This window comes from Aedes albopictus, chromosome 3 (genome assembly GCF_035046485.1).
Source record: "Aedes albopictus strain Foshan chromosome 3, AalbF5, whole genome shotgun sequence".
In the NCBI taxonomy this organism is placed as follows: domain Eukaryota; kingdom Metazoa; phylum Arthropoda; class Insecta; order Diptera; family Culicidae; genus Aedes; species Aedes albopictus.
The window spans coordinates 379,368,929-379,940,843 of NC_085138.1; the positions used below are offsets into that span (position 1 = coordinate 379,368,929).

Below are 571,915 nucleotides of genomic sequence, written 5' to 3' on the forward strand. Positions count from 1 at the left end.
CCCAGGAACTCCTTTAGGGATATATCCAGAAATTTTTTTAGGTATTTCTCTTTCCTCTTAGAGTTATTCCGTAGATAAATCTTGGGATTTTCCTAGGGATTTATTCAGAAATCTCTCTAAGAATTCTTTCAGAAATTACTGATGAGATTGTTCCAGAAGTTCTACCGGAAAATCATGCAGGGATTTCTTAAAGATTATCTGTGAATACCTTCAGTTATTTCTCCAGAAATAACTTAAACAACTTATCCAGAAATTCATCTGAGGATTTCTCCAGGATTCCTCCAAAGTTTTTCATCGAGAACACTTGCAGAGATTCTTTTTGAATTTTTAGTCAGGAATTCACACTGAAGTCATTTCTGCTGGAACTCCTTATCCTGAAATAGTTGGAGATATTGGAATTATTTCATGATTTTTTCCCAGGAATTCCTCTAGGAATGCTTCTAGAGATTTCTTCGGAGGTTGCAAAAGGGATTGCTGTTGAAAATACTCAACTCTTCTAGAGATTTGTTCAGAAATTACTAACAGTTTCCTTAGGAAATCCTGTGGGGTTTCGTTCTATAATTTCTCTTCCCTAATTCCCTAATAAACGGATTCCCTAATAGATATATTCAAAGATATGAAGGAATTCAAAAATATTCAAAATATTCCATTCTACGGAAATTCTTTCAGACACATCCTAGAAGTTGTTTTTAGGGATCTTTGCAGACACTTATCTAAGCATTTCTCCAGGTATTCAGGTTTTTTTTTTCTGAAATTTGTTTACAAATTTCTCCAAGAATAATTCCAAAAACACTTGAACATTGCTGATAAAGGATTTTTTCTAATAAATTCAAAAAAAAAATCTAGGAAATCCGTCAAGGGTTTCTTGAAAAGTTTTTCGCCAGATTTATCTCAAGGAAATTCTTAAGAAATTCCTTCTGGGATTTCTTCAAGAATTTTCCTGTGATTTCTTCGGAAATTTTTCCTTAGATTTGTGCAGGGATTCTACTGAGGAATTTTTCAGAAATTTATGCAGAAATAATTGTTTTGAAGAGATATTTTTATCTCCAAAGACTTCTCCAGAATACAAGGGATTGTTTCAGGAATTTTGACAAGGGATTTTTCAAAAGTTCTTCCATAGAGTTTCTTTTATCTAAACTGTTCAGATATCAAGGGATTTTTAAGAAAATCTACCAGAATTTGCACAAAATGAATGAGAAATTCTTTAAGAAATCTTTGAAGACTTTTTAATCCCTGGAAGATTGCTCGAATTAATTCTATAGAAAGCTCATTGAGATAATCTTGGAAACTGCTAGTAGAATTTCTTGAAAAATTTTCGGAAGAAATTCTGAACAAAATTCTTGAAGCATTTTCTAAAGTTATGGCTTGCGTAATTCCTGGACGAATGACTCGGATAAAACCTAGGAGAATACCTGAAGAAACACAAAAAGAAACCCCCTTATTCTCAGAAAATATCAAGAGAGACTCTTGGAGGAAATCTGCAAGTAAATCTAAGGAAAAAATGATTGAGAAATTTCTGGAGGGATTCATGAAAAAAAAAATCTCAGAAAAAGTTCTTTTGCTATTTAAAAAAAAATCCTGGACGATTTTTTAGAGAACTACTAAAGAAATGATTTTTTGAAGAAATCTTTTAAATACTATCTGGAAGAACTGGAGAACCACCTGCAGTTTTTCAAAGGAAACATTATTAAAAAATATCGTAAAAAATCTAAGGAAAAGATCCTGGAGTAATTTCTGGAATTGTTGAGAGAATTTTCAGAAATCTAAAAAAATCCCGAAGGAACGTCTGAATAAATTCAAAGCAATGCCTGGAGCAATATCTGAAGGAGGAACCCCTGGAGAAACTTCCAGAAAAATCTCTTGAGAGTTTTCTAGAGGAATTTCCAAATTCTTTCTCGAGAAAATTCCTGCAAAAAAAGAGTTATACCCAAAAGAAAAAAAAATAGTATATTTTCAAAAAAATATCTGAAAAAAATAAATATTTCCAACCGAAATCCCTTGGGGAATTTGTGGAAGAATTTCCCGATCTTTGTGACAAAAATTCTCCCAAAATTGCGTCTTTTTATGAAACCTTTGCAGCAATACCTGAAGATATCCCCGCAGAAATTCCAAATGGATTTCTCAAGAAATTTTTTGAAGAAATTTCACAGAAATTCCAAATAATAGCTTCTGAAAAAAAAAACTGACTATTTCTGGAGGAATTCCTTCAGAAACGTTTGTAAAAATTCATGAAGGAATACAAGCATGAGATAATGTAGCAATCCTTGAAGAGATTTGCTATACAGAAGCATCTCTTGAGGAATCCCTGGAGAAATTCTACAGAGAAATTTTTCCTAAACTCTTTCTAAGAAATTCTGCGATACTTATCTTTTTGTAAACATACCAGCTTTTTTTTTTTTTGATGAATCCTCAATTAATCCTCAAAGGAATTTCTGGCGATGTCGCTGAAGATTTTTTTTATAAATTTCACGGGATTTTCTCAGAACAATTCTCAAAGAAAGATTCTTTCAAAACAGGCACTTCTTTTCGAACACGTTCAACTCTGCAGCTTTGTGAATCTTGTTCCGCTTCTCGAAATCATCTCTTTCCATAGGTATGTTGTAGAGACGATGGGCCATGGAGTGAAACGTTGTTTTTGCTGGGCTCGTTTATGATTTTAGTCTGATGTTATATGCCGATCCGAGAAAGTTGGTTTTTGATATATTTTAAGTTCAAATTTTGTACCTTCCCTCCTGAAGATCATCAAGTCGAGGAAATTTCCTTTATTTACCCTCTGCTTCTTGCTCTACTGTTAGCTTGATGGCTCTATGTCGAGAATTTAATAGTAGTTCTGGGATAAATACCGCTCTCTGACAACTGCGAACACATCGTCAACATAGCGTCTCAAGACTCGAGGGAGACACGTCTCTTTCTCTAATCCAACTTCGAAGTCACTCAAGAAGAGATCTGTTAGAAGTGGAGAAAATTTGTTCCCCATGCTGAGGCCGAAAGTCTGCTTGTAGAGCTTCCCTCTGAATGAGCAATAGTTTTGGTTCATACAAACTTCTGCCACCGAAAAATACGCCTCAATTTGGTTTTGAGGCATTCGACATCGTTCTAAATGTCTTTGCAGACTGTTCAAAGCGTGATTCACTGGTACGTTTGGGGAAAGTGCAGTTACATCAAACGACACTAGTACTTCTCCTCACCGAATTTCGATATCTTTGGGGCTGTCCATAAACCACGAGTTACAGGATGTTTTCTCAGTTCTTTAACTAGCCAAGCAGCATTTTTTTTCTGTAGGAGTCGAAACGTTGGAAGAAATCAGCTGCATTCGTACTGGATTATTGTGAATCTTTGGCAAGCAGTAGAATGACGCTACCTTCGGGTTGGGTACCTACGTGAAATTTCCGTTCCAGATAGTCTTCACCCACCAAACCAAACGGACGGACACTGTTAGCTTCTTCAATCATCGCATCGAGGGGATCTTTAGGTTTTTCATTCTTGAATATGTATTCTTCATGCGGACCATCGTCTCGATCATGTCCAGAACACGAGAGTCGTAGTCTGGTTTGTCCATGATCACCACTGCATTCCCTTTATCCGCTCGGGAGTAGACCACATTCCGGGCTTGTAATTTACGAAACTTAATGTTGTAAGAATTGCATGTGTTGTGTCCTGACTCGCTTCGCGTCTTATTAGTGTTCTTGGGATGACCACCATTATTTATGATAGTTACTACCCAAATCGTAGTATCGGTTAGACTTCCCGCAACCACAGAACGAAAATAGCACTTCAACACAAACATACAACTAAAAATATAGCGATATGCTAAATACGTAGAAATACTAGGAACCGGGTGGATTTGAACGTTGAGGTATAAAAGCGTTCTTTGACCATGATATCCAAATTCATGACGGTAGTTACACTTTTGATGGCTTGTACTGACACAGATCCATTGAGTTAGGCCGTTTTTGTTTGACCTGATAATTATTAATGTTTTTGTTATGTACAATTCGGTTAGCCTAATTAAAAATACTGATTGAAAAATGGAGCTTACCCATTCCAATTCACACTAATTTGTTTTCACAAAAGTTATCCTGATGGTTTGTAACTATTTCTCCCTTCTCACTAAATGTAGTATCACGCTTTCTTCGATGTGATTTAAATCACTGATCTCGATCACAAATTTCACAAATTTTCGGAAAAATGAACTGATGTTATTGCAACTCCAGGCTCTGTATCACATTCACAATGTAAACACACTTTCCAGCAATCATTCAATCATTCCTCAAATATCGACACTCAATACTGCTGATGCTGCTGCTGCTGCTGCTAATACTGCCCTCATTCGTGTTGAGTACCGTAAATCACTTCACAGCAGGATATCACACATAACGCTTTCAAAAGCTCTTCCCGCAACGCTGCTGAATGAAAATTTCATTCGTGGTTTTCTGCACTGATTTTCTGCGTCATTCGCGTTTCACTCACACCGACTGCAAATTCTCACCAAGTAGCGGAAACAATGGAGACAGACAATCGGGTTCACACGATTGCTATTGTTCCGTGGATTTGCCAATGTAATCGTGCTGCACTCTGTCGGGTTTTGCGTTGAGAACTCACCGCTGATTCGTTCACTGCTTTTGGTTCACAGAATTCAGACTTTCTTCGAAAACGAAACTTTGGATTTGAATGCACTGATTTTTCGATGATTTTTTTTTTGGTCACGTAAAAGGCTTCTTTACATTTGAATTATTAACACTGACTCTCACGTTTACTATCGCAGGAACTATCCAAATTCAGGTAATTGGGTATGCTTGTTGAACAGGTTACTCGTGTGATCGTATTTTCATTGGGCACTTATAACGATTATGTATAACAGATTATTTTTTCTTCAATCACAAAATATCACATCGTAACGATCGGTGGTAATTCCTTGGAGGGTACTTTGTACATCCTGTTTGCAACCGAACCGATCACCTCGCGGTACGAAACAACACTCAAAAGAAAACTCCCAAATTATTATTCGTCAGGCTTCCTTTGGCAGGGTGCACTTGCTTTTTTGACTTTCCTCTCTACTTGATCCAGCTTGCCACCTTGCTCTGCAACCAACACCCTGAGACCACAAGAGCTCTCCCAGAGGTCCCCTCCGTTCGGTTTCTTCTACCGATCGTCTTCACCCGGGACCAAATTAACTTCACGTTCCACTGGCTGTTCCTTTATTCACTCCCTGCACGTCCCCGCTCTCCTAGCATGAGGTCCCTTTTCTTTCCATCCGAGCAAGCTCCTCTTCATACGCGCGCACTCACACGCAAGCTAACCGACAACCAGAATTTTCCGAAACGATATCGACAGGTGGCTCGCAAGATGCGCCACCACGACGAACGAACGATGCAACGATAAAACGAACGAACGAACAAACGAACGACGAGACTCCGGACGCGAAGCGAACCGTTCCAATTCAGCCGAGTGACTGAGGAGCCAATCCTGGAGCGGGACGGTCCGAGGCCGAGACCGAGACCGAGCCGAGCACACATGCGTTGCATCAATCGCCCGCGAATGACGGGTGAGAAGAAGGAGAGCAAAAGAGAATGAAACTCTCGCGCACATTTATGATTGCGTGTGACGACGATCAACCAAGCGACCGACCGGCAGCTTGATCTTGTTTTTGTGCGTCTTCGTTCTTGGCGTTGCTTCGTTGATCCTTTTCGATCACTTGCTGCGGAGGCTCGGTTGAACGAACTGAAGCAAGTCGGTCGACCGGTCGTTCGGTCGCGCAGGCAGGAGGTCGTAACTTTTCCGATAATATGTCGCTGCTGCTGCTGCCTACTGGCGTTCATGGCAGGGGATCATCATCATCGAAGTCGGAATCATCGTTGTCGTCGTTGCCGGTTCGAGAAGTTTTATTCAGTTTTATGGAAGGAAAAAAAGCGTTGAAGGAACGATCAAAATTTCAGGTGAGGAGTCGGTGCACCTTTGAGGTAAGGATGTCATCATTGAGTAATCCAAACGTACCGTTGTATAAAGATGAAAAAAATTAAAAAAAAAACTGTTTGGTTTATGGTTAAACTATTCTTTAACTCTAAGGTGTATCATAACGATATAATGTATGGTTAAATCACTGTAAAATCATTATATGTGTGGAATATGATGCTTTTTTCCCAAAACGAGAGTATTTTATCAAAAATTTGAAAAATAAAAGACAAAAACAAAATATTTTTTTTATCGTAAGGATGATTTGTCATACAGTTTTTGAGTACATCTTTATATCTTTTGTATTATAGTTAGTATTTCATCGTTCGAAAGGCATAATGACCTTTTATCATCGAGGACAGAAGCATTGAAGTTACAATAAGAGATAACATACTGATTCAACATTAAATTATTATATTATTTAATTAATTTTTCCTTAATCGTTAATTTTTTTCCTCATTGATTGGTTCATCTAATAGTTAAACAATGAACTATTAAATTTAAATTCATAAACAATTTAAAATTTCAAATGTATTTGTGTATTCATCAAAGTTTCTAATATTTAAATAATAACAAACTTCAAAACCAATTTGAATGTTTTTGTAAATTTTAAAATGTTGTCCAGTTTGTCAGATTTCAGTTCTCCCTCTGTTCCCAAACCCAGTAATAGAGATGCCAAAGTGGAAAAACTGGTTCAGCTTGAGAAGCAGCAATAAAACGACGATGATCTCTCATTTATCTCGGCTCGATCATTTGAAGTTTGAGCCAACAACAAAAAACCAACTCCATGGGAGAGGAGAACATTGAAAGATAGGCCGTTTTTCCTCCGGATGACTTACGCTCGACCTGAAGCAGCCGTTGTTGGTGTTGTTGCAGCATCACCGGCTGACTGAAATGTAGGCGAGAAATTAAGTGCAGATGCGAGGTGAAATTAACGCCGCTTTTCCCTGCTGGTTGGCTGACTTTGTTTGAGGTGGCTGCTAGCATGCAGCTTCGTAGAAGAAGGGCAAGATTTATGGGATCTGGGTCGAATGGTCGTGAGCTCGGTCGGTTGGTGATGGTGCCCTGCTGCTGCTCTCTAGTCAGTCGCAGTCGGTTGTTTTCTGTTGTTTGTCGCTCTTTCCCTCTCTGGACGATTGGAGATGATTGTCTTTTTGGTGAGAGATGATGTGTTGATATGATGTTGCAATTATGGTGATGACTGGTGCAGTTGAAAAATATTGTTTAAAAAAGCTGTAGCAAAATGTTGCAATTCTGGAGTATTAGAGATGATTGACTTACTGGTAGTCACAATTGAATCCTCTGGTAACATTTTATTCGTTCATTTTGGAATTTGCATACATTTTTAGATAGTGTTCTGAAGGAATTGGTAGAAGATTTCAAAAAAGAACCTGTAGTGTCCAGATGAACACATTCTAAATTGAGAGGCCCAGAATCAAAGGGGTGTAAGTGACCATGTTGTCGATTTTGAGTTGAGCATATCATGAAACTCTTCAAATTTCAAGCTTTCAGGAACTTTTTTAAGATTGTTTCTACGATGATTGGAAAAATTACAATAAATCAGAAACAAAATGGATTGATTTTGAAACTCCATACAATTTGTATGGTATAAAAAATCGGTCAAAAACTTTAAACCTAATTTACTCGAAAGTGGGGTTTTGTCACTTGTCACTAACCTCCTTAATTCTCCTCCTGTCTTACTCTCTCATAATTTTAAAAGTTATTTTTTTTTTTCATTTCTGTATTTCAACATTTTATCTCTCACCGCCCATCATCATCGTCTTTTATCTTTTACTTCTTATCTCCTATCTCTCACCTTGTAGCTCACATCTCATCATCACCATCTTTCAGCTGTCATCATCATCATCTTTCATCCCTTATTTCTAAGCACTCATCTCTCATCATCATCATCATCATCACCATCTCTCATCTCTTATTTGTTATCTGTTATCGCTCATTACTCATCTCTCATCACCATCATATCTTATATTTCATCTCGTATCACTTATCTCTCATGTTTCATCTCTCATATATCATCTCTCATCGTTGCTATCATCTTCACCATCTCGATATCTCAGTTCTAATCTCTTTCTCTTATTTCTCTTCACTAATCATCATCATATTCCATAACTCATTTTTCGCTTACCGTCTCTCAATATCATCATTTCTGATCTTTTATCTTTTCTTTCATTAATCATATTCGTGAATTCTACAGGGGATAGACAAAATGATCGGGACAGGCAAAATTTTCACTTTTCAAAAAATGTTCAACTAGTTGTAACTTTTTGAAAAGTGCATCAAATATTTTCAAAATTTCATTGCAGTCGGTTCATTGAATCCGGAGATATAATATCTCAAAGTTGGCCATCGGATAATTTTACCTTTTTCAAGAATCTTTATAACTTCGTGAAAAATGGCCTGATCTTTCCCAAATATGGACCACTGATACACAACTAGTTGATGAACTTACAGTTAAAATTTGAGAACATTCGATGCACTTTTTGAAAAGCTACAGCTAGTTGAACATTTTTTGGAAAGTAAAAAATTTGCCTGTCCCGATCATTTTGTCTAGCCCCTGTATGTCTCATCTTCCTTCTTTCATCTTTCGTCGTTGTCATTATCACCATCATCATCACCATCGCTCAACTTTAATCTCTTATTTCTCATTTCTCTTCTCTCAGCATCATCATCACATCTTAGATCTCATCTTTCACCTCTCATCTCCCATCATCATCATATATCATCTCTCAACTCATAATCATCATCTCTCATTTCTTATCTTTTCCTTATCTTATCTTTATCTTTTTAGCTCATTTCGAATCTCTCACTTCTCATATTTCATCTCTTATTCCTCTCCCTCATCATGATCATCATCATCATCTTGCATCTTCCATCTCTCAACTCTCATGTCTCACCTTTCATTTCTCATCTTCTCCTGAATCTCTTGAAATAATTCTGCTAATAGATTCAAAGAATCCCTGAAAGAATTTCGAGCGTACTCCTTTAAAATCTATAAGGAATCCTTGAAAGAAATCCAAGGAAAAGCCATTGAGGAACCGGTAACAGAATTCCTGAAAAATTGCCTAAAAATCCTAAAAGAATTTCGGGAGGAGTCTCTGAAGCAATTCTGGAAGGTTTCGATAAAGGAATCACTGAAGTATTTTTGGGATATGTCCCTAAAAAATCTCTGGAGAAACCCTTCAGCGAGTTGAAGGGGGAATCAACGAATGAATCCAAGAAGGACTCCTGCGAAAATACCCAAGAGTCCTGGAAGAATTCTGGAAAAAAATCATCGGTTTTAGAAGAATAGCGTACTTTTGAATCAAAAATAAATTCATATTTTTAGGCCCATACAATTTTTGAGAAATGTAAGATCCTTGAAGGGCCACTTAGCTCAATTTTTTACGGGATCGTTTTTTAGCTAGAACGATCATTTTCCAACGTCGAACTTTTAATTTGTGTTAGTTTGACAAAATTATGGACGGCCTAAAGGAGAAGGAAACTTTAAATAATTCCTAGGAATTCCGGGAATCCTTAGAAAAAATCATCACAAAATACCACATATTCTAGAAAAATCAACTGTTTTATTAATATATTTTATGTTCGGCATTCGTAAATAAAAAAAAAACATATTGAATGAATTTTGCATAGAATGTTAAATCAATTTTTTCCGAAAATTTGGAAAAGTTTTTGGAATCTCGATTTTTACCATATTTAACAAAAATCTAGTTTTCGATAATTTTTTGGATTTTTCAATGATTTTCTAAATTAGCTTCTTATTCGTTATGCTCTGAATATAACACCGGATTGACTTCAGTTAACCTAATAATTGAGGCTTTGAATCTGCTTTCTGATGACGGATGATTCAATTTCCAATCCGGTTCCTTTTTTTCGAGAATTTTCCTAAAAATTGTTTTCGGAAAGTTTTCCATGGATTCCTTCAAAACATTTCAATGAAATTCTCCAGAAACTCCCCCAGAATTCTCATCAGATATTCCACAAGAAAAACCTCCAGAAATATCATTAGGAATTCTTCTAGAAAACTTTTTATGCTGAAGAAATTCCATCACGGATTATTAAAAAAAAATCTCTTTGGATTCATTTAGAAAACCATCTACGGATTCCAGATACTCTAACAGCGTTCAATAGTTTAGTTTTTTTTTTCAGAAATTTCTTTACAGATTTCTTCAGAAAATATTCAAAAGATTCTTTCAGAAGATTTTTTTGGGAGGCCTTGGGAAGTTTTTTTTTTAATTTTCCAAGGAATTTCAAAAGCAAACTTTCAAAAATGCTTCCATTATTCCTTGGATTTCCATAAATTAGTTCACACAAAAATTGTCCATTTTCAACCACCGTCCCCCATATGACACACCGTTTGTATGGGACTTTTGAAATTTGTGCATGGGTTGTCACACTTTGCTAAAGCCCTCTCCTTCCTCAAAGCGTGAAGTTATTTGTGTAGATTTCTCTGTAAACTCTTTAAATATTAGATTTTTCTAGGAAATTACGTGTTTGTTCAGGGATTTCTTGAAAATAACGATCATGAAATCCTACAGGTTTTTTTAGGAGTTCTTCCATGAATTTTTGTAATGGATTTCTTCAGAAATATTATAAGTAGAATAGGAAAAGAAATTCCTCCAAGAGTTCCTCAAGGAGTGTTTCCAGAAATCTCCCTATAAATTTATGCTGAATAAATTTATGGGGGAATTTCTAAAAATCCTCTTTAAGGTACTCTTGGTGGAGTTCCTGGTTAAGCTGCTGAAATTCCATCGAGAATTTATTCAGGTTCTTCCAGGCATTCCTTCTGTGATTTTTTTTAGAAATGCTCCAGGGATTTCTACAGGAATTAAATCGAAATTCATTCAAAAAACCCTTCAAGATTATTTTTCTAGATTCCTTTTCAATTTTTTCAAGAATTCCTTCAGAAATATATTCAGTCACTCCATTAGAAGTTTAAAGATTTCTTCATTAGCAAGGGCTAACAGAATTGGCCAGGAATATTTCTAAATTTTTAAAAGATTTTTTCAAGAAGTGTTCCCAGTAATTCCCACATGAATTCATGCAGAACTTCATGTAGAACTTCTACGGGAATTTCATAAGAATTTTTTCAAATATTTTAAAATAAATTCAGGGATTTCCACAGGAATAAAATAGAAATTTATCCAGAAATCATCCAACTTTATTCTGAAATTATACAATGGATTCCTTCAAAAACTTCTTTACGAATTCCTTCAGAATTATCTTCAGAGAGTCCGTCAATAGTTTAAGGATTCCTTCATGAATGTTAGCAAGAGATTTATTTTTTATGAATTTTCAAAATTTTTATAGATGCTTCTGTGATTCTACCTGATACTCTTCCAAGTAACCATTAGAAATCATTAAAAAATGTCATAGGTCACTCAAGAAATTCCAGATGTTTTTTTTTTGGAATTCCTCCTGTTGTTCCTTCTTCCTCCTTCTTCTAGAATTTCTTCAGAGATTCCTTAAGGAATTCTCACAGAAATTCCTCTACGAATGTTGATAGAAGTACTTTATGAAATCACAGAAAAATACTGGCAAAGTTTTTCAAGAACTACCTGAATTCCTGGAGATACCTCTGGATATTCCTAGAAGATTTTTTGAAAATTTATAGATGAGTTTCCTAGACAGAAATTCTCATGAGAAATATCTGAATAATGGTTGGGGATGTGTTGGAGGAATTTCTGAGGAATACCCAGAGGAACTCCTTGAGATGGCTCTGGCGGAATCCTTTGAAGATTTTTATGAAAAAATCCTGGAATTGTTTATGAGAAAAGCCCTGAAGGGATTTCCGAGGAACACCAATGAGGAATTTCTGAATTGAAGTTCGATGCAATTTTTCCTTCGTTTAAACAAATCTGCGGGAATCCGTGTGAAAATTGTAGATAAAGGTACTACAGGAATCCTTTTAATTTTTTTGTTGATTTCAACAATAGCTTGCAAGACAAAGATGCAGATTTAAAAGTTCGAGTTAGATGGTAAAATGTCTGATTAAATTCTTGCATGCATTTCTGAAGGAATTTCGGGAAAAATAATCACGAGCCCTCAGAAAAACTCCTTAAGAATAAATAGAGACATTGAAAAGAATACTTGAAAAAAGTTTGCGAAAGAACACCTGAGGGAATTTCAGAACAAATCTATTTATTTTTTATAAATTACTCAAGAAATTCTTCATGCACTTATAACGAAATTTTCCAAAGAATTGCTTCAGAATTTCCAATGAAATTCCTAAAGAAATTCCGGATGAAAATCCCATGAGAATATCTGGCACAAATCCTTGACGAATACCTGCTAAAATTCATCAGGGATCTCTGGTATAGTTCTCGGAGAATAACTTGAGAAAACTGGATGGACTCTTGAAATAATGTCTGGAAGAATTTTTCAATAAATCCCGGCAAAAGATTCCCAATTTTCCCTGACAGAATTCTTCTAAGAACCTCCTTAATGGTTTCACCAAAAAGTATCTGAAGAAGTTCTTAATAAAAATCTTGATGAATATTCTCCGAACAAATTCCCGAAGAAATTACTGGAAGAATACTCCAATGAATACCATGAAAATTACCCAATGATTCCTGCAAAAAAAATCCCTACGGAATCACCGCAGAAGTTTCAAATTTAATTCTTGAAAACATTCCTCAAAGGAAGTTGTCAAAGACTCATTTGAAAAAATATAACTTTAATCCCCTGATAAATTACTACTAGGCAGTCTAGTAGCAATCCCCCAAAAAATCGCTGAAGATATTCCTGAAAGAATACCATTGGCAATTGTCCTGGAGAAAAAACCAATTAATTTTTGGAGGAATTCCAAGAAAAATGAAATAATTTCCAAAAAAAACTAAACTCGGAAACGAGTGAACCAAATTGAATGAAAATTTGAACGTTTATCAACAATATATTGATATTCATTACGACGTTATAAAATTTATTTTTTTCTCGCGATGAATAAAGCTATAGTGGTTTGACATTTTCACCCATATAGAGGAAAATAACTCAGTTTTACAATATCACACAAAAATACTAAACGTGTTCTTCCTTTAATCCAAATAGGTTCTAATATAGGGTAAGTGTACCAATTATGGCACTACCTAAGGAAAGCTATTTAAACAAAAATAAGAAGAAGATCAACGAATGTCATCAATATGTTAAAAGATAGTTTAGTTTCCATACTTTACAGGATAAATATAGAAACGGAGCCAAAACTAGATTTAGTATTTATTACAGCGTGTGCCAATGATAGGAACCTTGCACCAGTTATGGTTACATTTTTTAACTTCGATTCCTTTTCGCACTATTTGCATGCATTCCTTATGGGATTAGCCATAATTGGTACACTATGGCAAAAAAGGGTGCAAGGATGCCGAAATTTTAAGGAATATGATTTATTTCTACCATGATTTGAGCAAAATGTGGAGTTTAAATGAGTGCGACCATCTTTTGTGAACGTGATCTGTTGTTCACAATTTTTTTCTTGTTGATTGACATCGTTAAAAGGTCAAAATTAACTATGGCGAATGATTGGTGCTATAGCCATAATTGGTACACTTACCCTATCTTATTATAGATATCTTGGGAACAGAAATGGAAAATCTTAGGATATCGAAACTAAAAATTAATCACATTGATGTAAAAAATTTACGATTTTTCAAGAAAGATCCAAAAAGTGTTAATCCATCACAACTTTTTACAACGTTTTAAAAGTACATGTTTTTAAGCTTTTTCAAGCATTAATATATTATTGATAAACGTACAACATTTCGTTCAATTCGGTTAACTGGTATACGAGATACGACAGTTAAAAAAAAAGTTCTCTAAAAAATCGTATTTTACGAGAACAGTTCCAGCTTCGTGAAAGATTAACCAAACGAGCCCAAATTTGTACCTACCTGCACATATAACAGGTTGACAAGCAGTCAAGATTTGAGAATTTTTGATGCACTCTATGAAAAGTTACAGCTTGTTGATTTTTTTGTGAGAGAAAAAAAGTTGCCTATCCCAAACATTTTGGCCACTCCTTGTACATTGAAGAAGATATTATTTTCCAAAACAAAATAATAGTGTTTGGTAGAACCTGTTAAATATTTTATAAATTAATCTTGTGATTTTGAAAGCATTATTCCACTGTGAAGGGATTCCTTGAATAATCACTACAGCAACACCTTGCTGAAATCTCTTTATCCATTTTGAAAAGGTAAACTGCTTAGTTTCTGCTGTATTTCCGCAAAGTACGCGTGGAACTTAAATAATAAATCTTGGATGATTTCCTGTTGTTTTTTTCTGGATATTCAAAACTGTTTTTTGGAGGATTTTTTGTTTAAATAAAGACGAATAAAAATGAATAAACTGCTTCAAGACGTCAACATCAATTACTGGGAGAATCTCATTTCTTAAAAAGCTTTCGCATGAATTCCTGGGGGAAAATTTCGAGTTTCCAGGCAAATTATCATATGAGAATCTCGAAATAAATTCAGAGGGTCTTCAAATGCATCTGAACAGCAATCGATGGCTTAAAAAACTACAATTTTAGGAAGATTTATAAAACTGTTGATCTGCGAAAAATACTTACTCAAAAACAAATCCTGGTGAACTTACTTTTGAAATTTTAGTTGGAATCGAAAAAATACTATTTTGGAATTCCGAGAAAAAATAGTATTTCAAAACTAAAAACCTGATCGGATTTTTTAAAACAAATTAGTTTTTGGTATTACATATCAGCAGATTTGTTCTCTTCGTCATATGCGGCTTTTTTCGACCTAATGTCCCAAAACTTGGTCGTATAATTCAGCTTGGATAGGAAAATTTTAAGCCAACTTTGAGAGGTTTTAAAAAACATGACGAAGAGAACAACATCTGCGAAAATATGTAAGTTCTCCTAGCTAGCAATTGTTCCAGACAGCCTTAAAGAAAATATTGTAAAATTTCTGATTACTCCATAATTCTACCAAATATTTGAGAAGCCTCTCAAGAAGTACTTTTAAGACAAAACAACAAGCCACTCGTAACTTCCATTAATAATTCCCATATGCAATTTATTTGCTCATAGGCCAAAGATTTCTCATACCAATACGCCTCAAATAAAAAAAAATCCCGGCATTCTCCACATGGAATCAAGTTGAAGTTTTATAGAAATTTTGGTAAAAAATCCAAAATAAAGGTTTAGTTCTGAAGTTTGCCATTTAAAGACTACCTTTAATTAGCCTTTCGTGATCTCCTCCAGGATTTTTTATTTTAAACCTTCTTGGACACACCAGATTAGAGGAAAATGCTGATGAGCGTATATCAAACTATGGAGTTTTACGACTGGAAACTCGGTGTAAAGGACGAACGATTTGCATCTACATTCCCGACGTTTCGGCCTGGGGCTTTGGCCTTTTCTAGGATCGTAGTGTCTATCGACTATTATTTTTCAAGTTTTCCATATGGAATGCTCTTCTGGGTGGCATTTTATGTAAACGTGTTGTTGTTTTATATTATTTTAATTGTATATAATTCACTGTGCGGTGATTACGACTGTTTTGAAAGAATTGTCCAGTGCAAAGCGAATTATATAAAATTAAAAAAAAAATAGAATAGCAACACGTATACATAAAAAGCAACTCAGAAGTGCATTGCTTCTGTAAAAACTCAAAAAAAGATAGACGGTAAACATTACGACCCTTGAAAAAGGCACAATCCCCAAGCCAAGACATCGGGAATATAGCTGACAATCATTCTTGTTTCGAAGACTGTGAAATCCATTTGCCTCTTCTATGAATCAAAAAGCACGGCAACAACGATTCATTCCCTCATCAACCCTTTTTGGGAATTGTTCCAAGAATTTGTTTTCCCGGCTCTGCCAAAGCTCAAATGCTGTACCATTTACAATAATCACAGAAGTTCAACCATTTTTTTGTGAATTTTGACTACAGCTGATTCTTCACACACCAGAAGCTAAACGATTGAGATGGACGGTGTTTAAAAGGTGGGAGTAATACATCGATGATACACTTGATCGGCACAACATGAAAGAGAAAGAGCTACTTTAGTTGTTTTTCAGTTCCAACTTTATCGTACCGAATACGCGGTCACCGTGTGTAACAAATATATTCCCATCATTTTTTTTAGATGCCATTAAACTCTGGAGATATTTGCTATCCAAGTCCAACTCTACATACCAGTTCGAATGCCTCCAACCTGTTCAATTTTGCAACCAGTCTTTACGTGTTTCAACAAATCCTCCACGAGAGTCAGCAACAAATGGCATCATACCTGAAACGAAACCAGAAATAACATTTCATTAAAAATCAATCCTAAATATGTACATACATACATATTGTCATAACAATTAACATCTCTCGAAAGCAGTGAATAAATCCCAGCTCATCTCATCAACTTAAAACTTCATCAAGCAAAACGCCCCGGCAGACCACGCACCTTAACCCGTGACGCCCAACGTCTCTCCTCATCTTCGCCAAATCTCAATCAGTTGGCCATCAAAATCTCGTTTCCGAGTTCACCCACGCTCCGCCACCGCCTGATGAACCTCAACAGCGGCCGTACGACCGTAAGGCCAAACCAGTCTTCCTCCCCGCATCACACAAATAAACGACCAACTATTCTCCCACATCTGTCAGACCAAAGAGCAAGCAGCTCCACAACACACGCATCGCAACGCAACCAAACCTAACGCGGAACGCCAGCATCGTTAAAAAGCAAAATAAAATTATATAAAATATAGGAATTAATGATTTGTGCTTCGTCCGGTCGACCCAGTCAGTCCCAGCTCAGCTAGGTTTCACCTGGATTGGATCAAAACGAGCTGCTACATGGACGGCGGCAACGACGACGACAATAACCACCTTCTAGTTCGTTCCATCGCATCGTCATCATCATCGTTTGTTTCCTTCTTTGTTGGGTCGTCTTCTATGCTAGTTTATTACCTACCTACTAGCTTTGGTCAGGGGGTTTCAAACAATTTGAGAAGTGTACAATACTTTTCCACAAGATTTCCGAAATATATCTTGAAAGCGACTCGAACTAATCTAGAACTATGAATTCAGAAGACTTTGTTAAAATATTTCTAAAGAAATATCATTGAGAAATTGTAGAGAAATTTCAGACGAAATTCCATTGGCCTTTTAAGTTTTTTGCTTGTAGGTTACTTGTAAATCTCAAAATTATTTATTTTGGAAATTTTCAATTGGAGATTTTCTTGAAGCAGATGCTGCACGGTGTCAAAATTTTGATTATTATCGAACTTTCATGTACCTCGAATTTTTCTTCATAGAATGTCAGAATTTCGGCTATAATTTAAAAAGGCAAAATTTGAGAATATTCTATCGGGGAAAATTTGAGTTAGATGAGATTTTGGCTATTTTCCATACTAAAAATCAATAATTACTATTTAAGCCCAAAAAACGTCCCATACAAAATGTATGGAAAAATTTTCGCCGATGAAATATTTCTAGTTTTCCGATTATGAATACTTAGCTCAAATACTAATCATTTTCGAAGAAAAATCCGAGGTACATGAATGTTCGATAATAATCGAAATTTTGACACCGTGTGCTGTAGGAACTTCTGGAGAAATGATAGCAAAATTCCTGTTGTGACTCAAAAAAAAAATAGCAAAATTTAAAGGCAATTATGAAAAATTCCCATTGACATTTCTGGGGGAATTATTGAGGAAATTTAACGAGGAAATAGGTAGTGTTACACGAAAAAGCAACAAAAACTAGTTGAATGATTGGTTTTGATTGAAAGTCATTATTACTTTGCGTGAATGGTGTTGATATTGGATATCTTAAATAAGTCATTTACATTAATTATCGTGATTTTTGTTTTTTTTTTTATTCAATTTTAATTTTTTTAACGCCATTTTAGGTCATTTATCCGTCGTAAGAGTTGTTTGCATTGACCAGACTTATAACAGTTTGCTGCTGTGTATTAGAATTTTGGTAAAGGTTCGTTTATTGATATTGGATATCTTAAATAAGTCATTGACAATTCACATTTTCCTCTGATGGATTTTGCTGAGGAACGTTGGAAAAATTTCCAAAATAACTTCTAGAGGAATCTATTGAAGATCCCATTGATTCATCATTGACTATTGATTCATCAGATTAAGGAATCTGATGAAGATCCAAATTGGGATCGAAACGTTGGAGCCAAGAAAATAAATTCGTAGGCCAATTATTAAGACTGCAAGCCAGAACAAATCATTCGAAGGAATCTATTGACGATTGCTTGGAGGAATTTCTTGAGATTTTTGGGAAATTTCTTGATTTATCTAAGAAGAAAAATAATAATTTGATAGAATAATGAAGGGTTTCCACAAGAATTACTTAGAAAAATCGTAATAAGAAATTTATTATTCTTATTATTATTTCTTTTTTTATGAAAGTTTTCAGCCCTTTGTTGGTTAATCTCTTACAAGCATAATTTATGAGGTATTTCTGGTGAATTTCCAGAGCAATTCCTAATAAATTTTTAAAAGTTTTTGGAATATAAAAAATCGTGGGACACTTTTTGAAAGAATTTCTGGAGAGCGAGGTAAAGTTTCTAATATATGAAAAAAATAAAAAAAGGAGACGTTCCAGAAACAATTTTAGACTTACATTCCGAAGAAGTTCTCAAGTTTTATTCAACGAAATTTCTGGAGGAATTATTTTAAAAATATCGACATCATTAAAAATTTTAAAACAGATATGTTTCTATCTTCTTCTTTATTTTTATAGTGAGAACCTTCTTATCTTGCCATAAATAGAAAATGGAAAATAGTGCATTCATAAATGTTATAATTATTTCAGTATGTACCATGACTGTTGTTGAATTTCAAATTATGACAATGATTTTACTAAATTACGTGTTCACATAGAAATTTTTATTCAAGAATTTCTTCATGTAATTCTCCAGAAAACACTCCTGAAGCCCTGAAGCTTCACCATGAAGTTCTCCAGTACTTCGTCAAGGAAAAGCTCAAGTAACTATTTCAGAAATTCGTCTAGGAATTTCTCCTAAAACTATTCTTGGATCTTTTTTCAAGAAAATTAGCAAAAAAAATCATTGAGATTTTTTTCGAAAACTTTTCCAAGAATTTTTCATAAGAGTTCTAGAAAAACAACTTATGAAGATTTTTATAATATTCCAATAAATTTTTCTTCAGACATTCATCTTTTAATTCTTCATGAAGTTTCAAAAACTCTTTTAGAAACAAAAATAAATATCCAAAAATTTGTTCAGAAAAGTTACCTTCAGAAATTCTTCTTAAAAAAAATAAATTTTCCGCGAATTCCTTAAGCAATTTCCCCAGGAATTAATCTTAAAACTCTTACAATAATTCTACAAGAAATTTATTCGAGAACTCCTTAAGAATTTCTTCTTGATTTTGTAAAGATTGTTAAGATCTGACAAAGTAATTTTTAAGAATTACCGATCTTTGATACACAAATTTTACAAGAGAAAATCCTTATGAGTTAGTTCTATTAGTTCTAATTAGTTTGCACCAGGGTTCCTGATTTCCACTTTTTATCTTCTTCCACATGCGAAGACAGTCAACAGCGAACGGTTGTCGCTTTAGTTTGTGTGCTTGCTTGTCAGCGACGACAGCAAACTCCGGCGAACGGTAGGAAGCCACACTTGGAAAGTACTCATTCGTCCACATTCGCATCGCAAGCGATCGAGCGGTGATGCGATTCGTGAGTGATATTGTGCATACGAATTTTTGATGTTCCCAAAGAATAGTAGATTCACGAAAAATTTCTGAAGGATTATCCTTAGGAGATTCTGCTGGAACAATGCAAGCAATTTTTGTTAGAAGGCAATAAGAAATTATTGAAGGGTATTTTTTTTTCAAGATATTGCTTCTTATATTTTTCTGAAGGGTCTTCCATGAACTCGGTCAGGGCTACCTCAAATAAACCCTCCTGGTTTTTTCTCACCCTTTTTTTCCATTGAATTGCTTCAGTTTCCTTCTTGGCATTCCTTATTGATTAACTTCAAAATTGCCCACATAAAATCCTGTAGAAAATGTATCAAAATTCCTACCAAAATTTTATAAATTTTCTCTAAAAAATCAATAAGATTTTCCGGTGGCTCCTCTAGGACTTTTTCAGGATTATCTGCTATTACCTCAAGAATATTTTTCAAAGAATCCTTTAGAATATGTTGGTGCAATTGCCACAGCAGTTTCTCAGCAATTTGTCTAGAAATATTTCAAGGAGTGGATCCAATAATTGCTTCTCAAGCTTTTTCGCAAAAATCTTTCTGTAATTTCCAAAAAAAAATCTTGAACTTCTCCAGGAGCATGTTGCAACAAAATGTTTATTTTCTTTGAATTTCTTCAGCACCCGGGTAACTAATAACACCAGTTTACAGAGTTTTTGAACTCGGTAAGCAGATGTTGGCCCATATAGCCGAGGCGGTAAACGCACGGGTATTCTGCATGACCATGCTGAGGGTGACGGGTTCGATTCCCGGTCGGTCCAGGATCTTTTCGTAAAGAAAATTTCCTTGACTTCCTTGGGCATAGAGTATCTTCGTGCCTGCCACACGATATACACATGCAAAATGTTCATTGGCAGAGGAAGCTCTCAGTTAATAACTGTGGTAGTGCTCATAGAACCCTAAGCTGAGAAGCAGGCTTTGTCCCAGTGAGGACGTTACGCCAAGAAGAGAGAAGAGAGAGAGAGAAGCTGATGTTGATTTTGGGTGTAGAATCATGCACACGAAAACACGAAACGAAAACACGAAGGGAAAAAAAAAACCGTAGAGCGGATTTTTTTTCGATTTTCCATACAAGGTTGATGATTTGAAATCGATTTTTGTTCTATTTTTAAGCAAATTCACTCACTTTACACATTTTATTCTCCATAATCAATGCTCCGATTGAGCTGAATTTTTTACTGTAACACACCTACAAATGATATGACAAATAAACGTTGAGAAAGAATTTTTAAATTGTTTTTGTTCTTATTGAAAAAAAAAATACATTTCTTCACATATTTGTGGAAATTTTGCAAACATTTAAGGAGTTCGTCCCCAAAACTCGTCAATATCTTGAATTTCATCAATCTGACGCAAATCCTGCATTCAGATGATCGAATGGTATTGTATTCAGCTTTAAAATTTATGGAAAAAGATTTAAAATTGGTTAAACGAAATTCAAAATATTTGAATTTTATTTAATTCCATATTTTAAAAAGTTGTGAAACTCGATATTGAGCTAGAACTCAAAAACTGTTCTTCTTAAAAAATTTTGAAGCACGGTTTCAAAATCAGCGCTAAATTATGCTTGAAAAATTTTGGTCGTTGATAGAAGTTCACGACTATCGTTTTATTTTGTAAACTAGGGTAAGTATTTAAATAAGCAGTATTTCAGTTGCAAAACTGTACTTCACCTGATTACTGCTATATAATAGCAGTTCGACCGCTAAGCTGCCTTAAATAAGCAATCGAACTGCTGCTTAACATCTTACAGCTGTTGCGTAGCATTTGAAACGCTCGATATATTTTGGTTAATAAGCATCTGAACTGCTACTTTAATGCCACAGAACTGCTAGGGAGATCGATGATGCTAAAAGTACAACACGACTACATCGTTCTAATTTATTAGTCATGGCTGTAGGACCGGCATCATTCGGGTATCCTTTTCGTCATAGGCAGCATACGAAGGTAATTAATAAAAGTAAAGAGGCCTTTTTCAAATCAATATACCCTGATGCGTTTCCCGTCATTAATGTTAATTATCAGCACATGCCCGAGCACGAGTTTAAACGAAACAACTGCTGGTGTTCAAAAAATCAACGCACATTATCTGATCATCTATAGCTCATACTGTAGCGTGGTTCTGTTACTTCATCAACCCGAGGGTCGAGGGATCGAATCCCGATTTTGGAGAAATCAGCAAAAAAAAACTAACAACCTTCCAAAACGTGCCCCAAGAATCAAAAGTTGCACAAGAGAGCGAGAGAAAAAAAATTAAAAGAGAAAGGGAGGAGAATAGGTATGAAGCGGGGAAAATGAACAGAGGATTTTTTTTGACAATCGGAGGGACAGGAAGGTTAAGCATTTAATCAGCCGTATATCGGGCCAAAACCTGCATTTAAGTAGCACTTATGACGCATATACGGCAGGTTGGCATTAAATAACTTTCTGTAAAGGCACATATAATGCTAAATAAATGCCACTTTAACTGCTTATTGGTTACCTGGGGAATGTCTTCAGATATGCCAGAAGAATAATTTCTGAATTTAAAAGGTTTTTTTTTAATTTTTTTTCTAGAAAAAATCTTCAGATAATTAACTATGAATATTCTATCCGTGAGAAATAATTTGAATAATATTCTATTGGCTACACATCTCCAGGAATGCCTTCAAGAACAGATTACCAAATTATTTCCCCCATGAACCTTGACCCTTAACTATTTCTACAAGAACTACATAAAAAATTCATAGAGAAATTAATTTAGTTGTTACTGGAGAAATAATTTCTCTAATTTTGCTGAAGGATCATTCACAAACGCCTTGAGCTGCTTTAAATAGTTCCTTCAGTAATTTCATACTGAATATCTCTGTTATGCTTTTTTGGATTTCCTAATGAGTTTTGTTACATAAAAACGAACTTTTGTAGAAATTCCTACAAAAAAAAAAACTTAGGGAATCATTCTAGCAATTTCTCTATGAATTCTTTAAGAAATTCTTGCAGAAGTTTCTCTTCGAACTCCTTAATGAATCTCTTTTCAAATTTTTATATGACTTTTTAAAGGTACTTCTTTTGGATTTTCATCATTTGAAACGATGATTTCACTAGGAAAATCTCCTGTTAATTTCTCATAAAACAGCTTTCAAACTATTTCCACAGGAATTTCACGAGAATGGTTTCAGGGATTTCTCCCAACTACTTCTACTTGAACTAAGCCAATAATTTCTGCGAAACTAACATTAGACAGAGTTGCAGGAATTTTGTCAGGAGTGGCTCAAAAATTTCAGGTTCAATTTTCTTCTTTTTTCAGTGATTACCAGCATTTGCTACAGGAATCTTTCAAGGAAAAAACCTTTACAATTTTCCTCCCAAAGAATCTCTCTAAGTATTCGTTCAGGAATTTCTCAGGAATGTCTTCCAAACTACTAACAGGAATTCCTGTATGATTTTCTCTTGGTTTTTCTTGAATTTCTCTAGGTTTACCTAAGGAATCCCTCCAATAATTACCTGGGATTTTGTTTTTCACAAAATTTTGAATTTAATAATTTACGAATTTCGTTTAAAAATGGTTTCTGCGAAAACTAAAATCATTTTCCATCTGAAAAAAAAAATCAGGAGATACCATGATATATTGCTTCGTTATTTTATAAACAATAAAAAACTAAAAAAAGTGAGGAAATGGATCCAGTTTCGCCTTAAGTTCTAACCATACTTAAGTTACGAATGTATGAAAAATCATTGCAATTTTTTTTTGGTTCTTGTACGTAGAATCCATTTTTGATATCAAAATCTCAAATTTGTTTCCTTTTGAAAATCAAAGGAAAAAAAAATTGGAGAAGAAATATTTAGATGCATTAGAACATCCCGGGCTACTTGGTAAATTTTGAGTCTGGAAGTCAGTTTTCTACTGAAAAACAATAAAAAATCGAAGGGTAAGGTTTAAATATATATATTTTTTTCATTCATCAAGTCGTTTGAAACAAAATTGACGAAGTTATGATATCCTTTCTAATACCTTCCTTTATTTCAACATTTCCCAAAGAGTTTTATAAGTGTTTAAACTCCAAAGCGTCTTCCCCACTATTCACGTTTTTGTGGCTTGATTGTTTCAAGCGCCAGTCTAGAAAATTTGGAGACGTGGATTCAAATCTCACCTGAGAACACCCAAGAGTTTTTTTCTAGAATACTCAGTTCAAATCTAATAAAGATTCACCTGAAACCCCTGCAAGAGTTTCTCAACAAACTGTACGAACAGCTTCATCGAAATTTTCTTCATTGACTCAATAGTATAGGGTAGCGAGCCACTTGGGCAGCGGCCGGTATTTTGGGCACTCTTCGGTATTACTCAGTCAATTCCAAACCAATTGACTTGAAATTTTGAACACTGCGGCTAGATACTATACGTATCTCATCGCGTTTCAAAAATTATGACAATTGGTTCAGAATTGGCTGAGTTATAGCAGAAAAGTGCCCCCCCCCCCCCCCGAGATGGTTCCACTTCTCTACTATTGGGCACACATGTATGCTCTACCTCGTACAAAGTGTTCCACGACCAAACAAAGAAACCGATTCCCCCTGCCCACCGTGTCACTCTATTGTCACCGGTCGGTATCTCACTCGCTCACCCGGAAACACATGCGAAATCGCGCAAATCCCTAATAAAGCTATTGGCCCAAATTAAGCACTGAACCGCTTTTGATCCCCTTGGAGAGTGAACGGATAAATTCCTGTCGTCGTCGTTGTTGTCGTCGTTGGTGCCGTCGTTCAAACACACACAATCGTTGACGTCGCCGATCTCGTCTGCGACGCAGATAGCCAGACTGAGTTAGGCCAATCAATGCGACGATGTCTGAATCGTTAGGTCTGCTTGGTCCGGGAAGGAGATAAAATGTCCCCCGTCCACCACACCCAACTGGCTCCAATCTTAGCGCCGATCAAAAACCCGTTGTCCCGGGTTCGACGGTAGGTTCCGATATGCCACCGACTCCGCACATATCGGGATTGTTGTGTAGGTAGGACACACCATAGAGGATTGTTTGCGTTAAGCCGATTAAACGGAAGACCCATAACGTTCGACAACGCACCACCGCACAAGGACTGCGGCTGTGGAGTGGTCGCCGACTATACCAACCTACAGATGGCCGAAAGACTAATCTCTGCGAAATAAAGAGACTATGTTTCTACGATTCTACTGTGGCCGCAGGATTGATTCGATTCTCGATTTTTTTTTTTCCTGGGTTTTATATTGACGTCTTAACTCGAGTGGAGCTGGAAGGAACACGGGGAAATCGCATCAAGCGGCGGCGATGTGGACGCCCACGCCTGGGTTTGTGGGATGGCTGGTGTGGAAGAGTTAGCAGCAGCCAGTGGTTCTCAAGATAAACGTTCCGGAACGGAGAGGTTAAGTTTGAATTCATCCCTGACGCTGAGAAATCCTAGAAAGTTTCAATGCTCGACTACGGTTAAAGTTGAATTCAGGATACCCCCTAATGAAGACGGGGTTGGTGGTCTAGTAGCTACCGCTTCTGCAAAATGTCCTGGATTCAATTCCTGGTCGATCCCTTTCCTCCTACTTTGTATTTTTCTATGTACTTTCTCCCTTCTCTCTAATATATACAACTTATGTATAATCATATGTTTATAGCCATCGCTAGAATCAGCAACGGTTGAAAACCCGTTTCCCTTCCTTCCAGCTTCCACAGAACAGTGTTAATCTACTATCAGATAACGCCTACGACTCACGCCTGTCATCCAAGCATCAATGTGTGAACCCTCTACTAACCATATCCCACCAACACTCCGACATCCGTATGAATTTGTGCAGACGCAGATGTATAAGTATTCAGTCTGCTGTAATTACGAACGATTGCAATAATCAATATGTCTTTCCGAAATTTTACCAGAGACACTTTTGAAATCTGCCAAGGAATCCTTAAAAAAATCATCAAGGGAATTCTTTTGAAAGTCCTCTAGGAATTGCTTGAAAAGTTCTTCTAGGGATTATTTTGTAAAATCTTTTGAAATTCATCAGACGTTTTTTTCAAAGGTTCTTTCAAAGATTCCCTGAGAAAATTCTCCGGGATTTTTTCATAAAATCCTTCTGATTTTTTTTTGGAGATTCCTTAAGATGTTTCTCAAAGAACTCTTCTAGAAAAACATCCATCGACAGCTTCTAAAATTGTTGCAAGGATACTTATAGAAAATCCTTTAGGGATTGCTTTCAGAAAATCATCCAAGGATTTCTTGACAAAAAAAATCTCCAGGAGTATTTTATAAAAATTTGACATGGATTGCGCAGAATTCTTTTGACACTTTTTCTAGGTATTATTCATTGATTCTTTCAGAAAATCTGCAAGGATTGCAGATTCCGAAATTCTTCGGAAAAGTTTTCCAAGAGTTGCTTTCGAACATTTTCTGTGATTGTCTCTTTTAAATTGTTTCCCAACAGATTTCTTTACAAATTCTTCCCCGGATGCCTTAAGAATTTACTCAGGCATTCCTTCATAAAACCATCCAACTATTTTTTTTTTCAGAAGTTCTTCTAGTGGTTAGTCTAGTGGTTTTTAAGAAATTCCGCCAGCGATTTCTTCTTTACACATTTCTTGGAGGATTCCTCAAGAAAGTCTTCGATGGTTTTCCTCAGAAATTTTCTCAGGAACTTATTCAGTTTTTTAAGAAATTTGTTGGACAAACTCTTCCGGGAATTCCATCACCAACTCCTCTAGGGACTCCTTAGAAAGTTTCTCCAGAGATTCCATCTTTAATTCCATTGGAAATTCCTGGAAGAATATCTCCAATGCGTCTAAAGGAATCCTATAGAGATTATTTTAGGAAAATCTTCCAAGGAATTCCTCAAAAATTTGTCGTAGTTTTTTTTTTTTGAAAATCTGGTATGGATTTCTTCAAAAATTCCATTAAAGTGTTCAAAGTTCTCCCAGGGATTCCTTTGGAAAATTTTCAAGGATTGTTCTAAAATTTCTCAAAAAATGTCTCCAAAAGTTCCTTTCGAATATCTTATATGATTTTTTTTGTCTAAAGCTGCTTTGTAGATTCCTTTACAAATCCCTCTATGGATGTTTTCAGAAATTCTCCATGAATACCTCCAGAAATTACTCAAGGAATTCCTTCACAAAATCTTCCAAGGTTTTTTTCAGAAGTTCCTCTGGGTGTTACTCCAGAAATGCATCGTAGGATTCTTTACGAAATTCCTCCGGGGATTCCTTCTTCAAACATTTCTCCAAGGATTTCCTAAGAATGTCTTCGATGGTTTCCTTCAGAAACTTATTCAGATTTTTTTTCAAGATCTTTTTTTCTGTAAATTCTTTTAACAGTTTTTTTTTTAATCTTCCATGATCTTCTCCTACAAGAATCCCTTAAGGAGTTTCTCTAGAGATTCCCTCTTTAATTTCTTTGAAAATTCCTGCAGGAATATCTACAGGAATTTCTTCAAGGTTTCATGATTGCTTTCAGTGGCTTAGGTAGGAATTCCTGTATGTGTTCATAAGGCAGAGGTTCCTTCATGAATAACTCCGGGTACTCATCCAAGTATTATTTATTCCGGAGATTCATCGAAGGATACTTCAAGGGATGCATTTGAAGATTCCTGAAATGTAGTGAGCAATTACGACCGGATTTCTATATGACTCAGAAATGTTCAAGATTTTCAGCACAAATTTTTATCAGAAATTAACATAGCGATTACTATAAAAATGCCCTCGAAATTTTTTGAGTTATGATGAGTATTTTTCTTGAGAGGTGGTTATTTTTGTTTTGAGAAGCAAAACAGTTGCTACATAATTTTTCTTTTTGCTCTTGAAGTCATAACTCTCTTTGTTGTGAATAAGAAACTGCAAAAAAAAAATCAAGGCCAATTGCCAATGTTCTCTTTACAAATTATCCAGATTGAGAAAGTTCCTCCAAATGATTCCAACTCGTTTGGCCGTATGCTGTTTGATCGAATGACGTTTGGCCGAAAACGGAATAATTATTAGATGTGATCATCCCCCTACTCTCAATATCAGTTTTGCTTCGCCAGAACAGTCTATGTTTCAAAGAAGAACAAATCTCTGACAAAAAATGTTCGCAGTTTTATCGCCAGCTGACCTCTTCATAGTAAAACCAAAAAGAATTACCTATGATGAAAAAAAAAACATATATCTAATGGTTATATTAGCAGCTAGAGGGGTCTCCTGTTAGCCTAGTAGATAAGGCTTTGGGGATCCTGTAAACTGCATGAACAACCTATAGGTAATTCATAAAGAAATTATCTCTGAAGTTCTTCATTTAGATTTGAACAAGCTCCCATCATTTATTTGAGAATTACTGTACACTTTGTGAAAAGGTTTTGGGAATTTTATTGAACTATTCAAGACATCTGGTTTGTCTTAAGAACTACCACACTACACTTTTGTAGATGTTTTAGGGATTCAATGAAGAAATACTGAGTTTTTTCTCAAGTTACTTTAAGTAACCATCAAATGAATTTCTTTCCTTCTGAAGGTTTATGGACATTTTCTACAGAAACGTTGGTCGTTGTTAGGAGGGGTTCTAATCCTGCTTCATAAATGCCTGGAGATATTTTTTTTCAGAAATTCCTCCACTCAATGTTTTGAAAATTTATCACTGCATTCCCCCAGAAATTCCATCAGGATTTTTTTTGCGGATTCTTTAAAAAAATACAGGATTCGTTCTGATTTTTTTTCAGGGTTTGCTTCAATAATTTATCAGGAGATTTTTTAAGTAACTACATTGGATATTGCTATTGAGAAATCATTTTGAAAGAATCATTCGCCGATATCTTCAGAATTGTTCCAGAGATTCTTTCTTTGAATCAAAAATCCAGAGTTTTTTCAGAATATTGTTCGACAGATTTCTTTACAAAGTCTTCCAAAGCTTCCTACAGTGTCCATAGTTTCTATAAGACAAATCTCCAGGGACCGATTTTAAAATTTCTCAAAATTCACTTCTGATTTTATTATGGATTTTTGTTTTCAGAAATTATTCCAGTAATTCGTTCATAAAATCTTCCAAGGGAACTTTTAAAAATAAATAAAAGAAAAACGCGTTAAGTACTGTTCCTTTTAATTCCACTAAGAATTTGCATCCTTTGACAGATACGTATTTCGACCTCAACTGTAAGGTCGTCTGCAGTGTCTTGTACTTGACTCGACTCAAAGGATGCAAATTCTTAGTGGAATTCAAAGGAACCGTACTTAACCCGATTTTCTTTTTATTTACAGATATTCCCCTAACAAGCCCAGGTTAATCATCAGAAACCTATTGCCGAATATGTGTTTTCAATATTGACCGGTACGAGTAGATAGACTAAGCGATTAAAAGCAATCAAAAATTCAGAAATTCAGAAATTCAGAAATTTAGAAATTCAGAAATTCAGACATTCAGAAATTCAGAAATTCAGAAATTCAGAAATTCAGAAATTCAGAAATTCAGAGGTATACCTCTGCAGGATTTTCTAGAAAACTTTCATGAGAAACTTCTGGATGAGTTCTGGAAGTGATTCCAAGGAAAAAATCCTCACTGAACTTGTTGAGGAATGTCCGGAGAAGATTCCGATGAAATTATAATGGACATCCTTGAAAATTTTCTGAATGAAACCCTGAGAGGTTTTTTTTTAAAGAATTTTTGTAAAATTACAGTTAATTTCCAAATAAAAATTGAGGAATTTTTAAAGAAACGATCGGATGAATACCTGGAAATACCTCTGGAGGACTTTTAATTAAAATTTCAGTAGAGATGACGGGCAAAATCTCAGAAGAAATTTTTGAAATAAGGCCTGGAGATGTTTCTGATGGAATCACTGCATAATTCTTCTATAAAGAAGGAATTCTTTAACGAATCCCTGAAGAAAATCCTGAAAGAACTCATCTTTTAGTAATTTAGGAAGGAATTGCTACGAAAATCTCTGGAAAAATTTCTGAGGGATCGCCAGAAAAAATATAAAACAATCCTATAATAATGATGTGTATAAACCCAAAAAAAATATATAATGAAGAGATTCCTGGAGATATACCAAAAATTTGAGATCTTCTTTTATCTTGATAATTTTGAGAATCTTGAGAATTTTTAAAAATAAATTCTGAAAGGAATTGCCATTGCGTTATTGAAGTTTGGAACCATTGTAGGAATTTTGAAAAAAAAAACCTGACAGAAAAACCCGAAAGATTATTTGAAGAAATACCTAAAGCACTGTAGAAATTGAAAAAAGAATTGCTGATCGAATTCATAGAAGAAAAAAAAACTGAATTTCTGAAGGAATCCCTTGGGGATTCCTGCAGGAATGTTTGATGAACGTCCTGAAGAAACATGTAAAAGAATTCCTAGAATCTCCAGATGATACCCAGAATATCTAAATGATTTCCTGCAAGAATCTGTAAATAAATTTTCGCTGAAAGTGCTTTTTTAAAATAAATCTCTGGTTGAACACCTGATGGAATTCCTGTCTAAGCTTCGGTAGAATTGTGTAGAAGAAATTATTGACAAATTTTAGGAAGAATTCGTGCACACATCCAAAAGAAAAAATCCTTTATTCCATCAAAATTGAGATTGTATCCCTGGAAAAATACATAGAAAAATTCCATGAAGGAATCCCAATTAGCATTTCTGAGGAATTTCCCAGAGGATTTTGTTTTTCGAGCAACCCGTGTACTATTTCCTGGAAAAATGTTCACTTCCGCAAAGATTTCTCCCCAAATTCCTTTCCTTCCACCTCATTATTAACACAACGTACCCGTTTGCTTACAACCTGGAGGAATATTTGAAGAAATCGTAGCTGAGGTTATCCAAAGAATCGCTATAAAAAATTTCTTTTTTGAAAAAAAAATCAAAATCGATAGTTCCTGGAAGAAACTTCAAAGTAATCTTTGGAGGTGCCTCATGAGGTAATTCTAAAGAAATACAAGTAAAAAACATTCCAAAGCAATTCCCGAATGAATCTTTGAAAACTCTCAGCTTTTTCACTTTATTGCTTTGAGGAACAGTACAAAAATTGGGTAGAAATCTTCTTCGTTATATGCGCCAATTTCCGTCACATCAGATTGGAAATTACCAATAATTACAGATATTCCAACTAGCCTTTCCCAAGTAACACAAAAAACATTTTCTCAAACAAAAATTGAAAAAGATGTATTATAAATGCTATATACGTGTTTCAGAAAACATGTTTTGTTGTAACTAAGCTCTAATTATGTTGACCGATAACAAACAACAAAAATAAAATTTTATTCGATTTTCGGCTTCATACTGTATGAAATTTATTAATTTTACAATTATACAACATATATAGAACATCAATCAAATGGAAAATGTTGTGCCAGAGTGACACGTAGAAGGTGTGACGGGAATCAAATTCATATTGTGACAAAAATAGACGTGCACTAGATGGAAATAGAATTCGGGGGGCTATATTCCCAAATTTATCCTATTCGAAAAGAAACGATTCGTTCCATTCTTTTTGTTTTCATGCGTGCTCACTCCTTACAAAAAAAAAACATAAAAATAAGAAACGATATAGTACCTAATAAGGGAACCAATATCCTATAAAGTAATCGTATTAAAGTGACTTGCTTTATCTGTCGTTGCTGCAAATTGTTCATGGCACTTCGGCTCTGGTAGATGTAGCCAACGAAACCCTTTTTGACATCTGGGCGTATCTAATCGATGCGGAAGAAATATACCCCTCCGCAACAGCAAATGACCATAACCTCACTTCCTTCTAGGCCAATATCACCTCCTTCCCCGAGCCCGTATGGATCAACTTTTCCCTTCAGCAGTGACGCCTCGAATCCATTCGGCTCGACTTGTCCCGTCCCGTCTTGGCTACTCCTGCTCGGAAGAGCTCACACAGTTCAGCCAAGTGTAGCGATAAAAGTTTAATGAAATTTTTATTTAATACTTTAAAGTTTTTCCCTTAAGAGGTAAAGTTTCCAACGGGCATACTATTGCATTGGACGGACGGACGGAAAGCGAGAAGCGAACGTTCTTTGTTGCAAAGTAATTTTATCTCTCGCTGTCCCCTCCAGCTGCTCCCTCGCGATTTCACCGTCATCCCGGAATCAGGTTTGTTGAACATCGTCAACAACAACAGCAGCCAAAAGTGGAAAACGAAAGTGCAGTCCGCCGGAACTAGTTGTGCGCTTGCCAGATCCATACCTAGAGAGCTGCCAGAGGAATTCTTTGCCATCCGAGCGATTGCGCGCGTTAAACCGGGCAGTTGCGTCTTACACCAGAGTTTCTTTGTTTCGGCTGCGGGAAAAAAATGCCCGGCTCCTGTTGGAAGTGAAACTTTAAATCCCATCAACATTGTTTCTTTTCTCCGACCAGAGCACAACAAATGAACCTACCTCACACACAACATATTCCCCAGGAGCCCATAAAAGTGTCAGGGATTAACTCCATGCTTTGCTCTCTCCTCAGACCGACCTGCATCCGTTCTAACGACTATAAGCACAAAGGGTAACAGCAGCAACAACAACAACAACAACAAAAACAAGGATCAAGAAAGCAACGAGATCAAGGCTGCACTTACTGTTTTGTTGTCGGATGGAATGGAAGCAACCAGCCAGCATCAGCCAGCGCCATCAGTCGAGCCGAGATCCGAATACACGTGGTGCATACCTGCCGTGCACCCGCCATTCATTGATCCAATAATGCCAACTTGTACACATCCATCCGGGAAGGGATGGGTACCGTAAGGTGTCGGGAAGTCGTAAATGCTAGGGTTTTCACGAAAACCACTTCATCAAGTCTTTTCAAGTAAAGTCAAGTGCGGCTCCGTAGTCGTGCTGCCAGTGTCGCCAAGCTCTTAGTTGCATCGTGCTGAGGAGCGTGGGTTCGATTCCCGCCGCAGCTGTCAGGAAAAGTTTTCGGCTGTGCCACTGAGCGTTGCATTCTAGTCCGTTGTCTAGTGTCATGCTTCCTTTTCCTTCAAAGAGCGAATAGCTCACTGGAAGTACTAAACGTGTCCGTGTCTTTTTAAGTCAAGCCAAGACTAGAAGGAGTTCCTGGAGGAATCCCGATAAGAGCTGATGGAAAACTCCAAATTCTTGGTGGAATCCAGGAGATATCTCCTGGATCAATCCCAGAAAGAACTCTTGGAAACATCGCAGAAGGAACTTCTTGAGAAATCCCAAAAGAAACTTCTTGAGGAATCCAGAAAAAAAAACATGGAAGAATCCCGAAAGGAATGCCTGGAGAAATCTCGGAGTTTTCAAAGGAGGAATCTCAGAAGAAATTCCTTGAAAAATTCCAGAAGACTCTTGAAAAAATCCTTAAAGGAAGGAGTGAGTTCCGGAAGAAATCATGATTGAAATTTCCAGAACTATAAATCCTAAATGGAACTGTTGGATAAATTCCAGAAGCAACTTGTTGTCTGACATGGAAAGTTTTGGAGAAATACCAGAAGGAACTTCAGGAGGTATTCGTAAAGAAACTTCTGAGGAAATCCTCGAAGCAGATTCTGGAGGATTCTTAGGAAGACTCTAGAAGAAACTCCTTGGGCAAGAACTCCTTAAAAAATCACGGAAGAAACTTTTTAAGATATCCCAGAAAAAAAAACTACTGGAGGAATTCTAAAAAAAACAAGAAATCCTAACAGCAACTTCTTGACGAATCCAAGGAGAAATTTCTTTTAGATTCTTAGAATTAATTCCTAGGAGGAACACCGGAAGAAACTGCTGGTGCATTTTTAGTAGGAACACCTGGGAGACTCTCGAGGGAACCTCTACAGAAGTTTTAAAAAGAACTTCTAGATCAATCTCTGAAGGCATTACTAGAGGAATTCCACATTGAGCTCCTGAAGGAATTTTAGAATGAATATAAGGAGGAATCTTGAAAGGAACTTCCGTAGGAAAATCAGAAGCAATTTATAAAGGAATTCAGAAGGAACTTCTGCCTGAAGTAATTCATGGAAGATTATCACATTATCATTTTTTTTTAAAATTGATGTTTATTTATTTATTTATTATTAACATCAACAGACATCTTATGCCCCAATGATGGCCTCTTATAACTAATACATAACTATAAAAACTAAAAACAAAACTGCATTTAAAATACAAGACAAAACAGGAACAAAAATGCGCAAAAGTCAAATACCGTAACAAAAAAAAAACATATAAAATCACAGTTAGTTATTGTTCGTAAAATATCTGCGGAATATTTAGCGCATCGTTTGGCGGGACAAGTGGAAGTCGAAAAGGTGGCCAACTCTATTGAACGCACGTTCCAATCCAATCAGCGACGTGTGTTGACCGTAATTGGTTCGTCGGAAAGGCAATCTAAGCATCGCGTTGCTCCGAAGGGCCCTAGGATGAACGTTCAAGTCAACCGCTTCCAGAATGGCAGGGCAATCGACTCTTCCCTGCAAAGTGTCGGCAATAAGCATAGCCTTTGCCATATCCCTGCGCGATTGGAGAGTTTCGAGTCGAATCAACTGACATCGATTGTTGTAGCTTGGTAACCGGAGCGGATCACGCCATGGAAGCAGACGGAGCGCATAGCGGATGAAACGATGCTGCACTGATTCGATTCTGTTGGAACCATTCTGATAATGCGGATACCAAACAGCAGAGCATTATTCGAGGGTTGAACGGACCAAGGAGCAATACAGGGATTTTAAACAGTAAACGTCGGTGAAGTCCTTGGCGATGCGAAAAATGAATCCTAAGGTCCTGGACGCTTTGTCAACGATATATGCGACTGTTCACCCAGTAGTTAATATAAAAATTAAAAAAAATGAACGACAATTTTGGTGTGATGGAGACGCATGGTCATTCCATGCGTATATGAGCACAAAACTTTAAATTTTCAAAACATGCAGCTCAAAAACGACTTGCATACCATTTCTTACTTTGGAAGTGTTATGTAAAAATAGATTAACTTTCGTAAAAACATATAAAAAGTATATATAATAAAAGTACATATTTTGGCCATTTTTGAGCATATATATACTTTATATGATTTTTTTTTAAATCTAGAACTAATAATAACTTTTCCGTTTATGAAAAAAAAGATTGCAAATCAGTCAGTTCGTTTAAAAGTAACGATGGTTCGAAAATTAAAAACATAATGTATCGTTTGTTTTGAACCGCCCTTTTTTCAAAATGGCCACCCCTATGGCGAATTTAAGCTAAAGCTCAACACTACCAAAGTTGAGCAATACCGGAGCACTTTTATTTTTGAGTCTACTCTTTTTCATGGATTTACTGTGACTGTGATTGTGTGAATATGAAAACAGGGTACTTTTTTGTAAGTTGTAATTGTAATTCCTTTGCATTTTTTTAAAGTAATTTACAGCAGAAGGAATTCACAAACAAATTCTGTTTCAAAATAGTAGCACAAGGAAACTGAAAATGAATTTAATTTTCAATGGATTTTTATAGGGACTGTTACAGAAAAAAAAATAATCAGAAAAAACTTCCTGGAAATTTCGGAATGGACTTTCCGAGGGATTTCCCACAAAAGTTATCGAAGAAATTTTTAAGCAAGTTTACAATATTTCATGAGGATTTCCAAGGAAACCCCTTGCAACAATTATTTTGAGACTTATCTTGGAAATATCTTAAAGAATCACTTCAGCAACTCTTTCGTTATTTTGGGTTGAACCTTTTGTATTTTTGTTAGAATTTTTTTTTGTGTATTACTTTGCCAATTTGTTTGAAAGCTTCATCGGTAATTTCTTCAAAAAGCTTATGAAATATCTCCTCAAACATTTTTCTGCAAATCTCCTGATAATTGATTTTTTTGATAATTTTTCGAAAAAACTGAAATGAATAAAGGGCATGCTGAAGCAATTCGCGTAGAGATCGCCTGAAGAATCAATAAAGGTTTTAAGAACTGCCGAAGAAATTTCCGAAAAAATTACCGAAGGAATAAGGAAAAAAATGAAAGAGTACGAGGAAGGAAGTTGTAATAAGTTTGCTTGAGAAATTCCTAAAGTAGCTACCACATAAATGCATTGAACAAATGAATTTTCAAAAGAAACCCAAAAAAGCCGAATGAATTTCAAAAAATGTCGGCGAAGAAATAGCAATAAAAACAACGACCTAAATTCCAATGTCATGGCCGAATAAATTTTTAAATGCATTGCTGAAGAAATAAAAAAAATAACTGAGAAATTCCCAAAGCAATTTCCGGAAGATTATTAAAAAGTTTGCCCTTAAAATTCTCATAATAATGGCAAAGAACAAAGAACAAAGAACGAAAAAAAAAAATGATTAAATAACTGCCGAAGAATTATTTAAAGAAATGCCAGAGGATTTAGCCAGAAATTTTTAATTTTTAATTACCAGGAAAATCTCAGCTCAATTCCTAAATAAAGAATTGAAAATTTAAAGAAACTGTCATAGAAAACTAGCAAAACAAATTGTGAAAGAAATTCCTAGAAGATTTAGCCAATACAATTGTTACAAAATTACGTTGAATAATAATTTATTTTATTTTTTAATTTCAATGAGTGATTAAAATCGCCAAATTGTGTTTTTTCACTAGTGTTCCAGGATAGATGATACTGAATTTCAGACACATTTTTTACTAATTTTACGCATCCTCTGTAAAGTAGCAGTCGTGTTTTTGTGTTCAGATTATTACAGATAAAGACTTTATGCAATTCAGTATCATAATTTACATTTTATATAACTCATTTTGATATCATAATGGCCAATTTTTCTGAACTGGTTCATTATGCAACTGAAATGAGTTGCATAATGAAAAATAGTTGTATAATGATCATAATGCAACTCATTTGAGTTGCATTATGAACATTATGCAACTCAAATGGGTTGCATTATGAAAAAAAATCATTACATAAAATTTTGTATGGAACTCGTGGCAAAACTCGATTTTTTCAGCACTCTTCGTATTTATCCTACTCGGCAAGCCTCGTTGGATAAATGTACGACTCGTGCTGAAAAAATCAACTTTTTGCAACTCGTTACATAAATAACTATTATAAACCATCTTCTATTATCAAACATCTCTAAAAACTCCCTTATAAAACGGGATGCTAACATAAGGCTGAATTTCCAAAGGCTGAATGCACAAAAGGCTGAAATTGCAAAAATGCAGGAAATGAGTTATAGTACTTCTTCTTCTTGTTTTCTGGTGTAACGTCCCAACTTAGACAAAGCCTGCTTTCAGCTTCTATACGCATTTCAACAGTTATTAATTGAGAGCCTTCTCTGCCAATGACCACTTTGCATTTGTATATCGTGTGACAGGCAGGAAAATACTTTATGCCCGCGGTTGTCAAGGAATTTTCCATTATAAAAAGTTTCTGGCCCGAGGGAGAATCGAACCCGTGACCCTCAGCATGACTACCCGTTCGCTAACCAGATCTGCTACATATATGAGTCCTAGTCATAGAATGTGCTTAGTGATGCATACCAACTAACACAAAAAATGACTGATGGTATTTCAGTCGGAGATTTTTCCTTCTTTGAGCATGAGCTATTCTTTCGAGTCATGCTGTTATGGAGATTGGTTGCCATTACAGCTGCTAACAATGTGATCAGAGATTTTATTCTTTGGAGAAATACTGTCATAGTTATGTAGGCGATCAATAATGCATACTTTAGCGCGAAAAAACAGTCCTAACGCTTTCCGATTTCGAACATAGTAACGGAAGCATGTTCGTCCAATGAACCATCAATTAATGAGCGGTAGTGTATAATGTCAAACTCAAGCAAAACCAATGCAAGTGTCAGGGCTGGCCAACTAGCAAATTTTCATAAAGATCATTATATCAGTGTACGATATGAATAATTAGAGTATTATGTCTGTTTGCCTGTGATGTTAGTGTTGCCTTTAGGCTCGCATGACTGCTTTTAGGCTCACCGTTTGAAAACTAGTCGAATCATTATTTTAGTCTTATGTTATTTCAGCCTTTTGACATTTTCAGCCTTTTGTGATTCAGCCTTTCGTAATTCAGCCTTTTGTTATTTCAGCCTTTCGTGTTTCAGCCTTTTGTACGTAACCCGATAAAACCCTAAAACACTCACTTGGTTTACATTTTTCGATGATACGTCTGTGATCTGTGATTCCTTTGGCGACTTCTCCATCGATTCTACCAGGGGCTTCGCTACGTATTTCTTTATAGATTCCTCCAGGTATTTCTTATGGTATTTCTCTTAGGATTCCTTCCGGCATTCCTCATAGCATTTCGCTAGAAAATCATACTATGATAGCCTCCGGAATTCTTCCAGGGATTCCTCCAAAGATTTCTTTTGAATTATCTCAGCTGGGATTTCAGGAGGAAGGCCAAGAGGAGTTCCTGGAGAAATTCCAGGATGAAACCTCTGAAGGAGTTTCGAGATAAATCCTTGCAGAAATGTCTGGAAAAAACGCCGTTAAATTTCTGCAGCAATCTTAGGAAGATTGCACAAAAAATCTCAGCAAGAATGCCGAGAGAAATCTCCAAAAAAGTTCCTGAATGTGTATCACATTTCGAATTTCTGGAGGAGTCCTGGAAGAAACATGACAGGAAATGCTTGTGGAACCTCAGCTGGAATTCCCGAAGGAAGGATTCCCTGGATTAAATCTTCCGGACATTTTCTGGAGGAATCACCAGAGGAACTTCTAGAGGTACCCTTGGAAGAATTCAAAGAAAAATAAAATAAAATTCTCGGATGAACTGTTAGAAGAATATCTACAAACATAAAACCCCATCAGGAACTCCTGAAGGAATCCTAGGAGAAGTTCATTGAAGAAATACCCGGAGGAATCTCTAAAGGAATACCTAGAGAAATCCCTGGAAATATTGGTAGAGATTTTCCGGGAAGAATTCATGGAGGAGTGGAAGAAAGCACAAGATAAATTTCTGCAGGAATCGCAGGAAGATTGACCGATAGAATTCCGGCAAAAATGATAAGAAAATTCCTTGACGAATTCCTTGAGGTACCAGGTACCTTCACCTTCTGGTGGTTTCATAAAATGATTTGTTGGAAGAACCACAGAAGGAATTGCTTGAGGAATCCATTTTAGAATTCCTGCAAGAAGGCAAAGAGAGGTTTCTAATGGAATTCCGTAAGGAATTTCATTAGGCACCACTGGAGAAAATCTATAGAGAAATTCCTGAATGAGTCCTTGGAGAAATCCCTTGGAAGACTCATCAAAATAATTTTCGGAACAATCCCAGCAAGAATGCCAGGAGCAATCTCTAAGAATAGTTCCTGGAGGTACCACGGTTAAAATTCTGGAAGAGTCCTTGGATAGAATCCCCTTAGAAACTCCTAGAGATACCACTGGAGGAACTTTCTCGGAAGATTTCTGTGATTAATCCCAGCACAAATTTCTGAAAGAATTCCAAGAAAAATAAAATTGTAAGAGGATTTATTTAGCCATTTCTACAGGTATTACTAGAGAAATTACATTTTAATTGCCTGGAGCAATCCTTAGAAAAGTTCCGTGAAGACTCGGGAGTAATATCTAGAGAAATTTCAGAAAGAATCGGTAGACGTTTTCTAAAGTGGTTCTAGATAGAATCGCAGAAGAAATATCTGAAGGAATCCCAGGAAGATTACCTTGAAAGGTTCCAGTAAATAATTCCTGAAGATTTGTATCCACAGACAATCTTAGAAGAATTTCGGGAGGTATCCTGGTAGAAACTTCTAGAGAAATCCTAGGATTAATTGCTGGGGAGTTTCTAAAGAAGCCCCATCTGGAATGCAAGGTAGAATCCTAAGCCAAGTTTCTTGAATAAATACCTGATGGAATACCTAAAGAAATCCATGGAAGAATTAATAGAGGTATTGAAGGGATCGCAGGAGGAATTTATGGAGGAACCCCAGGAAGATTACACGGGATAATGCCATCAAGAATGTCAGGAAATATCCCTATAGGATACCCAGAAGAGTTCCTGGAGGTATCACAATAATAATTTATAGAGGAGTCCTAGGAGAAATTGCTGGAAGAATTGCAGGAGGAATTACTTGAGGAATCCCAGCTGATATTCCTGAAGGAAGGCCGTGAGGGGTTTCCCTGCATGACACCATGAAGAAACATCTAAGAGAATCGCTAAAGAAATTAGTGGAAGAGTTCTGGGAAGATTGCCCAGGAGAATCGAAGCAAGAATGCTAGGAGAAACCCGTTTACAACAGGACGAATTGCTGGAGGAATCTTAGGCTGGAATTCTTGGAGGAGGGCCTAGAGGAGCTGCTGGAAGAATCCCATGAGGAATATCAGGAAGGATCCCAGAAAAAAAACCTGAAAGAAATCCTCGAGGAATCACGGAGTTACTTCTGGAGGAATCCTAGGAAGATTTCACTGAGTAATCCCAGCAAGTGTTCCTGAAGGAATTTTAAGAGAAGTATCTAGCCTAACGGCATACGTGTAAGAATTCTAGACGTATTACAGTAAGAACTTTGCGTGAAATCCCAGGAACATTTGCGGGAGGAAGTACAGCAGGATTCGTTTCGAGAATCCCAGCTGGAAGGCAATGAGAAATTCCTGGAGAAATCCCTTGAATTAGTCACTGAAGAAATTCCTGGATGAATTACCGGAGGATGTTATGGAAGAAACCCAGCAAGAACTCCTGAAGAAATCCCAATAAAAATACCTAAAGGAATCCCTACAAAAATCCAGGAGGTATCATAGTAGGAATATTGTGAGAAATATTAGAAGAAATTATCGAAGGATTGTTCTAGTGAACTGGGGCAGTGAATCATCTCAATAGGGAGACAACAAAAATAGGCTTGCCAATAGAAGTACACGGTTTTGGGCGGACACACAGGCAAGTCTGCAGGTGTTGGTACCGAGATAATGATTGATTGAAATTGGATTGACGATACGAAAGAATTAGTGCATATACTAAGTTAACTGAGAAGACCTATTGCAGTTGTGAAAATCACAATTCACGTCTCAAAAGAATCAAATCCCCTCCACCTGACGGTACCACCAACGACAACGACTCCGGTCGGTCGGCGGAGTGCTTCCTGTTTTCTTTCCGTAGATACGATAGAAGTTAACCTGATGCCGGGTAACCTGTGCACCGAAATGCACAAAGCGAGCACCGAGTGCGATGGGAGATTGCATCGTACCGTAGGTAAGTTATATGAACCGTGTAGCCATCACAACAACAACAACAACAACAACGATGGCACAGCAGGAGATAGGATAGGTTGGCATGGCACAGGCACAGGTATCAGGTGGTTGCCATCCGTCGGCGTCGTCGGTGCACGTTGCAATTCCTTCGCCAAGTTAACATTACCAACATTGCTGGACGGCATTTGTATCGAGGCTGGGCTGCTGGGTTGGGAGAGGGAAGGAACACAACGATGAAAGTACTCCTCGCTTTGGGACTGGACTGGGAGAATGAGAACGGAGAAGAACGAGAAGTTAATTGCCGGGTCTTAAATTATTAGCGTCATTGCATCATTGTATTGTGTGAGCGTCGTCAGTGAGGAGGGTTATTCAGTCAGGGTTAGTGAGAGAATAAGAAGGACGAAGGAAAATGCAGGGCAGCAGCAGCACTTGATGTGTGCAAGAGGGCAAACCGGTGTGAATGGTGCCAGCAAGGTGGGTAAATAAAACATTGGATTGAAGCCCCTTTGAAATGTGGTGTAAGTAACGAGTGCGATTTATTCCGGGTTAGACAATAGCGGACTATTGAATGTATTGATGGTGGCAATCGTGTCGCTTTAAGCCAATTCGATGTCTTTTTGGTATTAACTTTTTTGATCCAGATGCGTAATCTTGTGCCGGAAATTGAAAAGTAAGCAATGTTTTAAGCGGATCTTTTGGCATAAATTGTGGATAACGTGCCTCTGGAGTCAGCCTTCCGATATGTGATCAAATCTACCAGTGTAACTAGTGATCTCCCACTGCATTCCCAATGAGATGTTTTAACGAATAATGATTTCATTGGCTTTCCAAGAATTGTATGGGTATAGGTTAAGGTTCACATAAAGTCCCTTGTGTATTATTCAATCAGATCTTTACTAAAATAACGCTCAACTTTTTGCAGCTGAATGGTGTCACGGCTTCTGTCGTATCTTATGCTTGGTTCCATGACTGGGATCATATAGGACTCCTCTGTCCCAAAGAGTTGAACTCTCTTCAAACTTTTAGATCCTCCGAAACTTCAATGGAACACCCTTAAGCCACTTTCCAAATAAACCACCAGGAACTACTCTGAAACCCTTCAATGAACCCTCTTGAAATCCTATCCAAATCTCACTGAAGTAACCTGAAATCTCATGAAATACCCTATAACCCCTGCGAAACACCCAGAAACAACCCCAATATATCTATAAAACAGAAACCCTACTGAAGCACACCCCCCCCCCCCCCCCCCCCAAAGACTACTATAGAACCCTTCTGAAACGCACCCTTAACCCTCGAGTGATCGCGCTGTTGTATTTTGTACAACACGTTGAAAAAATCTCGCCTTTTCTGTTCAGCATGAGTGTGGTGCTGGCAGGGGTGGCGAACCGCACGAGTTACGGAAGGGTAAACCGCATTAAACTCCCCTAAATCTACATAGAGGTTCCTAATATCTCTTGTGGTGCTTGCGAAAACTAAGCGTTGCGTTGCATGATATGGGAGTCATTCGTAGATCGCATGCTGGAAGTTGCCATGTTAAACTTAATTACTTTTATTTCAATTATGTACTAATAGATGATTGGGAACGAACAGCTACCCAATTGGAGTTTAAAGTGGAAAAGTTTAAAGTAAAAAGTAAAAGTAAAGCAACTTCCTTCTCCGTTATGATGATAGGAAAGAATCTGCTGATTTTACACTTACTCTACAAGAAGTCAGCGACTCACCGACGATTTTATAGGCGCCAAGGAGCTGGATGTTTGGAAACGGATGATTTAAAGTTCACTATAAGCGAGTTATGCGACGTGTAACTGAGTGAATCATGTAGATCTGTTGATGTGAGTTTCTTGGTATTTTAAAACACTAGCGTTGGGAGTGACGTAGGAAAAAGATTGTCTGTCACTCCATGGGCCATTTTATGTATCCCATGGCATTTTTGATCGCTCTCTAAACGAAAAGTGACACAGTAGAGCCTGCCTGAAGGTTTACGCCATCGTAAATAAAACAAAAACTGGGTTTTTGGTAAGGGAATGGGATAGAATTTACTATTCTTAGGTAATGCCACTGGAAGATCGCTCCGATACCTTTAAAACCTCATTGAAACTCACCTGTATAATTCCTAAAGCTTCCCTGGAAAAGCTCCGACATCCTTAATCCTCAACTTTTCCTGATGCGTTCTTCTATAAAATCCCTTAGAAATTGCCGTTTTACCCGTGAACCCCCGTGGATGTTTTGACTGAGATATTAATAAAATATTGTTTAGTACTTAGTTGCTGTTGACACTTTGAATGCCTAACATTTTTGACATCTTACCCCGCATGTCCCTACTTCTAGATTTTATCTGGAAGCTTCCTTCAGATTCTAGATGGAACTCCAGGAGAAATACAAGAAGGATCTACTAGAGGAATTCATGAAGGTGCTTTTCCAGGAGATCACCAGTAACTCCTATCCACATTTCCTAGTGGTACGAGCCGGAAACTTCGAGTAGCCCTAGGAAAGATCTGGTAATCAATCCCGGCGGAAAGTTTGGTTGTATGCTGACAGGGAAGGGGAGCTCATTTCTTCAAATCAGAACGTCTATTCTCCATGTTAGGGGAGACTGATCGACGTCTCAGTACCAGGGAAAGACTCTAAGGTAACTGACCCCATGGTCGTCCGGAACGTAAAGGGTAAGCCTTTAAAAAAATCGGAAATGCATCATCAATGGTATACAAAAAGAGTGACTGATGGCAACTCTGCCAGTCAACAAAAATGACTTATGTACGATTGGAAACTCGGTACGTGAAGCTGTCTATTTATCAAATTCATCGGGAGCACCCGCATACTCGCCGATATACTGACGGACTAGAGGTTCGGCATCACAGCACTGCAGGAGGTGTTTTAGACACTATCCATGGTGCATACGCGGGCTGCAGAATGGTGAGTACAATGGAGCGCTCATGCTTACCACACCATCATGCGTCACTGGTCCACGGGTCAATTGACGACATAGACCACCGACTAATAGTTGTGTCCTTAGCAGGAAGTGGAGGCTGAGCTGAATAAGAAACATTGTAACGCGTCAACCATACCTAAGGTGGCAACAGGTGTGAGCCTAGGGTTCTTTCCTAAGTGAATCATATCAGCGCACCAGTGTGGACTTACCACTTTTGACATAGGGGTAACCTCCCTAGCACCGGGTACACGGGTAGTTCAAGCGGAGCAAGCCTAGGTGTGGTGGGAGCTCAGCAGTGGGCCCTCCTAGGCCTCTTCAGAAATTCCACACATCCAATTAGATAGAAGAAGAGGCGAGAGGTTCAGCTCTGCTATGCAGAAATGCCTGGACGAGGGAATTTTCCCAGAAGCTTGGAAGAGGCAGAGCCTGGTACTATTGCCAAAGGCGGGGAAACCACCCGGAGACCCGTCGGCATATAGACCAATATACAGGGGATACTCAAAATAACTGGGACAGGTAAAATTTTCACTTTTCAAAAAATGTTCAACTCGCTGTAACTTTTCGAAAAGGGCATCACCTATTCTCAAATTTTTACTGTAAGCTCATCAACTAGGTGTGTATCAGTGGTTCAATTTTGGAAAAGATCGGGCCATTCTACACGAAGTAATAAAGATTCTAGAAAAAGGTATAATTATCTGATAGCAAACTTTGAGATGTTATATCTCCGGATTCAATGAACCGAATGCAATGAAATTTTGATCATTTATGACTAATATCATGAACTTTGAAAAACAGTTAACTTAAATTGAAATTATTAATAAGAAAAAAAGTTATAGCGATTTCATTTATCCTACGTTTTTTTAGTAAATTTATCTATTTTACAAATGCATCCCATTACTTTTTCAATTTAATGCCGGCTATTTGGTTGCTTTCCTTTGAAACATAAATATATTCAAGTCAATTAGAGGGAATTTAAATGAACTATAATTACTATCTCGAATTTTGAAACGATGATGAAGTTTTGGATAAATTGGTGTTATATTAGAAAAATAATCTAATCGTTATAATTTTCTTTCGTGTAAAAAATTCTAAGTTAAGTCTAATGTTTTTAAAAGCTCATTATATAAGTCATAAATGATCAAAATTTCATTGCATTCGGTTCATTGAATCCGGAGATATAACAGCTCAAAGTTGGCTATCGAATAATTAAACCTTTTCCTAGAACCTTTATAACTTCGTGTAGAATAGCTCGATCTTTTCCAAATTCTGACCACTGATACACAACTAGTTGATGAACTTACAGTTAAAATTTGAGAATATTCGATGCCCTTTTCGAAAAGTTACAGCGAGTTGAACATTTCTTGAAAAGTGAAAATTTTACCTGTCCCAGTTATTTTGAGTATCCCCTGTACTTGATTGACACGGCGGGGAAGGTGCTCGAAAAGATCGACCTCAATAGAATGTTGAGGTTCACTGAGGGCGAAAATGGTCTTTCGAGCAACCAGTACGGCTTCCGGAAGGGGAGGTCCACCGTATACGCTATCGATTACAAAAACCGCCGAGAATGTACTCGAGCCTAAGAGGAGGGGAACTCGCTTCTGCGCGGTAGTGACTCTGGATGTAAGGAATGCGTTTAATAGCGCCAGCTGGTCTGCTATTGCCGATGCGCTCTTGCGTCTGGGGATACCGGAGTACTTGTACAAGATTCTCGAAAGCTACTTCCAGAATCGCGTACTAGTCTACGACACGGGGGTGGGTCGGAAGTGCTTTCACATAACCTCAGGAGTCCCGCGAGGTTCCATCCTGGGTCCGGTGTTATGGAACGTCATGTACGACGAGGTGTTGAGGTTAGTGTACCCAGTGGAAGTGGAGATTGTCGGATTTGCCGACGACATTACGCTCGAAGTCTACGGTGAAACGATCGAGGAGGTGAAGTTGACTACCGACCACTCGGTCAAGGTTGTGGAGGCGTGGATGCGGTCCAGGAAGCTGGAGCTGGCTCACCACAAGACAGAGGGGACGATTGTTAACAACCGGAAGTCAGAGCAGCAGACGGAGATCAGTCTAGGAGAGTGCACTATCCTGTCAAAGCGCTCCGTCAAACACTTGTGCGTGATGATCGACGATAAGCTTACTTTCGGTAACCACGTCGATTATGCCTGTAAAAGAGCCTCCACAGCTATTGCGGCACTGTCCCGGATCATGTCCAATAGCTCTGCGGTGTACGCCAGTAAGCGCAAGCTTCTGGCTAGTGTTGTTACGTCTATACTTAGGTATGGCGGCCCGGCGTGGGGCACCGCGCTAAGTACTAAATGCTACCGACGGAAGCTGGAAAGTACTTACAGGCTTATGTGCCTAAGGGTTGCGAGCGTATACCGTACCGTGTCACACAACGATCTCTGCGTCATTACTGGTATGGTGCCTATCAGCATTCTTATCAGTGAGGACATGGAGTGCTTCGAAATGCGCGGTACAAGAGGCATACGCAGGACTGCCAGGATGGCCTCTATGGTCAAATGGCACGCGCGTGGGATAGTTCCACCAAAGGAAGGTGGACCCACAGGTTGATACCGAGGGTAGATAGTTGGATTTATAGGCGCCATGGGGAAGTTACATTCCACCTGACACAGGTCCTTACAGGTCATGGTTGCTTCCGACAGTATCTACACCGTTTCGGGCATTCGGATGCTCTCGCATGCCCAGTATGCAATGGTTTAGAGGAAACGGCGGAACACGTTTTGTTCGTGTGCCCGCGTTTTCACACAATGCGTGACCGCAACTTGGTCCAGAGGATGTGTAGGGATGAGTTTGGCTGGAACGCCGTTTCAACGGCTATCACCCATATTGTCTGGGAGCTACATAGGAGGTGGCGCGTGGACTCGAAGAATGGCTAGTTCAGATGCAGTACAAGAGGTGGTCCAGGGATTCGAAGTCGGCTTCGTAGGTCATACCGGTACCCTGTGGTCGAGATCGACCCTTACAGCGATTAAGTGGCCGCGGAGAGGAAGTCCAGGTAGCGGTGCTGTCGTGGCGTCGGTCTACTGGGTTGGAACCGAGCCCGCGGTTGGAAAGGGGTCCCCGGCAAGGGTCGGGGTAGGTGGAGACCCTGCTGTCATCAACCTTCTGGTGCAGCTGATAGGGCCTGAAGGGTAGTGATACCCTTGCCTTCAGCAGGTCATATCGGGTTGGACGTGGGCATCAGTTCTTGATGTCTGCAAAGCAGTTAGGCGCGGGCGGGGTTGACCCTGTCCGCCTTCCGAGGACAAAGGGAGTGGCGAGGACCACTCGGGAAACTGGCTAAGCGCCAGCATGTTACAGTAGGGCAGTTCAGACTTCAAACATATTAAAAATTCAAAGCTCCCATATGTTCATTACAATCCTTGGTACAAAACTAGAGTCCAGTCAAATTTTCAGCCATTTCGGTATTGATTTAATGGTGGCCCAAAAGCAAAATAGGTGTATATGGGAATTACTATGGAGAATTTTCGAAAAAGGTTCTCCACGCTGTAGAGCATTGCCACAAGGATGAAGTCATAGGGTCAAAACTAAATTAAATTCTTCAGATCTCAATGATGAATGTTGCCGAAGACCGGAACTTATTTCGATAATCGGGAAAAAAGATATTAAACAAATTCTCACTCGCAGGCGCATCTTTATACAAGATGTCCTGCAAGGTGTGCAAGGAGGTAACACGCATACTATGATTGCGTGTCAAGCGTGTCGATCGACCTATGGTTCTTTGTTCAAGCATACATTGATAAATATTGATTAATAACTTCTGTCTCGTGAGTCAAAACGAGTTGCGGTCTTCGGCAACATTCACCATTGAGATCTGAAGAATTCAATTTGGCTTTGACCCTATGACTTCATCCATGGGTTATTGCTTTACAGCGCGAAGAACCTTTTTCAAAAATTCTCCATAGTAATTCCCATATACACCTATTTTGCTTTTGGGCCACCATTAAATCACCACCGAAATGACTGAAAATTTGACAGGACTCTAGTTTTGTACCAAGGATTGTAATGAACATATGGGAGCTTTGAATTTTTAACATGTTTGAAGTCTGAACTGCCCTAATAATGATGTGAATAAAGGGTGAATAATAAAACTCGTTTTTTGAACCCTAAGACTGCGTAGCCGTTAATCTATAGAGTCAAGATTACAGTCGATTCCCAACAGCAACTGCCCTAATGTTACAGTGATAGACTCTCCAGGGCGAGTCATCGATGTTCGTTGCTGCTAGGCTACGCAGCTAACCTTGAGGGTGCGATGTGCACTAGCCCCTCTCTGAAGCAATACCTTCTTGGTGGTTCTGGAGAGACGAAGGGTTTGGCGACCATAGGAATGTGTTTTAGTGGGTCGAGGAGAGAGTAGTCCTGGCTTTTACTAGTGTTGAAGAAGACGGCCTTAACCCCACGCTACCCTAATCTTCCTGTTAGGGTGTCTGTTGAGCAGATTTTTCCCCCTAAGGTTTAGAAAGAAAAAAAAACACATCCAATTCTGTGCAAGCTATACAGCACCACTTCCAAAGTTTCACAGCCCAGCAAGGAGCGCCTCGGGCACATCAGAAACGATGCCAGTAAGTTCCTGATTATGGCGTACTGGTCTTGCTTTAAAATTGGTTAACTAAGAAATACACGGTTAGGTAACTAAACTAAGCACGAGTGAGTTGGTTGCGGTGGAATTCTATCCTCTTAGTAAGATCGGGTAACACTGACTGGAAACGGCGGATAGGCTAATGTCGGCGCTGTCTTCCGTTCATTAAAACCGTGGCGTGGCCTTAAAGTACGTTCCTGACCTGTGCCCAGCTTAGGTAACGAACTGTGTGAAAGTAGGTTCAGATGAACACTCCTGTTTAGAGCCGATCCGGCTCTGAACTCAGTCCCCATAAGGGCCTGTGCCAACCCTGGGGTTGCCTCCCTGCTTGCATAGATAAGGGGCCGTTCATAATCCACGTAGACTTTTTGGGGGAAATTGGGGGGAAGGGGGGGTTTGTCTGGCCAAAGTCTACGCGCCATTCAAATTTCAAAAATTTTGTATGGTCAAAGGTCTAGGATCATTGGCGACTTCATCATTAGCAGTGAGGGATAGGGGTCTCCAGTTAGCCTAGTTGTTAAAGCTATGGAACGCCAATCCGGAGACGACGGGTTCGATTCCCGTTCCGGTCTGAAATTTTTTTCGTCTCCCTGGGCACAGAGTATCTTTGTACTTGCCTCACAATATACAAACTCATGCAATGGCAGGCAAAGAAAGCTCTTCAATTAATAACTATGAAAATGCTCAAAGAACACTAGGTTGAAGCAAGGCAGGCCAAGTCCTAGTGCGGACGTAGAGCCATAAAGAAGAAGAAGAAGAAGAAGAAGAAGAAGAAGAAGAAGAAGAAGAAGAAGAAGAAGAAGAAGAAGGATAGCGGCTCTAAGGAGAACCCAATAGAAATGACTACTAAATCCATAAACCGTATGATCGAGAAGATGCAGAGGAAACGGCGTTGAACCCGTTCACGCGAGGAGGACTGGCGAGATCGCCACTACGAGGAGCTGGTGTACCTACCAGCGAGCAGGCGGCAGGAGGTTCAACAAGAGGAGCACGAGGTGACGCAGCACCGGCAGAGGAAGCGCAGGTGATTGGCACGGACCTGACGCGGGCATTCAACCGCAACAGAAGCGGTCTACCAAAGATGTTGGTAGTTGCTGAACAGCTGGACGAACTGATCGGCTACACGAGAGGGCGAACTACTATCAGCAAGGACCTGAAACAGGGCCTGCTGAAGCTCCGCAAATCGTTGGCTTTGGTCGAAGAGCGCAGCTGATACGAGCAAAGAGGAGCGGTCAACACAAACGGACAGCTTCTTTGCTGACAACGTGACGATGCAGCACGTAACCGTGCAGATCGCCAGAGCCGTAGCGTAGACGTCAAACCACCCTACGGCTCGAGCAACAAGGCACGGATACCACCACGATTAAGCTCCCAGTTGACCCAAAACGGCTGTAGTCGACAAGATGAGTGTTGATTGGTCGATGTGTCCGCTTAGCATGTACGAGCTGACAGAGGCGCGCTTCAAGTGTTTCGAGCAAGGACACACGTCGTGGACTTGGAGAGCCCAGCCTCTGCAGGAAGAGCGGAGTGGAAGGCTACATCGGCAGGGAGTGCAACTCGGCACCAAAATACCTGATATAGTCGGCGCACAAGTGTCACACGCCAAGTGGGTCTGAATGTCCAGGCACACGTGGAGGTCGAACTTACCGACGATAATGTAGGTTACACAGCTTAACCTGAACCACTGTGAAACTGCACAACAGTTGATGTGGTAGTCAGTCTTGGAGTCAAATACAGACCGCGTCCCTCCCGATAACGGAATCTGAGTAGCGGATAAGGCCGAGCTAGCGGCGATCTGTATAACCGGTCGATTTCCGGTCCAGGAAAAAAAAAAACGTCGCACGAGAGATTCGAAAGTTTGCTCCTCCCAGGTGACCGATAAACCAATTCTCGACTATGCTGGATTCCCGTGGTCATTAATGGAGACTTCAACGCCTGGACGACTGAGAAGGGTAGCCGCTCGACTAACGACTGGACTATACTTGAAGCTATGGCTAGTCTGAACGTGGATATCGCGAACGTAGACGACAGAAAATTCTCCAGTGGGAACGTGGAATGTGACCTTCTGGAGCCCGGGTCTCCAGTCGAAAGATGCGAACGGGAATCAGCTATTGCGCGGTCGTCACGCTGGGTGTGACCATTGGCGTATCTAGGATTTTTTCCTAGGGGGTGCCTGGGGGGTGCCAGTTTGAGTGGCTTCCAGGTTGTTTTGCTTTTTTTTTGCAAAAAGAAATACCGATCCACCTTCAACTTCTTAGTAAGGTACCCCGGGGCAAGTGAGAATCCGGGGCAAGTGAGACCTACAGCTATAACGTTTTTTATTTTTTATTTTTAAGGCAAACATTCTTCATAGAAAACATAGGTATCACATCAGCGGATACTTTGAATTCAAAAATTGTTATTGTTCTCACCATAAAGAGACCATAAATGTTATTGTTGTTCAAATGTAATTTTCAATTCACTAAGTGAGATTAACGTACTCTACTACATTCGTTGTTTAAAAATAGAACAACAAATAAAGTAAAACTTTTTCAGTTTCAGGATAATATTTGGAGTGCTTGCAAATTATTTTAAGCGAAAAAGCTGTAATTTATTTTCATTTATTACATTTTGTTAACTGCTCTCACTTACCCCAGTGCATTTCAGCATCTGGGGCAAGTGAGACCTATGAGAGTAAACAAACACAATTTCATAGTTTGATCTCGCTTTCTTCAGCCTAAGTCGAAATTCACACAAAAGTGAAGTAAAAATGGGCGCCTTAAGTAATCAATCGTTGAATTATACTTAGTTACTTTTATTCTGATGGTGAAGCTATTGTTTAAAATGACAGAACATATTTGTTTTCGAAATTATCTATTTTTCATATTTTAGTTCAAGCAAATTCTATTATTTTTCGTTTTTGCTGCATAATGAGTTTTTCTGAATGTTAAGGAACCAGCCATAAAGTATCAAAAAATTGGAAAACGACTTATTCGGAGTTTACGATTTAAAAATCTTTATTTAATGATCGTAATATTATGTAAGGGAAAACATAACATCTGTAAATGTTGAAAAACCTTTTGGCGAGACTCATCAACTACGTAATATGAAAAGTAAGTCTGGAAATCTTTCGGCATTTAACCACAGGGCGCTTTTTGTATAAATAAAATCAATTTGTTTTGCACGAGCTGCTAGAGTTAAATCATTTTTTTCTCAGTGATTCGTTATTATATGTGTTACGTAATTTATGCACGATACCTCAAAACTTTTCCAACATAAATCGCTAAACATAGTTATTCGCATAACATATTTATAATTTATGCTACCTTACATATATGCAGCAACTATATTAAGCCATTATTACAAAAAATCCGAATAGGTCCCACTTGCCCCGTGATACGGTGTAAATGAAGAACTGTTCCACTTTTCGTAATATGCATAATATACAGAATTTAAAAAATTTGAAACAGTTTTAATGCCCATTACTAAGAAGAAATATACCAACAATGTCTTTTAGAACCATTGGAATTATAAAATTATTTATGTTTAGAATTTTTTGGCTTGACAAAACCGAACTAGCATTTTTTTAGGTCCCACTTGCCCCGGGGTACCTTACAAAAATATCGCGGGACAAATAAGCCCGAAATTTTAAACGCGCTTTATTTTAAAGAACAGTTTTTTTTTGTTTTTGAAAAATCCGAACCGTTGTACTGACTTAACACTCATGTGAGGTTTGAGAACTTGATAAGTTGATTACATATAATAAATGGAACTTGTATTTTCAATTGGAACTTTACAATCATCACAACCCCTTTGTGGATTGAATATATTGATTAAGAATACGTTTTCAGAGCAATTATTAGAAGTGTAAATCTCGGAATCTATCAAATATCCACAAATTTGCGTTTAACTTGTATTCTTCGTGACATCCTCTTTGTTTTATTGCATGATAACAACCCTTATAAAATAGTTTTCAAGAACAATTGTAAGAGGCTTTTTTTTCCTCCCATGTTGTGGAAATTAAGCCACTGCGTCCAATAAGCTGAACTTTTGTGGCATTGAAATTGTAAAATCAGGATATATATTTGCATTTTTGGTTTGACTACACCATTAATAGCGAACTTCGATTTTTCTCTTCAGGATTCTAATTCTATGCAATAATATAATAAAGAAATTTGTGTTTTCGGCAAAACATTGTTTCGGTTATTCCTCAGGGAATATTCCCGGCAACTTATTTGGAAATTGTTTTGCAATTCATTTGAATTAAGACTTCTTTATGAAATCTCTCAGTAATTCCTTTGAATTTGGCAAATTTCTTCGGCAATTTCCTTAGGAATTTATATGTCTAGAATTTGATACTGAACACCTTTTACGCATCCTTTGAAAATTTCATCGGAAATTACTTTGGAAATTTCTTTGGCAATTCCACTAGCAGTTTATTTGTTTTTTTTTTACTTCATTAGCAAATCCTTTGAAATGTTTTCTCGGGAGTTTCTTCGCCAATTTTTAGTAGTCTTTCAAGCGATGTTTTGGTAATGTCAACAATTCTATTGATAATTGCTTTTTCAAATTAACTAATTTCTCTTCAGGCAATTCCTTTGGAAATTATTTTAGTGAAGCCTTTGGTGATTCATTCGACATTGACTCTGGGATCTTCCTCACAATGTATTCGGCAAGTCATTCTACTTTTTTTCCGATTTTCGTTGATTTTTTGGACTTTCATTATCCATGCTAGGTATTTCTTCACCAATTCTTTTGAAAACTCCTTCGGAAGTTCTTTTATAAATCGCTTCTAAAATTAAAATAGAAATTCTTTAGACAATTTCTTCTAGATTTCTTCAGTAATTATGTAAGGAATTCCTGCAGCAGATGATTTCAGAACATTTTGAGCATTTCCGATGTTACTAGCAAATCCTTTTGAGATTTTGGAAACTCTTAATATTACTTTAAGAACTTCTTCGGTAATTTCTTTGTAATTTGATTGGGCAATTTTCTTAGAGATTTCCTTTGGGAATTTCTTTGAAAAAAATCTCTGGCGGTTCTTTAAAAAATCTGTCACTGCAATCACTTTTGGAATTCTTTCTAAATTTTGTTCAGAAATTCCTTTGATGATTTTGGAAAATTCTTTGAGAATTTCTTCGATTTTTTTTTTGTGAATGTTTGTGTAAATTTTTATAGAATATATTTCGGCAATTTATTTTGAGATTGGATTTGGCCAATTTCTTTAAAAAGCCTTCCGGAATTTCTCTGGTGATTCTTATATGAATTCTTTTGGCAATTACTTTGAAAGTTCTAAGGTTATTTTGATGATTTTTTTCTGACAATTGCTTTGGGAATTTGTCAGGAAGGTTTTCGTGAATTTTAAGGATTTTTTAGAGCAAGTCCAGTTGAGAATTTCTGTATTTCCAGTTCAGCAATTTTCGGAAGTGTTCGTATATGCCCTGCACATCACGAAAATGGAAATTAAGCGCCACCTGTCTGTCAGCCGTTTAAGTACATAAGACGTTACTCTCGTTCGTGTAGAACGATAAAAGCTCAAAAGCAACGAAAAGGTTATCATGGCGTACCAACGCCTTCCGGGGCACCATGATATAAAAGGAGATCAAGTAACGAGCATCGTTCTCTTTTCTGCACCGAAGCACCATCTTGGCGCCATTACACGAAGTGGATCTCTGCGCCATCCTTATATCTACAGTTTTGTAAAATCTTTGAATAGTGTGAACTCAATAGAATTTTAGTAATAAGTTAATGAACTAAGTATAAGTGTAATAAATTAAGCAGAAGACAATAAATTAGTGTGTGTGACAGTGTGTTCCTGAATTCGATACTACTGAATTAGTGAAGGAAGATCAACCACAGCTTAATCGTTCTGGGAATATCCTTCGGCCTACATTTTGACTGTTACTGCTCGCTGTGCTCTCGACAGGAAGCAATATAGGGGGATTAGGGGCATAATGGACACCCTAAGCAAATGAGTATGTTAGGCCTGTATAACAGACAAAAACTTAACATATTTTCAGTTGGCTTACAACTTTAACTTGTTTCCTACGTATTTCAATCATTTACAGCTGCTAGAATGTCATTATTGTGAAGAAATAATGAATTGAAAACCGTATGTTTTTTGGGGCTGGCAGGAAAGGTACGGGGCGAAATGGACACCCAACGGGGCATAATGGACACCCCTGCATATTTTATGCTGTATCTTTGAGAATATCGACCAGTTAAGTAATTTGTCTACGGAGATCAATACCACAGATGTAATACTCCATCTTAGACGAGTTTACATAACTTCAAAGTTAATTAAATAAATTTTAGGTTAAAATAACCGGATTGATTTTTTTCAAACTCTCTAAAACGCCTAACAGTATGCAACGCACGTACATCCATTCATAATTGCCGGTGTTCATTTCGCCCCGAATCGACTACAACATTAAAATTGCTATTTTCAGTAAGTTCTGATCAAAAATATAATACTTCATCCATTGCTAAATCTGCGTATACATGTTAGCTTATCACAATTCACTTGTTTGTATGGTGGACACACTCAAACACTCGTAATACCTTATTTGCTGCTGCTTCGAAATTATAAGAAATCCACCATATGAAAAACATACTTCAATTTCAATGATATTTTGGTTATTTTGAAGGAATATAACTGGTACTTTTATAAAATATAACAATGACTTATTCCTTTACACTTATGCATTAAAAGTTTTACATAAAAGTCAACGGTTTCCGCAAAAACAGGGGTGTCCATTTCGCCCCGGGTGTCCATTATGCCCCTAATCCCCCTATATAAATACAATTGAATCATAGAGAATAACAAAAGTAATCACGATAAAGTTGCCTGAGAAAGTTGCAAAATAACTGAAAAAGAAATTGCTGAAATAAGTTCAGAGGAATAGCCATTGAAATTATAGAAAAAAAAAACCAAAGAAATTGCTGATCAAAAACTACCACAGAAATTTTCAAAAAAAAAAACATGCCGAAGGAACTCTCAAAGAAATGTTCTAGCGAATACGGAGGCGTGGGTTCGAATCCCAGCAGAACGTGTTTTTTTTACAAATTCATCTCTCAATTTGTCAAATAGCAACATACGGTGCCTTCTAATAAATAAGTTTTTCCCGTTCATTCCTATAGGATTTCTCTAGAGATTTGTCTAGTAATACCTCCTAGAATTTCGCTGGAATTCCAACTATTCTCAAAATTCGTAAAGGAATTCCTACAGAGATTTCTGTTGGGATTCCTTCAGCTGGAATTCTTTGAAGAAGTCCAACAGAGTATTAGAAGTAATCCCATGATTAGTTTTTAGAGTAATCCATGATTAAAAACTCAAGAGGAATTCTCAGATGAGTATTTAGAAAAATCCCTGAAAAACCCTAGAAAAATCCCAGCAAGAATGTCTGGAGAAATCCGTAAAGGGATTTTTGCAGGTATCACAGTGAGAATTCCTGGAGGAGACCTAGGAGGCATGCCTGAAACATTAGAAGCAGCAGAAATCGCTTTAGAATCCCAGGAGGAATTCCTGGATGAAAGTCAAGAAGAGTTCCTGGAGGAATCTAATGAGAAATATTTGGAGAAATCTCAGGAAAAAAACCCTTTAGGATTTCCAGAAATAAACACCGAAGGTACTTCTGCAAGGCTCCTAGTAAGATTTCCTTGAATAATCCCAGCAAATTTTTGAAGGAATCCCTGGAAAAATTCATAGAAGAATCCCTAGAGATATTCCGGGATGTATTATAGTAAGATTTTCTGGAGGAGTCCAAGGAGGAATTGCTGAATGAATTACAGCAGAAATAGCTTGAGAAATCCAGCTGAAATTCCTGGTGGAAGGCAAAGAGGAGTTCATGGGAGAAAGTCTATGAGAAAATTATGAGCGAATTTTTGGATAAAATATCTTGGATTAAATTTCCTGGAGGAATCACCGGACAGCTTCTGAACAAATCCCAAAAAAAATCTCAGGAGGTATTCTTAGAAGGATTCTGAGATGTATCATTGTAGAAATCTCAGCAGAAATTGCTGGAGAAATTTCTAGAGAAACCTCATCAGGAATGCCTGGGGAGAATCTAAAGAAAAATCCTTGGAATACCTAGAGAAGTCCCTGCTAGAACCGGTAGAGGTATTCTGGAAGAATATGTAAAGAAGGCCCTAAAGGAATCGCAGGAGGAATATAAGGAATATATGAAGGATTCTCAGAAAGATTTATCCGATATATTCCAGCCGCCACTATGCTAGGATAAATTCATATAGGAATCTCTAGAACAATTTCTGGCCATATCATAGTAAGAACTTCTGGAGAAATTGCTGGTAGAACCACAGGAGGAGTTGTTTCAGATATTCTTGGAGGAAGGCCAAACGGAGTTTCTGAAGGAATTCCATGAGGAATTTCTGGAGAAATCTTTGGATAAAATTTCTTGAGGAATTCCTTGATGAGTTTTTAGAGAAATCCCTGGTAGAACAACCAAAAGAATTTCTGCATGAATTCCAGGAAGATTCTTTGGTAAGATCCCTGCAGAAAAGCCAGGAGAAAGCTCTAGAAGAATCCGTAGCATAATTTCTGAAGTACCACGGTTAGAATTTCTGGAAGAAGAATAGCTGGAAGAACCGCAGAAATTGCTTGAGGAATCCCAGCTGAAATATCTGGAGGAATTCCCAGAATTCCGGGAGGTACCATAGAAGTAATTTCTAGAGAAATCCTTGAACCAGGGATGCCGGGGGTATCCTAAGAGAAGATCCTCTAACAAATGCCTGGAGGAATACCTACAGTTCTCCTTGAAATAATCGGTAGAAGTAGAGGGTCTTGTTTCCCGGACTGAAAAAAATCCCGGGATTCGGGATTTTTATTTTTCAAATCCCGGGATTTCCCGGGATCCCGGGATAAATGCAAATTTTCAAAAAACCAAGAAAACATGTATGAAATGTGTTTCGAAACATATTTTTTGATTTATTTGAATTTGCGAAACAGATGAAATTTCGCGAAAAAAAAAAACATATAGGGGAAGTTACGTATTTTCGGCAGTTTTGTTCTCTTCGTCATGGGTTTTTTTTTTGAAATCTGTTGATCTTAAAGTTGGCCTCAAATCCTTCCCAACCAAGCTGAGGTATATGCCCCAATTTCAAGAAATTTGGCCAACAAAAACCCCCCATGACGAAGAGAACAAACCTGCTGATAATACCCTTTGTCACCCTATAAACATGTAAGACATGAAAAAGTTTTTCAAGTAGGAATTCCTACTGAAGTTGTCGTCGATTTTTTTTAACTTATTTCAAACTATGTATATTTTTATTCCTAGAGGAAATTATTAACAAAGATACCATGAAATTTCTGGGAAAATTATTTCATTGGTCCAATGGCTCGCCATATGTTATTTCTGGAAGCAAATTTGAGATTTTTTCTGATAGAGAGAGGTGGTAAAGGTTGGAGTGATTTGCAAGTTTGCTTGCTCAAAAAATCCTTCAAGTAAATTTATTCAAATCAACTTTAAAATAATTTCTTCAAAGAATCTTTTAAAAGTTCTTACAAAAAATCTTCCATGAAATACATAAGAAATGCCATTCCAGCTTCAGACGTTTGTTTTTTTGACACTGACAATTTCATCACGAAGCATTTCAGCTTCAGAAATACAATCTTTGTGGAACTCGTGACCGAGCGGTTAGTGGCGTCAGTCGTTTAGGTGTCTAGTAAGCCTCGGAGTGTGGGTTCGTTTCCCGCTCCAATCGGGGAGAACTTTTCGTTAAACGGAAAATTCTCCACTGGGCCACTAAGTGTTTTATGTGTTGTCCGTTGTCTAACTTTAGTAATGTTCAGTCTGTGCGGCCTCTAGCCGAAGACGGTGTAATTGTCTTTTTTCTCTAGATGTTTCCTTGTTGTTTTCGAAAGAAATTATTAATTTCTTTTTATTCTTATATTATAAAATTACATCACTACTGGAACAGGCAGTGTATTTCAACTATTATTTTATCGACCCTCATACAGTTATGAGCTGAATCTTTCTTAGCCAATAAACCATTTTTGCAATCGTATGCCTGCTTGATGATGGTAAAGCCCTGCAGAATTGCATTGAGGATGTTTTCACAAATTTTCTAGATGGAAGCCTCCCAAAATTCTGTGATTTATGTGAGCGATTTTTGCCACAATTCTGTCAGAATTGCTCATTCCACGTAAATATAAATACATTTTTCTAGTTGGATTTCTTTAAATTCCTCTGAAAATGTAGTTCTCCAGAAATCTAGTATCTTTCAGCATCAGATTTATTTGAGAAGTCTGTCAGAAATGACTACAGGTATTTCAGATATCTTAAATATAAATTGCAGAAGCTCCAAACATGCTTAGTGGAAAACGTCTACAAATTCTGCAACTAAAAATTCTGCAAGGAAAATTGCATTACAATAAATCCTTCGAATCCTCATTATGATATTTTACCAAAAAAACTTGATTTCATTAGAAAAAGATGGCCGCTGGATCTGTCAGATAGTGTAGAATCAAATGCAAAATGGAAACATTGATGAAAAAACCTTGGAAAAAACGTCTTGTGTGAATTGTTATATGTTTTAATACAATACACTTTTGCATTTTTCTCATTTCGAGAAATCCCGGGAATTTAAGAAAAATATCCCGGGATTCGGGATTTTTCAGATCCCGGGATTTCCTGGGATTTTTGTCCCGGGAAATCCCGGGCAAGACCCTCTAGGTAGAAGTATACTGGAGGAATCCCAAATGGAATCGCAGGAGAAATCACAGGAAAAATGCCAGAAGAAATCTTTAGAAGTATTTTTGAAGGAGTTTTAAAGGGGATTGCTTGAAGAGTTCCAGCTGGAATTCATGGAACAAGGTCAATAGAAGTTCTTGGATAAATCCCTTGTGGTATTTCTAGAGGATAAATCCTTGAAGAAATCTCTGGAAGAATCACCGAAGGGATTTTTAGATAAATCACAGAGAGATTTTCCGGAAGAATTTCCAGAAAAACTTCCCTAGTAGAATTCCCAGTAGGAATTGCTGGAAGAATCTTAGCTGGAGTTGCTTGAGGAATTCTAGCCACAATTACCGGAGGAAGGCCAATATAACCTCCTGGAGGAATTCCATGAGAAATTTCTGGAAGAATCTCTGAAGGAATTCCTAGAAGAATCACCGGAGAAATTGCTTGATCAATCTCTGCAGACATTTCTTGTATGTACAACCCCATCAGGAAGCAGAATCCTAAGGAATGTTTATTGAAGAAATATCGGGAGGAATCCATTAAGGAGGCATAGAGAAATCATTGAATAAATATAGAAGTCTGTTCATTGTTCTTACCAATATCCAAAACGGCAACACGTACAACAGTTGTATAAGTAATTATAGGTTTGTTTATGTTTTGTTTAAATGTGCCATCAATATTGGAATTATTGTGTGAAAATTTAAATTTTAGGTGCCAGTCAAGGAAAAATTCTAGGGGGTGCCAAATTTGTTCTAGGGGGTGCCAGGCACCCCTGGAACCCCCCCTAGCTACGCCAATGGGTGTGACGCTGTGTTCAACAGCGTCAGGTGGGCCGCCATTGAGTGCGCCAAACACCTCAAAAGTGCCCCGGTTAGCCTACCTATGCCAGGTACTTGAGACCTAATCTGGGAACTCCTGAAGCAGGCTCTTCAAAAAGTTTCTGCAAACCCAAACCTGAAATCAATAAAATTATATTTGACACTCTAAAATCAAAACTGTAAGGGTTTACCCGTAGGCCTACAATTAATTTGTCACTTGAAAATCAATTCAATACCTCAAAGAACAAGCTGTGACAAATGATCATCACCTCCGAGCTCAATTGAGCCATATCGTTTTTCCCATACAATGGATTTATCAAGGTACGTAGATTTATCTCCGAGATTGGGGTCAGCAGCACAATAGCATCATTAGGCTCACCGTTGGCAACCTTCCCCGTTCGATATGGTGGTCACTTCACCTATCCGTTCCATGCCATTCCATGCCAGCAGCATCCGCGGCTAATTGATTCATTGTCAAAGTAACGACTCATCTCAGGCACCATGCCGTCGTCTATTCAGTCCAAGACCGCAAGTCCGAGTCAGAGTCCGTGTCGTCTTTGGCCTCATCGTGGCACTGCTGCTGCTGCTGATTTACGAAGCAATTTTTCAAATCACTTCATGACGTTGTGGCACGGCGGCAGTACGCCACGCACGATTCGATGGCACAAGCCATAAGTACCACCAACTAGCGAACCCGCATTGCTGTTGCCGTTGCTGACTGAGCTGGCAAGGTGGATCACGAGTCGACCATTTGTGAGCAAACAATCAAGCTCGCGCGGCGGATGGCAAAGTGGGCAGCCGAGCTGCTCGCTCAAACAACCGTGTCAACGCTACTTGGCTTGGCTTGTGCCGTACCTGTTCGTCGTCCGTTTCCAGAGCTGCTGCTGCTCTACCTACTCCGTCCGGACTCGTCGGGCGTATCTCAAGTGCCGGACGGACGGGCGAGCGGGCGTTGTTGGCTGGATGGCGTCACCCATAACTAAACGCGGGCGCAAGGCGATTATAGGCTCGTAAATACACACCATTCCGTTAAAAGGCCTCGCCTGTCACCTCCTCCCGCAGGTAGGTTGATGGCGATGGCGATGATGTAGCGTTGGTCGCGCGACCAACAACGGAGGAATAATAGGTGTGAAAACAAACCGCGAGCGCTCATCGCTTGATTAAGGGTTGCTGCCGGAGTTCAGCGCAGAAAGGATGTGTACAAGAGTGGCCTACACACAGGGACTAAAAATACACAGATTCGAGTTTATTCAGATTTTGAAGCATTCGTAAATATTGTAATTTACATGAAATGCAGATTTTTGAACAAGAAAAGTTATTTACTGATTTCTGAAACAGGGGATACAGTTTTTTTTTTTTTTTTCTAGAAATCATCTTGCATCCATGCTCACACATGTATTATCTACCAAATATGTTGTTTTGGGCTCCCATAAGCTAAAGTATGAATTGGAGTTAAATCCATCAAGTTATTCTTCTTGTTCTTCTTCCTCTCCTGCTTCTTCCTTTTCTTTTTCTTCTTCTTCTTTTTACTCTCCATCTTCTTATTTTTCTTCTGCTTTGTGGCACTACTATCTAACTGGAACTTGACCTGTCTGTCTTCAACCAAGTGTTTTTGAGCACTTCCACAGGTTGAAGGGTTTTCTTAGCCTTCCATTGCATGAATTTGTACAATGTGGACCAAGAACATTGATACTCTACACCTAGGGAAGTTATGTACAGATCCCGATCAGAACGGGAATCAAACCCACCATATCATCTCCGTATTGGCAATTCAAAGGCTTATCAACACGGCTTACTGGAGTCTCCAAATTAATTAAAAGAAATGGTGGCGAGTATGAAACAACTGCGTAACATGTCAACCATTCCTGAGAGAACCTATCAAATCTCAGTATATCGTAACACTAGTTTTATGCAGGTTGCAGGTGCACTTATTTTTGCACTGCATAAAAAGAGGAAGAGCTATTCAGAACCCATAGTGCGTATAAGAAAAGGTAATAATGGCGGTAACTATGGCAAAGGTGGCCGAAAGGGGTTTATAGGGGAATGCAGAGGGAGGCTGCAAGAGTTTTCAGGGGGTTCCAACGGATTTCAGTGGATACCAAGGGATCTCAGGGTGATTCCGTGGAGGATTCCAGAGGCACACTTCAAGGGGTCTCAGGGGGTTCCAGGGCAGTTCCAAAGGATCTCCAGGTCGTTTCGAGAATTATCATGAGCGCTTTGGGGCTCTCAGAGGGTTTCAGGGGGTTTCAGAGGGAATCAGGAGATTTTAAAGAGGTTTAAACAGACGTTTAAAAAGAGGTCGTTTAAAAAGACGTTTGAAAAGAGGTCTCTGTTTGTCCAACGGTGTTCCAGCTGGCCACATGACAACTTAAAGGGGTCTCAAGCGGTTTGAGGGGTTTTATGGAATTTCAGAAGGACCAGGAGATTTAAATGGCTTTTCCACCAGGGTTTCATGGGATACCAGGGGGTTTGAGGGGCGTTTTAGGGATTCTCATTTATTTCAAGGGGTACCCAGAGATCTCAGAAGTGCTTCAGAGGGTCACAAAGATTTAAGAAGTGAAACCCCTTGTAATGCCCTTAAAAGGCACCATGGACTTTTGAATCTCCCATAAAACCTCTTGAAACGCCCCTGAAAACTCCGTAATGCTATTGAAATACCCCCTGAAACTTCTGAAATCCCTTTGCTTGAAATACCGCTATACGCTTTCGGAAGGCTCCTGAGACCCCCTGAAAACCTCTGAAACGCTTTGAAAAGCAAAAGAAACTCCCTGAAACGTCCCTGAATCCATCATAATTCCACTGCAACGCCCTCGGAATCTCCGTAATCAATTTGAAATGCCCTCGAAAACACCGAAAAATATCCAGAATGAATCCCCAAAGAATTTTCAGAACGAATCCTCAAAAACAATTCCAGTGGGAATTTCCAAGGGAATTCGAAAAAAAATTCCCAAAAGATTTCTAGGAGGAATCAACAAAAACTACACAGATAAAAATAATGAGATTTACAGGTCATGTAAACTTCAGTTTTAGTCATGTAAACTTAGTGTTATGATGATTTACATGATATACAGGGTGTTAGGTTCGTGAGTGCAAACTTTTTAAAGGGCGATAGAGGACCATAAATGGTAGAAAAAAAAAATGTTCTACGCATATGGTCAAATCTCAACCGTTACGTAGTTATTGAACATGTTTTTGATTATTATTGATTTAACTGGCTATAACTTTAAAATGGCCAAACTTATCGCAGTTTTTTTTTATCCTCATTCGAAAGATTATTGAATTTTCTATCAATGGACTTCTTTGAATCGATTGGTTTAGTTAAATAACTAAGTTTTCTAGAATAAGTAGCTCAAAAGTAGTGTGTTTTAATTTGTTTTAGTCAATTATTTTTGGAAAATGCGTAAAAAAATTAAAATTCTTTCTCCGGCAAAGTTGTGGCCCCTGTTCCACTCTACAATTCGTTTTTTGACACCAAACTTCTAGCTCTTATTGTTTTCTTGCAGTTTCGATTTAAATGTGTGGCACAGTGTGCAAAAAAGTGCTTACATTGACAGTTCCAAATTTATGATCTGAAATGCGATGTTTAAATCGAAATTGCAACAAAACGATAAGAGATAAAAGATCAAAGAACAAATTGTAGAGTGAAACAAAGGCCACAACTTTGCCTAAGAAGACATTTTAATTTATTACGCATTTTTCAAAGATAATTAACCAAAACAAATTAAAACACACTACTTTTCAGCTATTTGCTCTGGAAAACTTAGTTATTTAAGTAAACTAATCGATTCAAAGATGTCATGTGATTGAAAATTCAATAATCTTTCGAATAAGAGCCAAAATATTGCGATAAGTTTGACCATTTTCAAGTAATAGCCAGTTAAAGCAAAAAGAGTCAAAAACATGGGAAGTTCCATAACTACGTAACGGTTGAGATTTGACCATATGCGTAGAACAAATTTTTTCACCATTTATAGTCCTCTATCACACTTTAAAAAGTTTGCACTCAGGAACCTAACACCCTGTATAATGTAAATTTGTGTTATATGTCATGTAAACACACAGAGTCATGCTGAATTACATGACATATAATCGAAGTTTACATGATATTTTATGACTTTTCCATGATATGTCATGCAAACTTCTGTGATATCCCACGCTCCAATCATGTGCATCATATGTCACGGAATTTTACACTCTTGTTTCGATCTGTAAACCCTGGAGGAATCTCTGCTGGAATTCCAGGAAAAATCCCTGAGTGAAATCTGGGAGGAATTTCCGAATGATTTCCACGCGGAATAATTGAAAGAATTCCAGGAAGAGTCCCCGAAAGAAATCTAGTAAGAATCTCCGAAGGAATTCTCTTAAATAAAGTCAAATCAATCAATCCGAAGGAATTCTGAGAGCGAACCCAGGAGGAATTCTGTGAGGGATTCCCGAAAGACTTCCAGGAGGAATCTCCGAAGAAAATCTAAGGGGTGTCACCAAATAAAATTGCAAGAAGAAACCTCAAAGTAATTCCAGGAGGAATTCTGGAATTCCTGAAATATTTCCAAAAGCAATCCTCTAAAGAATTCTAGGAAGAATCTCCGAAGGAAATCTAGGAGGAATCTCCGAAAAAATTGCCAGAGAAATCCCTGCAAGAATCCCAGGGGGAATCGCCGAAGGAATTCCGTGAGGAATCTACAAATGAATTCCAGGCGGAAACCTCAAAGGTTTTTCAAGAGCAAACTCTGAAGAAAATCCAAGAGGAATCTCCGAAGAAATTCAAGATAGAATCTTCGAAGGAACTCTAGGAAAAATCCCCAAATTCCAGAAGGAATTTCCGAAGGAATTCTACGAGAAATCACCGAAGAAATTAGAGAAGGAAATCCCGAAGGAATTTCTGGAGGAATTTTAAGAGGGAAGCCCTGAAGAAATTCTAGAAGGAATCCACGGTGGAATATCAAGAGGAATCTCTGAAGGAATATAAGGAGGAATCCATGAAGGAACTCCAGGGGGAATCCCCAAAGGAATTTATTTATTTATTTCGTCAATCAATTCCAGAAAGAATTTTCAAAGGAAATTCGAGAAGGGTTCCTCGAAGGATTTCTAGGAGGAACCATCGAAAAATATCCAGGTTGCAATTCCATCATGAGGAACCCCTGAAATAATTCTTGGAGGAATTCCCGCATGAATTCCAAGAGGAAACCTCGAAAGAATTTCCAAGAAGAATCCACGAAGCACCTCTAGGAGGAATGAGCCAAAAATATCTGGAAGGATTCTCTGAAGGATTTCTTGGAAAAATATCTGAAGGAATTATAGGAGGAGTCACTGAAAGAATTCCTCAAGGAAACTTCGAAGGAATTCTAGGAGGAATCTCTGAAGAAATACGAAGAGTATTCACCAAAGGAATTCCAAAAGGTAACTCCGATGGAAATTCAGGAGGAATCTTCTAAGAAATTCCATGAGAAATTCCCGTAGAAGATTCCGGAGAAATCCCCGACGAAATATCAGAAGGAATCTCCGGAGAAATTTCAGGGGGAATCTCCGAAGGAATTCTAGGAAGAAGCTTCTTATGCATTTCAGGAGAAGTCCCATAAAGAAATCCAGAAGGAATCCCTGAAGGAAGTCCAGCGAAAAATATCCAGCGGAATTGCAGGAAAATTCCTCAAAGAGAAATTCCTGCAGGAATCACAGGGGGAACCCCATGAAGGGATTTTGGGAGGAATCTCCGAAGGGTTTTTAAGTGGAAGAATTGAAGGATTTTCAAGAGAAAGCCCCGAAGGAATTCCAAGACGAATCCCCATAAGAAGTCCAGTAGAAATCTCCGAGGGAGTTCTAGAAGGAATCCCAGAAGAAATTCTAGAAGCAATCTTTGAATAAATTCCAGGAGGACTCCTCGAGGAAATTCTAGGAAAAATCACTATAGGAATTCCAATCGAAATTCACGACATAATATCAGAAGAAACCCCCAAAAGAATATCAGGAGGAATCAAAGAAGGAAGTCCAGTTGAAATCCCCGAAAGAATTCCAGGAGAAATTGCAAAATGAATTTTAGAAGGAACTCCCGAACAAAATCTGGGAGAAATCCCCGAAGGAAGTTTAGGAGGAATTCCTAAATTAAGTCCAGAAGGAATCTCCGAAAGAAATTCTATGTGGAATCAGAAAAAGAATTCCAGGAGAAACCCGCGAAGGACTTCCAGAATAAATCCACAAGGGCATATAAGGATGAATCCTTGACAAAACTGCAGGAATCCTTGAAGGAAGCCCAGGGGAACTCCTGAAGGAAGTCCAGGAGGATTATCCGAAGAAATGACAGAAGAAATCCCTGCAGGAACTCTAGGGGGTATTCCCGAAGGAATTCCGGTAGGAACCTCCGAAGTATTACCAGGCAGAATCTTCGAAGGATTTAAAGCGGAATTCTCAAAGGGGATCTTTCCGGGTAGGGGGTTTGCAGAAAGTATCCCCTATAGAATTCCTGGAGGATTTTCAGAAAGAAATACTGGGGGAATTTTTGTAGAAACTCCATGACATATTCCTCGAGAATATCTTGGAGATATGCTTGATTATCCTAAGGAATTTCTTAAAGAAAGTCCTACACGATTACCTGAAAGAACTTCTGTAGAAATACCTGGATGAGCTTCTGAAGAGATCTCTGATGTAACTCCTGGAGGCATCCGTGAGTCCTCCTGGAAAAATCTCAATCTCATCCGAAGGAACCCCAGGAGCGATCCATTGACGAACTCCTGCAAGAATCCCTAAAGGAACTTCTCGAGGAATCCGCTAAGGAATCTTGGAAGGAACTGATTGATTGATTTGTCTTTATTAAAGAGACTTTCAGTTGGAAGGAACTCTTATGTAAGAATCCCTGAATAAACTTCTGAGGGAATCCCTGAATTCTCACGGAGGTGTCCTTAGAGCTTAATATAAAATTATCTAAAAGAACTCCTGTAGAGATTTCTATTTGAGCTTCTGTAGGAATCTCTGAAGAAATATCTGCAAGAATCCCTGAAATTCTTGGAGGAATGTCTGATGGAGCTACTGGACTAACTTCTGTAAGAATTCCTGTAGGAATTTCTAAAGGAACTTTAGAATGAATCCCTGTATGAACTCCTAGACTAATTTCTTAAGATTTTTTGCAGGAGTTCCTGAAGAAACTTCTTCTGGAATTCTTGGTGGATCTCCAGGAAGAATTTATGAATCCTCCTTAAAGTACCTCTGAAGGGACTTCTGGAAGGATACCTGAGCAAACTCATGTTGAAATAGATTAGGGAGCTTCTGAGGGAATTCCTAATAAACACCCTTCTGGGTTCTTAGAGAGATCTCTGAAGAAAACAATGAAGAAACTTCTGGAGCAATCCTTAAAAGAACTCCTGAAAGAGTCTCTTAAAAATTGTCATGGGGCATCCCGATATAATTCCAAGAGGAATTCCCAAAGACATTTCAGAAGGGGTTCTTGAAGAAATTCCAGAAGGAATGCTAGAAGAAATTCCTGTAGGAAGCCTTGATGAAACGTCCGGAGTGATTCCTGAAGGGTATCTCTGAGTGATCCCTACAGAACGTCAGGAGAAATCCCTTGTCGGAATTCTTGAGGAATATCTGAAGAATTTCCTGGAGGAATCTCTAAAGAAACTTCTGGACTAGTTCCTAAACGAACTCCTGTAGAAATTCCTGAAGGAACTATAGAAGGAATCCTTGAATGAACTCTTAGACTAATCTCTGAAGGACCTCCTATGGGAATCCCTGAAGGATCTTCTGGATGAACCTCTGATGAATCTCTAGGAGGCATCTCTGAATCCTCCTGAAGTAAAGGATCATGAATAAAATCTAATGCGAAAGGGGAAAAAATTCTAAGATCGAATTTGTATGAACACCCTGAAATTGCATTTGAATTTTTTCAGAGTTTCCTAATAAGAGTCTTCTACAGAGTTTGTCTAGAACAATAAAAAAAATAGACAGGCCAAAGTTCCAATGACCAGGGTATAATATCATAATGGCACAACATAAATGATTGCATTTTTTATTGACATTCTATTAATAGAATTATTTCCAAAATACGATCCGGTTTTTAATAATCTCATGGTAATCTTCTAGAGAATGGTTTCAACTAGCGTCAATAACTGCAAAAGTAACCGAATATAAATAATCGATTTTTTCCTTCGCTAATGGTGATTTGATGTTGCATGAAGAAGAAGAAGAAAAGCGATGATGTTTTGAAAAATCCCTATCCCTTTAACACAGGGGAAGATTTTCAAATGCCTCTACAAAATCTAAAACAAACTCTAATTAAAAACAATATATTTCAGTATTCTGTTCTTGCTCACTCGTAGAAGACCAGGTGCGCTGATTTTGTTTACGAACAGATTTGTGCCCTCGAAATCGTCAGTAGGTACTAAAGTCGGCCATTGTGGCGGCCATTTTGGGATTCTAACAAGTATGTCCTTAAACCAGGAAAGGACAACCAGTGTTGCAAAAATTCAATTCATTCATTTGAACACTAACCAACCAATCTGTTCAGTCATTTTTCCTTCTAGGTATGTTCAGAACGATTTCATTCAATCAGAGCACCTATCAAATGAGAAGCGAGTCCTTGTCAATTGAATAAATTGTCACTCGAATGAGTAGCTTGGCACGAAACACGAAAACCCCCGCAAAATTCCGCCAGACTGAAAAAATGTCGAATGTCGGGTCAATTTTTATCGAATGATGGGCCACTGTTGGACCAACATCGATCAACTATTGGGTCTAAGTTGGGTTTGGTGGCCAAAATAAAAATAGGTGAATGATTGGTTGATGTCGGGTTTGACGTCATCAACGATGGTAAAAGCTTTGAACATACAACACCACACATTTATGCTTCCTAGCTAGGGCTCAATTGAATGATATGTGCCTTGACTGAGGCTGGAGCTGATGTCAATTGAATGATCAGAGGCTAGTCAATTGATATTCCGATGATAAATGGAAAAATGAGTGGTTACGTATCTCAATTTCAGCTTTAAAAATCGGTTGATACTGACACTTCGCAGCACTGAGGACAACAACTCCCACTGAAAATGTGGACCTTTAGTTTTCTTTTGGAGGATGACTTAGCGATGCTGATTCTTTTTTCAACATTATTCTCTGTGACCGATTCTGGTGAAACTTTTTTAGGAAATTCTACGGGAATTCTGAGTGATTTTCATTGGGGTATCCCTGGTGGTTTTGAGGGAAAATTTAACGGAAGTTTGAGTTGTTCCTGAGGAAACAATATGGTAGAAATTTAAAGGGGTTTCCTTGAACATTTTCTGTTACTTCTCTGAGAAAATTCTAAAGAACTTCCTAAACTCAACTCTGGTGTATCTTTTTGGAAAATCCGTTCAAGATTTGCTTTCCTTTTGCATCACGTTAAGAGGAGCTTGCTGATGTAGTGGAAGGTTTGGATAAAAAAATGACCCTAATGGCAAAGGAGGCCTTTTTGATCAAATTTCCGGAGTTATGCTTCAGTTAGTTTTAGGAGTAATTTTCATGGAAATTACTGTAAAAATTCCCAGTACTATACGTAGAAATTGAAGGGGGAATTCCTCCGGAGAACCCCTGGCAAAATTCATAGAAGAATTTGTGAAGATATACTCAGAGAGAAAATTATTGATACATATTTGTAGGATTTAAGAAGCATTTATATTCAATTTCTATAGAAATGTTGTCGGAATTCTTGAAGTTTTAAGACGAGTGTCTGGATGAATGCTCATTCTTCTTACCTAATGACGCTCGGTGCACTTTTCGGAAATAAATTGTCGACTACCAAAATAGTCCATCAATTCTAAATGTTCTAAATGTGAAAACCATTACATTAGGTTGTTTAACCACTCGTGGACCTCCTAGCAGTTGAAATTTTCTCTGTTCACTAGGAGATCAAATACCTTTCATTGGTTGTGCAATTTTTGATGAGATTGCTGAGTCCCATTATGTTATTTTTAAGATCGTTCAGATCAGCTCTTGAGATTAATCAAAGTCGCTAATCTGTTCTAAGTATGTATAAGATTATATTCAATTCGTAAGAATCGGTCTTGAAGCGTCGGTCTTACAAGGGCCTTGACAATGGTTTCTTAATATCAATCAGTCACTCAAACTGTGGTTTGTTTTCTAAAGATGTAAGAAACTTTAACCTAGTCGTGCACTGGGATCATTATGGCCCAAAAAGTCACGCTCAGCACGAAAAGGGTTAAGCTAGGAACAGAACTTCAGAAGTCAAGGCAGGGCTTCGTAGCGCACGATCTGAATTTCTGTTCTGGATGTTATTTTTTTAGAAATCTGCTAAAGAATTTTCGTAAAAATTCTTTCCGAAATTTCCTAAAATTTCTAGATACTCCAATGATTCTTGGTATAACCAATCATTTATACCAAGATAGGTGTACATCAGCATTGACGATAATACTCGATGTAATTTCACTTCCAGTATGCGAGTGACGACTTAAACAGCGACGACGATGATAATTCTGGTCGAAGTCGAAGAGAAGGTACATTTGGCACATCATCAGTTGTTGATTGCTTGTTTCGTTTCTCCCAGAGCAGAGAACTGTGGGAGTTCAACACAGTAGTGGAAGAGGGCTCACATGTGCCCAAATAAATGACCGTCATCAAACGGTATTAGGATGACACCCGGACGAGGAAGTGGAGACGACGACGACGACGCTTCATGAATTTTGGAAGAACCTCTCGTCTCGCTTTTGGCAAGACTGCCAAAATTAAGAACTGTTCGTTTCGAATCGAAAAGCTTCGACTGGACGGCGGCGTTTCGATGACTTCAATTTATTCCCCCGGTGCGATGGTGCGGTGGCGATGGGTTCGAGACTTATCGAAGATTTTGCCGTCCAATTCCAAGTTTCGACAGCGCGCCCAAGCAGCTAGTTTGATGGGTCTCATGCGTGGGAGTTGTAAGCGAGGCGGTCTACCCACGCGTCAGTCAGTCTCAGTCTCAGTCGAGTCGTGTCTAAACGGGAAACGAAAATCGAAGCGAGCTTATGTGAAGGCCTACCAGCTTAGAGTCTCGCCACACGCTGCTGCTGCTGCTGCTGCGCCCGGGCCGCTGATTTGTTATTCTTGCTGATTCGAGTTTGTTTGGCTGCGGCGGCCGGGCCCAATCGAGTCGAGATTTCATTCATAATTTCCCAGCTCAAGAACCGGTTTGATTGAGTCAAGTCTCTCCTCGTCCCTCTTGAAGTGTCTCTGATTGGCGGTGGTTGCACAAGATCCCGAATCGTTTATTGATTTAAGACCACTTCAGTCTGAAACGGGCAAAAAGCTTAGCCTGCTTTCATGCCGTGTGTTGAATTCAAAATCGGCGACTCGGGGGTGACCTCCAAGTTAACAAGCGTAAAACAACGGTGAAACATGAATGCCCTAGCGAGGGCGACATAAATTCTAATCTTCTGAATCAGGTTGTGTGGTGGTGCCTTTTGGTACGGCTCGCTATATCCTGCTTCCGAATGGCAAACGAATGTGATTCAGGCTTAGGTCGCGGTTACTGGCATAATAAATAAGCAAATATACCAAATTTATGAGTCCAATAAAATTACCTTGATTACCGCAGCAGCGTACTGACGACGACGACGGCCTTATCCCCGCAGTAACAATCCAAACTGCCGGCGGTGGAAATTGTGGCATGTTGCGGCACAGTTAGGCACCGCTACGACGCCGCCTCAGACCTTATTCAACAATTGCAGCGTAATCCTACCAAACCACCACCGTAATGATGGTTTATCGTGGAAATTGAAACCTGCTGGTGGTAAACTGTCGCAAAACCATTAAAATTTTGAACAACGACTCTTGTCTAGACGCCATCTCTCCGTCGTCGTCGTCGTAAATTTCCACAGTTCATTTTAACAATCAGAAAAACTACTCCAACTTCTGGCCACTATTGCACCCTCATCGTACTTAAATAACCGAACGACCGGGGGAAAATCATTCGGTCAAGACAACAATTGGGAAACTATTAATAGCCGAACGAACTGCTGGCACTGGCTGCTGGTGTCTGCTATGGGGGTGGATGAAGCGGCAACTGTTACTCATGGAGTGTCGTCTTTCCGACGGCTACAACGGCGATGACGGTCATAAAATGGGTAGCCAGCCACCACCCTCATCGGCTATGCCGTTCTCACTAATCCACAGAGGGGATGACGAACGAACAAGAAGTCAATTTATTCATCACCTGACCGCACCCGGGATTGACTGTCGTTAAAAGTAAGGCTATTTAGTGCTTTCAAGTGATTGCATTAGTATGAGACCTGAAATCTGCATGAGGTCAACCTCAACTCGTCTCAGCCTTGGTGCCTCGTTTCTACATACTCTTCTCAGGTGTTCATCAAAATGCTGCTTCCACCTTTTAACAATTCAGCAGCTCGTGAAAATGTGCTCATCTGGGAAAAACTTGAAAATTAGGAGACATAGAATGTTGATTAATTGGCGAAAAAAATCGCGTTCTGGTGGGATTCAAACCCACGAATCCGTATTCGCTAGACCGACGCTTTAACCAACTAAGCCACAGAACAGGTAACGATTCTGCGGGATAGAAAGCCAAACTGACTCCGATCCCACACCATGAACACTCCTATTTTCACAATTCCATCTCTTTTTCGGCCTAGATGCTAAAGGAGTCGTGGGTAAGAATTCAACCAGAAAACGATGTTTTTCATCTTCAATCAGCCAATTCATCAATATTCTTTGTCTTCTAATTTGACAGTTTTTCGTTTCGAGGGTCTGGGACCATTTGGGCAGGAGTACCTATTTTGAACACTTGCTGCTATAACTCAGTCAATTTCAAACCAATTTATATGAAATTTTGTAGATAGCTAGGCAAAGTGCTTATCATGCCAATTGGCTGAAATTTGATTTTCCTAGGGCATAGAGTATCGTTAATCAAGAATCACGTGCACATGCGAATGATTCTCCGGAAAAGTTGGGTTCCTCAAGGGTACCCACTCCAGAATATTTCTCCACTTGAAAATGAATATAAATTTATATAAATTTAATAAATTCAAAATGCAATTGAAGTTTTTTTTTCTACTGACTAGAATTTAAATTCGGTGCCTAATATAAAATTTAAAAAAACTTTCAAAGTATATTCTTATACTCTATTTTTGAAATAGGATGGACAAAGGGACATGCTATGAAGAAGGGTAGAAGGGTATTTGGACCATTGTGAAACCCGTTGGAAATTCTTTTGGATTTTGTTTGTTTTGTTTGAGCTTTTGCTCATTCCTTTGTAACTTGTTATTATTTTTTAAATTTCTTCGATAATATTATTGGATTTCTATTGAAATTTCAGAAACAATTCCTGCAAAATCATTTTTGTAATTTCTTCGAAAATTCCGTTCTTAATTTCTTATAAAACTGTTTCGGCAATTTATTTAACAAATTTAAAGATATTACATTTGAGGGTCCCAGAAACAAAGGGGTGTAAGTGACCATTTTGTCGCTTTTGAGCTGGAAATATAAAAAAAGTTCTTGAGATTTCAAGCTTTCAAGGACTTTTTCATGTTGATTTTTATGATGATTAGAAAAATTACAATAAATCGTAGAAAGTTGCGTTGATTTTAAAACACCATACTTTTTGTATGGGATGAAAAATTGGTAAAAAACTTTATCTTTAAACCTCATTTACTCGAAAGTGAGTTTTTATCACTTACACCCCTTCGCTTCCAACACCCCCATTTGTAATTCATCTGCATTTTATTGGAAAATTCTTTTGGAAATCGCTTCGGCAATTTCTTTAGGTTTCTATCAACAACTTCTTGAGAATTCCTTCGTCCAGCTCTTAGTGAACTCTATCACAATATGGCCAGTATTTTTTTTTTAATTCATTTGGCAATTTCTTTGGAAGTCTTTTCAGCTATCGCTCCAGAAAAATTTTCGACCATTCGTTTGGAAATTTATCAGGCTAGTATTTAAGAAATTCTTTTCAGAATAACTATGGCAATTTATTTTGGAATTCTTCTAGCCATTGCAAACTATTTTGAACAACCCATTTTCTGTGACATATTTAAGAAGCCCTAATAATCAAATGTAATGATCAGTGTGTGGAGTAGTCTTTTTCCAATAATTTTAACAAGAACGTACTACAGGGGATAGACAAAATGATCGGGGCAGGCACAATTTTCCCTTCTCAAAAAATATTCAAATAGCTGTAACTTTTCGAAAAGTGCATCAAATATTCTAATTTTTACTGTAAATGGATCAACTAGTTGTGTATCAGTGGACAAAATTTGGAAAAGAACGGGCTATTCTGCACGAAGTTATAAAAATTCTAGAAAAAGGTATATTTATCCGATAGCCAACTTTGAGCTGTTATATCTCCGGATTCAATGAACTGAAAGCAATGAAATTTTGACCATTTATGACTTATATAATGAGCTTTGAAAAACTTTTGACTTAACTTAAAATTCTTAACACGAAAGAAAATTATAACGATTAGATTATTTTTCTAATAAAACACCAAATTTTCTTTAATTTCAACATCGTTTCAAAATTCAAGATGCTAATTATAGTTCATTTATATTCCCTCTAGTTGTCTTGAATATAAATATGTTTTGAAAGAAAGTAACAACATAGACAGCAATTCATTGAAAAAGTAATGAGACGCATATTAAAAGTGGACCAATTTACTAAAAAATCATAAAATAAATGTAATCGCTTTAACTTTTTCTCTTATGAATAATTTCAAGTTGAGTCAAACGTTTTTCAGAGCTCATTATATAAGTCGTAAATGGTCAAAATTTCATTGCATTCGGTTCATGGAATCCGGAGATATAACAGCTCAAAGTTGGCTATCGGATAAACATACATTTTTCTAGAATCTTTATAACTTCGTGCAGAATAGCCGGATTTTTTTCAAATATTGTCAACTGATACACAACTAGTTGATCCACTTACAGTGAAAATTTGAGAATATTTGATGCACTTTTCAAAAAGTTACAGCTATTTGAATATTTTTTGAGAAGGGAAAATTTTGCCTGTCCTGATCATTTTGTCTATCCCCTGTATTCTAACTCCAAAATTTACGATATGAGAACGCTAGTACAACCTACTAATACTCAACGATCGAAACATTCGTAGGTGGTACTATAGGTATGCCTCGATTTAGTGGACCCTCGATTTTATGTACATTTTTGCCTTTTTCGTACACTAAGTGTACTGGAAAGGCTATATGTTCACTCAAAAAAACGATTTTTTGAAAAAAGGCTATGAGGATCAAGACGCATGTAACAATCAACTCAGTTCATATGTATGTATGTATGTATGTGTATATGTATGTATGTGTGTATGTATGTATGTCTGTGCGCAAAATAAGTTCACTCACTTTTAAGTCACTTCCCGTTGGCCAATATTTCGGATTATAACTTGATTCAAACCAGCATTTTACCGCATTTTTTTCTATTATTGAACATGGTCCGGATCGGTCAAGGCGTCCCAGAGTTATGGTCATTTCAGTGATCCGAATCAGCACCGGTAGAATTGGCTGTATATGAAACTAAACCTAGCCCCACATCGAACTGCGGCGATTTTTGTAACCTTAAGCATGGTTGACGATTTTTTTGCGGAAATCAGAGGTTTTACGATGTCTGCCCAAAATTCAAGATGGCCGCCAAATTTTCAAGATGTCGGCTTCAAATTCAAGATGGCGGCTGTTTAATAGAGTTTTAGGCTTATAAAGCATGCAATATGGGTATATTTGATATGGGGAAGATGTCTGGACTCCAAAAATGGCGACCAGAATATCCAAGATGGTGGTCTAAAATCCAAGATGGCGGCTTCAAATTCAAGATGGCGGCTTCAAATTCAAGATGGCGGCTGTTTAATGGAGTTTTAGGTTCTAAAACCATGCAATATGGGTATATTTGGCATGGGGAAGATGGCCGGAGTCTAAAACTGGCGACCAGAATATCTAAGGTGGCGGTCCAAAATCCAAGATGGTGGTTCTAAATTCAAGATGGCGGCTGTTTAATGTTGTTTGAAGCCATAAAACCATGCAACATGGGTATATTTGGTATGGGGAAGATGTCCAGAGTCCAAAAATGACGACCAGAATATCCAAGATGACGGCTCAAAATTCAAGTTGGTGGTTGTTTAATGGAGTTTTAGGCCCTAAACCATGCAATATTAGTATATTTAGTATGAGGAAGATGTCAGGATAAATTTCTGCAGAAACTCACAAACAACTACATCACACAATTTTATTTTTAAATTTCTTTTTATTCGTGAATTTTACCTAAAGCAAAATTATTCGCGCCTCTTTCACAACTCTTTGTGAAACTTCTGGAAAAATGGGATGGTAACATAAGGCTGAATTTCAAAAGGCTGAATGCACATAAAGCTGAATACAAAAGGCTGAAACTATGGATATGTATCAAAAGGCTGAAATTACAAAAGGCTGAAATAACAAAAGGCTGAAAACATGGCAAATTCCAAAACTTGAAATATGCATAATAATGAACTCTATAGAATCTGAGCTGAGGGTTTAATGATTTAAAAGATGGTATTACACAAGGTATTATATTTTCCGGAATACTGTTCCCCGGAGTGGCATTTGCCGAAACGTCGTTCCCGTTGGTGCTGTGTCATTATGCCGAAGGATATCAGGCCTCAAATGCCACTAAGGCGAATGGGTTATAATGATGTTAATGCAAAGTCGGTTTACTAGGCAGCCTAGTTGAATGGTTAAATTAGGATCTATGCATTTACCTCGAAAGAACAGCCTTTCTAAAAAAGCGGGAAAAATCTCTGATGGAAGAGTAAGTATTGTGGCCACAAATAGTACAGTATAACGACCAAGCGGAAAGGTTTGATGATAATATCTGCATACTAATAACTCTCCCGTGAGTGATTTTTCCTTCTTTTAAAAATATGCTGTTCTTTTGAGGTATTTGCATATATTCAGTGTTGGCATTCTTACCAATGTGTAAAATGCAGCGAGCTTCTGCGTACGCATATTCCTTAAAAACGATTCATCGGAGATTTCCCCTTCTTTTGAACATAGGCTGTTCTTACTGTGTTTGAATGTTATAGCTGCATCTTTTTTTATCATAGGTTTTCCTTTTTTTTTAAATGTTGGAAGAACCATAATTTAAGTTCAGGTGTTGAAGCTGCTTACTTTTAACCAGATGTTTCTCCTTCTTATAAAATAGGCTATTCTTTCAAGCAGTATTGAATTCGAACAGGACGTGAGCCAAAAATGAACTGAACACTTTAAATTTTTTGGTCGACAAAGCATTGAACTTGCCTATCAGAGCTTTTGCTGCTTAAGAGCGCCCGCTCGGTTCCCATTCGACTCTGAGTTCACATGCGCTTATTTTCATCATTAAATCCTATGTGTCTTCTTTCCTAGGACTAGAACCTTGTGCCGCATCTACATGTTTGGACGTTATTATGTTATGTCACAGGGAAATGCATCATAGATCCTTTGGTACGACATTGTGGTCTCGGATATTGAAATACAGCTCGAGGAATTTAGATTTTTCGAAACACACGATGGACTGGTACACCCTTCAATAAAGGAGATTGAATTAGCCCAAAAGATTGCCAAAGTTGGCGCAAATATGACCATTTTAGTATCACAGTTATCAGGATAACATGTTAGTCAGCATGCTACGGGTTCAGTCCTTTCCAGTTTATGCCGCGTTCAATTTGCATGTTCAAATATATTTGATCGCAGTGTGCCGAGTATGAACTTCAATGCAAATTGAACGCGTTCACACTGCAGTGCTGCAGTTCGGTTCAACATTGGAGGAAATAGTTTCTGTCGATATGTGATGCTAATAAACCTGTTTTGTAACCCGGAGTTCCTTGAGAAACTTAATCAGGAATGGCCAACTGATGGACCGACGATTAGACTCTATTGGTTTAGGCAATTTTATGATTTTCGATAATTCATGCCAATAACTCCGTTACTGTATTGTATTAAATCATATGATTGGAAATCCAGATTTTCCAAAACCCATGTTGACCGGACTGGTACGCTCAGATATGGTTCCAATAGCAGAAGAATTTCTGAATCTAGTGAGCTCAAAATGTTTGAAATCTGTGGAAACATGGTGGAGGTATGGCCATTTCAGTTTCGCGGATTTCATTAGTGTTCAATGTAGAGCTCGCACGCGTTCTAAATTTAGAACTGAACAAAGTTCAAACATTTTTGAGCAACAGTTAGGTACAATAGTTTTTGCCTCAACTACCGCTTTTTACCCGAATTACCCGAACAATTGTTTACATCTAAGACTCTTTCAACCTAGTTTCCGATTCATAGTTTAGTATTAGCGGGGTATTGGCCGATATGATACTGAAGAAAGTACAATAACATAGACATTATGATACCGAAATCCATAAGATTATGTTCCACTTGAATGTCTTTTCATCAGTTAGAGTTAGCTCGCGTGACCAGATGTCCATTCGATGAATAGTCAAATCGATTGGATGTCATATACTTCCTCTTCCGTAAAATGGGTTTTGACCAAATGACCGTTTGACCAAATGTACCTTCTAGCAAAGATTCTTTCGTTTCCTATGATCTTTTTCAAGTCGAGTCAAATGTTTATCAAAGACCAATAGATTAGCCATAAATGTCGAAAATGTCATTACATTCGATTCTCTACAACTTTCAAAAGTTTTCAACATGTTGATATCTTTCAGCCTTTTGATATATTTCAGCCTTTTGATGCTTTCAGCCTTTTGATTATTCAGCCTTATATGTTTCAGCCTTTTGATCATTCCGCCTTATGTGATTCAGCCTTTTGTACGTAACCCATTACAAGAGTATGTTCCTGCAAGAATAAAATAAATACCAGGTTACTAGTTTCAGGTTACAAGTTTGAAAGAATCATTGGTAGTTTTCTGGTAGAAATCTTCTGATAAATTCCTGAAGAGATTCTTAGCGGAGCTTTTGCAGCAAACTTTGGAATTACTTTTGAAGGAATCTGTTGAAGTACAACTAATGACCTTATATGTGAAATGCAAAGGAGAATCAAGAATCGTTGGATGAATTCATTAGATATTCCCTGAAGAAACCTATACAAAAACAAAAAAGACAAAAAAACATAAAGAAAGACTACAAAAAGTTCTTGGAGGAAACCTTCCATATACAATTCCGATGAATTCCTGGTGAAATTCATAGACTAACACGTGAAGAAAATCATTGAGTTAATCATTGGAAAAGTTTATTCAAGAATCCTTTGACAATTTTGCTGAAAATTTCTTGGAGAAACTCCCAGACAAATATTTTGAAAAATTACTAGAGAATCGTTAGATAAACCCAGAACCTTCGAAATGTTTCCTGGAGGAAACGCTGAGAGATGTCTTACTTGCAGGATTCCTGCAATAATTGGTAGATGAGCTCATGGAGGAATAGTTAGGAAGATTCATTGGAGGAATCCTGGGTAGAGGAAAAGACCTTAATAAGAGCATATTTTGATATTGATATCAAAATGTGATATTGGTTTGATTAATATAAGAGAAAAAAATCTAAAAATATTAAGATATTTACTCCTGGAACATCATTATCAGATCATATTTAGATCTTGTAAGATCTAACCAATAGCAGCAAGCTATTCGTTTGATCTTGAAATTTCAAATATTTATATTGTTCAGATGTTCCAAGAACATTTTTCAGATATTATTTTCAGATCTTTTATCTTTTATATCAATCAAACCAATATCACGTTTTGATCGTCAGTATTTCACCTCTACCCGGGATTCCGGTAGAAACCTTTGGGTGAATTTCTGAAAAAAAAACTCTTAGAGGAACTGCAGCAACCTTTGAAAAAACTTTTTAAAACATATGTTAGAAAAAAAAACAAAAAAATATGTGGAATCCGTAGATAAATCAGAAATCGTCGAAAGAATTCGTTGGATAGACTCTGTGAAAACCTTTAATTTTTTGAAGAAATTGACTCAAGAATTCTTGAACGAAATATTAAAATCTTTGAAAGAATTCGTGGGGAGATTTTTGAAGAGCTTTTTGAAGAAAATCCAGCAGAAATCTTTGGAATGGTCCACTAGCATTCAAATCATATTTAAATTACTTTCGCAGATTACTTTCCCGTTAAGCTGCGTCTAAAGAGTCGGCTTTCGTGTCTTTACAGACCTTTTATTGATGATAATTTAATTATAAGTTAACCAGTTGTCTCTGCATACCAACAGGACCAACAGACCAACAGACCAACATAGTTGAGTCTGATACTTGCGCCACTGTATGTAACATAGAACACTCTGCCGGGTTTAATGCTGCAGCAGTACAACTCGTTCTTCTCCTTCTCTAAAACCTCTCTATAGCCCATGGCAACTCCGAGGTGGCCGTCGATACCGTACATTGTTGATTCTGTAAGCAAAATGACCATAACCATAAGTTGATGTTATCGCCACGATAGGTCCTGACATCGATAATATAGGAAAAGTGATGTTCAAAAATAGGAATGTGATTCTTTTTTTTTGTGGGGAAGTTTACTCGAAACTCTCACTCCATTTTATATGAGAGGAATCAAAATAAGAGCTATTGAGTACAGCATCAACATGCCTAGCTCCACCGTTTACTAAAACTCATCGAAGAAGTACCTAAACAGAAAGTACATCAAAAATTGATCACCCCAGCTCGCATCACTTTGCAGTTCACCGTTAAAAATCCAAATCAGCGAAGAGAAGACTCAGCAGTGAACATTTTACGACTTTTGAAAGATTTAATCCATCCGTACCAATCTGTAGCTATGTGTTAAGCTCGTAAGCGTTGCTTTAATTACTGATGAGCACTGTGTAGTTTTACGGTTCTCTCAGAAGCATCTTTATCGCTCCACGAAGAAAAAAGAAAGAACCATCCGAAAACCGAATCAAATCAGAGTGCCCTCGCCCCCGGACTGAACAACAGCAGAAACCTTTTAACGACTGCTGAATTTTTGAAGCCCGTCGATAATCACTGCAGCAGTAGTGCTACTCAGCACTACAGTTCGCAGCACCCGGGGCCCAGGGTGATGGTTCTAACTGCTCTCAGGGTGCTCTCATTTTCCCACCATTTGGACAATTTGGTCTGTGGATAGTGACTCGCGCCTTGGCAGTTTCATGGGCATCAGTCCAGCCAAAAGACAATGAAGACTCGTCGCGCCGATGAGAACGGTGGCATTAAATTTTTAATTAAAATATAGCGCCACGGTCAGAGTCCCGCAGAGACAAACGCAAATCGCGCGCGAGCTGCTCAGATTCTTATCGGCAATTAATTCGACGGGTTCCGATGGCGCTTGGGAGTACCTAGTGACAGAGTGTCTAAAATTACTGGAGCTTGGAGGAAAATTAGCTTCACAATGCGACGCCTTTGTTCCGATGGCAGATGGATTCCTTGGCCGCACTATTTTTGGAACGGGAGAAACTATAAAAATCCCGGAGGGCTGCCTTCTTGCTCGCGAACGAAAAGTGCTGCTTGTTCTCGGGGTTGTTTAGTTTCACGATCTCCAACAGTCGTAAATCTATAGTGTGCGAAGGTTGGTGGTTTTCAAATATGTTTTCTTGATAAAATGGCATTTCAAAATATCTGGGTGAAAAATAAAAATTAAAAAATTTAAAAAACATCCATTAAAAAAATAATTCAATAATTCAAGAATTCAAGAATTCAAGAATTCAAGAATTCAAGAATTCAAGAATTCAAGAATTCAAGAATTCAAGAATTCAAGAATTCAAGAATTCAAGAATTCAAGAATTCAAGAATTCAAGAATTCAAGAATTCAAGAATTCAAGAATTCAAGAATTCAAGAATTCAAGAATTCAAGAATTCAAGAATTCAAGAATTCAAGAATTCAAGAATTCAAGAATTCAAGAATTCAAGAATTCAAGAATTCTAAAATTTATCAAATTCTGTCGTTTGATCAATCATTTGGTCAAATGCCGTTTATTCAAAATCCGTTTGGCGAAAAAAATGACATTAAAAAAATTGAGAACCGCTGTTTCACTCCGTCTTTCCATCGTCCAGTTCTACCCCGTTGCGTGAACCGCTTCTGGCAGGCAGGCAGGCAAGCGGAGGCAGGCGTCGAGAAACTTTTTGTGTCTTATAACTCCGAAATATGGTCGCCAGAGGAGTCGTAAATCTTGGAACCGGTGCCCGCGTAATCTCATCTATTAATTATGGTACAATTGTGATTCGATGTCCCACCGTCGCCATCGCCACTACTGTCGACGAACGATGGCTTCTCGAAGTTTGCTGGCGGTCGTTGTTGGTTGTCCAGTTCAGCTCCGCCACGCCACGTTGCGTGAGAACTCCCGAAGCTCCTTCCGATCCGGCGGCGATGTGAGGGTTCTTCTGCTGATGGACGGACACACGACGAACAAATTGAATTCCACTAGTGACGGATTGGTCCGTGCGCTGCGCCGCTGCTGCCGTGTGGAGATCCTGAGAGAATTGCGCCAATTTCATCCATCTAACCAGGTGGAATTGGTTTACTAGAACGGTGGTGGCAATTCTGCTCTATTTGAAACGTGGAGACGTGAAGCGCAAATCCAATTCCATTAAAGACTGACTGCAAGGCCTCGGTGGAAAACTTTTCCACCGTGCGGAGGGCATGATTGGAGCGATGCCAGTCAGTTGGAAAGTGGGGAGGAATCTTTGATGAAGAAATGTCGAAAGCCGTGGAAAATTTTGGCTATCTTCCAAGAGAGCGCTGCTGTGTTTGAAATTGAGTTCTGTTTAAGTTGGTTGATTGGTAGTTGGGAAGTCGAAGATTCAACATTTCAGTTTTATACATAAATGTACAACAAGACTGAAACAGTATTGTTTTGCTCATAAGAGAAAAACTCGAAAAGGTACAAAAGCAAAATACCAAGCAAAATACTAAAAACACACAAAAATTAACCTAAAACACTCCAAAAGATCAAGAGCCAGTATTCAAATTAGCAAAGATTTTGAATTAAATAGGGATGACTTTGTACATCAATCTGCTACCCGTTTACGAACTACAATTACTCACATCGACACTACGCTAACAAGCTTCCGATAGAGATATTCTAATAAAAGTAAATGAACTCTGGAGCAAAGTTTCTGAGAACAATTTTCAATGTGCGCGGAATATACGGCGGTGTGAGTAGATAGTAGTCGGGCATCGCGCTCACACTCCTCGTAGAAAAGTACTCAAACTAGCGGAAAAGTTTTTTTTGCCTATCGCGACCCGACTTCCTTCCAATCCTAACAGAATTCAGTGCCAAAAAAAGTTTTTCTTCTAACCCAGTAGACTGAAGTTGATGCTTTCTGTGGAATGTTTGAATTTGCCAATAAAATGAAGAGGCATATATGAAGTGGAAAAGTACGCGATAGGTTTTGGGATGATCAATAAATCAGGGATTGGGGTATGTGGATTGCACTGCTATGATAGAGAATCTCAGCAGATGAGAAAAAAGAAAAAAAAAAACTGATAAAGTGCATTGAGAGCAATGAGTGATATTTGCCCTTAACCCTAATAGCCGATGCGTAAGCTGAGGGCAAAAAGGATTGTTTTAGGAAAGCGCCAGAAATTTGCCGTGGAATTTTCTCCAGAAATTTCTCAACTAGTCTAAGGATTTTATTTCAGAAATTCATTTCTTTCAGGAATTTTAAAGTTTTTTTTTTCAAATTTATCTTAAGAAATTTTGAAACTCTCCCAGTGGTTCTTAAGAATTTCTTTCCAAAACTTTTCTTTGGGATTCTTCCAAAGCAATTTCAGCAGAAGTTTCTTCTCATGTTCTTAGAGAAATTCATCTAGAGATTCCAGTTGAGATTCATACAGGGATATCTTCAAAAAATCAGATTTTTTTTCGGGGACTTCACTCAGATTTTCTTCATGTACCGTCTATTGGAGCCCTTTAAGCAGTTTGCAAAATAAGTGTACTTATCACATTCATTCGGAAACAAAAACAGATATTCCTGGAAATTCGCCCAGAGGGTAGTTTAGGTATGCCTCCAAAAAATTCCTTCCTTAAGAGTTTTCTTAATGTATTCTTTTTGGCCATTATTCAGACTTTTCTTCGGGGATTGTTTCAGAAGTTTTTCCGATAATATTTCAAGAATTCTTTCAGAAACCCAGGATTTTTTTCTAAAAATTATTCTTGGAAAGCCTGTAGCTGCTCTTTTGTTTCAGGTATTCTTCAATAAAAAAATCAAAATTTCAAATTTTGTCAGTGTTTACTTCAAGAATTTCAGCATTTTTTTTCTAAAATTTTTGTTGTATTTCCTTCAGAAATTCTTCCTGGCATTACGTCCCAGGACCTCCAGTCCAGAAGTATTTCCAGGAGATTTCTGAACGAATTTCTCCAGAATGTTTGCGTCAAGATTCATTAAGCAATTCTTAAAAAGTGTCCTTCACTGTGATTTACTTACTGCAATGCCGAGAACTTTCTGTGACATGTGGGTTACTTGGGGCAGCAGTTGTTTTAGGAATAACTTTCAGAAATTCTCTAGTAAATTCTCATGATGTTCGTTAAGGTATTTCTTGAAAGGTATTTTAAGGAGTTCCTATAAGTATTTCTCCACGGGTTCTTCCAGGAAGTTTTTCCAGGAATAAGTCCAGAAATTGCTTTAGGGACTTTTGCCCCAGAGATTCTTCCAATTTTTTTTCACGTTTCTCCAGAGGAATGTGCAGAAATTTTCAGAAAACCCTTCAGAATTTCTCCAGATTTTTTTGCATTTGTGGAAGAAATTCTGAATAAAATCCTCTGAAGAAAATGAAATCTGTAGTCAAATGCCACTCGAAATTCCTGCAAGTATTTTTGCTTCCCAGAATCCCTGGCGGAATATCTGAAGGAATCTCAGGAAGGCTCTTGAAATTATTACTTGGAAACATGCCTTGGAAACCCCTCGGTGAAGTTCCTAGAAGAAATTATTTAAATAATAATTAAATTTCTGCAAAGAAACCTCTTCAGAAATTTTTGGAGGAAGCTCTAGAGAATTTTCCAAAGGAATCCATAGAAAAAATTGTGAAGTTACCCCTGGTAGAGTTAAAAAGAGACTCAAATAAAGCATTCCAGAAGAAATTTCTTGAGCAGATCTAAAGGAAGCCCTTTATATTTTTTCTTAAAGATTATCTAGAAGAATTTCTCAAAAAAAAAAAAATAACTTGAGAAAAATTTGAAAGATTCCTTGGAAGTAGACATGAATTAATTCCTGGAGTTATTTTTGAAGGAATATTTTCTAAAGGAATCCCGGGAGAACTTTCCAGAAGACTCGAAGAAGATTATCATAATGACATCCGCAATATGGAAATGGAGATTATTCTGACGATTGGCAAAATGCTTTATTCTCATATTGATAATATAAAAATTATAATTTTCTCAAGTTTATATTTCAGCTCAATGTTTGAAAGTATTATTACATTCTGATCTTTGCAAATACATGTCCATTTAAAACGAGTAATAGAGATGATAATTACTTAATATAATAGAAACAGAGCTGTCCGATAACAAAACGGTTAACTACAGCAATGTCTGTTTATCTCCAAAACATCTCTTATTTTTCTCTAATGCTCCCAATCTCAGTTCATCTATTTCTTCTCCTTCTTCTTCTTCTTCTTTTTGGCTCTACGTCCGCACTGGGACTTGGCCTGCCTCGCTTTAACTTAGTGTTCTCTGCGCACTTCAACAGTTATTAATTGAAGGGCTTTCTTTGCCTGCCATTGCATGAATTTGTATATTGTGAGGCAAGCACAATGATACTCTATGCCCAGGGAGTTGAGAAAATTCTCCCGACTGGAACGGGAATCGAACCCGCCGTCTCCGGATTGGCGATCCATAGCCTTATCCGCTAGGCTAACTGGATACCCCAGTTTCATCTATTTCACATTTGTTTATTCAGTAAGTTCTTATTGACAGTAGTGTCTGGGTTCCAATTCAACCTGGTACAGGATCCTTTCGTACGGAAGCAGCTCCATATGGTGCCCTATTTTCAACCCAGGAGAAATCCCAAGACGGAATTCCTGGAAGAATCCAAGAGGAATCTCATGAAGAATCCAAATGGACTCCGAGCAGAAATCCCGGGAGCCATATTTGGAAGAATTCTGGAGTTATCCCTAAAAAAAACTCAAGTTAATCCTTGGCAATCTCTGAAAAAATAACGGAAGAAATCCCAAAAGAAATCTAGGAAGAAATCCCAAGAGGAATCCACGAAGGAAGCCCTAAAGGAATTTCTAAAAGATTCCTAGATTGATCATTGAAAGAATTTCAGAAGGATTTCCCCGAAAGAACCCCGAGATAATTTGTCTTTCTTGACGAAATCCCTGAAAAAACCGGGAAGAATCAATGAAGGAATCGAGAAAGAAATCTCTGAAGAAATCCTCGAAGTAATCCAAGGGAAATCTCCGATGCAACCTCCGAATAAAACTCTCTAGAATCTTGAGAAAATTCTAAAAGTTTGCCGGGAAAATCAGAGAAAGAATCAATAAAGATATCCTGGGAGATATTCCTGAATGAATCTATAGAAGAAATCCGGCAGAAGTACCTGAAGGAATCCCTTAAAATCTTGGAGTAATCCCTGAAAGAAACTCAAAGGATTTTTTTTTGAATATCCTGGTGAAATCCCTGAAGGAATCCCACGGGACATCCATGCAAGAATCCGGGAGGGATCCCTGAAAGAAACCTTGAAAGAAAGATGAATTCCTAAGAATCCCGGGAGAAGCCACTAGAGGAATCCTAGAAGAAATCTCGGGGGGGGAATGTTTGAAGAAGTCTCAAGAGAAATCCCGAAAGGAATTTCTGTAAAAGTTTCTGGAGAAATCACAGGAGGAATCCTTAAAAAAAAGTCAAAGGAGGGACCCTTTACAGGACCCCGGAAGCACAAAACCCGGGAAAAAAATCATTGTAGGAGTCCTGAGATGAATCCCTGTTGTTAAACCGGGAATTATCCATGAATGATTGCTGGGGGGGGGGGGGAGCCCTAACATAATTCCGAAAGAAATCTTAAATGGAATGCCGGAAAATATCTGTCAAGGAATCCCGGAGGAATAAACGAAAGGAGGAATCCTGGTAAGAATAAACGGAAAGATCCCAGATGGAATTTCAGAAGTAATCCTGTAAGGAATTCCTGAAAACCAGGAGAAACCTCAGAAGGTATCCCAATTCAATTCGCTTTATTTTAGAGACTTTCAGCCTTGGGCTGGTTCATCTCTTAGGTATCCCAAAAACCCCATAAGGAATCCCAAGGGTAATCAAATAATAAGTCCTGGGAGAAATTCCTGATGGAATGCCAGAAAACATCCCTTTAGATAAGCCGGGAGAGTTTCCTGAAGGAAACCCGGGGGGATTCAGAGGAGGAACCCCCCCATTAAATATCCTTGAAGGATACTCAGGAGAAAATCCTAAAATAATGAAAAGAAATAAACGATTCTTGGAAGGAACTCCTAAAGGAAATCCGGGAAAACCCCAAATGACTGAAATCCGTGAGCTGTCAATGGATGAATTATTGGAGGAATTCCTTAAGGAATCCCTGAAAAGAATCCGGAAGAGATATCTGTAGTAATCCCGGGAGAAAACTCTGGAACCCCAGAAAAATCTTGGAGGAATTCCTGATGGAATCTCCGGAATGATTCGTGAAAGAACCCGGAAGGAGCGTCTACGGTGGAATTCCCGGAACTTATGGAATGCCGAAAAATGTCCCTGAAAGAGTTCTGGCAGAAATCCCTAAGGGGTTCTCGGGAGAAATCAATGTAAGGAACTCAGGAAGAACTCCTAACGAAATACAGTGACAGATTCCTGGAGGAATTCTTAAGGGAATTTTAGGAAAAAGAAGCCACGTTCAAATCGGTGAAGTGAATAGTGTGGCAATTTTTAACTGGAAATCTTTTCGGCACATGGCTTTAATACACTTGATTGGATTTGTTTGCTAACGTCATTATTGCATCTACTCATTTAGTCGAGATATTACCAACAGTAGTGTTTTTTTACCAAAACAACCTGTTCGAATGAGCTCTGACGAATAAGCTCTCTAAATAATTGATTGATTTGTCTTTATTAAAGAGACTTTCAGCCCTTGGCTCTCTCTAAATAGATCGCTGGGCGTATATGGGTTTAGGAAGAAATTCTAGCACATTACTTGTCAACATTTACAACTGAATGTTTCAAGTCCTGTTTTTTTAATTTAATTTTTAATTTATTTTTTTAGTTTTTTTTTAATTTAAAAAACTTAATGTCTCATAGACAACTACAAGGCGTTTTAGTTGAAGTTTTTATGAGATAAATATTGCAATGTTTTTTCCAACAAACTTCATTGAATCAGTGAATTCCACAATAGTTTTTAAAATTGAATATTAAAGTGTTCTGTAGAGAAATTAATTCAGGAGATCTTCCTTTTACGCCAACCCTTACAAGACATGATTTCAGAAATTCTTTCACAAAAATAAGTATTAAAAATCTACCGATAGACTCCTCCTGGAGTCTCTAGTACACTGGAACCTCTTTTTATGGACATGGCTGGGGTCGATCAAGTGGAAAACGATTTGCGGACCGTTTGAAGAGTGCGGAACAGGAGATCTGTAGCCATGGATCGAGTAGAATGGAGACGACTCCTACGTGCACCCGAGGTATGGTAAGGTTGGGGGTAGGGAAGGTTCATAAATTAAAAAATAAAAATAAAAAAAAAACAGATCCACCTAGCGGTGATGGCGCCTTTCTCGTACCTTCGAAAACCCATTACAACAAAACTCAAGAGCCTGAAACTCCGTTAAACAACCGCCATCTTGAACTTGGATTTTAGACCTCCATCTTGCATATTCTGGTTGCCACTTTAGGACTCCAGACATCTTCCCTATGCCAAATATACCGGTATTGCAAGGTTTAAGAACCTAAACCACCATTCAACAGCCACCATCTTGAATTTGAAGTTGCCATTTTGGAATTTATGCCGCCATCTTGGATATTTTGGTCGTATATTCGAACTCCGGTCATCTTCCCCATACCAAACAAATGTACCCATATTGCAAGGTTTTAGAGCCTAAAACACCATTAAACAGCCTCAATCTTGAATTTGGAGCCGTCATCTTGAATATTAGGCCGCCATCTCGAATTTCGGGCCAACATCGCGGAGTTTGTGATCTCCAGTGTTGATTTCCGCACAAAATTCGTTAACCATGCTTTAGGTTTCAAAAATCACCGCAATTTGATGTGTCGCATGATGGGGCTTGGTTCAATTTGATGTACGGCCAGTTCTACCGGGCTGGTCCGGATTACTGAAATGGCCATAACTCCGGAACGTCTTGACCGATCTAGACCGTTTCTAATAGCAAACAATGCGGTTAAATTCAGGTTAGATTCGAGCTATAATCCGAAAATCGGCCAATGGGAAGTGCCTTAAAAGTGTGTGAACTTATTTTGCGCACAGACATACATACATACACACATACAGACATCATCTCAAGTCATCGAACTGACTCGATTGGTATATGCGATTTGATCCTTCGAGCCTTTTTCTAAAAATCGTGTTTCGGGTGAACATATAGCCTATCCAGTACTTTGTAAAAGCGTTTTGTCAGGTTTTGTTGGTGTTTTAATAGGATTACGGGGAATTCATGGGCTTTTCAATAATATTAAAGGTGTTTCAGGGATGTTTCTAGGAATGGTTTTAAAAGCGTTTGATAGCATTTCAGTGGTGTTACAAGGAGTTCTAAGGTTTCAGGGGTTCATTGGAGCCTATTGAATGCGTCCAAAGGGTATCCAGAGGCATTTCAAATTGATTATGATGATTTCAAGGGCGCTTCAATATGATTATGGAGGTTTCAAAAGTGTTTCGAAGCATTTAAGGTCAGGGTCGTACCAGGGGTTTCAAAAATACCCTTAAATCAAGGGGATTGAGTCTCTAAATATGATCTGAAACTTCCTGACATGCCTCTGAAATCCCCCAAAGACCCCCTCGCGAGGCCTCGGTCCACATGTGACGTACCTGATACCCTCCGAAACCCACGAAAATGCCTCCTTTCTCTTCTGAATCTCGCCAAAATGCTCTGAAATATCCTTCGGAGGTCATGTAATGCACCCGAGAACCTCCAAAACCCCCGAGAACTCATCCGTTACGCTTCTGTAACGCCTCTGAATCTAACCGCAAAATCTCTGAAACTTCCTGAAATGCCTCCAAAATCCCCCTAAAATCCCGTCGGACCCCATGTAACGTATCTTAAACCATTCGAAACCCTCTTAGACTCATCCGTAACGCTTCCGTAATGCCTTTGAGTGTAACCAAAAATGCTCTGAAACTACCTTTAATATTATTTTTAACCCCCTAAAACCCCCTCGGACCCCATGTAACGCGCAAGACACCCTCTGAAATCTCTGCTTCCCGCCGAAAATGCTCTGAAACTTCCTGAAATGCCTCCGGAATCCTCCTAAAACCCCCTTGGACCCTATGTAACGCACCTGAGACCCTCCCCTCCATAAATGCCTCCACATCGCCTCTAAAACCAGCCTAAAATGCTCTGACACTTCCTGAAATGCCTCCGAAATCCCATTAAGACCCACGCTGACCCCTTGTAATGCATGTCAGACCCATGGAAATCCCTGAAAACGTACCTGTAACGTCAAAAACTCTCTGCAATGTTTTCAAATTCCCCTCAGACCCACGAAACCCCTCGTGGGTTCTCCTGGTGCCCCGCTTAAATCTCTTTGGACCCCCTGAAACGCACCTGCAACCTCCCTTTGATCCTCCTATAAACACCCGCCGGCCAACATTGCAATAGTTACAGTCATTTTTAAAAATTTCTTATAGACAATATTAGTTCCGAGTAGCTTTCCCTTCTTTTAAGCAGAAAAAGGTGCATATTTTAAAACTGCATGAAAATAACATGCATAAAAAGAGGTTTTAGTGTTTATCCTTTCCCTTCCTAGATGCCTGCAAGGGCCTGCTTGGTACTATTATTGACATTCCCTATTCTAGTAACTCTCAAATTTTGCTCATTAAGAATGATCATCAAGATTAGCTAGCTTCAAGCCTCTGTGAAACTTCAATCGATTTGGTCAATAACGGAGTAGCAACTTTGAATTGTTCGGTCCTCTCTAAATGCTCATGCACGATTAAACGCCATCCCTTTATAATATAATTGGCAGTCGCATGGATCCTTCGTCTCATCATCCGTTCCTCAAACAAGGCAACATTCAGCCGTAGCCTCTCTCCCCACAGAAAACCAATCCTTCCGGATTAGTGCCCAACTATGGAGTAAGTCCAGTTTTACGACAACGACGACGTCATTGGTCGGTAGTGATCCATCCCCATCTTCGGCATCTCCCCAACCATCAGTAGTGTGGCTCGAGCTCGTACACCCGATTGAACGACTCTGTTCCGCAACAATACACTTTTGGGGGACTCACCACCCCTCAGCCGCTGGTCGCCGTCCGTCTGCCATTCGCCCGCCCGATTTTATGCGAATTTGATGGGTCAGCAAGAAACAAATCCGAACTCCGTGCAACTGTGTCGGTGTCGCACCAGATTTGGGGGAGGATTTCGCAGACCGAGCGACCCACTGGCTAGTCACTTCCTGTTATTGATAGTTCCGGTGGCGCTCGGGCGCTCGTTCAGTCGGTCTGGATTGTGTTATTTACGGTAATGGTGACGATTTATTCGGTTATTTGTCCAGGAGGGGTCGGTCAGTGTTGACCTATTTACTTGGGGAAGTGCTATAAGGTGTATCGGAGAGGCTTGGTTGGGATCGCTATAAGATGGGTCGTAATGCGGATCATCGATTTCAGCTTTCCGTTGAGGTAGGTTCTACTTTTTCTTGTTGGTTGGACGAGTATGAATGATACATGGAGTTAGGTTATTCATATGAAGTAAAATTTATGTGAATAGTATGTTTTCACAATGTATTAAACGATTGTTGGCTCATAGAACTCGCTCCGACGAATAAGATATGTACTGAAGCTCATCTACCTCAACGGACCTGCTAATCGCTCCCCCTTTATAGTTAACACCTCCTCAACGCTTTCAGCATAAACAATGACCCAATCATCTGCCGTCATCCGTAACCCACCGAAGAAAGTTCGCTCCCCTCCGTCTCACAACCGAATCACCCGTACCTAGTAAGCGAGAATCAAAACAATTGAAAGTTATTGAATCGTGTAAATTCCACCACGACCAAAGGCATTTCCTTCACATCATCCGTGGCTATGTGGTGCGGTACCCGGGTAGACGTGAATATCATAATCATATCTTGAAACGATCAAATTTTGATGTCATATCTTAATATCATATTGATGAGATATTCAAAAAGTTGCCGAATATCTACTCAATATCTCATCGTGATATGATTTCAAAATTAGTACTTAATTTGATTTTTGGAAAGCCTAGTGCAACCTGCTGTATAAATGTCGAAATTTCCCAACATTGCGCATAAAAACTATTTTAAGTTTTCAACTTACATTATGGATTCCGCCAGTTCCTAATGAACCAACCACCGAGTTCAAAGATATCGAATTTAGCGTTACACAATAAATAGATGTTCCCTTATGTACACCACAAATTTTACAAACGAGCACTGGGACAAAAAGGAAGTAGAAGTGGCCTTCATTTTCAATAAGCGGGTTTATGGATGCGGCAATTGAATAAAAGAAAACAGAGTATGTGCCGATTACTCTGCTTATAATCGATATTTGCTTTTCTTTAAAAAAGGCATAAAAATATATACTGATTTAATCTGATACATTTCTTATTTATTTCTTGATTTCTTAATTATTTTATTTCACTGTGAGTAAAACAGCAGAGGCTTTCCAATTCAGTCCGATGACAACATGAACTGGATCTCGATGTCGAGCTTGCATTTGTGGTACGAATCCAATAAATGAATCACCGGAAAATTTGGGAACTTTATCGGCCCGCTAAGCGAAATACGTCCATTTCGAAAAACGGATTGTTTAATTCTAGATTCAACAAAACATACCGCTGCAGACGACAAGCTTTTTGAGTTTCAACCAACGAATTGCGTAGCGATTCTGCATGGGGTATACGAACAGACGACAGTCGTGACGACTACGATCTTCTAAATGTTTCCAAAGCTTTTCTGGGCGACAGTTCACAATAGAGTACGTTCAGTGAAGTACATACTAGATTTACCTTCTCACCATACAAAAATTCAGCTCATTACTACAATCTAGTACTTCACTGGCTGCGTCCTGTTGGTGGAAATTCGTCCTGTTTTAGGCGCAAAATAAACCAAACATGTTTCTACGCATGTCGTTTTTTAAGTTTGGATCACCAGCTTTGTTAACAATTCAGAGAAAGAGCATGATATGTGAAATCATCTAGAGAAAAGTGCTCTCTTAGTTTAGGAAAATATGCAAAATAGCCTTAATTCATTTTTATTTTCCATACCATCACGTCAGTTTACAAATTTTGGGTGGAAACTGTATTAATATTCTGCAATAGAACATTTATCATTAAGAAATCTGAAAAATACTGCTCAAGATCAAAATTAGCTATTCACATTTCCATCTGCAACATCCAGAATTCGAAAGATCTGAAAATTACTGCTCAAGATCAAAATCAGTTCTTTGACACATTCATCTATAACATCCGAAAATTGTAAGATCTGAAAACTCCTATTCAAGATCATAATTAGTTCTTTCACACACTCATCTACAACATGGCGGGACCAAACCAACACAACTACCATGACTCGCAAACACCTTGGAAAACTTAGAACTTGATGCTCTTGTTACCTTCTATTTTCAGATATGAGTCGTAGTGCAGTGGTAATGTCACTGCTCATAAATCACAAGGTCATAAGTTCGGTTCTGGTCTCGGCCATTTTTCTTTTTTTTTTACTCTAATCCATCTGTCAGATCATTTTATGATATTGGTTAGATGTGCTACAGCTCAGATCTCCCCAGATATTAGTCTGATCTTATAACATCAAAATGAGATATTATTATGTTCTTCCCCATACTAATTTTTGATCTTATTTTTGATCTTTTATCTCTTATGTCAAACAAACCAATAGCTAATTATGATCCTGAGGAATATCAAATGATGATATTGTTCTGATTTTTACTTCTACTCGGGTATGGTGGCCACCCATAGTTCGTACTCTCGGGTCCGTACGCCGCGTGGTATACGGCGTAAGATGGCACCACCGCACCGTGACCCTAGTTGTTTTTGCGCGCCTCATTCAACTGTTATAATTAACCATTAACTTTTTCGCGCTCGATGCAATCGCAGACTTCCGGCTCGGCTTTTTCCTCCGCAACGCCACGGCGATTGTGAGCGAAGGGCATTACTGAAATTCAATCGAGCACAAAACGGTACAATTGCGTTTCTTTTCTTGTGCGCGTTCTGGGTGGCGACAGTCACAGTACGATTCGGCAGCCAAGGCTTGAGCAGTTAGGAGCATGAACTTTGAACGCTTTGAAGAAAATACTCTAAAATCAACCAAAGTGTAAAATTGTCTAAAGTGAATACAATGTATTAAAACATTGCCAAACGAATTTAGCAAATTAGTTTGTGCTGTGATTTAAGTGAAAAAAATCAAACTTGATCTTGCGGATCTTGCCGATAAAAGCAGATACGATCAAAATACGAACCCGTCACCCTGAGCATGGTCATGATGAATACCCATGCTTTTACAGCTGTGGCTATAGGGGCCCTCTCATCACGCTCTGGGAAACCAATCAGCCCTTACAAACCCAGATTTCCAACATTTCTCATATCAATGATTTACTGCACACAAACCTAACATCTCCGTAGCACAGATTCAAGTCCGAATATATCTAACGCTCTGCTTAACCCATTTGCACCCCCAAATGAACATTCCATTAAGATACATAACCCCAATAACAGTTCCGATAAATCATTCCCAAATCACTCTCTCATCTCCAGGTCCTGGGCACTGGGCGGAACAGCTTTATTTAACATCATTGAAATGGGTTCATCGTCCCACCCATCCGCGCGCCGTTAAAGACAACGCACAACGGCGAATTCACGGTGCGTTCAACCTGTTGTTCCTCGGAGGACGGACGGAACCCACCTGACACCACCGCACCTTTCTCACGTGGCTTCATTGGAGCAACAAATCAGATGAGACGTGATTTCTTTTCGGATGCCTCCTCTCATTGCCCCTGATCCCATCAACCACCACCACCACCTCCTTGGTGTTTTCTATTCTGATTTATTTGCCCGTACTCTATAGAACTTAACCCTAACTCCGAACGTTCGCAGAGTGTTTCTATTACCCCACTCGGAGTCGGACGAAGAAGGGATGCCCCAACGATGAACGTCCCCACTAGAGGATCGTCCAAATATAGGGATATGTTTAATTAATGAAGTTGCGAAATAAATCTCGACCACACGTGTGTAGAACCAAGTATATTACGACGAGCTGCGAACACCATTCATTTGTTGAACTACCAATGGTGTGAAGGAATGGGAATTGAATGAGATGATGGTTGTTGAATTGGGTATGGGTCCTTTTCTTGACCGAATCGAAGATCAGAGCTGGTAGTATTGGGCGATTTCTACCGCCATATTTGGGGATTACATAGCGAAACTTTTTTTCTAGTAATACAGTTATTTTTAATTCCAACTAGGGTGTTTTTTTATCTAACTCCCGTCTAACTAGACACAAATCAATAATAATCGAATTTATTCTTACACCTCGCCTAATGCCTCATGGTCAATTTGATATCAACTACTTATTCATAAATTAGCTTCCAAATCATGTGAAAAAATATCATAAAAGAACTATAATTTACTTAAAACAAGAAGATTGCAAAATTATCCCTCGTATTCCGTTTCCGTCTACTCCACGTCTATTTCGGGCAAAACATGAATTAAATTTCCGGTACAGCTTCTGTCATGTGGTACATAAGATGGTCTAAAGGTATAATTTGACCGTAGGTATAAATGAGAGAAGTTGGCCTAGTTCTTCGCTATCCAAATCAAATCATGTGATCGAAGTATTTTTGAAATGAAAGCTTTGAAACTAAGATCGATGTAGCTTTAAAATAACGATCAGCATATTTTTCAATTGCCATTTTTGTTCACCAGATCACAAAAAGCCATCACAGTATAACAAAGAAATCTTCCACTTTGATTGTGAATTCAATGTTTCGTTTACAGATAATCCTGGCACACATTTGCTTGCATTCCCCCTAGACGAAAACACCATGTTGTTTACATTTTAGCGACGGAAAAAAGAACGTAAATAGATCACGTTCCAAATGAACACTTTTGTTGCATTCTGCATTGAAACACAATTTTGAACTGCCACAGGGCTTTTGTAGGGTGTGAATTGAAGGCTAGACCAACAAGTGAATCTGGCGAAGTGAAAATTGAACGGTGATGAAGAACAATTCGGCTAGCTGCTGCTTTGGTTCGGTTGCCTTCGTCGTACGTAAAACAAGAACAAATATCAACTCGTGAGTGGAGGGAAATTAAAACGTGAAATTTCACGTAATTATTGGATTCTCACTGCTATAGGGGATGGTTATTGATGGTCTACTACATCTTTTTGTCTGCATCTGATGAGCCATTGACAAAGGTACGTTAGAATATCTGTAATTATTAACTATTTCCCATATAAAATGATGGGCATTAACGCATTTGACGAAGTAGATTTCTGCCCTATTGCGAATCTGTATTTCGAGTCGAAATTTTCCAACTCAACTGTAATAGGTCAATATAAGATAACTTATTCCTGGTATTTTTTGTCGGCATGCAAAACTAATATGTATTTGTATATTAACATAACATTATGCGTCGCAATACGGGAGTGCCAGGTAACAATTTTAAAATGTAGAAAAGTAAGGTAGAAAAAGTAATGAACTGTCACTCGTAACAGGTATACCAACACGCCCAGGCTCATAATAAAGATCGTACACCACCAGTTTAGATTTTTTAAGCCTTGTATTACGGTTTTCGATTGGTAACTTCGGGTCAGTAAAGACTGCAACGCTGTTGAAGATCTATCATCAAACAGTTTCGATTTTGGGTAAGTCATAATCGATTATTTATTAACAATTTGAAAAATACGCAACAAATTTAGCTTCCGATTTGTCTGCAGCAAAAAAATTCAAGATTGCCATTATCGGTTATCATTTGACATAAAGAGTAATTGCCGCGCAATCTTTGTTGCTTGTTTTGTACCTCTTTTGTCTGACAATTCTCTTCCCTTTCTTAGATATTTTTTTATTTTTTTTAACTAATTTTTACACCCCTAAAATTTATTAGGAAATTTATTAGGAAATTACTTTACAAATTTCTGAAGGAATTCGAATAAATTTCCTCTGAAATCCCTCAGGGTACATTCCGAAATTCATCTAGAGATGTATTCGTAAATTTCTGGAAGGATGTCATTAGGAAATCCTACTTTCTAAGATTATTGCTGAAATTTATCAAGGGATTTGTTTTAAGAAAATGGGTCCTGAGCTGCTTCATTAGGTTTCTTGTTAGTTTTTTTCCCCAGAAGTTTCACAAAATTTTCATTAAACTACTCCATGAAATTCTTTATGATAAATTCTGCCGTAGGAGTATTTATGCAGGAATTACTTAAAAAACCTTTTGATATTTAATCAAAAATAAATTCAGGAATTTCTCGAAAAATCCAAAAAAGACTCCTGGTTCAAAAAATCTTCTAATTTTTGTTCAATTCCACCATGCATTTTTTTCCTGGATTACTTAATAAATTTTCAAAAGAATTTTCTTTGAAAATTTCGAAATTTATCCTAGAGTTTCTGTAGAAATTCGTCCAAGGGTTTCTTCCGAAATAAATCCAAATAATGCCCCGGAAGTTTCCAAAAAAGTTTGGCGTGATTTTTTTTCAGAAATTTCTTTCATAGATTATTTATTAATTTTATTCGGAGATTCTTTCGAAAATGTTTTCTGAAAATTTCTTCAAAAATACCTCTATGGGATCATTCGAAAAATGCTCCCTTAGAAATTCATCCAGAGATTGTTCCACAAAACCGTTGGAGAATTCCTTTAAAAAATCCTTCAAGAATTGATTTAAAAAATCCCCCACGGAGTATTTTAACGATTTCAATATGGACTCTCAAGCAAATCTTGCATAAATTGCTCCAGAAACTCCTGCATGAATTTCTTAAAAAAAAATCTCAGGTCTCTTCGGAAATTCCTCTTTTCCAACTTCTAGCAAATTAAACCGCATGGATTTCTTTTTTTAGGAAACAACCAATGAGTCTTCAGGACGTTTCTCCAAAGAATTCTAAATTCCTCACATGGTTTCATTCAGAAAATCATCCACGGATATTTGCAGAAATTTACCCCAGTTGTTCCTTCCACAATTTTGTAAGATTTTTTTTTTCAGAGGGCAGTTTTGTTCTCTTCATCAAGTGGGTTTTTTTGAAACCTGTTGGTCTCAGAGTTTGCCTCAAATCCTTCCCAACCAGGCTGATTTAGATGCCCAAATTTCAGGCCATTCAGCCCACAAAAAACCCATGATGAAGAGAATAAACCTGCCGATAATACCCTTTGTCAACCTATTTCTTTAAAAAAATTACTCATTCAAAAATTATTTAGTGAATTCTGAAATTAAAAAAAAAAGGTCCAGGGAAAAGTACATCTCTTTTATCAAAAAAAATATTTGGAGATTTTCTTTAGAATTGTTAAAGAGAAGTCTCCATTGGTTTCTTCTAAAATTTACCCAGAGACTTCTGCAGAAATCGTTGATTGGTTGTCCATAAATGACGTAGCTTTTTAAGGGGGGAGGGGTTCATGATATGCTACGTAGCTTTCTACTAAGCTCATTGAAAAAAAAAAACATTTCATTATTAATAAAATTTATATTGCATTTATATTGGATGATCTATTTCTTCCATCACATAAATGTATATGACACATTCTACCGCGACGTTACAACGCTTTGACGCCTTTTTGGTCAGAGTTTCCAGTTTGATTTGTAAATTCGACCGTAAACCCTCAAACAAGGTTGCAACCATTCATTTGCGAAGATTTACATTCATTTGCGTTTATCTCAGTTCAGAAGCATGCTATCGAAAAACAATGTATGGATGAATTTAACCTTGTAGTTTTATCTGAAAGTTTGCCGAATGACATTGGGGTCGCAAACGTATACCAAAGTCGTGAGCGAGCTGTGAAGACAATTTTCCACAGCGTGAATGAAATTTATATTCACCGCGTGGCTAATATGGTATTGAACTGTTTTTTTTTTTATCTATATTAACGAGATTTTTAGCCCTGGGCTAGTTCATCTCGGGACCCACGCTTTATTGCAACTCATATTTTGCGAGTTTTTCAGAAGTGGGATTCTACCCAGGTTATCGGCGTGACTGTCACGTGCTTTAACCATCACACCAGATCCGCTCCACAGTCGGCAACGTTTCTTGTTATTGTTGTTTTTTCATAATAGGGTCTTGTACCATTTGGGCAGGTGTACCTATTTTGGGCACTTGCCGCTACAACTAAGTTAATTTCAAACCGACTGATTTCAAATTTTGTAGAGAGTTAGGCACGTATAGTATCTAACTCTGTTCAAAAATTCAAATCAGTAGGTTTGAAATTGACTAAGTTATAGCGACAAGTGCCCAAAATAGGTACACCTGCCCAAATGGTACAAGACCCTATTTGTTGAACATACAAGTTAAAATTTAAAATCAGAAAGTTTTTTTCGTTACTAGCTTTTTGGCATTAAAATTTTGTTGAGGGGGGGGGGGTGTTTAACAAGCTACGTCATTTATAGGGGGGTATCCAAATTTGTGACGAAATGCTGCGAGGGGGGAGGGGGTATTAAAAATCGCTTTAAAAAAGCTACGCCATTTATGTATGGACGCCCCCTTAGGTATTTCTTCATCGGGTATTTCTTCAGGATTTCTTACAGGGATGCCTTTCGAATTTTTTCCACTATTCCAAACAAATCGTTCAGCAGTTTACTGAAGGAAATTCTCCAAGAACAATATATTGAAGTGTAGTTTTAAGAAAAAATACGAAAAGCCAAATTGAGTTTAGGGGTAGAACTATGCATTTATTTTAGTCTTTTCACGTTTCCATGGTCTTGGGACGAAAGGAGTACCCTGGTTTTATTTTTTATCAGAGAATTTCAAAACGCTTTTAAACAAAAAAAAGAAGTTTAAAATCGCTAAACTGGTTCAAAAGCTATGATTTTTTTGAAAAAAAAAGTATTTTAAAAACCTTGTTTTTAGTATTACCCTATCTGAAAATTCGTCACCCTAATAACAAAATGAACCCACCAAGTTTCACGACAATCGGAGTTGCACTTTATCATTTTTCTATGGAATGGCTAAGATGTAGTCTTTTTGGGAAGCTTTTCTGAAGACGGGATAGTTCTGTCTCCTAAACCAAAAAAGTTAGCTTTGTGAGTATTCCAAATGTTGTGTCTGCACAGGTACAAAAAAAACCTGTGATGTTGAAACTAACATCAGGGAATCCTTAAGGAATGTTCCAAAATAAATTAATTATCTTAAGGAATAATGAAGAAATATTGAGAGCTACCTTCAGAAAATTATCGATTTGTTGTAAGAAAAAACATCTGAATATCTTTAGAAATTCATCCCAAAATTCTCCAGGTAGTTTTCAGAAATATCTTCAAAAAATATTCCTGGGATTTTTCTTAAAAATTCTTCCAGTAATTCCCACGAATATTTCTCAAGAAATTTCTACAGGAATTCTTCTATTGATTATTTATTTTTAGTTTCCTTCAGATTTTTCTTCGAAGTTTTCTAGAGATATCTCCAGAAAGCAATTTTAGAATATTATTTTTTCATGATATCTTCAGATATTCCTCCACGAATACTCTTAGAAAATCCACTAGGAATTTCTTTTTTAATGTCTCCCATGAGTTCCTTTTTAAAGTTCGTTGAGAACATATTCCATGGATTGCTTCAGAGTTTCCTCAACAACTTTCTTCAGAGTTTGCATTTAGAATATCATCCTGAAATTACAAAGTTTAGTTCAAAATTCCTCCATCTATTTTTTCTCCGTAATATTATTTTGGGAAATCGTTCACGCATTCTGTTAGAAATGCTTTCAACGATTTTTTTAAGAAAATCAGAACTTGTTTCGGATTTTTTTTTTCAAAGACTTTTTCAAGAGTTTTTCCAAAGTTTCCTTCAAATTTTTTTTAGGGTTTCTTTTAAATTTTTTCCTAGAGATTCCTTCAAAAATTCCACAAATTTGACTAAGGAAATCTCCATAAAATTCTTACAAAATCAATCCATCTAGTCTGCCAGAAATTACTCCAAGAATTCCGTCTTCAAATCTCCCTCCTCTGGCGGCTTTTTTTTTCGAAAGTTCTTCCAAATACTCTTTAAGAAATTGGGCTTATTTTCAGATATTCCTTCATGGTTGTCTTCCTGAAATTTTCTCAAGAATTATCTTTGGTTCTATGGAAAATTTATCAGCAATTAATTTGGAATTGCTTCTAGGAATTCATTTAAAAAATCTTCGAATATTTCTCTAAGGATTCCTACAGATTTTTCTGTTCACCTTCACAAATTCATTCAATAATTTTTCATGTAGTATCTTCAGATAGTTTTCCAGAGATATCTTCAGAAATTTGTTAAGGAAATGGCTTCAGGAAGTCCAACAGTGATTGTTTTTTTTTTCGAGAAACGCTCCAGCGTCAAGATTTTAGAATAAAGATTCCCGCACGTATATATCCAGGAATTTCTTCATGGATTCAACCAAAAATCCTTAACTAATTTCTAAAGAGATTTTTGCATTGTCACAATCAGTGAATCTGGCAGGGATTTTTCCGAATATTCTTGTTGAAGTTCAAATTAGTTCAGGATTTCCTCCAGATGTATTCCTTTAGATATTTATTCAGCATTTTCTCTAAGTATAGCTCCAACAATATCTATCAAAATTCTTCAAAAAATGATTAAGACATTTTCTAGGAATTTCTCCAAAACAAATCTTGAAGAATATCTCAAGAGTTTTTCACTTTTTGGGATCTTAACAGACGTTTATCTAGACGTTTCTTCAGGTATTCCAGCGGGGGTTTTTTTTTTCAAAAATTCGTCCTCAGATTATTCAAGGAATATTTTCAGAAAATTTCAAGGATTTCTTCAGAAATTCCTCAACAAACTTGTCTACAGGAATAACTCCAACATGATTTGCCGTACTGTTTCTCCAGATGTTTCCCCATGAAGCTCTTCAGAAATTCCTCCTGAGATTCCTTCAAGTGTTTCGCACAGATTTCTTCAGATATTCCCACAGAGATTCATTTAAAAGTAACAACTTAAATTTCTGCTGCGATTTTACTGAAGATTTCTTCAGGGATTCTTCCAGAAATTCATGCTGGGATTCCTTCTGAAATTCCTTCAAGGAGACATTATTATCTCCGAGGACTTCTTCAGAATTTTGGGGATTTCTTCACGAATTTCTTCAAGGGATTTCTTCAATGTTCTTTGATGAGAGTTTGTTAATGATTCCTCTTAAAATTTCCTTAATGTCCTACCGAGATTCCGTAGGAAATTTTTCCAAGAGTTTCTACAAAAAATTCTAAAGGTTCCTGAAGAAATTTTTACAATGACTTTTTTGTAGAATTTACTCCTGTGTTTTCATCAGAAACATCTCCCGGATTTTTTTTTAGTTTTAGTTTTTCAGAAGGTGCTAAAAATACTGACGAAATACCTGGAACACTTCAGGAGATAACTTTGAAAATTGCTTTAATGAGACTTTCGGGAATACCTAAGCGAAACTCGTTGGAATATTTTTTTGAGTTCTAGAAAAAAAAAATGCGAGACTTCTAGTAGAACTCTGCATGAAATTCCAGGCAAAAAATGCTTTCTGGAATTTTTAGAAGGATTGCTGGAGAAATCGGTGGAGGAATTTGTGTTCGAATCTCTTCAAAAGTTAATTTTTTTAAGAAATCCTTCAATAAGTTTCTGCGCGGTTCCTGGAGAACTTTCTGAAAGAATCTTTGGAAAACTTCCGGAGAAACAAAATGGAGGAATGCCTGAAGGAACCTCTGTTGAAAGTCAAGCAATAACTTCTGAAAAATTTTAAAAAGAAAGTCTGAATTTATAATGGAAAATCCTAGATAAGCTTCTATACGAATCTCTTGAAGAACTTCCGAATCTTAGTGAAAAAAATTTCCTGGAATTTCTGTTTTTGAAGAATTTTTTGTAGAAATTCCTGGAGGAACGCTAGGAGAAATTCCTAGAAAAATTTTCTGCGATTTTTTAAGAAGTTTTTTTTTTTGGAAAACTCCCAAAAACTTCAGGGGAAAATTTTGAAATATTGCTGGAAGAATTCCTTCTGCAATGTTCGAGTTAAAATAAGAAGGAATACAACCATGAACTTGAAGAATTTTGTAAAGAATCCCTTAAAATATCTCAGGAGCAATTTCTAAATGAATTTTTGAAGGATCCCGTGCACCAGTTCCAAGAGGAATCTCTTGTGAAATGTCTTCAGATATTCCTGCAGATGTTAAAAAAAACCCCGAAGACACTTTCCCTGAATAAAATAAAGGAATAACTGTAAGAACCTCTGGAGAAATTTGAACAATAATTTCTGAAAAAGTTTCTGGAAAAAAAATCTGAAATAATAATGAAAATCCCAGAGAAATTCTTGAAAGAATTTTTTGAAGAACCTACAAGTTTTTGTTCAAAACATTCTTTTGGAGTTGCTTGAAGAATCGTTTGGAGAAATTCCTGAAAGAATTTCTTGAGAATTTTCTAAAAGAATTTTTGAAGAATTCCCACAAAAAACTCCTGGATATAATTCTGAAATATTTTTGAGGTAATATTTGAAAGAATCCCTGAAAGGATTCCAGGCAGATTTTCTAAAATAGTTTTAAATAAATAATTTGAAAAATGTCTTGAGAAGCTCCTGAAAAAGTCCTAGATAATGTTTCTGGTCCATGGAGTTTTTTTTTAAAGAAATTCATGGACAGAAATGCGGTCTAGAAGGAGTTCTTGCCCAATAAACAAAGAACTGGCAAATTGTGGATGGATTGTTAGTATGTTTCTAGACTAGACAACAGTCTTATACTCTTGGTGAGTGGTCATGCTGTCTTTGCCCGAATTCTAATCAGTTCGGCATCAAGAATTCGTTTTGCTATAAATATGTTTTGTTACATTGAAAACTGTCCATTGAAAAATGTGTAGTCTATATATTTCTTTGTTGAACCCGCCCAATACAACTCTCGGCATCCAACCTTCTGCAGGAACTTCCCTATTCACCATACACACTTGACTTGAGTAATGTTCTTCGGTCCATTGGCGATCTCATAGCAAAAGCACATCCTAAACATTCACGCACACCACACAAGCACACGGCCCTCTTCTGGGACCCAGCAGTGTGAGCACCCCCAGTCCCCTGAAAAAATCCTTTCTGCTCTAATAGATTTATAGATGAGGGGGTAAGTTTGCGCCCGCCTGTAGCTAGATGACCCAGCCAGCATCACCGTGGGGCTCATCGGCGGCAATTTGTTTGCTTGTTTTCACGCCTTCTGCGAGGGGTCGGGGAGTTGTTGCTTTTCGGGTCTCCGGTGTGGTACGGTGAATGGACGGACAACGTCCATCCCACGCGCGCGTGCCTCGGTCGATAGCCTAACTATGGAGCGGGAACGGTTTCAGCGACGAGGGCGGCTGAGATTGAGTGCCCACCGACCGGCGCGCAACAACAACCTTCGGATCTGATTTATGTAGATATTTGAATGCGGCGAGGCTCTTCGCCGCGATGGGAGAGCCCTACGCGTGGGTGAGGCGTTATGCCATGTGATGGTTAGTTTTTTGAATAGGTGGAGGAGATTTGGTCTACAATATGAGGAGCACTTCAATTTCGGAATAAGGTTTTAAGATTATTATAGTCAATATACACCTTAGTTAGAGCCCTAGTAGCACACTTGTTCTACATTAGTATATAGGACTCTTATATGACCAAATTTAGTCATATAGGAGTTGTATAAACTTTTGTAGAACATATGTGCTATTAGGGAGATGATTGAAAGGTGGAAGTAGTACTACATCGACTTCCCGAATATGAGGGTTCATAAATTCTCTACAGAAATTGTCTTTTTTGTAGATTTATTTACAAAGCTTTTGCAAAAATTTCGTTAGTTTCAATTCTGTAGAGTTTTGTATTTTGATTTTTCGTTCAAAATTGCTGACTTCAGGATTTTGTTGGTCTTTGGAAGTTCATCATTATTCATTCATTACAAGTTAGGAAAGGTACAAATACTGGTAAAGTCAAACAAGTAATATTTCCAGACTAATAAAGCGAATAGTCTAAACACTTGAACTTTGTCCCATTGCCAACGTCATAAGCCACATACCGACGCAACACGTTCCTCAGTTGCCATTATTTTTCAACAATTCTCCCATGTTTAATCGCAGCTACCGTGAACCAACCACATGGTTCACACGATCCCAGCTAACGACCATCCGCGGCACAATATCTTTATTAAATTCAAAATTTATTCTTATCGTCGTCACTACTGGCTCTTCCATAGCACAGCAACTCCGCGACCAACACGGATCGGAAGCGAACCGGCGCTCGGCGCAAATCGGAGCAACATTTGTCATTCATACGAGCGGGAGTTCCTAGCTTGGGATCGCTTGCGGTCGTTGTGTGATGATGGTCGTTTTCTTGTTATTCCTTTTTTTATTTGAACCAAACATGTGAACAAGACGAGAGTGTTTGAAAATTGATAGGAGCATAGAGCATAGCATCGAAAAAGCTCTACTACACGTAAAAGGTGGTTTCTGGGATGCTAGGGTCTGGCTGGATGCTCTCGGGCCATTTCCCATGGAGCACTACACGAGAATAGACACGGTCCGTGATGATTTGTACTGTGTCCCATAACCGTTTAGATGTCGTTAGTGAGACGGGCGTGGTGGTGCTTTACGTTGGCTATCTAGGCACTGGAAATGGCTGTAAAATTTGAAGAAGGATAATTGTTTGGATTAAAAGCGCAGAAGCGTTGGATTTCCGTTAAATTAGCTTGAATTAACATAAGGACCACTGGCCGGCCACACATAGGGGCTGTCCATAAACCACGTGGTCATAAGGGGGGGGGGGGGGGGTTGTTCGGCCAATGACCATTTTGTATGGACGAAAAAAAAAATTTGTATGGACTAATGACCACGCGGGGGGGGGGTTGAGAAGTCCCAGAAAAAGGACCACGTGGTTTATGGACAGCCCCGTATTTATATCTACGATCGGTTACACTAGTTTCGTTTTATAAAACGGAATTCATGAATTTCTAACAAGGAAACAGAACTGTTCATGCATTATCACGTTCTGATTTTGAAATTGAGTTCTAAAAAAATAGTAGAATAGTTTTAGAGCTAACATTTAGCTCAATTCAAATGTCTGGAGTAGTTATCAACCAACCTAAACTCATTGAAAGCTGAATATGGAACATTTCCAACTCAATGCACGAATCACGCAGACATGACCTTTATCAATCTATTTCGCAGTGCTTGATATTCATAGTTTCGAATCCTTTGCAATGGAAATTCCTAGAAACAGACAATTATGCTACCACAATTTCTGAGAAAAAGAATTAACAGAACAGTTTTGGAAAGAATGCTACGACGATTTCCCAGAGAAGTTTTTCGAGATATTTCTTATTGCTTCGCTGGAGGAGTTTTTTTTTGGAACCCCAGAAAAAACTAAAATTCACCTATGATTTTCTCAAATAAATTTTTCTGGGATTTTTGAAAGACCCAAAAGCAATTAGAAGACTTTTAGAGGAGTACTTGTGATCAAATTTGGATCAAAGTCTAGGGGAATTGTTGTTGAAATCTCTAGATGAATTTCTACAGAAATTCATACGAGAGTTTCTCGAACAATCCACGGGAGGTTTCTTAAATATTCTGAAAGAATTCATGAAATTTGTTATGGAAGGAATCTTTTGCGGATTTTTTAAAGGGGTATTTCGAAGAAAATACATGGAGATTTTTTTATGGATTTGAGAGCATTTTTTAATAAAAACTGGAGAAATCGCTAAAGGAATTTCTAAAAAAAACTGTGGAGGAATACTCTGGTAAATCACTGGAGTGTTTTTTTTTTTAAGAATAACTAGAAATATCTGCAAGGTAAAATTGGAATAATTTCGTAAATTTTCTTAGGGATTCCCTAGAAAAGTATCTGGAAAAAAGTTAGAAGAAATCTCTACAGGAGTTCATGGAAGAGTCTCTAAGGTTGTAGGATTTCTAAATTTAAGGTTTTCTGAATGATTTCTGAAGTGATTTACTTCAGTAATTTTCGAAATAATTTGTGAATCATTTCTGAAAAAGTCTATACAGCAATTTGAGGAAATTTATGAAAAGTTTTCTAGAGAAATCCTAAGAGAATTTTCTGAAGGAAGCCATGGATTAAATTTTGATTAATCGCGAAATTTCTTGAACTACCAATCCATGAAAGTTTTTTATAAGAACCTCTGAAGATATTTTTAAACAAATGCATGCAAACTTTTTTAAAAGCAGTTTTGAAAGGAATACATGGAAGATTTTCTGAATAAGTTTCTTTACAAATTTCTGGAGAAAACTTTACATTTTTGCCTTTCTCGTACATAAGTGTACTGGAAAGGCTATATGTTCACTCCAAAAATGACTTTTTGATAGAAGGCCCGGAGGGTCGAGTCACATATACCAATCAACTCAGCTCGACGAATTGAGGTGATGTCTGTGTGTGTATGTATGTGTGTGTGTGTATGTGTGTGTGCAAAATAAACTCACATCACTTTTTGGCAGTAAACCTCAACCGATTTTTATGACCGACGGTTCATTCGACGCAGAATGTGGTCCCATTGTTTCCTATTGAAAATAGTTCAAATCGGTTCAGCCGTTCCGGAGTTATGGCCATTTAGGTGTTCCGGATCGATACCCCAGGGAGGGGCCAGTTATGTAAATTCTACCAAACCATGCATGCGACATATTAGACCGCGACTTTTTTGGTAACCTGACGAACGGTAAGCAGGAAAATACTCTCAGTCCATATCTGAACCAGTAGTATTCCGGAATCGGTTCCGGATGTCCCGACGGAGGTGGCCAAATATAAAAGTGAGCCAAATCCATGCATGCGACACATCAAATAGCGGCTTTTTCGATAACCTGATGAACAGTGAGCAGGAAAATAGCCTTTGACCCAGCAGAGACTACTGATAGTGTTCCGGAACCGATTCCGGGTGCCCCGCCGGAAGTGGCCAAATATAAAATTGAACCAAACCCATGCATGCGACACATCAAACCGCGTCTCCATTGATAACCTGATGAACGGTTAGCAATAAAATGGAATCAGACTATATTTAGGAAAACCAGTAGTATTCCGGAACCGGTTCCGTGTGTCCCGCCGGAAGTAGTCAAATGTAGATGGGAACCATACTCATGCATGTGACACATTAAATAGCAGCTTTTTCGATAACCTGAAGTACGGTAAGCAGGAAGATAGATTTAGATCACAGCAGAGACTACCGGTAGTGTTCCGGAACCGACTCCGGATGTCCCGCCGGAAGTGGTCAAATGTAGATAGGAAATAAACCCATGCATACGACACATTAAAATGCAGCTTTTTCAAAAACCTGAAGAACGGTAAGCAGGAAAATAGCCTTTAATCATAGCAGAGACTACCGGTTGTGTTCCGGAACCGGTTCCGGATGTCCCGCCGGAAGTGGTCCAATATAAAAGTGAACCAAACCCATGCATGCGACACATCAAATAGCGGCTTTTTCGATAACCTGGTGAACAGTAAGCAGAAAAATAGCCAGCAGAGACTACCGGTAGTGCTCTAGTACCAGTTCCGGATGTCCCGCCGGAAGTGGTCAAATGTAAAAGTGAACCAAAGCCATGCATGCAACACATCAAATCGCAGCTCTTTAGATAACTAGATGAACGGTTAAAAAGGCATGTCCATCAATTTTCAGCTTTTCAAAAAACCTGTTGAACAGTTAGCAAGAGGCTAGTCTTAGACCATATTTGAGACAATAGGTACAGTCTTGGAACCGGTTCCGGATATCTCACAGGAAGTGGTAAAAACAGTGAAAATAATCAATGCAAGCGATAAATATGTGTAAGAGAACAAAATCTTGACAAAACTGATGCAGGCTCATCATCACATTTTCTCATATTCCTGAGGTGTAAATATACAGTAGAATGGGGGTTTCATGAGAAAATTGAAATTTAATCGCATCAACCTCGAGCAAAGTTTTTTAATCCCCTTTTGCGTCTAGAATTGCTGCTCAAAATTTTGATCCGACTGATATCTCCTCGCGCTCTGTGATATGGTTCTAATTTGAATTGGATTTAGTACGAAACATTTCACTTGCTTCAATTTTTTGGTCATTTTTTTTGAATCTAGTAACCAATGATACTGAAATATAGCCTGAAGTGTACAGGAAAAAGTTTATCGAAGACTGTAAAGTGATTTTTGGATGTGAAATAAATTATATTTTAGCTTGTTATTATCGTCTTGGTATTGCAGTACTCCAGTACTCAGTAATTCATCTTATTTGAATGATTTCAAGTGCTGGAAGCCTGTACCGGGAGTTCATCATTAAAAAAATCTCGGGAGGATTTTTCCTTGAACATTGTAGAGGAATCCCAACAGTAATATTCGAAGGAATCTTTACCAGCATTGTTTGGAAAATTCCTGGATCGGCGTTTGTTTGCAAAGAATTTCGTAATTTATATTTTGAAAACAGTCGCAAATTTTGCATTTTTTTTTCGCTGAAACGAAATTTTAAATTGTTTGGCCCTTATCAAATATAACGGGAGATTTGTTCGTTACGTAATTTGTATATGATTCCAAAATATATCAGCTGATATTAAGATTGATTGTTAAATGGTATGCCGAATGTAAACCACTTTTATTTGTTAAAAAAGCTAACACAATCGGATCAGAAAATCGACAATATCTGGAGAAAACGAAATCCAGGCCTCCCAAAATCAGGTCAGCACAGTATTATAATATTAAACGATTTCGAATTTCTGCATTAAAATATAAAAAAAATCTCAATAAAAAAAATACTCCAGATAATCGAGTCTAAAATTCCGGATAATCGAACCCCGGATAATCGAGTCTCCGGATAATCGAGTCTGACCTGTAATAGTAAAGGTGGTCACGCAGTCAACTAAGAGATCTGATATTTTTCAGCTCTGCTTATACATTGAACATAACACCGGAAATATGTGCCATCAGCAACTCGATGATGGCTTGGATTCTTGCTTTTATAAATAAATTATTCACAGGATTCAGGATGCTTACGTCGACGGAAAGATCATGAGTACATATTCGACGAGAAAGGCACTATCACCACTAGGTGGATTAATCCGGGTTTTTTAAGAAAGCCCTGGCAAAATCCCTTGAACATTTCCTGTAATCCTTGAAGAATTTGCTTACATAATCCATTGAAGGACTTCTGATTTGATTTATTGATTTATTTTTATTATAGAGACTTTCAGCTTTTAACTGGTTCGTCTCTTAAGGACTTCTGCAAAAAAAAACTTGAGAAGTATTTCTAAACTACTCTCGGTAAAGTTTTGTGAACAAAATTCAATATTTTTTGACTGAATTCACTGAGAAATTTCTGAAAGACTCCTTGAAAGATTTCCTGAAAGAATATCATCGGAAATTCCGAATAATTTTTAAGGATCGTTGCGAAAGAATCCCAGGGGTATTTTTGAAGGATTTATTTGGGATTTTCTAAAGGAATTCATGGATGATTAACATAGGAAACTTATGGAAGTTTTTGGATGAATTCCTAGAAAAATTTGTGAACTATAGAAAATTTGTGCAACTATAGAAAAAATTCTAGAGAAATCCATTTAAGATATTTAAAATGATTATTCGACAAATTTCTGATGAATTCGCTTGATGTTTTATTGAAAAATTCTAAAAGCCGCTCTTAATGAATTTCAAAAGAAATTCCTGGAGCATTAGGAACGTTTCCTAAACAAACCCTTTCGGAAATTTCTCAAGAAAGCTCTAGAAAAATGTCTAATGGCTTCCATAAAGGAATTTTTGAAAATAAAATCATCAAAAAAGGCTTCTCATGCAAGATTAAAAAAAAATCATTTGAGAAATATTTCTTAAAATACCGAGAGCAATTTATAAAGCAACCGCTGAAGACAATTTCCGAATGAATGTTTGAAAGTTTTTTTAAAGAATCCATGAAAGAATTTCTGGAGGGCTTCCTGCAGATATCTTCAAGGCACATCTGGATTCATTTCTTCCTGTTTTGGTTTTTGATATTTTATTAAAAACAGAGCCATCTTTTCAAAATCGGTATGCATAAAAATGAAGAATATAGGTAAAGCCTGATTTTTTTTCCAGGTGGACAATTACAAAAATCAACAATTACGAAAAAAAAGCAAAGGTGCATGGAAAACCGTTTTTTGTAATTTTGTTTGAATATGGTTTCTTTAAAACTGAAAAACATTTTCCAAGAAGAAAAACTTCAAAACATCCTTTTCTCCAAATGTCTATCTCTAAATGGAAATCGAATTTGAAAATATGACTCCGTTACCAGATACAACATAAAAAAATAGAATAATATGTACCCAGTTTCGCCCTTAGGTTTGCAAAGCGTCACATATGAAGATTCCTGAACTCCCAACTGATAATTCTAGAAATCAATGACTTGGAATTACGTCTGCAATTCCTTAGAGGAGTTTTCGGCCATTCCACAGAAAATTCCTTAAGTAAATCTTCTTAAGTTCCGATTAGAATTGCCTTGACAGTTTATTTATTGATTTCTAGTGTCCCAAGTAACACACATGTTATATAAAAGTTACAACAGCGCAAGTTTTTGTTGTATAGAAGTTTATTTTACGTTATTTCAACACAATGTTAGAATTACGTAATATAAACTTCTATACAACCAAAACTTGCGCTGTCGTAACTTTATTATAACATGTGTGTTGCTTGGGGTTTCTTAGGATATGTCTTCGGTAATCATGATTCAATCATTTCTCATGAAACTCCATTGAACACTTCCTTTAAATTTATACGACAGCTTTTTGGAAACTTCTACGACGATTTCTTTGGAAATTCCTTCTGCAATTATTGTGCTGATTTCTTCAGTGATTCCTTCGGAAAACTTTGGGAATTAGTTTAAATATTCTTCGGCGATTCTTTCATTTTTTTTTGGCAATTCTTTTCAATGCCGTCGTTGATTTATTTGGAAGTCCATTCGGAAATTCCTTCAAAAATTTCTCTGAGGAGCTCATGAGTTCCAGGAATAATTCCTAGGAAAACTACTGGACTTATTTCTTGGAAAATTTCAGTATGTAAAAAAAAACTAGACATATTTCTGGAGAAATTCCTGATGAAATTCCTGGAGGACTTTTTAAGATTTTTGAGGAACTTCTGAGGAAATTCCTGTGAAATTTCATGGGGGAATATATGGGGAATATGTTAAATAATTCCTAGAGGAATTCCTGATATAATTCCTAGAAGAATACCTAAATGAGTTTCTTGAAAAATCCTGGTAGACTTCTTGTGGTAAAACCTGGGAAAATTTAAGAAGGAATTCCTGAGAAATTTGTGAATAATTCTCTACAGACATTTTAATCGAAACTCTCAAATAAATCGTCGTACAATTCTTGAAAGAATTTCCTGGAAAATTTATTGAAGAACTCCAGAAAAAAATAAATAGATTCTTAGAGGAAATGGGGGGAGGGGACCATGTTTGTTTATTGCTGGGAAAATTTTCTGGAAGGATTTATGAGGAAACTTTCGGAATAATTTCCGAACGAATGCTTGGAAAAACGAATGCTTTAAGATTCCTAATAGAATTCCTGAGGAAATTCCTAGAGTAATCTTGGTAAAATAAATGAAACAGTGTTTTGCGGAAATTTATGGGGGAAGGAGGAATTCTTGGGAAAATTTCCAAAAGAATTCCTATGGAATTTTCACGCACATTTTCATAAATAAACCCAGGAGAAATTTCTGAAAGAATTTGTCTACACATTTGTTTTGGGATTAAAAAAAAATCCTTTTTATTTCTGAAAATTCAAGGAGGAGTTTCGGAAGAACTCTTGAAGAAACTTCTGAAAATGCTCCTATAGAAATTCCTGAGAAATTTATTGAAGGAATTTCGGATAAACTTTCTGAAAGCATTCCTGGGGAATCTTAGAAAGAAGTTCTTTTGAAATTTCCGATAGAAATTAGGAAGAATACATGAAGACATTTCTGGAGCGATTTCTGAGGACATTTTCGACAGAATTGAACAAGAAATTTTGAGAGAAGCTTCCTGGCAAATTTCTGAAAAGAAAATCCCAGGAAAGCTATCAGAGGAATTCCTGAATACATTTTCGTATAAAAATTATGCTAAAATTTCTAATGAAAATTGTTTGGGAATTTGTGAAGGGATAACTGCGGAATTTTTTAAAACAATTTATGAGGATATTTCTGGAAGAGCTCTTGGGGAAATTTCTGAAGGCTTTTGCAAATCCTTGGGAAATTTCTGGAGCATTATTTGTGAAAATCTTACAAAACAATTCCTAAAAAAAATGTGGAGGAGTTCCAGGTATAAAATAAATCTTGAGCGAATTCCTGGAGGAATTCCTTGGAAATGACGTGATGGATTTGCTGAAAAAAAATCTGAAAGAATTCCTGGGAAAAATCAGAAAGAATTCATTTTTAAACCACTAATAGAAATCGCAAGGATTTTTTTTTAAATTTCTAGAGAAATTACAGAGGAAATCTCTGAAAACGTTTCTAGGGAAATTCCTGGAGCAATTTCTGGTAAATTTCTGGATTAATTTCTGCCGATATTGATAAAAGAATTCCTGGGGTAGTTTTTTAACAAATAAACTGGGGAATTGGCTACAGGGATCTCAATGGAATATTTGATGACATTCTGGGGGAAAATCCTGGTTTATTTTATATTGAACTCATCTGCAAATTCTTGGAAAAGCTGCTGGGTAAATTTCTGAAAGATATTCTTAAGGAAATTGCTTGAGGGACCATACAGGTAATTTCCTGAAATGATTGAACAAACCTTTGGAAATAACTATTCGGAACTTTGTTGGAATAATTTGTGAAGAAATTTCTAGAGAATTTTAAAATTAAATTCACAAGAGACTTCATAAAACATTCTTGAACAACTACCGCAAAAATGCATGGAAATTAAAATCTCCTGGAGTAATCCTGAACAAATTTTCACAATAGGGTTGGTGAGAGTTCTTAAGGCATTTTAAAGAAATTTCTTGATGGTAAAATAATTGGAAAATTCCCTATAAAAACGAAGACTTTTTCGGAGGATGTATCTTATTCTTTAGTCGGAGAAATTCGTTAAGAAATCAATACTCATAAACATTTCACCAGACACTATACGCTAACCACCCTATCGGAGAAACAATTGAAAACACCCATGTGAAAGTTTTGGAAAATAGTTTGAAGATGTACTTTGAGAATTTCTTGTGAATAATAATGGACAAATTGCGGCGCTATATCAGAAGAAATTCCAAGAGGTTCCTGATTTTGCACGGAAAGCACTCAAATCTTAGCAATAAATATTTGCAGAGCTTTGCATTGAAATATAACTACCGAGAACTCTACAATGGAAGTTTCAGGATTTTTCAGTTAAAATTCCAAGAATATTGAAAACTCGTAGAGCTTTGCATTGAATAGTATGAATAGAGCCTTGCACTGGAAGTTCTAACAATTTGGCTCTGAATGTTAAAATTGTACCCTGCAAATTCACTGGACTTTTTGCAGAAGTACTTGTTGTTACTTAGAACATCTGAATTTCAAATATTTATTTCATATTATACCGCGAGTTACTGAAAGGAATATGTAAATTAGACAATGTACCTAGCAATACATCAGAGAATACGATGTAATTGCATCTACTCAGACCACTCAGAACAATCATTTACTGGACAGATATTTGACAGGTTGCGATCCGACGTCGTCTGGTTGCAACAGCTCTGATCGTTAATTATGAACCTCCGAAGCACTCCATCATCATCGGCTCCGGAGCCAAGCGCTCCAAAGTTCTAATTGAAATCGAATAACTACAATGTTTCACGATTGATTGCATGCAGGGTGGAACCACATTCCGTCAAACGTGCGTTCAAGTGAAAAGTGTAGCCTTGGCCGATTATTGACAGATGAATATATTTTCACTGGCGTGGCATGGCTTAGAGAATATGATGTGCAGTCGTCCTTTTGAATAAACGCACGGTGGGGGTTTGACTGACTGACGCATGGCAGTAACATTCACGCCAAGAGATCTGCGCTGCAGATGTGCCCCCTTCCCATTTGGCAGAAATGTGCGTACATGCAAGTACATTCCATGCGAAAATATCGATTCTCCTTTAGATCTTTGCCAGAGCACAGTGCCAGTGTGTCCATCGAGCTGGAATGGATTCCACACGATGATGACACGGTACTGGGTACTGGGATTTGGTATCATCATCGTCGTCATCATCGTCATTTACTGGGGCTGCTGTTACCCAGTCTTATAGCCAAACAGCCAGTAAGTGTGCGACCAGGGCGGCGGCTAGCGTAAGCATAAGCAGATAATTCCTGCACCGCATTCATCCATTTGACAGCAGCTATCAGCTTTCCATTCGATTGAACCCGCGTTCCGCAGATCAGGAGTTGAACTGTTGGGCAGAAATGAATTTTGTGTAACTGTTCTAGTATCATTTTTAAGTCATCAGTTTGAAGCTCCCAGAGTTTTCCACTAGAAGCTCCAGAGGTTCTCACTGGAAACTCCAGAGCTTCCACTGGATACTGCCAAAGCTTTCCACTGGAAACTCCCAGAGCTTTACTCTGGAGACTTCCAAAGCTTTCCACCAGAAGCTCCCAGAGCTTTCAACTGGACACTCCCAGAGCATTCGACTTGAAGCTCCCTGAGATTCCCACTGGAAGCTAAAATAGTTTTCCATTGGAATCTCCCAGAGCTCTCCCTTAGAAGTTTTCAAAGCTTTCCCCTGGAAGCTCCCAGAATTTTAACCTGAAAGCTTTCACAGCTTTCACTGGAAGCTCCCACAACTTTCCCTAGAAGTTCCCCCTGCTTTCCCCTGGAAACTCCTAGAGCTTTCTTCTGGAAGCTCTTAGAGCTTTCCACTGGAAGCTCCTAGAGCTTTCCACTGGAAGCTTTAAGAGCTTTCCACTGAAAGCTCCAAGAGCTTTCCACTGGAAGCTCCCAGAGCTTTCTCCACGGGAAGCTTCCAGAACTTTCTGCACTAGAATCACTCAGAGCTTTTTCCTGGAAGCTCCCAGAGCTTTCGACTGGAAGCTCCCTGAGCTTTTCACTGGAAGCTACCAGAGTTTTCCATTGGAAGCCCCCAGAGCTTTACCTTGGCAGCTCCCAGAGCTTTCCCCCAGATGCTCCCAGAGCTTTAACCTGAAAGCTCCCAGAGCTTTCCACTGGAAGCTCCCGCCGCTTTCCCCTACAAGCTCCCACAACTTTCCGCTAGAAGTTCCCACAGCTTTTTGCTGGAAACCTCCCGGAGTTTTCGTCTGGAAGCTCTTAGAGCTTTCCACTGGAAATTCCCAGAGCTTTCCAACTGGAAGCTCTCAAAGGCTCTGTCTTACATTTCGACGTTTTCCGCAGCGAAATTTCCCGCTGTAGTCCACAGTGCTAGCTGGCCGTATGCTGCGTGTATCATTTGATACATCGAATTCCCCCTTCTCCTGCCCTGTACCCCTTGCAAAGCACGACCGTGGAAAATCCCGTCCAGCACAATGCAGCACCGCCGTCGTCATGCCAGGAATCGCACACGGATTAATGCGCATTCATCGATGATGACGACCAACTACGACGACGGGTTAGAATAACGATGATCGACTGTGCGGTCGGCCAAGACGTTAATAATAATCGAGACGGGGATGATGTTGGTCAGCCAGTGTGTGTTTGTGTGGAATCCATAGGCGCCGCCACTGCGCACTGGTTCAAGTCCGGTTCGATGGTCCAAACAAGAGGGCTCGGTCAGTGTACCGAGAGAAGTGCATTAATTATGGAGTGTCGAATCAAAATTGCAACCAACAACGCGTTCTGACCGCTTTCTTGCCTTCCCGCGTGGTCTCGTCCACCTCTTCGGTCGTGGAAGACGGTGGTGATAAGGTACCGTTATGACCTGATTGCTGCCGTCCCGTCGCGTCGGTGCGTTTGTTCACGTGCCACGACGACGGAAGGTGCTCGGGAAGAAGTACATATGGCATGTCCCGTTCCTCAGGATGCACGAGCTTCGATTGAAACCGGTTCATGGTTGTTATGATAAGGTGATTGGGTTTCATACAAGCTGCTGCTGCTGCTGACCGAATGGTCTCGGTCAGGTAAGTGGTGGTGGCAATTTGGTTCAACTCAACGGTCAAAATCGATGAAGCATGTTGCTGCTAGAATCGCTATATGGTTCATTTCATGCGAGAAGAGTAAGGCTCTGCGAGAAATCGTTAGTGTTTTCCTCGAAACATTGCATTATTTCCAGAGTGAAAAGGGATGCCAAAGACAAAGAACCCATGTTCTCGTCTTCATTAAAAAAAAAAACAGTTTAGAATTATTGAACAACTGAGAAAATTGGTTCAATTTACTTACATTCTTCGTAAGTATTATCTTCTGATTCTAGTAATGATTACAAGACTAGTTCAAGTCAACACACCTGTAAAGAAAAAAGAAAGAAAATTATTTAGATAGCTGTTCACGTTGTGGAGAAGTTAAAGCTGGTATACTAAATTCTTTTTTCAAAGGATCAATTTTGAAGGCGCTGTTCTTGTTTTTAAAAGCTGTCCTCTGGAAGCTTCCAGTACTTGCCTCTGGAAGCTCTCTGAGCTTTCCTCTGGAAGCTCCCAGAGCTTTCAACTGGCAGCTCCCAGAGCTTTCTACTGAAAGCTCCCAGAGCTTTCTACTGAAAGCTCCCAGAGCTTTCCAATGGAAGCTACCACAGCTTTCTTCAGGAACCTCTCAGAGATTTCCTCTGGATGCTCCCAGAGCTTTCCTCTAAAACCTTCCAAGAGCTTTCTTCTGGAATCTTCCAGTGCTTGCCTCTGGAAGTTCCCTGAACTTTCCTCTGGAAGTTCCCAGAGATTTCCACTGATAGTTCCCAGAGCTTTCCACTGAAAGCTCCCAGAGCTTTTCTCTGGAAGCTCCCAGAGCTTTCCTCTGAATGCTCCCAGAGCTTTTCACTGAAAGCTCCCAGAGCTTTCCCCTGGAAGTTCCCAATCATACCCGTTCCCAGAGCATTCCTCTGGAACCTTCCAGAAATTTCCTCTGAAAACTTCCAAAAGCTTTCCTCTGGAAGCTCTCAGAGCTATTCACTGGAAGCTCCCAGAGCTTTCATCTGGAAGTTCCCAGAGATTTCCTCTGGAAGCTCCCAGAGATTTCCTCTGAAAGCTCCCAAAGCTTTCCCCTGGAAGCTCCTAGAGCATTCCTCTGGAAGCTCCCAGAGCTTTCTTCTGGAAGCTCCCAGAGCCAGGCTTGGAAAGCGTCAGCGTCAACACGGGTCGTCACGCGAATTTTACAGAAGTGCCTCTCTCAATGTCGTCGAATCGGGAGGCAATGACCAAGAGAGGCTAACAATATTCACTCATTTTTCGGTCATGACGGAACGTGACATGGTTGTAAACAAGGCAATTACTAAAACATTCATGGATTTTGTCATTGTTTAAATCCTTCAATGCATAAATGTATATCCTTTCTATCTGTTAAATACAACGGCTAGCCCAAATTTGCTTGGACCAGGTGAAAATTTTAATTTCCAAATAATATGAAAGTTTCCGTCATGACGCTTGATCATTGCAAAATGACATGACGAAGTGCGTGAATGCTCGTTTTGTCTTGTGACGATGAAAGAGCCTACTTGTTCATCGTCATGGGAAGCTCACGACCAATAACAGCGCTGCCCAGAGCTTTCCTCTGGAAGCTCCCAGAGCTTTCCTTTAATAGCTCCCAGAGCTTTCCTCTGGAAGCTCCCAGAGCTTTCCTCTGGAAGCTCCCAGAGCTTTCCTCTGGAAGCTCCCAGAGCTTTCCTCTGGAAGCTCCCAGAGCTTTCCTCTGGAAGCTCCCAGAGCTTTCCTCTGGAAGCTCCCAGAGCTTTCCTCTGGAAGCTCCCAGAGCTTTCCTCTGGAAGCTCCCAGAGCTTTCCTCTGGAAGCTCCCAGAGCTTTCCTCTGGAAGCTCCCAGAGCTTTCCTTTGGAAGCTCCCAGAGCTTTCCTCTGGAAGCTCCCAGAGCTTTCCTCTGGAAGCTCCCAGAGCTTTCTTCTGGAAACTCCCAGAGCTTTCCTCTGGAAGCTTCCAGAGATTTCTTCTGGAAGCTCCCAGAGATTTCCTCTGGAAACCCCCAGAGCTTTCCTCTGGAAGCTCTCACAGCGTTCCTTTGGAAGCTCCCAGACCTTTCCTCTGGAAGCTCCCAGAGCTTTCCTCTGGAAGCTCCCAGAACTTTCCTTTGGAAGCTCCCAGAGCTTTCCTCTGGAAGCTCCCAGAGCTTGCTTCTGGAAGCTCCCAGAGCTTGCTTCTGGAAGCTCCCAGAGCTTGCTTCTGGAAGCTCCCAGAGCTTGCTTCTGGAAGCTTCCAAGAGCTTGCTTCTGGAAGCTCCCAGAGCTTGCTTCTGGAAGCTCCCAGAGCTTGCTTCTGGAAGCTCCCAGAGCTTTCCTCTGGAAGCTCCCAGATTTTTCCTCTGGAAGCTCCCAGAGCTTTCCTCTGGAAGCTCCCAGAGCTTTCCTCTGGAAGCTCCCAGAGCTTTCCTCTGGAAGCTCCAAGAGCTTTCCTCTGGAAGCTCCCAGAGCTTTCCTCTGGAAGCTCCCAGAGCTTTCTTCTGGAAACTCCCAGAGCTTTCCTCTGGAAGCTTCCAGAGATTTCTTCTGGAAGCTCCCAGAGATTTCCTCTGGAAACCCCCAGAGCTTTCCTCTGGAAGCTCTCACAGCGTTCCTTTGGAAGCTCCCAGACCTTTCCTCTGGAAGCTCCCAGAGCTTTCCTCTGGAAGCTCCCAGAGCTTTCCTTTGGAAGCTCCCAGAGCTTTCCTCTGGAAGCTCCCAGAGCTTGCTTCTGGAAGCTCCCAGAGCTTTCCTCTGGAAGCTCCCAGAGCTTTCCTCTGGAAGCTCCCAGATTTTTCCTCTGGAAGCTCCCAGAGCTTTCCTCTGGAAGCTCCCAGAGCTTTCCTCTGGAAGCTCCCAGAGCTTTCCTCTGGAAGCTCCCAGAGCTTTCCTCTGGAAGCTCCCAGAGCTTTCCTCTGGAAGCTCCCAGAGCTTTCCTCTGGAAGGTCCCAGAGCCGTCCTCTGGAAGCTCCCAGAGCTGTCCTCTGGAAGCTCCCAGAGCTTTCCTCTGGAAGCTCCCAGAGCATTCCTCTGGAACCTCCCAGAGCTTTCCTCTGGAAGCTCCCAGAGCATTCCTCTGGAACCTCCCAGAGATTTCTTCTGAAAGCTCCCAGAGTTTTCCTCTGGAAACCCCAAGAGTTTTCCTCTGGAAGCTCGCAGAGATTTCCTCTGGAAGCTCCCGGAGCTTTTCTCTGGAAGATCCCAGAGCTTTTCTCTGGAAGCTCCCAGAGCTTTTCTCTGGAAGCTCCCAGAGCTTTTCTCTGGAAGCTCCCAGAGCTTTCCTCTGGAAGCTCCCAGAGCTTTCCTCTGGAAGCTCCCAGAGCTTTCCTCTGGAAGCTCCCAGAGCTTTCCTCTGGAAGCTCCCAGAGCTTTCCTCTGGAAGCTCCCGGAGCTTTCCTCTGGAAACTCCCAGAGCTTTCCTCTGGAAGCTTCCAGAGATTTCTTCTGGAAGCTCCCAGAGATTTCCTCTGGAAACCCCCAGAGCTTTCCTCTGGAAGCTCTCACAGCGTTCCTTTGGAAGCTCCCAGACCTTTCCTCTGGAAGCTCCCAGGGCGTTCCTCTGGAAGCTCCCAGACCTTTCCTCTGGAAGCTCCCAGAGCATTCCACTGGAAGCTCCCAGAGCGTTCTACTGGAAGCTCCTAGATGGTGTACAGTCTTTCCGCAATTGGGTGGAGAATTTTGATTGAGCTAAAACAGTACCGGATCATCTGAATGGTCTAACGAATTTCTCATCGTTTGACGAACAACATTTTATAGCCAACGGTAAGCTTACCCTCACGATTCCCCAGTACTACATTCTGCAAGCTTTCCAAAATCCGCACTAATCAAATTCCAAAGCCATCATTCCCCAACTGTATTACCCTCCTGGCAAGTTATCATACCAATTATTGAAATTACTGCTACTGCTGCTCGTGTTTTGTCAACAGAGAGCTTGCCAACTGGGACGGACGGTCCGCCCCGAAAATCGCGAATTTGCCCTGATGGTGGCATTCCCTCTGTGCGGTGTGGTGTGCGCGAAATGTTGTTGATTCGAACGCACGGTTTTTCGTCTGAAAACGTCGCACTGCCGACCGCCGCAAGCCACTAATGGTCCTAATCTGAGAGGAGCGCAGCGGCAGCATCGCGATGAATGGTCCAATTAAGCAAGATTACACTAAATTGAATAAAATTGAATATTATTAAAATTGTCATGTGATGCCGCTACCGACTGCCGCGCCAGTTCGGGCTTCGGACGACGAAAGCGAGCCAGGAGGAGCTTCGGTCTTTGTTCAAGCGATGGACGATGCGACGACGACGGAACGGAACGGGGGCAGCTTCTGGCTGGCAGGATTTTGCCAGATGAGTCTCTCGGTCAAGTTCTCGTCCGGCTTCTTCGTCAGCAGCGCGGTAATTATTCCTCCTTAGGAGGTGGCTGGCCAGCCAATCAGCAAAGACAAAGACAGTAGCGTCGAAGAAGATTAAACTGTCTGCTGGATGTAGTCATCGGGGGAAAAAGAGGCGCGTGGGTCGGATTATGTCTTTGTTTGGAAACCGGAACCCCTGGGATGGTCTGGGTTTGTCTAATGGAGATGCGTGACTCAATCCGGGGGCGATATTTCAATGAGTTGGAAAGTTTCTACTGATGCTTCTATCGATATCCCTCGAGACCTGTAGTATAAGTTTTAAAACGAAAAAGATGACTTGCAATTTGAAACTTCTATTGGGATGTTGCTGTAATGGGACACCGTCTGATTCTCAGCTTGGTGTTCTATGAGCTACAGTTGTTATCTGAAAAAAAAAAAAATGTCTATTAAAATATGTGAACCGAGAGGCTTCAATCAGTCTAGTCAGCTTTCCAGGAAAGCCATTTTCGTTCATTATTTTTCATAGCTCTGTGTGGTCGTGTCGCATGTCGCTTTGAAGTCGATTCACAGGTGATGCGTTTGGACCTGATATTCACGGCATTTCTGGAGGATTTGCCGTACGGTAAAGATCTGGTCCGTTGTCGACCGGCCGTCGATGAAGCCAGCTTGATAACTTCCCACGAACTCATTCGTTTTAGGTGACAGACGACGGAAGATGATCGGGGATAGCACTTTGTATGCAGCATTCAAAATAGCGATAGCGCTGAAGTTATCTCATTCCAAATGGTCGCCTTTCTTGTGAATGGGGCAGATTTCCCCTTCCTTCCAATCCTCCGGTAGCAGTTCGGTTTCCTAGATCTTGATTATCAACCGGTGCAGACAGGTGACCAACTTTTCTGGGCCCATCTTAATGAATTCAGCTGCCATACCGTCCTTTCCAGCAGCTTTGTTGGTTTTGAGCTGGTGAATGGCATCCTTAACTTCCCTCAGTGTGGGAGTTGGCTCATTTCCGTCCTCTGCTGCATTGGCGTAGTCATTCCCTCCGTTGGCGTTGTCGTGGTCTCCCGTGCCTAGGTTCTCCATGCCATTTAGGTGCCTATCGAAGGGCTGCTTCCATCTTTCGATCATCTCTTGTCCGTCCGTGAAGAGGCCCCCGTCCTTATCCCTGCATATTTCTGGTCACGGCACAAAGCCGTTGCGGGATGCGTTGAGCTTCTGGTAGAACTTCCGTGTTTCATTGGAACGGCTAAGCAGATCCTGAAAGCAGATCTCTGAAAGAGGCGGGTCTGTTGCCGTTTGCTTCTGTTTGTAACGTTCCGCGTTCTGTCGGGGCCCATGCTGCAGCATTACCGCCCGTGCTGCGTCCCTCTCCTCCAAAATCGCGCTGTACTTCTCGTCGAACCATTCGTTTCGTCGACTCCTTTCCACGCCTACGAGTTATGTAATCAAGCGAACTGTGCCGCATCATCTTCAGAGTAATAAACACACTTATCACTTATCACACTTATCACTTATCAACGTGAGAATCCACTGCCAACCATATTCCACCAATACACCGACATTCGCATGAATTTGTGCAGACGCAGAGCAACATTTGGTCTGCTGTGTATACAAACGATTGCAATCATAACTTCCTTCCCGTTCCCTCCATCGCATCGTCCTGCAACCTGCCGTGGCCATTGTCAAATAAAATTGCAGATCACCAACACTCACACATTGAAGATGCCTGCTAGTCCCCCGTAGATATCTAATTGGTTCCTTGTGTGAGTGCAGCTGGTCTGGCGATACTGGAGCATCCACGGGCGCTCAATCAAGCTTAAGCTCACGTGAGAGTCACGTGCTTTAACCACGACACCAAGGTCAGCTCCTTTTTTGTTTTTATGTATGTGTATTTCAACTTAAGCTAATTGTACACTCACGTCCACTCGCCTCTTCTTTACCAAAGAACTTCTGGGGGACTTTTAAAGGGCTTCTGAAATATTTGTTAAAGGAGCCCTTAGAGAAATAATCGAAAAATTTCCGGAAGAATTCTCAATAAAACTCGTTGGAAGCACTGGAGGTATTACCGATTTAACTCCTAAACGAATTGCTGATGGAACTCCTAGAGGAATTCCTGATAGAGATTCCAATTGACCTCCCAGAGAAATTCCCAATGAAATTCCTGATGAAACTTTTTGAGAGAACTTGTAATGGATTTGGAGCTCTTGAAAGAGTTGACGAATAAACTCATTAATAATTTTCTGAAATAATTTTTAAAGAACTGTGTGCGGCTTCGTGCGGCTAGTGTCACCAAGCATTTAGTCATATCGAACTGGGGAGTGCGGGTTCAATTCCCACCGCAGCTGTCAGGAAATGTTTCAACTGTGCCACTGGTCGTTGTATGCAAGTCCATTGTCTAGTGTCATGCTTGCCTCAAAGAACAAATAGCTCACTGAAAGCATTAAACGTGTCCGGGTTTTTTTACTTGAGAAAACTCCAAAAAAGAATATAGGATAACCTGTTCAAACTTCTTGAGAGAACTTCTAAAGAAATTTTCGAAAGAACTGTTGGAGAAATTCCCAAAACATACGTTATAAAGAATTCCCGAAGGAACTACTGTACGAATCCCCAGTGAAACTCTTGGAGGAACTCCCAACGGAGCTTCTAGAGGAATTATTAGAAGGATTTCCGATAGAACTACTGAAGTATTTCCCAATTGTATTTCTGGAGAAATTCCTGACAAAACACTGACAAAAAACTCCTGGGGGATTTTTAATGAAACTTTTTTTTTAAATTGTTGAAGAAAATACTAGAAAAAATGCCGAAAAAACATTCATGGAAAATTTCTTGAGGGAACTGTCAAATAAATTTCCTAATGATCTGTTGGAGATCTTCTCGAAGAAACTCCTGGAAAAATTCCCAAAGGAACTGGAGCAACTCCCGATGGGACTCCTAGTGGAATCCCTATTAGAACTCCTGGAGCAACTTCTAAAGGAATTTCTGGATAAATCCCCGATGGAAAACCAGAAAGAATTACCTGGAGGAATTCCCAATGAAGCTCTGGGGGAAATTATTGTAGAAGTTTCCAATTAAACTCCTGGAAGAATTCCCAATGGACTGCTGCAAGAATTTCCAGTGGATTTTCTGGAGGAATTTCCGATGGAGCTTTTGGAGGAATTCCCGACGAAACTCCCACCAGATTTTTCAAGAAAATTCCGGAGTATTGCGAAAAAACTGCCTAAAAACAGACTTTTGAAAAAAAGCTGGAATGAACTCCTGGAGAAATTCTTGAGGAAACTACTATACTAGAACATCTTTTTATGCATGTTATTTTATGCACTTTTAATTCATGCATCTTCTTTATGCCCTGCATAAAAGAGGGAAAGATACTTAGAGCCAATATTTTGCAAAGGAATATTTAACAATGACGGGAACTATTGCAACAGTGGCCAGGGAGTTTTCGGTGGGAGTCAGGGGCGTTACATGGCGTACGAGGGGATTTAAGGGGGAATTTGGAAGAATTTCAGGAAGTTTCAGAGCATTTTTGACGGGATTCAGCAGCGTTACGGAGGAGTTCTCGGGGGTCTCGGTGCCTCTCAGGTGCGTTTACATTGGGTTCAAGGGGGTTTAACGGGGATTTTAGAGGCCATTCAGGATGTTTCAGAGCATTTTCGGCGAAATTGAGAAGCGTTACGGAATCGTTACAGAATCGTTAAACAGGAGTTTTAGGGGGTTTGGGATCGTCTCAGGTACGTTACATGGGGTCCGAGGGGGCTTCTCGGGGATCTTTGAGGCATTTCAGAAAGTTCCATGGGATTTTTAGAGATCCCAACAGAATATCTTCTAAAATACCCCTGAAGTACCCTTTGATTTTAAATCCCCTTATACAACCCTGACCTGAAATGTCTCGAAACGCTCCTGAAACCTCCGTAATCCCATTGAAACGCCCTTGAAATCATCATATTCAATTTGAAATGCCTCTAAAACCCCTTTGGGCACCTTTAAGGGCCTGTCCATAAACTACGTAGACTCTCAGGGGTGGGGGCGGGGACGTCTGGCCAAAGTCTACGCTCCATAAAAATTTCGAAAATTTTGTATGAACAAAAGTCTACGAAGGGAGAGGTGGGGTTCTGAGATGACCAAAAATAAGTTTATGGACTGCGCCTAATATGGTCCAGAAATTCCTTAAAACGCCCCTGAAATACTATCAAACGCCCCTCAAACCCCTTGCAACACCCTTCAAAGGCTCCTGAGATCTCTTGAATTGCCCTTAAAGCCCCTTAAAACGTCCCTGAAACCCCTTTAATACTATTGAAATGCCCCTGAATTCACCGTAATCCCATTAAAATGCCAACAAATTTTGACAGAATGTCTTTTACAGAGTCCTCAGATCCCCTGAAACAAGCCCTTACAACGCCCCTGAAGCCCCTTGGAACCCTCTTTTTTGGGCTCTCTGAGAACTTTCTGGGAACCCCCTTAGCCCCACCTCAAATACCTAGGAGCAAGACCTATTCTGGCAAATTAAATTTCCTCATTAAAGCTCAAACTAAATTTATACATGAATTTTCCTCTTTTCATGCATTTTTTAAAATTATGCATTCCCAGCCATGTGCATTAAAAAAGGTGCCAGTGTAAGGAAATGTTGGAGAAATTCTGGAATTAACCCCTTGTACAATTTCCGAAATACTAATAGAGGTATGCCCGATTGAACACCCATTGGAACTCCTGATGAAACTCTTGGAAAAATCATAATGGAACTCCTGCAAGAATTCCCGGTAAATTTCCTAGAGGGAACCAGTAAAGAATTTCGTAGAGGATTTTCAATAAACGTCTGGAGCAATTGTTGAAGGACTGGATCAATTCCCGAAAAACGTTCGAATAAAAATACGGAAAGAATTCCTGGAGGCATTTTTGAGGGACGTACTAAAGAAATTCCGTAAAAAGTGTTTGAGAAATTCTAAAAAAAAAAAAATACTTCTTAACCTGATCTTGGAGAAATTTCCAAAAAAATGTTTTGGAGAACTCAAATTGCAACTGACATGATTCCTGACGAAACTCCCAAATCTTGTGTAATTCACGAAGCACCTTTTTGCTGAATCTCAACTGGTATTTCTGGAGGAATCCACAAAATCCAAACAAGGAATTCCTACTAAAGCAATCTCATATGTAAAGGTTTTTTGTTATCGCAATCCCAGAATAAACATCTACAGGACGAGTCCCTTCTCATAACTACTGCGGCAGAACAATTTAATGAAGAGTTTACGAAATCCCGCAGCATCAGCGATCGGTTTCTGGATGCAAGTTCACAATTTCCGCAAATACCACCAGCGGATGCTGCCAATTCGGATATTCAATTCCAAATTCCTTAAAGTGACTTTGACGTAGAGTAGTATCAATATCAAAAATGTAACAGCGAGCGTCTGACAAATCCATACAAAATTACGTTCTAAACGAATGGGTAACCTGGCAAAATTGGAACATGACGCCGTCTCCCTTCCCATCACTCAAGGTAGCCTATTTAGTACAAGTCGATGTCGAAGTCGACGTAGTATTGTGGTTACCGCTTTTACGACACCTACAGCTTTAAATCAATAGCTATAAGTTTCAAGGAAATAGTATGTTTAATAATGCACATGTTTAGTTGATCACTAACACACCTTGCAGATCTAGAATATCGGTTAATTTAAGTTCTCCCAATTCTCCACCTTTACAATTTATGAAACAAAAGGTTTAACATACTTTCCGCCTGCAGTGGAATGCCATTAATTGACTCAAGAGTCAACATTCTTTGCAAATCTTACAAAAGCAGATTCCCGCTATCATTCCCGTAGGCAGAGTGTAAAAAAATCGAAGGCTGAAAGTGAAGATTGACATTCTCATTTTTTCATTCGTGTTTGGCCACATTCATTGTCAGCTGAATGCCTCTCTTTTTTCATTCAATTCTCTGTCACGAATATTTTTTCGCACGTCGTAAAATGTCCAATTTCTGTTAACAGACGCAAAATTCGACTTAATGGACAAATAGAGCAGTTAATTAGTAGTGTAATTAACTACTATACACAAGTTTTGAGGTGATTGGAAGAATAATCGGGAGTTACGGTCAGGTTATATTTCTCAGTGAAAATTATCAGTGACAGAAAAATGAATGAATAAGTGAGAAAATTCATTCACCAAAATGAATTTTATTTTGATCTCTCAGTTGAGAATCTTCAAAATTCACGTTGAATTTCACTCACTGAAAATGAAAATTTTAAACTCTGCCCGTAGGTTCCCTGCCCGTTCATTCATTACAGCCGTCGTGACACAAAGAGTCATCCCCCGGCATAGATACATACACTTCCGAGGCATAAAGTAGCAGGAGCACCGTAATCCACCCCAAATCACGTCAAGGCTTTAGTTATATTATTTTCCTGACTCCTGGAGCACCTCCAGCGCACCGTCGCGTCGCACGGGCACTGCTTGAAACAAAACGATCCTTTCCCCGAGTATCTGTATGCTTGCGAGCTAGCTCCTTCCGGTACCTTGCTGCTGCTGCTGCTGCTGCGACAAAAGGGTGGCAGGTAATGAAATTTTAATGCTTCTTTCCGCTATCTTGCACACACTGATTGCGATTATGTTGCTGCTACTAGCTGCTGCTTGCTCCTGATGCTGATTCCGGGACTTTTTCCAACAGGCTGATGGAAACATACGCTCCTGTAGGGATTTCGCGACTTTTACGCTGTACGTCGTCGTTCCCCAGCAACTCGGAACAAGGAAAAACCTTCCGCATCTTACGCGGGCGCGCGGGTAAGATAGACGTACTTCTGTTTTCCACTTTCGCCCTCTCGAGAGGCGGGCAGCAGCAGCGCTTTTCCCAAAGCCAGGCAGGATGATGAAACAGTTTGCTCGCGTGCGCCGCTGCTCTCTCATTGCAACAAAGGGGTAGGAAATTATATTTCACCAAAATTTACTTGCCCTGTTAAAAAGTTTGTTCGGAAGCATGTCAAGAAATGGGACGACGAACAAACCAGAGCGAAAGCAGGAAAAAAAAAAGTCTGTAGAACAAGCGAAACGGAAGTTTTTACACCAAGAAGCTCGCACATTTCCATAATTAACGTTGAATTAAGTACGCTCCGCTGCGGGAAGAACCAACCTAGTAAACACACGACGACGCGTGTGCTCGAAATTAAGTCGCTAACGATCGCTGAGGGGATGCGGTGTGGTATGGTGGCACCGCACCGAGAACCACCCAACAATGAGATGGGGTAAAAGTGCGGCGTTCTATAGTCATGTTGCGAGTTGAAAGTCGCAAATTACGTTTTCGCGATGGGAAAATATTGGTGATTTTTTTCTTGTTCTTATTCAAGGCGTAAGGTCCCAACTGAGACAATGCCTGCTTCTCAGCTTAGTGTTCTTTGAGCACTTCCACAGTTATCAACTTATATCTTCCTTTACCAATGATCATTTATGCATATGTGATCGTGTGGCACGCACAAAGATACTGTATGCCCAAGAAAATCCAGGAAATTTCCTTTATGAAAAGTTCCAGGACCGACTGGGAATCGAATCCGTCACTTTAAGCATAGTCATGCTGAATACCCTTGCGTTTACCGTATCGGCTCTACGGAATTGTCCACTCTTCCCAACCATAATGTTCCAAATGGCTGCTCTGAATTTCATATTTTTCCAAAAAGTTTTTTTTATTTATATGAAACTCTTTATATATAACTTTTTTTTAAATAATTGAGGTTGGAACGAGCACACCAATTTACTACAATGGATGAATTAATGCTTACAATTTCTTATCTATCATCACCATCTCTCACCTCCCATCATCGTCTTTTATCTCTTTTTTTCTTATTTCTCATCTCTCATCATCATTACCTCACATCTTTCTTCATCATCATTGATATGTTTCATCTCTAACCTCTCATCTCTTATCTGTCATTATCATAATCATCATCATCATTATCATCTGTCATCTTTTATTTCCCATCTTTCCACTCTCATATCTCACCTGTCATCTAACAATTTTCAACTCTTATCTCCCATTTCTCATCTTTTATCTCTCAGCTCTCACCTCTCATCTTTCATTTCTCAGCACTCATCTCCAATAATCATCACAATCTCTCATCATCATCTTCTCTTATCATCATCATCTTTCATCACTATCGTCATCTTCATCACATTTTGTGAGTTTTGTCGGGAGTGGGACTCGATCCCAGGTCTTCGACGTGAAAGGCATGCGCTTAAACCATCACACCAGGCCCGCTCCCCCATTTATAAAGATGGTTTTATGAATTTCACCAGGTTTCCGCTAGTGATTTCTTCTGGGATTCCATAAGCATTTCTTCTCGGTGTTTTTTCGGATGTTTTTCCAGGGATTTCTTTTTCGATGTCTCCTAGAATCATTTCAAGGATTTTACTGGCATTAGTTCAGGGATTTCTTCCGGAATTGCATTCGTGGTTGCAAAATGGATTTCTCCCGGTATTATTTCATGAAAAACTCCCGGGTGTTCTTCACTAATTCCTCTTGATTATAAAAAATCATAAAAAATCAAAAATATGATTCCAAATATTTATGATTTTTTATGATATTCTGACTGGATTTCTCCCACAATTCCTCCAGAGTGGCGATTCCTCCCGGAATTTCTACAGGGCTTCAACCAGAGCTTTTTTATTTCAAATAATTCCTCCTAAGACTCTTTTACGGATTTTTTTTAAATCTCTAACCCGAGATTTTTTCAGCTATTTTGTATAGTTTATTGTCTGAATTCCCAACACGGATTCCTTCAGTGATTCCTTCAAATTACTTCAACGATTGCTCCTGGGATTCGTACCGGAATTCTTCCAACGATTCTCGCAAATTTCAACTAGGTTTTCTCTTAGCATTTCTAAACACATTTTTCTCTGTTGGATTTCATGAAGCATTTTTCTAGGGATATTATACGAGATCTCTTCCTGTATTCCTACAGAAATTTCTTATTTTATTTTTTCGTTCATGTCTTCAGGGAATTATTCATTTTTTTTTTTAGTTTCAGGGAAGCCTCCATTTTGGGTTCCAGAGAATTTCAGGGACGTTTGTAGGTGGCTCCAGGAGGACTAAAGCTAGTTCTGATGGATTTCAGGGGCATTTCAAAGGGTAGATTCAAGTAGATTCAAGGTTTTTACGAGCTGTTTCTGCTTGAATAAAGGAAATTTAAGGGGTTTGAGGGTCGTTCCATGGTCGCACCTAAAACTTATTGATACTCACTGAAACGCCCATGAACTTCCAAATAAAATGTCTTCGAATGACATCCTGAAACCCTTAGCAACATTCTCGAAATGTAATGGTACCTCTTGAATCTTTGTGGGTCATCAACGACACTGAAGCTTCCAGAAATTCTCCGAAGTCTCACTGAGTTGCTCTTAAACAACCTATGGAAACCCCCTGGGACACTGCTGATGATCCTGAATCGTTCCCAAAGCACACCTTGAAACACCTTGAAACCTCCAAACCCCCGAAGAACATTCTGAATGCTCCGGAAGCCCCTGAAACGCTGAAACTTCCTCAAACACACATAAAACCACTGAAGCTACCTGAGATCCCACTCTCTGAGGCACCTCAGAGCGCCTCAGTCAAAATCCCCTCAGAAAGCCCACCTGAAATAATCTTGAAACGCCTAAGAGCGTCCCTTAAAACTGTTAAAGCGCCCCTTTTCAATTTTCTGAGACTAAACAAAATCTGACACTTCTAAAAACTCTCCTGGAACCCCCTAAAACGTAACTTTAAGCCTAGTAGAATGCCTTTAATTGTCCCTGAAGTCTCTCAGAACCCTCTTTGAATCCCCCTGATCCTGATCCCCTTGAAACATCTTTGATTGCTCCTGTAAGTCCTTATGAACCCCAGATCCCCGCTCCTATTTTCAAACCCATTTGAGATTCACCTGTGAATTCTCTCTAAAGACCCCATAGTTTAGCCATTTTACCCTTTATCTCTACGTGTTTCTTTGACTTTTTTCTTACCTCCCCATTAAACTCCTCTATTTTGGATTACAAGAAAACGTGAAGTGATCAATCCTCTTCAGCCGCGCTTCCAGTCGTGGTTCGTAGACAGTCCCTTACAATTTATGTAAAACTATTACCAATCTTATCACGAAATCTTTGTAACAGTAACCAAGAGATGCAACCTCTACTAGAACCATCACAAACTTGCAGGAATCTAGACTACAAGGAGGAACGTTCCATCATCCCTGGAACACTTACTGTTGTGCTTGGACCAGAGCAAATATTTAAATTAATTATCCCGGAGTTTACTGAGAGGCAGTCCGAATGGCCAACCATTGTCCACCGCTCTGCCAAACCATCCCACCACCGCCCATCGTCATAAAACCTTATCCCTATGATTAGAGTAGGTAGCTAAGCGCAGCTGAGTGAGGAAACACACGCATCTCTCCACGCCATCAAATCCCGGACCCCGCGTGACCGTCATCATTTTCCGTCAAATCGGTCATAAATCCCGGGCTACAACTCGACTCGACCCGACGACGACGACCAGCAACGATGACAACCCCGGACAAGACCCCGGTCATAAAGCCACTCATCGTCGACTGTTCGTCTGTCGGTCCGTCCGTCGGTCCGTCCGTCGGTTCGTCCTTTTGGTACACTCTGAAATGGATTGCCGGATGTTGATTGAAGTTGAACTCTCAAATTCTTGTGCAGTAACTCGAGATCGTGATGATTCTTCAACAATAAACAAAAAAAAAATCTTACTGTTAGTATCCAACACATTTTCAGATATTTTATACAAAGGGAGTCAAAATAGTCAGAGGGCGAAATTAAAAAAAAAAAAAAAAGAACTTAGAAATGTGAAAGTGATGCTTTCTGTGGGATTCGAACCTACGACTCCTAAACCTTTTGTCGAGTGCGCTTTCCAACTACACCACGATCAGTTGGCTTTTTCAATTTGGTCTCAAACATGTAGTTTATATTACTAACTTATTGTTGGAGTTCTTCATGCATTAAGAATAGTTTTGATAATTCAACACTTTTATATCCTGTTAAAAACGGACTCTTAGTACACTGGCTGTGTCATTATAGTCTGATAAAATAAACATTGTTTAGATCCTTTGTTTTGAGTAGCATGTGAATGGAAACACGGGGTTTTGTAATTGTTCTGGATGTTCCTATAAAGCAATTTGATTACACATGTAAAACAGTAGCAAAATAATTTAGTTGGTCTAATGGTATTACTGTCTAGAAAAACATATTCTATATTTGAATTCCATTGCTTTCCGTAAAAACAATTTTCCATGTCAAAAATTAACATAATCTTGAGAGTGTATCCAGAATAGCGTGCCGGGGGAAAACCCAACCGGGCGGAATGACTAACTGGCGCTAGACAACTCGGAGTCTGTAGGTCGGCCGCTCGTTCGGAACCGGGGCTACTCTCGGTTTCTGCCCGAAGCCATAAGCCAAATTGAATCCAATTTAATAAATGCCGCAAAATGGTCTTGCGTTGCCATTATTGCCCCCACTTGCCACCGCCGCCGCCACTGCCTTAGTGCCACTCATTGAGCACTGACTGACTGGCTGGCGACTGTATGTTGAGTTGAGTGCAGGAATGGATCCTCCTTGCTAGGAACGGCACGATGCGGCAACGACGGTAGCAGCGACATAAACAAAATAGCAAAAATGGCGGGTGGCACGGTGGCGGCGTAATGCTTGTGACGGTCCTAAATTAGTCATTTTATTCTGCCATTCCCTTGGTGGATTGTGCGGTACGGTACGGTGGCTCCCGTGCTCTCTCCAATCATCTGCGGACATTTAATTTCTCTTTCTATATGTATTTTTTGTTTGGTAATCTGCTGGCTTTTAATGGATTTTCCGGCCCAAGGGTCCCGTGTTTTATGCTTTTCGGTGGAGTTTTTTTTAACATAGGAAGAACTCGGATATGTTTTGCTTGTGAATGAAAGCTACAGGATAATTTGGAATTTTTCAGGGTGCCTTTTTAGCTTTTATTTTCCTGCGCAGTCATTCTGTTTGGATACTCTGATTCAATTACCTTCAAAATGACTGTTTAACGATTCAATAGCTTCTGATGATGTTTCACTTTTTTCTGTAAGCTGGACAACTCATTCCAGGATACCTCCAACAATCCAACAAAGAAAAAAATAATACTTATTTGTTGTTATAGCTCCCCACAATCCTTAATTTGGGCCTGTTGGTACGTATAAAAATCAGTACCACAAATCATAAAGAGTGAGAAGTGAGCAATGTACAATCTTCAAAGAGAAGGTCGAGTTAACTGTGAGGACTAACCTGCAGAGTGTGGTGAGGAGTGACAATTTTTCAGTGCCAAGTGATACTTGTGTAGCTTGACGTGATACGTGAAGCGTGAACTGTGATTAGTGAGGGGTGAGTAGTGACTAAGAGTGTGAAGTGAGGGAGGTCTGTGAAGCAGTCGGAAGTGTACGGCAGTGAGTACCGAGGAGTGAGCAATGAGAGGGAGGAGTGATCAGGGATTACTAATTACTGAACAGTGGAGAGTGAAATGTGAGCAGTACGTGGTGTTCGTGAGCAACCAAGATTGAGGCGTGAGTATTTTGGGATGAGGAGTGTGCAATCAAAAGTGATTAGTGAGATGTGAGTTGAGAGGCATGGGCAGTGAAAAGTGAGGAGTAAAAGGTTAGTAATCTAAAATTAGGAGTACGAAGTGAGTAGTGAGGTATGAAGCGTAAGAAGCATCTACACAGTGAAAAGTGAGCATTGAAGAGTAAGGAGTGAGGAGGGATTAGTGAGAATTTCGATTTAGTATGGGAAAATTACTATTTTTACCCTCGAGCAATCACGCTATTGTATTTTGTACAACACGTTGAAAAAGTTACGCTTTTTGTACTCAGCATTAGCGTGGTGCTGAAGATGATGACCAACCAAGCGAGTTACGGAAGCTTAAAGAAAAATCGCCACAGCTTACCCCTTAACCAGTAAAAATAACTCAATGAATGATTTCGGTTGCAAATTTTACGAGGAACCATCCCTTCCAGTACCGCAAAGCATTCTGACGCATGTGAAAAAAATATTGACTGGAAATGATGTAACATGTAAGGAATGACAATAAAAAAATGAAATCTCATTATTTGATGGTTCGGAAAGGCTTAATAACTTAGTTTATAGGCACACCGAATCGTCTTTTTGATCTTCGGAGGTCTGATTTTTTCGTGAAGTTTTCTACATAAATCATTCACCGACATATGTTTAGGTATCATGAGATAATCCCTATCGATTTTTCTTTGAAAAGTATTTTGCCCATAATAAACCGTATGAAAACTTAGAAAGGTGGACACTAGAATATAGCTTCTCCAATCGAGCTGAGATTTTGCACAGTTGATATGGAGCCAAAATGGAACCCGAAAAGTATACAGGAACGAGAATTTTTCATAATTTATATTTTCCCATATAACTGTGTCCCAGGCTAGTAAGTATTGAGGAGAAGTCAGTGAAAAGTGAACTGAATGGATGGTGAAAAATGAAATATAAGCTGTTGGATGAAGTGAAAAATGAGCAGTGAGATTTTTTTTTATTATTGACTTTTTATTATGGGGAAATCCAGTCCAAGCTGGTTCATCCCCGATGTGAGAAATGAAGAGTGAGTAGTGAAGAGTGAGGGATGAGATGTGAATAAGCAGTAAGCAGGTGTGAGCATTGAAGATAGAATGCACATAACAATGAAACAATCTGGAGTGAAGAGAGTATGTAAAGCAGTGTAATATAGGGCGTGAGAAGTCAGCAGTAAAGAATCAAAAATGAGTAGTTAGCAGTGAGGAATGAGAAATGATAATCTGTATGCGAGGAGTGAAAAGTTAGAAGTGAGAAGTTCATGCGTTGCCACGTGAAAAAACAATGAAGATTTATGTGATTTGTCAGATTTAGATTCATGCGTGTTTCAGTTTAACATGGATTTAAAAATCGTTTCGATTTTGGTTGTCTACTCATCGAGCCTGTACCAAAAATACCCATATTGCATGGAAATTCATGGATTTTCAAAAACCGGAAGCTGCCGTGTTGGATTTAAAAATGACGTACGACATCGTTTTCGACATCTATTTGCAGAAATTGTTCCTTCCAAAAACATGTTAGAACGGCACGTTGCACTCGGCTTCCTTTATTCCAAATTTATTCAACAAAAATCCTAACAAAAATCAATGACTTCCAAATCCAAAAGTCTCTGGGACTGCCGAAAATCTTTGTGTGAATTTAGAATTCTGATATGATCTGTTAAATTCAATATGGGACAGCTTAAGCTTCAAATCTCGCATGACATGCTGTCCCATGTCATGCGAGATTTTAAGCTTAAGCTTATATTGCAAAAATCCTACAAATTGCCAGATTATTGGCATTATAATCCCACCAGTGCTTTTCTTCATAGAGTTAGATCGCATTACCGACCAAAGGTGACTCCCAATCCTCACATCCTATCCTAACAATAAATACCTCATCCATGCTGGTTGTGGGACCGCAGAGTGCTCTCTGTCTCGAGTAGCAACAACCATCACACTGTAACATTCCTTTCCTTAAGGACTTGGCCGGCGCTGGTATTGATTCAAAATGTATGAACTGCTTAAGTTCACGTTGAGAATAAGTGAAGTGTCGCGGCCCCATATTCACTTGGACCATTGTGCAATTCATACCAGTTCAGCTTAATCACGGCACAGTCAGTCTAAGCTAGGCTAAGGTAATCAAGGAATCGGCTAAGACATTTGTTCTGAAATTTTGAAAATTATCACTGCCATTCTTTCTGTAATTCTTGTGGCGATTTTTTCAGTAACAGCTCAAGCAATTTAGTACTTTGGCATTTTTGCCTTCTAGAATTTCTTCGGCAATTCCATGGGAAGATTTCCCTCCAAAGATTCTTTAGATGTTCCTCTGGAAACTTGTTCAGAAGCTTCAGCGACAGTTTCTTCAAAGATTCTTTAGGAACGAATCTGATAGATTATCTAGGTATTTTTTTTAGTGAGTGTCGGAAACTCCCTGAAAAGTTCATCTGACTAGTTATGTAATAATTTCTATCGAACTTTAAGAATTCTAGCTTTTTCTCAACAATCCCTCTGGTTTTTCTTCGAAAATTCCATTACTAACTCCTATTTTTTTTTTGTTTTTTTTTAGAAATTCCTAATCAATTTCTTTAAAAATTCCTCCAAAAATTCTTTGACTAATTTCTTCGGTAAGAATACTTGAGAATTTCTTTAACGTATTCACAGAAGAATTGTTGAAGAAATACAAGGAGCAATTCTTAAAGAAATCACCAGAAGAATTATTTTAGAAAACAACATACTCGTTATTCCTGAAAAACAAAAATCTCTGGATTCAATAGAGAAATATCTGAGGATTTCCAGGACAATTGATAATTGCCCAAATTGTGCAAAAAACTCTTGGAAAAACTACTGGGGGAATTTCACAAGAAATTACTGGAAGAATTTCTGAAGGATTTGGAAAAGGAATTGCTTGGAAAGATGCCTGAAAAACTCCTGAAGCATAATTCACCATAAAAAATTGTTAAGGATATTTCTGAGAAAGCCCTTACAATGTCTCCGGAGATTTGCGGTTGTATTTGTTCGTAAATTCATTAAACTTATTGTCGGAAACATTTCAACGAGATTGATTGTTTCTGAAGCTTGCCTGAAAATTCTTTCAAAAAAGTAGCCGTTCTCCAGCATGAAAATGCTGGGGTGACGAATAAGTTTGATTCCCGGTCGATGCAGAATGTTTTCGTAATAGAAATTCCCTTGACTTCCATAGGCATAGAGTATCTTTGGGCTTGTGGCAACCCCTGCACAATGAATAGGGGACCTTAGGCCAAATACCTACCATTTCTGACCCCCATATTTTAAACAGCCAACCCCTCCCCCACCCCATGATTATTTTTTTGATTACTAAAAATTAACTTTATGTTTCAGATTGTTCATATATTGTTTGAAGACAAAAAAAAAATTTTTTACTCATTGCTTTTGTAGCTACAAAGGGCCTCCACAATCCTTAATTCGGACCTGTTTATATACGTATAAAAATCAGTACCACAAATCATGAAGAGTGAGAAGTGAGCAATGTACAATCTTCAAAGAGAAGTTCGAGTAAACTGTAAGAACTAACTTGCAGAGTGTGGTGAGGAGTAACAATTTTTCAGTGCCGAGTGATACGTGAGTAGTTTGACGTGACTCTTCACTTATGAGTGAACTGTATTTGGTGAGGGGTGAGCAGTGAATAATAAAGAGTGTGAGGCAGTCGGAAGTGTGCAGCATTGAGGACCGATGAGTGAGCAGTGATTACTAATTACTGAGCAATGGAGAGTGAAATGTGAGCAGTTCGTGGTAGTTAAGCTGTGAAAAGTGAGCATCGAAGAGTAAAGAGAAGAGAGTGATTCGTGAGAAATGAACGGTGTAGCTCTCAGTGAAGTATCAAGTGAAGGAATAGACAGTGAAGAAGTGAGGAGTGAGAAAAGAGGAGTGGGTAGTAAGTAGTGTTGAGTGAGAAGTGAACAAAGAAGAGTGAAAATTGAGCAGTAGTGAAGACCTAGGTGAAAACTAAACTAAGCGGATCAGTGAGATGTAATAACATAGTAGCCTGGGACAGAGAAAAAAACGAGTTTGTTCCTATACACTGTTTGGGTTACACTTTGGAACCATATCAAACGTGCAAAGTTTCAGATCAATTGGGGAAACTATACTTAGACGCCCGCCATTCTAAATTTTCATTCGATTTAATATGGGAAAATAGCTTAAAAAAATCGTCACAGCTTACCACTCTAGGGGTTATATATGATGAGGTCGAGCACAAAATCGATTTTTTTATTCTTTTATCTTAAAGTATGGGTTCTGATTTTTTTTTTTTGGAAAATGTTGGTCGTTCAAGGACACGACACATGAATAGCGAACACTCAAAACAGTTTTGTTGAAATCGGTTGAGAACTGTTTCCGCAATCACAGTCACCGCATCGACGTTTTTGGAAAACATACTTCCGAGATAATTGCGTTTAAAGTTTCAAGTATGTACTACGTGCCCGTAAGGGAACGAGGCGCAAAACGCTATATCTTTGCTTCTAATGCTTGGGTCTCTATGGTAATTTGGCACAGCATTCTTAAGAACCCATACTTTAAGATGAAGGAATTAAAAAAAAAAACGATTTTGTGCTCTACCTCATCATATATAACCCCTTGAAGAAATTCCTCCAGGGACTTCGTCTTTACAGATTTCTTCAGGAATTCTTTAAGAAAATCTTAAATGAGTTCCTTTAGAAATATCAGTAGGAACCAGTTATAAACATTCTACAAGGATTCCATCAGAAATGTCTTTAAAATTAAGACTTTTTCACAGATTTTTTGCAGGTTTCTTTTTGTAATTACTCAAGCAGAGAAAGGATTTTTCAAAAAGTCCTATGAATTCCTGATATATATATATATATATATATATTAGAATTATTTGCTAGGAATTTGTAAATGAATTTCTTAAAAAGTTAAAGAGTTTGTTTAGAAATCTCTGTTTTTTGTTTGATTCACCAGATATTCCGCCAGGAATTCCTTGAGGGATTTTTCATAGATATCATCCAATATGTCTGAAATATTTTCCTAGCAATTCCACCAGGAAATTTAACCAACAATTTCTTAGTGAATTCCTTCAGGGATTCATTGAGATATGAGAATTTCTTCCGAAATCCATTAAAAAATTCGACCAGTAACGCCTTTCAGCATCCCAAAAATTTCTTCAGGTATTTTAGTAGGGATTTCCAGAATATATTCATAGATTTTTTTCTCAGGGATTTCTATACAGATTTCTATGAAAATCTTTCAAAAATTTCGTGACTTTTGATAAGCTCATTTTGTTATTGGGAGGTGGTTGTTGTTTTGTTTTGAGAACATTTTTTTTAGCTGTTTTTTTCAGGATTTTCCCCTAGACTTTTTCCAGTGCTTTTTTATTTACGACATTGTTTCAAGGGTTACACTCGAAGATTTTCCATAGGTTCGAACGAGACTTCTCCCAAGGGCTTGTTCCGGATTTTTTTCCTGAAGTCCTTTCAGAATTCTATCAGGGAATCTTCAAGAATTATTTTGGGAATCTTCCCCAGGATTCCTACCTGTATTTTTGTTGTGATCAATCCCGGAATTCTTTCAAGAGATATTTTGGGCATTCTTTCCGGAATTCTCAAAGCAATGTCTTGTGAAACTTTTCTTCGGATTCACTTCGGAGCTATCCCAAGGACTTCCTCCAAGATTTTTCCAGGTATTCTTCCAAGGGTTTCTACCAGCATTTTCCTGGATTTTTTTCCAGACGTACCTTTTTGGAATGTACCAGATATAGGATTTCGGCCCTCCCGGGAATCATTCCAGATATGCACTATGACAATTTTCATTTAGATTCCTCCCGAAATTCGTTCAGGAATTTTTCTCGGATTTTTTGTTCAGGAATTGCTTTTGGAAATCTTAGCAGGTGTTTATCCCGCCACGTCCAGAGATTCGACGAGCCCCAACGTTCCCAATGCTATGAACGTGAACGTGTCCACACCTAACCATTTGAAGAGGATTGTCGAACATGTCAAATGTCATAGAGTGGGAACACAATAGAGCGTAGATCTAGCATAAGAAAAGTGATGATAGCTCCTAAATCGAATAGCTGTTGAATTAGGAAATTAAGCTAAAAGCCTATCCAATTATTAATTTTCCATTTGTTTACACGGTTGAAGTAAGTGAAATCATACGACCTAGGTATTCTATCAGTTTCATTTGGCAAGTTTTCATTAGATATACAATCCTTAAGCTTGTAGGTACGTAGACGATATTCGCGAAATCCCCAAAGTCCGGGATTATATAAATATCTATCAAACCCAAGTGAATTGCGGCATTTGTTAACGCTGTTTCTCGACCCTGAAAACTATATCGGTTGCGATAACGGATCACCAAAAGAATTTTGTAACCCTTTTCCTACCCAACTTGTGGAATAAAGTTCACGAAATCAACCGGTTCGTTTATCGCCCAACAGCAGGATTGCTCCGGTATTTTAACAGATATTTCTTCACATAGACTCCGGAATTCTTCCAAAATTCTTTAAAGGAACTTTTAAGAAATGTCTTCTGGATTTTTTCTGGGGAATCCTTGAGCACTCTATTCAGGAGATTAAAACCAGGTATATCCAGAATTTTTAATGATCAAGGTTTTTAATGATCATCCTTCAAAGATTTTTCCTAGAATTCTCATAGGGATTTTTTTTTTTTGAAAGCTTCATTAGATCCATCCCGGTGTTTTTTCTAGGAATTTCTTCTGATTTTTTTCTAGAAATTCTATCTCGGACTTTTTCAAGAATTTCTGAAGGATTCCTACCGAAGTAGGAACCGTACGAGAGCGAATGAGGCACGTTACAAACAGGCACGGAACAGGCAGAACTCAGTCTTCCGGATGAAGAAGCGCCAGCAGGAAGAACGAGATCGCGAAGCGATGGAAGAGCTGTACCGCGCTAAGGACACACGAAAGTTCTACGAGAAGCAGAACCGCTCGCGCAGAGGCTTTGTGCCACAAGCCGACATGTGCCGAGATAATCACGGGAATATTCTCACGAGCGAGCGTGAGGTGGTCGAGAGGTGGCGGCAGCATTACGATGAGCACCTCAATGGCGACGTTGCAAGTACCGAAGGTGGCGTGGTAACAGATCTAGGAGTATGTGCACAGGACGAAAGACTTCCGGCCCCTGACCTTCAAGAGATTGAGGAGGAGGTTGGCCGGTTGAAAAACAACAAAGCCGCTGGAGCAGATCAATTACCAAGCGAGCTTCTAAAATACGGTGGAGAAGCACTGGTGAGAGCACTACACTGGGTCATTACCAAGATTTGGGAGGAGGAAGTATTACCGGAGGAATGGATGGAAGGTATCGTGTGTCCCATCTACAAAAAGGGCGACAAGTTGGATTGCGGGAATTACCGCGCGATCACACTACTGAGCGCTGCCTACAAGATACTCTCTCAAATCTTATGCCGCCGTCTATCACCGATTGCAAGAGAGTTCGTGGGGCAATATCAGGCTGGATTTATGGGTGAACGCGCTACAACGGACCAGATGTTCGCCATCCGCCAGGTGTTGCAGAAATGCCGCGAATACAACGTGCCCACACATCACTTGTTCATCGATTTCAAATCGGCGTATGATACAATCGATCGAGAACAGCTATGGCAGATTATGCACGAATACGGATTCCCGGATAAACTGATACGGTTGATCAAGGCGACGATGGATCGAGTGATGTGCGTAGTTCGAGTATCAGGGACACTCTCGAGTCCCTTCGAATCTCGCAGAGGGTTACGGCAAGGTGATGGTCTTTCGTGCTTGCTGTTCAACATTGCTTTGGAGGGTGTAATAAGAAGAGCGGGGATAAACACGAGTGGGACGATTTTCACGAAATCCGTTCAGCTGCTTGGTTTCGCCGATGATATTGATATTATTGCTCGTAGATTTGAGACGATGGCGGAAACGTACATCCGACTAAAGAGTGAAGCCAGGCGAATCGGACTAGTCATTAATGTGTCGAAGACAAAGTACATGCTGGCAAAGGGCTCCAGGGAGGAATCACCGCGCCCGCCACCCCGAATTCATATCGACGGTGATGAAATCGAGGCGGTTGAAGAATTCGTGTACTTGGGCTCACTGGTGACCGCCGACAACGACACCAGCAGAGAAATTCAGAGGCGCATTGTGGCAGGAAATCGTTCTTACTTTGGACTCCGCAGAACTCTACGATCGAATAAAGTTCGCCGTAACACGAAGTTAACCATCTACAAAACGCTGATTAGACCGGTCGTCCTCTATGGGCACGAAACATGGACCCTACGTGCAGAGGACCAACGCGCCCTTGGAGTTTTCGAACGGAAGGTGTTGCGTACCATCTACGGCGGAGTGCAGATGGAAGACGGGACTTGGAGAAGGCGAATGAACCACGAGCTGCATCAGCTGCTGAGAGAACCAACCATCGTCCATACCGCGAAAATCGGGAGGCTACGGTGGGCGGGTCACGTCATCAGGATGTCGGATAGCAACCCGACTAAAATGGTTCTCGAGAGTCATCCGACCGGTACAAGAAGACGTGGAGCGCAGCGAGCTAGGTGGATCGACCAAGTGGAGGACGATCTGCGGACCCTACGCAGAGTGCGGAACTGGAGACAAGCAACCATGGACCGAGTGGAATGGAGGCGGCTACTATGTACAGCAGAGGCCACCCCGGCCTTAGCCTGACCGGTAAGGTAAGTCCTACCGAAGTTCTTCAAGGAATACTATTTACAAGTTTCAAAGCTTTACACTTGCAGTTCTCCTAGGTATTTCATCCGGAAATCTACTTTTCTTCACACTTAAATTAAATCGCCGACCTCAGCAAACGGATTGCCGAGAATCCAACAGCCGAGAATCCGGTAATTATTTTCACTGAATCTCGGTAAAAGTTTTATCGAGATGCCGTTAAAGCTTTGCCGATATCTCGGCAATCCAACTTTTTACCGAGATCTCGGCACAGTTCACCGAGACTCGGTAATGGTTTACCGAAATTTCGGTAAAAAAATTACCGAGAATCAGTAAATATTTTACCGAGATATCAGCTGCTGGATTCTCGGTAAACCGTTTACCGAGATCGATTTCTGAATTTAAGTGTGTTCTTAGTGATTTTTTGGATATTCGTCCCAGGAGTATCCCAGCGATTTCTCCCAGAATTAAACAGAACTTTAACAAGAAACTTCCCTCGGATCCTCCAAGAATTCTTTCAGGAAATTCATCCCGTGATTTCTCTTGAAATTCTGATAGAGATTCCTCCTGGAATTCTTACAAGGGTTTTCTCCGGTTTTTTCCCTGGGATCAATATTGGGATTATGCCAAGAATTCATTTAGCTTTTAAAAGCCTATTTTTTTATTCTTGAAAAGGGTTTCTTTAAGTTTATTTCCAAACATGTTTCACAAGTCTCTTTTCGGCAATCATCTAAGTATCTCTCTGGGAATTTTTCAAGGAATCATTTGATATATTGTTCCAGGAAATCTCGTTTTTTTTTTGTCCGGGGGTTCATCTGGGTATTTTTTATCAGAAATTTCCTCCCATAAACTCAGGATTTTATGATGAAGAAATTCCTTCAAGTGTTCCTCCCGGGCATCTTCAAGAATTTATCTCGAATAAATATTATGAAAAAAAAAATCTTATTTGTTATTCATATTAGGAATTCTTGATTTATCTAGAGTATTTTCCAGAGATTTAGAGAGACGAACCAGCCAAGGGCTGAAAGTCTCTTTAATAAAGACAAATCAATCAATTCCAGAGAATTCAAAAAGGATTTCCTAAGCAATTCTCCACGAATTATTCGCAAGATTTGCCCAGAAATTCTTCCAGAGATTCTCCCAGATAATTCTTCAGGTGTCCTCTTAAAATTGCTCAAGAAAATGTTCTAGGCATTTCTCCAAAGGTTCCCCATGGATCCCTTGTAAAGATTCCACAATAAATTTCTTAGGCGAATTATTCTTGGAATGATTCTAAATATTTCCCCTGGAATTCTTCAGAAGATTCATCCGGAAATTCTAACAAAGATTCTTCCAGCAATTCCTTTTGAAAATCCATCACAAAGTCTTCGAACGATCCCAAAAAGAGTTTCTTTAGAGTTACTTTTAAGAATCCTTCAGAAAACTTCCTAGGAAATTATACACTGGTTCATGCAAGAGATTCAGAGAATCATTCCTCTACCCATTCATCCGAAGCTTCATCGGGGGATTGCTTGATAAAGTTTCCCAGAAATTATTCCAAATATTCTTCCGGAAATACTTTCAGATACCTATTAATAAATTCCTTCTGAAGCTCCGGTGGAACACTTCTGAGATTACACCACGACTTTTTCCACGGATGTCTTCTAATAATTTACCAGGGATTCTTTCCGCTGTTTCTTCAGAAGTGCTTTCATAAATTACATGGGGCATTCTTGGAGGAATTCTTAGAAGAAACTTAAGAGAATCATATTGAAGAAATTTTTGAGAGGCATCCTAATGAATTTCCAGCGAAAATTCTATTGGAATGTGTAGATATCTCCTGATAACATAGTGGTGGATGAATCTCTGGAACAACTCCCCAGACAACCAGGAGTCGCATAAGAAATCACACTGTACATCGTATAAAGTACTATTTTAAGTCACTATCGCATATATGTGCGGCTGACTGACAATTTTCATCGCATATGATGTTATTTTTTGAACTTATTACGATGTATCTAGTAAAGTCATATAAGAATACAAATAAACTTGGGTATGAGTACTAGTATGGGACAAACATCAAATTCTCGCTCCAGTTGACTTTTTAGATCCCATTTAGGTCCCATATGAACTGTACAAAATTTCAGCGCAATCGGGGAAACTATAATTTAGCGCAAGCGGTTCAAAGTTTACATAGGATTTACTATGGGAAAAGTTACACTTTCAAACAAAAAATCTCAGAGGTCGATGAAATCGCATAAAAGTACAAATAAACTCGTTGAAGTGTACATACAAACTCGCATAAGCTAGAAGCGTTTATGTCGATATAATGCGAATTGATATGTGATCAAAATTAAAGAGTTTCTGTTGGACTCTGGATGCAGTGCCAAAAAGCTACAAGAAAGTGATCAGCCATAGTTATGGTTACAAAGTCATCGATATTTGTTTTGCTGGCCTAATAATCAACAATGGGAGTCGCTAGCCAGAGAGGGGCAGTGAAAACCTGCCAAAAACGCACAGCGCAAGTTAATTAAGTGCATCCCAACAAACACTGAGTGTTTGTTTGGTGTTGTGTGTGATGTGTGGTTCGACAATCCAGAGCTCATTAGTTCGATATCGTGCTGACAAGAATTGTTTTTTATTATTATTTTTATTAAGTCGCATAAGATGCTGAATTACGTCGCAATAGTGCACACGGTGCATCGCATAAGATATCGCTTTAAGTCATATAGCGTTATTATTGTTCCGTCAATGCACGTATAGCGCCTCCACTTTTGTACGCATAAGGCACTTTTGCTGCATCTTATGCGATGTAACTTTAACGCATAAAACTACGTGTAACATGAACAAAAACTTCATTATACGTGCAAATTGGTTATATGGGTCCTTTCGAAATCTTTGGAATTGTTCCAAGTAGAGTCGAATTTCTCGTAAGGAATTCCGGGAAGGATCTCTGGAGGAATTCCTATTTCACAAGGAATTCCCTGAAAGAATCGCTTGAGGAATTACTTGTGGAATCTATAGTGGAATTCCTGAATAAATTATTTTTTTTTTGAACAAATTCTCACAAGAAGTTTTAGAGAAGTTTCTCGGGAAATTACTTGTGAAAGCTGTAGAAAAGTTTTCGGAGAGTCAGAAATCGTTGGAGAATTTGTTTAAAAGAACCCTCTAGCAGAATTCATGAGGAAATTTCTTGAAAAAATTGTACCAATGCCTGGAGGCATTTGAGATAAATTTTTAAATAATTCTTGAAATAAGAACACTCTGGAGCAACTACAGTAGGCACTTTCACAGGAGTTCCTGGAGGAAACTTAAGAAAATCTCCGAAGAAATCACTGGAGTAATCTGTGGTGGAATCTCTTGAGTGAATCCTGAAAGATCCTTTGGACGAGCTGAATGAGCCTCTTGAAAAGTTCTGGAATAGCTTTCTGAAAAAACTGGGAAACCTTGCGAAGTCTCTGGAAGAGTTTCTAGATGAATCTCCAATAGAAGTTTGAACGAGTTCCCCTGGTGGGAATTTCAGAAGGATCTTAAGGAATATCTGGAAGATTTCTTGGGAAAATTGGAAAATTTCTGGAAGATTTCTAGGAACATTTATGGAGGAATTTCTGAATGTTTCTCTGTAGAAGCTTCTTATGGAATCGTTGGAGGAACTCCTGGAGTGCTTTCTGGTAGAATTCTAAGGGGAATAACTGGTCAGAGAGCTGCCTTATGACGTCAGCATAATGGATTTAAAAATTCACGCACTATTACACCATCTCTCGATTTCAAATAGTAACCCACTTCGCAGTCCTTATTTGAAACTGATGACTTAACCGATTTTCAAACTTTTGGGTCTACAAAGTTCGAATGTTCCAATGTTCCCGTGCAAGTACCTCTTTAATATGCCCTAAAAACTTTCTCATCCCCATCTCATCATAGCCGTAACCCAAGCAACACACATGTTATATAAGAGTAACGACAGAGCAAGTTTTGGTTGTATAGAAGATAATTCGACGTTATTTCAACATTGTGTTAGAATTACGTAAAATAAACTTCTATACAACCAAAACTTGCGCTGCTGTAACTGTTATATAACATGTGTGTTGCTTGGGAAGCGACCTTTTGACATCATTCAGTTCGGTAGCTTTTGCACAGTCCGTTTAGTAGTCAATGGAAGGTAATAAAAGTCAAATTTGTTTAGGACAACACACATAAATGTGGACGGGTTCCCACCGACAACGGCCTTGTAAGTAGAAATCAACAGTGTTTGTCTGGTGTATCATAGCCAGGGAAAGGACGACACGTTTGCACAGAAGTGCTTGTTATTTTTATACTGTTTTAAACAAAACACTCTTTCTGACGACTTCGGTCCAAACAATATAACGGACACTTGATTTTTTCAATGAAATGTATGCTAGACTTTGTAATCTTTAATAATATTACAATATGTAATTGGAAAACCTTTTAATTACACCCATACTTTCCTTGTCTCGATGGAAGCACAAGATATGCGTTCACATTCAACTGATACATATTTCTGAGAAATCAAATTGTTCTGGCACCCCTTCAGACATTTAAAGTCTCTGTACCGGCACACGTCCAGAGCAACGACCTGAAGAATAGGAAATTCCCAGGAAGCCGACACATATTCATTTGTCTAATTTATTTGCCCACGAACGGATGGAAAGGATCCGGGAGGATGGACCCCGAGCAGCCAGCAGCAGCAGCAGCAGCGGGAGGAAAATGGTTTCCATTTGCCAAATGGGTCGCTGCAGGGTAAAACTTCTGTTCTGCAGTGGTTGTTTCCAGTAATAAACCTAAATTGACTGAGACTTTCCGGGTTCCGGCCCCAAAGCCCGACCCCGCACCCCATCCCCGTCACACCTGTTCCATTTACCATCATACACAACACACATCAGGTATGCATCAGAGTCAGAGAAAGCGACGCACTGGAAAAAAGGAGAGAAACGGAAGACACCTTCGCCTCGGGCCAGGATCCCTCACCGCACGGGGTTTGAAGTCGTCCGGGTCTGAGTGCAAACACCGTCTCCTGTACCGATGTGGATGTTTGTATAGATGGATAAAAAATAGGACTGACATTATCATGATTGAAATTGAGCCTTTTTCGCATCATATCATGCGTGCATCATCGTTGTTGTCGTTGAAATGGATTGCTCCCCTGCTGGCCTGCTAGCTGGCTGCCATCCAAGAGCAGTGCTGGATGGATGTTCCTCCCGGAAAAAGGAAAGTATTGTGATGATTTATGGCGAAATAACAACAATACTCTAGAGCAGCCGTCACACTGACATTGCGGTGCTCGAAGCAATACGGATGATGGCAGTGGGAGTCATGTTAAACGCGTGGATTCCGCAACATACGCGCGCCCGGTCGTCGGTCGGTCGGTACCGGTTGGAAAGAGCTGAGATCGATTTATCAATATGTCGGTGGGTTTTTGCTGATTTCGCACTTTCTGCGCACAGTGGGTGTGAGTTGATGAACACACAATATTTCATCACAAGTTATGATTTTAAGATTAATTTGATCAGATAGGTTCGGAAACGATTAAAAACCTCACCAAAATGTACCAAAACACATAAAAAAACGCAATACAACTGAGTTGTTGGCATATATTATTAATTCTCGCAAAATAACGAATGATATACTATCTCGCTAGCTTGTTACGATCAAAATCTTTTGTCTCCAAAAATATGTATGGTTGTATCAAAAGCCAAAATTTTTAGCAATGGACATACACAATAACGTTAGTTGCATTAATGTCCCAAAAAATCAAAAAGTTCAGAAATACATTCTGGGATTCCTTTGAAAAAGTCTCCTAGAATTTAATTACCCTGGAGTTCCTTTACGATTTGCTTCACAAATTTTTCTTTAGTAATTGCTTCAAAAATTTCTCCAGAGATTTCTAAAGAAATTTAGTATCCGTAACAAGCACTTGATAGATCGTGGTGCCGGTTGTGTTGTATTTTCCGAATGATCTCTCTGTATGATTATTATAGGTTTGTATCACGACCCCTTTTGTTGTGATTCTGCGGCATTGAATAAAAGTAAGTGAACCCACAATTTCCAACTTAATTATGATGGTCTCCGAAGCAAACTTTTCAAATCAAAACATCATGTTACATATTATTTCAGGAAATCTTCCGCTTGTCCTTCATAGTAATCACCACACAATCTATCACCTCACGATCACCATAAATATCCCCCATCCATGGATCGCATCACCGACCCAACGGCAGACATGGGCAAAACACCAAACCGTGCCGCACCGGTGGCGTGTTTGCCCGTAAACACACCACCGTGTGTGTTCATATCACCACCTTCGTTCAGCTGCTACTGATGAACACGCAGTGCGACTGGCGAAACACTCGTGTCGGTGTTATAACTCGAGCCTCAGTTTCGGCTCCGTGTTTCAGTTTTGGTTGGGCACGGAGGCCGAGTGTTTCCGATTGTATGAAACACCAAAGCAGTGAGCTCGGCCACAGTGCGTGGTAGCTTGGCTGCATCAGAGCCACTGAGTCAGAAGGGACGAGAAAGACACAAAAGGAGCCGCCAAGTACTTCACTCTCGCATCGACCAACAACATTTGCAACTGGTGCTGGAGAATGAACGGCACCGAGCGCTTGAACTCGCACGAGTGTTCCGCATAATCGGAAACACTCGGGCTCCGTGTTACCCGAAGCGTCAAACACCGTGCCCAGTGCCTGAGCACCGCCACCGACACCGGTGTTGAGCCAGACACGGTGCGTGTTCGTTATGAAACACGGAGAGCTAGATGGTCGCTTGGCACCCGCGGTGGTGTGTTTGAGCATCGACTCCTCGTGCAGTGCAGTGTTTGGACATGTCTGCCCAACGGTGACTCCCAGATGTCCCATCCTTTCCGTCTAACAAATACCACAGTCCGCGCTGGTTGTGGGGATGCAGAGGTGATCTCGGTCCTTAGTAGCAACAACCAGTACACTCTAACATTCCTTTCCCTTCCCAACTGACTATAAGGACATGGCCGGCACCGTTATTGATCATAAATGTATGAACTGCTTCAATTGCACTTTGAGAATAAGTGGAGTGTACCAGCCCTTATTCATTTGGATCCCAGTGCAATTGGTACCAACTCATATCAATCACGGAGGAGCAACCATTGAGATGTATAGTCAGATTTGATCGTTTTTTGATCGTTGATCGAATCGTTACAAAGATTGTTTGAGAAATTCGCTTAGGCATTACTTCAGTAATTTCTTTGGATATTTATTCAAAATTTCTCAAGAAATTCGTTTGGAGAATCTATTGGAGATTGTTTTAGAAAAACTATCATTTTTTTTTCAGAAATTAAAAACAAATCTTAAAAAAACTAATTTTGGAAATTTGTCCGGATACTCGGCCAAAAATTCCCTCATGGATTCTTTCAAAAAATCTTCCATTTTATTCGGAAATATTCTTCAGGGATTTGTTTAGAAATTCCTCCTATTCAACAAACTGCACAAAGAATACTTTCAAAGCATCTTACGTGATCTGCTTCTGAAATTCCTCCCATTGAAAAAATATTCATGAATTTGAGCAGAAATTTCTCCAGAGATTCTTTCTAAAATTCTTTCAGAGATTTCTTTAGAAGCATCGCCAAATGCCTTCAGAAAATATTCCTGAGTTTTTTTTTCAGAGAATGTTTCAAAAGTTCCTTTAAAAAATTGTACTGGGGTTACTTTGGAAATTCTTTCAAGGTGTCTGCGCCAACAGTTTATATTCAAACAATGTTGTGAGTGCCACCCTAGCGCGTGGTCACTCACTCTCTATTTTCTATCATTTGCTACAGCTGACCGCCGCACTGTTGTGCGTACGCATACATACACAGTACAATAGGTCTTTTTTTTTTTCTTCTAAACCATAGCGGGATAATCTGCAAACAGACACCCTAACATCAAGGATAGGGTTGTGTGGGACTGAGGCCGTCTTCTACACAATAGTAAAAGCCAGGACTACTCTCTCCTCGTATCCACTAAACACATTCCTATGGTCGCCAAACCCTACGTCTCTGCGGAACCACCAAGAAGGTATTGCTTCAGAGAGGGGCTAGTGCACATCGCACCCTCAAGGTTAGCTGCGTAGCCTGCAGCAACGAACATCGATGACTCGCTCTGGAGAGTCCATCACGGTAACATGCTGGCGCTTAGCCAGTTTCCCGAGCGGTCCTCACCACTCCCTTTGTCCTCGGAAGGCGAGCAGGGTCAACCCCGCCCGCGCCCAACTGCTTTGCAGACATCAAGAACTGATGCCCACGTGCAACCCGATCTGACCTGCCCGCGCAAAGGAAGGGTATCACTACCCTTCAGGCCCTATCAGATGCACCCGAATGTTGCAGACAGCAGAGTCTCACCTACTCCGACCCTTGCCGGGGACCCCTTTCCAACCGCGGGCTAGGATCATCCAACCCAGTAGACCGACGCCACGACAGCACCGCTACCGGGTTATTTGAAAGCACTTCCGACCCACCTCCGTGTCGTAAACTAGTACACGATTCTGAAAGTAGCTTTCGAGAATCTTGTACAGGTACCCCGGACCTATCCTTCCGGAAGCCGTACTGGTTGCTCGAAAGACCATTTTCGCCCTCGGTGAACCTCAACATTCTATTGAGGATGACCTTTTCGAGCACCTTCCCCACCGTGTCAATCAAGCATATTGGTCTATATGCCGACGGGTCTCCGGGTGGTTTCCCCGCCTTTGGAAATAGTACCAGGCTCTGCCTCTTCCAAGCTTCTGGGAAAACTCCCTCGTCCAGGCATTTCTGGATAGCAGACCTGAACATCTCGGGAGCCTCTGCAATAGCTACTTTCAAGGCCAGGTTCGGAACTCCGTCCGGGCCTGGGGCCTTACCAACACTAAGGGACTTAGCTATCCCCGCAAGTTCCACATCGGTGACCGTCTCCTCATCGCCAGCCCCAGTCCCCGGCTGTCCTACGAAAGGAGGCCAAGGACTAGGATCATGACGCGGAAAAAGTCCTCCAATGATCCCCTCCAACATCTCTGGAGATTGCTCTGTAGGAGCCATCACACCTCTCGTCTTGGTCATAGCGATCCTGTAGGCATCACCCCACGGGTTCGTATTGGCACTCTGACAGAGACCCTCAAAGCAGGCTTTTTTGCTTGCTCTTATCTCGGTCTTAAGCACGGCTTTTACAGCTGCGAACACCAACCGCCGTTCGTTTCGCTCTTCCTCTATCGTGCTCGCTGCATCCGCCGCCTAGCCCGTAGGCAGGCGCGGCGCAGGTCCGCAATCGCGTCGGTCCACCAGTAAGCCGGTGGCCTCCCATTTCTAGGGTGGACTCGCCTAGGCATGGTCGCATCACATGCACGTGAGCGCACCGCTACCAGCTCGTCGCCGTCTAAACCGAGTAAATTTCGCTCACGGCAGAGCGCCTCCCTAAATACCCCTTCGTCGAAGTATGATGTCTTCCACCTGCGAGGGCTTGGCCTTGGCCTACCCGCTTCTTCTTCTATCCGCTGTCTGCTGTTGTTGTAGTCGATAATGTAGCGAACCGCCAGGTGGTCGCTGTGAGTGTAGCCATCATCTACTCTCCAGTTCGAACTACTTGTTAAGCCAGGACTACAAACGGGTCACGTCAATAACTGACTCCGCTTCGTTTCGACCTATCTTGGTACCGACATTAGCCAAGTCGACATCTAAGATGGCCAGTGTTTCTAGCAGGATCTGACCCCGCTGGTTCGTGAAACGGCTTCCCCATTCCACGGCCCAGTCATTAAAGTCACCCGCTATTACCACCGGCATTCGCCATGTTAGCACGGTCGTTAAGCGGTCCAACATTTGCGTGAACTGCTGGATCGGCCACCGCGGAGGCGCATAACAGCTACAGAAGAAGACCCCGTTTACTTTGGCGACCACGAAGCCCTCATAGGTAGAAGACACCAACTCCTGGACGAAGTATTTACCCGTCGTCCATATCGCCGCCATTTTTCTGGTCCCATCCGCGACCCAGTTGCCGTTGCCGGCGGGTACTCGGTATGGGTCCGATATGATGGCGATATCCGTCTCCCATTCAGAAACTGCCTGACAAAGCAGTTGCTGAGCCGAATCACAGTGGTTCAGGTTCAGCTGCGTTACCTGCACTGTGATTTGCTGTTCACTGCGGCTTCCTTGTAGGCCGGGCACCTTGGACCACCCGTCGGATGTCTGTTGTTCGAGGATTTCCCGGTACAGATCATGAAGATGGGCGGACTCGTGCAGCTTTGGGCCTTATGACCTTCAGCGCCGCATCGCTTGCACAGTTTGCGCCTGTCGGGGCATTTGCAGTCCCACACACCTAGAAAATATCATGTAATTTTAAATGTCCTGAACCTGACATATACGAGCATCTCCAAAAACACAAATTTAGAGGTTGAAACATGTAAATTTACGTCTTTCAAGACACCCCAAAAAAAACTTATTTTTTCTTAGCGTCTAGCAATCGCTAAAACCGATTTGACAGATAAAACATTGAAAAGTAAAATAATGCCATGCATGGATTCGAACACCGGATCTCCTGATCGTGAGCCACATCTCTTACCTCTCGGCTATTTCACCGAGTTAGAAGGTGGCTGATGAACGCGATACTGCTTCTACTTTTCTGGTGAAACGGATTTGTTGACATCTAACGCAACCAACCAGCACTTACATGATGCGCGTAAAATTGAGTCCAAATTATGATTCAGTCTTGAAAACATTTACGTTCTTTGGTTATTCCGTTTCGTGTAAATTTCAGAATTTCTAAGTGTGCACGACTTGTGTCCTGGTGCCAGACACCTGAGGCAAACCTCTGGTGACTCGTGGAATGTCAGGTGACATACACACCAGCCCACCTTTATGCTCCCTACTTTAACGGACTTTTTGACGTCCACCACAGGTAGCTGAACCAAAGCTATCTGTGTCCTTGCTTGCTCTCTCCGTAGCTTAACGGCTGTGGCGGCCACCTGCACATCGCACTGTTGCCGCAGTGCCGTGACGAGCTCTTCCACTTCGGTTATCTCATCAATGTCCTTGACCTTCAGAGTCGCCTCATGTGTCAGATCCCTCACCTGCACACCCTCACCAAGGACCTCTTCTGCCTGCCTCTTGTAGATGGGGCCCTTGTGTTCCTTCTGGCGCTTCAGCTCCAGGATTATCTCGCTTGTACGAGTACGCCTAATACTGCGTACGTCGGCTCCAAGACCCTCAAGCTTGGCGTCGCTTCGCATCGTCTTCAAGACGTCCGAGTACTTAGACTGTTCCGTCTGGATGACGATCGCGTCGCTTTTCTCGCGCTTGGCTCCTGCCCTCCTACGCCTTGGCTTGGCGTCCTGCGCTTCTACCTGCGGATTCGTCTTATTTTTCTTCTTCCGCTCTACCTTCGTCCAAGAGGAGCCCTCCCCTTGGATCGCCCTGCTCTGTGGCTGCTGAGGGCCCACCAGCGGTCACAACCCCTTGTTCCCATCGTTCCGGGACGAGCCAGCCTTTTCAGGCCCACCCTTCCCAGCTTTCCGTGAACCCTGGCTGGGGTCCGACCTTCCGGCATTATTACCGACTTTCGGGGTAATGATTCGCCTGGCCTTGCGGGCACCGCCAGACAGCTCCTCGCCTGACGGCTGCCTCGTCCGCTTCTGCGATTGCTTGCCCCGTTTGTCGTGAGCAGTCGCTTCCGCCTGTTCCGGACTTCCTGCGAAGGAGAAGGCCTCCGTTTGGGTAAACTTCGGCACTTTCTCATTTGCAGGCTCCGCTGCTGCAGCAGTCAGCAACGCGACTGCCGCGTGCTCCTGCTTGGCCTCGTCGATCGACACCCTAAGTCGAAGCAAGGCCGTTTTCAGGTCCTTGCTTATATTCGACTTAGTGGACGCGAAGTCGATGATTTTGCCAAGCTCTGCTCAGCCACCTCTATTGCGGACCGCCCTTTGGTTTCTTGGTTGACGGCCCTCAACAACCACGCTCCGTCCATAACCTCCACCGGTTGGCTTGCCGGGAAGTGGACTGGAGCACCCACGCTTGAGCTGCGTACGCAACTCCCAGCGCCTATCTCCTCACTTCTCCTTGTCGGAGACCTCATCAAACCGCTTCTTGCGAAGGGGTTGATCCCACCACTACTTCCACCTGAGTTTTGATTTTGGTTTTTGTTCGATTTCATGTTTACATTCCACGAGTCGCACAAGAAAGAATGTCCACCACGCCAGAGCCCTGCATTAACGCGGTAAGGGACAGCTTACTGTGGGGGATGCCCAGGTTCCCACACAGGCTCCGTTAAAATCGAGCTGCCCCAATATGCGATCGTGTGTTTACAGGGGAGTGTATTGCGCGCAAACCCCAAAATTTTATTCCCACCTTTGGGTTTCCGCGCCGAAGACCCAGCGCCAGATTCGGCGACAAAGAAAACTGACAGCAGTCGTCGGGCAGTTGGCAATCCTGATATTTGACGGCGGTCGCCCGTTAGTCATGGGAGTGGATTGTTGTCACGCAAATAGAGCTTTTCGCTGAAAATGCATGTGTATTGAGGTCTTGTTGACAGATTTTCTGCTGTGTTAGTGTGAAATTCAGTGATTTCCTGTATCGCGTAAGCCTTCGCTGGAAGGAAACGTCATGTTGCTCAGCGAAGCAAGGAAAATTTTCAGTGAAAAAAGCAATATCACATGCTTTCGAAGTAGACCACGTTGTCAGGAACAGCTGGTGGCAGAGTTGCCGCCGGAGACAGTAAATCCGACACCGCCATTCCTCAAAGTTGGTGTGGATTACTGCGGTTCGTTCCTGGTTTCCCATCCGCAGCGTCGTAGTCATCCCGTAAAATGCTTTGTAGTAGTCTTCGTCTGTCTCATGCGGTTCACGTTGAGCAAGATTGCACCCAGCAACCGTGGAAGAAGTGAACTACACTGTACCTACGTCTTCGACTTGCACAACCGAACGAAGTGAACAAGGCAACGTGACAACATCGTAGTTGGGACAATGGTATTGCTGGTGGACGAACGGCTTCCACCGTTGAAGTGGCCGTGTTACCGAGGTTTTCCAAGGCTCAGACGGAAACATCCGAGTTGCAGACGTGTGGACGAGCACTGGGGTCTTTCGGAGAGCAATCTCGAAGATTTGCTTGCTCCATATCAGGGACAATGCAGAGTCTTGCAACGAATTTACATAACTCGCCTCTACCGGTGGTGCTTCGGCATTCGCGGTGGTCCTTTGTGGCCTCCGCACTCCAGTAAGTTTTTGTATTTATCAGCAATTCCAAAAAGTAATCAAAGTTTCATACCCCATAGCTGCTGTTCTACCTGATCCCGGGTTGCCTCGCTCCAACTTAGTGTTCTTTGAGAACTTCCACAGTTATTAATTGGAGGGCTTTCTTTGCCAGCCATTGCATGAATTAGTATATTGTGAGGCAAGCACAATAATACTCTATGCCCAGGGAGTCGAGAAAATTTTCCCGACCAGAACGGGAATCGAACCCGCCGTCTTCGGACTGGCGATCCATAGCCTCAACCACTAGGCCATGGTTTCCCAAACTGTGGGTCGCGACCCCCCCCCCTCAAGGGGGTCGCCGGCCTTCATCCAGGGGCTGTTCATAAACCACGTAGACCAAATTTTGGCCATCTCAGAATCCCCCCCCCCTTCCCCCTCGTGGACTTTTGTCCATACACAAATTTTGAAATTTGTAAGGAGCGTAGACTTTGGCCAAACCCCCCCTCCCCCCCCAAAAAGTCTACGTGGTTTATGAACAGGGGGTCGCGGAGGGACAGTTAAATAATTTACTGTAACAGACAACAAATGAGGGAATTTCTATGGTGGGTCGCCAAAAACACGTCTACTGGCAAAAGGGGGTCGCGCACCCAAAAAGTTTGGGAATCTATGCACTAGGCTAACTGAAGACCTACTGGAGACAGCAACCTGGAAGCGGTGATTCTTGTAACCTGCAGTTTAGTGAGACGGTTCCTGAATCATCACAACTGTAAGTACATTCGAAGCAAACTCATTACGACAAGAGCAATAGCCGGCTGATAAGATCCACAGAGCCGGTTATTTCACATTTTAGTATATTTTTTAGAAGTGTCAATACTCTATAATAATGGCCATTACAGTAAGAGCAAAATAATAATAAATAATAATTACTTGACCATTACTTGTTCTATCCTTTTACTCTGCAGTACTTACGAAGTAGAAACCATAATTGTTTAGGTCCAAATTATTTGATATTCATAAGATTTTCTTCGATATTCATCCACCGTGCAACGCAAGAAGAGCGATGACGACGTCCGCTTCAGCCAAACGCCCCCCCGCAGGTGAGAAATTTTCACGATTTTCCAACCCGGGCTGTCATGCTCTTGCCAGTGCAGTGTGATAACCATCACAGCCAGAAGAACCACGCGTTGGTTGGTATATGAATGATGATGACTCGCCGGAAGTATGCGCACAATGTACCCCGCAAATAATCGAAATTTTACTAACCCCAAAACCGACTTTAAGAAGATAGCAGCAACCCCATTAATGTTCATGGCTGAGGCTACAACAGCAACCCAGTGTTGTTCCTATCCCGCAAGAGAGGGCGGAAACTTTTCCCGCTGGGAAATTGTACCGTTTGCTTGTCAAACATGTAGCTCGGGCCCAAACAGCCACCTTAGCCAGCCAGCAGCAGCAGCGACTCGACATCATCGTGGTTGTCGTCGTCGTCGGTGGTGCGATAGAACAAGCAACTTTCTCATTACAAGCAATTGTTTGTTTGTTTGTTTTAACCTTCCACGACTCGAACCAATCAACGCTGTAGCGTGGCGGTAGACTCTAGTCGACCAAACGACCGACCCACCGACAAACCGAACGACCCACCGATAGTGGAGTTCCGCCGGTGACATTGTCTTCAAGTGTTCAAATGGGTCGGTCGATACATATCCGGTGCTGGAGATGGTTATGAGGACGTGTTCGTTAAAAAAATGCTTCAAATGGTATTTAACAAAGACAATTGAGGAAAACTGATGAGTTGTTGTAAGAAGTTCCTGAAATTGGACCCCCTGTCTAAACCCAAGTAGCATTTTAAGTTTTGTTCGGCTCTATAAGAGATCTTCATGACCAATTTTATAAAACTTACAATAGAATTATATATCAAAACCTCTTGATAACCTCTTCAAGAGCATCTTCCGGCTAAGTGGACCACTCTCGGACAGGTTTTGCACACCGCTTTAGGAATAGCAATAAAACCGTTTTAAAACCTAGTTGAAAAATTCTCCATTCTCGAAAAGAGGGTATGATGGTTGTTGTTATTTTTTTTTCAACAAAAAATAAAAAGCACAAGATGCAGAGAAGCTTCTTCGATGGTTTGTAAAGTTCAGGAGGATACATCATTCTTAAATAGAAAGCGATCATTTCAAAGTAATATCCCTTTCGTGACGAACCAGCACAATTGTGTTGTTGAGCAACAACTGTTTTGTGTAACTTTTTCAACTGTTTAGTCTTTGGTTTTCCTGATGTAAATTATTTTGATGATTGAGCCATAATTTATACTTGCATGTGTACAAACAAACTTTTGTTTATGTTCTGTGTAAAATTTACCACAACAAGTTAAACAAAAAGTGAGCAAAAATGGTAAAACATGAAAAAGTTTTATCTGTCGCAAATTTTTAATTTTCGATTTATCTAGGTGGACAAGGCTAGGAATCGAAAGACAAGGAGTAGTTCTAGCAAATGCCAAAGAAAAAGTGTTGATATATTAAAAAGTCTGAGAGTTCTGGAGAGTCAAATTTGAGCAATTTGTATGGAAATTTCACTTTTTTTAGCTCCGTCACGAAAGGGATATGTTAGAAGTTATTGTGTTGATAGGCTTAAACGCATTCAATTTTACCGTGAGCATTGGGTTTGCACAAACATAAAACTAATGCGCTTCGAAAATGGTGAATATTATCATCTTAAATGAAAAAAAAAATGTTAATTTAGTAAAACTATCTTGGATCACAAGAAAACTCAGCTGAGAGAGTTTATTTATGTGAGCATGTTATGGAAAAGGCGGCAAACTAATAATTTATTGCAAATTTGTGCAAAATAAACTATTTTTCATTCACGTAAGCTAATTCTTCAATATGGCGACCACAATAAAACGAGAGCAAGTTTACTTTTATGATGACCGCAATAATCCGAGCAATGTCGTGGTTTCTGCTTTTCCACCAACAGATGTCGATACTAATCGAACGGATCGCCATCTGTTGAGAGTTTGAACAGTTTTATTGTGGTAATAATGAATGTCAGCAGGTTTACATATCCGAAAGTTTTGTTAATCTTAGAATCTGGCTTTATGGATATCTTTAAGAATACTTTAAAACATTTTATCAATGGTTTTTTATAAAACTAATCATAAAACTGTGAGTTTTAATTATTGCTGTAATATAACCTCAATAAAAATCAAACAAAACCAATCAGCAATGTAATTGTTACTTGGGAATGATCCCACATCGAAGATTTTTCCTCCGCTATATTTTGTTTTCAGTTCACCTAGTGGTGATGGTGCCTTTCTCATCGACAGCGTTCGGAATGCTCACTCATTCTCAAGAAAATGAGATATGTACTCATGATGTTTCCGTCCACGTAAGTCGTAGTCCTGAATCCTAAGAATACTTTATTTGTAAAAGCAAGAACTTTATCCAAGCCATCATCGAGTTGGAAAACTTATTGATGGCATATATACCGCATTTAGTTCACCACTGGACTGCGAACTGCGACTTCATAAGTGCGAAAACGTACATAAAAGTGCGCGATTGCATCAAATCAGGTTGATGTCTTCGGCGCACTATTTCTATCAATCTATGGTGAACAAGTGCTCTGAAGACATCGAGTTGATTTGATGCAATCGCGCACTTTTATTAGCGTTTTCGCACTCGTGAAAACTAGTGCGATAGTCCAGTGGTGAACTAAATGCGCTATATTTCCGACGTTTTGTTCAACGTATAGGCAGAGCTGAAAAATATCAGACCTCTTAGTTGACTGCTTGACCACCTTTATTATTACTGGATTATTACAATATAACTTATTTCATAAATAAAAATTACTTTACAGTCTTCGATAAACTTTTTTCTGCACACTTTAGGCTACATTTTATTATCATTGGTGCAATTTTTCATACTGAATCTAATTCAAATTTGAACCATATCACAGAGTGCGAGGAGCAACCAGTCGGATCAAAATTTTGCCCTGTAATTTTAGATGCAAAAGGGGATTGGAAACTTTGTTCGAGGTTGATGCGATTAAATTTCATTTTTTCCATGCAACCCCCATTCTACTGTATATCTACACCTCAGGAATTTAAAAATGTGTGATTTGATGAGCCTGCTTCAGTATTGCCAAGATTTTGTTCTCTTACACATATTTATCGCTTGCATTGTTTATTTTCACTGTTTTTTACCACTTCCTGTGCACGCTATGTATGTACATCGGGTTTCTTTCCACCAAACATCAGTATTTAAGCTATATTTTCATTTACAGAAGGTTTTAAAATATTCTCTCGGTGAAAATTTTTCCATACATTTTGTATGGGAGCGAAATTGGCCGAAAATGAGACTTTCATGTAAATGCGTATGAAAAACAGCTAAAAAGATGTAAGAATCAAAATTTCCCCGATAAAATATTTTAAAACCTTCTGGAAACGAATATATAGTTTGAATACTGATGTTTGGTGGAAAGAAACCCGATGTACATTCAATTTTTATAATCTGCTGGTTCAGACATAGCGTGTGTGAGATACCCGGAACCGGTTCCAAGACTGTACCTTTTATCTCAAATATGATCTGAGACTAGTTTTTTGCTAACTGATCAACAGGTTTTCTGAAAAGCCGCAAATTGATGTGCATGCGACGAATTTCGCCCCAAATCGTATTCGGAGTTGGCAGCACCCTCTCAGATTACAATGAAACTTTCTGGGTATGTACACCAAGACTAGATAAGCCACTTTGCATACTTAGTTTCTTCAAAATTTATCTGGACTGACTTTTGAAAAGGGCTAAACTTTTTTTATGGATTTTTTAAAAATGTTTTTAATCAAAAAAATGACTACTCCTACAAAAAAGTGTTGTATGGGTGATTATCACAAAATAAGTCAAATTTTAAGAAAAAAATACTGAAAAAATCCAAAATGAGCCCTACACTGAAAAAAATCATTTCTAAAAATTCAAAGTTGATTTAAAAAAAACACCATTTTTGATTTTGATGAAATTTTGTCTCAAGACAGGTAATTATGTTCCCTACCAACCGTCCATACATCACAAGATGGGCACTTTTAAGGAAAAAAAGTTTTTCTAACAAAAACTTTTTTATGTCCAAATTATTATTTTTTCAGTGTCTTTTTTTTTTAAACAAACTAAACCAGTGAAGGTTATCTAGTAATCTCAAAATGCAATGAAACTTATTGTGTCATATGCGACAATGCAATGCACCCATATTCACGCAGCAGCACTCTAGAAGTACGAAACAATATACAATTAGAACACGCATTTCATACGTGCTGCTGTAATTTCTACCCAAACGTTTCTATCCCATGTTCTTACCTAATATTAGGTATGGCTATTTATTAGATTCGAACTACCTAATCGAAAAAAAAAAACAAATCAAGAGTTGTACCTAAAGCAAATATGAACAAAACAAGAAAATGAATCGGTATCATTCAACGTGTTACTTCTCTTTGGTTATTAAAGGCAGTTCTGAAAAGTAATGGATCAATCGTATAAATCAAAATTCAACAAATTCAAGTGCAGTGCAAAAATAAACAATCCAAAGTGCAACCGTCATAATCTACGGGGCATGTCATTAAGATTGATAGATAAAATTCATTCCATGGGATATACACATGAAATCGACGAATCGATGAGTATTTGTGAGTCATGTCGTGGATTGATAAGTCACAACAGAAGCCCGAATACGAAAAAACGCCGATCGGATGGAAACGACGAAACTATGCAACCATCATTTAGTGGGCAGCAACATCATGATGTTCCAGAACCAGAACCGTCAACGAGTGGTCAACAAATCGAAAATGAGCTGGGTAAGTAAGCCTTCAACGTGTTAGCTTCTTTTATATAACTCATTTTGCAGCTCGTTGCAAAACTACATTTTTCAGTATTCTTCGTATTTATCCAACCCGGCAAGCCTCGTTGGATAAATGTACTACTTGTGCGAAAAAAAATCATTTTTGCAACTCGTTGCATAAATAACTATCATTAACTTTCCACTGCATTCATTATTATATTGTTAACCTTAACTTTTATCTTACAGATATGGTACCATCTATTCCATCATTGGAGTCAATTCCGTCAACTGATCAACTACAGGGTCCCCATAATATTGAGAAGTTTAATACCATTGCTGAAACATTGAGTTTATCGCCAATCTCATCTAGAAACATGAGAAGTATGGAATATCGCATAAACAAATCATTGCCGATTACGAAAGCAGTTCGAAAAAATATCTTCGGAATAGATTCAACGGATGTTGGCAAAGTGGAGGCGTATGACGAGATAATTATGCAGTTAAAGGATAAGTTCAATCACCCTACAACTGACAGAAGCGAACAGATTAAAATACTATCTGTACTTCCTAAGTCTTGGTCGGTAAATAAAATCACAAGAGAGTTTAATGCACCAATGTATATGGCGAGGCAGGTGAAGGATCTTGTTTATGAACAGGGTATTCTTTGTACCACCGAAAAAAGAAGGGGGCATGGTATTGATGACGATACAAAACAAATAGTAAGAGAATTTTTTGATGATAATGATATCAGCAGGCCAATGCCAGGAACAAATGATTTTGTTTCTGAGGTTCGAAATGGAAAAAAAACAACAAGTTCAAAAACGACTTTTGATGATGTCGCTCAAAGAGGCTTATATGATTTTTGTAGATACCGTCGTTGGGGGTGAGAATGGGTCAAAAAATGATACTCAAAGATTGTTTGTTAAATAACAAATAAAAATGAAGTCGGAATAACTTTTTATTTGGTATGTATACTCTTCTATGTGGTAATGATAGTTTAGCAAGAAAGTATCACGTTATATGAATTTCTTACTAAACTACAAATGATTGAAAATTGACCCAATCTCACCCCTTAGAGGGGGTGAGAATGGGTCAAAGTATTCGAAATCGCCTAACTGAGAATATAAGTTAATTTTATTGATCATATCTAGTAAACCTACTTAAAACACAATGTTATCATAGCGAATAAATATTTAGGTAATATTAAAAGATGATTAATCCACCTAAAAGGCTTAATACAACCGAAAAAATGATTGAAATTTGATAAAATAACGTTTGTATTGTTTCGCCATTTTTAGCCATCATAATCATCCTCACTTAGACTTTCAACCTTCATGAGAGGAAGGGGGATTACAATGAGGGAGGGCGCATTGAAAGATTGATTGTAAAAAAAAAAAAACATGATAGTTTTAGTATACTGCATAAGAAATATTGAACCAAACCCTCCATTATGAACTCTTATGTACATGATCAGTGGCCTCTATATTGCTAAAGCAAATCACTCCATCTCGAGATAGAGGAACGCTATTAAGTCTATTTTGTGAGCTTACGATAAAGCAGTACTTTGAAGATTAGCTGATGATTAGAGGAGCTGTCCAAATGCATGGGTGTATTGCTATATATGATTTTTGGCGCTAATCGTATTAACACACTCGTTTGACACTTCTCGACATATTTTCGAAAGAAAGCGTGCTTTTATGAAGATACGGTAAACATGGCACCACTCTAACGTCAAATGGGGACTGGATAACAAGTTGAATTTTTAGTAAAGTTATGTGCACTCGATAACTTGCTTGACCCAATCTCACCCCCATTCCTCATATTTAGACATAGGGTCAAAAATATTGAATTTTTAAATAAAAAGAGCAATGACATCCCGCTTTTTTTCATTTCATCAACCAGGTAATACCTACAGCTAATCACTTATTAGAAAATATATGGTTAGGTACTTGTGTTAAACATTACGAAGGAGAAAATTTTTCAGAGTGATTTACTAGTAGTTTCATCGTATAAGTTTAGCCACAAATTTAACAAAAAAACGATTATTGCTAAACATCTTATTCTGCATCATGACGTGTAAAAACATCTCCTCTTTGAAATAATGTAAAGTTTTCAATATAAATTAGCCATAGTTGATGAGCTATTTCAAATTTTATGTTTCTCCGTTTTGACCCAATCTCACCCCCCAGACCCATTGTCACCCCCATCGACGGTATGTACAAAACTGTGAATATTGGTTTCACAATATTTACACAGTTGCGACCAAAGCATTGTATTTTACTTGATTCTACTGGTATACATAATATATGCATATGTACTATTCATGAAAATGTAAATTTAATGTTAAACAGTATAAGAATTGTGTCACAAGATGAAATAATACAAAAAATGCTTTGCGATATTTCCACCAGAACAGATAATTGCTTTTTCCGTGCTTGTGAAAAGTGTGCTTGTAATGAACACATTGAAGAGGAACTTACATTGACATTAGAATCAAATGACAACGAAGAGATTATATTTCAGCAGTGGTTGAATACTGATCGCTGTAATTTAGAAACGATTATTAAACCTGTTGATGAATTTGTTCCGTATCTTGTTGATAAAATTGACAAACTTATAACACACGACTTTATTCATAAACAACAATCATCATTTCTCAGAAATAAAAAAGATACATTAAAGGATGATGAAATTCTTGCGATTTGTGATTTCTCTGAAAACTATTCATTCATAATTCAAAACGCTGCTCAAGGATATCATTGGAACAACTCGCAAGCAACAATACACCCATTTGAAATTTACTATATGAAAGATAATAAACTTGTAAATGTTAGCTGATAATGATATCGGAAGTAATGGCTCACGATACAGTTGCGGTCCAGTTGTTCATCTCAAAAATGATAGATTTTATGAAACAATTAACGAACTTTTCTAAAATTTATTTTATGTCTGATGGGGCAGCATCACAATACAAAAATAAGAAGAACTTTGCTAGTCTATGTAGATTCCAGTCAAAGCATGCATTAAGAGCAGAATGGCATTTTTTTTGCAACGTCCCACGGTAAAGGTCCATGTGATGCTATTGGTGGCACTCTCAAGCGAATGGCAAAGAGAGCAAGTCTTGCTCGAGATTATGGAAATACCATAACAACTCCACGAGAGTTATATAACTGGGCAGTTATACAGACAGATAAAAATATAACTAAATTAAATTTCTGTTACGTATCCACTGAAAAGTACATTAAAATGTCAGAAAACCCTTCCAAATGATTGAATAAATAACACAAAATCTCCTAGAAAATTGAGTTTCATTGGATTCTGGGATTGTTATGGCCTTCACTGGTTTTATTGTTGATAACAAAATACACTGAAAAAAAAATCATTCGAACAAGAAAAAGTTTTTGTTAGAAAAACTTTTTTTTCCTTTAAAGTGCCCATCTTGTGATGTATGGACGGTTGGTAGGGAACATAATTACCTGTCTTGAGACAAAATTTCATCAAAATCAAAAATGGTGTTTTTTTTTAAATCAACTTTGAATTTTTAGAAATAATTTTTTTTTCAGTGTAGGGCTCATTTTGGATTTTTTTCAGTATTTTTTCTTAAAATTTGACTTATTTTGTGATAATCACCCATACAACACTTTTTTGTAGGAGTAGTCATTTTTTTGATTAAAAACATTTTTAAAAAATCCATAAAAAAAGTTTAGCCATTTTCAAAAGTCAGTCGAGAAAAAAAAATAGAAAAATGAGTATGCAAAGTGGCTTATCTGGGCAAGGTCTACACACCAAGAAAGTTTCGTTGTAATCTGAGAGGGTGTTCTGCCAACATTTGTTCGAGTTGGCGCGAAATCCGTCATGCATGGATTTGATTCATTTTACATTTTGGTAATCCTGGTGACTATTTTCTTGAAAGCCATTAGGGTTCGTTCAAACATTACGTAACGCTGAGGGGTGAGGGAGGGAGTCTAGCACTATGTTACGCTCCATACAAAATTTCTCATATAAAAATTGTTACGTGGGGGAGGGAGGGGGTCTAAAATTGTCAAATTTTGCGTTACGTAATATTTGAATGAACCCTTATGCATTTGACCACTTCCAGCGGGATACCCTTAACCTGTTCCGGAATACTACAGGTTTTCTCATATATGGTCCATTTTCTTGCTAACCGTTCATCAGGTAATCTAAAGAGTCGCGATTTGATGTGTCGCATGCATGGGTTAGGTTCACTTTTATATTTGACAACTTCCGGCAGGACATCCGGAACCGGTTCCAGAACACTATCGGTACACACTCAAAACAGATTCGCGGGCTCGGCAAAATCGCGCACAGCCGTCTGCTCAGCAAAATCTTTATCTGGTATCTCAGCAAAAAGTGACGATTGTTAGCTGATTCTCAGCAAAACGATTGCCGACTATCAGCAATGAACTGTCAAAATTGCCGAGATCCCGGCAAAATGATTGTTTGCTGATTGCTCGGCTGTGCGAATCTCGGCAAAAGTTTGAAAAAATGCTGAAATCCCGGCAATCTGAATTAAGTGTGTAGTCTCTGTTGTGATCTAATGCTATTTTCCTGCTTATCGTTCACCAGGTTATCGAAAATGCCACTATTTGATGTGTCTCATGCATAGGTTTGGTCTGGGTTTGGGTTCACTTTAATATTTGACCACATCCGGCGAGACACCCGGAACCGGTTCCGGAACACTGCCGTTAGTCTCTGCTGTGGCCTAAGGCTATTGATCTGCTTACCGTTCTTCAGGTTGTTGAAAAAGCTGCTATTTAGTGTGTCGCATGCATGGGTTTGGTTCCCATCTACATTTGACCACTTCCGGCGGGGCACACGGAACCGGTTCCGAAATACTACTGGTTTACCTAAATATGGTCTGATTCCATTTTATTACTTGTCATTCATCAGATTATCCAAAGAGCCGCGATTCAATGTGTCGCATGCATGGGTTTGGTCTAGGGTTTGGTTCAATTTTATATTTGGCTACTTCCGGCGGGGCACCCGGAATCGGTTCCGGAACACTACCGGTAGTCTCTGCTGGATCAAAGGCTATTTTCCTGCCCACTGTTCATCAGGTTATTGTAAAAGCCGTTATTTGATGTGTCGCATGCATGGATTTGGTTCACTTTTATATTTTGCCACCTCCGGCGGGACATCCGGAACCGATTCCGGAATATTACCGGTTCAGATATGGCCTAAGACTAATTTTCTGCTTACTGTTCGTCACGTTATCGAAAAAGCCGCAGTCTGATGTGCCGCATGCATGGTTTTGTAGCATTTTCATATCTACCCCTTGCTGGGGTACCGGTCCGGAACACCTATATGGCCATAACCATTTTCAGTAGGAAACAATGGGACCAAATTCGGCGTCTAATGAATCGTCGGTCATTAAAATCGGTTGAGGTTTACTGCCAAAAAGTGATGTGAGTTTTTTTGTACACACACATACTCACACACACACACGCGCACACACAGACATCGCTTCAATTCGTCGAGCTGAGTTGATTGGACCCTCCAGGCCTTCTATCAAAAAGTCATTTTTGGAGTGAACATATAGCCTTTCCAGTACACTTAGTGTATGAGAAAGGCAAAACGTTTGCTCGGTAATCACACATTTGCAATGAGGTTGGCATGTGACAAATAACATTCTGCAAAACGATCATTCAAGTATCATCGAATAGCTGCCATCAAGTTTCGCTCACTTGACACTCTATGAGCTATGGCTAGTGCAGAGGTGTACAATCTCGATTTACCCTCGTGAAGAGCGGTGGTGGGGCTCGAGTGTGCCAATTTGTCGCACCCTCCTCTGTAATGGTCGCACTTGTTTTCTTTACAGCAGAACAGAGAGTGGCAAATAAGTGAACAAATGTTCGATTCTCGAAATTACATTGAAGTGTTCTGGGCGTACTTATCTTATGTACTTATGTTACACTGATGTCGGGCTTAAATTGATCATTCGACTATCAATCAAGCTAATTTCGCAATTTTGCTGGAGGATTAATCGTTTGAAGTGGGTACTTGAAACCAAACTCGTTGAGTTGGTTTTCGTCATAGGGTAGCTTTTTCTCAATTTTTCCTTCATACTCTGTACCCTACTAAATGAAAGCAAATGCAGTTAGAGTACCAATTTTGCAGTTAGTTTTTATGAACCCTCAAATTAGCGAAAATTATTCATTTGGTAAAAAGTATTAGTTTAGTTGAAATGATTTCAGTTATAGAAATACCGAACCATCTCCGGGCTGGGTTTATACCTATATTTTAATAGTTTCTCCATCACCAACATAATTTATTATTACAGGACTTCACCCTGCCCTACGCGCAGTCAGCGGTTGTCCCGGGACAAAGGGAATCGTTAGCAACTCTGTTAGCGACCCTCACCCTCCCTATTAATGGTAGGTATGGCACAGGCACGGTTCACGCACTGTGACGATGCTGGTTATGGCAGCCCGGGTTCACAACAACTATAAATAAATAACCAAACAAACGATAACAGGCAATTACGCACGTCGGTAAGTATGTGCGTACACGTGTTCAAATTGTGTGTGTGTCCACGCGTTAGTTTGCTCTCCCTCATGATTGTAATTAATTTTGTAAAATAATGTGCCATAAAATGATTACCGCTTTTTTTTTCGTTTGTACCGATCCGAATGCGGAGGATGTGCCAGGATTAACCGACCAGCATAAATACAGTTTTCTGCTGGGGCTTTCCATCACCAAGCAAATAAAATCCACACCTTCCTTCAACCGGGAGACGAGGGAAAAATCGCGTTAAGCCGCTTTCGTTTGGACGTTTTTTTTTTCGTTCGCTTAATTCCTACCAAGATATGACCGAACATAATGTAATTTAAGTGCGCGTAAAACTGCGGGAACGGGAGAGTCCACGGACATAAATTTCACTTAAAACTAGCAAAGGTTCGATGACCGATTGAGTTTGATGACCAGTACAACTTGAGTCCAAGGGACGACTGTTGTACTTAATAATTCATTTTTGTTAGTGTCGAAGAAAAATGAATGAGTTAAACTATCACAGATAAAAATAATGAGACTTACACGTCATGTAAACTTCATTCTAGTCATGTAAACATAATGTTATGATTATTTACATGCTATTTCATGTAAATTTGCGCTATATGTCATGTAACAACTCAGAGTCATGCTGAATTACATGACATATAATGGAAATATACATGATATTTTATGGTTTTTACATGATATGTCATGTAAACTTCTGTGATATCCCACGCTCCAATCATGTGCATCATATGTCACAGAATTTTACACTCTTTTTTCGATCTGTGTAAAATTGGTTCATTCGTCATTCACCTCATGAGGCAGAGTTAATTATAATGCAGAAATAAAACAAAGCACACAATACTGTTACCAGCATCAAGTGTTTCCGTTGCTCATAGAATTACTACTTACCAGAAGCTGCAATGAACTATTTTGCGAAACGACAACAGTGTTGAAACGACATTGATTATGATGATGAACATGGGCGTGGTAGTTGAATACCTGTAAGTAAAAGAAAATCGAGTTAAATATTGTTCCTTTTATTATTATTTGTATTGGCGTTACGCCCCTACAAAGGCAAAGTTATTACCCGAGAGCTTCCTCTGCCAATCACCATTTTACATATGTTTATCGGGTGGCAGGTACGAAGATATTCGATGCCCAAGGAAGTCAAGAAAATTTCCATTACGAAAAGTTCCAGGACTGACCGGGAATTGAACCCGTCGCCCTCAGCATGGTCATGCTGAATACCCACACCTATATAGCTGTGGCTATAATACCTTTTACGTGATTCCAACTATGTGTTTACATCGTATGGCAGATACGTGTTATAACCTCGTCGTCAGTGTATCGTACTTGATATTGATGACTTAAAAGGAAAGTCTTCGGTGTACCAATCCGTGAGGTCAATTAATGATTTTTTGCCTATCTCGTTCACTAAGTGTACTGGAAAGGCTATATGTTCACTCCAAAAACGACTTTTTGATAGAAAGCTCGGAGGGTTGAATCACATATACCAATCGACTCAGCTCGACGAATTGAGGTGATGTATGTGTGTGTGTATGTGTGTGTGTATGTGTGTATGTGTGTGCGTATGTGTGTGTGTGGACAAAAAAACTCACATCACTTTTTTGAACTAAACCTCAACCGATTTTAATGACCGATGGTTCATTCGACGCGGAATGTGGTCCCATTGTTTCCTATTGAAAATGCATCGGATCGGTCCAGCCGTTCCGGAGTTATGGCCATTTAGGTGTTCCGGACCGGTACCCCAGGAAGGGGCCAGATATGAAAACGCTACAAACCCATCCATGCGACACATCAAACTACGGCATTTTCGATAACTCGATGAACGGTAAGTAGAAAAATGGTCTCAGACCATATATGAACCGGTAGTGTTCCGGAACCGGTTCCGAGTGTCCCGCCGGAAGTGGCCAAACATAAAAGTGCACTAAACCCATGCATGTGGCATATCAAACCGCAGCTTTTTCGATACCCTGATGAACAGTTATCGGAACCGGTTCCACATGTCCCGCTGGAGGTGGCCAAGTATAAAAGTTAACCAAACCCATGCATGCGACATATCAAATTGTGGCTTTATTTACATCCTGATGAAAGGTAAGCAGGAAAATATTCTTAGACCATATTTGAACCGGTTGTGTTCCGGAACCGGTTCCAGGTGTCCCGCCGGAAGTGGCCAAATAAAAAAATGAACTAAAACCATGCATGTGACATATCTGTATCTGAACCGGTAGTGATCCGGAATCAGTTCCGGGTGTCTCGCCGGAAATGGCCAAGCAAAAAAGTGAACCAAACTCATGCGACAAATCAAATCGCGGATTTTTAGGTATCTTGATTTGGCAAAAAAAAAAGTTTCCGGCCATATTTGGAACAACCAGTAGTATTCTTCATCGATTAAGGGTGCCCCATCGAAAGTGGTCAAATTTAAAGGAGAACCAACCCCATAAATAGCTGTTTTGGTAACCTGATGAACGGTTAACAAGAGAAACAATCATAGCATCATAGACCACACTTTGGAAAACCAATACTGTGCCGAAACCGGATCTAGGTGCTCCGCCGGAAGAGGTCAAATGTAGAACGGAACCAAACGCATGCACACCGCGCATTAAATATCGGCTTTTTCGATGACGCGCAGAATGGCAGCAAGAAAAGTTTCAGGCCACTTTAAGACTACCGGTAGTGTACCGGAACCACTTTCGAGTGTCTCGCCGGAACTGGCGAAATGCACAAATAAGTGTTTGACAGTACATAAAATAGCAGCTTTTTTGAATACACGATGATCGATTCGTAAGAACATAGCCTCAGTCCATATTTTAGACAACCGGTAGTGTCCCGAAACCAGTTATGGGTGTCCCACTGGAAGTGATCAAATGTAAAAGTGATCTATACCCACCCATGCATGAGATAAATCAAATCGTGTTTTTTTTGGGTAACCTTATGAACGTTTGCAATGAAATAGTCTCAGACTATATTTGGGAGACCCGGTGTGCTCCGGAACCTGTTCCGGTACCGCATCGAAAGTAACCAAATGTACCATGCAACATATTACATCACGGCTTTTTGAATAACCCGAGGGACGGTTAACTAGAAAATAGGCTCAAACCATATTACAGACTACCGGTAGGGTTGCACAACCAGCGTTTGGTGCTTCTCCGGAAGTACGAAAGTAAATAAAATCAATGCAAGCGATAAATATGTGTAAGAGAACAAAATCTTACAAATTAAACCCACATACAAACAGACGTCGCACTATACTCACTGCCTATCGCTCTTGTTTTCAACGGTCAATAAGATATAGCCCAAATGTTCAGAAAAAAATTTTGTGATCGTGTAAGGAGTTATAACTTAGCTTGTTGGTATCGTCTTGATATTGATCAGCCTCCAATGTTAGTGAAGGTGCTCAACAAAGTGTTCAAGCAGTCAACTGAGAAGTCTGATATTGTTCAGCCCTGCTTATACGTTGAACATAACGTCGGACTATGTGCAATCAATAAGTTTTAAGTCAATTCTAAGATGTCTTTGATAAAATGCTTGCTTTTCTATAAAAATATTCGGATTCAGAAACACTTTGACTTACGTTGCCGGAAAGATTGTGAGAACATGTTCGACGAGAAAGGCACTATCACCACTAGGTGGATTAATTTGGGTTTTTAATGAACTCAACATATACATGAAAAGATGGATAAATTATTAGTGGAATTCCGACAAAATCCACAGCTCAGGTGAGACTTGAACTCACAACCCTTATTCGATAGACAAGCGCTTTTCCAGCTAAGCTACCGAGCCAAGCTAGTAAGTCCAGAAAGCTATGAAACGCACAAAAATGAAAGTGATGTGACTAATGTATCTCCCATTTAGCGATGCCCGTTGTGGAGAGAAATCAGCGCTTTAGCTACCGACTTTTTATATTTTGTAAAAATTATTTTAACTTGTCGTCTTAATATCGAGTAAGTTTGTAATTGTCCAAAAAAAAGAAAATTTCGTAATAATTGAAATAAATTTTAGGCCCTGAAGAAGGCCCCATCCCGGGTCGAAACGTAGGCGAAGATAACCAAGAAGGCGACGCAAAATTCATGACTGAGAAGCCGAAACCCACGTAATACCAGATTCCATTCGAACTCCCCATCGTTACGGCCAGTACTATCGCTGCTAATCAGGATCACTGAAATGGCCATAACTCCGGAACGCCTTAATCGATCCGGATCATTTTTAATGGCAAACAATGCGGAACTGTTCAACATTTGGATAATGTTCAACAAATGGCAAATCAATCATTGATATTGTCTATGAAAATGCGGAATCACAAAGCTGGACAGAATCCTTCGCTAAGCCGTTCACTCGAATACGCAAATCATTCACGAGAACTGTTATTACCAATTCAACTTGCAGTTCGTCCACATGACATTGTGCTGAATTCTAAAATAAACTCAAAAAACCAATTCCAAGCTTATGCACCACTTTCCAGGAAAAAGTCATGTCAATAAATTTAGCCGCACAGAAAAACCACCTACAATGCGCAATTCCCGTCCCTGATTGCTCTTCCCGCAACATCGCGAAGCCGCCTTTCAGTTCTAATCCGCTGACTGTGCTTTCACTCGACCCTCGCCATACAGAACAATTGTCCAATCTGCAAACAAGCTGCTTGTTTGTATCCCCTCTGAGAGGATCAAGCACTGACTTCTGCGTGTACCCAGCGATGCAGCGCGTGGTCATCGATTGTTGTTGGCTCGACGAAGCATTAGTCGAGATTGTTCCACCAAAACACCTACACTATTTCGCACCACTTGTCACTATGTTGACCCATGTTTTAGCACTCTTACTCTGACCCCCCCTCGCCAAAAACCCAAAAATGTGAATCACAGAAAATATGGTGTGAATAAACCAAAATCAGCACTGTGCTGCTGAACTTTGCCACGCACCGCACCGCACTCGTCGCCTTTTGGGATTCCCTTTGATCCGGCCCCTAAATGACAGCAATTTGTATCATGCCACAGTTTAAATTAACAGCTTTGAGACCTTCCTGTTCCCATCAGCCCGAAATCCCTTCCAGCCCCCGTCCCAGACCGGCCCCGAGCGCCGAAACCAATTCCGAACAGTCAGTGTGATAACTAAATTATTTTTCTACTGTGACCCCATCACAGAGCACAATTCTGCTCCATTGCCAGTCAGCCGGGCCGGACATTAGTCGCCGGGTTTCGGGTAGATTTTGCGGGTTGTGTCAACATTTTGCTAGGAAAGTCGAAATTTGGTTCGGCCAACCCGAATTTGTGTCAGCCAGCACACTCACTGACTGCTGTGGGCTTCGACGAAATCATTGGAACTTTGACCCCCATTGGTTCCCTTTGTCCCCCAAAGCGATAACGCAACCAGTCTGATTTATTTCAACACGGCCGAAATTCCACATCGCAAGGGTCGTTATCCTGTTTAGGCTTTTTGTTGCACCTCTGGCTAGGCTAGGTGCACATTGAAACAATTTTAATTAATTCAATTTCTGGCGTGATGGCTGCGGCCAAAAATACCCCCATAAATGGATTTATGGTGCAAATTTGCATTCTTTTGGGCTTTCGCTGGAAGCGATTTGCTGAGTTGTCAGCGGAATTTGGGTGGCGATGGGTGCGCGACTAACGCGGGTTTGATGACAGAACCGTCGTGACCGACATTGTTGAAAATCCAAATGTTGATTTTGCAGAACGGTTACTGCAATGTACCAATAAGCATGAAGCATGATCAAATGCATTACGAAACAATCAAAGTATTTTCAAACTTTTTGCCTTTCTCGTATAAACGAATGAGTTTGTGGGAAGTTATCAAGCCGGTTTCATCGACGGCCGGTCGACAACGGACCAGATCTTACGGCATATCCTCCAGAAATGACGTGAATACTAGGTCCCAACGCACCACCTGTTCATCGACTTCAAAGCGGCATACGATAGTATCGACCGCGCAGAGCTATGGAGAATCATGGACGAAAACGGCTTTCCTGGGAAGTTGACTAGACTGATTAAAGCAACGATGGACGGTGTGCAAAACTGCGTAAGGGTTTCGGGTGAACTAACCAGTTCATTCGAATCTCGCCGGGGACTGAGACAAGGTGACGGACTCTCATGCCTACTATTCAACATCGCTCTGGAAGGTGTGATGCGACGAGCCAGGCTCAACAGCCGGGGAACGATGGACATTATCGCTAGAATATTTGGAACGGTGGCAGAGCTGTACACCTGCCTGAAACGCGAAGCAGCAAAAGTTGGACTGGTGGTGAATGCCTCAAAAACAAAGTACATGCTGGTTGGCGGATCCAAACACGACCGGATCCGTCTGGGTAGTAATGTTACGATAGACGGGGATACTTTCGAGGGGTTGGAGGCATCCGTCTACTTCGGATCCTTACTGACGGCTGACAAGAACGTGAGCCGTGAAATTCGGAGGCGCATCCAGGGTTCCAGAAGAAACTGCGGTCGAAAAAGATTCACCCACGCACCAAATGCACCATGTACAAAACGTTAATAAAACCGGGTGTCCTCTACGGGCACGAGACATGGACCATGCTCGAGGAGGACCTGCAAGCACTCGGAGTTTTCGAACGACGCGTGCTAAGGGCGATCTTCGGCGGCGTGCAGGAGAACGGTGTGCGGCAGAGAAGGATGTACCACGAGCTCGCTGAACTTTACGGCGAACCCAACATCCAGAAGGAGGCCAAAGCCGGAAGGATATGGTGGGCAGGGCATGTTGCAAGAATGCCGAACAACAACCCTGCAAAGTTGGTGTTTGCTACTCATCATCCCATTGGCCGATTTTTCGGAATATAGCTCGAATCGGACCGGAATTTTACCACATTGTTTGCTATTGAAAATTACCTTGATCGGTCAAGGTGTTCCGGAGTTATGGTCATTTCAGTGATCCGGATCAGCACTGGTAGCACTGCGGCGATTTTTGTAACCTTTAGCATGGTTGACGAATTTGGTGCGGACATCAATACCGGAGACCAGAAATTTTCATGATGCCAGCTCAAAATCCAAGATGGCTGCTCCAAATTCAAGATGGTGGCTGTTTATTGGTGCTTTAGGCTGTAAAGCCATGCAGTATGTTTATATTTGCTATGAGAAAGAAGTCTGGAGTCCAAAAAAGGTAACCAAAATATCCAAGACCCTTGAAGACCGCAAAGCGATCCGATGCTTGTGAAAATAGTTATAACCAACGCCGGACCGCATGCATGTGTTTATGTTTTAACATGTAAAGTAATAACAATAGCAACAAAATCCTACTGTTTCGCCAAACAATGTCAACGCTATAACTTTTTTCATAAGCATTAGAACACTTTGCGGTCTTCGACAAAGTTTTTCAGGACACCCTAGGCTATGTTTTCACTTTGTCGGTTACATGGTTTTAGAAAAATTCGAGCTTGTTTTGAGAGAAATGCAATAAAGTGTGTTTTCCCTTGTAAAACCCCATACAAACTTCAAACGCGATGGCAAAACGTAGACATAACCGATCGTGCTCAAATTTTGCACACTTGTTTGGGTCCTGAAATGGGATCAAAATAGCTTTGATCTGATGGGAACCATTGAATTTTTCGTTTTTCCATATAAACGATGACCCACTCTTATTCCACGCAGTTTGATAATACTTATGGAGCATTCATCTATTTTCTATGGTGTAATTTCAATTTTTCAATTTTTCAGAAATATTCAATTTTCTATGGGTACAATTTTATTTTTTTATGGAGCATTTGCATTTTTCTATGGAGCATTTGTATTTTATTATGAAGCATTTCAGTATTATTGATTGGTACAAAATTTCACTTCTAATGAGAAAAATTCATGTTTTACCGGTACATTTTTTATAAAGTATGGAACGATTTCAATTTTTTATGGGTAACATTGCACCTTTCCATGGAACATATGTCCATTCCTTATGGAGCGCTTTTTGATTTTGTATGGAGCGTTTCTATTTGTTTATGGGTGCAATAAATAGGCTGCAGCATTAAAAAGGTGCATAAATTAAACATGTATAAAAATAACATGCATAAAAAGAGGTTTTAGTGTATAGGAAAGATGTCTGGACTCCGAAAATGGTGACCAGAATATCCAAGACGGTAGACTAAAATCCAAGATGGCGTCTCAAAATTCAAGATGACGGCTGTCTAATGGAAACTAAGGCTTTAAAATCATGAAATATGTATATATGGGATATGTATAAGATGTGTGGTCCTGAGTCTAAAAATGTCGACCGGAATATCCAATCTGGCAACTCAAAATTCAAGATAGCGGTTGTTTATTGGAGTTGAAGGCTCAAAAACCATGCAACAGGGGTGTATCTGGTATGAGGAAGAAGTCTGGATTCCAAAAATCGTCAGAATATCCAAGATGGCGGGCTTAAGTCCAAAATGGCAGCTCAAAGTTTAAGATAACAGCTCTTTCCTAAGAGTTTGAGGCTTAAACATCAAAAGCAAGATAAACGATATGATTTCTGGTGCCATAAAATCCAGTTAAACGTATGAAAGTATTCATCAACATGTCAAATGAGTTCTGTTGAAATCGGGGTTTGAAGAAAATTGAAAAAGAAAACCCTGAGAATTCTTTAAGAATGTATTCCTTCTCCTCGTCAATGACCTCCAGGAGCACCGCTAGAGATTCCTTAAGAAATTCTTTAAGCGTTTACCAAAATTTTTCAAGAATTTTTGTAGAAAAAAGATTCTTTGAGGATTTCTGAGAATGGTTTCAGCGACAATTGTTTCAAAAAATCCTCCAGGTGTCCCTTTGGTATGCATTCTCACCCATGAATTTGAGCATTTCTCCAGGGATTTCTCTAAGAATTGTTTGAGTTTCCAGAAATATTCAAAGGGTTTTCTTCAGGAGTTTCTGAAGAAATTTCTTGAAAGAAACATTCTGAGAGCATTCTTCCCGAAATATTATCAGAATTTCCTTTTTTGGAATTGTCTCGAAATTGTCTCCAAAGATTTCTTCAAACGATGCAATTCTTGATATTTTTTTTATAGAGACTGAGAGTTCTTTTGATAGAAATTTCTTAAGAGGTTCGTTCGAGTGTTACTACATATTATCAGATATACTATTATATATTTATTCATCAGTTCCTTAAGAAACAAGAACGAACGCCTTAGAATTAAATAAAAATATCAAAAAAAATTCTTCTATGAATATTTGCAGTGGGTTCTCCAGTTCTTCTTGGTATTCATTCAATAATTCCTTCGACAGTTAATTTTTCAGTTTTTTTTCTGTTACTGCTGTATTTTTTTGCAGAATTTTTCCAGATAGTACTTTGAAGATTCTTGTATACTAATTCCTTACAAAAATCATCAAAAAATAATTGAGAAATTTCTTCAGGAACTCCGAAAGTAGCTTCGCCTGCAATTTTGTGCACATTTTTTAAATTTTATCATTAGAAACTCATCTACAGATATCTACAGTAGTCACTTTTGAAATTCTCAAGTATTTTTTACTTGAAACTAAACATGAATCTTCTGTAGGTATTCTTTCAGACATTCATCCAGATCTAACTTCAAAACTTTTTTCCAGAAAATGTTTAAGAACTGTTTCTGACAAGCCCCAAAGGTATAGCTTCTAATGGTTTCCTTCAGGGATTCTTTCTGATATTCTTTCATCAATCATTTATGCATTTTTTTTGAGAAATTTCTGTAAAAGTTCCTGGAGGAATATCTGAAACAATTCTTGCAGGTACCCCCGATGGAAAGATATTTCTGGCAGAACCGCCGGAGTAATGTCTAAAAAATCCTTTAGAAGTTTTGGAAGATTTTACGAAGGCCACTCTGCAGGTTTTTTAAGCTTAGATATATTTCATGAGCTCCATGAAAACTTTTCAGAAAAAGTCTGAATAAATTCCTAAATTCTGAAAAAGTCTCTGAAAATATTTTTGAACGAGTCCGATCAGGAATTTCTGAAAAAATCTCCAGTATAATACACGTTGATATCTCAAAAAGTAATTACTTTTGAATGAATCTCTGGAAAACTACCTGAAGAAATCTCAGGAAAATTCTTGAAAGAATCCCAGGAGGAATTTCTGTAGATCTTCATGGGTAAACTTTTTTTTTGAGGGTTTTAAGAAAATCTCCTGAAGAAATCTTTTGATAAAGAGGATTTCCTGAAAGAATTTCTGAAGAAATCTGCGTACGCATTTCTAAAAGAGTTCCTGCAGACATTTCTGGAAAAACGCTTAGATTAACTTCTGTAAAAATCCCTCAAAAACACTCTTGAGGTGTTCCCAAACAAGTTTCTGAGGAAATTCAAAGGAAATATTTCTGAATAAACTTCTTGAAGAGCTCGTGGAGAAATGCATAGAGTTATCTTGAGAAGAAATGTCTGAGAAATTTGTGGGGAATTACATGGAGGCATATCCAGAGGAAATCCTGAAGGAGCTCCTGTCTAAACCATTGAAAGTTATTATACAATAATCTCTGGAGGAGTTCCTGCAGTATTTAATCGATGATTCCATGAAGTAATATCAGCACACATTTCTGCAGCAATTTTCATTCAAATCTTAAATGTAGTTTGTGAACAAATCTGTGGTTTTCTTCTTTAAAAAAATACCCATTCGAATTTCTGAAGAAGCCCCTGGAAGATTTTCATTGAATGAATTAGAAAAGAATCCTGGAGAAGTTTACGAGGTTTTCTTAAACGCATCTCAAGAAAAATTTCAAAAGTATTTTCTGGTGGAATATTAGAAACAATCTATGGAAATCTTCCCAAAAGAGTTCTTAATGGAAATTTATTGGAGTTTCGTTTAGGAAGATGTGAACAAAGCGCTGGAGAAGTATCCTTAAAAATCCCTGGAATAATTTCGTAAGACATCGCTGATGGAGTTTCTGAAAGAAACCTTGAAAAAAAAAGTAGTAGATGTCTTAAAGGTGTTCTTCATCACGGTGGTGCAGATGGCCGAATTGAAAGATTTCCATTCTGGGTGAGGAATCTCCAGAGATATTTCTAGGTCTCAAGAAGAATTCTTGAAGCATCTTAACTTAAGATTTTCTGAAGAAATCCGTGGATGATTTCCTGAACGAGTTCTCGAGCGGACTTCTAAAAGAATCTATGAAGGATCTTCTGAATAACCTTTTTCTAGTGGAATTCTTGGACATATTTCAGAAGGATCTTCTAGAAGAAATTCTGAAAGAAATTAAGAAGGATTTTGTTACTGAACCCATAAAAGATGTTTTGAAAGAACTTTAAAAGACTTAAGATTTTCTTAAGGGAATGCCTGGAGAAATTTCTAAAGAAATCCATAGAGTGAAATCAGGAAGAATCCAAGAATTCATGCTGTAGTTTTTGGAGAACTTCCGATGGAACTTTAAAAAAAAATCGATAGGAATTTCCAGTCTTAATAACCGGAGAAGTCTTCGGAGGCATTTCTAGAAAAAGTTTCATAAAAACTCCCAGAAGAATTATCTGATAATCTTGCACGAGAGTTTTTTCCAATAATTTTCGAAACAATTTCTCAGAAAATTTTCTTAAGATTTCCTGATGAAATTTCCTGAGGAATTTTCAAAGGAACGTTACAATGTATTTCTGAAGGGCATTTTGGAGATTTTTTGGAAGATCTTCCATAAGAATTACTACAGGGAATTTTGAGCATAATTCTTAGAGAGACTTTTGTGCACATTCCGCCCGGGAAACTTCCAGAAAGAATCCAAAAAAAACTTCTGACACAATTCCCAGTGGAGCTTTTGAAACAATATCCGGAGGAACTTCTGGAAGAATTTACAGCGAAATTCTGAGAAGATTATCAGGAAACTTTTGAAAAATTCTCGTACCTATTTCTGGAAGAATTTCTCGAGGAACTTCTGAAAGACTACCCGTAGAATTTCCGTGACAACTCAAGGTACAGCATTTGAATAATTTTTTGCTGGTTATTTCTGTTCGAAATTCACTCACTTTGTGGTGCTCTTGTGCCTATGAGCTAAATGCTTGATTACCTATTGTATATCACGCGTGTTGGAAAAATTACTCAGGCAAATGAATGCGTTTAAAAAGAATAAAAAATCGAATCTGAAATTCGCCACAACGTGGCGCTTTTGTGTTTCAGAACTATCAGTGTTCTCGGCAATTTATTTTTAAATTTTTTCAGTAATTAATTTGGAAATTCGTGTAGTAATAGCTTTGGGAATATCTTCAAAAATTTCATGAGAAATCTCGTTGAAAACAGTCACAAATGCTGTTTTGAAAATTGATTCAACTGTCTCAACTGTTGTTTTAAAATTGATTATTTTGGTAAAAAATGATTTGTTTTACAATTTCTTAAAAAACCTCTTCGAACTTCCTTCGCCAACTTTCTTTTAATTTTTTTAGATAATTCGTTTGGAAAGTTTTTTAACTAAATCTTGTAGGAAATGATTCGGCAATGGCATTTGGAATTTCAGAAATATCTTCTAGAATTTCTACTTCAATTTTTTAGGGAATTCCTTCTGAAATTTCTTGCTGGCTTCCTATGGATAATCCAACGGCAATTAGTTTGGGAAGTTTTTTAACACTCATCTGGAAACTCCTTCACCCATTTCCACGAGAGTTGATTGGGCTACTCTAACGGCATTTTCTTTGGAAATTGAATCGAGAAAATTTCCTGTGATTTTTCCATGAAATTTCTTTTGGCAGAGTATTTTGGAAATTACTTCAGCAATTTCCATTTGATTTGATCCAACAGTACCTATGTCATTATGTTCAGTGTTGTCATAGAAGAATCAGAGCTGGTTACTCAAGATTTCAAAACTTCTGCACCATCTTCAAAACATGCAATTCCATGAGTTTTCTTTGCACAAATATTCGGAGACCCTTTCACAAATACCTTGAGGGTTTTTTTCAGAATTCCAGTATTCTTTCCAGGAACTTTTTCAAAAAGTTCTGCTTTAATGCTATTGAAATACGACTGTATGGTTGACTCTCTCGATTAACGGCTACGCAGTCTTGGGATTTAAAAAAAACGAGTTGTTTTATTCACCCGACGTTTCGACACGGGGATAGTGTCTTCCTCAGGGGGGAAATAATTACTATCGTTTTTTGTCAATTGTTTTGTCTAACTGTAACTATCCCTTTTTGTGTCGTTTCGAGAGAGTCAATCGAGAAAGTTTTGCTTTAATTTCTCCAGAGGTTCCTTCAGGTTTCCTTTATTTATTTAAAGATTTTCTCGGATTTTTTTTTGCAATTTCCTCTAGAAAATTCTCAAGACATTATACTAGACATACCTTCAATTGCTTCTAAAATAGTTACTTGAGGTATTTCCCCAGGCATTGCTTTCGATTTATTCAGACCATCCTGCAAGGATTATTTCAGATATGTTTTCAAAAATTCCTGCAGAAATTACACCGAAATCTATTTCTTAAAATTTTTCATGGAATTTTACAAGATTTTTTTCAATGAAAACCTGCAGAGGGTTCTCCAGTTCCTTCAGGTATTATTTCAAAGATTCTTTCAACAAAATTTCTTTGTGGATCTCCAGATAGTTGTTGAGGGATTATTGTGTACTAATCCCATCAGACATTGTAAAGAAAATTTCTAAAAATTCCTTCAAAGGCATCTCTCGGGGTTATTTCAAGAATCCCTAATAAAATCCTCCAGGGATCCTTTAAAAAATATTTAATGATTTTTTCATGAATTCTACAAATACCTTTATCTGTGATTTTTGCAGACATTTTTTGAGAGATTCTTTCATATTTTTTACGGATTTTTCCAAGAATCCTTTCATAAGTTTCCTTAAGTTCTCCTTGGAAATATTTGCAGAGTTGCTCTGCAAGGCTGTAAGATTTTTTTTTTCAGAGAACAAAAGAATTATCTTAAGGTATTTCTCCAGGTTTTCTCCTAGGTATTGTCCTAGGACATTCATGCAGGAATTGCTCACAAGATATTCCCAGAAAGCGCATCAGGAATTTTGTCCAGTAATTCCAGTAATTCCTCCTAATTCCTTCTAGCTATTTTCAAAGGTATTTCCAGGAGTTTTTAAGAGATTTTTTGAGACAGGAATCCATGGATTTCTTGGCAAATAATATTCCAGGGATTTCGAAAAAAATCCTTCAAAGAACTTCCGAAAAAAATCTTTGGAGAAATATATAAACAAATTCTGCAGGGATCTCTTAAGACATTCCTAGTGATTTCTGATGGAACCGCAAGAGCAATTTAAAAAAAATCTCCTGGGAATTTCTGCAGAAATCACTGAGGAAATTTCTCAATGACTTGGAGAAACCCTGGGGAAAATTTCGGAAGTAATCCATGTAGAATTTTTTGGCATATTTTCTGGAAAACTCATTGATAGAATTTGAAGAAATCCCTAAAATGCTGAAGAAGTCTTTGAACATATAAATATCCTCGCAAAAATTTCGAAGGAGTTCCGCGATCAGGAAGGCTAACTCTATCCTGAAGTGTCAACTTGAACCTTTAATTCTATTAACGCAGAGCGTTAATGATTAATCAAAAATCATTAATCATAATCACAAAAAAATCTCATTTCATCATTAATCATTAATCTTAATCACACTAATTTCGCAATTTAATCATTAATCAGTAATCATAATCATAAGAAAATAAATTAATCAATCATTAACCATTCATCACTACAAATGATTCACCATATAAAATATATGATCTTATTTTAATTGGTCCAAATGCTGTTCTACATAATATAATGTATGATTCTTTATTCAAAAATCTCCCAGACAGAGTTACCTTTTACTTTTGAAAATTCAAAAATATTTTAAACAACAAATATATTTTAATCATTTCCAGTTTTTTATGATTGATTAATCATGATTAATCATGATTTTTAATCAATGAGCCATTTTTAATCATTAATCATAATCAATAATCACAGATAAAACCAATCTTAATCATTAATCATAATCAATAATCACCGAAATTGGATTTTTAATCATCAATGATTAATCATGATTAAAAATTCTGTTAATCATGAACGCTCTGCTTTGGCGAACCTTCACATTCAAGTGTAGTTTTTTTTGGTAATGAATAAATCTTCAGTAAAATCGCTGTAGAAATCATAGGAAGTATTTTTGAATGAATCTCTGGAAGATTATTCGAAGAAATCCCAAGGAATTCTTGAAAGAATCTCAGGGGAAATTTCTCAAAGGCTTGGTGAAACTTTTTCGTAAATCCTTGGTAAAATTCATAGAAAAAACATTAAGCAATGTACAGGAAAATTTCTTGAGAAATTCTTCAACAAAATTCTTATTCTAGATTTTCTAAATGCATTCCTAGAGAAATTTGTGAACGAATTAATGGAAAAAGCGAGTGAAAAATTTTCTAATAAAATGCTTAGAGAAATTTCTGGGGGAAAATTTGATTTTCTTAAAGAATCGCTCAATGCATTTGTGAAGGATTCCGTGGATGATTTTCTGAAATAATCTATGAATGTTTTTTTAAGGAACACGTGGAATCTTTTCTTAAGATTTTTTTGGGAAAATTCTATAAGAAATTCTGAAGCGATGCATGGAATATGTTCTGAAAAAAAAAAATCCGTTGAATATTTTCTAAAAGGAGGTAGCAAACATTAGAAAAAAAAAATCTTCAATTAATTTCTAAACTAAGATTTTTAAGGAATCAAAAGAAGAGTTCTGGAAGAATTTCTCAGGGAAATCTCTGAAGGTATTTATTTCGAAATTTCTTAAAAATTCCCTGGGCGATTTTCTGAAGAAATCGCTGGAGGAATCTCTAAAGATATGAGAAACTGAATAAATCCCTGGAGAACATTTTCGAACGAATTGACGGGGTTGGTGGTCGAGTGGCTACCGCTTCTGGTTCGCACGAAGAGGATCCTGGGTTCAATCCCTGGTCCATCCTTTTCCTCCTACTTTGTATCTTTCCATATACTTTCTCCCTCCTCTCTACATATGTATGCAACTAATGTATATTCACAAGTTCATAGCCATCGCTAGAACAGAAATAGATGTTTCCCTTACTTCCAAACTTTCACAGCACAGTGTCAATCTATCAGATAAGGCCTACAGTTATGCAATCATGTGAACTGTGCCGCACATCTTCAGAATAATAAAACACATAATTCTATCACCTTACCCTGGCATCCACGCACCAATGTGTGAACCCTCTGCCAACAAATTCCCACCAATATTTCGATATCCGCATGAATTTGTCCAGACGCAGAGGTACATTGGGTCTGATGTGGATACAACCAATTGCAATCATCACTTCCTTCCCCTTCCCCACATTGACCTGCAACCTGACGTGGCAGGCGTCATTGTCGTCTAAAAATAGAAGATCACCAACGCTCACACACTGAAGATGCCTGCTAGTCCCCGGCAGATATCTCATTGGTTCCTTGTGTGAGTGTCGCTGGTCTGGCGATCGATACTGGAGTAGCATCTACGGGCGGACAATCAAGCTCAAGCTCAATCTCAATCATTAGATATTAGTTTGTGTATGCTAACATTGTGAACGATGGTAACGTCGACTATGAGAACAAGGGCACAAAATTTTCAGTTGGTTCAATAGTTCCAATTGTTAACATTCTTCGGCATTTACGGGCTGTAGTATGACTAGATATCGCTAAAGTTCTTCTCAATTAGCAACTACTTTGCCAACTACAATGCATTTTTGCGCTAACGAATCGCCACATTTATCGGGCGAGTCATTCTCGACACCGCTACACGGAAAAGAGGAGCTAATCCTTGAAGAAATAATCCTCCCTGCCATCCCGAACACGGTGACATTCCTTCCAATAACGGACGCGGAAACTTCGAATTCAAATGTTACTCCATCATCATAGTTGATAGCATCAGCTAGTGAAGTTGACAACCACTCGGCGGAGAAGTGTGTTTGATCTCGTCCTACTCGCTCGATAGGTACCTATGTACCTCTATTTTCCACCGAGCCGAGAAATATGCAATCTAAAACTTGGAATGACTTGGATCCGGTATCGTCGTCGTCGTCTCCACAAACGTCGTCAATACACACAACACACAAGGCACAAGCTTTTACCACTCGTCATGATCCCTCCCCCTTTCGTAGTACCCAAACAAACAGAGGGCACAGCCGCACATAGGGAAAACTTTTCCAATAGATTCCCCAGCTCTAAAACCGTCGCCCGCCGTCGTGTTCCAAATAGAGCTAGTCGTTTTCAAAGACCGGCGTTGTTGTCGTCGTCGTGTGCCTTTCGATAAAAATGCCTTCCCGCATGACAAAGCCACGATGTGCCCCATCAAACGATATCGACTGCCAGAGGACGACACATCGGGATCCGATGGCTGGGAGAATCAGGAGCAGCCATTGGCGTAGCGAGGGAATTCGACTGGTATGGAAAGGCATACTGACAGAGAGGTGATCGGTACCGTTTAGCGACGCCAATGGTTGATGAGGAGTGTGACGAGCAACGAACGAGAAGAATGATCAAAAGACGAATGCTAGGGGCCGGTAACGGGCTCAACAGAGAGCGGAAGGGCGACAAGAGTAGAAGAGAAGGAATCCACAGCAGCGAGAAATGGAAGAACAAAGAGAGTGTGATAGCTAAAATGCAGAAAAACATGGATCGGAACGATGTGCGGAAATTTTATGTGAATGTCAATGATGTGCGGCACAAGCCTGCGCCGGCCATGGGTAATGGCCAAAAGAAATTTGTTGACAGTCAAAGAGGCCGACCCCTATCCGCAGTTTCTACGCCCATGGTACCGCACCGCACAAACATATTGAGCGACAGTGACGAGCAAAAGTTGTTCCTCCCAATTTGAGAATATGTGTGTGGGACTGACTGGCACAACCAGGAAATTCCGGGAGAAAATGCGAAGGCATTTATTTGACACTGCCGCTGCCGCATCTACGACGATGCGATCTGAGAGGGACATGTCCGTCGTCGTCGTTTCCGTCGCATCCCCACCAAACGAGACCTTTGGAACCTGTGGAATTATTAATGTTTCCGCTTACGGGGTGTGTGGGAGACGTGACGGCGAAGACGAGCCAGGACAGGCCAGGACAGACACTTCAAAGTCAGGATGATATTGGATTTTCTTTTTTTGTGCTGCCACCACGGGTTTCCCTTTCCGGTTTTTCCTTCTTATCTCAGAAGTCAGTGAAACCTCATGCATATGAAGGAGAAGCGAACGAATCCTGTTGTGGGGATCCGGCCAACCGAGGGCTTTGTGCGAGAATGAAAGGCCTAAGGATGCTGGCACCTTCCCGAGGTGGTGGTGGAGAACAGCTTGACGACAGAGGGATTCCACATTCTTCTTCGCTTTTTTATCTGTTTTCGCGTCCCACCTAGAGAGAGAGGTCAAACGCTGGACGGTGATGGCAAGTCAAGCTCGATTGTTCCGTTAATAGGACGTGATGGTTTGATGAATTAAAAGCAAATGAAAAATGATGCTTTCGCCGATGAGACAGGTGGGTCGCCGAGGGTGGAAACAATTTGGAAGGTGGATTGCTCGGCAATGGACAATGGATAATGAAGTTATCCAGCTTAGGTGTGTATTGTTTTCATAAAATTAAGAGAAATTGGTTTGGGTAATTAATTTTTCGTTGTCGATTTTAACGTCAATATTTCCCAAAAAAAAAATGTCGAATGAAAGCTCAAAGAAATTTTCTACAGAAACACTTAAAGAAATATCAAACAAATTTTCTTAAAAAAAAATTGGAAGTAATTCTCAAATATTTTTTCTAAAGAAATCTCTAAGGAATGGTCGCAGAAAATGCCGAAGGAATTTTCAAAATAATTACCGAAAAAATATACTTAACAGTTTTCGAAGGATTTACCAATTCATTTGCAACGGAAATCTTGATAGAATTTTCAACAAAAAAAAATGCCGAAGTCAATTACAACTAAATTTTCAAAAATAATTGTCGAAAACATATCAAAATAAAAATTATAAAGAAACAAGAGATTTCTGGAGGAATCTCTTAATAGTGAAGTGAAGGAATAACCAATGGATGTTTCCGAATGAATCTCTTTATATAAAAATGATTTCTAATTCCCTCTGATGTAATGAAACTCAGGAACAAATAAACCGATTCACATAACTTTCACAGGATTCGATACCTTCGTTTTCACAGTGACTGTGTTTATAAACAATTACGAAAATTTACTAAAATCTGGAGAGTTTGTAAAAATACTGGAATTTTGATAAATTGGAAAGAAATTTAGCAAGATTATAATGAAACTAATCTATACCGTGGGGCTGCAATTAGCTCGACAAATGTCGAATTCAAAATGGCAATCCAAGAATAATGAAGTTATCGAGTTTAGGTATGTATTGTTTTCTTAAAAAGTAAAGAATGGTTTTGGCTTTTTTTTTTAATTTTTTTTTTTGTGGAATCTATAGTTCCAGAATTATTTTCCGAAAGAAAACTATAAGGAATTCTCACTGAAAAGGCCGTAGAAATCATCAAAATAATTTTTGAAAAAAAAGTGCTTAACAGTTTTTGAAGGATATACCAATTCATTTGCGAAGGAAATTTTGAAAGAACTTCCAGATTAATTGCTGAAGGCAATTACAACTAAATTCCGAAAAAAATTGCCTAAAAACTACCAAAAGAATAACCATAAATAAATGAGAAATTTGTGAAAGAATCTCCATGGTGAATCACCAAAATAATTATCGAAAAAAGGTCTAAGAAGTTTCCAAAGGAATCTCTTTATATAAAAATGAGTCGACTCACTTGAAGTGCAAATTTTCGGTAATACCAATCCGTGTGGTCAAATTATGAAATTCAAATAACTCAACGTACATATGTACAGATGGGTAAATTATTGGTTAAATTGGGAAAAAATCCACAGCTCAGGTGAGATTTGAACTCACGACCCTTATTCGCTAGACAAGTGCTTTACCAACTAAGCTACCGAGCCAATTAATGACCCGGCAACTTAGTTGTCATAAGGTTCAATTCTCCCAATGGTGGGCTTCGTGGCCGTGCGGTTAGCGGCGCCAGTCGTCTAAGCGTTTCGTAAGCCTCGGAGTGCGGGTTCGATTCCCGCTCCAGTCGGGGAAAACTTTTCGTCAAACGGAAAATTCTCCATTGGGCCACTGGGTGTTATGTGTGTTGTCCGTTGTCTCGTGTTAGTGGAATGTTCAGTCTGTGCAGCCTTTGGCTGAAGACGGTGTAGTGTCTTTTTTTTAATCTCATCGATCTATATCATTTTCCCCTAAACCGCAAATATAACCATCTCTGTTGTACATATGTACGAAGAGCGAAAGCGATTTGTTTATTGTTTGAAACTGTTTGCCTATCGTACAGGCAACCACTTGTAGAGGAAGAACAATGCTACCTGGAAGGCGATCAAACGCGTCGTTCGCATTCTATTTGATACGACGGGTAACTACGTAGAGGAGGATGCTCGAAAACGACTCACTTGAAGTGCAAATTTTCGGTAATACCAATCCGTGTGGTCAAATTAGACAAGTGCTACACCAACTAAGCTACCGAGCCAATTAATGACCGGCAACTTAGTTGTCATAAGGTTCAATTCTAATCTCATCAATCTATATCATCTTCCCCTAAGCCGCAAATATAACTCATCAACAAATGAACCGATTAACACAACTTTCACACGGTTCGATGCGTCTTCACAGTGACTGTGTTTATTTCTTAGAATGATTTATGGGTGTATTCAACTGAATTGGTTGATGCAATACCCAAGTAACACACATGTTATATAAAAGTTACGACAGCGCAAGTTTTGGTTGTATAGAAGTTCATTTTACGTTATTTCAACACAATGTTAGAATTACGTAAAATAAACTTCTATACAACCAAAACTTGCGCAATCGTAACTCTATTATAACATGTGTGTTGCTAGAGTATTTAGTAAAAATTCCTTCGGACATTTTTACTAAATATTGCATCAACCAATTCAGTTGAATACACCCATAAATCATTCTAAGAAATTTCCGGAAAAATTTCCAATTAATTGGCTGAAGCAAATCTCAAATTAATTTTGGAACTATTTACCAAGAAAAGTACATAATTGAAAATCCAAATTGGTATGGAAACGTTAATTTTAACTGAATTTCCAGCAAAATTGTAGAATGAAATGCCAGAGAAATAACCAATTGTTTAAGAAGTTTTTAAAGGAATTCCCAAAAAATCTGTCATAGGAAATCTCAACGGAACTTCCAAATAAATCGCCAAAGTCAAGTTTGACTTTGTGTTTAACTGAATTTCCAAAGAACAAGGAATTACCACAGAATGTCCAAGAAGCTTCCGAGAGAATTTCAAATTCATTTGCGGCAGGAAATTCCAGAGAGTTTCCAAATAAATTTCGATGTCCATTCAACTTCCAATGAAATTGTAGAAGGAATAGGTCGAAGCTCGCAGATAATTTCAATTAATTTACTGGAATTTCTAATAAACTTCCATCGAAACTCAAAGGAACTTCCCAATATTTTTCAGATTCTTCAAATTCTTCAGATTCTTCAGATTTTTCAGATTCTTCCGATTCTTCCGATTCTTCCGATTCTTCCGATTCTTCCGATTCTTCCGATTCTTCCGATTCTTCCGATTCTTCCGATTCTTCCGATTCTTCCGATTCTTCCGATTCTTCCGATTCTTCCGATTCTACCGATTCTTCCGATTCTTCCGATTCTTCCGATTCATCAGATTCTTCCGATTCTTCAGATTCTTCAGATACATCAGATAGATCAGATTTTTCCGATTCATCCGATTCTTCAGCTTCATCAGATTCTGCAAATTTGAAGGAGCGGACCTGGTGTGATGGTTAGAGCACTTGACTACCACGCCGAGGATCTGGGATCGAATCCCACTCCCGACAAACTCATCATCACGAGTATCATCATCATGATAATACTTGTGATGATTCTTCTGATGGTTCATTCTTTGATTCTTCTGATGATTCTCCAGATGATTGTTATGATGATTCTTCTGCTGATACTTCTGATGATCCTTCTGATGATTCTTGTGATGATTCTTCTGATGATTCTTCTGATGATTCTTCTGACGATTCTTTTGATAATTCTTCTGATGATTTTTCTGGTGATTTTTCTGTTGATTTTTTTTGATGATTCTTCTGATGAACAGAGATGCCAGATTATTTTACCAGGAATCTGTATCAATACAGATATTTCTGTATCGCCGTATTTGAGGGTATAGCAGACACCGAGAATTCTAGATTTTAATAGAAACTAAAAAAAGTATTACTTTTTGGAGATTTTAAATTTTTGCTGGCATTTACATTCCTAAAACATGTGTGTACATGTTATTTTTTTTTTAAATAAATTCTTTAAAGTTTAAGCAGCAATTGAATGAAGTGTTCATTACATTTATTAAAAATAACTTCAAATCTTATGTTTTCTGGTGAAATCTGAATCACATTTCAAAAATCTATATTTTTCTGTACTCTATATCTAGTCTGTATAGAAGGTCAAAAACATGTAAAATTCAGAAAAATCTGTGTATCTGGCATCTTCGCTGCTTATTCTTCTAATGATTCTTCTGAAGATTTTTTGATGATTCCTCTGATGATTCTTCTGCTGATTCTCCTGATGATTCTTCTGATGATTCTTCTGATGATTCTTTGATGATTCTTCTGATAATTTTTCAGATGATTTTTCTGACGAGTCTTATGATGAATCTTCTGATGATTAAACTGAAGACTCTTCAAGTGATTTTTCTGATGATTCTTCTGATGATTCTTATGATAACTTTCATGACGATACTTCTGATGATTCTTCTGAAGGTTCATTTTTTAATTCTTCTGATGATTCTTTTGATGATTCCTCTGATGATTCTTCTGAAGATTCTTCTGATGATTCTTCTGATGATTCTTTTGATGATTCTTCTGATGATTCTTCTGATGATTCTTCAGACAATTGTTCTGATGATTCTTCTGATGATTCTTCTGATGATTCTTTTGATGATTTTTCTGATGATTCTTCTGATGATTCTTCTGATGATTTTTCTGATGATTTTTCTGATGATTCTTCTGATGATTCTTAGATGATTGTTTTAATGATTCTTCTGATGATTCTTCTGATCATTCTTCGGACGATTCTTCTGATAATTTTTCTGATAATTCTTCTGATAATTCTTCAGATGATTTTTCTGATGATTCTGCTGTTGATTCTTTTGATGATTCTTCTGATGATTCTTCGGGGGATTCTTCTGATCATTTTCTGATGATTCTTAAGGGCTGAAAGTCTCTATAATAAAGATAAATCAATCAATCAATCTGATGATTCTTCTGATAATTCTTCTAATGATTCTTCTGATAATTCTTCTGATGATTCTTCTGATGATTCTTCTGATGATTCTTTTGTTGATACTTCTGATGATTCTTCTGATGATTCTTCTGATGATTCTTCTGATGATTCTTCTGATGATTCTTCTGATGATTCTTCTGATGATTCTTCTGATGATTCTTCTGATGTTTTTTTCATAAGTTCTTCTTATAATTCTTCTGATGGTTCTTCTGATAATTGTTCTGATTATTCTCCTGATGATTTTCCGAAAGGTTTTCTGATGATTCTTCTGAATATTCATTGAATTGTTCTTCTAATGATTCTTCTGATGGTTTATCTGATGATTCTTCTGATGATGCTTTTGATGATTCTTCTGATGATTTTTCTGATGATCCTTCTGATGATTCTTCTGATGCTTTACCTAATGATTCTTTTGATGATTCTCCAGACGACTTTCCGAATGATTTTTCTGATGATTCTTTTGATGATTCTTCTGATGATTCTTCTGATGATTTTTCTGATGATTCTTCTGATGATTCTTCTGATGATTCTTCTGATGATTCTTCTGATGGTTCTTCTGATGATTCTTCTGATGAATCTTCTGCTAATTCTTCTGATGATTCTTCAGATGATATTTCTGATGATTTTTCTCATGATTCTTCTGATGATTCTTTTGATGATTCTTCTGATGATTCTTCTGATGATTCTTCTGATGATTCTTCTGATGATATTCTGATGATATTCTGATGATATATCTGATAATTTTTCTGATGATTCTTCTGATGATTCTTCTGATGATTCTTCTGATGATTCTTCAGATGATACTTTTGATGATTCTTCCGATGGTTCTTCTGATGATTCTTCTGATGATTCTTCTGATGATTCTTCTGATGATTCTTCTGCTGATTCTTCTGATGATTCTTCAGATGATACTTTTGATGATTCTTCCGATGGTTCTTCTGTTGATTCTTCTGATGATTCATCTGATGATTCTTCTGATGATTCTTCTGATGATTCTTCTAATGATTCTTCAGATGATTCTTCTGATGATTCTCCTGATGATTCTTCTGATGATTCTTCTGATGATTCTTCTGATGGTTCTTCTGATGATTCTTCTGATGATTCTTCTGATGATTCTTCTGATGATTCTTCTGATGATTCTTCTGATGATTCTTCTGATGATTCTTCTGATGATTCTTCTGATGATTCTTCTGATGATTCTTCTGATGATTCTTCTGATGATTCTTCTGATGATTCTTCTGATGATTCTTCTGATAATCATACTGATGATACTTCTGATAATTCTTTTAATGATTTTTCTGGCGATTCTTCTGATGATTCTTCTGCTGATTCTTCTGATGATTCTTCAGATGATACTTTTGATGATTCTTCCGATGGTTCTTCTGATGATTCTTCTGATGATTCTTCTGATGATTCTTCTGATGATTCTTCTGATGATTCTTCTGATGATTCTTCTAATGATTCTTCTGATGATTCTTCTGATGATTCTTCTGATGATTCTTCTGATGATTCTTCTGATGATTCTTCTGATGATTCTTCTGATGATTCTTCTAATGATTCTTCTGATGATTCTTCTGATAATTCTTCTGATGATTCTTCTGATGATTCTTCTGATGATTCTTCTGATGATTCTTCTGATGATTCTTCTGATAATCATACTGATGATACTTCTGATAATTCTTTTAATGATTTTTCTGGCGATTCTTCTAATGATTCTTCTGGTGATTCTTCTGATGATTCTTCTGATAAATCTTCCGGAATTCCGAAGGAATTTAAAATATTTTTGCCGGAAAAATATCAAAGAAATTCCCAAATGAATAGCCAAGTTCAAATTCAACTAAATTTCCAACTCAGTTTCCGAAGGTAGTCTCAAAAATATTAACAGATGAATTGTCGAAGGAATTGCCAAAAGAAATACCGCAATAAAAGAAAATTCACGAAGGACTTCCAAAATAATTTTCCCAGAGAAATTCCCTAGGAATTCGCAACTGAATTGCCGGAAAAGGATTACCAAGGGGTAGCAAGGGGAAGTTACAGGGGTGTTTAACAGGCAGTAACAGGAGATCTCAGGGACATTTCCAACGGGCTCTCGAGGATCTCAGGGGTGTTCCAAGGGGCTTCAAGAAGGTTTTAGGGGGTACGCCTTAACCTGGGGGTCTCAGGAGCACGAAGTACGAAAAACTCTGCAAAGTTCCGCCACACTGAAAAATTATCGGATGTCGGGTCAAATTTCAACCAATGTTGGAGCAGCGTTGGATCCAAAATAAAAAAAAAAGGTCAAAGGTAGGTTTATGACAGGGTATACGTCATCAATGACGAACCAAGTGTTGAATCTGGGACACCACATTTTACGCTGGCTAGCTGCATGGGCGAAGGAGCGCCTAGTGTGTGAAACACCGGCAATGGGAGGGGTTTAACCCCCATAACCCCTTCCTTGTACACGGGCTTGTAGCTGGGGCTCAATTGAATGATATGCCGGTCATCATGGGTATTCCTGGGGAACCAGGGGAAGTCTAAGGGGGTTCCAGTGGATTTCAGGAGCGTTTTAGGAGGTCTCAGGTGCGATCTTTTGTAAAATTTTACTAAATACAAGAAGCTCCATCCAATATCGTAAACACGGTCTTCAAACACGTACAGACTTTTCTATGATAATCTTAATCATTTTGGATAATAAACGAACAAACCTGACCAAAGACGAAGAACCGAACCGATCTGACCAACATTTTCGCGACTCCCCCTGTAAATACAACGTCAGTCAACTTTTCCAGCTTCTTCTTCGGAAAATAAACACTCCGGTGCGGCGTGGTACCTTACTGCCACTGACTGGTACCTTCAGGGTCGTGCAACCACACTGACTGTGCTGGCTGCCGCAATTGAGTTTCATTCCCTGCGCATCAAGCTTGGATGAATTTTCCAGAATAAATAAATAAAATTATGGAAAAATGAATTAAAATAACTCTCGCTTCTGCAATCTGAAGCTGAACCAGTGGATGAGATCCAGTTCCAGTTCCAGTAGTTCGGTGCTGTGCGTGGAGACGACGCGGTGGTGCATGCAGTTGTTGCGGTACTCGCGGAACCCAGATTGAAAGGCGAAAAGTTTTTCTTATGCATTGCTAAGCAGATTGTTGACGCTGTCTTTGAGGGTGGCGCAAGCGACTCCCGTCGCAGAGGAAGATTTGTTTGCAGTGCAAGTCACCACCACCACCAACCAGTAACTACATCTTGTTTCGTATGCTCGCCGCGGTTTCAGCAAAGCTGGGACATCCTTGGCGTTTTCCTTTCCGATGATTTATTTTCTTTATCGTTCTTTAAAAGTTGATTTCCCGTGAATGGGTCTTTTTTCCACGGTGAAAGTGCGGCAAAGAATAATAAACTATGTAAATTAGAAAAATTATGTGTCCTCAGAGAGTTGCTGAGGATGCGACAGAAATCTATGAATGGTGCTCAAATAAACTTGATGAACATGATAAATGTTGATCAAATGAAAACCTAATGAAATGGTTTAGAAGAAGAAAGGACGGACGGAAGGTGATTGAAAGGTGGAGGTAGCACTTCGATGAACACCTGAAAAACGTGGGAAACGTAAGCACGGATGAACGATGCAGCGGACGAACAGACTCCGCCAGTGCGATTTATGATGGAAATAGACCAACTCCCATTCTGATGGACGTTTAGGGTGACATTACCAATAATGTGTCATCTTCAACTAATATCCAAAGTGTTCTTAGAAACTAAGGCAATGACTATAATGATAAAAACTAAACTTTGTTTCCACTTGAATTGCAGGACTGCGCAATCCAATTAAAATTGAAAACTATGACGTCTCAAACTACTCCTGCATTGTTCTCAATAATACCAATTAGCTTTCTAATGGGGAAACCCACGCACCACCAATATGGCAGCCTGGATACTTCAGCTCCGCCATGGAAACCAAAAGGGGTTTCAATTCGATTAACAAACGTGTACTTGAAGAAATAAGGGCGCTAGGATGCGGTTGATTGAAGCTATTATTATCATTATTATCGGCGTCATCATCATCGCGGCACGGCGCGGCGGGAGGCGAAGAAAGCGATCAAACATCAAGGAACTGTCTGTTTTTGTGTGGGAACCCCTACTTACTCGGTTGGAAAAGGCTTTCCGAAGAGTGAGTGTTTGCAATGGGGTGATTATTAGCTGTAGATGATGGCAGCTGATGATGATGGTGCTGATGCCCATAATGATAATATTTGCGGTTGCTGTGTTGTGTTTGGCGTCTCTACTTGGGTTTAGGCAGCTAATGGGAGCGAGAGAATTTTTGAAGTTTCGCGCCTCAAGGCGGGAAATGGAATAACTCTTTTCGTTAGTTAGGAAAAGTTAGCTTGAAAATTGTTTCTTGTTTGTTTGAAACGTTTTCTTTTAGACATAACATCGCCACTGAGGCTGAGTTTGCTAAACAGGTTAGTGCTTTGTGAGCACTTCAAATTATACTATGTTACTTTCCAAAAGAGAGGAATTAATAGTATGGAATGAGCTCACTAGGCCTGTTATTTTAATATTCAGCTTTAATAAAGTTAGCAGTGATGTCATCGAGGTTATACCAAGTTGTTTACTGAGTAACTAGCTCTTGGGATAAAAAAATAGTTATTTATATAACGAGTTGCAAAAAGTTGATTTTTTCAGCACGAGTCGTACATTTATCCAACGAAGCTTGCCGAGTTGGATAAATACGAAGAGTGCTGAAAAATTGAGTTTTGCAACGAGTTCCATACAAAATTTTATGCAATGACTTTTTCATTATACAACTCATTTGAGTTGCATAATGTTCATAATGCAACCCAAATGAGTTACATTATGAACATTATGCAACTATTTTTCATTATGCAACTCATTTCAGTTGCATAATGAACCAGTGCGGAAGTATTGGTCATCATAATACCAAAATGAGTCCTTTAAAATGGATATTATGATACTGAACTGCATAAAACGATGCTGGGTCATTAGGCCGAATGGTCATTAGGCCGAATGGTCACTAGGCCGAATGGTCATTAGGCCGAATGGTCACCAGGACGAATTGAAAGTCAGCCGTTATGAGCCTGTAAAGGGATCTGTTGTAATTTTTGCCAAAAACTAGTTTAACAATGAAACTAGAAAGAATAGCCTATGTTTTAAAGAAGGAAAAATTTATGAATTGAATATCAGCAGTTTCAGCGCCAAAAACTATTTTAGCAATGAGACTAGAAAGAACAGCCTATGTTTAAAAGAAGGAAAAATTCATCAATAAAGTATCTTCGTGCCTGTCACACGATATACACATGCAAAATAGTCATTTGCAGAGGAAGCTCTCAGTTAATAACTGTGGAAGTGTTCATAGAACACTAAACTGAGAAGCAGGCTTTGTCTCAGTGGGGACGTAACGGCAAGAAGAAAACCCAATGACCTTTCGGCCTAATGACCATTCGGCCTAATGACCATTCGGCCTAATGACCATTCGGCCTAATGACCATTCGGCCTAATGACCTTCTGCTGAATGACCTTCGGCCAAATGGCCTGACACCGCATAAAACACTTTTAACACCCAGTATGAGTACAGTTTTTACTGGGTTTGATTCAGATATTACCCTAGCTTTTCCTCCAAAATGTCTCAAAATAATTTAGAAAATTTGGCATGGATTGTTCCTCAAATTCCTCCATGAATTTCTTCCAAAATCCTACAGTGATTCTTTTAGAAATTCTCTGGGAGATTCATTCAGACATTTTTCGAATAATTCATTAAGGAAACCATTCATGGATGTCGTCGGAAATTCCTCCAATAATTCTTCTAAAAAACCCTCCAAGTATTTTTTCAGAAATTCCACCAGCGATTCTTTTAGAAAATCTTTCAGGGAATTTTTGATAAATTCTGACAGGAACTTCTTCAGAGATTTCTTGAAAAAAATCCGTCAGCGATTATTCCAGGGATTCCTTTAGAAAACTCATAGTTTTCTTGAGAATTTTCTCCAAATTTTTCTCGAGATTACCCTGAAAACTCCTTTGAAAAACCTTCTTCCAATCCAACTACAATTGCTTGATGGGTTTCTTAAAAAAATCTCCAGAAATTATTTTCTTAAGGTTTCTACCGATTCAAATTAAAAGATATCGTAGAGCACCTTCTAAGGATTACTTCAGAAATTCCTTTAGAATTTTCTTCGGTAGGGTAAAAGCTCCCTTAGTGGAGGTAGTACCAATAGTGGTGGTATAGCCAATTTAGCACTATTTCGACCAAAAAGCTTGCAAATGACATTTTTAATAGATGCATCATAACTCATTAATAATATTAATTCAGTTTTGTGTTCAGGATTTGCCGAAAAACCTATTTTAAACAATTATTTTCCTTAATTTTTTTGCTCCTTTGCACCTATAGTGGAGGTAGTGTTCCTATAGTGGTGGGTCCCATAAGAATTCAATGGGATGCGCCACTATAGGAACCAATGTTAAATTTTTCCTCCATAATAGGAACCGTGTACCTATAGTTGGTGCAAGTGATTTATTAGCAAAAACTGTAAGAAACAATGGTTTTTACATTTTTCCTAGCAAATTTTGATGAAAAACTACCGATTAACGTTTTCAGACTTTTTATTTTGTGGTGTTATCAATTTTATTCAATTATTTTACAACGAGGAGCTACTAATAGCACCACTATTGGTACATTTACCCTATTTCCTCTGGAGGATTTTTTAAACGGTTTTCCAAGTATTGTTTTGGAAAATCTTCCCTTGGTCTTCTCAGTAATTCCTTCTCAACTGCAAGAATTTTTCCAAGGATACTTAAATAAATTTATTCAGAAATATTTCCTATCAATTTCTTTAGGAATTCCGATAGAAATATTTCAAGTTTTTTTTTTCTATGGCTCCAGAACACAGAAGCTCATTTAGGCGTTTCTCCAGATATTTCCACAGGAATTGCTAAAGGAAAACGTACTAAGATTGCTTCATAAATACTTTCAGAAAATCCTACAAGAATTTCATTCAAGGTTTTTTTTCAAGAATAATAAAAAAAAAACATCAAATAACTCGTTGGGGAGCGAGACATTTAAATGTGGTTTACGGTTCATTCCCCAACATTTTTTTTTCTGTGAATTCTAAAAAGGGTTGAGTTTCTCCAGGTATTTCTTCAAAAAAACCTTTAGAAATTCCTCTTGAGAGTTATTTTTATTAAGAATTCGGGATTTTTCTAATATTCCTCTAGAGCAATGTTTCCCAAACTTTTAGAAGGTATCGCCCCCTTAGAGCTTCAAAAAAATATTTTCGTCCCCCTAGATGAGATTTTATTTTTTCTATAGTAGAATGCTGAAACTGTGCTTAGCTAAAACTTTTAGAAGCGCTACTGTGGCAAATCTAGCAGTGCCATTGAGTGTATCTAAATCTGTGGCATTCTAATTTTCAATAAATTGTTTTGTAAATGCGTTGATTTTTCGCATTTGAAAAAAATATAGTGAATTTTAATCGTGCTTACAAAAATATTGAAATCGTGTTTATGCCTACTCCTCAAACCGTTGTAAATTGAACATATATTAATCGAAATAGAACGAGCTGTGAAGAACACTCGATATTCCCAACCAGATATTTTATCATTGTCCTTAAAGAGCTTTTTCAACAACTGAGAGTCAATGTTTGGTCACTAGTAGTCAAATAAGACTGGTGGAGAATTTGAAAACAATTACAAACAAATATGAAAAAAGTACAACTCAGAAAAATGTCTGTGTTGCCGAAGACTGATAATCTCGATAATAAAGAAAAATAATAATAAATATCGGTGTTTTTTCAAACTAACGTTTCTTCAAATCCAGTTTCAAATCAACGAGCTTCGTATAAATTTGAATGCTTTCTGTGTTTTAAATAAATTTTCAAATAAGTGAATATGCAGCATTCATGTTTTAAAATTGACTTCAGTAAAGCTTGGGATTCCTCCGAGAAGCTTCTCTGAAATATTTTCAAACACAGTTGGTCGGGGTTCTGCTAAACCGAACTAAAGACCATTTTTTGAAAAAATGAGTTTTCTTAACCATTGCACAGTGGGCAGAAACGGGCCTGTAATCGGACTTATTTAGAAACCGCTGGTTTTGAAACTCCAACTGATGCATTTCCCATGGAAAATGGGCCGATAAATCGAATGGTGATGGTTTCATGCTGTGCAGACCTCGGGAAGGGGTTCATTTTGCCCCATTTTACCCTAAATCAGCCGTTTTCAATGGGTATACTTCCATAACTCTACACGCCGCTGATTTTTTGTATATAAATTGACGAATATGATATTATTATGTTTACAGAATTGACTGATAAAGGTTTCATGCAGTGCTGAGCCTTATAAGTGACCCATTTTGCCCTATTTCACCCTATATTTATTGTTTTAATGAATATATGCTTGTAACTTCAATTCATTCAGATTTTTTAGTACATGAATGAAGAAATTTCATGCTATCATATCTACAAAATTGAATGACCATGCCATCATGCTATGCTCAGTCCAAGTAGTGGCGTATTTTACCCCATTTCACCCTATATTCGAAATATGGATGATTATTACGTCTATATCTTCAATTGCTCCAATAATTTAAGCTTATAATTGGACAATTAAGATGTAACCCAAGCAGCACACTTGGGTATTAACAAGTTCCTATAATTAATATACAACTATCTTGAAGGTTATGCCGTTTGAACCAATCGTCTTATTAAAGACTAAATTGCAACGAAAAAAGCGCAAGAGGCGGAGTCAATATAAAACATCTATTTGTGTTATAAACGATTTTAATATGCAACCAATTTATAACTCAGATACAACTAAACAGTTGACTTACAAATTGTGACCGATTCGATGACTAATGAGCTAGTCACCGCATTCGTTATTGCTAGTGACTCAATACCTTCATTTCTGAAATTAATAATTGAGTGCTCAAAAAAGTCGAAATCTTGGCTGTAGAAAAGCGTCAATTTGTGTGCGGCTCCTGATTTAATGTGAAAGTATATATTCTGGTTCCATATTTCCTACGCGCCTCACTGTACATCTCATGTTGCGAGTACAAATTTAGCAATTTGTGATGAAAATGTACGCCATGTTGCTATAAGTTAATACATTTCGTCAGCCTATTGAATGCTCCCATGGAATGCTAAAAAAACTATTTGTCATTTCAAATGAATAATTATGCTTAACGATATCGATCTTCACGCTTGAAATGTGTGGATGGATCGAAATAAATTTGGAGTTCGATATTTATAGGCCGTATCTGCATACTAAAACTTATAGAAAACTTTCGACCTATTCAAATCAAACGCCAGAAATAAAACCAACAACGTCAGAAACATGTTAATTTACAAAAATGAGCGAAAATCTCACTCTTCCGCTCTTTTAGATAATAAAAAACAACAGGACCAGTAAAAATTGATACATATTAGTCCCGCTGTTTTCTATTTAATTTTCTGTGGGAGAGAAAAAGAGTTTTCATGATGACGTCACCATGCATAGCAGTGCACTGTTTAGGATACTGTTGCTAACGATGTGTTTGTGGTACCAGATACACGCTAAAAAGAAACATAGTGTGTAAAAAATGACGGCCTATTAGGGGGGATACATTAAATACGTCACGATGAAATTGGAAATTTTCCCCCATCCCCCATCCTCCCTTCGTCCGGGTTTTTCTTATACCTAATGCATTGCTTGTCACACTTTCACAACCTCCCCTCTCCCCCCTAGGACCACGACGTACTGAATGGATGGCCCCTTAGCATAAACTATTTCAGTATGTTCCACATATACCAGACCAGACTATTTTTTTTTTTCAATACGAATGAAAAGTTAATACAGTTCAATTTTTTTTATTTTTTGTTTTGCCAAATTTGGCTGACTTTGAGCTGCATCATTTTTTTAAGCGTGCATGTGTCGGTAACGCCAGAACGAACCAAAATAAAAACAAAACATCTCTCGGTTCCGAAACTCGAAAGTAATCCAGTTTAATCCGTTGTCTATTTGGTGCCGATGGCTTGTCTGGAATAAGAAAAAACTCGACGGTTAAACGGCCAGTGAAGAAATCCAAAATGCTGCTGGGAATTCCGAATATCCAACCGAAACCACCGCTGCTGCCTGCTCAATGTAAGTATGATTTAAGCTTTGACCTTGCATTGAAGAGAGATTATACTTTGAACGTATGACGATGTTTCCTATTGCAGTTTCCAACAAATGCGCCTTGGACTTGGCCGCTAAAATAACACCAATCAACCTTGAAGGTCATGAGCAGGGAATCAAGATCCATTTTGAAGGGATTTGCTGCCGGATCGCGTTAGTGGTAGTTATGGGCCAAACTCTCGGAAGTGGACCAGGGATCCAAATGTAAGTGAACTTTTGTGAATCGAATGATTTTTGCTGACTTACTTCAGTTTTCAGGTTTGTTTGTCGCAGGCGTGCCCAAGTATTCCCAGAGAAGGAACCCTTTTCGCCGTCCTGGAAAGCGCCTTACGACAGCAACAAACTTGATTTGACTGCACACGGTTCCAGCTTGCCCTTCAAGAAATAGTGAATGGTGTGTTACTAGGCCATTCCCGTCTGTTTATATCACAAACCAAGGGTCGATGGTCTGGTCAATGGTGGAATCAGTTACTAGTACTACACTGCGTCAAAAAAGGTCCTAGCATCAACTGAACCTGAATGCCGAGCTGCTGTTGATATGCGGAATTTATTAACGAGATTTTTAGCGCGAGGCTAGTTCATCTCGGATGTGCGGTAGGATTTACATTCTCTCCTTGTGGACCGCTCCCGCTTTCCGGAACAGCTGAAACACACGGACACGTTTACTGCTTCCAGTGAGCTATTTAGATCTTTGAAGGAAGCACGACACTAGACTACGGACTAGCATGCAACGCCCAGTGACATAGCCGAAAACTTTTTCTGTCAGCTGCGGCGGGAATCTAACCCGCGGTGCTCCTCAGCACGATGTGACTAAATGCTTGGTGACCTAGCTGTACGACCACGAAGCCACACTAACAGTTGATGCAGCTATTCGTCGTTGTTGGCACATCTGAAGCACAGCATAGTGACATTGTGAAGCATGTTTTAGTGATTTTTTTTTTTCATTTTTGCCATTTTGGGCCGGAGACTAATATATCTGTGAATAATTTTCAAGATCATTTAATAAATTGTAATTAAAAAAAAATAGCGATTTCTTATTGTAACACAACTTAACTGGGGTATAAAGGCCCCATATTGTTATTTGCTTGAAAAGCATTTTGTCATTTTGTATGTTATGTTGTACTGAATTACTTAAGTAAATTGATGTGAACAGTATGATGAACAGTACCAGTGTGGTTTATGGTTGTGTGGGAGATTCTTGGGATGTATATATAAAAAGAGCTAAATAACTGCTGCTATTAGGTATACGGGCCGACATAGAGCGAAATTTTTTTTTTAAGCATTTAATTTGCAATTTCTAGTGATGTAAAACAAACTGTTCCCCTCAGAATTCTTTACGCTCATACATATGTACTTTATATGTACTATGGATGGATGGCTAATAAGTATTTATGAAGGAAGCTGAACATTCTATTCGTATATGATTTCATAATCTGTGGAGCATTTTAATTTTTCATGATGCATTTTATACTTTTTATGGTCGTAAAACCATTTTACCTTACTTTTCGTTGTTAGCACCCCTCCTGTCAAAAATCTTTCATTATGTTCTAAATTAGTTTCAAGTGCAACAGGTTTATAACAACCAATATCAATGTTTTGGTTTTAAATTGGTTGTAACTGAGGTTGGTTGAAACAATCAGACATATCTCAGTTATAAATTGGTTCCGTAAGTTTCGAATAACGATGACGTTTGTTTTGATCTCGTTGACTGTTTTAAATATGTTATAATCAAGTGTGGCATAAACGTCAGGTCCGGAATGATAATATAACTATTTAATAACTTATTGTTTCATGTAAACTCAGTTGCAACTTGTTTACAACGATGATCATTTCTATTTAAGTTGCAGGTGCTACTTGGGAACCAGCTCTGCAGTATTGAATGACGACGGGGCCATGCTGTGACAAGTCTGAGTATTGGCCCATTTTACCCCATTTCACCCTATATAAGTTATATCGCAAACAGATCTCTATAATTTAGTTTGCTTCAGAATATTTTACTAACTAATCGACAAATTTTATGTTATCATCTATTCTGAATATAGTGATAGTGATGGCATGCAGTGCTGAGTTCAAGAAATAGTCCATTTTACCCTACTTTACCCTATATTTATAATTAAAATGAAAATATTCCCCTAAATCCGATTCTGATGATATTTTTGTAAAGTGAAGTACAAAATTGATGTTTTTATCTTTACAGAATTGGATGGTGGTGATGGAATGCAATGCTGAGTTCAAAAAGTGTTCCATTTTACCCTATTCCACCCTACATTAACAATTTTAGTAAAAATATCGCTTTAAATCAAATTCTGATACTTTTTATATAGTATTGTTCAAATTTGGCGTAATGCTCTACAGAATAGCTTCCAGGGAAATTTTGTAAAGAATTCCGGGGAATCGTAATATTCTTATGTTTACAGAATAGACTGACGAAGCGTTCATGCAGTGCTGAGCCTTATAAGTGACTGATTTTACCCTATTTCACCCTATATTTTTTGTTTTAATGAACATATGCCTGTAGCTTCAGTTTATTCAGTTTTTCTTGTACATGAATGAAGAAATTCCATACTACCTTGTCTTCAAAATTGAAAAACAATGACATCATGCTATGCTTAATTGGAGTATATTACCCCATTTTACCCTATATTAGTAATATCAGTGTATATAACGTATAGTGCTTCAAATTCTGCAATAATTTAAGTTTATGGTTGGACAAGTAATGTGTAATCAGCTCTACAGCATTTTTTAATAATGGAGCTCAGTATCATACGGGCGTATCTACAATGATCGATTTCTCTTCGTCGATTTTCTCTTCAGCTAATAACTTGGCCTGCAAATCATTTTTGATTGTTTTTGTTGTTTTAGATGCTAGTCCTAGTCGTCCTTCACCGAAATACACCGAGAGATAATCCGAATATTGGTCGTATTTTCCGAAATAATGCGAAGAGAAAACCGACGAAGAGAAATCGATCATTGTAGATACGCCTGTATGATACTAAACGCGAGACATGTCTAAGTAATTGCCCATTTTACCCCATTTCACCCTATCTTAGTTATTTTGCATCCAGATCTCTATAAATTCGTTTTATAGAATTTTTACAAAGTAATCGACAAATTTGATGTTATCTGAATTGAATGGTAGTAACGAAATGGGGAGCTAATATGGCACGAAATAGTACATAACTCTATATTTATAATTTTAATGGAAATATCCCCTAAATCCCATGCTGAGGATTTTTTGTATAGTATTGTACAAACTGGATGTTTTTATCTTTTTATCCGTGGGAATGCTAACAGGAATTCCGAAGGAAACCTGACAATAATCCTGACAGAAGTTCCAAGAAAGTCAGAACAGGAATTTCAGTAGAATTCTGACAGGAATTTCACGGGATTCTTGACAATAATCCCAGCAGAATCCTGGCAGAAATTCTAGCGGTATACTGGCAGGAATTCTAGCAGAAACCAGGCAGGAATCCTGACAGGAATTTCAGTGGGAATCCTATCCGAATTTCCCAGAAATCCCTGTCAAAAATCCCTGTAGGATTCACCTGGAATCCCTGTCAAGATTCTAAATTTGTCGATTACTTTGTAAAAATTCTATAAAACAAATTTATAGAGATCTGTTTGCGAAATAACTAAGATTGGGTGAAATGGGGTAAAATGGGCAATTACTAAGACATGTGACAGCATGGCTCCATTATTATAAAATGCTGTACAGCTGATTACACATTACTTGTTCAATCATAAACTTGTATTATTGCAGAATTTGAAGCACTATACGTTATATACACTAATATTACTAATATAGGGTAAAATGGGGTAATATACTCCAATTAAGCATAGCATGATGTCATTGCTATTCAATTTTGAAGATAAGGTAGTATGGAATTTCTTCATTCATGTACAAGAAAAACTGAATAAACTGAAGTTACAGGCATATGGTCATTAAAACAAAAAATATAGGGTGAAATAGGGTAAAATGAGTCACTTATAAGGCTCAGCACTGCATGAACGCTTCGTCAGTCTATTCTGTAAACATAAGAATATTACGATTGGATGCAATGCATTGGATGAAGAATAAGATGATCTTCCTTCCGTATAAAAATCCAGTAATTCTGACAGCTCTTCGTGGAGTAAATTCAAAATTTCTGTTTGGCAGAACATATAAAAAATAAAATTGCATCCAGCCAGAGTGAACTGTTAACCATTCCATAGAATCAGCGGAATATTTTAATTTTGGTCCAGATGATGAACATTGCAAGTTCTCCTCATCGCCGTAAGATTTCTAACTTCTAACCGACTCATAGTAACAATCTGTGATAGAATTGGACACGTAATTAGAAATGTGGGTGTTGGAGGATCCACTTATGTTACGATGGCGCTGATCGCCATTTTTCCAAATCACATTCAGCCAAACCGAACCAAATCCACTGCATTTTAAAATCAATTTATTCTCAACAATAATAAAATTAAATGGTTTTGAATACCTGCATTATGTCGACACTCCTCATACTGATAATTTAACACAGCAGCCGTCATTAAACAACAAGGCTATATTAGAATAATAGAGCTTGAAAAAAATCAAACACTTGGTTCGCTTTGGCTGATCGAAAAATGGCGTTTTCACGAAAACCATCCTTGAGAAGAATGTTTAGAACTTGATTCAGACTTAACGACTGACCTTCAACAAGGTAATATGACCTAGAGGTAACGCGCTTGGTTATCACTCAGATGATCCAAGTTCGAATCTATTTCATATTTTTGAAAACTTTTTTGTACTTAGTGCACTTTGGCAGAACATTTTCATGGTTTTCTTCGACCAGCATAAATTTGAAGTACACAAATTGCTCCACATTCACATCATGTCCTGAGATGTGGGTATGCAAGGACATCGTTTGACATAAGTCCTGTTCAACGACGTAGGTTGAAGTTGCTCGAAGTTGCTGCATCCCGTTCTTACCCGTTTGATGACAAATGGGTAAGAGCAAGATGCAGCAACTTCGAGCAAGTTCAACCTGCGTCGTTGAACAGGACTATAATCACTCTTGCTCTGTGCCTCCACATGCACCGCTTATGAAGAAAATGCATGGGTGGGAAAAGCTGAGCTGGGAGGGCTTCCGCCGTTCATATTTCAAACTATTTTGAGACCTTCGTGCTACCATACTATACGCGTCCTTTTTGATTCATGTAAAGGATTGTGAGTGATATCGATTTCAACTTAATAGACGATGAAAAATCGAGATTTTTTTCACTGTCCAACTGGTTTTACCTGAAACAAAAAATCACATTCAGCCAAACTGAACTACAGTCGAACCTCCATGAGTCGATGTTCCTTGACTCGATATCGACTAATGGAGGGAAATTTTTCCATACTAAAAAATAATTTCTAGGTTACTATGATGATCCCTTCAAAAAGCTTCCCAAAGGATTTTTGTTCCACTTCTCGATATTTCCTTGAGTCGATGGTCCCTTCAATATCGACTCATGGAGGTTTTACTGTATAAACCATTTTCTAATGTTTTTGATCAGTCAGAGTGAACTGAGTGCAAAGTACCAAGAAATAAAATGTAATTATATCAATGATTCCAAATAATTTACATGTATTCTTAATGTCTGATGGTTTATGAAGGCTTGTAAGTTACATGTGTGCGGAAAAGTTTCAAATAATCTCCGCTGTTGTTTATTTGTGAGTGGTTGAACTTTAAGCTTAATTATCTCGGAATTATATTTTTGGCGCTTAGTTCGGTTTAGCAGAACCCCGGCCGTTGTTTGTAAACACTGTGTTACGAATTTCATCAGAAAAGTGTTCTGAAATTCGTCTGATATACATGTTTTTGCTTGGAAATTTCATGAATAGGTCCGCCTACGAGTTGAAACACAATTTTTCTCATCAATTCGCGAAAAAAAAAACTATGTTCATTTCATAATTTTGACAAAAACTAATCACGATTCACAAATGTTCATTATAGGAGTTCCAAATATATTGTTATTCAGATTATTAGAATCACACAAACCCTTCAGAAATACGTGTAGCAGTCTTGTCTAGCAATTTTGCCAAAAAGTCCACATAAATACCAATATTTTTTTTTTATTATTCTAGACAAACCTTGAACTGTAAGCTTGAATGTCAGGGTGTTTTTATGATTCAGTTCACATTCTCGACTTGTAATTCAATACTTTACATGTTTACCAATCATTGAAAAAATCGCCCCCTTTTTTAGTATTTTCGCCCCCCAATTTTGATTTCTCGAATTTTCGCCCCCTGGGCCTGATTTTCGCCCCCAAGGGGGCGATTTCGCCCACTTTGGGAATCACTGCTCTAGAGATTCATTCAAGAGTACTTTTTGAGATTTCTACAGGGATTCTATTGAATCCTCGTAAATTTATTATTTCAGAAATTCTTGGTCGAATTCCTCCCCAAACATCTTCATGGATTCTTCAGAATTTAAGAATTGTCATCAATAATACGGCAAGATAGTTCTTCCATTGATTTTTCCTGATGCTCCTCTAAAATTTTCAGATTGTTTCAGAAATTTCCCCACAAATTATTACAAGGATTTTTTGTTTGGAAATTGGTACTCAGGTTCCGTTCGAAATATCTCATGGCATTCCTTCAGAAACTCGTGCAGGAATTGTTCCAGATATTCTTCTATGGAATTTCCTCACAAGTTCTTTCTGAAATTGCACAACATATGACTGGAAGAATTACTGAAAGAATCCCTGGAAGAATTTCGAAAGAAATTTCTGAAGGAGTCCCATGAAAAACTCCTGGTGATACCTTTGGAGATTCCTAGAAGAAATTCCGAGAAATGTTCAAGGTGGATTCCTGAACAAAAACTCCTGAATCTTTTTTTAAAGTTATCTCTAGAAAAATCGTGATGGAAATTCTTAGCATACCTCCTTAACTCCTGGAAAAAATGTGAGAAAGTTTTGGAGGGACTCTAAAAGCTTATGCAACGAGAAATTTCTTGAGAGATTTCAGGAGAATTTCAAAGAAAAATTTCTGCAGAAATCCCTGAAGAACTTGCGGAAAATGTACTGAAATTCTTAAAGGAGTCTCTCAATTTATCTCCGAGGGTTCTCTGGAGGACTTTTTGAAGGAATCCATGCAAAAACCCTTGAAAATATTTCTAGAGGAATTCTTAGAAACATTTTTACACAATTTCTGAAGGGATTAGTACGCCTAAAGACATTTCAGAAGGGAACCTTACAGAATCGGAAATGGTTCAGTAAGAATTCATTAGAGAATCTCTGAAGAATTTTATGAAAAAAAGAGTAATTTTCACACATATTTTTGAAGGAAAATATTAAAATAATTGGAGAACCCTCTGCAGGAATTCATAGAAAAATGTATTTGAGTATAACTTGTAAATGAATAAGGATAAATTCTGGGATAATTTTTACAGAAATTGCTGAGTGAATTTTTGAAACAATTCCTGGAGCATCTTCGAAAGAAATTCAAAAAGAATCCCTGAATAGATCCTCATTAATCTCCGAAAGAGTACATGGAAAGTTTATGGAAAAATGCCCAGAGGGATTTCCAGAAGAATATCTTAGAAATATCCTAGATGATTTTCTAAATAAACACCCCAGAGAATCTATGAAACAAAGAGTAATACCCGACGGAACATCTGCAGAAATTTACCAAGAGTTCCTGAAAAATTTATGAATTTCTAAAAAAAAAACCCTTGAAGTTCTGGAAGAATCTACGAAAGAATCTTCAAATTTTTGTAAAGCAAAAATCTCCTGAAGTTGTACATTTTGCAAAAACATTTGGAGGATTTCCTGGAGAATCTTTTAAAAATTTCCTAGTGAATTTTTCAAATAAACAAAAACATAGAATACCTGAAGGAACCTCTGTAGAAATACAAACAATAATTCATGAAATAGTTTCTGAAAAATGTCTGAATTTCTAAAAGAAAACACTAGATGAATTTTGAAACGAATCTTCTTAAAAATCTCCCAATTTTCTCAAAAAATCTGCTAAACTTGTATCATTTGCAGAAATGTGTGGAGAATTTCCTAGAGAAACCTTGAAAAATTCATAGAAGAGTTTGTTGACAAATTTCATGAAGAAGTCCAGGAGAATTCTTAAAGAAAACTCTTGGAATAAATTCTGACAAAATTCCTTCAGAAATGTTTAAAAATCTTAGAACCTTTGAATTTTTTAAACAATTTATAAAGGAAAAAAATAGGGAAAATAGGGAAGTATAACCTTAAAAATACTTTGAAAATAGCAAGGAATAAATTCTGTGATAATTTCTGCAGGAGTTGCTATCGAAATGTTTAGAAAAATTCCTGAAGTTTCTCCAGAAGAAATTCAAACAGCGACCTTGGAGAATGGTTTACATAAATCCTAAATAATTTATGGGAAAATGTTTTGAGGAACTTACGGAAAACGCCTGGTAGAATTTCCAGAAGAATGTCCCAAAAATGTCATACAATATTTTCTGAAAGTTGTTCTATGAATCTATGGAGAAAGAGAATTTATGAATCCATTGAGTAATACCTACACGAAGCTGTACACAGTCATTTATAAAACAATCACTGGAAAAAATCTGAATTTTTAAAAGAAAACCCTTAAAGATATTCTGAAAGAATCTTTGAAAGAATTTCCGAATTTCTGTAATAAAAATCTACGAAAGTAGTATCTTATACAGAAATTGTTGAAGAAATTCCTGAAGAAATTCCTAGAAGAGTTTATTGAGAAATTTCGAGAAGAATTTCAGGAAAATTCTGAAAAAAAACCTCTGGAAGAAAATTTTGACGAATTCTTTAAGAAATGTTAGAAGAAATATTTGAAATAATACATGCTCAAACTTCTGTATCAATCCTTGAACGATTTTTTCATAACATCTCCGAATGAATCCCAGGTAGAATTCCTGAAAAAAATAAATGAAGAACGTGTGGACTAGTTTCAATGAGAATCTTTTGAAATTTTTTTTGAACTTCTAAAGAAGACCCAAAGAAAATTACTGTTAAAGATTTTGACAGAATCTTAGTTGAAATCCCAGCCGAAATTTTGGAAAAAAAAACTGAAAGTATCCCTAAAGGAATTTCCGGTAGTGTCTCCGGAGGAAATCGTGAAGAAAATTTAAAAAAAGGACATGGAAAGGAATACGTAGTGATCATCGTATTTTTTTAATTAACCTTCCAGGACGCGCGCCATCAAGCAACCGAAACTGCACCGCGCTCGCGCTGTGTACGAAAAGCGAGGTTTTTCGGTAGTGTTGTACTTTTTACAACAGCGCGCGCGCTGAAGGGTTAAGATTATCAATAACTTAGAGTTTGAGAAAAAATCTGTCAAGAAATAACTCATTCTACTTTTTAAGGATTTTATCCGTAATTATCAAACTTCTTTTCAAGAAAACCATTAAAAATTTTGCCAAGCATGAAGTTGAATGGTTAAATTGTTTGATTTTTTTTTTCATGGAATACAAACGCCATGTTAGGAGCAAAAAGCCTGGAAATTGTAAGTGAATTTATCACGGGATACCTTCATAATTTTTTTCAAATATTTTTTAGGAACTTGTCCAGAGATTCCTTCAATAATTTCTCAAAATACTTTTTCAGAAATTTCTCTGCCGTGAATTCCTCCATTGACGTCTTGCGGAGTTCCGATACTCTGTTGTTTTTGGGTTTGTTCCAGGAAATGATTCAGGTATTCCACCAATGATTCCTTCAGAAAACTTTACAGATACTTCTGCTACGATGCATCAAAGAGTTTTCTCAGACCTTCCTTCAATAATTCCATCATGAATTCATCCAGAGATTCTTTCAAGACTTCCTCTAGAAATTTCACCAGACATTCCTTCGGGATTTTTTCCTGGAATACATCCAGGGATTCTCAAAAAAGTTTTGACAGAGATCCCTTTGGGTACTTCTGCAGGTATTCCTTCAGAGATTTCTTTAGAGATTTCTTAATATATTCCTACAAGAATTCGCTAAGGATTGTTCAAAGAATTAAATCTGGATTTATGTGGAAAATATCTAAACAAATCCTTCACGAATTCCTTCAGAGAATGTTTCAAGGCATTTCTTTAATATTTTGTATAAATATACCAGTCTTTCAAAAGATTCCTTCCATTCTTCATCCAAAAAATACTGCGTACATGTATACTTTCAGAGTTTTGCCAGGGATTTCTTCAGAAATTCTTCAAGGATTTCGTTAGGATAGCTCTCCTGGGATTTCCCAACAAATTTCTCATGGGGTTGCCTCCTGGATTCCTCCTGGGGTTTCTTCTGGAATTCCTCCAAGTATTCCACCCAGAATCTATCCAGGGATTCCCTCAGGAATTCCTCCATGAGTTCCTCCAGAGATTCACTCGGAAATATCTGGTGGGACATTTTCAGGAACAACTACAGGGTTTCTCACTCACTGGATTTTCCAGGGATTCTACAGAGAATTTATGTAGGGATTCCTCCAGGTATTCCTCTAGGAATTTCTGCAAGAATTTCTTCAGGAATTTCTTCAGGCATTCCTGCAGGAATTCCTCTAAGAGTTCTTCGAGAGATTCTAGAGATTGTAGAGATTCCAGAGAATCTAGAAATTCGTCTAAGATTCCTTCAACAGTTCCTCTACAGATTACTTCGGGAATTCCTACAGGCAATTCCTCAGGAAAATTCCTGCGGAAAATCCTCCAGGAATTCCTTTAGGATATTTCCAGTAATTCCTCCTGCAATTCCTCCAACAATTTTCCAGGAGTTACCCCAGGAATTCCTCTAGAAATTTCTCAAGGATTTTTTCCAGAAATTTCTCCATGAATGCATCCAGGAAATTTTCTTTCAGCAGGTCCTCCAGGGATACTTCTGAGAATTCCTTTAGGAATTTCTCATAGAATTCCTCCAGGAATTCCTCCAGGAATTCCTCCTGGAATTCCTCCTGGAATTCCTCCTGGAATTCCTCCAGGAATTCCTCCTGGAATTCCTCCAGGAATTCCTCCTGGAATCCCTCAGGAATTCCTCCTGGAATTCCTCCAGGAATTCCTCCTGGAATTCCTCCTGGAATTCCTCCAGGAATTCCTCCTGGAATTCCTCCAGGAATTCCTCCTGGAATTCCTCCAGGAATTCCTCCAGGTATTCCTCTAGGAATTTCTGCAGGAATTTCTTCAGGAATTTCTTCAGGCATTCCTCCAGGAATTCCTCCAGGTATTCCTCTAGGAATTTCTGCAGGAATTTCTACAGGAATTTCTTCAGGCATTCCTGCAGGTATTCCTCTAAGAGTTCTTCGAGAGATTCTGGAGATTGTAGAGATTCCAGAGAATCTAGAAATTCGTCTAAGATTCCTTCAACAGTTCCTCTACAGATTATTTCGGGAATTCCTACAGGCAATTCCTCAGGAAAATTCCTGCGGAAAATCCTCCAGGAATTCCTTTAGGATATTTCCAGTGATTCCTCCTGCAATTCCTCCAACAATTTTCCAGGAGTTACCCCAGGAATTTCTCTAGAAATTTCTCAAGGATTTTTTCCACAAATTTCTCCATGAATGCATCCAGGAAATTTTCTTTCAGCAGGTCCTTCAGGGATACTTCTGAGAATTCCTTTAGGAATTTCTCATGGAATTCCTCCAGGAATTCCTCCAGGAATTCCTCCTGGAATTCCTCCAGGAATTCCTCCTGGAATTCCTCCAGGAATTCCTCCTGGAATTCCTCCAGGAATTCCTCCTGGAATTCCTCCAGGAATTCCTCCTGGAATTCCTCCAGGAATTCCTCCTGGAATTCCTCCAGGAATTCCTCCTGGAATTCCTCCAGGAATTCCTCCTGGAATTCCTCCAGGAATTCCTCCTGGAATTCCTCCTGGAATTCCTCCTGGAATTCCTCCTGGAATTCCTCCTGGAATTCCTCCAGGAATTCCTCCTGGAATTCCTTCAGGAATTCCTCCTGGAATTCCTCCAGGAATTCCTCCTGGAATTCCTCCAGGAATTCCTCGAGGAATTCCTCCAGGAATTCCTCTTGGAATTCCTCCAGGAATTCCTCCTGGAATTCCTCCAGGAATTCCTCCTGGAATTCCTCCAGGAATACCTCCAGATATTCCTCCAGGAATTCCTTCCGGCATTACTCCAGGAATTGCTTCAGGGAGTAATCCAAGAATTCCTCCAGGGATATCTTCAGGGATTCCTCTAGGAATTCCTCCAGATATTCCTCCAGGAATTCGTTATGGCATTACTCCAGGATTTGCTTCAGGGAGTTATCCAGACATTTCTCCAGGGATTTTTTCAGGCATTCCTCTAGGAATTTCTCCAGGTATTCCTCCAGGAAATCCTTCAAGGATTCCTCCAGTAATTCATCAAGGCATGCATCCAAGGATTCCTGCGGGAATTCTTCCAGGCAATGCTTCAGAAATCCCTCCAGGATTTTTTTTATGGATTGCTCCAGGATTTTCTCCAGGGATTCCTCCCGAAATTCCTTCAGGTGTTCCTTCAGAAATTCCTCCATTGATTCCTCCAAGAATCTCTCTATGGATTCCTCCAGGGTTTCGCTCAGGGAATCCTCTAGAAATTACTCCTTGAATTTCAACTGGAATTCCTTCAAGAATTCCGCCAGAGTTCCGCTAGGAATTTGTCTAGGAATTTCTCCTGTGATTCCCCCAGGCCTTCCTCCAGACATTATCCCAGGGATTTATCCAGGGATTGCATCAGGAATTCCTACATAAAGGGATGCATACAGGAGCCAGAAAATTCTTCAATAAGTCTACCAGTAAGGGTTCGTTCAATTATTACGTAACGCAATGGGGGGAGGGAGGGGGTCTAGCGCTGTGTTACGCTTCATACAAAATTTCAAAATTTTCCATACAAAATTTGTTACGTGGGGGAGGGAGGGGGTCTAAAATTGACAAATTTTGCGTTACGTAATATTTGAATGAACCCTAATTCGTACACAATTTTCTTCAAGAAATCCTCTAGGAGTTCATCTACAGGTTCATTTCGGAAACCCTCAATAAATTCCTTCAAGAATACCTCTTGTGGCTTCTGAAAAGTGATACCTTTAGAAATTCGTCCTGCGATTCTTTCAGGAATTTGTCTCGAGGTTCTTTTTTTTTCTCCAAAAAATCATCAAGAAGTTAATTATGGATTTTATCAGGAACTCTTCTAGAGATTCCTCTACACGTTTTTCCGGGGATTTACCTAAAAGTTCTAAATTCCCCCGGAAATGACTCAAGGGTTTACCACCCCAATAGCACACTTGTTCTACATCAGTTTTTGTGACTCTTATATGACCAAGTTTGGTCATACAGGCGTTATATTGACTTTTATAAAACATATGTGCTACTAGGGCACCCCCTCACCCCACCCCTTGACCGTAATGCTGGCTACACCCCAGCCAATATTCCTTCAGGTACTAACTCAACTAAAAACAATTCCCTTTCTACCTCCGGTCACCCATCAACAAGTAAGATTCCGAGAAAATTAAATTAGCCCCACCACCGCCGTCACCGCTAAGAAAACAGCCGACTCGTCTTCATCCATCTAGCCGCCGTAGCGTGGGTGATTAACGACCCGAAAACAAACTTTAATTCGTTCGTCTATTCATCGCGTGGCAATTCCTCTGGGTCGTCGTCGTCGTCGTCTTCGTCTGGTTAGTGGAGTCGAAAAACCTCCCGAAACACCATCACGCTTTGACGGATGGGCAAACTTCGGTGCGCGAAGCGATGCGATTAATTCCTTTCCAGCTCCAGTAGCCTAGAACCTACCAGCAACGGCGGCGTAATGACGATGACGACGACCACGGTGGAAAATCGCGTTTAATGGCTAGTTTTGTTTTGTGTTTTTTTTTTCCTTAGAGATTTCTTTGGTTGTAGCAACAGTTTTGTGGGCGGCACTGAGGAACTTGAGGATAGATTGATGAACGTCAATAAAAGTGCGGGTAATGCGTAGGTTTGGAATGGCAGTCGATTTGAATGTGGTGGAAAATGTGAGGAGGTGGGAACGATTTGATGAAAACGTGTCGGTCGTTGAGAATTTCCGAGAACAGTGCACACTTTGAAAAAAATACCAAATTCGAAGTACTGCTTCCACCTTTCAATCTCCTCCCGTCTATCCTTAAAGAAGTTTTCATTCTTGTCCCTTCATTTATATTTTTCTTAAATTCTCTGTTAGTTTTTGAATGTTATAGCGAACACATGTATCTTCATCAACTGTATCGAGAGGATCACTAACGTTAAACTCAGTTATTCAAGCAACTATCCCAGAAAATGGCAAACATTTGCGTGCCACTTGAAAACTTCGCGGTGGTTGCAGCGCCGTGTCGGTTAAAATCCATTCCTTAACCCAGAACCCAAACAAAAAAACACAAGAGAACATCCTCTGCCAGTCAGCCAGGAACTTTAAAATCTCCGGTGCTAGGCGTTCGGGACCACATGTGCAAAGTAGCGCCCGTATATTATTTTATTTCCAAACATAAACTACCCCCAACTGAGACCATCGACCTAACGTACGACGACGACGCTGACGACGGAACCGTGTGTGTATACCACAAGGGTCCTCACTCTCTTCGGAGTTCAGATGCTGCAGAGGCTGTGTAGTTGCGCGCGGAGAGTGTTTTTTGCTGTTCAACGAGGGATATCATCACTTTCAATATTTATATGGGATGCGCCTGGGAAGAGAAGTAACGACGATGACGACGGCAAGAACGGTGGACGACGACGACGTGTCAGGAGGCACACTTTTATGCGCTTCTTCGTGTGGTGTTTTGGTTGTTGGTCTGCAGCTCGCCCGAAACTGCCGTTGAAAGCGAGAACGAAAAGTAGGTTCACATCTGGTCTCACTAGTACATAGTGGTGGTCCCCAAGAGGTTTTTTTTTTCTCGATGCAGGGATAAGAGATTTGAAGTAGAAACCCACGATTGGAATGTATCCCCGTTTAAGAAATTCTACGATGAGGATAAATTAGGGATCAATGACAATTTCATGGGAAATGATACTCTCTGCTGGGTAATTTCGCTTTTTTTTTTGTTTTTATCTGCATTAACGAGATTTTTAGCCCTAGGCTAGTTCATCTCATCTCGGCTAGGGCCCATATAGCCGAGGCGGTAAACGCACGGGTATTCAGCATGACCATGCTGAGGGTGACGGGTTCGATTCCCGGTCGGTCCAGGATCTTTTCGTAAAGGAAATTTCCTTGACTTCCTGGGGCATAGAGTATCTTCGTGCCTGCCACACGATATACGCATGCAAAATGGTCATTGGCAGAGGAAGCTCTCAGTTAATAACTGTGGAAGTGCTTATAGAACACTAAGCTGAGATGCAGGCTTTGTCCCAATGAGGACGTTACGCCAAGAAGAGAGAGAGAGCTAGTTCATCTCGGGACTCACGCTTTACTTCCCTTCCGAAGGAAGAACCCACATTTTGTGAGTTTGCCGAGGGTGGGATTCGATCCCAAGTCCTCGGCGTGATGGTCAAGTGTTCTAACCATCACACCAGGTCCGCTCCACTTCATGTTTATTGAATAGAAAGCTAATCGAGAAGCCTTTCGCGCCCCAAATCATATTCAAAGTAAACAACACTCTCTCGGATTTTAACACTCGCGTCCCCGTGATCGAAAATTAGTTGTAACTAAATCTTCAAATGACTATATCTCAGCGATGACTCAACCGATTTTCAAAATTATTTTACCAATATCTTATCCGAATCTTAAAGTTTCAGATAATTTAATAGAAATTATTTTAGTTAACACCCCTAATTTTCCTTTATAACTGTACAATTATTACAAATGTGATTCGACATGCTCATTTGATTGTGAACGTTCAACATCTTTCAGTAAACATCATAAATCTGCGTTGTTCACATTAATATAGTACCGTGGCGAACTCGCCTAGGGCGAAAAGCCACGTTAATAAAGAAAAAAAAATAATATAGTATAGGATAACTGGATGCATATCGAAAATTTAACGCAAAAATATTTTGAACATCCCTAGCGCTTCTGACACAGTGATAACTTGCAATTAGATGTTCAATTGGCTATATCTCAACGATTGTTCATTCGATTTTCAAAATTCTTTTACCAATCTCTAGTCCGAATCTTCAAATTTCAAACAATTGAAAAAATATCATTCAAGGGGTGTTACAATTTTCTTTAGATCAGTGCAACCAAATTTTTTTTTCGACATGTCAACCTAGTTGTTAACGTTATATAAATTTCCGTAGAAGTAATTAATCTGTGTGGTTCAAATGAGATTAGTATTAGATACAATATTTTGAGCATCCCCAGCTTTTCAGGCACGGCGATCGGAAGTTTGTTGAAACTATATTTTTAATCAGCTGTATCTTTGCCATGGATCAATTGATTTTCCTTCTTTTTTTTACTAATATGCTGTTCCAATATTCACATTTTAGACAATTGAACAAACATTTTTTTAGGGGTGTTCAAATCTCTTCCATACCAATGCAACAGCACGAGTTTTGTTTGACCATGTTTTCTTCATTGTGATCATTCCAAATACTTCCCTAAATATCATAAATCTAAGTGGTTCAAATAAGAACAGCATTGGATTCCTGAATACATCTAGTGAACCTCACAAATAAGGGTAAGCATCCCTAGTGCACTCTTAATTGCGATTGAAATAAAGCTGTTACAAAACTTTGAATATATTTCAGCGATGGATCATCCGATTTTCAAAATTATTTTACTAATATTTTGTTCAAATCTTCAAATTTCAGACAATTGTACAAAAAATATTCTAGGGGTGTTTAAATTTCCTCCATACCAGTGCAGTAGATATGATTTTTTTCTCGACCATTGTGAACGTTTTAAAATTTCAACATGCTTCAAATGTAAATAGTATAAGTTGCGGGAGGTGCTGGATTTCGCCGACTCTTTCAGAGCGGAAAATAGACAGGTGTTTTTTTGTCTTGATCAGCTACAAAGCTGGAAAGTCATTTTTAATAAATTATAAGTTTCGATACAAATAGTTTACTTACAAATTCGGTGATGGGAGAGCACAATCTGCTCTTGTGCTGAAGGCACCTCCTCACTAGCTACTGAATCTGTCGTTACTAGACTACTGCTTCATAGTGTCAATGTAGGGGTGTTCATAATTTTATTAGTCTATCAATAACGGTAGGTTCAAATTTAAGGCTACGCATCCTTTGCGTAACAGTCCCCTCCGTAACACTTCCTATTCGTAGAAGTTTTACAACATTCCGTAACATTTGAACCTATACATCTACCTGGAAACATGAAGAAATGCATCTATTCAAGAAATTATGAACATTTGGAACAATAAAAACAGAAAAACTAGTTAAGAAAAGTTAAATTGTTGATAAACTAAAAACCTATAGAGATTGTCGTTTTTTGAGCAACCCTATTGCACTACAGCTATCGGGCACAGGCTCATTGTATTCATTTTCAGACTAGCTGTTTCGTTGCTTTACACGGTTTACACACATCACTGTTGAATGGATCTCGGCCAGAAGAATTGGGCGTGCTTTCAAAACACTTCTGTTGGGTTCTGATGACACCAGTAAGATAATTGGAATTTTGCAATCGTTGTCGCTTTGTGGACAACCTGCGGTTCTCCTACTCACTGGAAGCCACCTCTGCCGTTGTGTTTTGCCCAAAAGTATCGATGTACATACTGTTGTAGTACAAACTTTTGCCCGCATTGCCTTTTCACTTCTTGGTCTTACAGTTACCATTTCGGATGGTGGATGGTTCTTGGCGATAGACGGGATAATAAAAGATGACTCTCTGATAGATTTTCGTGCGTCTCGCGGTGAAAATCCTCTTCGAGATATAGTCGCTTTCGTTTGATCCTGATTCGCCATCGCAGACACAATTCGTTAAAAGTATGCAACGAATTTCTTTGTAGTGTTGCGGGAGGTGCTGGATTTCGCCGACTCTTTCAGAGCGGAAAATAGACAGGTGTTTTTTTGTCTTGATCAGCTACAAAGCTGGAAAGTCATTTTTAATAAATTATAAGTTTCGATACAAATAGTTTACTTACAAATTCGGTGACGGGAGAGCACAATCTGCTCTTGTGCTGAAGGCACCTCCTCACTAGCTACTGAATCTGTCGTTACTAGACTACTGCTTTATAGTGTCAATGTAGGGGTGTTCATAATTTTATTAGTCTATCAATAACGGTAGGTTCAAATTTAAGGCTACGCATCCTTTGCGTAACAACTGGTATAAGACTAAGGAAAACATGCAGTGAAACTAATTGAAAAAGATATTTAACCCCTTGAACTGTGTAGTTCAAATGAGATTTGTATTAGATACGGTATTTAGAACATCTTTAGCGTTCCAGACACAGCGATCGGAAATTATTTGAAACGATATTTTCAATCAGCTGCATCTCTGCAATGGCATAACCGATTTTCTAAATTGTTTTAACTTATATGTTGTCCAAGTATTCAAATTTCGAACAATTGAACAAATAATATTTTAGGGGTGTTCAAATTTCTTCCATAGCAATGCAACAGTACACATTTTTAGGATGATTTTTATGCATTACGAGCGTTCCAAATACTTCCGTTAACATCATAAATTTACGTGATTCAAATGAAAACAGTATTAGATTCCCAAATTCATTTATTAAACTTTACAGAAAAAGATAATGAGCATCCCTAGAGCGCCCGGAATTGAAATTAAACTGTTACAAAATAATGACTGGACTCGAAAAAAATGAGATACAAAGAATAATGTATAACTTTTGATTGCGTGCACAAAAATAGCTGATTTTTCGACCAGGAATAGTACATTATGTGTAGCTAATACCATAGAAATTTCATCAAAATCGGTTAAGTGTTAGCGGATATATCGTCGGAATAAGAGACTTACCATTTGAGAATCTTGGGCCAAACAAACACTTTAAAAAATATCTCATTTTTTACCTAAAACTATAGAGCCAAAAATACGATTTCAATGAAAATTTTTCTGTACAAAAAGTATCTATGTAGATGTATTGTGTAAAAATTTCATTCAATTTGATTTGACCTTTAAAAAGTTATAGCCATATATGTAGCTCTGTGTCACAATAAGCAGATGTGGTTTTTGGTATAGTGACTAACTCGGACTGCTCTAACTTTTAAAATGTTCAATCAAAATGGCTGAAATTTTCTTTGAGAACAGATTAATACAACGATTTTACACCGTCAAACTTTCAAAAAAAATCGGGACAGTGTTGCCACTGATTTTAAAATGTTTAAAAGTGCCTAAAATTTGAACGCAATCAAGTTATACATTATTTTGAGTGTCTCTCAATTTTTCAAGTCCAGTCTTTATATGTATTGCAGCGATGGATCATCTGATTTTTGAATACAGTGGCGTTTCGGTTTATCACTAGTCGTTTTAATCACTACTCGCCTAAATTCACGGTTTTCTCTTCGATTATATCACGATTTTCATTTCGTTTTTATCACACTTGTTTTAAAACATTCCGAAATCAATATAAAATCAATACAGCATTGTCCAGTCCACCAAAACAGATAAAAAATATAAACTACAACGTATATATTATGCAGCGAAACGATTTTCGATAAAAAATTTACATTTCTCGTTTCGCTAAACTCACGGTTTCGCTTATATCACGGTAAATTTTTTTTTTTGACTGTGATAAAACCAAAAAACCACTGTATCTGTTTACTTAAAAAGATTTCTTTGGCAAAACTTATGGTAAATTAAGGGCTTACAGTTTGTTTGCCATTTGATGCAAAACTTTGTCACTAGGCCGCGCTAACAACAAACTTACAATATCTTGCAAGGGATTGGAATTTCTAAAAATGTGTTTAACAAGCTGTAACTTTTTTTTCTCTTTCGCCATATTTGGTGTAAGCCAAATGGTAATCAAGAATTTGATTCACTTTTCCCTAAGATATAGTAGTTTTATGAACTGCACTGAAATTATAAATATTTTACTGAAGAACCCTCAACTACCTGAAGAGCGCTTCGCACCAGATTGAAAGGGGTCAGTAGGTCGGCTCCAGAGGCACGATTGAAAAGGGTACTGATACGCATACCAACTAACTAACAATGTTGGGTAGTCGTTTGCAAAACCATAAGTACCACTTTTAATTAGTTGCTTCAATAGCGTATCTGCTACGAGATTCCTCAAAAGCGGTGATAAGACTCCCTCTTGAGGGCATCCACAAAGCATCCTCGATATGAAGACACCCAAACTAGGTTGCTTTTGAGCGATTGTTTTCTCGATATCGTAAACAACATTGTGTGAACGAACCATAGTGGACTTTCCATTTCGTTCCCGTGGAGAGGAATTTTTGCCAGAAAAACATCGTGGATGTGATGCTCGACAAAGCGTTTCAGAAAGAGGTCCAACTCATAGGTCTGATTTTCATACGATGCGGGATTAAGTGTGTATCGAATAAGCATTCCAGAAAACCACCATCAGAGGAAATTAATTGCCGCTCGAGGCATGACACGCAAGATTGCAGTTTCATTTTTTACCGAATGTAGAAAACACCGGGTAAAACGCATTATACGAAACCGTATAGGTATTTATTGAAGAAATTAAGATTCTTGGACTAAAGCTGTTCTTTCATGCTGAAGATTGATCTGAACTGCCATAACCATAGCCATTACCCAAACTAAGCAAGACCAAACTCTTACAATCACAACACAATAAAAACATAGCATAAAAAACAATTTGGTATCGATTGAAAACGCCATAGGCGAAGATATACAGAGGACACTGTGTACGGACCCAAAAAGCCATCACGGTAGCAAGGCAAGCAGTGGAAAATGTTGAAAGCTTTCAATATCATGGTAGCCAAACGGTGACCGATGGCGGCTATGTTGATCATAGATGCACGGATCAAGAAAATGAGGGCTGCTTTCGTGCGGAAATGTATGGAGAAACAACCCGATTAGTCGACGCACCAAAATCCGAATTTTCAACTCGTACGTGAAATCTCTGTTGCTGTACGCCAGTGAAACTTGGTGTGTATCAGTGCATAACACTCAACGACTGCAGGTCTTCATCAATAGATGCCTGCGGTATGTATATATTTCGTGCATGGTGGGCTCTCAATTGGTTCTCCAACGTGGAGCTCTATCGTCGATTTTATGAAAAGCCGATAGCGACAGACATTCGGGAGCAAAACTGGAGCTTTGTAGGCTACCCTCTCCGTTTTCGCAATTTGCAAGCAAGCGTAACCCGGAAGATCATCGCAGCAGAGCCAGAGGTTGATGGCAGCGCAGCCTCGACAAGAGAATAAAGGAAGTCGACAAAAAATGACCTGGCCACAGGTCGAGGCGATGGCGAGCAATCGCCCAGAATGGAGATCTTTCAGGACTGAAAGTAGTAGTAGTATCGTGTTGCAAGTTGCACCGCTGTTGCAAGTAACCCCATTTGACGGTACGGTACATGAATGTTCGGTAAGAGTTAAACCAAACGAGATAGAGCCCCTCAAAGTGCTAAATACTAGGCGTGTCCCCGCTCTTTGTTGAGATTTCGCAAATCCCACTTGGAACCTTGGAAAACAGTTTTTATTAGTTGGTAGTAGGTTAAATGTAAAGATAAACAAAAAAATCTCTAGGTGCAGTAAAAAAGCATCAACATATTCCATCATCCCGCCTTCAGTAGGACCACCGGCTTACATCTAAACAATGACCACACCGCACGTCAGAGACCCACACCACAGTCGCCTGGCATCAGTGTGGCTGCTGCCAGCGCTCCACGCTCCACAGCAAATTTTCTCCAGCCACGCACTCGAATTACTTGCCAATTAGTTTCACCCCAGTCTTAGTAATCGATGGAAAAACATCATCGGCCAGCGCCAGCGCCGTTTGATTGATCGGGTAATCGTTGATGGACGACGGCAAGGGCCGACCGGCGACCAACCAACTGCGCGGAATCGCGTTTGAAGGTTTTCTGCGCGCTACATAGCCCGAAATGCCGCTGCCATACTAATGTGTATGGTGTATGGTGATGGTATTTGCCGGTTGAAAAAATGTTTCGATGTAAAATGATAGGCTAATTACGAAGCGAATGCGAATTTCTTGCGTTCATATGTGATTTTATGCTCCCATTTGGTGGCTAGTTTTTTTTCGTCTCAATCAGTGACTCCCAACTTTTGGTTTACCTACGATAAGCAACGTTTGCAACGTTGACTATGAAAGTTCGCATCGTAACTGATAAATACACTCTGTACTGCTAGGAAAGCAATGTTAACCCGGGAGCGCTCGTGTCGTGTACTGAGTACATGCACCATGAAAAATAGCAAGCTTGTGGTACACAGTGTGAGCATGGTGTCGCTGAGGGTGCGTGAAGACGCGACTGGTCGAGAGTTAAGAAGAAAAGCATAACAATATAACAATAATAATAATGGTAATAGTATGGTCTAAGATCTTGTTATAATTGAGATTAAATGCCTAAGCACATCTTTGTATTTGTCACACGATATATAAAAAGTGAAACAATCATTGGCAGAAGAAGCTATCTGTAAACAACTGTAGCAGTCCTATATAAGCATTCAGCTGATAAGCAAGCTTTATCTTAGTTGGGGCGTTACGTTAAAAAGTAGAAGAACGATATACATATAGCCGATTTTACTTAAAAACAGTGGTGTCATCGATATTACTCTAAGTTTCTCACTGAATAACACAGCGTAACAAAAATTAACTTTTTGTCTGTCTCAAGAGCAAACTTATGTGTCTCCGAAGGATTTTGGGCCGCTGAATCCGAATCCGGGCTCAGATTTGCTCTAACACGTCACAATTTTGAGCTATACCTCAATTTATAGGGCGAAATATGCGATTTTGGGCTTTTTTTGACTGCAAGCCATTAAGCAAGGAAATATTTTTTTTAAGCAATCAAAAGGATAATTGGTCAATTAACATCTAAATTAACGACTTATGCAAAATATTTCGTTTTACCGAATCGAATTTGATAGCTTTAAGCGATTTATGTTAGGTACGACATTTCCCATACAAGTCACCCTCCAAAAGTTGCATGCAAGTTTTCATACTAACATAAAATGCTTAAGTCTATCAAATTTGATTAGGTAAAACGAAATATTTTGCATGAGTCGTTAATTTAGATGTTAATTGACCAATTAACCTTTTGATTGCTTAAAAAAAATATTTCCTTGCTTAATGGCTTGCAGCCAAAAATGCCCAAATTCGCATATTTTGCCCTATAAATTGAGGTATAGCTCAAAATTGTGACGTGTTGGAGCAAATCTGAGCCCGGATTCGGATTCAGCGGCCCAAAATCCTTCGGAGACACATAAGTTTGCTCTTGAGACAAAAAAATGTTGCGCTGTGTAATTAACTCTTCAGACTTCAGACTTCACTCCGTATATGAGCACTTTTACAAAAATAGGAAAAAAATGATCATTGCAATGTCCAAGTCAGATTCCCACTCTAATAGATAATTCCTTCCCAAGTACTTTATAGGTTTATCCAGAAATATACCGAAAGGTTCATTTAGAAGACCATCCATGGACATCTGTGAAAATTTCTCCTTAGATGCCTGTGAAAGCCTTTCAGAAATATCTTCGAATGAATTTCAAAAGAAATTCTGCCAGGAATGCCTTCAGAGATTTCTCCAGGCACTACTTTAGAAATTCATTCAAGAACTTCTTCCTATCGGAGATAAACTAGCCACGGGCTGAAAGTCTCCCTAATAAAGCTAATAATGTTAATAGCTTTTAGAGGCAGCTATCGACTGAGGAATCTGGAAACCTGGAAAGATTTTCGGCTTGGCAGTCGTAATTGCAATCAAACGATTAGATATTCTCCTTCATTCGACGTTTCGATGTAAATTATATATTCTCCAGGGAATTAGAAGTGTTAATCGCTTTCGTTCTGAAAAGCTTTACGGAAGCATAATTCGTCTAAAACAATAATTTGCAATTGCAACTGCCAAGCCGAAAATCGTTCCAGGTATTAATGATAACTTCTTCATAAAACCTTTTAGGGATTTCTTCCGAAATTGCTACACGGGATCCTTCACAAGCTCTTTAAAAAAAATCTTCCAATGATTCCATTCAATGTTTTTTAGAACAACTTTCATGGATAGGTTGGTTCAGAAAGATACTCTAGTTTTTTTTTTTGCCGAATTTCTCTAGAAAATCTGCCATGAACCGCATTCTTCAAGGATTCTTCAAGGATTTGTCTGAAATGTCTTCTACAGACTCCTTCAAAAATTCATCCTCGGATTCCTTTAGAAATATCCTCATACATTCCTTCAAAAATTCTTCATAGAATTTGTTTAGATAATCCTTCTTAAATTTGACCTTAGATTTCTGAATTTTCCAAAGGGATTCAGAATTTTATTCAAAGATCTTTCATAAATATTTTCAGTGTGGTATCTTCAAAAAGTTCATCAGAGATTCCTTCAGAAATTTATATAAGTATTTCTTCAAGAGGTTCAGAGATTTGTAGCTTCATTAAAAACTTGTACAAGAATGTGTCAAGAAATTTTTTCAAAGATTCATGGAAAATTCTATCAGGAATTTCTCTACAGATTTTTGCATCGCTACTTTCAGTGATTCACACAGGAATTCCTCCAGAGATTCCTGTAGGAGTTCATACTGAGATTCCTCAACCCTCTAATGGATACCTGGGGTCCATTGGACCCCAGAGCCACTTTGAAGTGGTCGCAAAAAAGTTTGGATTGATATATCGGCCCCATTTTTACAGTACCTTTTAACTACACCGCGATGAGTTATTTGTTCAAAAATACCGATAGTTTCATGGCGTACTATGGATTATTTTGGATACCAAAGTTGAACCGGGCGATTTTGTACCCCTGGGGTCCATTTTACCCCACGGTACGAATGATTGTATCTTTTGATCGTGACTTGCTAGAATAATGCTGTCTTTGACAAAACGGTTCAATAGACCAAGGGCAACCTTATGATAAATAAATTGAATCGAATCATCTCAGTAGATGGCGCTAGTGTGTATTAAAATTGCAGATTAAAAGTTATATTCAGTTCGAATATTTTTATATTCTGATTGTATAGAATATTCGTGTCTTCGGCAAAAATGTTTAATACATCAAGGACTATTGGTATTGACCGTTTATCTGCAAGCTGGCGCTAATAAAGACATGTCCGCCCAGCATCCTAGATACCCCGATCGACAAATGTCCTCAAAAAAGGAAACTACTTTTGAGGTGAATGTTTTGATACAATATATTAACAAACTGTTAACAATACCAATACTTCCTATTTGGTGGGTAATTTACATCAGAATTGCCTCACCAGGTGGCGCAAATGTAGCTGCAAAGATCACACATAGATGAGACTTTTGAACCATATTCCAAAAATGTAATATACTTTTGTTACGTTGATGTCTCGATCGAGAGAAAATATTCGGAGTTGATGTCTTCGATGGAATTATTCATATGAATGTAAGTTTTCAATTTCAATTAACGCTGATTTGAAATTAATACAGGGAATCTTTCAATGATTCTCCAAAGGTTCCTCCAGAGCTTCATCTAGAAACTAGAAAATGCACTTGTAATCCGCATTTTTTCCAGAAATTCCTCCCGGGATTCATTTAAGAATTTGTACCAGTAGTGCTCCCGGGATTCCTCTAAGAAATCCTTCGGGGTCCTTCCAAGAACCTCCCGCGTTCCCTACAGAAATTCCTGCTGAGATTCCTCTTGGAATTTCTCCTGGGATTCTTCTAAGATTTTCTCCTAACATTCCCCCAGGAATTCTTACAGGAATTCCATCAGGAATTGCTCTAGGAATGCCTCTCGGGATTCTTCTAGGAATTTCTCCCGAGATTCTTCTAAAATATAAACTGTACATAACAATTTCATCACTCAATTATGTATCCGTAAGCCTGTCAATTCTATAGTGTCTATATATTTTAGCCCCATGCCTGCCAATAATTTTGCCGTAGACACCATCTCTGTAAATAATAAGTATTCCGATGTACAACAGATATAAAATGTAAAAAAATGTTCATTAGCACCAGCCTATGTCAAAGTTCCGAATCAAATAAATATTTGACCTCCCGAACAACACTAACTTTCTAAGTAATCAGAATCCTGAGATATATGAGATACAAAATTTGTATACTCATTAGCGTCCCTTCACCAATCAAACAACTTTGCCGAAGACACCAATTTCATAAGTAATCAGGATCTTGCGATATATGAGATGTAATTTTATCAATGATATGTCTGTTTGTCTGTGATGTCTCTTTGGGTTCATTCAAATAATACGTAACGCAAAATTTGATAATTTCAGAACTCCTCCCCACTCCACGTAACAACTTTTGTGTGGTAAATTATGTTTTTTTTATAAAGCGTAACACAGCGCTGGACACTCTCGCTACCCCTAGCGTTACGTAATATTTGAACGAACCCTTTTGAGCTGCTGGACATTTATGTCTACCCATTTACAGAAGTGTGATTTATTCTTTTGCTATGTGCGTCTTGTCCGCTTGCTTTGGTACGTTACATCCCATTGATTAGGGGCGTTTTGGAATGCTCTCTAGCGCCAACTATCGGATATTTCCTAAAATAAATTGTTCATCACTAGATAGGCCTTGACTTACCGAACATCTTTGCTGAAAACATCAACCTTTTAAAAAGTAAGGATCACGAGATACGCGAGAATATATGCTGGGGTTCAATGGACCCCAGGGTCCCAAAACGGACCTTTTTTTAAGGTATCCTTTTGACGTTTAAGGGGTTTCCTCCGATGTATTTCCACATAAATTTCTCCGAACTTTTCTCTAAGCATACAGTACTGAAAAGAATAAAGTGCGCATCTTTTTCATACAAAATGCTCATGTTTGGGGGTTTTAATCTCAGCTTCTTATGTACCAATTGATCTCAAATTCTGTTTAGAAATTCATAGTAACTTGTAATTTAGTCTGTAAAAAAAGAAAATATTTTTAAAATTTTGTAAAAGATTGTTTGTAGGTAAATGGTTTGTTCAGAAAAGTTGTGTGTTTCGTTAGACTGATCAACTTTACAGAAGAACATATATGTCTAAATATTGAAATTTCAGAATTATTCCAATACATAAAAAAAATCGAACTTTTTTGTGTTAATTTTCAAAAACTTGCATGAAATAGTCTAATTTATTAACGAGTTAAAATTTCAGCTACTAAGAGTGTCCAGTTAAAATTTGAAGTCAACCTGTGCAATAGAAGCTGAGTTTCAGTACTCCAAACTTGATCATTTTGCACAGTACTGTTTCTCCATGGATTCTTAAAAAAAATCAGAAATATTTCCTACAAATTTCTTCGGCAGTTTTTTTAGAAATGTCTGAAGATTTTTTTCTATGGGTCTTTAAACTGGAGCTTACCTGGGTGCTTTGCCGGGAATTCTAACAATAAATATTTCAGCAATACACCCACAGGCTGCTCTAAGAATACTATCAGAAAATCCTTCAAGAACACCAATAAAAGAATTTGTACAAAAGTTTACCAAAAAAAATATAATAAAATGTTCCTACGCATTACTCTAAGAGTTTTCCAAAGAGCTTCCTAAGATTGTTTCACCGGGAAATCCTTAAGAGGATCATTTTGAATACTTTCAAAAAAAATCCTCGGGATTTCTTCAGTTATTCCTATAGAGATTCATTCAAAAGCAGAGATATTTCACTGAAGATTTCTATTGAAAGTTCCTCATGGACTATTTCAAAAATATTTTTTCAAATTACAAGAATATATCCAGAGACTTCTTCAAAATTTTGAAGATTTTTGCAGAAATTTCAGCAAAAAAAATCTTTAAAACCTCTTCTAGGAGTTTCTCATAGATTTCTGTTTTTGTTTAATCCTACACAGATTTCTTCGGAATTTCTTCCAAGAATCCCTACATAAGGTTATTCAGCGACTCGTCATGAAATTCAAACAAGGTTTTTTTTTTCTCAGAAATTGTATTTGCGGTTCTATCAGAAATATCTAGTAGGATTCCTCCAGAGATTCTTACGGGAGTTGTTTCTGATATTCTTTCTGGAATTGTTTAAGAAGTTTTTTTTTTCAGAAATTACACCCATATTTTATGGAACATTCCTTGAAATAATTGCCGAGGGAAATCTAAAGAAACTGATGGAGGATTGTCTGATAGAATTTCTGAAAAAAAAACTACTGGTGATACCTTTGGAGATTCCTAGAAAAAGTTCTCCAAAATTTTCTGGAGAGATTCCTAAACAATAATATCTAGAAAAAAAAAATCGGAAGTTATTTCTGACGTAATTTCTGAATGAATGCTTGGGAGAATACCCAAAGAAACATCTTAGGATACTTTATAAATTCCAAGAAAAAAATATGAGAAATTTTTGGAGAAGCTTTGGAACTAAATCCAGGGAACTCGAGGGATTCCTGAAAAAAACTGTTGAGAATTTCCAAAAGAAACTCCTGAAAATGCCTACTAAAATATCTGCAGAAATTGCAGACAAAGGTACTGGTGGAGTTCTTGGAGAAAACCCTCAAAACACTTCGGAAAGAAATCTTGGAATTCCTGGAAATATATTTGAATGGATTATTAGAAGAATTTTTCCTCCAACTTCTGAAGGGGATTGATGTTTAGAAATTTCCAAAAGAAATCGCGCAGAAATAGCAATTCCATTGAACATAAATGGAGATATCTTTTAAAGAATACTTGGATGAGCCAGAAACCCTAAAAGAAAGATCTCTGGATGAATACCTAGTGGAAAATCTGGAGAATCTTCTGGACGAACTTTCAGAAGAATATATAGAAGAATATTGAGAAATTTCCAGAAATCATGGGAACTTTGAAGCAGTATTTTCAAATGCGGGAAACTTTAACAAAATTCTAACAAATATGTCTGAAAGAATTTATAGATAATTCTTAAATATGTAGAGGAAAACTCTAGAGAAACTCTGGGAATCAATTAGAAAAATTTCTTGTTAAATGTCTATTAAAATTCCTGGAGAAATCCTAATGAAAACCCCTCTTGGATAATAATCTAGTAATTTACCTGGAAGCAGGCCTGCTAAATATCAGTCTCAGTGCCTGTTTTTCAGCCGAAAATAACTGACTGCGGCGGTCATTTTCAATTCCTCGATGAGAGAGCTGACAGATTCCGAGAGCTCCAGTCGTGAGCGACCAACCAAATTCAATTCCTAATCATCCCCACACTACTCATGCTGACAGGCCATTCGTCTCAAGCGGTGGCTTGTGAGAGTGAGTGCCCTATACGCTACCATGCGTGGAAACACTCAACTACGGAAAATTAAATGCGTGCGAGTATGAGTACCTGTTTCATTTCGCTCCCGTGTTGCTGATCGGAAAACAACAATGACAGGAAAACCAAAACGAAGAAAATGAAAAAAAAAAAAAACAAAATATTGCTAGCATAAAGGCCTTGTCGAAAAATTGCAGCCCAGCCAGGAAGTACAAACACAATCACCTGTAGCAATCTTTTATTGCTATCTTCCTTATTTTATTAACCACTTAAACGAAATGGATCTTTTAAGAAATTGATTGAGAAACTTTTGAAGGGGCCCACGCAAATTCGCAAAGAATTGCTGGAGAAGATGGGCCCGGAAAAGTTGGCCACCTGTCTGCACCAGTTAGTAATCAAGATCTGGGCAACCGAACAGCTACCGGAGGAGTGGAAGAAAGGGATAATCTGCCCCATCCACAAGAAAAGCGACAAGTTAATGTGTGAGAACTTTCGAGCGATCACCGTTTTGAATGCCGCCTACAAAGTGCTATCCCAGATCATCTTCCGTCGTCTTTCACCTAAAGTAAATGAGTTCGTGGGAAGTTACCAAGCCGGTTTCATCGACGGCCGGTCGACAACGGACCAGATCTTCACCGTACGGCAAATCCTCCAGAAATGCCGTGAATACCAGGTCCCAACGCATCACCTGTTCATCGACTTCAAAGCGGCATACGACAGTATCGACCGCACAGAGCTATGGACAATCATGGACGAGAACATCTTTCCCGGGAAGCTTACCAGACTAATAAGAACAACGATGGACGGTGTGCAAAAAGCGTAAGGATTTCGAGTGCTCTATCCAGTTCATTCGAATCTCGACGGGGATTACGACAAGGTCGTACTGCCTACTATTCAACATCATCTTGGGAGGTGTTATGCAACGAGCCGCGCTCAACAGCTGGGGTACGATCTTCATGAAATCCGGCCAATGTGTCTGTTTTGCGGATGACATGGATATTATTGTTAGAACATTTGGAACGGTGGCAGAACTGTACACCCGCCTGAAACATGAAACAGCAAAGGTCAGACTGGTGGTGAATGCGGCTAAGACAAAGTACATGCTGGTATGTGGGACTGCGAGACAGGACAAGCCTTGGCAGCAATGTTACGATAGATGGGGATACTTTCGAGGTGGTAGAAGAATTCGTCTACCTCGGTTCCTTGCTAACGGCAATGAATATGACAATAACGTGAGTCGTGAAATACGAAGGCACATTATCAGTGGAAGTCGTGCCTACTATGGGCTCCAGAAGAAACTGCGGTCGAAAAATATTTGACCCCGCACCAAATGTACCATTTACAAAACGCTAATAAGACCGGTGGTTCTCTACGGACACGAGACATGGACGATGCTCGAGGAGGACCTTCAAGCACTCAGAGTTTTCGAGCGACGCGTGCTAAGGACAATCTTCGGCGGTGTGCAGGAGAACGGTGTGTGGTGGAGAAGGATGGACCACGAGCTCGCTGCACTCTACGGTGAACCCAACATCCTGAAAGTGGCTGAAACTGGACGGATTCGGTGGGCAGGGCACGTTGCAAGAATGCCGGACAACAACCCTGCAAATTTGGTGTTTGCTAACCATCCGGTTGGTACAAGAAGACGTGGAGCGCAGAGAGCACGATGGGCGGACCAGGTGGAGCGTGATCTGACGAGTTTTGGGCGTGACCGACGTTGGAGAGCTGCAGCTGCAAATCGAGTATTATGGCGGTAAATTGTTGATTCAGTATTATCATGAATTTAATGTTAACTAAATAAATGAAAATGAGTGCTGGAGAAAACTCTGAAGCACTTCATGGAAATGAATACATTCTCAAAAAACTCACGGATGTATCTTCAGAAGAATTCTTACTGAACACATAAAATAAATTATTTCTAGAATGCCCCATCCACGATAATTACAGAACATTTTCATGAAAAAATAGTTTATGGTAGGAATAATTCTCAAATAAGCGCTATACTATAGTCATTTCCAAGTGGGCGAGCCAGTTTAGGGGGCGCTGAAAAATGGAAAGCTTGAGTAAGCAGCTCTTACCCAAGTAACATTTCGATAACCAATTAGTCCTATAGAGGTTTTGAGAACCGTCATAAAACCTTATACCTTTTATTTGACTCAAAAAATGTTACTTGGGTATTTTACCACGACAGCACTGCCTAAAAACCCCTGGTCAAAAACTAGCCATCAGCATCTGAAAAACAGATGATTGTGACGACTCCGATGATTGGTATAATTTGTTCCAATGATGCTGGTGCTGCATCACATACTAACCAATTTGTACCATTTTCTCGGAGTTTTCCTCCTCAAACAGTTGCGTTCACTGAGAGTGCTCTCACACGAACACATCCAACCGATTCTAGGACAAAATCATCAGCCAGACAACGAAAAATTGCAAGAAAGTGAAAATTACCCATCCACCCACTCACGTTCAAACCATACCAAGAAGGAGACGACTCGACGCCACCGGGTGACCCTGAGATCGATTCCCTAATTGCTCGCGTGTAGACGTTGGCTGGCTGAGCTGTCAAAACCGAAGAAAGGCAGAGAGAAAGATGAGGAGAAAAAAAACTCCGGTCGGTCCGGTCAATTTCGGATTCCATCGACCTTCGCCATCGGCTTTCATGTTCAGTCAGCGCAGCAGCGCCAGTCTCGGTACCAGCCGGCCATCCCACCGTCCATCGTCACGCCGGTCTTGGGTCGTTTTGGTCGTTTTCAGACAACAGCGGAGAAGAGCACGTTCTTCGCTCGACTGACTTTAAATGATGAAATTAATCGTTAATTAGAAAAAATATAATTGCTTTCGGGTCGTAGGTTTTGACGTGGAACTCACACACGCGTTCGTTGGGGAAGTTCCTGCTCGATATTTGGCTTTTTAAGCATCATAATATAGGGACATGGTGATTTAAATCACCCCGAATAAAATTTACTATATGGATTAAAGAGGAAAGGTTCAGTTGTTTCTGTAGAGGTTAAACATGATGCCTTATCATCCTTGCCCTGATGTCCGTGACCCTTAAGCAAACACACATAGAAGATGATCAGAGCTGAAAAATACCAGTCCTGTCAATTGAATAGTGACATGGATGAATATGATTCGAACCCTGACGATGCCGACGGAACTAGCACCCCTTCAGCTTTGCCATGGAACGCACTTTGCTCACGCATCATCAACATTGATGTAATATGTCATGAAAATCAAATTCAGTTCAGTAGACTAGCTACTTTCCTACAGATACCCACGACTCGTAGCACGACCGTCTATTTTCGTTCCCGAAAACATGGATTAGATTAGTCACGATTATTTTCCAAAGCACATGGGTAGATATTGCACGCTGCACTGACTATAGTTCGGTCGGATGGTTGGCCAAGAGCCCTTCACTATAGTGCTGATTTGCCAACTGGGCCACATTGCCGCAGGGAGGACCGGACCGGGCGGGCAGCCAAAGTGCATCAACGGCGCAAATTTCTCCCTCTAACCCGAACATCATCGGATGACTTCACATCGTCGCCGTCACTGAAAATATGATAAAAACATCCACTCAGCTACTGTAGGTAGGGTATTGGATCCCTTATTAAGCATGTGGCTCCCATTTTCATCCCACGAAAAACAAAGGATTAAAGCGCTGTTTGTTTTGTTTCTTATTTTTGTATTTTTTGTTAGAAGTGAGCACCCATGAAAACAAAAAGAACGGAGTCAATCGGTGCCGTAATCGCTTGTTTTCGAATAGGATGAAAATGGGAACATGAGATTACTGATGGCACACATACCCTAGTAGGTAGGTACCTAACTGAACTGAAGTGACTGACTAGCGACAACGACGACGGTCGACGATCGTGTATGATGATGATGATGATGCGAGATGGTGACGAAAAAGCGACACATTTCGCTTTTCTCCACTTTTTCACTTATGAATGCACTTACCCGACAAGCCAAAGCCAACACGGTTAGTTTTGTGCAAAGTAATTCTGTTTCGCGGCGCGAGCTGACGACGACGATGACGGCCTTTCCATGAAGTTCCATTAGGTTCATGGACTTCGGTGTTGCTACTTGGGTACCAGTACTCCACCCAGAAAGAGAGGAGTTTTTTTTTCGGTTTGCATCTTCTGTGTGTCAGACATATGTGTGGTTAGATGGTTGGCATGGTTTATACTACATTTCTCTTACAATTCACGCTATGTCCAAAGGGAAGTATTATAAAAATCCAATGTACCTCAAATGTTATTTCCCAGGATCGTAGCTTTGGACCTCTAGTTTTAGAATCTGTGCGGCTTAAAATATTTCATCTTGGGTTTTTGGAAATTTTTGATTTTTTTCCTTTTTTCGCATACAATTATCGAAAAAAGTCATTTTCAGGTCAATTTCGTCCCATATAAAATGTATGGAAAAAAAAACCCAAGATGGATTATTTTAAACCACACATTTTCTGAATCTAGAGGTCCAAAAATATGGTTCTAGCGAATAAATTTTGAGGTACATTCACTTTTCATAATACTTCCCTTTGGACATAGCGTGCAATTGCTCATTTGAAAACAGGAAAATTCAGATAAAAGGGGCCAAAATGCATGTTTGACCTTCAGAAAAGCACAACAATGGTCACTGATACGACAGATGTTGACTAAACTAAACTAAACTTTCCCAAATACTCTAGTTTGGGATTCCTGTGATATTAGCACCTGGTCCTGATGGTTTCGGCATCCTTAGTTCGAGATTCTTTCGCTAGGCGGTGCCAGTATCAGAAATGATCAAACCCAAAAATCTCAAAATCCTGATCAGATAGAATGACAACGTCTTCGGAAAAGTTGTTCAGCAATGACTTACTTAAGCGCAATATTACTTCTTTCTCGATCAACCTAGATAGCTGTGTAGTGTCGGTAGCTGTTGTCTCAATTGGCTAAGAATAACACTACGGTGTTCCGGTAGTAACAGCCCACTAAACAGGTAACCCCTAATGCATGGTGTGATGCGGATATATGCTTACCGTGCCTAGGAATGAATGGTTAGGGAGAATCTAATAAAAACCTAACCGCTAACGGAGCCTGTGGACCAGGACGCCCTCCACAGTATTTCTCCCTTACAGCGCCAGACCAGAGCAATGGTACAGTTGACCTTGTGTTTCTCCGAGACAATCAGCTGCCCTTCTTTAGTCTCAAACTTGAGGCTGAATAAGGGTGGGATTATGAAGATGTCATTGTTTAGTTTAAATTTACACCTATGTGGTATCGCATTTTGTGATTTACACAGTATATTCTGTGCATCCTCGTCTTTTTTTTTGTACTTTCTGTTATTCTTGCTAAGTTTGAGTAGTGGCTAGCTCTGACCAATCTTCAGCATAAAAGAATCAATCTTTGCAGACTTATGCAAAACGGAACAGCCCCAGTGGCCTTAGTCCAAGAACCTTACTTTCGTAAGGGGAATTTCTATCTAGGAAACCTTATTAACCCGGTATTTGCCATTTTCAGTAAACATCAAATGACAAACTCACGTGTCATGCCTCGAGCATATGTGCATGTCAACAACGCGATCTCAACTCGTTTCTGGATTAAAGATGTATGTGCTGTCACAATCGATGTATCTGTTGGAAACCTCAACAGGAAATACGTCTATTGTTCGATTTATTTACCGCATGACGAACCATCCCCTACGGGTGCTTTCAAACACGTCATCGCATACTACACTTCAGAAGGTCTTCCGATAATTATAATTATTATTATATTATTATAATTATTGCCAATAATTATTGGCAGTGATGTTAATGCCTACCATATCATATGAGGCAGGCTCAGACATTAACTTCAATGTTACTTCGCATACTCTGCGTTTCAGGAATCCCCGGTCAACCAACCGGGATCTCTTAACTGGCTTGGTTGCAGCCAAATTTCATTGAAACTCACTATCCATTGACAATCCAAGAGATTTAGATGATGCCGTTGATATTATAACGGCCCTCGTCATGGAATCTTTTGAAGAAGCTTGCCCTCTACGGTATGTGAAGACCACAAGAAAAAGATGGAACAGACGACGTTTGGCTGGATCGAAAGCTTTCAGGTCGACTCGCAAGGCCTACCAGAAAGCTTTTCTTCTAATGTCAAAATTCTCGGACTGCGATGAATTCAGTTCATCGGTGCACTTGTCTATTAACCCGAGCAGGAATGAATAACTAACACATAACTGGAGCATACCAAAGTCAGGTATCATACCAAGACAAGGTATTGGTCGGGTGTCCAGGTATTGAAAATAACTTATTTTGGTATTTTGTAGGTATTGATACAATACCACAACGAGTTATTGGTATGGTGTTCAGGACTGCTTGAGGTATTATTCAATTATGTAAAAATCGCTATTTGTGTGGAAAAATCGCCAATTATTATTTAGGTATTGCCATACCTGATGTCATTATTCACGCGTTATGCACAGAATACACACCAGTTAACATTTGAGGTATTTTACCTCTTATGAAGGGCTACTTAATACCTCATTCAGGTTGTAGGTATTCGGTTTACCATACCTGAGTTAGTTATTCTTCAGCTATTTTCTCCTGCTCGGGTTGAGGCAGCTCAATAAAAGCAGTTTTCCTACTTATGATTTTTCCGATGACTATCTAAAATAGTAAGTCGGTACCCGAGCAGGAGAAAATAGCTGAAGAATAACTAACTCAGGTATGGAAAACCGAATACCTACAACCTGAATGAGGTATTAAGTAGCCCTGCATAAGAGGTAAAATACCTAAAATAATAACTGGTGTGTATTCTGTGCAAAACGCGTGAATAATGATATCAGGTATGGCAATACCTAAAGCATAATCGGCGATTTTTCCATACAAATAGCGATTTTTCCATAATTGAATAATACCTCAAGCAGGCCTCAACACCAAACCAATAACTCATTGTGGTATTGTATCAATACCTACAAAATACCAAAATAAGTTATTTCCAATACCTGGATAACCGACCAATACCTTGTCTTGGTATGATACCTGACTTTGGTATGCTCCAGTTATGTGGCAGTTATTCATTCCTGATCGGGTATGTACATTGGCACCCTTTTCTAATTGATGCAGAATCGGATCGCGAGCTGCAGTATACACAAATTCTTTCTGAGGGCTGCAGTTAAGTGTTCACTGTTTCAGAAATTTGACTAGGGATTCGTCCAGATTTTTTGTATATGATTAGTCCAAAAATTTGAGCACAGATATTATTTGGATCTCTTATAAGGATTCTTTTTAGAACTGCCCCATGGATTCCTTCAAAAGTTGCTACTGGAATAAGGTCTAAAATTCGCCCTTTCATCACCCTCTTTCATCGGTTTCTTTATAAATACTTCCAGGGATCCTTTAGGAAATTTTCTCAGTGTTTCATTTGGATATTCACTCATTTTTTTTTCAAAAAGATCCACGGGAATTCTTTTGGGTAAATTTCCATTGGCTCCATCTGACGCTCGGCGGAGTATACTTTGAATCAGGGATTCCTTTAAAAATTCTGTCAAAGAATATTTCATAAACACGCCCCCTTAATGCTAGAACTTGGTAACTCATTTTTAAAAGTGCGGATAAAAATGGCTGGTAAAACTAATCCTGGTATAAAGCATTTGGTCTTAAAAGATGACTCATAATGTGTTTTTGTATATCCAATGGATAAACTTTTGTTTCTTATGGTGTATGTTCAGATATAAACAAAACTCTTGAAATTTCGCAAAACCAGTTACCTTGTTCTACCATTAAGGGGGCGAACTCTTCCTGTGGTTTCTTCAGTTAATCTTCCAAAGATTGCTTCATAAATTCGCACAGGCATATCTCAAATAAGTCATTCAGTGATTTTTTTTTAAGGAGGTGCTCTATGAGGTATCTTGAAAATTCCCGCAGGAATATGTCCAGGAATGTCTTTGGTGGGCTCACCCAGAAAATTCTGCAGGTATTCATAATTTCAGTCATTCTGACAGGAATTCCTCTACAGATATTTCTGCAGGAATTTATAGAGATATTCCTTCTGGATTTCCTCCTTTTTTCCTGGAAATTTCTCAGGCGTTTCCTCCAAAGATAACTCTCAGAATTTTTCCACAGATTCTTTAAGGAATTAATTCAGAAGTATTTTCTACACATTTCTTCAAGAATTATTTAAAAAAATACAATAGCTTTTCCTTAACACTTGTGGCCTATTTCCAGGAATTTCTTTAAAATTTTGTTCAGTGAATGCTCCAGGGACATATAGTTTCAGAAAATCCTCGATGAACTTTAACAAAGGACTTTTTCCAAGAATTTTCCTAAAAGTTCCTCAATTATTTATTGTAGGAATTCCGCCTAGGGTTTCTCAAACAGTTTCTCCAAATGTTCCTCTAGGAAGTTGTTTTTATATCCCTATTGGGATCCCTTCAACACTTTCTCTGGAACTCCTTCAGTTATTCCTCAGAAGATTCATTCACGATTACTTCTGAGATTTCTACATGGATTCTACTGAACATATTTTTAGTTACTTTTTCGTGCCTTTTTAAAGAAACTTAAGCTCGGATTCCTTATGGTAAAGAATATCCCCAGATTTTTTTTAAATTGTAGGAATTTCCCAGACAACCAGTAATTGTATAAGATGTTGCATAAGATGATAAAGTGGAGGCCACATGCATGCATGCATCCATTTATTTAGGCGCATATAAAATTCTTACGGTACGAGAAGCTACTGGAGGAACTCTGGAAATAGATCTAAGGAAACATTCCTGGAGGTACAGTATGACCCATAAAAAAATGCGACATTCCATTTTTTTTGCGGTATTTGATGATTTTTAATGAAATAATCCTAATAAATTAAATTTTTTTATTTATTTTATTTTATTTTATTTATTGGTCAACGTCTAAGATATTCCTATCGCACAGACTGAATGTTGTTCCTTAGGATTAGGGTTAGGATACAATAAAGAGGTCATTGCCATACAGGATCTCTAAAATATTTGTCAAAATATTCATTGGTTACGTATGTGGGATACCTTATAATTGTTAACAATTTCTAAATAAAATCAAGTTTTCCTCTAATTTTCAGAGCAAAATGAACTAAGACAAAAACGTTTAAACAAATGGAAACCATGAAGAAATATGTACTCTTTAATACGCCCATGTTTTGAAAATATTTTAAAAATAATTTCAAACGTTTAGGAAACAAAAACTAAAAAAGGTGCTACATATTAAAAACCATATTTGAGATAAATTAATAAAAAACTTATCACTGTTCGAACATTTTTCAAAATATTTTTTGTCGATGAAGGCATATAAACCTGCCTTTATGATAGGTACAAATACTAAGTACTTAATAACAATTTCAAGCTTAAAACATAATATTTTTTTAAAATTATCATTTGTCAAATAATTTATTTTTAGAAAATGTCTCTTAATTTATAAGGTAATATTTTTTTCGTTCTTGTCCGACGAACCAACGAACTCCTGAAGACCTTATCCAGCCATAAAAGTACTATTTTGAAAATAAAATTTGATAGAATGTGATTGAAAGCAATTGAAAGAAAATTATATCTTTAAAAAACGGCCTCTGGCGCGTGGACCATTTCGACATCCATATGTTCAACATTATATTTCCAAAGGTATGTGCATGAAGTCAGTCTATGTTCCTTTGCCATTATCAGACTAGTGGCTCTACTATACTATCCAATAGATGCATGCAAGGTTAATTAGTTCGAAGTAGGGGAACGGTGACTTTGAAAACTGTCGCATTTTTTATGGGTCATACTGTATATTTGGAGAAATCCATAGAGGAAGTTCAGATTGAATCACTTAAAATGTCTGCCGAAACCTCAGCTGAATAAAAATACTTTTTAAGTTCCCGAAGAAACCCCTTAATAGGGGGTTTGAGACCCCTGTTTTCGGTATTTGGGTAAGTTTCGTTATTGTCTAACGCCTAAATACATGCACAGTGCGTTCTAATGTACATATCAATTGAACACCCCGAGTTCTCCATACAAACTTCGGTTTTGAATTGTCAAGGCCCAGTCCAATATTTTTCTAAAATTCTTTCACTATGACACTTCTAGGGTCCCAAACTCCTGCTCTTTTGTTTCTCATCCCATAACAAAATTTAGTGTTGAACGGTATAATGTTTGGAGAAATACCCAACGTTTCACCTGAAAAGTTTCTGGAACAATCGCTGAAGAGAATTCCAAATGTTTTCAAAGCATACCCTGGAGACGTAGCTGGATGAACTTCTGGAGAAACCTTCTAAAGAATCTTTTGAGAGATTTTTTGAGGACTTTATCCCCAAATATATGGAGTAATACATGAAAGAGCCTTTGGTGAAATTACAATAATAATTTCTGGAAAAGTTGTTGTGAACTTTCAGAGTTTCTGAAGGAAAACCCTCTAAAAATATCTGAAAGTGTCTCAGAAAGAATCCCCGAATCTCTGTTATATTTTTTTTAATTATATCTGTTGCGTACAGTTTTATTACGCTTGATGCTGGTTGGAACTGGTAACCCTGATGTACGAGCGGAATGTATAAACGGCCGAACGGCACGAAGGCCGACGGTAGCGATAATTTTATGATTCGACAGTGTTGTTTGGTTCGTCAACAAGGAATAGGTGACAAAACGTCGAAGGCCAAAACGTCGAAAGGACAAAACGTCGAAGGGACAAAACGTCGAAAAGTGTATAACTGCTCGCAGTTCAGTTTGGATTTTTTTAGATTTTGTTTGGATCGATTTAATCCTGTTGATAGCCTGAGAGGGGTGGCGATACGGTAGATCCACCAAGATGGCAGGATGACGAACTAATTAACGGAGACACACTCATTATGTCTTATTATCTCAGGTCACTGCCCAAGCGCTGAAGGTCAGTAATGAGTCACTAGCACTCTATGATGCTTCAGACCCGAGTTGTAACCACCAGATGTGTAAAGATTATTGTGTGGATACTTGGAATTGTTGTGCTAGTACCTTATTCTGGAATACTGGATGAATTGCGGAGAAGGACAACCGTAACCAAACCAGACGCCCTTGAAGGAATAATGCGCCCAAAGATCGCCATCGCCACCCTAAAGGTGCCAGAAATCCGGCCGACGATAGCTAGGGCCGCCATCGTAGTCACCTTGAAGGAAGTTATGATGTAATGCTGAAAATTTGTGGAAAGTGCCACTGACATTGTGCTGCAGTGTTGCATTCGAACGCGATCAATTTGCGTTGTAGTTCAAAAACGGCACGCTGCGATCAAACATATTTGAACATTGTTTAGTTCAAAATGTGGAACGCACATGAGCTCGAAAGGGGCTGTCCATAAACCACGTGGTCATGAGGGGTGAGGGGGGGGGGGGTTCGGCCAATGACCATTTTGTATGGACGAATAAAAAAAATGGTATGGACGAATGACCACGCGGGGGGGGGGGGGGTTGAGAAGTCCCAAAAAAATGACCACGTGGTTTATGGACAGCCCCAAAGTGAACGGCACTTGAGCAAGAACTGCACCCGCAGAATGCCAACATGCCAACATGGTATGTACCCTGGTACCTGGTAAACTGAAATGGTCATGTTTCTTTCATTTTTTCACCAATTCTAGCAATCTTGGGCTGGTTCGATTCAGAAACTCACCCTCTATTTAGATGGGGAACCGGTTCGGTCACCGTGGATTACCGGAAAATCCGAATTTCGGAGCGGAAACTTAATACCCGATGTCCCACTTCATTGTGGCGTATATTTTCGCGCAACAACGCATGTATGCAGATGCGTCACAATGTCCTAGGACAGCACCTTGATCAAGACGCACATAAGACTTGATTACACATTCAAGCTCAGTTCTTTTTTGGCTCGCGTTTAGTTCAAATGCAACACTGGGTGCCAGAAGGGGCACCAAAGAAGTAAGAGAAGAAAAGGCCGGGAAAGTCCGGGAATAAATATTAATTTTACACTTAACGTGAAGTGATGTGAGTTTTTATATACTACAGTGCGAATAATCCCTACCCGCAAAGAACTGGTCAACAAACATGCCCATTCTGAGGTGTTGTTTCCGGGTGCCTCAGGTAGGCTCCCCTGTGAACTAGTTGGCAGATACAAGTGAAAGAATGAGTATCCTTTAAAAAAATAAAGAACTCACTATTTGCATAGATAACTCTAGAGGGTCTTGTTTCCCGGAATGAAAACAATCCCGGGATTCGGGATTTTTATTTTCCAAATCCCGGGATTTCCCGGGATCCCGGGAAGAATCTAAATTTTCTAAAAAACGATGAAAAAGTTAATGGAACGATTTCTTAAACACTTTTAATTAAATACTTAAACGATCAACTAATAACCATTATATTCGAAAGAAAATACATATTTCATAGACATTTGATTGTGTGAGAGCAGTTGGAGACATTCAAAGGTATTTGAAAATTTTCAAATAAAGTTCATCTTCTTCCGCAATAGGTTAACTTGGGCTTATCCGAAGGAATTTTTTGACAGAACTTGATGATATTTCTAGAGTAATCCCTTATAATTTACCCTGAGTTGTGAATGGCAGTGTTAGAATGATGATTTGAAAATTTCAAACGGCAATTTCTTAAGATATTATTTGTCCGCATTTTGTTTTTTTTTTAAGTAAATGTGTGACTATGTCAATTATATGTGGATATACATTCATGTTAATATTTTAGAATTTCGATTAGTTTTTTTTGGTGAAATACATAGAAGAAACTGTGGAAAAAACCCAGAATAATTCAAGACAGACTCTCTCAACAAACTTCTTGTTAAACTGATATGAATATCCTCAAAAAAATCTGTATAAAGTTGTTTCGAAAATTTATTGATGATTTCCATTTCAACATTTCTATCCCCAAAGTCCATTGATCTTTTTTTTCTATTTATTTGGCAGGATGACAACTTTAACAATTTCTTCAGATGTTTTTTTGTGGTTTTTACAACAACTTTTATATTTCTATTATTCCTATTATATGGTATAAAATTATATTCTTCGATTTTATTGTACGATTCGCTTTATTATTTTTTTTTTTTTGCAATTCGATATTGCTCTGTTTTTTACCATAAATCATCACAGAAATTTCTGCAGAAGATCGAAAATGTTGTGCTGTTCCATCTTGTAAATAAATTCCTGATTTCTCTTAGAAATTTCGTCAAAATTATCACTTGTATTATCTCTAGTGATTGTTGAAATGAGTTCCGCAGAAAATTTCGCCTGGACTTAAGAACAAAATGTCTCAACGAATTTTATCGAAAATATCTTTACGAAATCGTCAACAAATATTTCAAAGATTGCCAAAGTCCTGCAGAAGTTAGGGATTGTTTATCCGCTTTCTTTTGAAAATTCTGCGAATTTTGCTCATAATTTAAACGTAAATGTGCAAGCAATTGATCAGGGCTGTTGAATATTATATAACAAAACAGTATTCTTTAGGGATAACTCCAGAAACATCTAAAAATATTTGCAACAGTTTACATATTTCACATATTGTAAAAATGTTGAACATTGCCATAAATTCCAAGAATACTACCAGAACAATCCAGCTTAAAATAAATCATTTTATTTCACATTCCGATATTCTGTCTGTTGATTCAGTTTGATTATAATTGTAATGTAACGCCACATAAATGAAAAATGGAAAGGCAGTAATAAATTGTAAAATGTAAAAACAATGTAAAAACAAAAGATTTCGGCTCAGTTATGCCCATGTGGCGCCCGAGCCTTCAAAATAAACGAATAAGTAAAAAAAATAAAAACGAAGGACATAAATTCAGCCAAAACATCTTTGGTTTAATTAGTTGGACTATCATCTAAACTTGCTTCAAGTAGAAATAAACTATACCTGACAGATAGCGTAGAATTGGATGGAAAAAAGGAAACATTGATAAAGAGAAGATTTCAAAGTGAAAAGATTTGTTTTAGTATTGCCATTTTTTTTATTTTCGGGAAATCCCGGGAATTTCTGGAAAATATCCCGGGATTCGGGATTTTTCAGATCCCGGGATATCCCGGGATTTTTGTCCCGGGAAATCCCGGGCAAGACCCTCTAGATAACTCGTTTTCGACGTTTTCGACGTTTTGTCCCTTTCGACGTTTTGGAATTCGACCTTTTGGCATTCGACGTTTTGGCATTCGACGTTTTGTCTTTCGACATTTTGTCCCTAAACCGTCAGGAAAACAGGAACTGCACTCCAGTTAGGAGATTCGTCTGTCCCGTGAACATCTACTACATTGTAAGTTAAATTAAGTGATATGTATGAATATAATAATAATTAAATAAATTTCCAGTATTGGAGCTGCTTGAAGTAGAAGCTGATACCGATGTGTGGTTTAGCTCAGCGACAAGTCGTCCTAACAGTATCTTCTTCCTAAAGAATGTCCGAAGAAATCCCTGGAGGACTATCTGAAGAAACCCGATGAATAGATTTTTTGTAAGAATCTTTGAAATAATCTTAAAGAAATACGTGCACTGAACCGGAATGCATTCTAAAGGTATACCAGGAGAAACCATCGGATAAATTCCGCTGAAAGCATTAAAGATAGTCGTGCAAGAACCTTCTTACTATAACAATTTCGAAAAAAAATAGGTAAATCCTGAAAGAATCCGCAAAGCAATTTCTAGCGATGTCCCTGGAGGAAGTCGTGGAAAAACTTCTAAAGAAGTACATGGGAAGGAACACATCATAAAAGAATTCTCGGAGGAATTTTAAAAGAATTCGAGCCGTATCAGTACAGGGAAGCAGCAATTTGGACAGTTCTGATTTTATCATAGCAGCACTGATCGGGCACCGAACACTGAAATATTGATTAGTAATACTACAAATCAAAGGTTTCCAATGCTTCTTACATTTTTCGGATAAATTCCATTTTGGTTAATGTCTTTCGGGTAAATTCTTTTCGGGTAATTGATATGGCTAAAATAATAATAAATGTGTCGTTAACCGATTATTCTTAATAAATAATTCCAAAAGTCCCAGTGAAGAAATAGGAGTGTATTCAGTAATAGATAACAAAAGTTCCATAAATTCTCGATTCAAACCTTAAAGTATCATCGTACAACTATGTAAATAGTATAATACGAACTCGCAGCAAGTTGTTTAGGCATAAAATTCGAGGTACAGACAATAATCTATGGAGAAGATGTGGACCATCGTTCAAAAAATGAAAAAAATCATTTGACGTGTGGAATTTAGCAAAAAAAAACATAATAACAAACAAAATGGATATGGAAATGGATGTTGGATGAAATACTTGCAAAAATTAGCACTTTGGATAGTAGCTCAGGTAATCAACTACAATTTGAAAAATTATGCAAACAGTAATGTAAATGATTTCAGGTCAGTGATAAGGTTGGAATTGTATAAAAATAAGGAATTCTTTAATAAGGAATTTGGAAATTATGTAAGTTTTATGCGGTCGGTATTGTAACGTTTTTTTTTTTGTTTGAGTAAATAAAACATTGAAAAAAAAGAAAAAAAAAAGAAAAACGCGCAAATAAATCATTTATTGATATAAACATATTTGATTTCCGTGAAAACGTCGAAAATTCAATGGATTAATAAGCAACTGCAATAAAAAGTATGTTTTCCCATCAATCGTATTGGTTTATTCATAACAAATTAAAAAAAAAAACGATAAAAAATTGAAAAAGCAATGAAAAATTAAAAAAAAGGAAAAAACAAAAAATAAATTATCAATAAATGCCAAAAACGACCCAGACAACCAGAAATCGCATAAGGATGTACGCTGTACATCGTATAAAGTACTATTTTAACTCACTATCGCATATATGTATGGCTGAATGACAATTTTCATCGCATATGATGTTGTTTTTTGAACTTATTGCGATGTATCTGGTAAAATCATGTAAAAATGCAAATAAACTTCTATGATGTACAACTACATCGTAGTAGACGATATTCTGATGTTTTATTGCGACGAACTTTACCTATTCGCAAAAGAGTTCGAGCGGACTCGCAAAGTGTCAATTGAATTCGCATAATTGTGCACTGCGATGATTATACGATTTTGCTTGGTACTTTTCTTATTATGTCAGTGAAACTCGCATTGGTGTACAAGCTAAATCGCATAAAAGTAAAAATTAACTCGTTAAAATGTGCATACAAACTCCATAAGCTAGAATCGGTAACGTTGGTATATTGTGATGTGATATGTGATAACAATGAAAGAGGTGCTGTTGGAGTGCCAAAAAGCTACAAGAAAGTTAACAGTCATAATTAAGGTTACAAAATAAGATATAAAGTCATCATTTTTGTTTTAATGACCATGTGCGTAAATAGAGCGCATTTAGCCCCCCCAGCTACGATTTCGTGCTCGCTTGTCGTACACTACAGGCGACGCGCTCGACATTACGGCTGGGGGGCTAAATGCGCTCTATTTACGCGCATGTTAATGACCTGATAATTTATAATGAGTGGTGCTAGCAAGATAGAGGTAGTGATAACTGTGCGGCAAATCACGTTTTGTCATTTTGAGCTCTAGATAGCGCATTCCAACACTGAGGTGAGTTAGAAGGTCATGACATTTAATCAGTGTGATTCATAAGTAGAGTTTGGTGTTCAGTGTGAAGTGTGGTTCGAAAATCCAAAGGTTCTTAGTTCGATACTGAGGTGACAATAATTGTTTTTTTTTCGAATATTATTAAGTCGCATAAGATGATATTTTACGTCGCAATAGTGCACACCGTGCATCGCATAAGATATCGCCTGAAGTCATATAGCGTTATTATCATTCCGTCAATGCAAGTATAGCGCCTCCACTTTTGTACGCATAAGGCACTTTTACTACATCTTATGTGATGTAACTTTACCGCATAAAAGTACGTATAACATGAACATAAACTTCATTATACGTGTAAATTGGTTGTCTGGGGAGCAATTGACTAATATGCATTTTCAGACAAACTTCGTATAAATAATGTAGCAAAGCCGCATGCAGGATTGAAGATCCGAATCCGATGCGCCGTAATTACATCGGTTCGGTTCCAGGCAAACCACAAATTCAAAAATTCTCTCGGAATAATGCAAACATAGATGTTATCCCTTTGTTAAGTCCGAGTTCATTTCAATCATATTTAGGTGCGATTAAGCATTAGATTACCTCTTATTTTCCTGCATTTTCTTTTTAAAATCTTCTGAAAACTACACTTGATGTACACAGAAAAAAATATTCATGTAAAATTCAGTGAAAAATCATGCACATAAAGGGAATGCTAGAGTTAGTGCATATTTACATGAGATATCATGAAAAATTACGTTAGGTTCGTGTAAATTTCCGCTGAAAGTCGCGTAACCGGTTGGTGTCCATGATGGTTTACGCGATGGTTGGCGGAAATATACACGATGGTAATGTAATTTTACATTATATCTCATGTGCACCAACTCTAGCATTCCCTTTATGTGCATGATTTCTCGCTGAATGTTAATTACATATTTTTTTCTGTGTAAATATTAGAACGTTGAAATTTCAATTTCATTTGATTTTACATAAAAGAATATCATGCATACAAAATTGCAAGCTTCATTCTGCAGACAACCTGTTATTTTACAATCCGACAGCATTTGTGTTGAAAGCGATAAAGATTTGTTACAACGAATTCGAAATAACACTTTTCAACTGTGTAGTTAAGCATTTGTATAAAAGTGAATACTTTGCCAGTCCTTATCAATTTGTCCATCTCTTGCAGATTTTCGCCAAAGTCAATAAAACAGTCATGTGAACCCATGAAACGTTGTCCATAAATCACTTCTTGTCGTGATCAATTGCTCAAATAGAAGAAAGATCCTTATTAAAAAGTGGGCAACAATTAAAAACAAATGAGCTATGCTCCATAAAACCAAAATTGAATGTTTTCAGAAAACATGCTACTTAATGCGTGCAAGAAGCTATTAGAAAATGTTAAAAAACAGGTGATCAAGAGATAAATGTAGGGGTGGGGTGAAAGATTATGGGTAAAATTGTTCCCGGATATAGCTTGGAGGCTGATTTTGCTTGTATGCATAGCCACACTATGTTTATATATAGACCTAGCACAAGGAAAAGGCTGAAAAGCTTACAAATAACATCAAACGACCGACAAGAGAAGAAAGTTTTTCCCTAGAAAGATTTCCGAAAATTTCCTTTAATACAAAGCACCCAACTTCGGTCAGCTAGAAGTCGATCGATTTCCGTCACGTCCCAATTGATTTGTGTAGGATATGTTTCCTGCGAATAAAGTTTTGCTCCTTTTTCAGCTGGGATTTCATTTCCGCATGATATGGCTACAATGTGCTATTTTCGTCCTAAATTAACCAGCAACACCCAGCTTCCTCCATAGCAGTCCGAACAATTGGTCATCATTGGGGCTGTCCATAAACCACGTGGTCATCAGGGGGGGGGGGGGGGGGTTCGGCCAATGACCATTTTGTATGAACAAATAAAAAATTTTGTATGGAGTAATGACCACGGAGGGGGGGGGGGGTTTGAAAAGTCCCAAAAAAATGACCACGTGGTTTATGGACAGCCCCATTCTCATCTCACACCACCACCACAATAGCACGCCGAAAGTTCACTAATTTTCGAGCAACTTCCAAGTCAAATTAGACCGCCCCGAAAAGGCATCATTTGAACGCAAGCTAACGAGCTGCCGACGGACGGACGGACGGTTCGTGTTCGAACGAAAGTCCGGGACACGTCCAAGATTTGTCCAACTTTCCACCAGCCGCTCTCGGCTGACGAAAGAAAACTTTCCAGCGCTACTGAACTCGAACTGTCCGCCGGATTTTTTGTTCTGATCTGCAAGAGTCCAAGGCCGCAGAAGCCAAGAAACAGACGGACGGATGGATGGACCGGCGGACGGACACACGATTCACTTCCGGAACGAATCTTAATCGCTTCAATTATAATCACTTGCTCGCCGTCGGTTTTGCCCATCGTTCGTTTGTTCATTTTGTAGCGAGGCCCCCCAAACTAGGCTCCATTGTATTTGAAAAGAACAAATTCTCTGAGTCTTGCGAGCAAGCGAGGCAAGTCCACCCAGATGGGCCTATTCTTCGGTGTTCAGGTTGGATTACGACCATGGCCTTCAACGGGCCTGTTTCTGTCAGATTCGGCTTGGTTCGCCACCACCATACCATCCACAAGCCACTGACTGGTAGCAGCGGTCAGTAAACGAGACTTTTCTGAGGCTTCCGTTTTCATCGGTTATGAAGGGGTAGAGCCGGGGGTTACTTTGCTTTTGCGGTTTGCGGTGCGAGAAAAACTAAGACGGGCGGAGATGAAGCGCCAAAACTTGTCGATGGTTAATGACTTGCTGCTACCTACTACTACGACGACGGAGGGCATTTGGAGATGATGAAGGGCGAAAGAGGGTAGCTTTCACGGTTCGCTGGATTTTCCTTTGGTTGTGGGACGTGGGGCTTCGACGTGGTACAATTTTGGCGATGGACCGTAGTTTAAACATGATTTTGATGTTGGATAACTTAAATTATAGTTTAAAGCAATTACCCACTGGATGTAATTTGGCAAACCACGGTGATTTGATGGGTTGGTGCGCTTAGGTCAAGCTAGCAGTTATAGATTCGGTTATGTTGAATTATAAGGGACTGATGATCACCTGAAAATAGAGAAAAACAATATGATTAGGCAAAAAGAAATGAGGAAGAAAAAATTTATTCCGACAATTATGCCTAGGCCATAGCCTAGTGGTTAAGGCTATGGGTCGCCTATCCGGAGACGGCGGGTTCGATTCCCGTTCCAATCGGGAAAATTTTTTCGACTCACTGGGCATAGTGTATTATTGTACTTGCCTCAAAATATTCAAATTCATGGAATGGCAGGCAAAGAATGCCTTTCCATTAAACTGTGGAAGTGCTCAAAGAACACTGCAGTGAGGCAGGCCGAGTCCCAGTGGGGACGTAGAGCCGTAAAGAAGAAGAAGAAGAAGCCTAAGTTAACCCTCTGACGCCCATTTTTTTAGGGGGCTTCATCTGTTCTCAGGTGAGCTTCACGGGAGTTTCAGAGGCGTTCCTAAGCGCTTTAAGGTTTCAGAGCTATTTTAGGCGGCTTAGAGGCTTTCAGTTGCCTTCCACGTGGATTTCATTTGTGTTTCAGAGGTATTTCAAGGCGTTTCAGGAAGTTTCAGAGAGATTTTGTGGGGCTACGGGAATTCTCAGGTGAGTTTCACGGAGTTTTCATGTGGGTTTCAGGGGCATTTAAAAGCATTTCAAGATGTTTCAATGCGTTTGATGGCCTTTCAGGAGGTTTCAGGAGGTTTAAGGGTGCCTTCAGAGGGTCGCAGGTGAATTTGACGGAGGTTTAATAGCTTTTTTAATAGGGGTTTTAGTAGCATTTCAAAGCGTTTTTAGGAATTTCAGGGCGTTTTAATGCGTTTTAGAGCGTTCCAGGAGGTTAAAGGTGGGCTTAAGAGGGCATCACAGGTTAGCAGGTAAATTTCACAGAGATTCTATGGGGGTTTCAGGAGCGTTTCAAAGCGTTTCAAGGCATTTCAGGGCATTTCAGAAGGTTTCCGATGAATTTGAGGGGGCTGAAAACGCTCGCAGGTGAATTTCACGGAGGTTTCCTGAGCATTTCAGAGGCGTTTCAATGCGTTTCAAGGTGTTTCAATGCGTTTCAGGGCACTTCAGGGCGTTTCAGGAGATTTCACAGGGGCTTCTGGGGGCTTCAGAGGCTTTCCTAGGGGTTTAAGGGGGCTTCAGAGGCTCTGTGAATTTCAGGTGAATTTCACGGAGGTTTCAAAGGGATTTTTAAGGCGTTTCAAAGCGTTCTAAGGCGTTTCAGGGCGTTTTAATGCTTTTCAGGGCGTCCCAGGAGGATTCAGGAGAGTTAAAGGGGACTTCAGAGGCTCTCAGATGAATTAAACGTAGATTTCATAGTGGTTTCAGAGGCGTTTCCAAGCGTTTCAAGGCGTTTCAAAGCGTTTCAGGGCATTTCAGAAGGTTTCACATGGGTTTTAGGGGGCTCTCAGTGTAATTTTACCTAGGTTTTATAGGGATTTTAGAGACGTTTCAGAGCGTTTCTAAGCGTTTCAAAACGTTTCAATGGTTTTCAATGCGTTTCAGGGCATCTCAGGAGGTTTAAAAGAGGGTTTTAGGGGGCTTCAGAGCACATAGCTACAATAGGTCACTGATTACACTTGTAGATCAGATGGCCGTAACTCCAGGGAGTTCGTGGATATTCCTATTCAATCAAAGAACCCACCACTTGATACAACATATATGCCTGGGGCTGTGTGAGTATAAACCTCATTCTTAATGCTCTTAGATACAACTAGTAGCCCTCGTAGATTTGATGACCGACACTCAAGGGAGTTCTTGGAGAACCTTAAAGAAACATTGGTAGATCCGATGACCTATACGCAAGGAAGTTCTCGGATATTCTTTAACTTTTAACCCTTAAACACTCCGTAAACGTCCCTTAACTCTTAATTCTGCCTTTTTCCCGTAAACCAACTTTATTTGTAATCCTGAGTATACTACTGCAATATACACAATCAATTTCTTGATATGGCTTTGATCACCGCTTACTTGATCTTGTTCGATTTTAATTGGTGTTTCTCGGTGATGATATTAAATTAAAATCGTAATTTGGTTTTACGTTTCAACCTACTTTTATTTTTCGGTCATCCTCAGAAAATCTCCGCCGCGCCTGCGTTCTTTTCTGAGGATGACCGAAAAATAAAAATAGGTTGAAACGTAAAACCAAATTACGATTTTAATTTAATATCATCACCGAGAAACACCAATTAAAATCGAACAAGAACAATCAAATTCTGTTTAGGTAACGTTACCTAAATGGAGGGACCTAAATAGATTTTACCTAAATGGATCCTACCTAAACGGACGTTTGAGTATACTGGAGATGTTATAGAAATTTTTTTGCGGAAAAAGGAGGAATTTTACTTAAGTGCTCTGCTTCAAAACAGGAAGCATAGCCTTATCTGTTTCTTTTCAATGACTGCGAATGTGATTGCTAATGCCTCTTCTCCAGGAGTTTTTTTTGAAAGTGCCTTTTGTAATTTCCAAGCGCTTTCAGACACCATACTTACCAGCAACCTGATGCTATAATAATAATAAAAACGCACAGGGTAGAAATTTACTTCGTCATATGCGCTAATTCCCGTCATACCAAATGAAAGTTAGCCAATATTTTAACTAACCTTTGCCAGTGCCTCATTCATTTGATGGAAGCAAAAAGATGTAGACTACACTCGAACCTCCATTAAATGAGTCGGGAATACTTAAATGGATTCATTACGTAATGGATTCAATAAGTTTTTTCTTCAATAAAATTCATGCTCTTCCACTGCACTTTAGTCAAATTACATACAGTTTTATCTTTAGCCTGAAATCTTCATTATGTCGAAAAGGTCATTAGGCAGAAAATGTGTTAGGTCGAAAAGAACACCGAGTCGATATATCGTTTGGTAATATTGTTACATCAAAGTGTTTATTTGGTCGAATAGGTTGATAGGCGAAGTAGGTAAAATCTACCAAATAAGTCATTAGGCCGGAAAGATCATTATGCCGAAGAAATCTTTAGGTTAAAACAGTCTTTCGGTCAACAAAGTTTTTAGGCCGTAAGGGTCTTTAGGCTGAAATGATCTGACCTATTCGACCCAATGGCTTATTCGGCCTTATGACCTTTTCACTATACACGCTCAAAAAGCCGTTCTGATAAACGTGAACAAACAAACGCAAATATGAGAACAAGCAAATATACACCGTGAACTGGAACTAGTTCCAGCTGTCAATATGGGCATATGGGCGTTCTAGAAAACGTGAAATCTAGTTCACGGTATACATTTCTCATTGTTGTTATCGTTGCTATGCATAGCTCTCGTTTGTTCCCGTTGCCGTGACTGGGAGTGCAAGTATATCGGATTTTTTGCGTGTAATGACCTTGTTCTATACCTGAACTTAGCGACCTAATGACCTTGGCGGCCAAATAACCAATTCGGCCTTATGACCTTTGCGAGGAAAAGATGATGATTAACCTGGGCTTGTTAGGGGAATATCTGTAAATAAAAGAAAATCGGGTTAAGTACGGTTCCTTTGAATTCCACTAAGAATTTGCATCCTTTGACAGATACGTATTTCGACCTCAACTGTAAGGTCGTCTTCAGTGTCTTGTACTTGACTCGACTGAGTCGAGGATGCAAATTCTTAGTGGAATTCAAAGGAACCGTACTTAACCCGAGGAAAAGATGTTTTCGAAACATTAGCCTGTGCACATTTGTTTAACTGTGAATACAGTCAATTTTCATTTAAATTACGTTACTTAAATGGAACAACTTTAATAGAGTTTACTTTAATGAATTCTACTTTAACCTTGCGTAACTCGCGCGGTTGCCCACCACCGTCAGCACCACGCTAATGCTGAACACGAAAAGCGAGATTATTTCAATGTGTTGTACAAAATACACCAGCGCGAGGTTAATGGAGGTTTGAGTGTATCAATAACCAGCCCCTTTAGTACTGGAAATCGAATAATTTCGCAAAAAAACCACTCCCCTTACTACTTCACATTTTTTTTCTCGTTTTATGTACGATGAAGGCAACCACACCAAAGCAGCACCAAGCCGAATCGTTCTTCATCACCGTTTAATTTTCACTTCCCCTTGTTCACTTATTGAACTGACTTTTAATTCACACACGACAAAAGCTCTAATGATCTTCAAAGATTGATTTCCCTACTGTAGAATGCAGTAGAAGCTGCTCAGTTTTTTAAATAAATTGCTTTTACCGGTCGTTAAATTGTAAACATTAAGTTGTCTTCGTCCCAAGGAGCATGCAGACAAATGTGTGCGTAGATTTTCTGCATAAGAAACATCGCTTATCACATCCACAGAGATAGTTTTCATCGTTGCACGGTGATGGCGTTTTATGATGTTGTGAGCAAAATAATTGTAAACTCAACAAAAATATTAACCGAAATATGTTGACACGGTAAAGGCTCGGTATGCTGCGCCATTCAGATCCATTTATGATCCCCTAGCCTCTGCCCAGCAACTCCTATCCATACCTCCTCGTGGTACCGGACGGAAACTATGAGCAACCTTAGGGAAGATCGGGTAATCAACCCCGGTGGGAAATTTGGTCGTACACTGACAGGGAAGGGGGGGGGGGGGGGGGGGTTGCTACGGTAAACCTGAGTGTCTGTTCTCCAGGAGGAGCGACTCACAACAGCGTCTGATCCCCATATTAGGGGAGGCTGATCAACGTCCGAGTGCCAAGGAAGGACTCTAAGCTCAACTACAGTGCATGGTCCTCCGGAAAGTAGGGGGTTGGTGTCAGGCGGTCAGACCCTACGAGCCAGCCGTAAAAACCATTGTAACGGAAAATCAGAAACAGGTAATGCTCGAGGAGGACCTGCAAGCACTCGGAGTTTTCTAACGACGCGTGCTAAGGACGATCTTCGGCGGTGTACAGGAGAACGATGTGTGGCGGAGAAGGATGAACCACGAGCTCGCTGCACTGTACGGCGAACCCAGCATCCAGAAGGTGGCCAAAATCGGAAGGATACGGAGGGCAGAGCATGTTGCAATAATGCCGCACAACAACCCTACAAAGCTGGTGTTTGCTACTGATCCAGTTGGCACGAGAAGGCGTGGAGCGCAGAGAGCACGTTGGGCGGACCAGGTGGAGCGTGACTTGGCGAGCATTGGGCGCGACCGAGGATGGAGAGCGGTAGCCACAAACCGAGTATTGTGGCGTATTATTGTTGATTATGTCTTGTCTTAATGATGTTGAACAAATAAATGTATGTATGGTTAAACGTCCGTAGTTGCTACTCCAGTATCACTAGATTAGCTACACTTACACAAGAAATCAATGAGAAAGTGTTGATTATTTCTATTTTTAATCGACAATGGCGTCAGCTACGTCAGGTTACAGGTCAAAGTGGGGATGGGGAGAGAAATGATGAATGTAATCGCTTGTTGCCAACAGGTCGTGAAGTCCTCTGCGTCTGCACACGGCCATGCGCATGTCGGAATGTTCTTGGGAATTTTTATTTTAGACATAGGGGTTCACGCATTGGTGCGTCGATTCCAGGCGTAAAGTGATAGATTGTGTGAAGAAGCGGCACAGTTTGCTTGGCTGCATAACTTGTAGGCGTTATATGATAGATTTACAGTGAGCTGTGAAAGTTGAAAGGAATGGGAACGATTTTTTTCAATCCGTTCCTAGTTCAAGCGATCGCTATGAACATACGTTTATACATGAGCTGTATATGTAGAGAAGAAAGCATAGAGAAAGTAGATAGAAAGATACAAAGTAGGAGAAAAGAGTTGGGCCAGGACCCAGCCCAGGACCTTCTATATACATATTAATCAGACGTGGTAGCCACTACATCATCAAGCTCCTCTTCTCTTAACCGCTTGATGAAATTTTGGAAAAAAAACTCGCAGATTAATAAAAAAAATAATAGGAATTTCCTTAGTAATGAAACCATCGTTCAATATTTATTTAAGAAATACTGATCTGTTCAGTCAGAAGAATGAAATGATTTTATGCAGCACAACAATTTCAAGGGATTCAGATAACATATTTCAACATTTCAACAATTTTTCAGGGGTTCAGACATTAATTTCTCATGGTATTCCGTTTGAACTGCTTTCAAGAAAAAAAGAAGAAGTTTATAGAAAAATGCACAAATACTGGACAAATTAAGGAGTTGAAAAATGTGAAAATCTTTTTTTTTTGATTATTTTTTAATGAAAAATGTAAATTTTTCTAAAAAAAATATTTTTTAGAAAATCTAGAGGTAAAAATGCTGCAAATATGTTTACCCTTGAGCACCTTGACTTTCCGAATCGAACATCGTTATTTTTTGGTTAATGATGAATTATTTTGAATCAAGTATTTCGTTTAATCCATCCAACATAAATACTGTAAATAAATCCTATATATATTGAAGACTCTTTGTTGGAAAATCTGTATGAAAATATGACCACCGATCGTGGAAAATAAATATTAATGTTCCAGATCTCACTGCTGTAGATACCAACATGGGCCTCCAGCTCCATGTTCCTGTCATTATCATAATTCTTTACCTGCCACTCCCACCACCACCATTCCCCACACGCCCAATTTCGACAGCGCGGTGAACTAATTTTTATTCATTTTATCAGACGTAGGCTGTCGCTGCCACCACCGTCGCCGCTGGCCTGGGTCATCCTTCGCGCGCATTGGAACATATCTCGGGAAGCATGCAATAAAAATGCGAACCTCGAACGTGGGATTAATTACGCCTCTGTCGTCGTCCATCGTTGCCCCCGTTGTCGTTGCGTTGATTCACGTGTACAGAGATTCTGAATTATTTTCCACCGGAACGTTTGCTACGGCCATTCGACGTTGTTGTTGGGCTGGTTGGTTGAAGAAGGACGTTTAATTTCGGATTATTTTCATTAATTGGAAAATGCGTAATTCAGGCAGCAATGACGGTGCAGATTCCGATTTATTTTTCTTTTTTTTATCAGAAACTTAATCCAAGCTGGATTGGTTGAGATTCTACCTAGCTTGAACATCATAAAACAGTAAACATGACTATTTAAAATCGCGTCTGGGTGGATAACCGGGTGAAAAATCTACGTGAAAAGACCCGTACAGTGGGCAATCATAGAAGAAGTTCAAGAAGAGCGACAAAATAGAAAAAAAAATCACATGTAAAACAATAAAAAAGGGTAGTTTGTGATTATCCTTCAAAAAACAATTCACTGTTAACTTTTAGGAAAGTAAGATAAAAGAAGTTACGTTGGACAAGTATGTAATCATTCAAGATTTTTAAAATATGAGAAGGAGAAAATACGAAATATTAAATGTAAAAAGCAAACGTTGAAATTTGATAAATAATAAAAAAAGATTCAAACATCCAACTTAGATGTTACTAAATGATCAATGTTCCTGGACTTAAATTGGAAAATTAAATATTTATATATTTCCAACACTTTTCTTTATTAAGAAGATGTAGTAAAAAAAAAAATATAAAAATGAAAACTTTTCTATAAATATTTTTTTATAAATATTTTTACGGTAACATTCTTCTTCTTCTGTATGGCTCTACGTTCCCACTCTACTTGGCCTGCCTCTCTCCAACTTGGTGTTTTTTAGCACTTCCACAGTTATTAATTGGAGGGCTTTCTTTGCCAGCCATTGCATGAATTACTATATTGTGAGGCAAGCACAATGATTCACTATGCCCAGGGAGTTGAGAAAATTTTCCCGACTGGAACGGGAATTGAACCCGCCGTCTCCGGATTGGCGATCCTTAGCCTCAACCACTATGCTAACTGGAGACCCCCGGTAACAGTCAAGGTTCAATTTTGTTTCAGTTTTTCAACTCACTTCCATCCGGGAAAAGGTTCTTCCCCATCCGAGTAATGAAGTTCCGGTTCCGTGCCATCCATATTGTGTACCGTGCGGTGCGGGCCCAAGTTTTTCCTCTTGTTGCAGCTGCTGCTGAGACCGTAAATTGAAAAATTGAAGGTCTCGGCCCTCGTCGGAAACACGTGAAGCCCAAGTAAAAGTTTTTCTTCCGGGCGTTCAACAACTGGCAGCTGGGATCGTGGGTCGTGAAGTACGCGTCAGAGACAGCGCACGCGGGAGAAGGGCCCAATTTACGAGCGGGCTTAATTAATAGAGAGGCTTAGGTACTGCGAGACGCGGCCGGCGAGAGCGAAGATAAACAACCGGGATCCCTTTTTTCTCGGCGAAGAAGACTACCATTGCAACCAAGATGGGGGTGATGGGGTGATGACCGGAAGGTTAAATTTGGGTGTACTCTTGCTTTTCGAAATCTCAAGGCCGGATGAAGTGCCGTAGGCATTGTGATGAAAATTGGGAGTTTTGCTTGTAGGGTTTTTTGTGGGATATCATTTTTTTGTAAGATGTCATCACGGTTGGTGATTGACTGAGGGTTGATAAAGAATTTTTGAGATGTGATTACATTTCGACACTGTTCTCTATCCATCATTAGCTCAGAGGAAAACAATTCACCATCAAATAATGTACAACCCTGACATTTTTTTATTTTTATTTTTTTGACGAAGGAGATTTACAAAAAAAATATAAAAAATACAAAGATTTCACAAATTTAGGAGTGTACTGAAAAATGAACGAAACATAGAGAGGATAAACTAGAAAATAAAAGTTAAAAACAAGACAAGAAATCCAACTCGTCATCGTCAGCAGTGTTGGTAAAATCACACTCAAAGCACACTCATGAACCGCTCCTGCGTGAGCAACCTCGCGCGCGATTCTGAATCATTTTCTCAAACGCGAGATTTTCATGCAAAATCTCGCTCTCACGAGTCAAGCGCCAAAATCTCGTTCGCTTGTAAAACTAATCCAAATCAATTTGAACGACATCCAATGATGTTGTACGATAGGTTTGCTTTTGTTCTATCATATAATGCTAAAAACTTCGAAGTAAATAATAAGAACACCAAGAAATAACGCAATGAGTGAAATTGCGAGTCAACTCATGCATGATTTTTTCGGTGGTGAGTTTGGCGAGTCAAGAATCGCGCGTGAAACAACTCAAGCATGAGATTTGAGAATTTGATTTTTTACCAACACTGATCGTCAGTAGAATACCTCTGGCTCAGTACTATAAGGTAAGTTAAAACGCTCGTTTAGTGTACAAGGGTATAGTGAGTTCGAATTCACCTAAGAATATAGGTTATTTTCATTTTTTTCATCATTTGTGCTCTTTTTATGTATATGATATGTTACCTATAAATTATAACACCTTTATCCTATAGCAGATACAAAAGAACTCTTCTAAACATAGGGTTTTATTTTTATATTTTGCATACAAAGCCAAGATGAGGCTCTTTCAACTAAGGGTATGCGGTATACCGAAAAGTTTCGCCAAATGCACCTCGAAACGAAATTCCGCGGAATTCCACGGAATTCAACCAGGCAAAATTTATGATTTTGAATTTCGTTTCGTTTCGTCAAATTCTAAAAATTTCGCCTTCAAGAATAGATTTTGACGAAATTTAACGGAATTCCGCGGAATATCTAATAAATTTCGAAAACAAGTTCATTGTGTAATAGTTATTTATGCAACAAGTTGCAAAATGATGATTTTTTCAGCACGAGTCGTACATTTATCCAACGAGGCTTGCCGAGTTGGATAAATACGACGAGTGCTGAAAAAATCGAGTTTTGCAACGAGTTGCATACAACATTTTTTGCTATTACAACAAAATACTTGAGTATGATCTTTCCTGACTGTTCAAACATATCTCAAGAGAAACCACGTGCGAGCATCCATGCGCACAAGTCCGATTTTTTTAATCCAGTAGGCTATGTTTATAAGCGTCACAAGTACTCGGAGTCGCGTCGTCAACGAGCGTTGTTTTTTTCTGCTGCTGCTGCAAACTCTACGTCTGTCTGGCTGACCAAATCGGATTTTGAAGTAGCTTCTATTCGGATTTGATCTGCCGAATAGTCATAGAGCTGCCATCGAATCTGCCAAAACAGGAGAGACCCGGAAAGACCATAAGCGTTTCTGAAAACTTGTGAAAAGTGTACCCTTGCAAAAGTGCCGAAAAGTAGTACTTTTCGGCACTCTTAACAGTGCCGAAAAGTTCTACTTTTCGGCACTCTTAACAGTGCCGAAAAGTTCTACTTTTCGGCACTTTTGAGCTAGTGAAGAAAAGTAGGCCATTTCGTTACACTTGCGGCGATTGAAAAGTGCAATCATATAGCACGTAATTGCAAAAATGCCCTTTTTGAAAGAGTTTATTTTTTTAGTGGAACTCTTGAAAGGGATTTACCATTACATCTGTATGACCAGGGCTTGATGTACGGGTGGGATAGGGGTGGCTGAGGGTGGTTATTCGGGCTCCGGGCCTCCACATTTTAGGCCCCCCCACAAAGACCTTTTTTGGTGATTATACATCAACTTTATGTATCATATTGATCAGATACTGTTTGAAAATAAAGACATTTTGTATGATCATCATCAAGGGACATTCGAATCCGCTCGGGCCTCGGGCAATCCTTGATCCGGGCCTGTGTATGACGAAACGCTATTCACGGTTAAGCTCTTATTCCTTTCGTTAATAAGAAATCCCGTGGAATTTTCTGGCCAAATTATACATGTACGATTCATAAAACTATAACTCTAGGCTAGTCCCGAATCAAATGACCTGAAGGTAGAAAACACTTTTTAAATTTTTTGGGAGTGGGTTTTTGATCCCAGGTTCTCGGTGAGAAGGGCATGCACATCAACCATAACATCAGGTCCGCTTACCATGCAGAATCTTGAGTCCAGTTTTATCTGGTAGAATTTTTGGCCTAATATATAGAGATGATTGTAATTATATTTTTAGAATTTGCGGATTGCGGATCGAGTTTGCGGATGCTTCAATGATTACCGCATATATTTCGTAAGCATTCTCTGTGAGTTTTACAGGGTATTTTCTGATAAATTCAATTAGCTATCATTTTTTTGAAGGTTGTAGATTTCAAGCTTTCTTTAGCTTGATTGGTTAACATCTAGTAGTTGATGTTTCCACATCATATGCTTCATGTTTCTGATAAACAATCGATATTAGAGCATCTTACAGTAGAGGTGTGCGCCAATTTGAAATCTGTCGGCAGCGGCGTTTTTAATTCGGCGGCGGCGTCGGCGTGAATCGGTGTGGCCATAATTTTGACTTCTTTATCAATTTGATCTTCGCAAATCAATCCTAGTTTTTTTTTTTATTTTTTATTAACTTACCTCAATCGTTGAAGATTCAACGATTTTTTTATAATTAATGTTTAAATTTATTTAGATTTTCCTCTGCCTATTTAAACTTATCTTAACCCTTTCCTTCCCACGACTTTGAACGGCTATTCCTATACCAAGAAAGCGTTTCCGAAAAAAGTGTTTGAACAAAAGTTATTGCAAATTGGACAAATTTTTCAAAATCAACGAAAAATAGTTGTAAATCAATAGTATTTTGATTGTTTATCAGCAGTTACACTTTTGAAACAAGTAGTTAGGATTTGGCTTTACCTAATAAGATTACAATCATATTCTAAAAAGTATTGCATCATATTTATCTAATTCCGCTTGTCTGGAGTTCGTCGAAAATCGATGGTGCTCTAGAGCAATCGTGGGAAGTAGAAGGGTAATAATCATCAACAAAAGTTTTTTTCTTTTTTTTTTTGTATTTAAGATATTGTTAGAGTTTAGATACCCAAGATATCTTTCCAAGTATTTATCTCCAAACTCCAATAGGATTTTAACTTCAAATTCCCACTATATTCTACTTAGATTTCACTAGTAAGTTGCTCCAAATCTTGAATACTCATTGAAAAAGAAACATCTGTACAAATGACTTGATTTTTTTACGCAGTGGGATGTGCAAAACTTCAAGTAAATTGCTACAATATTGGCTAACTTACAGCTCAAAGTGGTCAGAATCGGTTCAGGACCCAAATAGTCCTCCACCCTTGTTAGGCAAAGTTGGGTACTTATCTGAAATGTTTAGAGATATCAAATTATATTTGAACACCCCTAGTCATCCATTCTGCTTAAAATGCATGCGAATGGGCAGGGCCAGATCTAAGGGGGGGGGGGGCTGGGGTGGCCCGGGCCCCGGGCCTCCACATTTTAGGGGCCCCCACAAAACCCATGTTTGGTTGCTAACATTAGCTTTATTTTTCGTATTGCTCAAGTACTGTTCGAAAATAAGGAAAAAAAATTTTTGGTCATCACTCCGTGGAGCCTCCACGTCCATTCGGGCCCCGGGCCCCCACAATCCTTAATCCGGGCCTGCGAATGGGAATTTAATTGTTAGTTTTGTGAGGAGGTGTTTCCTTATTAGATCACCGAATTTGTGAGTAGTTCAATTTTTCATGTGTATGTTTGTTCTAATAAATGTATTATTTTAGCATTTTAGCTTACCGAAGACAAATCCAATGTCGGGTTTGATGTGAGAAACGAAAAAACGGCAGCCCCAGCAACAAACCTATAAATGGAACTATAGCAAATGAAGTCTTGAAGATGAGACTAAACTGAAACACCGCCACGCCAACGCTAGAAAAAAAAAAATGCAAACACGCAGCATCCATTTCCTGATCAATTTGATATAAATGCAATATTCCGCGGAACTTTTTCGAAAATTTCGTTTCGTTTCGAAAAATACCGAATGAATTCGGATTTCGTATCGATCGCACGAAACATTTTTGAATTTCGTTTCGTTTCGTACCGCATTGCGTCAAAAATTTCACATATCGTTTCGTTTCGTTTCGCTTTGAAAAAATCCCATACCGCATACCCTTACTTTCAACCACTTATTTATCAAATAATTCCCCTAAGGGCCAATTTCTTCACCTCGGCTTAACCGGTAAGCCAGGCTTACCCATATAGTTAAACCTGGTTTAACGCTTAAGCCATGGTGAAGAAATCGGCCCTAAAGCCTACAATATAAAGCTAGAATGGCAAAATAAGCAACATACGCCTGGACGGCCACGTCATGATCTTGAACGGCACAGACGGGACAATAAATCAATTAAAGTACATTAAAATATAATGCGAACGAAGAACGCGAACGTCATGTGCGGGTGGGCAAATGATTCCACACGGGACGCAAAGTATAATTTGCTGCCACGCGGTGAAAGAATGAGAATAAATGCTGCGACCAGCCTTAACTTTCGGACTGCAGATTGAATAATGTCACTCATTAGCCTTCGTGGGACCTGCTAATGACGGTAATGAATGAGAATTCTTCCCTTATCCGATGTGGAACGAAAATTAAAGCCGTTGCATGTGATCCAGCAGCTGAGCTGGAGTCAATGTCCTACACAGCTCAATTTTTGTTTCGACAAGAATCTCCCCCCCTGGTGGGTTGGGTATGTAAAAAGATGCACCGACTGAGTGACGAATTGCTGTCTTATGAGTGCTGCTCACGAGAAGAAAGTGCGCCAGCACAAACGAAAGCTATCAATTTAAATTAGCACTAATTGTTGCACTCGTTTGTAGTCACAAAGATGATGATCAGGTCACGAGGGCTGTTAAAAACTGCATTCAGCTGGATGTGTCAAGAGACTGATGTCATCTTTCGCAGGAAATTTGACGAAGTATTCCGGAGAGAGTTGAGTTGTTGCAATTGGATGGAAGGTTGAAGAAGGGGTTTCGTTATATAGTGAACCATTTCCAGAGCTATCGGTGGAAGGTTTAAAAAATTCTTGAGTGGAAGGTTACCAGAAACTTCAGCTTATTTTCCAATATACAAACATAAATATATTTGATCAACACCGAATTTAAGATAAGATATTACACCGTTCAACACTAAACCCCCCCCCCCTTTTACCGATGTTCCATGCACTACGCGCCCCTTCGCCTTTTGCCTAAATCAGGAAAAACCAGAACTTTCTTAAGGGAATTTTATTTTATTTAATTGAAATTACACCTAAACTTTATAACTTCACGCAATTTTGGGACATCACCAATTACACTTAATTCTAATCAATTAGATCAAAAATGAAAGTATTGGTCCGGAACTCCGGGGTATCAGTTCCGAGAGGATTACAAGTGGTTGGTGTTTAGGGTGAGATTCGAAAAGATCAAGCTATAAAGCTGGTAATTGTTTAACAGTTACTACTGGAGTTTTCGTATTCATTTATTTTCCCGTGCATAATTCCACGTTAGAAGATAAATATGTAATCAGTGATTTTCTTGATCCAGACAGTTCCTACACTTTCCATTGTATTTGAATTCCGTGAAATTTATTTTTCCGAATTCGGAGGACCTCCTGGGGTTTCCAGAGAGTTTCCGAGGCGTATCAAGACTTCATAGCTAATTCCAAGCCGGCTCCTAAGACATTTTCGTTGCATGGAGGGGACGCCCTGCAACCCCCTGAGACTCCCTAAACTTCCCTTGGGCCTTCCGTAAACCTTCCCCCCCCCCTGAAACGCTCCAGGAACTCTTCCGAAGGCACTTAAACTCTTCGGAACGTCCCTGACTCTTCTGAAAATCCCTGAGATTCCCTGGACAATCCTGCAACGCCCTAGAACCCCCAGAACATCCCTGAGACGCTTTCAAAGCCCCTGAAATGTCCTTGAAAGTCCCAAGAATTTACCTTGGAATGTACATTGAAAGCTTTTGGAATTGCCTGGAACGCCACTGGAACTCTTCTGAAAATGCTTGATCTCACTGAAATTCACAGAGGTCGTCTGGGACACTCTTGGAAGCTCCTGAAACCCTCTGGTACACCTTTGAATCTTCTAAAACTCCTGAAATCCCCTGTGTCTGCGCCAATAATTAGTCGGCTTCATCCAGAATCACGTCAATCTTCTCACGCACTTTGTGAAAGTCATGGAAAGCACTTTCTAACAGCTGCAAACGAACTTCCATCTCATCTTTGTCTTCTTCTTTGAAATCACGCACAAACGAAGCCACGGAGTCCAAAGTGTCCCGTATGCGCTTCTCTCGCTTCAGTAAACCACGCAAGTCGTCCGTCATGATTCACTTATCAATCACTGAAGTCACTAACCAAAGAATGTTCACAACACTGAGGAGTTCGTTTGCACTGTGCACTAAAACCACACTGTACGCTGCCGCACTATTCACTGCCACACTGTAACACTGCTCTTGTTGACTGTTGATCGACTCAACGTTCCGCGCCGCGAGACGAACCACCCAAATTGACAGCAACAGCGGAGGGGAAACCGACCAACGAACGATCCAAGCCAACCAGAACCAGCGAAATCCAAGACCGATTGATAACGGACACCACAGGGACCAATCCACTAAATCAAAAAACACAATTTCGCATGCAAATTTTGCTTTATTGCATTTCAATCGCCACCGTAATGGCTAACCCACACTCAATGGCTCCGTCATGCAATCACCACAGACAACACATGCAAATTGTACTTCCCTGTCTTATCTGAATCCGTCCGAAATCGTCCAGCTCGTTTCGTCGCCAAGAGCTTGTTTCTTCCACCGGTGGTTGTTCCGTCGCAGCAGCACTAATCACAGCCGTTGATCACAGCAAAGGTACCGGCACACACAATCCACCATCAAAATCTTCGCCGTCGCGCCGCAGTGCAATGGCGATCAATTAAACGGCACTTCAATGCACTTATAGTCCGGCCAACTTGGCGCTTTTCACCCGCGAAACGGAGCCCAAATCCGCGCGAAATTTGTTCACACCGCGTATGATCCGGTTCGAAGGACCATTTATGTTTGCGCACATAGAGCGTTCCGGAGGTCCGCGGTGATATCGTCACTAAAACGCACTATTTCGCGGGTCGAACCAAAACAACTTTATTACGAAAACAAACGTAGTACCGAGCGCGGCGGTGGTATATTTCTAACTAACTCATTGTTTATCTTTCTGCTGCTTCTATCCTGCAGAGGTGGACAGAGAGCCTACCGATCGTGAAGCGATCGTACCTACAAAGCATATTCTATTAACCGTACGCACGCAACAGTGTGCGGCGGTCAGCTGTTGTAGCTAATAGTAGTGGACTGTAGTAATGTATAAACACGATAAACACTGAGAGTGAGTGACCACGCACTAGGGTGGCACTCGCAACATAATACAAAAATATTAAACTAATTATTGGCGCAGACACCCTGCAACACCCTTGACAACCCTTGAAACTCACGAAACGCAGCTGAGATCACCTAAAATGCCCCTAAAACTCTTTGAAAACTTTGACACCTCAACACTCTTGAAACACACTGGAACACCTCTGGAATCTCTTGTAATCCCCTATAACGCCGCTGAAACCCTCAGCAACACCCTGAAGCCCCTTCAAAACCCCCTTGAACGCCCCTGAAACGCCCTGGAATACCCCTTAAACCTCCAGAAACTCCATGAGATGCCTCTGAAACCCCGCTGAGACCTTATAGTACACCCTTGAAGCCCTGAACCTTGACAACCTCCGGAACGCTCCTAAAACGCCCATGAGCATCCAAGAAAATCCTTAAAAAACTCTTGGGTCGCTCCTGAATACCCCTACAACGTCCCTGAATGCCCTTGAAAAGCCCTGGAACGCCCCAGAAATCCCCTGGAACGAGTAAACTTCATTAGACATAAAGACGTTAGGCATATCCCTTTCGGGTCGGAGCGCAAAAAAGTGAAATCCCCATACAAGTGGTCCAACTTTGGTTCTCCAGATTCCCCTACAAAACAACAATTATGTTTCCTCATTTGAAAGAACTACTTTTTATCTTTCGATTTCTTGGTTTGATTACCTAGATGAATCGGAAATAAAAAAATATATGACAGATAAAACTGTTGCATGTTTTACGGTTTTGTCCACTTTTTGTTTAAAACTGTTACCGCTCAACAGCACAATTGTGTTGATTCGTCACGAAAGGGATATGAACGTTTAGCAGAGGTAGGCATGAATGCATTAGACATAACAGACGTTAAGCATAACGGACGTTCCCAAGTAACAATTTCTATGCTTTCTGCTCTTAGACATAATTTATTGAGGCTTTGTCATTGATTTGCTAAGCCCTTTTAGGTTAAATGAAGCAATCTATATTGTCAAGCTGCTTTAACGATACTAGCAACTTTAAAACAGTTTGTAGGTATCTTGAAGTCCATTGATTAAAACTTATCTGCTTGCTTTTTTGCCTAGCAAAAATTTCATTGTAAGCGGACTGCTAAAGACGCATTAAAACTTGGTCTTAAAACCTTTTTTAAAGCCGCAGGCATGTTATTTTTTAATTGTTTTTAAAACCTGATAGATTGTATAAAGTCATAATAAAGCCACCTTAAATCTTTTGGGAATAACTTCTGGAATCATTAAAGCTGGCTAAAGAGTGCTGCTGCAATGTTATCCAAAACGATATGCCACTCAAATAAAAAAATAATCATCTAGACATAATCATTTTTCATTTTATTTGAAGTAAGCAGAATTGGGAAATATATCTGGCGGGCATAATTTTTCTAGCTAGACGACCAAACTAAGCTTTTTTCGCTAGAGTCCGATTGTGGCGGAGATTTCAGAAGCAACCGATAGGTTGTGGGTTGTAGGGATGACATCAATGATGGCATCGTTTGATCTGGCTCCAACATCTCTTTTATTTGTTCAAAGCCAGCCGCAGCCGGTGTAGGATGATCCTCTTTGTTTATCACTGCTTACTTACCTAACAATTGAGTAGATAAAACTGCCAAAAAAGGCGAAATTCACAGATTCACAAATCACAGAATATTCACAAAAATGCAGAACTTTTGGTTTGTTTACCCGAGCAGAAGAAAATAACTACAGCATAATAAAATATGTTTTTTCGTCAAAATTACTGAGAAATAAAATCAGTTATTTTAATGTTATTGGCATAACATATTATGTTATAAACTTGTCTGTCATAAGCGGCAAAATAACAAATTTCATAACAAAAAAATGTTCCTGGTATACCAATTCAATAACATGTTTTGTTAGTTTCAATAACAATTTAATAACAGTGAATTTCTAGAATATTTCAATAACAAATTTTGATATTCAAAAGCTATTACTAAAAGCAAAAATAGTAATGACATCAAACTGATAACATGATTTACGCAGTATTTCCAATTAAAAAATACTAACATTAAGACACAATAATTTTCAATGCTGTTGTGAATGTTGCTTATTACTTTTCGATACAGTCCTTAGTCTTTATTTCGAAACTTGTTAATGTTATGCTGTTTATGACAAATTGTATGTACACTCTCAATAGCACAACTATAACCAAACTTGTTCTATAACAAAACATATTATTGAAATGTCATTTAATGGATGTATATCAATAGCTTAATCATAACAAAATAAGATTGACCAACAAAACACGTTATTGCAAAGTAATACCTTGTAACTCAATAATAACACAACAAGATATAATAACAGGCTATGTGATTTTGTAGTTATCAATTTGATATTCTCCTCTGCTCGGGTACATTTATGACGGCCAAACTTTCTAAAGAATATGTAGTCTGAACCCGCACGTCTATAGAACCTATTAGTTTTTGAGTAGCGCACAAATGTATACGTTAAGATTAAGAAGGTGTATGCTAGTTTTTGCACAGTATTCATAAAGAACAGAAACTTTAGTACATGCCGCTTTTACGCTAACTGATCTTAAACAATCTTAAACAAAACCAGGTAGATTTAACTAGATGACATCCATATTTTTCAACACGGTGATCAATTCCTGCTTGCAAATTGAGTACGTCATGATGTCGTTTGGATTGTGATTTGAATGTATAATTTGCACGTTGGATTAAAATGGTTATTTTTAAAATGCCCAAAACTTCAAAATGACGTGGCGCATCGCCTTATTCAGAAGTATTTCATTGCATTATATCGGTAAACTTTTTTTGGCATGAATTTCTTATACATTGTAACAGAGTTTTTAGTTCCGTGAAAATTGAAACTAAATATTATTGACATGAATGACCGATACAGTTGTCGTTTTTTCATTATTATTATTTTGCAATTTACTGTCAACTCATGTGATGATTCAAGCTTCAGATTAATTTTAAATCTTTGGTTTTAATCATTCATTGAAGATGTTTTTCGAACTTTAAAACAGCTTGTTGGTTTTCTGTAACCTACATAACACATCATAGCGATGCTTTGTATTACACTATAAGAATATGTCATAAAACCAAGTAGCATATATAAGGTTTAAAGGAATGGTTTTAACAACCTCCTGTAGGGTGGGCCCTTTCTGGTTTTATGGGGTTTTATCAGGGGTTTATTAGAGCTGGTAAGATTACTAAGCTTTAAAATGAGTTTTAACGTTTTGATTGTAACAACAGCTTGTGGGTTATATGAAAACTTAAAATATTACTTGGGGTTAGGTATAATGGGATTTTAAAAGAATGGCGGATGGATCTTCCTGAAATTCATTAAAAGAAGTGAAAATTCACTTCTGAAATGCCTTTAACACCCTTGAAACCCTTGAACCGCCCGGAATACTTTTGAAACCCATTGAACGTAACTGAAACACCCTGTTATGCCGCTGAAACGCCCTGGAACAATCCAGAAATATCTTGAAACCCTGCGGAAAGTCTAGGACATCCCCTGGAGTTCCCCTGAAACCCCTTGGAACAACCCTGAAACCTCTTGGAAACCCCAGGAGCGCCTCCAAAAAAACACGTTTAATGCCCAAGAGCATCCCTGAACTTCCTTGAAAGCCCTTGATACGCTTTTGAAATCCCCTACAATGCCATTGAAAGCCCCTAAAAAGCCCTAAACGCCCCATGAACCCTCTGGAACGAGTATACTTCATAAGACATGGAGACGTTATGTATAAAGACATTAGGCATAACTGGCGGTAGGCATAATAAGTTTTTGAAGGAATGGAAAATTATGCCTAACGTCTATTATACCCAAATTCTATTATGTCAGTCGTTCATTCCAAAGTAACAATGGATGCTGTACAGTGAGAATATCAGCTGAACAGGCTGGCTCCCGAGACACATTCTCCTTCGCTTAGGAAATTTTTGCCAGTAGCAGATATCTGAACGTTACTCTGAAGTTTGAATTGTACAACCTTTTCAATTAGCAGAACGTAAATAATTGAATATTCAAGTTGAATAGAATGTTCTTCATCTGTGTAACAAGTAGAACGACCAGATGGTTCTAACAAAACTGTAACAAAATTATAACAAACCAAGATTGGTAAAACTCATTGTTATATAATTATGTTTTACATCTTTGGTGTTTAAAAAAAAATATACCTCAATCATATCATATTGTGTTGTAAATGTTCTTTATAACCTATAGTGATGTATCTTAGTTTTAATTCTTCAACATTCACATGATATTGGTACAATATTTTATCAAACTTTGATGGAAACTAGTTAACGGCTAAAGCTAAAAGCTTAAATTTATATCACATTTTGTTATAATTTTGATCTGATTTTTACATAATAGGTTATTATCTTGTTTAGACCAGTGTACATTATGTTGCAATTTCAGTTATTTAAACATTTCCTTGCATCTAGTTAATTACATAATAAGTTATAGAAAAATAACATAATGTGTCATATTATGTTATTTTTCTATAACATAAACTTAATATAATTTTCTAGTTGGGTACTTTGCTTCTTCAGTCTCAAAACAGGCTTAATTACATTTATGTTCTTGGTTATTCGGCCGCAACAATTGGAACTTTTTTTTTCTACATTACACAAACAAAAAAAAAATAAATGATTGCTGATCGAGAGCATATTTCCCCTTAAATTAGCCTTTTAAAGAACTTAAAAACAGCTTGAGGTTGAACAAAATTATTAAAATTAGATCTAAAGAAGTTAAATAACGAATTGTATTTTTAGTGCACAGCCTTTTTTCAAACGAAAGCTACATTGCTGGATATTGAAGTATTTAGGTGCCTCATGGAACTCTCACAAATGTAGAGATATCTCCCATATGATTTTTTATATGTTGCCCCACAAATTCCCACAGAAATTCCTCTACAGAATCATTGAAAAATCTATAAAAGATTCATTCGGAAATTTTCCCCAGGGATTTATTCCGATCCTTACAGGGATCGATTCTGATATTCCACTAGCTATTCTTCCAAAATTTTTCAAACGATGTTGCATGGATTGGATGTATCCGAAAGTGATTCCTCTTTATATAGAAAACCATCCATAGATATGTTCAAAAATTCCTCCATGGATTCCTGTAAATACCCTGCGATAAATCTTCCTCGGATTTTATAAGAAATTCTGTCAGGAATGCTTCTCGCGATTATTCTGAGAATTCCTCCAAGAATTCTTACAGGGATTCCTTTAGAAAATTCATAGTTTTCTTTGAAATTTTCTCTTTTTTTGGGATTACACTAGAAATTCATTCAAGAACTTCTTTATAAAACCTTCCTTGGAGCTATCTATGGCTTCGAAGTCTGGCACGGATTCCTTCTGGAAGTTATTCTGGGATTCCTTTTAAATTCTGAATTTCCTCATGAGAATCCTCCAGAAATGTCTCCTAAAATTCTTCGTGAAATGCCGATAAATAGATTCTGCAGTAATTTCCGCAGGATGTGTTGAGATAATCTTTGGAAAACTGCCTGATGCATTCCTGAAAAAAAAATCCTGAAGGGATACCTGAAAAAAGATCTAATAAATGTTAGACAATCGCTGGTGAAATATCTGTAGGAACTTTTTGAGGCACCACAGGAAGAATCCTTCTAGAGGTTTCTATATAAATGACTGAGAGAACCTCACAAAAAGTTAAGTAATATCAGGAACCTCTTGAAAAATTCCATTACCAATTTCTGAATGAGTTTCAGTCAAGTTCAAAAGGAAAACTCTTGAGCAATTTCTGAAAAAATCTCCACAAGAATATCTTATTTTTTGAGAAATAAATCTCTTGGAATTGCATCTTTGGAGGGATTCCTGGAAAACCCCTTCACGAAATTTCAAGAAGAAATCATTACGAATTGAAAAATATAAATCCTGGTGAAATCCCAAAGAAAAACTCATGAAAGAAATTTGGATAACGTTCTTGAACTCCTTCATGGAGGATTATACGCATGATCTTTTTTAAGCAATCCTTGAGGGAATTTCCTATAGTATTTCTGAAGAATTCTTGAAATCCAAAAGGTATTTTTGAAGAAACTCGTGGACTAGTTTCAAGATGATTTTTTTAGATTTTTTTGAGAAACTCCTGGACTTAAGTTCCAGGAGGGATTCCTGAAAAAAATCGCTTGAGATGTTTTCGAAGAAATACATGGGCAGAAATGCATTCCAAAAATGTTTGAAAGAAGTACTGCTTAAACTGTTCCAGGAAATCCGATTTGAAACTTTTTTCTATGAAACTTCAGGAAAAGAGATAAAATATCTTGAAAGAACCCCCGAAGAAACGGCATTCACCCAAGCGTTTTAGGCAGTAGCAGTATGTCTAAGGGGGGGGGGGGGGTGATTGTCATCGTCCGGAACCATGACGTTCTATGACTTTATTGCACTCGTTGTGTGTTGTCCAAACATGCAGATGCGCTACGATGTCTTAGGAAAAAAGGGCACATAGGATATTCTTGACGCATTCAATTTTTTTGAAGTTATTTTGCAAATTGGCTGCGGACGATACCATTCGATCCCGTCAGGGTCGTTTGAGGGGATCTCAGGGTCGTCTCAGGGGGGCTTCAGGGGGTTCATGGGCGCTTTAGGAAGTCTCAGGAAGCCTCATGGACGCTTCAAAGGATATCCAAAGGTTCCAAAAAAGTTCCAAAGATTGTCAGGGGCGTTTCAGGAGTTCTCAGTATCGTTTCAGCGAGTTTAAGGTAGGTACCAGCAGATCTCGGAGGCGCTTTACGGGAGTCTCAAAGAATTTTAGGGGGTACGAGGAGGTCTCAGAGGCGTTTAAGGGGGTCACAGGGTCGTCTCGGGGGCTTCAGGGGTTTCCTGAAATGTCTCGAAAAACCCCTTGAATATACATTGAAACCCTCTTGAAATCCCCGAAATCAACTTGTAACGTCCCTTCAACCCCTTGAAACGCCTTTAGAAAGCACCAGAAACCCCCTTGAAGCGCCCCTGAAATGCTATAAAAGGCCCCTGAAATCTCTCGGAACGTCCTTAAAACGTTCCTGAACCGCTCTGAAATTCTCTGAAATGCCATTAAAGGCCCTTGAAACCTCTAATAAATTTGTCCTCAAATCTATTGACCAAATGCTTCTGAGACCTCCTGAAAGCCTTTGAAATGCCCGTGAAATCCGTTGAAGCCCTGGAGCCCCTTTGAGCTTCATTTTTTTTATCTCTAGAACTTCCTGGGAAACGATTCCGGTATTTTTTCACCTTACTTCAGACGCAAATTCATGCAATACCAGGCCAAGAAAATCTTCAATAATTAACCTAATTAACAATGGAAGTGATCAAAGAACACTAAATTTATGAGATCCAAGCTAATTGGAAATGTTCTCCAAAAGTAATCTACAGGGGATGGCCAAAATGTTTGGGATAGGCAACTTTATTTCTCCCACAAAAAAAATCAACATGCTGTAACTTTTCATAGAGTGCATCAAAAAATCTCAAATTTTGACTGTTTGTCAACCTATTATATGTGCATCATTGGTACAAATTTGGTCTCGATTGATTAATTTTTCGCGAAGTTGGAACCGTTCGGGTAAAACACTATTTTTTAGACAACTAATTTTTGAACTGTCATAACTCGAAAACCAGTGAACCGGATTGAATGAATTTGTCAACGTTTATCAACAATATATTGATACTTAATACGACGTTTTAAAATGTAATATTTTCTCACGGCGAATTAAGTTATACCGGATTGAAATTTTTACCCATATAGAGGAAAATAAGTCAAATTTACAATACCACACAAAAATTACCAAATGTGTGCTTCCTTTAATCTAAATAGGCTCTAATATATCTGATTAGAGATAACTTGAGAACAGAAGTGGAAAATCTTTGGATATCACCACTTAAATTTATTGACATTGATGTAAAAAAATTACATTTTTTCGAGAAAATTCCAAAAAGTGTCAATCCATGATAACTTTTTTCAACGTTTAAAAAGTACTTATGTTTTAATAGTTTGTAAAGCATTTACATATTGTTAGTGTACGTTTAAAATTTCATTCAATTCGGTTCACTGGTTTCCGAGATATGACACCTCAAAAATGAGTTGTCTGAAAAATAGTGTTTTACGCGAACGGTTCTAACTTTGCGAAAAATTAATTAATCGATCCCAAATTTGTACCACTGATGCACCCATAATAGGTTGACAAACAGTTAAAATTTGACATTTTTTGATGCGCTCTATGAAAAGTTATAGCTTGTTGAACTTTTTTGTGAGAGAAAAAAAAGTTATCTATCCCAAACATTTTGGCCATCCCCTGTATATTATCTATACGAAAGCTCTAGATGATATTGCTAATATAGTAAGTACATATTCATGGAAAAATCAACGGAGTTCTCCGTTGGTTAGCCACACTGTGAGATGCACTAACCCAAAAAACAATTTCGTGGACAGTTCGCATCACAGCCATCATCCCGCACCGTGCAATGCAAAGGTGGCCTTTGGCCTTTGCCGATTCTTCAAACCTCGACGTTTGTGACAAGCGCGATCGTCGGTCGACAATTCGGTGGCAACACCACCGTTTTTCGGTCGCTAATTGGAATTTGACATCGAGCCAAAAACTGTGCGTGCACTACTGACTGACTGACTTCGTATGGTCAGGGTACGAAAAACGGATCACGCCGAAAAACAAACGCTTTGTCCTAAGCGGTGCATGTTGGTAACAAAGGCGCTCCGCAACAAACGCATGTCAGGTGATGAGAGCAATAAAACAAACATCGCTTGCCGTGCGTGTGCTGATATTCCGGCTTTTCTGCTGAAATTTTTGACCCACATTATCGAATTCATAAGCATTTGGACGCAATAAGACTCTTGCAAACCTCAGAGTTGAGTTTTAGTTGTAAAACAATGCGAAAATCACGATGTGAATAGAACGAGACAAATATTCCTACCGTTTTTGTTGTGAACAAACTCGGGAGTGATTTTGTCATTATCTGCTAATGAAAAAACAAAGCGTTGTTGCCGTGCTTTCTTTGTTGCCTATTTTTCGCTTGCGGTGGCATATTCTGCGTACACTGCGTATGGTCCTCTACCTAACTACCTAGATAGCTATGAGCCTGCTAATGGGGAATGAGTTGGGTAGCAGCCGTGTACGTGACGACGAAATGTGCCGCACCGTACCAACCCATGTGTGCCAGGAGACAAAACAACGACGACGACGATACCGAGTCACATCATTCTCGATTTTGTGACGCGTCGTGAAAACTGCGACGTGACTGTGGTCCGACTGGAAGGATAGACCATTGCCACTATCTGTTTAAAATTCACAATGCGCGAAGCAAACAAATTGGCTGGATCTCTATATAAAAGATGTTTGTAGCATGAATGTTTCCCTGCATTGTTTCTTACATTTTGTTTATCTTTTTTCCAGCATCTTCTTATTCTTCGCTTTCTATTCCTTGTTCTTTCTCGTTCTGTCTGTTCTTTTTCTGATTCTTCTTGTTTTTATATTGTTTTCTTCTGTTTCTTCCTTATTTTTTTCTTTACATTATTAATATGTTTCCTTCTCCTCCTCTTCCATTCTATTCTAGAAGAAAAAAAAAGAAAAAACAGAATAAAACAATTTAAAAAACAAGAAGAATCAGTAAAAGAACAGGCAGAACAAGAAATAACAAGGAAAAGAAACAGAAGAAGAAGATTATGAAAGAAGATTAACAAAAAGTAAGAAACAATGCAAAGAATACATTCATGCTATAGGCATCTTTTTTTTAAAAGAGAACCAGCCAATTTGTGTGCTTCGCGCATTGTGAATTTCAAACAGATTATGTTCTCTTGGTCGGGTCATCACGCTCGCTCCAGTCAGTCGAGCGTTGCCCGCAACGAGATCAATCGAACAAATTGCAATATTTGCATTTTGATTTATGTGTGTTGTTCACTGCAGCAGTAGCAGCAGCACCAGCAATCGGGACTTGGGTTTTGGGGCCTGCCATGGACCAGGGTCGAATCTTTCGGAATTCGAACTAATGAACTAATTGCTCCTCCCCGATAGATATGCTCCCTCCCTGATCCGGATTGACCAGTAAAGCGTAGTTAAAATTATAAATAAAACGAACTGATGAGCGGTGGTTGGTGGATGGTGGGAACCGTAGTTGGATTTCGGTTGACACGGGAGGTGAAACGAAGTGAAATTGATGTCATCTGCATTCGATACTCGAGGTATAAATTTGGCCCCCCGATGCTAGCTGCTGTTGCGTTGCGTTGTTGCAGAACGAACGTGTGGTTTGCAGGCTTATGTGCGTTTGTTTCTTTTTTTTTTTGCTTTTATTTCTCGAAACTGTTCGGTCAACGGTTTGCCAACGGACTGTACTGAAATCGTGTTGGCGATTACCTGGAATAATTCTAAATAGCTTAGCAACTGGTGAAATTTCTGGATGTTTCACAGCTGAGTGGACTTATCAGGAACTGTTTATTTCAGACTGATGACATATTTAATTTTTTCGAATGTAATACTAGGATTTTAACAATTATAATGAAAAAAACAGATGAAGGAAAGGAAGGAAAGGAAGGAAAGGAAGGAAAATAAGGAAAAGAAGGAAAGGAAGGAAAGGAAGGAAAGGAAGGAAAATAAGGAAAAAAAGGAAAGGAAGGAAAGGAAGGAAAAGAAGGAAGGGAAGGAAATGAAGGAAAGGAAGGAAAGGAAGGAAAGGAAGGAAAGGAAGGAAAGGAAGGAAAGGAAGGAAAGGAAGGAAAGGAAGGAAAGGAAGGAAAGGAAAGGAAGGAAAGGAAGGAAAGGAAGGAAAGGAAGGAAAGGAAGGAAAGGAAGGAAAGGAAGGAAAGGAAAGGAAGGAAAGGAAGGAAAGGAAGGAAAGGAAGGAAAGGAAGGAAAGGAAGGAAAGGAAGGAAAGGAAGGAAAGGAAGGAAAGGAAGGAAAGGAAGGAAAGGAAGAAAAGGAAGGAAAGTAAGGAAAGGAAAGAAAGGAAGGAAAGGTTAGGAAAACAAGAAAGGAATGGATGGAAAGGAAAGGAAGGAAAGGAAGGAAGGAAAGGAAAGAAATGAAGGAAAGGATAGGAAAACAAGAAAAATAGTAAACGTGTAAGGCTATCGAAAAGAAAATTAGGAAATAACAAAACAAGTAAACAAAGTTGATCGCTTTAAATATTTCCACAATTACAAGTAGATCGTATTTCTTGTTTATTGAACCAACTCTTTGATATTCTTCTAAACTGCTTTTATCACATTCAAGTTGAATTGGATAAACTTCCAGAGTATCTAGCACCACACTTACGACTAGAACCGGAACAAATTCACTCTCTAAATACAAGAAGAAACAATAATTTCATCGACAACGACACCGTGCGACAACACGTCTAATCTTGGCAGTCGGTTAGTGTTACACAAGTTTACAAAATAAAACGAAAGTCGTGAACTTCTGTCAACGACCAAAATTTTTGAAGCACAATTTAGCGCTGATTTCGAAACCGACCTTCAAAAAATTTTAAGTAGAACAGTTTTTGAGTTTTCGCTCAATATCGAGCTTTTCAACTTTTCAAAATATGCAATTTATTTAAATTAAAATATTTTGCGTTTCGCTCAACCTACTTTAAATCTTTTTCCATAAATTAAAAGCTGAATACAATACCATTCGATCATCTGAATACAGGTTTTGCGTCAGATTGATGAAATTCAAGATATTGGCGAGTTTTAGGGACGATCTCCTTAAATTTTAGCAAGATTCCCAAAAACTTTTGAAGAAAAGTATTTTTTTCAATAAGAAAAAAACAATTTAAAAATTCTTTCTCAACGTTTTTTTTTTTGACATATCATATGTAGGCGAGATACAGTAAAAAATTCAGCTCAATCGGAGCATTGATTACGGAGAATGAGGTGTGTGAAGTGAGTGACTTTGCTTAAAAATAGAACAAAAATCGATTTCAAATCATCAACCTTGTATGGAAAGTCGAAAAAATTTCCGCTCTACTGTAATTTTTTTCCTTCGCGTTTTCGAACTCAGGGCATGATTCTACACCAAAAATGATCATCAGCTTACCGAGTTCAAAAATGCTGTAAACTAGTGTTATCTTTCAAGAAGAACCCTTCGCCCCTCTCTTGGCCCATCCGGCATCCGGCATCCGGATGTCATCAAACGAAAACGGAAAACGGAAACATATCGCTGCTATTCCGTCGTCTTCTCACGTCGTTGTTCCATCCCAAACTGGAACTCCATCCGCCTGAAGCCCCAACCTTCTGTGTCTGCGAAACATCCGATTTCCGAGTGGCAGACAAACATGACGATAATCTAGAACGCGTTCACCTCCGTCTTCCGACGGGTTTATTTCCTCAAAACTTGAAATTCACCGCCTTCGTCGATTTTAATTTTCTGTTTAATCCTCCAAAACTGGGGACGTCGAAAGTTTTTCTCTTTCCAGAAGTCGTAATATATGTCTGAGACAACGCAACGAATAAACTTTGGTTGACCATGTCAGCCGAGCCGGGCCACAGTCTAGCCCAGGTTCTATTTCATCTGAAACTCTAGCAAGTCCAGTCATTCAAAGCACAAAACACTGGAGGAGCAACATGAACCGCGGGGAAGAACTATTTCAAAGTCCTTCTCCGAAAAAGTCAGAGAAGGAGAAAAAAAAAACAACAACAACCTCAAAAAAGAATCTGGCTTAGAGCAAAGTTTTGCGCAAAGGCTTGATATGACTCAATTTTTGCCAAACTGCTGCGAGCAAAGTGGTTCAGACGTTGGATAAAATGATAAAAACCGGGTGACGTGACCCGCCCACCGTAGCCTCCCGATTTCGCAGTGTGGACGAAGGTTGGTTTTTCCAGCAGTTGAAGCAGCTCGTGGTTCATTCGCCTTCTGCAAGTCCCGTCTGCCATCTACATTTCGCCGTAGATGGTACGCAACACTTCCCGTGCGTAAACCCTAAGGGCGCGTTCACTATTTCACTCAGAATCAATTTCTCCAAAATTTCTCAAGGGATTATTTAACAAAATTTCGCAAAGATTGTTTCAAAAATGCCTTCAGATATTTTTAACATATTACTTCAGACATTCAATGAAATATTTCTCCGGGAATTTTTCGAAGGATTCATTCATAACGCCATCCAAAGATATTTTCACATTGCTTCAAGGATTGCTGTTAAAAATCTTCCAGGTATGCCTTCAGAAATTTCTTCAACTTTTCTTTCAGAAAGTCTTCCAGGAATGTTTAAACAATTCTGTCAGAAATTTATCTGAGAATTCTTTCAAGTATTCCTTCAGGAAATCACAGTATCCTTTAGAATTTCTTCAAAAGTTTCCAAAGTTTACCCCAGAAGCTACTTAAAAACTTTCTTTATTAAGCCTTTGCTTCCGTAAAAGATCCATGGATTTCGCAACATTAAAAAAAAATCCGCCAGAAATTCTATTAAGAAGTACTAGACAGTTTCTTTGTGAAAGTTCTGTTCAGTACATCTTCCATGGACTGCTTTAAATATTACTCCAAAATTTAGAGGGGCTTCCAGAAATTTATCAAAAATATCCGCTACAAAAACTTCCATGAATTTCTTCAGTTTCTGCCACAAATCCGAACGATCAATCTCGGATTTATTTAGAAATGTTTTCAGTGTTTCCTTCAGAAAATCAAATGTTCAGAATTCCTACAGTCTGGGTTATTTATTTAAAGACCAAGACAGTGATGCCAATAAAAAAAATATTTAGGACTGTATTTAGAAAATATTTTATGATAGTTCCAAATTTCCCTTCAGAATTTCTTCCAGCAATTTCTTAAGAAATTTCCTTGCAGATTTCTTCAAAAACTATTTATAGAATTCCTTCATCAATTTGTCCTAGGATTCCATAAAAAATCTTCTATGGATTCCTCTCAAAATTGCTCCATGGATTCCTTCATTCATTCATTCATTCATTCATTCCAGGAATTCGTCCTCGAAATTTATGTATAAAGAAGAAGATTTTTTGTTTTTTTTTTCATAACACTTCCATCGGTTTTTTTTTAACAATTATTTCAGGGGCTCTTTAGGAAATGGCAGGGTTTCCTTCAGATATTCCCTAAACATTTACTCCTGATATATCTCCAGGAATTCTTCTTCATGGGCTGCTTGTGAAAATCTGCAAGGGGGACTTAAGAAATTATTGTAGGATTTGTTTAACCCTGTAGGAAACCTTAAATGATGGTCCATTTCGGAATCCTGGGGTCCATTTGGACCCCAAATTTGCTCTTCTGTATCTCATGATCCTGACTTTTTAGAAGATCGGTGTCTTCAGCAAAGTTGTTGGATAGGTCAAGGACTTACAGATGCTGTGGACCGTTTAATTCGGTATTTCATATACAGGTGGCGCTAGTGAACATGTAAGCATCAAGTATATGAGCACATACAGTGCCGGACAAAACAATAAGACCACCAGCCATTTTTCATACAAAATGACCAAGTTTGACGATATGATGCTCGGTTTCTGGTGAACCGATTTGGCTGAATGTTTGACAGTCGCCATGGAGTTACGTGAATTTTGATTTGTATTGAATTGATTGAGTTCTGTTTACTACATCACAAGTTACAGATATACGAAACGACAAAGTAATAGGACCATTTTCAGATTGCCATTATCGAAGGATATATATCTATATCTGATACTTGATGATTGATTAAGGGGCCGTCCATATACCACGTGGACAGCTTGGAGGGGGGAGGGGGTTAGCGAAAAGTCCACGCTTGTCCACGGAGAGGGGGGTGGGGGTTCGTCAAATGTCCACGTGGACAACATTGACATATAAATAATACAATAATCTACAAACGAATCAAATTATGTCGCATTATTAATGAGATTTTCTTCAACAGTTCTTTCATACATTTTATTTTAGTATACATTGTCTTTTAGGTGTAAGCTACTTCTTCAACGAAAAAAAAATCATGGTATTGATTCACAGACAAATTTGTTTTTAATTAACAGAATTTCTAATTACTTAGTTTTCTTCATCGAGGAATATTCTGGAGATTTAAAATGGAATTTTCATTGAAGTTCTGTATGGATTTTTCGAAGTTTCATATCAAATTTTTAAACTACTTCAAAGTTTCAAATTACAAGTAAGGATTTGCAGGCCTATCTCAAAAACTTTATTTGTAGGTTCCTTTAAATTAAAGATGTTTCTAATGGAGATTCTAATGAAAGGGCCCAAATAGCCGAGGCGGTAAACGCACGGGTATTCATCATGATCATGCTGAGGGTGACGGGTTCGATTCCCGGTCGGTCCAGGATCTTTTCGTAAAGGAAATTTCCTTGACTTCCTTGGGCATAGAGTATCTTCGTGCCTGCCACACGATATACGCATGCAAAATGGTCATTGGCAGAGGAAGCTCTCAGTTAATAACTGTGGAAGTGCTCATAGAACAATAAGCTGAGAAGCAGGCTTTGTCCCAATGAGGACGTTACGCCAAGAAGAGAGAGAGAATGGAGATTAAAGTCTAAACCTCAGCAATACAATTAAGTTGCTGTAAATCTTGTTTTTTATATGAATCTAAGAAATATAATCTCATCTAAAAAAATATAATATTTAAAATTACCTTATTTCAACAAAACAATCAGATAATCATAGATTGAACAAACATTCTAAAAAACACCGTAGTCAACCAGAGACTGTACAGACTTAGCATTGAACAATCACTAACATTGAGCGATGGACATTACACAAAAAACACCCAATGTAGAATTTTACGTTTGACGAAAATTGTTCACCAACTGGAGTTAGAATCGAACCCACACTCTCACAATCATTAAGCTGAATTAAAAACAATGTTTAAAACTTTCAGGTACCTATTTTGTGCAACTTTTTTGTATTCTATGTAAAGCTATAGAATATTTTTTATTTTATAAAGTTTTTTAATTATATTTAAGACATTGTTTACGAAGAACAAAAAAAACTTTTCAATATCACTTTTTCCATTTATTTAAGAAATATAAAAAAAAATTCGGATGTCCACGTGGACATTGGGGGAGGGGGGTAGGGGTCAATGAAAAGTCCACGCTTGTCCACAAGGAGGGGGGAGGGGGTCAAAAACCATGAATTTTCTGTCCACGTGGTATATGGACGGCCCCTAACAAGTATTTTAAATAAGGATGCCATTTAAACTTGAGGACCTTTTTATTTAATTGACCACAAAAAACCATCATAAAAATCTGGTGTTGAAATTTTGTCGCACCGTGTATCTGTAACTTTTGATGCCGTGAACAGAATTTAATCAATTTAATACAAATCAGAATTCCCGTAATTCCACGTCGGCTGCCAAAATTTCAACCAAATCGGTTAACTAGAAACCGAGTACCATATCTTCGAACTTGGTCATTTTGTATGGAATAGGACCGGTGGTCTTATCGTTTTGTCCGACACTGTATATATCAAGATGCTGACCACATAGAAATTTGGTGTCTTTAGCAAAATTGTTTATTGGGTAAAGTGTTTACTAATGATGGGCCGTTTGTTTGAAACTTTCACCCATAGATGGCGCTACTGAGTGTGCACATTTTATATTAAAATATCTCAGGATCCTGATCACCTAGAATGATGGTATCTACGGCAAATTTGTTGAGTTGCTCAAGGACTGACAGATGCCAGTCCATTTGATTTGGAGCTTCACACATAGGTGCCGCTAGTGAGCATGTAAGTATTAAGTATATGATCACATTTATAACAAGATCCTGACCACATAAAAATGTTGTATCTTTGGCAAAGTTGTTTGTTGGGCCAAGTGTTTACTAATGATGAACAGTTTGTTTGAAAATTGTACACATAGATGGCGCAACTAATCCTGCAAATTTTATATTTCCGTAACAAATTTTGAAAACGACGTATAATCAATGCTACACCATTGATTATACGTCGTTTTCAAAATTTGTTACTGATTTCATGTTTCTGAGGATCCTGAGCACCTAGAAAGATAATATGTCCGGCAAAGTTGTTAGGTAGGTCAAGGATTTACAGATGATGTGCTGTTTGATTAGCAACTCCACGTATAGGTGGGTTTACTGAGCACCCATTCTTCATATATCTCATATATCGCAGGATTCTGATCACTTAGAAAAATAGAATCTTCGGAAAAGTTGTTGCGTAGGCCAAGTACTTACAGATCATGGGTCGTTATTTTGGAAATTCGCCATACGTAGATGGCACTGGTGAGCATTTGCTGAAGATAGTAGAGACGGTAAGAGAATTACTAGGATCCTGGGATATTCAAAACAATAAATTTGCATACTCAGTAGCACCACCTATGTGTGGATTTCTGAATCAAATTTTGCATCATCTGTAAGTTCTTGACCTATCAAACAGCTTTGGCCAACACTCCATCTTTCTATGTGATCCGGATCCTGAGATATAAAATGATGTAAAATTTGCATGCTCCTTAGCGCCACCTATGCGTGGAGTTTCAAATCAAACGGCCCGTCTGGAAGTACTTGATCAACACAACAACTTTCTCAAAGGCGTCATCTTTCTAAGTGATAAGGATCCAGTGATATATGAGAAACAAAATTTACATACTCACTAGCACCAACTAGTGGTGGAATTTCAAACCAATCGGTTTATTATCTGTAAGCGCTCAGTAAACTTTTCCGAAGACGTGCCGCTACAACAAGCTCTAGATCATCCAATAATTTCGTATGCAGACATTATATTACTAAATTGTTAATGCAAAATAGCGCCAAAATAGTGGGGAAATTTCGAATTAACCAATTCACTGCCAGATGGCACTTGACTTACCGAACATATTTGCCGAAGACATGAATATTCTAAAACAACAGAATCAAAAGATATAGAGAATTCAATTTGGGGTCCAAATGTACCACAGGTATACAAAATCGCCCGGTTCAACTTTGACATGGAATAAAAACCAAAGTATGCCATGAAACCAACTTTATTTTTGCTTAAATAATAGAAATAAGTCTAGTTTGAAGGTATTGCAAAAAATAAAGTAAGTATGTTATACCAAACTTGTTTTCCTTTACTCTAAACATCCATGGGGTCCAAATAAACACCAGGTATCCATTTGAGGGTTAAAAAATCTTTCGGGTAGTTTTTTTACACTTTTTTCAAACATTCATTCGTAAATTGTTTGAGTCTTTTTTTGAGGAAATATTTATTTTCATTTTCTTTTACTTGTGAATTTTAACTAAAGTAAAATAATACAATTTCTTTTGAAAATCTTCCAGAGATTTCTTTAGAAATTTATACAGGAATTTCTTAGAGAAGCCCGACAGTGACTTGTTCATTGATTGCTCGCAGGATTCCATTAATATTTCCCGTAAGATTTTTTTTCAGGAATTTCTTCGGGGGTTCATCCAGAAAATTCTGCAGAAATTCCTCTTGAGATTCTCGCATGACGAATTTCAGTGATTCTGGAAGAAATTCTTCTAAAAATTCCTGCAGGAGATCAAACTGGGATTCCTTAAAGATTTCCTTTAGATATCCCTTATAGTTTTTCCTGATATTTCTTCAGCATTTCTTCTAGTGAAAACTCTAAGAATTTATCCACGAATTCTTCAAGCAATCATTTCAGCAGTATTGCCTAGGCATTTCTACCGGATTCCCCTGGGAAATATCCAAGAGTTTTTTTTTTGTACTGACCTTTACAAAAGTTTCTGTGGACGTTTTTTCATGAACTCCTCCTGAAACTCATCCACGGAACGCTCCAGGACTACTTCCAGAAAATGCTTCATGAATTTTATCAGGCATATTCCTGAAAAATCATCGGTAAACTATTCTAGAAAGGTTAAAGGTTCTCTCAAGAAGTGCATCAAAATTTTTCTTTGGGAAATTTTTCAAGGATGTTTTCGACCACCTGGCAATCATTTAACTCATTTATCCACAGCTCAGTTCAGAAGCATAATATTGAAATGAGGTGTTCGGCAAACTTGTAGAAAAGTGTTTTTCCTACAATTATCACCAAGAAGGAAGCCATATCCTAACTCTCATATATACGGCGTGAGAGCGCTAGTACCACCTACTCAAACTAAACGATCGAAAAATCGAAAGAAAAAAACAATCGAAAAGTTCGACTTCTTCAGTTATTCCTTTTGAGATTCGTTGAATACAACTTCTGAGATTTTACATGGTATTTACTGGACATTTTTAAGGGATTATTTCACAAATTTCAGATTTGAGTTGCTTTAAAAATATCTCGAGAATTGAAGGGATTTCTTCAGGAATTTCAGGAAGGGCTTTAAAAGTCCTTCCAAAGAATGTTCAGCGATTCAACTTGAAATTTCTTTAAAATCCTACACTGCCTATGATCGCATATCAGTTCCATATTTACTGGGTTTCTATTCATATGGGACAGTTATGCAATCATAGGTAGTACAGAGATTCTTTCGGAAATTCATCCAAAGTGCTTCTTATAATTCCTTGAGGAGTTCCTGCAGAATGTTCCGGCAGGAATTTCTGTAAAAACTCCTATAAGAATTCTTTTTAAAATTTAAAAATTGCTTAAGAAATTTATGCAGATATTTTCAAGGGATTCCTGTAAATATTCATAGATTTTTTCATAAATATATTTTTAAAAATGTCTAATGCAATTTCTCAATTAATTTCTGAGGATTTTTCGAGCTCGTTGTGATACTTCTGGAGAAATTTTGATAAGAGCTTACAATTTCATATAATACAATTTCTGAAGGAACTTTACAAAATACTGCCAGGAAAAAAAATCTGTAGGATATTCTGCAGAAACAAAAACCAAATCTTGAACGAATTCTTTGGAGAATGCCACAAAAGTTCAACGTCTTGGACGCAGTGGCTTAATTTCCCCAAAAGGAAAAAAAAATAAGAATATTATTATTGGCTCTTTATTATGGGGATTTTCAGCCCGAGGCTGGTTCATCCCCGTAATGTTTAGGGAATACTTGAAGAAATTTCTAATAAAAATTAACTGTTGATGGCATCTTCGAAAGAACACAAAAAAGCACCATCTGCAAGTATCATAGTGAAATTTTTGAAAATGGATTTGAAAAATGCCAAGGTATGCATTTTCATTTCTGCAGGAATTGCTGAGAGAATCCTTGGACAAATCCCTGAATATCACCGGAAAAAAATCTGGCGGAATCCCTGAAGAAAGGTTTGAATAAATCCTGAGCAAACTCAGCTGAAGGAACTTCTGTTGAAATCCTTGAGGGATTTTCAGAAAATCTATTGAAATTTTCGTGAAGAATTGCTGAATAAATACCTGAGAGAAAGCCTGAATAAATGAAAAAAAAAAACCTGAAGGAATCTCAACAGTAATTTCAAACAGATTTTCTTTTTGAAATTTATAAATTTCTGATGGAAAATCCTAGACGAATTCCTTGAAAAATAATATCCTAATATCTGTTTAAACTCTCGCCTGGAGTTGTATTTTTTGAAGAAATATTTGTAAAAAATCCTAAAAGCAATGCTTTGGGAATTTATTGAAAAATACCGGGAGCAGCCCCAAAATTTAAAAAAAAAATCTAGAAGGAGTTCAGATAATAGTTTGAGAGGAATAAATACTCTCAAAAATGCTTAATGAAATATATGCAAGAACTACTGAGGCAATCCGTGTAGTAACTTTCTAACGCTGTGCCGTAAACATGATTTGTTAAAAAAAACCGTGGACTAGTTTAAAGATGAACCATTTGAGAAATTTCTTTAGAAACTCCTGAAGTACACCCAACTAACATTTCTGGAGGAATTTTTCAAAGGGGAGAACTTTCAGGATACTTTTTCAAAGAGATACTTGGAGGAATGTTCAGAAGATTTATTGCTGGTATCATTTTAGGAGAGCCTCCAAAAATCTTCTTTATATACAAATTCTGGAAAAGGTTTTGATAAATTTGAAAGATTTTCTAAAGAAATCTCTGGGTTTTAGCCTAGTGGTTAAGGCTATGGATAATCAATCTGGAGACGGCAAGTTCAATGCGCGTTCCAGGCGGGAACATTTTCTCGACTTCCTTGGCAAAGAGTCACAATGTACAAATTCATGCAATGACAGGCAAAGACAGCCCTTCAATTAAAAACTGCAGAAGTGCTCTAAGAACACGAAGTTGAAGAGAGGCAGGCCAAGTTCCAATGTGAACGTCGAGCCATGAAGAAGAAGAAGAAGAAGAAGAAGAAGAAGAAGAAGAAGAAGAAGAAGAAGAAGAAGAAGAAGAAGAAGAAGAAGAAGAAGAAGAAGAGAATCAACCAAATTCTCAAATGATTTGCTTAGAAATACCTACCCATGATGATGTCCCCAAAGGTTAATTTTTTCAATAACACTGAAGTTTTCCGAAAAACAATTCAGGAAAATGTTTGAGGGAAATAAGGGATTTTATTTAAAAAAAATCTGAAAAAAATCTTCCACAATTTTTTTATATTTCTCCATTTTATAAAGAAAGTAAATAAAGATAACCAATAACCATGTATCACGTGATACGACATGAATGCACCTCTGGTGTAAAGTGTCGAAAATAAACAAACAAACAAACAAACATGTATCACGTGATACAAAAACAAAACAGATAAGGAGTGGATAACTGACACTGAGGAAGATTACAAGTGGCAGTCGAAATACGCGTATCTGTCAAAGGATAAGCAACATAGGGCGGAATTAAAAGGTACGGAACTGATTACACTCATTCAAAGAAAAGGATCCTGGTGTGATGTTTAAAGCGCATACCTTTCACGCCGAGGACCTGGGATTGAATCCCACTCCCGACAAACTCACAAAATGTGAGTTCTTCCTTCGGAAGGGAAGTAATGCGTGGGTTCCGAGATGAACTAGCCAAGGGCTGAAAATCTCGTTAATACAGATAAAAAAACAGAAACTCTATTCCAGACCACTGTCCCAGCACCGGCACCCAACCAGATGAACACACGGGAAGAATGTTTCCGAGTGTTTTCGGTAGCCATCGTCGGTTCCTGCCAGTAGTCGTCTGTCCCAAAAAAGAGGGAGTCTCCTCCAGAAACAAAACAAAACAACAGAAAAAAGGTCATTTTGAAGCAAAATACCCACCTCCGCTTACCACCACCGTTGTTGGTCCTTTTGATGCTGCTATTGCTGATTTTCTGGTCAAAGGGTTGGCGATGGTGACGGCGGCAGAAGAGGTGGTGAGGGAAATAGGACAGAATTAAGACGAAGCCATGGACTTCCTCTTTCACCGACCAGCAGCACATCCCAGCAACAACGTAGAGGAAAAGCCTCATTTCTTTGGCTTTCAGCAACAGCAAAAAATATGTACCAGGACTAGGCCCATTTTTTGTTTTGTTTCAAGAACTTTTAAGCACTGCAGAAGTCATCCTACGCAGCAGCAGCAGCGTTGTTGCTCGGTGATGTATAAATTTGGTCCAGGAATCAAGGCTCGGCTCGGTGGGTGGCCTGGCCCAGCCAAACGAAAGGATGGAATTACCATTCTAGGCCATGGACGACGGGATTCTTTTCTGTTGTTTTTTTTTCTTTTTTTTTTTGGGTACACAGAAAACTTTTCGCATTCAACAAATACAGGCATGCGGCCGTGGCATTTGTTCGGAGAGTTACTGTGTCTACTGAAGGATTGTTTCGTGAACTGGTTGGAATAGCTGAAAGTGAGTGAGATGGGGGATAGCTTTTCTGGTGAACAGTTTGTCGTTTGATTTGGGGAATTTGAGGAATTTTAGTCATAGGTATCGATTTTCCTCTCCCTGCCCTACAATACTCTATCATCCGTGGATTCATATAATTCAGAGAAGTCTTGAAAATTTGTAACGACAAAGAATTGATTAAAATGACAGAACTTACAGTCGACCAAAGAAAAGTAAGATAAATTGAAGCTTTCAGGCATAATGTAGATGTTCCAGAAATCATTGAACCAGATACACTCCGTCCTCAATTTACGTCCACTATCGAGGGGGCGTAAACCAAATTGGACGTAAAAAATCAAAGTACTTACCAACTACCAATTGTGTATATTGGAATACACATACCAGATGCTGTTTGAGTACTGATCAAGGGCTATCACGTATGGCCATTTACTATTTGGAATTATGACCGCAGATGGCAACACTGATCGATCTACATAAGGCCGTCCATTAACTGGGGGTGTTTCTAGTTCACAAGTAAAGTTTCAGCTTCTCTATCTCGGGAGCGAAAGTTGTTCAGAAAGACCAGAATATTCTGGTGATTAATGAATTAGTTGGTGATTGCGCCGCTAGATGGCGCTAGTTATAAAGTAAAGTTTTAGACTTCTCTATCTTGAGATCCAAAGCAAATATATATATTTTTATCTGTATTAACGAGATTTTTAGCCCTACACTAGTTCATCCCGGGACCCACGCTTTACTTCCCTTCCGAAGGAAAAACTCACATTTTGCGAGTTTTTTGGGAGTGGGATTCGACCCCAGGTCCTCGGCGTGATAGTCAAGTGTTCTAACCATCACACCAGGTCCGCTCCACAAAGCAGATATAAATGTGTCGTCTTCGACAAAGTTGTTCAGAAGGACAAGAACATTATGGTGATTCCAGCGATGCCAGATGATTTTGTGTATCACTCGTTAAATAATCTGTATCCCATACAAAATTTGGGTAAAAAATCTATACCCTATACAAATAGAATGTCTGTATTTCATATAAACACAATCTGTACGTATGCTTAAAAATCTGTATAATACAGATAAATCTGTATATCTGGCATCCCTGGGTGATGCGTCAATTAGTTGGTGATTTCACCACTAGGGGACACTTTGTTTCAAGTAAAATTTAAGACTTCTCTATCTCGGGATTGAAAGCATATAAAAATGCATCGTCTTCGCCAAAGTTGTTCAGAAGGATGAAATCATTCTTGTTATGCACCAATTAGATGGTGATTTTGCCACTAGATGGCGCTAGTTTTCACGTAAAGTTTTAGACTTCTCTATCTTGGAATCCAAAGCAGATACGAATGTGTCGCCTCCGACAAAGTTGTTCAGAAGGACAAGAATATTCTGGTGATTCACCAATTTCGCCGCTAGGTGCCGCTAGTCATAAAATAAAATTTTAAACTCCTATATCTCCTTTATGTGTCGTCTTCGCCAAAGTTGTTCGGAAGGACAAGAGCATTCTTGTTATTGACCAATTAGCTAGATATTTTGCCTCTAGGTGTCGCTAGTTTTCAAGTTTTAGACTTCGGTATCTCGTGATCCAAAGCATAAAGAAATGTGTCGTCTTCAGCAAAGTTGTTCACAGAAGGACATGAATCACCAATTAGTTATGTCACATTCTCCCGAAAGTCATTCGCCCAAATATAACATTCTCTCGAATGTATTAAATGCCCCAACAATATAATAATTTTGGAAACACCTTTCTGAAATCAGTTAAGGAGAACGTCATGGAATCTTATTAAAATTTTGCATTCAAATTTTAAAGGCACAATTTTTCTCTATTTCAAGGATTCCTCGGGTAATCTTCCAGGAATTGTTTTCAGAATTCTTTCATTGATTACTCCTGGGATAGTTCGGGACATTTCCAGAGCATTATCTAGATCTCTCTCAGCATTCCTGCAAGGGGTTCTTCCCGGAATTTCTTCAATGATTCTTCCAGGAAATCATCCAATGAGGATAGGTTATTTTTGAGATTCCTCCATGGAATTTTTAAAGGTTTTATCTCTAAGAAATTCTTGCAATATTATCTCGGGAATTCACCAGGAATGTTTTTCAGGGTTCCTCAAAGGATTGCTTCTTTTGTGTCTCTGAAGGATTCCCGTGATTCAAACAGAAATCCATTTTAAAGAATTATTTCAAAAATTTTTCCAAAGATTCATCCCGAAATTTCTCCGGGGTTTCCTTTCAGGGTTATAACTTTATCGCACATTTGATTTGCCATTCTCTACTGGATCTGAGATACAGATCGCACTTGATTATCCGGGAGCTCGATTATGCGCGATTCAATCAGCTGTATCACACATATCCGTAAATATCGATTATCCGGGGTGATTTTTTTGGAGTCATCTGGATAATTGAGTCCATCCTGTATTGAAAAAGAGACACGGGCACGTTCAATGCTTCCAGTGAGCTTTTTAGCTCTTTGAAGGAAGCACAACACTAGACAACGGACACAACCGAAGACTTTTCCTGACAGCTGTAACAGCGATCCAACTCGCGCTCCTCAGCACGATGCGACTACATGCTTGGTGATACTAGCCGCACGACCACGAAGCCACACAAATTGAGCTTCATTAAATTCTGCATGACCAACTTTTTTGTCGCTATGTGGAACAATGAACTACACTTGAGGTGCACTATAACATTGTCGAACATTCGAATCGCCTAACTCACACTATATCAGAGATATTGAGCTCAATTTGAACTTGTATGTTCAGTGTTGCCATCAATAGTATAGTTTTTGTGTCGCAATGTGTAACAATGAACTGCTCATGAGGTGCAATATAACATTGTCGAACATTCGAATTGTCTATTTCACACCATATCAGATATATTGAGTTGAATTTAAATTTTTATGACCAGTGTTGCCAGCAACATTTTTTTGTGTCCCAACGTGTAACAATGTACTGCACTTGAGGTGCACTATAACATTGTCGAAAATTCTAATTGCCTAGCTCGCACCATATCAGAGATATCGAGCTAAATTTGAACTTGTATGACCAGTGTTGCCATCAATGATATATTGTTTGTGTCGTAATGTGTCGACAATTCGAATCACTTTTCTCACACTATATTAGAGATATTGAGATAAATTTGAATTTGTATGACCAGTGTTGCCAGCAACAATATATTTTTTTCGTGTCCCAACGTGGAACAATGTACTGCACTTGAGGTACACTATAACATTGTCGAACATTCGAATTGCCTATCCCACACCATATCAGAGATGTTGAGCTATATTTGAATCTGTGCGACCAGTGTTGCCAGCAATAATTTATTTTTTTGTGTACAAACGTGAAACGATGTGCTGCACTTGAGGTATACAACACCATTGTCGAACATCGAATGAGCTTATCTCACACCGAATCTGTGATATTGAGCTATATGTGATCCACATGATCAGTTTTGCCAGTTACTACAAAAATGATGTGTTATTAAATGACGTCAAAGATTTCTGTATCGTGAAATGACGCCAAAGATGCCACTTGACTTCTAAAAAGCCAACACGAAGTCGCATATGATGTAGAATAGGATGCTAAAGTGGAGACTATATGCGTACATGCTTCCATTCACCATCGTGAAAAGAGTACGCATATCGCCTCCTCTTTTGCATCCTATTCAACATCATATGCGATCGTGTGTTGGCTGGGTACGTAGTCTTAACTGAACAATCGAATTCGATATATTATCTTAAAATCGTGTTGACCGGTGCTTAACATTATGCAGTGTTGCCAGTTGCAGAGATAATTTTGAAGGACCAGATATTACGACGGAAAATACTTAAGGTTAATCTAGATGACAACCTGATATTGTTTTACGTTACTTCAAACTACAAACTACATGAACACCATCCCAATTGTAGTGAATTAAATTGAATTCACATTTTTCTTTACAGTTCAGCAGTGTTGCCAGCTTAAAAAAAAAAACTTCTTTTTATTCTTTGCAACATGAATAGCTTTTGACGTCTACTTAAAATATGCAGAAGAGTCTTCCATATTGCATACATTCATATGTATATTTTCAGCAATATATGATTCAATTTAAAAAGTGTTACGGTCTGTCATAAACAATAATGACATTAGAAGCTATCGCTGGTTGGCCTTTGTTGTCCTTTCGAACATTACAGAACATCTCATGTGTATATAAAGAAAACTATTAAAGGTTTAGAGCAATGATTGAAATTGACGTTAATCTAAGTTTTGGATGTAAAAAATTGGACGTAAATCAATCCTCAGTGGGCAGAAACGGGCCCGTAATCGGACCTATTTAGAAGCCGCTGGTTTTGAAACTCAAACTGATGCATTTTCCATAGAAAATGGGCCAATAAATCGAATGGTGATGGTTTCATCCTGTGCAGACCTCAGGAAGGGATTCATTTTGCCCCATTTTCGTTAAATTTGAATATGACTATACAGGTCGGACTCGATTATCCGGAGTCGGATTCTCTGGCTTCCCAAAATAATATCTCGAAAAGGGAATGCAATAAGAAGCTGAAATTTTGACTGATCTGTAATCAAAGTTGGTTCGATACAATGGCAAAATTTCAGCTTTATAGAGCATTCCGTTCCCTAGATATATGTTTGAGAAGTATCAGAACCCGACTCCGGATAATCGAGTCCGACCTGTACTAAAATATCAGTACATATTGGATTTAAAGCGATATTTTCACTAAAATATATGGTGGAATAGACTAAAACGGGCCACTTTTTTAACTCAGCATCGCATACCCTCACTGCCATCCAATTCTGTAAAGATAAAACATCCACTTTGTACATTACTACATATATAAAAAATCATCACCATGGGATTTATGGGGATATTTTCATTTAAGTTATAAATATAGAGTAAAATAGGGTAAAATGGACCATTTATTGAACACAGCTGCCCATCGCATCACTGCCATTCAATTCAGGTAACATCTAATTTGTCGATTACTTTGTAAAAATTATATAAAACTAATTTATAGAGCTCTGTTTGCAAAATAATTTATATAGGGTGACATGGGGTAAAATGGGCCATCACTAAGACATGTGACAGCATGACTCCATCATCATTCAATGCTGTAGAGCTGATTGCATATTACTTGTCCAATCATAACGCTTCAATTATTGCAGCATTTGATGCTATAGACGTTATATTCATCAATACTACTAATAAAGGGTGAAATGGGGTAAAATACACCACTTCTTGGACTAAGCATGGCATGATGTCATCGTCATTCAATTTGGTATGTATAATAGCATGAAATTGCTTTATTCATGTGCAAGAAAATCTGAATGAATTAAAATTACAGGCAGTTATGAGTTATGAAACTATACCCATTGAAAACGACTAATTTAGGGTAAAATGGGGCAAAATGAATCCCTTCCTGAGGATGAAACCATCACCATTCGATTTATTGGCCCATTTTCCATGAAAAATGCATCAGTTTGAGTTTCAAAATCAGCGGCTTCTAAATAAGTCCGATTACGGGCCCGTTTCTGCCCACTGTGAATCCCACGTAAAATAAACGGACGTAAAATAAGGCCGAAGTGTACACCAGGGATGTCATATATACAGATTTATATACAGATTTTTTAGCTTCCATACAGATTTCGTTTTATATTTAATACAGATTTTTGAGCTAGATGGGTCATTTTATTTTTGTATGGGATACAGATTTTTCTTCCAAATTTTGTATGGGATACAGATTTTTGAAAATAGTTATACAGATTTCTGAACCAGCCAAGGGCTGAAAGTCTCTTTAATAAAGACAAATCAATCAATCAATGATACAGATTTTTCAAAAAATCATCTGGCATCCCTTGTGTACACTCGGATTGTGCGGAAGTTAGTGAAATAAAAGTGGTAAATGTGGCAAATGCATGATATTCAAGCAATCTACAAAAATGAGTGAAACATCTTAAGTCAACGTGAACAAGCTTTAAGTTCAGTTGAAAAAAAAATTCTCTCTCTTCTTGGCGTAACGTCCTTTTGGGACAAAGCCTGCTTCTCAGCTTAGTGTTCTATGAGCACTTCCACAGTTATTAACTGAGAGCTTCCTCTGCCAATGACCATTTTGCATGCGTATATCGTGTGGCAGGCACGAAGATACTCTATGCCCAAGGAAGTCAAAGAAATTTCCTTCACGAAAAGATCCTGGACCGACCGGGAATCGAACTCGTCACCCTCAGCATGGTCATGCTAAATACCCGTGCGTTTACCGCCTCGGCTATATGGGCCCTTTTTAAAAAAATATATTATTATAACCTAAAAAGCATAGGAGACATGATGCAATCCATAGCTTTATGAGAAGCACAAACAGTTATGATTTTCATCTTTGATCAACTCCAAATTTCCCTAATCAATCATACTCACGTGGTTAATTAAACCAAATGGCGCAGCACTTGAGCTATCTTTCAATTTAGCTTATATCGGTTATCCATCCCTGTGGTTCGTGTAACCACCGCCCCAAATGTCAAAAGCCATCCCAATATCGACAAAGGCTCCTTCTCCGGTGGAACACACCATACATCGCGAAACCCGATAGCTAAGGTAACCAGTAACCACCACTCTCGGCTCTGGCTCCGGTTCTGGCTGTGACAAGTCGCCGTGCAAATTGGATCCATCACCTTTGGTCCCGAGTCGGTCGACATGTGTTCGCTCCGTCGCGTCGTCGTCGTCGTCGGTCAAATTCGCCTTTGTCTTCTGACTGACTGACTGCCTGGCCTGCGTGTGTTCTATTGATTGGGACATTGGTTTTGAGTTCATGCCTGGCTGGCCCCGTTGCGTCGTCTTCCGACGACGTCCTCTGCGTGGGACCTTTCATTTGCATTGGACTCGAAACCACACACATCCAATACCTACATAGAAGACAGAGCAGAAGAGACGTGAATGGGCATATCCATCAAGAGTCCTCCCGGGCGGCGGCGGCGGTGTCCTTTCCTCCACTGACTGTACTCGTGTGGGTTTGGGGCGGCAGTCAGTGCCTAGTGGTTGTGAGACTCTAGGAGGGCAAAATTAATTGATTAACATCTCCGATAACATGACAAAACCCTGGAGAGCGGCTGCTCAGGGTGCTGGGTTTCGGTTCGTTTGCCAGAATTTTGCTACTGTCGTACGTGGAGGGATGGTGTAATTCCAGGTTAAAATTGGTTCTGTCTTAGACTGACTACACATATCTAAAGTCGTTTTTCCATTTTTGATTAGACTCAGATGAATATCCTAAAACTCAGTTCAGTAGCTATTGTCAATATCTAGAATTCGCTTACTAGCACCGATAAATCATCGGTAGACAGTGCTTGAAGCTTATATCCTAATCCGTTAATCAAACACTTGTATTTGTTGTATATTAATATTAAATCGGATGACTCTCGAGGACATCCTGAAGACGTGACCTGCCCACCGTAGCCTCCCGATTTTCTCGGTATGGACGATGGTTGGATCTCTCGGCTGCTGATGCAGCTCGTGATTCATTCGCCTTCTCCAAGTCCCGTCTTCCATCTGCACTCCGCCGTAGATGGTACGCAACACTTTCCGTTCGAAAACTCCAAGGGCGCGTTGGTCCTCTGCACGTAGGGTCCATGTTTCGTGCCCATAAAGGAAGACCGGTCTAATCAGCGTTTTGTAGATAGTTAACTTCGTGTTACGGCGAACTTTATTCGATCGTAGAGTTCTGCGGAGTCCAAAGTAAGAACGATTTACTGCCACAATGCGCCTCTGAATGTCTCTGCTGGTGTCGTTATCGGAGGTCACCAGTGAGCCCAGGTACACGAATTCTTCAACCGCCTCGATTTTATCACCGTCGATATAAATTCTGGTTGGCGGGCGCGGAGATTCCTCCCTGGAGCCCTTTGCCATCATGTACTTTGTCTTCGACACATTATTGACTAATCCGATTCGCCTGGCTTCACTCTTTAGTCGGATGTACGTGTCCGCCATCGTCTCAAATTTACGAGCAAAATATCAATATCATCAGCGAAACCAAACAGCTGAACGGACTTCGTGAAAATCGTTTCACTCGTGTTTATCCCCGCTCTCCTTGTTACACCCTCTAAAGCAATGTTGAACAGCAAGCACGAAAGACCATCACCTTGCCGTAACCCTCTGCGAGATTCGAAGGGACTCGATAGTGTCCCTGATACTCGAACTACGCACATCACTCGATCCATCGTCGCCTTGATCAACCGTGTCAGGTTATCCGGGAATCCGTATTCGTGCATAATCTGCCATAGCTGTTCTTGATCAATTGTATCATACGCCGATTTGAAATCGATGAACAAGTGATGTGTGGGCACGTTGTATTCGCGGCATTTCTGCAACACCTGGCGGATGGCGAACATCTGTTCCGTTGTAGCGCGTTCACCCATAAATCCAGCCTGATATTGCTCCACGAACTCTCTTGCAATCGGTGATAGACGGCGGCATAAAATTTGAGAGAGTATCTTGTAGGCAGCGCTCAGTAGTGTGATCGCGCGGTAGATCCCGCAATCCAAATTGTCGCCCTTTTTGTAGATGGAACACACGATACCTTTCATCCACTCCTCCGGTAATACTTCCTCCTCCCAAATATTAGTAATGACCCAGTGAAGTGCTCTCACCAGTGCTTCTCCACCGTATTTTAGAAGCTCGCTTGGTAGTTGATCTGCTTCTATGGCAAGCTCTTTTTCCGACTCTGTTTTTGACTTTTCGGATTCTTCTTTACTTGGTTCTCTGGTTTGGTACGAGCGTAGAGCTATTTTTATTGCTTCTTCTTCTCTTTATGACCCTTCGGGTTCTCGAGCGTAGTTTTCTTGTTGTTCACTGCTGGGCGTAAGGTTATGTCCTGCACGCTGGGTTATGCTACTCTAGATGCTTTCGGTATGGAGAACTTGCTGAAGGCGCCATGGCAATCTTCGCGGTCTACTTTGTCAGGTTTAACTAGATTCCGGTCAGATTTACCCGTCATTGAATTCTCAGGCCTCTATCTTCGATTTTGTTTGCTTGAACTTATCAATTTCCTTGAAGTCTTGTTCGGCTGTATCATCTTCGACTACTTGTGGCTGCATTTGCTCCTTCTCGTACACCAATTCCATTTCGCGCTTTTCGCTTTTCGTCTGCTGTCGCAACATGAACAGCTTCTTCTGGTACTGCAGCCTTTCCTGTGAAGGGTCGTCTGCTACACCATGGCTAGCCACTCCATCACCATCTCCTATTCGAGTTTCTCTTACTCCTCATCTATGTTAGTTAGCTCTTGTTTGTCCATAGAATAGTGCAGACGCTTTTTGCAAGACCAATGAACATCTCTCGATATGGTCCGCACATCGGGTTTCAATGGAACGTTCGGACGACTTGTCTAGGTGCTTAAAAATCGTCAACTTTTGAGAAGATAGAAATAATGTGTCTATCATTTTTTTTTTTGGAATTTCTTGAAACAAAGAAAAATTTTTTTTTGTATGTATAAACTATATGAAACTGAAGGGGCTCAGCCCAAAATTTCATTCCCAAATAAAAATCCACATCTCGCAAAGTATTTTTATAACTTTTAGGAATTTAACGCCTCCTCGTAGCATATTTTTAAATACATGGCTCACTGCACTATCGAAAAATCCCCTAAAAAATCCTTCCTTGAAGGAATACCAAAAATATTATTTCGAGAAAACCAGTATTAGGAAAAAAAAAATACCAAGAGAAATTATAGGAGGAATCCCGGAAGAAATTCCTGAACGAATCTTGCGAGGAATTCCAGTAGGAATCCTGAAAGGAACCCCAGAGGTTATCCATAAAAGAACCTCAATCCGAGAGAATACTGAAGAATACTGTATGCTGGAAGGAATTCCTGGAGAAACCTGGGAAGGAATCCGGAGAGGATTTTTGAAGAAATCGTTAGAAGAATCTCAGTAGGATTCCTTAAAGAAATCTCGGAAAAAAGAAATCCGTGAAGACTCAATGAAAATGCGAAACAAAACTCTGAAGGAATCCCTAGAACGGGAGTAACACATAAAATAATGCTGGAAGAATTTGCGTTAGAAATCCGAAAACAAACCCCACGATGAATCAATGCTAGAACAAATGAAGCAAACCCGTAATCCATGAAGGAAGCCCAGAATAATTCCCTGAAAAAAATGTGAAAACTCCAGGATCAACCTCTGAAAGAATCTCAAGGGAGTACATGTAATGCTACAATCGAAAATGCTGAAAAATGTCGGGAATGATCGCTGGAAGAAATAACTAAAAAAATCTCAGGAGAAATTCTATAAGGAATCATTGAAAAGTGCCATGAAAAATTATTGTAGAAATTCCGGAAAAAATCCCTGGAGAAATCCCGAAAGAATCTCTGTAGAAATCTTGGGCGAAATGGAGAATACCAAGAGGAATCAATTGCAGGAGAAATCTGACAAAGACATCCTGTGAAGAAAGTCCGTGATAAATATCAAAAGGGATCCCGGGAGAAAATCCAGGAAGATTCCTGGATAAATCTCTAATGCCGCCTTGAGAATAATTTGTTAAGGAATCCCGGGAGAATCTCGGAAGATATCTCGGAAGATATCTCGGATGAAATCTCGGAAAAAGCCCCGGAGAAAATCCCTATTGGAATCCTGTGAGGAATTTCGGGAAGAATCTCTGAAGGAATCTTAAGAGGAATCCTTAAATAAATTAGGATAAATGAATTAATTGCACAAAGAATGAAGAAAAGCTTGGAGAAACCAAATTAAAAAAAACAAATTGAAAGATTCCTTGATGTCAGGAGTCATTACTACAGAGATCCACAAAACAATCATATGTGAAATCAATGAAGGCATCCCAGAGGAAATTCGAGGTAGAATCCTTAAAAGATTTTCTACTGTAAATCCCTAAAAGAAATTCAGGTGGTAAGAAAGAAGAAATTCCGAGAGAAAACCCAGGAAGCTGATGAAATCTCGGAAAAAAGACTTTAACGTTCGGATGAAATCCCGGCTGAAATGAAGGAAATCACTGAAGGAAGATCGGGAGAAATACCTAAAGGAGTCCCGGAGGAAACCCCAGATGCAGTCTAGAGGATAATCCACAAAAAATCCTGGAAGAATTCCCGTAAAAATCCCCTTGAGGAGAAAGAATCCTGCAAGAAATCGCTGATGAAATGCTGATAAATATCCCTGAAAGAATCCCGAACAAAATCAATGAAAAAATTTTGGAGAAATCTTTGCCCAAATTCTGTAGCAATCCCTGGAAGAATCGCAGGAGAAAAACCGGGAACGACCAATGAAAGAATTCCGGAAATAATTCCGAGAGGAATCCCGGAGGAAACCATTGAAGGAGTCCCGGGAAAATGCATATAAATCCCAGAGCAATTCCGGGAGAAATCTCTGATTCAAACCCAGGAGATATTTTTAAAGAAATCCTTAAAGGAATCATGTTAGAAACTTGTGTGAAAAACTAGCATAATTAAAATTCAGATATAAAAAACCTTACGAAAAATGAATGCAGGAATCCCGGGAGGAGTACCCGAAGGAATCGCGAGTGGAATTTCTTAAAGAATTCTGGAGAAATCCCTGAAAGACTGTCGGATGGAATTCCTGGATGAATACTTAGAACATACTTGAAGAGATCCCATGTGGAATCCTACTTTGAGGAGTTTCAGGAGAAAGCCTAGGACGAATTATTGATGTATTCTACAAGATGATACCGGGTCGACTTCAAAGTAGAAATTCCAGGAGAATTATTGAGATGAACAGCTGAATACTTTCAATTTTCATCTTACAATTAATAAGAGCGTAGAAGACATCAACACGATTCGATGTGAAACCAAAGTTTTATCAACGATCCCACAACTCTGCTAACTGCTAAAAGTTTTTAGTGTGGAGGAAAATGTGCAATATTACATCAAGCGCGGTAAGTTTTAACTGAAAGTCTTTTCGAAAGTAGTCTTTTAACCCTTCAGGACGCGCGCCCTTGTAAAAAGTACAACACCCCCAAAAAACCTCGCTCGTCGTATCCAGAGAGAGCGCGGTGCAGTTTTAGGATCTGAATGGCGCGCGTCCTGAAAGGTTAAACACTTGATGGTTTTGTTAAGGCCCCGTCTTAACATCTTTTTGCTGAGACGAGATATTAGCAATAGCAGTTTTTCACACTCCAGTGCCACCTGTTCGAAGGATTTTGAACTGGATACTGGAATTTGTAAAATGCTTTGTGTCTGATTTCCAGAGAAATATTTTCCCCATTTTCTAAAAGTATTTCTCAAAAAGTCTCCTTCGGACAGGTATACTAGAAGAACAAAGAGCAAATTTTCTATAGAAAAAAATCTAAAAACGTGGAACTATCAATTAAACTATCATTGATTTTCAGATATATTCGTAATATCGAATCAAACGCTTCGTTAATTTTATTAAGTATTTCAATACGAAGTTTCCGAATTACTTGTTGAGCACATTTTCAATTAATGTAAGAATTGTTGGCATAATTAGTATCAATTTCTAGAAGTTGAAAAACCATGGTAGATATGTTTTTTTCAAAAGAAAGCAATCGGTGAAGTACAGTAAGGACCCGATTTTGTAAGCCCCATTTTTAGACAAACTTTTTGCTCTCATTATCTTACAAAAAAAAGACACTACACCGTCTTCAGCCAGAGGCTGCACAGACTGAACATTACATACACGAGACAACGGACAACACACATAACACCCAGTGGCCCAATGGAGAATTTTCCGTTTGACGAAAAGTTTTCCCCGACTGGAGCGGGAATCGAACCCGCACTCCAAGGCTTACGAAACGCCTAGACGACTAACGCCGCTAACCGCACGGCCACGAAGCCCACAAGTCACATTTTAAGCAATTTATTAAGGGCGGACGGGACGGTCGAGAAAATATCCACCATTGCTCTGTTGCTACTAAGATGGTAATCACAGATTCTACTTCATATTTTGCAACAAAAACCTATCATTGTGTATGCTCACTTGCAGTGCATATGCTGATTGGTTTTCAGCATCTTCAGTGCGATAGGTCTCGAGATTACCATCTTCAAAATCGCGAGGTAAATTGTTAGAAAGAAAGGCAAGATAGGAAAAATAACACGGCGTCCCGTTTCACCTTAAGGTGTCATGATGCATCACTCAGCTTTCAAACGAATCATTGACTTTACTATTACTTTAGAGCTTTTAGTAGAACTTGTTACTTCAGACTCTAGTTTAATTTAAAAACACTTCACTAATACTTTACTTTTGCAAAAGAAAATAAAAAATGAATAACTCTTTTAAAGAAAAACTAGAAAGGACGAGCAAATTCCTTTTAATTCTACTACTGTGCTTATCTTCGGACAGATAGGCCTATTTCGTCTGTGACTTACAGACTTCTTCAGTGTCAAGTGCTCGAATCATTGACTTTTTGCTTTTCAATGATTGTTTGCCTCGCGTTTTTGAAGTGATAAACAACTGACAATTCTGCTGCAATGCAACAGAAAAAGTATCATCGCAATCACTGCGAGTGAGCATATAGGATGATACTTTTTCATACGGATATTCGCTTTGGTGGCAGAGAATTATCACTTTGAAATTTCGAACCACATATCCAATATGGCTGCCGATGCTGATGATGCCGTAAAAAGCCTTAATGTTTATCATCAAACTACAGCTGAGATGCAGAACATAGAGGGAATTAAAGTTTGAAAAACTGTTTAAGTTTTTGAAGAGAGTGAAAAATGTGTTCCGATAAGGGGCTGACAAAATCGGGTTACTTCCCAAGTAACCAAAAGTTCCGCTTCCCATGACAAAATGTCCCATGACAAAAGTTCCGACAAAGTTCCGACATAGCATCTTAAGCAGCTTTAAAGTTCCGCAAAGTTCAGATAAAGTTCCGAATGGAACTTTCTGGCTGCTTAAGAGGCTAACAATTAGCCTTGCTGGAACTTGTGACCGAAGTTCCAGCAAGGCCCATCGTTAGCCTCTTAAGCAGCCAGAAAGTTCCGTTTGGAACTTTATCTGAACTTCGCGGAACTTGAAAGTGCATTTTGTCATGGGAAGCGGAACTTTTGGTTATTTGTGTACAGTAATAAGAAATCCCACAATGGGCTAGACTGGTTTATTTTTTTTTGTTTTTTATTATTGTTGTAAAACCATTCGCGTTTAATTCACGTGATTTGCTTTGTATTGTGATCCAATCATTGTTTCTCAGATCAATAGCTAAAAAAGCTTTTTCCAAGTCTTTGTTTGCAATTATCATGCATTTTGAGATTACACTCGATAACATGGAACGAGCTAACCAATTCAGTCAGCTCAGTGGAACTGTTCGATCGAACGCCCAAAACAAATTCGCAGTCCTTCTGATCCAATTATTTTTTTGAAAGTTATCCAACTAGTCCGAATTTTCGTCGATTTTCCGTGGAACGACCGACCCCGGTCGGTAGGTAGACACCTCCTCTTTCCGACACTTTGGCAGCGAAAATTGTCCGTATCAAAATCATGCGAACATGAGAGCTCTAAGCAAACCAAATCGTGTGCGTGTGTGCGATGTGTGCACATCGAAGGAGCAGATCGGTACTCAAATTGTGAAACACATCCCACCAGATGATAATGAAGATGGTTAATTTGATAAATTACATGTCGTTAGGTGCCCTCCGTCCGTGTGTGCCTGACTTGGTCCGGACTCTACCGGATCGGCATGTGTTCTTCCGTGTGAGGCGCAGGCGTAGAGGGAGGATATGTTGTTCTATCGCGGCACAAGGATGATGGTGATGATGCGGGTTAGTGACTAGTTGGAGTTCGTCTAATCCGGGGAAGTTAATTATCAATTAGGTTGCCCCCTTCCCCTAGGGACCAAGTGTGAATGATGCCGCTGCTAAGTGAGTGTGTGTTCTGGATTATCATTGAGGTTTGAATTAATTCGTTTGAACTCGGGTGAACTTGAGTCGTTAATTTGATCGCATGTTCTGGCGTTGAACTCAATATCACTTCTGAAAATTTCTAAAATAATAAAAATTAAGAATGAACATGATTTTTTTATTGTTCTGTGACTTTATTGCAATTCTGTTGACTAAAACCCTTCCAACAGTTGAAACAATCAGCATGACTAGCTAGAAAACGATGAAACGCATAAAGCCCGACAAAAAAATGCCGAGTGAAATTTTTATTTTGATTCGATGAAACACCATCATCCCCCTGCCCTTTTAACGAGTTCTGCGAAACACCGTCCAACAGCAAACGTATCCCACACGCGACACGCATTCACATAACAAACACATAAGCGGAGCCCCGAAAAAGTTAACAAGCTAAAGCTTTTGGCAGTCCGGCAGTTCTGGGGATTTTGATAAATATTTGATTATGATATGGGCGCACGCTTTGTTTGGTGAGCACTTTTTGGGCTTTCTCGGTAACTTCGGTGGCAGGCCCATATATATATACGATACCGAATAACCTAGCGTCGCGACGCGACGTCTGTTTCGCTATTTTTGGCGATTAATATACGAGGCCAGGGAATGTTACGCAGAATCGCAACTCTAACAGGTGATTGTGAGCGCGATAAGACGGGAGAAAGGTGAACGAACTGGCAGGAAAAATTCAATATTTCATGTAGGATTGCGACATGTCAAAAGTTATTCCAGAGGACATAGGAATTTGCTATTGTTGGGCATGCTCATATCATCGTGATTCAATACACGTGCCTTGTTCATTGTACATTTGGAATATCATGTTTCCAAAAAATGCTTTGATTGACAACGTATAACATCCAACGAATCTTGTACTTTGTTACGATTGGTAGCAATTAAAAAGGTCGTTTTGTGTAATACTGAAGGTTCAAATTTAGGATGTGTTTTAGTAAAATAACCGACATTTTCGATTGACGCCCTCCAAGTGGGCATGTTCGGGTTCCGCTAGACCCCAATAACACTAGTTTACAAAATAAAATGAAAGTCATTAACTTCCAAGTGAACTTCTATCAACGACCAACATTTTTGATGCATAATTATGTTCTGATATCAAGATACTGCTTCTAAAAATTTTAAAAAGAACAGTTTTTAAGATTTACCTGAAAATCGAGCTCTACTGTTTTAAAAAATATGAAATTTACTAAAATTCAAATATTGTATGTTGCAGTCAACGAATTTCAATCTTTTTGCATAAGTAGAAAGCTGAAAAAAATATGTTTCGATCATCTGAACATAATGTTTGCATCAAATTAGTGGAATTCTATATATTGGTGATTATACACACACTCAGATTCAGTTTCGTTGTTCGGTAATTATTTTGCTGGAAAAAATCGGTAATGCGAAAAAATTACCGTTTTACGGTAAAGATGATCAATTTTACAAGAGTTCGGTAATATTATTACCGATTGATTTGTGATTTCATACTTTGACAGCATCATATGTCAAAAAATTTACAGTATGAACTGTAAAAGCGAACAATTACCGTATACTGTAAGAAACATTACTGAACATCTTGTAAATCACACCTTACTTTACCGAAGTTCGGTACAGTTGCCAGCAACATTTGCGAAACGTCAAACTGGCAAAAGTTGACATTTTATTTCGATTTTTGTAGTTCATAGTTTATATCCTCTGAAAAATCGGTAAATCTGAACATCTTGTCACCAGATATTTGTGATTTTTTTAAGCGCAGCATCCTGTTTGTTGTAATTGAGTAAGTATCCATAAATTATAGCAGCTATTCCTCAATCAAATAATCAGCATTTGGTTCCAGCTCCTCCAGATGTTTACGTGGTGGAACGGGGTGGAAGCTCACTTCGCGTCGTACTTCAAATTAGTACCGAGGCCAAAGATGACCAATCAATCAATCTAAGATTGACAAAATAATCGAAATTTCTTGCAAAATTTGATAAATAAAAACATTTAAACTCTCCAAGCTGCATTTTTCTGTTTTGCATGTACCGAAAATCTGTAAAATATCATAAAGAAAACATTGAATTACCGAAATTCTACGGTAATTTTTAAACCCTCATTACCGAAGAGTACGGTAATTTTTGACAGCCTTCGAAAGTTTATTTTACCGGATGTTCGGTACACATTTAGAGTACCGAACGGATTACCGAACGTTCAGCTGTTGAGAATTCGGTAAAAAATTACCGAATACTGTAAAAAAATCGGAGTGTGCAGGTCGGACTCGGTTATCCGGAGTTGAGTTCCCATGCTTCTCAATCATATATCTGGGGAACGGAACGCTCTATAAAGTTGAAATTTTGACATTTAGTCAAGCCAACTTTGATTAGTGATCAGTCAAAAATTAATCTTCCGTTTGCGAGATATTATTTTGCGAAGCACTAAAACCCGACTCCGATTAATCGAGTCCGACCTGTATAGGCCAATCTCCTTAAGGGCGAACGGGACGGTAGAGGAAATATCAGCCATTGCTCTGTTGCTACTAAGATGGTAATCTCAGATTCTACTTCATGGATTTTTTTTTCGAGCTCCGATTTCTTTTTGTTTCGCGTTATGAACGGTGATTAGGCTGGTGCTATGCCTTCCGGGTCGTTCGCTTTTGAGTCCGCCGAAAGTTAAACCGCGTGTTCTGAATGTTTTCCGTTACGTTCTGTGCTATGCATGGCAGCATTTTCAAGTGGCTGGTGACGTTACCGCTAGTGATTTCGGCCACCAGTACTACGCCACCCGGGAAGTCAGTGTTGTTTTGTAGAAAGGAAAGTTCCTCATTCGCCTCAAGCGATACGTTTCAAGGTCTGTTCGACTGAGGCTTCTTGTGATATATGTGTGAAAATTTTACTTATTTGAAAGAAAAACAAAAGAAAGTGTTGTTTTATGACTACCGTCGTTGGGGGTGAGAATGGGTCAAAAAAGGATACTCAAAGATTGTTTGTTAAATAACAAATGCAATTGAAGTCGGAATAACTTTTTATTTGGTATGTATACTCTTCTAAGTGGTATTGATAGTTTAGCAAGAATTTATTACATTATATGAGTTGCTTACTAAACTACAAATGATTGAAAATTGACCCAATCTCACCCCTTAGAGGGGGTGAGAATGGGTCAAATTATTCAAAATCGCCTATCTATGAATATAAGTTAATTTTATTGATCATATCTAGTAACCCTACTTAAAAAACAATATAACCATGACTAAAAAAACTTTAGTAATTTTAAAAGATGATTAATCCTCCTAAAAGGACTAATACAATTGAAAAAAATGTTGAAATTTGATAAAATAACGTTTGTATGCTGTATCGCCATTTTTAGCCACCATTTTTTTTTTCCTTGTTGGGTACATTTCCACTGCGACCAATTGTTGATCTATTGTGGCGGGCCCCTATTTAATATATATGCCATATGCCAGTTTGTAATATCACTATGAGTTAAGTGATTCCACTTGCTGACTGTAGGCATTATCCCAGTAAGGTATTACAGATCGAATAAAATGTATAACCTTGCTAGGAGAAGTCATCCATACGTCTGATGGTTGTATTACGCTCTTATCAAAATATATGCACCTCTTATGGAAAACAATAAATGCTCCGAATCTTCCTTGCAACTTCTACAGAATCGACAAGTGTCATCTTCCAATATTCCTAGTAGTTTTAAAAAGTATTTGCTTGAGCAGTGACCTGTTACTAAACCACAAAAAGTATTCAGATCTTTTTTAGACAAACTCAGAAGGTTTCGAGTAATGTTTTTGTTTGGAGATATAAATCTTTTAGTGCTATTACCGTGTTTTTCCAAACTTCTTCTATCATATTCTTTTCCCAGTTTTTCAGTTCCAGTTTGAGGGTACATTCTGAGGCCCCACAAAATGGTTCTGGACCTAGGAAAGGTTTTGAAGATCCAAGTCTTGCTAACAAATCCGCCTTTTCGTTTCCTTGAATCCCACAGTGCCCAGGTACCCAGAATAGATTAACTGTGCTATTTTTAGCCACCTTGTGTAGTGATTGAATGCATTCCCAAACTAATTTTGAAGTGCATGTGAAAGATTTCAACGCTTCAAGAGCAGCCTGGCTGTCCGAGAAGATACATATATTTGCATGCTTATAGTTACGTCGTAAACAAATTGAAGTACATTCAATTATTGCCTGTATTTCTGCTTGAAATACAGTTGGCCATTTACCCATAGATATAGATATGTTAATTCCAGGGCCAGTGACACCAGCTCCAACCCTGTCATTTATTTTTGAGCCATCTGTGAAAAAAACCACTGAGCCTGGCCGAATATTAGGCCCCCCTGATTCCCACTCAGTGCGACTTGGAAATGTTACATTGAATAATCGTTCAAAGTTATACTGCCTGTTCATCCAATCTTCATGATTAATTAAAGAATTGATTTTAAAATTTTCAGAACACTGAGATGACCCCTAAGGTCTCCAGAAAATAGATCTCTGGTTCTTCTCAACCTTAGAGCGGTTTTCTCAGCTTTTAATTGAACAAACAAATGTAGTGGTAGCATATTTAGTATTGCATCTAACGCCTTTGAAGGCGTACTACGTATAGCTCCAGTAATGGAAATAGTAGCAAGTCTTTGCAGTTTCTCCAACCTCTGTTGAATATACTTTACTTTGGTTCTTGGTCACCAAACTAAGCCTTTGGTAACTTAGCCACCATAGTCATCCTCATTTTAAGTTTCTACCTCCATAAGAGGAGGGGGGATTACAATGAGGGAGGGACGCATTGAAAGATTGCATGAGAAATATTCAACTAAACCAAAATTCGACGTTCATTCACTTTCCGACATTGTACTATGTTACCGGTTTTATAGCTCCTGTATTTCCTAAATCCCACTACTGTCTGGTAGTTTCAGGATATTTCCTCAAAATTTCAAAAATAAGTGGAGAAGAAGAACGTTTTTAAGTCTATTTTGTGAGATTACGATATTGCAGTACACTAAACGTTAGATGATGATTAGAGGAGCTGTTCATGTTTATTGTTATAAATGATTTTAGACACTAAACGTATGAACACACTCGCTTGACACTTCTTCGACATATTTTCGAAAAAAGCGTACTTTTATGAAGATACGGTAAACATGGCACCACTCTTACATCAAATGGGGACTGGATAACAAGTTCAATTTTTAATTAAGGTTATGTGCACACGATAACTTGCTTGACCCAATCTCACCCCCATTTTTAATATTTAGACATAGGGTCGAAAATATTGAATTTTTATATAAAAAGTTCATTGACAGCCCACTTTTTTCGTTGCATCAACCAGGTAATACCTACAGCTAACTACTTATAAGAAAATTTATGGTTAGGCGCTTGTGTGAAACATTGTGAAGGAGATTTTTTTTCAGAGTGATTTACTAGTAGTTTCATCATATAAGTTTAGCCACAATTTTAACAAAAACCGATTATTGCTAAACATGTTTTTCTGCATCATGATGTGTTAAAACATCTCCTCTTTAAAATAATATAAAGTTTTCAATATAAATTAGTCATAGTTGATGAGCTATTTCAAATTTTATGTTTCTCCGTTTTGGGGGTGAGATTGCCCCCAGACCCATTGTCACCCCCATCGACGGTACCGTTAAATGAAGATGGGGAAGATTGAAGTGTGTACCTGCTGAATTAAGGATTCGTATTTCGATGCTGCGGCTGTGATTCATTGTTGAAACTCGGTGAGAATGTTCCTTCTGTCATATTACTTTATGTTATGTACCCAATTCTGTGCGATAAATGCAATTTCAAATAGCTGTACCCGAGCAGAAGGGAATAACAACAGCATAAGGAACTGTGTTATTTGGGTAAAATAACTGAATAATAGAATCAATTATTTTTAAGTTATGAACATAACATATTATGTTATAAACTTGCCTGTCATAAGCGGCAAAATAACAAATATCATAACAAAAAAATGTTCTTGGAAAACCATATTAATAACTTGTTTTGTTAGTTTCAATAACAACTTAATAACAGTGAATTTGGAAAATATTTCAATAACAAGTTTTGATATTAATTTGTCATTAATAATAACCGGAAAGCAAAATTTGCTATGATATCAAAATCGTAACTAAGTAAATTATGATACTTATTATATAAAATTGTTCACTTCGTCTCACAAACCTACAAATAACATGAGTAAAAATACTTCAAATGATCGAAAAATTCTATATTCAGTTTTTAATTCATTCTAAGAGAATGTAAAAGAAGAATCTTCCAATAATTTCTACGAGAGTTCTTCCACGAAATCATTCACAGATTTTCGAAGACTCCTCGAGAAATTCCTCCAGAACTATGAACAGAATCCCTTCCTTCAAGGATTTCTTCAGATTTTCTCGTGAGTATTTGTCCCGAATTTCATCTTGAGATTTCTCTGAAAATTTCTTTGAGAATTTCACCAGGAGTTTTTTTTTTCGAAGAATTCTCCTGGAGTTTTATTGAAGATTTTGCCAAGAATTCTAATAATTGCTCAGAAGAATTACTTTTGGAATTTCTAAGAAGATTGCGCCAGAAGTTCTTTTGAAGACTTCTCCAGGGTATCGAAGGGTTTCTCCAGAACTTCCAATATTATTTAAGGAATTTTCAGAGGATTCGTTTGGAATTTTCTTTCCTAACTGAATACAAAAAGGAACAAAACAAAAGGACAGATCATTATTATCGAATTGTCACTTTGATTTTAAAACTTGTCACTGTTGTGTTATTGTTGATAAGTTGATCAATAGTACAACAATAACAAAACTTATACTTCAACAAAACATGTTATTGAAATGTAATTAAGTGATTGTATATCAATAGCTTGATTATAACTGTATGAGATTGTCCAACAAAATTTGTTATGGAAAAGCTTTGCCTTGATGATTAAATAATAACAAAACAAGATATAAAAACAGGATTTGTGGTTTCGTAGTTATTAATTTGATATTCTCCTCTGCTCGGGATAAGCTGACTTTGTTATTTTTACACATTAGTTTTTATCGAGTTCGGCTGATGCTTTTCAAGTCAAGCAGTTGCAGGAAACTTAACTTGGTGAGCTCGTCCCAATTAAACGCCTTGTTTTGCTGTTCTACTTTGTGTATATTTCAAAATAACTGCACTAAATTAATTTCATAACAATTCAGTCCCATAATTTAATCATACCCGACCTTTCCCGTACCAAAATCCCTTCTCCTTTCTATTTACGAGAGCGTCGGTGAGTCACTGCACGCTAAGAAAATGTTACTCTAAAATGAGTAAGATTCACACAAAACTGAGCTAAACTGGAACAGCTCAAAAAATAAGTAAATTTTTTTCCCAGCGATAGCGCTGGCCCAAGTGCAAAAATCCAACTGGTTTAAGCCGTATAATATTCTTCGCATCATCAAGAATATTATACGGCTTAAACTGATGAGATTTTCGCACTTGGGCCAGCGCTATCGCTGGGAAAAAAATTTACTCAATTTTGAGTTGTCCCACTTTAGCTCGAAAATGAGTGAATTTTCTGACCGTGTGGCATCTCGATAAATAGATATCATCCCTTCCCTATTATCCCTTCCCATCCACATAACGTGTTTCTTATCGTTTCAGAGAGCGATCAATGGCGCTTAAGCCTAGGCTTGTTAGCCAGGACACATGGTCCAAATGCCCCATCCCGGAAGCAAAAAGGCCCATGGAATGACAAATTTCTTAGCTATGTCACTCCCAACGTTGGTTTTAAAAAATCACTTACACTCACATCAACACATCTACATGATCAACTCAAATACACTTACACAATCTGAATCTTGCCGCATTACTCGCTTATAGTGAATCCTCAATCAACCCATTCCTAATATCCAACTCCTTGACACCTATGGGAGCGCCGGTGAGTCGCTGGCCTTTCATAAAGTAGGTGTCATATCATCACATCCTTTCCTATCCTCGTAACGGAGAAGATGGGCGTGGCCGACAGTAAAAGTTTTCATGTCTTTTTTTTACTTCAACCTCTGATTGGATAGCTGTTTCTTACTAAACATCATTCCATAAGCAATTAGAACAGGAGTATTAAAGTTTTAACATGACAACTTTCAGTACGCAATCTACGAATTACTCCGTTACAACACAACGCAACGCAAGAATCATGTTTATTTCAATAAAGCATTGTCCACTTAGAATCAGGACGCATGGCATATTTTCTAGGGACGTTCTTAATGATCACTATTTTCATTCTTTTACTGCAGTCTGTTCCCACACGAGTTCTCTTTTAATGGTGAAAATTTCATCGATTTTCTTGCTACGAGTGAAAAGTCATTCCAGATTGAAGACAAGAGAAGTAAAAAAATTTTTTTGCGACAGTCGCAAAAAATGTTATTATCTCCAAAACAATTATGTTTTTTTGCACAGATGTTGTTAATCATGGCATAAAGAAGAGACCCCAGGAGATTAAAGCTTGGGTTCATTGATAAGTTTGCTTGGAATTCGAAGATTTGGCAAGAAGTGTGAACTCTGGGCATCGTTTTTTTAAAACAAAATGATCAGAACAAATTTATACAAGGATGACAGCCTTAATAACCGCGTGCTGCTTTTCAAAAACACTCACAAGGGATCTATCGAGGTTATACCTATTTTGATGATCTGTCACGGCAGTCGGAGCCATTCAGCGGTATCATCATAGATGGGTAGTGTTTATCAACGAAATAAGTGTTCACGTTCACTCCATTCACCAAATTGCCCCTCATTTCGCAATAAGAAAAACGTTTGGATTTTTTTCTTCGGAATCTCAATCAGACTAATCAAGTCACTCAGGAAATTGTATGGAGGACCTGATTGTTAGACTAACATGCCGAAGGGGTTGACCACCGTTGTGCAGATTTTTAAGGAGGTTGACACGGAAAAAGTTTGAAAATGTATTAAAAATAAAAATAAATAATTTCAATGTAATTTTTTCATGAAACTAAAATAAATATTCTTTGTTTTGAGAACTTCACCTTTTATGTTTGTTATTCCATCCCTGAGAAATACGTGATTTTGTCCGTCCGGATTCTAAGTGGACAATGCCTTATCTCAGGCATTCCGCCAAAATATCATGTCCTCCACTTAGGTACTAACGACTCTAACAATTGCTTACGAAATTACAGAAGGCACTAGTAAAGTTTCAATTCTCATGCCGGAATCACCATTTTTTGTCAAAATTGGAGAATTTTCAGCGAAGTTTAGGATTTTTGTCAGAACCTGGCAATTTTGATTTGTTCTGGCACAATCACGAAATTTCCGATAAAATTTTGTAATTTTTTGGCAATTTTTATTTGTTCATTGGTACATGTACTTCTGTAGAATTTATAATTTTTCATCTGAAAATTTACAAATGTGTTAAATTGATATATTTCCAAATTTTCCAGCATATGATTTCAAATATGTATTGTTAGATTGTTAAATTCATACAAACCAACCAGCATATCAAACGATTAGATTTGAATAGAAGTTTCAATTTCTGCTTTTAAATTGGGAATCAGACCTTTTTACTATGGAAGAAATCTAGAATATCAGCGTAACGGGACATCATCACAAAAAATGACAAATTTTGACTGATGACCTATACAATAATTGGAGACATCCCAAACAAAAAGGGTGACATAGGGGGGAAAGGTTGGTTTGAAAAAGGTCGATTTTTGCTTGACATCATTTGTGTAACACTCCTTAGTTTTTTTTTAACTTCGGTACATTTGTAAACTTCTCTGGAAAATTTTTTAATATTCTGATGAAATCTTACAGGCAAAAACTAAAATACAGATTCATTTTTTCGCAAAATGCTTCAAGGATTCATTCGGAAATTTTCTGCAAGGATTGCTCGAAAAATTACTCCAGGGATTATTTCAAAATATCCACTAATAATTCCTGCAGGAATTTTACAAAGAATTTTACAAAAAAAAATAGCATGCAATGCTTAAGAAATTATTTCATCCATCTAGATATTTATTCAGTATTTCTTTGGGATTTTCAATCGAAAGTCCTTCTGCGATTCCTCCAGAAATTATCCGGAGGTTTGATTTGGAAATGTCTCCAACCATTCATCTAGACATGCACACAAGTATTTTTTCATGCATTATTTGAAAACGTCCTCCAAGAATTGATTCGGATGATTTCTTTAAAGATTGCTATAGAAAATTCTACTTGAAATTCTTCAGAAACTTCAAAAAATATCTCCAAGAAAATTTACACGGATTGCTTCAGAAATTTCTCTTATAATTTCCTTAAATATTTCTCTTGAATTATTTCAGAAATTTCTCTAAAAGTATATTTAAAGCATTCCTTTCGAAAATGTTTCCACAGTGCCGATCGTCCTTTCCCGTGCTGTCAAAACAGGGCTTTTCATAACACACGTAGACCAAACTTTGGTTATCTCAGATCCTCCACTCTCCCTAATCGTAGACTTTTTTCCACACAAAAATTTGAAAATTTGCATAAAGAGTAGACTTTGGACAGACACTCATCCTCGAAAAAGTCTGCGTGGTTTATGAACGTTGCCTAAGAAATATCTAATATAATCAAGCCACAATAAAACCTTTATTTTTGTTTAAGCTTTGAGCTGCAAGATCTTATTTTCTCTACCAACAAGCTTCTAGCGTAATTATTCCAGGGTTTGCAGATTCTCTCAAAATTTCTGAATGGGTTTCTTCAAAAAATATCCGTGGATTATTTCCACAATTTCTCCATGGAGCTCCATAGCCGTGCGATTAGTGTCAATCCGTACAGCTCATTTAGATTTTTCGGATATTTCTTGAAGAACTGTAAAATAAAACTTTCCAAGAATGTCGCTAGAAATTCCTCTTTATGTTACTTGGAAAATCCTACATTTTTTCCTCCAGAAAGGCTTTTGGGAGCCTTTCCAGGGTTTTTTTTTAAAGTTAGTCCAAAGATTCCTATACATGTTTATCCTAGTAGTTCATTATTAATCCTTCCGTGGATTCCATAAGATTTTTTCCAGAGATTCTTCACATAAGCCTCAATGAGATTCATTCACAGATATTCCCCAGGGATTTTATTAGAACTTCTTGCAGGGATTCCATCAGACATTCCGGATTGTATTGAAATGTTCATAATGTTTAGCGGGTGATCAAACGATAAATTTTTCAGCGTGCTGCATTATTTAGTTTTTCAGATTTCTGCTCCTGAAATACATGTGTACTTTCAATCATTAAGGGAAATCTTAAAAAACTTCATCAAGTGATTCTAACACAAAATCTGCTAAGTATTCTTTTTCAATATTCCTCCAAGTTTCCTGTATACTCTAGAATTGGTTCCGGAAATGTCTTCAAGAACTACTTTAATAAATCTACCATGGGCTGCTGCATACTTTTTTATCTTTATAACCGAGATTTTCAGCCCGCATCTCGAAGCAAAAACTCACATTTGGTGGGTTTGTCGAGAGTGGGATTCAATCCCAGGTCATTGGCGTGATTATCACGTACTCAAGCCATGTCAATAGGTCCGCTTCCTTTAGAAAATGTTTCCAAGATTCCATAAAAATTCTGGCAATCCTTTAGAAAATCTTCCATTTTTTTTAGGAAATTGCTCTGGTATTATTATTAGAAATGTCTAAGAAAATTTTTCAAAGATTCTTCCACTAGTTCCCTCGGGGTTCTTTTTATTTTTTTTTTAATATTACTATAAACACTCTTTAAGTGTTCCCACTAGAAATTTTACTAGAGATTTCTACAGAAATTTGTAGAAACTCCTTCAGGCACTGTTTGAATGAGTAATTTTGGCTTTGAATAGAAAATCTTCCATGGATTTTTCCGAAAAAAAATCAATATTTGTTTAAATCAATTCCACCAGATAGTATTTTAGGATGCTCCCAGGGATTCCTTCAAAATTCGTAGTCTAAAGATTCCCCGGAAAATTTCTGCAAGCTCTGAGTTCCTTAAGAATTTTCTCCAGATATCTTTTTGAAAATCTTTATGAGATTCATTTGTATGTTTTCTCCAAGGATTTCTTCAGAAAATTCGAATTGAACTGAAAAGTTGATGAATTGCTCACCTGCCAGTGATCGATCAATCGCTCAACTTTTCAGCGTGGTGTGATACTTGATTCTTCAGATTTGTGTATATGAATATTCGAGTGCGCTTTTATTATATCTTCAACTTAAACAATCCTAAAGGGAATCTTTAAAAACTTCATCCAGAGATTCTTTCACAAAATTCTAGGCATTCCTCGCCGAAATTCCCCCAGAAATACTCCAGAATTTTCCCCTGAAATGTTTTCAAGAACTGCTTTTATAAATTCAACATTGCTTGCTCCAAAACATTAGAAATTCGGAATTCTTTAGACAATTTCCAAAACTTCACCAAAGATACAGTTTTTTTTTTAAGATTTTTTTTTCAATATCCAACAATGATGTTGAAAAATAATTCTTGAATTTCTTTCCCTATAAATTCATGGATTCATAAATACGTCCACTGATTCTTTAAGAAATTGCACACAAATGTAAAGGAAACATTTCTTTTGCGTTTGAAGTTTGATTATCTTGTTGTTTATTCAATGTCAGTCAATTACAATATTCATATTGTCTGTCGTAAAAGTCGAACCTACTATGATTTACATTACTTAACTACCACAAAATTTGGTGGTAAAATTTCCCACAATTAAGAAACCATTCCATGTTTGCATGGATTCCTTTAGAAAATCCTCAAAGAATTCCTTTCACACAATATTTCACTTATTCCCTCAAAAATATCTCCACATTTTTAATAGCAAAGATTGCTCTTGAAATACCTCAATGAAAATAAAAGTGATCAGATCCCATTTGAAATATTTCTAGAGATTCTACTAAAAAACCTTCCATATTTTTTCAGTGTTTATAAAAATTCTTTAAGGATTATTACAGACATTTCTCAAGAGTTTCTTCAAAAAAATCTCCAAGTATTTCATTAGACAACTTTTCATAAAACAATTTTCAAATACAATCATGTACCCTTTAATCAATTTCTTCACGGATTTCTTCACAGATAGCTCAAGAAATGCCTACTTAAAATCTTACAATATTTTGAAATTTCTTCGGAGATTCTTCGAGGAATTTCATCAAAAATTCCTTCAGAATTGCTTCAAGAAATGTCTTCTAGGGAATTGCTCAAAGATTTCCTGCAAAATATCTTGGGATTCATTCACTAATTTTGCCAAAGATTGATCAGAAATTTCTCCAAGGTTAATTCCAACATTCTTCCAATTTCGTCGAGTATTTCTCTATGTAATTATAATTATTCCACGAATTTCCTCTGAAAATCCTCCTTTGATTTCTTCGGAATGTTCCTTGAATTCCTTCAGATATTACTACAGGAATTCCTACTGGTATTCCTCCAGAGATTTCTGCAGAAACCCGACTAGAGAATTTTCTTCCTGAAATTCTTTCAGTAATTCATTTAGTAATTCCTTTAGAAATTTACTAAGAAAATTCTCCAGTAACACCTATTAAAATTTGTAGGGCTCATATAGCTGAAGTGGTAAACGCACGGGTATTCAGCATGACCATGTTGAGGGTGACGGGTTCGATTCCCGGTCGGTCCAGGATCTTTTCGTAAAGGAAATTTCCTTGACTTCCTTGGGCATAGAGTATCTTCGTGCCTGCCACACGATATACACATGTAAAATGGTCATTGGCAGAGGAAGCTCTCAGTTAAAAACTGTGGAAGTGCTCATTGAACACTAAGCTGAGAAGCAGGCTTTGTCCCAGTGAAGACGTTACGCCAAGAAGGGAGAGGAGGACCAATTAAAATTTATCTATTTCGGAAATTTCTTCATCAGTGTTCCAAGAATTTCTTCAAAAACTTCGGCTGAGACTTTTTTCCATAATTATTGTACAGTAATGTTCCGATTTTATCACGCCCTCCGCGTGTCAGTCCTCCATTTTTCATTAATTTACTGTAACATTTGAGAGCAAGTGCTTTCCCTCTTCTTGAAGATGAATGTTTAAGGCACGTTTTGCGACGTTAAAAATATTGAAAATGCGTATAGATTTCGTAGAATATTTAAAAGTAGTTTTGTAAAAGGGCGTGATAAAATCGGAACAGTACTGTATTGATTTTTTTTTCGTACATTACATACTATGAAAAGTCCTCTCGGTATTCTCACAGAAATTCCTTCAGAAAGTTTTGGGATAATTCTTTCAGATAAAACTCCAGTTTCTTTAGAGATTCCTTCGGGATTTTAGTTCTCTTCTCCAAGCTATTTTTTTTTCATAAATTCTTACAACGAGATTTTGTTATTGAATGTAATTCGGGTTTGAAGTTTTTATTAAAAAATTATTGTTCAAATTAGAACAAAAAACTTTCATATAGTGTGTTTGGGAGCAATGAAGAAGTCATTCCCATGTGGGCGTACCAGCACGAGGAGTTGAAGTTTATTAACCTTGAGCAACCGGCTTTGATTGATTGATGGAAATATCTACCATGGAGTTGCTTTAGATATTTCTTCAGAATGTTTTTCAGAAATCCACCTTTTTCAGAAATGTTTCTTGAGCTTCCTGAGAAATTCCTCCAAGAATTTCTTTAAGACTTTGCCTTTTGCATGCATTTTTTTCTTAGAAATTTTCCCAGGAATGCTTTAAGAAATACCTTAAATTCGTTCAGCATTTGTTAAGAAAATGCTTCAGTTTTATTGTTTTTCTTTCTGTTTTTTTTTACCTAAGCTTATTCTCTACTCAAATGCTACAGTGATATCTTCTGGTATTCATTTATTTCAGAAATATCTTAATTAATATTCTGAGAATTACTTCAAAAGTTTAGCAGAGTTTTTATAATACTTTTTAAAAAAATCCAATTAAAAGTATCTTAGGTATTTTTACAGATTTCTTTCAAAAATCGCTCCAGTGTTTCTATAGGTATTGTTCCAGCCGTTCCTTCAGAGATTCCACTGATAAATCTCTAATGCTTTTCACAAGGACTTCAAAAGTTTTTTTCAACTTCATTTTTTTCACTGAGGGTAGTTTAGTATTGGTATTTTTTTTTTCACTAAAGAATTAGCGTCCAGATTAGCAAAAATCATCCTAATATAATCCTAAGGGGTTCTAGCATTGGGTCTCCTATTAGCCTAATGATTAAAACTATGGATCGCCAATCCGGAGACGGCGGGTTCAATTCCCGTTCCGGTCGGGAAAATTTTCTCGACTCCCTGGGCATAGAGTATCATTGTACTTGCCTCACAATATACAAATTCAATGGTAGGCAAATAAAGCCCTTCAATTAATAACTGTGGAAGTGCTCAAAGAACACAAAGTTGAAGCGAGGCAGACCAAGTCCCAGTGCGAGCGTAGAGCCATAAAGAAGAAGAAGAAGAAGAACAAGAAGAATGGTTCTTGCATGAGGGCGTTCAAATATAGGAAGCAGAAATTAAGGAACCTTGAGTAACCGGCTTATATTCAATCATGACACAACTGAATTTATCTAAAATAATGCACACATTCCAAGTCATCTGCATTCGATGTTATTTCCTATACATCATACATGTATTCAATGGAGAATAGTTCTCTCACCATCAATAACCCTAGTAAAGCTCATCAATAAAACTCCTTCATCGCACTTCCCCCGTCGATAGCCGATTCCGACAACATTCCAACAATATTATGATGTCGTCAAGCTAATTGACGATTTTTTTTCCTGCTCATTCGGAAATGGTTCTCCAGAGACCTTCCACCCACACCCGCATCTAGGTGCCGCCTCGTCCGTAAGTATCGCTTGGCCGACCGACTCCCTAAATGTTTCGAGAGCTCGTAATGCTCATCAAATTTGATCTCACACGCCACATTAAATAAACACTATCATTCATTGGCCTCTCGGTTTTACGGCCGCTCCTGCTGCTGCTGAAAATTTTTACTATCCACACGCATTGGCGTAAATAGGGGGTGGCCAGGGGGGGCCTGGCCTCCTCCAGAATGATCCATTTCGGAAAAAAATCACGCATTTCAGGCGAAAAGTATCTTTTCAGTATAAAAAATCTATATCGACATGGCCTTGGCCCCCCCTAGACCTATGACCTAGTTACGCCAATGTCCACACGGATCAGTAATTCCGAAGATGGGCCGAAGCACGTGCCACTTAATCTTCGCCTCGGCCGTCTTTCCGCACCGGCTAGTCATTCGAAAGTCGTAAAGAGAAATAATCAAGACCGGCCCCGTTGGATAGACCATGCGCGGGGATCATCCATGAAACTGCAACGAGTTGCAACAGATGAAAAATACTTCTGTCAAAAGTTACTCCAAATCGCTCTAGCTCCATGTATCGACATGGGCCTTCGCTTGGCTAGCTGAGCTGCTGTGACTAATCTCCATAAATGCATTTCACATAAATCGACCCTCTCCCTAGAGGCAGAAAGGCGAGGAAACACGCAGGCAGCCGTCGAACTGCACTTGACGATATCCATCGCGGGGGCCGTGCACAAAGAAAATAAACCATTAAAATTTTCCCTAACGCATGATACAAATCACACTTCCAAAACATTTTCAAACACCATTCGTCGAACAATAGGTGCGCTTCGCTGCTGGCTGGCACGCACCTACACATGATGTTTTTCGCGGCTACTGGACGTTCTAGAGTGGCTCATAAACCAGCGCAGCGCGGCGGCGTGGCGTGGAGCGGCGATGCGGATGGAAATAAAATAAATAAACCAGCCGGAATCCTCCTGCTGCTGCTGCTGCCGATGCTGTTGTTGAATGTTACATTTTGAAGCGCTGCTGCACCAGAACATTTCTATTAGGAGGAAAAATTTATATCGCTCATTCATGAGCAAAAGAACCAAAGCGGAGTTGCAACCTCTCGTGGGATTTCAACACTTGGAATAAAAGCGTTACTGCCATGCTACTCGCCGCCCTATTTTTATGGATGTCGGGAGTCATTAGCCCTTAATGTGCACAGTTTATCTTCGTTTGGAGTTCGATGGACGAACGGGAGGAATCCCGAAGGGAGGACCCCTAGATGAACTATAGTTTTCGAGCTGAACCACACCGTACAATCCGAAAGGTTGGAATGGATTTAATCGAAACTCCTTGGAATCATTAATACTTTACTACATAAGTCATACAACCTAGAGGTTGTCAATTTTAACAGGACGTTGTCATTTGAACTTGTAAAGGAACCACAGGGCAGGCAAATGCAAGTAACGTCTTTGGTGAGTTCCGTATCACCCGTCATTTGCCCGTTTGACGTTCAGCGGAAAAACGTCAGAAATAATGAATAGGCAGATTTTAACCATACTCGAACGATACAGAACGAAGAAGTGTAAAGAAGAGTATTTGTTGCTTAAATTTGCTGATTTGTTTAAATGCCGTAGTGAATTGGCCTGAAATTGAAAACTAGTTGACTAGACTTAGAGCTAATTTTCCGGCATCATACGCCCTATTGTTCGAAGGTGAAAATTAGAAGTCGAAAGAACATAGGTAAAATTAGAAAGTCCATGCAATGTCATGCAGGACGATTGTACGATCAGTTTAGTCGACGAGAAATGTACGAATATCTTTAAAGCTGCGATTGCTGCTAAAAGATCGAGCTTCTCGTACTGATCCGAAACAGAACTTTTAAGAATAATCAACTATGCATGAAAATAAACTTCAAGTGACAATACTTGAGTCCGAAACTGACTTACTGATATACCGAAGGACCGCGGCGCGGGTTCCATTGTAAAGTTCATCGACCACCAGCTAACGAATGAGAACGGCCTACGACTGATTAGGCTGACCATCCATCCCGTATTTAACGGGACAACCAAATTTTCAAACACTCGTCAGTGGAGCATAGTTAACGTTTTTGACTCAATTATTCGTTCTTTCTAGCTGAAATAGCATTATTAATAACAAGCGGTTCTGTTTTTGGACATTGATTTTCTTTTTGTTGAGTTTCCGAAAAGTGTCCCGTATTTAAACGGGACAAATCTGGTCAGCCTACGACTGATTGAATTCACCGCCTCTAAGAACAAGGCCACACGTAGAATCTACTTTCTCAACAGTCTTCCTTTTCGTTACATCTGGAGATCACCACAACTGGCGGTATCCCAAATCGATCAAGTGCTGATAAACGGTCAGCATTATCCGATATTGTCGACGCTAGAAATTCTGGAGCAACATTTGAAAAGGGCATACAAGCATTGGTAAACAATGACTTCAAACGTCGCTCCTGAGCCCCCATCAGCTTATTCACAAAAACTAAGACCGTTATCAGATAGAGCAAACATCGATCTTTCGGAAAACGGTGTTCATTTGCGTGGGTGGGTTGCTGTTAGGCCCTACGGAGCGTTTTCGAAAAAAGACACAATACCTCTTGGGCCCTTTTCAAATGTTGCTCCAGAATTATCCTGGTACTAACATTGAATTTGACCACAAATGGCAATGGTGATGATGATGATGATGATGATGATGATTGAGTACCCACCATCAGCGCAAGGACTACCTATGGCTGCAGAGTCATACCGGAAGGGAATGATCTACCTGATGGTTTGTTGTAGCAGGGTAAGCTAAATTCACTGGAAACCTTCGGAAGACAACACGATGGTTGTTATCTCGTGACAAAGTCTGGCTACCCCACGAACATTTGCCCAGAAACCAGTTCATTTAGCTTCCTTAGGCTACCCCTCCCTAAACCCCAAGTTTCATGTAATTTGCATATAATTTATTATATAGTTGACCAATTACCTGATTATTCAATTACAGCTTTATTTGACCACAAATGGCAATGATATCCAAAAGCTCTTCGTGATTAACAACTTTTGGTATCGGCGACCGCCATGTGTCAAGCTAGAGCGACTAGAGCAACCGGATGTCGCCAAAGCATACAGGTAGAATCTCGAGGCAGTGCTGCCAGACGATGGTGAGCCCTATGTGGCCAGTCTAGAGAACTGCTGGAGTACATTAAAAGCAGCCGAGAGCACCATCGGGTACGCAGAAAAAAATCGATGGAACGAATAATGGTTCGACAAGGAATGCAAAGCGAATTTGATGGAGAAGTACGCAGCGCGGGCGGTAATGCTGCAACAAGGAACCCGGCAGAACGTTGAACCTTACCGAAGCGGAAACAGAAGATCCCCTTTTTTTCGGGAACCAAAGCGCCGCCCGCCTGGAAGAAGCTGCCCAGAAGTCCAGAAAAGTTGCCCATCTGTCGGAACCGGTGCTGGGAAACCAAACAGCTACCGGAAAAGTGGAAGGAAGGAGTAATCTGTCACATTCACAAAAAAAGGAGATCATCTGGAATGTGAGAACTTCCGAGCGATCACCATTTTCATTGCGACCTACAAAGTGCTTTCCCAGATCATCTTCCGTCGTTTACCATCTAAAACGAACAAGTTTGTGGGAAGTTACCGAGCTGGCTTCGTCGACGACCGCTCGACAACGAACCAGGTCTCCACCGTGTGACAAATTATCTAAAAACACCATGAGTAGTGTTTGACTTCTCCAATTCATTTTAACCTTCACGTACCCGACCCCCAACATCTCATTTTGAAAATGCTGGCATTTCGTCTATTTTTATCTAATTTTTTTGAAGCCGCCCTCAATTGATCATAAATTGTTGCAAGTTTATTACACCCAAGTGGCCAGGCAATATCCGGAACCATTCCGGAGATATTCCGGATTGTACTGGGGTCAGGGAGGGTGCCGAAATGGCTAAAAATGATTATTTCGTGTGTTATTGTGATTGATTCATCGATTTTCAGCAGAATTTTTGCTGCGAACAGTGAAACACAACTGCGAAATCAGATTTGAATAAATTGACCCATCCGGATCACGGTGACAGGTTCCGCGGGGGCCTCATTGGGGACACTTCTGGTTTTTATCCAAAACATGTCGTGCGACATATCAAACTTCATGATTTCGAATGACTGAGTCAGAAACGATACCCTGAAGTCTGTATCAACTAATATGGCCATCCTGGAACATCTAGCATAGGTTCCACGGGGGTGACATCGGGGACATTTCTGGTTTGCAACCAAAACATACCGTGCGACGTATCAAACTTCAAGAGAATGGGGCAGAAAAAATTGACTGAAGTATGTAGCAACTGATATGGCCGCTCCGGAACACCTGAAACAGGTTCCGCGGGGGCCTCTCAAACATAACAACACACGAAATAATCACTTTTAGCCATTTGCCAGAACAGAACCTCTCCCCCACCCCCTAACCCCAGTACAATCCGGAATATCTCCGGAATGGTTACGGATATTACATGACCACTTGAGTGTGATAAACTTGCACTAATTTATGATCGATTAAGGGCGCCTTCAAAAAAATCGGATGAAAATTGACGAAATGCCAGCATTTTCCAAATGAGTTGACGGGGGTCGGGTATGTGAAGGGTAATATTCTGACCCGTCTCGGTTCTCTGGCGTCTCTACCTTCTCTGATTTTCTGGCAAATCTAACTTAAATATATTCTCGGAGTTTTTCAATTTTTCTAACTTCTCGGACCCATCTGATTTCGTAGACTTCTGTGGCTCCTTCGGCTTTGCTTTACTCTGTGATTCCGTCTCATTAGACTTATCTTGCGTCTCTCACATCACAGGCTTCGTTGATTTCTTCGAATTACATGACATGTGCACCTTTTCTATTTTTTCTACTTTTTTTTCTCCCATGACTTCTCAGAAAATGTTTAGTTCTCTGAATTTTCTGACTTCTACTATTACCCCAATCCCTATGAATTCATCGACACATTTGTTGTAGCAAACTTGGTTGATTTTCTGGTTAGTTTTCTGGTTTCTCTGACTTCCCCGCCAAAATTGCGAAATTCACAAAAATAAAAAAAAAATATCAAAAATGGCAGCTCCGGATTCTCTGGGTCTTTTGTCTTCTTTAATTTCTAAGAGTTCACAGAATTTTCAGATATGTCTCACTTCTCTTGACTTCCCTTACTTCACTAACTATTATTACTTTTATGAAGATAATGACTTCTCTGTTTTCTTTGATTTTATTCCTTACTTTCCTTGGTCGGGCTTTCATTAAACTTATTGACTTCTCCGATTTCTTTACTTCTTTTACTTTGTTTTTTTTTGGAATTTTCTTTTATTTCTCTGACTTTTCTGACAGCCATGATATTGCCCCATTTTTTTGTTTGAATTTTTTTCATTTACCTTTTTTTGCCTTTCATAACTTCTGTGACTTAACAGACCTTGAAGATAATATTAAGTCTGACTTCTCTTGACTTGACTATGACTTTCATGAAGAGATTTACAGCCCTGACTTATTCGACATTTTAGTGACTTACTATGCTACCATTGGATTGACTTTTCCATTTTTTTTGGTTTTATTCGAAATTTTCTTTTACTTCTATTACTCCATTTGCTTCTTTAACGTACATGCTTTTTAAGACTTCTCTTGATTTCTGTGACGTTTTTTTTTTAAAGCACTGAAATTTCATGTGAAAATATAGTTTAAAATTTAAATTCATGAAAATAAAAAGATAAAAAAATTACAACTTTGAGTTCTCTGACTATTATGTCTTTTCTATCTGCATCAACTTCACATTCTAAGATATGTCTAGCTAAGTTTTGCTCAACACTAACTTCTATGACTTTTATGAACGGATTCACTACTCTGTCTTTTAAGAGTTTTTTTTTTCGCGACTTTTCTGGTTTCTGACTTTATTGACTTTATTCTATTTTTTTTACTTATCAGACATTTCAAATATTTGGGTTTCATTTCAAATTATCGTTTCATTTTTTGATTTCCGACTTTTCGATTTCTTTGACTTCTTTTGGCCTCTATGATTCATCCTCTTCTCTGAGCTCTCTGATTTTTCTGTCTTTTGTAACTTCTCCGACTTCACAGACTTTTCAGATATGTCTGACTTCTCTTGAATTCACTTACATCTCTGATTTCCCTAACTTTCATAACAAGATTAACTTCCCTGACTTTTTTTTATTTTTTTTATGCCTAACGTAGTTTCTCGAACTTCTATTAAATTCAATACATAACACTTATAATTTTCTAACATTTCTAACTTTCTAAATTTTGTTTTTTTTCCGAATTCCATCCTATTTCTCTTCATATATTCTTTATTTTGGCTTTTCCGACTAAGTTTTCTCAATTTTATGTTTTTTTTCAACGACTCAACCTGTTTTGCCTTAGCTTCTTCAATTTCGCTGACGTTCTCGACTCCGATGATTACTTCAAGTTATGTTAACTTCACCGACTTTTCTTGGTTTCTCCAATTTGTTTATGACTTCTTTGATTTTTCCGCCGTCTCTGATACATCTGTTTTTTTACTTACTTTCCTTTTCTGATATTTTTGACTGTTATTATTACATTGCCAAATATTTAAAGTATGAGGATTCCTCTATTTTTTTTCTATCACATTTTTCTTAATCTAGATTTCAGGACTGACGGAACAAACTTGTTTCTAAAACTTCACAGAAATAAACTATTTTTCAATAAAATATTTATTTAGATTCATTTTTCCAATTCTTCTGTTTGTTATTCCTTCTGATTCTTTTTATTGTTGAGTCTTCCGATTCTTCAACTTTTTTTTTAATGTTTATTTTATTCTTCTGTTTCAAAACAATTATTTAAATTCGACTTAGTATGTGATCCTCAACCGTCTTCGTGCTAGACAAGCTTTTGATTATCCAGATTTCACTGTTATGATTTTTCTGTTATGATTTTATGATTTTTGTTTTTTTTTCTGACTCCGAAGCATTGGAAGAATTATTGAAATTCCCTTATTCAGTTGTTTACAATTTACATAAGTGACCCGATTTTGTCAGCCCTTTTTCAGAACACATTTTTTGCTCTCTTCAAAAACTTAAACAGTTTTTCCAACTTTTTATCCTTCTATATTCTGCATCTCAGCAGTAGTTTGAAGATAAAAAATAATAAGTTGCCCAAAATGTGTCCGTAAGATAATGAGAGCAAAAAGTTTGTCATGAAATGGGGCTGACAAAATCGGGTCCTTACTGTACTTCATTTTCTGATTATTTTGATGTACATGCTGTTTTTTATTCAATTAATTCTTATTGTTTATTTGATTCCGTTTTTGCCATGCTCTGGTTTCATCTGGTTTTATGTTTTTAAATTTGTTATTATTCTGCTCCTGCTGTTTTTTTTTAATTTTCTTGTCCTTCCGATATTTTTATTTTTCTAATTATTCCGTTTTTTTTTATTTTTATCGTATTTTCAGATAAATTTGATTTGTTTGATTATTTTATTTTGTTATTCAAATTTTTCTATATTTTCTGACGATTTTTTCCGAATTTTTCTAATACAGGTCAGACTTTATTATCCGGAGTTGGGTTCTGGCGCTTCCCAAAATAGTATCTCGCAAACGGAATGCTGTAAGAAGCTGAAATTTTGACTGATAACTGATTTAAGGTGGCTTGACAAAATGCAAAATTTCAGCTTTATACAGCTCTCCGTTTCCCAGATATATGCTTTCGAAGCATCAGAATCTCATCCTGGATAATCGAGTTTGACCTGTAGTTAGTTTTTGTCTTTTTTTTAAATTATTCTGTTGTTGTTTGCTTCTAATTTTTTTTATTTAGCTTCCAGTTTTTCTCATTCTTGATTTTTTTTAAATTCTTTTTATTTGCTTCATTTTTTCTACTTCCACTATTTTTCTTATTTAAATTTATTTCTAAATTATTTTTCTTCTGAATCGTATGGTTTTCGGTATTCTTCTATTTCTATTTAAATTTTTGTCATTATTCTGATTTTTTTCTAATTCCTCTGAAACTTTTGTTCTAATGATCCTTTCGAATCTCCTTTAATTTTGGATTACTTAAATTCTGCATATTCTATATCAGGCTGTATTTTTCAAATCAATTATATTTCTAAAGCACAATTTTCAGTAGATAATTGATTACTATTCTTCCGATATTTTTTATTTGAATAAGGGTGGTTGTTTTGAATATTTTCTCTTGTTTTTATTTGTTTTTTTTTCCAAATTATTTTCAACATATTTTCAAGTTTTTAAACATTGTTTATTTTTATCAACATTACAAAATTTTGTGTTTCTTTTAATTTAATTTTGTTTTGTTTTGAACTGAACTGAACTGAACTGACATGACCTGAAATTCTTGAGAGAATCGATGGGTGAATATCTGAAGAAATTCAATGGGAAATTATAAAAAAGATAGAGAAGGATTTTCCAATGATAATTATAAAGGATTAACAGGAGAAATTTCTTGTGAAACCCTTGATGTCATTCCTTAAAGTTAATCTACAGAAGAATTCGACCAAAGAGTTAATGAAGCGGAAGGAAAATTCGAAAAATTTCTGAAACAAACCATAGAAAACATTACTTGAGAAATCCTTGAAAAATGAGTTAATGAATCAATGGAAAACTGTATAATGGAAATCCAGGAGAATTTTTGCAAGAAATTCTTCTGGACGAATCCATGGAAAATTTCCTCAAGAGTCCATTAAAAATTGTTAGAGGAAACCACTGATAATATTTATCTTATGAAATCTGAATCCCAGGAAGATTTCATGAAGAAATTCCGGAAGTGACTTCAAAGAGAATTTTTCAAACTAAATAACTGAATAACTGAAGGTTTTCTCAAAGAATCATTTGAAGAGTAATTTCTAGAGTAATCCGAGACAAAATTTCTTTTGAAATTTAATGATTAGACTTAAAGGGATTTCTGAACCACTGAGGGATTTTATATGAGAAGCTCCTGGCATAATTGCTGGAGCAAGTTTTGGAGAAAGAAATCTTTAGACTAATTCTGAAGAAATCCGTGTACAACTTTCTGAAAGCCTCTCTGTAGAAATTTCTGGCGAAATTCTTCGAGTGATTATTCCTAATTGAATTTTTTTAAATTAAATTTAATTAAAATTTAAATTTGAAAACATTTCTAGATGATTTGTGTAAGAATCTTAAAAGGAGTTTCTAGATTAAATCATGGCGATATTTCCGAAAGTATTCTTTGTGAAATTTGTAAAGAATTTGAGGAAGATTTTCTTCGAAAAACCAAGTAAAATTTCTGAAGGATTCTCTTAGTTATTATCTAGATGATTTTTTTGCAGAAATCCCTGGACCTTCCCTGAAAGCTTCTTGAAGAATCCCTGGACCATCAATGTAACGAAGATTTTCTTGAAGATTTCTTGATTCCCTCGAAAGATTTTTTCAAGTTTTTTCCTACAGAAGCCCAAAAGCAAATTAAATCAGAACAAACTTCTCAATACGCCCATGGAAAAAGATCTTGGGAAATCCTCTGAGAATTCATCATGAATTTCATGGAATTTCTAATGCATTTCTGCGAGATTTTCTTAGAAAATGTTAAGTTACATATCTGGAGAAAACTGTGATGGAATATTTAAAGTAGTCTTTGAAGAATTTTTGAGGTAATCTGCAAAGAAGTCACTGGTGTTATTTGTAGAGGAATTATTGAAGAAAGTTAGGGCTGCAAAAAGTTGAAAAAAAAACTTTTACATAATTTTTTGAAGGCGAAAACAAAAATTTCAATATTTTGATAGAAATTTTCCTGATACAAATTAAAGTACAAGTTAATTCTAAAAATAATAATAACAAAAGTTTTCCAGAAATCATGTATTGGTTTCCTCCAACGATACCTCTAGGAATTTCACCACGGATCTTTCAAAGAATTCATTCAAGTATATCCCCAGAAAAAAAATTACTAGGCACAGATATGCCTTTTGAAATTCCTTCATGGATTTTTCAAGTAATCCTGCAGAAAATTATCAACGTGTTTCTCAAAACACTGAACAAAACTGTACTGAACACCTTGAACACCTTGGAATTTCCAAAAGTATATCAACAGAAGAATTCAAGAAGAAAACATTTCTCAAGGAATCCTTGAAAAAAAAATGAGTGAATGAATCAATGGAAAACTTTATGAGAGAATTTACTTAAGGAGATTTTTTTTAAAGAAATTCTTCTGAACGAATCCGTAGATCATTTGCTAAAAGAGTCCATGAAAAATTGTTTTAAGAAACCATTGGGGATACTTCTTATGATATTCGAGTCCCAGGAAGATTTTACAAAGAAATTCCTGATGTGTTTTCAAAGAGAATTTTAGAAAATTTTCTAATAGAATTCCTGAAGGAATTACTTGAGTATGAAACCAATTAGGTAATAACTGAAGGGTTTCTCGAAGAAAAATTTGAGAAATTTCTGGAAAATAAGAGGAATTTCTAAAGTAATCCAAGACAACATATCTAATGGAATTCATAAGGGAACTAGAAGGAATTTCCGAACTCCTAGGCGATTTTGTATGAGAATTCTTGGCAGAATTGCGGATGCAAACATTGGAGAAGGAAATCTTTACACTTATTCTGAAGAAATCACTGGAAACTCCCAGAAGGCCTCTCTGGAGTAATATCGCACAAAATCCTTTGAGCATTGAACAACTATCCTGAAAAATTTTTGGAAGAGTATCTATAGGAATCTGTAAAAAAAATCATAGAGGAATGCATATTTTTTTCAAACAAATATTTGTGAACATTCTTGGAATTATACATAATAAAAAAATAAAAACGAATTGTACGGAAATTTGTTTTCCAATCTGGGTAGGGATTGATGTAGTAATTTTTCGAGCAGTCTATTTCTAAATGAATTTTTGGAAGATTTTCTAAACAAAAATCCAGAACAATTTCAATCTCAGAAGGATTTTATAAGAAATTATTAGAGAAATTTCCAAGAAAATATCTAGGAGAGCTTTACTACAAATCACTGAAGGAGTTTCTTGAAAACTTTTTGGACCAGCAAGAAGAATTTTCTTGAAACCCCCTCGAAAGACTTTTTGAAGGATTTTTCTACTGAAGCCCATTAGAAAATTTCTGAATAAAAAACTAAACAAATATTTCGACGAGTCCATGAAAAAAGTTCTTGATGAATCCTTTAAGAATTTTCCAATAAATTCAAGGAATTCCTGAAGCAAATCTTGCAAGATTTTCTAAGAGAATGATACGTAACTTATATGGAGGATACTGTAAAGATTTTTTTGAAGCAGTCCCTAAAGGTTTTTTAAGATAATCCACAGGGGAAACACTGATGTAAGTTCTAGAGGAAGCATTGGAAAAAGATTCAAAGGTATTTTCTATTTAAGGATGCAAAACAATGAGAGATTTTTTGAAGGCAAAAACAACAATTTTAATATTTCAATAGAAATTATCCAGACACAAATTGCAGTACAAATAAATTCCAAAAAAAAACAAAGGTTCCTGCTTTTACGACGGCGCACTTTTATTCAAGAAATTATCTATTAGGTTTTATTAAATTTAAGTAGGAAAAATAACTCACAATATTCCAATGAAGAATTTTCTTACATATAAAGGGGAGTAAAAAAAAAACTTTCAACGATTAATTTTCAAATTCTTGAGAGCGCAATAAACTCGTATGACTTGAGTAAATTTATTATTTTTAAAAGAAGTGTTTTCTTTTACTAGAAGTTTGAAAAAATATTCGAGAAGCTGGTTACTCAGTGAGTAACTTGGAGTACACTCAATGACACCACTGGTTATTCCTCCAAAGACTGAAAGCCATAACCTCCAAACGAATGCTCTGAGGTAACGCAAAAACACTAGCCACCTAAATATTTCAAGCCTTCGCATTTCTACACCACCCAAGAGGCCCAGCTAACCAAAAACTGGAACAAAATTTCCGAAAAAGCGGTCCACTTCCCACAACTGCAAAAACTTTGTGCAAACAACATACGATAAATTACCGGCGGCGGCAGCGGCGGCGATGCCGGCAACCGTGTAACGTGTGGAGCAAATAATTGCTTTTCACGACCATGGCGACGACGACGACGACCATTATTGGCGCAAACTACAGTTGGCGCTGGCTGGGAGGTTAGTTGTTCCGCTTCCGATTCGATGCCAGCTGATCCCCCTCGTCCCCGCCGCTTGCCTTCGAGCATGTAGCGGCAACTAATAATCGCTTTTTAAGACCCCATGTAAGAAACATAACCTATCGCGTGCTTTACTGATGGGGAATTTGGGGTCGGATGGCTTCTTTCTAAATCTACAATGTATTTCTTACAAAAATGTTTGAAGAATTTGTTAGAAAAGTTAAGAGATACTTCAAGAGCATCACTTGGCATTTCTTTAGAAAAGAAAGAACTGCCTTTTAAACCAAATCAAAGTTGAAATGATAAGCTATAATGATAAGCTATAAGAATATAACTCTATTAGTTAAATAAGTAAATGAAAAATTAGAAAAAAATGAATAACTCTTCATCTCTTTTGAACAGCAATTCTTGACCCCCGAGTGCCCGTCTAACCCACATTCCCAATCCAACCACACACCATCGAATTCCGGGAGATCTGCAAGAAATCCAACCGACCGACCAGCCAGCCGACCACCCGACCAACCAATGCAATGGAAAAAATGTAGTGGAAGAAACATGTGTTCACACAGAGAGCTGGGTGGATCCCGCACGTCGGTCGCATATGTTGCATTACGAGGCAGGTTTTGTTCCTTCCATCTATACCACTGCGCAACGTAGCGTTAGGCTCTCTAACAGCAGTAAATATTTGAGTTTGGCTGCCGGCCGGCCTAAATGTGGGCCTTCCGAGTGGGTGCTTTTGCCTGGGATCAGGCTCGAGTTTTTGGATAATTTTTAAATGATTCGGAAATTATTTATGGGACCGGAGCCTGGCTGGCTCGCTGGCAGAGGTTCACCCACTACCACCGGAATGATGCTGCAGGACTTGGTTGGTCGAGTTTTATTTTTTGGTGGTGGTGTGGGAACAGTTTTTTTTGGGTTACTTCAAAAGAAATTGAGTTGTTACCCGGTCGAGAGAGTTACTTCATCGAAAGTGAATTATGTGGATATGGAAAGCTGGGTTCGGGTTTCAATATGGTCTACTCACTTGTTGGATATTCATTGGTTTTACCTGCAAAAAAAGAAGAAAATATTTCAATAAGATCAATTGTTTGAAATTTTGCAGATTTTACTGGAACTAAAATTGGTGATATTTTGAAAGAAACCTGGTGTTTGTCAAAAACTCCTTTAATACACTGAAACCTTCTTAGCTGAGGGTGCATGAATCAAAAAAGGGCATAAAAAGAGAGGGGGGAATTTAATGAGCGAATCTAGTGCACGAGGATAGGTCATGCTGCAGGGAATTTGAGATGGGACTAAGGGAGTTTCCAGATAGTTTCCAGAGAGCCTTAAAAAGGGGATTCCAAGGGGTTTTCGGGAGCCTTTTAAGGGCGTTCTGTGAGGTTGTGTTAGCGTTTTAAAGAACTACGAGGGATTTAGGGACTTTTCAATAGAATTAAGGGGGTTTCAGAGATGTTCCAAGGGACTATAAGAGCCATTCAGCGGATCTCCGGAACCTTTGAAGGGCGTTACAAGGGATTTGAGAAGCGTTTCAAGGCATTCCAGAGAGTTTCAGGAACATTTCAGGACAGGGTCGTGTTTAGTGGTTTCAAGAACACCCTTAAATCAAAGGGCACACGGTGTCAAAATCTCGATTATTATCAATCTTTCATGTACCTCGGATTTTTCTTCAAAAATGATTAGCATTTGGGTTATATTTTCATAATCGGAAGACTAGAAAATATTTCATCGGCGAAAAATTTTCCATACTTTTGTATGGGACGTTTTTTAGGCTAAAACACTATTTATTAAATGTTAGTATGGAAAATATCCAAAAGCTCACCTAAATCAAAATATCTCCGATGGAATATTTTCAAAATTTCCATTTATGCAATATAGCCAAAATACTGACACTATATGAAGAAAAATCCGAGGTACATGAAAAATCGATAATAATTGAAATTTTAACACCGTGGGGCATTTCAGGAGCGTTTCAAAAGATACTGTGATGGGGTTTCTAAAAGTCGTCTGAAACTTCTTGAAATACCTCTGAAATCCCCCGAAAACCCACATGAACCTCATGTACACCCATGCAGACATCATGTAGATACTCCGAAACCACCGAGAACGCCTCCGTAACTCCTCCCAATCCACAATGGTCCGAATCCACGTTTTAGCAGGAAAAAAATCCGTATCTCTGTTTTCGTTAATTTTAGGCGTTTGGTGTCTTCAGAGAAGTTGTTTGCATTTGTTTGCTGCATCTTTTCCAAAAATTTTTGATTAGGGTGGTCCTCGTCCTAACTCAAATCTGGAAAAGAATTTTTTAATTTTAAGTCATACGCGATCAAGTTCTTCAGAAAAGTTGTAGGCAATGCTATTTCGAGCAACTTTGCTGAATACGCCGTTTATCTAGCTCTTAATTTGAGCATAGTAGGTCAATTTTAAGTTTTGACTTAGGGTGAGCCCCCCAAAAACGGGTTTTTCGCAATAAGTTTTTTATTTGATTTTTTTTTCGAAGATATGGGCTTCGGAGCATTTGAAGAGTAAGTAATGACGCATATTTGTTCTGAACATTACATGTTGCTAGGTCTTGTCATTCAAATGTTATGGGCAATTTTGACTTAAAATCAACGATGTCTTCAAATGCTTATATCTCATGGAGCTGGTAAAATAAAAAAAAGTTCTTTAAGCGGCATTTGGAAGGTCACATATAAAGCCAAATGTGGAGCAAATATTACAAGAACGTTCTTTTTTAAATTGGAATAAATCGACTCCAAAAATCCCCTTATAAAATCGAAAAACTACTTATAACTCATACAATTTTAAAGATAGAGTCAAACTGTCTTCGGAAAAAATATGGGTTTTCACCATACCTAAAAGCTTCCCATACACGACTTTTTTGAAAAACGTGAAACAAAAGCTTGAAATTGATAATTTGTTTTTAAAGAATATAATCGTTGTGATTTCCTAGAAAAACATAGCATGTACCCCTAAGAATCAAATTATCAATTTCAAGCTTTTGTTTCGCGTTTTGCAAAAAAATCGCGTATGGGAAACTTGTAGGCAAGGTAAAAACCTACATTTTTTCCGAAGACAGTTGGACTCTATCTTTGAAATTGTATGAGTTATAAGTAGTTTTTTCAATTTTTAAGGGGATTTTTGGAGTCGATTTATTCCAATTTAAAAAATAACGTTCTTGTAATATTTGCTCCAAGTTTGGCTTTATATGTGACCTTCCAAATGCCGCTTAAAGAACTTTTTTTATTTTACCAGCTCCTAGAGATATAAGCATTTGAAGACATCGTTGATTTTAAGTCAAAATTGCCCATAACATTTGAATGACAAGACCTAGCAACATGCAATGTTCAGAACAAATATGCGTCATTACTTGCTCTTCAAATGCTCCGAAGCTCACATCTTCGAAAAAAATCAAATAAAAAAGTTATTGCGAAAAAACCGTTTTTGGGGGGCTCACCCTAAGTCAAAACTTAAAATTGACCTACTATGTTTAAATTAAGAGCTAGATAAACGGCGTATTTGGCAAAGTTGCTCAAAATAGCATTGCCTACAACTTTGCTGAAGAACTCGATCGCGTATGACTTGAAATTTAAAAGTTCTATTCCAGATTTGAGTTAAGACGCGGACCACTCTAATCAAAAATTTTTGGAAAAGATGCAGCAAACAAATTCAAACAACTTCTCTGAAGACACCAAATGCCTAAAATTTACGAAAACAGAGATACGGATTTTTTTTCCTGCTAAAACGTGGATTCGGACCATTGTGCAATCCCCCAAAAATGCTCTGAAACTTCCTGAAATGCTTCGAAGATTCCTCTCAAATCCCTTCGGACCTCATGTAACATGAGATGCACCGAAACTCCCAAACATTCCTCCGTAACGCTTTTGAATCCCACATAAAAGTCTCTGAAACTTCCTGAAATGCCTCCAAAATCCTCCTTAATCCTTCTCGGGCCCCATGTAACGTACCTGAGACGCTCCGAAACCCCCGAAAATGCTTCCACAACATCTCTAAAAACTTCTTTGAGATCGCTTGAAAGCCTTCTGGAACTCCCTCGAATGCTGGAAAGTCATCTGAAATTCCATGACGCCCCCTGAAATCTCTGTGAAACCCTCCTAGAACACACCTGAAGGATTTCTGAAACTACCTGAAAGCCTCTCTGAAACCCATAGAAGACCCCTCTTAAAAAATCTAAGGTTTTCAGGGGATTCCATAAGAGTCTCAGGCGCTTTCGAAAGTATTTGAAAGGGTGTCAGATGGAGTTTTAGGGAACTTCTGAGGAGTTCTAGAGAATTTCACGTATATTTAAAGGTGTTTAAGTTTTATGAATTTTCAGGGGCGTTCATGGAAGTTTCAGAGTTTCGGGAGGGTTTAAAAGTTCAGGGAGCTTGAGGATCATTTCAGATTTCAGATTTCAAAGGGAGTTTTGGAGTGTCATTCGTAATACTGCGAGAAAGTGCTGGGTCGGCTTTAGTACAGAAGCAGGCCCGTGCCCGAGGGAGGGGTATTAGGGGTTAAACACCCTCCCCCCTTTTACCGAAGTTTCATATACTAGGTACTCCTCCGCCTTTTACTGAAATTTCGGAAAGCCCCGCCTTTGTCACCTTTTCAGTGCACGGGCCTGGACAGAAGGCAGTAGTACATTAGACCAAACGTGTCATTATGCCATATGTTTCATTGGGCTGACTTGAGGGCTTAAAGTCACGAGCTCACTGCTCTTTACGGCGAACCCAGCATCCAGAAGGTGGCCAAAGCCGGAAGGATACGGTGGGCAGGGCATGTTGCAAGAATACCGGACAACAACCCTGCAAAGCTGGCGTTTGCTACCGATCCGGTGGGCACAAGCAGGCGTGGAGCGCAGAGAGCACGATGGGCGGACCAGGTGGAACGTGACCTGGCGAGCATTGGGCGCGACCGAGGATGGAGAGCGGCAGCCACAAACCGAGTATTGGGCATACTATTATTGCTTTTGTCTTGTCTTAAATGTGATGTTGAACAAATAAATGTATGTATGTATGATCTTTACCAAAAATAATTAGACCCCCATTTTTTTTTCTTTCGCCATTAGGATGACCAATTTAATGATAGGGTTGTCCAAAAAATCAAGATTTTGAAAAACTCTAAAATTTCAAAAAATCGTAACTTTTGAACCTATAGAGATAGACCAATTTGCAATCTTTTTACACAAAGGGAAAAATTATTAGTCCTAGATTTTAGAATAAAAATATCGCGAACAAGTTTTAGTAAATGACAATATTTAAAAATGGTCAAAATATCAGCATTTTGATATTTTCACAATATTGGACCACAATGACTATATTTTTATTATTTTTTTAACGAAAGTTTAACTATTTTCACATAACATAAATATAAGAAACGTTCTTCAAGTCGTTTTTGAGCTGCATTTTTTTTTTTTTTTAATTACGAGTTTTGTGCTCATATTAGTATGGAATGACCATACGTCTCCATCACAATAACCGGCAATTTTATTTAGTTTTTTATTTATATTTTTATATTGTGCGTTGCAAGAAAAGCACAATTATGGCGATTACTTTCCAAGGCCTTCAATGATGGACAAAATTGAAACGCAGTGCAAATGCCACGTGCAGTCGCAGCAGTCATCACATCACCCGGCCATGTGGCGACCTTTTTTCAAGAATTGCTATGAAAAGAGCGCTATGATGAAAAATTTGAAAACAGATCTGTTTTCTTAGGCGACTATTTGGCGCGTATCTCTGACTGCGGGTAAAAGTAGTCGCGAAAGTAGATTTTATTTTGATTCGTATAATATACAGGGTGACTGATAATTCGTGTTACACCCGAAAGGAGGTGAAAGTAGACCATATTTGCAGCAAAAAATTGTTCTACAGGTAGGTCCGGAAATCACTGCTAAGTGAGTTATTCAAAAATTAGTGTTATTTAAATTACCCCATCTTTAAACATCTCAAACTCAGAAACTATGAACCGTATAATCAATCTTAGCGCATGGATAGAAAGCTTAAAGCTTTGTCTTTTATTGACCTTTAGACAGGTAATTGATAGAACGTCATTTAAGTGCAGAAATTTAGACTTTTATGTAAAAAGTGCCTAAAAATGTACCCACTTTTAACCTTTTTTGATAGTTTACTCGTGAAAAACGTGATGAATGTGAGTAATGTTCTTCTACAAAACATTCATTTTTTGATACGATACCAAACTGTCCTTTGGTGCAACATTGTATCTTTCATAGTTTTGTCACAATCTTGAATTCAAAATTTTGTGAAATAAATCAATGTTTTTATTGCAATACTGTCTGGTAACCCTACACGTTTGCTTGCTGTTGGTCGTCGTGCGCATGGCAACGAAGTCCAGCGTCGCGGCGGCGGTCATCGTTTGACAGAGCCAACAGTGAACGGCAAATTGCGCGCAATGTTTATGAATCAATCTCAAGGCATCCTTTTCTTTGGTTGAAGATTCAATTCACCTAGATGCCATACACCCAAACCCACTCACTGGTGGAATTTAGCGAGATCATACCGCTGGGTGGCACCGTTTTAAGGGATATTCAAACCTACGGGCCGAGACTGGGCCGAGACTCGATAGGGCTTTTGTCGCTTTGTTCTCACTGCACACAATGCTCACCGGGCTATAGCGCCTGCGCACCAGCAATTTATGTTGCGCGAACGCACGCACAGTATGAAGCGGTTGTCATTTATTTTTGTTTTTGTTTCTGCGCACTTTCTCCAGTGTGTTTGATGTACATTCATCCAGAACTTTCTTTTGTAATTTTTACAGGAATCTGGGATTCCTCCAGCTTTTTTTATGATTTCCCTTGGAGTGCTTTCTGGGACACTCCCGTAGTTCTTTCTGGAAAACCTCTAATGTGATTCTTCTAGGAGTCCTTCCTGGTATTTCTCCAGCTACTCCGTGTGGGTTTTTGTCCTTGAGTTCTACTAAAATTTCTTCTGGGATACTTTCAAGAACTGGTTTAGAATTTTTCTCCAGAAATTCCTCCAGGAGTAGCTTCCCACAGTTTATTTATTTTCAGTTCAACGGAAAGCCCTCCTGAAGTTCCTGAGAGTGAGTCCAGGAGCTCCCCAGGCATTCCTCCAGGGCACCCCCATAAAATACCAAGGGAATTTCTTTAGAATTAGCCCAAGAATTCCTCCAGCATTTGTCGTAGAATCACCCTAGGATTTTACTGGGAATTTCTCCATTATAACTCTGGAAATTAATGCAGGAGTTCTCCAGCAATAATCCAGGACTCAAGGGATTTCTCCAGAAATTCCTGCAATAATACCACCAGGACTTCCTCATGGGATTCCTCCAAAAAATCCTCCACGATGTCAACTAAAAATTCTTCCAGTAGTTCTTCCAAGAATAACTCCAGAAATTCATCTCGAAATTCCTACAGGAATTTCTCTTCAGGAATTGTGGAAGGGATTTCATCAGGAATTCTTCCAGGGATTTCACAAGACAATTTTTCAATAAATTGCTCCAAGACTTTCTTTAAGAATTCCTGCAAGGATTTATCTAGGAATTCCTCTGACGATTCCTCTAGATTTTTTTTCCACGGTGTCCCCCAAGAATTCTTCCAGTTATTCCTCCATGAGTTCCTGCAGGAATTCATCCCGAAATTCTACCAGGAAATCCTGCAGGGATTCCTCCAGGAATCCCACCATAAATTCCTCCTGTAATTGCTGCAGGAGATTCTCTAGAGATTCCTCCAAGGATTCCTCTAGAATTCCTTCCAGAATTTCTCCCAGGAAATCATCAAGAAATTTATCCCAGGAAATCATCAAGAAATTCCTCTAGAAATTCCGTCAGAAATTCCTCCAAAAATTCCTTCAGTAATTCCTCACAGAATTCCTCTAGGAATTTCTACAGGGATTTCTTCAAAAATTTCTCCAGAAAGTACTCCAGGCATTTCTCCAAGAATTACTTCATGAATTTCTCCATAAATTATTCCAGGAATTCCTCCAGAAATTACTTCAGGTACTACTCTAGGAGTTCCTCCAAGAATTCCACCGGAAATTCCTAAAGCAATACCTCCAGAAATTCCATCAGGTATTTTTCCAGGAAGTCTTCTTGGAAATACTCCAGGCATAACTTCAAGAATTTCTCCGTGAGTTACTCCAGGTATTCCTACAGGATTCTTACAGATGTTTGTCCAGGAACTACTGCAAGATGTCCTCCAATTTTTTTCCCAGGAATTCCTCCAGTGATTCCTTCATAAATTCCTCCAGTAAATGCTCCAGAAAATTCTTTAGAGATTTCTTCAGAATTCCTTCCTGTATTTCCTCCAGGAAATCGTCCAGAAATTCCATCATAAATCTTCTATGGATTCCTCCAGGAGTTCGTACAGAATATCCTCAAGAAATTCCTCCAGACATTCCTCCAGAAAACACTCCAGGAATTCCTCTAAGAATTTCGCCTGTGATTTCTTTCGTCCAGAAATTTCACCAGTGATTCCTTTAATAAATCTTCTAGGGATTCCCCCAGGAATTCCTACAGAATATCCACCAGAAATTCCTCCAGGCATTCTTCCAGGAATTCCTACAGAAAATACTCCAGGAATTCCTCTAGGAATTTCACCAGGAATCCCACCATAAATTCCTCCTGTAATTGCTGCAGGAGATTCTCTAGAGATTCCTCCAAGGATTCCTCTAGAATTCCTTCCAGAATTTCTCCCAGGAAATCATCAAGAAATTTATCCCAGGAAATCATCAAGAAATTCCTCTAGAAATTCCGTCAGAAATTCCTCCAAAAATTCCTTCAGTAATTCCTCACAGAATTCCTCTAGGAATTTCTACAGGGATTTCTTCAAAAATTTCTCCAGAAAGTACTCCAGGCATTTCTCCAAGAATTACTTCATGAATTTCTCCATAAATTATTCCAGGAATTCCTCCAGAAATTACTTCAGGTACTACTCCAGGAGTTCCTCCAAGAATTCCACCGGAAATTCCTAAAGGAATACCTCCAGAGATTTCATCAGGTATTTTTCCAGGAAGTCTTCTTGGAAATACTGCAGGCATAACTCCAAGAATTTCTCCATGAATTACTCCAGATATTCCTACAGGATTCCTACAGGTGTTTATCCAGGAACTACTGCAAGATGTCCTTCAAATTTTTTTTTCCCAGGAATTCCTCCAGTGATTCCTTTATAAATTTCTCCAGTGAATGCTCCAGAAAATTCATTAGAGATTCCTCCAGAATTTCTTCCTGAATTTCCTCCAGGAAATCTCCAGAAATTCCTCCAGGAATTCCCCCAGCAATTCCTCTAAGAATTTCGCCAGTGATTCCTTCAATAAATCGTCTAGGAATTCCTCCAGCAATTCCTACAGAATATCCACCAGAAAATCCTCCAGGCACTTCTCCAGAAAACACTCCAGGAGTTCCTCTAAGAATTTCACCAGTGATTCCTTTAATAAATCTTCTAGGAATTCCTCCAGGAATTCCCACAGAATATCCACCAGAAATTCATCCAGGAATTTCTCCAGAAAACACTCCAGGAATTCCTCCAAGAATTTCGCCAGTGATTCCTTCAATAAATCGTCTAGGAATTCCTCCAGCAATTCCTACAGAATATCCACCAGAAAATCCTCCAAGCACTTCTCCAGAAAACACTCCAGGAGTTCCTCACAAGCTATCTCACAAGTAATTTTTGGAGGATTTCCTGGTGGAATTCATGGAGAAATTCTTGGAGGAATTTTTGAAGGAATTACTGAAGGAATTTGTGAAGGAATTCCTGGAGGAGTTTGTAAAGTAATTCCTGAATAAATTTATTCAAAAATCCCAGCAAGAACTGTTCGAGGGATTTTCGGAGAAATTCATAGAGGGATTCTTGAAGCAATTATTGGCGGAAGTCTGGGAGGAATTCCTAAATAAACTTTTCTCCCAGGAAATCCTCCAGAAATTCCTACAGGATCTTCCCCAAAAATCACTCCAGAAGTCTCCCTGGAAATTCTCCAGAAATTATTCCAGAAACTGCTACGGGAACTCCCCCAAGGATTCTTTCAAGATTTTAATCAAGAATCCGTTCAATTTTTTTTTAAGAATTCCTACAGCAATTCCTGGATGACATCCTACCTTGAGGAATTACTGGAGTGATTCCTAGAGGAATTCTTGGAGTTAATTCTAACGGATTTTCTAGAGCTATTCCTGGAATCCCTGTAGTAACTCTTTAAGGAATAATGTACCTGTGATAATTCCGGGAGGAATTCCTGGAAAGGTAACCGAAGGAATTCTTGAAGGAAGTTCTAGAGACATTTCTTGAGGAAATCCTGGAGTAATTCCTGGAGTACGTTCTGGAATAGTTCTTCAAGACGAATTCCTGGAGATATTCCTAAGCAATATCTGGAGAAGTTCCTGAAAAAATTCGTGAAGGAATTCCTAAAAGATTGGCTGGAGGCACTTCTGGAGGAGTTCTTTAAGGATTTTCTGAAGAAATTCTTGAAGTATTTCCTTGAGGTATTTCTAAAAGGAATTCTGGGAGGAATTTCTGGAAAAATTCTAGAAGTAATTTTTTGACGAATTCCTGGAGTAATTCAAAGAGAAATTATGGGAATTCTTGGATTGTTTCCGGGAGGAATTCTTGACGGCTTTCCTGGAGTAGTTCCTGGAGTCCCGTAAGTATTTCCTTGTAGAATTCCTGGAGGATTTTTTTGAGGACAGCCTGAAGTTGTTCCTGGAAGAATTCCCATAGGAATCCCTGAAGTCATTTCTGAAGTAATTCGTGGAGGATTTCCTAGAGTTATTCCTGAAGCAATTCTTGGATTAATTAATGGAGTATTTCCTGGAAGACTTAATAGAAGAATTCCTGAAGGAATTTTTGGAGGAATTTTTGGAGGAATTCCTCGAGTTATTCCTGAAGCAATTCTTGGAGTAATTCATGGAGTATATCCTGGAAGACTTTATGGAAAAATTCCTGAAATAATTCTTGGAGGAATTTTCGGAGGAATTCCTGGAGGAATTTCTGGAAAAGTTCGTGGATGAATTCCTGGAGTAATTCCTGGTGAAATTCCTAGAGGAATTCCTGGAGTATTTTCTGTAGGAATTCCTGGAAGAATGCCTGGTGGAATTTCTGGTGGATATTCTGTAGGAATTCCTGGGGGAATCCCTAAAAGATTTATTAAAGGAATCACTGGTGAAATTTCTGGACGAAAGAAATCACAGGCGAAATTCTTAGAGGAATTCCTGGAGTGTTTTCTGGAGGAATGTCTGGAGGAATTTCTTGAGGATATTCTGTACGAACTCCTGGAGGAATCCATAGAAGATTTATGAAGGAATTTCTGGACGATTTCCTGGAGGAAATACAGGAAGGAATTCTGAAGAAATCTCTAAAGAATTTTCTGGAGCATTTACTGGAGGAATTTATGAAGGAATCACTGGAGGAATTCCTGGGAAAAAAATTGGAGGACATCTTGCAGTAGTTCCTGGACAAACATCTGTAAGAATCCTGTAGGAATACCTGGAGTAACTCACGGAGAAATTCTTGAAGTTATGCCTGGAGTATTTCCAAGAAGACTTCCTGGAAAAATACCTGATGGAATTTCTGGAGGTATTGCTTTAGGAATTTCCGGTGGAATTCTTGGAGGAACTCCTAGAGTAGTACCTGAAGTAATTTCTGGAGGAATTCCTGGAATAATTTATGGAGAAATTCATGAAGTAATTCTTGGAGAAATGCCTGGAGTACTTTCTGGAGAAATTTTTGAAGAAATCCCTGTAGAAATTCCTAGAGGAATTCTGTGAGGAATTACTGAAGGAATTTTTGGAGGAATTTCTGACGGAATTTCTAGAGGAATTTCTTGATGATTTCCTGGGATAAATTTCTTGATGATTTCCTGGGAGAAATTCTGGAAGGAATTCTAGAGGAATCCTTGGAGGAATCTCTAGAGAATCTCCTGCAGCAATTACAGGAGGAATTTATGGTGGGATTCCTGGAGGAATCCCTGCAGGATTTCCTGGTAGAATTTCGGGATGAATTCCTGCAGGAACTCATGGAGGAATAACTGGAAGAATTCTTGGGGGACACCGTGGAAAAAAAATCTAGAGGAATCGTCAGAGGAATTCCTAGATAAATCCTTGCAGGAATTCTTAAAGAAAGTCTTGGAGCAATTTATTGAAAAATTGTCTTGTGAAATCCCTGGAAGAATTCCTGATGAAATCCCTTCCTCTTTCTTTTACGAATAGCTCCTGGAGTTGCTTCTGGGATTCATCCAAGAGTTCCTTCAAAGGCTCCTTCTTCTGAGAGTTTCAACCGTGATTTCTATCGTTATTTCTTTTGGAATGTAACCCGTCCATGAAGGATTTCTACCAAAGTCTTCTGGATTTTTTCAAGGAGTTTCTTCCGAGATTCCGGAGTGATTCTGTCCTGTCTATCCAGGATTCCTTCAGAAGTTCCCTCTGAGATTCTTTCAGGATTTTTTTTTTCTGAGATTTCTTTAGAGGTTCTGCCTGGCAATGCACCAGAAATCCTCTGGGAATTATTTTTGTGATGCCCCCAACATTCCCTTCTGACATTTCTATAAATTTGAATTGTCTTCAGAAGTACTGTTTCCGGGAATCCCAAAAGGGATAAGATACAATAAGTAAAGTACGAGATTTGTTGCAATGAGCTGTTTTTTGTATATTGAGATGCCAAACTCTTTGTTTCAGCATTGATAGATATTATGGAAAATATTGCCTAATCTGATGCTGCTTGAGCAAAACTTTGGGATACTGTAGGCTTGAAGTTGCAATAAATGGAGCATACAACAGTACAGCTACCCAAAGTTCTGCTCAAACAGCATCATAAAACCCATGCTTTTTGCATTATTTCCTTTCAGTAATGGAGAATTTACATTCTCACCATACACAAATTCAGCTAATTCCTACCAATTGTGTCCTATTCACGGAATCCCAGAAGGATCTTTTGAATGAAATCCAGAACCAACATCTGGAGGAATTTATTCAAAACTGCTGGAGGAATTCCATTAAAAAAATGTTAGGGAATGGAGGAGGAACGTTGGTTGGCTTTCCTTAAGGTGAATATATAACGAAGCCACACCTCGAATTTTCAAGAGCACAAATCCGAAAAACCGAATGTCGGTTTTAGCTGAAAAGTTGATCGATTGGTTACCCGCTGGTGGTGACCAATCGATCAACTTTTCAGCTCAAACCGACATTCGGTTCTTCAGATTTGTGCTCTTGAAAATTCGAGGTGTGGCTTTGTTATATATTCACCTTAAGTAATCCTGGCAGGAGTTCCTTTAATAATTCCAGAACAAATTCTAGAAGGAGTCTCTCAAAAAGTTTTTCCTGGATGAAATCAAGAAAGATTTCCTGGAATTTCTGACGAAAAGCCTGGAAGGAATTTCTTAAGCGATCCCAAAAAGAACTTCTGGAGGAGACTTTAAAAAAAAAAATGAAATTCCTGAATGGATGAAATGAAATTCCTGAATGAAAAAAGGAATCCCACAAGGAACTTCTCATGTAATCTCGGGAGAAAATACTGAAGGATTTTCAGATGAAAGTATAGGAGAAAATCATGAAGGAATTCTAAAAGGTGTTCCTGCAGGAATTCCGATAATAGTTAATGAAAAAATCGGAAGATGTAAGATATTCTGAAATAATCTGTAACATGATAATTTGATTGGGAAGTTTTCTTCGGAGACCATCGTAATGAAGTTGGAAATTCTGGATTCACTAACATTTATTTAACACCACATTGCAATAAAAAGCGACCAAGCTGATACCGGTTCAAACCTACACTACTTGTACAAAAAGATCGTTCGTAAAACACAGTACAATCAGTAACCACGCTATTTCAAGTGCTTGTCACGAATCTCTAAATTTCCAAAGGAACCCCTAAAGGAATTTCAGAAGGAATTCCAGGGTAAATGAATCCTAGGAAATATTTTAAAGGAATTTCTGAACTGCTTAATTTGTTTGGACATTTATGCAAATAACGTTATTGTGTATGCTCATTGCTCAAAATATTGTTTTTTGAATCAGGAATTTTTTGAAGACAAAAAATTTCGATCGTAACACGTTATCGAGATACATAATGGTTTATTTGTTATTTAGCAAGAATTACTAATATATGCCAAAATTCCGAGCCATTTATAAAAATCTTAGTTAACATGCGGTTTTCATATGTTTTGGTTCATTTTAGTACCGTCGTTGGGGGTGACAATGAGTCAGACAATGGGTCAAAACATTATCTGGAACATCTCATCAAATATTGCGAATATCGAAACAAAAACTGTTTTTGTGGAGCCTCGTAGCCGTGCGGTTAGGGTCACCAAGCTTATAATCGCACCACGCTATGGGGTGAGGGTTCGATTCCCGCTTCGGGCGTTGAAACTTTTCGTGAGAATAGTTTCTTCCCCGTTTCCACTGGTGCATGCTCCGTTGTCCGTTGTCTAATGTTATGTTTAAAACAGTCTGTACAGCCGAAAGCTGGAAGATGTTGTCCCTGTCTTTTAAAAACTGTATGGTGCCATCCTCGTAGTTGCCAGCAGTTCTTGTCAAAAGGTTTCTAGCTTGAAAATAAAGCCTTCTTAAAATGCCACTTTTAGGGTTCGATGAAACATCACACTTTTAGGTGGAATGATACTATTTAGAATCTTGAATTCATAGTCATCTTATAATATATTATTGGTAAGTAGTATCAACCTTGACCAGAACTTTATCAACTTGCTTTGTTGTCAATGCGGAACAAATTCGATTCCTATGACCCATTTCTCACTGCCTCGAAAGGGTGGAAATGGATCACTTTTCATACACTTGTAGTTTTAAGGAAAACTGACGAACTCCAAATATTGTTCCATCATTTGTTCATGCATTACCAAATATCATATTCCAGTGATCAAAGAATTTTTTCATGCAAAGAAGCAAAAGTTATGCAACAAAGACTGCGGAAGTACATATTCATTTTTGACCCATTGAAATGTCCACTTATCAGTCACAAATGCTGTATCCACTGAATATGTAGTCATTCATAAGTAATCGACCACAAATTAATGGAAACGTCTTAGCTGCATTCATTCACCACACTGGTGAAACTGCAATAGATCCGCATCACAATTTATTTCTTCCGTCAACTCTCATCGTCTTTATCTGCATCATCATCATCGCACCCACCACAGTGCGCATATACTGTCCAACCTGTCCTGGGGTCCACCGTCCCGTCAAAAGCACCAACAACAATCAGACACCCCACAAAATAGCAAACGTCAACCACCATCACGCACAACTGAACCGGGGTTCGGTTCGCTCTAGAATCCTGTCATCCTGCTGCGTGTCTGCCTACGTATCTGTCCCAACACCGATACGGCGCTACGATGCGATGCTTGTTGGTCGGTCTTCGGTTGATTGAAGCAGCTCCCCCAAGCAAAACCCCGAAAGGGGCCGTTCATAAACCACGTAGACTTTTTGGGGGGAGGGGGGGGGTCTGACCAAAGTCTACGCTCCATACAAATTTCAAAATTTTTGTATGGACAAAAGTCTACGAGGGGGGAGGGGGGGGGTCTGAGATGACCAAATTTTGGTCTACGTGGTTTATGAACAGCCCCAAATGTGTCACCGAGAAGCCACGGACGGAACATCTCCACCACCACAGCACCACCGCAGCACTGGTCGGTCTTCCAAAGCCAACCACCTCAGTCTGGGTGCCCGGGAGAGAATCCGACCGACCACACCGAAGAGCTGAGCATTCACATCATTCAACATCAGTGGTCACATCATTTTAATTGAGCAAGATAACACCGTCGTCGTTGTCGTCGTCGTCGTCGTCGCTGTACCGCATGTGCACATTTGCCTTTTCCGACTTCAGCGGTGTGGTGTGATGGCAATAGCGGCGACACCGACCGACTACACATGGATGGCTTGGAAAACGGACCTACCCACCGCCGCCTTCTGTTGGTCACGTTACACTCAGTGTTCGGAGCAGCTTCATCGACGGTAAGGGAGCCAACTCTCCCTGGGGTCACATCTTGCCGCGTCACACAAATGATAACGGTTGCCGAGGGACTCGACGGGCGACGGCGGCGTCGCGGTTGTGATGGTGAACTCCGATGGTCAGAGTTGCCAGGTGCGGCGGGTTTTGCTGGTTGGAATGGTGTTAGAAATTGTGGTTTTCAGAGCTTTTATTGCCAATTTATTATTTCTGTTTTCGTATATTATGAGACAGGCATGAAGATACCCTGTCAAGTTCACCAGCTAAACTATGTAAGTGTCTTAATCTGGCATCACTTCCCAAAGACCAGAGCTGCGAAGAAGAGAATGCTGCAGCGACTCCGGTGAAGCCAAAACCGCAAATTACCATCAACCGGAGACGTACTGTTGGAGGTTTAGGCGCGGATGCACTCACTCGGACGGTATAGGTAGGTACCAACAAATCGAGAGAAGCGCCGTCGTCGACGCCACCCGGGAAGATGGGATACTCTTTCAAGGATTATGGTTCGGATGTAACCGAATGGCAGTCAACCGATGATGGCGGTGCCGGTGCGGTGGTGGCCACGTCGCCGTCGTATTAACTAGAGACAACAGGTTCCGTTGCTGGTTGGTTGAACACGTGTCGTTAGGGTTCGCACTGGATCAGGTTCGTCCCTTTGAGGTGGGGATTTATTGGTAACCCTAGAACTCGGTCAAGTAACACTCCGGGAAATTGCGGTGGACGGCGAACGGTTAGTGTTGTGTGACACCTTTATCGTTTCGAAAGAGGACAACCAGCACCGCACAGCTCATGTTCCTTTTGACTGTTTGACTCTTGGAGGGACTTATACAGAACCGGGAGGTGGTCGCATTCGCGACTTCTAACGTTGCTGCATGTGAACAATGTAAGACCTGATTGCTCACTATGTGCTGTTGCTTGTGTTGTACAGGTGACAGTTTTACACAATCCTCCAACGGGTTGTAGCAGTCTACTTGGTGCTTACGATTACATCTATTCATAGATGCAGGGAAGAGCTATTGGCTTTCTATAGAGTATACTACGTCGTGATACGGAACAGAAGCCAAGGTCGCAGCACATCGTACGACCTCTCATGGAGCTTTCATTCATCTCATAGCAAAGTGTGTATTTTGGTAGGATTGAACATTAGTATGGGACTCGCTTGTATGGAAAAAATAAATCCTCGCTCCAGTCGACTTTTTAGATCCCATTTAGGTCCCATATGAACTGTACAAAATTTCAGCGCAATCGGTGAAACTATAATTTAGCGCAAGCGGTTCAAAGTTTTCATAGGATTTACTATGGGAAAAGTTGCACTTTCAAATAAAAAAACCCAGAGGTCGCCCCTTGTCTCCTTAATTCAAATCGATCAACGCTTCTTGTAGAAAAATCATTTATGAAACTTTCCTTCGAAGACCGCAAAACGATTGGATGCTTGTGGAAAAAGTTATTGATTTATTACCGATAAGTGATCCAACGAACGGCTTTTTGTTTTGTTTTATCAGCAGCACTGCTGCTGCCGTTGTAGCATGGGGTGGCAGGTGGCATCACCACCCCCAGAAACAGCAGCAGCCAAGGCAGCAGATACAGTGCTGCTAATAAAACAAAACAAAAAGCCGTTCGTTGGATCACTAATCGGTAATAAATCAATAACTTTTTCCACAAGCATCCAATCGTTTTGCGGTCTTCGAAGGAAAGTTTCATAAATGATTTTTCTACAAGAAGCGTCAACAATAGTACGCCACTTACTCGGTTTGTGGCTGCCGCTCTCCATCCTCGGTCGCGCCCAATGCTCACCAAGTCACGTTCCACCCATCGTGCTCTCTGCGCTCCACGCTGTGCCAACCGGATCAGTTGCAAACACCAGCTTTGCAGAGTTGTTGTCCGGCATTCTTGCAACATGCCCTGCTCACCGTATCCTTCCGGCTTTGGCCACCTTCTGGATGCTGGGTTCGCCGTAAAGTACAGCGAGCTCGTGGTTCATCCTTCTCCGCCACACACCGTTCTCCTGCACACCGCCAAAGGTCGTCCTTAGCACGCGTCGCTCGAAAACTCCGAGTGCAAAGTCCCATAAAAATGACCACGCGGTTTATGGACAGCCCCTTATCCGGTGCTAGTCTTTTTAACGGCTGCCTCGCAGGGCCTGACACCAACCCACTGCATTGGTATTTCCTCTAACTACAGTGCTAAATAGCTAGGCTCTAGCGCCAGTTTTCGCCGGGGGTGGTGTTTTTAATGGTTGCCCAGGAGATTTTACCTCAGCTTCCACGCCCACAGCAATCATTGTCAAATTAGTGTGGTTTTATGGTACCACACGCATGGGTTTGGTTCAATTTCACATTTTACCACTTACCGATTGTCCCCGATGTAGTCTTACCCAGGTAACCAATAAGCATTTAAATGAGCGGTATACCCAAGTAACACACTTGTCACCGAAGAGTCACGGCGGCGCAGGTTTTTGTTGCGCAGAAGTCACTGTGACTGACTTCTAACAAATAAACACTTACTTGCTAGAAGTAAGTCACAGTGACTTCTGCGCAACAAAAACCTGCGCCGCCGTGACTCTTCGGTGACAAGTGTGTTACTTGGGTATCAACTTTATAACTGCATTCTACCTGCTTATTGTCATATGGTAGCAGTTTGACTGCTAAACTACCCTAAATTAGCAATTGAAGTGCTGCTCAAAATCTTACAGCTGTTGCGTAGCATTTGAAATGCATGGTAAATTTTGGTTAACAAGCACCACAACTGCTACTTTTTCGCCATAGAACTGCTACGAGATGCTGAAAGCACAACACATTTCAACTTTCTAATTTATCTATCCCGCTATCATTCGGGTGTCCTTTCATTTATTAGCAATGAAGTAAAGCAATTCAATAGCAATTAAGTAAATCAATTTTTTTTTTAGTTTTTATTTCTGTGTATTTTAAGGAAGTAAATCAATGGAAGAACATATTTTCTAAACAAGTTTGCCCTGATTCGTTTCCTATTCCTCTCCTCCTTCTCTTGGCGTAACGTCCTCACTGGGACGTATATATCGTGAGGCAGGCACGAAGATACTCTATGCCCAAGGAAGTCAAGGAAATTTCCTTTACGAAAAGATCCTGGAATCGAACCCGTCACCCTCAGCATGGTCATGCTGAATACCCGTGCGTTTACCGCCTCGGCTATAAGGGCCCTATTTCCTATTCCTACGTTTCCTATTATTGATTTTAATACCTAACTCAAGAACCCCAAGACGACAGGAAATAATTCCTGGTGTGATTTCGGTGTGATGTTCAATAGCTTATCTTGTAGCACAGTTCAGCACCATCATCAACCCGTGGATCGAGGGATTGAATCCCAATTTCGAAGAAATTAGCAAAAAAAAAATAAGAAACTGCATATCCAGAATGTGCACCAGCTTCAAAAGTTGAACTAGGCGAAAGAGAAAAAAAAATGAGAAGAGCAAGGGAAACACTGAATTGGGAGAAATGAGCAGGGGAAATATTTTTGTTTTTTGACAATTTGTGGGATATGAAATACAAGCATCTATTTGTGGGGTATGAACAAAGCTGAGTAGCATTTCCCATGCGTGTATTTCCCCTAGCAAGCATCAGTGACAGCCAGCACCATGACGGGGTCGTCGTCAGTGTGATGCTGCCTCATTGACTATTTATTTATTTATTTATTTATTGTATGACATCAACAGACAACACAGGTCCTAATGATGTATAAATAGCTTAACCTAACTTATTTCCCTATCGTTGTTACAATAAAAGTAAAATAATAAAATTACATACAAAAACACGCACACAAAGAAAAAATAATATCATTATTCGTCATGAAGAAAAACTAAATACAGCCTTAAACTTCCGCTTGATCGTTTCCCTGGAAAGGTTGAAGTCGAACACAGAGGCTAGTTTGACGAGTGGACTGTTGGCGGAGCAAGTCGCCATCACCGCGAGGTTCCGTATTATGCCAAGTGATTCTACTGCAGTTTGCTAAGATGGCTGAGAACGGATTGTTCCAGTGAGTTGCCCGGTATTCACACTATTCAGCCGTATATCGGGCCAAACCCTGCATTTAAGTAACACTTATGGCGCATATACGGCAAAACAGCATTTAATGACCTGCTGTAAGGGCGTATATAGTGCTAAACAAATGTCATTTTAACTGCTTATTGGTTACCTGTGTTCAGTTTGACATCAGCCAAACTGAAGTACAGTCAGCGGCGGCGTCTAGCAGTGGCAGCAGTGGTGGAAAGCATCATGCGCTTGACGTGTTTTTTGGTTCGCATCAAACATAATCTTTGCTCACGCGCTCGCGAACCCAAAAAGAGAGAACGGTTCACGATTTCTCGAATCGACGAACCAACACAAAACAAATGTCGAACGAGCAGAATCGCAGTTGGTTCGCCAGAAGGATCACAATGTAGAGCACTTGATTTGTTGCCATTTTTTGTACACTTAAAGGTAATTAGTTGGGTGTTTTATACTGGTCAGGTAACATACCAAAGAATGATATCGACGAAAAAGTTTACCAACATTTGATTTCATTACATCGGCCGCGAACATCTAAAATAAAAAAGCATCGCGCTTGCAAAAGATGCGATGCACTCGTTGGCGTTCGTGTCGTACGATCGTGAGCCACAAACGTGCGAACACAATCGCACAGCAAAGGTTTGCGATGCGATGGCATTTTTTTTTGTAGCGCGTAAGCACACGTTCGCGATCAATTTCCACCACTGAGTGGCAGTTACACATATGCACCACGAGAGCTCCGTCCATCCAACCAGCGACGATCGAACGACGACGACGAAGCAGAGGCCGAACAGCGAACGGGCGGCAATAAAACCAACAGCCAAACAGCGACCAGCGTCAGTAGTTTTCCATCGTTCGTCGAAGCAACAACACAGCAGTGCAAAGCAGAACTGAAGGGAGCCGTAGCACGTGCAGACCGCAAGAGCACAACGCGAGTGACAACATCGAGCAGAGCCGACCGATGCGCGTGGCTCCACCTCTTCGTGCGCGGCTATAAATATGGTGCGCATCGTGGCGGCATCATCAGTTTTTTTCGGACCGCCAACGAGTGAACGAGTGAAGGGAAATGTTAAGGGCGGACGGGACGGTCGGGGAAATATCTGCCATTGCTCTGTTGCTACTAAGATGGTAATCTCAGATTCTACTTCATATTTTGCAACAAAAACCTATCACTGTGTATGCTCACTTGCAGTGCATATGCTGATTGTTTTTCAGCATCTTCAGTGCGATAGAACTCGAGATTACCATCTTCAAAATCGCGAGGCAAATTGTTAGAAAGAGAGGCAAGATAGGAAAAATAACACGGCGTCCCGTTTCACCTTAAATTGAGCAGTTCAAGTAAAATCTCCTGTGTTTGCATCTAGTCATCGAGCTTCTGAAACATCCCCGATTCCACCAAAAGCGTTGTTCATGAATAATTTTCCTGGAGTTATTCGGAGCAACGGAGTTGTTCGGAAATTGTTTTCCTCCACACCCAACAGCCTTTATCAAGGCTCAAAGAGTTATCAGGTTGCTGGTAGCAGAGCTAGTCTAGCTCAACCACCGTGGCTTCATGAGGCGAAGCCCGGCCAACGTGCGGCCATCATCCTGGGAAGGAACGCGAGGGTTCCTGCTCCCACCCGGCTCGGTTCCTGAGCGGAACACGAGCACCACAACGTAGCCAGCGTAGTACAGTCCACTGCCATCCCGTACAACCTGGTTAGACTAGTTTCATGCAAACTGTTATCAGTTATCCTAAAAAGTCACGAATTGATGTACCGCAAGCATGGGCGTGGTTCACTTTTATATTTGACCGTTTCCGGCGGGACACCCGGAACCGGTTCCGGATCACTATTGGTTCAGATATGTTCTGAGAATATTTTCCTGCTCACTGTTCATCAGAATATCAAAAAAGCCACTATTTGATATGTCGCATGCATAGGTTTGGTTAACTTTTATGCTTGGCCACTTTCGGTGGGACATCTGGAACCTATTCCGGAACACTGCCGTTTCCGATATGGTCGGAGAATGCTTTCCTGCTTACCGTTCATCAGGTTATCAAAAAAGCTACGGTTTGATATGCCGCATGCATGGTTTTAGTTCACTTTTATATTTGACCATTTCCGGTGGGACACCCGGAACCGGTTCCGGATCACTACTGGTTCAGATATGTTCTGAGAATATTTTACTGCTTACTGTTCATCATGATATTAAAAAAGCCACTAGGCGCTGTCCATAAACTACGTAGACTTATTTTGGGCCATCTCAGAACCCCCCCTCCCCCTCCGTAGACTTTTGTTCATACAAAATTTTCGAAATTTGTATGGAGCGTAGACTTTGGCCAGACCCCCCCGTACCCCCCCCCCCCCCCTAAGAGTCTACGTAGTTTATGGACAGGCCCCTATTGGATATGTCGCATGCATAGGTTTGGTTAACTTTTATACTTGGCCACATCCGGTGGGACATCTGAAACGGGTTCCGGAACACTACCGATTTCGATTTGGTCTGAGAATGTTTTACTGCTTACTGTTGCGAAACTGGCAACCCCGCCACAGCGAAAACGCAGTGAGCGGATCCGCGACAGAACAGAAGAACGATGCGAGAAACGTCAAGAGTAGATATAGCAAAACGTGAATCAATGCGATGACGATGTGTTTTTGGTGAAGGGCAAAAAAATCTTTATATTTTGATAAAATACAATCAGAATAGTGTAGGATTTTCGTTTTTTAGACAAATAGTGATAGGTGCGCTTAATTTTTTTTTGAGAATTTACACACAGTTTCGTTGTATTTTAGGTCTTAGGTACTGACCACACAAAACCCTATGTGATCTAACCTGGGTTCTAGGGCTTTTAGTTTCGCCATTCAATTCAAGAAGTGAGCTAATTAGTCGTATATTTCTAACTGCGCTTACTTATTTAACTATTCATTCACAGTCAGTAGAATTCATTAGGTGAAGCGAACTGTATTGTTGGGAATAATCGTAGAATTATATCTATCCACTGAAATTGTAAGTGAACTCTTAGTCTATATCTTATTATCCCACTCACGACTAAATTTTCATATTCTAGCTTGTAGCTGATGCTAACAAGATTCAGCGTTCTATTCATAATTCCGCAATAGCTTACTGTTCATCAGGTTATCGATAAAGCCGCGGTTTGATATGTCGCATGCATGGGTTTAGTTCATATTTATGTTTGGCCAATTCTGGCGGGACACCCGGAACCGGTTCCGGGACACTACCGGTTCAGATATGGTCTGAGACCATTTCTCTGCTTACCGTCCATCAAGTTGTCGAAAATGTCGTTGTTTGATGTGTCGCATGAATGGCTTTGTAGCGTTTTCATATCTGGCCCCTTCCTGGGGTACCAGTCCGGAACACCTAATTGGCCATAACTCCGGAACGGCTGGACCGATCCGAACCATTTTCAATAGGAAACAATGATGTTGATTGGTATATGTGATTCGACCCTCCAGGCCATCTATCAAAAAGTCATTTTTGGAGTAAACATATAGCTTTTCCAGTACACTTATTGTACGAGAAAGGCGAAAAGTCAAACTGAAACCATTTTCTTCTTCATACTATACACGTCCCTCTTTCGATAAAAAAAATACTGATCTACGTATCATGTTGGGACAATTATCTGAAGAGATTGTGTTTACATATACACATTTTTGCTCTCCCATGTTGTATGGGAATCCCTATATACTTGGTTTAGATCATTTATATTTGAAGAATGAACATCTTGTCAAATATGTTTACATAACACTTGCAAATCCGAACGTACATATGCAAAAAGAATGTGACCTTCCATCTGCTTTGTATCGACCTTCTAAACTAGAAACTATTGAGGACTATCGAGAAAAATCAGCACAAACATTCAATCAAACTGCATCAATATTGCAGCAGCAATAAAACAGATTGCTACTGCTGTTTCCCTTCTCCCTCACCATCCGTTAGGTCCACCCTCTCCACACGATGATGATGACACCGAACAATACTAATGACTTTGTTTTCGGACATACATCCGGTTCCCTGTTCAAGCTCATCCCGACTTCCACCCTTCAACCGTCGCGTGTCGTCGTCGTCATCGTCGTTGTGTCGAAGAAAGTCCATCTTTGATCATCACCACAATCATTCGAGTCCTACTGCTGCTCCCATGTACCTACGTATCTACTGTTCAACTGCGGCACACTATAATAGTGACCGGATTCCGGAGACCGAGGCAGGAAATAAAAGATGTTCCCCTTGGACACCTCCCGTTGCGTCCATCAGTGTGCCTCACCCATTCCCCCGATGTTGTCCCCGAACAGACTTCGAAATCAGTGTGAAATGCTAGTTCCCGACTTGGAAGAGATGCCAAAGTGTAAACAAAATTTTAAGAAACGTATAAACCATTCTGAACATTATTGACAATAGGGTATTGTACCATTTGGGCAGGTGTACCTATTTCGGGCACTTGCCGCTATAACTAAGTCAATTTCAAACCGATTGATTTGAATTTTCGTACAGAGTTAGATACTGTACGTGTCTAACTCTATATTAAATCAATCGGTTTGAAATTGACTTAGTTATAGCGGCAAGTGCCCGAAATAGGTGCACCTGCCCAAATGGTACAAGGTAGAATCACTTTTAAGATAGCATTTTTGAGCCTCTAGATAGTCTAGTGGTTAAGGCTATGAATCGCCAATCCGGAGACGGTGGGTTTGATTTCCGTTTTAGTCGGGAAAATTTTCTTGACTCCCTGGGCATAGTGTATCATTGTACTTGCCTCACAATATACAACATGCAATGGCAGGCAAAGAAAGCTTTTCAATTTATAACTGTAGAAGTGCTCAAAGAACACTAAGTTGAAGCGAGGAAGGCCAAGTTAAAGTGGGGACGTTGGGCCATAAAGAAGAAGAAGAAGAAGAAGAAGGATAGCATTTGCAAGAAAATGTTGCAACTATGTAAGTAACCAGTAACTGAACAAATCCTACAAAAGTTTGAACTTGTCATGTTCTTTGAAACAAATTGGCGTCTTTAGTAGAGGCGCAGGTGAATTCACATAACCATCTAGGTTCAAATCCCATGAACGACCAATTCCATATGGTTCCACCTGTTAAGTTCATACACACAGGTTAAGCTCTTGTTCTCAATTCGAACTTGGAAAGCAACTCCTCCCAAGCAAGCAGCAACGGGGACCGACGGTCGGTCGGTCGGGGTTAACCTCTCTCTCCTCGACGAGATCCGAGATTGAAAGCGATACCATCAGGATGTCTAAATTGATTTCTGCTCCGGACGAGTGCTGGGGGACGGACGGGAGCAAGGCAGGAAAGGACACGAAACAGTGCAGTGAGATGAACAATAGGGCAGTGTATAAAGTTGGAGATTTGCGCTATATTGGTGCAATAAAACGTGATAGTTGAAGGATAGTTTGCTGCTTTTCTATTCGTTTTGGTGGTGGGCGAGGGGGAACGGGGAGCGGGTTGAGGTTGGATAAGAGAGAGGATAATGCCATGGAAAAGTTGCATCTCTCACATGACTGGCTGGATGTTTGACTTCGGTTGGATTTTCTCAGCTTGGTAGGTGGAGGTTGCCATCGTAGCTGCCGTCATCATCAAGGTCAATTGGGTAGTAAGACAAGGGGTTGCAATTGACAAAGAAACATAATGTTTTTCAATAAATACGGTTTAAAACCAGGCCGATATCCCTGATCAGGTTGCTCATTTGTAACTATATGATTCAAAATTTGCTTTCATGGCTTTCAATTGTTATTGATTTCCAATATATTTTAATCTATGTTTATCTGGAAGGCTCAAATGCTCTGGAACATAACGGAGCCATAGTCTAAAAAAATCAGGTAAGGTGCCGTCCACAAGTTACGTAACGCTCTAGGGGGAGGGGTAGTACAGCCAAGCGTTACCATAGCTCTCAAACACAATAACACACGAAATAATCACTTTTAGCTATTTAGCAAAACAGACGCCTCCACCTCCTGACCCCAGTACAATCCGGAATATCCCCAGAATGGTTCCGGATATTGCATGGCCACTTGAGTATAATAAACTAGCACCAATTGATGATCGATTTTATGGGCGACTTCAAAATAATCGGATGAAAATTGATGAATACCAGCATTTTGAAAATGAGATGTCGGGGGTCGGGTATGTGAAGGTTAACTTCTATACGACATTCAATTTTAACCTATCTGCGCCAGAATCTATTTTGATCAAGAGACTGATTTTTTAATAACATAATTTTATTTTCAAAATAACTCAAGAACAGCAGGCTGTGAAATTTTGAGTCTAACGAATGAGTTGCTAATTTTGCCAAAATGAACAACTTCGCCGAAGTTGCAAAGTCTCTAGGACGCCATGCTAAATAAAAAAATGGCCTTTATGAATGTTGGAATCTTTATGCGCCCTCTCGAGTGAAAGAATGACATTTTGAATACTATTTTTATGGTATTGGGAACTTCTCCTAATTATGAAAATAACGCCTATTTGATTTTTTTTTCATTTTGCTCCTCCAAACATATAAAACCCTAAGTGGTTCTTCCAGAAATTCCTGTACTTATTCATTCAGATATTCTTCTAAAGACTCAAGTTCTTCAGAGTTATTTTATTTTAAATCCAATACATATTGATTCAGGGAATTCAGAAACTTCTTCAAGGAATTTACGTTTCTTTAAAACAAACTTTGAAGAATTCATTGGATTTTTTTTTCAGGAATTGCGTTAGGAATACCTAGTATACCTAAATTTTTTGTTTTCAGAATTTCATTAGAAATTTCTCAAAATATTTATTCAAAAATTTCTCCAGGGATTGCGTTATGAAAATCATTCAGAGATTCTTACAGAAATTCTCCCGAGGGATTTTGGGAAAATCTCCCTAAAACTGATAAAGAAATTCCTCCAGGTTTTCCGTTGGAAATTTGTCCAAAGATTCCTTTATCATTTCTCACAGAAATCTCTTCACGAAATCTTACAAAAGAAAAATCCTTTGATTCATTCAAACATTTTCTTCAAGTATTTTTATAGAAATTCCTCCAGGGATTCCTTCACAAATGTAACTCCATCTTCTTCTCCTTCTTCATCTTCTTGGCGTAACGTCCTCATTGGGACAAAGCCTGCTTCTCAGCATGTTCTATGAGCACTTCCACAGTTATTAACTGAGAGCGTAAACATTGTTTGATCCACACGATAGAAAATTACCTCGTCTTATAAATAGATAAGCCCATCATCACTACAACGAAAGGCCTGATTCAAAAGTTGCGGTCATCATTTCTACTTTTTTGTGACAATTTACTTTGTCCACAAAAAAGAGACGGGCTTGGTGGTCTAGTGACTTCCGCTTCTAAATGATATGCAGAAGGTCTTGAGTTCAATCCCTGGTTCGTCCCTTTACTTCTACTTTGTATATTTAGGCTTTTTTCTCTATATTCTCCTCTCTATTTTTACAACTCATGTACTATATTCATATGTTTAAAGCCATCGCTAGAACCAGAAACGGTTGAAAAGCCTTTCCCTTGGTTCCAACCTTCACAGCACAGTGCCAATCTATCAGATAACGCCCACAAGTTATACAATCAAGCGAACTGTGTCGCTATAGCTTCATATAATAATCGCACTAATCTATCACATTACGTCTGGCATCCACTCACCAATGTGTGAACCCTCTGCTAACAGTATCCCACCAACACCGACATCCGCATGAGATTGTGCAGACGCAGATGTATACTCGGTCTGATGTGGCGATTGCAATCATCACTTCCTTCCCCTTTCCCACATTGACCTGCAACCTGACGTGACAGGCGCCATTGTCGCCTAAAAAAATAGAAAGTCTCTTAAATAAAGACCAATCAATCAATAAAAAAAATAGTTGATCACCAACGCTCACACACTGAAGATGCCTGCTAGTCCCCGGCAGACAATCTCATTGGTTCCTTGTGTGAGTGTAGCTGGTCTGGCAACACTGGAGTAGCAATCAAGCTCAAGCTCAAGCAAGCTAAATTGACTTTGCCGCAAAAAAAGAAAAAAAAACTTGAAAACAAATCTCTGAAGGAAGTCTAAAAGACTTCATGAAGTAATCCCTAAGGGAATCGCAAGAAATATTTCTGAAGGTACCTTTGGACCATCTTCTGAAAGAATCCTCGTAGGAGGAACTACTGAAAAAGAAAAACCATTAAAGATTTATAAAAAATCTATGCGGAAATTGCTGAAGAAATCCATGGAATACTGAAGAGGTTCATTACGATATTTCTGCAGAAATATCAGCTCAAATTTTGGAAAAAAAATCCTGGAGGAAGTTTTAAAGGAATTATTCCTGTAGGAATTTTCGAAATAAACCCAGTACTAATATTTGAAAAAATCCCAGCGAAGTCCCTGAAGGAATCCATTGATAAATTCGTGAGACACTTCTCGGAGGAATTTTATCGGAAGCTTTTTAAAAGCCCTTCAGTTAAATGTTTTTCTTCAGGAATTTTCTGAAGAGCTCCTGAAAACATAGTGCATCTGAATTCCGTGAAGAAACAATTAAATACCGCAATGTCCACAAAGATTCCTTGGAAAATCTCTTGAGGAATTGAAAAAAACCTTAAGATTTTTTTCGAAGGATACACTGTATGAAATTCCAAAAAAATCTCAGGAAGAATTCCTGCTGTGATCGTTAAACAAAACTGAGGAATGATTGAAGAAATTCCTGTATTTTTGCGAAATTTCCAAACCAATCTCAGATCAAATTTTTGAAAGAATCTCGGAAGCAGTTCGTAAAAGAATGCATGATTCCTGAAAGAATCCTTGAAAGAAATTCTGAAGAAACCACTACTGATATTTTTCAAATAAGCTTTGAAAAAAATCTGAATAAATTCATTTACAAACTGCTGGATAGTTCTCTGAATAAATTTCTAAACACATTTTTACTAGAATTCTGAAAAGTTTTTCTAGAAAAATCCTTGAAAAATTTTATGAAGAAATCTTCAAGGAAATTTCTAATGGAAATTCAATAGGAATTTCGTAAAAAAAATACAAAGTAGAATTTCTAAACATTCCATGGACAATTTTTTGAAAGAATTGTTTGAATAAATCTCTAAAGCAATTTAGGCAGCAATTCAATGTCTAGAGGAATCTTAAAAAGTTATTCTGGAGGCAACTTTGGAGGAATTATCAAGGGATCGAGGGATAAATTTCTAATCTGGAATTCTTAGTAACGATTTTTGAAGAAATCTCATAAGGGTTTTTAACGGAATTTTCAAATACATCCATAGAAATCATTGATAAGAACATTTTGTACAGTAATCTTTGGGGAAATATCTAGAGACATCTATACAGGAATTTTGAAGAAAACTCTGGATAAATTTCAGAAAATTGCATGGAGGAGTTTTAAAGTAATTCATGGAAGACTTTTCAAAGATATCCACCGAGAAGCATCAGCAGGAACTCCTAGAAGAAATTCGGAAGAAATGTCTGGATACAAATATCCGACTGAATACCTGATAAATGGAAAAACTCACAAAAAATCCTGAAAAATAAGCTTGAAGCTTTGAAAAACAGTAAAATGAAAGGTTTTTCTAAATAGTTCTTGGAGGAGTTGCTTTCGTGGAAGGTCTACTGAGCGGAATACCTGAAGGTTCTTCTAAAGGAATACAAGGAGCATCATTGGCAAGAATGTTCTTCAGGAGTTTTGAATAAATTTTTTGAAGAATAATTTTGAAAATAATCTTTGGAAAAATTTCCAAAAGAACCCCAATATTTTTTTTGGAAAGACTTTCGGGGTATTTTATTAAAGCAATTCTGGAGGAATTACTGAATGAATTCACAATAGAATTTTTCAATGAATCCTTGAAATAATTAAGTATTTATCCCTCCAAAGGCTAGTTTTATGTTCATGAAAGCAGTAACATTTTTATTAAATCGATGCATCTTTGTGCTGAGTTCTCAACAGCAGATTAAACCCTGTACGCTCGGTTGTTTCTTTTGTTGAAACTCTGTCAATGAGTTAACAAGTTCTGCCAAATAAATGTCAGCAATTACAGATGAACGATGAATGTCATTCCTGATTATTGGTTAATATAGATTACATAGTGTACCGAGTTAAATCAGCTGTTTATAATTCATTAAAAAAAAAATAGAGGCTTTATGAACTTGGTGAATAAAATATCTAGCTGGGACATAAGAATCTAAGCATAAGTTTTTGTTCTTATTCTTGACATTTTTCATCTGAAGAACTGTACTCAATGATTAGCATGAAGTTTCCTTGATGACACCACTGTCAGCGAATCATTTGAAACATCTTTCAGGAATTCATTCGGATTTTGAAAGTTCTTGAGAAATTATTCAAAAAGACTTTGGGCTATTCCAGAATGTCCTTTAGGATTTGTATGTAAATTTCTCCAAGAACTTTTTCATACTTTTCCTCAAAAAATATCTTTTCTCCAGTGCTCAGTGCTCAAAGAATTCTAAAGGAAAACATTCCATAAATTTTCTCAGTAATTCCCCCAAAAGAAAACCCTCTGCGATTCTATCAGACATCTTTCCACTGATTCATTTGATTATTTCCCAATTATTTAAGAAATTTCTCAATCAATTCGTCAATCAAATCTTCCAAATGTTTCTGTCGACATTTTTCCAGAGAGTCCTTCAGGAATTCCTCTCAGTAAATCTGCAATTCTTCCATGGTTTCTTTAATAAAACCTTCTATGCATTTCTATGAAAATTTTTCCAATGATTATTTATGAAAATCTTGCATGGATTGCATTAGCAAATTCTCCGTGGAGTTCTTAAGAAATTTCTCCAGAGCTCCCTTATTTTATTATTTTGAAGATCTCTTCAAAAAATTTCCCTAAATGTTTATCTGAAATACATTCTTCAAAAACTCCTCAGACATTTTTCCATTAATTCTTTAAGAAATCCTTCTGGAAATTCTCAAAAAAAAAATCTTCAACGGATTTCTTCAGAAATTAATCCACCGGTTTCTAGGCAATCGTTAATTCCTTCCATTTTTTTTTTTTCCAAAGCTTTGTTTATAAATTTATGTGGAGAAACCTGTGGAAAATCTACAAAGGATTCCTCTACAATTTATTTCCCGTATTTCTACCAAAATCTTCTAAGAATCCCTCAAGAAAATCCTTTAAAGATTCATTCAGTTTGTTTTTCAGAGGTATTCATTCGGAAATTTTTCTAGTGGTTTTTTGTGGATCTCTAACGGAAACAGCCTAGGCAGCCTAGGGCTGCAAATCTCTTTAATATAGATACTAATAAATAATCATCACAAACTCCTACAACGAAATATTCAGCAGTAGCTCAAACGATTTCATCTTGATATCTTTCGGAAATTCACAAAGAAATATCTCCAGGAATTTCATCTGGGATTCATTCATAGTTTTTCACCTAGTTAAAATTTTGTTTTGAGTTGCAATTGGTGAAATTATTCGGCATACCCTTAATCTAGTCAGTCATTAATTAAGAATTCAATGAACTTCTACAGATTTGATTTTTGAGTTTCTCCATAAATTTATCCGAGGAGACATATCGGAAATCTACAAAGAATTGACTCTGGAATTCCTTCGACAGTTTCTTCAAGGAGTACTGCAGAATGAATGTCATGAATTTCTACTAAAATTGATTAATGGATTCCTAAATCATCCAGGGATCCCTACAGGAAATCTCTGAAGGACTCATTCAGATATTTTTTTTTCAGAGATTCCAAGAATTTTATTGAAAATTTTTCTTGTGGTTCTACTGAAATTCTTTCAAGGATTCCTACAGAAATTCATACATGCATTCCTTCTCGAACTCAGGGAAATGCACAGGGTTTTCCAGTGAATTTGTATTGGAATCCATCTGAAGTAACTGAAGAAATGTCTCCGGGAATTTAATCAGGGATTCATTCAGGGAGTTTTCCATGATTTCGTTCAGTGGTTGAAGCAAAACATCACCCTGCAAAAATTCATACAGATATTCCTCATGAATGTTTACGGATATTCCTTATTGTTTTGTCTCAGAAATGCCTGTCGGATGACCTCCTTAGAAATGTCTTTTATGTTTCTTAAGGAATTTATTTATATATTTTTGAGAGTTATTTTCTTCAAATGTCTACCCTTAGATCAGGGGTTTTCAGACTGTTGTCCCGCGGTGCATTTTTCAGAAATTAATTGCTACGCGGTGCCTCCTTCCATAAACTTTTGAAAAAAGTATTAAAAATACTAGTTTAATGCCTAACTAAACTCAACGAATAATATTAAGACCACCATTTTTTGCGGATTGCAGATGAAGTTTTTGTTTAATTTCAATTTTTAGAAGAAAATTTGATAAGAAACTGAATATAGACACAGTGAACAGACATCCAGGCTAGAACAAATTTCATTCGGAAAGTTGTGTAAGGATTTGAATCTTCACTTGAGTAAGGTTGCAAACCAATACACGATGACAACATTAACGCCACCAAACACCATATTGCCACAGTCAGTGGTGAATTGAAACATTTCAAGTGGTGAATTAAATTAGTATGGGAAATTAACCGATTGCAGCGCCACGCTATTGCCACTTGTGTTGCCGATTTCAAATGGTCGTTAAATTCCTTACACAGTTTCGGAACTGGACTTGGATGTCTGTTCTCTGTGATACAGAAAAGTCCTTCGTAAATCATTCGCAGATATCTGGTAGTAATATTTTGAAAATATTTTCTTAGATTTCTGTTAATAACATTCACAAATTCCACTGTGAATGTTGTTCTAAAACTTTCATGCAATTCAGTATAATAATTTCTATTTAATACTACCCATTTCAGTATCATAATGACCTACTTTTCAGTACCGGTTCATTATGCAACTGAAATGAGTCGAATAATGAAAAATAGTTGCATAATGTTCATAATGCAACTCATTCGCACCAAGTGCACCGCGGTGCACGATCTGAAAACCCCTGCCTCAGATAGTTTTGGACGATTCTTCCAGGAATATTTACATATGTTTGTCCACTTGTTTCTCCAGGTATTCCTCCAGGGAATCTCACAAGATTTTTTAAGGAATCCCTGCAGGAGTGTCTCAAGAAATTTCTCCAGGATGGCCTTCCTAAACTTCTTCTGAAATCCCCCATTTATTTTTTCAAGAGTTTGCCTTGGATTCCTTCCAAATATTACTCCAGAGATTTATGAACTCATCCAGGAATTTATACGGGAATTTAACCAGCGATTTCTTCAGGAACTAATGTGGACATTTCGCTAGAGTTTCCTTCTGAAGGTTATTCAGAAATATCGAGATTAAGAATTCCATTTATGGAACTGCAACTCAAATACCGATGAAGTACCGCAACGTCCGCAACATTTAAGAGAATCCAAGGCAGCATATCTACAGAATGTGTCCTGAGTTGGGCATCCCGAGTATAATTTTTTAGTCAAATAGACTAGAAGTGGTTATAAGAACCATCATAAAACCATACGATGGAGAAGATGGGTGGATATGATATTTTCCGAACATTGAGGGAAACACGTCCCAAGTAACAATTTCATTGCTCATTGGTTTTGTTTGATTTTTATTTGGGTTTTATTACAGCAATAATTAAAACTCGCAGTTTTATGACTGCTTTTATGAAAACCATTCATAACATGTTTCATAGTATACTTGAAGATATCCATAAAGACAGATTTTAAGAGTAAACAAAACTTTCCGATTTGTTAATCTTCTGGCAATAATCATTACCACAATAAAACTGTTAAAACTCTCAACAGATGGCGATCCGTTCGATTAGTAACGACATATGTTGGTGGAAAAGCAGAACTACGGCATTTCTAGGTTTATTGTGGTCATCATAAAAGTAAACTTGCTTTCGTTTTATTTTCGTTGATTATGGTTGTCACCATATTGAAGAATTAGCTAACGTGAATGGAAAATAGTTAATTTTGCTCAAATTAGCAATGAATTGATAGTTTGCCACCATTTCCATAACATGTTCACATAAATAAACTCTCTCTGCTGAGTTTTCTTGTGATTCGAGATAGTTTTACTAAATAAACAAATTGATTTATTTCATTCCAAGATGATAATAGGGTCTTGTACCGTTTGGGCAGGTGTACCTATTTTGGACACTTGCCGCTATAACTAAGTCAATTTCAAACAAATTGATTTGAAATTTTGTATAGAGTTAGGCACGTACAGTATCTAACTCTGTACAAAAATTCAAATCAATCGGTATGAGATTGACTTAGTTATAGCGGCAAGTGCCCAAAATAGGTACACCTGCCCAAATGGTACAATACCCTATTCACTATTTTTGAAGCGCATTAATTTTATGAATCTGCCACCCCAATATTCACGGTAAAATTGAATGCGCAAAGCCTACCAACACAATAACAACTAAAATATTACTTTGAAACGACCGCTTCTACTAACGAATGATGTATCGTCCTGAACTTTGCGTGCCATCGAAGAAGCTTCTCTGCATCTTGAGCTGTCATAGTTTTTGTTGAAAAAAAAAACAACAACAATCGAGAATGGGAAATTATTCTACTAGGTTTTAAAACGGTTTTATTGCTACTCTTAATGTGGTTTGCAAAACCTCTCCGACAGTGGTCCACTTAGCCGGAGGATGCTCTTAAAGAGGTTATCAAGAGGTTTTGCTGTATACATCAGTTTTATTATGAGTTTTATAGAATTGGTCATGAAGATCTCTTGTAGAGCCGAACAAAACTTAAAATGTTACTTGGGGTATGCAGCTGCAATGATCCACGTGTTCGCAGATGGAAGTCCTAAAGTGCATTCGAGAGAAATCCTCTTACATGCTTCGGAATAGAACCACCCGTTGCTGGCCCATCTCAAACCCAAGTCAATCCAATACCAGAATAGCAAGCTTGCGTTCTTGGAACGTGTCGTCTAATGTTCGTGCAGCATGGCCAAGCTATCCAGGCTGCTATATGTACTCATGTTCGTCCAGTTAGAAACGTTTGCCGATAAAATGGCAATTCTGCAGCGGAACAAGGATCTACTACGACTCTATAGCTATAGGCGTCACCGCAGGGGTTTCTATTGGTACTATGAAGCAGACCTTCGAATCAGGCCCTTTTGCATGCCTTTACGTCGGTCTTGAACGCAGCACTTTGGTACACGTAAACGTCACTCTTGACGCCACTCGTCGTTCATTCCGCTCATCTGTAGAAACACGCTGCATTCGTTGCCTACCACCTGACAGGAGCGAAAAATAAATGAATCATTCGCAGCAAAAAAAAAAAGCAGCATGTCGAGTCGAGATAATGAAATGGATGAAGCACAGAGAATCATGGATAGGAACAATATGCAGAGGTTTTAGGATACTGTCAATGGCATGCGACACATGGCTGCGCCAGTGCTCGCGACATGCAGGGAAAAAAATCGCCGAAAGACCGAGCAACGATGACAGTAAAGCTGAAGACTTTGTAGGTTCGTTGAATAGTAGCATCCTCTCCGTCAATTTTTAATTCGTGTATGGTGGCCTCACAATTGGATATCTAGCCTGGAACTCTATCGTTGTTGTCATCAAAAGCCGATAGCGACAGAATTCGGGAGTGAAAGTGGAGGTGGGTCGGCCACACTTACGCAGGGGCGGACACGGAATCAGCATGCAAGCGTTATATTGGAACCCAGCAGCAGAGGCAGACCCTGAGTCTCATGGTGGCGCAGCCTGAACAAGGAAATAAAGGAAGTCAGCAGAAATTTGACCTGACCACATGTCAAGGCTATGATGGGCAATTACCCAGGATGCAGATCTTTCAATTCGGTCTTCTGCACCACCGTGTGTACTCAGAACTGGAAGTAAGTAGGTAGTTTTTAAACCTTTACGGTTACATGACTAATTTTAACAATAATTGTGAGCCACACTTCTTTTGTAATTAGGGCTTAGCCTGATGCTTTAATATGAATGGTTATTCCCTTTCACACTTTCCAACCCCCTTGCTACGCCGCTGGCAACAATTTCAACCGATTCAGCCCTGCAAGTGTATCACAGCGGCGGACGTGTGTGTATATTCGTATGTGTATGCGCTGCCGTTACATTATTGCAATTACATTTCCATTTATAGCCAGAACTTGGACGAGCTGATACCGCCGCCGCATAGTCGTCGTAGGAACTTCTGCTGCTTCTCTATGGCTTTCGGATCTAGGGCGGTCGGCCGGCTGCTGGCCAGTCACACGCTAATCGTCAATGTGTCCCAATGGGGTTGCGAAAGCTACCGCACGTAAGACAAGTTTGAGCTTTGTACTTTTGGGGCTTGGAACGTCATTCAGCAGTGCTACGGAGGTGGACGGACGGACGAAGTGGAACATTATCTGAATGGACATATTGGATGAAAGGCGTTTCGGTTCTCGAGGCAACCGAACTGCTTCGAATTCAGCTATTCTATTGCTGCTGCCGCTGCTGAAGGCTATCTTTCGGCAAATGTTTTTCCTCTTTTCATCACAGACAGGAGGAGAGAGAGAGAGAGACTCTGCAGAGTCCAATCGTCCGCCCGTCCATCCCAGTGAAAAACGAAAGAATCATCACCGATAGAAGCCCGGGAATGGATTTTGTCCTCGCCTTGCAGCGCGCGCCAGTTTGCCGTCTCCGCGTTGAAAGTAATTTGACAGATCGTAAATCGCTTGTGAAATTAAATCTAGATTGATTTGTAGAGCTTTTTGCGCTTGTGCTTTTCTTTCGCCAGGCGCCGTCGTCGTCGTAGTCGTCGGATGCTCATTTCGGTAGTGATTGTGCTTTTTTTTCTGCCGCATGTAGGGTCTGGGACCATTTGGGCAGGCGGTCCTATTTTGGGCACTTGCTGCTATAACTCAGTCAATTTCAAACCAATCGACATGAATTTTTGTTCACGGCTAGATACTGTGCGTATCTCACACTATCCCAAAAATCAAGTAGATTGATTTAAAATTGACTGAGTTATAGCATCAAGTGCCCAAAATAGGTCCGCCTGCCCAAATGGTCCCAGACCCTAGTTTATTTCTTCGTCTATTCTCCTGCGCTATCGGAAGGGCTTCTTTCTAGGGGCATATCGGAAAGTATAGTTTTGGTCCTCCGTCGAATAACTGGGTCAGAAATGATTTGCTATCTACGGTATTGTTGCCTCGTTTGGTTTGCAATTTGTTTGGTCTGTTCAAGGAAGCCAGATAAAGATGTTTGACTTCCTTCTGCTGATTAGATTTGGTGCCGTCTTTGGACAGAGAAAATTAGCAGATTTTAGCTTTACTAGACTTTTATAGTTTTGCTCCCATCTTAGAAAAATCATCACTTTGAATCATGTCGTTTATACAATACTTACTTACTTACTTTCAGTTCTAAACACCATGGTGCAGAGGGCCGAATTGAAAGATCGTCATCCTGGGCGATTGCCTGCCATTGCCTTGACCCTTCTTGAGGCTGCGCCGCCATGAGTCTCTGGGCCTATGCTGCGCTGTCCTGCTGGGTTCTAATCTAACGTTTGTTTGTAAATTTTGTTCCCGCCCCTGCGTAGAGTGTGGCCGAACTACTTCCACTTTCGCTACCGAATTCTGTCGCTATCGGCTTTTGATGACATCGACGATGGAGCTCCATGTAGGAGATTGTGAGGCAACATGCACGAATTATATACCGCAGGCATCTATTAAGCCGTTGAGTGTTCTCCACTGATACACACCAAGTTTCACGTTCGAGTTAAACATTCGGTTCTTAGTACGTCGACTGATCCGATTGTTTTTCCACACATTTCTTAAACTCGCAAAGGCAGCCCTCGCCTTCCTGATCCGTGCACCTATATCGATCTTGGTACCACCATCGGCCGCCATTTGGCTACCAAGATATTGGACGCTTTCAACATTCTCCACTGATTGCCCCGCTACCGTAAAGTTGGAATGGTTGACCGTGGTTACATCCAACGACTTGGTCTTGTTGACGTTGATGGTAAGACCTGACACTGAAGAGCGATTGGCAAGATCATCGAGCTTGCTCTGCATATCAGAGCGCCGTTGAGCTATAAGAGCAACGTCATAGACCAGTTCTAAGTCATTTAGGTGCTCCATGGTAATGGGCTGCCAAAGCAATCCACGCTTTGGTTCACCTACCAGAATCTCATCGATTACGATGAGGAACAGTAGCGATGATAGTATACACCCTTGCCTCACGCCAGCAACGACCCGGATGGGATCGGACAAGACACCGTTGTGCAGTACTCTGCATGAAATGCCCTGTACTGTGCTTCAATGAGGCCGATGATTTTCTCAGGGACACCCTTGCGCCTGAGAGCTTCCCACATGTTTTCGTGATTGAGTCGGTCGAAAGCTTTTAAGTAACCAATTAACACTAGGTAGAGAGACTCTTGGAATTCATTTAATTGCTCCAAGATGATACGGAGCGTGACAATATGGTCCACACAGGATCGTCCAGCACGGAATCCAGCTTGCTTCCGCCGGAGAGTTGCGTCAATCTTCTCCTGTATGCAGTTAAGGATCACTTTGCAGAGGACACTGAGAACGACGTACAGCAACATGATACCCCGCCAATTATCGCATACAGTCAGGTCACTTTTTGGGCACCTTTATTAAGAAGCCTTGCATCCAGTCGGCCGGAAATGTCGTGGTTTCTCATATGTTGCAGAATAATTGATGTAGCACTTGGGCGGATACTACAGGATCAACTCGGCTGATACGTGATTGACCCCGGGGCTATGTTCGATTGCATGCTACGGATGGCTGTTTCTATCTCGTGCACTGATGGAGCTTCGGTGTTGACATGGGTAACGCGTCGAACCCTTGGCGGATCATGCTGAGGTGTTGGTGGCGTGGCCGACACTTGAAAAAAGGTTTCCAGCACTTTGCTTGAACCAGCATTTCAGCTGGTCAGACGGGTCGGTCAATAGCTATCCAGATGTGTCTTCCACGGGCTACGTAGCATTCATTTTAGACACACTAAGGCTACGTGAGACTAGGGAGTTTGCCCACGCTCTTTTGTCCCGTCTATATGAGCGCTTCACTTCCTTCTCGCCGAATAGCGCTGATGGGCTACGGCTTTGACTCCTCGTGTTCTTGCTCATTCTATCGCTGCTTTGGTGTTCGCATATACAAAGCAAAATACTGACTATTCACTGAAATTTGTTCGGATTTATAACAAGGAGCAATATTCATGAAGAAGGAGGATGTAAGAGATAGAGTACTTAAAATGCAAGGAAAGGGACAGCACGAAACGATCAACTCAAACGGGTTTTGCCTAGGGTCTTGTAGTGCTTGAATCTGTATAAATACGAAAATTACGACCAGTTATAATCGCCATGCACCACGAACAAACGCGCAAAGAGAGCAAAGAAAACCAGAACCAACTGTGTTATGATACTGAATTTAACCCACAAGTTATCCCTTTTAGTTATCCATGTATATTAGACTGGGTCAACAAACTCAATTTTTCAGAACAAAGCTTTTTCGATTCCTTTTAGCATCCTAAACAACTGTGGAACATTTGGGAGCGGTTGGTTGCTTCCCCGTATTCCGCATTGCGATTGAAACTTGTATGGAGTTTAATATGGGAAAACGTGCCCATACTAACTTCTAACAAATTTCAATCGCAATGCGGAATACGGGGACGCAATCAATCGCTCCCAAATTTTGCAATTTTTTTGGACGCTAATAAAGATTGAAAAAGCTTTGTTCCGGGTTGATACGATCAAATTTAAAGTTTCTCCATACATCGTTGACCCACTCTAATGCAACGTGTATATCCATAAACCAAATAAAGCTGGCAGTCAAGGCGCCAGCCACCGCACCGCTACGAATGAACACGCAAAAGGAGCAAAGAAAACCAGAACCAACTGTGGTATTATAATGAATTTAACCAAAATGTAAGTCCTTTTAGTTAACCATGTATATGTAAAGCATACAGCCTGGATTCGCTGGTTGAGTCACGATTGGGATCTATGACATTTGGTCGAAAGTACGATTGGTCGAAAGGACATTTGGTCGAAACCCATTTTGTGGAAGAAGAAGCATATGACATTTAGTCGAATGGACATCTGGCCGAAGGGTACTAACTGATAAAAAAGAGATTTGAGTGGAAATTAATTTTATAGATGTCGGTATGATAGTTTATATGTTACCGAACTTATTTTAGTATCATATTGGCCAAATCGCCAAAACTCAACAAATACTTAACTCAAATAGCGCAAATTGACAAACAATTACCCCAACATTTCAGTTGTGTATGTTAAAGAGGATATTAGATTGGATGAGCCTATAGATACAAGCCATTTTTTTGGCAAACTGTTCTTTGAGCGGTAGTTGACAAAAGCAGCGGTGCATTTAAACGCGATCCATTACATTAAAGTTCTCTGTGATGAGAAATATTTGAAAATTCTTCAGTTCAAGATTTCAAACGCGCGTAGCGATTGAAAAACATGCCAAAAATACACCCGTAGCAAGCCAGCATGTTACCCTGGTATTATTTAAATTGAAATGGTCATATCTGCGTCATTTTTTCACAGATGTGAATAATCTTGGGCTGGTTAGATTCAGAAACTCAGATTACTGAGAACAGATTCGAGTGAACCGGACCGATCACTGTGGGTTTAAGAAAATCAGGATTTCCACGAACATGTTTGGTATGTCAGCTACAATGACTTTCAAAAAATTGCCTCAACCAATAGCCTGACCATTAAAAAGTCTTTTAGGTGGTCATTTCAGAAAAGGATTCTCAAGCAGCAATCACTAACAAAAACAACTTTTCACACCTAAACCCAACAATGTATATTAGTATGTTATAAAGTATATTTCAGGAGCTCTGGGTGATCGGACCGGTTATACGCATGACATATCAATATAAAAAGCACATAAGAGTTTTGAGCCGAATTGGGTTGTTTAGTGAATAAAATATTGCTACTTTCTATAGCCTAACAAAAAGAGCTCATTTTTCTGAGTATAATGTGATTTTATTGGATTCCAATACCTTTGTTTTGATAGGTAAATCAACAAAACAGTTTTGATTTCCGTGGATAGAATGACAGTTCAATCGATAAAATGACAGTTCGCCCCGAACAAAAAAATTCCTCATATAAACTTAAAATGCATTTTAAAAAATAGTTCCCGGGCACCAAAAAAGATGAAATTTTGGATTTCGACTAATTTTTAGACGGAGAATCCGAATATGAAATAATCTGAATACCCCTAAAGAACCCAATTGGGCACTGAAGAGCCTTCTTGATCATCAAAAAACACTGACACTCAATTCAATGGCTACTGCGTTCCTGTAAAAAAAAAAAAACAGAACGCGTTTAAATCATGGGGTCTCCAGTTAGCCTAGTGGTTAAGGCTATGGATCGCCAATCCGGAGACGGCGGGTTCAATTCCCGTTCCAGTCGGGAAAATTTTCTCGACTCCCTGGGCATAATGTATCATTGTGCTTGCCTCACAATATACAATTCCATGCAATGGCAGGCAAAAAAAGCCCTTCAATTAATAACTGTGGAAGTGCTCAAAGAACACTAAGTTGAAGCAAGGCAGGCCAAGTCCCAGTGGTGACGTAGAGCCATAAAGAAGAAGAAGAAGCGTTTAAATCATTTCTGGCTCGCGTTCAGTTCGAATGCAACACTGCGTCAAAGAACAGCCTATGTTTAAAAGAAGGAAAAATCTCTGATAAAAAGTCTGCAGTTATAACATCTAAATAGCAAACGGAAGCTTGTGTTCCAAAGGAGAAATTTCTTCTGAAACATTCAGCAGTTGGTACAGGAAAACGTAGTGAAATTGATAAACGTAAAAAAAAATGAATAAAAAGACAACAGCTATAATATTCAAACGCAGTACAAATACGAAACTTTAAAGAATAGCCTATGTTCAAAAAAAGGAAAAATCATTGATAAAAAATCACAATCATAATGTCCACTCTTAGCACAAATAACAAACTTGAAAGAACATCATATGTTGAAAAGAAGGAGAAATCTTTGATGGAAACATAAAACCCAATGAAATGATGAAACTTGAAAGAAGAGCCGACATTAAAAGTAAGGAGAAATCTTTGATGGAAAATCGACTACTTCAACAATGCCAACGAAAATTACACAACACTACAATATTTGCCATTCGACCAAATGTCCTAAAGCCGTATCTACAATGATCGATTTCTCTTCATCGATTTTCGCTTTGGTCAATAACTCGGCCGGCATATAATTTCCTGTCATTTTTATTGTTCTAGATGCCAGTCCTTGTCGTCTTGCATCGAAAAACATTAAGAGATCATACGAATACTGATTTTATTTTCCGGAAAAATCCAAAGAGTTAAAAAGAGAAATCGATAATTTTAGATACGTTGTATGATACTAAACGCGAGACTTACATACTCGCCCAAATGTTCTGTACATAGAAGGTGCGATGCGATGGCGGTCAGACGTCAAACTCGTTTTAACATCTATTTTGACATTGATAGTGCTTTTTAGTTGGGTTTTGCCCCAACTAGCGAACATCCAACCATCGAGACAGCCTATCTAGTGAGCCCCCTACGAACGAATCGGCACTGTATAACAAAATAAAGCTGGCAGAATTGCCATTCGTTTAATTGGCCGTCTTCGGATACTTTCGTCCGAGAGAAATCGAAAACAAACCAGACATATTGAAGGTGGAATTGTTAAAAAAAACTTGTTGGCGTAAGAAGCAGTGAAAGAACTCAATACATTGCTTCGCAGTACTCAATAATTTGCAATACAAAGAAGACATAAATCAATTTCAAGACCAACAATTTTGTAAACAAACATGTTTCTGACGACTTGAGGCCTTTTGAACTCCACCCACACCCCTCACCACCACTAACAGAAAGCGCAAACATCAAGCTTTCTGTTAATGGAGGTGAGATGCGAGGGTGGATCACAGAAAGCCCTATGTCGACAGAAACGTGTTTGTTTAGGCAATGTTCATGCGGCCTTTTCAATTGTTGGTCTTGATTTGTGAGTAGATTGCGATAGCTGGCCGAGACGTGCAATTTTCCGAACATGCAAGATTCGTTGATCCAGGATCGCATTGTGATCGGAATTCAGTCCGACGAGGCAAGAAAAATGCTTTTGAAAACCTGAAATCTATCGTTGATGTTTGCCGCTCACAAAAGTTAGTGGAGAATCGTATGCCTGCAATTTGTGTGAAAGAATAACCGAGACAGGCTGAAGCAAGCTCCGAAATTGTAGCGATAGCGAGAGTGGAGTATTTGGGTAGTGAGAGATGGACTTGCAAGTATTGTGGATGAAGGGATTAGAAAGTGGGAGACCCGAAGTGTTGGATCTGTGAAAAGCTGAATCACTTCGTGAAGGTTTGCCGTTCGAAAAAGATGCAGACGAAGAGAATGAGCGAAAGATGGTTCGTAACAGGCAACACACGTGAGAAAGAGTGAGAACGAAAAACGACCACGACGAAAGAAGTGATATTTCGAGTATATTGCGGTTGTGGAGAAAATGAATGTAGTGGAGAAGGAGATCGCAAAGGAAGTGAAATGTGTGTACGTAAAAAACTGTTGAGAGAAAAAAAACTAAAGTGCGAACTACATTATCTGGAAAAGTCGACTGAATGGAAGAGCAATATAGTGATTATAGTGAGGATGGCTTGGAGGATGGAAAAAGTGCTAATTTGCCTTGATCCGTTGAAGTGATCAAACATCCCAGATTTCAAATGACTATTCTGGAGAAGTACTTGTCAGATTTTCCAGTAGAACTCTGGGCTGGAACACGCGAAAAAATCCGTTCTGATAAACGTGAACAAACAAACGCAAATATGAAAACAAGCAAATCAGGCCAAACATGTCTAGAGGACCAATCTGCAGAAGATAGGCTCTCTTTGGTTTCTCTCTCTTTCGTTAATATCTCAGCTGTTTCTTTGTATTGTGATTGTCTCCTTGCATTAAACGATGGTCAAAACAATCGTCTTTTGATTTGTACTGCAAAAATAGTTGAAAAGTGTACCATAACATTGCAATAATTGAAAGAGAAATTGAACAAAGAGAGCCTCTCAAATGCAGATAGGACCTATTGACATGTTTGGCCTGAAATATACACCGTGAACTGGAACTAGTTCCAGCTGTCAATATGGGCGTTCTAGAAACCGTGATACATATCTAGTTCACGGTGTACATTTCTTATTGTTGTTATCGTTGCTATGCGTAGTTCCCGTTTGTTCCCGTTGCCGTGACTGAGAGTTCACGTATATCGGAACGGATTTTTTTGCGTGAAGGAATCGAATTTCTCGCGGGTATATCATCCATCGGCAGAGGAATAAGACTGAATCGGACGAAGATGCAGCTGAACCGTTCCGAGGTTCCGCGAAGATACGTGGTCTTGGGGAAACGCCGCGCGGCTTTCTTCTATGACATAGTGTCGATGGACCCAGCAGAGATGTCAGTAGCGACAAAGAAGTATATTCTGTCGATCAACGTTGATCATTTCTTTTTTTTTTGACATCGACGTCATCAACAGTCAAACAACTAAATCGCTGGTCGACTTTCCGGAACGCCACTTTAGTCGTTTCGGAATTCCAAAACTAGTGATCAAGAATATAATCAAGAAGGCACTACAAGAAAGAAAGGATACGTAACTCAGTTTGTTGTTGGCAGCCCATTCGCCTTGACGGAGGCTCTCTGAGAGAATTGCACTGTGCGTGAAAACATTTTTTTAGCATGGGAAATGATAGGAACTGCATTTTCAAATGCTTCTAATTCTTTATAGAATTTTTTTTTTAAGCAAAACGTTCGTAATGTTATCGAATGAAATTTTGATACGCTATATTATAGACATAACATTGTGATTTAAAAACTTTTTGTCTAAAACCAGTTACAGTGTAGTAATTTGAAAGTATATTGCAAAACATTAACACTTTTTTCAATCTGAAGTCCCTAAAATATTTAAGAAGCATTTGAAAATGTAGCTCCTATCCTTTCCCATGTTAAAAAAAATGTTTTCACGCACAGCGCAAATCTCTCAGAGAGCCTCCGTCAAGGCGAATTTATTGCACCCATAAATAAATAGAAACGCTCCATAGAAAATCAAAAAGCGCTCCATAAAGAATGAACATATGTTCCATGAAAATGTGCAATGTTACCCATAAATTATTGAAAATGTTCCATACTTTATAAAAAATGTACCGGTAAAACATAAAATTTTCTCATTAAAAGTGAAATCTTGAAATAAAATACAAATGCTCCATAGAAAAATGCAAATGCTCCATAAAAAATTGAAATTGTACCCATAGAAAATTGAATATTGCTTCATAGAAAAATGAAATTGCACCGTAAAAAATTGAAATTGCACCATAGAAAATAGACAAATGATCCACAAGTATTATCAAACTGCACCATAGAAAACATGAATTGCTCCATGAAAAATTTAAAATCTTCCATAGATAGTATATTCTCATAATTTAATTCGACAGGGCTGAATTGCTTTACATTGCACTGCTTTAGTGGTGCAAATGTTTAAAGTTATGGAGAATTTTCATTTTTTTATGGAGCAAATTGTATTTTATGTGGTACAGTTTGATAATACTTATGGATCATTTGTCTATTTTCTTTGGTGCAATTTAATTTTTATATGGAGCAATATTCAATTTTATCTTATTTTTTTATGGAGCATTTGCATTTTTCTATGGAGCATTTGTAAAATACAAATGCTCCATAGAAAAATGCAAATGCTCCATAAAAAAATAAGATAAAATTGAATATTGCTCCATATAAAAATTAAATTGCACCAAAGAAAATAGACAAATGATCCATAAGTATTATCAAACTGTACCACATAAAATACAATTTGCTCCATAAAAAAATGAAAATTCTCCATAACTTATGGAGCTTTTCAGTTTATTTATTGGTGCAAAATTTCACTTTTAATGAGAAAATTTTATGTTTTACCGACACATTTTTTATAAAGTATGGAACGTTTTCAATAATTTATGGGTAACATTGCACATTTTCATGGAACATATGTTCATTCTATATGGAGCGCTATTTTATTTTCTATGGAGCATTTGCAATTTGTTATGGTTGCAATAACCTTTTGCCGTTTGTTGTCGTTATGTTCGTTTTAACGGTTAAAACATCAAAAATGAGAGCATAAAAATGTTCCCTTAACAGCAAGTTGAAAACAATTTCTGTTATCGGTGATAGCAAGTTTATAACTGTTTTTGCTATCAGTGCGAAAAAAAATTGGAAAAATCGTTGAATATAGGGGTTTTTCGATTGATATGAAATCCTGAATGTCATAAGATGATTACACTAATGATATACTCTTAGAGTTATTATACAAGGTTGCTTAGAAGTTTTAAAATAAATTAAAAACCCTTTTTTTTATAATAGTTTGAAGTGACAGCAAAACGAAGTCTAAATTTGAAATCAAATTTAATCAAGACTAAATGATATCAAAATGTGATATCAATTTGCTGTTGAATACAAATCGAGTTTTTGATTCGCTATCATTTTGTTGTTAGACTCTGCTCGGGTAAGCTGACACATGAACAGAAAGTATATGGAAGTGGAACCAATTCGGCAGGGCTCCTATTTTGGGCACTTTTCTGCTATAACTCAGGCAATTTTGAGCCAATTGACGCAACTTTTGGAACGCGATTAGATCCGTAGAGTATCTAACCATGTACAAAATTTCAAGTCAATTGGTTTCGAATTGACTGAGTTAAAGCGAAAAGTGCCCAAAATACCGGCCACTGTACAAGTGGCTCGCTACCCTACGTACAGTTGAAGCCAGAAAATAATACGAAATGGACCAGAGTTAGGGTAGCTGTAGTTCTGAACGATCGCGACCATAAAATTCAAGTTGTAGAAAGACAGGAAATATCTGCCGGATGCGAACTCGTCAGCATAGATACAAGATCACTTCAGAATCGACTCTAGTGATTAGTTCAAAGATAAGCGTAACAACGATTGCGTTATTGGCAAGCACACATGTTCGAGGCATGACACGCGGGTCTGCCATTTCATTTTTACTGAAAGTAACAAACACCGGGCTCACACTTGGGCTGTACCATTTTACATATGTCCGCAAAAATTAATCTTTGCTGTTCTTTTATGCTGAAGATTGGCCTGAGCTATACTAACCGTAGCCACTGCCTAGGCAAGATAAAACTCTTTACAATCACAGCACAAAAAAACAGCGACAGGTGTTAACCAAAACAGTATCGATTGAAAAACGCCATAGGCGAGAATACACATAATACACCCAAGTTTGAGACTAAAGAAGGGCAGCTGATTGAGACAACCATCGGAGAAACACGAGGTCCACTGCACAATTGCTCCGGTTAGTCACCTGATTAGTGGACTCCTACCACTGGAACAGGCAGACCACTATTCTTAGCCATTTAAACTCACCACTACCAACACTATACAGTTATCTAGGCTGATCGGGAAAAGAATTTAACACTGATAATCAACTTCAAACGGGCCCGAGAAGCCGTAGAAAAGGGCTCACAAAATGCTAAGAAGCAGAGCATGCTTTGTCCCAGTATGGACGTCAAGCCCAGAAGAAGAAACTTATAACAATTTCAAGAAAGGGTCAGATTCTCACCTTCATCTTCAATTTGACTAAATACGATAACGAATGATTGGGTGGAGCCATTGCCACTCCGCACTGTCAACCACATTTTGTTCAGTCTGATTAGTGAGGTGAGTCTTCCAGATCCGTTCTCAAGATGTAGGACGGCCGGCAACCCCTTAGGAGGAAGTCATTGATAGTCCTGCTGGTCTGCAGATGATGATGGTTATTATCGATGAGACAAGCTTGACAACAAAACTCCTGCCCAATGACGAACGACGCCCCTTTGGCTGTGGAAAAGCAGTTTAACCGACCCTTATCACCGTAATTGCTTACACGACCGACCGGTTGTGTGATTGTTACGTTAACAGTCTTCACTGAACTGTCAAAGTAGATTGTCATTTAAGTTGTATCGAACTGCGGCGAACCTTGATTCGCTGCCACGTACACGCGATACAGAACACAACCACTTTTGGACTTATGGAAAAAGATTCCCTCAAGTTTTAGCAAACCACTGACTGTAATGGAAATGCACAAATTAGCCTTCTCGCGAAACACCTCTCCGGACACGTGCAAAGCTTTCCCGCCATATGCTCTGTAGCTGCTAGAGCATATTGAACCAATAAACCTTTTATTGTTATGATGATTGTGTGTAGGCATTTTGAATCCCTCCGCCATCGAACCACCACCGCCTGGAACCCTAATCGCCATTCGTCCGCCCCCTACATTAGGGAGGCTTTTTGTTCGATCCTACTCAAATCCACGGAGAAGGAGGAGGATGACGACGACGTGGTTTGTTCTTAGAGATATTTTGTGCGTGGTTTACCTACCATATGATAGGTGTAGAATGGGGGATGAGACCATTTGGCTCAAGCTTTCCGGGTATCATTTGTGGGCATGAAATAAACTTGCTACCTTAGGGGCTGGAAGCTTCCGATGGTTGGTGGAAAGGTTTGTTCCTTTGAAAGCTTTATGCATATGAAGGCAGGTTAACTATTGGTTAGATAGAGGTAATACTGACCGAATTTAAGCAAACTACAGTTTATTTTTTTTCCTGAAATGAAGAAAATCTGTATTTTTCTCAAAGTGTATAAATAGCAATATACTCAAATATTTGTATTTTTCAAACAATTTCAAACAAGGTTGGCGACCAACTGATCAGAAATATCATTCCATTATTTAATTTGATGTTACCCAGCAGCGTAAATGAAGAGATCCCTTTCATGCAAAATAATATTCCCTAGAATATCATTTTTTCCCAGAAGTTACCAAAGCCACTCCATCACCTAGCAGTCAGAGACCGCCTATTCATCCAACGACCATGCGGTTCATATTCCGCTGAACAAAAACCCCGAGCTTTGAAGTTCTGATTTTACATCACCGATATCACCCGGACCACCAACCGCGGTCGGTGGCGGGAATGTTGAAAAATTGAAAAATTTCATCAATCATTGCAGCGAGACAGCTTACTCCCCGCTGCCCTCCGGGTCGGTGCGGCGGCATTCCTCGACGTGGGAGATTGAGTCCCCCCGGAAGTTTACCGTGCGTCGCATCCACTACCATAGCACCGCACCGCGCCGCTTCGGAAGCGGTGGGGATGACACCCGGACCATGATTAAACGATTCCTTCATTTACCATCGCTTCTTCCTCTCTTTTCCGGATCTTCCCACCACACCCCGCAAAGAGGAGACTTTTTCAATTCATAGCGATGTTTTTCCCGGACAAGGAGGGGGTGAAAAGGGAGGAATCGGGTCATCGACTTTGACGACGACGACAGAATGAGGCAATTGAACTTTTCTCATATCGCACGGCGTGACGAGCTTTTGTTGTGTGGCGAGCGTCCCCCCATCATCAGCACACCGCCCCCTGTTAGGGTAGGGTAGGTAGTTCCACGACTGTGATGGACGTGACAGTTCTTATCGAGCGAAAGCGCTCTAGCTGCTACTCCGGTCGGTGGATTCTGGTGATGACCCGTGCGGCGGTATGTCGGTGACATTATTAGCAAACTGCTGGGGGAAAGGAACTTCGTAGTTGGCAGAAAGGGATGCCAGATTAACTTCGAAATTTGGAAAATGTTACATTTTGCCCCTTTTGACCAATTTTAATATAGACCTACCACTGATGTACATCTCTAGTGAACGTTAAATACTAAAACAGAAATGATCAGAATTAAGCTTCGGAGTTTTTGTACTATTTCGATTGTGATTACACTCCATTTTCCACACAAATTCCTTAAAATTTTAATATACTCTAAATTCTCTTATGCATCTGAAATCATCTACTGAGGTTATCAAAGATTTTTAAGAATGTGAATGAGCTACAGAGGTCTACTCTTGCTCTTTGGTCAAGTTTTGCTTTGAAATAAACAGAAAAGGGTAGAACAGTGCAAAATGGGACACTTCATCTGAGTCCTTAATACTATCCACATCATACCTAACTACTCTGATCAATATGGATATATTTCAATTCGAATGAGCTATTGTTTATGCACTGGATTTTGTGAATATTTTTTTGGAAATGGCACACAACCAGTTTTCCCCACCCAATTTAAAAAAAAAATAAATACCTGATTTTCATCAGCGAAAAATTATAACTCAAAACGGTATGTTGGATTAGAATGATGTCTTCAAAGATGTTTGAAGACTTTCAGAAAAAAAAATACACTGAGAGTAATATTCACAGAAGATCTACGTAAAAAATCATGTAAATTCAATTTTCCAAAACAATGAAAAATAAAAAAATGAGGATTTGCATTCTTTGACAGATACGTATTTCGACCTCAACTGTAAAGTCAAGTACAAGACACTAAAGACAACCTTACAGTTGAGGTCGTCTTTAAATAGAAAGAAGCATTTGACCATCCTGGCAAATATTGAGGTTAGAAGTCAGCTTTCTACAGTAAGATAATAAAAAAAAACAATGGGTTAGGTTTGTGAAAAACTGAAATTATATGACATCTAACAAAGACCTGCGAAGAATATTACTCACTGTTTTTTTTTTTTGTTTCTTAAAGTTCTCCAAAAATCCTCAAACGTCTGCGAAAACATAATTTAAATCCAACAAACCGTTTTCGAGTTATATATTTTGAAAAAAAAAAATATCAGGATTTTATCATGCGCCCTTCTTAAAATTTAGGTGAACAATATTGCAATACAAATAACATCAAAAATACTTTCATATAGAAGCTTAGAAATAAGCAAAATTTCATTTGAATTTTGAACGTTTTGCACCCTATTACAAATGATTTACTACCTCCATAAAATAAGCTTATCAAAACGAACGAATGATGAAGAATATTGTCCTCAACGTAATTCAATTTTTTTGTGACAATTTTCGCTACACTCAAACAAAAGAGGAATTGTTTCTTTTGTAGTAATGGCGCTGAGACAATTTCTAAAAATAATTCTGATGGAACAGAGTTAAGGAAATAAATCCCCGAGCTATTTCTGAAGCAACCATTATAGCTATTTCTTACACAATCATAGTAAAAGTTTCAGAACAAATTTTGAAGAATTTACAGAAACTCCGGAGGAATTTGAGAAGCAATTCCAAGAGGAATTTCATAATGAATTTATAGATGAATCTCCAGAAGAATTTCTGCAGAAACTTGTAGACAAATAAATTCTTGTTGTGATATCTGGATAACTCTTGGAGAAATTCCAGGAAGAATATCTGAAAGAAACGCTAGGAAAATTCTAGAAGAAATTTCATGTTGTAATTGTACAGTCCAGGTCGCTGATAATGGGTGTGTCCAGTCCAGTGTCCTCAAACAAAATCAAATAGTTATTTCGCATACAAGAAGCCCAACATGAAAATTGCAGCATATATAAATGTAACGAAGAACGACAGACAGTTTTACCCTTGAAAAAGGCCAAATACACAGGGCCGAAACGTCGGGCAGTACAAAACTAGTCGTCTTGAATTTCCCCAGACTGAGAAAGCCAGTTAAAATATTCAAGAAATTTTTAAGTATTTTCTCAAGAAATTCCAGGAGGAACCTGTCTTAGTGTATGCGGAAAAATCCTGAAGGTATCTGTGCAGGATATCTTGAAGAAATTTCTTTATCTGCAGAATGATTTCTGCTGAATCTCTGTATGAATTTCCATTGAAATAAAAAAAAAAAATGCAAGAATCTCTGGAGGAATCCATTAAGCAACTCCTGGAGACATTTCTGCGGGAATCCCTCAAATAGTTCCTGAAGGACCCCTGGAGGAGTTTACTTAAGTCTTCCTAAAGCAAGACCAGCAAAACACTGATCATTCGATAAATTTCTAGAATAATTTTAGGAGGAATCCGTATTTGTGTATCTGAACGAATTCCAGGAAACACATATTAATGAACCTCTGTAAATCAAATGTTGATAAATGTCTAAAGGAAAACCTGTAGAGATTCTTAGAAATTTCTGTCTAGGATCCTGAAATAATCCACAGATAAATTCTTAGATTTATCTTTGTGTTAAAGGAATTTCTGAGAAAATACACAGTGAAATATCTGGAGGAATCCCTGAAGAAATCTCTGGATGAATTCCTGTAAAAATCCCTGGAGGAATTTCTGCTGGAGCCACAGAAAAAATAATTGAAGAATCTTTGGAGGAATACCTGAACAAATTCCTGAAGACATTCCTTCGGTAATTTTCAATATAATTCATAAAGAAATTCCAGAAGGATTCCCTAGAAGAGTTCACGATGGAATATCTGAAAGAAATTCTTTGAAAAAGCGTTGAAGGAATTTTTTGAAAAATTACTGAAGGCATCTCTATACCCTTATAAAAACTAACCATAGGGTGTTTGGTGAAAACCATTCCTGCACCATACAGTGTACCAGCTACAATAATGTATATTGTAATGAAATGGTTCACTAAAAGCTTCGCACATTGTAGCTACTATACATTTACATTCGATTTTTATGTAACAATATATTATACTGTTTTTCTTACGTTTGAACCATTCACTTTTCCGAAACATTATTTTTTCGTGCATTTTTATTTATTTATTCAATTTTAGATTTTTTCCGTGCTTTGTTTTGTTGATGTTTGTGACTTTTTTGATGCAAAGGAAAGGAAAGAAAGTGAATAAGTTGAAACATCAACTTAAAGTCAATAAAATGTTTAAATAAGTAGTAAACCAGATGTCTTAAGAACTGCAGATCCAAGAGATATGGCGGGCTAGGTATGTAGAGTGCGATGAGAGGAATACGATTGACGAGCTTTATCTTTGACGTAGAGCCATCTTTAACATATGGACTGGACTGAATACTGAAAGAAATTCTAATATAGGTTCGCCTGTGGGTTCGCTTTTTAACCTAACTTATACTTGAATCAAACTTGACAGTTTTCTCATGAGTTGTTATGTATTTCCCCGTGTATTTCAAACTTTAGTCAAACTGGAGCTCAATATTGCAATAACGGTTAAGCACGCTGTAATGATACTTATGTACCTCGTCACCCACTTCATGCAACTACATTAGTGGTCTAATAATACTTAGCGCGCTCAGCATAGTTCCATCATGCCGCTCAAAGTGTTGCCACAAATAATGCTTAGTTTGCGAAACCCGGTTATCAGGCTGGTGGGGCATGGGAGCCTAAGCTTCAACTGTTAATGCAATCAGAGACTACTCAGACCTCGACTCAGACTTAGACGTGGGCGATCCAATATATGAAGGATTATCCAAAACGCTCTGGAGAATTTCCAAAGCGCATTCTCACAATGCTAGTATTAAGCCTAAAATGCCATTAACAGGAGGAAAATTACAAGATAATATAACATTATATGGTTTATGTAATGTAAACCAACATAACAAAAGAAAACCATTCCAAAACCATTTCATTAAATGTATAACCAGTAGTGAAACTACTGGTACATTTTATTGTTTGAAACCATATGTGTACCATACAATGTACGGTTTATTAAAACCCACGTATCAGTATTTATAACAATTCATTTACAATATAATGTATGGTTTTGCAAAAAAATATATATGTAGAAAAATATTTTTTTATATTGTTACGATACTTAACCACCCGTATAGTATATTGTAAAAATCTTATTTATAATTTACTGTATGGTGTCTACAATACATTTTATTGTTTTTGTATTTTTTATTTTTACAGTGGTGTCTATTGTAAAAATATGGTTTTAAATAGTACTGTTACAATACAACGCTCGGTTTTTCTACTGTATTTTTTATTCGGGTAGGCTTTTGTAAAGAATCCATAGAAGTTTTTTATTTGAAGAAATCGATGGTGAAATTTTCAAAGAAATTCTTAAACGAATGTCTAAAAGGATCCGTGGGAACCCCTGGAAAATGTGTTAGGAAATTGCCTGAAAGAAATTTAAAAACAATGAATGATTTGCTGAACGAATGCTTTCTGGAATTTATGTATTAATATATGAAGCTTTAGAAGAAAAATACGGAAAATGTCTAACGGGGACTGAATTTTTGTAAAACTTGGTATTTCTCGGCTATCAGGGCTCGACGTGAATCAACTTGTTTAAGATTCGTTTCGATCGATTCCAACACAAAAAAAGGTGTTCCCAAAGTGCCAAGTGTTGTGACTTGAACAGTGAAACCACCCACCATTTCAATCGAGGCGCTAGGTTCGAATGAAAGAAGTACGGCAATGAAACAACAGCGGCATTCCATCGTGTGATCAATACGAATCTCAAACAAGTTGATTCTCATCGAGCCCTGATGAAGATCTCAACCAAGGGGGAGGGTGTTTGGGGGTTTCTGATGTACCATACACTAGGCTCCCAAAAACATCAGGAAAAATCCCCCTTTCCACCTTTTCTGTGCACAGGCTTGATCCCAACCACAGGGTCGAAACGATGGAAATGATCTAAAATAATCAACACTTTTCTGTGACTCAAAGCAGAAAAAATATCAAATTTGATGGTCAAATCCTTAGAGAATCCAGGAAGAAATATCATTAGAGAAATTTCAACAGGAATCTCTGGAAATTTTCCTTGAGGAAGTTTCGAAGAAATTTTTGAAAAAGGAATTCTGTAGAAATTACTAAATAAATGCATGGAGTTTCTGTAGCAATAAATTCAAGATTTTCGTAAGAACTCTTGGAGGAAATAAATAATATTGAAATGAGCCAACAAATGATATTTAAATGAGATGTTCGGCAAACTAGTATATAAGTGTTATTCCTACAATGATCACCAAGGACGCCATATCCTAAATCTCGTATATACGGCGTGAGAGCGCTAGTACCACCTACTCATACTAAACGATCGAAAAATATAAGAGTTATAGAATATGGCGTCCTTTGTGATAATTGTAGGAAAAACAATAATCTACAAGTTTGTCGAACATAACATTTTAATATTAGGCTTCTGAACTGACTTATAGAAAAATGAGTCAAATGATTGCCAGATGATCGAAATCATCCTTGCTTGGAAGAATTATTGAAAAGAAAAACCGTAAAAGATGTTGTGTAAGGAATCATTGAAGGATATTTTAAAGACATCCATGCAACGATTTTGGAAACAATCCATGCAAGATTTAAAACATAGGCCCCTTGGAAAAAATTATGAAGAAATCTCTAAGGAATTTCTAAAGGAATCGCCATATCTGGTGGAAGAAACCTTTGGGGTATTTTAGAAGGGATTTATTGAAGGATTTTATAAAGAACTTGCTGGATAAACTTCTGAAAGAGTTTTAAGAGGAATTAATACAGTAGTCCTAAGAAGAGTTTTCAAGAATCCCAGTTGCTGCAGGATTTTTTGAAACAATGTGTGGGAAATTTTTCAAAAGCATCCCGCAGGGATTTCTGAAGCAATAATATTGTTCCTTCGTTCTGAAAACAATAATATTGTTCGTCACCACTGATGAAAGGGTGACACTGATTACTTATTTTTCTCAAAAAATGTTCCCTCTTCCATACCTGTTTAATTGCCCAGCTTCTTGTTTCTAGTGCCCAGCGATGTTGACATTGCATACATATTGTTAAAAGAATTACTAAGCAGAAGATCAACGAAACAGTAAATAAATAATTATCCAAACCAAATTGAAAAATAAAAAATTCAGTGTTTTTTTTTTGTTCCTAACAACGTCTTTCAAGCAAATTTTATGTTGAAGAAATACTGTTTTTTTTACTTCTTGATTAGTTCTGGCATTCCTCTAGCATCTGATTCAGAATATCCTCTAGAGGATCCTTTAAAAATTCCTCAAGAAAAGCTCCCAAAGGTTTCCTCTGAAATTCTTCAATTTATTCTTTCCGAAATAACTACGAGACTTCTTTCAGGAATTTATCCACGAATTCCTTCAAAAATCTTGTCAGCGATTCCTTCACAAGATCAAAAGTTAAGAATTACTCTATAAAATTATCCAAGAATTTCTTTAGAAAATTTTCCAGACTTCTTCAAAAATTCATCAAAGTTTGCTCCACATTTTTTCCAGGGACTTTCTTGACATTTACCTGGAGAAACCCCTCCAGTATTGGTTTCTTTAGAAATTCTTTCAGGAATTCTTTAAAAAATTTCTCCTGGGCTTTCTTCAGATAATTCCTCAAGAATTTCTCCAGAAATTTCTCCAAGAATCCATTTAGATAGTTTTCCGTGGGTTTCTTATGAAACTTCGTAAAGGATTACCGAGGAAGTAATTCAAGTCAGTTCTATCGCTGCCGTCGCCTAGCACGGACGGAATCAATTGTGGTCTCTTCTGTTCGGTTTCGCATTGTGGCCCGCTTACACTGCACGCGTGTTTTGTTCGTCGGTCGTTCATTTTTGCTTCATTCGCCGCTGCTGCTATCGGTCCCGTAAGAATAGCAGCAAATAGACATGAGCGAAATGATGATAAATACTGTGCAGTATCGCTTCCCGACGGGTTGTCTACCACCGTCATTGGTAGAAGTGGCCACGTTTTTGAAACAATTGGACACGGAACTGATGTCGATTGAAGCTACCTACAAGTCAGCTCAATACCGCTCGCTGTTTATTAAATTTACATCTCCGGAGGCTATGCAGGAGTCGCTGCGTAAAAATATGGAATCGCGGCATTTTACCTATGCAAACGGTAGAAGTATTGTAGTGAGGATGTCCATCGCAGGAGTGAACACACAGTATGTACGTGTGTTCGATCTACCACCGGAGCTGCCAGATGTTACTCTTTCATCGGTCCTCGGTGAGTTCGGCGAAATAGATCATGTGGTACGAGAAAAGTTCCCACCGGGTTTTGGCTTGGATCACATCCTACACAGGAGTGCGAGGAATATACATGAGTGTACAAACAAACATTCCGCCATCGATAAATGTTGGTGATAGGAAGGCCAGGATATTCTATGAAGGCCTGAAAGACACTTGCTTTCTGTGTAGAGAATTGGGTCACCGGAGAGATTCTTGCCCACAGCGACAAATTCGGAAGAATACGGAGAAGAAAAAGCAAGGAAACTCAGGATCATGTTCGTATGCTGACATCGTTTCTGGGAACGGAACAACTTTGGAAGAACAACAAATTGCGGAAGCTTTGGAGGACGCTGTGATTGAAGTTCAGGAGGAAGATGAGGAAGAATGTATTCACCAGTCTACGGAGGAAGTGGAACAGATCTGTAATTCAGCAGCCGTTTCTGAAAAAGAGAAGCGGCGTAAGGAGGGCTTGGAGACACTGGAAGAAGTTGCGAAAGCTATCACGGAAGCGATGCGAAACTCACAAGCAAGCCAACGAAGAGCTCAATTTGCGGCTACAGGTTCTGGTTCTGCCTCCAGTTCCGGATCCGGGCCCAGAATGAAGGTTCCTCGTAGGACTCGCTACTGATTGTGCTTTGATAGTTTTTTTAGAATAACAAATTGTTAACATGAATTTCGGCTCGGTAGAGTTTTTCAGTAAACAAGTGAGCCTACAAAATAAAGAGACTGGTGAAAAAAAATAAGTAATTCAAGAGATTCGTTTAGAAAATCCTTCGGATAATTCTACAAGGATTCGTCGTGTATAATTTATGTTTTGCAACTTCAACAACACAGTTACCCAAACTTTTGCTCAAACAGCATCAAATTAGGCAAGAAACCATATAACCCACGCTGTTTGCACCATTTCACTGCAGAAATGGAGAACTGATCATCTCACCATACAAAAATCCAACTCACTACTTTCAATCTAGTACTTCACTGATTGCGTCCTATTCATTCGCTTTCCATCCGAATGAAAACAAGAAAAACCCGGATTGATCCACCTAGTGGTGATAGTGCCTTTCTCGTCGAATATGTACTCATGACGTTTCCGTTGACGTGAGCTGAAATGTTCCTGAATCATGAGCATACTTTACTTAGAATTTTATCAGAGCCATCATTGAATTGACTTTAAACTTATTGATGGCACATATTCCGACGTTATGTTCAACGTATAGGCAGAGCTGAAAAATATCAGACCTCTCAGTTGACAGCTTGACCTCCTTCACTATGACTGGAGGCCGATCAACACCAAGACGATACAACTTTTTCACAAACACAGATACCTTAACGATTTTCGACAAAGTATTTTCTACACACTTCTACACACGCTATATTTTATTATCATTGGCTACAAGATGCATGTAAAATTTGACAAAAACATGCAAGTAACTGAAATTTTTTATACTGAATCCCATTCAACTTTCAACCACATTACAGTGCGTGATGGAGCAACCAGTCGCTCAAAAATTTTACGCAGTCATTTTAGACGCGAAAGAGAATTGAAAAAGTTTGTTCGGAGTTATTACGATTAAATTTTAATTTTCCCATACAACGTTGACCCATCCTTCTGCATTATTACACCTCAGGAATCTGAAATGGTGTGATTGGATGAGATCGTCTTAGTTTTGTCAAGATATCTATCGCTTGCTTTAATTTTTCTCACTTTTGAATTCTGACGAAGCACCCAACGCTAGTTTTGGAATACTACCGGTAGTTTCTTATGTGGTCTGAGACTATTTTCTTGCTTACCGTTCATCAGATTATCGGAAAATCCGCGATTTGACGTGTCGCATGCATGGGTTTGGTTCGCTTTTATATTTGGCCACTTCCAGCGGAACACTCGGAACCGGTTTCGGAACACCATCGGTTGTCCCAATTATGGTCTGAAACTATTTTCTTGCTAACCGTTCATCAGGTTAACTAAGGAGCCGCGATTTGATGTGTCGCATGCATGTGTTTGGTTCACTTAAATATTTGGCGGTGGAGCGGGCCTGGTATGATGGTTAGGACACAAGACTATCATGCCAAGGGCCTGGGATCGAATCCCACTCCCGACATATTCACAAAACGTAGGTTCTTCCTTCGGAAGGGAAGGGTCCCGAGATGAACTAGCTTCGAGTTAAAAATCTCGTTAATAAAGACAAAAAAATAATATTTGGCCACTTCCGGACGTAACCCGGAACCGGTTCCGGAACACCACCGGTTGTCTCAAATATGGTCTAAAACTATTTTTTACTAACCATTCATCAGGTCGCCTAAGGAGCCGCGATTTGAAGTGTCGCATGCATGGGTTCGGTTCACTTTTATATTTGGCCACATCTGGCGGGACATACGGAACCGGTTCCGGAACACTACCGGTAGAATCTTAGGTTGTCTGAGACTATTTTCTTGCTTATCATTCATCAATTTATTGAAAAAGCCGCGACTTGATGTGTCGCATGCCTGGGTTTGCTTCACTGTTATATTTGGCCACTTCCAGCGGGACCTCCGGAACCGGTTTTAGAACACCGGTAGTTTCTTATGTGATCTGAGACCATTGTCTTGCTAACCGTTCATCAGGTTATCGCAAAGGGCGCGATTTGACGTGTCGCTTGCATGGGTTTGTTTCATTTTTATATTTGTCCATTTCCGGCGGGACGCCCGGAACCGGTTCAGGAACACTACCGGTTCAGATATGATCTGAGACTATTTTCCTGTTAACCGTTCATCAGGTTATTGAAAAAGCTGCGATTTGATGAGTCGAATGTATGGGTTTGGTTCACTTTTATATTTGGCCACTTCTGGTGGGACCTTCGGAACCGGTTCCGGAACATTACCGGTTCAGATATGGTCTGAGACTATTTTCTTGCTTACCGTTCATCATATTATCGAAAATGTCGTGGTTTGATGTGTCGCATGCGTGGGTTTGTTGCATTTTCATATCTAGCCCCTTCCTGGGGTACCGATCCGGAACGCCTAAATGGCCATAACTCCGGAACAGCTGGACCGACCCGAACCATTTTCAATAGCAAACAATGGGACCAGATTCCGCGAAAACCGTCGGTCATTAAAATCGGTTGAGATTTACTGCCGAAAAGTGACGTGAGTTCGTTTGTACACACACACACACACACACACCCACACACACACACACACACACACACACACACACACACACACACACACACACACACACACACACACACACACACACACACACACACACACACACACACACACACACACACACACACACACACACACACACACACACACACACATACATACATACACACACACATACACACACACACAGACATCACCTCAATTCGTCGAGCTGAGTTGATTGGTATATGTGACTCGAATCTCCGGGCCTCCTATCAAAAAGTCATTTTTGGAGTGAACATATAGCCTTTCCAGTACTAGTGTACGAGAAAGGCAAAAAGGTAATTTCCATCTCTCTGGTTTGAGTGAAATTTTTGAACGAATTTTCAGATATGCATCATGGTGGTTTCTTGGCACAGTACCGTCAGAAGGTTTTGAGATGATATTTTCAATTATTGGATATTGGAAGCGTGTGTGGAGGAATATTTCGGACCGTGCTTTGCCTTCTCATCTACGTAGCGAATTGTTCATGTGGGTTAACCAAAAAGTTCCTCACCGCAGACTTCTCTATGTCATGAGAAGAACAGATGGAGAACAATGTACCCACTGTGATGAGTTAACTGAAACCATACAACACAATTTTTTTGATTGTATTCGACAGGTGGTCGACGTACGTTTAGATGTGCTGATCTTCTGCGACCATCTCTAGAATGGATATCAACAACGACACGGAAAAAAGTTTTGAAGATTTTAATGTGCTACATCACTTTCATTCAGAATTGCAATGATAGAATAGATGTGAATGAACTAAATTTCAATTTAGAAGTCGTAGCTTAATAAATTATGTAAATAGTTTTAAATAAGCCAAATCGACAAATAAACGTACTTAAGGAAGAAAAAAAAAACAAAAAAAAATTAATATTAGGTTTTACGCTGTGGAATTTGTATTTGTTAGCTATAAATAAAATATATTATTTTATTACATTTTTAGACTGTTCCCAGATAAATAATTATTGAAAAACATATGAAACATAAAAACACAAACGGTTGTGCACAAAATTCATAGTGTGAAACTTTGTAGCGGTACTGTAGTTTATTTGTCCTGATAGGAAGGAATTCATAACATGATAAATAAGTTTAAATTACATATGTTGTTCTTCTCAATAACATGTTAGTCAAATACTACTTAATTCTACTGAAATTCGTTGAAAAAACATCATTATAACATATTTTAAACATCAGTTTACGTACGCGTTTCAATTTTTGCTTTTCGATACATGTTTCGGACATAAGTAAATCAATAACAAAGTTGGAGTGGAGTTGCTGAAAATTTCTATGTAAAGTTTCGCGAGATACAAAATCATATCGAAACTGTGCTCTAAAAGTGATATTTAGTGTCTACGTAAGTACAAAAAGTGATCAATAGGTGATATAAAGCCTGACATTAAAGTGAAGTTCAACAGTGACCTTTTTCTTCCAAATCATTTGGGCACTCCAGCATTCGTCAAGCTTATTTAACAACAAGCTGTTCCCCTGGAAATTCATAGCCTGAACGATTAAGAAATGTCGAGCGCTTAGCATTAACAAACGCAGGGCATAGAATATTGGAATTGAAAGTTATCATCATCAGCCTTGTATTTTTAAGTGCGAAAAATGTTTCATAAAATAATGTTCAAGTATGAGAAGAAACAACGAACTCATAAACATGTTGTACAACAACGTATTTTATACATAGAAATAACGTATTTGTAACATACGTGAGCCCCAAAGTTATATCTATGTACTGCTGATGTATTATTTAACAACTTTAATTAAAGGGAAACGATGAGACACAAATACTGTTTTATCAACGTTAAATTTACGTTCGTTCCTCATACTTGTAGTGCAGATGATAAGATTTTTCAGTAGTTTGTTATAGTCAAACATAAATAAAACAAGATTTCAACACAATACTGTACTACAACAGCTTTTTTAAATCCCATTTCAAAAGATGTTTTCTGTGTTACTTGGGATCTTATATTTTTTTCATTATTTTTCATATATTGTATGGAAAATTTAAAGTCAATTTGTTTGGGTTTCAAATAAACAGAATAACAACATTAACCTTCTTTAACAAAGTGCATCGTTGAACTGATTGACAATCAATTTTATTCACTTTGTACGGTCAAATCTTGCACGCGCTGTGAGTTATATCAAAGAAAACGGCTAAAATTCAGCTTCACTATACCTCTTCTGATAAGCGCAAACAAAACATTTGGACTGACACTGCTTAGCTGTCAAACGGTTACACGATAACTACACTTGGGTATGCCCAATTGATTCATTTTGAGTTTTTCCACTTATGATCAGGTTTCGATATGATTTACTCCAATGTGCGATGGTTCTTGCATAATTACTTTCTGAGATTCGGGCAAGAATTCTTCTAGAGATATTTACAGGAGTTCATACAGCGTTTGCCTTAAGATATTGATATATGGAATTAGCTAGAAATTTATCCGACACTTCCTCTAAGGATAACTTTAAATTCTTTTATAAGGATTCTTGAAGGTATTTATTCCACAGGAATGTCTTTAAAAATATATCAATAGTTTTTTGAGGCAAATTTTACAGATGCTTATGTATAATTTCTTTGGAAAATCGTTCACAGATTGCTCTAGGAATCAGAAAACTTCCAAAAATATATTTAAATATTTCTCCAGGATTTTCTTTCTCTAAAAAAACCCAATTATTTTTTAAGAATTCTACAAAGGGTTTCCCGAGGAGTTTTCCAGCCATTAATCCAAGAAGCTCTTCAAAAACTTCTCCTGGGATTCAATAATTCTTTAGGATTTATTCAGATCTTCTTCTAGAGACTCATGCAAGAGTACTTCCTGAGATTTCACAGGGATTCTACTGAATATTTCAACAGAAATTCCATTAGAGAACCTGCTTGGATTCCTTCTGTAACTCTTTCAGAATATCTACAGAGTACAGATACTTCCTCAGAGTTTGAGGTATACTTTCAAGAATTTTAGGAAGAGATACGAACTGGAAACTATTTTTTAATGTAACCTACTTTTTCTAAAAATAGAATAACACACTTAAAAATATTTACCCAAAAAATGAGTATACAAATTTAGTTTTTAACCTTTAAAGGTTGCCAAGGAATTATAACACAATTTGTTATAATTTTGTTAAATTCTATCATAATTCATGGAACAAGCTTTGTAATATTTTTGATATGATCATTTTTCGTAACAAATTTTTCTTGTGGCAACTTTATTAGAAGTTTTGTTACTTTAACTACTAACGGTACATGTTTTATAACAACCCTTAGCTTGTTATAATTTTGTAATGTCGATCTAGTCGAACTTCATGAAGTGTGAACGAAACTTCACACTTCATGGCACCAGAATTAATATTGTTTATCTGGCTTTTGAGTCCTAAACTCTTAAAAAAAAGCCGCCATCTTGAATTTTGGGACGCCATTTCAGATTTTAAACCGCCATCTTGGATATTCTGGTCGCCGTTTTTGGACTTTGGACATTTTCCTCATACCAAATCTACCCGTATTGCATGGTTTAAGGGCCTAAAATTCAATTCAACATACGCAATCTTGAATTTTGAGATGCCTTCTTGAATATTAAGCTGCCATCTTGAATTTTGGGCCGACATCGTGGAATTTCTGGTCTCCAGTGTTGACTTCCACACAAAATTCGCTACACTTTGCAAAAGGTTACAAAAATCGCCGTAGTTTAATGTGTCGCATGAAGGGGCTTGGTTCAGTTTTACCGTTGCTGGCCCATATTACTGAAATGGCCATAACTCCGGATTACTTTGACCAATCTGGACCATTTTTAATAGCAAACAATGCGGTAAAATTCCTGTGCAATTCGTGCGAAAATTCGAAAAATCGACCATTACGAAGTGCCTTAAAAGTAAGTGACCTTTTTTTGTACACAGACACACACACACACACATACATACATACACACAGACATCATCTCAAATCGTCGAACTGAGTTGATTGGTAAATGTGACTTGACCCTCCAAGCCTTTTATCGAAAATTCTTATTTTGAGTGAACATATAGCCTTTTAGTACAATTTGGTGTTCTGATGCCTAACCAGAAATTAATAGAATTATGTTTATAAATGCGTCAAAGAAACGATTGATATTACGTGGAGTGCAATGAGGCTTCGGAGGATAGAATCGAAGTGTGGATGGTAATGCTGCAGCATGAAACTCGACAGATCATGGAAATAAACAAATAGTTGAAAAACCAGCAGACTCACCTCTTTCGGAACAATGAATTCCAACTAATAGAAACGGAGGAGCAGGGAGGCCTTATCAAAAGTTCTATGCATCTCGTAAAGGCTTCGTACTGCAAACCAAAAAGCAGTGCTAAGAAAGAAAGCCTCTTCACTGACGTAGATGAGTTGATTAAAAGGTGGAAGCAAGACTTCAATGAGCATCTGGGAGACAAATGTAGCAGAAGAAAATACCCATAGTAGTAGTTTTTCTTTACTTGAGAAAGATCTACACGTTCGGCACCCCTGCCCATCGCAGCTCGCCAGCCCTCCAAGGGAAAGTGGCACGGTCGCACATTTCGCTGTCCAGGTCAGCGCGAGCGGCAGCGGAAGCGGGACCTAAAAGTTCGGATGACAGTTGATTCTTGCTTCCGATTAATTTTCGCTTGTTTGACGGGTGTCAATCAGGATCGCTCATGCGGTACACGCGGGAAAATCATCGTTGGGGGTGTTGGCGTTGTCCCGGTTACGGTGGTGAGCGTTTTTGTGCAGCAGAATTGTGAAAGGGACGATTGATTGTTAATTAATTTCAGTCATTGTGAGAAGGCGCGAGAGTCACCATTGAGAGCGTAGATGGTGGGTGGTGGCTTTAATGTATTCCAATAAATTATCAGGCTGAAAAATGCAAATAGTTAGTGAATAGGACACAAGCTTAATCACAGCTTGAAAATTTAAAATGTGTTAGGAACAGTTAATTTTTTTTTCATTTTCTGATCGAATATTTATCGTTCCGGTCAGGTATTGAAAAAGAAACAGTAAGTAAATTTAACAGAAAAAAAATGGAATGAGCTCACCAACTTTTTGAAGTTTTTGAATTCCTGTCGGCTGAAACTACTGGTACTGAATATATACTTTTAAATTACTGTAGACAATATAAATTTTGGATCTCATCCAATTCAACGCATAGATTCGCTTTTCGCTCGAGTTCCGTCACAAAACGAGAAACACTCGACCAAGACAATACGCAACGACCACACACCAGTCAAGTGTCATCAAATTATGTCACACAAAAGCTCTCAACTATCGCAGAATGCGCAATCCCCACTTCAAATTGTTCCGCGTTATCAATGTCAAACCGCACCGCACTCTGAAGATGACGTAAGTTTCTCTCTCACCACCATCACACGGGCAAGTTGCTCACTTGGGTACTACTCTGTCTGTGGCTGGCTTGTTGGTCCCCGTTTCATAATCATCCTACCGAACAAAGAACGAAAATAGTTTTGGGTTTTCGAGCGGACGCAGGACGACGACGTCTGAATAGAACCAAGCAGCAGCAGTAACCTACATCAAAGCAAAGCATAATGGAAACCATCTTCAGGTAGGTCCCGGAAGAATGTAGAGCACTACCGTCGCCACCGCCACCACGGCTTAGAAAGATAACAACGAGAACGACGACTGCTCAGCTCATTCACAAAAAAAAGTTATGTCGCTTTGTGACACAAAGCAGCAGATATCTAGGCGACGACGACGTCAGTTTTTTTTTCTCCGGTAGGTATTTCGTTGATGTGGCGTTTTGATCTTCTTTAGGTGACTCTGTTTTCGAGTCTTGGAGTGGTTAATGGGAGAAGCCACATCACTCCCACTACTGTGGATGGGATCTGGATAAAGTTTAGCTTTTAGCTTGGTGTGGAGACCTACCTGATAGAATTGTTAGAGCCGTCTGAATCTGCAACCTTTGATGATGACTCATTTTGGTATTCCTGGAAGAAAAAAAAATAAAAGGCGAACAAAATTAGTCTCAGTGAATCGAATGAAGCCAGCTGAAACCAACTGAAATGCTTAGGAGACAAATTTGAAACTTGAAATGCAAACTGAAAAAATATGTTATCAAATATAAAAAAACCGCTCTGGTGGGATTAGAACCTAGTATTGAGCCACAGAACCAGAGAATATCCGGAACGGCAGAATTAACCAGACTGGCGAAATGAGTTGGTGAGTTCAAATTCCACCAGAGAGAGTAGCAGTGACTAATGATTTTTTATTACTATCGTACAAACTGGGCCGAAGAGTCTCAGATTTCCATGAAACTTTTTCCAAAGGCAGGACTCATGGAAATATGAACAAACAAATTCAGGGTCGCCTATTTTCCCGGTAAACTCATGTGGATTTTTTTGTTTTCCTCTGACACTTCTTACTCTGAAAAATCATAACTCAAGAATGAAACATCGTAGAAACAAACCGTTTTTTTAGAAAATAAAATCAAATTTTCTCAGAAATCCAAAAAAATATAAACTGGGAAAAGTTTTCCACAAAATTTTCCACAATTTTTGAGAATGTTATTTTATAATCTTTAGTCGCTGAAATTTTTGGAATGCACTTTTTTTTTCCTGAGTTATGGCCAATTTGGTTGAAAAATGTTCAAATGTGCCATATAAGCCTTTTCTTTGAAAAATCATAGCTCAAGAACGAAGCATCGTAGAAAGAAAGTTTTTTTTTAATGAAAATGAAAGCAAATTTTCTCAGAAATAAAAAAAAATATGAAATGGAAAAAGTTTTCCACAAAATTTCCCACTTTTGAGAAAATTCATGAAGAAAAGCCGGAAGTTTCGTGGCCGTGCGGTTAGTGTCACCAAGCGTACATGCCATGGGGTTAGGGGTTCCATTCCTACTCCGAGTGATTGAACTTTTCGCAAGAAATGTTTCTCCCTCGTATCCACTGGAGCTCGTAATATGTGTCATGTCTGTTGTCTAGTGTTAAGTTTCGTTCAGTCTGTACAGCCTTGACTGAATACGGTGGCTGGTCTTAACCTCCTCAAAAATATTTGTTTGAAAATTTTCCACGAGTTCGGGCATAGTTTCTCAGGCTTTTCTCTACGAATTTTCTCAACTAGGGTAAGTGCTCCAATTATGGCTATAGTACCAATTATTCGCCATAGTTGATTTTCACCCTTTAACGATGTAAATCAACAAGAAAAAAAATATGGACAACAGATCACGTTCACAAAATATGGTTGCACTCATTAGAACTCCACATTTTGCTCAAATTATGGTAGGATTAAATCATTTTCCTTAAAATTTCGGCTTCCTTGCACCCTTTTTCGCCATAGTGTACCAGTTATGGCTAATCCCATAAGGAATGCATGCAAATAGTGCGAAAAGGAACCGAAGTTAACAAATGTAGCCATAACTGGGGTCCTGTCATTGGCACACGCTTTAATAAATACTAAAAGTAGTTTTGGGTCCGTTTCAATATTTTTCCTGTAAAGTATGCTAGCTCAGCTATCTTTTAACATATTGGTGACATTCGTTGGTCTTCTTGTTATTTTTATACAAATAGTTTTGCTTAGGTAGTGCCATAATTGGTACACTTACCCTATGACAAATTTTGTGAAAAACTTTTTCCAGTTAATATTTTTTTTATAGATTTCTGAGAAACTTTGAATTTATTTTCTAAAATAAACGTTATTTTCACGATGCTTCGTTCTTTAGTTATGATTTTTCAAAACAAATAGTATCAGAAGAAAAAAAAACCCACCTGAGTTTTCCGGGAAAATAGGCGACTTTTTTTAATTTTTTTTGTTCATATATCCATGAGCTCTGCCTATGGAAAAAAAATCATGAAAATCTGAGACCCTTGACCCAAACCCGTACGGTAATTAAAAAAAAATCCCTTGGTATCATCGAGATTACTCCAAATTACTCACTGAGTAACCAACTCTTGAGGTAAAAAAAATGTAACACCTAGTATTATCTTAAGAAATTCATCGGAAAATCCTTCAGGTATTTCTTCAGAAATGCCTCCTGGGGAAGTTTTAGGAAATGTTTCCAAAAATGACCGGAGATTTCAATACCTAGGAAATTCTTCCACTGACTCTTTAGTTTCGTTCCAAATTTTCTTTCGAAAAGTCTTCCACAGTTTTCTATTGAAAATTCTTGCTTTGCTTCCTAATTTCCTCTAGAATTTCCTTCGAAATTTTCGTTAGAAGATCCTCCAGAAAATTCTTCAAAAATCCCTCTAAAAAGTGGATTCCCTTCAAAAATATCCCAAATATTTTTTATGATTTTTCAGGAATCCGTACGTAAACTCTTTCAGAAAATCATCGACAGACTTCTTAAGAAATGTTTTCAACAATTATTTATGAAAATCAAAAGCTTTCGCAAAAAATTTCTCAAAAGATTTCTTTAGAAAATGTTGCACAGATACTCTCAGAATAAACTGTCCTAAAAAAAACAATATTCGAAAAGTCAAGGTGCTCAACCTCTAAATGAAAGACATGCATATTTATAGCATTTTTGTAGAACATTTAGATTTTCTAAAAAAAAATCATTTAGAGGTTCTGCCAGGGTGATTTTTTTAAAAATTGCCATTTTTCATGAAAATTCTCAAGAAAATCATTTTTTCGTATGAGTATAATCAGTTTCGTACCTTTTGATTCCGCCCTATTATTAGATACGCGTATTTCGATTACCACTTGTAATCTTCCCCAGTGTCAGTTATCCAATCCATTCAGATATTTTCTCATAAATTTCTTCTGAAATTGCTCCAAGAATTCTTCTTGGTAGATTTCAATGGGATCGTTCTGAAACTCTACCAAGAAACTCTTATCTTAGAATTTCTTCTTGGTTCCGTTTAAAAACAAAAATATCCGAAATTTCTTTTCTAGTTCCTTTTGGGACGTTCTGCAAAGGTTTATTTGGAAGTTTTTTCAAAGATCCTCTTATTAACTCTTCCAGTTGTTTCTTCTGAAAATTTTTCCATATATTCCTTCAGAAATTCGTACAGGCATGTCTTCGAAAAGTTCACCAGCGGTTTGTTTAGAAAATGCTCCAGGAAGTTCTTAAGGCTTAATCCAGAGAATCCTGCGGGAATTCCTCAAAGAATGTGCCCTAGAAACTTCCCTAGAATTTTTGAAGAAACATCTCAATTTTTTTGCTGTGTTCTTTGTAGACGCTTATCTATGCGTTTCTACAGGTATTCTTACACATATTTTTTCCAAAAAATCGCCCACAGATTTATACAGGGATACTTTCGGAAAATCCTCCAATATTCTCATGATTTGTCCTGAAATTTTCATATAAATTTCTCAATATTTTTTCTCGAATTTTCACATAAGTTTTTCCGAGAAGTTTTCTAAGATATTTCTACAGGAAGTTCTTCAGAAATTCATCCTGTGGTTTCTTCACGAATTTCTCTGGGATTTCTTCAGCTCTTCCTCCAGTTATTAATGCAAAAGTACTTGGGAAGCTTCCGAAGTTTCTACCGAAGCTTTTTTTTCGGAAATTGCCTCAGGGTTTTTTAAGAAGTTTATCATGGGATTTCTTTTGAAATTCATTTGAGGAGATATTTTATATCTCCAGAGCTTGCTTCAGAATAGGGATTACTTCTAGAATTTCAACAAGGGATTATTACAGAAGTTTTTCCATTCAATTTCACAGATTTTTGTCTTAAAAAATATTTACAAATCCTACAGGGATTGCTTCGAAAGTTCTTCCCAGGATTTGTCACAAATTTTTGTAGCGATTCCTGCAGACATTCCTACTAAGAATTTTTTGAAATTGTTTATGTGATTCCAGCAGAAATATCTCCTGGGGTGTCATTAGAGATCCCAGATATTCCTCCAGAGTTTTTTTTTAGAAGTTTTTCCAGAAATTTCATACACATGTTCTGAAATTTGTTTTCAACAATCCAAGAAATAATTGCTTAGAAATTTTTGAAGAGTTGACTCGAAAAATCTTTCAAAAACAAACTCCTGGGAATGTCCTTGAAACTTTCAAGAAATTCTTGATTTTTTTTTCTTTTTGAACTTCCAGACAAAAAATCCTGTAGCAATTTAGTAATCTCTGGAGAAATATCTGGATTCATGCCCAGGGTGCCTGAAGAAAATCCTTATAAAAATCCCCTAATTCTAAGAAACAAAACCAAGGGGAAACTTCTTTGAAAACAATATTGAGAATATTTCGGAGGGATCTGTTGAAGAATTTTTGAAAGAATCTCCTGAAAACGCCTGCATAAATAGCCGACAATTGTGCTGGTTAAATTCCTAGAAAAAAAAACTCTCAATAAATTTCTGGGAATCCTTGGAAGAACTCCTGATGGTACCTCTGCAGAAATTCACAGAAAAAAAATTCTTATACATTATTTGGAGGAATTTGTTCACAAACATTCCTTAACTGGAGAAATTTCTGAAAGAAATCTCGTAGAAACAAAAAAAAACGTGGAGGAATTCTTCAGAGAACCGCTACATAAATTTAAAAAAAATAAAAGAAAAATCGAAAATAAAGAAATTTAAATTTTTGAAATAATACGTGGAAGAATTGGAGAACCCGACTGCGACTATCCATAGAAAAATTTCTTGAAAAATACCTTGAAAATATACTCTGGAGTATTGTTAGCAGGAAATTTGAATCTTTGAAAAAAATAATATCTTGAAGAATTATTGAAGGAAGATCTGAGTAAGTCCAAAGCAGACCTCAAGGAACTATTGGAGAAACCTCCGAAGGAACTTCAAGAAAAATCTCTTGGAATTTTTTTAGAGGGGTTTCCAAATAAATGCCTTAGAAAATCACTGAATTATTGGGGTAATACCTGAAGGAATCTACGGATTTATTCAAAAATTAATTCTTAAAAAAGTTTCTGAAAAAAATTGAATTTCTAGAAGAAAACCTTTTAGAAATATCTGGAAAATATTATAATCTATGTGTAAAAAATGTTTCCTGGTATGGTACCTTTTGAATAAACGTTTGGAGGAATTCCTGGAGAAACCTTTGGAGAAATTTGTAAAAGAATTTCTTGAGAAATTTCTACAAGAATTATCGAAGACATCCAAAGTAAAAACTTCTGAAAAAAAATTTGACCATATTTCTGGAAGAATTCATAAATGTTTGAGAAAAAACAATCAGGAATTATTTAGTAATCCTTAACTGAATTTCCTGTAGTATCCCTGAAGAAATCCAACGAGGAATTTTGGAGGATTCTTATAATTTTTGAAGAAACCCGTGGACCAGTTGAAAGAAGAATCATCTGAAATTTTTTTTAAGAAACATTTGACGAAGTTCCTGCGAGAATTTCTGGAACGATCTATGAAGGAATTCTTAAAAAAAAGTTCAAAGAAATCCATGAAGAGAGGGATTTTAAGTGAAATTTTTAGAAGAACTCTTGCTAAAATCATTCTAACAAATCATGCCTGATTTTTTTTTTCTGTATACATTCCAATTTTTGGTAAATCCCGAAAGAATGCCAAAAGCAATTTCTGGCGGTGTCCCTGCAGGTAATCCTAGAGAATCTACTACTGAACCGATCGGCGATTAAGTTTGTATGTGGATACTTTTGGAACCAGGGAAGGTTCTTAGCATAGTGTGAGACTCATCCGATCTCTGGAAAGCGAGACTCCCATACAAATGAAGTGGCGGAGGACTTCTCTTGAGAGCTTTTATGACAAAAAACACAGTAGGTAGGCAGTACGACGTTTTCCGGGACAGCTAGTATTCTATAAATGTTAAGAATAATGCCTGCTAAAATGAAAAAAAGGAATTCCAGCAAGAATGTCCTTTCCGCGATAATTACAGACAAATTTCAAGAAATAATAATGCGAGGAGAGGTTTCTTTGGAGTTATTATCATTTGGGCGCAACAGTGAAGTCAATTCTTTGGGGACGTACCAGAACAGGGGGTGCTGAATCTTGGAAACCTTGAGTTCCCAGCTCTGATGTTACTATGACAGCACTGGGGAGCAGGGATGCCAGATGATTTTTTGAAAAATCTGCATCACATTTTTTGAAAAATCTGTATCCCAAACAAAATTTGGGTGAAAAATATGTATCAGATCAAAAATCGATATTGCATATAAAACGAAATCTGTACGGATGTTGAAAAATCTGTATTATACAGATAAATCTGTATATATGGCATTCCTGCTGAAGTGTAGTAATGCACTCTTAATTCTACTCAGAGCACTGGTTTTAAAAGCTTTCCAACAAAGATTCATCCTTTTTCAAGAATTTGTTTTTCCCCTCATAATATTGTGCACGTATCGGCCATTTTCTTGGCGATAAAATCTTCCTCCTTCCAGACGCACCTCAAAACCCGATAACCAGAACACAAGGCCGTAAACGGCCGGAAGCGAAAAATTCAATCACTGCACAATGGTCCACGAACCAGATTTACGAGGAAAGATGCATGCAGCGCCTTCAAATGATTTTTTAGACAAATATGGTCTTCTACAAAGTTGTTGCTAATAATAAGGCCCTCTTTCCAATGTACATGAAAGTTAGGGTGGTCCATATTTTCACAGAAATTGGAAATCAAACTTTTTTATTTGCAAGAATAACTATATACATTCTTCGGAAAAGTTGGAGATCTATCAATTTTGAGCAAGTTTGCTGAAGACTTTTTTTATGTAGCTTCAAAATTGACCGATCTAGAGATATATTTCTGAATTAGCTTAGGGTGATTCAAGAAAAACAGGTTTTTTGGCTTTAACTTTTTCAGTTTCAATTTCTCATCAAAGTCGCCCAAGAAACACTTGTAGAGCATTTGAAAACGCGTCATTTCGTGCGCTGAGACGTTATCGTTATCTCTTTTGGTTTAAAAGTTATGAGTGTTTTTCTTTATAAATCATAGTTTTTTCAAAAGGCGATATTACGGGTTGGGGCAAAGATAAAAAATATCTTTTTCCAGCATTCAAAAGAAGAAATATTGTTATAAAACATATCAAAAAATTAGAGAGGTGTTATTTTTGTAACTCAAGTAAAATATACTAGAAAAGTGCCTTTTTTTCTATAAAATCATCAATATCTTTTGAACGGAATGACGTAGCAACATTCTCAGCGCACGAAAATGTGCGTTTTTGGAAGCTCTAAAAGTGGTTCTTTAACGACTTTGATGAGAAAATTGAAACAAAAAAGTTAGAGCGATAAAACGATTTGTTCTAGCGTCACCCTATGAAAACTATGGGAAAATGCTCAAAATTTGGACAAAACAGTTTTTTCGCTTTATCTTTTTTGTTTCAAATTTCTCATCAAAGCTGTCTAGGAACCATTTTTAGAGCTTCCAAAAACGCACATTTTCGTGCACTGAGAATGTTGCTACGTCATTTCGTTCAAAAGATATTGATGATTTTCTAGAAAAAATAGGCACTTTTCAAGTATATTTTACTTGAGTTACAAAAATAACACCTCTCTAATTTTTTGATATGTTTTATAACAATATTTCTTCTTTTGAATGCTGGAAAAAGATATTTTTTATCTTTGCCCCAACCCGTAATATCTCCTTTTGAAAAAACTATGATTTATAAAGAAAAACACTCATAACTTTTAAACCAAAAGAGATAACGATCGTCTCAGCGCACGAAACGACGCGTTTTCAAATGCTCTACAAGTGTTTCTTGGACGACTTTGATGAGAAATTGAAACTGAAAAAGTTAAAGCCAAAAAACCTGTTTTTCTTGAATCACCCTAAGCTAATTTAGAAATATATCTCTAGATCGGTCAATTTTGAAGCTACATAAAAAGTGTCTTCAGCAAACTTGCTCAAAATTGATAGATCTCCAACTTTTCCGAAGAATGTATATAGTTATTCTTGCAAATAAAAAAAGGTTAATTTCCAATTTCTGTGAAAATATGGACCACCCTAATTTTCATGTACATTGGAAAGAGGGCCTTATTATTAGTAACAACTTTGTAGAAGACCATATTTGTCTAAAAAACCATTTGAAGGCGCTGCATGCATCTTTCCTCGTAAATCCGGTTCGTGGACCACTGTGCACTGCTGCTAGCTGCGCTGCAGCCAGCATCCAATCGATTGTGATCTCCTGATTGCTGATCCGAAGCGTGGAATGAAACGAAACGACCGCACTACCACGCTGGCGCTGCTGAAATCTGAAGATGAAGCACGACGACGTCTTCAGTTCAGAGGCTTTAATTAAAAATACATATTTTGCCAATGGCAAGGCAACTTTTCGGTCGATGGAAAATTTGTAACCACGTGATGTTCGATGGTGCTTCGGGGATTAATTTTAAGGCGGCTGGGACGTGCTGGTTCGGTTGGGCTTCGCGAAGGAAAATTTTTCGGCGACTTGATTAATAAGCTGTTGGAAAAAAGTAGAAAGCCAATTATGATGGATTTCTGCTTAACAAAAGTGTTTTGGATGAATTTTGGTATCTGTTTGGTATTGGATAATGAGAAAAAAACTTCTTTGCTCTGCGAACGAAGGTCTAGTTGATCTGGTGAGCAATGAATTCAATCAAAACAATTTTCGAATATAGCGATGAATGACAAAATTAACCTTTAATAAGGTTAGTGATTATCATGGTTGAGTTAAAAAACGAAAGGTCGTTGGGACAAAATGTTAAAAGAATAAAACGTCGACAAGTGAAAGAATAATCAAGAAATTACCAGCTCAGGTGAGATTTGAACTCACGACCCTTATTCGCTAGACAAGTGCCAGGTGTACCTATTTTGGGCACTTGCCGCTATAACTAAGTCAATTTCAAACCGATTGAGTTGAATTTTCGTACAGAGTTAGATACTGTGCGTGCCTAAATATATACAAAATTTCAACTCAATCGGTTTGAAATTGACTTAGTTATAGCGGCAAGTGCCCAAAATAGGTACACCTGCCCAAATGGTACAATACCCTATGTACGAAGAGTGAAAGCGATTTGTTTATTGTTTGAAACTGTATGCCTATCATACAGGCACCGCTTCCTCAACCACTTGTAGAGGAAGAACAATTGCTACTGACGATGAGTTGCGAAGTTCGAAATTCCTCCACTGGGCGGCGCTAGTGAACAAGTAAATTTTCAAAACCTCATATCTCAGAATCCCGATAACTTAGAAAGTTGGTGTCTTCGGCAGAGTTGATCAGTAAGACATGAACTTACATAAAAACAAACACTTCTTTCGCAATTCTGCCACTAGGCGGCGCTAGTGAACATGAAAATTTTAGAAATCTCATAGCCCAGAATCCTGATAACTTAGAAAGTTGGTGTCTTCGGCAAAGTTGATCAGTATAACATAAACTTACACAAAAATAAACAATTGTTCCGCAATTCTGCCACTAGGTGGCGTTTACCGGGTTTTTTGTCTTTTTTTTCGACTTTTTTTTGGGTTTTTTCGGCTTGGCAAAACTAGTGTCGCTCCCCCCGATAACTTAGAAAGTTGGTGTCTTTGGCAAAGTTGATCAGTAGGACATAAACTTACATAAACATAAATACTTGTTTCGCAATTCTGCCACTAGGCGGCGCTAGTGAACATGCAAATTTTAGAAATCTCATAGCTCAGAAACACCATTTTTCTAAGATATCAGGGTTCTGAGCTATGAGATATCTAAAATTTGCATGTTCACTAGCGCCTCCTAGTGGCAGAACTCCGAAACAAGTGTCCCGTTTCATGTAAGTCTCTGCCACACTGATCAACATTGCCTAAGACACCAACTTTATAAGTTATCGGGATTCTGAGCTATAAGATTTCTAAATTTACATGTTCACTAGCCCCGCCTAGTGGCAGAATTGCGAAACAAGTGTTTGTTTTTATGTAAGTTTATGCCATACTGATCAACTTTGCCGAAGACACCAACTTTCTAAGTTATCGGGATCCTTAGATATGAGGTTTTAAAAATTAACATGCTCACTAGCGCCGCCTAGTGGCAGAATTGCGAAAGAAGTGTTTGTTTTTATGTAAGTTCATGTCTTACTGATCAACTTTGCCGAAAACACCAACTTTCTATGTTATCAGGATTCTGAGCTATGAGATTTCTAAAATTTGCATGTTCACTAGCGCCGCCTAGTGGAAGAATTGCGGAACAAGTGTTCATTTTTATGTAAGTTTATGTCCTACTGATCAACTTTGCCAAAGACACCAACTTTCTAACTTATCGGGATTCTGAGATATGAGGTTTTGAAAATTCACTTGCTCACTAGCGCCGCCCAGTGGAGTAATTTCGAACTTCGCAACTCATCGTCAGTAAGTTATTGGCGCACCCAACAACTTTCCCGAAGACACTATCCTTCCAAATTATCAGGGTCTTGAGCTGTCGCATATCGTAACGTTTGCTTGACAACCTGCTATGGTTCCTGTAGTGAAATTTAGCATCAAACTGTTGATGGTCCCTCTAGCGGCCAAGTTGCCAACTAAGCATATGAACCAATGTTCTAAATGGTAGATATTATCAAGCCCTAAAACTTTGCCGAAGAAAGTATTGCGCTAACTCTTAACACACCCGAGATAATAGGCCACACCCCCAAAAAGCCGAAATCCCATAAGCTCTTAGTCTCCTATTAAGCGGATTCCTATTGCGCCCCCCGACCAGTGATCTTATAAGAGACTCGACTGTATGTATGGAGCAAAGACTTCGGCCAGAACACCAGCTTATACCACCCCCACCCCTCCCTAACAGTTAACGTAGTTTATACATACATACATACATTTATTTGTTCAGCATCACATTTAAGACAATGCATAAACAACAATAGTACCTACGTCACAATACTCGGTTCGTGGCTGCCGCTCTCCATCCTCGGTCGCGCCCAATGCTCGCCAAGTCACGATCCACCTGGTCCGCCCATCGTACTCTCTGCGTTCCACGCCTTCTTGTGCCAACCGGATCAGTTGCAAACACCAGCTTTGCAGGGTTGTTGTCCGGCATTCTTGCAACATGCCCTGCCCACCGTATCCTTCCGGCTTTGGCCACCTTCTGGATGCTGGGTTCGCCGTAAAGTGCAGCGAGCTCGTGGTTCATCCTTCTCCGCCACACACCGTTCTCCTGCACACCACCGAAGATCGTCCTTAGCACGCGTCGCTCGAAAACACCGAATGCTTGCAGGTCCTCCTCGAGCATGGTCTATGTCTCGTGTCCGTAGAGGACCACCGATCTTATCAGCGTCTTGTACATGGTGCATTTAGTGCGTGGGTGAATCTTTTTCGACCGCAGTTTCTTCTGAAGCCCGTAGTAGGCCCGACTTCCGCTGATGATGCGCCTCCGAATTTTACGGCTCACGTTGTTGTCACGGTAAAGGCTGGGTATGCTGCGCAATTCAGCAACACCTATCTCTACCTGCTCGTGGTACCGGCCGGAAACTATGAGCAACCTTGGAGAAGATCGGTTAACCAACCCTGGTGGGAAATTTGGTCGTAAGCTGACAGGGAAGTGTGTTCGCTTCGGCAAACCTGAGCGTCTGTTCTCCAGGAGAAGCGGCTCACAACAGCGTCTGATCCCCATATTTGGGGCAGCTGATTAAAGTCCGAGTGCCAGAGAAGGACTCTAAGCTCAACTGTGCACTATGGTCCTCCGGAAAGTAGGGGGTTGGTGTCAGGCCCTAGGAGCCAGCCGTAAAAAAACATTATAACGGAAAATCAGCAACAGAATAATACGAACCGAGACCAACGGCAACGACCCCAACGAACAAAAAGGACTTGCGATTGGAAACTCGGTACGCGGAACTGCCGATCTCTCGACTTCATTGGGAGCACCCGCATACTCGCCGATATACTGAAGGACCACGGGTTCGGCATCGTAGCGCTGAAGGAGGTGTGTTGGACAGGATCCATGGTGCGAACGTTTAGAGGTAATCATACCATCGGCGCGTGATCGGTTGGTTGCCGATCGACGAAAGAATGTGCAGGTTGAGGATCAAGGGCCGATTCTTCAACTTCAACATAATAAACGTGCACAGCCCATACTCCGGAAGTACTGATGATGACAAGGACGCATTTTACGCGCAGCTCGAACGCGAGTACGATCGCTGCCCAAGCCACGACGTCAAGATCATCATAGGTGATTTGAACGCTCAGGTAGACCAGGAGGAGGAATTCAGACCGACGATTGGTAAGTTCAGCGCCCACCAGCAGACGAACGAAAACGGCCTACGACTCATTGATTTCGCCACCTCCAAAAATATGGCCATACGTAGTACCTTCTTCCAACACAGCCTCCCTTATCGTTACACCTGGAGATCACCACAGCAGACGGAATCTCAAATCGACCACGTTCTGATTGACGGACGGCACTTCTCCGGCCTTATCGACGTCAGAACCTATCGTTTCGTCAACATCGACTCCGACCACTATCTGGTGATGGTCAAACTGCGCCCAAAACTCTCCGTCATCAACAATGTACGATACCGGCGACCGCCACGGTACAACCTAGAGCGACTGAAGCAACCGGATGTCGCCTCAGCATACGCACAGAATTTCGAGGCCGCAGCAATCGCTATAGAGCCGAATCGATAGATGAATTATTTATAGGTAAAATATTGGCATGGATTCGTACATTGATCCGTTGATTGTGAAGCACCGAGTTGGAATGAGCATGATAAATATGATACTACTTCTAGGTATCTGCTGAAACGGGTTTATCGACGCTTTCCGTTGCCAACCAGGGTGTACAAGTGTGATAATTGTTGGAAAACGATTTAATCGGCAGAAATTACATCCAAAAATGGATACATCGCCAGAAGTTACGCGCCTGGGTATTACAAAATTATATGTTGTGTGAAAGCAGCCATCAATGACGCAGCCGAGAGCACCATCGGGTACGTGGAACGGAATCGACGGAATGAATCCCAGACAACCAGTAATCGTATAACATGCTGCATAAGATGATAAAGTGGAGGCCATATGCGTGCATGCCTCCATTTAGGCGAATGTAAAATGTACGCATATCGCCTCCACTTTAACATCCTATTCAACATCTTATACGATCACTGGTTGACTGGGATGGTTCGACGAAGAGTGCAGAACGGTTTTGGAGGAGAAGAACGCAGCAAGGGCGGTAATGCTGCAGCAAGGGACTCGACAGAACGTGGAACGTTACAAACAGAAGCGGAAACAGCAGACTCGCCTCTTTCGGGAGAAAAAGCGCCGCCTGGAAGAAGCGGAGTGTGAAGAAATGCAACTGCTGTGCCGTTCCCAAGAAACACGGAAGTTCTATCAGAAGCTCAACGCATCCCGCAACGGCTTCGTGCCGCGAGCCGAAATATGCAGGGATAAAGACGGAAGCCTCTTGACGGACGGACGTGAGGTGATCGAAAGGTTGAAGCAGCACTTCGATCAGCACCTGAACGGCGTGGAGAACGTATGCACGGGAGCCCACGGCAACGGAAGAAACGACGAGGACGGAAACGAACCAACTCCCACGCTGAGGGAAGTTAAGGATGCCATTCACCAGCTCAAAACCAACAAAGCAGCTGGTAAGGATGGTATCGCAGCTGAACTCATCAAGATGGGCCCAGAAAATTTGGCATCCCTGTCTGCAACGGCTGATAGTCAGGATCTGGGAAACCGAACAGCTACCGGTGACGTGGAAGGAAGGGGTAATCTGCCCCATTCATAAGAAAGGCGAGCATTTGGAATGTGAGAACTTCAGGGTGATCACCATTTTGAATGCTGCCTACAAAGTGCTATCCCAGATCATCTTCCGTCGACTGTCACCTAAAACGAATGAGTTCGTGGGAAGTTACCAAGCCGGTTTCATCGACGGCCGGTCGACAACGGACCAGCTCTTCACCGTACGGCAAATCCTCCAGAAATGCCGTGAATACCAGGTCCCAACGCACCACCTGTTCATTGACTTCAAAGCGGCATACGATAGTATCGACCGCGCAGAGCTATGGAGAATCATGGACGAAAACGGCTTTCCTGTGAAGCTGACTAGACTGATTAAAGCAACGATGGACGGTGTGCAAAACTGCGTAAGGGTTTCGGGTGAACTATCCAGTTCATTCGAATCTCGCCGGGGACTGCGACAAGGTGATGGACTCTCATGCATACTATTCAACATCGCTCTGGAAGGTGTGATGCGACGAGCAGAACTCAACAGCCGGGGAACGATTTTCACAAAATCCGGTCAATTTGTGTGCTTTGCGGACGACATGGACATTATTGCCAGAATATTTGGAACGGTGGCAGAGCTGTACACCCGCCTGAAACGCGAAGCAGCAAAGGTCGGATTGGTGGTGATTGCTTCAAAAACAAAATACAAACAAAGTAGGCGGAACCGAACACGACCGGATCCGTCTGGCTAGTAATGTTACGATAGACGGGGATACCTTCGAAGTGGTGGAGGAATTCGTCTACTTCGGATCCTTACTGACGACTGATAACAACGTGAGCCGTGATATTCGGAGGCGCAGCATCAGCGGAAGTCGGGCCTACAACGGGCTCCAGAAGAAACTGTGTTCGAAAAAGATCCATCAACGCACCAAATGCACCATGTACAAAACGCTAATAAGACCGGTGGTCCTCTACGGACACGACACATGGACCATGCTCGAGGAGGACCTGTAAACACTCGAAGTTTTCGAGCGACGCGTGCCAAGGACGATCTTCGGTGGTATCCAGGAAAACGGTGTGTGGCGGAGAAGGATGAACCACGAGCTCGCTGCACTTTACGGCGAACTCAGCATCCAAAGGGTGGCCAAAGCCGGAAGGATACGGTGGGCAGGGCACGTTGCAAGAATGCTGGACAACAACCTTGCAAAGTTGGTGTTTGCGACTAATCCGGTTGGCACAAGAAGGCGTGGAGCGCAGAGAGCATGATTGACGGACCTGGTGGAGCGTGACTTGGCGAGCATTGGGCGCAACCGAGGATGGAGAGCGGTAGCCACAAACCGAGTATTGTGGCGTACTATTGTTGATTATGTCTTGTCTTAAATGTGATGTTGAACAAATAAATGTATGTATGTATGCACCTGACTGAGAGACGCAGCAGAAGCTGATTACTTGACACATGGTAATTAGCTAGGGGAGGAAAAAAAGGCAGCTTAGAGAAGGCTAACTTATAGAAGAGCAAACTCCAAAAAGCTGCTTGATCTTGATTGACCACTCGTGGATGCTATTCCAGTATCACCAGACAATCACACAAGGAACCAATGAGCTGATCTGCCAGGGACTAGCAGTGTGTTGGTGTTGGTAATCTTCTATTTTTAGACGAAAATGGTGCCTGCCACGACAGGTTGCAGGTCAACGAGTGCAAGGGGAAGGAAGTGTTGATTGCAATCGTTTGTATCCACAACTGATTGAATATACTGAATCTTTACAAAATCATGCGTATTTGTCGGAGCGTTACTGGGATATGTTTCGCAGAGGGTTCAAATATTGCTGTTGCGTAGATGCCAATAAGTGTAAGGTGAAGGAATTGTGTGCTTTTGACGTAGGACTACGTCTCTCTTTTCTATACCGGGTGTCATTCTAAATTTTCAGAAATCGGCCGCGTTACGTTTGAAGTGGAGATTTTGAGCGTTAATAACTCAGCCATTTCTCGTTGAATTTTCAAAATTTTGGTTCCAATTGATTGGAAATCTTTACACCAACTATGCCCAATATTAACATTTGCTGATTTTCAATAACAAACTATTGAAAAATTTGGAAAAGTGAACCCATGTTTATTCCAGCCAATCACGATCGAGCACATTTTGGATGCTCCCGTCGAATATAAAAGCTACTGCTTCTTCGCATCTTCCCTCATTTGTCTTTGTCGTCTCGAGGTGAACGCATCGAACGAGAGCTGCTCACTTTCTTTGTTTGCGTTTTCGCTCATACTTCTTTGACGGCCGTGTCGGCTCGGTGTCGGTGCGGTGATTGTCGGCAAGGGTTCTGTTGTACATTCGCCTTCTAACCGTCTAACGCAACAGACCAAGGAAGGAATACTTTTCATCGATTGTTCGGCGGTGGTGGTGGCAGAGGCAGCAGCAAAATCCGGAATCGCCCCCACGGCAGCAAGCGGCGGGCCAATTTTCGACGGCTTCCAGCAAACAGCACGGAGAAATCCAACACGCATTGCGTGGCATGATAAATTCATGTCAATTGAATGAAATCGTCCAATATTCAAACGGTTCTCTTCAGGACCATAGAAAATTATTCCTCAAGAGTTGTGAATCAGATAGTTATTTAATTCCATCGCTCGGTAGAAGTGTGGTGTAACCGAAAAGTGAAAAACTGAATGTTTGGTTGCCCCGCAACAATAATGATGCCGGCCACTAATGATTCCACCAGGAATTTAGCAACGTTTTATCATACCCAGACCATTTTTCGTGAAACATTGTTTGATTTAACCATTTTTCGAATTTAAATTATCCAGATCTTCCAATATTTTGGTTACTTTATTCGTTAAATAAAAATTTTCTCATTTCTCGGCTGATTAACCGTTTCAAGCGTCTGGTGCATGCGGGGCGGGGCATGCAATCAAAATAAACTGGAATCCAGTCAAATTGGAGGAGCTTCATCTGCTAATCTAGGGACATAAAAGCTGTTCCCTCTGATTTCTTTCGTCATTTTCGTTGGATCAGTCAAGCAGGGTGGATGTCACCACCACAGCTGAGCAGTGGCACATCAACCCAGCCGCAACTCTCGGCTATCGTGCGGATAGCACCAGGAATCTCATCCATGGCAGAAAGCGACGTACCAGTTTTCGGTGGCATCCTGTATTTAGCATTAAGGAGAAAACCAACACGCATTGCGTGACATGATGTTTTCATGCCATTTCGTTCCTAAAATCGTCAATTAATCAAACGGTCCTTTTCAGGACCACCGAAAATATTTCCTCAAGAGTTATAAATCACATAATTTCATTCCATCAATCGAGAAAAATGTGGTTCAATCGAAAAATTGAATTCCGGCCACTAATCGTTCCACCCAGAATTTAGCAACGCATTGTCCTATCAGAACCATTTTTCGTGAAACACTGGGGAGCGTCCAGAAATTACGTCACGTTTAAAGGGGGGGGGGTCAACAAAGTGTGACAACCCATACAAAAATTTCAGAGGTCCCATACAAAAAGTGTGACATAGTGATGAGGGGTTGAAAATGACTAATTTTTGTGTGCCTTAATTTAAGGACGATCCCTTGTTTAATTCTAGCATTTTTCGAATTGAAATGATCTAAATCTTTTTATATTTTGGGTACTTTATTTTGTTAAATGAAATGTTCTCTCATTTCTTGGTTGAAAATCGTTTGAAGCGTCCGAAGCATGCGGGGCGGGTCATGCAATCGATACAAACTGGAAAGCCAGCCGCATGGGAGGAGCTTCATCTGCTAATCTAGGGGCATAAAAGCTGTTTCCTATGATTTCTTTCGTCATTTTCATTGGATCAGTCAGGGAGGGTGGAGGTGGATATCACGTCCACGGGTGCGCAGCAGCACGTCAACTGCGACAAGTGATAGCACCAGGAATCTCATCCACTGATCACGGCTGCGGTGGGCCCGGCAATGGAAGTTACCTCCGCAGCTGGGTAGCTGCGCACCAAACCAGCGACGGCTCTCCGCTATCTATCCGATAGAACCAGGAATCTCATTCACGGCAGCAGGCGGCGGCAGTTTTCGATGGCTTCCCGCATTCAGTGTGGATAATTTTCAATTGTCTTTCTAAAATCAACCGTTATTTGAACGGACCTTTTTAGGACCAGAGAAAATTATTCCTTAAGAGTTATGAATCGGATAATTTTCGGATATATTTCAACGATCGGTAAAAGTGTAGTGCATTCGAAAAGTGAATGGTCCAATGCTTGGTGGCTCAGAAACAGCAAAATCGATCACTAATCTTTCTACCCGAAATTTAGCAACGCGTTATCTTATTCGGAGAATTGTACCTGAAACATTGTTTCATTCTAATATTTATCGAATTAAAATGATCTTAATTTTTCAATACTTCGATTAGTTTATCCGTTCGATTCGAAATTGTCTCAAAGAACGGTTGCAGTAGTTTGAAGCGTCTGACACAATGTGGGCGGGTCATGCAAACGGAATAAACTGGGAAGCCCGCCGAATGGGAGGAGCTTCATCCTTGGCTTCATCTGCTAATCTAGGAGCATAAAAGCTGTTTCCTCAGACAACTTTCGTCATTTTCCATGGATCAGTCAAGGAGAGTGGAGATGCCACCTCCCAGCTAGGCAGCAGCACACAAACTCAGCGATGACTCTCGGCTATCGTGGTGACAGCATTAGGAATCTCATCCACGACAGCAAACGGCCGCATTCAGTATGGGTAAAATCGCATTGCGTGATGAATTCATGCAATTGTCTTGCCAAAATCTTCCGTTTTATAAACGGTCTTTTCCAGGATCAGCGAAAATGATTCCTCAAGAGTTATGATTCGGATAATTAAAAGCGACAGATTGAAAGCTTGGTAGTTCAGCAATAGTGAAGTGGCTACTAATGTTTTTCCTGGATGAAAACAACGTATTGTCGAAAGAGTTTCACGTTAAACTTTCGTTGAAAAGATCTATTTAACGCCGTTCAATTATCTAATAATTTTATCCGCTCGATGAAAATTCTCTCGTAGAACAGTAATTTAACCGTTTCTCTTCAAAACGAAATAACTCTTGAACTAGTCAACATCTTCCCAAATAACAGAACCAGCTGAATAACAGCTTCTTGAGCTAAAGTTAGCTTAAGAGTGATTTGCTTTACTCTTATACAGCAAAAATGTGTGTTGGGTTGTGAATGCGTTCAGCGAAAGCGATCACACAACAACTTTACTCAACACATCAGTCCACCATTTGTATTATCATAACAACAAACATTGTATTATGGAAATATAAAAGTCGGAATCTCGTTCCAGCCTTTGTCCTACGTCAACATTGCGGTTATGTCTCAGACATTGCCCACTCCTAGTTTTTTTATTCTGAAAATTTCATAGCTCCATAGGCGCCAACTTAGGGGGAAGGGGGGGGGGGGGGCAGTATGTTTTTGCCCCTCATTTGACAATTTTTCGATTTTCTCATATAAGAAATCATAAAAATCAGGCTTTGACCGCCCCCCCCCCCCCCATAATTTGACTAAGTTGGCGCGTCTGCATAGCTCTTAGGCATTTTCTGATAGATTGACACTGTGCTGTGGAAGTTGGAAGAAAGGGTTTCTGATTTTAGCGATGCTTTTGAACGAACAATAGAGAACATAGAGAAGAGAGAAAGTACATAGAACGATACAAACTAGGAGGAAAGGGACGGCCCAGGGATTGAGGCATACGAATCGGAAGCGACATTCACTACACCACCAAATGTCTACATATTTACAAATTAGACCCTTTTGACATGTTGGCACAAAAATGTAGGGTAGCGTCGCAAAACGTTGCCCTGACTGTATCCTCACTGTCATTGCATCCATCCTCTCTAACAAGCTCCCAACGCTACAGCTTGTTTTCACCCTAGAAGAAAATCGCAAACAAAACCGGAGGGAAACAAACGGAGAGTCCCCTGTGGCTAGGCATTTGAAAGCGAAACCATTTCCCTGGGAAAGTTTTGCTGGTATTAGCCGACGACAAGGAGGGGGGAGGAAAACTCACCTCCACTGGCATTGACCGAGTGCCGGAAAATTTCCCCCAAATGGTAGAAATATCGGCCGGGTGGTAGGCGCAGCCCAATATCAGGGGGCTGTCATCAGTCATAATTTTAACATAATTTTTCTGTTTATGTTGTCCCATTTTATCATCGTTTTGTTTCGGATACGGAAGCCACCGCTGGCTGGCTGCTACTGGCTGGCGTTGGCTGCCCCAAGTCTGTTAGGAATGATTTAAGGGTCTGCCATGCAGTCAATTGCGTAGGAGATGGGTACGGGAAAGGACAGCCGAGAAATGCACAACTTGTGGTGGACGGAGAAAGGGGCAGGAAGGCCATAAAACGGTCCCAATTTGTTGTCGCAGTCAGCAATTTGTACGGGCGGGGAAAAGCTCGACCGACACACACGAGAGTGCTCATCAGATGGAAAAGTTATGGAAAATGGCAAAAATTGCTAGTTGGGATCCTCATGGGGCAATGCGGTGCCAGACAGCCTATCCGTTGTCAAATTGTGGCTGTCAAATGTAACAATTTAGATAACGCGCTTTGGGGCGAATGAAGTTAACTTCAGTGTCCCTGATAAATCTGGAAAATTTCGTTGCGAGTTGGCGGTGAAAACTTTCATTATCAAATGTAATCTCCATCATGACGTATGAACCATCTGCGAATAGCAATCGGCTTTGGATTTCAGTGATTCTCAAACATCGTTTCATTATGTGACACACAAATGGACTAATTTATTTGAGACTATCATAGTAGATACGATTTTGTGTATTAAAAACGGATTTGTTTCATTTTTTATTGATCAGAAAATCTAGCGGCTCTCCGCAAACAAAATTGCGGTTTGGATAGGAAGTCGCTGCCACACCATGTCATTTAGAACTCAAACATAATTCCAAATGGATGGTCCCGTCCTAACTAGTCCTGATTCAATCCACGGATCCCTTAATCCTATTTGCAACCCGAGGTTTTTGTCTCTGACTGACTCGGCTCGGCATTCTTCCTATCTAGTACATACAGCCCGCTTCAGCCAGGCAACGTGCGAAAGGATTAACCTGAGCTGCCTCTACCACCAACCATCCAACCAACCAACGAACTCAGTTCCCAGAGCTGAACAGCAAACGCTTTGAAGTAGGTTGGTAATCACGTTTTGTGTTCCTCTCAAGTCTCGGGTGCGGTTGGGTGCTGGTGTGGTGCCGACGAGATGACAACTTACGCTACACACAGGGCGATGAACTCTGCTGCTGCTGCTGCTTCTGGCGCTGGGGTGTTTAGCATTATTTATTTCAGTTGATGTGGGGCTTTGTTTTGAAGAGAGCGGCAAAGGATTTCCACATCCAGATGAGTGGAAGGATTGTAAAATTAATTGGAGAAGCCTTTTACGATCAAAGTGATGTGGGATTGGACACATAGTGAACTCGATATACGCAAAACATGGGAAAACTGTGGAATTAGTTTTGCAAATATATCTGCTCACGAGAAAATTCGTGGAAAACTATATCCTTTACGGTTACATTGCAGTATCTGCTTCTATGCTTTTTAAGATAAGCTGACAAAAACAGCCTAATTTACACAAATAGATGAGAATAATTTAACAAATATTTACTACGATTTTCACCGAGCTACTCGTGCCAATGTTTTAGTTACGTTTATAAATTTTCAGTAGACTAAACTGCCGTGTGCAGCATACTTGTCCCATGTTAATAGGGATTCCCATATAACATCGGATAACTATGCTGCACACGGCAGTGTACAAACAATTGTAAGTATTATTTATCCTTCAGAGTATTCCTGGCATTACTCTTTCAGGTAATATCTATGACCGAGTAATAAAAATGTGACATTTCAAAATTCCAATGATGATGAGCTTACTTGGTATGAATAAAACCTGTCCGAGTTGTGTTCGAGGACGTCGCTACAAGAAAGTTACATAGCGTTTTCGGGGGTTTCGGAAGGTCTGAGGTGCGTTACATGGGGTTTATGGGGGTTTTAGGGGGATTTTGGAGGCATTCCAAAGAGCTTCAGAGCATTTTTGGCTGATTTCAGAAACGTTACGGAGGCGTTACATGGCGTTTTCAGGGGTTTCGGAAGGTATGCGGTGCGTTACATGGGGTTTCCGGGGATATTAGGGGTTTTTTTAGGCATTCCAAAAGGCTTCAGAGCATTTTAAGAGGATTTCAGAAACGTTACGGACGCGTTACATGGTGTTTTCGGGGGTTTTGGAGGATCTAAGGTGCGTTACATGGGGTTTCGGGGGGTTATATGTAGATTTCGGAGGCATTCCAAGAAGCTTCAGAGCATTTTCAGCGGATTTGATTTCAAAGTCGTTACAGAGGCGTTTTGAGGATGGCGGAAACCCTCAGTAGTTTCCCTATATTGTCCCCGAAACCCCAAGCGCAATATGTATTTATTTCTAAAATGGCCTAGGATATCGGGTTTCAACATCAACTCAATTAGCCAGGTTCGAAAGTATCCGTATGGCATGAGACTTTTTGATTTGTTAAACGTGGGTCGTAACTATTCAGTTGGGAGCCACTGACTTTTGTTCCCCTGCTCCATGGTTATGACCCTTGGGACGCACAATCCGAAAATCTTTGTCTCCGCTTCTTCACACTTCCGGTTCCTAATTTATACGCATGTCCCGTTCGCAGTTTTCGGAACCACTGGGATTTCATTAGTTCCCTCAATTTGCCAATCCTCTACATTTTTTGCCGTGATTAAAAAAATGTCACAGTCACCCATGAATATTTCATCTAGCCATACGAGAATGTTTTTGTTGAATGATAGTCAAAACCATACACCGACGATTGTCATGCAAACTACAGATTTTGACAGTACATTTTGGATCACTGTTCCCAACGTGAATAATTTCGTTTTGTTTGCTCATATAGTACCCAGAGATTTGTTCTTCACTAATTAATAGATTGTTTAACTTTATTAAATCGCTGTAATGATTGGAATTTCAAATGACAATATTTCAATATATTATTCTCCTTCTTCTACCGATAGGCTATTCTTTAAATGAGTACTATTTTCCACATTTAACTTTCATGAATAACATTACTTTATATCCTTCTATTGGCTTCTACTTTCTATCATTCTAGGCATCTATTTCGGATTGCAATGCGGTAGTAAATAGCTGCATATAAGCTAATTGTCGTTTTTCTGTCAAATACTGACCACTTTATCATTCATTTATTTAGTATTACATCAAATTCAAGATAAAACTGAATCAACAATATTTCTCCATAATACACGGTTCGTGGCTGCCGCTCTCCATCCTCGGTCGCGCCCGATGGTCGCCAAGTCACGCTCCACCTGGTCCGCCCATCGTGCTCTCTGCGCTCCACGCCTTCTTGTGCCAACCGGATCAGTTGCAAACACCAGCTTTGCAGGGTTGTTGTCCGGCATTCTTGCAACATGCCCTGCCCACCGTATCCTTCCGGCTTTGGCCACCTTCTGGATGCTGGGTTCGCCGTAAAGTGCAGCGAGCTCGTGGTTCATCCTTCTCCGCCACACGCCGTTCTCCTGCACACCGCCGAAGATCGTTCTTAGCACGCGTCGCTCGAAAACTCCGAGTGCTTGTAGGTCCTCCTCGAGCATGGTCCATGTCTCGTGCCCGTAGAGGATCACCGGTCTTATTAGCGTTTTGTACATGGTGCATTTGGTGCGTGGGTGAATCTTTTTCGACCGCAGTTTCTTCTGGAGCCCGTAGTAGGCCCGACTTCCGCTGATGATGCGCCTCCGAATTTCACGGCTCACGTTGTTGTCAGCCGTCAGTAAGGATCCGAGGTAGACGAATTCCTCCACCACCTCGAAAGTATCCCCGTCTATCGTAACATTACTACCCAGACGGATCCGGTCGTGTTCGGTTCCGCCTACCAGCATGTACTTTGTTTTTGAGGCATTCACCACCAGTCCGACCTTTGCTGCTTCGCGTTTCAGGCGGGTGTACAGTTCTGCCACCGTTCCAAATGTTCTAGCGATAATGTCCATGTCATCCGCAAAGCACACAAATTGACCACTTTATCATGTCTTCCAAATTGTCTACTGTCAATTATACCTTTTGTTCTATTCGACCTTTTGTCCATTCGACCTTTTTTCCATTCGACCTTTTGTCCATTCGACCTTTTGTCCTTCGACCTTTTGTCCTTGGACCCTATGTCTTTCGACCTTTTGTCATAGATTCAAAAAGGAGCTGAATAATTACTAAAAATCGGGTTACACGCTGTTTAAAGCTTTCAATTTTACTGAAATTCAAATATCTTGCTGTAGGAATTAAACGGCTACGCAGTCTTCAAAACGGAAAACGAAGTTTATTGTTTGCCCGACGTTTCGACACTGGGGTTTTGTGTCAACCCCAGTGTCGAAACGTCGGGCAAACAATAAACTTCGTTTTCCGTTTTGAAGACTGCGTAGCCGTTTAATTCCTACAGTAAACTTCTCAGTCGATCCGCCAAGAGACAAATATCTTGCGTTATGGTGAATCAATTTTAAATCGCTTGCCATGAAAAGAGAGTTGAAAATAATATCTATCGAACATCTGAATGTAGTTTTTGCATCAGATTACATGTAACATGACACGGGCTTGGTGGTCTACTGGCTAGCGCTTCTGATTCTTATGCAGAAGGTCCAGGATTCAATCTGTGGCCCGTCTCTTTCCCCTTCATTGTATCTTTCAATATACTTTCTCGCTTCTCTCTACATATACAACTCATGTAGAACAGAAACGGGTTGAAAAAGCCGTTTCCCTTCCTTCCTAACACAGGAATTTTTTCGGCTTTCAGTCTATTCTTCATTACACCAACAAAGCTAGCCATGAACATGTCTGACACTTCTCAGGTCATTTTGACTGACCACCAGGGATGCCATATATACAGATTTATCTGTATTATACAGATTTTTGAGCATCCGTACAGATTTCATTTTATATGAGATACAGATTTTTGAGATAGAGGTGCTATTTTATTTTTGTATGGGATACAGATTTTTCACCCAAATTTTGTATGGGATACAGATTTTTGAAAATTGCGATACAGATTTTTCAAAAAATCATCTGGCATCCCTGCTGACCACACACGTGCATGGAAAAGATGGATAATGTATTCTACTTTATCGATCTTGTTGCCGTCCTTTTCATGCTCATGTAACATCTGTCAAAATGACCTGAGAATTGTCAGTCATTTTGAGGTTAGGTTCGTTGGTGTAATAAAGAATCAAGCGATTAAAACGCCCTAACTTCCACTGTGCCTAACTAAGCGAACTGTGCCGCACATCTTTAGAATATAAAAACACACACACACATTTACATAATTCTATCAGCTTTCCCTGGCATCCATCATCTGCTAACAAAATCCCACCAGCACTCCAACATCCGCATGAATTTGTGCAGACGTAGAGGTATATTTGGTCCGATGTGGATACAAATGCTTGAAATCATCACTTCCTTCCCCTTCCCCACATTTACCTGCATCCTGACGTGGCAGGCGCCATTGTCGCTTCAAAAATAGAAGATCACCAACGCTCAACACATTGAAGATGTCTGCTAGTCCCCGGCAGATATCTCATTGGCTACTTGTGTGAGTGTAGCTGGTCTGGGGACACTGGAGTAGCATCTACGGGCGATCAATCAAGCTCAAGCTCTGATTATATCCCTTTCGTGACGGAGCTCTAAAAAGTGAAATTTCCATACAAATTGCTCAAATTTGGCTCTCCAGAACTCTCAGACTTTTTAATATATCAACATTTTTTCTTTGGCATTTGCTAGAGCTACTCCTCTCCTTGTCTTTCGATTCCTAGCCTTGTCCACCTAGATAAAGCGAAAATAAAAAATTTGCGACAGATAAAACTTTTTCATGTTTTACCATTTTTGCTCACTTTTTGTTTAACTTGTTGTGGAAAATTTTACGCACAACATAAACAAAAGTTCGTTTGCACACATGCAAGTATAAGTAATGGCTCAATCATCAAAATAATTTACATCAGGAAAACCAAAGACTAAACAGTTGAAAAAGTTACACAAAACTGTTGTTGCTCAACAGCACAATTGTGCTGGTTCGTCACGAAAGGGATATGTAAAACTTCCCTTAAACAGCTGTACGAATTTTCGCCATGGAGCCATGGAGACTAGGGTAAGTGTAACAATTATGGCTATAGTACCAATTATTCGTCATAGTTAATTTTCACCCTTTAACGATGTTAATCAACAAGAAAAAAATTTGTGAACAACAGATCACGTTCACAAAAGATAGTCGCACTCGTTCAAACTCAACATTTTCCTCAAATCATGGTAGAAAAAAATCATTTTCCTTAAAATATCTGCTTCCTTGCACCCTTTTTCGCCATAGTGTACCAGTTATGGCTAACCCCATAAGGAATGCATGCAAATAGTGCGAAAAGGAACCGATGTTAAAAAAATGTTACCATAACTGGTACGGGGTTCCTATCATTGGCACACGCTGTAATCAATACTAAAAGTAGTTTTGGCTCCGTTTCTATATTTTTCCTGTAAAATATGGAAACTAAGCTGACTTTTAACTTATTGATGACATTCGTTGGTCTTCTCGTTATCTATATATAAATAGCTTTCCTTAATTAGTGCCATAATTGGTACACGCACCCTACTACCAGGAAAACCCTGGAAAATTGAGAATCCTCAGGGATTTTTTTATGTAACTGGAAAAAAACCTGGAATACTCATAGAATACCGTGAACACTCAAGGTAATTTTTGCATCAATTAGTTTTTTTTAAATTTTGTCCTATCTTCTTAACAATTCCTTGATAAAGACCTAACAAAAAGCCGAAACGTCGAGAAAAGCAAAACTAGCCATTTTGATTTACCCAAGACTATGAAAACCGGTATTCCGGAATCAACAAGTTCCGGTCGTACTTATCCAGCTCAGATAAAATAAAGCATTATTGAGTCGTATGAATAAAAGGTTGCGAATTATTTGTAGATTCACTCAGAAGTGAAGTCCACAGAGTTTACTATATTATTGTTGGTATGAATAGAAAAGTTATTGAATACGTGCTCTTACTTAATTAGAACATGAGCTTTTACTCCATGGTTATAAAACATTTTTTTTGTAATGCTGAATGTTCTTACTGGAAGCTTGTGGTTCCCTTAATGATTATTCGAAAAGCAAGTTAAATCAAGAAGGAATCAGGATAACCGTGGTTGAGGAACAATTAGAAGGCTCCTAGATCTAGCAGATATTTACGATAAGTTGACATTTGCTAAAAGATGCTGCAAATTATACGAGGACGCAGATGAATTTGAAAATTAAAATTCTTCTTAAAATTTCTCTACAAGAAATTTCGCCAGGTTTCTTTTTTGAATTTTCGAAGAAAAGCCTCTTAGATTTTTTTCCTGGATTTTCATGGTTACCTACCGGTATTTTTGAAGATTCCAACAATTCTGTCCGGGCTTTTCCCTTAGGATCTTCCAGCATTACTGGATCCCAACCGATTTCTCCTGGAGTTTCTCAAGAGGATCCAGCAGAATTTTTTTCTAGAAGTTTTCCCGTTATTGTTTCCAGAGTCCCTCGTGGAATTTTTCCCGGAGTTTTTCCAGCGTTTTGTTCTTAGAAATTATCAAGGGATATCTTCAAGGGGTTTTATTCCGAGATCTGCACATGAGTTTCTCGCAGGATTTTTTTCTCCGTTCAGGGCACAACTACTTCAACCATCTATTGTGGTATGATCTCTCAGGATTTAACTCAGATATTTTTTCCGGATTTTTTCCTACAGTTTCTCTAGGGATTCCTCTTGAATATTTTCCGTGATTTCTTTTGGTGTTCCTCTTGAGGATTCTTGAGGATGAAAGAGCTATTATTTTCAAAGCTTTTTCTCGTAGTTGTTTAAAGGATTTCACGCAGTAATTATTCCTAGTTTGTTTTTGTTTTTTACAGGTTTTATTTAGGATACTCCCTAGAGCTGTTCCCGGAAACTTTTAAGAAAAGCGTCCGGTAGTTTTGGGTGCTTCTTTAGTGATTTATTTGAAAGTTGGACCCGAAGTTCTAAAGGAATTTTTCAAAAGTTTTTTTACCGGAATGTCTGCACTTACGAAGAAACTCCTAGAGAAACATCGGAAGGAATAGAGCCCGGGTAGACGAGAATATCTAAATCATATCTCAAATCGAACAATTGTTGCTATCACAGTTCGATGCGGTTAAAAAAAAAAAAAAAAAGACACGCACAACGTCTTCAGCTTTCGGCTGTACAGACTGTTTAAAACTTAACATTAGACAACGGACAACGGAGCATGCACCAGTGGAAACGGGGAAGAAACTATTCTCACGAAAAGTTTCAACGCCCGAAGCGGGAATCGAACCCTCACCCCATAGCATGGTGCGATTATAAGCTTGGTGACCCTAGCCGCACGGCTACGAGGCTCCACCATGTTATTGATGATATGTTATTCAAAAACTTAATGAATATCTAACTCAAAGTGATCTGATATCAGTTTTTTTTTACTTGTCCCTATATCTAAAAATCTTTACAATAAATAAATTCAGCTCTTCTGAACTAAATGGTACACATACACCCATAGAGCTGAGGAAACGAAGAACCTCATGCTCATATTTCCATCATATTCACAACAGTGAGTCACAGTTCAGTGTTAAGCACAGGTGGCGATGTGAATCCGAAGGTCATGAGCTCGATGCTGGAAGTTGGATTTTTTTTTTCAAGAAAAAGGTCGACGAAATCTTGACTGTTATTGCTTTGATCTTGTAATATCTTAACGAGCTAGTATTGGGCATTTCACCATACCAGATTTTGTTATTTTATCTGATCTCTTATTTCTTATGTCAAGCCAACTAATATCAGTTTTTCTAATCTTGAAAGAAACTCCGCTAAGAACTATAGAAGGAATCTCGAGTGGAACTTCGGAAGCCAAGAATCTCACAAAAATCCCGAAAGAAACTGTTGAAACACTGTCCCGAAAAAAAAAACACTAAGAGAAATTACTTAATGAACTTTGGATAAATTTCGATAGGATCTCCTGGAGGAATCCAGCGAAAAAAATTATAGTTTTCATTGTTTGTTTATAGTTTGTCACAATCTCGGTAGGAATTATTTATTCATTAGAGCGAATACTTCTGGATGGAAGCTTGGGAGAACTAAAGAATGCTAAAAAAACTGACAAATCTCTAGGGAAAACAAGAATGGTAAACTCTTCCTCGCGGAAAGAACTTAGCAAGAAACTGCGAAAAAATTTGAATAAGAAATTGCGGAATAAATACAAGGGGAATCTCGAATGGAATTTAAGGAAAAACTATGGATAGAATTTCGAGAGAAACTCCCCAAGGGATTTTGGAACGACTTCTGGATAGATTTCCAATCAAATTTCTAAACAAATCTTTTTAACAATTCGTAATCCCAGAAAGTGTTTTTAAGAAGGATTCACCGTAAAGCCAAGATGACTGGTACCACCCGTTTTTATTAGGAATTGTTTATATGCTATCGTAATATCCTGTTTTCCGTTAGATTTTCATCGTAGTCTTAATATTACCAGACAACCAACACAGAGAACAAACATTTACCCCCAGTTTCATAACTATCTGACTAAATTAGCGGTATCTGGTGTGGGGAATTTTGGATTGGACTACTGAATGTTTTTTGCTGATTTTTTTCAGTGTTTAGATGTTATTTTTCTAAGAAATTTTCTATGGAAATATCAAAGCAATTTCTCGCATAAACTATAGGAAAAATCTAGTAAATTTCCAGATTTTTATTTTATTTTCGGCTGAGTTTTTCAAAAATTCAGAAGAATTTCACTGAAGTTTTTAATATATTTCTGAATTATTTTCAACAAGTATATAAATTTAAGAATATGTGTGTTATTTTTTGCATTGTAAATTTCCAAAATTCATTGGCTTATGAGTAGACCCTAAAAGCGTTTTCGTTTTTCAACGTGTTTGTTTTCTCCAGTGAATTAAATGAGAGAAGAGGTTTAAGACTGGTGTAAATAATTTTCTAAGAGGCCATCCATAAACTACGTTGCCACGTTGGAGGGGAAGGGAGGGGTTGAGGGTTGTTGAGCATGGACCACGGTCCATACAAATGTATGTTATGGGGGGTTTCGGCTTTCAGTCTTCGCGTAATCATAAACGGATTTATGTTCTACACCTGACGTTTCGGCTACATATATTGAGCCTTTTTCGAAGCAAAGATAATCACTCCGTTCAATCGTGAGTTAAAATGTGTTGAACATAGTCACACTTCATCCATTCAGTCCAGTGGCGTAGCCAGAAATTGTCTCTGGGAAGGGTTTTCAACGGTCAATGATACCTTTTTTGATTTGCCACTTACATTTTGTAAACAGTAATGAGCAATTGTATTGGTAGTTTGAAAATAGCGGCGCAGCTGAAAAATTTTTTCGTCGCAAATTCGTTCAGTATAAAAATTGGTTCCAAAATATTTGGCTCTGGGGGGGGGAGTTTAACCCTAAATACCCCCCCCCCCCCCCCCCGTGGCTACTTTTCAAATCTACCGGTTCACTTATATTGGGTTTTGTTTCACCTCCTACACTCTTGCTCTTTCGGGTCACTTTCGCGCCAAATTCGGATTCTGTATACACATTGCACACGAACGTTAATGTCAACCGAAGCCGGTCCTCGTCACTGGCTTTGGGACAGAAGGTTGAATGGGACAAAAGGTCGAATGAACATAATATTAGTAGACCTATGTATTTACCAGCTGGCATGTCTCGCTTATAAGACCACTTTTTTTGAGAAGTCTTCATACAATTTTTTTTTGTATGGACGAAAAACCACAGGGGGATGGAGATAGGGTGTACGGAATCTCCTAAAAAATTAGCACATGGTTTATGGACAGCCCCAAATAGATTTTCCTGTTCTAGTCTAGTCTAGACTTTTCTTCAGCCATTTAATGAAACAATACTGGAAAACGATCGAAAGGACTCATTTTATCATCTTTTTTGTCATTATTGGGGTAATACTAAATGCATTCCTCATTGTTTGTTTTTTTTTTTTAATTTTATTTAGATAATGGCGCAAAATTTGGGGCCCTCTATATACCACGTGGATATCTAAGAGGGGGGAGGGGGTTTGAGAAAAGTCCACGCTTGTCCATGGAGAGGGGGGTGGGGTATGTGAATGAATTGTCCACGTGGACAGTATTGATTTAAGAAATAAAAAGATTCACCAACGAACAAATTATTCCTTTATGAAACTTCTCTATTATATTGTTTTTATTAAATCACTTGGTTTTAGCTGGTGCAGCTACTCCAAGGATAAAATCATAGCAAAGCAAAATTTCTTGAAAAATTAAGCCGATGCAAATATTATTTCTTTCTAATGTCTGAGACCTCTCGTTGAGTACGAACGAGAGTTTTTTTCGCCCCTTCAATATATTGGGATTATTGAAGGGGGCCTTTTCAGGATTTTAAATTGCCTAGTAAAAAATACTAAACAAAATTCTGTAGTTATAAAATGAAGCGTTGATCGTAACAGTGATGGAGTTTCTATCAAAGTTTTCGTTGAAATTCTTAATGGGTTTTTGACAGATTTTAAATACCTACATATCTGTAGATACTTTCAAGACAAGAACTTTGTAGGTAATTTCTTCGTAAATATTACATATTTAATAGCACATTAAAGTCAAAATCATATAACTATATATGAGTTTTGAAACTTCACTATGTTCTATGAAAATGTTTCTGTAATTACTGTTTCTTCGGCAATGATCTAAAAAATTACAATCTTTAATAGTTTTAATAATATCTCAGCTAAAAAGTCATCTAAAAATATGAGACGGGAAATCGTGGGTTGAACAAACATTCAGAGAGCCATGGCTATGGAGATAATTTGTAATACGAAATTATTCGTAATATATAAAATTTAGAAATATACTTCATTTAATGCATCATTCTCTAAAAAATCACTTTGAAATATTTGAAAGAAACAGTTTATTAATAAAAAAAAACTCGAAATATTTTGTTTGTAAAGTCCACGCTTGTCCACGGGGAGAAGAGAGGGGGACAAAAATCACGACTTTCCTGTCCACGTGGTATATGGACGGCCCCTTTTCAAATTTATTTGTCACACACATTTGGAGGAAGGATCAAGGCAGTTCCTTATTTATTTTGCTTGTGGAAAATGTTTATCATTTTTCCAGAAACCATGTTTGCCTTTCTCTTACATAAGAGTGTACTGAAAAGCTATAGGCTTATTCAAAAAACGAATTTTCGATTAAAGGCTCGGAGGGTCAAGTGTATATAATAATTATTAGTATCATATATTCATCAACTTAGTTCGAATAATTGAGGTGATGCCTGTATGTATATCGGTGCACAAAATCAAATTCCCCCTCGTTTATGGCACTTCCCATTGGCCGGTTGAACGCATTTAAGCACAAATCATATCAAAATTTTACCGCATTGTTCACTATTGGAAATGGTCCAGATTGGTCAAGGCGTTCCGGAGTTATGATCATTTTAGTGATCCGAATCAGCACCAGTGGAACTGTTCGTATACCAAAACTGAACCAAATCCTATCATGCGACACATAAAATTACGCCGATTTTTGCAAAATCCACAATGTTGCCCCAAAAATCAATATGGCGACCCCAATTCCAAGATGGCGGTCCACAATTGGCTTCTTTGACGGTGTTGAGATAATTTAATATTCTAAATCTGCATGTCAAAATGACCCGAAATCCAAATTTTCATGAAATTTGGAGCCCGGGAACCAATTCAAAAATTAATTTGAAGTTTGTATGGGAGCGATTTCTCGCATCACCCCTCGTCGCAGTTTGTACTGGGCGGAGCTGTCAAGCAGTTGCCCAGCTGTCAAAAGGTGATTTCAAAAAATATCTTTGAAATTGATTAAGGTACCAAAATAAAGTTCTAAAAATCTGAAAAAAAAAATCATAGTGGCTCTTTTGTATGAAATCAAAAAATCAATACATTTTTTAAAATTTAAAAACCCAATTAAAAGGGATGCTGTTTTAAGGCGTATTTGGCTCTGAAACCGTGTATTAAGGGTTAGTTTTGCGAGGAGATTTCCGAAGTTCAAAAAAGGCGACCACAAGATTCAGGATGGCGGATGTTTTATGGAGTTTTGCTCTGAAGCCATGCAATTTGGGTTAACACAGCAATGTTCCGATTTTTTCACTGTCTTCGTGCGAAAGGGACTAAATATGAGAATTAAGGCGAAACTGAAAGCATTTCCATTTTTTTTTGGTTTTAGATTTTTAAATAGATACCGAAGCAGTATTTTCAAAACCGTTTTTTTTGTGAAATAATATTCAAAAATGGTTTCTGCGAAAACGAAAAACATTTTCCACCACGAAAAAAAAAATCAGGAGATACCTTGATCCATACTCTACATGTGCACGAAAACCGATTTTGAAAATATTGCTTCGTTATTTTATAAAAAATCAAAAACCAAAAAGTGAGGAAATGGATCCAGTTTCGCCTTAATCTCTGTATTCTTCTTCAAGTTAACGTTTGAAGCGCGATTTACAGCGCAAAAAGTATAGAAAGCGCGCGGAGACTTTGTACAATGTTTAAAAACATTTTTGAAAAGGGGATCATAAAATCGGGACAAATATAAATAGAAATGAATTCGTGTTTGCATGTCAAAATATTTACAAAAATCGACCGGTAAAGCAACATAAACAGACAAATTTGAAATTCCATTTTTGCCCTATTTGTCTAGAGAATTGCACATCAAAAACATAGTAGGCAGGCAACACGACGTTTGTTGGGACAGCTAGTACTTAATGTAATGGGTCAATGAAGCTAACTTTTCTAGCGTTCACCGCATGTAAACAGAGGCGCCACCGTATATGTTCATTAACACTGTGACAGCAGTGGAGCTATGTCAAACACACAAGGCTACGGTGCCCGAGCAGAAGGGCATACCTTACAAATACCGTGCAAAGAGCAACCTGTGCTCTAATACCTCAAGTTGGTATTGCTATATTATTCTACGCAATGTTATGAGAACACCACAATAACAAATGGAGGTATTTGAGCAAAGTTAGGTATTGATGTGGTATTGTTGAATTAGCTGGGAAAATAACTGAATAACACGATTTGTTATTACATCATGGAGCTATCGAAAAATATTCAATTTAATAGCAAGACATGTTATTACTTTGTTATTTCATATCTTCTGGATAACAAATAGAGCACATGAAATTTATGGTATGCATTCATTATTGAAAGACTTGTTATTTTTCAGGTGTTATTTATACAAAATTATGGTATTCATTTTTGTTATTTTGCCTCTTATGTCCACCTAATGAGGGGCATATCGAGGTAAAATGTTATTTAGGATAAATACCTCCATATGTTATTTTGTTACTTTTCTTTTCTGCTCGGGTGGTGCTATCTGTTCATTCCATAGCGGCCGTTTTAATTATTTCAATGACCCATTGCACAGATATCTGGAGTTCAAAAGCAATGATCAGAAAATCTAAGATGTTAGCTCAAAACTAAAGTTTTAAATTCTAATATATTGCTACAATATAAGTATATTTGGTATGGGGAAGATGTCCGGAGAACAAGACTGCCCAAGTAACCAGTAAGCATTTAAAATAGCATTCCTTCAGCATTATAGTAGCCTTTACGACAAGGCGTTTAATGCTAATTAGCCGTATATGCGCCTAAAGTGCTACCTCACAGCAGGTTTTGGCAAAATAACGGGCTGTCTTAGTGCGATCCCTTCAGGAACGTCGTGACGAAATGTCAAAGAAGCGTAACGCCTCGTTGAGCAAAAAAAAAAAAACAAAAATAGATTGACGTCTGCTTCTCGTTCTCTCAGCCTGCTTCCCCGCCTCACCGTCCTTCCATATTCCAGCCGGTGATAGGTGGTACATTTTTGCTGATTTTTGTAGTGATGTAGGTTTGAACTTACGATCCGGAGATTGATTAATCAAATCTGCTTCGGATTCTGTTGCTCCTGATCCACGATGCTAAAGCTGTCCCGGTGGCGTGCGTTGATTTAATCGCCAATATAAAGAATGATTCGATAACAGCTTCAGATTCAACATCCAAAACTTGTTTTCATTGAGATATTTCATTGTGGTAGAGCATTACGATCCCTTATTTTAAATATCTGTGGAATAAGATTGTTTCTTCCCTCTTTCAAACAATCCTATGATCCACCAAAGCATGCACCTATTCGGCACATATTTTCCGACGAAATGATAAATAATTGGTGATTTTTTGATGGACATGCTCCCAATCCAATCCAGCTGCAATAATGTTTTCTTTGGTGCTTTTGGATGAGTAGGGGAAAATGAAGAAACAAATACACAAATTTGTAAACAGAAGCATAGGCTCTGTAAGAGAGAGACAAAATGTGTTGCCAAATGCGTAACATATCTCCAAACCTTTTTGCTCCTAGCATTTAGAGAGCAGTTGAAAAGCATTCTGTAAGCTCCCAAGTGAAACCACTTCAAGCAGTTGAAATGCTAATTAACAGCCGAAAGCTTTTGAGCAGCACAGCTTATGCTAACTCAAGGCAGCTATGCATTCGAACTGCTTATGTAGGGCAGCAAGCAGTTGAAATGCGTGATACGGGCTGATACACGGTTTATTCAAATGCTTAGTGGTTACCTGGGTGGTGACCAGAAAATCCATGATGGTGTCTCAAAATTATAGATAGCTAAAGGGTGAGTCGATAATTATTGTGCCATTTTCAAACTAACGTAACTTTTTTCCTACTTCACCAAAATCAACCAAATTTTGCACAGTTTCTCCTTATAGTCTATTGTTCACATATTATGAATTCAGCAGTTATCAGTGAGATTTCGGTCGAAATAGAATAAATTTAGTTAACAGTTCTAAAAAAGATGTTGTACAATCACATGCTAAAATCAAAAATCATGGTTTCGCGCCTTGGAACAATTAATGATTATACATTATCGGATCATCTCAATGTTCGTCAATAGGTTTCAGGAACGGTTGTCAGTGAAACATAAGCTTGGAGGTGGGTGAAAACCATGCACGATGCGCATAAACAAACCAGAGAGCTTTAATTATTTGTTTCAAGTGGAGCCTGAACATGCTCACATGGAGGGCGTTAATTAAAAATGTCGTAAATTTCACTAAAACGCATCCTAAATTTGAACCTATACCAAAAAGTTGAAATACATACATATACTAAACTTCTGTAAAAATTTGGTTTCATTTCGTTAACTGTAGACAATTTTCGAATCAGTTGAAGGTAGGGTGGCACAATAATTAACGACTCACCCTTTATGCACAATTCAATATTGCGATTTTTATAGAGTTTACGTTCCCAAACTAGGTAATATGGGTAGGAACATATGAAAGTTGCCCAAAGATCAAAAAATTGTACAGAATAAAAATAGAGATGGCAGCTCTAAATGTATAATGAATATTGTAAATTTGGTATACTTGGTATGGAGAAACAAAAGCCAGTTGAACGATATGTTTGCTTGTGCCGTGAAAGAAATTTTTATTAAATGAATAGAAAAGTGCGATTTTCATCAACTTGTACAACAGAGATGGTTATATTTGCGGTTTAGGGGAAGATGATATAGATCGATGAGATTAGAATTGAACCTTATGACAACTAGATTGCCGGGTCATTAATTGGCTCGGTAGCTTAGTTGGTAAAGCACTTGTCTAGCGAATAAGGGTCGTGAGTTCAAATCTCACCTGAGCTGTGGATTTTTTCCCAATTTAACCAATAATTTACCCATCTGTAAATATGTACGTTGAGTTATTTGAAATTCATAATTGATCACACGGATTGGTATTACCGAAAATTTGCACTTTGAGTGAATCAACTTGAGTTTGGTTGAATTGGTTTTTCGAAGGCACCAGAGAGGCACCAGGTAGATTAATAAGGGTTTTCATGTCTAACGTCTGCTATGCCTTATGTCTTTACAACTAACGTTGAGCATTTAAATCACTCGACTTAGAAAAGGCACGCATTAGCAATCCCATAGCAGCAAATAATGCCAGTCAAAAGCCAACTGATTGAGGCTCTGTTCTCCATATCCTTCGGCTGGCTTTTAAAGGAACAACTCCTAATAGAAGGAAAGAAAGGAAAAAAACTGTGGCAGGAAATATTGTTCCATAATTTTCCCATTTTTATTGGAACTCATCCTGCTACCTGCCAGTAGTCCCACAGAACGAGAAGCTCCATACCGCCATTTGTCCCAGTTTCTCATTTGCCTATTTTTCATCGCTGAGCTGATACGGTGGTGTTGGGAAATCCAGGATAGCAGGTAGAGGATGAAAGTTTTTCCAAAGTATGTCAATGCTAGTCGATTCTGGAGTTTTTGACTGTATTCCCTCGAAGGAAATAGCGAAGCCAACGTCTAGGTTGTTTCCATATCTATATTTCCTCATCGTGTTCAACATTGATGGAGGGGTATTTTTCTTTTGACACAAGTTTTTCGGTTTCACTACTTTATCCAATCCATTGGACATAAGTTCGCTGACGGTGTATTTTTCAACAGTTGCTTGTATGCTGAGATTACTTAGAGAAAAAGAATGAGCGCATTCAGTCTCAATTTATTTGTATGTAGTAACGTGATTAATTTAAAATTACTTACAGCTTTTTATTTTTTTCCTAGTTCCTAATCTATTTTTAGCAGAGCTAGATTCAGTAAGTTTAATATCTCAATCAGTGTTGGTAAAATCTCAAATTCTCAAATCTCATGGTTGAGTTGTTTCACGCGCGATTCTTGACTCGCCAAACTCACCGCTGAAAAAATCATGCATGAGTTGACTCGCGATTTCACTCATTGCTTTATTTCTTGGTGTTCTGATTATTTACATCAAAGTTTTTAGGATTATATGATAAAGCAAAAGCAAATCTAGCGTACAATAACATGGAATGCCATTTAAATTTAATTAGATTCGATTTACAAGCGAACGAGATTTCGGCGCTTGACTCGTAAGAGCGAGATTTTGCATGAAAATCTCGCGCGTGAGAAAATTATTCAGAATCGCGTGCGAGTTTGCTCACGCATGAGCGATTCATGGGTCTCCTTTGAGTTTGATTTTACCAACACTGATCTCAATGTTTAGATTTAGCGAAACTGTTTTCTCTTGAAATAAATGTTTTAGTGCTTGGACTACTAACTTTGACATAAATAGAATAGTAAAAAAAACATGTATTAATTTCATCAAGAGGAAATATTTCAACATAACATAAAATCCAAAAGATGTCTGTTAAGATGCTTTGAACACGATGTCCCAGTTCCAAATATTCCTATTCCACTGTTAGCAGACGACGCCACACAAGAATGATAAAGTTCCTTGTTCCTCTTTTCGGGAGGGAAATCGATGTCTTCAACGTTGTCGTCGTCGTCGGAAGTAAAGTGTTTTTGCGTGTTTCAAATTTGACGCATTTGTTACTGCCATGCTGTGCGAGACGACGGCGCTGCTGTATGTTATCTTTGCAGACTAACCTCCCCCATCGTCATCGTCGTGTGTGGAGGATTACTGGATATCCATTTGTTCGAACGAGAGCATTCAATTTGGGAGGATAATCAATTGGATTGATCGATGAGGTGTTTATGGGTTTGGTTTTTGCAATCGGCAGGTTGATTAGGGGATTTGTTGAGCGAAGTTTGCCTGGAAGATAATTCACGGAAGGTTGAACCAATGAGGAGAACTTGATGCTTAAAGTTCATTCGGCGCTGGAAAGCACGAGAAATCAATATAAGATAAATGCTGTGTGGTAAACTTTCAGTAAATCGATATCATCGACCTATAAATCCGTCAAACTCTAAAAAGCGTTCAAACTGTGCGGCGCCAGGTATCAAACTTCGCTCAACAGTATCTTTTTCGGTCCGGACCAGCTCAAATCAACCTGCAATCTGGGTGGAAATTAAACCGCTCGCTCTGATGGACCCAGATTTATCGCATTCCACGAAATTGTTAGACACCGTGATACCCAGATAGACCTGGTACCTCCAGTGTGAATGGATTCCAGATAAGCAGCGCTTTGTGAAATCGTTTTCCTCGGAAATTCCGTTTCAAAAGGTTACCGGCGAGCGACGGACGCTCATTTTCGTCAAAACACGTGAACGGTGTGAAACCCGAGATGTGGATATCGGCGTTGGAGAGAAAAGTATCACCAATCCAAAATTAGAGGGGTCGAATCATTCAATGGAATCGATGATTTGACTCACCTTTTCAGAGAGTTGTGCCTGTTGAAAGTTTGTGACTAAAGGAGTCCTATCTTTGCTATTTAAGTTTTCGATTCAGCTATGGAACTGAACGACATACGAACTTTTTCATCTTTCAATGAGAACAAATTAACGAAAAATAGGATTTTTATCTATTTCCCGTCTATCTTAACAACGACGAATGAAGATCGAGTTTAATTTCGCACCTCGCCTAACACTTTACGGAAAATTTGGTATCAATTACTGATATATAAATTTCCTTCCATATTATGTAAAAAATATTGTGAAGGAACCACCAATTCCCTCAAATAACAGGTTTGAATAATTGTCCCTCAGGTTCTGTTTCCGTCTAGGTCTAATTCCCGTCTATTTTGGGCACAACCTGAATTCTATTCCCGGAATTCCCCTTTTACGTAAAACTAAAGTATGGTAAATTGCCAATTATTGCACGCCTTAAACACTCGCCAATTGTTGCACATTCCATGCTTTTCTTATGAGGTGTGCAACAATTGGCAATTTACCCTACATAGGACGGTCAAACATTAAAATTTAACCGTAAGTGTTTATTCGAAAAGTTCCACGCACGCACATACTTGATTGTCTCCACCCTAGATGAAAACAACTTATTGTTTACATTTTACCGACGGGAAAATTGGTTAATTTGATTAAAAGAATAGATTTTGCTACTGCAGCAGAATAGTAAAATCTGAATTTGAAGTGTCAATTTCTCGTTTTTTGCTAAGGCTGACCAAGCCAAATGTAAATGGCAACGTTTAATGGCTCTGACATTCAAACACGCAACCGAAATACGTGTTTGATGAACAAACTGAGATTTGAATTACGAAAAAAACACTTGCTCCGGTGGGAATCGAACACACGACTCTCAATTCGCTAGACGGGCACTTCTTTCCTCCAAGCTACGGACAACGGAGTCAACTAATTTCATCCGAAGGGGATTTGGGTTGTAAAAAGGAACAAACAATATGCATTACTGGAATCGAGTTCAGTTCTGTGTCTTCAGGTGACAGAGTTGGCTCTGTAGCTTGGAGGAAAGAAGCACTTGTCTAGCGAATTGAGAGTCGTGGGTTCGATTTCAACTGGAGCAAGTGTGTCTTTTCATAATTCAAATCTCAATTTAATCATCAAATATGTCCCAAGAATAATTTTGATGATCAATTAGCTTTGTAGGAGTTTCAGAACTGCCATAAAACCTAATACTTTTTATTTTGATTTTATGATGGTTCTAAGAACCTTTTCTAGTCTATTTTACTTAAAAATGTTACTTGAGGTATTTCTGGTGAGTGTATGAATGTTTTTCTTTGATTTGGTCTAAACGAGTTACTATAAAAGCAGATGCAACTTCTATCTTGTCAGTTGAGTTGCATTTAAACACCGAATTTCTTAAAGTTGCGACTTTGTTTCATAGGAATCACAAATTACCTCGTGTTTGACATCGATTCATGGAGGCGGAGCCTACATATTTCTCACAAGTAGCAATACAGTCAGCTTGCATTAAATGTGCTATGTTATACAAATGAAACATCTTTACTCTGGTTGGTTTGTTCAGATTAGGTTCCAAATATGTGCGGTAAACTCGCGCGTCTTTTCGTTTTGACAGTTCTCTAACTTGTGACAAAGAAGGTGCATTGAAGTAACACGTAACTTCAATAGCTTTTTTGGTGTGTTGAGCAGCAATTCACTCACAGAGCTTCTGTTGTAGTATGTAAGGTAAGTGGTTAATACTCCTGGTGTTCATGGTTCGAGTCTGCACAAATTTTTTCCATTTTTTAATCTTCCCCCCTGTTGCACAACGATTCAGATTCTGTGCCTTTTGCGTTTCAAAGAAGAAGCAATTGTGTTCTACCGTCCCTAATACGAATAGTCCATAAATTGCACTGATGTTTCTGTAGTAAATTCCGAGCAGAAGAGAATAATAACAGCCCAAGGAGGGATATTATTTGGGCAAAATAACTAAATAATAGAGTCGATTATTTTTAAGTAATAGTAATAGTAATAGTATTTTATTGAAAACGGTAGCCTGTTAGTACATAACTTTTGATCAGATCAAGGAAGCATTAACGTAGCATATTATGTTATAAACTTGTCTGTCATAAGCAGCAAAATAACAAATATCATAACAAAAAAATGTTCCTGGAAAACCATTTTAATAACTTGTTATGTTAGTTTAAATAACAACTTAGGTAATAACAGTGAATTCGAAAAATATTTCAATAACAAATTTTGATACTAATATGTTATTGATAATAATTGGAGAGCGAAATTTGTTATGATATCAAACTCGCAACTAAGTACAGGGGATAGACAAAATTATCGGGACAGGCAAAATTTTCACTTTTCAAAAAATGTCCAATTAGCTGTAACTTTTCGAAAAGCGTATCAAAAACTCTCAAATTTTCACTGTAAGTTGATCAACTAAATGTGTATCAGTGGACGAAATTTGGAAAAGATCGGGCTATTCTGCACGAAGTTATAAGCATTTTAGAAAAAAAAAAAAAAGGTAGAATTATCCGATAGCCAACTTTGAGCTGTTATAACTCCGGATTCAATGAACCGAATGCAATGAAATTTTGTCCATTTATGACTTATATAATGAGCTCTGAAAAACGTTTGACACAACTTGAAATTATTAACGAGAGAAAAAGATATAGCGATTTCATTAACTTTATGGTTTTTTAGTAAATTGGTCTATATTTAATATGCATCCCATTACTTTTTCAATGAATTGCCGCCTATGTTGTAGCTTTCTTTCAAAACATATCTGTATTCAAGACAATCAGAGAGAATTTAAATAAACTATAATTAGTATCTTCAATTTTGTAACTATATTGAAATTTAAGAAAATTTGGTGTTTTATTAGAAAAATAATCTAATCGTTATAATTGTCTTCCGTGTTAAGAATTTTAAGTTATGTCAAAAGTTTTTCAAAGCTCATTATACAAGTCATAAATGGTCAAAATTTCATTGCATTCGGTTCATTGAATCAAGAGATATAACAACTCAAACTTGGCTATCGGATAATTATAGTTTTTTATGAATCTTTATAACTTCGTGCAGAACAGTTCGATCTTTTTCAAATTTTGTCCACTGATACACAAATAGTTGATCAACTAACAGTGAAAATTTGAGAATATTTGATGCACTTTTCGAAAAGTTACAGCTATTTGAAATTTTTTTAAGAAGGGAAAATTTTGCCTGTCCCGATCATTTTGTCTTTCCCTTGTTAGTTATAATATTTGCCTCACGCCAATAAAATGAGTATCATCACTCTGACGTAAGATATATTTTCAAATGATCGAAAAACTGTTCTACTTTAATTGTTTTCGGAGTGCGGTTTTGAAATCAACACGTAATTATGCTTGAAAAAGTTTGATCGTCGATAGCAATTTGGGGCTTTCATTTTGTTTTTTTTTCAGCACTGAAACTGAAGATTTTTAAGAATGCTCAACAGTTTTGCAGTACATTTTTGATATATTGGAAACATTTCACAAAAAATACATTTTTTATGAAACTTTGTTTTAATTACTTCGATTTTACCCTGGACTCAAGAATTATGTCGATTTTTTTTTCCTGGAATCTACAAGGATTTCTCCAAAAATTTCGCTAGAATTTATACTGAACTTCCTCTGATGATTTCCTACAGAAGTTTCACCAGAAACTTCTGCAAGATTTTTCCTAAATTTTGCTCCATCAATTTATCTTAGGATTCGGTAAGAGACTTCTTCTTTGTTTATCCATGGACTTCTCTGAGGATTTTTTCAGGAATTTGCCCTATAATTCTTCCAGAAACTCGTCGACAGATTTCCTCATAAACTTTTCCATATACAACACTGAAAAAAAATCTAAAATTTCTCCGAGAGTTCTTCATCGGAATCTTTTACAGATTCTCAAAGACTCCTCTGGAAATTCCTACAGAATTCTGCATAGAATCCCTTTAAGGATTTCTTCAGATTTTATTGTGATCATTTGTCCCGAAGATCATCTTAAGATGTTTCTCCAGGAGTTTTTCCGAAGAATTCTCCAGAAGTTCTTTAATAAAATAATCAGAAGAATTACTTTTGGAATTTCTAACAAGATTGCGCCAGAGATTTATGGAAGGGTTTCTGCAGAACTTCCAAGTGGTTTTCCGAATATTATTTACGGAATTCTTCAGAGGATTCGTTCAGAAATTTCCTTCTTAACTGATACAAAACTGGAATAAACCAAAGGGCCAGGTCATAATTGTTGGATTATTGTTTTGATCAGAGTTGTTATAAGAGAAACGCGGAGAAGATTTTGGTTGTTTTTATTTATCACTCCCAATAACAATAATTTTTTAGGTAAACAAAAAATATGTTTTAGCGTGAGTGTTAGTCTGAGCTGTCCAAAAGTCGCCAAGCAAATAAGTGACGGCACAGCTTTCATCAACACATTCTCATGTTGAGTTTTGTTTACCATGTTATTCTCTGTTGTTCTATTACCTTGAATTTGCTCGATTGGAACCGCGTTTGACGGTTCAATTGGAACTTTTGGTTTCAGTCTTCGCGCTTCTATTTATAAACAACTTCTCTTGTTTTGATTTCAAAATTTGTTACTGTTGTTGTTAAGTTGGTCAATAGTACACAAATAACAAAACCATTACTTCAACAAAACATGTTATTAAAATGTAATTGAGTGAATGTTATTGATGATAACAAAATGAAATTGCCTAACATAATTTGTTATGGAAAAGCTATGCCTTGATAATTTAATAATAACAAAACGAGGTATAAAAACAGGTTATGTGATTACGTAGTTATAAATTTGCTATTCTCCTCTGTTCGGGCCGGCTTGGCAACAAGTCGTGTTGCTTGGGTAAAGTTGTAACTTTGAAGTACTACTGAGCTTATGTGGTTGGTTCAACAAGTAAATCAGGTGAAGTGAAATTTAAACGGTGATGAAGAACAATTCGGCTAGCTGCTGCTTTGGTATGGTTGTCTTCGTCGTACGAAAAAGGAGACAAATTTTAACCTCGTAAGTGGTGTGAAATTGAAACGTGAAATTTCGCGTAATTATTCAATTGTACAGTACTATTGAGGCTGGTCTACATCTTTTTGCTTCCATCTAATAAATCATTGGCATTGGCTATTTTCCGTGTGATGTTATGGTAATTAATGCACATGACTAAGTAAACTTTTACCAATATAACATTGGCGCCTGAAAAAATCAACTTTTACTGGCACCTATTACATAGCTTGAGCTTAATTGACCGCCAGTGGATGCTATCCCAGTATCGCCAGACCAGCTACATTCACACAAGGAACCAATGAGATATCTGCCGGGCACTATGTAGGCATCTACAGTGTGTGAGTGTTGGTGATCTTCTATTTTAGGTGACAATAGCGCCTACCACGTCAGGTTGCAGGTCAATTCTGGGGAGTGGAAGGAAGCGATGATTGCAATCGTTTGTATCCACAGCAGACCGAATATACCTCTGCGTCTGTATGTCGGAGTGTTGGTGGGATATGGTTGGAAATTGGTTCACACATTGGTGCGTGGATGCCAGGCGTAAGGTGATAGATTAGCGTATTTATTACTGTAAAGATAATGCGGCACAACTCGCTTGATTGAATAACTTGTAGGCGTTATATGACAGAGTGACACTGTGCTGTAAAAGTTGGAAGGATGGAAAGTGGCGTTTTAAGCTGTTTCTGTTCTAGCGATGGCAATGGACATCCGAATATACATGCGTTGTATATATAGAGAGGTGGGAGAAAGTGTTTCGATAGGTTCAATGTAGGAGGAAAGGGACGGACCAGGGATTGAACTCAAGATCTTCTGCATTCGAATCAGAAGCAGTACCCAGCCAACACGAAGTCGTATATGATGTAGAATAGGATGTTTAAGTGAATATCATATACGTACATACATGCTTCCATTTAACCGCGTGTAAAGTGTACGCATATCAACTCCACTTTAGCATCCTATTCAACATCATATGCGATCGTGTGTTGGTTGGGTAGCCACTAGACCACAATCCCGTCTTCTTACAGGCACCAATTACATAATGTTTAAAAATTAAACATTGTAATAAGCGGAATCTGTGGAAAATTCTCGCAGGAATATATGGGAAAAAACACCTCGAAGAATACACTGAGGACCTTCCAGTGGGAGTTTCCATGAAAACACTTGGACAAAAATTTCGCACGGAATTTATGAAAGAGTTCGTGACAAACAAAAACCTTACGAATTCCTGAAAGAATCTGTGGAACAATCTCCAAAGGAATCCCCAGATTTTTAGTATATCTTCAAAAGAAAGTCTGATAGAATTCTTCTAAAATATTTGAAATGAATCCTCGAAGGATTTTTTCAAGGAGTCCGTAAACAATTTCTGAGAGAATTTTCAAAGACTTTTCAAAGGATTCTAGAAGAAGTTCCTAAAGATAATATTTAAAGGATATAAAGGATGAAGGTATCGATGGAGGAATTTCGGGAGGAAAAAATAATTCTTGAAAGACTTTATAAAGAACTACATGAAAGAAATTCATGGAAGAATTTCTTAAAGGAATCCACGAAAATATTTCTTGAGGAATCCATGGATGAATTTGAAAGAATCTTAGGGAAAAATCTGATGAAATGATTTCCTAATGAAGTTCTAGCAATATCTCTGGATGATTTTTTTTAAACCTTTAAGAATTTCTAAAGGAAATTTCGAAGAAATTGTTGCAGGAATTCAGCATTTCTGATTTACTGAAATAATTGCTAAATAAATTTCTGAAAGAGTTCGAAAATTGTTATTTATGTAATGAGTTGTAAAAAGTTGATTTTTTCAACACGAGTCGTACATTTATCCAACGAGGCTTGCCGAGTTGGATAAATATGAAGAGTGCTGAAAAAATCGAGTATTGCAACGAGTTCCATACAAAATTTTATGCAATGATTTTTTTCATTTTACAACTCATTTGAGTTGCAAAATGTTCATAATGCAACCCAAATGAGTTGCATTATAAACATTGTGCAACTATTTTTTATTATGCAACTCATTTCAGTTACATAATGAACCAGTTCGGAAAAATTGGCCATTATGATACCGAAATGAGTCCTATAAAATGGATATTATGATACTGAATTGCATAAAAAAAACTTAGGATATCCTCTGGTTAAACTTCTGAAGGAAGCTGTAGAAGATTTTCTAATTTTTAATGAAGGGCAAAAACTGATGGTTTGATTGATATAAGAGGCAAAAGATTAGAAATAATATCAAAATCTAGTATGGAGAAGTGCTCAATAATAACTCGTTCAGATATAACAAGATCAAAACATATAACAAACAAATAAGATACAAGATTTGTCGATTTTTATTTTCTTGAAAAATAAAAAAAAAATCTATCAACAGCCAGTATTTAACATTTGATCTAAGGATTCACAGCCGGTGCTGCTTACCACTCAACTGTTTCTCACTGCTGCGAGTATGCAGGGAATAAGAGCATAAGGTTCTTTGTTTCCACAGCTCACGCAGGGGCACATGGCAATTCACTAACATTGAGCCACCTCTTTGGGTGTTTGTGTTCTATTTCGTCAGAAGAACTAAACAACCAAACTCGTTCTTATGTAGAAATTGTCAGATATTTTGACAATAAAACGCCAAAATCACATCGATATTTGACATCCAAAATTGTTCGATTTGAGATATGATTTAGATGTTCTCGTCTACCCAGGTAGTAGCAACGCACGTCGCACTAACATTCCTTCCCTTCCTCGATGACCGTAAGGGCGTGGCCGGCGTCGTTATTGACTTAATAAAATCAGAAATTCTCAAAGCTGCACTACAGATTAGCAACTCCCAAGCTCCGTTTGTTTATTCCTTGTGCAATAACGATTGTTGTGGTCAATCACACGGAGTACCAACTACGAACTGTACGGTCATCTATGCTCATATTATTATTTATTTATTTAGTTCACATCAAATTCATGATAATACTGAATCAACAATTTGCCGCCATAATACTCGATTTGTGGCTGCAGCTCTCCATCCTCGGTCACGCCCAACACTCGCCAGATCATGCTCCACCTGGTCCGCCCATCGTGCTCTCTGCGCTCCACGCCTTCTTGTACCAACCGGATGGTTAGCAAACACCAACTTTGCAGGGTTGTTGTCCGGCATTCTTGCAACATGCCCTGCCCACCGTATCCTTCCAGCTTTGGCCACTTTCTGGATACTGTGTTCGCCGTAAAGTGCAGCGAGCTCGTGGTTCATCCTTCTCCGCCACACACCGTTCTCCTGCACACCGCCGAAGATCGTCCTTAGCACGCGTCACTCGAAAACTCCGAGTGCTTGCAGGTCCTGCTCGAGCATCGTCCATGTCTCGTGCCCGTAGAGAACCACTGGTCTTATTAACGTCTTGTACATGGTACATTTGGTGCGGGGGTGAATCTTTTTTGACCGCAGTTTCTTCTGGAGCCCATAGTAGGCACGACTTCCACTGATGATGCGCCTTCGTATTTCACGGCTCACGTTATAGTCAGCCGTTAGCAAGGAACCGAGGTAGACGAATTCTTCTACCACCTCGAAAGTATCCCCGTCTATCGTAACATTGCTGCCAAGGCTTGTCCTGTCTCGCTCAGTCCCACCTACCATCATGTACTTTGTCTTGGCCGCATTCACCACCAGTCCGACCTATGCTCATACTCAGAAGCAAATACTGACGAAACGCTTGAAAGGTTTTCTTGAAAGACCGTTAAAGATATTATAAGATGAATCTGTGAACAATGTTCTACAGAAATCCCTTAAAAATGTGTCAAGGAATACTGGATGGATTTACAGTTTTTTTGGAGATATCCCTGTAGAGATTTTATTAAGCAATTCATGGAGGATATACTAAAGGATTCTTTGGAGAAGTTTTTTGAATAAGTTCAAAAAGAAAGTTTTGAAGGACGCCAAGAAAGAATATAAAATCCCTGGCAGAAATTCTGATGGAGCCGATGAAGACATTTCTGAAAAAAAAAACATGCAAGTTTTTTGAATAAAATTCTTCTGTGATTTCGGAACGAATCCTCATGAATCCATGGATACTTTCAAAAATGTTAAAAAAATCCCTGGAAGAATTTCTAAAAAAACTCCAGAGGCATTTCGAACGGAATCTTGGATAGATTCTGAATTTCTGAAGGAGCCACCGATGTAATTTATGAATGAATCCGTTGAAAATTTCCCAAAAAACGTTAAAGGTAAAAAAGAAAAAAAAATTAAAGATTTTTCAAAAGAGTACATGAAAAGTTTGAAGAAATCCATGGACAGTGTTTTAGGGTAATGTTTGGAGCAATTACTTTAGAAAACTGTGCAGCAGTTTAAGAAGGAAACACCGCTGAACATGGAAGTTCTACCACAAGGTCAACGCATCCTACAACGGCTTCGTGCCGCGAGCCGAAATATGCAGGGATAAGGACGAGGTCTTTTTGACGGACGAATGTGAGATGATTGAACGGTGGAAACAGCACTTCGATGAACGCCTGAATGGCGTGGATATTGTAGGTACGGGATACCATACCAGCAGAACACGGAAATAATCCAACTCCCACGATGAGGGAAGTTACGGATGCCATTCACCATGCTATGATTCGAACTCTATTGGAAGTCGTGCTAGTAAAGCAACGTTTGTTTAAGCCCCACTAAGCGTTGCCATTTCAAAATCCTAATTTGAAAAATGTGATAATATTTGCGACAAAGAAATAGCTAGAACCACACGTAGTTTTCACGTGTGTACCTGTTAATCATCTTGTGGTGCTTGTTCGCTGAGGTGACATAATTAAAATAAATTCGAGGCAAAAACACGACCCACCGCCGCCACGAGCAGTTCCACCCACCTAGCGGAAGCAGTTTCTCGTTAACGCGCTGGAAAATAGCATCTCTAGACCACACCCAGCATGTCGTCGTCGTACATCTTCCTCTGCGTACTTCCGCTTCCTTCTCAGGTGATTCATCCCAACAACGTATGGGCACATAATATGTCTCCTGTTTCCAGTAGGCACCAGCAAGAGGCATACTCCCATCCCACACTCCGTGTTACTGTGAGTGAGCTTGTAATTTTACATGTTCCGCAAAGTTGAAATGAGCAAGTGATAAATTGGATAACATCGTTAAACTGGAGCACGAATGTGAAGTAAGCGAATTCCGCGACCCCAAGTCAGTGCCAGTGCAGTGGTGACACTTATCACGTGTTCAGATTTGGACTTCTTCTCGAAATTCATTCACAAGTGGACGCGCACACTTCACATTTCAGAAAGGTACTCCAGCAACCCACTTCGGCTTGGGTATCGGTTACCTCTTGATCCGAGTGTGTCCGGTCCGGTCTCGGCAAGTCAAGTTGCTCTGGTGCTTTCGGAAATGAGTGAGTTGAGCACTGAGCAGTTATGACCCATGTAGTAACTTGATATCGACCTTCCTTCGCGACAATGACGAAAAGTATAGCGGCGCGTCGGCGTCATCATCATCAAGAGGAAATCTCGGCTTGAATCACCTCGGCCAAATGCCAGCGCCGTGGTTGGCCTCTCTAACTATACGGCTTGTCCACTTTATTGTAGATGGGGCGGTGATCTGGTATCTGGTTAGTGTCGCTTGTCTCGAGCAATCAATCCAATTGTCAGACCGAGTAGATGCAACTCTCTTGACTCTTGTATCATAAATGGTTTCTGGTTACATTTGCGTTCTCGACAATGGGCTTGGGCATAATAGACACTCGGGTACATGGAACGTTGTGCAATAGGAAAGTAAGGTGATATCTGCTGTGAAGTTTTTCATTTAAAATTAGATCACTGGAAGTGAAACGGTGTGAAACGAATGGGTCAACCGCTGTTGTTATTGAAAAGTAAATATTTCCTGGGGGATGACGTTTCAGTTCCCTTTAACATTGTTCCCGGGTGTTCGAGACCGTTTGAAGTTAATCATTAATATTCTCGATACCGATTATCGATACCAGGGCGCCCAGTATGTTGCCCTTACTGCGCTAACCAGAGCAATGGTGCAGTGGACCTCATGTTTCTCCGAATCAATCAGGCGCCCTTCTGTAGTCTCAAAGTTGAGACTAAATAAGGGCGGGATTATGAATTTGGTTAGTTACAAATTTCACCCATATGTATGGCTTCGCATTATGCGGTTTACACAGTGTATTCTGTGTATCCTCGCCTTTGGCGTTTTTCAATCAATACCCCTCTGGTTTTATTGCAGCAGTTCTTTGTTGTGCTGTGATTGCGAGTTTAATATTGCCTGGTTTGGGTGGTGGCTATGGTTAGAATAGCTCAGATCAATCTTCAGCATAAAAGAACTGCAACGATCAGTCTCTGCAGACTTACGCAAAATGGTACAGCCCAAGTGTAAATTACTATCTCAGAAACCTTGTGAACCCACCCGGGCAAAGTCTGATAGCAAATTGAAAACTAATTTTGATGTTGTGATATTGCAATTTTTATAACTCAGGTTGTTGTCGTTTTGGTTGTTTTAACGGTTAAAATATCAAAAATGCGAGCAGAAAAATGTTCCTGTGACAGCAAATTGAAAACAATTTCTGCTATCGATGATAGCAAATTGATAACTGTTTTTGTTATCGGCGCAAGAAAAATGAAAAATCGTTAAATGTTATGTTTTTCTATTAATATTAAATCAGAAATGCAATAATATAACTGCACTTATGATAAATACCTATAATTACTTTACATAGTATATTAAAAGATTTAAAACTATTTTAACAATAAATATTTACATTCTTTCAAAATGACAGCAAACTGAAAACAAGATTTGAAATCAAATTTAGTAAAGATAAACTGATATCAAAATGTGATATCAATGTGTTGCTGAATACAAATCAAGTTTTCAATTTGCTGTAATTTTGTTGTTGGACTTTGCTCGGGCAGTGTTTGCTATTTTCAGTAAACATGAAATGGCAAACTCGCGTATCATGCCTCGAGCCTGTGTACTTGTCAACAAGGAAATCGTTACTCTGAGTTAACCACCAAAGATGTATGTGCTGTCACAATTGATGTATCTGTTGGAAACCTTAACAGGCAATACGTCTATTGTTCGGTTTATCTACAACATGTTGTACCATCCGCTACGAATGCGTTCAAGCAAGTCATCGAAAACGGCAATCCTTCAAATCGGCAAATGTTCATTGCGGTAATGTAATTTTATCTCGCTTATACGATTTTAGATTTTGTACGCCCTTACAAATTCCAGCGAAAATGACTTTATGAACATTCTAATTTTTTGCGCCTATAGATAAGTAAGAAAAGTCTCATATTCATATATGATAATGGAATTTAAGCTCTTTAAGTCAAACCGAAAAAAAATCGCTCAATCCCCAGTATGCGCGCCCTCGCAAACAACATATATTTTTATAATTTTTGCGCTTGCATACATGTTTGAAAATAACTTCTCAGTAAAATAAGGAATTGTTTTCGCCCTACTGAATATTAAAAAATCGCCTTGGCGTTTCCTTAATCTGACAGAATAATCACCATTTTCAAACTAGGGAATTTTTGTTCCGCCCTCCTGATTATAATGCAATTACCTATATCATTACCCTATTTTTTTGCGCTCTCACAACCGTAGAACTTACATTACATTTTTTGTGCCTGCATACGTAATGGAAATTTCTGTTTCTAAATATTAAAAACCACCTACGTTTTTTGTGGCCTATTATTTGTAAACAAGTAAGTTACATTTGTGAAATTCCACCAGCGATTCTTTCAAAAAATCGCCCAGGGAATTTTCAAGAAATTCTGCCATGAATGCTTTCGAAGATTTCAATGAGAAATCCTCCAGGATTCATTAAGAAAATTCTTAGCTTCCTTCAGAATGTCCTCTGAAGTATGCTAGAGATTACCCTAGAAATTAATTCAGGGACTTTTTTATAAAACCTTCCCTGGATTTCTTCCGCTATTGTTCCATGAATTTCTGTAGGAAATCCTTCAGGAATCCCGTTTTTAAGAACAACTTTAAAACATTTGCTTTTTTCTGTACACTTGCCTGCAAGGTTTCTTTTAGTAATTACTACAGGAATTCCATCTCAAAATCAACCAAGGTTTCTTTCGGAAACTCCTCTGGCTATTTTCTTATTTAGATCTTTTTTATTCCAGGGACTCTCTCTTCATGAACTTTTTTAGATAGATTTCAGAAATTCGTTCACGTATTGTTTCACATGAATGTGCCCAGATTGTGTCCTCCGGGGGTTCCTGCAGGAGTTCATACAGAGACTCCTCCAGAATCTCCTCCAAATATTCCTCGATGTCTTATCCTTAAATTTATCCGTTACTTCCTCTAAAGATGACTTCAATAATTTCTCCACGGATTTAAAAAAAAAATATGCACAAATATCTCCTACGGCAGTTCCTACGGCAATTCTTTTAGAAATATCTCAAGAGCTTTTCCTAGGAATCTTTGCAGACGCTTATCTATGCGTTTCTGCAGAAATTCAGAAATTCGACCACAGATTTCTCAGAGAATACTTTCAGAAAATCCTCTAAGAGTTTTATTAAAAAATTTCCACAGGAGTTTTCCTGTCTCTTTCTCAATATTTTTCAAGGAATTTCGCCAAGGATTTACTGAGAAGTTTCTCCAGCTAGTTCTTAAGAAATTTCTCCTAAAGTTTTTTCAATAATATTCCTAGGCTTCATTCGGATTTTCCCTAGATTTTCATTCAAAAGTACTTCCTAAGACTTCTACAGGGGTTTAACTGTAGATTTCTTCATTTACAGAAAAAAAAAACCTTACAATTAAATGTAAAGGTTCGCTGAAGTGTACTCATACGTTAATAGAATGAAAGATCCAGCTGACAGTTCTGAGGAGAATCCGCCTTTCGATCACGGAAATCTTGTGGTTTTTTATCAGAAATTTCTGTGGCGATTCCTTCTGAAATTCCTTCGAGAAGATATTTTTATCTCCAGAGACTTCTTCAGAATTTTAGGGATTTCCTATTAAATTTCTTCAAGTTATTTCCTAAGTTTCTTTAAAGTAGTTTTACAGAAATAATTCTAAAAATAGTGCTGAAATTGCTTCGGAAATTCTTCCCAGGGTTTCTCGAAGCGTTGTTTAAAAAAACTTCTTCATGGTTTTCTGCAGAAATTTCAACAATGATTTTTTAGAAATTGCTCTTGAGTTTCCGTCAGAAATCACCTGGGATGTCTTTAGAGATCCTTGCAGAATCTGTTCAGATATTTATTCAGGGATTTTTCTGAAGTTTTTTTTACAGAGATTGCAGAATAATAACTGCAGCACTCTTTTAGGCATCCCTGAAGGAATTTCTAAGCAAGAAGAAGTATTGTCTCAAGAAATCCGTAAAAATTATTCTTGAAGATATCTTTGTCAATCAAAAAAATATTTTCAGGAGGATATAGTGCCTGAAGGAACTGGAGAACCTAAGTAACATTTTACCTTTTATTCTGCTCCATAAGAAAATTTTGTAACATTTTTTTAATTTCCATTAAAACTGATTAATTCATCAAAACTTCGTGATCACCTCTTTAATGGCATCTTCCGGCTATAAGGATTAGTAATAAAACTGTTTTAAAACTGTGTTGAAAACTGTTGGACTATATGCAAATGTGTTTTTTTATTTTTCTCCAAAAAAAGTTAAACAGCTCATCATTATTTTTTTTCAATCCTGATCGAAACCAAAAGAAGCAGCGAATACTCTTCATGGAAAGTCAATATCATTCGCAAGTAGAAAGCGATAATTTCAATGTAATATGCGCAATCAATTGGTACTGAAGCAGCATAAAGTTAATGCCCCTCAAAAATGGTGAATACAGTGGGGACCCGATTTTGTCAGCCCCCGATTTTGTCTACCCCCGATTTTGTCAGCTTTTTGACCCGATTTTGTCAGCCTTTTTTGAAGTGAAAAATAAATTTGTTTTTTATTCAGAATTTTCATTTTATAATCATTATTAATGCAGTTGATGTCTTTAGGCGTCATAGAAAAATTACGCAATGAACAAAACTCGTGTAACTTTTGAAAACGGCCAAATTTTTTTTTGCAAACTAACACATTGTGGCAATTTTAGCACCCAACCCTCGCCAATGCTTTAAACCAATATTGTTTTAAATTGCTAAAGGATTCCAGTTCTCTCTCTTCTTGGCGTAACGTTCCAACTGGGACAAAGCCTGCTCCTCAGCTTAGTATTTTATGAGAACTTTTACAATTTTTAACTGGGATGCCCCACAGCCAATGTTTATTTTGCATATGTAAATATATCGTATGGTAGTCATGAAGATATTTTATACACAAGGTAGTTAAGGAAATGTCGATTATGAAATGGATTCTGAGCTAACCGGGAATCAAACTTGTCACCCTCAGCATGGTTTTGTTGATTGCACGTGCGCTTACTACATCGGCTATATGGGCTTAAAGACTATTCGTTTTAATTTCCTCAGGAACAGAACAAACAATGAACGCTGCCTGTTGTTGTGATTACAAGTCAATCTATTTACTTCTTTCCGGCATCTCTGGGATTCCTCTAGGTTTACTTGTTTGGATTGGGGGCCGGATCATAACGTCCGAGGCCATAATATCCGGGACATTATGACGCGTTTTTTTGCGAAATAACGTCCGAAAACTTAGATGCGTCATAATATCCAATGTGCCTTCTTACCTAGGACTTAGTGGCGCACCTATACCTTTGGACGTTATGCCCCAGAAAAACGCGCCATAAAGCCCTGGGACATTATGGCCTCGGACGTTATGATACTGCGCCTTTGGATTGATCCAGATAGGCTAACATTTGAAAAGGGCGCAACAATCATTTCGAATTTTTGCTTCTCCCTTCCTTCTGAGCACATGGCCCATTTTTCATGTAATCTCTGACCAGTAACAGATAGAGCAGACTCCCCTCTATCTGATAACGGGATAAAATTGTATAAATAAATTAATATACGCCTAGACGGGGTGGAAGAAGTTGAGACAAACGAGAGAGACGGGGTGGAAGAAGTTGAGACATGCAATGGTTGTTCCGCCCTTTTTACATGTGTTTCCTGTTTGGATAGCTTAAAAAATTGCTGTGAGAATTGTATTCATTAGAAACCCTTAAGGAATTCGAGATACGATTTCCCCAAAAAATCTTACTGCGATTTCTTCAAGAACTTTTGCGTGGTTTCTTGTAAGATTTTTTGCTGGTATTTCTCCAATAATTCCGTCGGAAATTTTTAAAGGAATTCTTCCGGGAGTTTTATAACGATTCATTAGTTTGTCTCTTTTGAAACTTGTTCTGGAACTCCTGCTAGGATTCCTTCAAAAGTTTTGCTAATATTCTGACAGCATTCTTTTTCAAAAATTTTGTACATGAATTCCTACAGCAATCTATCCAGGGGTTTCTCCAAGGATTTCTCCAATCATTCCTTATGCAGTTGCTACGTGGATTTATCCAGGGATTTTCCTAGCGATTCTTTCAAGGCATCGTGCTGGCATTTCTATATACATATCTGTTCCTTCAAGAAATTTTCTGGAAATTTCTATAAGAGCCTTTTCAGACATTTCACTAAGAATTGTTCATGCATTCTTCCTATGATACCCCCACGTTGACGAACTCCTGAGATTCCTTCAGAAATTCTTGCTGGTATTCCTGTAGGACTTTATTCAGTAATTTCTACAGGAACTCCTCTAGTGATGTATTAAGAGAATTCTGTAGATACTGTAGATACAAAAATTCCTATATGAATAACTGCGTGCTTTAGTCCATGAATAAATCTACGGAAGACACAAATTTCCCAAATGGAAGAGAACGTGCCCCTGGAGCCAACCTTCTGATGAATAAATCTAGCGATTTTCCTAGGGATTTTTTTTAAGAATTCCTCTTAGGATTCCTTCAGGGATCCTTCTAAGAATTTCGTAAAATGTTCCTCTATTAATGCCTTCAGTAATTACTCATACAAGAATTCCTCTAAAAATTTCACTATGATTCCTCTGTTAGATTTCCCAATTGGGCATCCTCTATGGATTTTCCGGGGTCCCGCTTCAGATTTTTCCAGGGTTACCTCTTGGTATTTCTTTACGAAAATCCCTTGGTATTGCTTCTGAAATCCCTTTAGAAAATTTTGTTGGAAACTCTTCTGGAATTCATGCAAGAATTAAACAATTAATTTCTGCTATGGTTCCTTCTTAAACTGCTCCAGATATTTCCCCAGTACTTTTTTCCAGGAATTCCTCCATGGATTTATCAAGGAGATTTCTTCAAAGATAGCAATAGGGATTCAATCAATGATTTTTCAGAAAATGCTAAAGAAATGCCTCTAGAGATTTCTACGGAGATCGCAGTAAGGATTCTTTCAGAAATTACTTAAGGGATTTATCCGGAGCTCCTGTAAAGGTTTTTGCAGAAACTACTTACGGGATCCCTTCGGGAATGTCTTGAGGGTTACGTTCCGTATATCCTCGGGTAGTTTCTCTAAAAATTCCCCGAACATTTCTTCAAAGATTTCTCTAGAGATTCTTTAGAGATAAGGCTCTGGAAATTAAAGTGAAAAGGCAGCGGAAACGTAGCCAATTCGAACAGTATGAGTGTCTGTACTTGTCAATCAGATGTTGGTTCATTTGCATTCGTTGACAGCTGAAGTTAGATGTTATGATTTAAACTGCGCTAACCAGTGTTAACTGTCTTCTGTAGACCACAACTGCTAAGCTAGGAGAAGGCTGTGTTCCAGTAGGGATGTTATGACAATAAGAAAAATAAGTAAAAGATTCAATAGTTCTGCTGTAAAAAAGCACTAAATGGTAACTTTGCCAATTATCATTTTTTCCTGTGCCCTTAACACACTTTCGATTTTTTTTTACCACAAAAGGTTCGTTCAAATATTACGTAACGCAAAATTTGACAATTTTAGACCCTATCCGCTATCCCTCCACCGCGTAACTATTTTTGAAATAGAAATTTTAAAATTTTGTATGAAGCGTAACAAAGCGCTGGAAACCCCCCCACCACCATTTTCGTTACGTAATATTTGTACGAACCCAAAGCAGACCCTCCACACCTAACTCCGTCTCTGACGTGCTCAGAACAATTTTTCATGAATAAAAAAATGATTTTAAAAAATGTCCCGATTTTGTCAGGTACCCGATTTTGTCAGCCCAAAATGCTACCAGGGGCTGACAAAATCGGGTCCTTACTGTATTATCATCAATAAATAATTATTTTTCATTCATGTTCACTAATTCTTCAACATGGCTTCAACTATAATTGGTGAAAATCGAATGTAAGCAAGATGTCTAGTTTTATCATAACTTCTGCCTAGCTACCAACAGATATCATTAGTAATCGAATGGAACGCCATCTGTTGAGAGTTTTGGAGGAATTTCAAAATACATGCTCAAGAAAATTAATGAATAAAAGGACTTATATCTAAAGGAACCTCTGGAAAAAATCAGGTCATAATTTCTGAAAAGTTCTTGAAATAAAATATTTTTTTCTAAAATAAATCCCTAGAGAAAGAATATCCAAATCTTTGTGAAAATAAAATCTCATAAAAATGCATCTTTCAAAGAGACAGAAATTCTTCCAGAATAACTCCTGGAAGAAATTCTGACAATATTTCTGAAGTACCTACGTAAATGTTTGAAGAAATGAAAGAATTCATTCATGTTCTTATGCAGTAATACTTTGATGAATTTCCTTAATTGAATCCCTTAAGGAATCTTAGCTTGGAGACAGTTTTTTATAAAGAAATTCACTGACAGGGATCAAAATGCAGGATACTTAGAAGAATCTTCAGAGGAACTCTTGTTAAAAATCATTCTCAGAAATCCTGCGGCAATCTTCTTTCTGTAAACATTCCGGAATGTTTTTGAAAAATACTAAAAAAAAATCCCTAAAGGAATTTATGTCCCTACAGGTAATCTGCAGAAATTTCCAAAATATTTATGAAAACCTTCTAAGGAATCCAAAAAAGAAAGTCGCTTCCGCAATATTTACAGAAACAAATCGTGAAATAATAATACATGTAAGGGTTTTCCCGGTTTGGGGGCGTACCAGTATAGCGGGCGCTGAAATTTAAAAACCTTGGGTAACCAGCTCTGATTTTACCATGACAGTACTGGTGTAAGATGAAGAATCATTATCTGACCATTGCTACATCTTTTTTGAACATTTGGATGTTACTTCGCAATCTTTGCGTTCCATGAATCTCCGCTCAGCCAACTGGGATCTCTTTACTGATTTGGTTGCGGTCAAATTTCATGGATTCACACCATCCATTGACACTCCAAGTGATTTAGATGATGCCGTTGATATTACAGTGGCCTTTATCATGACCTTGAAGCTCTTGAAGAAACTTGTCAATGACCGTTTTGTATGGCCAATGACCGTTTTGTATGGACGAATAAAAAAATTTGTATGAACTTATGACCACGGGGAGGGGGGGGGTTGAGAAGTCCCAAAAAATGACCACGTGGTTTATGGACAGCCCCTTATAGCTTAGCTTGTTAGTATCGTCTTGATATTGATCAGCCTCCAGTGTTAGTGAAGGTGCTCAACAAAGTGCTCAAGCAGTCAACTGAGAAGTCTGATATTTTTCAGCCCTGCTTATACGTTGAACATAACGTCGGACTATGTGCAATCAATAAGTTTTAAGTCAATTCAAAGATGTCTGATAAAATGCTTGCTTTTCTATAAAATATTCGGATTCAGAAACACTTTGACTTATGTTGCCGGAAAGATTGTGAGAACATGTTCGACGAGAAAGGCACTATCACAACTAGGTGGATTAATTTGGGTTTTTTTTTGTAGTTATGATTCTTTAGCTTCGGCTTGGAGTATCATAACTTTAAAATCGATTGAATGGGCACTAAATAGCTTTGCTCCTTTCAAATCTCCTGGGGCAGATGCGATAGGATATTGCTTCAGAAGGGATTTGAACATTTCAAACATGTTTTGAAACAACTACTTGTGTGCAGTTTTGCTACAGGGTACCAAATCCTGTCGGGATATTACTGTAAAGTTCATTCCGGAGCTGGAGTGTGCGTCGTATGAAGAAGCAAAGAGTTTAGGACCTATCAGTTTGACCTCTTTTCTTCTGCAATGCTTAGAACGCATTGTCGATCATCACATCCGTGATGTTCATCTGGCCAACGTATCTCTTCATGTGAACCAACATGCCTACCAATCTGGTAAGTCCACTGTGACTCTTTTACACAAAGTTGTTTACGATATCGAGAAGGCATTCACTCAAAACCAATCCTGCTTGGGTGTTTTCTTAGATATCGAGGGTGCCTTTGACAACGTGCCTTTCGATGCCATATTGGATGCCGCACGGAGTCATGGTATATCTCCTATGATTTCCAATTGGATTCACCAAATGCTCAAAAACCGACATCTTTTCTCGACATTGCGTCAAGCGGCGATTAGGAAATTGAGTGTTTGTGGATGCCCCCAAGGGGGAGTCTTATCACCACTTTTGTGGAAGCTCGTAGCAGATACGCTATTGAGGCAACTCAATAATAGCGGTTTTCCTACTTATGGATTTGCCGACGACTACCTAACATTGTTAGTCGGTATGTGCATCAGCACCCTTTTCGACCTGATGCAAAACGCTCTTCAGGTAGTTGAGGGTTGGTGTCGCCAATATGTACTGATGGAAATTCAATAAGAATTTGTTTATCGAAATTCTAAAAGATGTACCGCAAAATTAAATAGGAGAAATCTAGAGAGATTTTTGAGGTGCTGCTAGTGAAATTTGTATCGGATGCCGTTCTCAAATCACGTAACGCTCTCAAGGGCGGGTAAAGTATATGCGAGCGTTATGGCCCATACAATAGCTTTAGGTTTTTCATTCAAAAAAATGTTATGTAGGGGAGGTAGGTCTGCTTGTTTTGTTAGGAATTGTAGTGAGTTCTAAATTAAAATTCTATATTATAAAAGAACGCTTTAACCTGCGAAACATAAACATTCTGAAATCAGAGAATGAAGTCATACGAAACTCATCTCAAGCCTCCCAAACATGGTCCACTCACCTAGTTGTAGTTAAAGCTATCGAATGATGAGAAATAACACTACCGAACCGATGATGATTCACTTTAATCCTACTTTGGAGGTACGTGATTCACTGACACTGAACTTATTCTCCTAGCAGATAATGACTTTCGTTACGATGCATTTACAATATAATACTGATAGTGGAAGGAGAAAGTAACACACTCGACGCTCCAGGAAATCTCATCAGCAGTGCATTGCGACGAAAACGATCAGATTTATCTCACTGCACAAAGCTTACAACCTTCAGGCTCTGGGGTCGGTATCGTGGCATATAAATCCGAAGGGAATAGAAGACAAATTATGACAACAGTTTGCCTGGAAGGCAAGTAGCACTAATGCACGCCAATCAAGATACGATTTATCAGGGTGCGTATTTCCATCGAATAGCTGCACATTGCGTAATTTGCACTGCGTTTCACACGATATTCTACGGATTTCGGATCGTTAATAGCTTCGGTGTTGTTTCACTGTATACACCCCCTTTTATGCGGACACCCATTGGCGTTATCACCGCCGACATCGACGTCGCATTCGAACCATCGTTAACTCTGTGACCGCTGCTGCCCAAGCAACGCTTTTCGTATGTTTCGGCAAAACTCTGTGAATCATAAATCTTCCATCAGCTAGCTCACTCGCGGCCTCGCACAGAATCCACCCACATTTCTTCCAACGCGTAGAGCAATTTGGGACAACCGCAGGGACAGTAATTGTGCCTTCACTCGTATTGCGTTGACATTTTACGACGGAAACAACAACAACACCGGAGTCGTCGATTCCTGGAGGACTCGTTTTCCGCCTGCCTAGCGCTCTAAACACTCCTCGAATAGCTTCACAACACACAACACCAGCCACTCTATTGGAAAACTCTTCCAGATGTCAAAAGCATCGCCGCTGCCTGACTGGCACTCTCTCCTGACACTTGCTCTCGCCACCCAAAAGGTGCCTCTTCTATAGCCTTGGTCCAGCCTCGTCTGCTGGTGCTGTATTGGTGTTCCGAAATTTTCCCAACTCTCACCCCAAAGCCACAGTGGGGCACACGCTGATTTTCCGCATATCTCTACAGCATCCCTCTCGAATTCACGGAGGAAGAATTTTACTCGCACTAACACATCCGCGAAACACACTCGTTGGAAAGTTCTTCGTACCCTAGGCTTCAGCCTCCAAGATCTTCACAATAGCCGCAATCACAATATCGGAATTCTAAGTTATCGAAACGGCGTCAGCTATCCTTCATGATATCGCCGGGGTAACGGCAGCATCCTTTTTGCAAAAAACTATCACCCTTCACACAGTGCACTCTCTCTTTTTACGTTTTCCACCTTTCACATGTTTTCTCACTCTCCGTATCGCAGCCACTCGTACTGGGTCACCAGTGTGCGACGCTTTTCATCCGTTTTCCTCATCTGCCCATGCACTGGTATTGGTGTGTTTTTCCCGTCTTACCCGCAAAGCAGAAATCAGATTTTCCCTCCCGTAGTGATTCGGAATCAAAAGACCCAATCCACCCCTAAATCAACCGGGACTCGGGATCTACGCGCGCGATTGATCCATGCCACCTGATTGACCGTCCTGACCAGCTTCTTCTCGCAGCTCCCGGGAGGGGCACCCAAAATACACTACTGCTGCTGGAACGGCGGCGGTGGCAACGTTCATCCGGTCCGACCACAGATACACGGCGGCTAAAATCACACACGGTTCCACTTCTTTCCGGCGGAATGTCGTCACGGGGTAAAGATCCAGCTCGTACTAACGGGTCGGGTGTAACGAGATGCGTCCCGAACCCTAGGAACCGAGACCGAAACCGAGACGCCCCGGCCGTTCGGTTTTCGAAGTTCTGGTCCCGAACAGGACATGCCAGGGCGCAGGCTCCGTTCTCGAGGACCGACAGGACCGGATGTAGCGTCGCAGAGCTTGCATCCGCTGATGGGTTGTGTGGCATCGTAGGCAGACAGGGAGTAACCGAAAGCACCGGCTACGAAGGTGTATAACAGTTGCGCATGGCTGGTGCTAGCGGGTGCGGTGATGTTGCACGACATGCGATGTAGCTCGCGGAGAGCTCATGTTCTCTCGCGTGAGCAGCTTTGGACAGCATGTTTTTTATGGTTTCTGCTTTGAACTCTCTTTCTTGACCGAAGCATAATAAAGGACGCTGAAGAAAAGGGTGATATCTGGTACCATGGTCCATGCCGTCGATCCGTTAGTATCAACACTTGTGTTTACAACTTTCCTATAATGTTTGTTCATCGGTAATCTTCTTTGCTAGAAGTGGCTACGGCAGGTGAGTTTACATTCCTAATTAATTGTATTTACTGACCACTCTTGTTTAAGTGTTTGTAACTTTCTCGGTATAGCTATTAAGTTTCTCCGCCGAGCTTTTATTAATGATCCTTTAGTAATTTGATTGTTTACAAAGAGTTGACAACAAGTAGGTAAACTAAAGCTTCAAAATTGAATTGTAAACATGTAAAAAGTTTAAACTCGTTAGTGGAGGTGTGCGCCACCGCGCCACGCCAGCGCCGCTGCCAATTTTCGGTTCACGCCGCCACCGCCGATTATTTTTCGGCGCGCCGCCGCTTACGCCGCCGAACTCCAATTTTCTACGCCGATCTCAAAACCACATGGATAAATTATATTATTTCTTGATTTATTTCATTACAATATTTCAAGCAATTCATTGGAGTCATCTGCATATATAGCATTTGTAAGGACCTTTCAGCGGTGGTCCATTTTTTGGTCCAAATTTGTAACAGTTCTAAAATTTTGGAACGCTAAAATAGAACAAATTACACTCGGTTCCACCGGTAGGTGTTTGAAATTCTAAACTTCGCATGTCGCATCAACGATGTTTTGAAAGTGAAGGAGTTTGTCCTTTGAATTGTCGATGTCACAAAGATACCGGGGTTCCTGAAGATAACTTATGACTGAAGAAAGAATGTAGGGATTCCGAAGATAAAAGAAAATGCTAATGGTTCTGAAAAAAATGTTGTTGTCGTGTTCATCTCCAGAAGAGATGAAATTTCTCCAGCAATTCTTTTGAGAACTCTTCCAGCAGTTTCGACAAGAATTCCGCTAAGAGTTCTTCCGGGAACTCTAGAAGGTTCTTCGGGGAATCCGAGGGTTTCCTCTGAGACATCCTCTAGGAGTTTCTCCGAGCATTGCTACAGAAGTTTCCCTGGGACTTTTTGTAGTACTTTCTCTAGAAAATCCTCTAAGAATTACTACGGGAACACTTCCAGGAATTCGAATATCTTCGGGAACACCCTGACGAGTTTCACCGGGAAGAAGTTTCCCAGGCAATTTCACTAAGAGTTGCTCTATAAGTTTTTTTTTCTAGAAGTTATACTGGGTATGACAAGGGTTTCCTCCGAAAATTCCTTTAAGAAGAACTAGAACTTCTCTGAGGAATTTATGTGGGAATTTATCCGGCAATTTCTTTAGGAGTACCTCCGGGAATTCATCTACGAGTTCCTCTTTGAATTCCGCAGGGAATTTCTTTACGCATTCCTTCGGGTATTGCTCTAGCAATCCGGCTGGGGATTCCTCAAGAAATTCTTCCGGGAAATCCTTTGAGAGTTCATCCGGAAGCTCATCTAGGCATACCTCTGGTAAATACTCTACGAGTTCCTCCTTGAATTCCTTTCCAAATTTCATCGGCAATTTATCTAAGAGTTCTTCCGGAAATTCTTCCATAGGTTTTCCGGCAATTACTTTACTAGTTGCTGTAAAAGTATTACTGGGAGCAGAGCCGTAGCGTGGTCCCATGGCGCCCTTGGCAAGCATTCAGATTGGCGCCCCACGCCAATTGAACATTGTCAAATTAAAAAAAAAATGTAGAGATTCATTTTCTTTTTAAGGACAAACTTCTTGAAATCCCGCTTCAACAGTGCATCAGAACTTCAGACGCACAAATCTCAAAAAGAAAGCTTCTAACAACAGTGCATTTTATTATTCTGTTCTTGCTCACTTGCAATAAGCTTAAAATAAAAAGCTCAGGTGCGCTGGTTTTGTTTACAAAGAGATTTGTGCGCTCGAAATCGTGAGTAGGTGCCAAAGTCGGCCATTGTGGCAGCCATTTTGTGATTCTAACAAGTCTGTCCTTAAATAAGTTTCTTTAGTTGGATTTTGGTGTTTTGAAGAAACAAATTTCCCTCGTTTTTTTCTGTTTTTTTTTTCACTTGATAGAGTTTTACAGGTTTTCAGGTATCATCAAACGATCTATTTTACACATTTTCGATGATTTATTCAATTGGTTTTAACCGAGTTTTCCATTAACTTTACAAAAGGTCTCTTCTGAAGTTTAATCAAAATATTTCTTAGAAAATCTTGAAGAATTTTTTTCAGTAAACATTACACGGATCATGGACAATGAAGAATAACAGGAGGAAATCCTAAAGAAATCTCTATAAGGCTTTTTGTTGAAATTTCTGGAAAAAAATCGTGCTATATCACTGAATAAAACTATGCTAGAATCTCTGTAGTAATTCCTGCAGAGGATACGGAGGTAGAGTCTTGTACTATTTGGGCTGGTGTACCTATTTTGGGCACTTGCCGCTATAACTAAGTCAATTTAAAACCAATTGATTTGAATATTTTCATAGCACTGGATACAGTACGTATCACAACGTGTGCCAAAAATTACGTTATTAGGTATAAAATAGCTAAGTTATAACGGTAAGTGCCCAAAAATAGGTAAATCTGCCTAAATGGTAAAAAAACCCTATAACTGATGAAAACCGGGAAACATTTCAGCAAGAATTTTCAATGAAATTCATGGAAAAATTCTTGCAAGAATTCCTGGAGCAGTTCCTGAAGAAATGCCTGAAGTATTGCCTGTAAAAAAATGTGTAAAACCATTAGACAAATTTTTGAAAGGAATTTCTGGAGGATTTTCTAAAACAAATCCCTAGAGGGTTTTATGAAGAAATCCGTGAAGGTAGATTTTCTAACGGAATACCTGGAAACAAATCTGAAATTATTCCAAATTTATGATATTTTCGAAGAGTTAAATAAAATGAAATGTTTTGTAGATGAATTCTAGCAGAAATTCAATGAACATGAACCAATTTCGGAAGGGATCAATGGAAGATTTTCTAAGCAATATGGGAGATTTCTTCTTTCTAAAGGAATCTGTAGATGACTTTCATAAGGAAACTGGTCGAATTTCTAAAATAATCGATAGCTGATTTTCCAAAAAAAAAAATCTTGGAAGAATTCCTGAAGGAATTCTCAGAGACATTTATGAAGGAATCGCTGAAGAGATTTCTAAACGAATCTCTGCAGGAGATTCTATAGGAATCCATGGTAGATCCTTAATCCTAATCCGTGAACCTTAAAGATATTTTTGCAGGAATCTCTACAAGAATTTCTGTGGAAAATTTTGGAAAAAAAATCTGTAGAAACCCAGGAAAAGTAGTGAAATAAGTATGGAGAAATAAAAGTATCAACTCCTAGAAGAATTATTGAAGGAATCTGTAGAGGAATTTCTTGAAGGATCCTTGAAGAAAATTATCTCTTAAAAGATTTTTTGGAAGAATATCTGCAGAAGTTTCTTATTTTTTTGTGAAAGATAATCAAATAGAATCCTTGGAGAAACATCCGGAGGAATCTTTTGAATAATTTACTAATAAATTCCTAAATAACTTCCTGATAGCTTCCCTTGAGGAATTTCTAAGAGAATTCTTCGAGAAATTTCTTGATAAATCTCCAGAAGAATTTCTTATTTGATTTTTTTGTCAAAGAATATTTGAAGAATTTTGCGTAAGTATTTCAGGAGAAATTCTTTGAGAATTTTTCAAAGAATCCCATAGATGAATTTCTGAAAAAGTTTTTGACAGATTTTGTGAAAGAAACCTAGCAAGAAATTCCGAAGAAAGACCTGCCGAAATTTATTGAGGACTACTAAAATATTTAATTTGTTTTGTGGAGATAACAAAAAACTTGTTTTTTTTTGTGTGCTAAATTCACAAGAGTTTAAGCCCAAATAAACTTGAAGTTATTTCTGACAATTATATGAGCTGTTTTTTTTCCATTTAAAATATTTTTGTCAACACTGTAAAATATTTGAAAGAATGCGACGAATGTTTCAGAAGTAACCGCAAGAATATGTTTAGGAATTATCAGAAAGAAACCTCCACCAGAATTTCGCAAACATTTAGATTTTTCTTTGTTCATTGAAAAAAAAACAAAATAGTTTCTCAAAATAAAATAGTAGATAAATGTTTTCGTAACATCATGATAAGTATTCAAAAATAATCAAGAAAAATCTTATTTTTTGGCAGAACGTAAAAACACATGATCAATCTTAGGTACTTTGAAAAGTGAAACCTTGATAACATTCTCTGTTTGCTTTTAGCTTTATGCTTTCTCGGCGCCCCTCCGAGGCTGGCGCCCTTGGCGGGGGCCAACCTGGCCAACCGCACGCTACGGCTCTGACTGGGAGCTGCACAACGAATGCCCGGAATTTACTCCGAGAATTCTGCTATGAGTTCATCCGGTAATTCCTCTACGAATTCCTCCGGAAATTCCTCCGGAAATTCCTGTAGGAGTTCTTCCGTGAATTCCACTGAGATTTCCTCCAGCAATACCTCTTAGAGTTCCTCCGGCAGTTTCTCTAAAAGTTCTTCTAAGGTTTGTTTCCGGAATTCTTCCAGGAGTTTCCCCAAACGTTCCTCTAAGAGTTCATCAGGGAATTATTTTAGATATTCTTTAGGAAATTCGTTTAGGAGTTCATCCAGGAATTCCTCTAGGTGTACCTACAGGATTGCCTCTACGAGTTCTTCCGGGAATTCCTTTAAAAATTTATTAGGAAATTCCTCTAGAAGTTCCACCGGAAATTCTTCTAGAATTTCTTTCGGGAATTCGTATCAGTGATGGAATTACTCTCATCATGAAGCAATTCGCGAGTGTAAAGCCAACACAAGGCTTACTCACGATTCCGAGAGTAAACAGTGTGTGAGTTTATTCGCACCCGCCTGCTCCGTGAGTAAGAAGCAAAACAAAAACAAAAACACTCATGAGTTTTTATTCGTGAAGAACTAGTGGAGGTGCGAAAAGTGCATTTTATTTTAGTTATAATAGCAAATCCAGTGAGTATCCAACATAAACTAATTCTTTATGCTTCATTGTTCCTGAAAAGCAGCACTGCCAGTCGTCAAAATGCAAAGAAACTCACGAAGCTTCGCGAATCACATGCGAGTGCTTGCCAGCTTCGTTTACTCATGAATAAAGAAGTGTGAGTGTTCTCGGGCCCCTGTTGTTCACGAGTATGTTTGTTTTGGTTTGTGTCTGCTCAGCTGCAATCTTCATCATTTTCCATCTCTTATTCCTATAGGAGATCATTCTGAATATTTTTTTGGGCAGCTGATGATTTACCATAACAATTATTTCAATAAATTTTCAAAAAACGTGAAAATAAAAAAAAATAAAGAAACAGTAACATTGCATCTTCAACATGATGAGTTACTAAAAAAATAAAACACTGATATTGATTAACGTAATTAACAAAAATTTAAATAATATGGCCACGACGTTTCTCGCCGCCACCGGCCAAAAAAGTGCAAAACGCTGCCGTCGACAGATTTCAAATAGCGCACACCTTTACTCGATAGTAGTTTGTTGCATCTCACACTTTTTTCTCAGTGGATTTTTTATTTTTGCCACATCTAATTCTTAAGGCGAAACTGGAATCATTTCCTCACTTTTTGGTTTTTGATTTTTTTATTAAATAACGAAGCAATATTTTCAAAATCGGTTTTCGTGCACATGTAGATTATGGATCAAGGTATCTTCTGTTTTTTTTTGTAGTGGAAAATGTTTTTCGTTTTTGCAGAAACCATTTTTGAACAAAATTTCACAAAAAAATGGTTTCTGCAAAAAAGGAAAACATTTTCCACCTCAAAAAAATTCAGAAGATACGTTGATCCATACTCTACATGTGCACGAAAACCGATTTTGAAAATATTGCTTCGTTATTTAAAAAATATTCAAAAACCGAAAAAATGAGAAAATGCTTCCAGTTTCGCCTTTAGGGTTAAACATCAAGAAATCCCATTGCAATTTTGCATACAAACTTCAGAAGCACAAATCTGACGAATGAAGCATCGAACCAAGCCGCATTTGTTTATCCTGGCTTTGCTCACTCGCAAAAAGAGGCAGCTTTTCCAAATCGAATGCATTTGTTTACGAATTTTCAAGATTGGTGCTCTTGAAAACGTGAGTAGGGAACCAAGTCGGCCATTGTGGCAGCCATAAATGTACTCCCTGAAGTTTCTCCTTAAGCAAATTATGATGAATTACCAAAACCTCACATTACCGGAAATTGGAATATTTTAAACAATTATATATTAAAGATCACTCATCACGGCAAAACAGCCAGCACGGAAGTACATAAACTACACTACCGTTGCCGTTCTCAGCCCAGAATATGCAATATTCAACTATTCACCTACTGCAGAGTTGTTCTGCTTCAGGAATTTCTTCAAAAAGTTCTTCCGGCAGGAAACCGGGAATACATTTTTGGGCAAATTCCAGAAGGAACCTAGGAAAGAACTATTGGAAGAATCCTAGAATGAATTCCTGGAGGATTCCCAAAAGCAATTTTTTTGAGAAATCTCAAAATGAATTCCTGGAGGAATCCGTGAAGAAATGTTTGAATGAAACTCGGAAAAAAATCTAAGAAAATCTCAAAAATAATTTCTAGAGAAATCCTAGGAAGTAATCTTTGATCGCGAAAGAGCACATTAATCCACGATCGGAAGCATCACACCGAACTACAAATGCAAATACGTGAGACCATTCCAAAGGGCTTTTTGAATATTTCAATAATTTGGTGCGTTATGTCCACGCATCTTTTTTCCCTATAAATTCGAGAATTGCTTCGATAAATAAACAATTTTCCAAACTCGAGGCCCTTTCCGGAATCATCTTTGCGGAAAATACAACTCAGTTGGCCTAGCTGCTTTGACACTTGTGTCATAACCTTTGATATGCTGCATATATTGGTCGTAATCTTAACTAATTCCTTTCCAGGGTGCTTCCTCAGTCAGTACTGTTCGTACGAACCACGTATGTGGCAACCCTAATCCCACCTAATGCATCTGACAGGAGCCAACATCTATCGTGTATCCACAATGGAATCCATTGTGGATACACAAATGTTTACATACTGATGTTGGATTCTAAAAAATGGCGGCCTGGCACCCTGGTGGTACGAACAGACTTATGAGAGTCCTCCGGCTACGCTCATGTGGAAGTTTCTTCAATCGTTCCTCCAAAAAATCCTTCTAGGATTCTTCCAGTAATTCTTTATGGGACTCTTCCAGTCTTTTTGGAAAAAAAATCCAGAGAACTCATAGAAGAATCTCTTGACGAACTAGTGCAGGATTTTCTTGTATTCTTCAAAAGGTATCATAGTTAGAACTTTTCTAAGAACCTTCGAAAGAACTCCTGTTGGAATCCTGGAAAAACTTTCTAGAGGAATCTAGGAAGAAACTCTTGGAGAAATCATCGAAGAACTTTTGGAGCAACTAGCATTAGCATTAGCATTAAGCGAGTCGCACAAAATCGTAGGTGGTATAGTCCCAGACCGCTGTTATGAGGGTTGCCTCCTTTCCGTCCGAACCAAAGCACAAAGATTTGGGACTAATCTTTGACTCTTAGACAAGACTGACGCAATCCTCCAATGGTCAAGCACTGTCCTGGCCACGTCCTTGCGACTGCTGAGGAATGGGAAAGGATAGTTAGTTTTGGACACCTATGAAAGATGTAGACAACTCTACGATCTCTCAGGCCTAGGTGTCACGGGAATTTGGGTGTTGTTAGTGGAAGGGTAAACTCCAAAGGATACGCTTGGTTAACGTTCAGGCACACCATTGTTAGACTGCTTCGAATCAGTTGTCTGCCCAATTCATCCTGGTTTCCTCGTCATCTTGTTGGCATTTGGTTGAATTACTAGATTCTTTGGGTGATAACCTGAAATATAAAATAATATTACCATCGTACGTCAAATAAGCTACATATTAGTGATACGCTCGCCACAGTTACATATTTTTAAAATATGATTTATATTGTACGATACATTTACCTGAATCCTGCTGAAATAAAATGTTAATTAGCAGTACATTGAAACACAAATACTACAAAACACAAGGAAAAGAGCATCAAACTTCGATCTTGGAATGTTTAAAAATACGGTAAATATCAAGATCAAAATTTGATTTGGTAGATCTAACACCGCAACGCACCATTATAAGGTGATCTTCCCACGTTACGGGTGGCTTTGGTCATGTTATACCATTGAGAATTATTCATTTTTGCAATCTCCTTCAAGGTTATCCACATATTTCTTATTGCATTGCCTATGTACAGTGTATCAAAAAATTGTCCGTACAGCAAGCGCTTATATTGAAAGGCATTAATTAAACATATTTAAACAGTCAATAACAATACGATATTTATTTCAGTTATCAGACAAACATTTGGTCTTTCATATTGAACATTCGAATTCATATAAACAAAACATGCACAATGTTTAAAAAAAGATCAACATAAAAAGGTAAAAAAATGGCATCAAAAAATTGTCCGTACAACGCAATAATTCCAGGAAGTCGGACTCAAGAAACCTTGTCAATATTTTGTGTGACCACCTTTCGCTGCAATCACACTCTGCAGACGCCTTTTCATCGATAGAGCCAGTTTCCGGGTAGTTTCGGTTGGGATTTTCTGCCATTCTTCCATCAGTACCTTTTTCAGCTGGTTCTTGTTCTGAATCGTATGTTCCCGGATTTTTCGCTCCAGATGGTCCCACAAATTTTCAATCGGATTAAGGTCCGGTGATTGGGGAGGGTGAGGGAGTGTTGATTTGACGTTGTACAGCAGCCATTCCTTGATTAACTTCGACGAATGCTTCGGATCATTATCCTGAACGAACCGGAAATCGGTCCCGTGGCCCAGTTTCTCCGCGCTTGCTTTCAAATTTTGCTTTAAAATGTCCAGATACATGAAACGGTCCATAGTAGATTCGATAAACGTCAAGTTTCCGGTACCGTTTGCACTGAATGCACCCCAAACCATAACATTACCGCCACCGTGCTTAATAGTCGGTCGCAGATTCTTCGGATTCAATTCGGTGTTTGGTTGGCGCCACACTCTAACCAGTCCGTCAGTTCCAAAAATGTTAAATTTACTTTCATCCGTAAAAATAACATTCTCCCAATATTCCTCTGGTTCGACCACATACTTTTGGGCATATTCCAGTCGCTTCTTAATGTTTTTGGCGGATATGAACGGCTTTTTCCGAGCAACGCAACCTCGGTAACCTTTCTCACGGATTTTGTTTCGTACGGTTTGAGCGTTTACCTCAATGTTGCCGTACCGCGATAGACTGTCAGCCAGTTTGGGAGCACTCACCTTAGGATTTCGCTTGATTTCCCGAAGAATCAATCGGCTATGACGGTTTGTTAGCTTTGGTTTGCGGCCTCTTCCGGGAGTAGTCTCCAGCGATTTTGTTTTCTGGTAGTTTTGAAGAACATACTGGACCGATGATCGTGGACGGTTCACCACACCTGCTATTTCGGACAAGTTTTTACCCTCATTCTTGAGATTGACAATCAGTTTTCGAATGTCAACTGGGATTTTGCTGCGTGGAACGGCCATTTTCTGAAAAATACACCAAAAGTCTTCAAAAATTGTCCAAAATTTATCAAAAACAAGTACTTTACCGATTCTGTTGTTGCAAACACTGGATACTCGTGCTGCGGGTGGGTTCGCTCGCGATAGACTGTCAAACGTTTGTTTACTAGACTAACTTCAGAGTAGGACGTAACTGTACGGACAATTTTTTGGCGTCAATTTCATGGGTATTTTAAGTAAATTAATTTTAAAATAAAAGTAACTAAAAATAAAATTATTTTGAATACGTAACACCAAAAAAGACATATTTCTACGTTGAAAGAAGTAAACATGATGTTGATGTTGTTTTAAAACAAATGTTTTTTAGCTGACTTTTTCTCAAAGAGAGTGCTGTACGGACAATTTTTTGATACACTGTATGCTTCATGAATGATCTTATACATGGAAAATATTGTAAATCGATCCACCTCGATACAACCACATGTTGTCCCACACTTCCAAATATGTTTGCCTGCGTGTTCTGTTCTGTTTCCAAAATACACGCTGTTCAAGCAAAACTCAAGTCCTTCTCCACACCACTTGAAAACGCATTCTCAAAAACACACATGGTGTCGTCGCCGTCACCGTCCTCAGGAGGAGACCAAACAAAAAAAAAAAAACAGCACGAAAGACACTGGCCGATAATTATCTTGCCGCTTCTCGTATTATAAAGCATAAACCCCTTGCGCTCGATTTATGCTGCGAAACAATCTTCGACAAGATCTCAACCGAGTTTTGAGTCGTTTTTTTTTCGGTTGCACGCTTCCGTCGTCGTCGACGTCGTCGCTCGCATTGCTTCATAATTTGATATGCTGGGGGAAGAAGCTGGCGTGCTGGAAATCGCTGGGATGCGGGAAGATTCGGTCAGTTCTGCAATGTGTTGTGCACTTGAGGTTTTCGGGTTTTGCATTTTTTTATTTCTTTTGCTCCGGAGAAGGTTACACGGCAGACACTTGAAGAAACGGTCCATAAAGTTTTTTTGCTGTAATATGTGGATTAATCACGCTACTTTTAGCATATGTATAAGTACTTGTCCGCAACCACGAGACAAAATATAATAATTTGCCAAATGCAGGCAGCAGCAGCGACAAAAAAGGAAGGGTGAAAATAATTTGGGGTTATTGAAAGGCAAGTAAAAGGTACTTGCTGATAGCGTTTGCACCACACTTGACCCGTAAGGGCGTTGAACTCTGCTACCGACCACGTTTACGAAATTGTTGTTTCAACCCAAACTGGCAATCACAGCTCTCCACCGGAATAGAATGTGTCCAATTTATCAAACATTCCATCTAATTAATCCACCTGAAAAGTGTATTCCAATCACGTCGATTGCATCGCCCGGCCAATTACGGGACCTGCATGCAGCACCTTATGGCATCAAACAGGCGCCCGATGACCTATCGACATTTGGGAATCTGCGCCATTTCGTTCCGATGATGCTAACTGCAAAGGGCTGACTGACATCTACCAACTTTAATTAATGTACTCTAGCGGGGATTATTGATTGCGGTTGCGGCCAATGAATGAATATTAATGATCACATTGCCGCGCCGTCGTGACAACGAACGCAATGTCGTGGTGGGTGGCAAACGAGAGGGTGAGCCCGGGCCGGGACTTTGGGGGTTTGGAACGTGCGCTGAGAAAATGCCATCGGAAAAGCATGCATATGAATGCAAATTACCCGAGTCAATGTGCTTTTCATCGGAAGAAATCCGGGAAATCGTTGATTAATTGGCACATTTTTATGCTCGACATGGATCGTGTTGTTCGAATAGGGGGGGAAATGACCAGATGGATGCGATGATGAGTGGTGGTACATATGCATGAATTGAAGGATGACTAATTCGGTATTCACTTTAAGACATTAAACACAACAGAGCTTCAGCATCCTACATCATTTTTTGTGGTGTTAAAAGGCTTCGGCAGGTTACCTTACCGAGGTCACGCTGCCTACATCATGTTGGTGGGGCTGCCACCTTAGATATAGCTTCCGGTAGGAGCATTTCGTACTCATCCGCTGGATTCCAGAATAGACGCTTTTTAAGCCGCACCTCCTTGGTGAACAGATGCTCGGGACGTACCTTCTCAATCCAGCTAAAGTCAGAAGAACAACAGTGCCCAGGCTGCACTACCAGCTAAGCACACAACTCTTAGCTGGCGGTATTTGTCATCGCTTGACCCGTGGAAGCATGAGGTAGGAACTTGTGAGGATCAGAGCTACGTTGGACGCTCTCCTTCTCGACTCACCGTTTTGCAGCCCAATCTCTTGATATTCCAATTCTTCCGTGCGAACCTTCCAGGAGTCCTGAATACCAACTAATTTCACCTGAATTTTCTCAGGACATAGTCACTCGCGCGATTTCTCTCCAAATTCCTCCAGCGTTTCCTCCAAGAAATGTCCATGGAGTTTTTCCTAAGATTGCTACAGGAGTTTCTCCCAGAATATTTCTCAAGTTGTTACGGGATTCCTCTTCTAGTTTCTGCCAGGATTGTTCTTAATTTTTTTCCGCAATTTTTTTTTCTCAACTACTCTACACCCTCCTGCAATCTCCAGAAACTCCTGAATCCACCTGAGAGTCCTAAAAACGCTGACAATCCTGAATTACCCTGGAGCATCCTATGACGTCCCTGAAACACAATGAATTGCCCCTGAGTTCCTTTGAGATCCCCTGACACGGCACTGAGACCCCCTCAGATACACATGAGACCTCCTGAGACTCCCGGATATCCCCTAAAATACCCTTAAAACACCCCAGAATCCTCTGGAGAGCATCTAAAACCCCCTGAGACAACGAACAATGTTTAGGGGCATTCATTAAACCATCTGAGACCCCTGAAACTTCCAGAGACTAGCTTTCATACCCTCGATACCCTCCGAAACTCCCTAGAATTCCTCGAAATGCCCCTAAAAATCTCCTGGATTCTTCTGAAATCTCATAAAATCTTTCAAACCCTCGCAACATCCCTTCAACGCCCTCAAACTGAAACATTGAAATTTCTCAAAAAATAACTGAAATCCGTAAAGCCCATAACCGTAACCTCATTAAAACTCCACCTGAATGTCCTTTAAAAATCTTCTGGAATACTCAAAGCCTCTCAAAGCTTGTGGACGTGTTCCAAGAAATTTATAAAAAAAAAATATGAATTTATTTTTCACAAACCCATTTTTTCGGCTTGAATTCTAATCCACAACACACTCGCATTTGTGCCCACAAAGTACAAGTGAGAGCAAATTGTTTTTATGTAGCCGAGACTTACTCTCGCACTGCGCATACCAAGCCACCAAGCAGTTTGTTACAAGATTTTCCAGTACTCCCAAGACGTCTGCAAACATTTTAGAGAAACTTCCAGAGGAACTACCACATAAATCTGGCGAGAAACTTACGGAACTCGGAAAAAGTGCTGCAGAATAATCGCAAAAATCTCTGGAAAAACCGTTGGAAAGATTTCCCGAAAAAGCACCAATAGAAACCTTCTATTGCGTCGGTGACCTCAACTTGCAGTTCTAGATTCTTGCGGAAATGTTGCTCCAAATTTGCGTTTCACGGTATGACATACAGCAGCTGTCTGGCATCTGAATCTTGTCGGTTCGCCGCAAAAGACCAGTAGTTTCCTTCAAAATTCCGCGAGTTCTGCGGGCTTTAAAAAGACACGGACACCGTCTTCAGCCAGAGGCTGTACAGACTGAACGAAACTTAACTCTAGACAACGGACACGACATTCACATAACGAGCACCAGTGGATACGAGGAAGAAACATTTCTTGCGAAAAGTTTCATTTCTCGGAGCGGGAATCGAACCCTCACCCCATGGCATGGCACGTTTATACGCTTGGTGACGCTAACCGCAAGGCCACGAGGCTCCACTTTTTCAGATTGTACGCTATACGAACAAGCAATCCCAGCTATTTCCATGGTGAAGTAGTTCTTCAGCGACTGATTCATCGACAGGTCGCATTGATTTACGCCACAGTATCCTTCTGAATCACTAACTGTCCAATCCATCCAATCTTGCAACGTAGATCTAAATACTGATTCTCCAGTTGCCCCGCGATTCCATCGGAGTCATCAAGTCGAGCTTGTCTGAAGCGATCACGATAGTAAGTAAAGCATTCGCTTGATCTCCGACGACCAATGCTTGCACTTGTACGAACTTCGCAATCAAATCTATGTAGTTTGTGCAAATGTGGACATTCTACGATATGCATATCTTTCAGTATATTGTCAGACATACGTTCATAGAGTTTTTTTTTCGGTTCTGGTAACTCCAGACCTATATCGACCCGTCTGGAAAGGACGATACGTGGCGAGGTAGATTTCTTTCGAGTTTGATTTCAACCGCAACCGTATTCTACTGCATTGGCAAACTTGATTCCGAGCAACCGAAAGGAGTAATTATGTAGGACGCTCCGTGTCCTACAAGTTTGTAGGGCCTACGCAGGCAAACTGTAGGCATTTCCGTGACCAAAATTCCCCTCGGCATCTTGCTGGCTCTTGAATTGCTGTTTTGTCCTTCTTACGCTGCTGTTCCCAAAACTACCGACCTCACTATCGTCCTCTTACCGATATCAGTACATCATATTGTCAGACATCCATTTAGGTAAAATCAATAAAGGTCCCTCCTTTAAGGTAACGTTACCTAAAAGGAATTTGATTATGTTCAGAGCAGCTGGATGACTAAAAAAAACAGAGTTAAGAGTTAAGGGGAGTTTACGGCTTGTTCAAGGGTTTAAGACGGGCTTGGTGGTCTAGTAACTACCGCTTCTGATTCGTATGCAGAAGATCATGGGTTCAATTCCTGGCCCGTCTCTTTCATCCACTTTGTATCTTTCTATCCACATTCTCTCGCTCTCTCTCTCTTCTCTACATAAACAACTCATGTATATTCATATGTTCATTGCCATGGCTAGAACCAGAAACGAATAAAAAAGTCGTTTCCCTCCCTTCCAACTTCCACTCACAGCGCAGTGTATAGGGGAATTGTGGGTAAAATGAACAGGGAGGGTAAAATGAACAGGGTGTTGTTTTACAGCTATTACCGTATTTCTGTATGTTTTAACGATTGGATTCTGTGTGATAACGTAAATCATCATGCTTTTACTGATCTTGAATTAAAAAAATTAAATAAACCACTTGAATATGACGAAAATATCAAAAACCACGCAAGAAATATGCTCTGATGTGAAATCGAGCCTATCAGAATTAAGGTCAATTCGTATATTTTTCGCAAATTATGACATGTGTGATCCCATATTCCAATAATGTACTTCCTGAAGATAATACTCAGTTGAGAAAAAAAATAGGTTACGCTTTCCACAACATTTTTAGAACAACTTTAAAACCAGAACGACTTAGAGGTAAAATGAACAGCTGGTTTAAACTTTATCCATTTTTTTATAAAATGTTGTGCAAACTCGGTATATTGAAACCTGTAACACATATTTTGACACAACTAGTGCAAAAAGTTAAGAAAAAATATGTTTTACTCTACTACTACTGCTACTACTACTACTACTACTACTACTACTACTACTACTACTACTACTACTACTACTACTACTGAGATTTTAATCCGGAAAATCGATTGTTTTAGTACATTTTTACAAATAATTATTTCAGCACATTCCAAGTTATATATCGAAAATTTTAAAAGTGTAGCATATACAGTTTGTATTCAATTTGTTGGCCTACACTTGAACATATCCAAATTAAACATTTAAACTTGTTTTTAAAGACATGTTCATTTTACCCCCATCAAATGTTCATTTTACCCACACTATTTTTCATGACTCTGTTTTTTTGCATTTTTTGTAATCGAAAATAATGTAAGAAAACTGTATTTTTTATTAATATTTTCATCTAGAACTCTTAAAATATGGTACCATCTACGATATTACAGGGTCATATTACCCCCAATTCCCCTATATAACGCCTACAAATTATGCAACCAAAGCATGCTGTGCCGCTTGACCTTATTCGCCATATTCACCACACAATCTATCACGAACACTATAAATATGTAACCCCTATCCATGGATCGCATCACCGACCCAACGGTGATTCCCAGATCTCCCATCCTTTCCGTCTAACAAATACCTCAGTCCGTGCTGGTTGTGGGGATGCAGAGGTGCTCTCGGTCTTTAGTAGCAACAACCAGCACATTCCTGACATTCCTTTCCCTTCCCAACTGACTATAAGGACGTGGCCGGCGCCGTTATTGATCAAGAATGTATGAGCTGCTTAAATGGCACTTTGAGAATAAGTGGAGTGTCCCAGCCCTTATTCATTTGGATCTCAGTGCAATTGGTACCAGCTCAGATCAATCACGGAGTAGCAACCATTGACATGTATAGTCAGATTTGATCGTTGATCGTTCAAGGGTTTAAAGTTTAAGAGGTTGGACTATCTGATCTTCTTGCGTAATCAGTGATCTATTGGAGCATTAAGAACTAAATACATGCTTGCACAGCCCCATGCAACTATGTGATGTCAAGTGGTAAGCAGTGCTGAAAATTTCATTTCGTCATATCTAAATTCAACCACCTACAGCTCATTTTGGAAGCTGAACCTGAGAATATGGTATTTGAAAAACTTGTGCGGCTAGACCAGTTCTGCAAGAAAGTCACGGAAAAATCTCTATTTTTTGAATATTTAATGTAAATGTCACGGACTATTTTTGAAAAATGCCAAATGATATTCACCGTGAATATCATTGGCATTTTTCGAAGATAATCCGTGACATTTACCTTAAATATTTGAAAAAATAGTGGTTTTTCCGTGACTTTCTTGCAGAACTGGTCTAGCCGCACTAAGTATGAAGTACTTAGTGATTGTGCATTTTCTTCTGGTAATCCCGAAAAGAACGGCAAAAATTCGGAAAGTTCGTCTAGCTTGATTGTACGACGTGTAACTTGACCAGCTTTTACTTCACTATTGTATCTCTGATCAGCTATCACAGTATCTCCGTTTCCACCAGTGTTGGCACTGGCTTTTCTTGATTGATTGTTCATTTGATTTGATCCTAAGCTCAATGTTTCGGACTGGTTTCTGACGTCTTGAGAAGGAAGGCCACTTCCGAGATTCTCTTGGACTTCTTACGAACGCAAATGGCTTTGCAGGAACATTTCGTAGGCTTATCCCACTTCTGATTTCTTTAGTGAAATACGTGCTTTCAGTATCAACGTTTATTTGAGAATAATCAGTGTAAGTGTCAGATGTCAGTCTATCTAAGTCAAGGCCTACTGATTGGGAGTAGCTTAGTATCCGACTTAAGTACATGCACAATCACTAAGTACTTCATACTACAGAGCCTTCACAGATAATGGGTTAAGGGTATGACCCCGGCGATGAAACCGAGCATAAGAAACGTGTTCGAGGCTAGTGAGATTGCGGCAACAAAGGAAAATAATTACTCTGAAACTTTCAGAATCACCCTGAAACACCTGAAATGCATTGAAACGCTTTGTAACGCCTTTAAGCTTCCATAACTAACATGCAAAAACTTGTAATCAGAAGGTACCGAATGTTGCTAATTGTTAAAATAAGATATGAAATTTGTGAAAAAAAAGTCTTGTTCTGGTGGGATTCGAACCCACGACTCCGTATTCGCCAGACCGCCGCTTTAACCAAAAAAGCCACAGAACATGTCTGCGGTATAGATAGCCAAAAGCCCAAAATAACTCCAAATTCACACCTCAGAGCATATGTAAAGCCTGCATCCGCAATAATCGGGACACAGAAGTACGTCAGTAGCTCTGCAATGAATCGGTAAAATTGGCCAAATGATTGACTGAGAAATCTTTGGTGTATATTTATAATTTGTGCCAAATTTCATAAAAATCGATGCAATACTGTTAACTGTGGATGAAACACAAACAGACGTGGTTTTAAGCATTTTGTACAATTATGATCAATTTTCATTCGCATACTAAATGGTTCTTTTACGCTACAATTCAAAGTTATGTGATGATAATTATGAAATTTCGTTAGCAGTTATGATACTTATAGAGACCCTTTCTTGCAAAATTTCATCAACTTTGATCAATTGGTTTGAAAGCTACTGGTGTTGTTAGGGGTGAGTGTTAGTGAAAATTTTTCGTGTTTTTCATGTGCGATTTTTGCTTATTCATAACTTTTGAATTTCTTTGCCAATTTTCATGAAATTTTCACAGAAGCTAGTTGTTTATGCCTGCAAAATTTGGTGATTATTGATAAAATACTTTCATTAGTACAATCGAAACAATAAAGGGTGCTGACTAATTGCTGTCTGAGGGGCTAAAATCACGATCAGTCCCAATACACGTTTCGACTATAAAATTGTTGATAGTGCATCGATTTTTTTGAAATTTTGCCCATGCAACAAATGTAGATTGAGAGGTTTGTGTTAAAAATTTCATCCATTTCCTTTGCAAAATTCAAAAGTTATAGCGCTGACAAGCAAAACCAGGGACTGTACAAAATTCAATGTCGCACATTTTACCTTTCGTTGCTACAACAAAAAGTACTGCGCCGATTCACATGAAATTTTGTAGGTGAAATAAACACATCTTAAGATGTCATTAGACAAAATTTGATCAATTGTAATGTATCTATTGCAGACTTGCAGCTGTATTTATGTGTCCTGATTTTTGCGGATACAGGCTTTAGCCCCCTAAAAGCCCTCAGAATCGCCACGAAACACCTGAGAACGCCTCTGACCGCCTCTCTCTCTTTAAAACTCCCTTGAAATCTCTCTAACCCAAACCCCTTTATATGTGAAGCCTTGAACTCCCTCCTGTTTGAATCTGCTGGTAATTTGCCCTTTCAAAATTTCTTTGCAACATTGAAATCCATTTGGTATTAAAAACTATTTAGGCAGTCCCGATTCACTACCTAAATGGAGGTTCGGGTGTACTGTTTTCGTATGTACTCTTGTTGCAAAGTGAACTCCGTTTGAGTTCCTTTGATTCTCGGAATTGACGTCTCGATGCCGCCAAGATCTCACAAGCAAGCACCCCTCGCAGCAGCAAGCGTGAGCTTTTATCGATTCGTAGACATTGGCGCGTTGAAAGCCCTTTAACCAATAACTGTGAAAGTGCTGAAAGTTCCAGTGGGATCGTAGAACCATAAAGAAGAAGTTAATCAAAAAAAATCGAGGAACACTCATCAACTAAAATTCTGCTGGATCTGCTCTGATAATTCAGCCATTCCATAGAAAATCATAACTCCAAATGTTGTGGTGGGTTTGTAGTAATTAGATATGTATGTTTGCCTTTCTCATACACTAAGTGTACTGGAAAGGCTATATGTTTACTCCAAAAATGACTTTTTGATAGGAGGCCCGAAGGGTCGAGTCACATATACCAATCAACTCAGCTCGACGAATTGAGGTGATGTCTGTGTGTGTATGTATGTGTGTATGTGTGTATGTGTACAAACAAACTCACATCACTTTTTGGCAGTAAACCTCAACCGATTTTAATGACCGACGGTTCATTCGACGCGGGATCTGGTCCCATTGTTTCCTATAGAAAATGGTTCGGATCGGTCCAGCCGTTCCGGAGTTATGGCCATTCAGGTGTTCCGGACCAGTACCCTTGGAAGGGGCTATACATAAAAATATAACAAACACAAACATGTGACTCATCAAACTGTGGCATTTTGGATAACCTGATGAACAGTTAACAAGAAAAAAGTGATGATGATTAACCTGGGCTTGTTAGGGGAATATCTGTAAATAAAAAGAAAATCTTAGACCACATCTGAACCGGTAGTGTTCCGGAACCGGTTCCAGGTGTCCCGCCGGAAGTGGCCAAATATAAAAATGAACCAAATCCAGGCATGCGACACATCAAATTGCGGCAATTTCGATAACCTGATTAACAGTTAGCAAGAAAACAGTTTCAGACCATATCTGAACCGGTTGTGTTCCGGAATCAGTTTCGGATGTCCCACCGGAAGTTTCCAAATATAAAAGTGAACCAAATCCATGCATGCGGCATATCAAAGCGCGACATTTTTGATAACCCAATGAAAGGTTGGCATAAAAAATACTCAGACCATAGGGTAATTCATGTATTTTGGACAGGCTGAGGACAACGTTGAAAAAATAATCCCCTAGCTTCCTTAGAAAGCAATTGATTATTTTGCAAAGTTACCAATACGCTTATAATATGATTGTACATTGCGTTCCTGGTGACAAAAACCTTAACGAAAGCATTTTAAGCTGAGAAAATCGCAATTTACGATCGCTTGAAAAAAATGCATTTTGGACACCGAATATAAGTTTTGGACACCCTCTGGTATATATAATTTGGACAGGACAATTATCTCAATGTTAAGCAATGAATACTGCTAAATCATGGAAGTAGCATAAATTAACAAATATTTTCTTACAAATAATCAAATTTCTCCGCTTAACAGGCATCTATTTTGATAACTATTACAGTTTTTGTTAAAATCGAGGAAATATCGCCAGACCCACATAATACGCCTCCAAGTATGCAATCACCAAATACAAAACCAAAATAGTTTTAGTGAAATAATTTACATTTTCGATAATTTTGAAGTAAATTCTTAATTGTTAAGCATATTTTCAACATAAGTCATCAGAATAGGGTCTGTTTGATCCAATAATCGATATTGAGAAGTATCTACTTTTGTTAGCTCTCCGGAACAAGGCATACATAGCCGTGCATGTCCAAATTATATTTTTTACCCTATCAAATATAAAAGTGAAATATAAAAGTGAGCCAAACCCATGCATACGACACTTCAAACTGTGAAATTTTCGATGACCTGATGTACAGTTAGCATGAAAACAGTCTCAGACCATATCAAAACCGGTAGTGTTTCGGAACTGGTTCTGGGTGTCTCGCCGAAAGTGGCCAAATATTAGAGTGAACCAAATCCATGCATGCGACATATCAAAGCGCGGCTTTTGTGATAATGAAAGGTTGGCATAAAAAAGACTCACACCATATCTGAATCAAGAACATTTTGGCTAACGTCGACAGAAAAAAGATCATGAGTTCATATTTGACGAGAAATGCACTATCACCACTAGGGATTAATCTGGGTTTTTTTTATTTCGTTAAGGTAACCAATTTTTAGATAGGGTGTTCCAAAAAGTTAAAATTTTTCAAAACTAAAAAAATCCAAATAACTTTTAAAATAGTTCACCGATTTTAGAATTCTTTATTTCAAGTTATTTGTTGCATTTAATTGTAGGGTTTAGAAAAAATGAAGGAGCCAAATTGTTTTTAGATTCAAAAAATATGCAAATAGATTACCTTTTTTACGTTTTCATGGCCTCGGGTCGAAAAGGTACTCTGGTTTAATATTTATATCAGAAAATTCAGGAAATTGGGCGTAATATATAAAAAAAAATCAGAGATGTACGTGTTTAATTTTTGAAATATGATTTATTTAATATAGAGAGTCATATATTTTAATACCCATGGTTTAAACATAACAACACACGAAATAATTACATTAAGCCATTTTGGCAACCTCCCTAACCCCACCACAATCCGGAATATCTCCGAAATGGTTCCGGATATTGCATGGCCACTTGAGTATAATAAACTCGCACCAATTTATGATGGATCAACGGCGACTTAAAAAAATCTGATGAAAATTGACGGTATGCCAGCATTTTGAAAATGAGTTGTCGGGGGTCGGGTACGTGAAGGCTCATATCTATTTTGGCCCTGTTTTAATAAGCTTTACATTATATTTAAATCATTGATTTTCTTTTATGTGAACAAAGTTTTGAGAAACTAAATATGTAAAATATTGTACTTTCCAACTCTGGTTTTATCGAATCTAAAGTAGTGTCTCTTTAGTTCTTGGTTCCAAATGATACGCTGGTGGCATAATTTCACAACACCGCTGTAACACTCACCATTTGCTTTCTCGTCACAAACAGACAGTCCCAAATTATATGGCGCCGTTCTGGTTGACCACCCAATTCATCAGTTACAACCAATGTTTGCCAACTCAATTACCCAAACACTACTACTGACAGATTGCCCGTTCCCTAGATGCCTCCTCACTCACCAGGGTGCCACTTGAATTGACCTGGTTTCTTCCAACGGGCAACGAGCAGAAATCTTGCATTCCATTTTGCCCCTGGACCAAATTAGACAGAACTAGAATTAATCATAAATAAAGCTCTCCGCCTGACTGCAGCCTAAAACTGCCAAATGACAAAGTGTGTTTATCGGATTCAGGGCAAAGAAACCAGCAGCCAAGAACCTTCCCCTTTCTACGGTGGTTGCCTACTTCTTTATGGCACACGAACATCAGTTATAGTAGCAGCTCTGCTGGTTGGTTGGCTGCTGGCAGTGCAGCTCTCAGCGTGAGATCTTCATCTGCTGCAGGGACCTAACCACGGCACAGTAGAGCAACGAGGGAAGCAGCTGAGTGTGTTTATGTCTCAAACCTTCGTCATCGGTCGTCTAATCCTGCCTGAGCCACTTCACTTCAGTGTTCAGTGGCAAAAGGAGATGTAAACATGAACTTGAATCCGATGCCATCTTCCACTGCTAGAACAAGCTGCCTGCCCTGCCTGCCGTCTGACTGTGTGGGCGGCAGCTGAGACGAGAAGCAACTGCGCTCTTACTTTTCGGGACTTACCTAATTCCTTGGAAGGAAGCGAAGGAGTTATGGGTTTGTGGCGTTTCCGAAAAAAAAATGTGATACTGCTGTGCAGTAGTCTTCAGCTAGATGTTTGAGTCATTAGTATCGTATTACAACACCATTAGGAAATTTTAAACACAGTGTCCAGAAGGATAATGGATCTATCCATGGTCGAAAGAAAAACAAATATTATAGTGCATGTTAGGGTGGCCCATAGATGAGCCACTGAAACATTTTTTTGGTTGCTGGTTGCAAATCAACGTTTCTGGAACAATTTCCAGAGCAACTCGACAAAACTTCAGTTGATGAGAGCTCCTCGTCACATATAAATTCATCTACTTCTTCTTTATAACTCCATAATCCTACTGGAACAAGGATTGCCTCTGATCAACTTAGTATTTCTTGAGCACTTCCACAGTAATTGATTAACGGTCTTTCAGCGTGCCAACGTCTACGAATCGATGAAAGACCACCCTTGCAACAAAAGTACATGCGAAACGTATGAAGTGATTTACTCCGAGTAATTGTCCAAAAAATTTCTCAGGAGATTCACCCGAAAATTCTTCCAGGAACTCCTCCAGTAATAACTTTAGGATTTTTTGTAGGACTTCCTCCAGAAACTCTTTCAGGAATTCCTTCAGGAATGTTTCCAGTTGTTTTTCCAGGAATTCCTCTAGGAATATTTTCCAGCAATTACTCCAGGAATTCATCCAGTAAATTCTCCGGGAATTTTTCCAGGAATTATTTAATGAATTCCTTCAGAAATCCCCGGAGGAATTTTCAGAGGAATCCCCAGAGGTATTCAGGTATAGGAAAATTCATGGAGGAATGCCCGGAAAAATAACTGGAAAAACTAGTGGAGGAATTCTTGCAACAATTACTGCAGGACTTTCTGAAAAAATCGTAGGACAATTCTCGGAGGAATTCCTGGAAAAATTCTCGGAGAAATTCCAGGTAGAAATTCAGGAAGAATTCCTAGAAAAATTCTTGGAGGAATTCCAGCAAGTATAACTGAATGGATAACTGGAGGAATTTCCGGAGGAATTCCCGTAAGAATTCCTGGAAAAATATCCGTTAAAGTTCCTGGAGGAATTATTGGAAGAATTTCCGTAAGAATTTTTGGAAAACCCTGGAAGAACTCTTGGGTGAATCTCTGGATGCTCGGAGAAATTTCTGGTAGAATTTTAGGAACAATTCCAGATAAATTCCTGCAGTAATTCCTGGAAAAAATATCTGGAAAAATTCCTGGAGGAATTCCTGGAAGAATTACTGAATTAATTCCTAAGAAAATATCCGAATGAATATCCGGAGGAATTCCTGGAAAATTCCACGGAGGAATTCGTGATAAACTTACTGAAGAAATCCCCAGAGAAATTCGTGGAAGAATTCTTAGAACAGTTTCTGAAGGAATCATTGGAGGAGATCCTGGAGGAATCTTTTCAGTAATTGCTGAAGGAAACTCCAGAGGAACTCCTGGAGGAATCCCCAAAGGAATTCCTGGAGGGATACCCGGAGAAATTCCTGAAGGAAACACTTGAGGAATCCTCGGAAAAAGTTCTGAAGAAAGTCTTGGCAGAATTCCTGGAAGAATTCCTGGTGGAATCCCAGGAGGAAATCCTGAAGAAATCCCCGTAGGAGTTTGCGGAAGATTGCATTAGGGAATCCTCTGAAGAAAACCTAGATGAATTCTTAGAGGAATTTCGGGAAGAATTCTCAGAGGAATCACCGGAGGAATTCCTGGATGAATTTCCGGAGGAATTCCTGGAGGGATTCCCGGAGGAATTCCTGGAAGAATTCTCGGAGGAATTCCTGGAAGAATTCCCGGAAGAATTCATGGAGGAATTCTCGGAGGAATTCCCGGAGGAATTCCCGGAGGAATTCCCGGAGGAATTCCCGGAGGAATTCCCGGAGGAATTCCCGGAGAAATTGCCGGAGGAATTCCTGGAGGAATCCCCGGGGGAATTCCTGGAGGAATCCCCGGGGGAATTCCTGGAGGAATCCCCGGGGGAATTCCTGGAGGAATCCCCGGGGGAATTCCTGGAGGAATCCCCGGGGGAATTCCTGGAGGAATCCCCGGGGGAATTCCTGGAGGAATCCCCGGGGGAATTCCTGGAGGAATCCCCGGGGGAATTCCTGGAGGAATCCCCGGGGGAATTCCTGGAGGAATCCCCGGGGGAATTCCTGGAGGAATCCCCGGGGGAATTCCTGGAGGAATCCCCGGGGGAATTCCTGGAGGAATCCCCGGGGGAATTCCTGGAGGAATCCCCGGGGGAATTCCTGGAGGAATCCCCGGGGGAATTCCTGGAGGAATCCCCGGGGGAATTCCTGGAGGAATCCCCGGGGGAATTCCTGGAGGAATCCCCGGGGGAATTCCTGGAGGAATCCCCGGGGGAATTCCTGGAGGAATCCCCGGGGGAATTCCTGGAGGAATCCCCGGGGGAATTCCTGGAGGAATCCCCGGGGGAATTCCTGGAGGAATCCCCGGGGGAATTCCTGGAGGAATCCCCGGGGGAATTCCTGGAGGAATCCCCGGGGGAATTCCTGGAGGAATCCCCGGGGGAATTCCTGGAGGAATCCCCGGGGGAATTCCTGGAGGAATCCCCGGGGGAATTCCTGGAGGAATCCCCGGGGGAATTCCTGGAGGAATCCCCGGGGGAATTCCTGGAGGAATCCCCGGGGGAATTCCTGGAGGAATCCCCGGGGGAATTCCTGGAGGAATCCCCGGGGGAATTCCTGGAGGAATCCCCGGGGGAATTCCTGGAGGAATCCCCGGGGGAATTCCTGGAGGAATCCCCGGGGGAATTCCTGGAGGAATCCCCGGGGGAATTCCTGGAGGAATCCCCGGGGGAATTCCTGGAGGAATCCCCGGGGGAATTCCTGGAGGAATCCCCGGGGGAATTCCTGGAGGAATCCCCGGGGGAATTCCTGGAGGAATCCCCGGGGGAATTCCTGGAGGAATCCCCGGGGGAATTCCTGGAGGAATCCCCGGGGGAATTCCTGGAGGAATCCCCGGGGGAATTCCTGGAGGAATCCCCGGGGGAATTCCTGGAGGAATCCCCGGGGGAATTCCTGGAGGAATCCCCGGGGGAATTCCTGGAGGAATCCCCGGGGGAATTCCTGGAGGAATCCCCGGGGGAATTCCTGGAGGAATCCCCGGGGGAATTCCTGGAGGAATCCCCGGGGGAATTCCTGGAGGAATCCCCGGGGGAATTCCTGGAGGAATCCCCGGGGGAATTCCTGGAGGAATCCCCGGGGGAATTCCTGGAGGAATCCCCGGGGGAATTCCTGGAAGAATCCCCGGGGGAATTCCTGGAAGAATCCCCGGGGGAATTCCTGGAGGAATCCCCGGGGGAATTCCTGGAGGAATCCCCGGGGGAATTCCTGGAGGAATCCCCGGGGGAATTCCTGGAGGAATCCCCGGGGGAATTCCTGGAGGAATCCCCGGGGGAATTCCTGGAGGAATCCCCGGGGGAATTCCTGGAGGAATCCCCGGGGGAATTCCTGGAGGAATCCCCGGGGGAATTCCTGGAGGAATCCCCGGGGGAATTCCTAGAGGAATCCCCGGGGGAATTCCTAGAGGAATCCCCGGGGGAATTCCTGGAGGAATCCCCGGGGGAATTCCTGGAGGAATCCCCGGGGGAATTCCTGGAGGAATCCTCGGGGGAATTCCTGGAGGAATCCCCGGGGGAATTCCTGGATGAATCCTCGGGGGAATTCCTGGAGGAATCCCCGGGGGAATTCCTGGAGGAATCCCCGGGGGAATTCCTGGAGGAATCCCCGGGGGAATTCCTGGAGGAATCCCCGGGGAAATTCCTGGAGGAATCCCCGGGGGAATTCCTGGAGGAATCCCCGGGGGAATTCCTGGAGGAATCCCCGGGGGAATTCCTGGAGGAATCCACGGGGGAATTCCTGGAGGAATCCCCGGGGGAATTCCTGGAGGAATCCCCGGGGGAATTCCTGGAGGAATCCCCGGGGGAATTCCTGGAGGAATCCTCGGGGGAATTCCTGGAGGAATCCCCGGGGGAATTCCTGGAGGAATCCCCGGGGGAATTCCTGGAGGAATCCCCGGGGGAATTCCTGGAGGAATCCCCGGGGGAATTCCTGGAGGAATCCCCGGGGGAATTCCTGGAGGAATCCCCGGGGGAATTCCTGGAGGAATCCCCGGGGGAATTCCTGGAGGAATCCCCGGGGGAATTCCTGGAGGAATCCCCGGGGGAATTCCTGGAGGAATCCCCGGGGGAATTCCTGGAGGAATCCCCGGGGGAATTCCTGGAGGAATCCCCGGGGGAATTCCTGGAGGAATCCCCGGGGGAATTCCTGGAGGAATCCCCGGGGGAATTCCTGGAGGAATTCCGGGAGGAACCCCGGAAAAATTCCTGGAGGAACTCTGAAAAAATTTCTGGAGGAATCCCCGGAGGAAAGCTTCAGTTAGTGGGAAGGGAGTAATAAAAAATAAAATATGGAAGGTGGTGTGCTTTAAAGGGGGAAAGCAGATAAAATTTCGGTAAGGGATTTTGAGAATTCGAAATGAAATTCAGTGTGTTTCATTGATTCACTTCGATGCAAAATTTCTTCGTCTTCTCAACTGCAACAAAGTGGTTCAAGACAATTTGGATAAGCACCGACCGTTTAAATAGAATGTATGTAAATTGTTTTATTATTCTTAGTGACTTCAAAATTATGGAACACACTCTTATACGGAAATTGGCTGTAAAACAACTCTCCTTAGGAATGTTACCAACTAAGTAAAATAGCCCCTTTTGATTATTGACTGCCTTACAAAGCGGAATCCAGTTTCAAACATGATGAACCATACATAAACTACCGTTATAAAGCAAACACCATGTCTGCCTAAATTATATCATTCGTGTCGCCAACCAATCGTGCACTGGTCCACTTGGCTGGTTGATGGGGACCTCTTCCATCATCATGAAACATCGATTCGAATTCATCGCAAACATCACCGGGCAGAGGAACAACAACAACTCCACGGTGCGGTGGTAGCGAACTGAACCGAACCGTTGGTTGTTGATAGTAGGAAGGCGATCACTCCAACACCTGCCGTTTAAAAAGCGTGCTTCACTCCAAATTGCATCCGTGGAAAAATGTATTCCGAAAACCGGTTGCCCCCATTCGTTGCGTTGCCGGGATGGGAGATTCGAGTTTGCGGTGCTAAATTTTTGAAACCGAAGATTGCAGGGTCGAAGGACAGGAAGGAAGAATGCGAGGGAAGGGCGGTGGTTTCTGCACAATATTTTTAAAACAGCACTGTTCTGGTCACCGGGTCCTACTCGCTCTGAACACACCGTACAGAACGAAGGAGCAGTGATCAGGATGCAGTCGGTCGCGTGTTGCATGTCAGTAGAGCGGTTCGGCTCAATTTATAAGTATATGGTTCTGCGAGTTTTTCGGTTGTGGTACTAGGGTGAATCTCGAATATTCAATGTCAATTTCCTTGTCTCTTGGGTACAGAGTACCTTCGGGCCTGCTTGAAGATAAGGGAATGCAAAAATGGTAAATTGGTAAGAATAAAAGAAGAAGATGAATAAGGTGGATGAGGAGAAGAAAGACTACAATGAATTCTGCGTCTTTCCTTTTGTTAATGTATTATTGTCAACCTTGCATCTACAACAATCGTTTCTCTGTTTTCTTATTTCTTCATTCTGTGTCATTTTTTCTGACTTTTTCTTCAAATTATGTCTTTTCTTAATCTGTTTACATTTTTCTTCTTCTTTTTTCCTGTTTACTTTCTCGAATATCCTCTGTGAAATTCCGTTCTCTTAGTTTAGTATTGTTATACTTCTGCAAATACTAGCTGGCATTTTTTGTTTCGATTAGGTTGCAGTTTTCACAGTTATCCTTATCAAAGCATGGACCCACCCTTGTGTGCGATCAACTGAACCGTATTCGATACCAGCAAAGGTTGAATGTCGCCATCAGCAGCACCGGAACCAAAAAGCACGGGTCAAGTTTATGCGGTGTTATTAGCTCTGACACCTGCAGCCTGGGTGTCGTATCAACCCCAAAAAACGCATATCATCATACATGCATAAACATAGTTTCACATACTCGACGACCTGATGGCATTTCGGCCTCTAAATGCTTCGGAGAATTACCTACCTATGGGAGTTTTTTCTTTTTTTTTGGCAGCGCGCCCATTATCGTCGTTGGTCCAGGAGAGAATCTGGTACGGTGGCGCAGAGAAAACAGAAAAAAAGCAAAAATGTATTACAAATTAAAATCGATTTGAGGATGATTGATGTGATCGAATCGTTGTTAATCATTTTATCTTCTGTCAAAGATTGACATTTTCGGTATATCGGTATATGTTAGGAAGCAGGAGATGAAATACTGAAGCCATAATGCACATTAGGTACTGCGGTAAATAAGCAGTTTTTCAATAAAATGATACTTAAGATCGAATCTATGACAAAAGGTCGAAAGACATAAGGTCGACGGACAAAAGGTAGAATGGAGAAAAAATCGAACAGGACCAAATGTTAAAAAGACAATTTGGAAGACAAGAAAAAGTGATCAGAATTTGACAGCAAAATGGCAATTAAAATTCCGATAAAAATGATAGAACCAGTAATACCAAAATTATTCAACAGTTGAAAACATGGAATGAAGGACACTTTTTTTCGAAACTTGCAATAGATTATATGCAGAAATTTATAACCGCATTGCAATTTGAAATAGATGCCCATAAATGATAAAAAAGTATGTTATTCATAAAAGTTTAATATGAAAAACAATATTCCTTAATGTGGAGCGGACCTGGTGTAATGGTTAGAACACTTGACTATCACGCCGAGGATCTGGGATCGAATCCCACTCCCGACAAACTCGCAAAATGTGAGTTCTTCCTTCGGAAGGGAAGTAAAGCGTGGGTCCCGAGATGAACTAGCCTAGGGCTAAAAATCTCGTTAATACAGATAAAAAAAAAATCCTTAAAGAAATAGAAGCTAGAAGAAGGATGAATCATAGATTGCAATATTGTCATTTGAAACTCCAATCATTACAGCAACTTAGCAACTGAGCAGACATAACGAAATTAAAAACCAATACAGTGTGATTCGTAGGAACTAACTTTCAATCCAACAGAGGATGATCACTAAACACAAGTACTCAATGAAATTTTTTGCAGTATTATCAGGAAGAACAGCTATTGCCTAAAAGAAGGCAAAATTTCTGAATAAAATATTAGTACTAATAGAGGTCATAATTTATAATAATTTTTGATTATTTCAGTAACAAAACGTTAAAGAACAGCCTATAAATTCCAGAAGGAAAATTTCTTGTACTGTAACCGTTCAGTTACAATTATCCCAATATTTTTTTTAATTTGTGCGTATTGTTGAGGAAACTATAGTGTTTGTTTGTTAAGTGTTTGGAATAAATAGAATTGGTTAGAGTTAGACTAAAATTGTAAGCTGTATTAGGTAGTAGAAATATGTTGTAAGCTAAATGTTAAATGTAATTTGAATAAACTATGGCAAAAATGGGTGGCGGGCGAAAATCAACTGTGGCAGTAAAAGTAGGCAAACCGGTAGCATAATGGGTGGTGCTGCTACCAAGGATAGGAAACATGGAGTAACGATTAAGGAACAATGGGAAGGCATGGACTGGAGGGCATTTTACTACTTGAGCTGATCGCCATGATCACTTTCAATTCGGCTTTCGTGTGAGACACAAGTGAGTTCTATTTAAAAGTGGCTTTTTGTAAGAAGTTCAGTGAACGAGTATAGTGCTTGAGTCCAGCCTAAGTTCATTCAGGTATGCCACATTGAATGGTCTCTGTGATACCAGTGCCTTTATTCCGGATCATTCCCTCAGGACCTTTTGAACTACCATTTTGGTACTGTCACGGAATCGCCCCTCACAGTCCACACGATTCGGCCTGGATCGGTTCACCGGTCTACGCCTAACAGTAAAAGACCAGGCTCTCTGGTCATACTCACCGACCGTGAGAGAGCTCCTCCGGCTAACAGCCCTAATCACCAAAGAGGACCCTTCTCGGCGTGGCCAATACGGTCTCGTCCGTGGCCCGTCGATCGTGCCAAAGAAGGAAGACGCCGTAGCCAAGTCTAGGACACGAAAGTGGCCTAAAATCCGTGGATTCGTCATTCCACTAAGCTAGCCAAACTCCAAGATTCGCCATTCTGAAACCTACCGGACCATAAGGACCGACACCGTCATCCGCCATTGCCGTCAGCAGCCGTCAGCGAGCGCTCGCCAGCACACCGGTACGTACCCAACGATTTTCATCAACCACAACCCGCCATAGCCCAAATAAACCAATTAGAACCAACTTAGTAACTTTCAATAAATTTGCCTTTATATCTCCATACACACACACTCTGCCATTGCCCAAAGAAATACCATAGTTTCTGCACCCGTTGTTCCGCGTAGCCCCTCCGAATTACCCAGTAGCATGCCGACCCTGTAGACCCAGCTCTAGGGGTCTCATGCTACTGAGCTAGTTATCCGGGAGTCTTGGTTTGACCACTGGGTCGATTGAGCAGTTTGTAAGCCTCAGTTAGTCTCAGTACATAAAAACCAACTAAATTGGCATTAAATATGTCATTAAGACAACTTGAAGGAACAGCCTATATACAAAAGAAGGAAAAAAATCCTTCTCTCTATGAAGAACAACAAAGACTCATAAAATATTGTTTCTTATAAGAAAACGTCCATAAATTACGTCACGATTTTAGGGGGGGAGGGGGGGTTCAGAACAGTGTGACGACCCTTACAAAAATTTTAGAGGTTTCATACAAAAAGTGTGACATAGGGGGAAGGGGTTTTTTTTTTTTTTTAAATTTCTTTGTATTTGTGAATTTTAACTTATTGCTAATTCTTCACATGGGGAAGGGGGGGTTGAAAATGGGCAATTTTTTCGTGACGTAATTTATGGACGTTCCCTAAGTGAGACACACCAGCTGGTTCTTGGTCTGGGTCTACTAAAATGTTTGTCTATTCGACCTTTTCTCCCATTCGACCTTTTGTCCATTCGACTTTTTGTTCTTTCGACCTTTTGTCCTTCGACCATCTGTCCTTCGACCTTCTGTCCTAAAGCCCTTAAGATCAGAGCTGTCATACCAAACTTCAACGCCAAACTAACGGGTATGCTCCTAAGGAAATGACTTCAATATTGTGCCTCATTAAGCATTCCCCTCCATATTTTTTCACGATTTTTTATGCAATTATTGTGAAAGCTGCATCTTTTGTAAGAATTCCATTCATGAGTTCAGCAAGATTTCTGCTTAAGATTTCTATGAGAATTCTTTCATATTTTTTTCTTGTTTTTTTTTTTGAGATTTTTTTAAATTTCTCAATAGATTCAAGTTTGAAACTAGTTCACGTGTGTGTTTATTAGTTTCTTAAAAAAATCCTTATGGTATTCTTTTAGGGAATTCCTTATGGTATTCTACAGAAGTTTATGCATGTATTCCTTAAAGTTCTGAAGGAATTTATCAGACTTTACTCTAGTAGTGTTTCTTTTGGAATTCTCGTAATTTCTCAAAAAAAAATACTCTTCTAGGAATCTCTTCAGCATCTACTCCAGAAAATCCTCAAAACATTTCTACAATAGGTACAACTTTAGAAGGTTTTTCATAGAATACTATGAGATTCTTTTAGAATTTCTCTAAGGTTTTCATACAGATGTTCGGGTATTTTCCCGGAATTGTTTCCGAAGCTACTGTGTATATTTCTCCAGAGGCTCCTTCTGGTATTATTCTATATGTTCATAGATAACACTAGTTTACAAAATAAAACGAAAGTCGTGAACTTCTGTCAACTTTTTGAAGAACAATTTAGCACTGATTTCGAAACCATGCTTCAAAAAAATTAAAGTAGAGCGGTTTTTGAGTTTTAGCCTAATATCGAGTTTAACCACTTTTAAAAATATGGAATTTACAAAAATTCAAATATCTTGCGTTTTGTTCAACCAATTTCAAATCTTTTTCCATAGAGAAAATGCCGCATACAATACCATTTGATCATCTGAATGCAGGTTTTCCGTCAGATTGATGAAATTCAAGATATTGGCGAGTTTTAGGGACGATCTCCTTAAATTTTAGCCAAATTTCCAAAATCATATGAAGAAATGTATTTTTTTTTTCAATAAGAAAGAAACAATCTAATATTTTTTCTCAACGTTTCTTGACATTTCATATGTGGGCGACTTACAACAAAAAATTCAGCTCAATCGGAGCACTGATTACGGAAATGAGATGTGTGAAGTGAGCGACGTTGCTTAAAAATAGAACAAAAATCGATTTCAAATCATCAACCTTGTATGGAAAGTCGAAAAAAATTCCGCTCTACTGTAATTTTTTTCCTTCACGTATTCGAACTCAGGGCATGATTCTACACCAAAAATGATTATCAGCTTACCGAGTTCAAAAATACTGTAAACTAGTGTAATTATTTCTATTATAGATATTATTCTATAGATCCAAAGCGTGTTTATTTAGCCCTAAAAGGGATACCTGGCGTCCATTGGACCCCAGGCGTCTTTCAGAGCTCATCTTTGATGGATCACACTCAGCGAGGTGACGAAACTGAGAAAGGTATCCCTTTTAGGGTTAAAATATCCACTAGGAAATCTCTAAAAGATTCTTCTGGAAATTGCCCCAGGCGTTTCTCCATGAGCTCCTCCAAGTATTCTCCCAGAGATTGCTTAGGATTTATTCAGATCGTTTTAAAGGTATACTTTAAGATTTTTTAATGTGATGTTTCTGGAATTTCTCCGAAGATCTAAGCAACTCCTACAGAAATTACTCCAGAATCCATGCCTTGTCATTTTTAAGGTAATATTGAAGAAATACTTCTTTGAATACCCGCAGATCGTCCACCAATTATTACCTTCACGTACTCCATAATGAATTCCTCCAGAATAATTTTTGCTCCTGTTTCCTTTAGAAATTTATCCAGGTGTAATAATCCATTCAGAAATTTATGAAAAATCTTGTAATGATTCTTTCAGAGTCATTTCCTAGAGTTTCTGCATGAATTCCTTCAAAAATACTCCAGAAAACCCTCAGACTTCTTAAAAAAATTCTTCAGTACCATGTCTACAATTTCTTCAGACATTTAAAAAAATCATTCAGAAATTCCCCTACGGATTTTTCCAGGAGTCCCTCCAGAAATTAATCAGGTAATTTTTCGTTGGAATAACTTTTAGAGTCGTTTCAGAAGTTTTACATGATTTTTTTTTAGAAATTAAGGAGAAATTAAGGAGTTATTTTAAGAAGTTTCTTCAGGAATTCCCCCAGATTTTACTTCGGAAATTGATTAAGGATGTTTTGTTCAGAATTCAGCCTTGAGTATTTCCTATAATTTCTTCTACGTATCTCCAAAGGTATTTCCTAGAGTTTTTCATGAATTTCCTTTATCCAATCCTTCAGAGTTTTTTTTTTAGAAATGCTTTCATGGATACTTTAAATAACTCTGTCAGTAACTTTGGTGGAATGTCTGAAACAATCCCTGAACTGTGGAGGAAGCTTTTGAAAGAATTTCCGAAAAATCTCTGCAGAATTGGAAACATTAATTTTAGAAAAGCATCTGGAAAATTCAATGGAAGAAGAATTTGGGAAGGAATCCAAGCAGGAATTTCTGGATGCATTCCTGAGGGTATTTCTTAAGACATCTCCAGCACAAAGTATTCTTGAATGAATCTCTACAGAAATATATGACAAAAAACAAACTCCTGAAAAAATCTCAGGAAAAATTTTCGAATAAGGCTAATACAAATTTTATTTTGGCTTTTTGTCTAGCACCCTCCCCCCCCACAAAAAATTTGGCTGGATTCTGTATTTTGAGGGGGCAAATAAAAAAATATTTATTCAAATATCGGTTCTTTCTGAAAATTCTTTAACAAATCCGATGATTTTTTAATATTGTTCAAATTAAATGCTTTATTATTTTTATCCTCACCCTCGACCAGCCTAAGAGTGGTGGGACAAAAAGTGAAATAAATATTTGTAACGGCCTAATTTTCTGAAATAATACCTGGAGAAACTCATCCCTTGGTAGAATTTATGAAAAAGTGTATTGATGTTTTTTTTTTGAAAATATTTCGTAATAGTCATTTAATAAAATTCTTGAAGGATTTTCTAAAAGTATTTCGAAGCAATCTTTGGACGTATTCCTGAGGGCATTCTTGTACGAATTTCTGGAAAAATCTTCTGTAAGGATCCCTAGGAAAAATCCTGAAACATTTCCAACGGAATTCCTGTAGAATATCATTGAAAATAATTCCGAAGCAATTGTTTAAGAATCTGTGGAGACATTCTTGGAGTATAGAAGGGATTTCGGAGGAAACCAACGTCAGTAACATCCAGTAGGGAAAACTGAAGAAGATTTCAGATATCTGTGAAAGTAGTTTCTTCTGGATTTTCCAAAGAAGTCCATGGAGAAGTCACAGACGGAATGTATGGAAGGTTATCTAAAGGATTTCTAAATTATTTTCTGGGGTAATTGCGAAAATGCTTTGCAGTAATTTTCAAACAAAAAACTGTGACTTTTCTAAAGGAATCGCTGGAAGAATTTCTAAAGGAATTCTTCCAAAAAGCTTGAAAGGAATTCCTGGTTGAAAATATTAAAAATAATCGGGAAGATCTTCTTAAAAATACATGGAGGAATTTTTGGCGAACTACTTGGAGGGTTTTCACATGAATTTATGGAGAAATTTCCTATGACATTCATGGATCATTTGCTAAATGAATAATTCGATATACTTTTGAATGAGTCTTCCAAAGAATTTCTAAGTGAATCACTAAAGGACTTCTGATGAACAGTAGAGGAATTTCTTAAGTAATCCGAGCAAATTATTCTAGAATAATATTTTGAGAAATTTCGGAGGAATAGCTAATGAAACATCTGAATCAATTCCTGTAAAAAACAGTAAGAAAAATTTGACTTCCCTTAGGCCGTTCGCAATGCTGATTTAATTTGTATGGCGAGTTTTAAAAATTTTAAAACTCGCCATACAAAATAAAACAGCATTGCAAACGGTCTTACAATTTAGAGAAGCACAACCTTCCAAAGAATGATACAGGTAATTTGTCTTACATTTATGAAGGCAACAACGTTACGAAATGAAGTCAGTATCTTCTTCAGGGGTAATCTATTTTGGTCGTTTTTGATCTTTGTGTTTCGTCTAACTGTAACTGTTGTATCATTAGTTTGGTGGTACATGACTAAAAAAATAAATAACTTTTGTTAGCGTTCACACAAATGGTTGATTTTTTATCACGAATAGTATATTATGCTTAGCTGATTCCACACAATGTTTATCCAAATCGGTTGAGTATTGGCGGAAATCATTGAAACAAGGAACTTGCCATTTGAGAATCTTGGGCAAACAAACATTTTGAAAAATATCATTTTTTGCCATTTCAATTCTGGAGCCTAAAATTCTGAACCGTTTTCAATGAAAGTTATTCTGTATGTGAAGTATACATGTAGAAACATTGTGTGATTGCATTTGATTCGATTTAGCCATATAAAAGTTTTAGCCGTATATGTGGCACTAAGTCGTAATTAGCAAAAATGTGTTTCGTATTGTGACATTCAAACAGTCTTAACTTCGGAAGTTTTCAAGCAATACGGCTCAAAATTTTTATAAAGGTTCCACAGTATCACATTTTGAGAGGAATCATGACAGTCATGACAGTTTTACAGTCAAAATAAAGCATACGGTACCAAAAATTGTAAAAAAGTACCTTAAATTAACCTAGAATCGATTTGAGCTTTGAATATTTACTAGAAAAGTACTGATCCGATTTTGAATAAATATTTACCACTTAGTTAATACTATGTTAAGAAGATCGAGTGAATTCAAACGTTTTTATGAGGTAACAACAAATTTATAGCCTAAGCAATTTTTTGAAATAGGTGCCCAAGTTCGATCTCATTTTATGATATCGACAATAACAATGGCAATAGCTACACATAATATACTATTCAAAGTCAAAAAGCCTCTTTCGTGAACGCAATCAAAAGTAATACAATATTTCTGTGTTTAAATTTCATCAAATACAGTCTTTAGTTCTTTTGTTACAATTTTCTGAGAACTTTTGGCAATGGCCCAATTTTGCCTTTGCCTTATGTCGTTTTCGTTTTATGTATCACAATTGCAACTCCATCCCTACTCAGGTTCCCTTGCACTGAAATTTGTTTGAACAACAGAAGCAAGTGTTTAATGAACAAATAGAGACTTTAATTATGATTTTTTTTTTTAATTTCTATTTACGTGTACTTTAACGTTTGCTAATTCTCTGAATAATGAAAAGAAATCCGTAGATGGTCAAGTGGTTCCGTAGCACGGAGAAAGGAAGCACCCGTCTAGCGAATTGGGAGTCGTGGGATTGATTCCCACCGGAGCACGTGATTTTTTTTGTTTTTGTTTTTCATAATTGAAATCCCAATTTATTCATGAAACACGTGTTTCTTCAGTAAAAAAGTTGTTGGACATTTGTTTATCCTGAAATTCCTAAAGTTTCTTATACGTTGCCGTCACGGTTCTGAAACCATGAGTGTTGCTTGGGTAAGAATTTTAGATGAAACATTTGTAACAATCCCCGACACATTGTTTAGAATTTGTAATTTTATTAGTGACATTCCAAGAACCGCATAGAAATTCATGAAGAATCTCAGAAGATCCATCTTGAGGAGTTCCAGACGAAATACTTTGAGAAATCACAGAAACTGTGTCTGAATAGCAAATCCAAGAAATATTTTTGGGAATCTATAGAAAACTCTTGGAGGTATATTACATGAAAATTATCCACGGAATTCAAAATAATTTTCTGAATGGATTCCATAAAAAATAACTGGAAGATTTCTAGAACGACTTCAAGAGAAATCAAATCGTGAAGTATAATATGCCGGTTCCAAAAAAATATCATGAAAAATTCTCTGCTTCAAAAATACATAAAACTTGACATGTCGCAAGGCAGTATTTCAGCAGGTGTTTTTTCCAGTTTTTTTTTTTTTTTCTTAAAATAGGAAGTCTTCTGGAGATTTTTATGAGAATCCCTTCAGATAATTCACCAAGTTTTTTTTTCAACTTCTTTTGGAATTCCTCCAGAAATTATTGCTGGTATTCCTGCCGGGCTCCCTCTATTTATCAATGTTTAAAGGAACTACCTTGAGGATGCATCTTGAAATTTCTGTAGGAATATACTGTATAGAACCTATAATTCCTCACGGTAATATATTCAAGAATTTATCTGGGGACTTACCTAGGAATTCTTTCAGGAATTCCTCCTGATATTCATGCTGCGAGTCCTCCAGGAACTTCTGCTAATGGTGCTCCTTGAGAACTTTTTTTTCGGAGATTTCTGTATGAATCCCTTGAGCAATATTCCCAAGATGTTTTTTTTTTAATTTCCGGAATCCCTTCTGTGATACCTTGCTTAGAAGCTGGTTGCTGGGATTCGTACTGTAATTCTTGATAATGTTCTTGCAGGACTTTTCCCACTCCTTCAGGGATATATCCAGTGATTTCCGTAAGGATTTCTACAATACTTCCCCTAGAATTACGCCGTGGATTTGTCCAGGGATTTATCAAGGAATATGGCAAAGAATGAGGGCCCATATAGCCGAGGCGGTAAACGCACGGGTATTCAGCATGACCATGCTGAGGGTGACGGGTTCGATTCCCGGTCGGTCCAGGATCTTTTCGTAAAGGAAATTTCCTTGACTTCCTTGGGCATAGAGTATCTTCGTGCCTGCCACACGATATACACATGCAAAATGGTCATTGGCAGAGAAAGCTCTCAGTTAATAACTGTGGAAGTGCTCATAGAACACTAAGCTGAGAAGCAGGCTTTGTCCCAGTGAGGACGTTACGCCAAGAAGAGAGGAGAGGAGGCAAAGAATTCTCCAAGGTTTTTTTTCACGAATTCCTCTTAGCATTCCATAGATTTTCCGGTGATCTCAAAAGGAATTCCTAAAAAAACCGCATTGAAAGTCTTCAAATATTTGCCAGTTTTCCACGTATTCTGCTGGGAATATCTCCAGGATCCATTTATGTATTTCTCTGTAGATCATGGATTCCTTTGGGACTTCTCCGGAATTTCGTCTGGGTATTTCTTAAGTATTATCACTTGGTATTGCTTCAAATATTTCTCTTGTGTTTTCTTTTGGAATTTCTGGGGACACTGTTTTACATGTTATTGCATTGAATTCACCTGGAAATTGTGCGGAAATTTCTCAAGCCATTTCTACGGAGACTCTTCCAGATTTTTCCCCAGAACTTTCTTCAGATTTTTTACAAGAATTCAAAGAATCAACAGGTCTTTCGTCAGAGACTTCAACAGAAATTCCTGTAGTGATTCTTCTAGGAATAACACAAGGGTCTTTTCCTCGATTTTTTTACAACATTGTCTTTTAATTTGCAAAGTGTTCGCATTTATGTGTCATATATTTATATAAGTTTTTCCCAGTATGAAACAAATATTCCTTCAGAAATTACTCAAGGGATTTATCCGAGAAGTATTTTAGAGGTTCTACAGAAATCACTTGCAAGATTGATTCCGGAACTCCTCGAAGGGCAACTTGTTTAGGATTTTTCCAGGGATTCCTTCAGAAATTGCTCGTGGAATTTCGCCATGGACTGCAGCAGTGATTCGTCTTGTGATTCTTTGGGGTTACTCTTCTTCAGAAACTGAATAAGACGCTATCTGTAAATTACGTAGACTCATTTTGGTCCCTCCTTCCCCCGTTGTGGACTTTTTTTTAACTTTATAAGCACCATTTACCCTTCTCCACCACTTGACATCGCGTGTTTGGCGAAAAAATAACGGCCACTGATACGACCGACCCGACACCGACAACTACGACTACGACCAAGCGGAATAAGAATTTTGCTAATGTTGTTGACATGATGGAAGCAATCACTTACCTCGGCGTCATCCCGTGCGATGCACCAAGCATGGGTTACCGGACGCGGACGACGACGACGGTAGCCGAAGCAGCAGCTGCTTCAACCGGTAGATACCACCGCACCGAACCGCGTTATGATGGCTTTTTCGGGAAAGGTATCAATCTGCGTCCTGCCGGGCACCTGCATCGGCCACGAACGGCCGGCACTCGCTCATCATACATGCATAAACTTTACTTGATTTATAATTGGAAAAGCTTTCACCGTTCATTTTTCTTTTTTTTTGCTTTCTGGCTTGTGCTACTGGCGACGAATTTTCGGGATGATGATGATGCTGCTGCAGCGCAGCGGTTATGAGCACATGGAATGTGTAGGAACAAGTTTTTAAACGATAGCCTATAATAACATTGCGGATCGGCGGTGGCGTTGCAGCTGTGACAGGCAGGGGTAGCGATGAGAATTTGCTGGATAAAAATCATTTTTGATAGCAGAATCCTCTCGGGATTCGGAAACAGAATCCTTTTGGGATTCGGAAACAGAATCCTTTTGGGATTCTGAAGCAGAATCCTCCGAGGATTCTGAAGCAGAATCCTCCGAGGATTCTGAAGCAGAATCCTCCGAGGATTCTGAAGCAGAATCCTCCGAGGATTCTGAAGCAGAATCCTCCGAGGATTCTGAAGCAGAATCCTCCGAGGATTCTGAAGCAGAATCCTCCGAGGATTCTGAAGCAGAATCCTCCGAGGATTCTGAAGCAGAATCCTCCGAGGATTCTGAAGCAGAATCCTCCGAGGATTCTGAAGCAGAATCCTCCGAGGATTCTGAAGCAGAATCCTCCGAGGATTCTGAAGCAGAATCCTCCGAGGATTCTGAAGCAGAATCCTCCGAGGATTCTGAAGCAGAATCCTCCGAGGATTCTGAAGCAGAATCCTCCGAGGATTCTGAAGCAGAATCCTCCGAGGATTCTGAAGCAGAATCCTCCGAGGATTCTGAAGCAGAATCCTCCGAGGATTCTGAAGCAGAATCCTCCGAGGATTCTGAAGCAGAATCCTCCGAGGATTCTGAAGCAGAATCCTCCGAGGATTCTGAAGCAGAATCCTCCGAGGATTCTGAAGCAGAATCCTCCAAGGATTCTGAAGCAGAATCCTCCGAGGATTCTGAAGCAGAATCCTCCGAGGATTCTGAAGCAGAATCCTCCGAGGATTCTGAAGCAGAATCCTCCGAGGATTCTGAAGCAGAATCCTCCGAGGATTCTGAAGCAGAATCCTCCGAGGATTCTGAAGCAGAATCCTCCGAGGATTCTGAAGCAGAATCCTCCGAGGATTCTGAAGCAGAATCCTCCGAGGATTCTGAAGCAGAATCCTCCGAGGATTCTGAAGCAGAATCCTCCGAGGATTCTGAAGCAGAATCCTCCGAGGATTCTGAAGCAGAATCCTCCGAGGATTCTGAAGCAGAATCCTCCGAGGATTCTGAAGCAGAATCCTCACAGGATTCTGAAGCAGAATCCTCTCAGGATTCTGAAGCAGCATCCTCACAGGATTCTGAAGCAGAATCCTCTCAGGATTCTGAAGCAGAATCCTCTCAGGATTCTGAAGCAGAATCCTCTCAGAATTCTGAAGCAGAATCCTCTCAGGATTCTGAAGCAGAATCCTCTCAGGATTCTGGAGCAGAATCCTCTCAGGATTCTGAAGCAGAATCCTCTCAGGATTCTGAAGCAGAATCCTCTCAGGATTCTGAAGCAGAATCCTCTCAGGATTCTGAAGCAGAATCCTCTCAGGATTCTGAAGCAGAATCCTCTCAGGATTCTGAAGCAGAATCCTCTCAGGATTCTGAAGCAGAATCCTCTCAGGATTCTGAAGCAGAATCCTCTCAGGATTCTGAAGCAGAATCCTCTCAGGATTCTGAAGCAGAATACTCTCAGGATTCTGAAGCAGAATCCTCTCAGGATTCTGAAGCAGAATCCTCTCGGGATTCTGGAGCAGAATCCTCTCGGGATTCTGGAGCAGAATCCTCTCGGGATTCTGGAGCAGAATCCTCTCGGGATTCTGGAGCAGAATCCTCTCGGGATTCTGGAGCAGAATCCTCTCGGGATTCTGGAGCAGAATCCTCTCCGGATTCTGAAGCGGAATCCTCTCGGGATTCTGAAGCAGAATCCTCTCGGGATTCTGAAGCAGAATCCTCTCGGGATTCTGAAGCAGAATCCTCTCGGGATTCTGAAGCAGAATCCTCTCGGGATTCTGAAGCAGAATCCTCTCGGGATTCTGAAGCAGAATCCTCTCGGGATTCTGATGCAGAATCCTCTCGGGATTCTGATGCAGAATCCTCTCGGGATTCTGATGCAGAATCCTCTCGGGATTCTGAAGCAGAATCCTCTCGGGATTCTGAAGCAGAATCCTCTCGGGATTCTGAGGCAGAATCCTCTCGGGATTCTGAAGCAGAATCCTTTCGGGGTTTTAATGTACAATCTTCTCGGGATTCTGACGCAGAATACTCTCGGGATTCTGAAGCAGAATCCTCTCAGGATTCTGAAGCAGAATCCTCTCAGGATTCTTAAGCAGAATCTTCTCGGGATTCTGAAGCAGAATCCTCTCGGGATTCTGATGCAGAATCCTCTCGGGATTCTGATGCAGAATCCTCTCGGGATTCTGATGCAGAATCCTCTCGGGATTCTGAAGCAGAATCCTCCGAGGATTCTGAAGCAGAATCCTCCGAGGATTCTGAAGCAGAATCCTCCGAGGATTCTGAAGCAGAATCCTCCGAGGATTCTGAAGCAGAATCCTCCGAGGATTCTGAAGCAGAATCCTCCGAGGATTCTGAAGCAGAATCCTCCGATGATTCTGAAGCAGAATCCTCCGAGGATTCTGAAGCAGAATCCTCCGAGGATTCTGAAGCAGAATCCTCCGAGGATTCTGAAGCAGAATCCTCCGAGGATTCTGAAGCAGAATCCTCCGAGGATTCTGAAGCAGAATCCTCCGAGGATTCTGAAGCAGAATCCTCCGAGGATTCTGAAGCAGAATCCTCCGAGGATTCTGAAGCAGAATCCTCCGAGGATTCTGAAGCAGAATCCTCCGAGGATTCTGAAGCAGAATCCTCCGAGGATTCTGAAGCAGAATCCTCCGAGGATTCTGAAGCAGAATCCTCCGAGGATTCTGAAGCAGAATCCTCCGAGGATTCTGAAGCAGAATCCTCCGAGGATTCTGAAGCAGAATCCTCCGAGGATTCTGAAGCAGAATCCTCCGAGGATTCTGAAGCAGAATCCTCCGAGGATTCTGAAGCAGAATCCTCCGAGGATTCTGAAGCAGAATCCTCCGAGGATTCTGAAGCAGAATCCTCCGAGGATTCTGAAGCAGAATCCTCCGAGGATTCTGAAGCAGAATCCTCCGAGGATTCTGAAGCAGAATCCTCCGAGGATTCTGAAGCAGAATCCTCACAGGATTCTGAAGCAGAATCCTCACAGGATTCTGAAGCAGAATCCTCACAGGATTCTGAAGCAGAATCCTCACAGGATTCTGAAGCAGAATCCTCTCAGGATTCTGAAGCAGCATCCTCACAGGATTCTGAAGCAGAATCCTCTCAGGATTCTGAAGCAGAATCCTCTCAGGATTCTGAAGCAGAATCCTCTCAGAATTCTGAAGCAGAATCCTCTCAGGATTCTGAAGCAGAATCCTCTCAGGATTCTGGAGCAGAATCCTCTCAGGATTCTGAAGCAGAATCCTCTCAGGATTCTGAAGCAGAATCCTCTCAGGATTCTGAAGCAGAATCCTCTCAGGATTCTGAAGCAGAATCCTCTCAGGATTCTGAAGCAGAATCCTCTCAGGATTCTGAAGCAGAATCCTCTCAGGATTCTGAAGCAGAATCCTCTCAGGATTCTGAAGCAGAATCCTCTCAGGATTCTGAAGCAGAATCCTCTCAGGATTCTGAAGCAGAATACTCTCAGGATTCTGAAGCAGAATCCTCTCAGGATTCTGAAGCAGAATCCTCTCGGGATTCTGGAGCAGAATCCTCTCGGGATTCTGGAGCAGAATCCTCTCGGGATTCTGGAGCAGAATCCTCTCGGGATTCTGGAGCAGAATCCTCTCGGGATTCTGGAGCAGAATCCTCTCGGGATTCTGGAGCAGAATCCTCTCGGGATTCTGGAGCAGAATCCTCTCGGGATTCTGGAGCAGAAGCCTCTCCGGATTCTGAAGCGGAATCCTCTCGGGATTCTGAAGCAGAATCCTCTCGGGATTCTGAAGCAGAATCCTCTCGGGATTCTGAAGCAGAATCCTCTCGGGATTCTGAAGCAGAATCCTCTCGGGATTCTGAAGCAGAATCCTCTCGGGATTCTGAAGCAGAATCCTCTCGGGATTCTGATGCAGAATCCTCTCGGGATTCTGATGCAGAATCCTCTCGGGATTCTGATGCAGAATCCTCTCGGGATTCTGAAGCAGAATCCTCTCGGGATTCTGAAGCAGAATCCTCTCGGGATTCTGAGGCAGAATCCTCTCGGGATTCTGAAGCAGAATCCTTTCGGGGTTTTAATGTACAATCTTCTCGGGATTCTGACGCAGAATACTCTCGGGATTCTGAAGCAGAATCCTCTCAGGATTCTGAAGCAGAATCCTCTCAGGATTCTTAAGCAGAATCCTCTCGGGATTGTGAAGCAGAATCCTCTCGGGATTCTGATGCAGAATCCTCTCGGGATTCTGATGCAGAATCCTCTCGGGATTCTGATGCAGAATCCTCTCGGGATTCTGATGCAGAATCCTCTCGGGATTCTGAAGCAGAATCCTCTCGGGATTCTGAAGCAGAATCCTCTCGGGATTCTGAAGCAGAATCCTCTCGGGATTCTGAAGCAGAATCCTCTCGGGATTCTGAAGCAGAATCCTCTCGGGATTCTGAAGCATAACCTTCTCATGATTCCGAAGCAGAATCCTCCCGGGATTCTGAAGCAGAATCCTCTCGGGATTCCGAAGCAGAATCCTCTCGGGATTCTGAAGCATAACCCTCTCATGATTCCTAAGCAGAATACTCTCGGGATTCTGAAGCAGAATCCTCTCGGGATTCTGAAGCAGAATCCTCTCGGGATTCTGAAGCAGAATCCTCTCGGGATTCTGAAGCAGAATCCTCTCGGGATTCTGAAGCAGAATCCTCTCGGGATTCTGAAGCAGAATCCTCTCGGGATTCTGAAGCAGAATCCGCTCGAGATTCTGAAGCAGAATCCTCCCGGGATTCTGAAGCAGAATCCTCCTGGGATTCTGAAGCAGAATCCTCACAGGATTCTGAAGCAGAATCCTCTCGGGATTCTGAAGCAGAATCCTCTCGGGATTCTGAAGCAGAATCCGCTCGAGATTCTGAAGCAGAATCCTCCCGGGATTCTGAAGCAGAATACTCCCGGGATTCTGAAGCAGAATCCTCTCGAATTCTGAAACAGAGTCCTCTCGAATTATGAAACAGAATCCTCTCGGGATTCTGAAACAGAATCCTCTCGGGATTCTGAAACAGAATCCTCTCGGGATTCTGAAACAGAATCCTCTCGGGATTCTAAACAGAATCCTCTCGGGTTTCTCAGTATTCTGAAGTAGAACCCTTTAGGGATTCTGAAGCAGAATCCTTCCAGGATTCTTAAGCAGAATCCTCTCGGAATTCTGAAGCAGAATCTTCTTGGGATTCTGAAGCAGAATCCTTTCAGGACTCTTAATCAGAATCCTCTCAGGATTCTGAAGCAGAATCCACTCAGGATCCTGAAATAGTATCCTCTCGAGATTCTGAAGCAGATTTCTCTCGGGATTCTGAAGCAAAATCCTCTCAGGATTCTAAAGCAGAATCCTCTCAGGATTCTGAAGCAGAATCCTCTCGAAATTCTGAAGCAGAATCCTTTCGGGATTCTGAAGCAGAATCCTCTCGGGATTCTGAAGCAGAATCCTCTCAGGAATTCTGAAGCAGAATCCTCTCAGGAATTCTGAAGCAGAATCCTCTCAGGAATTCTGAAGCAGAATCCTCTCGGGATTCTGAAGCAGAATCCTCTCGGGAATCTGAAGCAGAATCCTCTCGGGATTCTGAAGCAGAATCCTCTCGGGATTTTGAAGCAGAATCCTCTCGGGATTCTAAGGCAGAATCCTCTCGGGATTCTGAAGCAGAATCCTCTCGGGATTCTGAAGCAGAATCCTCTCGGGATTCTGAAGCAGAATCCTCTCGGGATTCTGAAGCAGAACATTAGAATAACCAGCCGCAGAAGTCCAATGCCGCGACTGTTCGTGTGACTAACATCTAGTTTGCCGTGCCCTTACAGCGTCAGTAGCGGTACTAGAAGTGTCAAATCAAATTTGTTTACCAAAACAAAAGATCGTCTACAAGCTAGACACTTAAAAACAATCTATTATTTCATTTAAAGATATTAATTTGATTAAATAGGAAAAGTGACTACAGCGCCATTGGAGTTCTAGTATATTTCTATCAGCAGAACCCTCTCGGGATTCTGAAGCAGGATCCACTCTGGATTCTGAAGCAGAATCCACTCGGGATTCTGAAGAGCGACAGTTCCATGTACGGAGTCTCCAATCGTATTTTTTTTTTTGTTCGCTGAGGTCATTGCTACATATTCTGTGACTGAATATTGACCATCAAGTTAGTCTTACAACTCCTACGTGCCTACCATTGGAGCGCGTCGTATGCACGTCACCTGCAACGCTTGACCGAGAGGACGCTCCCCCCGAGGGCATGATGTCAGAGCAATCAAATTCATGTCGATCCTCGTTGCCCAAAGATTATAACGGGATGAACGTGCCATTTTGGAAGCCATTACGATATTTTCGGTTGGAACATTGAGTGACTTAATCGGTGCATTTCACGCGAAGTGACTCATTTTTTTCTAGAATTGTTCTAGGGTATCGGGATGCTTCGTTGGCATAGTCCCCTCATTCGGCCTATCTTAACATTAACCAAAAACTCAAACAAACACGCATAACTGAATATCGGAAAAGCTATACGGCAAACAACTGTAACATTTCGTTTCAATTTTAGCACTTTTGAGCATTAAAAATGAATGAAAATGTCACTTTGTTTAGCTTTTGTAGACGCCATGATTCTTCGGCTTAGTGGGTAGTCTATATACATGATCATAAATGGCCTGATTCTGGAACATTTCGAATTGACTTTTCGAAAACTGAACATTTTATGCGACGGTCAAAGACGCTATTATGATCTTGTATATTTGTTTTCAAAGAAAAATAACTATTTTACAAATTAAATGTGGGCCGAATATTGAGAACATTTTTTTTACTATGTACCCAAATCTTGGCCCATCAGTAAAGTGACGTCAACAACACCGAAAAAGTGACGTCAACCACATTGCTTGCGATTGAACCAGAAAAAACGAACGGGAAGAAAGATTTTGTGTGCGGTGACTGTTAAAATATAACACAAAAATGGAGTTGCATTGTTTTCGTTACTAAATTAAGAAAGAACTTTAGTTTAAGTTATTTCTTTATAGTTATGTGAAAATTTGGCTCCGAAAATGTAATTTGAAAGCAAGATTGGTGAACAAACAGTGATAATACTTCAGCAGAAATATTAAAAAATTATAGAATAAGTGGTTCTAGCGTTTGGAAAGCAATAGGCCAACGTTGTATCCACTAATAGGCCAATTTTTGTACCGTAGACCAACGTTGCATACCATCGCATCGAATCTTTTCAACGTAATTAAGTAAGTTCTTGAATATTTATGCTAGTTTACTTCCAATTGCAGAAACATGCACTGCCTAGAGTGCGTGATAGAGTGAAGACATCATTTATACTACTATTAATTCACGAGTTATGGTCAAAATTGTCAAGGCGGCTGGCATATTAGGCCAAGGAACGGTAGACATACCCTAATTGTTAATTTGCGGTACTTCTGGAACCGAAACCGGTTCGGATTCTACAACCGAAAAAAAGTTCTAAAACTCCAAAAAATCCTAAAGCATGCAAGACTTGCTGGAGCCTCTCCAAGGCGGCGTGGATAACTACACAGGAAAAAGGATCTACCGAACCGTGAGGAGGACTTTTTGACCCGTCGTCGCCGTTGTCGTCGTCATAGTCGTAGCCAGCCAGCCATAGATAGTGGAATGTAGTTCATGCAAACAAGCTGCCACCAGAGCATTGAACGATTTCGTTGTGTCCGCTTATCATTGGTGGGGTTTTTGGGAGGGGAGGGGGGTCACTGCGAACGGTTTGTGCCTTGTGGTACTCTATATTTGAAATTTATTTGCCGCCAGGATGGCCGGTTCCTGAGAGCAAATAATAATACAGAACCAGCGAACCGGGGCCAACTCGGGGCGAGAGAAAGAGGGACAGTGGCGATCAAAAGTCATTTGATAAAAAAAAAACAGTTGAACCGATTTTGAAAAAAATATCATCTTTTGAACCTATACTGGTGGAAATACATGTAAACGATTGCCCAAACGCATTGGTTTGTGAAATACCTTTCGTACACAACTGTACTCGTTCCCAGAAATTTAGCAAAGGATCTGCTACACACAGTGCAAACGACGCAATGGCCCATGGAAGCAGACTGAAGATGAGGATATTTCCACCTCATCATCACCCTGCAACAGAGTCTAGTTGGAGTACCAACGTAGAGGAGGCTGCCCCTCCATTCATGTTCCACCAGGGTGAAGCGTGAGAATGGAAAAAAAGGTTGGAAATTCGTAGCGAAAAAAGGATTACTCTCGAAATGAAAAGTGCAGCCACCCCTCCCCGCCCCGCTTTCTTCAACTTCTTCTCGCCAGAGCCAATGCACCATTTTTCCACCAGTCAGTGTATGTTGTTGAATGCATAGCTCTTATTTGATTTATACAAAAGACATTTATTGCATTTTATTGTTGAACGTGAATAGAATGAACCAGAATCGGGGAAAGCTTTCTCGCTGGCTACACACATAACTTTTTTTTTCTTTCTTTCTTCCGTGGCTCTCCTGCAGTGCCATTCTTCTTCTTTTGCTCCTGAAGTAATTCCCGTTGAATGCGCGCTGAAAATTATCCTTGTTGGAAACGCGCGCCACTCGCTCTGCTATGCTGGCTGTCGCGATCGGTACCGGTGTGAATGCCAAGATTTTTTATTTCTTTCGTTCTTGCTGGTACAACTGCTGAAGGGCTCATTTCCTGCGACTTTCCTGCCCGGTTGAAACCAGCTCGATGAACTTGAGAAGCAATTAAAAATAATGTATTACCGGGGGATCAGCAAGCAGAGGAATTTGGTATGTATTCAGGATAACTATGAATCATATTTGCCATCTATGGAGAATGTGACTGTAAAATGGTGACTTTTCAGGTGGAACGTAACTGTTGACTATGGTAGCAACGGTTTCTTAGATTTCTGGTTGTTTCAGGGTCCAAGATATTTCATTTTTAGTCTATGTCATACTGATCAAATGTGCCGAAGACACCAACTTTCTAAGTTATCAAGATTGTGAGCTATGCGATTTCTAAAAGTTGTATGTTCACTAGCGCCTCCTAGTGGCAGAATTGCGAATCAAGTCTTCATTTTTATGTAGGTCTATATCATACTGATCAACTTAGCCGAAGACACAAACTCTAAGCTATCGGAATTCTGAGCTATGAGATTTCTAATATTTGCATGTTCACTAGCACCGCCTAGTGTCAGAATTACGAAACAAGGGTTCATTTTTATGTACGTCTAGGTCATACTGATCAACTTTTCCATAGACACAAACTTTCTAAGTTATCGGGATTCTGAGATATGAGGTTTTGAAAATTTACATGCTTACTAGCGCCGCCCAGTGGAGGAATTTCGAAATTCACAACTCATCAGCAGTGAGTTACTGACGCACCCAACCACCTTTCCGAAGACACTATCCATCCAAATTATCAGGGTCTTGAGCTGTCGCATATCGTAACGTTTGCTTGACAACCAGATATAGTTCCTGTAGTGCAATTTAGCATCAAACAGTTGATGGTGCCTCTAGCGGCCAAGTTGCCAACTAATCATGTCAACCAATATTTTAAATGGAAGATCTTTTCAAGCCCTAAAACTTTGCCGAAGAAAGTATTGCGCTATCTCTTAACATACCCGAGCTAATAGGCCACACCCCCAAAAAGCCGAAATCTCATAAGCTCTTAGTCTCCTGTTAAGCGGATTCCTATTGAGCCCCCCGACCAGTGATATTATAGGAGTCTCGACTGTATACTACAGCCCATAACTGCTTAAGGGCGGACGGGACGGTCGGGGAAATATCCGCCATTGCTCTGTTGCTACTAAGATGGTAATCTCAGATTCTACTTCATATTTTGCAACAAAAACCTATCACTGTGTATGCTCACTTGCAGTGCATATGCTGATTGTTTTTCAGCATCTGCAGTGCGATAGAACTCGAGATTACCATCTTCAAAATCGCGAGGCAAATTGTTGGAAAGAGAGGCAAGATAGGAAAAATAACACGGCGTCCCGTTTCACCTTAACAGTCACATTCGACAAAAGTAGGCATTGTACAAAATGGAGTTTAAAGCAGGGTTCCTGATTTCCACTTTACAGTCAGTAGCGAACGGTTGTCGCTTTAGTTTGTGTGTTTGCTTGTCAGCGACGACAGCAAACACCGGCGAACGGTGGGAAGCCATACATGGAATTTAAACATTCGTCCACAATCGCATCGCAAGCGATGGAGAGGTGATGCGATTCGTGAGTGAATTGCGCGTACGAATATTTGAAGTTTTCAAAAAATGTTTATTATTTTCTTTGCTAATCTAGCATTTCAACAACAATACACTAAAAACGTATGCATTACATGCAGAAATTCTCTTCTAGTTATGATAATAGCCGCTTCGATCGCTCACCAGCATTCGTCACCATTCGCCATTCATTCATTCGCTTGCGATCCAAACTGCGACGATCGGCCACGAATATCCATGTCAACCAGCTTGCGCATCGCTTCTCACTGGTGATGGGATTGCGTGTTTGTTCATGACTATCCGTTTGCTGCATCATTCTCGATTCGCTTCAGCAAAGAGGAGTGAATATGAATGGAGTGAGGCGAATTTACCGATCCTTGGTTTAAAGTTTGCAACATGCGCTAGTATGGAGACGATACGAAATTTAAAAAAACTTGTCAAAAATTTAAAATTCATCCTTTTGCAATTAAATTTTCTACAGCTCTTCTTGTATGCTGGACGAATAGTTAAAAAAATAATCAGACCAAAATATGATTGATATTACGCTTTGACATCAGTGTGTATTTCCAGTGTGACTGTTATGCGGTTACATTCATAAATTTTAGCCAATGAGACAAAACGAATAAGTATTTGTTTCACATTTTGCAGAACAAACTTAAAAAGTTCATTTGGATGGATGAAAGTACTGATGATTGGGAGATGATCCCCGGTATTAACTCAAAATTGGCAAAAAATGCAAATGTTATAATTATGCAGTTATGGGCAGACTAGGCCGGCCCTATTTTTGCAAATGTTGGAAATGTTAAAAGTTCAACATTGCAAAACGATCGATTTTGCTAAACAATCATCATGCTAAAATTTGAAGTCCGTATCTTAAGGCTAAGTGGTCCCCCACGGGGCCCAAAGTACTCAAAATTGGGGTCAAAAAAATTATTGACGAAATACTACCTGAAAATGAACATTTTGACCATTTTTAAGTTTCCTGAGGAAACCTGCCATATTTTGTCCGATAACTCAAAAACGAAAAGAGATATCACGATTCTGAGCATATTTTTGGCCTTTGGAGTCCGATTACCGATTACCGATTCTGGTAGAATATGGTATTTTTTCGTCGAAAAAAAGAATCATGATTTTTTTGACTCCATACAGTTTTTGAGTACTTTAGGCCCCGTGGGGGACCACTGAGCCTTAAGATACGGACTTCAAATTTTGGCATGATGATTTTTTAGCTAAAACGATCGTTTTGTAATATTGAACTTTTAACATTTCCAAGGTTACAAAGATCGCCGCGATCTCAAGTTGGCCCTCTGAGCCTTCTATCGAAAATTTGTTTTTTGAGTGAACATATAGCAATTCAGTTCACTTTGGTAAACGAGAAAGGCAAAAAGGCATAAATAGGGGGAATTTTGTACATAAATTAAGTCAGAGCTTTAATGAGGAATATTAATTCGTGAAAATAGGTTTTGGGTATTCTTAGATAACGCGGACGAGGTCTCCTTTATTTAAAGTCGTTCAAGGGCTTCAGGGGCGTACCGAGGCGTACCCAAATTGATCACGGTGATCAAGCCCGTGCACAAGGGGGAGGGGGGCAGTTGGGTGTTAACCCCCCCTCACCCACCCCCCCCCCCCCCCTTACCGACGTTTAATACACTAGGCGCCCCTCCGCCTTTTGCCGAAACTGTGTTTTTGTGCACGGGCCTGACGGTGATATAAAGGACATTTCCATAGGATCACGAAGATTTCAGGGGAGTTTCGAGTCATACCAAGAACGCTTCAAGAGGTTTTCAAGGTCGCTTGAGGGGGATGTCAGGAACATGTGAAAGATAATTTATTTGCAAAAAAAATTTAAAAAGGGAAAAACCAATTTGAGAGGTTTCAACCAACGTTTTAATCTTTCAGGGTGTTTCTAGGGATTTGAGGGACGTTCTAAAGAGAGTATGGAGGTTTAAAGGGCATTTTAAGGCTTTTCAGGTGCATTTCAAGAGGTTCCTGACGTTTTGAAAAAGAGGTGTCAGGAGCCTATTCAGGTTTCTGTTTCAAGGAGTTTCAGGGGCTTTCAAGGAGTTTCAGGGGCTTTCCAAAGCGTTTCAGAGGGTTTCAGGTGGTCTCAGGAGCCTTTAAGGGCATTCAAGGGTATCTCAAAGGGACTTTCAGAATTTCAAGAGCGTTTCAATTGTAAGAGGTGCCCCAGAGACCCTCTGGAACCTCCTGAAACCTCGTGAGACCCTCTAAATACCCCTGAGGCCCCATGAAACACTCCTGACACCTCCAGGTACCTCCTGGCATCTCTTAGGACACGATGGAATGTGTTTGAGACCCCCTAGAACGTTCGTAAAATCGCCTGATGCACCCCAGAGACGTCTGGAACCTCTCTGAAACTCCTTGGATCATTTCAGACTCTAGTTTAATTTAAAAACACTTCACTAATACTTTACTTTTGCAAAAGAAAATAAAAAATGAATAACTCTTTTAAAGAAAAACTAGAAAGGACGAGCAAATTCCTTTTAATTCTACTACTGTGCTTATCTTCGGACAGATAGGCCTATTTCGTCTGTGACTTACAGACTTCTTCAGTGTCAAGTGCTCGACTGCATACAGTCGAGCACTTGACACTGAAGAAGTCTGTAAGTCACAGACGAAATAGGCCTATCTGTCCGAAGATAAGCACAGTAGTAGAATTAAAAGGAATTTGCTCGTCCTTTCTAGTTTTTCTTTAAAAGAGTTATTCATTTTTTATTTTCTTTTGCAAAAGTAAAGTATTAGTGAAGTGTTTTTAAATTAAACTAGAGTCTGAAGTAACAAGTTCTACTAAAAGCTCTAAAGTAATAGTAAAGTCCTTGGATCATGCCTGACATTCCCTGGAACTCCCCTGAAACCCGCTGGTGCCCCCGGAAACGCCCGTTAAGCCCCCTTAAAAGCTTCTGATATCTCCAGGAACTCCCCTGAGCCTCCTGAAGAACTCCTCATACCCCCTAAAGTGCCCCTGAGACCTCCTGGCACGCCCCTGAAACCCTCTGAAACTGAAACGGCCCTAGGACATCCTTAAAAGCCATTGAAACCTCCTAAAGCGCCCTTGAGACACCCTGGAACCCCGTGAAACCCCTTGGGACCCCGCAAAGTACCCGTCACACCCACTAGAACCCCCCTAAAATGCTCTTGAGATCTCATCCAACCCCCTAAAGCATAGCTTCCCTAATTTAATGCTTCCTATAATTTAATGCGAAACAGATTTAAGCTATGATTTTGTTAAAGAAGGATAATTCACAAATTTAAATTCAACTTACATTATTTCAGTTTAGAACGTTTAACGCTTCCTCAAAGTTGGCCTAGTGTTCAAGAACACGTTTTCTTCGACCTGTGATTTAGGTTCTGGGTTAGGAATAGTATACAAATGATTTTAAGGATAACTTACTTAGGTTGAATTACAATTCCAAATTATAAATATTAAACTATAACTGTAGAAATAGAAACTAATTTCAGGGGCAAATTCAAGAATTTCTTCTTTAACACCTTACACAACTCCCGTTCTTTACTTTTCCACAAGCAACAATGACTTGACCAGCTTCTAGTGACAACCTAATGAGAGAGTGCGCGTTCCTCAAGCGGTGCTCCCAGTTCGCTACACACGCTTTGGTAACTCTACGAAAAAATGGGATGACAACAGACTGTAGGGGTCACGAGAGCTAAGTTTGGGAAACAATACCCTAAAGCATCCTAAAGACCTTCTGGGAGCCCCCTCCTGAAATCCTCTGGGACCGCCTGAAACCCCCCTGACACCCCCTTGAGCTACCCTGAAACATCCACGGAACACTTTAAATCGCCCATGAGACCCCCTGAATCGCCCCTGAGACCAGCTAAAGCACCTTTAATCTACCCTAAATCATCCCTGAGATCCCCTGGAACCTCACGAAACCCCTTGTGACCCTCAAAGCACCCCTCAGACTCACTGGGATCCCTCTGAAAACCCATGGGACCCTCTGAAATACCCCTGACATCACCTGGAACCCTCCTGAAACGCCCCTGAAACCACCTGAATCTCCACAGGAAATCCATTAAAGCACCCCTGAGACACCCTGGAATCCCCTGGACGTCCAGTGGACTCCCCTGAGGACCCTTAAAATACCCCTGAAACCCCATGAAAATCCCTGTGACTCCCTGAAAACCTATGGAACTTCTTGTAACTACCCTGACATCACCTGGAACTCTCCGAAAACGCTCTAGGAAGTCCTGTAAACAGTGCGCAAAATTTTCGAGCAGACGCGCTGAAGTTCACCGGGCGGCAATTTCCATTCACTTTCCTGCATATTCATAGTCAGCTGCTCGATACTCGTTTGTCAACTGAATAAAAGTCAGTGAATATTTGTAAACAAGTGACAAAGTGTTAAATTGCTGATAAAATTTTAACTTTCCGATTAAATTTGATGGTGCTTTACACAGATATTGTCCCATTTGATTGTCGTGGAGTGTTTTTGGTGGGAATCGTAGCCATAAACGAAGATGTTTCTCGATCGGCTTCATATGACCACGAAATGACTGACTGTGTGAAGAGGGAGAGCTAAAATGTAAATGTTTGTCTTGAACATTCAGTGCAGAATTATTCAAATTCGTGCTGTTCTCAGTCAGTGACTTTGAACATTTTCCATCCTGCCTGTAAATGCCTCTGAGACCAACTAAAGCGCCTCTGAAGTCCCCTGATTCTCCCCTGAGATACGTTAAAGTATCACCGAGACCCCTGAAACCGTCTTGAGATTCCATAAAATACCCATAAAATGTTCCCTAGAACTTCCCTGAGATCCCTGAAAGCGCCCCTGAAACCCCCTTAAATATCCTTCAGTCCCCTTAAACCGCCCATGAAACCCCCTGGAAACCCTTTGAAAGGCCTTGGGTGCCCTAAGACTTTTTTGTCATTTTTTTTTTATTTGTGAATTTTTACTAACCATGCTAATTCTTCACACCCTGGAACCGTGTGAAAAATAATCCATAGTTAAAATTCTTGAGTAAAAATAAATTTAAAAACTGAGACCATTGCCCCTCTGAAACCCATTGAAACCTCCTGAATCGCCCCTGAGACCCTCTGAAGTGCCTTTGATATCCCATGGAACCCCCTGAAACACCCATGAAACCACTTCAACACTTTGGAGACGCAATTTTCACCTTTCTGGATGCAACCTCGCTGGTCGATTTTGTTGGCTGGGAACATATGACCCATGCGTCCCCAAAGGGTTAAATTACTCCGAAACCCATTGGTGTGGTGACAGCATTTCAGGGGCGTTTCAAGCGGTTTCCAAGGGCGTTTCAGGGAGTTTCTGGTGCCTTTTTAAGAAATTTAAAGGGTTTCCGGGGCATTTTAAATTGATTGCGGTGCGGAGATATCAAGGTCGTTTCAATAAGATCATGAATGTCTCAGGGGCGTTTTGAGATATTTCTGGAGCACTTGAGGAGGATTTTTAGAGCCTCAAGAGCCTTTCGAAGGGTTCCAGCAGTTTTAGGGTTACAAGGGGTCTCTGGAGCCTTTTAAGAACGTTTAAATGAATTCAATGGTATTACGGGAATTTTAGGAGCATTTCAATGGAAGAAAATGCCCCTGGAATCTTCTTAGACTTTTTTAAGCCCCCTGAAACGCTCCTGGGACTTTCAGGTACCCCATGACACCTATTCGAACACACTGGGCCTGGATTGTATCTGAGATCTCTTAGAACGTCCTGATACGTCCATGATACCCCTCCCCCTGAAACCCCCTTAAGCACCCATGACTTTACCTGGAACGCCTATGAAACCCCCTGGAGCCCCGGAAACGCCCATCAGACCCCTTAAGCGCCATTGACAATTTTGGTACATTTTAGTTGTTGTATAACAAACTCTTAATCGTTCGCTATGATTTCGTCCATAGATGTTAGATTACCACTAGATCTTTCATCCCAATATAGCAGACATACCATCGTATTATCAATTAACCAGATATATACCAAAAGATGTTGACATTTTAAATGGCGCTTACGTCACTTTACAGCAGAACGGCAATCCTGGAACGCCCTTGAGACCCTCTAAAGCGTCTCTCAGGCCCCCTAGAGCCCCTGAAACGCCCCTGAGACGCTTTTGAATTCCCATGAGACCCCTTAAAATTCCCTTGAGACCCCCTGGAATCCTCTGAGACTCCTTAAGGCATCCCTGAGACCCCCTGGAATTCCCTTAAGCCTCTTGGGACCCTCTAAAGCACCCCTCGGACTCATTAGGACTTCCTTGGAACTAGGATCTCCACTTCCTAAAGTACCTTTTAGACCTTCTGGGACCCCCTGAAACGCCCCTAAATTTAAGGATCCATATATTTGCCTCATTCCGATCATATTCACTTCTCTTTGCTGTGCGTCCGCACAGATCGAAAAAAGAGTGTAAAATTCTGTGACATATGATGCACATGATTGGAGCAATATCCCAGAAGTTCACATGACATATCATGTAAAAGTAATAAAATATCATGTAAACTTCCATTACATGTCATGTAATTCACCATGACTCTGTGTATTTACATGACATATAACACAAATTTACATGATATATAATGTAAACCATCATAACACTAAGTTTACATGACTAAACTGAAGTTTACATGACGTGTAAATCTCATTATTTTTATCTGTGCACACTTTGGATCGGAAGCGAATGAATGAATGGTAAATGGCCATTTTCATAGTAAGAAGAGAACTTCTGCATGTATGTATGTAGTATGTTTGTAGGTAGCCCTAGCTTGAGTCTTGCTCTGCATGCAGTTCCACTTAACAGTAAAGATCATTTTCATTACCACCCTGACTTCAACATACCGCTGTATAAAGGGCCAAAAGGGGGTGTGGCGGACCCGTAAGTAGAGACACTTGCAAAATCCGCGGGTTTAAGAGAATCTCCTTCCAGCAGTACGATCCAACATGGTGACTAATGAAAAGAAGAAAGCTTTTGCATGTAATGCATATATTTTTAGTTCATTGTTGAAATGCTAGTTTGACAAAGAAGATCTTCGACTTGAAATTCTGTGTTTTGGAGATTTTGGTCTTCTCAGTCTAGGGAATCCAAATGATTAAATTGGCATTGCTCGACGTTTCGGCCTAATTTTTTGGCCTTTATCAAGGGTAAAGCTGTCTATCGTTTTTTTTTTGTGTTATGTTATGTGGCACTAGTTATAGAATCCCCCTGGGACCCCCTGAACCCACTAGAAGCCACATGGGGCCCCCTAAAACGCTCCTGAATTTTCTGAAACCACCCTGCAGCCCCCTGGAACTCCCTGAGGCCCAACGGAATGTCTTCCTTGAAGCACGCAAGAGACCCCTTGAAACGGCACTGAAACTCCCTGGAACGACCCCGAAACCCCGTGAAGGCCCCCTGGAACACCCTTATGCACAATGTTGGTTCTGAATAACTCTCCTTCTGGGGCATAAAAAGGTACTTAAATTAGTCGTGCATTGGGATAATCATGATCCAGACATACACACTGAGCATGCACTACGTCAGCGTGGTGAGTGCTTGCTAATGTACGAAGAAGGTTCAGGTGCAATCAAATAACCTGCATAAAAAAATCAGTGTACTATACATTGTTCATGACGGAATGTTTTGGGCGCATCATCATCATCATCATCGTCAATCATCATCAGCAGTCAGAGTCCATGTTAACGCCAGGGTAGGTTCTGACCTGACGTCGATAATGTCGGAGATGTGTCGTCCGCCATTCATAACGTGGTTGATTTACGATTCCGTTGTTGTGGTGATCTCTGGAAAAAGTTGCTACGTATAGTCATGTTTTTGGAGGTGGCGAAATCGATGGATCTCAGACAATTTTCGTTCGTCTGTTGGTGGGCGTCAAACTTTCCCTTCGTTTGTTTGAATTCCTCCTCCTGGCGTACCTGAGAGTTCAAGCCTTCTTTGAAGTTCATGGACGTCATGGACTGGGCAGAAGCCGTACTCGGGTTAAAGCTGCGCAAAGAATGTGTCCTTGTCAGCACCAGTGCTTGCGAAGTGTGGGCAATTTCACGTACCGAGTTCCCAATCGAAAACCCTTTTTGTTCGCATGAAGTCGTTGCCATTGGTCTCTGTTCGTATTATACTGTAGCTGATTTTCCGTTGCAATATGTTTTGCACACAGAGTAGGAACCTCCTACTTTTCGGAAGACCGTAGTGCACAGTAAAGCTGGCACTTGGACGTCGATCAGCCATCCCTAACATGGTGGATCAGACACTGCTGTAAGCCGCTCCTTTTGGAGAACAGGCGCTCAGGCTTACAGAAGAGAAGCACCCCCTCTATTTCCCTCTCAGCCCCCAACCGAAACTCCTACAGGGGTTAGTTACCTGATCTTCCCTTAGGTTGCTCCTAGTCCGGCCGGTGCCGCACGGAGTTACTGGCAGAGGCTAATTTATATCAAGAGGATCTGAATTACGCAAGATAGACAGCCATTACGTGTCTCTAGAATCATGTGCGACCTCTTGAAATAATAGCTAAGTGTCTTGGTTTTATGTTCAGGCAATAATATAATACTTTTTTTATTGCCATTGTTGTGTGTTAAATAAACTGAAATTAAGTACTTCAATTTTCAAAGCAAATATTGTTGGAACGGTGTTAGTCATGTTTGAGCTTGTGTGAAGGCTGTTTCAATCACATTGTTTTAAACACAATAAAAATATTCAAACTAGTCCTTGATGGAGTAAATTGTGCATGCATAACACTTCAGAAGTCGTTATATAACGCTATATAGCACAATACCGGTTACAAAATGTAAAATGTCAGAAAAAACGACGAACCCTCGAGCCTTCGCAATATCCCAAACCTTCTCTTTCTTCTAAGAGAACGAAACAATTCGACGTCGGTAGCTAATCGAGATGAGTAGGTAGTGCTCCTGCAGAATTTATGTACGTCTGTCGTCATCGCTTTTCTCGCCATCAACCGGCACCGATCGTCACCACCAGACGCAGGAAAGAAATCATCCGTGATGAAGTGGCCAAAGAGCAGAAACAGAAAGTTTGCAAAATAAAAATCCAGACTCGCAATGGTTCTTCGTACCTCACCTCTATTATTCAATCCCATAAGAAAGAAATCGAAAGGACGAAATGCCACCGAAGCACAATCCCTTCACTCTAATTCCGGTGCACACCGCCACCGTGGTCGTCGCGTATTGCAACTTGTTTTCCCCCATTGACACACTCCACCGAGCAGGGAAAACCTTTGCATTCACACTTGGTACTGACTGTAAGGGCAGGCGGAACGATGAAGGTGGATGCAGCCGACCGACGACCCCCGACAGGATTTGTGAAGCAGGAAGTGTGATACTCTTGTCGCGACGACTACCTAGGACTACGGTGAGCGAGCCATTATTCCAACCACCTTCGCCGCCATCGCAGCCGCTCGGTGCTATTCGAATCGAGGACGAGATGCACAACACGCGATAGCGTAGCGAGCGAGCGAGGCTTTCAAGTGGGTAACAATGTTCCTTGTTCGCACGAGTAAACAAATATCGGTGTCGCAACGTCGTCGTCGTCGCGTCGTCGGATTTACCTACGTACCATACCTAGTCGTGGATGACTGACGAGACGACGACGATGGCGAAGTCCTGTTGTTGTTGCAGACGGAAAAGGTGTAAACCCTCGGGAAGTGTGTCGGAGGTTTGTGATGTCGAGATTGTTGAATGGATTCGATGTGTTTGCTGCGCATTGGGATGCTAGGGAATTGGGATGCAGCTGAAGTGGCTAGAATCTTTGGATTTATGCAAGCTGATTGAAATCTGCGATGGTGCTGTCTTGGTAACATGGCATCGAAAATTGGGATTTCAAATACACTGGAACCTTCGTTTATGTAGAATCTTTAAGGTGACATTAACTTACGTAAGAAAAGCAGTGAGTGGAGTTGAGAGGAGTTTAGTGCGTGTTCAGGAGTGAGATACGAGAAGGTGTAGTTGGGTCTATTTAAGGTTTCATAAAAGCCTCATACAACTATGCGCTGTCAAATTGTAAGTCCAATATCTGTTCGAGAATCTACAAGAAATTCCTACAGTATAGGTTATCGGATATATAGATTAATCAATCTAGTCTTCAAGCCCTGAATCTTTCAAACCCACTGAAGCTCACCTGAGAGCTAATAACCCTAAACCCATCTAAAACTTTCTGAATTCTTCAGAGAACCCCGGAATTGTCTTCAAACGCCTCTGAAACTCCCTGAATTTCCCAAGAAACTTATCTAAGAGCCTTTGGAACCATCTAAAATTCCTCTCAAACCACCTGAAATATCATGAAACTCTCTGAAGCACATTGAAATGCCTCTGAAACTCCCAAGGAAACTCCTTAAAGCTTACCTAAGACCTTATGCCTTGAGCACATTGAACCCTTCTAAAACCTCCTGAAATGCACTTGAACGCATTGAAATGCCTCTGAAACCCTAGAAGGGGGGGGGGGGGGGGGGTTAAAAAATCTCAATTTTAGCGTAACGTAATACATGGATGTTGCCTTAGTTCGAAAGAGACTCGCCCTGCTTCCTAAGGATACGAACGATGACAAAATTTCATACACAATCCGTACATTTGATTTCGATCCGTCAAGCGTCGCACGAATCAGTCGAATTGGCTTCGCCGGAAAACCATGTTCAATCGTAATCTGCCATAACTCGTTTGTCTTCACTGAATTGTACTCCCGAGATTTATCGAGAATCTGCCGCAGGGTGAACATCTAATCCATCGTTGGGCAGCCCACGTGAAAGCCTTTCTGGTATTCGCATATGAAGGACTCATCAATCGGCCTCAGCCTGTTGAACAATACTTCGAACAAAAACTTCCTCTTCTCATATATTCAATACAGTTCAGTGTATTGACTTGATACAGTTGATTGCTACAGATCATAGTTTTCACTTAAATTTCTACAAAATTGAAGTATTCAGAGAAGTTAATTTAAGACCTTCTTCATAGAACCTTCATTGAATTTCTTCCGAAATTAGTTCGTGGATTCCTTTAGAAAGTCCTCCAGTTCTTTCCAGATAGTCTTCCAAGGTTTTCTGGTGAAAGCTCTTTTAGAATATCTTCCATGGCTTACTTCAAACATTTCTTGTGAATTTTCTACACAGAATCCTCCAGATTTTTTTTTTAATTAATTCAGCTAGAAAAACTTTCATAGATTTCCATAAAAATTCCTCCTTTTTCTCAGAAACACGTACGGGAAGTCTTTCAAACATTTTTCTTTTCAATCATGCTTGGATTCCTTAAAAAATGTTTGCAGGTATTCCTGCAGAAAATATCTTGTAAGGATTTCTTAAAAAAAAAAATCCACAATTCCACCAGATATTCCATTAGAAATACTTCCGGTGCATCGTTAAATAATTTCTCTGAAACTATTGGAAGAATTTATTAATGAGATTCCTCAAAAAAATTCTCCCAAAATTGCTCCATGGACTTCTTTAGAAATTTCACAAAAATTAATCTTAAAACAAGAAATCATAAATCAAGGGATTTCTTTAGATATTCAAACAAATATTTCCCCAAAAATTAACTCAAAATTATTTTTCATAAATTTTTAGGGGTTTCTTCTGAAACAGTGACTGGGAGTACTTTTATTTTTTTACGAATCATTTTAGAAATCCCTTCAGAAATTTTTCTAGGTACTCCTATACGGATTTTACAGGAATTGCTTCATAAATTCTTTCAAAAATTCTCCCACAAACTTGTTTCTTCAGAAACTATTTCAGAGATTTTTTCAGAAATTCGTACAGGTATTTCTTTCCACCAGCGCTTTGTTTAGGAATTACTCTATGGATCCCACTGAACATTTTCGCAGGAATATGTCCAGTAACTTCGTCAGGAAATATAACACTTTAAAAGAATTCATCTAGAGATTCTTACATTTTTACTTACTTTCAGTGATTCAGACAGGATCTCGTCTACAGATTCCTGCAGGAGGTCATACAGAGGTTCATACAGAGATTCCTGTTTCTGAAGCAACGCCTTCTTGGTGGTTCCGGAGAGGCAGATGGTTCGGCGACCATGCGAATGTTGTTTGGGGGGTCGAAGAAAGAATAGTCCTGGCTTTTACTTTCGTTGTAGAAGACAGTCCTTAACCCCATACTACCTGAAACCTCCCTGTTTAGGTGTCTGTTGAGAAGATTATTCCCCTATGGTTTAGAAGAAAATAAACAGAGATTGATTTTTTTCCAGGTGACTATACAGAAACTTATTCACGCATGTCTTCAGGAATTACTTCATTGAAATGTACACAAATTCCCCAGGTATACCTTCAGAAAATCCTCTTAAACTTTATCAGAGTGTTTTTCTGGGAATCAGTGAGTAAACTTTCTGGGGATTCCATCAACAGTTTTACGAGGAGTTTCATCAAATAGTTCTCCAGGAAGTTGTTCAGAGATTCCTACTAAGATTCTTTGAAAAATTTCCCTGGGACATCTTCTGAGATTTTTACATGGATTCTGACGGAAATTTCCTCAAAAATCTTTGGATTTTTTTTTTTAAATTGCTTCGGATGTTTCAGCAATGTAACTCTACAAACGTTCTTCCATGGATTTTATGAAAAACTCATTCAAAATTTTCTTGAAAAAATCCTACTGTACGTCTATTGGAAATTCTTTCAAGATTTCCTTAATAAATTCTTTGAAAAATTCCAGTGGAAATTCTTGAAGGGATTCTGTATTAGAATTGCTTCTTCGGATCCTTTAGAAATATTTTCTGGGATTCCTTCAAAGATTCCTGTTGGAATTATTTCCAAAGGTTCCTTCAGAAGTTTTTCCAGCTCACACAATTCTGGAGGAATTCTTGAAATGATTCCTTGAGGAATTTTTAAAGGTATTCTTGGAGGATTCTTTGAAGGAATATCTTAAGGAACTCCCACTGCTATCTTTGGAGATTCTCAGAAGAAATACTTTTAAATTTTCAAAAGGGATTCTCGGACAAAAATTTCTGAAGATATTTCTTGATCAATTCCAGGATAAACCCTTGGAAGAATACCTGAAGAAATTCTTTAAAATACCTTTTTAGAACTAAAAAAATCATGGGATGCTTTTGCAGGAATTTAGAAAGTAATTCGAAAGAATAAATTTTGCAGGGATTTCTGGAGAAATCCGAAGAGGAACTTCCGTAGGAGTCTCTTAAAAAGAGTCTGCAGTTTCAGCTAGAAACAGACACAAATGTACTTTTGAAATTCTTAAATAAATCCTTCAAAAAAATCTAAGGGATCCTTGAAGAATTTTCTGAAGGAATCCTTGGAAGACCTACTAGCGATACATCTGGAAAAATTTTTAGAAGGATTTATTATACAATTTCTGAAAGGATTAGTTGAAAAAAAATCCTGGAGGACTTTTTGAGATAGTCACTATAGAAATTAAAAAAGTGTATTTTAGAAAAATATTTGCAAGAATACCATGTTCAGGTGAAATTAGTAGCATTTCCTCATTTTTTGGTTTCTCGGTTTTCGTACATACGTCCCAGACAACCAGCAATCGCATAAGGATGCACGCTGTACATCGTATAAAGTTCTATTTTAAATCACTTTCGCATATATGTACGGCTATGGGACAATTTTCATCGCATATGATGTTATTTTTTGAACTTACTGCGATACATCTGTGCAAATTAACTTTTAAAATGTATGACTATATCGTAGTAGGCCATGTTTTGTTGCGACGAACTTTGCTTATTCGCAAAAGCATTCGAGTGAACTCGCAAAGTGTCAATTGAATTTGCAAAATTGCGTACTGCGATGATTATACGACTTCGCTTGGTGCTTTTCTTATTATGTCAGTTTAACTCGCATTGGTGTACAAACTAAATCGCATAAAAGTGAAAATAAACTCGTTCAGATGTACACACAAACTCGCATAAGCTAGAATCGTTAACGTTGGCATATTGCGATGTGATATGTGATAACAATGAAAGAGGTGCTGTTGGAGTGCCAAAAAGCTAAAAGAAAGTGAAAAGTCACCATTGTGGTTACAAAACAAGTTACAAAGTCATCACTTTTGTTTTGTTGACCTTATAATTAACAATGGGTGGTGCATGGGAGGAGTAGTGGTAATTGTGCGAGAAATCATGCTACATCATTTTGATCTCCAAATAGCCTGCCGAACACGTGCAGCGCACGGAAACCAAGTACATTCCAACAAGCACTGAGGTGAGTTTGAATGTCATGACATTTAATCAGTGTGTTTCATAAGTAGTGTTTGATGCTAGGTTTGGTGTTAAGGACAAGGTATTTGGAGTACATTGATCAAAGTTTCTAGAGCACCGTTTTTTAGAACCATTGAACGGATTTGGATTAAAATGCATCACGCTGTTGACAACTACTGAACAATTAGCGTGATGCATTTTCATCCAAATCTGTTCAACGGTTCTAAAAAACGGTGCTCTAGAAATTTTGAGCTATGTACTCCAAATACCTTGTCCTTAAGTGTGAAGTGCGGGTCGATAATCCAAAGGTTATTAGTTCGATACTTAGGTGACAAGATTTTTTTATTTCGAATATTTTTAAGTCGTATTAGATGCTATATTACGTCGCAATAGTGCATACCGTACATCGCATAAGATATCGCTTCAAGTCGTATAGCGTAATTATTTTTCCGTCAATGCACGTATAGCGCCTCCACTTTTGTACGCATAAGGCACTTTTACTGCATCTTAGGGGCTGTCCATAAACCACGTGGTCATTTTTTTGGGACATGAGGAAATGGATCCAGTTTCGGAGAACCACCTTCAGGTATTCGTAGAGGAATTTCTTGAAAAATGCCTTGATGAATAGAATTGGAACAAGGAACAGGAATAGGAACAACATTCCAAGTAACATTTTGAAGACCAATTACTCTTGTAGAGGTTCTGACAACTGTCATAAAACATTGGTTGCAGAAATGGTTGACTAAACTTTGAAGAAATTCCTGAAGCATAATCGGGAAATTTCCATAAGAAACCCTGGTAAAAGGTCTGAATATATTCTAAACAATCCCTTTCTAGAGGAATTTATAAAAAAAAATACCTGAGAGAATAACAATGACAATACGACAATCTGACGATTGTAAGAACTATGAGTGTTATGTCTCGTCTCACGTCGCGCGTATTGTGAATGTTGTTACTGTTCTTATGTTGAGACAAATCACGAAAATTTGATAGTGACCTGAGAGAATCTTTGAATAAATATACAACATAACAACTGAACGAACCTGTGGAGAAACTTTAATGATGATTTCTGAAAAAGTTAGATGCACATTTTTAATATTTCTAAAGGAAAGCACCAGGGGAATGTCTTAAAGAATCACTAAGAGTATCTCAGAATATCAATCAATGAAATCTCCTGGAATTGCATATATTGAAGAAATCTTTGGACAAATTTCTCTAACTTTAGGGGGTCTGAATAATTTCTAAAACAATTTCTTGTGAAATTTTTTGACGAATTTCTGGAAGACTAGGACTTTGTTCATTGGAATTTTTATAGCATTATTCAAAAATTTCTCGAATCTATCTTTTAAAAAATCTTTTTAAGAAAGTAGCCTTTAGCATGTTTTTCTAGGCATTTTATTTCACGAGTTCTGTATACTCCTAGAACGCCCTGTAGTTTGCTTGATTATATACATCGTTTTTGATGGAAATTTTTTAAGGAATATTTTTTGAGAATTTGGAAAAACTATTTGGAAAAACTATTACAGAATCCTGAGAGATTTTTGATTCGGAATCCTGTAGGGATTCTGCTTCTGAATCCTGAGAGGAAATTTGCTTTAGAGTTCTGGAAGGATTCTACTTCAAAATCCTGGGAGGGTTCTGCTAACATATTCATTAGATCAAGTTGTGTTCCGCTGGGGATGTAATTCTCAAAGAAAAACAAACAAAATTAGAACCCAACATCCGAAAAACGGTATCTGCAGTTCCAATGAATAAGTTTTGTCAATGTGCCTTGATGCAGCAGCGGCTGTCCCGTCCCTTAAACTGAACAACTAATTTTCATTATTCTGATGCTCTATTTACTGCTGCCCATGAGGGCGCTTTTGTCGTCTCCTTCAGGGTAGAGCGGTACTAACCCTTCCAATCTGGACCCTTTTTGCAGGAGGACATCCCACAGCCCAGCCGAGAGCCAACACCCATACGAGGGCACACACATTTCATCCGGCATTATTAAAAGCATGAACTATTTATCGTCTCTAATTTATATCGCTTTCAGGGAAATGCACAATTTACAACAATGTCGACTCGGATCGGAGCAGCAGCCCGAGGAGCTTCTCGGTATTACGGCGGTACAACCGCCGCATGCCTATTTGGGTAGGGTGTGGTAGGACATGTCGGGGCTTCTGACCGAACCGGACGTGTAGCTTTTGTTCCACTCGGCACACGGAGAATAGGAACCATGTCCGCACACACATGGGGGACAGCGGGGTCAAATAAGTTTTCCAAAAACCGGCATGCCTCATTGTTCCACTTGAACCGAATGTTAAGAACATATGACATAATGGGGTTGTTGTCGAGCACGTCTATCCCTCCAAAGTCAACCTGAAGGTGTCTGTATTTTCACGGAAATATGTATTTACCCCCGAATCCCCCATACCTCAACAAGCGCACAGTTCCTAGCCGCAGTCTCCGGAGCTTTGCAAGTCCATAAATAAGACTCGAGTACAGTCCGACTCCGAACCGGCGACCAACCAACCAACCATCAGGAGGTCATGGACGGAGTAACTACGTACCGTGTAGTCGTGGAACGACAAAGACCGACCTTGCCTTTGGCTTGCTCTCTGGACTGGCTCGTTTGCTGATGAAAAGCCAAAAAGCACAGCCAGCCAGCTAACCAGCTAGCTAGCGCATCTCTGAGTCTTGAATCCGGAGACAACGAAGTAATGGAACGCATCGAAATGGGCTCCGGGCCAAAGACGGACCACACGATTGTGAGAAAAGCTGCGGGAAAGTATGTGATTGCGGAATACCTTTGTGGTTCCTTTCAGGTGTTGGTCGTCTAGCCGTTCACTTGGGAGGAGTTGGGAACACATTGGAAGAGTGATGTTAGAACTGATTCAGTATGTTTGAGGACTACGATCGAAGGTAATAATAAATAGAAACGTCATACGGGGGCATTTTCAAAAGAAAAAAAAATGATTCATGCCATGGTTTATTCAGCCAAAATTTAAAGTTGTTTATATTTTATGAAATTGGGTTGGTTTCACGATTCTAAATATGCCCAAACTCCCTCGATGCAAGCCCGTGCACAAGGGAAGGGTTTTGCGGGTTAAACCCCTCCCATTACCGGTGCACTATGGGGGATTCCCATACAAGCAGACGGACAAAATAGTTATTTATGTGACGAGTTTCAAAAAGTTGATTTTTTCAGCACGAGTCGAACATTTATCCAACGATCATCGAGTTTAGCCAGCATATCAGAGCGCCGTAGAGCTAAAAAAGCAACATTATCAGCCAGTTTGAAGTCATTTAGATGCTCCAGTCCATGATTTGGTTTACGGTCTTTTGCACCAACCATGTGCATCAAGGAGCGTCGACAAAGTTTAGAACATGGAAGCTCTGTACCTTTGAACGTGAGTCTAGAACATTTAACACTTACCACTGAGTTGCAACCGTCTTCCTTGTAAAATTCCATCATTCGTACCTCAAGCGAATCTTCCGACGATGACGACGTCGACGCTTTGATAAAATCGAATTTGTTAATGAAACTCACCGACCGTAACCACATCAAACCGTGTTTTCCCCGGCGATGCATCATACCATAAATTATGTCAAAGATAAGCATTGGCCCTGACGTTTGGCATGGCCTTCGCCGTCATCAACCAGGTTTTTCAACCAACCTCGCCGTCGTCGTCCGTGTGTGTTGTGTAGTCAGTAGTATGATGGCTATGATATGTTATGCATTCCAAATGAACACAGGTAATTACATGTTTCCGTCGGTGGTGGAGCCCGTTGTGCAAATTACAGCTGGCGATAGGAATCAATTGTTCACGTCCATTTGAATTATAAATCATAACGGATAGTTAATGGAGGGAGGGGGAAAAATCGGATCCCTTTCAACACTATAGTGACCATCCGGTAATTGATGGTTCTGTAATTGCCGCTGATTGTCCTGTGAGACGTGCAGGGAGGGGTTGTGTTTTTTTATGGATTATAGGTGAAAAAATGGCTCTGCCAACATGTTTATTCAACTTTCTGAATTATATGAAAAAAGGTGTTGATGGCGACCGAATGCAATGTAAATTGCGGGAATTAACCTTTTTGTCACACCAGATGGGAATTGTTCATCGAGCGTGATGCTATCATTCAATTATGATTATAAGATTAAAAAATTTTTATCATGTGAAACAGTTCTACCGATTATGCACTCTCTTCGAGAAAATTCTGTGTGTGAAAAGCTACCCCTCAACTTTTTTCAACAACTCTCCCGCTCATGTCAAAGCCAACCAACCATAAAATTCTGTGTTCGGACGAGCTCACTCACAGTTGTTAACATTATGAGCCATGTTCGGAAATCTTGCATTTATTATTCAAACAAGTTCTCAACAGAGAGCTACTGTATTCAAACGATTTCCCCTCAGCACCCAGCAGAGGGTGCCACTTGTTCACTCTTCAAGCGCTCATAACTATATCGAATGAATCCAATCAGAAAATTACAAAATTGACTAACCAACAGCAACCGTTGCGCTCGGTGCAATCCGATTCCGAGTCAATCCCAAAAGAACAAGTATCAAACAACAAACAGCTACCTACCGATAGACCGCATCCCCATGTAGAGCAGAGAGAGAGCGGCAGGATGGGTTTGGTGGGTATGTTGTGTATCCAATGGCACTACACTTTTCCCTGGTGATAATTCCTGCAGTGGTGCACTCTCTGACTGCAGGCAGGTGTGTTCACACTGGTGCACCGTTGGTGTTGAACACCTTTCGTCGGCTGGGACCCCAGCCCCAATCAGCTCCAATCGCAACGGTTGAATACTTGGTATTGGAAAAATGGTACCGCAGCATCTGGACAAGAAGAAATGACAAAACGTGTGCTAATAATAATAAAATACTTAGTTTGACATTTATTCGAACACCAAGGATTAGAAATAGCATATATTATATCGATGCTATAAATAAAAATTATATGAAACTGGGTCTTTTCAGGATTTTGAAGAAAAATATTCTCAGGATTCTCTCAGGATTCTATGAAGAGTTCTCTCAAGACACCGCGATAGCCCTCTCAGAATTCTCTCCTGTGGAAAATCTTCTCAGGATTCTGTCGAGAATCCTCTCAGGATTCTGTGGAGAATCCTCTCAGGATTCTGTGGAGAATCCTCTCAGGATTCTGGGGGGAATCCTCTCAGGATTCTGTGGAGAATCCTCTCAGGATTCTGTGGAGAATCCTCTCAGGATGCTGTCGAGAATATTCTCAGGATTCTGTGGAGAATCCTCTCAGGATGCTGTCGAGAATCCTTTCAGGATTCTGTCGAAAATCCTCTCAGGATTCTGTCGAGAATCCTCTCAGGATTCTGTGGAGAATCCTCTCAGGATTCTGTCGAGAATCCTCTCAGGATTCTGTCGAGAATCCTCTCAGGATTCTGTCGAGAATCCTCTCAGGATTCTGTCGAGAATCCTCTCAGGATTCTGTCGAGAATCCTCTCAGGGTTCTGTCGAGAATCTTCTCAGGATTCTGTCGAGAATCCTCTCAGGATTCTGTCGAGAATCCTCTCAGGATTCTGTCGAGAATCCTCTCAGGATTCTGACGAGAATCCTCTCAGGATTCTGTCGAGAATCCTCTCAGGATTCTGTCGAGAATCCTCTCAGGATTCTGTCGAGAATCCTCTCAGGATTCTGTCGAGAATCCTCTCAGGATTCTGTCGAGAATCCTCTCAGGATTCTGTCGAGAATCCTCTCAGGATTCTGTCGAGAATCCTCTCAGGATTCTGTCGAGAATCCTCTCAGGATTCTGTCGAGAATCCTCTCAGGATTCTGTCGAGAATCCTCTCAGGATTCTGTCGAGAATCCTCTCAGGATTCTGTCGAGAATCCTCTCAGGATTCTGTCGAGAATCCTCTCAGGATTCTGTCGATAATCCTCTCAGGATTCTGTCGAGAATCCTCTCAAGATTCTGTCCAGAATCCTCTCAGGATTCTGTCGAGAATCCTCTCAGGATTCTGTCGAGAATCCTCTCAGGATTCTGTCGAGAATCCTCTCAGGATTCTGTCGAGAATCCTCTCAGGATTCTGTCGAGAATCCTCTCAGGATTCTGTCGAGAATCCTCTCAGGATTCTGTCGAGAATCCTCTCAGGATTCTGTCGAGAATCCTCTCAGGATTCTGTCGAGAATCCTCTCAGGATTCTGTCGAGAATCCTCTCAGGATTCTGTCGAGAATCCTCTCAGGATTCTGTCGAGAAGCCTCTCAGGATTCTGTCGAGAATCCTCTCAGGATTCTGCCGAGAATCCTCTCAGGATTCTGTCGAGAATCCTCTCAGGATTCTGTCGAGAATCCTCTCAGGATTCTGTCGAGAATCCTCTCAGGATTCTGTCGAGAATCCTCTCAGGATTCTGTCGAGAATCCTCTCAGGTTTCTGTCGAGAATCCTCTCAGGTTTCTGTCGAGAATCCTCTCAGGATTCTGTCGAGAATCCTCTCAGGATTCTGTCGAGAATCCTCTCAGGATTCTGTCGAGAACCCTCTCAGGATTCTGTCGAGAACCCTCTCAGGATTCTGTCGAGAATCCTCTCAGGATTCTGTAGAGAATCCTCTCAGGATTCTGTCGAGAATCCTCTCAGGATTCTGTCGAGAACCCTCTCAGGATTCTGTCGAAAATCCTCTCAGGATTCTGTCGAGAATCCTCTCAGGATTCTGTCGAGAATCCTCCCAGGATTCTGTCAAGAATCCTCCCAGGATTCTGTCAAGAATCCTCCCAGGATTCTGTCAAGAATCCTCTCAGGATTCTGTCGAGAATCCTCTCAGGATTCTGTCGAGAATCCTCTCAGGATTCTGTCGAGAATCCTCTCAGGATTCTGTCGAGAATCCTCTCAGGATTCTGTCGAGAATCCTCTCAGGATTCTGTCGAGAATCCTCTCAGGATTCTGTCGAGAATCCTCTCAGGATTCTGTCGAGAATCCTCTCAGGATTCTGTCGAGAATCCTCTCAGGATTCTGTAGAGAATCCTCTCAGGATGCTGTCGAGAATCCTCTCAGGATTCTGTCGAGAATCCTCTCAGGATTCTGTCGAGAATCCTCTCAGGATTCTGTCGAGAATCCTCTCAGGATTCTGTGGAGAATCCTCTCAGGATTCTGTCGAGAATCCTCTCAGGATTCTGTCGAGAATCCTCTCAGGATTCTGTCGAGAATCCTCTCAGGATTCTGTCGAGAATCCTCTCAGGATTCTGTCGAGAATCCTCTCAGGATTCTGTCGAGAATCCTCTCAGGATTCTGTCGAGAATCCTCTCAGGATTCTGTCGAGAATCCTCTCAGGATTCTGTCGAGAATCCTCTCAGGATTCTGTCGAGAATCCTCTCAGGATTCTGTCGAGAATCCTCTCAGGATTCTGTCGAGAATCCTCTCAGGATTCTGTCGAGAATCCTCTCAGGGTTCTGTCGAGAATCTTCTCAGGATTCTGTCGAGAATCCTCTCAGGATTCTGTCGAGAATCCTCTCAGGATTCTGTCGAGAATCCTCTCAGGATTCTGTCGAGAATCCTCTCAGGATTCTGTCGAGAATCCTCTCAGGATTCTGTCGAGAATCCTCTCAGGATTCTGTCGAGAATCCTCTCAGGATTCTGTCGAGAATCCTCTCAGGATTCTGTCGAGAATCCTCTCAGGATTCTGTCGAGAATCCTCTCAGGATTCTGTCGAGAATCCTCTCAGGATTCTGTCGAGAACCCTCTCAGGATTCTGTCGAGAACCCTCTCAGGATTCTGTCGAGAATCCTCTCAGGATTCTGTAGAGAATCCTCTCAGGATTCTGTCGAGAATCCTCTCAGGATTCTGTCGAGAACCCTCTCAGGATTCTGTCGAAAATCCTCTCAGGATTCTGTCGAGAATCCTCTCAGGATTCTGTCGAGAATCCTCCCAGGATTCTGTCAAGAATCCTCTCAGGATTCTGTCGAGAATCCTCTCAGGATTCTGTCGAGAATCCTCTCAGGATTCTGTCGAGAATCCTCTCAGGATTCTGTCGAGAATCCTCTCAGGATTCTGTCGAGAATCCTCTCAGGATTCTGTCGAGAATCCTCTCAGGATTCTGTCGAGAATCCTCTCAGGATTCTGTCGAGAATCCTCTCAGGATTCTGTCGAGAATCCTCTCAGGATTCTGTCGAGAATCCTCTCAGGATTCTGTCGAGAATCCTCTCAGGATTCTGTCGAGAATCCTCTCAGGATTCTGTCGAGAATCTTCTCAGGATTCTGTCGAGAATCCTCTCAGGATTCTGTGGAGAATTCTCTCAGGATTCTGTGAAGAATCCTCTCAGGATTCTGTGAAGAAACCTTTAAGGATTCTGTGAAGAATCCTCTCAGGATTCTGTCGAGAATCCTCTCAGGATTCTGTCGAGAATCCTCTCAGGATTCTGTCGAGAATCCTCTCAGGATTCTGTCGAGAATCCTCTCAGGATTCTGTCGAGAATCCTCTCAGGATTCTGTCGAGAATCCTCTCAGGATTCTGTCGAGAATCCTCTCAGGATTCTGTCGAGAATCCTCTCAGGATTCTGTCGAGAATCCTCTCAGGATTCTGTCGAGAATCCTCTCAGGATTCTGTCGAGAATCCTCTCAGGATTCTGTCGAGAATCCTCTCAGGATTCTGTCGAGAATCCTCTCAGGATTCTGTCGAGAATCCTCTCAGGATTCTGTCGAGAATCCTCTCAGGATTCTGTCGAGAATCCTCTCAGGATTCTGTGAAGAATCCTCTCAGGATTCTGTGAAGAAACTTTCAAGGATTCTGTGAAGAATCCTCTCAGGATTCTGTCGAGAATCCTCTCAGGATTCTGTGAAGAATCCTCTCAGGATTCTGTGAAAAATCTTCTCAGGATTCTATGGCGATTCCTCTCAAGATTCTGTGAAGAAATCTCTCAGGATTCTGTGAAAAATCTCCTCAGGATTCTGTGAAAAATCCTCTCAGGATTCTTAGGCGAATCCTCTCAAGATTCTGTGAAGAATCCTCTCAGGATTCTGTTGGGAATTCTCTCAGGATTCTGTGAAGAAACCTCTGAGGATTTTGTGAAGAAACCTCTCAGGATTCTGTGATAAATCCTCTCAGGATTCTATGGCGAATACTCTCAAGATTCTGCGAAGAAATTCTTCAGGGTTCTGTGAAGAATCCTCTCAGCATAGTGTGAAAAATCCTCTCAGGATTCTATGGCGAATCCTCTCAATAGATTCTGTGAAGAATCCTCTCGGGATTCTGTGAAGATTCTGAATTAGAACTCCGTCAGGATTCTGTTGGGAATTCTCTCAGGATTCTGTAGAGAATCCTCACAAAATTCTGTCTAGAATTCTCAATAGATTCTGGCAAGAATCCACATATAATTCTGTGGAGAATCCTCTCAGGATTCTGTGGAGAATCTTCTCAGGATTCTGTGGAGAATCCTCACAAGCTTCAGTGGAGAATCTTTTGAAGCGGAATCCTCTCAGGATTCTGAAGCAGAATCCTTTTAGGACTCCGAAGCAGAATCCACACCGGATTCTGAAGCAGAATCCACGCCGGATTCTGAAGCAGAATCCTCCGTGTGTTCTGAAGCAAAATCAGGATTGCCAATTTTCTGCTTTTATTTATTATCGTCACGTGATCGAGTAGGCATCCACAGGACGAGCCACTGCAAAATGTGAATCCCTAATACCTGGTTTAAGTGAAAATATTCTTTGAACTCATATCGATTTGCCAAAGGAAGTACGAGTCAAACGCACAAGATTCAAACGAAAACTCTTGAAAAATACTCCTTCTAAAGTAACATCCGAAGGAAGCAAATCAGGCATGCCCGGGTGTTTTATATTTAGCCGAACCACCCGGTATAAAGTGCGGTGGCAAAAGTTCAGAACATGTGCCAATTTGTGATGGACCCTAGTGCCAGCGCCCGGTTTCACCAAGAGTGCTTTGAGAGGAATACTTCACTTCTCCTTGTTCCCGGTTGAAAACACCCATCTTCCAGGGGCGTGCGAAAGTGCATATGGCAAGGTGAGATGGGCTCTAGGAAGATTCATAGAGATCAACCGACCAACCGACTGGCAACTGAAATGTGAAGGACAAAGAGCGTGTGGGGAAGGGGATACCGGCTGGCTGCAAGCTGATGGAAAACCGGTTGCATATTAAATGCACACTGAATGGTAAAATGGATTTCTGTAAATATTTGAGTAGTTCATGTTTACCAGTGGAAAGCGCATATACGGAGGAACGCCCTCTGCTGTCTGCTTTGATATGCGGAGGGGGTTGCTCTTCTCCTGACCGCCGCCACCTGAAAACACACATCCAGCCACTGCACCGTAATCGAAAGTTAGGACTTTATTACTAGGGATTTGAGCCGATTGAGGTTTGTTTATCCTGTGGATGTGATAGGGTGTTACTCCATTTTCGTTTTATTTTCTACTTAAGTTTCTTCTCCGCTTCACTCCACTGTTTTCTTCTTCACTACTCTCCTCAACTATATTCAACTCTATTTTACTCTTCTCTTTTCTCCTGTATTCTTCATCACTCTACTCTACTATCTTCTTTTTTCCTCTTATCTTCTGCTCGTCTCTCTTCTCCTCTTCTCTACCATTCCACGCCTCTCCTCGTCTCTACTCTCCTCTACTGTACTCTACTTTACTCTTTTCTAATGCACTCTACTCTACTTCATTCTACTTTACCCTATGCTATACACTTTCCTCTCATGTCATCTCATCTCAACTCTTCTCTTTTCTTCTCTTCTTCTTTCCTCTTCATTTCTCTCTTCCACTTAACTCTAATCTACTTTACTTTTTTCTACTCTATTTTCATCTCCTCTCCTGTCATCTTCTGTTCTCACCTTTTCTCTCCACCCATCACCTCTCCTATCCTCTCCTCTTCTCTTCTCTTCTCTCCTCTATTCTCCTGTATTTGACTCTACTTCACACTTTTCTGGTGCACTCTATTCCACCCCATCTCATGGACCTTATTCTGTAGAATTCAGTTACGTGAATCCTAGATTTTTGAATACTTCTGGTATACCCCTGAAACTTCGGTTTAGAAGAGAGAATCGGCTCACATCTCTAACCACACCGACGGGGAATCAAACACATGGTATCCAGGGATTAAAAATAGCTACACTTTGACAGTTGTTTGGCCCCGGTATCGAGTCGCATTCTCACTTGACTGTAGGTATAGTCAATGTATATGCAAAGCATGCAATGCATATATGCAGCATGTATGGCTGTGATACTAACATCATACCGACATGGAATTTATGTGGTTTTAGAATTTAGAGAGAGAGTTATTCCGGGGCTACAGAATCCGAACATGCATTTATTGGCCATTGTGAATAATAGAATATGTTGGGTGTTTGTTCAACCGGCGTTGTTGGTTGGCTGGTTGGTTGGCTGTCGAAAGGAAAAGACATTTCCTTTGTCTGTCCATCCAAGCGGGCAAGGACGAGGACGACGACGACGAGGACGGTGCGACATTGCAGTAGTGCGTTTGCGGTGGGAACATTCCTTTTTCAAAGAAATCGGAGAAAAGCCGTGCTCGCTGCGCAAACTTGGCGCAAATCGAGGGCACACAGTCGATGAGTAGCAATTTCCCTAGCATTCGGGTGACTCAACAATTCAACATACCAAGTAAAATCAACCAACCAGCTGACAGCTTAGAATGAGTCAACTTGGGGTGTATTTTGCGACGAGAGAGAAGGAGAGACTGGGGATTGGAGGTTTTGGGGAAAGGCTTCCATTCGGTTGGAGCGGGGCCAAAATTTCAATAAAATAAATTGCGTTTTCTCGTTCTAGTTCACATTTCAGAACACATCCGGTCACTTGGTTATGATGAGCTGCACAGAAGCTAGGAGGTCATAAAGAAAAAGTTGTGTTATGTTTGCGATTCGTGAGGCGTTTGGGAAGCTACAGAATCATTTGGACTAGGTAGAAATTTTCACATTGGACAGGCTTTGTGCAAGGACGACAAAAACGTCACCGTCACGGACTAGCAGTTCAAGTGACAAGGTAAATTATCACATTTGAGAATCGCAAATAATTTGTAGTATAATTGATCGAAAGTTGTTTATGGCAAGTTTCGCTATCATTAGTCAGCAAAAATACTGTTCCATCTACTGAGTGAACCCATTTGCAACCAAAAAAAGTTGTGCTTTGACTAAGGAATTAATTTCAACTGCTGTGTACTCCAAAGTGTTTTGGATGACGTATTTAATTCGAAAGGACTGAAAGTAATCAGTCAACAACATGGAAGGAAGGCGATTGCTCGCCATTGCCATGTCGGCTAAATGCGACCGACCAGCTCAGTTTCTATGGGATTTCTGGGGCGTTTCAATACTATTAAGGGTGTTTCAAGAACGTTTCCAGGGATTCTAAGGGCTATTCAGAAGCCTTTAGCTTATAAGGAGTTTCAGGGGCGTTTCAAAACAGGTTTTACGGCCAAGGAATGTTTCGAGGGTTTTTTAAGGGATAACTGAAAATCCGCTGAAACTTTCCCCTAAACCCCCATGGACCCCTTCAAACTTTTTGAAATCCCGAACACGCCTGCGTAACGCCACTGAATCCCGAAACTGTAACTTCTGCCGCACGACCTGTGCTTTTTTCACGTATTCGATGTATTCGTTCAATACATGGCCTACTTGCCTAATTTCACCCAAGCTTGCTATTTGATGAAAACATTCGCGAAATGATGCGATTTGCTTTCGACAACGAATACGTTTTCACCCATCCTCGCTTTATTCAATCAACCTCCCATACGAGTAGCACACGAACGGAGTCAACACTAATCAGCATAGTTGACTCTTCCTTTTCGCCGTTGAGCCGTTGCGTTCTAGCCAAGCATCTCTTTTCATCGCTTTCGATGCTTTTCGACAGCTTATCGCGAAGCATCGTTGACTGGAAGCTTTATTAGTATGGTATCGGTACATGCGAATGTTGCTTCTGTGTGCGTGTCGAGCGTTCGTGCCGTAGCTTCGCAAACCAACCTATTCGGTATGGTTCGGCTGTTCGGGCGAGCGTGTGACGGCACAGTCAGATGTGTGCAAAATCGTTTGTGATTTTCGTTTGTTCGTTTTGCCACCTCTTTACTGCTGGTCATCGCTGATCAGTGCACAGTTCAATCGCACGCGATAAATATACAGTTGATGAGTTGTGATGAGCACTAGTGAGGTGATCATTTGCATCATTGATTTCACCTTCTATAAAATGTTTACACTTATTCGCTACCTAGCGAATACGAATCTATCATTTCATTATCCACTTTGATCTTCACTCCCTTATATTATGAGTAGAAAAGACCGATATAACCATAAAATCATCAAGTTATTAATAGAATACGGTCGATAAATCAGAATATGATATAAAAAGTTTTGTCCATTCGACCTTTTGTCCTTCGACCTTATGTCTTTCCACCCTTTTTGTCATGGATTCTTTTTTTCCTAGTTCCCTACCTGTCCTTATCCACATTCTTATCCTTATTTCCTTCCTTTATCCTCAGGTAGATAATGAAATAGGCTATTATTATGGCGATGGCACAAATGTCCCAAATAGAGGGTAACGTGCCTCTGGAGCAGAGATGCCAGATTATTTTTATCAAAAATCTGTATCAATACAGATGTTTCTGTATCGTCGTATTTGAGGGTAGAAAATTAAAACAATTTACTACTTTTAGACGGTTTTTTTATTTTTACTTGTATTTATATTTCTAAAACATATGTAAAAATATACAAATTTTCCTAAATTCTTTAACGTCCGGCCTTCTGATACCTGATAGGCTTGTATTGATCGTGCCAGTAGAAATGAAAACTTTTAGTCTTTTTGTCACAAATCAAATACTTTTTTGTACGGAAATATTCGGCGACGGCGTTTCTTTGCATAGCGATATTAAAAGCCAAACCCGGAATCTGTTTGAAGTCTTCGTGCACGTATGTTTCGACGTCCATTATGGTACAAGAAAAGTTTTGCATAAAATTGGTGTACAGTTCCTTTGTACACATTTTTGCAGTGAAATGTTGCATGACGTAGTTGGGCACGTACTTTACTTTGTATGCCTTCAGTCCTTGACTCTGCTTCACTTTTTGTACGTTATGTATGTCTTTGACATCCGAACTTTGCGAGCCACATTTCTCACAGAAAGATTAGGTTTTTTAAATAATGGTTACCACCTTCTTGTCCATTTGTCGGGAGCACACTTTACGGTTTGTTCAACTTTCAACCTTGCGATCCACAGTCAGGCGCTAGTCAAATGATTTACAAACACAAAACACGGTACTTTTCAGTAGTTTTAGTTTTTTGGCAAGACCGCGTACCAATCGATTTGCACACTTCCACTTGATTCGACGCCATTTTACTGAATGTCACAAGGACGTAAACATGCTACACCACGAAATATAGTGGAGAGATTCAGCTGTCATATAAGTGAAACATTTCAGCGATTCATGAAATAGTTCAAAGTCTACACTGAAAATAAAGTGTCCGAAATTGAACGCGGGCAAGATTTAAGAGTGTTTGAAGTACGTTTCTGGGGGTTCTAAGTAGCTTACAAAGAGTTTCAGATGCGTTTCTAGGCAGGTTTCAAGGTGAAGGGGTGTTTCAAGGGTTCTTTGAAGGGGTCAATGTAAATCCACTGAAACTTCCGAAATCCCCATGGGGCCCCATGAGACCCTCTGAAATCCTCGAAAACGCCTGCGTAACGCATCTGAATCCCACCGAAAGTTGAAATCCCCCACAGACTCCGAGATGCTCTGAAACCCCCGAAAATGTCTGCATAATGCTTGCTAAACCCGCATTTTTTTATTCTTCCTGAAATGCCTCCGAAATCGACCCAAAATCTACTCGGGCCCCATGTGACGCACCTAAACCCTTTAAAACCACCGAAAACGCCTACGTAATACCTCCGAAATCTACAAAGAATCTTCTGAAACTTCAAAATATACAACCGCGACTCCCCCAAAACCCCCTTGAACTTCATGCAACGCCCCTGACATCCTCCGAAACCCCCGAAAACGCACCTGTAACGCCTCCAAAACCCATTTAAACTCTCTGCGAATGGACTTGACTCTTAAACCTCGTAGAACACCCGAGATCCCCTGAAGCGCCACAGAGACCTCCTGGAACCCCTTTGAAATGCTCCGACGTGAAACATCAACGTATTCCCCGAAACCACCTTGGATCATCTGAAAAGTCCCTGAGACCTCCTACAACATTCTTGAGACCCCCAGCCCTGAAGCGCTCATGAGAGTCTTGGTGCCCCCTGGAACCCCTTGAAACCCCCGAGATGCCATTGAGACTACCTTAAACACGCCTTAAAGCCCCCGAAACGCCTCTGAGGTCTTTTAAACTCCCTTGGAAGTTCCTAAAAACCCCTTGTTGTACCACTTATGCCCCCTGGATCCCTCTTCAGATCTCGTGTCCCGGCAATATTCGTTGGCTCCCCTCATACGCACCAACCGGCCGCCGTTGCCATAGCTACCGTCATTATTATATTTTATCACAATATAGGCCTTGACGGCGCCACTGTGCTGCCGCCTGGCGGGAGTCGTATGGCAAACGTGAAAAAAAAACGAGACAAAACACGTTTGTTTATACTTCTTCACGCACACGATGATAGATACAAATGGTTTAGAATAGCCAATTGGTTTAGAATAGCACTTCCTTTTTTTATCAGTGCTGTCATGATAAAGTCAGAGCTGGGTACTCATGGTTTCCAAATTTCAGCACCCTCTGTTACTGGTGCGCCCTGCCCCATAGGAAATGGTTTCACCAGTTTCACTATGGTCCACTGCACGAATGTATGCTGGCCTGCTTACTCTCACCGAAAATTTGACGTTTGAGCGGTGCCGGCACCTCTCAAACGTCAAATTCTCTGTGAGAGTAAGCAGGCCAGAATAAATTCGTGCAGTGGACCATGAACTTCTGTATGAGCTTATGCTGGTCTGTTTACTCTCACAGAAAAGTTGACGTTTGAGCGGTTCCGACACCTCTCAAACGTCAAATTTCGCGTGAGAGTAAGCGGGCCAGTATAAATTCGTGCAGTAATTCAAAATTATTCCGGAAACCCTCCTATATGCATTATTATTCCACAGAATATTGCTTTTTTCACTGAAAATTTTCCTTGCTTCGCTGAGAACATGACGTTTCCTTCCAGCGAAGGCTTACGCGATACAGGAAATCACTGAATTTCACGCTAATACAGCAGAAAATCTGTCAACAAGACCTCAATACACATGCATTTTCAGCGAAAAGCTCTATTTGCGTGACAACAATCCACTCCCATGACTAACGGGCGACTGCCAGCCACTTGTCATCCAAATACTACCCCACAGTAAAAAAGCGAGCCAACATCTCTGACCCCCATTGTGCGTTGAACCCCATTTTGACAGCAAAATTTGTAAACAGTATACTTTTCTGGACCAACACTTGAAAAGCGCGTAATGTTTTCCACAACAAAAAAGAAAATTTTCGAAAATACTAGAAGAATTATGAAAAAATCTAATTCTCTTAGCTGAAATATGTTACAATAAATAAAAACGTGTTCAAATTAGGCCGCAATTGGGGATGTAAAGAACTTTTTTTGTTAAAGAAAATATATCACTCGTAAACTACGCCTAAATCAAATGTTTGACCTGAAACAGATGATGACTTCAAAAACATGGCCGCATCGCAGCTGGTTGGCGACTGCCGTCAAATATCAGGATTGCCAACTGCCCGGCGACTGCTGTCAGCTCTCTTTGTCGCCGAATCTGGCGCTGGGTCTTCGGCGCGGAAACCCAAAGGTGGGAATAAAATTTTGGGGTTTGCGCGCAATATTAATGTAATTATAGCGGAATGGACATTATGTTTATGAATTTAACAATAATTCTTTTAAAAATTTCAGGATTTTTTGAAGTATCCCTTCACAAAGCATCCCAGTTCATGCATGTGTAGGAAGTAATATAAATAAATTAAATTGTTCTTTTGATTGAAATTACCCTGTTAAAAAAAGTAATGCAATAAATAAAATGTATCCGTGTTTCAACATTATACCAAATAACGTGAGAACGGAGTCGGACACATGACTGCAACCCTGGCTTTCATCGAAGCCGAAGACAGCACGAGCTTTGTGCGTGGTGCTCATACGTGATGGTGTGCGTGATGGTCGAGCTGATGAACGAACGAGATGAAGGAGACAGGGAGATGATTGATTGAGTTTTGTGAGTGATGTTGTGGATGGTAGTTGTGTCAGTTGTGCTGAATAAAAAAAAAATCATAATGGAAAATGAAAAAAATTGTTCCTAATTCAATTGAAGAATTCCTACAATGGCACAGCCGGTGGGAACGTGTGTTGTAATATAGTGTTGTGACCATGGTTGTGATAAATGTGATTTTAGTGCACTGACTGCAGATACCCGGAAGCATCCGGTTCGATTTTCGAACACAGACAGCAGATTAGGATGCCATGGCTGAATGTGAACGGGTTGGTAACGATTACGATGTGCTTGCTAAAATGAGGTAAGGTAATTTTTCAAGGGAAATGCAATTTCTGTCATCATCCACATGTTTGTGAGAACAAAAAAAAATGTAAAGGCGGCATAATTTTGGCATTGTTGCCTCTTTATTTTTGTCTTACGGGTTTTGCTCGTTTGGCTTGGCTTCTGCTTTTAGCTTTCCGTACAGGTGCCGAAGGTAAGTGCTAGTAGGCTAAAAGGTGAGTGAGCTCATGGTTGTTTTTTATTCAACGGTGTCTGCGGTGTCTGTGTACTTGTGAACAGTCTTGTGCATTATCACCATCATAACACAAAAAAGCCGCAACATCAACATTGCCCTTCTTCCTCCATCAACGCTACAGCCGACCGTCTCTATGTTGCTATCGAACACATTCGAGACGAACGCATTGATACGGTGGCTGCCGCCGCCACGCTCTTTCTCTGCAAATCTCTTGAGTAGCCGAACGCTTCTTAACCGTCGTTCCGACGCAGAGCTATGTCACTCACTGCTGGGTGACTCTCGTCTGAAAATGCCAGGATGAGGGTCAATTTGTTAAGTAGTATTGCATGGCGCAGCAAACACAACCATAGCACGCCCTATGAATAGAATGCAAAGCGTAGAACAAAAACTCGCTTCGGTGTTTCATCGTGTGATTCGAAAACAAGAGACGATCGCTGCTGTTGGATGTGGTTGACTCTGCATTGAACGAGGGTTGGCTTGAGTGGCTTTTGCGTGAATCGATTATGTTTTGATGGACTGCGTTTGTCGTATGAAGTGATGGTTAGAGCGAGTGTCATTCGACATTGACCCTCCTGAAACTGCACAACCCTGCTTGTGAACATGGGATGGCATTCTGAACTACTGTATGTTGAAGGTTTTTGGATTATGATGGGGTTATGCCAGTGGTGCTCAAACCGCTGTTTAGGCAGAAATCTCAATTTGGCCCGCAGTATGCTTCAACCTGAGCACCACAGGATTATGCAATGATAACTGTTCCGGAATTGAGTCGCAATCAACCCCGGAGCTTCTTGACAGCTGCCGAACAACGTCAGCGTACCTAAAAATTTTGGTCCGGGTGGTACTGTCAGATTCAAAGCGGCAAGCGCTACTTTTGAAAAGGACGAAAACCGACAATAACAAACCGCACAAAAAAAAATATTAAAACATTAAACAGACACTTTAATTTGTTGTTTCCGCTTTTTTGTGGTAGATAAATGCAAATTAAGTGCGGCATGATGAATTTGTTTACTATAAGCGAAAATTGTATCTATAAAACGGGTAAAGGCAAAATAGTCGGCTTTCGTAAAATTAATAAGAAACTCATGTATTCTTCTAGTGCGGTTATTATGCACCAGCAAGTAATAAATTATAGGGGGGTTGGTCGCAATTGTCTTATTATGCATTATGAAAAGCTGGATATACAACAGACACCAAATTGGACTTGGCAAATATCTCGGGAAATATATGAGGTTGTGTTTTTCTTTTTGTTTTTTTTTTTCGGTAATACGGTATGACGATAATTCAAACAAATTCACACTGAAAACCCCTATTATATATTAATATTATATTATGATGTTTTAGGATGCGTTGAATCCGATGGGATCTATTGCAAGAAAATCCATACCCTCGAGCGGGTTGGTGCGCTTCTGAGGAGGCGTTGGATTCGGTTGGATCTAATGAAACAATCCATACCCTCGAGCGGGTTGGTTATATATTGCCGGCCACGATATTTTCGTTCGGAAAGTAGGAAGTTTTAGACGGTAGTAATGGAAATCTTCAAGATGGAACTATACATTAAATTATCTTTGTAATGTAATGTTTGAATAAACAAATTTCAAGTCAGGATGTTTTCATGAGAGGTGGAATATGTTAAGAGAGAGTAGCATAGTGAAGAGTTTTGAAATTACTGATTTTGTGCTTGATGGATTCTTCTGGAGCCTGGTAAGCTCCCTCCAAGAGAGCAAGATCAAGATCAGCAGTTACGTTTTCATGAAGGGTGGAATATGTTTAGAGAGAGTAGCATAGTGAAGAGTTTGGAAATTTCTGATTTTGTGCTTGATGGATTCTTCTGGAGCCTGGTAAGCTCCCTCCAAGAGAGCAAGATCAAGATCAGCAGTTACGTTTTCATGAAGGGTAGAATATGTTAAGAGAGAGTAGCATAGTGAAGAGTTTGGACATTTCGGATTTTGTGTTTGATGGATTCTTCTGGAGCCTAGTAAGCTCCCACCAAGAGAGCAAGATCAAGATCAGCAGTTACGCTTTCATGAAGGGTAGAATATGTTAAGAGAAAGTAGCATAGTGGTGAGTTTGGAAATTTCTGATTTTGTGCTTGATGGATTCTTCTGGAGCCTGGTAAGCTCCCTTCAAGGTAGCAAGATCAAGATCAGCAGTTGTGTTTTCATGAGAGGTAGAATATGTTAAGAAAGAGTAGCATATTGATGAGTTTGGAAATTTCTGGTTTTGTGCTTGATGGATTCTTCTGGAGCCTGGTAAGCTCCCTCCAAGAGAGCAAGATCAAGATCAGCAGTTGTGTTTTCATGAGAGGTAGAATATGTTAAGAAAGAGTAGCATATTGATGAGTTTGGAAATTTCTGGTTTTGTGCTTGATGGATTCTTCTGGAGCCTGGTAAGCTCCCTCCAAGAGAGCAAGATCAAGATCAGCAGTTGTGTTTTCATGAGAGGTAGAATATGTTAAGAAAGAGTAGCATATTGATGAGTTTGGAAATTTCTGAATTTGTGCTTGATGGATTCTTCTGGAGCCTGGTAAGCTCCCTTCAAGGTAGCAAGATCAAGATCAGCAGTTGTGTTTTCATGAGAGGTAGAATATGTTAAGAAAGAGTAGCATATTGATGAGTTTGGAAATTTCTGGTTTTGTGCTTGATGGATTCTTCTGGAGCCTGGTAAGCTCCCTCCAAGAGAGCAAGATCAAGATCAGCAGTTGTGTTTTCATGAGAGGTAGAATATGTTAAGAAAGAGTAGCATATTGATGAGTTTGGAAATTTCTGGTTTTGTGCTTGATGGATTCTTCTGGAGCCTGGTAAGCTCCCTCCAAGAGAGCAAGATCAAGATCAGCAGTTGTGTTTTCATGAGAGGTAGAATATGTTAAGAAAGAGTAGCATATTGATGAGTTTGGAAATTTCTGGTTTTGTGCTTGATGGATTCTTCTGGAGCCTGGTAAGCTCCCTCCAAGAGAGCAAGATCAAGATCAGCAGTTGTGTTTTCATGAGAGGTAGAATATGTTAAGAAAGAGTAGCATATTGATGAGTTTGGAAATTTCTGAATTTGTGCTTGATGGATTCTTCTGGAGCCTGGTAAGCTCCCTTCAAGGTAGCAAGATCAAGATCAGCAGTTGTGTTTTCATGAGAGGTAGAATATGTTAAGAAAAAGTAGCATATTGATGAGTTTGGAAATTTCTGGTTTTGTGCTTGATGGATTCTTCTGGAGCCTGGTAAGCTCCCTCCAAGAGAGCAAGATCAAGATCAGCAGTTGTGTTTTCATGAGAGGTAGAATATGTTAAGAAAGAGTAGCATATTGATGAGTTTGGAAATTTCTGGTTTTGTGCTTGATGGATTCTTCTGGAGCCTGGTAAGCTCCCTCCAAGAGAGCAAGATCAAGATCAGCAGTTGTGTTTTCATGAGAGGTAGACGGTAGCATATTGATGAGTTTGGAAATTTCTGATTTTGTGCTTGATGGATTCTTCTGGAGCCTGGTAAGCTCCCTTCAAGGTAGCAAGATCAAGATCAGCAGTTGTGTTTTCATGAGAGGTAGAATATGTTAAGAAAGAGTAGCATATTGATGAGTTTGGAAATTTCTGGTTTTGTGCTTGATGGATTATTCTGGAGCCTGGTAAGCTCCCTCCAAGAGAGCAAGATCAAGATCAGCAGTTGTGTTTTCATGAGAGGCAGAATATGTTAAGAAAGAGTAGCATATTGATGAGTTTGGAAATTTCTGGTTTTGTGCTTGATGGATTCTTCTGGAGCCTGGTAAGCTCCCTCCAAGAGAGCAAGATCAAGATCAGCAGTTGTGTTTTCATGAGAGGTAGAATATGTTAAGAAAGAGTAGCATATTGATGAGTTTGGAAATTTCTGATTTTGTGCTTGATGGATTCTTCTGGAGCCTGGTAAGCTCCCTCCAAGAGAGCAAGATCAAGATCAGCAGTTGTGTTTTCATGAGAGGTAGAATATGTTAAGAAAGATTAGCATATTGATGAGTTTGGAAATTTCTGGTTTTGTGCTTGATGGATTCTTCTGGAGCCTGGTAAGCTCCCTCCAAGAGAGCAAGATCAAGATCAGCAGTTGTGTTTTCATGAGAGGTAGAAAATTTTAAAAGAAAGTAGCATAGTGAAGAGTTTGGAAATTTCTGATTTTGTGCTTGATGGATTCTTCTGGAGCCTGGTAAGCTCCCTCCAAGAGAACAAGATCAAGATCAGCAGTTACGCTTTCATGAAGGGTAGAATATGTTAAGAGAAAGTAGCATAGTGGTGAGTTTGGAAATTTCTGATTTTGTGTTTGATGGATTCTTCTGGAGCCTAGTAAGCTCCCACCAAGAGAGCAAGATCAAGATCAGCAGTTACGCTTTCATGAAGGGTAGAATATGTTAAGAGAAAGTAGCATAGTGGTGAGTTTGGAAATTTCTGATTTTGTGCTTGATGGATTCTTCTGGAGCCTGGTAAGCTCCCTTCAAGGTAGCAAGATCAAGATCAGCAGTTGTGTTTTCATGAGAGGTAGAATATGTTAAGAAAGAGTAGCATAGTGATGAGTTTGGAAATTTCTGGTTTTGTGCTTGATGGATTCTTCTGGAGCCTGGTAAGCTCCCTCCAAGAGAGCAAGATCAAGATCAGCAGTTGTGTTTTCATGAGAGGTAGAATATGTTAAGAAAGAGTAGCATATTGATGAGTTTGGAAATTTCTGGTTTTGTGCTTGATGGATTCTTCTGGAGCCTGGTAAGCTCCCTCCAAGAGAGCAAGATTAAGATCAGCAGTTGTGTTTTCATGAGAGGTAGAATATGTTAAGAAAGAGTAGCATATTGATGAGTTTGGAAATTTCTGAATTTGTGCTTGATGGATTCTTCTGGAGCCTGGTAAGCTCCCTTCAAGGTAGCAAGATCAAGATCAGCAGTTGTGTTTTCATGAGAGGTAGAATATGTTAAGAAAGAGTAGCATATTGATGAGTTTGGAAATTTCTGGTTTTGTGCTTGATGGATTCTTCTGGAGCCTGGTAAGCTCCCTCCAAGAGAGCAAGATCAAGATCAGCAGTTGTGTTTTCATGAGAGGTAGAATATGTTAAGAAAGAGTAGCATATTGATGAGTTTGGAAATTTCTGGTTTTGTGCTTGATGGATTCTTCTGGAGCCTGGTAAGCTCCCTCCAAGAGAGCAAGATCAAGATCAGCAGTTGTGTTTTCATGAGAGGTAGAAAATTTTAAAAGAAAGTAGCATAGTGAAGAGTTTGGAAATTTCTGATTTTGTGCTTGATGGATTCTTCTGGAGCCTGGTAAGCTCCCTCCAAGAGAACAAGATCAAGATCAGCAGTTACGCTTTCATGAAGGGTAGAATATGTTAAGAGAAAGTAGCATAGTGGTGAGTTTGGAAATTTCTGATTTTGTGCTTGATGGATTCTTCTGGAGCCTGGTAAGCTCCCTTCAAGGTAGCAAGATCAAGATCAGCAGTTGTGTTTTCATGAGAGGTAGAATATGTTAAGAAAGAGTAGCATAGTGATGAGTTTGGAAATTTCTGGTTTTGTGCTTGATGGATTCTTCTGGAGCCTGGTAAGCTCCCTCCAAGAGAGCAAGATCAAGATCAGCAGTTGTGTTTTCATGAGAGGTAGAATATGTTAAGAAAGATTAGCATATTGATGAGTTTGGAAATTTCTGGTTTTGTGCTTGATGGATTCTTCTGGAGCCTGGTAAGCTCCCTCCAAGAGAGCAAGATCAAGATCAGCAGTTGTGTTTTCATGAGAGGTAGAAAATTTTAAAAGAAAGTAGCATAGTGAAGAGTTTGGAAATTTCTGATTTTGTGCTTGATGGATTCTTCTGGAGCCTGGTAAGCTCCCTCCAAGAGAGCAAGATCAAGATCAGCAGTTGTGTTTTCTTGAGAGGTAGAAAATTTTAAAAGAAAGTAGCATAGTGAAGAGTTTGGAAATTTCTGATTTTGTGCTTGATGGATTCTTCTGGAGGCTGGTAAGCTCCCTCCAAGAGAGCAAGATCAAGATCAGCAGTTGTGTTTTCATGAGAGGTAGAAAATTTTAAAAGAAAGTAGCATAGTGAAGAGTTTGGAAATTTCTGATTTTGTGTTTGATGGATTCTTCTGGAGCCTAGTAAGCTCCCACCAAGAGAGCAAGATCAAGATCAGCAGTTACGCTTTCATGAAGGGTAGAATATGTTAAGAGAAAGTAGCATAGTGGTGAGTTTGGAAATTTCTGATTTTGTGCTTGATGGATTCTTCTGGAGCCTGGTAAGCTCCCTTCAAGGTAGCAAGATCAAGATCAGCAGTTGTGTTTTCATGAGAGGTAGAATATGTTAAGAAAGAGTAGCATAGTGATGAGTTTGGAAATTTCTGGTTTTGTGCTTGATGGATTCTTCTGGAGCCTGGTAAGCTCCCTCCAAGAGAGCAAGATCAAGATCAGCAGTTGTGTTTTCATGAGAGGTAGAATATGTTAAGAAAGATTAGCATATTGATGAGTTTGGAAATTTCTGGTTTTGTGCTTGATGGATTCTTCTGGAGCCTGGTAAGCTCCCTCCAAGAGAGCAAGATCAAGATCAGCAGTTGTGTTTTCATGAGAGGTAGAAAATTTTAAAAGAAAGTAGCATAGTGAAGAGTTTGGAAATTTCTGATTTTGTGCTTGATGGATTCTTCTGGAGCCTGGTAAGCTCCCTCCAAGAGAGCAAGATCAAGATCAGCAGTTGTGTTTTCTTGAGAGGTAGAAAATTTTAAAAGAAAGTAGCATAGTGAAGAGTTTGGAAATTTCTGATTTTGTGCTTGATGGATTCTTCTGGAGGCTGGTAAGCTCCCTCCAAGAGAGCAAGATCAAGATCAGCAGTTGTGTTTTCATGAGAGGTAGAAAATTTTAAAAGAAAGTAGCATAGTGAAGAGTTTGGAAATTTCTGATTTTGTGCTTGATGGATTCTTCTGGAGGCTGGTAAGCTCCCTCCAAGAGAGCAAGATCAAGATCAGCAGTTGTGTTTTTATGAGAGGTAGAATATGTTAAGAAAGAGTAGCATATTGATGAGTTTGGAAATTTCTGATTTTGTGCTTGATAGATTCTTCTGGAGCCTGGTAAGCTCCCTCCAAGAGAGCAAGATCAAGATCAGCAGTTGTGTTTTCATGAGAGGTAGAAAATTTTAAAAGAAAGTAGCATAGTGAAGAGTTTGGAAATTTCTGATTTTGTGCTTGATGGATTCTTCTGGAGCCTTGTAAGCTCCCTCCAAGAGAGCAAGATCAAGATCAGCAGTTGTGTTTTCATGAGAGGTAGAAAATTTTAAAAGAAAGTAGCATAGTGAAGAGTTTGGAAATTTCTGATTTTGTGCTTGATAGATTCTTCTGGAGCCTGGTAAGCTCCCTCCAAGAGAGCAAGATCAAGATCAGCAGTTGTGTTTTCATGAGAGGTAGAAAATTTTAAAAGAAAGTAGCATAGTGGAGAGTTTGGAAATTTCTGATTTTGTGCTTGATGGATTCTTCTGGAGCCTGGGAGCTCCCTCCAAGAGAGCAAGATCAAGATCAGCAGTTGTGTTTTCATGAGAGGTAGAAAATTTTAAAAGAAAGTAGCATAGTGAAGAGTTTGGAAATTTCTGATTTTGTGCTTGATGGATTCTTCTGGAGCCTGGTAAGCTCCCTCCAAGAGAGCAAGATCAAGATCAGCAGTTGTGTTTTCATGAGAGGTAGAAAATTTTAAAAGAAAGTAGCATAGTGGTGAGTTTGGAAATTTCTGGTTTTGTGCTTGATGGATTCTTCTGGAGCCTGGTAAGCTCCCTCCAAGAGAGCAAGATCAAAATCAGCAGTTGTGTTTTCATGAGAGGTAGAAAATTTTAAAAGAAAGTAGCATAGTGAAGAGTTTTGAAATTACTGATTTTGTGCTTGGTGGATTCTTCTGGAGCCTGGTAAGCTCCCTCCAAGAGAGCAAGATCAAGATCAGCAGTTGTGTTTTCATGAGAGGTAGAATATGTTAAGAAAGAGTGATTGTACGACATTTCCCCGAAAACCAGTTCCCCGAATGAAGTTTCCCCGAAAGTTATTTCCCCGAAAAACGATTCCCCGAACGAACCGTTTCCCCGAATTTACCGTTTCCCCGAAATATTTATAATACTACTTTTAGTACTGGTTTCTAATAATTTTCTTGATTAATTCCATTGTCTGAACTAGTCATTGAAACGAAGTAGCGGAAAGTTAGCCTGAGTACAAAGTGTGACGATGTGTAGTCTTTAGAAAGATATCAAGATCATGGAAACATTCACATCTAATTGATATTGTGCATTCCCTCTTACCATGAATTCTTCGAGTTATAATGTTCTTCATGATGCTTCAATGAGGTTTGCTTTTTTTGAATATTGGTCGTTCTTTTCTGTTGTACTGATTGAAAATGACATGGCACTCGACTAAGACCACGCTCATCATAATTTTCCCTTCTTTTATTCATAGGCTGTTCTTTCTATTTATTTTTGAATTTTCAATCGATGAAAACGCCTTTTAAACGCATAATACTTTTAAAACGAGTCATCGTGATTATGGTAGTAATCGGCTAAAGTTCATTGTCATTGTAAAACACATGATCCAGATGACTTCAACTTTAAGTCTTAAAGTATTCTTGCTAGCGAAGGAAGTCTATGAGCACAATTTTAATGTGTATTAACAGGCTTTAAAACAAAAGTCAATGTAATTCAATTTGTTTGACAAACAGATTTGAAGCTAAGCACTCTTCAGTTTTTTTGTAAATCAATGGATTAACCATGACTGAAGTAGAATTTAGAATTGACATTTCTACAGAACATACTAGTAGTTAGACCGCCGGCAATATTTTGAAAGAACTGTATATGATGAAAGAAGGGAGAATCTTTGATGTAGATTTCTACTATAACGCCTATAGATACCTACTAGAACAGTCGGTCACAAAAAAATAAATATAGCAGCAGTCAAATAACTGATGATTGATTGAGCAGTTCTACTTGAAAGAACAGCCTATGTTTGAAAGAAGGAAAATTTTATTAAATGAAAGGTTATTAATTTAGCCAAAAAGACGCTGCTGGATCTTTAGGCAGAAGTATGTCAGGCCGAAGTACGTTAGGCTGCAATCATTAGGCCGAAAGTATCATTATGCCAGACGAGCATCATTACAACTGAGTTGAAAGCCAAGAAAATACTCAGTTTGATCATATATAACCCTATACTCAAAAGAACAGCCGACTTCTCAAAGAAGGGTAATCTGTCATAGGACAGTCAGTGGTTTGATAAATTACTACCGGCAATAAGCTATGCAATATTACAACTAAAAACCACTACGTGTTATAAAAAGAGGCGAAATTTTCAGATGGAATGTTGGCAGGGTGATCACATACCAAGTAACATTGTTTAGTCAAATACACTAGAAGAGGTTCTTAGAACCAAAATAAAGCCAAAATAATAGATAGAAAGATTTATGGCGGTTTTCAAAACCTCTACAAGACTAATTGTCTATCAACATGTTACTTGGGTTGATCATCAGTACTTCAGTAACAATATAACATCAATATCAAGAAATCATCTATGTGAGAAAAGGGAAAAGAATAAAGAAATATTGTAAAATCATGGAAGTATATCCCAGTATCCATAGAATTCCCTAGATTCGAGGAATGTAAAACACTCAAGGGACTCAAACATCTTCTAGGCCTTCGAAAACAAATTTCAACAATGTTTATGAAGAAAATTAAGAAGACGGCCTACTGACCCATTCTACCCTATGAACTTTAGCTTTGCAACCCATTCGGCTTAACGTACTTCGGTCTGACGTACTTTGGCTAAGCGTACTTCGTCCTAAAGACCGGATGCCCCTAGTTGTGCATTGGGTCAATGTTAAATGGCATATGTAATAATCTTTTCGGGGAAACGGTACATTCGGGGAAACATTTTTCGGGGAAATGGTACATTCGGGGAAAAAACTTTCGGGGAAACTTCATTCGGGGAACTGGTTTTCGGGGAAATGTCGTACAATCGAAAGAGTAGCATATTGATGAGTTTGGAAATTTCTGGTTTTGTGCTTGATGGATTCTTCTGGAGCCTGGTAAGCTCCCTCCAAGAGAGCAAGATCAAGATCAGCAGTTGTGTTTTCATGAGAGGTAGACTATGTTAAGAAAGAGTAGCATATTAATGAGTTTGGAAATTTCTGGTTTTGTGCTTGATGGATTCTTCTGGAGCCTGGTAAGCTCCCTCCAAGAGAGCAAGATCAAGATCAGCAGTTGTGTTTTCATGAGAGGTAGACTATGTTAAGAAAGAGTAGCATATTAATGAGTTTGGAAATTTCTGGTTTTGTGCTTGATGGATTCTTCTGGAGCCTGGTAAGCTCCCTCCAAGAGAGCATGATCAAGATCAGCAGTTGTGTTTTCATGAGAGGTAGAAAATTTTAAAAGAAAGTAGCGTAGTGGTGAGTTTCGAAATTTCTGATTTTGTGCTTGATGGATTCTTCTGGAGCCTGGTAAGCTCCCTCCCAGAGAGCAAGATCAAGATCAGCAGTTGTGGTTTCATGAGAGGTAGAAAATATTAAAAGAAAGTAGCAAAGTGAAGAGTTCGGAAATTTCTGATTTTGTGCTTGATGGATTCTTCTGGAGACTGGTAAGTTCCCTCCAAGAGAGCAAGATCAAGATCAGCAGTTACGTTTTCATGAAGGGTAGAATATGTTTAGAGAGAGTAGCATAGTGAAGAGTTTTGAAATTACTGATTTTGTGCTTGGTGGGTTCTTCTGGAGCCTGGTAAGCTCCCTCCAAGAGAGCAAGATCAAGATCAGCAGTTGTGGTTTCATGAGAGGTAGAATATGTTAAGAAAGAGTAGCATATTGATGAGTTTGGAAATTTCTGATTTTGTGCTTGATGGATTCTTCTGGAGCCTGGTAAGCTCCCTCCAAGAGAGCAAGATCAAGATCAGCAGTTGTGTTTTCATGAGAGGTAGAATATGTTAAGAAAGAGTAGCATATTGATGAGTTTGGAAATTTCTGATTTTGTGCTTGATGGATTCTTCTGGAGCCTGGTAATCTCCCTCCAAGAGAGCAAGATCAAGATCAGCAGTTGTGTTTTCATGAGAGGTAGAAAATTTTAAAAGAAAATAGCATAGTGGTGAGTTTGGAAATTTCTGGTTTTGTGCTTGATGGATTCTTCTGGAGCCTGGTAAGCTCCCTCCAAGAGAGCAAGATCAAAATCAGCAGTTGTGTTTTCATGAGAGGTAGAAAATTTTAAAAGAAAGTAGCATAGTGAAGAGTTTGGAAATTTCTGATTTTGTGCTTGATGGATTCTTCTGGAGCCTGGTAAGCTCCCCCCAAGAGAGTAAGATCAGGATCAACAGTTGTGTTTTCATGAGAGGTAGACAATTTTAAAACAAAGTAGCATAGTGAAGAGTTTGGAAATTTCTGGTTCTGTGCTTGATGGATTCTTCTGGAGCCTGGTAAGTTCCCTCCAAGAGAGCAAGATCAAGATCAGCAGTTTCGTTTTCATGAGAGGTAGAATATGTTAAGAAAGAGTAGCATAGTGAAGAGTTTTGAAATTACTGATTTTGTGCTTGGTGGATTCTTCTGGAGCCTGGTAAGCTCCCTCCAAGAGAGCAAGATCAAGATCAGCAGTTGTGGTTTCATGAGAGGTAGAAAATATTAAAAGAAAGTAGCATAGTGAAGAGTTTGGAAATTTCTGGTTCTGTGCTTGATGGATTCTTCTGGAGCCTGGTAAGTTCCCTCCAAGAGAGCAAGATCAAAATCAGCAGTTGTGGTTTCATGAGAGGTAGAAAATATTAAAAGAAAGTAGCATAGTGAAGAGTTTGGAAATTTCTGGTTCTGTGCTTGATGGATTCTTCTGGAGCCTGGTAAGTTCCCTCCAAGAGAGCAAGATCAAGATCAGCAGTTGTGGTTTCATGAGAGGTAGAAAATATTAAAAAAAAGGAAGCAAAGTGAAGAGTTCGGAAATTTCTGATTTTGTGCTTGATGGATTCTTCTGGAGCCTGGTAAGCTCCCTCCAAGAGAGCAAGATCAAGATCAGCAGTTGTGGTTTCATGAGAGGTAGAAAATATTAAAAGAAAGTAGCATAGTGAAGAGTTTGGAAATTTCTGGTTCTGTGCTTGATGGATTCTTCTGGAGCCTGGTAAGTTCCCTCCAAGAGAGCAAGATCAAGATCAGCAGTTGTGGTTTCATGAGAGGTAGAAAATATTAAAAAAAAGGAAGCAAAGTGAAGAGTTCGGAAATTTCTGATTTTGTGCTTGATGGATTCTTCTGGAGCCTGGTAAGCTCCCTCCAAGAGAGCAAGATCAAGATCAGCAGTTGTGGTTTCATGGAAGGTAGACAATTTTAAAAGAAAGTAGCATAGTGAAGAGTTTGGAAATTTCTGGTTCTGTGCTTGATGGATTCTTCTGGAGCCTGGTAAGCTCCCTCCAAGAGAGCAAGATCAAGATCAGCAGTTGTGGTTTCATGGAAGGTAGACAATTTTAAAAGAAAGTAGCATAGTGAAGAGTTTGGAAATTTCTGATTTTGTGCTTGATGGATTCTTCTGGAGCCTGGTAAGCTCCCTCCAAGAGAGCAAGATCAAGATCAGCAGTTGTGGTGTCATGAGAGGTAGAAAATTTTAAAAGAAAGTAGCATAGTGAAGAGTTTGGAAATGTCTGGTTCTGTGCTTGATGGATTCTTCTGGAGCCTGGTAAGTTCCCTCCAAGAGAGCAAGATCAAGATCAGCAGTAACGTTTTCATGAGAGGTAGATATTATTAAAAGAGAGTAGCATAGTGATGAGTTTGTAAATTTCTGATTTTGTGCTTGATGGATTCTATTGGAGCCTGGTAAGCTACCTCCAAGAGAATAAGATCAAGATCAGCAGTTGTGTTTTCATGAGAGGTAGAATATGTTATGAATGAGTAGCATAGTGATGAGTTGGAAATTTCTGATTTTGTGCTTGATGGATTCTTCTGGAGCCTGGTAAGCTCCCTTCAAGGGTGCAAGATCAGCAGTTATGTTTTCATGAAGGGTAGAGTATGTTAAGAGAGAGTAGCATAGTGAAGAGTTTGGGAATTTCTGATTTTGTGTTTGATGGATTCTTCTGGAGCCTGGTAAGCTCCCTCCAAAAGAGCAAGATCAAGATCAGCAGTTGTGTTTTCATGAGAGTTAGAAAATATTAAAAGAAAGTAGCATAGTGAAGAGTTTGGAAATTCCTGCTAAGTCTCTGAGGAGGCGTTGGATCCGGTTGGTTCTAATAAGAGAAAATCCACACCCTCGAGCGGGTTGGTGCGTCTATGAGGAGACGTTGGATCCGGTTGGATCTAATAAGAGAAAATCCACACCCTCGAGCGGGTTGGTGCGTCTCTGAGGAGGCGTTGGATCCGGTTGGATCTAATAAGAGAAAATCCACACCCTCGAGCGGGTTGGTGCGTCTCTGAGGAGGCGTTGGATCCGGTTGGATCTAATAAGAGAAAATCCACACCCTCGAGCGGGTTGGTGCGTCTCTGAGGAGGCGTTGGATCCGGTTGGATCTAATGAGAGAAAATCCACACCCTCGAGCGGGTTGGTGCGTCTCTGAGGAGGCGTTGGATCCGGTTGGATCTAATAAGAGAAAATCCACACCCTCGAGCGGGTTGGTGCGTCTCTGAAGAGGCGTTGTATCCGGTTGGATCTAATAAGAGAAAATCCACACCCTCGAGCGGGTTGGTGCGTCTCTGAGGAGGCGTTGGATCCGGTTGGATCTAATAAGAGAAAATCCACACCCTCGTGCGGGTTGGTGCGTCTCTGAGGAGGCGTTGGATCCGGTTGGATCTAATGAGAGAAAATCCACACCCTCGAGCGGGTTGGTGCGTCTCTGAAGAGGCGTTGGATCCGGTTGGATCTAATAAGAGAAAATCCACACCCTCGAGCGGGTTGGTGCGTCTCTGAGGAGGCGTTGGATCCGGTTGGATCTAATGAGAAAGTTATTACATTTAATCTATACTTAATATTTTTTTAAATTTATTTCCAGGTTTTCTTTATTTTTTATTTGCAGGTGTCAAAGCTTTTTTTTTTGTTTATAATAACGATTCCATTTTTTTCAAGTTTTGAAAAACTTTTGTTAGAGTAGGGGAGGAGGAGGATGTAGGAAGTAATATAAATAAATTAAATTGTTCTTTTGATTGAAATTACCCTGTTAAAAAAAGTAATGCAATAAATAAAATGTATCCGTGTTTCAACATTATACCAAATAACGTGAGAACGGAGTCGGACACATGACTGCAACCCTGGCTTTCATCGAAGCCGAAGACAGCACGAGCTTTGTGCGTGGTGCTCATACGTGATGGTGTGCGTGATGGTCGAGCTGATGAACGAACGAGATGAAGGAGACAGGGAGATGATTGATTGAGTTTTGTGAGTGATGTTGTGGACGGTAGTTGTGTCAGTTGTGCTGAATAAAAAAAAAATCATAATGGAAAATGAAAAAAATTGTTCCTAATTCAATTGAAGAATTCCTACAGCATGTATTTGAAAATTTCACCAGGAATTCATCCAAAGATTCTTTCAGAAATTTTCCTCGGGACATCTACAGAAATTCCTCAATTCCTGAAAAGATTCATCTTGAAATTGGTCTACAGGTTTCCTCAGAAACACCTGCCGATATTCCTGTTGGGTTGGAGGAAATACCTGCAAGAATTGCTGCATAAGTTCATGCTTGTATTCCTTCATGTCTTTCTGCAAGCATTTCTGCAGGATTTTCTCCGCAATTGTTGTCGGAATTTTCTCCGGCAATTCTTCTTTGGGATATCTCTACACATTCCCCAAGAAATCTCTCATGAAATTCTCCTTGATGTTTCTTCAGGAATTTCTCCTTTTCTGCAAAAGATGCAGAGATGTTTTTTTCACGAAGAATACAGGATTTTCTCATAAAATGCTTTAGGGTTTTCGTATATAAATTCAGATTTTTTTCCAGAAACTTTAAAAAATTTATTGAATTTCCTCAGGGGTTTCTTCAGGTAAAGCAAACAGCAAACTATTGCTCCATTTATTAAGGGATTTCTTGGGCATATATTTGGAAAATCCTCTAGAGAAGTTTCAAGATATTTTTGTGAAAGTTCTTCCAAGGGTTTCTCCAACAGGTCCTTCCGGTATTCTTTAGATTTTTTAAAGATTGGATTTATTCAGACTTTTCTTTAGAAGTTCCTTTACACACTTAGTTTTATTTTCCCAGCTTGGATGTGCAAATCTCGGTTTCTGCATTTCAACCAAGACTCAGCTAGCAAGACGGTAGATTGCTTGGCAACAGGGCGTGTTAGGGTAATTGATCTGATCATGGAGAAGTTAAGCACAGGGTTCATGCTTAAACCACAATAAAATCGCCCCAAGCAAACTTTTTACATGGATTGAATTGAAAATAGTAAAATCTATCCTTTATCTACGGAAAAATAACGAAATATTGCCACTTTAAGGTTGTTATGAGCATTTTAATCGTTTTTATCTGAAAGAACATTGTGTTCCTAATGTTGCGGTATCCAATTGAAATCATATGGGATACCGCAACATTAGGAACACTACCGCAACAATAGGAACACAGCAGCAAACATATTAAGAAAAATATTTTTTTAATAGGTTTTTGGGCAAATCTTAAGAAAACAAATAGTGCAATCTCATAATTTAAGCACAATACATCAATTAAAAATACCTTTTGGTAACATTTCAGTCGAAAAAGTGCTAAATTGCCATTACGGCAACATTAGGTACTACCACAACGATGGGAACAATTACCCTATACTGATTCTCGGCATTTATAAGCTGAGATCTCATCAAAACATTTAACTGACTACTTGGCTGTGCATCAGAAATTTATTAAGGGATTGCTGCAAAGTATCTATCTCTGCGATTTCAGCAGACATGATATGAAAGATTCCTTCAGATTATTCTCTACGGATATTTTCAGAAATTTCTCTAGCATTTTCCCTTGGAATGACTTGGAGAGTTCCTTCGGAGTCTCCCATATTTTTTTTTTCTGAATATTAAAGGGGAGATTTCAAGGTGTGCCTTCAGGTATTCTTCAAGATATTATACTCGGAATCTTCAGAAGTTGTTTTCAGAATTTTGGTCCAGGAAGTCCTGCAGGAAATTTTAATTTAATTCAATTTCCCAATTATATCTCCACGTGTGTTATAAGAGGAATCCTCCAGGGATTTCTTTAAAAAATCCTTCAGGGATATTTTCAACAATTATTATTATATCTGAAATAACATCTGCAAAATCCCTGGAGGAATGTATGAACATATACTACAGGGATCTCTAAACACATTCCAGGAGATATTTCTGAGGGAACTGCATAAGCAATTTCTGTTAAAAAAAACTTATAGGAATTTTGCTTGGAATTACTAAACAAACTTCTTAATGAATTATTTGAAAACCCTGGAAACAACTTTAGAAGAATTTCCTGTAGAATTTTGTAAAGAAATTTATTGAAGAATTTCTTTTCCTCTGGAGATGGAAGAATTTCTGATGAAATCTTCAGCAGATTCGCAATAGAAATCTAAGGAAGTACTTTTGAATGGATCTCTAGAGGAATATCTGAAGAAATTCCAGAGGCAGAAAAAAAAAACTTAGGAGGAATTTCTTGAGATCTACCTAAAGAAATACTTTGCTGAAACTTTTCAGGAAACCCCTGGTAGATTTCCGAAAAAATGGTGTTGACGAGTTTTTAGGAAAAATTCTGAAGAAATTCTTTATTGAGATTCTTGGAGGGATTACTGAAAGTATCGCCGGAGAAATCTGTGGATGAATTACTGGATAAAAAAAACCTACAGATACTTGCATAGATAAGCGTCTGTAAAGGACGTCGTAAAAAAAAGTTCTCGAGGTACATCTAAAAGAATTGCCGTACTAAGAAATATGTTTGAATACAATTCATAAAGATCCCGTGGAGAATTTATTGGAGTTATCCTTAGAGGAACCCTTGAAGAAATATCTTTATGAACTCCAGCAGGAATCTTTGTATTAATTCCTGTCTAAATCACTGAAAGTGTTAATGCAATAATCTCAGGAGGTATTTCCGCAAGATTATTTAGATGAATCTCAAAAAAATCCTGAACACATTCATGCGGGAATTTTTGATGGAATCCCAATTCCTGATTTCTGATAAAATCTCCAGGAAATTTTCTGAAGGAACCATTAAAAGAATTCATGATAAAAATCTTTGAAAGAATTTCTTAAGAAATCTCTGTCAAAAAAATCTGAAGGAATCCCTGGAGAAATTTCCGAAGAATCCCTAGAAAACATTCTAAGGAAATCCCTGGTGTAGTTTCAGAAGAAGCCCATAAAATCTGCCTAGTATAAATTTCTACAGAAAATCATTGGAAAATAGCTGAGAAATTTATTAAAGAACCCCTGGGACAATTTCTTTTAAAAAACACAGGAGGGATTTCTGTCAGAAACCGTGGTAAATTTGAAGATGAGTAATTTTTGAAGGAATTCATGGATCAATGGATAGAGAACTCCATAGAAGATTTTCATAGACTTGGAGAAATTTCAAAGAGCCGCGAACATGCTACAAAATTGTATAAAAGCACTTTATTAGTGAACTTATTTCCTAACAACTTGAGTAGAAATTGTATATGCGTATTGCATCTGAAATATTGAATTAAAAAAAATCTTCAAGAAAATTAGACCTTATCGTCTATGTGAAATGTCCAAATGTCCTCAATCTAAGAAAAATGTGAAATGAAATCCTGTGAAACGATTTAGTTCTAAGTTAAAATTCATGAATCCAAACATTTTTTTTTTGCAAAAGTGCACCGCGAGACAGAAGGTCTGAAAACCCCTGTTCTAGAAACAAGCCCGTGCACAAGGGAGGGGTTTTGGGGGTTAAGCCCCTGCCATTGCTGATGTTCCATACACTAGGCGCCTTTCCACCCTTTATCGAAATTTGGAAAAGAAAAACTCTCCGTGTTGTCGCCTTTTCCGTGCACGGGTATTTCTAGAGATTACCCCAGAAATTAATGTGGGAACTTTTTTATAAAACCTTCTCTTTATAAAAAGTGTTCCATTCTTGAGAAAATCCTCCAAGAATTCCCTCCGGAATTTAATTTTTGATAGAGGATTCTTCCATTTTTTTTTTTTTAATTCTTCTTGAATAGTAGGCACCTCTGTTTGACCCTTACAAATATCTGATCGAGTCAAACCAGATGTTTGAACATTGATTTGTAGTTGGTGAAATTTTTGACCTATTGCATTTTAATTTCCCAATATTACTACAATTGTTCGCACATTCTCGTAAGCGCTAAATAGAGATTTTCAACCAAAAGAAACCAAAAAAAGCATCATAACCACAATTTAGTTCCGCATTTCCCATATCCTTGCCTCCCTCAACATCGCTCAACTGTATATTACAGGCTTTTACTGACCCATTCAGCCGGATGAGAAAGCCAACCCAAAACCTCGATGTCACCCGTCCATCCAAAGTGGCAGTAAAATTTTACTGCAGTTTTACTTGTATAGGGCTTTGAGTGGAATTTGTTGTGCCTGCAGCAAGCATCCAAGCATCCAGTACTGAACCGGCACTGACTGGGTGGGAGGGTTTAACTAGACGGGTGGTGGTCAAGGATGAGCCCCGCAGCCAAAGGACACAGCCTCTCATTGCGTGTGGTGACTTATCCTTCAATTTATGGGCCTCAATTGCGTAAATGCGTGCGGAGCGTCATCATCGTTTGGGCTCGGAGTTGGTTTCTCGTCCGAGAAAAAGCAAAAAATGGTTTACTGTTGGAAGCTTCAGGGGGATTGGATTGTTGATTTTGGGATGACCTTAAAAATGGTTGAAGAGGCATTTTCGTGATTTACGATTTCGGATGCACACGGAGGGGAAGCGTATTTGAAGAGGTGCTGATGAATGCCAAATTGGGATTTAAACTGTGCTGTGGGGATGCCATGGGGGAAATTCGTTTAAATTTATTATTCACATAAATTGAGATTCGTTCGTTTATTTCATGCCGTTTCACATAAATTATACTATAGTGACCACTGGACAGATCTTATAGTCCATCCTTGTAGCAGATAGAGCTTCACGTCTACATTACTCGTTAGCCCAATACAAAACAATGTGGTCGGGGTTCTGCTAAACCGAACCAAAGACCATTTTTTGAAAAATTGAGTTTTCTTAACCATTAAGTGAAGAAAATGATGATCTTCCTTCCATGTAAAAATCCAGTAATTCTGACAGCTCTTCATGGAGTAAATTCAAAATTTCTGTTTGGCGGAACATACAAAACATCATTTTGCATCCAACCAGAGTGAACTGTGAACCATTCGATAGAATCAGCGAAATATTTTAGTTTTGGTCCAGGTGATGAACATTTCAAATTCTCTTCATCGCCGTCAGATTTCTAACTTCCAATTGACTCATAGAAACAATCTGTGAAAGAAATGAACACGTTATTAGAAATATGGGTGTGGGAGGAACCAATTATGTTTCGATGGCGCTGATTGCCATTTTTCCAAATCACATTCAGCCAGACCGAACCAAGTCCACAGCATTTTAGAATCAATTTATTCTCAACAATACAAAAACCAACTGGTTTTTAATACCAGCGTTATGTCGATACACCTCATACTGAAAATTTAACACAGGAGCCGTCATTGAATAACAAGCCTAATTAGATTAATGAAGCTTGAAAAAAATCAAACACTTGGTTCGCTTTGGCTGATCGAAAAATTGCGTTTTCACGAAAACCATGCTAGAGAAGAATGTTTAGAACTTGATTCAGACTTGGCCGGGGTTCTGCTAAACCGAACTAAGCGCCAAAAAGATAATTCTGAGATAATTAAGGTTAAAGTTGAACCACTCACAAATAAACAACAGCGGAGATTATTTGAAACTTTTCCGCACACATGTAACTTACAAGCCTTCATTAACCATCAGAAATCAAGAATACATGTAAATTATTTGGAATCATTGGTATAATTACATTTTATTTCTTGGTACTTTGCACTCAGTTCACTCTGGCTGATCAAAAACATTAGAAAATGGTTTATAGTTCAGTTTAGCTGAATGTGTTTTTTTGTTTTAGGTAAAACCAGTTGGACAGTGAAAAAAATCTCAATTTTTCATCGTCTATCAAGTTGAAATCGATATCACTCACAATCCTTTACATGAATCAAAAAGGACGCGTATAGTATGGTAGCACGAAGGTCTCAAAATAGTTTGAAATATGAACGGCGGAAGCCCTCCCAGCTCAGCTTTTCCCACCCATGCTTTTTCTTCATAAGCGGTGCATGTGGAGGCACAGAGCAAGAGTGATTATGTCAAACGATGTCCTTGCATACTCTGAGGTCCTGAGATGTGAATGTGGAGCATTTTGTGTACTTCAAATTTATGATGATCGAAGAAAACCATGAAAATGTTCTGCCAAAGTGCACTAAGTACAAACAAGTTTTCAAAAATATAAAAGAGATTCGAACTTGGATCATCTGAGTGATAACCAAGCGCGTTACCTCTAGGTCATTTTGCCTAGCTGAAGGTCAGTCGTTAAGTCTGAATCAAGTTCTAAACATTCTTCTCTAGCATGGTTTTCGTGAAAACGCAATTTTTCGATCAGCCAAAGCGAACCAAGTGTTTGATTTTTTTCAAGCTTCATTAATCTAATTAGGCTTGTTATTCAATGACGGCTCCTGTGTTAAATTTTCAGTATGAGGTGTATCGACATAACGCTGGTATTAAAAACCAGTTGGTTTTTGTATTGTTGAGAATAAATTGATTCTAAAATGCTGTGGACTTGGTTCGGTCTGGCTGAATGTGATTTGGAAAAATGGCAATCAGCGCCATCGAAACATAATTGGTTCCTCCCACACCCATATTTCTAATAACGTGTTCATTTCTTTCACAGATTGTTTCTATGAGTCAATTGGAAGTTAGAAATCTGACGGCGATGAAGAGAATTTGAAATGTTCATCACCTGGACCAAAACTAAAATATTTCGCTGATTCTATCGAATGGTTCACAGTTCACTCTGGTTGGATGCAAAATGATGTTTTGTATGTTCCGCCAAACAGAAATTTTGAATTTACTCCATGAAGAGCTGTCAGAATTACTGGATTTTTACATGGAAGGAAGATCATCATTTTCTTCACTTAATGGTTAAGAAAACTCAATTTTTCAAAAAATGGTCTTTGGTTCGGTTTAGCAGAACCCCGACCACTTAACGACTGACCTTCAGCTAGGCAAAATGACCTAGAGGTAACGCGCTTGGTTATCACTCAGATGATCCAAGTTCGAATCTCTTTTATATTTTTGAAAACTTGTTTGTACTTAGTGCACTTTGGCAGAACATTTTCATGGTTTTCTTCGATCATCATAAATTTGAAGTACACAAAATGCTCCACATTCACATCTCAGGACCTCAGAGTATGCAAGGACATCGTTTGACATAATCACTCTTGCTCTGTGCCTCCACATGCACCGCTTATGAAGAAAAAGCATGGGTGGGAAAAGCTGAGCTGGGAGGGCTTCCGCCGTTCATATTTCAAACTATTTTGAGACCTTCGTGCTACCATACTATACGCGTCCTTTTTGATTCATGTAAAGGATTGTGAGTGATATCGATTTCAACTTGATAGACGATGAAAAATTGAGATTTTTTTCACTGTCCAACTGGTTTTACCTAAAACAAAAAAACACATTCAGCTAAACTGAACTATAAACCATTTTCTAATGTTTTTGATCAGCCAGAGTGAACTGAGTGCAAAGTACCAAGAAATAAAATGTAATTATACCAATGATTCCAAATAATTTACATGTATTCTTGATTTCTGATGGTTAATGAAGGCTTGTAAGTTACATGTGTGCGGAAAAGTTTCAAATAATCTCCGCTGTTGTTTATTTGTGAGTGGTTCAACTTTAACCTTAATTATCTCAGAATTATCTTTTTGGCGCTTAGTTCGGTTTAGCAGAACCCCGGCCATGTTGTCTTAAAGTTTGCCTCGAATTGCCGGTTGAGCCCCAGCTCACATCGCTTTATTCCACAAAAAGGTATATCGCCATGAATCGTGCAACTTTGTCGACAAGCAATAAATTCTGTGAAATTATTAGCACCGAAAACAAAAGGAGACTATCATCTTTCGCCACTTACAGATCTGTTTCCTGTTAACGATTTCAAATGCCTTGGATGCCCGGGAGCGTCTGGCTCGAGATGCTCACTACTCTAGCTAGTACCTATGTGTATGTGTACTAGTCAAGCCTTCAGAGTTGATAATACTTTTCGAGAAGACGGTATACATATAGAAGCACTGGCACTAGCAACTCATCCCGTACGTAAGTATAATGCGAAAAGAGCAGTCAGAAAACGGGGCGTATGTTTCAAGTGATCACATCCAGACCCTCAAAACTTGAACCGTATTGTTTTACTTAACAGCAATTCTTTGGCAGTGGTGCTCAAGCTCTTAGTGGCGGCCCACCGTAGACAAAGTTTTTGAAATGACATAACTCTTTGCCATGGAAATCCTTTCTCAATAAAAGTTCAATGATTTTAGAGGACTAAGGATCACCGGAAAACCGGCGCGGTTTTAGTTTGGCTTTGTGATAGTTTTGAGAACCTCTTCAAACCTTTCTGACTTAAGAATGATACTTGGGTTTAGACGTTCGGGAAACAAGAATGTAATAAATTCAAATGTTCGAAAACAGCATTTAATAAGCTTCTTTGTTTGAACACCACCTGTAATCTCTGAGAGCCTACTGTTCATCCGACAGTAGTGTAGATACGACTAAGACAAACCATGCTGCCACGCATATCATACCCCTCCGTTCAAAAACTGAAACGGCATTGCACAGGCAAATAACAACCATCAGAAGGCAATTTACTGAATGCCCCAGCAGCGCAGAGTGAGGACGGCAACTGGTCCTCTAGTCCTGCCTAGATGCTTCCATAACCGGCGCATTTGAGTATTGAGTGTACGTACGGCCAGGTATGCAATTTCAAAACTTTCCTCCGCACGAAACGCAAGGAAGGGCTTTTGGCAGCAAATGAAGTGGAACAACAAAACGACGACGGGTTAATGCTGGATTTTGCATAAATTCTCAAAACTTAACCCGGCTTCCGTCCCGGTACGGTGGATTGGATAGCCGTTGTCGTCGGCGCTTCGTCGAGAATGTGGGCGGTATGTTTGGGATTGTTGTTACTGGGCTGCTGCTGATTTCCAAAGGTTTACCTTCACCGATAGAAATGGTAAATTAATGGCAGTTTCAGTTCACATAACACTGCTGCGTAACAAATGGATGCCGTAGAATAACTTTCCCCGTTTGTTTTCAAGTGTGTATTATTATGGCTTGAGATAATCATTTGAGCGAGGATTGCTATCTGAGCTACATTTAGATGTACAGTGATAACTTCATCCCATATAATGCAACATTCTTCATGATTTCGGTCCGCAAATATATCTAAGAATTGTTTTAGAAAATTCCCCATGGACCTTACCAATTACTTTCCAAAATTCCTCTATGGAAGACTTTGATAATTCTCAATGAATTCCTGTCACAGAATCTTTGACAAATTCCTTCACTGTTTTTTTTAGGAATTCCTTTAAAAATGTCCTATTTTAGAAATTTTACCAAAGCTTCCTTCATACATTCTTTAAAGTTTACTTGTGAAATTTCTTCAGATATTCATCCAGAAATTTCTCCAAAAACTCTCCAAGAAAATCAACTTTGAACTTCTTAACCCGTTTGTCCCCAGCTGCGAAATAAAAGTTCAAAAAATCGTCAACTGTCCATTTCTGAACAGAATTTGACGAAATTTCAAATACAAACTCGCACAACACTCTAGTTTTGGAAATATATGGGATTGAAATTTTCTTCGACTAAGTAAAGTGGGTCGGTAACTGGATCAAATCGGGTAAAAATAACGCCAAGTACGATTTGCGCCATTAGAACTTTCTTCTTAACGAAGTATTTCTATGGGAGTTTCATATCCCGTTGCCTTATGATAGTTGAAGTTGCAACAGGTTCGTTTCTGAGATTCTTTGATAGGTCTCCTTTGAGTTCTTGGGATTTTGAACATTCCTGAACCATACAAGTTTACATTGACGTTTGTTGTGTGACCACTGAATGGATGACGTGCGACTATGTTCAACACATTTTAACTCACGATTGAACGCAGTGATTATCTCCGCATGCAAAGAACTCTCATTGTTGTCCATCTACGGTTCTCAAAAGTTAAGGCACGACTTCGTTTAGATTATCAAATTTTTCTAGGAATAGTTTCGAAAGACCTTTTTGTTTACACATTATAGAATATGTGTCTATGTAGTGCACAGCGATTCCACGTAGGTAAAACATGTGATTACAGGTCATCTGCAGTTCAATGAACTCAATGCCTGACTTCAACCAGACCATCATGGGTACTCAAGAATCTATTCGAGGAATTTACTTACTCCTGTTCGGTAAAGTATTGGTATCTGGAGCTAACTGTGCAAATAGTTCTAATTGTAGTCCATCTACAGATCTTTGAAGTCAAGGCATGACTTCGCTTAGGTCATCAAATTTTCCTAGGAATAGTTGTGACAGGCCTTCTCATTTACACATGATAAAATATGAGTTTATGTAGTCCACAGAGGTTCCACATACATGAAATATGTGATTACGGTTCATCAACAGTTCCATGAACTCAAGGCCTGACTTCATCCAGGTCATCCTGGGTACTCAAGAATCTATTCAAGGAATTTACTTACTCCTGTTCGGCGTAGTATTGGTTTCTGGAGATAGCCGCTGTTTTCCGCGTGCAAATACCTCTCATTGTAGTCAATCAACGGTTCTCTGAAGTCAAGGCATGACTTCAATCAGATCGTCCAAATTGTTTGCAGTACGTTGACATAACAAAACTTTTACAGATTTTCAAGTATTCATGCAATTAAGAGCGATAAAAATAATTGAAATTCATCCGTGGTGATTATTTCGAGTAATCATATTTTGTAAGCACGGATTCGGACAATCCATCGAGAGATTCAGAGTATAAAAACAATAGTACATGTTCTAAAGATGTATGGGGTCAATAAATGAATCATATCTCGTGTTTATTGCACATTAAAAAAAAAAAACAAACGTCAATGTGAACTTGAATGGTCCATGAATGTTCAATATCCCAACAATTCAAAAGAGACCTATCAATGAATCTCAGAATCGAACCTGAAGCAACGTGTACACTAGCGTGGTTCAAAAAATCGTTTTTGCTCCACACCGCTTATTCGATTCGTAACCAGATTCTAAGCCTTCTCCCAAAAAATGAGCTGATTTGGTTGAAAATTGAGAGTGCACAAGCTCTTCAAAGTTTGTATGGGAATTACTATGGGAAAAGGACGTTTTTCATTCAATTGACCGTAGCATTTCCCCAAGTGCCCTAGGGTGTTAGTTGACCCTTGGTACTCCTAGGCTACATTATCAGCTACAACTTTGCCGAAGACCACATTTGAATCGGACGGCTCATTAATTAGTTATCGATTTTTATCCAGAATGAAAATCTTTGATCATGATGATTGCACTATTCGATGGGCATCACTGCAATTTGCCTTGAAACATAGTAGCCATGATTTATGTGCGCTATCTTTAGCGCCATGTGCAGCAATGCTGCCTGCTGGGAAGCTGAACGATCACTGTTAAAGTTTCTGCAGTTGGATAAAAATCAATAACTAATTAATGAGGCGTCCGATTTGAATGTGGTCTTCGGCAAAGTTGTAGCTGATAGAGGAGCCTAGAAGGAGCAAGGGTCAACTAACTCTCTAGGGCACTTGGGGAAATGCTACGGTTAATTGAATGAAAAACGTCCTTTTCCCATAGTAATTCCCATACAAACTTTGACGAGCTTGTGCACTCTCAATTTTCAACCAAATCAGCTCATTTTTTGGGAGAAGGCTTAGAATCTGGTTACGAATCGAATAAGCGGTGTGGAGCAAAAACGATTTTTTGAACCACGCTAGTGTACACTAGTTGCTAGAGATGGGAAAACTGATTCAATTTTGAGAGTGAATCGCACCCGATTCACTCTCAAAAAAGAGTCGACTCTTTTGATCGATTCAGTAACTCATTTCCGGGATATGAAAAAAATGTAAATTTTCGATGTGAGCCGACTTCTTTTCGTATATATCTACCAAGTTTTCGAGAAAATTCACTTGCATGGTACGGATGTTGACGATATGCGCATACGCCTAAGAATAACGTAGTGAAATGTAGGATGCGCAGGTTTTCGTTAATTCCACCGTAATGAAGTATCAAGTATGAAAACCATTTTAATTGTCAAAGATTGCGATGTTCTGCGTTGAATAATCATTAGGTGTGCAGTCATACTAACTCTTTTCGCAATCGTTATGAACGTCAAAGAATCATAACTCTTTTGAAAAGAGTCATGGCTCACTCACTCGGTTTCATGAATCGATTCTTTGAGTCGATTCGCGAATGAACTATCTCTACTAGTTGCCCCTCCGTCTTTTGCCGAAATTAGGAAAAACCCCTCCCTCTAAGTAATCAGTGCGCCATTTCCGTGCACGGGTCTGGAATCCACCAATGATGACTTATGCGTTTGTCATTTAACCTTCCGTAACTCGCGCGGTTGACTACCTGCGTTAGCACCACGCTAATGCTGAGTACAAAGAGCGAGATTTTTTCAACGTGTTGTACAAAATACAACAGCGCGATCGTTCGAGGGTTAATTGAAATTTCCCTACGAATTTAAAAACTCGAAGAGGTCCTTTGGAAATACTTCCAGAGTTACCTTCTGTAAATGTTTCAGGGGCAAAAGACAAAAGACAATTACACCGTCTTCGACCTTACCGCCACTACAGACTGAACAGTACAAACATTTGACAACGGACAACACATATAACACCCAATGGCCCATTGGATAATTTTCCGTTTGACGAAAAGTTTTCCCCGACTGGAGCGGGAATCGAACCCTATTAAAGACTAATTAAGGGACTATTAAGAAAAATGTTTAACGATGCTTTTAGGAATTCTTACAAGCATTAAAAAAATGCCATGGATTCCTTAAGAATTTCCTAAGAAATTAAAAAAAAAATGTAGCAGTCAAAGAATCACCGACTTCAAAACCCCTTCATACTTTCAACCCTGGACAACGACCCTTGCCCAGGGATGGCATGTCACGCAGAAACTGTGCCCATTTACGCTCATCTTTCACTGAACCTCTCAGTTTCATTTTTCATACAAAAGAGAAAGAGAAAAACCCAGATTAATCCACCTAGTGGTGATAGTGCCTTTCTCGTAAAAAATGTCCACCAGGTCATGATCCATTCGACGATACCATCATTTACAACCATGAGGAAAATTAACATAACTTGAACGGAATCCATTTAACATGATTTATAAAGTTGACCAATCCACTATTATTCATATAATGAACAATTTCTCAGACAGTATCCTGCCAACTTAAAACTATCTGAGTTCACCATTTGTCCTTTTTAAACCTCTCAGAGATGCTTTTTTGTGCTTCGCTTAAACTCTTCTGAGACACCATTTTATCATCTCCCTGAGACTGTTTTTTGATTTCTTAACTTTTTAAGATATACAAACCTGATTCGTCAGATTTGGAAGATATAACGAGATGTTTCAAGTACAGACATATATATTTGATAATTAGATTTTATTAGTTGCACTTTTTGAGATTTTCATATTTCCATTAATCTATTAGTTATAGCTTAGACAGACTAATGGTATTCGTACCATGCTACAATGATCATGAAATAAATTGCATACTTATTGTTGTCTTCATTCAAAACAGTCTTGTAATATTTTTTTTGACAACTTGGACCATGGTACGAATACCACCAGTCCGTCAAACAGACGTAACACCTAGAGCAATTTTCCTAAAAATTCATCGTGTGAAAATACAGGACAGGCATTCAGTACACCACCCTGGCGTACCAGAAAGGTACAAATGAGTAATTTTCATAGAATCTTTTTTAAATTAGTATATGAAATGTTTAGCAAAACATGCTGAAAAACATGACTCAAGCGCTTACAAATGGCTCTGGGTCCCCCCCCCCCCCCCCATAACAATATGAGTATTATCTGATCAAAGTCAGGGGTTTCATAGCTGCCAACACTACTCATTTTTGCCCAGTTTTTTTTTTCAACTCACAGTACTTCTAATCAAGAGCATTCAACTTCTTATCTCAGGGTCATGTTCAGCCTCTTCTGTGTCTAGTTCAGGAGATTTAGCTAATACGGTAAGCCGTATTCAGCCTCTCCTGTCGTTGAATCATATTCAGCCTCTTCTGTATAGTTTAGGAGGTTTTAGCTAACACGGTAAACCGTATTCAGCCCCTCCTTTCTCATTTCCAGAAGACTTTAGCTACTATGATTTTCAGCAGTTTCAGAAGATTTTAGCTAATATGGTTTATTTCTAATTGACGATTTGTTTTAGCAGGTTACACCAACGTCCTTTAACTCATCACTATATGATTCAAATTATACACATCGTAGCATGTAAAGTCGTATGGTGTGTTAACATCAGATGGAAGGAGAACATTATAATGTGCGTCTGCTTGACCTGGTCTTGTCAAATGCAGTAATATTGGTAAATCAGTATTACTATAACTTGGTGATTCAACTTTAAAAAACCGTTGTTCTCCGTTTTCGTGATGCAGCATGATTAATATAATTCGTTCAAGAGCCATACTGAGAGCAAACAGGGTGTCAAGGTTACCGAATAATCTTTCTGAACAACATATCTGAAGAAGGTTAAACAATGTGTCTGATTCCAAACCAATGGTGTTTTTGATTTTATCGAAGAGATGTATGTTTTCTATTACGGCTTGGAATGCAATTGCTCTAAGATCAAAAGAAAAACTTTCATTTCCAACCAATGCATATGCAATCGCATTAAATTGGCAACCGCCATCTCCAGTTATTGGAATCTCCAAGAATCCATTCAATGTTTGAACTGACAATACTCTATCTCTGTTACATTTAAAAATATTAGTAGGTAATGCCCTTAGGTAGTTTGCAATATGGTCAATATCACTTTTGTAACGCATTGCATTGGCATCTGTAGAAGCTATCAGCAATTCTTCTGAATTAGTAAACGTATATGGATCGTTATAGAATACCTGTTGAATATTTTTGAGTAATTTTTCATTTCCATTATCATATGCATCTTGTATCTACTGAGTTAATCCAATCTTTAATGTTGTTCTCTAGATTTAAATGATCTAAATCTGATTCAAAATCACTGTACTGAAAGGATAAACTAGTAATATTCCTATTGCTCGATCTGATGCTATTATCTTCAGATGATAAGTCAACACAAGATGCTATTGATTTACTATCTATCGATACTAAGTCGGAAGACTTTCCAAACAGTTGAATATTATCATTGCCAATTTTATTCACATCATAAAGGCATGATTGCTTACTACAAATAATACAATATATTGGTTTATGATCAGAAAAGTAGCATTCGTAAACTCCAGCAGTAATATTTTCAAAATTGGCGTACACTATATCTAGTCGTGAACCTAAAATAGTTGTTGCTTCTGTTGGCGATAGTTTCGAAACTGTATGAATGGTTGATCATAAAGGAACTGAACTCATGTATTTGTGCATTTCTTGTATCATTAAGATTGAAATTAAGATCACCTATTACAACAGTTGGACAAGATTCCTCCAACTGAAATCGAAGCATTGTATCTTTAAAATCGCAAACACTTACTTTTGGTGATTTATATTATCTGGATTTCATTAACTACAAATTTTACTAGATCTATGTGACTATGATAATGTCCCTTTTGATCCGCCTTGAATTCGGTACAATAGTCGACAACGTTTGCTTTTAAACTGCTTCTTACAAAACAAATAATTCCTTTGGCAATGTTCTTTTTAACACAATCCGGATAACTAATAGTATCTGAACGAAAGACCAAATTGAATCCAGGAAATTCAATCTGTTCATTGGCATACAAGCATGTTTCAGAGAAAATTAATATATCACAGCGGAAATACCATGGGTCCACGTCTACATGCTTTTTATTCGCTCGTAATGATCGAATATTCAAGTAAACTACTTTGAGCCCTGATACATTAACTAAATTATTGTAAACAAGTGACAATAATCGTTCTTTTCTTAGTCTATCCATTTCGTTCAATTGTGTTATTACTTTTCATATTTCCAGGAAAATTACCTAGAATATAAAGTCCTGAAAGACTCGTCACGCGGCTGAGCTCTACATAAACTAACTGGCGGGTAAGGTTACCAGACTTCCTGAAATCAATACACACATGTCTGTATGTTTGACCTTGACTTTTATGAATAGTTAGAGCTTCGCAAGGTACTATTGGAAACTGATCCCGAATCATCTGGTAATCCTTCTGGAAATGAGTTGTCAGGTTGTATACTTTCCTAGGGATTGGCGTCCAACTGAGGTTGATATTGTTGTTCTCCATGAAATCCCTGTACTGCTGGCGTATTTTCTTCCCCACATTACTCGAGTCAAATTTCAGGAATACAATTATCGGTTTTCCTAATCCAGGATGGCAGAAAACGTGCTCTAAAACGCCAGTAGCTCCGTTAACTAGTCCATCAGACACGTCAAGATTAGCTGTCAGCATGTATTTTATTCCTTGTTTGAAACGAATCGTGTATGGGTATCCTCCGCAATCTTTTGTTGGTCTTTCTTTCCACATTTTCATCTTTGCGATTTTTTGGTTTGGTTTAAGTTTTCCTGTAATTGTATCCATAGCAATGCATTCAATTTCAGTTGAGGGTGACTCCGATATCTTCTTTTCGTTATATTTATCCACATTCGCGTTTGTATAGTGAAGCCGGATGGCTTCATCAGGTACTTGGTGTTCTTCTACTTCTCGAGATTTTATGATTTTCACATCTTCGTTGGACATTTCTCCTCGAGCAAAGTTGTTAAGAGCTATAACAAAGCCCAAATCATCTTTTTGCCGCATGACTTCTGTTAGCTCATAAAGGAGAAATTCGTCCCATAATGATGAAACAATGGTTTTAACCAGACTGTGCTTTGGAGAAAAGAAGATGGCTGAATCCTTAACGTCCTCAAGCAAGGGCCATGTTTTGTATCCGTAGAGGACCACCGGGCTTTTATTAGCGTATTGTTCAATTACAAATTGTGGTGCGGGGATGAATCTATTTTAATCACAGTTTCTTCAGGATCCCGTAGTAGGTCACAGCATCGGTCCTCTCTTTGTGTTATTACAGAATGTGTATTGAGTTTCTCAAAGATGTTTCAGTTAAAATCCACAGAGGATGGCTACATCTTACTATAGGAACAATAAGATTCTATACATATTATCTTTTGGCGTAACGTCCTCACTGGGACTAAGGCTGCATCTCACCGTAGTGTGCCATGATCACTTCCACAGTTATTAACTGAGAGCTTTATCTGCCAACAATCATTTCACATTTGTACCGCCATAATGAATTTTGGTTCGCCATCTTGGAATTTGGACCGCGATAATGGATTTTCTGGTCACTTGTTTTGAACTGCGAACATCTTGCTCACACAAAATATACCTAAATGGCATAGTTTTAGAGCTTAAAACTCCAAAAACTTACCCCCATCTTAAATTTTTGTCCGCCATCTTGGATTTTATGGTCATTATTTTTGGACTACGAACAAAATTCATCAACCAACAGCAAGATCACCCAAATGTGCGTGATTTGATATGTCGCATGATATGGTTTTGTGCAGTTTCACATTTGGTCACTTCCACCGGTGCTGGGTCGGATCACTTAAATGGCCATAACTCCGGAACGCCTAGACCGATTCCAACCATTTTCAATAGCAAACAATGGGGCAAAATTCCGGTTCGATTCGTGCTAAATTTTTTAAAATCGGCCCCTGGGAAGTGCTTTTAAAGTGAGTGACCTTTTTGTACACATACATACATACACACACACACATACATACATACACACATACACATACATACACACATACAGACATCATCTCAATTCGTCGAACTGAGTTTATTGGTATATGTGACTTGACCATCCGAGCCTTCTATCGAAAATTTGTTTTTTTGAGTGAACATATAGCCTTTCAGTACACTTTGGTGTACGAGAAAGGCAAAAACGCACAATAAAATGTACATAATTTCTCTCACGCAGAGTTTTTGTGCGGGTGATTAGAGTGCTGCGTGAGAGCAATGAGAGCCCGCAGATCATAATTCCAGTGCGCAATTTCTGCGCGCACGCAGAAAAAGCAGAACTCAGTGCACACGCAGTGTGTTCAAAGAGGTCAGTG

The 571,915-nt window shown here is 39.1% G+C and overlaps 2 protein-coding genes, 1 long non-coding RNA gene and 1 other non-coding gene across 9 annotated transcripts in view; 1 reads left to right on the top strand and 3 right to left on the bottom strand.

Annotated features, from left to right (window-relative positions):
- Window positions 1–5,468, bottom strand: part of LOC109409926 (nephrin) — an 851,818-nt gene extending 846,350 nt beyond the window's left edge. For all 6 annotated transcript variants that reach the window (XM_062855795.1, XM_062855794.1, XM_062855793.1 and 3 more), the window contains exon 1: window positions 4,040–5,468. The gene's annotated coding sequence lies outside the window, so the exon portion shown is untranslated. The remainder of the gene's footprint in view (window positions 1–4,039) is intronic.
- An 8,346-nt stretch (window positions 5,469–13,814) lies between these two features.
- Window positions 13,815–458,036, bottom strand: LOC134291829 (uncharacterized). Its single transcript, XR_009999302.1, has 3 exons — window positions 456,127–458,036; window positions 396,449–396,510; window positions 13,815–16,215 (listed from the first exon to the last, which is right to left on the bottom strand). It is a non-coding gene; the product is annotated as an uncharacterized LOC134291829 (long non-coding RNA).
- On the top strand, window positions 160,188–162,597 carry LOC134291826 (uncharacterized). Its single transcript, XM_062860079.1, has 2 exons — window positions 160,188–161,368; window positions 161,599–162,597. Exons 1-2 carry the CDS (start codon window positions 161,038–161,040, stop codon window positions 162,237–162,239), a joined length of 972 nt encoding a protein of 323 aa, XP_062716063.1. The 5' UTR covers window positions 160,188–161,037; the 3' UTR covers window positions 162,240–162,597.
- On the bottom strand, window positions 171,601–171,672 carry Trnad-auc (transfer RNA aspartic acid (anticodon AUC)). Its single transcript has one exon. It is a non-coding gene; the product is annotated as a tRNA-Asp (tRNA).
- Window positions 458,037–571,915: the final 113,879 nt, after the last annotated feature.

Coding starts and splice junctions, on each gene's coding strand:
- LOC134291826 (XM_062860079.1), top strand. CDS start 161,038: ATGGATCAATCGTATAAATCAAAATTCAACAAATTCAAGTGCAGTGCA. Junction 161,369..161,598: donor ACAAATCGAAAATGAGCTGG/GTAAGTAAGCCT, acceptor TTTATCTTACAG/ATATGGTACCATCTATTCCA.